The sequence below is a fragment of the Zootoca vivipara genome, chromosome Z1, assembly GCF_965207765.1.
Source record: "Zootoca vivipara chromosome Z1, rZooViv2.hap1.1, whole genome shotgun sequence".
Lineage (NCBI taxonomy): Eukaryota > Metazoa > Chordata > Lepidosauria > Squamata > Lacertidae > Zootoca > Zootoca vivipara.
Window position 1 is genome coordinate 39,461,482 of NC_142583.1, and position 522,433 is coordinate 39,983,914.

The 522,433-nt window shown below is 42.0% G+C and overlaps 3 protein-coding genes, 1 long non-coding RNA gene, 1 other non-coding gene and 1 pseudogene across 44 annotated transcripts; 3 read left to right on the forward strand and 3 right to left on the reverse strand.

The window, feature by feature from the left end:
* Positions 1-11,605: 11,605 nt before the first annotated feature.
* On the reverse strand, positions 11,606-37,747 carry USP38 (ubiquitin specific peptidase 38). 3 transcript variants are annotated; one of them, XM_035112113.3, is made up of 10 exons: positions 30,762-31,820; positions 26,604-26,733; positions 22,726-22,855; positions 22,484-22,585; positions 20,757-20,915; positions 19,621-19,814; positions 18,644-18,737; positions 17,691-17,797; positions 14,893-16,240; positions 11,606-12,589 (listed from the first exon to the last, which is right to left on the reverse strand). In XM_035112113.3, the coding sequence occupies exons 1-10, from the start codon at positions 31,492-31,494 to the stop codon at positions 12,428-12,430; spliced, it is 3,159 nt and encodes a 1,052-aa protein (XP_034968004.1). In that variant the 5' UTR covers positions 31,495-31,820; the 3' UTR covers positions 11,606-12,427. The 3 variants fall into 3 exon arrangements, with proteins under 3 accessions (XP_034968004.1, XP_034968006.2, XP_088516417.1); XM_035112115.3 differs by lacking the exons at positions 26,604-26,733; positions 30,762-31,820 and adding an exon at positions 37,727-37,747; XM_088660291.1 differs by lacking the exon at positions 22,484-22,585 and having other exon boundaries at positions 30,762-31,761.
* On the forward strand, positions 31,954-117,486 carry LOC132592637 (uncharacterized). The gene is made up of 5 exons (XR_015947734.1): positions 31,954-32,110; positions 57,967-58,070; positions 59,758-59,851; positions 113,029-113,116; positions 116,034-117,486. It is a non-coding gene; the product is annotated as an uncharacterized LOC132592637 (long non-coding RNA).
* Positions 52,887-55,612, forward strand: LOC148687352 (uncharacterized; annotated as a pseudogene).
* A 9,022-nt stretch (positions 117,487-126,508) lies between the features above and the next one.
* INPP4B (inositol polyphosphate-4-phosphatase type II B) lies at positions 126,509-394,187 on the forward strand. Of its 15 annotated transcripts, XM_088660296.1 has the most exons (30): positions 126,581-127,107; positions 182,148-182,358; positions 185,894-185,958; positions 188,953-189,006; positions 236,766-236,864; positions 246,336-246,420; positions 254,000-254,224; positions 256,311-256,355; positions 262,930-263,048; positions 266,724-266,840; positions 287,422-287,472; positions 291,187-291,266; positions 299,409-299,520; positions 302,535-302,607; positions 310,084-310,231; positions 316,551-316,681; positions 320,475-320,579; positions 322,634-322,742; positions 331,424-331,601; positions 333,400-333,612; positions 341,976-342,123; positions 353,247-353,419; positions 355,465-355,588; positions 357,630-357,747; positions 361,359-361,499; positions 362,789-362,886; positions 369,893-370,005; positions 375,745-375,899; positions 378,107-378,199; positions 390,259-394,187. In XM_088660296.1, the coding sequence occupies exons 5-30, from the start codon at positions 236,832-236,834 to the stop codon at positions 390,389-390,391; spliced, it is 3,120 nt and encodes a 1,039-aa protein (XP_088516422.1). In that variant the 5' UTR covers positions 126,581-127,107; positions 182,148-182,358; positions 185,894-185,958; positions 188,953-189,006; positions 236,766-236,831; the 3' UTR covers positions 390,392-394,187. The 15 variants fall into 15 exon arrangements, 14 of the variants coding, with proteins under 14 accessions (XP_088516420.1, XP_088516426.1, XP_060134598.1 ...); XR_015947735.1 differs by lacking the exons at positions 236,766-236,864; positions 378,107-378,199; positions 390,259-394,187 and adding exons at positions 368,358-368,476; positions 388,561-390,213; XM_088660292.1 differs by lacking the exon at positions 236,766-236,864.
* On the reverse strand, positions 160,750-160,865 carry LOC118084584 (U5 spliceosomal RNA). The gene has a single exon (XR_004692510.1). It is a non-coding gene; the product is annotated as a U5 spliceosomal RNA (small nuclear RNA).
* On the reverse strand, positions 375,042-462,931 carry IL15 (interleukin 15). Of its 24 annotated transcripts, none has more exons than XR_015947745.1 (13): positions 462,572-462,921; positions 458,605-458,736; positions 445,088-445,196; positions 443,302-443,404; positions 441,700-441,765; positions 439,484-439,633; positions 437,891-438,100; positions 417,704-417,777; positions 382,659-382,701; positions 381,921-382,125; positions 381,542-381,644; positions 380,942-381,062; positions 375,042-380,354 (listed from the first exon to the last, which is right to left on the reverse strand). XR_015947745.1 is itself a non-coding variant. In XM_035113753.3 (7 exons), exons 3-7 carry the CDS (start codon positions 445,159-445,161, stop codon positions 437,981-437,983), a joined length of 513 nt encoding a protein of 170 aa, XP_034969644.1. In that variant the 5' UTR covers positions 445,162-445,196; positions 458,605-458,736; positions 462,572-462,920; the 3' UTR covers positions 427,861-437,980. The 24 variants fall into 24 exon arrangements, 2 of the variants coding, with proteins under 2 accessions (XP_034969644.1, XP_060134611.1); XR_015947742.1 differs by having other exon boundaries at positions 381,423-381,644; XR_015947746.1 differs by lacking the exon at positions 382,659-382,701 and having other exon boundaries at positions 381,018-381,062.
* Between the last annotated feature and the right edge of the window lie 59,502 nt (positions 462,932-522,433).

Here is a 522,433-nt window from a genome sequence, read left to right on the forward strand (position 1 = left end):
AGAGGCCCATCTATTCCAGCTTTCTATTTTCTTTAGCAATCAGATTCTTCTGGGAAGCTCCAAAAAACCTCTCCTGCTGTTGTCCCCCAGGACCTGATTTTCAGATACATGTTGCCTCCAATTCCGGAGGTAACATATGGACATCATTAGTTGGGTTTACAATATTTTACAGCCATTTACTTGGGGCAGTCTTTCAGTTTATTTTATCACATAGGGTTGTTCTGAGGACAAACAAAGGAAGGAGACAGACTCGTATCTACCATGAATTCCTCGGAGGAAGATTGAGATAAAAATGTAATAAATGACTAAAGCAAATAACTTAAGAAGGAAGGCAAGACATTTCCCTCTGGAAAAACATGATTTGAAGGATCCTATGCACATTTACTTGGGAATAAGTCTGAAGCTCAACATCAAAAAATAAGAACATGGCCACTGGTCCCATCACTACTGGCAAACAGAAGGGGAAGAAATGGAGGCAGTGAGAGATTTGACTTTCTTGGGTTCCATGATTACTGCAGATGGTGACAGCAGTCACGAAATTAAAAGATGCCTGCTTCTTGGGAGAAAAGCAATGACAAACCTAGACAGCATCTTAAAAAGCAGAGACATCAACTTGCCGACAAAGGGCTGTATAATTAAAGCTATGGTTTTCCCAGTAGTGATTTATGGAAGTAAGAGCTGGACCATAAAGAAGGATGATCGCTGAAGAATTGATTCTTTTGAATTATGGTACTGGAGGAGACTCTTGAGAGTCCCTTGGACAGCAAGAAGATCAAACCTATCCATTCTGAAGGAAATCAGCCCTGAGTGCTCACTGGAAGGACAGATCCTGAAGCTGAGGCTCCAATACTTTGGCCACCTCATGAGAAAAGAAGACTCCCTGGAAAAGACCCTGATGTTGGGAAAGATGGAGGGCACAAGGATAAGGGGACAACAGAAGATGAGATGGTTGGACAGTGTTCTCAAAGCCACCAACATGAGTCTGACCAAACTGTGGGAGGCAGTGCAAGACAGGAGTGCCTGGTGTGCTCTGGTCCATGGGGTCACGAAGAGTCGGACACGACTAAACGACTAAACAACAAACAACAAGTTTCCAAACACTTTGGGACATTCAACTGAGTATATATGCACAGGATTGGGGTGTTAATCTCAATTACAAAAATTAGGCAACTTGAGTTAGGAGACAGAAATTTAGCATTGATGTGCATCACACCCATTACCCTTCCTCTACTTGGGGTTGTACCATCTGGGAAAACCTCCAAGGAGTTGATTCAAAAAGTATGTCAAATAAGCCAACAGCGTGTGTGTTCTGCTGCTAACTCAGTTATAATAGTGAATGTAGGGTTCCAGCCCTATGTTTTCTACACAAAGTTAGTGGGAAAGATTCTTTAACAATTTGATGACACTGTTATGACACTGTTTCGGCCCCATCCCAGGTGCTGAAAAGCCCATGCTAGAGGGGGAAATGGCACATTCACTTTTCCACATGTCCACACTGTTGGTGCAATATATATAATATTATAAACAGAGATTTTTTGGGTGCCAAGATCCACGTTGGGGGTAATAGGCAGCAAAGTTAAACATGGACTGCCAGACCTTTAAAATATGTGTCCCTCCAAGTGAGTTCCAAAATGTCCCCTTAAATAATTTCTTTCCAAAGTTTCCTTCTTCCCCAGCATGTTTGGTGAATGGGCTATTTACAGTCCTCAAAGGTCCTCAAAGGTCAGAGTAACATGCTTCAGAAAAGTTGCACAGGCAGTAAAACTTAGCTTAGATACAAAGTGTTCCTAAATTATTGGTACTGTATAGGGTGTGGTTTTTTCCCTAGACAAAAGGGTGCCGGAACACACCTTCCTCAGAAGACCCACCCCAGAGCCCAAAGAGTATCTCTTTGACCTGGGGGGGGGTCCTACTCTCCAGCCAGAGCCTTGCTGAGGCTGCTCCGCTGAGGCGTGGAGAGGCTTAACAAGCCCTGCCCACTGCCTTCTGTGAGCTGGAGCTGCATGGGGGTTTGCTCAGCTGAGGTGCAGCTTTCCTGCACATCAGTTGCTAGCTGGAAGGCTGCAAAGCCCCACTGTACCTCTGGCTCTTGAGAAGACCCTCTCTGGAGCCCATAGAGGATGCCCCCTTCAGGCTAATAATAATAATAATTATTATTATACCCCACCCATCTGGCTGGGTTTCCCCAGCCACTCTGGGCGGCTTACAGCACATAAAAAATTGTCAAACATTAGACATTTAAAATTTCCCGATACAGGGCTGCCTTCAGATGTCGTCTAAAAGCCAGATAGCTCTTAATTTCCTTGACATCTGATGGGAGGGCGTTCCACAGGGCAGGCGTCACCACTGCGTAGGCTCTCTGCCTGGTGCCCTGTAACCTCGCTGCTCACAGTGAGGGAACTGCCAGAAGGCCCTCGGAGCTGGCTCTGGGGGAAGTCTCCTTACGGGCTTTGCTGAGGTTGATCAAGTCTCTCCTCACATTTCTGGGGCCAGCTGAGAGGTGCCGGAACACCGTTCCAGAGAGTTCTTGCTAAAAAACAACCCCTGGGTATAGGAACACAGAAATGGTTGGAGAGCCATGTGGTTGAGTTGGAACAACTAGCTCAAACCTTTTTGCACGCTGAGTTTTTCAGGTAGACTGAAGTTATAACAATGGGCTTGATTGTCAACCCAGTCGGATGGGCAGGGTACAAATTTAATCAATCATCATCATCATCATCATCATCATCCATTTCCCCCAAGGTAAGGGGAAGTGACCTAGCTAAGCCCAGCAGGAGAGCTTACTCTATGGTATTTACCTCTTCATGCATTAATTAGACTTAAGCATGTTGGTTAAATGGGGCTGGTTACCCTACACAAACGATGGAACATACGATTGGTACAGGGTTCTCACTTGCACAGGGAGCCTCCACATATATAAAAAGGTATATGCTGCATAAGTTTATTATCATGCAAAGGGCCATAAAAATTTATGCAACCTTGAGGTGGGGATAAATACAGAGCCCCATTGATAACTTACTGGCCCTTCAATCCAGCAATGCCAGGAGAGGGCTTGTCCACATGCAATGAAGTTGATGAACTGGTTCAAAAGTTGTCAAACCCTTTTTGACTAATGCAAGCCCAATGCCTCCTGGGATATGCAGAACTAGCTTCACGGTTCATTATTAAACTTTTTGTCAATACATTGTTACATTCATAGCCAACCTTTCCTCCAAGGTGGAGTACATGGTTCCATTTAATCCTCACAACTCTGTGTAGTAAACTAAGATGAGAGTTGGTTTCATGGTCAAGTGACGATTTGAACCTGGATTTCTCTAATCCTAATCTGACACTATAAATATGACACCCTACTACAGTTTAGCTGGGTGTAGGTTTCATTGTAGAATCATGTCCATATTTACTCAGATGTTCCATTGATTTATAGCTGCCAAGTTATCCCTTTTTTTAAGGGATTTTCTCTTATGCTGAATAGGCTTCCTCGCGAGAAAAGGGAAAACTTGGCAGCTATGCATTGATTTCAATAGGATGTAATTCTACAGCAGTGTGCATTTAACTGCAGCCTTAAAATGAAACCAGTTCAGCTGTGGTGATAGACCAGAACCTCTCTGGGCTTGGCAACTACATAGGTAGAAACAAGTCAAACAAATAAAAGACCTCTTGCATATAATACTGGATGTAGATTTCATTGGCTACACTGTTGTTAAGGGAAGGGATTGGGCTGAAGGAAATGTGGATTAAAAGTTCTTTCAAGACCTGTAATGCTGTAACACGTGAAAGATTTATGGATCTAAAATATTTGCCTGACAAAGTAATCTTGAACTTCAGAATTGCACCACAGAGATCAGTTTAATGATGGTGTTTCCTGGCAGCAAGTGCAGCTCCTTAGGAGTGTTCTTTAGCTGACAGCAGTACCACAGGCAAATGCAGCTTGCACAACTACATATTCATACCAGACTGGAGCGATGCAATTGGACTAAAGTCCTGCTCTCAGTTTTTACAGTTGCACAAGGAACAATTTAAAACAGGCAAAAAAAGTTTGGCCTTGGAAGCAAGGGCTCGTCCTCATGTGCTGTAGCAACAGAAGGAAATGAGCTGGAGGTTTCAATAGACAGCACTGATGATGGAAAGGAGCTGTTTACATAAAGACAAGGGCATTTCATGTGAAGCTGAAGCTTCTTCTTTTTTGTTTCACAGCTGCCCCCAACCTGAGAGAAGCCAGCCACTGTTCAGTTTGAAAAGCTGCTTTTCTCCTTTGGTGGTTTTTGGGGTGGGGTGGGGGTGGGGGGTAGCAGTTAAGTATTCCAGGGAAAACTGGCTCCCAGCACTGTTCTGAGGAACAGGAAGAAAAAGCTTTCTCTAAAGTTAATTCTTCAGCTCTTTGTAGGGCTGAAAAACAGCTAGCACTAGAGCACCATCTAGTTTCTAGCAAGAAACATTGGCTATACACAAGCTGCATTCACTGCCATGCTCAGTATTTGACTACAGGGATTGAATAGGATTGTGTGAGCAGCAAGCAGATATTTTGGAGGCACCAGCACTTTGTTTCAAAGTCTTCAACATTTGGATCTTAACTCGTAGAAAAGTACCCTGTGACTACTGGAAACTTTGAAGGCTTTTGATCTAGGGGGAAATTTTAGAACCTGGCTCCAAGCTATATATTTAAAAAAATAGCCTGAAGCATCGCATTAATGTCGTCACCTCAAAATCTATTTTCTTTCCAAAGGAGCAGAGGCAAATGATCATGATACAATGGTTATCTGGTGTGTTCGGTTCCTGCTATACATTTCTTGTCAATTTCTTGTAGATATAAACAAACAAATAATAATAACAGTGAGGATGATGATACCGTGTGACATTCATTTTTATACCATGCATCAGAGTTTGTTCCTTGAATGCAGTATTCCTTGCTGCAGTATTGTAGGTGCTCAACCCCTTTCAGGGTCTGCCCTAATATTACATGACAAGTAGTAATCCCTGGACTGGTCAGTGACTTTGCCCACCAGCTGAACTACAAAGACAATCCAGGACTATTTCTAAAAGTAACTGATATACACAGAGAGAGGCACTACCAGTGTCAAAAGCAGCTGTAAAATAGAGGGCTAAACAAAGCCCTGTTAATAGAACAATTCAACTGCTAAATATAATTCCAGTGATACGACATAAAAATAAAGTACCCCTTTAGATGCACCAAATAAGAGGTTGCAGTCATTTTTTAAAAGTGCTAGCCCTCCTTTGTCACAATCAATGGGCCATATCCAATTTGCAGCTCTGATGGCCCAACAGACGCACACAATGGAGCTTCCTCCTTCCTTCCTGTCCTGTTTTGTCTGCTGCACACCCTCGAAATCAGCTCCTGGAGGCTGAGGGACCACCTGGCGCAGATTTTGGGGAGTGCACAGGAGGAAAGGAAACCGAATCCCATTGCGCCAGCAGAACCCTACTGGTGCAGCATTCGATTCAGCCCAATGGACTTAAGTATGTCCATTGATATCAGTGGATCCATTTGGAATAAGGCTGTCAGTTCTAAAAAAGAGGAAATTAAACTCTTAAATGTTAAGAAAACAATTGTTTCCTGTCACATACATGACTCTTCCTGACTCCCTTATTTATTTACCTGGACCTTTCAGTGATGGTTTCCTCTTAGCTCTTCAATCTCAAACAGGGGGGTGAACCTGTGATCCTCAACATATTGTTGACTTCTAACAACCAGCAGCTTCATGAACGGGGGTGGGGGATGTTTTGTTTGGTCTAACAACATCTGGAGGATCATCCCTCATCTCAAGGCATTTGTTCCTTTCATTCTGATTTTTATCCTGTGGCTGCAGCAGCTTTCACGAGAACTGGGTCTCTCTCCCCCCCCCCGTTTACCCATCTATTTTAACATAAACTCTTGGCCTGAAGTACATTTCAGTTGAATTGTAGGAGATATTGGCTGAACTGTTTAACTTGGCATCCATCTCAAGGCAAAGTGGAACATTCTGCTTGATCACTTCCCTAAAGCAATACTCCAAATTTAGACTGGAATGTTTTTCTTTGCTTTTTTTTTAAATTCAAAACTCTGTAGAATTTTAAAAATATGTTTTTTCCTTTTAAAAAAAACCCCAGCAAAACCCCTATCCTGTCTTTGAAACACCATCATTAGTTGCTTTTGATGCACATAAATATACCCACCTCCAAATATTCTTTAAACATCTCAAAAGGAAGAGGTCAGTTCTCAAATTCATCATCCCAAGCTATTCATTCACTTCACACGAGATATGTCAAAAATATGAATGGCTTGGCCCAACATACCCCCTGCCCTAGACCACTCCCAGGAAGAGGATTGGCATGTGCTGGGGAATAATTCAAGATGGATTATCAGGGGTGCAGTGCATTAATTTATAAGGACTAGAAGCTTGGTGTTGATGCAGACAGGGAGAATACAGAAAATCTAGCGGGGTGAGTTCCTCATTGTATTGGGAAATGTGCATTTTTTTCCTTTTTACCATAATCTTGTGGTTGAGATAGCATGGTAAGCTTAAGTAGAGCCTTGCATATGGAGCCATTCACACTAGTAGTTTTCCACCTTGAACTGCCGTTATGTGGTTGTGTTTTTCCCTAGATCAGGTTAATGCCTTTCTTACCTACAATAAAAGAAGTAAGACTACCCTGGTTATTTTGTTATTTTGTTTTGGAAAACAAGGCCAACTATAAAATACAGGAAGCAAATTTTCAAATTATACAGAACTCTTCCTCAGGCGTAGGTGTCAAGTGCCAAAAGAAAAAAGCAACAAGTTTGACTTTAGAACAGGATGTTCCCTTGTAAATTAGATGTTCACTTTTAGCGAGAAATGTTCAATCCTAGGTTTGTTGACCTGTTCTGGGCAAAGATGAACATTTGTGGACCTTATGTTGATTTAAACTCAGAAGAGAGGTGTGCCAAGGAATTAAAATGGTAGCATTTCAGCTGTAACAGATTTAACGAACTGCAGAGCCTTTATTAAAAACACACACCTTAGTATTCCTTAAGAGTGTAGAGTAATTAATGGAGGTTCAAAGCAAACAAATATATTATTCTTTCTGTCCAATGCTATTCTTTAGCATTGGTGAACACAGGGCAGGTTTTATCAAACATGTTCACACTGAAGGTACTGAATGAGACACAGAAGTCAGAGGCAGCAACTAAGGAGAATATATGTGAGAGGCAACAGTGGATTAAGGTGAACACACACCAAAATGTGGGTGTTGTCATTGCTTCTTAAAAGCACTCGTACCAGCTTGGATGTATCTGATCCAGATTAATCCTTTTGATTTTGCACCTTAGTGTACCGTATCAACTAGGCTTTTTGGTGGTTGGCATCCTGGTGCTTTGATTACGTGCTCCCATGGCTAATTATTTACATATTTATGGTAAAGCTATGCTGCTTTTCTACCAGAAAGGCACTCACCTTCAAGAGGATCTGAAAGCTAAGATTCAATGAACAGAAAAAGGGACTCCTTCCTTATTTTAAATTTCTGTACTAGGAAGAAGAAATCTTCCAGTTAGCTGCTTGCCCAATGTAAGCAACAGTCCCCCTTCACAGGCAATTCAGCACACAAGTGCATGCTGGTAGGATTTGCAAAAAAACAAAAACAACATTTGAACTTACTCAACAGAGTTTAAAAATAGATTTGGATTTGATCGGCAGGGCTTCACTACGAAGGTTATAGAGGGATTTATGGAATGCTTCAGGAAAGCCCCACCCTTTGATGTGACCAGTGGCCATCCATGCATGGGAAGGGGGCACTACATAAATACTGAAGGGTGTGTGTGTATGTATGTATGTATATACACAGAAAGCCTCCATAGAAATGCATGTGGAAAAGGGCTGCTGCTTTCCATGCGCCACATTTCATTGCACACCGGGGGGGGGGGGGCGGGCGTCTACCTTACACGGGTGCCTTTTCAGGAGGCACAAGGAGCTACTGTGGAAATGGGAGGGTTGAAAAACTCCTTAGGACCCCATTATATTCAAATATTGAGAGGCTAAATATGGTAGCTCTTCCCCAAGCCCTTAAAACAAGTAGCCATGCACACAGGAAAGCTACTTTCTTCCTCTTCTTCTTCATTCATGTACAGTACTGCCCTTTATCAACTAAAAATATAACTTGTATAACATAATAAAATATAATTTAAAAAGTAAAAATTTAAATTATAAAACAATTGCAGAAAAATCCTAAGCGCCCCCCCCCCATTTTTGGCCTACTGACAAAACTAGTGCAATAATTTCAAATATTCTGGGGACTGATTACAGAAATCGGGAGACTAATGCACAAGGAAGCAAATGTACACTTTGCAGGATCAGATGGCCATGCTATGAATTTAGGACACTGGACTTCTGCTGATGGGTCCCACAAACTGGCTTGAGCCTAAGCAGGTTGCAAAAGGAGAGCAAATAGGATTCAGATGGGTCAAAGTGGGCAGTGTGGGGGCAGCAGGAGAGGCACCAAGCAGAGGGCATCTGTAGGACAAAAACTTGCAAGTGGCCCCATATTATGCACTGGGGTTAATAGTAATCTCAGGGTTAATGACTTGCACCTCAGAAAACAGTTGCTACATTCATCTAAGGGCATTGTAGAATTGGACTGTGGCAAATGACAAGCTTAAAAGTGCTTTCCTTTTAAATAGTAGTGCCCGTTTTCATTCAACAGCTCCTGCAACATAATATTGATGCTGGATCAGCACCATTTAAATTCAAGACCATGGGTAGGCAAACTAAGGCCCATGGGCCGGATCCAGACCAAAAACCTTCTAAATCTGGCCCACGGACGGTCCGGGAATCAGTGTGTTTTTACATGAGTAGAATGTGTCCTTTTATTTAAAATGCATCTCTGAGTTATTTGTGGGGCCTGCCTGTTGTTTTTACGAGTAGAATGTGTGCTTTTATTTAAAATGCATCTCTGGGTTATTTGTGGGGCATAGGAATTTGTTCACCCCCCCTCCCACAATATAGTCCAGCCCCTCACAAGGTCTGAAGGACAATGGACCGGCCCCCTGCTGAAAAAGTTTGCTGACCCCTGTTCAAGACTACTTCAAGTTTAAAATGTTATTTTCTGGTACCCACAGTTACGCTTCGTGACCTCTCTTTTAACGTGATGTCAGCATAAGAGCGGCAAGAAACTTTTAAAGATGCTATTCTTTTTGCCAGTGGTTTTTGTATTTTCAGGATATAGATTTCTGGCCATGGAAAATGCATATAATACAAGTGCCAGCAGGGGAAGAGACTCCAAGGGAAGAACACTGAAACCTCTTTCACGATGCCAATAGAAGCATATTTCACATCGCCAAAGGAGGAGAGAATCCACCAAAACTAGAAACAGAACATAAATCTGCATTAAAAAAATTCCTTCCAGCAGCACCTTAAAGACCAACTAAGTTTTTATTTTTATATGAGCTTTCGTGTGCATGCACACGATGCAGACGAAAGCTCATACCAAAACAAAAACTTAGTTGGTCTTTAAGGTGCTGCTGGAAGGAATTTTTTTATTTTGTTTCGACTATGTCAGACCAACATGGCTACCTACCTGTAAATAAATCTGCATGCATTTCATGACCGGCTCCATATGGCAGAAATTAATCCTCACTCACTTGGCACCTGCATTCTTAGCCTTTTACTCAGGTTCTAAAAGTGTATCATCCAACTTGAAGAACAGAGAGATTGAGAGCTTTCCAAGGGCACCCCATTACCCATTGTGGGAAAGGGGAATGCTCAAAGTACAGTAGATATATCTTTGTTCTGATCCAGCAGCTCCTTATTCATTTATTTCCCACTGCTTATTCTAGATGGTGAATACAACTGGAGAATGCAGACTTGCAAAGAAAGGATCAGGGCTCCTAAGCCTAGAGGCTGAATGTTTTCAGATGGCAAACCACAAGAGACAAGAGTTCTCACTCTTCACCAGTTCAGCTTAACCAAAAGCTCTCCTCTCTTATCTTTCTTGACTGCAGTAGCACATTTACTACTGATGCACCAATCCTCTTTTAAGCAGAACAGTATTTTGGCTTAGATCCCAGGGTCTTAATTTAACCTTGTAGATGAAATGTTTCCTGTTCCTTCTTCCCTCCTGCAGCCACTGTGCTTCCTTCCCAAGCACCTCTCTGGAGGACTGAGGGGCCTCTTCTGAACGTGGGTTGGGGGCACAGGGAAATGCTGGAGATGGGTGGGGTGGGGTGGGGAAGCTAATTATTATGTAAACATTTAGTTTAGATCAAGCCCAGATCTAGAGTATCCCTGCCCTTCCCAGCAGCCCCATCACATTGTTCTGACGTCCCTTCACCCCCAAACCCTCCAGAAAGGTTTGTGGGTCACAGATGACTGCAGCACAGGAAGTGTTCCCTCTATGAACTTCCTTAAGTTTACTTAACTTAGTATCAAAGCCTTTAATCATTAAAGCAAGGAAAAGCACAAGACGTGTCAGTACACAGTTCAACATACTTGTTTTGCTGTAGTCTCTGAAAAATCCAACATCATTTAAAAAAGGATATGTCACTATATTGGCTTCTCACTCTTCTGTATGCAGCACCCCCATAAATATCCTAAAGATACTTCAAGAGAAGAACGTCGTTTCATTATAATTTTTTTTATATAAAAAAAATCATTTCCAAATGGAGCTTTTTGCTGACAGTGATCTCACTGAAGCAAGTGCAATCCTCCAATGACCCCCTTTTCTATTTTATTATTTATTAGAAATGACTAGGTAAAGGTTAAGGGGCCCCTGACCATCAGGTCCAGTCGTATCCGACTCTGGGGTTGTGGCGCTCATCTCGCTCTATAGGCCGAGGGAGCCGGCGTTTGTCCACAGACAGCTTCCGGGTCATGTGGCCAGCATGACAAAGCTGCTTCTGGCAAACCAGAGCAGCGCATGGAAACGCCGTTTACTTCCCCTATATATCTACTTGCACTTTGATGTGCTTTCGAACTGCTAGGTGGGTAGGAGCTGGGACCGAGCAACAGGAGCTCACCCCATTGCAGGGATTCGAACCACTGACCTTCTGATCAGCAAGCCCTAGACTCTCTGGTTTAACCCACAGCGCCACCTGGGTCCCATTAGACTACCCATCAGTAAATATTCTCTAGGAGGCTTACAAATAATACAATATTAAAAATATAGTATTTTTACAAAAAAGGATGGTTAGAATCAGACTACTGTATTTATCTTACCTTTACAATTTCTCTTACCAAGGTGCTCTAAACAATTCCTTTAAACTAATCCTGTATGCTTATTTATATAAGATTTGTAAAGAGTACTCCATGCAAAGCTCATTGGGTGGTTCTGATGGAGCAGAGAATGAATGCATAAGGAAAATCTAGCTGGAGGTAGTGGTTTTAGCCAAACATTTCAAACTTTGTTTTATATCCATTATGTTGGCTTTTCGAAAAGAGGGAGAAATAAGAGGTTTCCTGCCACACCCCAAATATGTAAAGTTCAAGAGCATGAAAATGTCAGTTGCAAAAAATGTTTCATCTCAGCAATATGGGTAAAGTTTCATTACCATATTTTTTGTATTCCACAAAAGCAGTGATGTCAATAATAAACAGAATAAAATGGAAGTCCATTTTGAACGAAAAATCACGAACAACAAATGTATTTTTTAGAACCATCAGACTTTACTTCTGGCGAAGCTAACACTTTCCAAAAACGTATTAAGTTCATATTAAACAAGAAATTAACACCTCATGTTCTACACTCTTCTGCAGCCTCAAAAGGTTTTGTACTTTGTTAAAGTACAAGGCACGTACAAAGTCTTTTCCTTCAAAACAAAGCAGATGTACTCCCTGAAATAATTTTAAAATCCTCAAAGCAATTAAAAATACTACAAACTTTGCATTTTTTTTACTTAATTCCCACCCCCTACAAGACCATGCACATTTGGAAAAATGATTTAACAAGCACATTAAAGTGACTTTTTAATATATGTACCTGTAATGCAAATATATTGAGTTTGAGTATTTCTTATCCTGGATTACATTGTTAGCACATTGGATTTTTATTTATTTTCAGGTTACCAACTCCAGAGCCTTTGAGGATTTATAGATTTATGGACAAATTAACCACACTGCAAACACTGCTGGCGTTGAGTAACCTTCTCTTTTTCAAAGAATAAGTATTCTTTCATCAAGGGATTTGGGATTACATGTTGCAAGTGCTTTTTAGTAGTTCATCTAGTGTCATAAAAATCTTCTAACTCCTCTTTTGGAAGAATATCTTTCCATAAAAACAAGTGAATTTAAGAGGTAGATTTCTCCATGATGCACTTATTTATTTCAAATAAAAAAGAGAGTTTTCTTTAGAACAAAGATCACATCTTGAAAAAAAAGCTTAGTACATTATTTAATACAGTTCAGTAAGAACAGTCCTAAGCAGTATCAGGAGCTGTTTGGAAACCAATGCGTTTGATGCTCTCTTCCTAGAACACTAGTCTGCCAAGAGTGCTAAATCCGCCTCCACCACCTCCGCCAGTTGGCCCACAGCTTCCTGGGGGGTCATTGTCATCAAATCCATTTGGCCGAAAGGAGCACGAAGCTGCAGCTGCTTGAAGGGCCTGTGTTCGAGCACTAAGCTCTTGCTCCTGAAATAGACAAGTAAACCTAGTTATGAACATTTAAGCTCGTTTCAGAGTAAGGGGGAGGGGCGGCAATTTACATTTGGCACAGCTACACCAGTTTTGTTCAGCAGTGAGCTGCAGAATGCTCAAGCAGAAACTCAAAAGCAGAAGCACGTAACAGAAGCACCTGTTAACACTATACAGCAGAAATTATTATTATAATCACCATCATTAATTAATTATATTTATATACTGCCCTTCATCCAAATATCATGTGGTATGCAGTTGTGTGCTTTGAAAAACAGAAGAGACGTTTAACTGGGGCCGCAGTTTAACTGGGGCCTTGCATGCTAGAGGTCCCAGATTCAATCTCTGGCATCAACCAGGGGGATGCACATAGCAGATCTGGGAACAGACAGACAGACAGACAGACAGACAGACACACACTGGGGGGGGCTGCTACTCGGTATATACAAAGGCTGCTTCTTGTGAAGCAGCCTGAGGACACCCAAAGCTATTTCAATCACATACTCAAACACTGCCCCACAAATGTAAGCACTACAAACTTTTAAAATGAACCCAAAGCTAAAATTCTTACAATGCTAGCAAGATCATGAAGGCTATAGAATGACTTCAAAAGATACAGGTTGTATAATTTCAGTTCTCTTGCATATACTGGCCTGGTGATTAAAGCCTCAATACAATTCCCAGGCTATGATACTGCAATGACTGTTTCACGGTGTACATCAATGCTGTTCATTAAGCTACTAGGGGTTAATAAGTGCATCAAGTACAAATGTTGCAGGAATTCTGCCTAGTTCTTTAGTAATCGTACTTGAGCAATGTTGAGTTTTGATGTTGCTTGAGGGAAAAGCGAGCAGCTGAATCCAAATATCCATGTACACTATAGGTTTCATCATAAAATCTGATAAGGTTGAAGCCAACTCCTTATCATTGAAAACTTGCTCTTGTAACTATGTTTAGCCAATAAAAAGTTGAAGGCATGCTAATATAGACCTAGCATTTATCCCAAAAGGTTTTAGAAGGTTGTGGTGTGTGTCACAAAATAGCCAATCGTTTAAGGAATACATTTTAAAAATGAATAAATTCCTCTCAAATACCCTCAGTTCAAAAATCTCCCTATTAAGCTCCACTATAAAATGTTACCTGTGCAAAATGGGTTTTTGAACGACATGATTATGCAAATCAACTGAGTAATTCTACAGTTATGAAACGAAATGAATTAACTAAGCGGCATCTACAGAACAGAAACTATTTAACGCTGATACATCAATGGTGGGGAATATGTGGCTCTTCAGATGTTGCTGGACTCTTAACTCCTATCCACCCCAGCCACCATAGCCAATAGTCAGCACCTAAGGCCACAGATTCCCCATCCCTGCGATACAGACTTCAGAAAGTTTCAACAAAAATTATGGCTGTAACTTGTAAAGGATGAAGTGCTGCAGAATCTTTCAACGAAACACATTTGTGTTTGTTCCTTTCCTTTGTGCTTGTTTAGAAAACATTAAACCACATTCATTTTTGTATCACAACTTTGAGGTTACTTTGTATTGTTAAGATAGTCATACAGCAAATTGAACTGCCAGATATTCCAGCTTTTCTAAACTAAATAAAATTCAAGTTGCATTCTACAAAAATGTTTGGAAGTTTTTAAACACCTCATTACTTAATGAATGAATATTCATTCATGAATTTCAGTGAAACCCACTCCCCCCCCAATTCTTCACGGAAAACACCTGGTAATGCAACTACGTTGTTCTGTACAACATATCATCAGAGCTACATATCTGCAAAATATTCACACTGAATGTCACATAGCATTCTTGTGGAAAGTATAACAACAGCCTACACAACTGAAAGATCTACTAGGTAAAGGCTCAGTTCAGACATCACACTCAAGCATGGCTAAGGAACCATAATAATGTTGTTGGGCGAGATGTCTGAACTAGAGACAAGCCAGCTTACAAACTTGACAAGCCAAAAAACAATCTGGCGTTGCCAAACCATTGTGTACAGAGATGCCTGCACTAGGCTCTTACCTCCAGAAGTACTGCCCCATTGAGATGGAAGTGATCCAGCAGCTCAAAACCATGCAAAGTCTCTTGTATTTGTCTGCAAGCTACAGCCTTGGGACTTACAACTATAGCTAGATGCCTGCATTAAGCTTTTACAGTGCAATCAAATACATGTCTACTAAGAAGCAGTACGTCCCATTGAGTTCAATGGCGCTTACTACAATGTTAAGTGGGTATAGGATTGCAGTCTTAAGCCATCTAATCACATTAGCAATGTCTGCACCTTACCTGCAAATATAGCTTATTGTCTTTTGTAATGGCATCCATAAGATCTTTCTGCAGAGGGGGATCTCCATTGACCCAGAGCCCATTGGTTGATTTAGCGCTGAGTGTACTTGTACTGTTCTGTTTTTTGTAAACCAGCACATAAGCAGTGTCCTTGGGGAATCTGCTCGTAATTTTCTGGACTGACTGAAATGAGGTAAATGTCACTCGGCTATCATTAAATAAAAACCATTCCTTTGACACCTCATTTTCATCCAGTTCCTTTTCAGAAGCTGCAACGGGAGCTTCTCCAGCCATCAAGTTGCTTTGTGGATAAGCTAAAGCCAGACTTTGGGTTTGATCACAAGATCCTAATGAAGGCCCTGAACTGGCAACATTTCGGGCATAAGAATAATAATGCCCACTTTCAGATGATATGCCAGAATGCACAACTACAGAACTTAAAACATAAGGGACTAGTTGAGGGCAACACACTTCTTCAGCACCAGAAGGCTTGAGTTTTTTAGCTAGATTCTCACCAGTGTCAGAAAATTCAACACCCATAGACCATACGCCTGGCACTGGACTTAAGGGTGACGCAGTTCTTTTGACAGGTAACTCCAGAACAAGTGGCAAAGACACATTGTCTAAGATTTTGCGCCTAATGTGACATTTGGGGTCATATGAAAACCTTAGGAGAGTAAGAATGAGGTATTCTGGCTCCTCTACAATTTGCATAGTTTTTTCCGCATTCTGTAGAGAGGCACATTTTTCACAATAATATTGGTTATCCCCTTTAAGAACCTCGGGTGCCAGAAAATAATTCAGCAAGTCAGTAACTGAGGGAGTAGCTTCAGTGACATGTTTCCGCAAACTATCCCTGTTCTCAGACTTGCATGGAAAAGGATCTTGAGTGTTTTCACAGTTTGAGTCAATGGGAGGGTCTTTTGAGGTCCCATCATTTGTGACCATTTCACAGCAATCACCAATTGCTAAACCATCCGCTGCTGTTTCTGCCACAGGACTGAATGCCCCAGTACTGACTTGTTCCATGCAGTCATCTTTTCCTTCAGGTGAATTTTCTGTACTTGGTGGGTCAACGTTTTCTAAGAATACAGGAGGACAGAAAGCAAGTGAAAGATCTGTGAAGGCTTCTTCTTTGTAAGAAGTACTTTTGCAGTTCAAACAACATATGCTTGTTTGCAGTTTCCCCCGAAACATTTTCTCTATTAATGTTCTTTCCTCTCTGCAAGGTTGTTTGGTAATCAGCTGCGTTTTGCTGGACACCTCCTGGACTACAGACTCTTCATTCATATCTTCTGAAAGCTTTGACAAAGAAAGGATTTTCAGGGTCCTCTCTTCCTCATGCAGCCTAAGGAGGAGAAATCAAATGAGATGATTTATTTCCCTACCAATTTCTCTTCACTGATTAAAGCATCACTGTTTTAGTTTATTTGCTTGTATGTATAAGTGTCTCTCTCACACAAATAACTGTTGGTATAATAAAATAAATAATAATAATAATAATAATAATAATAATAATAATAATAATAATATATTTATACCCCGCCTATCTGGCTGGGTTTCCCCAGCCACTCTGGGCGGCTTCCAACAGAAAAATAAAATACAGTAATCTATTAAACATTAAAAGCCTCCCTAAATAGGGCTGCCTTCAGATGTCTTCTAAAAGTCTGGTAGTTGTTCTCTTTGACATCAGATGGGAGGGTGTTCCACAGAGCGGGCGCCACTACCAAGAAGGCCCTCTGCCTAGTTCCCTGCAACTTGGGTTCTCGCAACGAGGGAACCTCCAGGAAACTGGAGTGTTATTTAGTATATTACACAAAAAAAGTTTCCTGCATATATTTTTTTTAAAAAAATTGCTTGCAGGGATTCAAGAGTTCTCTAGAACAGACATAGCTGCTGATTGTAAGCCAAGTTGAATGTCTTACTGAAAAAAAAGGTTAGACTACAGATGTAAACACCAATGGCATGCATGCATGTTGGAGTTAAGAAGGGTAGTCAGCCATTTTGGCTTTGCAAATGCATGCTAATTAAAGAGACTAAACAGAACCTAGATCCCCCCCCAAGCAGCATTTCTCTACCACAGATATTCAGGGCCACATTCAATTAAACTAAGCAAGTCACCCTTGTGCAACAGGGTTGCCCCTCCTCCTAATCAGGAGACCCTCCAGATCCATGTGGGGAGAGGGAGACAGGAGCAGTGTTTGAAATTCTCCAGGAGCATTTTGCATCTGGCTATTGACCACTTGCTACCAAGGTGCCAGGATGGTGCCTGTCGTCTCCACCATCTGGAGGTGCATGCCTGGGGATCCTTGGATCTTGATTGTTTTCCCACACTAGCAACACATCATGTATAATGTTATCTGTTATATTTTATCTGCACAATCAGAACAAATTTCAAGAATGAAAATGTCATTTGAAAAATATGTTTGAGTTGTTTGGCCCCCAGATGACTAGGTATTCCATTTTAGCGACTGTAACCCTGGGTTTAAGGAGCCATTTGGCGCCTAGCTTATATATCTGTGTTTCTAACACTGGACAGGAGAGCATTTCATTTGGCAAGCAGAGATGCTTGCACTGAAGGAATGATCATAATACTGTGGCACTGAAGGAATGATCATAATACTGTGACACTGAATTCCTCCCTCAGTTCCGAATCCTTGAAGATTCCGAATACAGTTATAACTTGCAATTCTAGAACTCTAGCACAAAAGAACTTAGAAATCTGTGATGGTATCTCTGGTTATTTTTCTTTGGTCAACAATGTAAAAAACACCAATGCAGATTTCAGAGCACCATACCTATCTAGCAGGAACCTGAGATACTCAGAGCAGTCCTGCTGGGACCTGGGGGTGAACCAGGGTGGCCTGGAAGCCTCAAAGAAAATCCGAGGAGCATAGGCTTCTCTCTGTATCAGGAAGCAAGTAAAATCAAGTGAAATGCAAAGTAAAGACACCGCTCTATGAAGCATTCCTTAATTTCTGAATTGGGATGCTCAAATGATTAGATTGCAAGTGCATGCAAGTATGACAGATTAAATCTCATGTATAAAAAACAAACAGTGCACTAATAGTTTTACCTTCAAATCTATCTCTTACATAACAATAATCTAAACTGTAGATTTGTTTCTACAAAATATGCAAGTAGACAAATGGCTTAAAGCTAAAAAAAGTTATACGGGTGTAGCAAGAATATGAACTATTTCATCCCTTTTCCCTAATCTTTTCAGTGCCTTACGTACAGCATTTTTTTAGTTGTACACAGCAGCCATACTTGGATGCTCATTTTTGACTTCACAAAGCAAGGTCTGGGCAGCTGGGAACAAATGTCTGAAACTGGCGACAATCCAAAATTACTACTGTGAAAATCTCAACTATGTTGGCTACATTTTAACTCAGGCATCCCCAAACTTCGGCCCTCCAGATGTTTTGGACTACAATTCCCATCTTCTCCGACCACTGGTCCTGTTAGCTAGGGATCATGGGAGATGTAGGCCAAAACATCTGGAGGGCCGCAGTTTGGGGATGCCTGTTTTAACTATTCTGCACATGTTTTTGCAACTTATAAAATTTCACTCATGGAAAACAAGGCTATTCTTTTTTCTTGGCTTAGAAAAGCTGAGAATATTAAAATAATCTATATGAAATATGAACGTGTTTTTGTCTAGGTACATTCTGGTAGAACATTTAGACAGATGCAAGTTTTGGATATTATGGCTACAATATTCAGAAAATTAAAAAAGAGTTACACACACCTGAGTATGAGCCAAAAATGCAAATAGATGTTGCAACTTTCTCATTAGTGAATTGCACCCATTTAGATTTAAAGATAATACGTGCCTCCTGAAACTGCAAAAGGGAAAGAGATGAGATGACAATGGTTTCATGTACTGTATCGTCATATGAACAATGTTCTGATGGCACAGAACAAATTTATCTGACATTAGCTTTGGTCAGTGTTTGCTTTTGTAATGCAGAATGGTCTGAATGACCCAGCACACTATGGGCAATATCCAACACTAGTCCTACTAGAGTTGTTACACTGAAATCATGACTATCTTTTTATTCCACTGATTTCAAGTGGTCAACTCCAAGTATGACTTAGTCAGATATCAACCATTATTCATACAACACACACCTTGTTTCAATTCAAAGTGGATTTTTTTATAAAAAAAATTATAGAAGATGATAGTCTAAAGCAGGCACCCCCAAACTTCAGCCCTCCAGATGTTTTGGACTACAATTCCCATCCTCCCCAACCACTGGTCCTGTTAGCTAGGGATCATGGGAGTTGTAGGCAGAAACATCTGGAGGGCTGCAGTTTGGGGATGCCTGGTCTAAAGGAAAGTGGGCATTTTTCAAAAAAAACAAAACAAAAACCCCCAACAACTCCCAATTGGTGATTTTCTTGAGTGCATAAACATCTATCAGGGAGCAAAGTAAACTATATTTTATTGCCACGATGACTTATGTAAATGGTATAATTTTTACCTATATTAACATGAATACATGATGACATGCAGGATATAATGTGAACTCCAATATATCTGAGCCCAATGTTTGGTTAAGGAAAACTGAATTTAGGCCAGTGGACCAATTTTGCCATGTTACCTAGTTCTTCACTGGCAATATCAAAACCATAATGATGTGATCCATGATTTTTTTTTAAAGAAAAATATACGTTAGTACAAAGAATGCTTGGGATTCCTCACAAGAGGAAGTTTAAACTTACTCTGTAGCCATGAATAATGCCTGAATCACACTGTTCATATAACATGTATTTCCTAAGTTAATCAGACCAGTCTTTCCCGTTTCAGATTTTCCAGAAAATCTAGACAGACAAGATTGCAAGGAACTGGATTGAGATGTCCAGGCACTCTGATTTAGTATCATTTTAATTTTCTCTTCACTGGGTTTGGGAAGGTCCTACAAGAAGGGAAAATTCAACACTGAGCAGTGAGCAGCAACAACTTTAAGCACTTGTTTTCACAACACTATCTACAAAGCAATAATTTAATAGTCACCCCACATTGTCCTCACAACTCAGGCTCTTTACTCATGGTAATGCTGAAAAAGTATCACAGTTGTTTGGCCAGCCATCAAAGATTCACTGTGAATGCACAGCCAAGAAAAATTACAAGAGGCTGTGTCTTTTCAACTCTAAATCTTTGATCTGTGTCCCCACTATTTCTTTGCCACAAAGAGTGCCTCTCAAGCTGTAAAGTGTAGCAAAAACACTCGACAGCCTCTGTTCACCATAAGATGCATTTTTTTAATGATACACCAACCAAAAGAGACAACAGTCAAAGCCAAATATACTGCTGTGTGTGTTTTCTGCCTTTATGGAAGGACTTGTTCTACATCTTATGACAATGGTGTCACTGTATATATTGATTTGATCTGAATGAAAAATGGCATAGAAATACAATAAATCAAATAAAAATCAATGTATATATTCTTCCTCAATACAAACAACATTTCTGATCTGGAAATATCTTGGTCATTTCAAACCATTTCCACCATCAATGAGTTAATACATAGTGACTTTTTCCTTCGATAATCACCAATAATCTTCAGTAACTCTATGAAAATGCTCCAATAAGGTAAGGGTGCATTCTCTGCTTTTTAGTGCTTTTCTGGATTAAGCAACCAGAGATCTTATTTTTAAAGATCAATACTGATATAATTTTTTTCCACATCTTCCTAGCCAGTGATTTTTCTAGTTCTACAATATAATCCAATTTTCTCCCTCAATCCAAATTCTCAATCCCTCCCTCAATCCAGATTCCTCCCTTAATCCAGATTCACTGCAGAGCATCAAGACCAACCCGCATCTTCAACCTGTAGCATTTAATTTATTTGCATTACCTTGATAGCTTCTAAAATAGGCTCATAGAGTTCTGGGAATCCAGAGTAATGATACATCATACAGTGTATTAGCTCACTCAGCTGTCCCAAGAATGTTGCACTGGAGGCAAGGCCATTGATTCTGAAAGATTTTACCAGCTTGTCCACATGAGGAACAATCTAATGTTAAGAGAAAAAGACCAAAGCATTTGCCCCAGTTCATCTGAAAAACTATGCTATTCATATCTACTTGAATGCAATTAATAACTGATAACCATTTTAATGGTAAGGAGCAAAAGTTGTAACAGAAAACCCTCAATTCCATTAAGATATTTAAATCACGATAGACAGCAACATTGCATTAGTATTGCATTGTTCTTCTAAATCAGCCTGCCCCAACCTGCTGCCTTTCAACAATTTTGGATAGCAAAACCCCAAACAGCTGAAGGACAACAATTTTGGGGAAGGCTGTTCTAAATATTATTATTGAACCATTTAATGGCCTGTATTGTTTACTGTCACCCTGATAATGTACAACCTGTTCCGTATTCTATGACTTTATCTTGGTATTAGTTTGCAGCTCCATCGAGGGTGGCTCACCTCCACCTTGCCCATAAATTCAAAATCTTAAAAGGAATTCACAATCAAAACAGTATGAATTAGAACATTCTAGAAAAGCCTGTATTCAACAACTTTTTAAGCAGGCTACTGACATCTTTGACTCCCAACAGAATTTTAGAAACATCTTTACTGAATTATGTGCCTTCATATTACTACATTTTAAGTGAGAGGTGTTTAATCCTCCAGTTTGGAGGCCTGATCTGCCCCCCCCCCAGCAATTCTGGCCCCTCTTGAGACCCCACAGATTTTGTTGGTGGCAGCAGGAGAAAAGATGACGTAGACACAATGCTAGGGTGGGTGGAGTTGAGCACTCTGAGGCCCCCTACCTGTAATCTGATGGGTGCACAATCTACCTCTCTCAGATGATGTAGAAGAAAAATTAGCTGAGATGGTTGTGTGCCTGTGTGTAGCCTGCACATTCAAGACTGTGGAGTAGCCGCTGGCATGAAGAGCTCAGAGGCAACTGTGAATTTGGCCCTCAAAACAGACTGTAGGAGGTGTTTAAAACATAACTGAACATCATGAACTGGCAGGAACATTGAGACATCTTTTGTGGTAGTGGCTCTATCTAACTCCCCTTGCCAAGTACTTGTGGCAGGTAAGCGTGCAAGGAGTTCTCACAATTCTTAATATCTAGTTCTATTTGTTTTAAAACTCGTTTTGTACAATACATCTTCAGTAAACAGCAGGATAAAACTGAAGTTGCAATACATGATATAACCAGAAGGATAGACCTTATTATCTGCAGTACAGTGGTACCCTGAGTTACAAACGCCTCAGGTTACAAAGTCCACTAACCTGGAAGAGTTACCTTGAGTTGATAACTTTGCCCCAGGATGAGAACGGAAATTGTGTGCTGGCGATGCAGCGGCAGCAAGAGACCCCATTAGAGAGGCCTCTAGTTAAGAACAGTTTCAGGTTAAGAATGGACTTCCAGAACGAATTAAGTTCATAACTAGAGGTACCACTGTACAGATGTGAAGTTGGTTATTATAGCTGGTTTACAACTAGTCACAAGACGTTCACCCTCCAGTATGAACATAAGACTGCAGTCTAGATTTTACAAAGAAAGCTATGGAAGTTGTTTGTAAGCAGTAGGTTTAAAGCTCAGACAAATGAAAACTTACCAAGTGAAAAGCCTCTGGAGAATGCTGAAAACTAAGCAACATGTGAGAAAGGACAGCCAAAGCACCAGGTCTCACAAGAGGAAACCAAAGTCGATTAAAAACCTTTAAAAAAAACCAAACACATCAGAATTGAGATATTCTTCAGTTTTCTGTTATACAGCAATTTTCATTCTGTATTACACAATATTTACACCAGTCTGGAATAAGCAGAAAAGCTGTTCTGCAAAAGCGACCATACCTACCATTTCAATCTTAAGCAAAGTAACATCAATAAGGATAGTAAACTTCTGGACCGCAGCCAGCCCTTTCAAGAGTGCTATCACCCAGGTCTCCACATGCTGAGCCAATGGCCAGGACAGCCATTCAATCATTCTGAAAAAAGATGGGGTGCTTGTTAGTATTTCAGAGGGAAAAAAGGAAGAAGTTCTAATTATTTAATTACCCCACAGTTTGTGTTGGTTTTCATATTATGACCATCACATTAAGTCACACTGAGAGTCATGGCAGTGCATAATTCTCTGGCCTTTGCAAACAACTTTCTCCAAGGTTTTGTGGCAGGGGGAAGTTCATTAGTTGCAGTACTCAAACTGCAGTACTACACCACTTAGAAAATAAGAATTTATTTTATCAAGCTAACGGGAGCTTTTTCGTTTGGAGTGCTGTGTGGAATACTGTCGAACAAGTGCCATGAATGCAGATCAATGCTTTTATTCCCTCCCCATTTTCTGCCATTCTGTAAACATTTACCAATAAATGTCAAAGCCAACCAGTGGTCCTTATTAAACAATATCCTCATGTCCAAAGTTTTCAAATAAAACATTTATGGCAGAGATCTGAATTAAAGGAAGCAAGATCTTGATGTAATGGTTTCTCTTTTCCGACTGGTCCTTGCACAATGCTAAGATATGCTAGGAAACCAAAACATTTACTAGGTTTCCAACATTTAATGTAACATTTACTTTTTTTCAGAAAGGAAGAAAACATCTGTGGAGAAATGGCAAGTGCATATCCCTCACTAGTACACCCAACAGCCAACAAACAAGGTGACCCAGCATTCCTTTGTGTTTGTGATGCCTGCATTTAGCAATACAAAGCAGAGATGTTGCTGTGCTTAGTAACCAATGACTTGGCTCAAAATATGAACCTTAGTGACTCATGGTACTCAATTTAAAGACAAATTGAGTATACAACCCCCAACACAGAATTAAGCTTCTTCTTTCCAACTTATGTCTCTGTTTTTGCAAAAATGACATTTCTCAGAATTCCAGGTGCCTGGAAGAAGGGAGAAATAGACACCCCAATTTCTTTCTCTACTGCCAAGGTGGAGGAAGACAAGGAAGGAGAAATATTTCTCCTACCACCATAGCAGGAGCCAGAGATGGGAACAGTTTTCTTGGGGAGGGATGGGGAAAACAACTTTTCCAAGCATCTTGCACCTTTGCTCATAACTGCTGCTCCCAACCAAATCACAAAGCACAACATAGCTTTTTTTCCTTGGACCATCCAATTGTTGAATTTGTAGTTGTGGGTGGAAGGGGGGTCTGTTGGTGGTATGGGGTCTTTTCGCTGTGCTGTTGTATTGTGAGGGGAATAGTGGTTGTATGAGGTACTTTCTTTCCTTTTCTTTACATTGCAATGTAGTCAAAGCAAAATTCCAAGTATGGTTGATACTTGGCCAATAAATTATTCTATTCTATCAAGCCAGAGAGAGCTCACCCATGTTTAGCTGAAAACCCTGTAAGAGACTGTGAATGCATAAAGGATGACAGGCTCTGCCAAGCAATTAACGTTTCTTCCAGCTCACCTACATGCAGTCTTTTGTGATCATTGACCTTACACTATACCTATCCTCATATTAGTTGAAGATACTCCTCTTCATCTAGCTGACCAATATAAATGACTGCAGTTGCTCAGCTAGAAAGAAAAGGCAGGTGAAGCTGGCTTCCTCAGGAAGATTTCACTAACTGATGATGTATTTATCCTGTAGCTGTGGGACTTGTCTCTTATGGTCTATAAGCGTTGTCAGCACTAAAATTTAACATGATAGGCAAATAAGATTTGTGTGTGTGCTAGTAAAATACTGTGTGTTAGCTAGAAAATGTTGAGCACTTATTTGCAAGGCTATGTAAGTTTTAAAATCTATGGCCTACAAAGGCACAGGAATTTAAACAATCAATACCAAATAAATCATTTTCAGAAAAAAAGAACCAGTTAGATCCCTAGGTTTACTTAGCAGCCTACCATATATGTATTGATTGAAGAGATATTTGTTTGTCAGAAACTGTTGTTATTAACCATATGCATGTAGCAAAAAGTTGAAGCCAGCACCATAATCTCCACAGGCCCCAGAACGGCTACTAATAGGCTTAATGAAATCACCTATTTGCTTGTTCTTAGCAATGTGATTAAGCACCACCTTCATTTCTATTTATTGCCCTTTCTCAGCACTTCATATCCTAGACTGGTATCTAGAATTTGATTTATTACATTTGCAGATTTCTAAATGCTGGATGTTATGACCATTGTTAATATTTGGAAAAAACAGATAATCTGATGTTTAAGATTTCAGTAGCAGTTAGCTCTTCTTTCTAAGAAGAATGACTTGGATCCAGAGATAAACCTCCTCAAACAATAAGACTTTCCTGCCTATTATATATTGGAGTCCCCTGAAAAGTGACTCCTAAAGATTAGGGAACTCTCCAAAATGGGACTGAATGCAGTGCAGGGGACTGAAGCAGAAAGGGTAGAAAAGCCAGAAAAGCCTGAATGAAAGCACCTTTGTATAAAAGAGACTGAGATTATACTCAGCATCACAAGCCCCAAACAATGCATTTTGCAACTCAAGATAGATTCACATAGTGCTACTTTTGTCCTCTAACTGTCCACCTAGGTTGTACAAAAATGTATAGAATTGTTTTATCTCAATGAATGTACATGATCATATGCATGCTTAACTTGAAGTAAATACCATTGAAGTCAATGGGACTTGCTCCCAAATAAATGCACATAGATTGCAGCTTTCATGTTGCTCGAGTATACCCCATGTTCAAAATCACCTATTTTTAAAAAGCAGCAAATTTTACCCATAAACTTTTATCCAACGGCCAATAATTACTACTTGCTTCACAAAAGCTTACTAAATACTTACTAACCAAGACAAACAAGATAATGCTGCTGAAAAGAAACAATATCTAACTTATTATGAGAAGGTAACTTCACAGGTCAGGTTCTTTGGCAGAAACTGTTTTTACTTTTTTAAAAACCCTGATGCCCTTTTAAAGTTGTGTACTACTACCCTGTTTCTCCGAAAATAAGCCGTAGCCATAAAATAAGCCGTAGCAGGATTTTTAAGCATTCAAGGAATAAAAGCCATACCCCGAAAATAAGCCATAGTGATAGGTGCAGCAGCAATGCTGGCCGCAGCCGGAGGAGGAAAAAAATAAGACATCCCCTGAAAATAAGCCATAGTGGGGGTTTTTTTGAGGAAAAAGAAATACAGTATAAGACGGTGTCACCACACTGAGACTGCCCAAAATAGAAATATAACAGGCCAGTAGACAAGATCAGTCCCAATAAATATGCTTATCACAAGTTGATTGATTTGATAAAAGACAGATTGTTGTATTAGAATACCATAATACCTTCTTTGTCAATGATTATACTGTACCACTACAGATTTTCCTGAGTCACATTTTCCAATTTTTAAAGATTTCATTCGGTTGCAAAATGTGTTAATGGCATTACTATTTTTATGGCTGCAATATCTGGCAATTGGGTTTGCATCCCTGATGAACCAGACAATAAAAACACAACACAAATGCATGTTTATTTTTAGTACAAATATTTACAAAAAACATAAGATGGCATGCCAGAACTTAGTAGAGACATTTTTCCTCTTCTCTCACAAAAGGAATGCCTCTTCTAAGACTGTGCTTGCCACAACAGTGTCTAAAACATAGTCTAAAAACAAAATGTTTTTCCTCCTCTTCAGAATAGTGTATTGTCCATTTACCAATTTATGCAGATTGAGTCTATCCATTGAAACTCATATGATCAAACAGCTATGAGGTTTTCAATTTGGGTAATGCTGTCATGCCCTTTTCTAACACAAAGACTATACCTGCACAAAGCTTGAGTCATACTTGCATCTTTTACATTTGGATCTGTGGTAAGGCTTCCGATGAGCACTGTAATCATCTGTAATGGGATATGCTGCACAAGACTTGCCAAGGCAACTGAGGGTTCAAAATCTATAACAGACAAATACACAAGAAAGAAGTATTTATGCTTTGCTTGTACTCTTTTTCCTACTGAATTTTGAAACACATTTCAAGTATATATTAAAGTTCTATTACAACATATTATTCAAAGTTCTAAGCAACATCTTAATCCATTCAGATATGTTTTTGTAAATTAAGTCCAGCAGAAGAATTTCTTCCTTTGGCCTGTCTTAGTATTTTTTGGGATGTTATGTGATCAAACAAGAAGGAAATTTGGGTATTCCCCCACTTTCATCTCTTTGGGAGTAGTCTATCTGTATGTACCACATATCTAGCAACTTTTTGAATTCCAGAAATGTGTTGCTCATGAACAGAACACAAACATGTATGGGAAAGCTAATAGTCAAATAGTTAATATTATGGAGCTGAGGAAACATATGAAAAGCCTCTGCTGGATTAGGCCAGTGGTCCATCTAGTCCAGTATTCTGCTCTCACAATAGCCAACCAGATGCCTACAGGAAGCATGAAAGCAGGACCTGAGCACAACAGCGCTCCCCCTGTTTGAGATTCCCAGGAAGTGGCATTCAGGGGCATATCACCTCCAACAAGGGAGGTAGAACATAAACCATTGTGGCTAGCAGCCATTAATAATAAAAGCAATGATTCTTCAACATCAACTTCGTTGGACTGGTCATGTTGTGCGGATGCTTGATGATCGTCTTCCAAAGCAACTACTCTATTCCGAACTTAAAAATGGAAAGCGTAATGCTGGTGTGGTCAACAAAAGAGGTTTAAAGACTGTCTCAAGGCAAATCTTTAAAAATGTAGTATAAACACTGACAACTGGGAAACACTGGCCTGTGAGCGCTCCAGTTGGAGAACAGCCTTTACCAAAGGTGTCATGGGCTTTGAAGACACTCAAACTCAGGACGCAAGGGAGAAACGTGCTAAGAGGAAGGCACGCTTGGCAAATCCACACTGTGATCAACTCTTACCCGGAAACCAATGTCCCCACTGTGGAAGGATGTGTGGGTCCAGAATTGGCCTCCACAGTCACCTATGGACTCATTGTTAAAACAGTGTTTACAGAAGACAATCTTACTTGGCCATGAGTGATCGCCAAAGAAGAATATCCGTATCCACTCTGAATCTGTTTAAACCTCTTTGAAAGCTCTCAAAGTTGGAGGTCACCACTACTTGTGGGAGCAACACTTCATAGTTTAACTATGCACTGTATGAAGTAATCCTATATAATAATATGCAAGTGTCCCTGCGTCCAGTCCCTGTGTCCCGTGTGTCCCTGGGGTACTGCGCATGTACCCCAGAGACACAGGGATTGGACGGAGAGACAGAACGCGCACACGCGCTCGCTCTCCCCCCCCGCCTACCGTTTAATCCGCTTAGTCTGGGTGCTCCGCTGAGCCCAGCTGGGCAGCGGGCGCCCAAGAAAAGGCCGTGATTCGGCCTCTTTCTGTGGCGGCGGCGGCGCATGGGGGGGCGGCTAGCCCCTCCCACAGCCGCCGCTTCGTTGGAGCGCTCCGCTGAGCCCAGCTGGGCAGCGGGCGCCCAGAAGAAGGCCGCAATTCGGCCTCTTTTTGTGGCGGCGGCGGCACGTGGGGGGGGGCGGCTAGCCCCTCCCACAGCCGCCGCTTCGTTGGGGCGCTCCGCTGAGCCCAGCTGGGCAGCAGGCGCCCAGAAGAAGGCCACAATTCGGCCTCTTTCTGTGGCGGCGGCACGTGGGGGGGCGGCGGCTAGCCCCTCCCACAGCCGCCGCTTCGGCGGGGCTGCACACCCGTTCCTCTTTGCTTTGCACACTAAAAAACAATAAAATCTGTTCTAGCGCCCGTTTATTTTAACGGGCTGAATTCCACTAGTGCTTTATAAGAATGTAAGAAGAAAGATGGTAAATTAGTTCACTCTCCAGGGCATCAGAATTTTTTTCCAATACAAACTGAAATATTTATGATGCAAATTACTCTAGTTTCTCTATGGAAATTTCCAGGAAATTCACATCACTAGACAGATTAAACTAATACTGAAATGTAATAAGTTAACAGTGTTATCCCCAATATCTGTTTCAGTTACAGTTATAACTTTTTTATACTTCAGCATGCTGTAAGGTTAGCACAAGCCACTCTATGACTTCAGCTGAATTTCAAAGTTATCTAAAAGTAACCAAACAGCTAACCACGCAAGAATTGTCAAGAGACTCAAGCTGCTCTCCGAGTTCTGTCCAAACTTAGCTAAATATCAAGCACCAAATGCCATAATGATTTTTGGCCCAAGAGGGAAGGACTACAAGGAAGATGTGGCTCCCAGATCTAATAATCTAGTATGTCATGGACCCCTTGCTTTTTAAAACTCACCTACTTTGAAAAAGGTTACATAAATTTTAAGTGCTTTAATTAGTACTTTATCCACACTTCTTGTTGCCTTACACTTTGTTCCAATTCAAATGTTACCTTTGCAACCCAGAAGCAATGACCTTCTCCAGAAAAATGTGTAAACAAGAACCACACGAGAACTGAAGATAAAGCCATGACTCTCTTGCATCACCACTCCTTTAACTAATGCAACCACAGAGCTTGGTTCTTGTTTACACATGTTGCCAGAGCTGCCTAGGATGACATTAGGGAGAGAGAATGCTGCTCATGTTGGATCCCTTCCAGTCGGGATTCAGGCCTCATCATGGGACTTAAACTGCCTTGGTCACACTGGTCAATGATCTCTGGTGGGCTAGGGACAAAGGTGAGAGCTGTCTCCTAGTTCTGCTGGATCTCTCAGTGGCTTTTGACACCATCAACCATAACATCCTTCTGGACCGTCAAGAGGTGTGGGGAGCTGGGGGCACTTTTATACAGTGGCTCCGCTCCTTCCTCCTGGGCCGTGTTCATAAAGTGGTGGTGGGGAGTGAGTGTTCAGACCCCTGGGCTCTCACGTGGGGTGCCTCAGGGTTCTGTCCTCTCCCCCATGCTTTTCAACATCTACATGCAGCTGCTGGGAGAGATCATCAGAGGGTTTGGGCTGGGTGCGGATGATACCCAGCTCTACCTCTCTTTCAAATCAGAACCAGAGAAGGCAGTGAAGGTCCTGTGTGAGTGTCTGGAGGCGGTTGGAGGATGGATGGCGGCTAACAGATTGAGGTTGAATCCTGACAAGACAGAAGTACTGTTTTGGGGGGACAGGAGGCGGGCAGGTGTGGAGGACTCCCTGGTCCTGAATGGGGTAACTGAGCCCCTGAAGAACCAGGTGCGCAGCCTGGGAGTCATTTTGGACTCACAGCTGTCCATGGAGGCGCAGGTCAATTATGTGTCCAGGGCATCTGTTTATCAGGCTGAGACCCTACCTGCCCGCAGACTGTCTCATCAGAGTGGTGCATGCTCTAGTTATCTCTCGCTTGGACTACTGCAATGCGCTCTACGTGGGGCTACCTCTGATTAACTAAAATTCATCCAGAATGCAGCAGCTAGACTGGGGACTGGCTGCCGAGACCATATAACACCAGTCTTGAAAGACGTACATTGGCTCCCAGTATGTTTCCGAGCACAAAGCCCTAAATGCCCTCGGTCAAGTATACCTGAAGGAGCATCTCCACCCCCATCGTTCTGCCTGGACACTGAGGTCCAGTGCCGAGGGCCTTCTGGCGGTTCCCTTGCTGTGAGCAGTGAGGTTACAGGGAACCAGGTAGAGGGCACTCTAGGTAGTGGCACCCACCTTGTGGAACGCCCACCCACCAGATGTCAAAGAGAACAACAACTACCAGTCTTTTAGAAGACATCTGAAGGCAGCCCTGCTTAGGGAAGCTTTTAATGTTTAATAGACTATTGTATTTTAATATTCCCTTTGGAAGCCACCCAGAGTGGCTGGGAAACCCAGCCAGATAGGCGGGGTATAAACAATAAATAATAATAATTATTATGTTGTACAAGGAGAACATTTGGTGATGCCTGTATGGGTGACTGCACAAGCCTACTTCTTGCTCTTCCTAAGGTGATACCTCTGCAAACCCCAGAGAGGCACTGAAGCCAACACCTTAGAAAGCGAAACAGCAACTCACCGGTGGACGAGATGATGGCGAAGAGCTCCTGCAAGGAGGGCAGCAGCGTGTCGGGCTCTGCCTTCCAGATGCTGCGCAGGAGGCCGCTGACTTGGGTGACCTGGGAGACGTAGAGGCGCAGCTCGGCCTCGCGGGTGCCCTGCGTCTGGAAGTGGGCGATGCTGCGCACCAGCTGCTGGCAAAAGGCGAGCGCGGGCTTCCTGCCGCGGGGCAGGCACTGCGGGAAGTCGCTCAGGAGCTGGCAGAGGCGAGCGCACAGAGGGGCCGGCGGCCTCTCGCTCACCAAGCGCAGCGCTTCCCCTTGAAGCAGCGCGAAGAGCTCCAGCACCGCCGGGCAGCTGATGAGCAGACGCAGCCCCACCTGGATGTAGTCCAGCACGGCCGGGTCCAGGCTAGGCCCGAGGCCATGAGCCAAAGCGGGAAGAGGTGGAGGCAGCAGCGGCAGCGACGCCGGGTCTCCCCCCTGCAGCAAGGCCAGCACCAGTCCGCGTGTGAAGAAGGCCTCGAAGTCGTCGCGGTGGTGGCGGGCGTAGGCCTCGAGCACCTGCCGCCCCACCTGGCGCTGGAACTGGTCGGGACCCTGAAGGATGAGGCGCGTGCTGAGCGAGAACATGGCCCGGCACTCGGGCGCGCTCTGAGGAGCCTCGGCCGACTCCACCACGCGCCGCACGATCACGCGCTTCAGCGGCAGCGGGTGCGAGGAGCTCACCAGGCCCTCCAGGATCTTGTCCATGGCGAGCGCCGGCCCACCATCGGGCGACCAGGCCCCGCCGGCCCTTCTCTTCCGCCGCTTCTCTCGCGCCCGCCGTCGCCGCCGCCCTCGTCACCCCCCCGGCCGGCAGCGGCGCCTCAACATCGGCCCCAGTCCCCCCGCCCGCCGTCCTCGGGAGGTTTCTAAACACCGGTAGCTCAGAGGCCCCGGACGCCAGGAAGCATCTGACCCGGAAGCGACGGAGCGGCGCAGAGTCACGCCAGGCAGGAAGTAGAATTACTCGAAACGCACATAAACAACCCCCGCAGCGCTCATCTTTTCTCCACAAGCCCTAGCAACGCGCATGCGCCCATTCCGCCGCGGAGGGCGTGCTGCGGCCCTTGCGCTGCAGCCCAATCACAGAGCTCGTGGAGGTAGAGAGGCGGGGCCGCGCGATAAAAGAGGGAGGGGCGAAACCTGAGGAGGAGGAGTTGAAGGGGCGGGGCTCTGCTGGTCACTTGAAATGGTTGGTGGTCTGTCAAGCGCCCTCGCGCCTCTTCTCTAAAGCCGCTCATCGTGGAGAACTAAAGCAGGGGCTCAGGAGGACTCAGAAACAGTTCTCTGGTGGGCTGGCTGTATGGTACTTCAGACAGCAAAGGTCTGGTCTGTTTTGTTTTGAACGCTCTCCTATGCGCAGCATTCTTTTCAAGTGGAAAATGAGCACAACAGGGAGAGAATTGGGTTTTCTACCTTAGGGGATATGGGGATTTCTACCTTAAGAAGATGAAAACTGCCCTGGATCAGATCAAAGGCCCATCAAGTCAAGCATTCTGTTCTCCACAGCGGCCCAGCAGATGCCTCTAGGTAGCTCAAAACAAATAGCAATAGTCCCTCCCTTTCGTGTTCCTCAGGGGCAGCTTGTCTCAAAGGCTTCTTCCTCCATTGGAGCTTCTTAGTGGAATGAGGAGAAAGGGTTTTTTTTTAAACCCCCCCCCCGAAGTTTCCTTATACATGCCCATAATCTGTTTCAAAGCGTTGAGAGACCCTTTGAAACAGTGTGAGACGATACAGAGAGGAGAAGGTATTTTATTTAAAGCATTCATATTCCTCTTACACCCCTTAGAAATACTAATGATTACCACAGTATTGTTCGCTCTGACTGGCAGTAGCTCTTCAAGGTCTTAGGTTGGGCTCTTTCATTCCCTTGATCCACAAATATTTATTTAGCTAGAGATGCCAGGGATTGAACTTGGGTTGTTCTGTGTACGAAGGCCATACCCTTATCGCTGAACTATGACCCCCTCCGGCCCAATATTGTTCTCGTTTTGGAATTTTTCATATAGCAGCCACTGCCATTCCTCAAATATTGAAAAGAGCAGTCAAGGGGTATCTTTTATTATAGTAATGCAGAACAAGTATTTTTGTTACATGACCTGCTTTGTTTCTAGGGCAGGAAGCTTCTTTTCCAAAGCTTCCCTTTATAGATGTGAGCTAGAATGTGGGTGAATTTCACCCTGTAGCTAAGCTGCATTCTTAAAGCACCGTGTTCTCCATGCTGTCTGATTTGGATGCAGAAGATTCACGTGTGTAAGAGATTGATTCTGCCCTGCATTTTGTACCATGTTAGCCTATATGGTTAAAATCTAGTACATTTGGCAGAAAAATGGTAACAGATACACTTTCCCTTACATTTCACTTCAAAGTCTTAACTATGTGAACCAGCTTGGAACAAAATCACACAGAACACACTTTTCATCCAGTAGGCCCTATATTAGATGTAAGCCAGAGTTCTCACACCATAAGTGAAAATTGTGAGGTGGGAAAAATGAAAGAATTTTTCAGGTAGGTCGCTAGGTAGTGAGCAGCTCATTATGTGAATAAATGTGGCATAAGCTGCTAAGAATGAATGTCAGGACCTGGACAAAGAACAACACAATACTTGTTTTCCGAACAGCAACAAAGAAAATCAGTTGCTCAGTCATTTAAAAAAATGATTGAGAGTTGCACCATTGCCTTAAGCAATTGTATCATATGTTTTTCTCGTGCAACTAGTGTAGGGATGCAATGTGATAATAGTTACTTTGTAGGTGGTATTTAGAGGTTAATCATATACACAGTACTTTGAAGGCTAGTGCTCATCACTACTAGTACAACTCAACAAAGCATGACTAATATTTGCACATGGCTTCAATTCCAACCATCATATAAATCCCTCCCATTTAATGTGTTGGATTATGCTTGTCATTAAAAATACTGGCAGTCCATGTAGCATTTTAGTTCTAAGTGTTACATATGGAGTACTGTACTTTTTTAATCAGTCATGTACCCCACACATCAAAGTGAATTTATTCTCTTCAATGTGTCACATTTATTCACAAAGCACAATGCTAGCAGTTGTCCAAACTGTGTAAAACTTGCTTGCTCGGTTTCATAAACGCATGATTCTTATTCACCACTGATAATCACTGGCTTCAGTCCCGTGATTCCCATGAAAATTGATATATGGCCACTTGAAAACAAAGGCTTGACAGCTCTAATTGTGGAAATCAATTGTTTGTGGTCTCTGCCTATGCAGTGAGCTCACTTGGATCTGTTCTCTGCTAAAGTTGTGAAATATAATGGAATTAGCATTGTATTTGCTGTGCACAAACATGTGTTTGAGGACAACTACCAGTATTTAAATCGGATAAAAGCACTTATCATTCACGATAGAGAAGTAGTATAGAAGATCCTCGTTTTTCAATCTCCTTAGAGGGTTTCATATGGAAAGAAAGTGACAATAACTTCACCACACCTTCTGCAGGGTTTCATCATTCTTCCCACTCTTTCAGACCCCCAAAATAATCGTATGTAATTTAAACCATAGACATATAGCAAGCTGCCTTATACTAAGTCAGGGGTCGGCAACCTAGGGCCCATGGGCCACAAGCGGCCCATGGGGGTCGTTTAACTGGCCCATGTACCTCCCACTTGGGGACCCTTGCCGCCCACTCGGTTGTCTCCTGTGCGCCATGCTAAGCCGGTACGGAGCAGAGCGGGGATCGCCTTCCACAACACTGGTTGGCTTCCCATTGGCTGCAGGAAGCTCCTGCAGCCAATGGGCAGCTGCACACACCTCTGCGCCGTCTGCAGGACCTTGAATTGGCCCACGCTACAAAAACTTTGCCAACCCCTGAACTACCATAAGTTATAATTATATCACTGGTTCATCTATTTCAGTATTGTCCACTTTAGAGATGGGAAATCTGTTTTCATTTAATTTGCAAACTGAATTTGCACTTTCTGAAATGATGTGGAAATGTGGAGAACTGAACTTTTTTTGGGGGGGAGGGGAATCCAGAACCTGAAATTGGCAGATTTACCCATCCTTAGTCCACACTGACTTCACAGTGGCTTGTCTGCCCACAGTCAGTCCATATCTGAGTGGGATTAATCAGGGGCAGGGTAACTCAGTTTTGATTACCTTACAGCTGTTAATCTTAAATCCAACCACAAATAGTTAATAAGAGACCTCTACTGTATAATAACAGAAAGTGTTTTATCTATGAATGCATCCCAAGTATTGGTTATGTTGCCCATCAACCAACTTCAATGAGGGCACCTGCTATACCTTCCTCCATAATATAATTCCTTATCATTCCACAAGCTGGCAGTACATTTCACAAGCTAGGAATGTGGCTTTCTAGACTACACAATGTTGGCAACAGTACAGCTTGGATAATAATAATAATAATAATAATAATAATAATAATAATAATAATATCATCTCTGCCATGGGAAGAAAGGTTACATGCATCCAATTTATTATGTTAATAACTGAGGCTAGTGAAAATGATTTCCAGATTGCAACAGCAACATAAATGTAAAAAACCTCACAGTCACCTTGAAAGCTTCTGCTGGAAGGCAGGATAGAACTATTTTAGATAAATACAAACAAGTATCCTCCCTATGAGTTGGGATAATATTTCAGAACTCCCGAGAGAGAAAAACTGACAGTCCAAAACAGGGGTGGGGAAACTCAGGTTCAGGAGCCAAATGCCCCTCTGAACTCTCTTCAGGCCACACCCCTTCCCCTGCTACATCTCTTGCTGTTCTGCTCTACTTTCTCCTTGTGTGCATTTGCCTGGCTGGAACGTGCTGCTGAACAATGATAATGCATCTTACATGCATGTAGAAACCTCTGGATTTTGCATAGATGTGAGGTGGAGAGAGACTACAGCATTCTGCTTGTCATCCAATAAGATTAAGATCCTTTGTACATTCAATAAGATCCTTTGTACAACTCCACCCTCGTGCAACACTCTTGCTCTGTCTAAGAGCTGCTGCTTCATTTCAGGCTGTGAGGTTATTTCACAGAGCTGGAGCAGGAGTATACAGGGCTTCCAGAAAATGTTGCTGCGAGAGGCAAAGGACAAGATGCCTCCTCCATCCACATACAGAAACTGATAGGACTGGCACTTGAATATCACTTAAACACTGTAGACAACAAGACAGTATCTTCAGCTGTACCTGAGAGCAGGAAGCTAGCTTAGGGGTTAAAGGACAGACTTTGTTGCACACAGAGCTCTTTATTCTAACATCACTGCTGCTTCCCAGCATCTGCTACCTGAAGCAGATGCCTCATTCTGGCTAAGGATAGGGACGTCCCTGAGAATACAGATCCTTTTATGCCAGTTTTGACACAAGATCCTATCTGTGTAGTAGAATATAGGCTCAGGTTCCACAGCTCATAGTAGCATCCTCTAAATGAATCCTTTCACCTTGGTTTTAGTGCAAACCAGATTCTGTGCTCCTAGGTCTGTTCTAGGGAGACTATTCTAAAATTAAATTATTCAGATTGCCCTTCAGAGAAAAAAAACTCTTGGCTGTAAGCCTATTTATACACACTTGACTCTTTGAACTCAGTGGGCCATGCTTCTGAGTAGACTTGTATAAGATTGTGTTTGCGTCTCATATTCATCACAACTTAATGAATACTTATCAATTCTGGGATAGAGGAATCTTGCTTTCTGTAGTATCAGTTTAGTGGTTTTTTTTATAAATCTTATTTGCTTCATGAGACTTCTTTTTGTTATTTTTAATATCATGGTACAGTTGCGAACATTAAAGCCTCCAGTTTTTTTGTAAGCATATGGATTGCAGTTCCAAACACAAGGCACATCTTATTTAACTCTCCTCTTGTCCACAGGATATAGGATTAGGAACCCACTATAGACTTGCTGTTAGGACTGAAGGATGAGATAGCTCTCTGCACTAGTGAAACATTACTTGGTCTTCCTTACTCCAATCTGTATTTCTGCCATTCTACCAATACTGACTGAGAGATGTTTCTAACTTCTGTGAAATGGATGCCCCTGTGGCTAAAGGGATGAGTGAACATGCACATGCAGATATTGGCATTTACCCCCCATAGAATTCTATTTGCATTTCTTATTATACTTCTCCTTGTCCCACAGAAGGTAGAACCTAGGTTTCCCCATATCAATCCATAACTTGCAAGTTATGGATTAAATCCATAACCCTTGCAAGTTCAGATTCAAATTTGGGGAAAGAAAAGCAAGAAGAAAACTGTGCCTTCTCCACAACCAGGAGACCAGGTCCAAATCCCCACTCAGCCATGAAGCTCATTGGGAGGCCTTTGGCCAGTCACTGTCTCTCAGCCTAACCTGGGCTTGGTAGGATACAGTGGAAAGAGGGAGAACCATGTATGCCACCTTGAGCTCCTTGGAGAAAAGTAGGATATAAATATAATAAATCAAAGTATTTAATGAAAAATGAACATGTCAGTCTCATGGGCTCATGCTACGGATATATCATCGCTAGATAATGAAATCTCTGCTGGTACACTTTATCTTAATTTACTGCTTTATTTTTCATCACCTCTTCTGAATGGCAGTTTTCATAATTATAAGTAGTGTAAGAATCATAACAAGGTTTCCGAAGTATTTCTCATCCTTTGTAAGGTTGCTATTTACCAAGGTCAAGTCTTTTCTAAGCTTGTCTTAATACTAATTTCTCCATAGATTTACCCTTGTGTAATATTTACAGCATTAAATATAACACATTGGATCCATAGGCTGCAATTACCAACTCCCGTGAACCAGGCTACACCCAAAGCTTCATCTATTTCACCTTTGGTCCACTTAACATAGGCTATGTAGGGCCTCCAGATTATCTAATCTGCTGGTTTTCTGAACAGGTCTAACTAGCTTCTTGGGTACTTTATACTCTGTCACAAACATGTATGCCATACAGAAATGATATCTAAACCTACCGTGAAAATATGCCTATTCCCATTTTGGCCCAATCTTCCCTTTTCTTGTCTGGATGATCTCAAAATAATCAGCATGCAACCTTGGGTTTATGAGCTGGACATTTGTATATCCTTGGCAATGATGGAAAGAAAGACTGTCCAGAATTAACAGCAGGCATGGTGTGAATCTTTAATCCCAAGGACTCTGCTCTGATAGCTCCCAAAAATTTTGTTCAAATGGTTCCCAGGTTTTAAAGCCTAAGCTCCTCCCCACTAATTAGGGCCAGTCTCATAGAATCACAATCTGTTTAACCTGCTGGGCATAATTTTGATTGTGGATAATGGGAAGAATATTCATGCATTTGTTATGAAGATTATTCATGACAACTCATCATTAGAATACTTCTGGTGATGAGCATCGGGACTCAATCATTGTGTTGTTGAACACAAATGGGCAAAGTGTCAGTTGCTGAAGAACAACTTTCACATTTGTTCTTGTTTAGTCGTTTAGTCGTATACGACTCTTCGTGACCCCATGGACCATAGCACGCCAGGCACTCCTATCTTCCACTGCCTCCCGCAGTTTGGTCAAACTCATGTTCGTAGCTTTGAGAACACTGTCCAGCCATCTCGTCCTCTATCGTCCCCTTCTCCTTGTACCCTCCATCTTTCCCAACATCAGGGTCTTTTCCAGGGAGTCTTCTCTTCTCATGAGGTGGCCAAAGTATTGGAGCCTCAGCTTCAGGATCTGTCCTTCCAGTGAGCACTCAGGGCTGATTTCCTTTCACATAGCAAGTGGCTAAATCCATTCTGTCCTGATGGCCACTGTCCTGTGATCTTTGGGTGAAGGGTGATGTTTAAATTTTGATGATGATGATGGTAGTTATTATTCTCCTATTCCCCTCCCAGATCTACCATTTCCATAGTAGCATAACAACCAGCCCCTCTTCCCAGGGAACTTGGGGAACTTCAGCTCTGTCAGGCAAACAAGGGTCTCCTAACAACACTCAACACCCTTGGCAAACCACATTTCCCAGGATTCTTTGGGGGAAGCTATTACAGCTTTAAGTGTATAGTGCTGATGGTGCCTTTGTTTCAGTGTCACTAATGATTTAGATAACAAAGTTCCTTATCTCAAAATGGGAACTAGTGTTGATACAGTAGTGTCCACCATCATGACTTTGCTGGTCTAGTGTCTTGGACTGACTCATGATGATGTCAGCACATTACCACAGACTGTGACACCACAGTGACACAACTGCCCTTAGATCTGACCCTAAACAACTATTTGCCAGGTAGCAACACATAAAGAATGACTGTCAATTACTGGTGTGACTGCTTAGTTCTTTCCCACTTGTGAGATAGCACAGAATAGCTGAGACTATTGTAGTGGTTTCGGAAATAGTATGGGAAAGAAATGCACTGTGAGAAGGAGTTTAAAAGCAGAGGGGAAATTGGTTTGGAAACATGAAGGCAATAAAGTAGGAACAACGGGAACCAACAGCAGATAGTCTCGTACAAGTTGTTCATCATCAGCAGTGCTATATGCAAAGTAGAAAGAATAGCTACCTTTATTAAAGACATACGTACAACTTTGAGAAAGGCATTTGCCATTTTGCTCCTGTGACTAGGCATGGTGGTTAGACCAGTGCTTTTTATCAGCCAGAACTTACCAGTAAGTACTCAGTTCTGGCACCTCTCACGTGGGCGCCATTGCCCTTATAAGAGAACAAGGGAGGCATTCATGGTGAGTTCTGACACTTCTTTTTCTAGAAAAATAGCACTGGGTAAGACCCCTTGAATAATACAATAAATGGAAAAAGAAGACAGGCAGGACAATCCTACAGATGGCTGCTGTTATCCCCAATCGTCAGTGTAGGGGTTGCCAACCATTTGGGGGATGTGAGCACATGTTGAATTCTGTGCAAATGTTGTGGGTTGGCCACTTCTATCCACATTCTCCTATAGAGCAAGTCTCACTGCCTCGCACCCCACATTCCCTGCCATGGCTATATTTTTGGGTTCAGACATAAATATTTGCAGAGTGTCTCTGAGTCCAAATAGAAATATAAAATGTGTGTTGGAAGAGCATGTGGCTTTGAGATTTGGGGTGGAATTTGTTTTTTAAAATACAGTAGCTTCATTCATTTTTGCACTTATATTCCCCTTTCCTCCAAGGAGGTCAAGGTGGCACACACATTTCTCCTCCTCTCCCTTTTGTTCTCACAATAATCCTGTGAGGTACATAGGTTAAACTAAGAGACTTAAAGTCAACCAGTGAGCCTCATGGCTGAGTGGAGATTTGAATCCTGGTCTCCCAGGTCAGCACTCTAACCACTACACCACACTACTTGACATTCTCTTTGGATGAGCTGTGGACCCTCCTCCACTGGTGACATCATTTAATCTATCTCATGATCTCAGCTAAACACAGCACAAATGTATTGCTAAGACAAGCTTATAGCACCTCCTGCATTATCGCTAATGCCATAGCCCAGAGGCCAGGAGAGCCTGCTGCTACAGCTAGCAGAGCATATGTAGATAAGGGTTTTAATGCACTGGCAGCCCAAATAGCAGTAGCCTACAAACTGCTACCCTTTCATTTTGGAAAATTCCCAGGGCTATGTAGAGAAGAAAGACTGCCATTCCAGTTATAGTAGCCAGCAGGTTCAATTGACAATGGCTGGGAGGAACTGTACGTGTGGCAGATCCCTCAGGAAAATAATTCAAGGCAGCCCTTGCTGCATGGACAATGGTGCCAAAGAGATACTCACCTGGATTTAGTTGGACTTATGAATTAGAAGTCCTATTCATTTCAATGGGAACTAACGTAATAGAATCAAGGACTTGGAAGAGCCCCAATGGTCATCTAGTCCAACCCCCTGCAATGCAGGAATCTCAGCTAAAGCACCCAAGACAAACCCCTGCTTAAAAACCTCCAATGAAGGAGAGTCGACAACCTCCCAAGGGAGTCTGTTCTACTGTTCAAACTTGCCCCATTCATTTCAATGACACCTAAATTCAATTACCAGTAACTTAATATTCATCTAACTCAATGCTAATAGCACTTCACCCAATATGTCTGTATTGATGTCTGTGTGAGAAGAACAAGTTGCTTGTTTGTTTGTTTTGCAAGGGAACCATCTGAGAATGCAAGAATGAACACTGCAACAAGAAGTTTATAGGAACTAACTCGCACATGGCCCAAGCAGTGTTAGTTCCAGCCATCCTGGAATAGTTTTAATCTCTGTTCAACAGAGATGTGACCAACACCCACTATGTAAGATGCTGACCCACTGGTAGGTGGATGAGAAAGATCATTAGCTTTCCACCCATCTACAAACGGATAGTATTTTTGGCATGTGTTTGTGAAGTGTTTACTGAAGACATGTGGCATGAGATTACTTTGAGACAACCCAGAGCCATTTTTGTCCGCATAAATACAAAATTACTGTAATTTTAAACTCCAATATTCACATTGTATATGCTGCATAAATACCGCTGTTCCTGCATTAATTTGCACCTAGATAAACATAGATGCTGGTTCTTGAGAATATACCTTCCTTTGGCTCTCCCATTTAATGACACACGTTTAACAAAACAAGAATTGTAATGCCGATACAATCTCTTTCAGGCCTTTGTATTGGTCTAAACGCAATGGAAAGCAGGGCATTTATAAAGAAACACTTTTTGAAAAATGATCCATTTGAATCTGCTCGGATACCTGCTGTGGAAATAGCCTGTTTATATAAATGGTGTTATACATCAGTATAGATAGCTCTCTGTCAGGGAATAGTAAAAATAGATTGGCTGCAAAGTCATCTGTGACTCAGAAATTAGATGGAATAGTGGACTCTGCAAGAGCTAACTGTGCGGCATCTGCTAGAAAGTATTATGTGCACGCACACTCTGCTGAACCTGTCCTGAAAGATGTATCAAACATTGCACAATTTCTTAAAAGAATTCATTCATCAAGTGAAAATGAACTAAAGTAGATTGCCTACGGCTTTTCTTTTTATGCATAGTGATTTATATAAAAGTAGCCTTTTGGAGAAATAGCTTGTTGAACCTTCATGAGATTCTCAACTAACATTTTAGACATTATCCTTATGTAGATATACGAAAACACCACATTGACTAAGGGCTGGTTTGCACAATATAAATACCATGAGGGCTGCTTTAAATTGCTCCATAGCTATTACTACTTGATGAGTTTGTCTCCTCATGTGATCAGGCAGCTTTTGACAAGCCCTCACAAGTAGCCATCAAGAAGAGTTTGTAGTGGTATGGTAAACATCACCAGTCCCACACAGCTCTAGCAATGTCTGCATGAAAAAACCACATGCATATGAACATTCATCAGCATTTTAGTGCAAAATTTCTCCTGATAAAAACATTTTTGCATGCCTTTTTGACTAATATGCACATTTTTTGCAAGCACTTTTCTCCAATATAATGCATTTTTATATGCTATTTTCACTAATGTATGCATGTACAGTCACACTTTACACTAGTATATCCATTTCTGTACACATTACTTGACTGGAGTGCTGTACTGCAAAATTTTCAGAAGTGTGATTTTTAAAAGATGCCTGTGTTTTGGAAAGTGTGAATTAGGTAAGTTTGCCTTTACATGCAAACTATCTAATTTCTCCTCCATCTCTAGCTGAATAAGAAATTTGTCATTGATTTCAGTGAAATTTATCACCAAGTAAGAGTGCTTAGAGATCACAGCTTAAGGATGGGTGTTGAAGATAGTATTTGAACAGCAATTCCCTAAAGTAGTCTACTAAGGGGTCTATCTCTGAGTTAGAGGAGAGATGCAATTTTCTCACTGTAGCACCCATGTCAAATGTGTGATATGCAGCAGAAACATCTGCACTAGCTGCAGGTTAAGGTTTTTGTCTGCCCTGAGATGTGGTATCTGAATGTACATTTTCAGATAAGAATGCACAGAATTCTCACGTGAATAGTACTAAAACAAGGATAACTGAGGGCAGAGGGAGATATTTGCTTGATTCAAAGAAGAAATACACCACCTTGTATGCTAAATTGCTAAAGGAAGTGCATTTGGAACAGTTGGGTATATTCACGAGCAGCACTAGTGTCTGGTTTCTTTTAATCAGAGATGAACACAACATTTTGTATTTCATTCTCTGTATCAGCTGAAATAGACTGAAGATAAATTCCTGTGAACAGTGTGATGATCCTGTAAAAAACAAATGCTGAACATTTCGAATAATTTGTCACCAGACAAATATACTGAGCCAGCAGAGCTTATTGAATCTGAATTATATGTCAAGATGAACTATGCACCTTTGTTTAGATCATACTCTCATTTAGAATAAAGCTATTTAGAATAAAGCAACCCAGTTTTCGACAAACCACATGGCCAAAGCAAGCAATGGGATCCTTTCTAAAACAATACAGTAGCACCTTGGCTTACGTTATGCTTGGGTAATGTAAACTTCGGGTTGCGAAAGTGGCTAACCCAGTAGTGTTTCGCTGCGCGCGCATGCGCAAAAGCAGCCCCTCCGGTTGCGGAAACCTAAGAACCTGACCAGAGCTCTGGAACGGATCCCGTCCGCAACCGGAGGTATTACCAATCACATTGTACATCAGGGTTGGGGAACCCGTAGCTTCCCACCTGTTGTTGGACAGCAACTTCCGCCAGCCCTGACCATTGGCTATGCCGGCTGGAGGAGATGGATGGAAAGCCACAGGTTCCCACCCTGTTGTTGACCTTCCACCATTCTCAGTGTGCTTGCAGGACATCCATGCGCACATGGAGCTTTCTGTATAGTCTTTTCCATTCAGTTTTGAAGATACCAAATACCACTTTTAATAAACACAGAGCCAGGCAGCCTGCTATTTACTGGAGAGTCAGCTGCAGAGGACGCAAGAAAAGAATGTCAAATTGGAACACAAGTTCTTGTGTTACTGAAGCATGCCATCATCACATTAATATTTCATTCAAATCAATAGAATTGATTTATTTGGTACACCAGTCACTGAGCACTCTAGGAATAGTGACCCACTAGAAATAGCCATCATCAGAAAAAGTCCAATGCACACTATTTTAAACAAGTTGCTCAACTCTTTTAATGTGCAACATCATTTTCTTATCGTAGTGACATTAAAAAAAGCCCATCAATTGGTGTGCCACTATTTCCGTCATTTTACAGATGGGGAAATTAATCTGAAAGCCATCAGTATGCCCAAAGACTTGTCCAAAGCAGAACAAGAACCTGAACTTACAGCCCACTATACTGTGCTAGCTTTCATGTGTATGTGTCATGGACTGGCTTGATGCAGAGGAGTGGTAGGAGGCACCAGCTGGAGAACCCCCAGAGGAAGAAGGCTTAGAGCCAGGGGATTTGAGGTGGGGTAACAATGAGTGGTCAGAGGGAGAAGAGGGAGTAGACCGGGGGAAGGAGGTGTTGGATAATGGAAAGGTATCAGGGTTTAGTGAGCAGAAAGAGGCTGTGGCAGAGAGCAGTCTAGAATCAGATGTGGAAGTGGAGGCTGGGAGGAGGTGAAGCCAAGAGGCAGAGTTGAGGCAGTCTGCTGAAGAAGCTAACGAGTCTCCCCCTTCCATAGCTGCCAAGTTTTCCCTTTTCTCGCGAGGAAGCCTATTAAGCATAAGGGAAAATCCCTTTAAAAGAGGGATAACTTGGCAGCTATGCCCCCTTCTGCTGTGACCATCTCCTCTCCCTGCTGGTCTCCCAGAACCCACATAGGTATGAAGAGGGCAGAGCAAAAACAAAATAGGGCAAAGAAGTCTCAGGCTGCTTGGGAAGACCCAGGTGAGGAGGAGACTTACAGAGCTGTAGGAAGGCAAGGACCTTGCACCTGCCTCATTGCAGCAAGACTTACGGGGAAGAGTTGCTGCGTTCAATAGGCATGAATTGTTTTGTTCCTTTGAATAAAGAGTTCACTTCACTGGCACCTTGTGAGTTACTGCTGATCCGGGACTGACTCTCATATTTACATTTGTAGGATCCAGAAGTTCATGATCAGGCCAGAGAAGTTGTGGTGGCGATGAAGGGCAACACAAGGGAGAATTAACTGTAGAAAAGAACTTTGGTATGATTCCTGTCAGTTTTATGTGAACTGTGATTACAAAGGCAAAGCTTTAGAGCAGGGGTGGGGGAATGGATCTGGCTGGCAGGCTGGATCCATATGTGCCCACTGCATGCCAACCTGTCAATCACCTTGATACCACAATGGCCTCAGGTGACTAGATTTTATTTGCGTGCAATGGTTTGAAATCAAACAGTGTGAGCAAAGGCACAGTGCTCTGCAGGCACACTGATCAGCTGTGCTACTGATCAGCTAGTTGGAGGTGCTTGAAAAGGTACAGGGCTCCACCAGTGTGGCAGGGTGGGCCTGCAAACTCTGCTTTGGGCAAGGAGCCACATCTTTTCCTGCCCCACACAATTCCATAGATGATGTCAGGTGCAGGCCAGATGGGTAGGTCTCTTGGGTCTCCTTTGGGCCAGATCCTCCACCACTGCTCTAGGACGAAAGAGTAATGCATTATGAATCAAAATGCATTCCTTCACAAACAAAAAGGAAGCAATCAATATTGTTCAAGTAATAAATATGAATGCAGGAACTTATCATTTATTCAGCAGCACTCTAACACAGCTGAGTCAGACATGCAGTGACATCCAGACCCAACACTGTTCAATTCATCCACGCACTTCATGTTTTACTCTCTCTGTGAACAGAGCAGTAAAGGAAACTTGGGATTTGTCTAGAAAGGATGAAACAGAACCAGTCTGAAATGATTTTGAATAAGAAAGCCAGAAAGAGGAACTAACGATTATCACCATTGTGATGCAGCTGCTAAAACATGGAAAAATAATAAGGGGGAGGGGAGAGAAAGAAATATGAAATCCCCTAAAATAAGGAGAGAGAAGGAGAGGTTTGTTTTTTAAGTGACAGATTGTTGTAGATTCAGGAAATGTATTAAATAGCAGTGCAATAATATAGATGAGCTTAGCGGGCACAGAAGAGTGTTTCAGACCAGTTCAAAGAAAGAATTGCCATTGTTTCTTGATCTTGCAGCAGCTGCATGGGGCATTCACAAAAGCTACCTAGTATAAGATATGTGGGATATTGCATGTAGTCTTCCCCCTGTTAATCAAATATTCAAACACACTGATGTGATTTTTTGAAAATGTGACTTCTTTTCAGAGCTGCATGAGAGGGTCAGGATAAAATAGGGAAAAGATTGGTTGAGGGTTTATTTCATGTTTTACTGCAAAAACACTTGCTGTGAATTCCATTATAAAAGGAATGTTTGTGTCTCCGATTGCCATGGTATCTGATTATACAATGTATTGAATGAAACAATTCTTGTGGGCTTCTATGATGGGTAAGCAACCTTTTTTTGCACCTGAGAGACATTGTGTGCTGGTGGACATAGCCAGAGACACAAATTACAATCACATAGCGCACCCCTCCCCCCACCTTGCAGGGTAGAGTAAGGTTACCAGATGTTTTTCAAAATATCTGGGGACACTTTTTTAAAAAAAGAGAGAGAAAAGTTATTTAAAAAAGTTATTTAAAGAAATAATTAAGAGGTAATATCTTCTCTTCTGTGGTCTCCTCTGTTGCACAGCCTTCCTCTGGGCCCCAGCCTGCTCTCTTGAAGCACTAGCCGCCGTGGAGTAGGCTTGGGCTCAGCCAAGTGTTCTTGCCCTCCCGGTGCTCTCCTACCTCTCCTCCTCAGCAGCAGCGGTGCGGCAAGGTCGGAGCTCCCCTCTTTTTTCTCCTTCCTCTTTCTCTCTCTTCCTTCTCTTCCTCCTCTCCCCCTTCTTCCTGCGTCGGCTCCTGGGTTTTCCTGGCCGCAGAGCACCGCTGGGCAGTCGGCTGGGTGGCCGGGTGCTTTTGCTCCCGGCTTGATTTGGGTCGCGGGGTGTTTGTGTCAGCAGTTCCCCCAGTTGACGTGCCGGGCGTCCCTGGTTTCCCCTCGGTAGTGGCAGCAGCAGCAGCAGTCTCAGCAGCCTGGAGCCAGCCTGGAAGCGCAGTTGGCTCTGGCTGGCTTCAGGAGCTGCTTGCTGCCATGCCTTGCCGGAAGTCCCCATATGATGTGTCTTGTGCCGTTGAACCAATCACGCAACATTCATTCCCTACTAACAAATCTACAACACTTAAAATATAAACCCAGGGACATTAAATGAAATCTGGGGACATTCCGGGGACATATTTTGTCCGGGGACATATTTGTAAATCTGGGGACTGTCCCTGGGAAACGGGGACATCTGGTAACCATAGTCTAGAGCAGGCATGTCAAACCTGCGGCCCTCCAGATGTTTTGGCCTACAACTCCCATGATCCCTAGCTAGCAGGACCAGTGGTTGGGGAAGATGGGAATTGTAGTTCAAAACATCTGGAGGGCCGCAGGTTTGACATGCCTGGTCTAGAGGGAACATGATTTGCATGTGAAAAATAGCACACAGGGTGGGTCCTCCTTGCCTGCCACCCTCCCCATCACAAACACATTTTGCTCAGCCTATCAGTTTGAGAGGCTGGGAGGACCACAGTTTGCATGGGGATTATGGCGCAGAGACTTGAAGGGGTGTACGGTACTTTTGGCAAAAAGGCAGAATATTTCAGTAGCAAATGCATAGGCCACACTGAAGGCCTCTGAGAGTAGCAGGTTGCCCACATGTGCCACTTGAAATGGAGGTGTTGTTAGTCTCCTTACAGATGAGCAAAATTAAACAGCAGAACCTATGACAGAGCCAGGAATCAAATGTAGAGAATCTTTTAGGGTGTCTCCAGACTCTCTGAAGGAGGGATTAAAACACATACTGTGAAATATAGATCTGTGCAATTAAAGTGGTTTACAGCTCTCTTGTCACCCTATGACAAATCCACTTCAAAAAAAGAAAATTGCCTTTTTGCGGTTTGGAAAGTGATGGGGAAAGGCATTAAAAAGTGTGGAATGAACAAATGATTTAAAAGAGAATGCATGAACACTGCACAAGGAAACCAGGGACTCAGCTATACAGCTGCAAATAAAACGTTTTGTGTTGTAAAGTGCAATATACAAATGTGACACTAGATGGCAATGGTGAGCTATGGCAAATTCAATATATTTTTCAAAATGTTTTTCAAAAAAGCATTTTCACAGTGTTTCTTATATGTGGGTAGATTCCACCCAGGATGAATCCTTGTTTTGTATAACTTCAACAACAAATCAGAACAAATACTTAATAAAAGCTGGACATAGCCTCACCTCTGCATACATTTTGGGCAAGTAAATCAGAATGACTGTTCAATAAGGTCATCTGGAGAAGCCCTTAAATATAAAAAATGGGTTTGTTGTACAAGAGTTCCAAATGAATTTCAGTTGCACAACCTGAATCTGCTGGTATGTGAATCCCACCTAAAAAGAGTGACAGAAGTGCCCTTGGACACCAATAGGCCACAGGAGTCCATGTAATACTTCTTGATTTCTATAAAAGCTTTTAGGTAAGAGCAACTAGAACAAATGGTAGAAGGTTAGAGTGATTGGAAAGATTACAACCGAGGGCTCTGTGCTTTAAGAGATCAGAGGACTATTATTCCTGGAATAATCACAATTTATGGCTATTTTACGGGACTCCATTTGTGAAGTTGTGACCATTTATGATTGTTAGCGTTACCTATTATAGCTCTGGCAGTATATATAATGAATACAGAGAAAATATTTCTCGCAGCAGTGTTTTGTTGCCTTAAATCATTAATTTCCCCAAACACAGATAAATGGTTTTATTTGTCTGAATCATTAATCTTTGGTTCCTTGCTAAATTGGATCACATTACATAGTTATACCATGTGAAATTCAGCTGATTAAGAATACCCTAGAGATTCTGAGGGGAAGAATTACAGTACACACTTCATTTAGATATATGAAGCCAAAGGTTTTGCAGATAATGCTTTGTGAAACTGACAATTCAGGAGGAATTTACCCAAGGGGAGAAGGTGTATCTTGCAGCCCAGAGGATGATCAGGAGAGAGAGTGAGAGTGCCTTTTCTCATTGAGTCTAGGTTAGGGCGTTGCTGATGTACAGGAAGTGGTAGGGTAGCAGGGACTGATACTAAATAAAACTGTTCTATTGGCACCTACCGGTAGCTGTTGCAACATGTCATTCTGCTCCTTGTTTGGTGTGATCCCTTGTCCAGACAGCTTCCCTGCTTCTTTGGAAATTCTGTCAGTGACCTGCTGCTGGACGGCTTATTGACCTTGCTGATTTAAAAAAAGGAACTGACATTGTGTAAGATGATGGTAGGCACAGGACACCCAGAAAGCAAGCAAGCAAGCAACAGGCAGGGCAGGTGGCTGTTCAGAATTCAATTAATTTTGCTCTTGCTACTCTATATAGTTCTCCAGCTCTGAACTTCAATAAACCTACAGGTAGACACAGATTGATGGAGTTCAGAGCTAGCTGAAAGTTTGTTCTAATAGGACAATGTGAAAACAGTAAGTGTGGTGACTAAGGGGAAAAAACATGAGAATCACAAAATATGAGCTAGTTTGGAAGTGGAATAATGGGAATAGTGGAAGTGGGATAATTTGGAGATACAGCATCTTTGCTGAAGAACTAATTGCCAAAATTGGAGGCTTAGTATTAGATAATTTGGCATTTAGCAAAAGAAGGAAAGGAAAGGAAGGATGGTAGGGAGAGAGGGAAAGAGGAGAGGAGAATACAGAAGTATTTATTTGAGCCTAGAGCATTCTGAATTGAATTCAGCTTTGGGCTTCATTTTTTAAAGGATACCTTCTCCCACACCTAAAGGTGCCGAGCACCTGGAGAGGGTTGTTTTCCAGGCTTCCTTTTTGCCTGCTGTTCAGTTTTATTGTTGTTGTTGTTGTTGTTTAGTCGTTTAGTCGTGTCCAACTCTTCGTGACCCCATGGACCATAACACGCCAGGCACTCCTGTCTTCCACTGCCTCCCGCAGTTTGGTCAAACTCATGTTTGTAGCTTCAAGAACACTGTCCAGCCATCTGGTCCTCTGTCGTCCCCTTCCCAACATCAGGGTCTTTTCCAGGGAGTCTTCTCATGAGGTGGCCAAAGTATTGTAGCCTCAGCTTCAGGATCTGTCCTTCCAGTGAGCACTCGGGGCTGATTTCCTTCAGAATGGATAGGTTTGATCTTTTTGCAGTCCATGGGAATCTCAAGAGTCTCCTCCAGCACCATAATTCAAAAGCATCAATTCTTCGGCGATCAGCCTTCTTTATGGTCCAGCTCTCACTTCCATACATCACTACTGGGAAAACCATAGTTTTAACTATACGGACCTCTGTTGGCAAGGTGATGTCTCTGCTTTTTAAGATGTTGTCTAGGTTTATCATTGCTTTTCTCCCAAGAAGCAGGCGCCTTTTAATTTCGTGACTGCTGTCACCATCTGCAGTGATCAAGGAGCCCAGGAAAGTAAAATCTCTCACTGCCTTCATTCTTCCCCTTCTGTTTGCCAGGAGGTGATGGGACCAGTGGCCATGATCTTAGTTTTTTTGATGTTGAGCTTCAGACCATATTTTGCGCGCTCCTCTTTCACCCTCATTAAAAGGTTCTTTAATTCTTCCTCACTTTCTGCCATCAAGGTTGTGTCATCTGCATATATGAGGTTGTTGATATTTCTTCCGGCAATCTTAATTCCAGTTTGGGATTCATCTAGTCCAGCCTTTCGCATGGTGAATTCTGCATATGAGTTAAATAAGCAGGGAGACAATATACAACCTTGTCGTACTCCTTTCCCAATTTTGAACCAGTTTTATTATACCCTCCCCCAATTGCCCCTAAAAGCTCATGATTTGGGGCCTGGCTATAATAAATTATTAGGGAAAAAAAATTATTGTACATCTTATGTTATGGGATAATTGTAGCCTATGAAGTACTTTAGGCTAGTGCCAAGCTTGCATTATGTTTGTGTGTGTATGACCTTGGCTTTGTATTGAAGTTTCTAGGTGCCAGAGCTATACAAATTATGAATATTTACATTGGTTCACTCACTCTGAAAACTACATTTATTGCAATAGACTGTATATCTGAAAGTTTTAGCATGTCTGCTTCAATGGACATGGATTTATTGTTCACTCCACATCTAACCTGACAGCTGGAGCTCTGAATTACTAGGGGGTGTTGATCTAAATGTGTATGTTACTTGAGAATTGTTCTCATATGACCCAGCTTCCCCATTTTACAGTAACAGGAAGGACTTTACCTTAAGGATACATTTTGTTTTAATGCCCAGTAACTTTATTTTCTAAGACAGCTGTGCTATGCCAGTGCTTATGTTTATATTATTGGTTCTATTGCTATAAAGTCACAATTCTAAAAATGTTAACCCCCCCCCCCCAGCTACCTACAATACAAATCAGCACCTAAAACACAAGCAGAATACAATCAATATAACATGAAACACAAAAAGCATAAAAATCAATATAAAACCAGCAAAGGGTATTAACTAATGCAATATTGTTTAAAGTTCACATATTCTGCCTTTTGTATGTTTAAAGGCCTGAGTTAATAAAATAATAATAATTTTGGTAAATGTCTGTAACATAGGAGCCTGGTGAGTCTCTCTGGTAAGGGCATTCTATAAATGGGGCACCCCCAGGAAAGATCCTCTCCTTAGGGACCACCTGCCACACTTTATCAGGTGGAGAACCTGCAGGGAGGCTTCCAAGGAAGACCTCAAAAAATGGGACACTGCTTGTGGGAGAAGCGGATCTTTCAGGAAACCTGGTCCCAAGCTGTCTACTTGGTATTATGATTGCCCGGTGGCAACATCAAGAGCACCGTAAGAGCAAGGAGAGGCATGACAGATCTGAACACCTTTCTGCTTGCTACGGCTGACACAAGATAATTACATGGTGACTGATAATAGCCAGACAGATTACTTTGTTTTTTATTGCAATGCATTATGAAAAGTTTCAATAAAACTTTCCAAAAAAGAAACAGAGAAGAGAAGAATAGAAAAGAAAAGAAAAGAAACCGTAACAGAGGAAGGGTTCGGGAAGAGGCAACAGAAGTTTAAATGACAGCCAACCCACAGAGACTCTTATAACTGCTCCACCAATCATAATGGAGCTCTTGATGGCATCCACACTTGAACACACAGTGATGCTCTCACATTAGTCATGCACAGAAGGCATCACACACAGTGAGATGAAACCACTCTACACATATAGCACAAGTGTTCTAGTAGTGCTCTGTCCAGCACTGGCTTCCATAGGCCATTATTTAGGAATGTGGGAAGAAATTTACATCCAGAAACGGTTGGGTTCCCTCAAACAGGAGTTCAGATCCCTTGATAATTAAAAACAACAAAACCAAACCAGAAGTAGACTTTTGCTGCAGGAACTTGCAGAGCTGATTGATTGCCATTTAAATAATGAAGGATTGCCATTTTAATAATAGGCAGCACTCATGGTCTGAAGAGTGTGTGCACAGGATTGGCTTGAATTAAAGCAGCAAATGCCCTGCCCCCTCCCTCCTGCTGCCTAATGTCAAGGTGCATAGTGCTCTATTGCTGGTCAAGTTATGGCTGGCACCACTCAAGGCAGAAACAATTATGCTATGTATTATTATCACAATAATTTTTATGGAATGTTGTGCAATGCCTCTGGAGGGCAATTGTGCTCTGAAATGTAGGTGCTAAATCATTTAATAAAATAAAATCTGAAATCCTACAAGTGCCTCTCCCCCCCTGGCAGGAAAAGTACAATAAGAATAAATTAAACAATATAGCAATTTGCTGCCCTTTCAGGACTCCCAAGATAAGCTGGCTGTGTGGCTGCCTTACCCTGTCTAATGGTAGGGCTGGCCCTATCTGTAGATAAAGCTATAGCTCAGTGGGACTGCCCAGGCTTGGCACAGAAAAAAAAAGCTATGGTTTCCAAGGAGAACAGAGCCAAACACACACCTGAGGCGGGGCAATCAGAGTAACTAGTACATGGACCAAGGGCTTCATTCAGGAAATTGCCTGATGTGTTTATGCCCCAGGAGATTTTGGATTTTTCACAGCCCCCTTCATCTCATGCAAGCCCCCTTCCCCTGTGTTGATGTGATTGATTGCCAGTGTCTGGTGGTTATTTTGCCAGCAAACCTTTTCATCAATCTTCCACCCTCTGCATCACAGCAGCGACACTGCTTGGTTATCACAATAGCAATAACTGGGATGGCTGTTAGAACTTCCCTCCTGATGGTCCTGCATGGTGGGTGTTGGATACGCCAAACATGGAACCATGTTGGGGTTTTAGGGGAGGAAATTCACTCCCAGCCTTCCATTGTGTGCACCATCTTGAAGACACCTGAGCTGAGTAATATGTGAGTGGGTGGCAGGAGAGATCCTTATCCAGTAATCTTCGTAAGACCAGAGGCAGAGTTGAAAGAGTCATAGTTTTTATTGAACAATATCAGTTTGGGGAGAGTTCTGACAAGTGCTGCACAGAAACCTATTCTCCAATTTCTTGAAAGTGTTCTTCGCCTATGTGTATACCTCTTTCTCAGAGCGTTTTAGAATTTCTTTATAATTTCAGTCCGTGCAAGGCTGAATTGGAAGGTAGCTGAGGGTGGCATGTGTGGTTTGTCTTTCCATTAAATGTTTCTATGTGACAATAGGGAAGGGCCAAAGCTCAGTGGTAGATTATATGCTTTCCATGCAGAAAGTCCTAGGTTTAATCCCTGGCATTTCCAGGTAGGGCTGGGAATGACCCCTGTCTGAAATCCTGGACGGCTGCTTCTGGTCATCATGAACAATACCAAGCTGGATGGGCCCATGACTCTACTCTCAAGGAAAGAGAGGAGTAATATTGGTGGCAGCTTGAGATGTGGACAGAGAAGCATAAGAAGGAACAAGAAGCAGAGAGACAACTAAACTGAAAAGTATTTCCCAAATATATTCCTTCTATTTTTAATATAAATTTATTCTCCTGTAAATAATTCCAAGGATAGCTTTCATTATAAAGAACAGAAGTGCAGATCACAAGTAAATGATATTAAAAAACAAAGCAAAACACAATTCTAATGGCAGCTCTGTATCAGTGGAAAATCAACAGAGTGAAAGTTGATTATGTTAAAAGGCCTAGAAAAATTTAAAAGCCATTGCCTGACACTGCAATGGTATCAAGGCAGGCACCATTTCGGATACCACAACTGAAAAGGCTTTCCCCTCAGCACCTTAGATGCTGGGGTAACCTCTGCTAAAGGTCCTCTGCTGAAGATCTCAAGGTATGAAGACAAGTACATAATAGGACTGGCACTTAGCCCCTTAAAGTCAAAAGCAGCACTTTGATTTGAACATGGAAGCAGAGCTGGAGCCAATGCAAATCTCCCTGGTGCTGTCCCATGGATAGCCAGAAGTGGTCTGATAGCCCGCGCGCTCAGTTCACACGGGTTCTTCGCAAGGCCCTCTCATTTTGTGGCGTTGACCCAGGCCAGTTTTCAGCCCATTCGTTCCGTATTGGCGCAGCAACCTCCGCGATGCACTTGGGACTGTCGGTTGAAAGGATTCAGGAATTAGGAAGGTGGAAGTCCAATGCCTATAAAGGATACTTGCGCCCCACCTCTTAGCCGTCAGCCATGGGAAGGGAAAGTCCAACGCGTGTAAAACAGTTAGCGCCCCCCCCCGCTTAGCCTCAGGCCTTACTTACCCACGGTATTCTGATCCCCCGTCTTTCGATGTTTCCTTTCCAGGTGGGCGCTGCATCAATGTGTGGATTGCAGGTCACAGCATTGTGCATTGGGCCAGAGAAAGGGCAATTGAAACCGGTCTCGGGAGTAACCTCGGCCTCCCAGAAAATGTCAAAGTATCGTGGATTGCCAGGCGTGGAATGCGGTGGAAAGAGCTTCTCCCCGCAGTCCTGGCGAAGGCTGCTTCAGTTGGCCCCCCCCCATGCGCTGCTCATACAGTTGGGGGAGAATGATTTGGCGTGTCGAAACGCAGTAGAATTGAAATGGAATATTTGGGAGGACTTTGACAAGCTGCTGGCCTCCTTCCCTGGGATGACGTTGCTGTGGTCCGCCTTGTTGCAGAGGCGTGTTTGGCGTGACGGGCTTTGCCCAAAGGCTTTGAACAGAACCAGGAGGTTATTGAATTCATTTGTATTGCGCAGGGTCCTTGAGTTGAATGGGCAGATAATTTCCCACCCAGAGCTGGTGCGCACTGAAGCAGCCCTTTATCGTAACGACGGAATACACCTTTCGCCCCGGGGGAATGACATCTGGTTAGGCAACATAATTAGGGGGTTGGAACATTGGTTGCGGGTGTGAGCGTATTGGCGGCGAGCCTTTGGGGCTCGAGTGGCGGTTAGGCATTGGAAATTTCGCATAAATAAGGTATGGGGGGCAGATCACGTCATCCTCTGCCCGCAATTGGAGATTTAATCCCGTTAAAGGGGTTCCGGGGGCGGTAGCTTTGTCCTGGGCCTACGGAGGTCAGGGCCTTAGAGCACCCCCCAACGGTGGCCACAGGAGGTGTCTCGGTAGATATATATCACCGGGCTCCTTTCTGGTGGTTAATTTCTCCCGGACTGTAACACACGGGTTGCAGTCGGATATAATCGGTTAGGGTCCAATGCCTAAGCCAATACCGCTCAACATCCTTAACCAATAAAGTTGTGGCCTTTTCACCCACTTTAAACTTAACTTCCTGTGTCTTGTCTCTTATTTCGGGTTGGGGAGGGACATTGCCACACAAAACCACTTCCGTGTCTCGCGGAGGTGGCGTTGTGGGCAGGGACCGACCCAACCTTCGCGAGAGGCTGTGTACTCAGCCTTCTCGCGAGATGGGGTTCCCGCCTCCGTCACACCCGGATGGCCAATAGGGCCGGCTGGGAGGCGGAGCTTTGCCCGCGTTTAAATCGGGGCGGAGGCGGGAACTCTGCCTCTCTTCTCCCCGGTAGCCAGAGCAATCGGATCACCCACCCACCCCCCCTTTTAGGTTAGGCGAGCAGGCAGGCTAGGCCGACGCTGCTATGGACTTTGTTGGTCGCCTTGGTTGGCTGGGGGGCCGGGTAGGACTTTTTCCACTTGGATTAGCCAAACTGGTTTTTTCGCCTACCTCATAGCATGTCGTCACAACTTGGTTTGGCGGTTAGGCATTGGAAATTTCGCATAAATAAGGTATGGGGGGCAGATCACGTCATCCTCTGCCCGCAATTGGAGATTTAATCCCGTTAAAGGGGTTCCGGGGGCGGTAGCTTTGTCCTGGGCCTACGGAGGTCAGGGCCTTAGAGCACCCCCCAACGGTGGCCACAGGAGGTGTCTCGGTAGATATATATCACCGGGCTCCTTTCTGGTGGTTAATTTCTCCCGGACTGTAACACACGGGTTGCAGTCGGATATAATCGGTTAGGGTCCAATGCCTAAGCCAATACCGCTCAACATCCTTAACCAATAAAGTTGTGGCCTTTTCACCCACTTTAAACTTAACTTCCTGTGTCTTGTCTCTTATTTCGGGTTGGGGAGGGACATTGCCACACAAACAGTAGGGACAGCTCAGCTGCCCCTGAAGTTCAACCAATCTGTATCTGACACAGGAAATGACAAGCTGGAAGCAACCAACATCAGTCTGAGAGCATCAGTCCTCGGGAACAGGAAGAGGAATTGGAACCAGCTACTCATCTGTTAAGTCATTAATTAAACTCAGGAAAGATACAGCAATGCTTCACGCCCCATGAGTAATTAGGAAATTCATCGAAAGCACTTGCAGCATGCTCAGCTTGTCAAGTGATAAACACAGGGTGGGAAGAAATGGGGGAGGGAAGAGGCTTCCACTCTGCCCAGTGACAGACAGCTAATCCACACAGGCTGACTACCCGGCAAGCTTTAACAGCAAGGAGGACTGTTTGTCCTCCTTTCACAAATGGAAACTAGTACTGTTCATATATCCAACCATTAACAATATGTGGCTAGAGTCCTGAGATGTTGTTGAACTACAACTATTGACCAACCTAGCTATGATTGGATTTGGAGTCCAACAACATCTGGAGGGTCACTGGTTCCCCATCTCTACTGCAAGGTGTCAGAAAGTGTCATATGCTTTTTCTGTCTCCTGGCTACTTAAAGAGCTAGTGCCTTAGTTTATAGAATTGTAGAGTTGGAAGGGACTGTGAGGATCATCTAGTATAGAGCTTTCCAAACTTTTCATGTTGGTGACACACTTTTTAGACATGCATCATTTCGTGATGCATCATTTCGTGATGCAAATTCAGTTGTTGCATCATTTTGCAACACAGTAATTCAGTTTCACTAGCAGACCAGAGGTTAAACTAACCCCTTTCCAGCCCCAGGAGGAGTGTGGGGAGCGTGACACACCTATACACAACACACATGTTGCGACACACAGTTTGGAAAGCTCTGATCTAGTCCAACCCCCTGCAATGCAGGAATATGCAGCTGTCACATACGGGGATCGAACCAGCAACCATGGCATTATCAACACAGTGCTCTAACCAGCTGAGCTATCCAGGCTGCCTTCTTCTGCAGCTATGGGCTTCTTTGGAGTAATGAGGTTTCCTGCTATGGGGCATCTCTCCTTCGGGCTCTCTTGAGTCTGCACACAGCCACCAGAATCTAGAAGCAGAAGTCTTTCCTTAGGGCAGGGGTAGGCAACCTAAGGCCCGTGGGCTGGACGCAGCCCAATTACCTTCTCAGTCCGGCCCACGGACAGTCCAGGAATCAGCATGTTTTTACATGAGTAGAATGTGTCCTTAATGCATCTCTGGGTTATTTGTGGAGCTTGCCTGGTGTTTTTACATGAGTAGTATGTGTGCTTTTATTTAAAATGCAACTCTGGGTTATTTGTGGGGCACAGGAATTCGTTCGCCCCCCCCCATATATCCCCCCATGGTCTGAGGGACGGTGGATATCCCCCCCCATGGTCTGAGGGACGGTGGCTCGGCCCACAGCTGAAAAAGGTTGCTGACCCCTGCCTTAGGGCTCAGAAGAGGGGCAGCAGGCTCCAAGGTCTACAGACTCTAGAGCAGGCATAGACAACCTTGGCTAACAGGGCCAGTGGTCAGCATAGCTGCCAAGTTTTCCCTTTTCTCGCGAGGAAGCCTATTCAGGATAAGGGAAAATCCCTTTAAAAAAGGGATAACTTGGCAGCTATGGTGGTCAGGGATCATGGGAGTTGTAGTTCCAAAACATCTGGAGAGCTAAGGTTGCCTGTGCCTGCTGTAGAGGATAGGATTGTTGAATTAGTCCCACACCTTTTCGTGAAGCTCAGTGAACACATGTTTCTACTTTAAATGCAGATGCCAGCAGATTATATTGGCTACCAGGTGGTAATCTGGAAGGCCAGGTGATTTAGGGCAGCCTTGGGAAGACCTTAATTGCTGCTCAGTATCCTTCTCTGAAGGTAATTTCTCACACAGAAACAAACACTGCCAAATCCCTCAATTGCATCCCACAACAATAGGCTTGCAGGCAAAGGCAAGGAACCATCACAACAAGCTAATATTTGTGAGGAGGTATTCAATATTCACTGAAGTTCAAATAGCATGTTAAGGAAATGTTGGAAGCCAACAGTGTGTCAGATTATGGTTTAAATTTCCACTTAACCCAAAAGCTCACTGGTTGTCCTGGGACCAGTTATCACAATTTCTCGGGCTAGCCTACCTTAGAATTTTGTTGTGAAGATAGAACTACCAGTATGTACACAAATCCACTTTAAACAGTAAATAAAAAAACCAAGGGCTTTTGCATGTAGGAATTTGATGGAGAAATGTCCTTGAAAGTGTGAGATGAACAAATGATTACAGTACTGGGAAAATGTATAAACACCCCACAGCTAAATCAGGATGAATACTGAATAAACATTACTTGCAGGAGCCCCTGGGCATTGGCCATATCCTCAAATCCTGTCAGCTGTAACTTGGAGCTGGTTGGTGGTAGTGAATATTATTGGTTGGAGATCTCTAGTCCCCTCCCAATTCTGCAAAGAGGGAATGACTTCCATGCCATTTTAACTCTGAGGTACAGATAACTCTTCAACATTCTGCAATTTGTAAAGTTTTATTCATTGCCAACAGAAAGATAAAAATCTAAGGGCATCCTTCTGAGAACAAGCATTGCCTTCAAAATGATTCCTACTACAAGGGACCTCTGGCCCTATGAAGCTTTTTCTCATGACTAACCATTTGGGAAAGTTATTAGAAAAAGCAGAAGAGTTCATTATTATTTTTATCTACTTCATAACTTATTTATCACTGTCCTTGAGAGCCATCAGATAAACTCCTCCAAATGTAAAAGAATTCACCTCAAGCAGTGGATAAACATCTCTTCAACTAGAGCAGTTGACAAACAGGTTGACTTTCTTTGGGAACGTGTAGCAACTGAAACAAACTTGGGGGCCTTGTCAGCTCAATTAGCCATAACAGTGCAATTCTGGAGATATTACTCCCATGGTATTTTTCTTTTCTTTCATATTGCCAACAGTAACAAGGCTGCTTTGGCAGAATTGTCTTTATGAAAGGTTTCTTTAATTTCATTTCCCATAACCCATAAGCCAGGCTTCCTCAACCTCAGCCCTCCAGATGTTTTTTGCCTACAACTCCCATGATCCCTAGCTAGCAGGACCAGTGGTCAGGGATGATGGGAATTGTAGTCTCAAAACATCTGGAGGGCCGAGGTTGAGGAAGCCTGCCATAAGCCTTTTTTTTTTTAAAAAAGAAAAGAATAAGGCAGGCACTCCCAAACTTGGCTCTCCAAATGTTTTGGGACTACAACTCCCACCCATCATCCCTAGCTAACAGGACCAGTGGTCAGGGATTATGGGAATTGTAGTCCGAAAACATCTGGAGGGCCGAGTTTGGGGATGCCTGGAATAAGGTCACCCCAGTTATCTTATGCCTAAAATAAACTGACATCTTGCTGAAAATATTAAATATAAATATATAAATTATAAATATATGTATATATTTATAAAATATTAAATATTATTATTATAGCCTCCTACCTGGCACAAGGACTGGCTGGGGGGGGCAGACACATGTATTGAACCCTGAGCCACCAAGGAGCCCCAGCTTTCATCCTCTTTTTAACAGAGTAAGCCTGTTCAGGAGTGGGACCTCCCAGAGGAGGTAACAGAGATGCTCCTTTTTGCAGCTAGCCTGATGCCGAATAGAGGAAGATACTGGGGTAAGTTCCTTTAAGCACTTTTCTCATGTCCACATAATTTCATTCACTCCTCAAATGTGCTGCCTTTATGTAATAAATCATAATTTGCTGGCTTTGATATGTTTTACTTGGAAGATCCCTTGAAATAAATGCTTTCTTTCTACTGAAAAAACTTTTTTATTGCAGTTTCTTTTCTCTCCCCTCCCCCCCCCCAATTTTCTGTGATCCCTATATAGCTGCTACTGGTCTCCTTGTCACCACTGGGCTGTTATTTATTAATATACAGTAACCATAATGACATATATGTTATTTTCACTAATATATTCATTTTAACATACACTTTCTCCCAGTATATGCATTTTGTAAACTGGTTGGAGAACTTCATTACAAAATTCAGATACGTGAGAATGTCAAAGGTTTGCTGTGTTTTGGTTCCTATATTGTTGTAGAAAGTGTGCATTTGATGGATTTGACTTTAAATAATCTGAATCAATTTTCTCCTCCGCCCTTACCCATTAGCAAGGTTTGTTCTTGGCTGCAGCTCATGGTTCATATGGAGAGAGCTTAATCATGAGTTCTGGTTCAGAGTGCCATCTCTGTGTCATTTTCAGGCCTTTTCTGTTAGATTTTGGTATCCATTTTGTATCCAGTGCCTAACAAGCACTTTATATCAATCAGTCGCTGCTACAAAATATGATAACAATTTCTGGGCTTGCTGCAAAGCCACAGCATGAACAATGACAAATCAGAAATATAACAGGAGTGCCACAGGAGTAATTTATGTGATACAGAGGACACCTGCCCATGCACCTTAAACACTGAGCGCTAGGAGCCCTTAAATGAGAGTTCTATTGTGCAGGGGGAACATTAAAGATGGAATGTTGGGTCAGAGAAAGAAAATTATAAGATTCTGCATAATAAACTACTCTCAATTGCAATGCAACTCGTGTCACGCTTTACAATAATTGAAAGGCTTTGGAACTCCCACATTAATAAATCAAATAATCAGTAACTCCTTACTATATTGCCAACATTTAGGTCACAGTTAACTACAAAGGAGGTAAGGGATAAGAAATCTACATCATACAGTGAACATTTGGAATAAACCTGGCAGGGAAGGGATGCATTAATTAGAGAATAATACTATAGCATATTTACTATAGCATATTTATGGTTTATTGTAAATAAACATTGCCTGCAAATTGCCTGCTTCTTTCAGTGCATCTCAGTTGCTATCAAACACAGAGAATTCTGTCTCCGAAGCTGTTGCAAATTCATTTGTACTGTGTGCTTCACTTATGTAGTGATTTATTCCATATTATTTTATTAGTATCTTAACTCTGCTTGCTACTGTCTTTCACAGTTTGGGCCTTCATCATCTGGGTTATGAATGCATGTTTTAAATTTAAATTGAGCCTGGGGATGGAAGGTGGAATCTGCCAAACCTAGATTCCAAAGCGGACAAACCTGGTTTGATCCAGGTGGATCATAACCTGTATCTGGTTATGGGTCCACTTCAGAATTCACAGTCTTGTGGACACCTTTACAAGACAGCCTAAGGGCCGCAATGCTGCCTCTGTTCTGATAAAAACTGTTCATACAGAGATACTTGTTAGAAAAGTAAAAAGGCCTTCTATGGCTGATCATTAAAGCTTTGTTTCAAAAATTTAGTTGCTGGCACCGATCTGAAATGAAACTGAATAAGGCACCTGGAAGTGCGGAGGAAATATATACAGGTGTTTCAGTTATGTAGCAGGCAGAAATAGAGGAGGAAATGGGCATCATGCTCTGTTTTTCTCCAGTTATTGCAAATAACTTTAGCTTCTCTGTGCCAGGAATTGCTGACCGTGGCCTCATATGGTGAATCACATAAGTGCAGCATCACAGGGAAAAACCTTCCAAGTCCAGACTAGCTTTAACTACCCAGGCTGAGCATTGGCTCCTCATGTGCAGGAAGAAGTATAAGAGGGCTCCTGTCTCAGTGGTGCTTTGCTTGAGCAACAAGGTCAACCTGAGCTCTGGTTTTCCCTCAGATCCTACCTCCTGCTTTGCCACCTGGCCATGATTTCTCTCTGGCCCTGTTCCCCAGTTCCTGTCTTCTTACTGCTACCCAAAGCCACCACCAGATTTAGGGAGGTGTGGGCAGTCCCCACTCTCACAGGGTGCCAAGCCAAGGAGGTGCAAAATTGAGAAGATCCATAATTCCGAAGATCCATTTTGAGGCAACAAAATTTGCCCTTTCTCAGGGTGCCATATTATTAAGCTATGCATTGGTTGACGGAATCAATGGGCTAAGATAACCAAAGTCTGCCCCTGCCAAAGCCGAGCCCTGGTGCTCTCAGCTGTAGCTCTGTCTCCATCCTCTGCATCATTTTGAGGCATGGTTAGGAGTGTAGACTGCCTCTTTCTGAACTACAGGGCATTTCACCCTGGGGAGACCAATTGTGTGCAGCTTACTCTAGCAGGCTCTGCTAAGCATTATGCCTTGTGTCTAACAACTTACCCTTCAGGAGTTCAGCATTTAACCAGTGTTTGATGACCTCTAGAGGGAGAAACGGCTGGAGACTTTTTGAGTTTTATTTACGAATATGCAAGCTGAGCATGGGTGGAAGTAGAGTTTAACACTTTACAAACAGCAAATTGCACCTCCACGTAGCATATATAACCAGAAAGAGGCACTCTTGCATCCCCAAATACCTTTTAGCCCAGCCCTCTCTTTGTTTCTGTACATAGAGACCTAGCTTACATTACTCTTAACTGTATTTGTGGAAGAAAAGTATGCATTCTCCCATTCAGCAGTCCAGGACCTTCCAGCTATTTCCAGTCTATTGAGAAGGCACCAGCAATCTTACAAAAGTAAAGTAAATCCAGGCCTAGACATGGCACCCATTAAGAAACATCACCTGAATATTCCTGGGTGTCAGTATTCCTTTGCCCACCCCAATACTCTGGCCAGGTATTATTGTCTTAATGCAAACCCATAGTGATAGACCTGTTCACATTAATCTGATGCCAAACCCACAACACTATGTAAATCTGCTAGACCTCTGATTTGCATTCTGCTGATGTAGATTATATTAATGTGCTTTTGCATGATCATTCACTTCCCTTTCCTGCCTTGCTCTTGTTGTGTGTTGAAAAGATGGATGGTTTCAATTATTTTCCTAATGCAGTTGTCCATGGCTTAGGTCCAAAATTCCTGTAGCACAAGCAGAAGATGCTTGCACTCATGCCAAAGGGGTTCTCAAACTACTGCTGCTTCCCCTTCAGCTATAGACTCTGCACCACATTGCACATAGTTCCAGAGAGTCCCTGACTCTCAGGAGGGTTTTAGCATATGTAAGGGAACGAAGCAGGAAGAAGAGTGCAGCAAAGCCCTGTTGCGTGAGCTGAACTCCACTCATCTTTTTCTTTTTCTTTTTTTGGATACTAGACACTATCTTGCTTAGTGTGCTGGATGATTGCTTGATTTGGCACATCTCAAACACTGCTCTATTCCCAGATTAATTATTTTACAAGATCCTTTGGCAAACAAGCTCACATTAAACTTTCAGTATCCACACTCCACATTTTCTTCTGCTGAAGGAGGAGCAGCATAGCAAATACTCCCTATGAATAAGGGTACCTTCACATGTGCAGTTGGGAATCCCTACTACTTCTCTCTGTTGTTCTGCCCAGAATGATGGGTTGTTGTGTTTTTTAAGCAACATACCTCCAAAGAACCATGCAAGTGAAAAGCTGCATTGCAGCAATAAACCAAAAATGTACATGAGAAGTTGCACAACTTTGAGGCTTGAGAACACAATTTCAATTAAATACCACAGCCTGGGGGTGATCCTGGCTCCAGTACTGTCACACGAGGCCAGCTACAGATGGTTCACCAATGATGGACATTCCTGGACAGAGATAATCTGGCCACAGTACTCCACATGATAAAAATCTTCTGCTTAGATTATTCCAGTGGAAGCTGCAGCTTGTGCCTAATGCAACCATCAGGCTTTTAAGCAGTGACTGAGAGGGTAGTGGCAGAGCAACTATGGATGCAGCTGGGTGAAGTGGACTACCTAGACCTGTTTCAATCTGGCTTCAGGCCTATTTTCAGCCTTGATCACTCTGATGGGCTACCTTTGTTGTGAGAGACAGAGAGAGAGTCTTACCCTATTGATTCTTTGTGAACTCTTGGCTGCTTTTGAAATCATAGACCAGGCTTCCTCAACCTCGGCCCTCCAGATGTTTTGAGACTACAATTCCCATCATCCTTGACCACTGGTCCTGCTAGCTAGGGATCATGGGAGTTGTAGACAAAAAACATCTGGAGGGCCGAGGTTGAGGAAGCCTGTCATACACCACTGTATCTGTTGGTTGGCAGCAACTGTGTTGTTGTGACTCCACTCCTACTATAGGTTCAGTACCAGAGAATAGCACTGGGAGACTTCTGTTTGGCGCCATGGCATTTGTGCTCTGATCTCACTGGGTTCTATCCTGTTTCCCATGCTATTTAACACCTCTATGAAACCACTAGGAAGAGTCATCTGAGGATTTGGAATGTAGTGCTGTCATTAGCATGCTGATGACACCCAGCTCTATCTCGCTATTCCACCTGGATCAGGAGATGCTGTATATTGTGCTAGACTGGTGCCTGGAGATGGCAACAGGTTGGATGAAGGCTAAGAAAACAATGATCAAATCATAATAAGATGGAGTCACTGTGAACAGGCAGTTATCGTGCCTGGGAATTAGGGAGGCAGCCTATTCCGAAAGTGGTAGCACTCCTTCTGAAGGAGCAGGTGTGTAACTAGAGGTTACTCCATTAAATGATGCTGTCATTGAAGCCCCAACAAGAAGTGCCCATTCCCAGCTACAGATGGCTCACCAGCTACAGCTGTTCCTGGGCCAATTTTGTCTGTCATCAGCTATCCATGCTCTGGTGACCTCATGTTTGGAAAGCTGTAATACACTTGATGCAAGGCTGCAGCTAGTGCAGATCTTAGCCACCTAGTTATTTGTTGGGACAGCGAGGTGGGAATAAAAAAATACTGATTATAAAAGCACTGCATTGGCTACCCATGCACTACTAGGTCCAACTCAAGGTGCTGAGGCCTAAATGAATTGGGGCCCAATTATCTATAGGGAAACCTCTATAGGTACAAGGAAGGCCCTATTTGCAGTCCCATCAACAAGAGTAGTTCCAAAAATTGCGACATGATGTGGGAGTCCCTTCAAACAAAGGGCAGTTGCTGGGGGGGGAGGTACTAACTGTAATGAGAATCAATGCTTTCTTGATCTCTTGTCACCAGTGTTACTGCAGCTTACCAAGAGGGACAGGGCAAAGTGGTGGTGAGGATACCATGGTGAAAATGCACCATTTGAAGCACCAGATTGGCTCTGCTGGTGCATTTGCACTGTGCTGACCTCAGCACCACCTTGCTCTCCCGCCTCCCACTAAGCTAGACTAGAGCAATGCTAGTAATGGGAGGTCAGGTAGGCTCCACCTCCCCTGCTGACCACAGCTGAATAAAAATAGTAACATCAGCAATCAGTTCTAATGTTGCTTTCTTTTAAGGAGTGGGCAAAACACAAAATCCATTGTTATTTGCTCAGGCTTGTAAAATGCTTTTATGTACCATTGAGCTTATTGTCTGCTCTTTGATTGGCTGGTGCCATCATTTATTTGTGCTTTGGGGTGTATGTCTTGTTTTGGATATCATAAATTCCCCTGAAAATCAATCTCGACAAAGGGCAGTATTTCAAACAAACAAACAAACAAACAAACAAACAAACAAACACATACCTTCTTATTTTTCAGAACTGCTGATAAATATCAAAAGTAGAGCAGAAATCCAAAATGCATTGTGTACTACTTCCTTCTTACATTTGGCACCAAGGGCAGACATAAATATGGGTTTTGCTGCTGTAATGTAGAAGTGTTGAAGGAGCAATGAAATAAAAAAATCCACATCCAGCAATGCTGGTAACATGGCAATTGCCTGATTTTGCCAACACACACACACACACACACACACACACACACACACACACACACACTCACCCCTCTCCAGCCTCTCTCTGCAAGCCATCTTGATGGATCTACTCTCCAGGAGCCATGGCATTAAAGAAGTCAGTAGAGCATAAAGATGTTTCCATTTTAGACACTAGGAGGACGCAGAGTTTCTCCAGATAATGTGTTGATGCTTTTCAGACAGGCTGTGAACAACTCCCCTGGCTTATATTGTACTTTTGCAAGGCTGCGTTTACCTTCCTGAAATACCATATTGCTGAAAGAGGGAAGCTATTACTTCCTAGGTGAAAATGCCTTTAGTACCATTAGAAAACGAAAATGCTCATGCTGCAGTCAGCAGCATTACAGAGCCACACCAAGCCTGAGCCTTGGGATGCTACTTTATTTCTTCCTGTGTGCCTCTTCGCAATGGTTCAACGCTGATAACACTAACATATGATAAACATGGTTTTTTTAAAATAAAAAAACCCAGCTAAAAACTGCACCAGATTAAAATGATCCCAGAACAGGTTTTTCCTCACAGGACCTGCAATCCAGATTTCAAATGGAGGCTCAGGACTGGTCTACTCATTAGCCCGTTTTCTTTAGGTGCAGAACAGGAGAGATGGCAAATCAATGTCTGCTGCCGCCTCTACCTTACCCACCGAGCCACTTGCTGCTGTCTAGGTCTCTAGGAGCACCTCTTTACCCTGCCTTTTGACACTTACTGTGTCTATTTTCTAGGACCCACCTTATTTTTATGGTTGTAAATTGTTTTAAATATTGTGTTTTAATGCTGTAACCCGCCCTGGTACCTTATTTTGCTGAAAGGCCACAGTGGTGCATTTGAACTATGGAAAGGCCACTGCTCAGTGGCTGAGTGTATGTATGTGGAAAGCCTCAGGTTCAATCGCCAAGGGATTTATAAGTAAGGACAGGGAAGACTTTGGTTTGAAAACCTGGAGAGCTGCTGCTGATTAGTGCCAACATAGTGGACCAATGATCTGTCTCTGGATAAGGAAGCCTCCTATGTTTACTATGCCTCTAAAACACACATGCATAAGAACACTTAGCATTCAAAATCCTCCTGCGTATATATTTAAATAAGCTGATTTTGGCTCTAATAACTTTTAAGTGCAACAATTTTTTCATGAAACCATGTGGAGAAGGAATCAATATTTTCCATACTAAATGCATCAAGAACAGTTCCTAAGAAACAGATATGGTTATTTAGCATGACTGAATTGTACACAAGCATAGATCATTCTTGTCTCAATATTGTCTGTTTTTCATAATGAAAAGCAACATGCTTCAATTATGCAGTACGATATGAATGGCGTCAGTCACACTAAACAAGACACACTAATTGTTGAGCTGTTTTTTTTGGGGGGGGAACTGCTGCTTTTTCCATCATCGAGTTATATTATTTCTATGTAAAGCACTGTGAGACTAGAATGGTATACTGTATGGGCATTATGCTCTGTCTCAATCTCTCTCATAGTTTAAAATTTAACCAAAAATTAAAAGAAAAAAAGAACAGGTCTCCATATCATGGTGGCTGGTGCCCATTGGCATTAGCAGACCAGCAGTAAGTAGATGGAGCCAGAGCCAACAACAGGCAGAACCAATAGCTTTTAATTTTGTCCCCCTCCTCCTCTCTGCTAGGTTCTACAAGGAGGAAGCAGCCAGTATTGCCCTCTGGACTGGTTGTAAGAAAGCAGGTGGGGACTGGCTGAGGGCAGACGAGTGTGCTGGGGCAGTGCATCATTTGCCCTAGTGGACCAGCTTCCATTGGCTACATAGGTAGAGCCTGGTAAGAGACAGCTAACGGGAGGACTTCTGCTTGGTGCTTTGTAAGCACAATGCTCCTCCCATGCCAGCTGTGCCAGAGGTTAAAGGTAAAGGGACCCCTGACCGTTCGGTCCAGTCGCGGACGACTCTGGGGTTGCAGCGCTCATCTCGCTTTATTGGTTGAGGGAGCCGGCTTACAGCTTCCGGGTCATTTGGCCAGCATGACTAAGCTGCTTCTGGCGAACCAGAGCAGCGCACGGAAACGCCATTTACCTTCCCACCAGAGCAGTACCTATTTATCTACTTGCACTTTGAAGTGCTTTCGAACTGCTAGGTTGGCAGGAGTGTGCCAGAGATTACTGTGTGTTAATTGTCTCCACTATTAACAACAGGTAGCTTCTTCCACTGGCTGATGGTGCCTATGATAGGGCTTGGGCTTCAGTTCATGATGCTTTAGGGCAAATTTATTTGACTCATATATACTATGGGCAGTATAAATTCATTGTTTCCCATTTCCTGGTATAGTGGCTCTCTGGGTGGGACTCTGCAAGCGATCAAAGGGAAAAAGGCAAACAAATTGCTCTAAAGCAGAGATGAGAAACTCTCATAATTTCTCACCACTGAATTATTCTGGCTGAGGCTGATAGGAGAGGGAGTCTAGAAACATTTGGAGAGTCACAGGTTCCCCACTCCTGCTCTAAAGGGTCACAGAACGGAACCTACTGTATGCACTACAGTGGTCTATATTTCTGGGTCAGCAGTGTCAATATTTAGACATGAAATAGGTATTTGCCGAGTAAAACGGAATCATTTTTATAATAGATGTTGCAAGTATATGTTGAATGAAATCACAAGGGGGGATGTTTGCATTTTGTGTGGCTTCCCTGGTGCGCTATCTTTGTCAGAGAAACATCAAAATCCAATGCAGCTTGTGGCTGTGTCTCTTTCCACCAGGGCGGTTAGAAAAGATGGAGGCTTAGCTCTGATCACTAGCAGCCGGATTCTGAGAAATATTGAATTCATTTAAGTCTGTTGCAGTGAAGCATATCTTAGGGATTCTTCAGATATAACACATTTCCCCTGCATAATGATAATCTCTGAGTAGGATGAAATAAGTATAAACCCAACACTTCCAGAGTGTAAGAGTGCCTGTCTCTGGATGGGTGACCATGAGTCACTAAGCCAATGCATGTAGGGCACTGACACCCTGAAACTAAAAGCCCTAAAACAATATTACTGCAACGTTAAAGGGAATGCTATATATTCATGGCTGTTTGTATCACAATCATCAGGCAGGAAGGAATCTGAGCAGTACGTTGTTCAATATTTGGCTAAAAGGCACCTGATCCAAGGACCAATCCATATCTACGCCTGTGATAGCAGACTGCAGATAACTGACTCTGGATACTAAGAAGATAAGAAGAGCTTGCTGGATTAGGCCAGTGGCTCATCTGGTCCAGCATCTTCTCCTCAAAGTGCCCAACCAGATGCCTGTGAGGAGTCCACAAGCAGGACCTGAATGCAACAGCACTCTCCCTGCTGTGGTTTCAAGAAAACTGGTAAGCATGGAGATCGGGAAGCTGAGGCTCAGGGGCCAGATCTGACCCTCCAGGCTTCTCTGTCTAGCACATGGGATTCTCCCCATGTCAGACTCCTCCCCAGTCTCCCTCCCCACTAGGCCACACCCTCCACTGCCTCTGTATTGCACCCACCATGAGTGGCTTTGCCTGCCTGAAATATGTCCTTGAACTCTGGTGATGCTTCTTGCTCTCCTGGATGGAGGGTAGAGAGATGTGTGTAGAAACTAGCCTACTGCTCAAAGGCAACATTCACACTTGGTGCTCTGCCCTGCCCACTGTAATGTGGCCCTTGGAAGGTTGCCCAGAATAGAATGTGGCCCCCGGGCTGAAAATGGTTCCTGGCCAAGAAATGTATGTGGCCGAGATATGCCTCACTGCAGCCTCCACCACCACAGGATAGGATAAGTTCTGAGCCATGTTTGCTTGGATTTGTTATGAGTCTTCCTTTGGTTGCATTCAAACCAGCATCTTAGCTGCCTCATGGCCTTTTGCCCCTGTACAACTGTGTATCATGGAGAAACCTATCTATGCTAGATAGTTCAAGAGAACATTGTTCCACGTATCCTACTAGGCAGTATAAACCATCGGTATCCAATAACTTTTTTTGGGGGGGGGGGAGAACATTCTAATATCCATCAAACCTTGAGGATCCCTAATAACCAATTCTGTCATTCATCTAAAGCTTTATTATTAGCCCTCGTGTATTTGTTGGCTCAACTCTTTGAAAAGCCACCAGTTGAGCTGCATAAACAGTCTGCTCTGTATCCATTGATCATTCACTAGAGCAGGCATCCCCAAACTGCGGCCCTCCAGATGTTTTGGCCTACAACTCCCATGATCCCTAGCTAACAGGACCAGTGGTCAGGGAAGATGGGAATTGTAGTCCAAAACATCTGGAGGCCGAAGTTTGGGGATGCCTGCACTAGAGGCAGCTCGCTCATTTCTGTGGCAGAATTCCTTGTTTCTTACAGAAAGACTCCATATTGCTTCCAGAATCTGACCACCTTAGGACTTTGTCTGAAGGTTGCCCATCCTTTCCTACTCACCCCCTTAAGCCACTGCATGAGATTTACTGAAGTGTGCACAAGAATTTTATCTTGGAAGTTAGTGGGGGGGGGAAGAGATGTTAAAGCAGGTGCAGAAGCAAACAGGTGCAGGGAATATTTTATGGCCAAACAAAGTCCCAGAATTTGCCTGACAATAAAATATTCTCCGCACCTGTCAGCTTCTGCTTTCTGCATCTGTTTACTGTGGAATGCAGCCTGCCTTCCTCTAGCAGGGAAAAACCACCTTGGGCAATAATTCCAGGAGGAAGAAGCCCATGTGTGCAACAGACAGGTCAGGGAGAGACAAAACTAAAATGAAATAAAATGCCGCAAAAGTGCTGGTGTGCACAGCTCCTTTTAATAACTAGGTTATCAAGGTAATGCATTATATATTATACTCCTTCCCATGGTTGCTTAGCCTGTGGCGGATATACCCTCTGCTATGCTACCGAAGAGATGTAAAGTAGCAGAGATAATAAAAGTCTTTAGGTAAATACATTTCAGAGTCTTTTAAATTACAATTGCAATAATCATAATAGCCCAGTAGGTGGAGAAAACAAGCCTAGTTTGTACTCCTCCAGGGCACAAGTCAATGAATCAAAAACTGCCACATGCTCACAATATTCCCTATTTCTGTTAAGCACAAGTACAAACCCCCAAAGGAAAATACATTAATAATAAGAAAGTCTAATTAAAAAATCAGTATAAAACTTGCTCCTGCCATCCTTTTTCTTGGAACAGTTTCATTTCTGCCTATTACACAGCTGCTTATATGCACCAGAAGGATCTATGGTTAGAAAAGGATGACAAATATCAAAATCGCTTTGAGAAATGGTTCAATAAGACACAATGGATGGCTCAAGTCAGTGAGCCAAGCAACACAGCTAGGGGTAGTGGGATAAAGGATGCCAGAAGGATCCAAGATACTTAATCCAGAGAGAGAAAAGTGGTGAGAAAGAGGGGGGGAGCACAAGGAAGAGGTAGGAAGATGGGAAGATGCTTTATACAACATTGGTCCATTAGCCCATCTTGCTCAGGGCTTTCTAAATTGACTAACAGTGACTCTCCAGGGCAGGCTTCCTCAACCTCGCTCCTCCAGATGTTTTTGGCCTACAACTCCCATGATCCCTAGCTAGCTGGACCAGTGGTAAGGGATGATGGAAGTTGTAGTCTCAAAACATCTGGAGGGCCAAGGTTGAGGAAGGGTTCCAGGGTTTCAGGCAGGGGTCTATCCCAGCCCAAATGGGGCATGCCAGGGAGAGGAGAATGAGTTTTAAGATGCACTGTAAAAAGAGGGGGGAAATGGAGTTAGATCGTGTTCTTTACTCTGTATTCAACACTTTACAGGAGACCCTTTGACATACTATGGGACTGTTGCTTGTGGACAAATCTGTTAAGGAGTTAAATCTTAATTAAACACATATAGAACTCTTAGCTCATTCTCTGCCTAAAATCTGGTTGTTGAGTTGGGGGGTGCCTGTGAACGGACATGCTATCAACTCAGTACTCAGTAAAAGTGTTAGTGCTCTCCAGAGTAAATAACACTATATGAAGGTTCTTTCAGTTGCAGAATGAAACTTCTCCATTTTGTCACTGGTGCTTCATATTACATTAGCTCAAGCCACATTTCTTAGAAATGGTGCCGCTGTTAGTATTTCAGCTGTCCAAAGGAGAGGAAATGCCGCCCAGCCCATGGACTCGAAGGCACAGAGCGCCAACTTGGAAAGTTGTTTGCTTTTTGTTAGCTGTTTTAATATAAAAGAGTTATTGCTTTAATATCAGTATATATCTCAGCTCCTACCATTCTTTCATTATATTACTTCTCTAACAATTATACATTCTCTGATATTATCCACAGGCAATTGCGTAGTTTATCTCACAGTAAAGTAAAACTCTTACTTTTGATATGCTCTAGTTCATCCTTTGCCAACCTGGTGCCTTCGGTATGTTTTTGGGCTACAACTCCCATTGTTTCTGATTTATTTGCAGGGAAGTTTTACAACAAAGAGCATTCTTGCTTGTGGGTCATTTACATAACTTCCACTGATTATCTATTCATCCTAGACTTTTCAGTGCAATTCCTATCACTTTCCAAACCACAAACATTTTTTTTAAAAAAAGTGGATTTGTTGCACTAGGGTGACAGGGCGCTTTAATCCTCTTTAATTGCACAAACCCAAATTTCTGATATGTATTTGAATTCCTCCCACAAAATAGTGACAGTGCGGAGGCACCAGTTATCTTCATTCCAGAATTGTAGTCTTATTATTTGGTGGTTGGAAATAATTGAAGATCTGATAGCATCCAATATTAGCATTGCTTCTTAATTTGTTTCCTTTAAAATCAAAGACAGAACTGTCACATTCAGCATCAACAACGCAAATTGTAAATTGGGCCCAATGAAACGTCTACTGAAATGTAACCATTACTATTTAGGAGAGGTAGAAGTTAATTGTGCATGGTAGAAACACATACCTTTTAAAATATGGGTAAGAAACAGCTCGCTCAAAGACGCAAGATTTAATTTTAAGCTGAACCAACATACCAAGTTGAACACACTTATTTCAGATGTTCAGTTAGTTTTTTCTTTGGGGATCCTATGTGTGAGTACCAAATGTTTACAAAGTGTCCTTTGTGCACAGTTTAATCTACATCATTTATGTCCACATCATTTATGAATCCATGCGTATTTTGAATGCAGGAAGCAAAACCTTGTGGCAAACTGTGCTATATAATCCTAAGCGTATTTACTCAGAAGTAAGTCTTCCTAAGTGTATTTATTCAGAAGTAAGTCTTCCTGAGTGTGGTGTGTTTGGGATTCCAGCCTTAATTTTTAAATGGCCAGAGCAAAGACATACAAGCTGCCTCTTCCAAAGCTAGCAAGAGATATTTGGTAGTCAACCCGTAGAGTGTGCTCTGTGAATAAGCAAGCAGAAGTCATGCTGTGCAAAAGCCAGCCTTGGAAGTTTCATGACGTTTAAAGACTGGAGAGAAGAGATTGCAGGGTGAGCCAACATATATGCTGCCAACACTTGCCTGTATGGATTTTATGCCTTTGGCTGCTGCTGCTGGGCATGGTTCTGCATATTTTGCTTTTATTCGTGTTAAACTGATGTGAGGAGATTTTTGTAAAGTGTAAAACAAACCTGCCTGTATAGTTCAATTTATTGAAATGAAATTTCTCTATCCTTATGGGCTGCTGTGGCTGTAGCTACAGGAAAACAGGACGCTGATTTAAACAGAGTTAGATCATTGTTCCATCCAGCACAGTATTGTTCACACTGACTGCTGTCCAGCGTTTGAGAGAGAGGTGTTCCCCAGTCCTTCCTGGAGATGCTGGGAATTGAACTTGGAACATTTTGCATGGTGGGTGTTCTGCTCCGGAGCTACAACAGCCCTTTCTTGGTCGATGCAATGGTGCAGATCTGTGAAACGATCTTGTCAGCATACACCTTTCTTCTAGTTCCAACAGGGTAGCTTAGCAGGATAAACACCAACATGTCAAAACACAACTCCTTTTCACAGAAATGCTAGCTAATGATGCAAGTGTTCATCTGTGACAGAAAAGTGAAATTAGCTTCAGATTAGAACAGGGCCTGAAACAACTTGTTCAAGACAATCTCATGGTAATCTAGGTCAAAATGTCATTCTCGTTGAGATGAACTTTTGTCTGAGATGTAAATTAAGTGCACAGTACTGTATTTGGAAGAGCCATTTTAGAATTAGAGGTTTTTGTCATTTTTTTAATTTTGTCTTTCTTTTATAACTATTATACAGGTGACTTTTAGTGCTATTGACTAAATGCATGTTTGCATTAATAACTGTGAGCAATATGATGTCTCCAAGGCATTATAAGGAATAAGGACTAAATAAACTCAGAGACTTCACTTTTATCTTTAACGTTTCCTATGTGATGGGAAGGGCTCTCAGCATTGTACTTCCTGCCCCTTCCTTTCTCAATTCCACCTCATTACTCATCTACCCTAGAAGGAAAATGGTGGGACCCACTTGCTTCGGCAGATAGGGAAAGAGGGTGAGTAACAAGACACTGAAGGAATGGAGAGGAGGTGGAGTTCCTGCCACCACATCTGTATGTGAAAAGCTAAAGGCAGAGGCCATTCAAAATGTGATGTAGACTCTTATAAGGAGGGCATTTGGCAAGATGAGACTGAAGCAATGGCAGTGTGAGAGGAACTTGTTTACAGATTCTATGTAGGATTAAGACAAGATATGTATAAGAGCTAAGGATGGGTGAATCTATCAATTCTGATTTCTCTCAGTTCCTCATTTTCAATATTAAGTTCTGCCCGTGTTGTGGCCTCTTGGTGAATAGGAGGCTCTGCTGATTTCTTCCCATCCTTGACCCAGATGTAGATTTTTATTCCACCTTTGTTCCTGGCGCAGATCTTCACTCTCCCCCTTCTTCCCTGGTGGGAAAGCACTATTTTGTGGTTTGCCTCAGGTGCCAAAATGTCTTGGGCTGGTCCCGGCTGTGAATTACTATTATTTACAACCTAGTCAGTGACTTGCTTTGGCTTGCAGATCAGGGGAGGATCTCAGACAAAGGAGGAGAACCTGGTGGCAGAAAGTTCTTAACCAGAAGGGGTGAGTGAACAGAAGGGGACATTTTGTTTGACCAGATCCCGCTTCCCCACATGGCAAAGGACCCAGGATGCAGCTGGGGGTGCCATTACACCTCCATGCCTGAAAAAGGGCCTGAGTCATACTTAGCAAGACCCAGCAGCGGCACCCAGAATGACTAGGCAGCTGCTACAGGTCCACCAACACTGGAGCACCCACCTGCCTCCACATTTTAGCTCAAATGTTTTGAGCCGTTGCAGTATCCTGGTAGGAAGTCACTATTTTGACATTCTGCTAAGCACCAAATTGACAGTGTGTCAAGGAGTAGTGGGGATGTCAAAATGGTGGGTGATATGCAGGCACCTGTTGCAGACCACAGTGGTACTGCTGTTGCCCTGCTCGATGCTGTTGGTGGCAAGTACTGAATGATACTTTGCAGGACCTTCCCCTCCAACAAGTTCTGAACTTCAGTAGGAAAGAGTATGGTTATCAAGCTGTCCCTGCGTGCAGCTATCTCTCCCTTATTTGCAGGTGACCAGTCAGACTCAGGAAGGCTCAGGGAGCCAATCAGGCCCTGTAGTTCATTCTTGTCAAAAACAGTGGAGCATAAATTTAAATTTCATTGTGGCTCTCTAGCAATTTCCCTCCCATTACAATGAACAATGTTCTTGGGACTCTAACCCAGCCCTTAGCAATTAATATTGAGCTATCAAATTATCAATGCATTTAACTTGTCAGTTTGATTCTCTGTGGTTTCCTAATATGAGCCAAAACATCTTCACAAAGTTAAGGGACTCAAACCAAGCAGTCATACAGTAGAAGAGTTCCGTGCTTTTATTATTAATAGTGAATTATTGATAGATCGCTGTAGGCAGCACACAATTCTGTATAGCAGGAAGGATGTGCCAAGCAAGTTACTGGTCCCTGCTGTCCCAAAGGGAGTGAGCTAAGAGGGGAGAACAATGCTCTAAAGCACAATGCAGAAATAATGGAATAGGGAGGCATCATTATAAAAGACAAAGTAGTTTTGTGGAAGACGGATGGGTATCAGAAATGTCTTTAGGGAGAAGAAAGAATTGTCTTTGGTTATATTTTCCTTTGAGGTCAGTTGTAGTTCATGATGCCGATATAGAAAAAGTTGGCATTTGTGCCTGCAAAGTAATACTTGCAGTGCCGTCCTATAGATGTCTACTCAATAGTAAGCTCCATTGGGTGGGATGCAACATCATGCTAAGGCAAATGTTCAATTAGCGCAATAATTTCTGCTTCCCTAATGCAACCATCTCCCCTCCCCCCCCACTTCTCACAATACAATCCCCCAGAGATGATTGGGGGGAGCACAGAGGGAGGACTCACTGTGCTGGCTCCTGCTAGTTGAGTCTGGCCCATTGAGTTTAATGGGTCTTACAGATTGGTTAAAATTGCATTGTCATGACCTGTGTGAGTAATATAGGATTAACTAACCACATATCTCAACACAATTGTCATGGGCCAGGACTAGTCAGGTTTGCCTGCTGAATAGCAGCCTAAAGGGGGAGAAGGGGGAGTGACTCCATCTGCAGCTGATCGGCCTTCAAGGACACTGAGGAGAAGGCACTGAGGAGAACCAGCTGGCTCTGGCCTTCTTAAACAGAGCTCTCAGCAGCAGTCAGATGCTGGAAACAATGCCCATGGTTCCCAGCCGCACCTTGCTGCTTCCTGCTCAACATCTAGACCCTTGGGCTCAGTGATCATCTGGATTCCCTAACCTGTGGACTGTCTGACTTTGTGTGTGGATTCTGCTCTCAGGCAAGTGTTCCTTGGAGACTCCTTGTTGTTGTTTAGTCGTTTAGTCGTGTCCGACTCTTCGTGACCCCATGGACCATAGCACGCCAGGCACTCCTGTCTTGCACTGCCTCCCGCAGACTCCTAGCCCCTGCTTGCTTGGCAACAGTACTCGGACAGGGTATGACAACAATGAACAATCACACCTTCTGAATCCTGCAGTTACTTTTAAAGGAACGGGAACATGGCAGGCCATTGTTTTAGTCAGTTGCTTATGTAAAGCAAAGAGTTCAGTATCTTCCATCAAAACCAAAGAGCATGCAGGATCAATGCTTTGGGGAGGGACCACAGGTCAGTGGTAGAGTACATGCTTTGCATATACAAGATCTTATAGTCTGCCTTTGGCATAAAATGAGCAAGGTGATGAGGAAATGTACCTTGCACTTTTGCAAACTATACTTGGCTCACTTTTGGGTAACTACAACCTTTCCTCCCACATCTGGGAGGAAAAAGGGTACTCTAAAATGAAGGAAATCCCACATGGCTGTTAAATCTTTCCCTTTCCCCATACATTTCAGCAATGCAGTTTGTTAAGCTTGCACACACTGCCAGCTGTAAGTTTGCCAACGTGCTGTACATTAAAAGGTTAAACTGAATGCTACAAAGCCAGCATTAAGAATGAGATTAAGAGTGCAGACCTAAGCAGTAACTGCAAGAGGCTGACCTCTCATTCAGAATGATTACCGGTTGTTGCTGTTTTACACAGGGAGGGCAAACTGGCAATATAGGCTGTAGGTTGACTTTAAATTTAGCATTTGATTCCTATTTCCTATGACATCAGTTAAATAACATGTCAAGGAAAATTACACATGGGAAACTAAATCCTGCTTTTCTCCTCATCACACAAATAAACCTCCTGAGATGTGTTCAGATCCAAACCACAACAGTATAAAACCAAACAAAGCCTACCAAAACCAGGAGGGTTATTCCTTATTTGCCCCTGTGTGAACTGTGATTCTGTTGGTGAAAAGAAAAAGACGATCTGATCAAGAAATCCCCGGGTCAGTTTAGTATTACTAGAAACATGGAGCTTCTGCCAACATTGGAACTTAATATACAACTTGTGGTAGGGCTGGATGAATCTGTTACAGTTTCTCATTTTACCAACCTTAAGTTCCGTTCACTCCGTTTCCACTTCCATGAGCTGTTTTTGCTTTGAAGATGTCCACGTAAAAATTTCCATACACATTTTGTCCCACTATATGCATTTTTATACCTAATTTTACCTAATGCCTGCATGTTGTAATCATTTCCCTACAATGTAATGTAGTTCTGTACATTATTTTCACTAATATATTCCTTTTTTGTGCATCACAAAGTTTGGAGATGTGTGGATTTTGAAGGATATCTGTATTTCACTGCAGTTACTGGTTTGGCAAATGCAGATTAGGTGAGGTCACATTAAAATATAAACTGAACGGATTCCCCCCCCCCCGCCCATCCTTAATTTAAGAAGATAATTTTCTACCTCTTGAAGAGGAGGTGGAAAACCTTCCCTTTGCGAAGTTATATTCCTTACAACTACTAGATAAAGCAATACAATTTTACTTTAATTAGCTGTTTTACCTAGTACACCGCTCCCAGATTAATCTATGACTTTGCTAATATAAAGATTGCTATGGTCTCTGTCACAATGGGTCAATGTGTTTGGCTGTTACCCAGAAGATTGGTGGTTTGAGCAAACACAGTAATGGCTGTGGGCAGGATTCCTGAATTGCAGGAAGAGATGGATTTAGGGAAGCGCAACCAATTTGGTTGAACTGGGTGCAGAGCCTTGGGGTGCCATTGGGGATGCCACAACTATGATTTAGAATGGCACGTGAGAGGTGGAGGGACACCAAATTATGGCATTGCTGAAATTTGAGACCCCAAGGTCCAGTGCTGCTGCAGTGGGTTGGACAAGATGGCCCATGGGGACCTTCCCAACTCTAAAATTCTATGTTTTTGCTTAATTTATCACTTTAAAAATATGTCAATGGGATTTTAAAATGGAGCTTCTACTGTAAAGAGGGTGGAGGGACCAACTGATAAATGTGGACTGGGAAATAAGAAAGACAGTCTATGTTAACAACGCAGAACTGGTTCCAGACAGTGTCTACATGCAAAACTAAGAGAAGAGGTCTTAGCAAGAATCAAGCTGGCTAACAGCAAATTGTGATTTAGTTGATGTAAAAAAATCAGATAAGTTAAAGCCAGCCTTCAGGTGAAAGGAACACTATTTTTCTGAGACAAATCTATACTTTTGACCAGCATCTGGTTTTATCAGCAAACTATATATATAAAAAACTCATTGTTAGGATTTACCAGCTTTGAACTAGCAGCACTAGACTCAGTGCCCATTATGATGGATTTAGTGTCCATTACTGCTATCATATAATTTCTTGGAAGCAGGCCTGCAGAAAACTCTGTACTTTCCTCATGTCCCTTCTGTGCTCTTTGGCTTTTTTTTGATCCTGTATTGTCTACAATATCTTCAGGTCCTCCTTGAACTGTTTCCCGAGCAGCAGGATCACCTTGTACTTGTGGCTCCCTTTTCTCTGTTTCTCAGAACTCTGCTGCTTTCTTGGCTGCCTAATTCTGCCCATATTTTTTCTGCCTTTCCTGCTTAGACTCAAGGCAGCAATGTAGAATGTTGTCTGAAGTGAGTCAGAACTTGGCTTGGCAATATGTGGGATCATGGAGTGATTTTAATTAGACATTGCATTTAACTCATATGTTATAGTGTCACTTTCAAAGCTGTCTCTGAATATTCATTTTTAGAAGGCAAAGGCCTAGTTGTGTTGCTGATATCGTTGTCTCTGATAATGGACTTATCAGGTAAGAGCTTTGATATTCATTACCAGTCAGGAGAGCCCTACTCTGGCAAGCCTTGGGCCTAGCTTGGCACAGGCAGACAAAGAATTCAGGTCTGAAAAAGGGCATGTGAACTAAGACATAGTCATGAATGGGCTGGAGGTCATACAAACAGGGATTGGCAGGATAGAGGCAGGAGATACTGGGAGAATTTGCTCAGACTGTCAGACCAACCTAAAACAAGGCCTAATGGGGTCAGCTGATGATGTCAGGTGGTGGGGTCAGCACTCAGGCAACTACCACAGCCTAGAGGGTGCCCTTGCCCTATGGAAGCTGGTATTTTGACACCTTAGGCAGACTCCAAAATGGTGCTCTGCTCCCTGCCAGTGAAGAAGGGTTGAGGGAAGCTGCCCGGTAGATCCTGCTGCCTGAGGCAGTTGCCCTACCTTGGATCTGCTGCCCCTGTGGATTCTGCTGCCCGAGGTGGTCACCTAACCTTGCCTCATGGGTGAGCTGGCCCTGCAACTACTGCAACCACAGCATTGGTTGATGCAGGAGGCAAAACATGGAAAAATGGCAGCTGGAGTCCTTGGTTCAAGATGCCCCCTTGGTGCTGTTCTCTCTCAGTTGTTCTAGCGTCTATTGTGTGCACATTTGTTTCCATGGCTGCAATGCACTAATTTACAAGGCATTGGTGCCCACCACTGCAAAACCACATCCACACACATGTGTTCAGTGAAAGCTCTGAATACTGCTGGGACGTCTGAAGAGGTCCAAGCTCTCTTCTTAAAGAATCAAAGTCTCCCCCCACAGAGCTACCTACCACCAGCTGTCCTTTTTATAAATGTTACCCATAAGTACCTTTGAAGGATTTGAATCTTAAAAGGCAGGATAATGATGATAATATAGACAACATAATAGACTGGATGGAAAAGCAAACACTAGCACAATCCTGATTATGTGCTTGTCTAAGGAACTGCTGCTTTAGGCTGCAATCCTATACAGTACATACTTACATTGAAAAAAGTTCATTGGAACTTAGCAGTGTGACGTCTGAGTAGACACATACAGGATTGCTCTGCATGATGTAGTGGTTAGTGTGCTGGAAGACCAAGAATCGTACCCCCACTCAGCCATGAAGCTCACTGGCTGTCCTTGGGCCACTTACAATATCATATCATAACATACCCCAAAGGGTTCTTGTGAGGATAAAATAGGGGGGAAGGCAGGGCACCTCAAACTCTTTAGAGGAAAGGTGAGATATAAATGTAATAGTAATGGTAATGAAAAATAAATGATACTTTGATTAAAAATAAGATATTACAGTTTTGAATCACCTTTTTATTTTCTTAAGCATTGTTAGCAATTGTTGCACTTACAGAGGTTAGGTACACTGAACAAATATTAAGAGTTTCAAGTGCTGCTTCTTTTCCATCACCAGGAGCAATTTTATAAAGAAGCTGTAGATTTTGGTGGCCTATGTTTCTATTTATGACTACCCTGGGTGGTAAAATATTCTATAAAATTATAAATTTGGTGGGTCTTGTGGTCCCACATCTTATTAGACTGTCAAAATGAATAGTTACATCCATTCTTGATATAACAACACACATAATTACAAGGTATAAAACTTGGGCTGAAGCATATAAAGGAAATAAGCTGGAATAAGTTGCATAAGATGAGTCAGGAGGGTACAGTGTCCTCACAATAAGGGATTCCATATTTCAAGAAATTGATCCTGGTGGTTGAAAGCAAATTCCCTTTCAGAAAATAAATGTGTTCAGGGTACAGAAATGTTTGACAGCGTCTATCATTGCCAACAAGTTACGCTTGCATTATTCGTTGTTTGCGGTAAAAAAGAAAAGGAAGCAAAGTGAGAATTTACCACCTGACATTACCCAAAAAAATATTCAAGGAGGCTATCACAATAGGCCTGTTTCAATGGGGTTTAGTAAATAACGTTTTCAATCTGGTGTGTGAATGTTTATAGTAAATATAAAAATATTACAGAACTGGAAAAATGGATATCTTGAGGAAGTATGATATGCTAAATCTAGAGAGCCATTATATCTTGTACCACAGGCCCATTTAATGAAACAGTGTCCCTATTATTTCAATGCCATTTCTTGTTTTTTTTTAATCAGGGGAGAGATTGAGTGCAGATATAAATAATAGCTCCAGCTATTGGTTCTTGGGGCTACAGGCCCTTTGCCCTGTAGTTTCCCAATGATTAATAAACATACCAACACAAGTGTTTTGGATTATGGACTAAAACAGGCCACAAGTTTATTAGTTACAGATGTGAGCAGTTTGGCTTAGGCATTGGGTGAAACCAGGCTATATCTTGACTCCCGCCCGTCTGCAGAGAGTTGAACTAAGAGTAAACCACCAGAAGGGGGAGCCTTATGACTTACATCAAATAGGGGCACCCCCCCGCTGGGGTTGTGGCATGGCCCTATTCAATGCCTAGGCTTCGGACAGAATCCACACCCCTGGATCCCTTTAACAGGATGCCCTTATCGAGGAGGGACAGGCAGAGGCTACAACCTCCCCTCCCTTAAACAAAGGCTGAACCTTACAAAGTTGTGACGATTGCTACAAGGTAGACGAAAACCAAATGCCATTTGGTACCAATTTGCCAAGTGGAAAAATTCCTATCTGACCCCAACAACAAGGTGGCTGATGTTTGTCCATAGCAAGGTCATGTCAAACCAAAGCTTAAAAAGAGGGTGGGGGCAGGGAGATCTGGCGTAGAGGTGTGAGAGAGAAGCCCCTGGCCGCGCTGTGGTTTAAATTACCTGTGGCCACACACCCCGCCGGCATGGATTGGCCAGGCAGGGGTGACACAGCCAGGGGTGGCACAGAGGCATAGCTGCCAAGTTATCCCTTTTTTACAGGGATTTTCCCTTATGCTGAATAGGCTTCCTCACGAGAAAAGCAAAAACTTGGCAGCTATGCACAGAGGGTGTGTGAATCTTTTGCCCCCTAGCTGGATCACTGTGAGGGCCTGGATGCCCAGCTGCAATGCCACCCACCCCAGAAGGTGAGCGGACTGGTTATGGATATGACATATCATTAAATTGGTTCTGTACTATCTGTTTCCCTAGGCAAGGTGAACCTTTTACACTTAAATGCTGTACACACACACACACACACACACACACACACACACACACACTGCTGTCAATGAATCCAGAAAGAAAGAGTCCAAATGTGATCATTTCAAAAGTTATTAGTTTAGAGACCGAGGGTGCAATTTGCTGGGAATCTCTGTTGCAGTTCCTGCTACAGTGATGGAAATCACACAAGAAAATGGCATATAAGGCTATCAGTGGCTGCTAACCCTAATGGATATGTTCCACCTCCACTGTCAGAGACAGTGTGCTTCTAAATACCGGTTGCTGAAAACAACTGGAGGGGAGAGGGCTGTTGCACTTGGGTCCTGTTTGCATGCTTCCCATGGATCTCTCTTTGGCCACTGTGAGAACAGGATGTTATTCTAGACGGACAGTTGACCTGATCCAGCAGGCTCATCTTCCAGGCCAATGGTTCTCACTTTTTTCTTTGGGTCACATTTTTAGAATAAAAATGTGCTCTTCCCTTACCAAATATTTTATTGATAAGAAATACATTGGAAAACAAAAAGAAACATCTCCTAGCAATGCTTGATTTATAACATTTTTGTATTCTATTTCCACTTTTATATTAGCACACTTCCCTTAAAATATTTTGTTTTTGTAAACATTGGTTGGTGAGCTACAAAATTGCAAAATTCAGATAAGCGCGAATTTTGAAAAAGGGCCGTATTTCAGTTCACATATTCTTTTGGAAAGTGTGACTTTGATAGATTCCCCTTTAAATACAACCTGAAATGAATTTTTCGCCCACCCCTATTAGGGAGCATGTCCCTTTGAATAAAGCAGGACAAGGATTCCTGCATTGCAGAGGATTGGGCTGGATGATCTTTGGGGTTCTTTCCAACTCCACAATTCTATGGTTCTGTGAAATGCACAAACACATGCACACACCCCTTTAGAATTGCTAAAATGTTCTGTCTCTGATTCTAAAGGAGGAGGCAACATGACTAGTGATGAATAAAGCATTTTGAAATTGAAAACAATAGAACTATTTCCCACTCTTGAATATGGGTCATGAAAAGTTGAACAGATGATATCCTTAAGCGCAGCAGAAAGTTGTCTTTTTCTTAAATGACAAATTGCTTTGCAGCAGCAAATATTCCACAAAGTGATTCTGATGCCCATATCATATAAAATATGTGATTAGTTTTATGGTAGTTTGACTTGATTTTATTGCATTCCCTAAGGAAACCTATAATAAAATTTTAGCATGGTTCTTACAGGGTGAACAATGGAGCTAGATAATGGAGTTATGTCAGGACTGAATAATTTTAGCTTTGTCTGTGTATAGGCAAAGCATCCCTCCTTTTCTGCCATGAAATGTCACCAACCTTCTAACTCAAAATTGATTTTTTAAAATGAAATTAAAAACAGGATTCTAGTGGTATCCTTACCGGTACCATCAGCTATATTAGAGGTGACTTGCTTCTGGGCACATTGGTGGGCTCTAGAGATAGGGCCTTCTTGCTAATGGTCCCATATCTCTAGAACTCCCTCTAGGGGATAGGAATGGCATTATCCATACTGGGTTTTAAAGTGGCCTTGAACTGCTTTTTAGCTGAGATATTGGGTTGACTTTTTTTGGCTATTTGATGTTGAGTGTGGTTCTAACTTGTCTTTTTCAGTTGTTTAATTAGCTTTATACAAGTGCTCTGCTGGATTGTAAAATGTTTTAAGTGGCGGTTTAAAATTATTGTGTATTGCGGAAATGGGATATGGTGGTTTAATATTTTATCTTTTGTATTGTAAGCATCATGGGAGGGTTTTGCCTTAAAAGGCAGCACGGAAAAAATTGAAAGAAAACAAAAACACAGTAAAATAAATTACAGAACTGCTGTTATGTCAACACTGGCACAGTTTTAGTGATGCATATGCATAAGAACTGGTGGCTTATGTTGTAACTTACTTATCCAAAAGACACCTAAGGACATTGGTGAACATCCTCCTGCTTCACATCTTGGGCAGAAATGGCAAGTAGGCCCTTATACCCAGTGGCATTTCTGCTGTTTTGAAACTTAAACTCCTTCAAGGATCAAACAAAGCCTGAGCTAGAGTGCCACCAGCACAGGTTTTTTTTATTAAAAAACCAAGGAAATATATATATTGAAACAAAACCCTGATGCGTTTCGGAAGCGCCTCCACCCACCTTTCCATTAAGGAGAATATTATTCTGCCTACATGGCAGCAAATACTCCACTTAGTAAGTCAATGTGGGCTCTTAGAATTGCACTCTACTGTTGCATTTATTGTGTTGGTGTGGGCTTTATTTATAAAGATTTGTGGATGGCATATAAATAGGCAAAATGAATAAAATACATAACAGAGTGTTGGCAGTTCAGCAAGTACTGAATGCTACAAGGCTTTTATGTGAAGCTCTGTGGATCAAGCACTAGCTCCAGGGCTGAGGAGCCATTCCTGTGATCTCATAGCCTGGAAAGGCAAATGATGCTGGTGGCCTAATCTGGTGCTTCTGATGTAAAGACTTGCAGGCCTGCTGGTTTCCATCATTCTCTGGAAGACACCTGACTCTTCCCAACCCTTCCCCTGCATCCTCTCTCTTCCGGCCACCCGTTCTTCACCTGTCCTGGGCTCCCAGCCTTCAGCTAGCCTCCTGTCTGCCCTAGAGCGGCTATGTGTCCTGTTCTACAGAGAATGGTCCTCTCTTCTTTTTGAAGGGCTGTCCTATGGGTCCAAGTCCAGCTTAAAGATAAAGAACCAGAAGGAGTGAGCAAGCGCCTTGAAGCTGCTCACCAACAGTTAGCACCTGAATAGCAGGTACTTTGTCACAGTGTCCCCCACTCTGGTGTGAGGTATGGTATTTCTCTTTAAATTATAGTAATTATTTTCTAAATATAAATTAGTATATGCAAATCTGGACCCCCTCTTGTGCCCCTCTTTAGGCCATGCCTAAGTGGCCATCCTCATCTGCCATTTTCTGCCTTTTCTGCTTTACAGTTTGTCTCAGCTGATTCCAGAGGCAAACAAAGAGGATAAATTGGGCCAGTATCAGGATACCTTCCAAGGCTCTGCATCCATGCAGGGGACCCAGTGCTGCTCTCCTGACCCATGTAGTCCTCTTCCTTTTTCTTTTTTGCCATTGCCACCTGTTCATCTACTGTCTCCAATCACGCAAATTTGGACAGGAGCAAATAGGAGCATCCCCTCTCATTTCCCTTTTACTCGCCCACCTCAGGTGCTGGGTGTGAATTGGCCCAGGGAGAAAGAGCAAGTGATTGTAAAGAGAGTAGTGGAGTCTTGTAGACTCAGAGGAAGAGGGAACACCTCAAAGAGGAGAGCTCACTGAGGGCATCTTGTCCAAGGGCATGGTATTCGTACTAAAGCTCTCACTGGTAAGGGAGAAGACCTCCTGCAGGAACTAGAAATAAATGGAACCTAATAGTAGAGTTCCTGATGGCTTTTAATCCAGCTTTGTTTTAAATTTTTAACACCTTATTGGCACCATGCTTCCGCTTCTCAGAATACATTTTGCCATTACTTTTCAGTCATCTGAAGCCTTGTTTGCATGACACACCGTTGGCATGCTGAAACTGTAGATATATATTGGTGTGTGTGTGTGTGTGTGTGTGTGTGTGTGTGTGTGTGTGTGGTGGATCTTGGATGATTTTTTAAAAGAGATATTTTTCCAGATATATGATCATGTAATTCTGGTAACACCTAAATATATAACCACAACAAATATGGGCTAAGCATGCCAGTTTTATTTATTTAAAAAGGCTTGCAACCTGGTAAGGTGTCATTTGGCAAAACTGAACTTTCATTGCATGGGTTTGTGTCAGTAAGTACACTGTTCATTTCCCCCCTAGCCTGGCTTATATTCTTTAGTTTTATATCTTGCTGGAAATAGAAAACTGTCAGTTGCATGCTTCAATAGTCCTATGGCAGTACAACCTAGGACTGAAATGTGTACACGCAGAAAGAGTAAGAGGCAGTGTTGGATGAATGCAGACTAACTGGTTGAACGGATGTGAACTTTGAAGTTCTCATTACAGTGGTGTGAGACAAAAGCTTGAGCCTGAATCTTTTTCTGGTTCTCTAGAAAAAAACAACCAACCCCTTAACTTTACTGTCTTAAGGTTATTAGCTATTCCTCCAGGGTATGAAGCTTGTTTTCTAATAGAAAACAGTCGGACATTTTATAGGCAGCTGGAGCCAGAAATGTGGAAGGGACATAATTAGCTGAATTCTTCTACACTAATTTTAGTTTTGCACCAATGTGATTCCACTTGACATCACCAAATACAGTAAAGCCACGCCTGGTTTATACTGTTCGCTATGAGAACACAATCAGCCCCAGGATTATCATGGCTGAGCAAGCCAGTGAACCAATGTGCTTCTGAAATGCTGAATAAGTGACAGTTGACAAAGAGACAATGCTGTGAGCTTTACTATGTAGGTTGGCACAAGGGCTTGTACTGCTGTTATAAAAGTAGCAAAAAGTGTCAGTTCGTGTTGACCTTGGGTTTTCATAGGCATCATGGGGACCTGCAGCCCTTCCTTGAGGCTCCTGCATGTTTACAGGTTTTATGGAGGCCTGATTGATTGGATGTATTCAGTGGTGGGTATACATTTTGGTGGCCCTGAAGCTTGAACTGTTATGGGGACCCCTTTGCAACCACCAATGCTTATCTTCTTCAATAGGGTTGTTACATGACACAACATCATTAAAAAAATTAAAAAATTAACTACTACATCTCAGATATTGAATAAAATTGTTGTATTGGGTTATCTTACATATCAAAGTCAATATTTCCTATGCCTTATACCGTAGTTTTCAAGTTATTTGGGTGGGGATGATACGGTAATTAGGGAAATGTTATATGCATGCATGGATAAAGTTGCTTCAGGGCCCCTTCTGGGATTAGGGGCCTTGAAGCTTAAACTTCATTGTTTCATAGCAGATCCACCCTGGTTGCATTTATTTCTTAACCATTTCTCCAAGGAGCTTAAGGTGGCATATAAGGTTCTTCCTCTCCTCATTTAATCCCCACAACCACCTTATGAAGTAGGTTAGGCTGAGACGCAGTAACCGGCCCAAGGTCACCCAGTGAAATTCCTGCTCTTCTCCCCCATTCATACCTTGGCCCACACACTATCCCTACTATAAGACCAACATAAGATTCATTTTTTAAAAAATGCCATTGGGAACTTTTCTGAGCATTGTTAAAGCATAACCTCTATTCCATTAGTACACCGTTTTTCGGGGCTGCGCTAGGCACAGATGCATTTGAACAAGGCTTACTCATAGTAGACCTAACAAAATAAAAAAAATTCCTTCCAGCAGCACCTTAAAGACCAACTAAGTTTTTTATTTTGGTATGAGCTCTCGTGTGCATTCACACTTCTTCATAGTAGACCTGTTGAAATTACTGGACCTGGAATTATAGAATCATAAGAGTTGGAAGGTATCTTCAAGAGTCACCTAGTCCAACCCCCTGCAGTGCAGGAATCTCAGTTGACCATGGCCATTAACTTTAATGGGTCTACTTTGAGTAGGACTAGTAAGGAATACGTCCCTGTATTTTTCCTTTAAAAATCTGTTACTAGAAATTTTGGGGAGATGTAGGTTGGCATAGTAGCATGAACCAGGGATAAGCAGACATTAACCCCAGAGCCAGTTATCAGTGTTGAAGATCAGCCTTGGAATATATGAAGGAGCAGAAAATGATAGCAATTTTAAGCATATACAGTACAGAGTTCATAGCTTACATATGCTACAGAATAGCCACAATAACACTGCTCCATTACAATTACACCTGAAACTGAAGATAGGTCTTTGGAGCCAGTCTTTGATTCAATTGCCAATCAAAGTGTCATTCAGCTTCAACCTGCAGCTGTTGTTGGTTGTTAAGCTCCTGCTTTCCCCCATGAATATTTATGCAGAATATTTACCCAAAGCATTAGCAGCCTAAAGTGCTAACATTAGGACTCTTGGAACCTGGAGATGGTTTTAAAAATCAATGCTTACAGGTAACATCAAAGGGTATCTAGTTTTGTAAAACCTTAGTATGTTGGCTACCAATCAACTTTTGACCTTGTTACTAAAGAAATAAGGACACTGCAGAACTTAAAATAAAGTTAATGCAAATAGCCATTGCTACTCTCCCAACTCCCAATGGAACAACCACACTAGAGGACTTTCCAATTACCCTATGACCCTCAACTTGACTATTCTTTGGTCATTTAAAGCCTCTTTTTTGCTTTCCCAGGGGAAGCTAAAGTGCTAGAGGCATTGTTGCAGAATCCATTTTCCAGTATGCTAGATATTGCTGAGGCTTATACTATAATGGCTGTTTTAGCTAAGCGGCATCTTCAATCAGACAATGCATCAGCAGAGGTGGACGATGGAAAATAAAAAAGCAAGCAAAGATTGCAACCGCTGTGGTGCAGGACGCAAATGGACACATTAGGGGTGTTTTAGCTAGAAGTCACATCAAGTTGAAATCTTTAGAAGCTTAGAGAACAAGACCAGTGTCATACAAGATAAATGACTCTGTTAAGACTGAGCCCCATCTCAGAATCAGCAGTATGCTTCGCTACTTATCTTCCACTACTCCCAAAGACCCCTGATTTCAGGCACAGTGAGACACATAGACCCCATTTAATGGAAGGGAAGGGAGAAGCATCTTTTCCATCCACCCACTCATCCATTCATCTTGGCTTGTGCTTTAAAAAAATGCAAAGCAAAAAAAAGGGGGGGAGTGGGATTCTGGAAACCTTGCTCATATTCATACTTTGGTGTTTTATGCATCAAATGTTTAGGCACCAAGGACTAAAGCAAATTTAAATGTTTGACAATTTCATTGATTGTTGCATGCCCATTTGCTGATCAGTCCCAATGCTGAGTCTATTGAGACAAGTCTTCATCTGCTAAGACTGGTAGACAATTATCAGACCATGGCAGTGCATGCAATGAAAAACTCTTTCTGCCAGTTTGGAATGTTGCACTTACACACTTTTGGGTAGTCATTACTTGGAAGTGTTTCTCGCTAGTTGGTTCAACACTGAAATCTTGCTATACTTCCAAAGGGGATCTTGAAGTTACACAATGCTTTCAATGTTCAGCTCTACTTGCAGATTTCCAGGATACATTTGAATGTGGGCAATACTAGCCAATATGTGGAAGCTAATGGCTTTTGCAGGTTTAATGCATTCTGTAATGTGATAATAACAAACATTAAGTGGAGGATGTTCATCTTTATGTAAAAACTAACAATGTCATTGAAATGTGAGACATCAACCTGGACATATTTGTACCATGTAGAATAGTTATTGCTAATGCAACCCAAAATAACATTTTCTTTGCTTTGCTTTTCTCTCTCTTGCAATAAGAAGTGCACGATACATATTCCATGTCCTGAGTGTTGTATAATGAATAGCATTAGAAAATTACTTTTAGCTGTCTGTTTCTTAAGGGGGGGGGGAAATCCCTTCATCTCTGCAGCGCTACCAGATGCATATTTTATTTATACTCAGTGATTTTAGACTTAAAATGTTACAATCTGTGATACACGGTTAGACAACATATTCCCAAGATAGCACAACTGAAATTAACATGTATGGCCAATGCTGAATTTTAGCTCATGTCTAGAATAAAGTATTGCTGTCTACTGGACTATTTGTAAATTATATTTATGTAACTAACAGAGCAATCCTATACATTAGCTACACCAAGGCGGCAGGAGGGTGGAGGTGGAGGGAGACACTGACACTGCATCCCTGGAAAAACTGCCAGTGCCTACCAACAAGGGCCTGTACCAGCTATGACATGCCCCTTGTACATGGATTGAGCCAATGAAGTCAGTGGTGAGAACATGCCCCCAGCAGACTCCCTTCACCACAACATATGCAGTGATGTCACCCTGCCCCGTCTCCCAGTTGATCAAACCCAGTGGCACAATTGGCAACAACCCCATTTCTACAAGTTCCCACGCATCCCTTCAGGCAAGGGTTCAAATTCCCTTGTGCCGCTCACAAGCACTGATTTGGAGCACAATGCACAATGGCAAGCATACCTATCTTATCTAGGGGGCAGAAAAACAACAGACATTATCCTTGGGAGAAGAGTTTAAGATCAACACAACACATCAAGAGGAGAATAAAATATATTACATTTACTATCAAGAGACCTTGGGCCAACAGCCAGTTAGTGGCCAAAGGCTTGTCTAAACAAAAACAAATAAACCCAGAAGGGGGCCAGCCTAGATCCCATGAAATCTGGGAGCAGCCACTGAGAAGCCCCTCTCTTTTGTCTTCACTCAATGTACCTTTGAAGGTGGTGGGATAGACAGATGTTCTCAAAGCCTGGGCAGGCTCATTGAGGGAGATAATCTTTCAAATAGCCAGGGTTCAAGTCATATAGGGCTTTATGGGTAATAAACAGCACTTTTGAATTGTGCCTGAAACTGGGGATGTCGTAACAAGGAGTTTCTGTCTGCCCTGTAACTGAATTTTAAAAATTCAGAAAAGTGTGAATTTTTGAGAATGGCTCTATTTCAGTTCACATGTTGTTTTGGAAAATACGAATTAGGTGTGTTAGTTTTAAAATGTGAACTGAATCTTATTTTGTCCCCATTGCTACCAGCTGTCTTCTCTACCGCCCCATCCAACAGGCCAAGAGCTCAGAGAACCAGGCTGTATCCTTTCCTCCCCTGCTGAGTTCTCCATGATAAGTACTGAAATGGGAAAGTAGGGACATTGACAATCAACATTATATTCCTGCATTGCTGAATTAGGGATAGTGCTAGGGCAGTATTAAAGCAGAAGATGATCCCATTGTTCCCTCAAAAATAATAATCTGGTTGTGGACTGAAAGAGCCCATCTGATACACTGAGAACTGTCAGCGGTGGCATATTTTTAGACGTCAGATTTTGTGCCACTGTCTTCATTGTTTCATAGCTTCAGCTTATTTTACTTCCATTTACATTTTTAGAATTAGAAATTTTATGCAAACACTGAGAAGATGGATAATCTTGTTATGGAATTTAATATCTGTAAAACATTAAGGAATAACAAATGCTTTTAAAAGGAAGTGTTAAAAGCAAATAAAGTTTAGACTGGAAAATGTGATTTTTGTGTGACAAGACATCTGCAGCACTGTGATATGCATATTACTCTGTCATTCCTACACAAAGCAGAATTGCATTTTTGTGTGTGTTTGTGCCAAGCTCAGGTTTTTTATCTAAGTTGCTTGAAACAGCTTCAGCAAATACTTTATTTAAAAATTAAAAAATGGCTGAAAGATATTTTGAGGTGTTAAAGTGTGCATCAAATTTGGAAGAGTGTTGTCTGATAAAGGGATGAGTTGAAAAGGCTGTAATGTGCTTCAAAACTCCAAGGAAGGCTTTTTAGATGCCCTTCCTTCGAATCAGTAAGCAAAACCAAACAAACAAGACTGCAGGAGGGTATGTGTGCATGTGAAATCTGACTTTCTTGCATACTTAGAACCACAGCAGAACCTCTGCTCTCTGAAATCCACTCATTCAAATTCCCAACTAATCAGATTTCTTGTTTCCTGACACTCCTGTCCCATGTGCAGATAGGCATGGTCTCACTCTAAGCCTTCAGATCAGGTCATTGACAGGCAAGAAGCCCTGCCCACCTGTAAAAGTTCTCTACCCCTTCTCCAAGGCATGGTTTAAAAATGTGAATATACTGAAGCTGAGTCTCTTCAGTATCTGCTTGGAAGACAACCTATGCATGCTTCCCCTTGATGGGAGAGAGGCAGGAGACATTAAGTAAATTAAGATCCATGTCATTATAGTCATTTGTTGATAATATACCTAGTTGTTGTTTTTCAACTTCTGATTATCTAAATGGTCTTGGACATAGAAGAAGTAATAATAATAATAATAATAATAATGTAATAATAACAGTAGTTATCACATACAATATTTCAGTAATCTATACAATAGCACTGTAAGGTTGGGCAGTATTATTCATACATTGCAAGGTGGAGAGCTATTTTGTGTGTCTGGAATCACACAGTGGAGAAAGCAGCTGCAGGCAATTTGAAGTGGAAAAAGAAGTGACAGAGGAAGGGTTAAGTTACCCTACAGTGCGATTTCTCTGCTCAAAACTGGCCCCTCCTGAAAACTGCCTTTAGGGCTTCAATTCATGTGCTTTTGTGTAACATCTAATTAGGCCGCAAGGTAACAGTGGCTTGCCTAATGCCATTTAATGAATTTGGGGCACTGACAGGTCAGGCATCCCACTTTCAGCCACCAGCTCTCAATTGTACTTTATTACACTATATTTGGCTGATGGAACTTGAAAGATTGCATATACATTTAGAACCAATTCAAGTTTGAAGGGGGTGGGGAACCCCTCATATACAGTGACTTTAATACTTCATTTTCAAATGGTTAGATATTTGTATGACAGAATCTTCACTTTTTCCTTTCAGAGAAACTGAAGAGTTGGGTAAGATACTAGATTTCATGTTTTTCAATAGAAACAATTTTAAATAGAAAATTTTTCTTTCTTTCTTTTTTGCATGGGGGACTATCTTTATGACCCCCCCAATTCTCTGTGCTAAATTGACACTAATGAGGATATTTCATTCAATTAGAATGAAGGATCAAGATTCAGAATGAAGCAGGAAAGATATGCAGTTGTGTTTGTTTCTTCCAACAGTTAATGCTGTATTGCCACATTTCAGATAACCCATTTTAAGGGGTATAAAGTTTAGGAGGAGGATGTGGCAGAAGTTCCACACATACTAGAAGGAAGCTGCAACAGAGGTGTGCAGGGAGGCTGCTATCTATGTTTGACATAGATGTCCTTAGCTGGCTCAATAATTGAAGGGCCTTCTGTCAGATCCAATGACAGCCAGTTGTCCAGAATATCTCAGTTCACTTCAGAGGCTATCTGTTGTTTCTTCAGCACACACTGGATGAATGTGACAGGATTCACTTTGCCGACCACAGGGATTGACTGAGAGAAAAAACAAATAGGCTGAGCACAGCAGGAATATTCACAGTGACAAAACTGTGAATATTGCTGTTGAATCCAAGTACCAGATCAATTAAGGAATATCAATGTGAATAATGAACATATAAATAGTAGATATGTATGGTATTGGCCTATTTCTGTTTATGGTAATAATAATTTGTTTCTTTTAATACGGGGGAATCCATATTTACTGGACTCAAAATTACCCCACCTATTGCATTATCCTATCTTTTTGTAATAAACAGTGCTCCAAAAGCTGTGAACGTCCTGAGATCAAACAATAGTTGGCCAATATCCAAGTTGTCTGGGAGTGACTCTATTTTTTCCTGCAACGGATAGATGTATGTATATGGGTGGGGTGGGTGGACAGAATAGAGCAAGCAAGAAGAAAACAACTAGGATCTGAAGAACAGGGCTAAATTGTACAAAGGTTTGTACGTACTTAGAGATAGGAAAACTGGGTCCCAATCTGGAAACACAAACCATAGAGTGCTTGGTGTTCATAGGTGGGTAAGAAGGTATTAAGGTATTTTCTGCTTAAAAGTGAAGGGAGCTAGTGAAGTTGTCTAACATAATTCAATGTAAAAATGAAGTTGAAGATGATAGATAGATGATAGAGATAGATAGACAGACAGACAGACAGACAGATAAACTTTATGTGATAATCTGGCTCCATGCTTCATCACCTTCCATGAGGAAAAAATTCTTCTCTCAGCTGTAAAACTGTAAGACACAATTTTACAGACTCAATTTACACAATAATCATGACTGACTGAACTAGAACATTGTTAGGGGGGAACGTTTCTTTCATGTTGAGATTTTCACACTGAGGAACTATGGAAATCAGTAGAATGAATCACACTGTTGAGTCCAGGGCTAAATCATCCCTCTGAAAAATCCACTCTGGTTTGCCAAATTGCACCACCTTCTCCTTCTCCCTCTTACTTGATATTTATGTGTGATCTATTTGATAAAGGTGGGTCTATTTGATGGTTTTGAGTCTCTCCCCCCACCCTAGTTATTGCAGCTTCACCAGAAATGAAGCAGGAAAATTTGAAATTCAGGAACCACCCTGACAGCTCCCAAAGCCACATCCCCATGAGGAATCCAAAAGGCAATCACTTGTGTTTTGTGTTGGTGCATTTATATATGAATGAGATGCTGTGTGACCTTGGACCAACATCACCTGAATGAACCCATTATGCAGTGCATGAAAACAACCACTGGGTTTTTTGCTAATGGTCAGCCCTAGTTTTGTCCCTCTGGGGTTTCTGTAGAGGCTTTTTAAAAGTGCGCCAGCAACAGCCATAACCAAACTCCATTCTGCTACTGGATAATAAAGACTGTTCCTGTTACCAGCTGCCTGAATCCTGTGTTTCCATGATGCTACGCTAGACTACCTAACAAAGGGGTCAATCCCTCCCTCCCCAAGCTTACATTGGTAAACACCACTCCAGCAGGTAACATCGTTGCTCTGTGAAAAAGTACAAGAGATACATTCCTCTCCGTTGTTGTCCTGTTACACTACTGAGTTTTATCATTATATTGCAAGCTTAAGCATGCTTGCTCAGAATAAGTCCCACTGAGTTCAATAGGATTTATTCCTTAGAAGGGATGATGAATTTGTCAATTTCAGTATTTTTCCGTTTCTTATCTTATTCTTAAGTTCAGTTCTCCACACTGCCTCAGCAGTTTGTGAATTATTTTCTTTAAAACTTCTCATGAAAATTCAGCAGCATTTTAGTGCAAATTTCTCCTATTGTACACATTTCTGTGCAATTTTACCCAATTTGCACATTTTGCAACACAATTTGCCCCAGCGCAATGCATCATTGGATGTCATTTGCGTTTACATATGCATTTATTAGAACACTTTGCCCCAGTATTTGTATTTACATATGTACTACTTGGCTGGAGAACTGCATTGCAAATTGGGGTATTTTAGTTCTCATCTTGTTTCAGAAAGTAGAAATCAGAAAGATTTGCCTTTAATTGTGAATTGAATCTAATCCCTCCATCCCTACTTCTTTAAGAAATACTGTTAGCATTAAACTCTTGACTATGGACTTTATTTTCTGTTGCTGTGTTGTGTGTTCCTTTTACCCATCCCTCTGTGTGCTGCTTTGTTTACTAAAGAAAATTATTCTGTATGTTGCTGCAATGATAAAAGGAAGCTTAGGCTGAAAATGTGCTGTTTGCAAAAGAATGTGTGCGTAGTCCATCGTCCCTCACGGTCTCCTCAAAATGGCCTGACAGCACATTTAGTTGCCACTTAGGGCCGATGGTTGCAAGCAGTGGTGCTGTTGGTGTTTGAGTAATTAGTTGTGCTCACGTTGGCTTCTTCACTGCGGGTCACTGCTGCAGCCCCTGGTGTGTTGAAGTGGCCTGCCCAAAACGTGCTCTCAAAGTGCCAAGGGCTCTGCTGTTGCTGCTTTTTGCAGTCTTCCTCAAGCGTGAGCTTTCTGGCACTGAAAATCCAGTCCTCTTCCTCTGACTCTAGCTTTTGCATCCTGAGATGAACTCATGCATCCATTATTTATTTGGGTTTTGGCTATTATTGTTTCTGTTTCCTAAACAGGAGCATCCAGGAACAAGGGACTGGAGTTAGAGGCGTGTGGTACCAGACAAGGGTACCCAGCTGAGCTCCTTTCAGGCTTTGATATGGAGAATATGCTAGTGTTCTAAACTGAACATATTGCTTGTTTTCTTATCATGAATGGGCTTATCACTATAGCTTTGTCCAACTCCAAAGGGAGTTATGCCTTTGCCATACAGTACAAAAATTTATTTATACTGTAAACCCCCGCATGATCCTCGGATATAGGGTGTTATATAATTAATTTAACAACAACACTCTGGATGTTTCCCTAAATGGGCAATTCATCTGCAAAGGTGTGGCCCGGGACAAATGCTTATTGTGGAATGTGGGCCCAATTTGCCATGTGATCAATGTGTAGAAGGCAGCTTCTTGACTTGCTTTTCTTAAATCAACAACAGATCTTAGTAGGGAAGGCAGCAGATGAAGAGGGACACTCGTCTCTTCAGCCCCCCTCTCCCCATTTTCAAAGGGGAGATTTCCCACCCTTCCCACTGGCACCAATGAGGACTCTTTTTCTAAGGCTCTTAGCCAGTGTGGAGCTGTAGAAGCTGAACTCTGTTCAGATTGCTGTGGGCGACTGAAGAGATAAGCCTCCCCTCTCCAGGCACTGCTTTCCCAGTAGGAAACAGGCTCCATACACCAGTAATTATTTAAGGAAGAACAAGATATAGCCATGTTATATATGTAATAAGTGGATATCTATGGTAGTTTGGCCCTCAGCAGTTGGGAGAGAGAGAGAGAGAGCCATTGGAGAGATTGGAGTTAGCCAAAAACTGAAGGTACAATTTTTTTGTACCTAGCTTATTGTCTGCATAGGCTGGCAGTGGTTCTCCAGGATTCCTGATGTGGTTCTTTCCCAGCCTTACCTGAAGTTGCCCATCAGTATTTGGCATCCGGACAGTGGACTGAGCAGGCAACCTTTTCCCAATGTGACAAGATGCACAGAATCGTCATTTAAATTATTGTAATCATTTCTGAATTTGCATCTCTGTATATATTGCAACACTTGCAACTATTATGCAAATCTGTATTCTCTTTTGTTTTGCTCTGTGGTGATACGCAGGAAGCCTCCCTGGACTGATGGTTTCAGTGTTTCAGTGTTTCCAAGTCAAACAGCAACCCATCACATTTTTTTTTAAAAAAAGTTGTTTATTGTGAATACGTAAATTAAAAAGAAATGACACACTTGTAAACTGCTGTCCTGATACACATGAATAATAAATGCATATTCACTGAAACGTGTCGCATATTTTTTCCCATAATGTAAAATTTAATACAGAATAATGAATCACTTTGAAGCTCTCTCTGCCACATTTTTTCCATGTTGAAATTGAAGAACAGACTTTCGTTCTTTTCACTCTGAGAACAAAATCAGCCTTTCAGACAGACAGCATTCACAGAATTAGCTGCTGATGCATAAGGCTCTTATGCAAATCAGCAGCCAAGCTCATGGGCCTGTGGTTGGATTACAACTAAACCTCAGGCCTTTGAATTTCATACAACTGGAGCAATAAAAGGGTATAAATATTAAAAGGAACAAACACAAAATAAATGTAGTGGAACATTTTTTAAATAAAGAGTTGTAATGGAAATCAGAGCCATCTGTACCTTATTAAGACATACATAAAGCCAACCTGCATCTGGCACTGATCTTTAAGTGCAGGCTTTAAAAATAAAGGTCAGCCGCACATGGAAATGGCACATCTTATTGGGGCTCCTCTAAATCACTGCAGGAAAGTGGCTCTGCAGACGGTCCTTAATTGGAGTTAAGGAAAAGGAGAATACAATGTCGCCTCAAACACCTCACCTGTAAAATCTCCTTCCTCTTTGTCAGAATTTTTCTTCTTCATAATAATAAAATAGATGGGAGCTGTTGAAAGAGCAAAATGGATAAGGCCCTGAAGCTACCTGTGGTGCGAAATGGGAACACTGCATAAGTGGCAAGAAGCAGACATGAAAGGCTTGGTTTCCATGTAACACCCAGCTAAGACATTACATGAGCAAACTTGAGGCTTGCATGCTATCTCTGCCCTTCTGTACTCCTTCGCTAGCTTCTCCAGGTAGACCTGAGAAAAATTTCTACCAGAAGCCCATGGTGAACTGCTGCCATTCAGCTCAAGATCAGTAGTTTATAAACTTTTCAGATCAAGCTGAGTGTGAATTTGGGGACCCATTTTTTTTTAAAAAAATGATAATATACGGTATTTGTATGGTGGTTGTATTGCTGCTGTCGTCACTCCTCTTAGACCAGGAAGCACCCATCCACTGGGTTAGGAATGATTTGAGCTGCATCCAACATCTGCAGGGCCACAGGTCCCCCATCTCTGATATGTAATATGCAAGTTACTGGTAGGTAGCCGTGTTGGTCTGCTGTAGTTGAAACAAAATAAAAAAAATCCTTCCAGTAGCACCTTAAAGGTAAAGGTAAAGGGACCCCTGGCCATTAGGTCCAGTCGTGACCGACTCTGGGGTTGCGCGCTCATCTCGCATTATTGGCTGAGGGAGCCGGCGTATAGCTTCCAGGTCATGTGGCCAGCATGACAAAGACGCTTCTGGCAAACCAGAGCAGCACATGGAAATGCCGTTTACCTTCCCGCTGTACCGGTTCCTATTTATCTACTTGCATTTTGACGTGCTTTCGAACTGCTAGGTTGGCAGGAGCTGGGACCAAGCAACAGGAGCTCACCCCGTCACAGGGATTCGAACCGCCGACCTTCTGATCAGCAAGCCCTAGGCTCAGTGGTTTAACCACAGCGCCACCTGGGTCCCTCCAGTAGCACCTTAGAGACCAACTAAGTTTGTTATTGGTATGAGCTTTCATGTGCATGCACACTTCTTCAGATACCAATAATAATAATAATAATAATAATAATAATAATAATAATAATAATAATAATAAATTTTTATTTATACCCCGCCCTCCCCAGTCAAAAACCGGGCTCAGGGCGGCTGACACCAACAGAATTACAATAAAACATAAAAACAATTAATTAAAATACAGATTAAAATACAGTATTAAAATTTAAAGTGCAGCCTCATTTCAAGTAGGCCATAAATCCAAGCCATGAGGGAGGAAAACACAGGGGTCAGGCTGAGTCTAACCCAAAGGCCAGGCGGAACAGCTCTGTCTTGCAGGCCCTGTGGAAAGATGACAAATCCCGCAGGGCCCTGGTCTCCTGGGAAAGAGCGTTCCACCAGGCTGGGGCCAGTACTGAAAAGGCCCTGGCTCTAGTACAGGCCAATCTAACCATCTTATGACTCGGGATCTCCAGAATGTTATTATTTGTGGACCTTAAGGTCCTCTGCGGGGCATACCAGGAGAGGCGGTCCCGTAGGTACGAGCGTCCCAAGTCGCATAGGACTTTAAAGGTCAAAACCAGCACCTTAAACCTGATCCTGTACTCCACCGGGAGCCAGTGCAGCTGGTAAAGCACTGGATGAATGTGATCCCGCGGCCGGGACCCTGTAAGGAGCCTCGCCGCGGCATTCTGCACCCGCTGGAGTTTCTGGGTCAGCTTTAAGGGCAACCCTGCGTAGAGCGAGTTACAATAGTCAAGCCTGGAGGTGATCGTCGCATGGATCACTGTGGCCAGATCGGGGCAAGAGAGGTAAGGGACCAACTGCTTGATGCGGCGGAGTTGGAAAAATGCCACCTTTGCTGTGGATGCAACCTGCGCCTCCATGGAAAGGGAGGCGTCAAAGGTTACACCCAAACTCTTGACAGAAGGCGCTGGTACCAATTGAGCCCCTGCAAAAGATGGGAGTTGGCCCCCCAACCCCATGTCGCCCCGACCTAGCCAGAGGACCTCTGTCTTCGAAGGATTTAGCTTCAGTCGGCTCCCACGTAGCCATCCAGCCACAGCTTCCAAGCACCTGGTGAGTGTGTCCGGGGCCGAGGCAGGGCAGCCGTCCATCAACAGATAGATCTGGGTGTCATCAGCATATTGATGACAACCCAGCCCAAAACTCCGGACAATCTGGGCAAGGGGGCGCATAAAGATATTAAAAAGCATTGGGGAAAGGATTGCGCCTTGCGGGACTCCACACACCAAGGGGTGCCGCGGCGACAACTCCCTCCCTAGCGCCACCCTCTGTCCCCGACCTGAGATGAAGGAACGCAGCCATTGTTGGACTGTGCCCTGAATCCCCACGTCAGCAAGGCGGTGGTCTAAAAGTTAATGATGGACCATATTGAAGGCTGCTGACAGATCTAAAAGAATCAGCAGTCCTGACCCACCTCGATCCAGCTGTCTACGGAGATCATCTGTTAAGGCGACCAGAGCTGTCTCAGTCCCATGACCAGGGCGAAAGCCGGACTGAAATGGATCTAGAGCCGATGTTTCATCCAGAAACCTACCAAGCTGTTCGGCAACCACTCTCTCAATTATCTTACCCAGGTACGGAAGATTCGAAACCGGGCGATAATTGGATAGATCTAAAGGATCTAGAGATGTTTTCTTTAAGAGTGGACGCACCACTGCCTCCTTCAACTCCTCTGGGAAAGTCCCTGTGCCCAGGGACAAGTTGATGATCTCACAAACTTAGCTCATACCAATAACAAACATAAGAACAGTCTGCTGGATCAGGCCAATGGCCCATCCAGTCAGGGTGAGTCCAAGACATTTTGGCACCTGAGACAAACCACAAATTGGCACTCCCCTCTCTACCAGGGAAGAAAGGGTGAGTGAAGATCTAAATCAGGAACAAGGGAATAAATAAAGATCTACACTGGAATCTGCTGCCACTGTTGATCCTGCTGCCCAAGGCAGTTGCCTCACCTTGCCTAATGGGTGGGACAGCCCTGTATCTAATCCAGTAGCCTGTTCTCAGGGTGGCCAACCAGGTGCCTGTAAGATACCTGCAAGCAGAACCTGAGTCCAACAGCAGTCTCCCCTCCTGCAGGTTCCAGCTAATGATATTCAGAAGCATACTGTCTCCTACCATGCAATACCAAGTCCAATGGACAGCTTCCTATGCCCCTAATTGCCGAGAGATCTATTGCAAAAAAGACTCCAGGACAAGCCTTTCACACCCTCTCCTGAAATTGATTCCCCATTCACAACAAGGCTGATTATTACAGGCTGTCTGTAATAAACTAATTAAAGCTAAAAATGTAACCACTTCCCAAACAAGGAAAACAGATGTGTCAGCACATGCAAGCCTGACCAGTTGCTATGAGACCAACATTTTATAGTTTTTTAATTTAAAAAATAGGCAAAAATTGTGAAAACAATACATGATTCTGGATTTGAGATTATGCAAAAGGAGAACAGTTGATTTTTCTCCTCCCTCAAATTCTACTGATGCTGAATTTTTTAAAAAAGCATATTTCAATCGCTTTTGCCGGAACAATAATCAAACATCCATTCGAAATGTACCCCCTCCTCTCGATCTTTTTTAGGGAAAAGAAATAATGCAGAAATAAATATATGTTTGGCATAAATTAAAAGTCAGAAAGCTTTTACCGTAGATCATTTATTTTTCACAGGATAAAAGTTTCTAAGCAAACAATCCTTCTCTTTCAGCTTCAGAAAAGAATTGAAGCCTTCTTTGCTGTGCAATAGATTTCAAAATTAATTATTAACCACAGAACTGTTTGCCGAGCCTGATTTTCAGCAGCCAGTGAAGGGACATATGAATTGTCAAAGTCCTATTGACACTACTACTTGGAGCATGGGTGCGTGGAAGTGAGAGGCAGGATGGAGTAATCTCTGGTAAAGGATCATGCTAGCGCTGTCATATCCTCTCTCTTTTTTTGCCAGCTACTGTAGGTGGGGATAGTTAGGATCCACTTCAATTGCACTGGTGGGTCTTGGAAGATAGGCTAGCGCTAGAAGTATGTGCTGCTGTAGAACACAGTTATGTGGACATAACACAACATACCTACTGTTGCAAGGAGAAAGAATGGATTGCATTGGGGATGTGGCCAGGTAGGAGTAGGGCTTAGAATCCTATGCTTGCTTCAGCTCAGTCCTATCCCTGATGATGGCACAATGCCCGCAAAAGAGGTGGTGCATGTAAAAAGACTCATTGTACACCACTGAGAGACAAGAGTGACTGTTCCCCCCATCTCATGCTTCACCTCTGCAACCAAAAGTGAGTATAAGATTCCAACTAATTGTCGACAATCATGGCACTCCAACAGTGGTATAGAGAGAGACCTCAGCTAGATAGCACATCTCACAGTAGGGTGTATAACTACATTACTGTGTTGGAAACTGGAAGACCAGCTAGATGGTGGTACCTACAATCACTCATTCACCCACTCCTACTGAGCACCTAAGCATTGTTACCGTTGCCAGCCATTATTCACTTCTTCCTTTATTGCTCTTTTAGCTCCCCACTAGCAGTAAGGCAGCCCTCCAAAGACAAACAAGAGCATTCCCCACTCCCAGTATTATGCAGACCACAGCTGAAGCTGCTTTGTCCCAGAGAGTAGTCCCAGTTAGGGGTTAGGGGTCTTGCCCATGCAGGGAATAGATTCCAGAAATGCAGGATCACATACCGGTACTGCTAGTCCCATTCAGATGGTGGTACCTACAATCACTCATTCACCCACTCCTACTGAGCACCTAAGCATTGTTACCGTTGCCAGCCATTATTCACTTCTTCCTTTATTGCTCTTTTAGCTCCCCACTAGCAGTAAGGCAGCCCTCCAAAGACAAACAAGAGCATTCCCCACTCCCAGTATTATGCAGACCACAGCTGAAGCTGCTTTGTACCAGAGAGTAGTCCAAGTTAGGGGTTAGGGGTCTTGCCCATGCAGGGAATAGATTCCAGAAATGCAGGATCACATACTGGTACGGCTAGTCCCATTCAGATACCAGTAGCAAAGTGAGGTCAAGCAGACATCAGGTTCATGTAGGACAAGGTCAAACAAGATGAGATCAGATTCTTATGAACATGGTTGACCAAAGCAGATGTCAGGTTCCAGAGAGGTCAGTCAACTGAAGCAGAGAACAGAGTCCAAATAAGCAAAGTCGCAGCCCAAAAAAAGAAAAAAGGAATGGAAGCAAAGCAGGTAGCACTCTGGATGACATCCAAGCAGCATCTAGGCCAGACATAACCAAAATTGAACCCTACAGAGGGCTGCAGCTTCTTCTGGACAGCTAGCCCTGGTGAGTGCAGCTGCTTCTCTTAAAGGGCTGTGGCAATTTAATGGGCACAGTAAAAGGAAGAAACCTTTATTAAGTCCTGGGCATGGAAGAACCTCAATGCACATTTCATAATGGTGCTTGGGTGTGGGCCCTGTTCTTTGTGGTTTTTCAGAAATTTATCTTTGAGCAGTGAGTGGGGGTTGTGCTGAGCTTCATAAAGGTACAAGGTGGCTGATTGGGGGGGGGGTCTCTATTCTACACTGCAGTAACTTTCAGAAGTCTTTGTCTTTCATGCTTGAGGCAGAGACATCTTAAGAACAACATAGGAAGCGGTCTTATCCTGAGTCAGACCATTGATCCATTGAGTGCTTTGTACACTCACTGACAACTGCTCCCCAAGAATTCAGGCAGGAGTAGGGATGGGGGACAAATTCAATTAAGTTCATATTTAAAGGCAAATCTATCAAATCCACACTTTCTGAAACAATGCTGTAGACAAAACACAGCCCTCCTTCAAAATTCACATTTACAATTCAATGTTCCCAGCAAAAAATGTTCACAAAAATGTGTATATTATGGGAAAGTGTGTGTTAAAATGAATATGTTTGTGAACATACCGGTAACACACACAAAAACAGGGGAAATTGCAAAAATGAGTGCATTAGTCAAGACTGCATATAAAACATGTTTATTAGGAGAAATTCACACTAAAATGTGCTCCTATACCAGTAATCTAGGAAGTTTCACCAGTGTAGCTAAGCAGAGTTTTACTGCCTGTGCAACGTTTTCTGAATGCTGTATGGAAAGGAATACGAATCTGACCTTTGGAGAGTTTGTAAGTAAATCATTTTTAACTCTCGTTTTTGTTTTATGCTAGGGGAAGAGGGGAACTTTGGAATGAACTTAGAGGGCCATTTTTAAAGCTCTAACAACCTGTATTTCCATGCTTTACTTTGCTGCATATTTTGTGATTTTAATCTCTGCTGGCCTTTCTTTCACCAAAGAGTACTTGCTCCAAACCTGGATCTTGGCAGCCGGGAATTCTCCTTTACAACAATACTTATTTTTCCTTGCAACCAACTTAAACTTTATTGCAGTGCAAAATTTAAAAACCCTTTGGCCACCTTGTACAGTTATAAAGGTCAGCAGAACCTCCCACTGCCCCCTCCAACAGTTTTACTGAACTGCAAGAGGCAGGAAGAGTCATGCATCTGTTGCCAGGAGCAAAGAAAACAGGGGGTGGGCAGCAGCACAGCACTCTACAAAACTAGCAACAGCTAATTTAAATAGATAGTAAAATCAAACTGCTTTAAGTTAAAAACGCTTACAGTAGCAGTTCTGAAAAGCCTGGGGAAACCATTTTTTGTGGGGGCCTGGCACTTGGATGATAGTGTTAAGGATTAGAAGGCTTTTCCATACTAGCAGACCCTTTTGTAGAAGGCTTACCCCCCCCCAAATATAATTATGATAGGCTGCTACCAAGCAGGATGAACCTCCTGCCACACCCTAATCTGTCCAGCTGCTTGGGGAGTCACTGAGTCCTATTTCCATGACTTCAGCTCAGCTCTAAGAAAAAATAAATAAAGAGAGATGGTTTGGATTCATGTTCCCCAAACCCAGAATTTTACAAAACCTTGCAAAATATCCTTAGGCTGTAAGGGGCACAGCGTAATCATGCAGTCTTAAACTCACGAGGAAGGTTCTAATGAGAAATTACACAGAATTGCCTTCTAAAAATCAAGGAAGACAAAGGTCAAAAAAGGGATCCATGTCACATTGTAATGAGGTCTCTAGACAGGCCTGCCTGGAGTGGGTATTCCAAAGGCAAAGAACCATCACAGAAATGGCTCTCTGTCTTGTTGCTATCCGTTACACTTCAGATTGTAAGGGCACCTGGAGAAAGGTCTCAGATGACGTCAGCGGTTGGGCAGATGGATGCATGAGGAGATGGTCAAATAAATACCTGAGTGCTAACCTGTGTAGGTCTTTAAAATTAAGACCAGCACTTTGGATTGAGCTTGGGATTTTATTGGGAGGCAATGCAGTTGCACAGTGCATTTGTACAGTGACTTGCTACATTTAAGTAGTAGTACAGTACTACTGACGTTTCCATGCGCTGCCAGAAGCGGCTTAGTCATGCTGGCCACATGACCCGGAAGCTGTCTGCGGACAAACATCGGCTCCCTCGGCCTATAGAGAGAGATGAGTGCCGCAACCCCAGAGTCGTCCGCGACTGGACCTAACGGTCAGGGGTACCTTTACCTTTATCTTTACCTGAAGTTATAATGCAGCTTTGGAAGGAAGGAGAAATGTATCTTCACTAGGGTCCTGGATAGACTATTTTAGCTGGATCATTAACATTGTACTAAAGAACTGTTTCTACTGTACTGCGGTGTTTTTAATAAAAAAAAACCCCCAGTCCTGCTGCTATTAAAATCATCAAAGGCATTCTCTATCCAAGAATTAAAATAATATTTCTGGCTATACACCCACACAAGTAATGCTGTAAAACAAGAGTGCAGGATAACAAGCAGCTATGAGCTAAAGATCCAATTACTGGGCAGTGTCATTTGTGCAGTTATCAAAAAGCAATGTTCTGAATAAGTGAACGGAGCTTTGGCTTATACAATCACTGCAATCACTTAGGGTAGCAAGCAAATACTGTGAATGTGAATAACAAAATGTACCTATATTAAATCAGTTTGTTCCCTGTCAGCATAAAGGGGGCCTAAAGAACTGAAACCCAGAAGTTTATGGCCTTTAAAAAAAATTATATTGTTATCAGTTTTGTACACCAACATTGTTATTGAACCTATATGAGTATAGTCACATATTACTTTGGCTTATATTTTAAGAACTTCTAATTCATATTGTCCCCCTTCATGGATCACTGCCTTGTCGTGCGAAGAGGCTTGAATAACTCCAAGAAGCTATGAGCTATGCTGTGCAGGGCCACCCAAGATGGACAGGTCATAGCCAAGAGTTTAGACTAAATGTGATCCACCTGGAGAAGGAACAGGCAAACCACTCCAGTATTTTGCCAAGAAAACTCCATGGACATAAAAAAGGAGAAGCTTTGAGAAGAAAGTGAGAGTTTCCAAGGCATGCTCTGGTTCATAGTGTTACGGAGAGTCGAACATGACTAAGATGACTAAACAACAATTCATATTGTCAGTTTCCAGTGTGGAAACTGGGGTGTATGGGGTGTTAGGGGTGGGGTAGTACCTTTGGTTGAGGACGCGTCATGCTCCTTCTGGGATAGTTTGTCCACCTTTGGTCCCCAACCTGCACTCAGCTCTCATCTGTGGCTCATATAAGCTGTCGGCATGCGGTAGCAGCCACTCCCTGGGAAACGGTTTCGGCTGGCTGGCAAACCAGCTGAGGGTAGCCAATGGGTCTCAAACCCTCAGTGAGTTAGAGACTTCCCCTGCACATGCAGTCATGGGAAGTGAGGGCTTGTCAACCTGGGAAGGTAGACCATCTAGGAGAAGGAAAGCTCTGGTCCTAAACCTCTGGTGCCTTGTGGCTAAACTCATTCATGAGAAAGCCGGGAGGAAAAATCCATGCCCACTGCCTTGAGGGAGATCTTTGGGATAAAAAAAGGCTGCTGAGTAAACCCTAAGATGGCTGCATGGCTCCTTATACACATCTTTCCAGCAAATCCTGCAGCCAAGCTGGTGCCAAATGTATTGCTCTGCTTTCCTTCGAACCACACCAGTGAGGCCAAGAGGGGGAGGTCTTGTCGTCTGGGCAGGCCACAACCGCCATACACACTGTCCAGGCTTGCGCCTCTGGGAGGTCACTTCAGTGCTGCTAATACAGCAAAAACAATGTGGGAAGCAGCAGTTACGAGTTCCTGGTCTCTTGCAGTCAAGCAGATGCTGTGATTCTTCAGCAGTTTGACTTCACTCCTGGAGCTGCACTCCATTGACTCTTGAGCCAGACAGATGCCAACTATTCATATTGCTTATGTAACAGTTGTCCCAAATCACCTGATGCTTTCTGTGCTCTCAAATCTAATGAATGTTTGTCAGATTTGTCTCTGTGAAGAAGAGGGGGGGAAGGAAAAAGTGTTGGGAGTATCCAGAGTGCTAGAACTGTTGCTATGTGATCATCTCCCACCCAAGGCTACAGGATGGAACATTTCCTGGGCGATGAAGTGTTCTAGGCTCTGCTCATCCATGCCAATCATTGATTTCCCTTTTCTGTGGTTCCCAAATGGCTTAGTTGTTGAACAAATAGGCTCCTGAACGTCGCAAACCCTGAAGTAAGTGTTCCATTTTGCAAATGTTTTTCGGAAGCCAAACGTCTGATGCTGCTTCCACGGATTCTGCTTGAGTGCAGGAAGCTCCTGCAGCCAGTTGGAAGCCACGCCTTGGTTTTCGAACGGTTTCAGGAGTCGAACGGACTCCCGGAACAGATTAAGTTCGAGAACCAAGTTACCACTGTAATTAGAAGAACCTTCAGTGTCAGCCTGGATATTTGCTGTTGTACTGATAGTCTCTACTATGTCTGATCTCTGGCTCCTGATTTGTAGCTGTCCACACAGCAGAGCACTTACATAAGTGAAGCACAAGAAGTCTCTTCTCAGGTGTATTAAACATGAGGTTGGAGACATTTTTACACGCACAGAACAATTTGTCTAGTCCAGGAGCTAGAAAAATTCTCGCGACCGTTACAGATTGTGCAGGGAAGAGGTGTGCTACATTCACATTGTATCCGCCATTACAGAGCCTAGTGGTAGAGCTTTGCTTTGCAGGCAGATGGTCCCTGGTTCAATTCCCGGCACCCTCAGCAAGGAAAGGTCCTCCCCATCTCCTGTGCATTAGTTCATGTGCTTCAAAAAGTGATAATAAGCCAGCCCTGCTGCATTTGTGAGCCCTCCTGCTTATTCCTCTGGCTAGTGGTGGGAGTGGGGATGGATTTTTGCCTTGCTTTGACAGCTCCACTGCCTGAATGGAAATGTTCTAAGAAGGATCTCAGGCCTTTGTCCACAAAAAATGAAAGTTAAAACAACAACAACAAAGTTGAAAACACACAAGTGATAGAAGAAGCTTGCCATTTAGAGATGTAGGCCACAGAGCCCTGCCTGAAAGTTTGTGTCTTGATTGAAGGTGACAAATGAAAACGTGCTGAGGGGAGTGACACGGAAAAGTGCTGCCCCAATTTGAGCTGTTGAGGCAATAATTTGTTGTCTGTCAGACTCATAAGGCTTAACTAATGCTTTCTGAACTATATCAACTAGGATATCCTTCCCACCCCTTCAAATCTCTTTTCCAGCTGATTAGCTTGTGACAAAAAAAAAAAAGTAGTATCTCAAGTAAGGTAAAAATTCTGGGAGCTGACTCACCAGCAATTCTTTCCGCAGTGCCAGTGCTCATGATGAGCTCTATAATTCAGGAGGTTATTTCTTGTCAGTATCATTTTCTAGTGTGGAGGAATGATTGTTCTCAGTACCTGAATGTTCTTCTTTGCTTTTTTTAAATGCACATGCCTGCAATGAATGTGGCACTATAGATATCGTCAAGGGGTTTTAGTTTAATAACAGCCTGGATGGATGCCTTAGTGTAGTGTTGATTCCCCTAACATAACATCTTTTTAAAGATGTCACAAACAACCGCTGTCACTCCAGGACAAGTTGAGTTAAACATTATCCCTTTAATAAATGATTGGATTTAAATTTCTACAGCCTATTAACAGTAATCTTTATCTACACACACACATAGAGTTGTTTGATTGCTCCGGTCTCTGGGGAAAACATGTAATAGCACCACATTTCACTTGTCTTTTTTTCAAGGAAGGAAGGGAACAAGAATTTACCTTTCACTGCAACTGCCTAGCAACATAAAAGTGGAGATGTTGCATTAAAATCTGCTCATCACAGCATGGAGTGTAATAATAGGCAAAGCTTTTGCTCTGCAGAGTCTAATCAAAAAAATTATTCTAATGTATAAAACATAGGGGCAAATTTCCATTGCTATGCATGGCAGATTATGCATGGAATTTCTATTTAGGGGTATATGCAGCTATTTGCCATTTGTATGATGGCATAATTTGAGGGCAACATTTCTCATTTCTTGTGTTTAATCAAGCTTTTTATTAACACATCTAACATCTTTTACCACACTAATTTGGGGACTGTCCTTTAATGTCTTATTAAATGACATCTCATGCTAGTAATAGGAAGTGTATGGTGTCGTTCCTTGGAAAACTGACCATAGTTTGGCCTAGCCAAGCAAAGGTAAAGATATCAGAAGACCGTTGTTGTTGTTGTTTAGTCGTTTAGTCGTGTCTGACTCTTCGTGACCCCATGGACCATAGCATGCCAGGCACTCCTGTCTTCCACTGCCTCCTGCAGTTTGGTCAAACTCATGTTCGTAGCTTCAAAAATTAGGGCCTTGTATTTAGGAAGGAGGTTGTGGACTCTCCTTCCTTCCTTGTGGACTCTCCTTCCTTGGAGGTTTCTAAGCAGAAGTTGGATAGCCATCTGTCATGGATGCTTTAGCTGAGATTCCTGCATTCCAGGGGGTTGGTCTAGATGACCCTTCCAACTCTATGATGATTCTATGATTGTCATGCAATGTGGTGACACCAGTAGTGGCAGGGAGGAAGGGGTGGAGTGCTCTCTCTCTCTCTTTTTCTTGTTCTCACTCTTGCTCTCTGGTGTTTGGAACACTGCTATAACAAAGTCCAAGGTGCCAGAGACCCTGGGAAATGTAGTTTCCTATCTCGAGAGAGTAGGGAAGAAAGGGTGAGAGACCTCCCTCCCTTCCTGATGTCACTACAGAAGCAGATGCATCAATAGAAGAAGCAACAGAAACTATTCCCAGTGTTTCTGTAGTTAGTAAGGGTCGGGGGAGCTCATGGTGTGGTTTTTTTGGGGAGGGATTCTGATCTTGCTGCGCTCCCAATAAATGTCACCAGGAGCATGTCATTGCTCTTAGAGTTAACTAAATTGTGGGCTGATTTGTTGAAAATAAAAACCTTTGTCTATCGAGCCCCATTCCAAATCAAACTTAATGCCCACCATTAAGTAAATCTGAAAGTGCTTTTTCATCTCTAGACAGGGTGCTCAGAAGTATACTTAGGTACCGGGTGGCACTTCTCCCCTTGAATCCAAAGCAGCTTCAGGGTGGAAAGTGTAGCTGCAGGAGCCCACACATCACAGTTGCACATCAGACAGCTCTTAATTCCAAGCTTCCTTTGAATAATGAGGCTGTTTCTTAGCATGCTGGCTTTCCTCTATCATGCAAAGCAGAGGGCTCCAAGTACTCTTCCGAGTTTCATTTGGTATTTTTTTTTTTTGAAAAAAAAAGTTAGGGCAGAAAGTTCAGAAACCAATCGCTTCTTTTTTTGGTTACACCTCAAAACAATATATCTCAAGTATAGTTTTCATTAATCATTAATCTGTACATTATTAAATAAGTCACTTCGTCATTTTTGTACATATCTATTTGTGGAGGAATGCGTAAGTCTTAATATTATAGATTCTTGGCACCTGGTCAGAATCTATATGGAACTTATAAATCCAGATTAAGAAAAGGGGGCATTTGTAATAGCTCAGCTAATACCACATGTAGTTGGGAAATAAGCCTCACTCTGTTCAATGGACTTACTCTGAGGTAACTGTGCATTCACTTGCAATATGTCAGCTTAGCTTATACCCAACAGAATATTATTCAACAGAATATTAGTTTCCACTGTGCTATATTTGCACGTTGCTATACATGAGCTACCCAGCTGACTCGCTTAATTACTTCTTTGTGAAACATCCTTCCCAGATATCTTCATAAACGCATTATGTGCTAAGCAGAATTAATAAAATCATGTTAGACCCCAATGCACTTGATCTTTCTATAAATATTATCAAGCAATACATTAATTATCCAAATGTGGATGTCTATTTCCCCCCTTAATCTGTTAAGCACCTGTGCACTACCTATAAACCAGTAATATGCGCTCTCTCTCTCTCTCTCTCTCTCTCTCTCTCTCTCTCTCTCTCTCTCTCTCACACACACACACACACACACACACACACACACACTCCATACTCCACACACTCTCTCACACCATTATAAACTTATTGTAAACATATACATATAAATAAACATGAAGCATCCCTTACAATATGAATGTTGTTCCTTTGCATAAGCATCTGAATTTGACTCTTAATGTGTTGCCCCATAGAAATTGGCTAGCTTATATTGTGATCCCATTGACCAGGTATTCCCTCTGGGAAGGTATAGAATAATAATTAAATGCCCTTGCACTGGTGGAACACAACGGCACTGTTCACAAGAGCTAACATGCACACACCATTTACAATAGCCGACAACATGGAGGAGGCACCACCAGCCCTGTCCACCACGTCTGCCTGCCAGTGTGTAGCTGCTGTGCCAGTGTGACACCACTGGAGAAAGTGAGGGGGGAATGGGTGGGATTGGGGCATGCTGAGAAGGTGCCACCTTAGTTGGAATCTTATACACACCCTGATTGAATCCTGTTTCACTTTCAATCTCAAAAACTGGTCAAAAGCTGAGGAAACCATATTAGGAATTTGTGAATAAATGACAGGGTTGCCTTATTTATTGTGTTAATGAATTCTGGCTTGCATTGTTTCTTATGAATTTGTAATATTTAAGTTATGGGTATGTTAAATTTAAGATAATGGGAATCAAAAAGCTCAGTTTAATTTGTTCAAATGATTGATAACCTTGAAGGCCTCATGCAATGCCTTGTACGTGGGACTTTCCTTCAAAATGGTCCAGAAGTTACAACTAGTGCAAAATGCAGCAGTCACGGTGTTGGGTGAGTGCCTGGAGACCCTCAGATATAACATCAATTGTGGAAAAACTACAGTCGTTGCCTATTGCATTATGGGGCATATTTAATGAGCCAGTACTTCCATTTAGAGCAGGCATCCCCAAACTGTTGCCCTCCTAATGTTTTGGCCTACAACTCCCATGATCCCTAGCTAACAGGACCAGTGATTGGGGAAGATGGGAATTGTAGTCCAAAACATCTGGAGGGCTGAAGTTTGGGGATGTCTGATTTAGAGCCCTAAAAGATCTTGGTCCCAAATATCTGAATGAAGTATCTTCCCATATTGACTTGCCCATTTGTTAAGATCCGCAGGGAATGTCCTGCTAGCAGTCTCCCTCATTCAATGAGATGGGAACCCATGGAGAAGCTTTATTGACAGTGGCTGCATACATTTTGAACGATCTCTCCTTTGTGGTGCATTTCACCATGGCACTGCTGTTTCGGCCTCAGTTAAACATACCCTCTTAATCCAGGCCTTGGGCAAAGAATGAGGATCATTGGAATGGATTTTTAGTGCTCCTGCTGTTTTGATGTGTATGGAATTCAAGTTTGTTATGTATGTTTTAATATTATTGTTTACTTTTCTGTTTTCACCTTATGTGTCTGTCCCCTCGAGCCTTTGGGTGATGAACAAACTATATACAGTATATGGCAAATAATAATAAATTATTAGTCAGGAGGAGTTGTTATTATCAGGGAATATTTCCTTCTCTGGATCAATAAGATCTCACCGCTGTCTGCTTATTCAGAAATGTCTACCTTAATTTTCCTTTTTTTTTAAAAAAAAATCCTTTATTACTCTTTCAACATTTGTGATCAAACCAATCGCCCCCAGATGGTTTAATATTTTGAGATGAGACTGGCATTCCAAGTGACATGACATCTCCATGACTGGCATTCCCTTGTGACAGGAATATTAAAAAACCATTTTAATCAGTTGATTATTATTGTCTATAGGGTACACTTCCTAGTCCTCAAAATTATCAGCAGAATCATCAAGGACAAACATTCAGACTATCAGCTGCTTCCAGCTACCGAGATGAAGGTAAAATCCCCATATTTATTCTTATTGCCTCTGACATTGAGAGTTTGAAAATTAGATTTAAATGAAACCTTAGCCGATTGGAGCCTGAAGTGTGTTTTTTTTTTTAAAAAAAAATGCCTCAAATTCCAGGAAAAGAATGAAGGTACCTGCTCTTCCACAATTTCTGTCAAGCTACCTAACACCTATCCATCTTTCTCTAAACATATACTAGCTACACCCAGAATAATTATCAAATTAGGATATATACGGTACTTTTCAGAAAATCAACAGTAAAACGCAAATCACTCCAAATAGCATTTGAAAAATGCAGCGATTTCCTAAGAGGGATGAACAATTTCCAGAGAAAAGATACTTTCAAATTGCACTTGAACTATTAGAAAATCATGAGATTTGCAGCACAATCCTATACATGTCTCCTGAGAAGCAAGTCTCTTTGAGTTCAAAAAGATTTTCTCCCAGGTCCATTGTGTTCAGGACTGCTGTTCTTTGACCATTGGCTTGATGTTTTGTGATTTTGTTCTTTGAAATTCACAGTTCATTGCTGCATTGTTATATAATTTTATATTTATATCACACACATGACAACTGGTGGCCTTTATACCACACAGCAGGAGAGGAGGTAGCTAGTTCATAGTACTTCATAATATATAAACTATGGAGATATTTGCCCTTTAAACTTCTACACTTCTTTTGCTTCTGCAATTTCCTTTGGTATCATCAGCTAATAATAAAGTGGTAATTAGAAACATTACATTACATAAGGAACTACAAACACAGTGACATAAAGGCTCTGAACTTTGAACAAAATGAACACCAAATATTCCCTGCAAAAGTAATGCCATTGGGTTAATCGGTATTAAAGCAATCCATTCCGAATAAATTGCTTTTATTATGAATTAATTTAAAGAGGACTTTTTCTCCGGGGGCTATGTACTGCAGGTTTAATAGCATTATATATCAGTGGTGATTGACACACGATTATATGGAAACTTGCTCCCATCTCACAGCACATGCTTTGTAGAACCAGCAGAGATTTCACACATGTAGTTTCCTATGTGGGATAGCGCACAAAAACTCTTCTTCATTCCTTGGAACACCAAGAAAGCATTATGATCTTTATATGGTCCCTCTGTACTGCAGAAGCAGCTCTGGGCCAGAGCCTATGACCTGTGACAAGCTTTCCAGTAGAGTTCATGGAAATTAATTACATGGGTGTGCAACAAGACATTAGAGATCTCTTTTAGGTTTTGCTTGCCTTAAGAATCAGTGGGCAAGAAAAAAAAATAGAAGGCTAACTTCTCTGTTTAGGTGACTTAGGGAAGGCAAACAAAGTCAAGGACTGTAATCAAGCTGGTTGGTGTGTGTGTGTGTGTGTGTGTGTGTGTGTGTGTGTGTGTGTGTAAGTAAGTAAGAGCAGTGTAAAATAGCTGCTAAGAAAAACAGTTGCAATGTTGGACTGTAACCTAAGAAACACACGACAATTTGTCATTAAAATAACATTCCAGTATTTATTGAAAATCACTGTTGTGAAATCCTTCTGAGCTGCTTCAGGCCCAGCACCAGATTCTGGAGGACCCTGGGCAGTCTACTCTCAGTGGCCTTACCCTGCACCACCCTGAGGTAGCTCTTAATCTCAGGGTTGTGGGTTTGAGCCCCTCATTGGTTGAAAGAGTCTTGCATCGCAGGGAGTTGGGCGAGATGACCCTCCTGGTCCCTTTCAACTCTACAGTTCTATGATTTTATTAGCTCCATAGTGGCAGGCTGCTACCCCCAGCACCTGCCAACACTCAGGACCCATGTTGGTGATGCTGCTGTAGCAACCACCAACCTTGCCCTTGCTATCACGTGGTCCCACACACAAAGGTGAGAGGATGGAGAACCTGCCAGCTTCTTCCTCAGGCTCACAAGTGGAATTGCCCTTGGCAGTAGCCCTGCAAAGACCTGGGATTCGGTACAGGGAAGCTTCCAGGCAAGCCCACTTGCAAGTGACTGAAGGGGAGGAGAGGAGAGTGACCATTGCCACTGGAGGACTAAATGGTGGTGGGCACTATGGAGGCAGGCAAGGTGTCAGCTCCTCTGTGATGTGTGTCAACAAATGCCCCCCTGTGCTGAGTGATCCTGGTGGGGTTGGTCTCCTTGCATCTTTGAATGCCTCTACATGTTCTGACAATCATGTGGATACCGCCTGAAACAGTCTTTGTACAGTGGCCTGTACCTAACAGTCAAACAGCCTACCCATGCAGGTTACCTAGGGAGCATTTTCTCATCACTTCTAGCAAATGGTGGGAGCGCATCGTGTGCACAGAAGCTAATATGCAGGGGTTATTTCTGGGTGCATTCATAATGTGTGAGCTGACCTGGAGACATGTGAGCAAAAGCCAGGAGAGAGCAGTCATGCACAAGAGGTGCTGGTAGAATGGTTGCTGTTGCTGCTGCTAAAATATTAGAGCCACCAGATGGTTAGCTGCCATATCAACTTGGCAGAGCTCCTCCACATGGCAACCTCGTCTCCAGTTGTTCAGATATTACAGAGATTGACTCATTTGGCATTACTCCCTGCATTCTTATGGAAGATTACTTAAGCTGGAGTCCAGAGTCCCAGTAGCCTCAAGAAGCTGGGCATCACCAGTGATGAGCATATGTTTCAAAGGTAGAAATATTGACTATGAATACCCCTAGATGCAGGGTGGTCAATTCTGTATATTCAAGGCCACACTATTCCTCCAATAATGCTTTGGGGTCTTGCCACTCCTACCATTCCACTGATGATTAATATGCTGAGGTTTTGCACAGAAAAGCCAGCTATTGTTTTATTACATTTGTATATATTGTTGTGCACAGCCTTGATATTTCATAACAGTTGGCAGCGGTGTAGAATATTGTAAACCTGAGCACCTTTTTGTCTTTCCCCTTCAAGTGAATCCACGAGCAAGCCTTTCTCGTCCTGAACTTGGATAAAAATTGGTCCGAACAACAAAAGTCCATATAGAGTTACTTGGGGGCAGGGCAGTTTTGCCCCACAGGCTGCCAGTGACACACCTTTGCTCTGGATCAGGCCTGGGATTCTCAGGTTCAGGGGCCAAATGCAGTCCTCTAAGTCTCTCTGTTTGGCCCTGGGACCACAACCCTCACCATCCCTGCTATGTAGCCTTGAGTGCTTTTGTTTTGATGGAATGTCTTATCTCCCAAGATAGAGTATGGAGGTGTGTGTGTGTGCATGTACCTCTGGATTTTGCATGGCTGGGGTATAACTAAATGTACCAAGCTGAGAGTCACATCTGTTGCTCCACTCACTTTTACCTCTGGCCCCAAATGCCAGTGTCATGCAACCACCCTCCCCAGAATATTGCTCACAAGGAAATGTGGTGATTAGTCTGAAAACAGTTCCCCACCCCTGCTCCACATCCCCAAATTGGCCAGTACAGTAATGCTATTATCCTATGAATGATTAGAAGCTAAGGAAAACTACACCTTGTTACATTTTCATGTACGCTATGCATATTGGACTCTCTGCTCCTATTTCACTGCTTTGCCTGATTCTGGTTAGAATTTTTTTTTCTTCAAATTTTTTTATTCATTTTAAAATAAAACATAATACAATAAAAACAAATATTTCACCCTGCCTAAGAGGGGAAATTATGTTCATTTGTCGGAGGTTTAAAGCACTCCAAATTCCTTTCCAGCTTCGGGACACCTTACTGCTTCCCAGTCAAACAGTGGGTAGGGATCGACTTCCGTTTTTATATCTCTCACCCGTGGCCAAATTTTCCTGATTTTGATCCGATAAATCAATGTACTCACAGTCTATTGCTTTTGACAATTTTCCTTGGAAGAATCAAGCGCTGCTCTCTCCCAGTCACGCAGCTTCGCGCTGTCAGAGTTAGTGGTCTTAGTCTTTTTTTTAATAGAAAAAAAACTTTATTGATATCACTGCACAATAATTACAATCAAATAAAAAATACAGCCATAACATTGTTGTTACAGTTGTCTTATTTTCCCTTCCCTCCTCCCTCCTTTCCCCCTGTCAGCCCTCCCCTTTCCCCCCCTTGACTTCTCAACCAGTTCTGAGCTTCTCCCTTATTTTTTCTTTATACATTCTCTACATACTTCACTCTTATTTTTACTTTTCTTTTCTTAGATCCTTTGAATTCTATTAATTTTTCTTATTTTATCATTTCATTATATACTATCAATTTCATTGTTTATTCATAGAACCTTTATGTATCTGATATGAGGTTTGGTTTCTCCAATTTGTCCTTTATATATTTTATAAATGGTTTCCAATTATTATTTGAATCTTCGAATTTTATTCCTTTGATTTGTTCTTATTTTATCGCCATATTATAATAAATATATAATTTTTGTTGCCATTCTTCTTTATCTGGAACATTTGTGGCCTTCCAATTTTTTGCTATCAATACTCTCGCCGCTGCAACGGCATAACTTATACAACATCTGTCCTGTAGTTTAATATCCTCTGGTATCATTCCTAACAAAAATAGCTCGGGGGATTGCTGAAATGAATATTTCAAAATTTTCTTTAACTCTTTATAAATCATTTGTTAGTCTGATGTGCTGCATTTGGGGGCTCAAAACAGAGCCTTACTGGGGAGGGAGCAGCCCGCTTTTGGTGCCCGTCAGATGTCGGGTCCCCTCGATTTAGGGCTCTTCTGGGGATTCCGCTGCGCTGGAGTGCCCCCCCCACCTCTGAAGCGCCAAGGTCCGTTCCGACTGAAAATATGGCGCGGTTGACCGGAAGTCCTCAATTCTGGTTAGAAAACTGGGCCTCATCCATTTATGCCAGTTACTGCTATTTTCACATGGCACCTTGGCTCTGACCCAGCATGACAATCAGCTCTTCACTTTGGATTCTGCTCTATGATTGCTTTTTCTTCAAATGAGACAAGTGCATTTTAAAGAGACGTTTATATGCATTCACAGTCCTGATCTGATGGAAGATTGGGAGAAAGGAAGCAGAGAGGCTCCCCAATCAGCTATAAAATCTTTCAAGATTGTTTGGCTATGTTTCCTATTGTTGCTTTAATATCAGCATTTCCAGTAATGACAGAACAGATTATCTTCTGATTTGCATCAGAAGACACTGGTGCAATATATACAATTCCATGAAGGAAGTTTTGCACTCTCACCCCTTCACACACACACTGCACTGTATCAAATTGTGGAAAGAAATACAACAAGAAAGTATGGATTTCAGAAATTATTCCATACTTGTGTAGCAGAGAAGTTCTTTGTGAAAGTTCTGTTGTGATTATTACTGAAATGTGAACACATCGTATTGGTGAATTTAGTAAGAATATAATTTAAATTGCGGTGGGGAACCTTTTTGTCTGATGGGCCAAATCTTTATCTCCTTCTCCAGCCTAATGGCTAACTTTGACAGGCAGGTGGGGCCACACACTCACAAACATATGGTGTCAGGTGATAGGTGGGCAGTCTCATGGTAGTATATGTGTCATATCAACAACTCTTCACCCATCACTGCAACAGCAAAAGCAAACACCCTCAGACTTTGTCCTGAGCAAGGTTAATCAATACTCTTCATTGCTTATATTCCATGTGTTCACTATTCTAGGGGTTTCAGGGTAACTTTAGGGAGCAGTATCAAATAACGGGGCAAAGCATTTTCCCCCTTCCCCCGTTTTAGACAAAGAAGGGATACTGGAAAGGGACTACAGTGCTTGCTTCCCTCTGTGTTATTATTATATTTGGTATATGTATTTTAAAGTACTGTATGTGGCTGGACTGCTCATTTTTATTAAACCAGTGTTTCCCCTGGTGTTCCTGGGTGCATTTGATACAAGTCTGTGCAATGTATGCCTCTTCCTGAAAGCCGAGTGAGTGGGACTTGGCTGCAAAAAAGACAGTTTACACCTAAGAAGACAGAGCACTTTCTTTATTCCTGCCCCCCCCCCCGACACACTGAAATCAAACATGCAGCGAAACAAAAACACACTTAGCGCCATTAAAAATCCATTGCAAAGTCTCTCAGGCATCAAGCACTCATTGGATAAGCAAACTTGGCCTTTCTGCATGATCTGTCAAAGCACATCCTCCTGCAATTCAGTGACAGAAGGGCAACATCTCATAACGGATTGTGGAGCTGGTTGTGAGAGACTACTTGTAACTTACGAGGCTGCTCCCTCATGTCCCACTTTCAGAAATGTGGCAAGATCTGTGCTCTAGCAGAGAGGGAGCACACAGACTTGGAAGAATCTAAAAAATGAATGAAATGAGGCTAAAGCAAAGGCCAACAGAATAGCAGGGCATTCCATTAGCGAAGTAGTTACAACCAGTGCTGTGGTGCATGCATTTGCTATGGAACATAACCCTGTTCCTCTTCGCATGACTCTCTTTTACAGAAGGTACTTTCCCAGAATACTGTGGCAAATATCATTGCTTATTTGTTCCTTTTAAATTATATTACTAATAATTTATTTTGCTTTCTTATTGGTAGTTTAAAGGACAGCCCTCACATGATGAAGACTGGTTCTGATTCAAAGTTCTGGTTTTGATATTTAGATCACTTCAGAGCTTCGGACTAGGGTACTCAAAGAACAGCCTGTCTCCATATGCGCCTGTCCATACATTAGTATCTTCAATGGAGGGCCTCCTGTGGGTGCCTCTGTCATCACAGACACAGCTCACCACAGTGTCTGGGAGGGAAGGTAGGTCTCCCTTAACCATTACCCCAATACTGTATGTAATGGTAGATTTCTTTCTCCCAGATAAAGTAAGCGTGTTCCAGTTCGTACATGGTTGCCAACTATGGCACTACGTAGCTCTGTTCCTGTGCCTTTTAAAAACAGCCTGATACACAGAAACTTACCAGGAAGAGCTTTCAAACTCTGTTTTCTACACTGCTAATGAACAAATTCAAGAAAAAATAATGCTGGCCATTCTAAATTGGCAAGAATGTTGGAATAGATAAAACCCCATGCCTGGCACTGTGTGGTCTGACAGCTAAGTCCCCATTGGGGTGTCTCTGTGTAATGTATCATTGCCATTTACAAGCCCTCCCTTTAACCTTCACCCATCATAATGATGGGCATTCCCCTAGTTATATATTAACTACTGTCGACTGCATAAAGCAGATAAGCAGCGAGTTTAATTATACATTCTAACAGCTTCCTCCAACTGTCAATATCAGATACTTGTAACCTAGCTCAGGACGCTGTAAGCAGTAATTTGAAGTCAAATTGTGGTTGTAGCAGAAGTTAACAAGAGGTTTCAGACAAAAAAAGAAGCTGAAGTTTCCAGATCTACATATAGCACACCAAATGTTTAAAACTGTAGGGTGTTTACAAGGCAAATCCGCCATGCGCTGCAGTTGCATGACCACAACCCTTCCTCCTAATCACTGTTACATTCCCCTTCTGGATAATTACTTCTTCTACAACAGTGGGGAACCTCTGCCTTCTCCTCCAAAGATTTGGGACTCCTTGGAAAAGACCCTGATGTTGGGAAAGATGGAGGGCACAAGGAGAAGGGGACGACAGAGGACGAGATGGTTGGACAATGTTCTCGAAGCTACCAACATGAGTCTGACCAAACTGCGGGAGGCAGTGGAAAACAGGAGTGCCTGGCGTGCTCTGGTCCATGGGGTCACAAAGAGTCGGTTATGACTAAACGACTGAACAACAACAAATACTAGCTGCCAGGCCTCACCACTGCTTCTGTTCCTCTTCATGGCTGAGAGAGGACAGAAAAAAATGATAAGGCTAGCTCAAAATCTCACATAGTCTGAAATCCTGAAGTGCCTTGAGAATGAAGCAAAAAAAAATCAAAACATCTTTTGTCAAGGGAGAAAACTTTGGAGAAGCTGGAGGGCATGAAGGAGACCTGAAATAATAGTCCAATTCAAAAGCCATACTCTACCTGCCCAGGAACCATGCATTTAGAGGATCTCTTCAAAGTGTGCTCCCAACATTGCCTTAGCTTTTATGGTATAGTCCTGAAAACCCCAGTTCAAAAGCTCGGTCTATTCCACATGTCAGAGGTTAGTCTTGCCTTGGGGAGTGATGGCTTTGGTGTGATTTGTTCTCTTTCAAAGGCTAGATGAGGTGCAGTCCAGCACCCAAGAATGCAAGTGCTCAGCCTACTAAGAGGGACTGAGGACAAGGGAACAGAAACTGATGGGTTTTAAGACAGTTTGAAGATGATCTGTGTCAGTTTCACCTCAGCAGCATTGCTCTGAAGTCTCATTCATTCATTCACTTTTGTACTGTACTCGACACTAGTCAGGTTTCAGCTCTCTTCATGAATCTTCTCTTTGCATAAGAACATAAACTCTCATGAAATGCCCTCATAAGTAGTGATGCCTGGATCCTGAGTCTGATGCATTAAAAGCTGGTGCTTTGAAAACTAAAACCCTTAAACACATGTTCTGTGCATATGAATCCCCACCCAGGAACTGACTAATGTTTCCAACATTTTGTGATTTTTGTAGGAGATATTACCAGATCGGAAAGTGATAATTTCCAGCAAAGGCTATTACAGAACATGTGGCAAATGCATTCTCCCCCTTGCCATTCTGTGTTACTTAAGGACTGGTTCACAGAACCTCCATGCAATGTGCCCTGACTGTCTCTGCAGGTAGAATCCCATAGCACACTATAGCATGCTGTAAACTCTTCCCCCCCCACACACACACAAATGGAAAGCTGAAGCTTTGATGCAAGTTTCCCCTTGATCATGGCACCTCAAAAAATGCTCCAGCAAGTGGGAGAATTGCAGAATCCTGTTTTATACATTGTGTTTCTTTGTGCAAAGTTGTCACTGAGGACCATTGAAGCACATTGTGTAAAGGCCGTAAAGCTTATTCCACGGGCAGGCAAACTAAGGCCTGGGGCCGGATCTGGCCCAATCGCCTTCTAAATCCAGCCCGCAGATGGTCCTGGAATCAGCATGTTTTTACATGAGTAGAATGTGTCCTGCCTGGTGTTTTTACATGAGTAGAATGTGTGCTTTTATTTAAAGTGCATCTCTGGATTATTTGTGGGGCATAGGAATTCCTTCATATTTTTTTCCAAAATATAGTCCAGCCCCCCACAAGGTCTGAGGGACAGTGGACCGGCCCCCTGCTGAAAAAGTTTGCTGACTCCTGAATATGGGTTTCTGGGTCTTTGGACTGTAATAAAGAATGTGTATTCCATAGAATAAGCAACATTAGCTTATTTCTAAAGGTCCAATAGGTTAGTGTTTACACAAAAGAATAAATGGACCCAAATCTGACACAAGAAATGGCAATTTTTCTATCCCCCCCAAATATTCTATTGTTGATCTGAAAGTTGTCATTCAGCCACAAAGGAATTTCAGATGGTATCTACAGTGGGAACAGAACAATTCCATTTAAATTAGCTTCCACAAATTATCCATGAATATTTATTACTATTACACTGCTTGCCACACCAGTGGACAGAACTTGATGGAATGTATCTGAGTTGTGGGTTTTTTGGCCCTCCCCTCAATCACTCCATCCTCCATTAACTTTTTTTGTTTTGCCCTGAGTATGTGTCTATGCATTTCTGAACCTGCACATACATGCCTTTAACTTTTTTTTCAAGGACATGCACAAGGATGATCATGTTTTACAATAGGCAAAATGGAGACTTGTGTATTTTGGGAAATGCCAATACCCATTTCCATCTATTTTTTAAATTGTTTTTAATAACTGAGGTCTTACATGAGAATTCAAGACTGATAAAAAGATATTGCACAAGACCAAAAGATGCAATGTGATTAGTCTCCCAGGTAACCCCCCACATTTACTATGTGGAGATATTGTGAGCTTTCGGTATGTGACAATGAATGGAAATAGGTATGTTTCATTTGGCATTGGAAACAAGGCAGCTAGGTTGGGCTTGAGTGATGGGCAAATGGAAGGGTGATGTGCGGCAATGGAGGCCACCCACCAAAGTTTATCTCACTCATGACAAACCACATGCACACACACAAAGGTGCTAATGACCTTCCACATCAGAAGTGAATGGAGATGCATAATGAATTATTTTTCCCTTTTGGAAATCCAGATTAAATGTTTAAGTATGGGCTGGTGTTTTGATGACAGTGTGGTCTGGACCCTGTAGAAAGCTGGCACCGATTCCACAATAAACTTCTCTCTGGAAACACCTTGCACCTCTCTGTGTGTATCTATCGATGCCAACTGACTATAATGCTTCATGTTAACTTACGGAAACAAATCCAGCTGCCTGGGAGAAAAGTGATGGGAGAGAATAAAGGCAAGTTAAGTGGCTGCCCCTTAATTTGTTTATCGTGAGTTGTTTCAACTCCCTAGCAAAGCTCTCAATGCACCTAATACAATGAGTCAAAAATAATTCACACAATAAAGCCCTTTTAAGTAGCACAACAAAGAAAATGAGCATTTTTTTTTAAAGCCATAGTCCAGAGGGAGGGAAACAAAAATGTTTGAAAGCTTGCTGAAACAGAAATAAAGAGGACAAGAAGCCTAACATCCTGGACACTGTAACGAAGGATCTTTTCGTCTTCTGCATTGTTATTATTATACAAACTCAAACCAAGACAAAATAAAATCGCAGCAACAAAAGAAGCCAGCTACCCCCCCTCTGTACCCTGCAAATTAACACCAGTATTTCCCAGCTTCATTGTTCCCAACTTCTCACAGTTTAGATGGTGACAGGACATGCAAAGGTGGGCCTCCCGGCTCCCACTGAACTCCATGGATGGACAGGGTTGTTTGTGAGGAGAGCACCCATAAGGTTCTAAGACTTTAAGGGTGATAACCTGAAGCAGCACTTTGAATTGTGCCCTGAAACAGACCGACAGCTTGTGGAGAAGAATCCGCTGCACCCCAAACAGCTAGATTTTGCATGAGTTGGAATCTTTCACATAACCTCTTCTCATAGAGAACATTGGGCCACAACCCTCACTTTCTACATGATGGGGCAGATCTTGGTCTAAGGCAGGGGTAGGTAACCTAAGGCCCATGGGCCGGATGCAGCGCAATCGTCTTCTCAATCTGGCCCGCGGATGGTCCGGGAATCAACGTGTTTTTACATGAGTAGAATGTCGTTTTATTTAAAATGCATCTCTGGGTTATTTGTGGGGCCTGCCTGGTGTTTTTACTTGAGTAGAAGGTGTGCTTTTATTTAAAATGCATCTCTGGGTTATTTGTGGGGCATAGGAATTTGTCCATTTCCCCCCCTCAAAATATAGTCCGGCCCACCACATGGTCTGAGGGACAGTGGACCGGCCCATGGCTGAAAAAGGTTGCTGGCCCCTGGTCTAAGGGCTATGCCACCATCTTGGCCTATGCCACCATCAGCATCTGAGCAATAGCAGCAAGTTCAGAGACTTGTTGATATTGGACATCCCTCTTAGAGTATGTCAAAAGTTCAGCTAGATATGACATGAACACTTGATTGATTGCAAAGATACCCTTCCTAAAGAAGTGCATCTGCCTTTACTAATGAATAGTTTAGGGCTCCCCCTCCCCACCCTTTTACTGACCCTTCTTCTGAAGCTTTAGAACAACTTGTCAGATGGACATTTACCAGGTAAAGCTTTTCTTAGCACGGAGATTAAGAACTGAGATAAGCTAAATTTTCCAGGCTATTGTTGAAGGCAGGAGAGCAGGACTGAACCTAACAATTCTGAAGTCGTAAACCTATTAAAAGCTTCTGTCTATTAAAAAAAGCTTATTAAATTGGAGCTGGACATTAAGGGCCCAACAGTCCCAACAGAGATGGAAAACATAAGCCAAAGATCAGCACACAATTTGTTTTAGCACTTTCCTCTCATGTTGTTTGTCTGCTAAAAATGGCCATGTGTCTTTTGAGATGAATTTGCTGTCATGCTTTGGACCCCAAACTTAAATGAAGCAAATAGCAGGCCAAAACTAAGCACTCTCACCACCATGCTACCCTTCCATGCCAACGTCCCTTGGCAGTAGGAGTGCATATGTGCAGCCTTTTGAGACATCACCGGGGGGGGGGGAGAGAATCATTTGGACCTCCCAAATTTTCCTGTTCTGCTCTCTACCCATTAATGTCACCTGCCAATATTCTCCGCTCAAGTGCTCAACACACACTTTACGAACAGAAGGGATGAGAGTGGGTTCAATGACTGATATGGGAACACCTGCAGCTGCAGCATTGCTGAAAATGTAACATTTCTGTAGGTGTGGACTTGTTCAGGCCCTTGACCTTCCTGAAGACTGTGAGCTCCTCCAGGTTACCTGTTCACTCAGCATTTATCCTGATCTGCTTTCGTAAAGTTTACCCAGAGGTTTGATTGTGTCTGATCTATATTGAGCATTCATTTTGATTTGTTTACCGGGCAGTAATATGACATTGAACATTCATTCTGCATGCACTCTGATTTGCTTGTGGGTATTTATACTCCCTGTTAGTCATTAATTCACCCCACGTTTTTCAATGTTTTTCCTGCAAAATATAGACAGTCTGGGAGCACTCCTAGTCAGGCATCACCCCTTATGCAATTACACAAGAGGAGAGAGTGGGGGTGCTCTCCGTGGCCCCACTTGTGGCATCACTGTCACCACTCCCACAGGTCTCCATGTGTTGGCAGCTGTAGAAGCCAGCATGCCTCTGAATGCCAGTTGTTGCACTCAGCCAGGTCCTGATTTCAAGCTTCTCATAGACATCTGGTTGGTCAGCATGAGAACAGCTGGACTAGATGGGCCACTGGTCTCATCTATCGGCAAATCTTGCCTTCTTGCGAATTTCTGCCAAGGAGAGCTTGCTTGACCTGTGCAGGATTACAGTATAATTTTAAACCCTGGAAGATCAGCCTTCAAAATCCTGAAGGAGCCTACATAGGTGGAACAAGATCCCTGCTGCAGAGGTAAAGTCTCCAACATGGATTGGGAGGTGGGGCACAACAGCCAAGATGGGGAGGATGGTCCACCCCTGCTCTCTGCCCTCATGTGATGGTAACTCTATATAGGGAAACCCTTGAAGACATCTTGGGAGATCTGATATAAGAGTAGACTGTAAGTATAATGGAAAAATAAAATGCATGTTTGCAATTTGCTCAATACTTTGAAAATTATGGGGTTTTCTAACAATCTTTTATCTCATTCATCCTTCAGATGAGACCAGTGAGTAAAGTTGCCAATATTTTCTCTGGCAGGCATCTTCAAACATGGCTACGTGCCAGATAATTGTCAAAAAACCTTGGCAGCTCATTTATTATTTTTTCAAACGTGCTGCCAGCCTACTTCCTGAGATAGGACGCTAGTTGAGTGGTGGGAGGAACCACCTGAGAACGCAACCTTTTGAGTGCCCAGTAGAGGGCGCGCTCTCTTTCTCGCCCTCTGGTTCTCCAGGGAACTCACAGCAAGAAGCGAGCGCCCCCTAGGCTCCGGGAGGCGCACGGCAAGCCACAGCTGCTTCTTCCCGTCTCTCGCCCCGGTCACCTCTGAGGCTGAGCTCAGCGTTGCGGTGCTAGAGAGCGCGAGAGGGAAAGCAGCCGAGCATCGCGCGCCGGCCTCCCGTCTCTTACGGCGCGTGCGCCCTTGGGCACAGGCCGTCGCTCTTGGGGTTGGCGTCCTGCAGAGCTCGGGAGCCTTCGTCGAGCTGCGGTGACATTGTAGGAAGGAGGCAAAAAAGAGGAGGCGGAGACTCGGCTGGCGGGAGGCGGCGCTACCGAGGGGAAGGAACGCGTGCGCCTCGCTTTGCGCCTCTGGCTTGTGCGAGCAGCTGCAGCGAAGCAGCCCCCTCGAATCGGCGCGGAGGCTCTGAGGCGCGCTGGCGGTGGCCGCCTGGCTGGCTGGCTGGCAGGAGAGCGCGGAAGCCCGCTGAGTCTCGCCCCCGCTGCTTTCCCTTGCAGCTCCTCTCTCCCGCTTGGCCAGAGGTTGGCAAGGAGCTGCGGACTATAAATAGCAGAGGCTACGGAGTCCTTGCGTGCCACAGACTGGAGACGCAGCCAGGCAGGCGGGCGAGCGGCGCCTTCGCGGGAAGGCAGCGCAGGTAAAAACAAACTCAGACCTGTCCCTTTTCGCTGGGGCGGTTTCCTGAGGGAGAGAGGGCGCCTTGGGCAAACGCGGGTGGGCGACTGCTGCTGCTGCTGACGGCGGGCTAGTTTGAGGCGAAAGTCGCCTCTGTTTTTCCCACCCAGCTTCTCGAGCCCCTTTCAAGTTTCTTCCTGTTGCAGTTTCGCCGGGGGGCGAGCGGAAAACACAAGTCCGAAGAGGCGGGCGCTGCAGGCAGGGAAGGTTCGGGGGCTTGGGCGGCAGGAGCGAGCCCCCGAAGCAGGCGAGCGAGGGCGAAAGGAGCAGGTGTCGAGAGTCGCGGGGCTGGTAGTGGCTCCGTTGCCTGGCGCGCGCAAGGAGAAGAGAGGCGCTCCGGGGTTGCTGCTGCTGCTGCGACTGGGACCCTCGAGACGGGCTTTGCCTTACCTGTCCTTTCCGCGAGAACCGTGTTTGGAGTTGTTTTCTCCTCCTTTGCGAGGCGGGAGAACTATCGTAAAAAGGGCGGTGATGGGGGGTTGGGGGCGCAAAGAGAGACCCTTCTCGTCCTCCTGGAGAGAGGGTCTTTCTGCTGTGTGCATTTTTCTCTCCCTTATTGAGGAGAGAGATGTCTGTCGCTGGGTACCAAGCGAGGCGTTTGCCTGGAAAGATGAGGCGGAATTGCAGTGAATGAGGGTGGCAGGCAGGCAGGCAGGCAGGCAGGCTGGCTGCTGCTGCTACTGCGTTAGAGGAGACCCTGTTAGTTTAAAGGAAGGCAGAGGATGATCGCCGTTTTAGTTGTCTCCTTGCCATCAAGAACGCAGGATCTTCCTTCTTGGCGGCGGCGGCGGCTGATCCTTGGAGATGCATTGGAAACGTGGCATTCCGGGTGGTTTGGGCACCGAAGAGAGAAGGAGCTCGCTCTCAAAAGGAAGTGCGGATGCTACCACGAACACACACACACTGTGTTAAGGGGATTTGAAAGAACTTCTCAGCATTAGAAGAAGTGGGCGTTGGGAGGAACACCGAGCTCGTTGCGGTTCCTGCTGGGGAATCTCTCTTAGTTGCGGGGAGAGCAGTTCCGAAATCCGTGGTACAGAGTTTTTGCTGGCCCACACTTATCGGAAATCTCGAGCAAATTTAAGTAAGGGGGAGGGGGAAGAGCGTGGCTATCTAGAACAAATATTGGTCAGAAAAGTTAGAGGAGGCACTTCATGTATAGGATATAAAAGAGGCTCCTCGTCGTCTTTTAATTAGGCTCAAATGAAAGTGCGTTCATCAGACTCCTTAAAATGCAAATGAAGCTCAGATGTATTGGCTAGAGTATACTCTAAATATTAGAGAATTTTGAGGGGTGTTTTTTTTTTTAGAAAAGCTATTAAGTGCAGTGCCATCTGGCACATCCCTCTGTGTTCACACTTGTTAATGATACAGCTAAATATGTACACTGAGGTTTAATTGAACCTAGATTGCTTCGTGGGGTGTTGAATTTTGCACTGGTTAATGGACTTGGTGTTCGTTATGTTTAAATATGATTATTTTGTTCTGAAACTTCTTGTGCTGAAATATTGACTTAATTGCCTGCAGTGTTTTTGTGGTTTTATATATTCCTCTCCTCTGAGCTAAAAGTCTGTCTCCTTTGGAGAGGTGGTGGGAGATACCAAACCACACTGGCTCAGCTGTTCTACAATCTAGATGATAATTACCTGGAGGTAACAGAGACTCTCTTTTTAAAAAAGGGCACCAATTGTTAGTGGGGTTTAATTTTCAGGAAAGCACACACACAAACACACAGCTCTATTAAGTATTAAGGCAATACCTATGTTTGATAAGCAACACTGCATTGGCCTTCTTCTTACTTAGGATGTTATATAACTCGTTTCTTATATATATTCATTTGTCAACATGGAATGGCCCAAATTAGTACAACTAGATGGATACAAAAATGTGCAGGATTGGAGTCAATGTCATCTTGCATCGAATTCAAGGGGGGATTACTCACAGTGCATCAAATTAAGCATGCATGGAAGTCTTTATAGGATTTGGGGGCTTTAAATTATTGATGAGCTTCTGGGTTTGCTTCTGGAATCTAAGGAAGCACATGTGATTTATGCATAGGACTCCTGCTCCATGGTTAGTCATTATCTGGAAGCAAGAGTTCCACTTGTGGGTAGATGCTGCAATGCCTGAGAGAAAGGAAAGCAAGCTTTCTTAGTTCTGGCCATATGGTTTGGGTAGATATATTGACAAAATTTTGCTCTTTAGCACACTTCCACTACTGCAGCATAAACTGGAAGCAGGCAACTTGGTAGGTGCAGAGGTTCACAGTAGTAATGATGATGTACACGTATTCAAAATGTGGACCCTTTCAAAATGTTACTTAGTTTATTTATTTATTTTTAAGCGGTGTTACACTTGCTAGGGTGTTACACTTGAAGAAGGATATAGACGAATCAGAATGGATTGAAATGGGCAGTAAAGATGGCCAGTGATATGGAAAGCAACCCTGTGATGAATACTGAGGGAGGCCATGATACAGGGGAGGGCTTGGGCTATGTGCACATTAGCAGCTTAAAATGCAACGATGCCATTTCTCCCACTGCATTTCAAGTTGCATTTGCAGGTTGCAGTACACACCAGAGAGGGGGCAGGGATGCCTTCACCTGATGCACGTTACCTGTCTAGTTACCCTGCGCCTGCAGCCTCCTATTAATGAGGCTCTCATCTGAGGGTGTGCAATGGCTGTCTCAAATGTGCACACCTTGGCTTGACTGTGAAGTGAACGTGGTTTACATTTTTCAAATCTGATGGAAGTTGGTTTGGGGGGGGGGGAAGAGCACCAAGCAACAGTATTCCTTAGGAAACTGCAGGAGAGATGGGAGTTGTGGCTAACGTGAGCAATGGGAGTGCTTTGGAACAAATGGCAATGTGTACACAGCCACAGACGAGATGGTTGGACAGTGTTCTCGTAGCTACGAACATGAGTCTGACCAAACTGCGGGAGGCAGAGGAAGACAGGAGTGCCTGGCGTGCTCTAGTCCATGGGGTCACGAAGAGTTGGACATGACTAAACGACTAAACAACAACAACAACAACACACAGCCAAAGGTTGGTTTTCTGATGGGCAGGACTACATCACATGGGCTTAAGTTAGAGGAGGCAGATTTTGGCTGAACATTAAGAGAAGTTTCTTGAGGGTAAGAGCAGTTTGGCAATGGAACCACTTCTTTTTCATTGGGGGGGGGGTTGTAGGTCACTTTGAGTTGCTTTGAACAAGAAAATGCAACCACCAGATTTAATAATAACAATCACTCGTCTAGAGGTGTGGTGGACTCTCCTCTGCTGGAGGTCTACAAGCAGAGTCAGGGCAGCTGTCTGTTGCAGATGCTGTAGTTCTGGATTTCCTATATCGAGCAGGGTTTCTGTGTACACAAATTCCCCTTCAATTTGATGATTGTTCAGTTTTTCACTGATCTTACTTCAGTGTAATTTGTATTCTGCAACTATTGATATTAAGAGGTGTGTTTAAACTTTCATTATTATTATTATTATTTAAAGCACCTGTGTTTCTCCATTTGAGACTACATCCAGGGGTGGCTCCAAATGAAGGAAACTTTTCATGCAGAATATCATTCTAAATAATCACCTTGGTTTTTTTTCTTGAGAAAAGGATGGTGAATTTAAAGGAAAGTGGATACATACTCACAGTTCTATACGGTTATTCGCTGCACTGAAGGAAGTGACCCTTGTGAGACAATGGACTGAAGATATTTCTACTTGGGGTAATAAAGGATACCTTGTACAGTTGTACCTTGGATCCTGAACGTCTTGGAACTTGGACGTTTTGGCTCCCGAATGCTGCAAACCCAGAAGTGATTGTTCTGGTTTGTGAACGTTCTTTTGGAACCCGAATGTCCGACGGGGCTTCTGTGGCTTCTGATTGGCTGCAGGAACTTCCTGCAGGCAATCAGAAGCTGCGATTTGGTTTTCGAATGTTTTGGAAGTCTTCCGGAATGGATTCCGGATTCCATTCCACTTCCAAGGTACAACTGTACAGCTTAATGCAGGCATAGGCAAACTCGGCCCTCCAGATGTTTTGGGACTACAACTCCCATCATCCCTGACCACTGGTCCTGTTAGCTAGGGATGATGGGAGTTGTAGTCCCAAAACATCTGGAGGGCTGAGTTTGCCTATGCCTGGCTTAATTCCTACCAAGTGTGCTGAGGTTGCAACCTCAACCTTTTACATGCTAGTTATACCCTGTGTGTGGATGTTACTACTAAATGATATAAAGCAGTTTCTCTTTTCCATTAGCCATTTATAATGCAAACATGTTTATGCTGCATTTGTGAAAAATGTCGGAGTTCAATGGATTGTGGAATGCCATGTTCATGAGATTTTTTTCCTAGGGTGACGTTCCCTTGGACTGTTAAGACCTTATTAAAACCAGTATGCTCCGTGGAGGACCTTAAGGTCCATAAACAGCAACACCTTAGAGATCCCAGGTCCTAAGGAAGTCAGATTAGCCTCAACCAGAGCCAGGGCCTTTTCAACATTGGCTCCAGCCTGGTGGAATGCTCTTTCTCATGAGACCAGGGCCCTGCGGGATTTGATTTCTTTCTGCAGGGCCGGTAAGGCAGAGTTGTTCCACCTGGCATTTGGCCTGGAATCAACTTGATCCCCTCCCCCCCTTTCCTTTTTCTGATGAGGCTGCAATTTAATTTTAATGTTGTATTTAACCTTGTTTTTAAGCTGTATTTTAATTAATTGTTTTATATTTGGTGTTAGCCACCCTGAGCTCAGTCTTGGCTGGGGAGGGTGGGGTATAAATAAAATTTATTATTATTTATTATTAAAGTATCCTTTTGCCATAAATCAAGAGAAAGGGTGCTTTGGGGCTTAATTTAAATTGGGGCACCACCCTGGGTTTTGTTTGTGGCCCCACAGCTTTGTCCTGCAGGGGAGGGTTTCTCCCTTTATCCCCAGGCTGAATTTTTCTCTGATTTCAAATGTGATTAGCATTAAAAGCCCCAAAGTTCTGGAGAAACCAAATTTTACATGCAAAGCCTCTTTTCCTCCAGTGAAGCAAACATAACATGCAGATAATTCTGTGTTTTGCTTAAGTGGAATTTTCTTTAAATATAAAACTTTTATTATATTAGTGCTGTAAATATTCAGATACTCCAGCTTTTTGTCATATTCAGAAATGCATATAGTCAGTTTAACCTGTCTCGTGTTGGCTTCTGCTCCACAAAGCCAGAAAATTGGAAGCTTAGGCTAATGTCACAACAGATGTGTCTTGTGTTCAACAAATTTTATTTGACTACAACTTGGCCTCCATGCACCTGCACTTCCCCGTCTTTCAGGGTCAAATCCAGGTGGGGAGGGCAGAGTGCTTGGGACCAACAAAATATGCCCCCCTTGTCCTAGTTCTGCATTGCCTTAGGAAGCACTTGACCCTTACTCCAATTCTACAGGAATCCTCCTGTGAGTTGTCCCATGCCTATTTGTTGCTTACATCAGTAACTGCCAGGATGTGTTAAAGTCTGAAAGATGGGGGACATCTCTGCTGCATTGGGGGCAAGACTGGTACTGTGCCCAGTGACTTGGGATGTGATGCATGTAGCCCTGTTTCCTACCAGCATTGCAATTGGTGATTGTACCCAGTGCTATTTTTCTAGAAAAAGAGGTGCTAGAACTCACCATGAACACCTCCTTGTTGCTGGAATGGCAATGACAACCACCTGAGAGGTACCAGTACTGAGTTCCGGCTGAAAAAAAGCCCTAATTGTACCAGTAGTGAAAAAATTCAAAGCAAGTTTTGAAAGTAACTCACTTCTTTCATAGATTTTTTTTTAAGTCTTCAAGAAAAGGTGTATCTTGGCAGCGTGGAGGTGATGAACATACTGACTTTAAATAGGAATTGGCTGCTTAATTATTTATATTTCAGTGCATTTGTAGGCCAGTGCCTCTTCCCCTGTAAAAAAAGGACTCTCTCAGGAATTCACATAGAATATCAAGTTAAAGAAAAATTTAGCTCAAAAATCTTAGCCCATAACCCATGCACAGTTTCTGTTGCAAAGCGGTCTTGGGAGGGTGAAATTTAAAGCAAAGAAGCACTTTCCACATCACTTCTTTTCATCTGTGACACCAGACCACTTAGCCCATTTTACCCTCACAAAGCATTTCAAATTCAAAAGCAACCCCAGATGCTTTGTGAACATGCCTAGTGGTGGAAATCTCACCATGAGACTGAATCACTGTTTTCCTATTTATTGAACATAGCTGGTCTCATCCAAGGGGGTTGGGTTTGCTAATGATTGTTCTCTATGCCTTTAGTTCCCTGGCCAACAAACAGATAGTTTGAGTGAGGGTGTCACATACCAACAATGTACAATCTCTGGTTTGGGTGAGTTTCTAGAAGGGAATGGCAAAGTTGAAGGGATGGTGTAGTAGCTAGAATGTTGGACCTGGACCTGGAAGATTCCTAAGCCAGGAATCTTGTTGGATTACTTTGAGCCAGCCATAGAACCTCAGTCTAACTCATCTCACAGGATTCTTGCGAGGATAAAATGGGAGGGGAGAACTGCGTATGCCTCCTTGAGCTCCTTAGAGGAAAGGTGAGATATAAATGTAAGAAGAAGAATGCTATATAAGTGACTCTATCATCATGGAAGGCTGTACCAGTACTCATAAGAGTAGGTCCTATAAACTTCTTGTGTAAGACTTCAAAATCCATATAGTATTGGAACTGGCTGATATGTGGCAGTTTTGTACATTCAGTGAAGAGAATATAGAGACATATCTAGAGAGTAGTATTAGGCTTACGTTGTCTTAAAAAGAGTTCAGATTTTTTAAAAAAACCCTGTAGCCTTCCAGATGTTGCCAGACTGTCAACTCCATTCTAGGGCTGGGTGATGATGCAACACTGTGATATCACCTGCTAAACATCATGATACACCGATGTGGCACAATGTCTGTAATAAGGATGGAGCTATGTAGAGGCCAGTGTTCGAAACTCCCATTGTTCTGCGCGCATTTTGTGACAGGGAATTTCATTAGCCCGAGCAGTTTCTGAGCTCTGGGTGCAGTACTGCATCTAAGATTTCAGATTAAAACTGCTGAGTGGAAGGAAAGGAGGACCTTTTTCTGTCTCCCCACTTCCAGCTACGGTACTCTCTAAAGGTTGGAGAAGAGACACTCTTAAGAATATTAGGGGGTGGGCAGGCGAAGGACTAGACCATGTGAAAAATGAACATAATATCTTAGCTGCAGTTCATTCATTTTCAGCTTTGCACTCTTGTTATATAAAAAAGTGTCCCTAGACGTTCCATTGTTGCACCCATAACCCAGGTTTAAGGTGCCATTTAGCTCCTAGTTTCTATCTCAGTTTCTAACACTGGTACTGTAGAGCCATTGGCTGGCTTCAATGTTTTTCCCACATCATGTTTTTTGCATAGCACGCACACACACACACACACACACACACACCATTATTTGCAATTTATTGTCTGGTCAAAAATTGTGAAACCAGTATTATGATATGGACTTCAAACTGGTTTTGGATGGTATATCTCCAAGCTCTAGTCACAAATTATGATTTGTGATACATTGCTAGGTCAAAAATTATGAAATTGATATCACGATATGGACTTCAAACCAGTTTTTGATGGTATATTGATATCGCCCAGCCCTACTCCCTTCTATCTCAACCAGCATGACAAATAGTCAAGGATTATGGGAGCTCCACTCCTGCAACATTTGGAGAACCACAAGTTCTTCATCCTTGTTTTTAACTAAAGGCGGTTTCGGTTTTTTGAAAAAATGGTTCCCATTTGGCACTAGTGAGCTTTTCTAAAAATAACTGCTAAAAAAAGGAAATATAAGATTATTATTATTTTTGCAAAAAAACAGCATAATCTCAAACTCGATATTACTGCCTCAATGCTAAAACAAATGCTTAACAATACTAACTCTGAAATGCATTTCATGTCTACCAAGATTGTTTTTCGTGGTGATTTAGATTATGATTTAAAATTGTTGACCTTTATTATCTTGACTGGTCAAACACTGATTTCATTTATTTGCATTTTGTAATTTATACATTTCCTGAGCAAGGGTGCATAATAATGGGTTGCTATAGCAATTAAAACATTGTTGTTTTGCACTGATATAAATTTATGGTGATGTAAGTTACATGTGCTTTGAGATATAGCATTATATTTACTTATATACAGGGTGTGTATGTGAAGTGAGAAACTAAAGTTAATTGATTTCTCATTGATGCTCTCGGCATTTGCCGGAACACCAAGTGAAGGTGCTTCCATACTGGACATTTTCCTTCGAAACACCATCATTTGCTTGTGTAGGTATTATGGAACATCCAGATGTTGTTTCTGCCAGGCAGCCTCAGCAGCTGTTCCAGCCTCTTCTCCCTCCCCCCTCCCCCCACAAATTATTTAATTAACAAGTTTATGCACCACTTAATCAACAAAAACCACCAAATAAGGTACATAAAACAATGTAAAATATTTTTTAAAATACATATAAAATCAAACATTTAAAAACAACTAGAAATCACAAGCATATTTGTTAAAATTTCCCATATAGATAGGCTTAACTAAAACTTTTTAGCAGATGCCAAAAATAATACAGTGGCATTGCAACTTGCACTTGTTTTACATTTGCAATTGCAACATTATGTGGGTGGGGGGAAATGAAAAAATGGAGAGCAGGGGAATACCACTGTTCCCTGCTCTCCATATATTTTCCCACCAGCCATGCACCCAGTGAGTTTTCCTTGTTTACTGGCCTCTGTAACCTTCCCAGAGCCCAATAAGAAACCCTCTGTTTCCTTGGAGGGATGGTGGTTGTGGGGGTTCCTGACTTTGCCTGATTTTGCCTTTGTGCATGGACCCTTGGAACTGAACCCTTGCATAAGTGGTGGGCGAGCTATACGGAGAAGGTGCTTGCCTAAAATTAATGGGCAGGGGTAAGTAGGTGTTGCTACACTGAAGGATCAGTTCCTTGTGAGTGTGGAGCAAACACATGTAGCACTTATAAAAGTGTCAGTTCTGTAGATGAAAGCAGTAGAATGGGCTTTATCATCTAATAGTGACACCTTGAATTGGGCCGAGTAACAAGCTGGCAACCAGTGCAGGAATGTAGCATATCAACAAAAATTCACTCCGGTCCACAACTGAGCTACAGCAAGTTGAAATTTCCAGATGAAGCTGAAGGGAAGCTACCTCATATAGCAGGCACGTCCAACAGGTAGATCGTGATCTACCAGTAGATCACTGGACGTCTGTGGTAGATCACTGGTAGATCACTGGCTCCCTCCAAAGAAGCTCAACAACTTTGGCTCCCCTAAAAATGCTCACCATTTTAGCCCCTCACCCCCCAAAACAGGACTTTCCTCCTGCCTCAGAAAAGCTCAACTCTGACCTGAACCCCTAAAAAATGTGCCTTCCTCCTTCCTAAAAAATCTCAACAACTTTGACCGGAACCCCTAAAAAACAGGGCTTTCCTCCTCCCTAAACAACTTTGACCTGAACACCCCAAAAGGGGGTAGATCACTGCCAGTTTTTAACTCTGTGAGTAGATCGCAGTCTCTTCGGAGTTGGCCACCCCTGTCATATAGAGTATATTGCAGTAATCCAATCTTGAAGTTACCCGTGCCTAGACCACTGAAGTCAAGCTATTGCACAACATATCACCAACTACAGCATTGTATGATTTGATTGGAGGTGCCGCAACTGCAGAGTCAAGAAGTTCAGCAAGTTTGTCCTCAGAATGTGCAGCCCATTGGTCACAGTGGCCCCTCAAAGGCTGTGGTCTTCCTCTACAATATATGTCAGCAACCTCCAGTCCAGACTATTTGAAAGAGCTCAGCTGCCTGGCCACTAGAGGATGCAATGTAGACTCTGAATTGTGTCCTCTTCACCATCCCTACTGCCACAATGTAGACATGGTTATGTGCACTAACCAATGTCCAGTTGCTTTTCTATAATGCATGATAATGAAATCAGTATCTCTTCTGCAAAAGAGAACCCATGTGATGTTAGGTGCCACTGTATTCTTTGACTGACACAGTGGTAGGAGTAATCCCAGCGAAGAAAGTGCTTTATATTTGCATTTATTGCAGTGCAAATATTCTTATATTTGCATTTATTGCAGTGCAAATATTCTTTTTCCTTTTTGATGCAGAGGCTTCCATTTCAGATTCTGGGATCTGTTTTCTTTTTGAAGAGGGAAAGTGCTAATGAGAGCATTTTGTTGTATTCCTTGATTGTAGCCTCTCTAAGCAGGTGATTCTAAGTATATTTTTTGTAGCAAAGAAACTGCTCTGTGGCTCAAGTGAACACCAGTTGTCCAGATGGCAGTCTCACCCAACTTATCACATGAGTTCCCCCCCCCCCGCCCCCAAGAGAAAGAGAAAGAAACTGCTTCAAATGTGCAGCCTACACCACCAATGCTTTTCTTGCAGATTCTCTTACAGTATAGGCGGCAAGTCTTTGGGGGCAATCAGGTTCAGCCAGCTATGAAGATGCTATAGAGGGAAGGCAGTGAAGGAGGGATTAAGGGGAGAAATGGATTTGACCCCTTGAATTGCTCATGTGCTCTACTTTAGTTTGGCTTGCCACTGAATCTAGTTTTCTGAAACCTGTCACAGACACTTGGGAGGAAAATGTCATGAAATGCAGTGTAGTGGCTGAAACACAGAGGTGTAAACTGTGAAGTGACAGATTCAAACTACCGTATTTTCCTGCCATGGTTGGGGGGAAAAACACACCCGACGGGATAACCTAGACTGATAACCTAAACCTTCTAATGAAATGCCAAGACCAGTAAGAAAAACATTTTATGTGACCACCTAGTAGATCCACAATTCCCTTTTCAAGTAACAGTGCAGGACATACTTGTTTAGACAGGTTTTCATCCATTTGGTGTTCTATGTTTGCGCTTCCAGGGATTTTTCAAAAATTAATTATTAGGTTTATTTAGTTATTTTAAATTGCTTGCTTATTTTGCACCTTAATTTTTTCTGCAATATCCTTTGAATCATAAGTTATGAGTAGAACAGAAACCCAAATACTGTACTGTACATAACTTAATAAAATTACTTATGCAACAAACCAACAGTTCTCCATTTTGCTTCTTGATACTTTTGAGCAACACTTATTAATACTTTGGGCAATATCCAGTGTCAGTCATACTTCTAGCAGATTCACTGAAATGGTATTCAAAAGTATTAAGAAACAAGACAAATACGTCCTGGAAAAAAAAAGTATTTGTTTTGTCTTGCAAGAACAACTTCAGGAAAGATGCTGTGCTGTGTTTAAAGAAAAGGAATATGGGATATGGCCTTTAGGTATTCTGAGGCTTCAGTAAGTGCCCAGAGTATTAGTTAATGCTGTAGTACCGGTATTAGTAATGCCGTATTGGCTATGGTCTGAAGCTCAAAATATGGTCTGAAGCTCAACATCAAAAAAACCAAGATCATGGCCACTGGTCCCATCACCTCCTAGCAAATAGAAGGGGAAGAAATGGAGGCAGTGAGAGATTTTACCTTCTTGGGCTCCTTGATCACTGCAGATGGTGACAGCAGTCACGAAATTAAAAGGCGCCTGCTTCTTGGGAGAAAAGCAATGACAAACCTAGACAGCATCTTAAAAAGCAGAGACATCACCTTGCCGACAAAGGTCCGTATAGTTAAAGCTATGGTTTTCCCAGTAGTGATGTATGGAAGTGAGAGCTGGACCATAAAGAAGGCTGATCGCCGAAGAATTGATGCTTTTGAATTATGGTGCTGGAGGAGACTCTTGAGAGTCCCATGGACTGCTAGAAGATCAAACCTATCCATTCTTAAGGAAATCAGCCCCGAGTGCTCCCTGGAAGGACAGATCGTGAAGCTGAGGCTCCAATACTTTGGCCACCTCATGAGAAGAGAAGAATCCTTGGAAAAGACCCTGATGTTGGGAAAGATTGAGGGCACTAGGAGAAGGGGACGTCAGAGGACAAGATGGTTGGACAGTGTTCTCGAAGCTACGAACATGAGTTTGACCAAACTGCGGGAGGCAGTGCAAGACAGGAGTGCCTGGCGTGCTATGGTCCATGGGGTCATGAAGATTCGGACACGACTAAACGACTAAACAACAACAATTGGCTAAGAGTGAAATAGTGTGTGAGTCTTGTAAAATCTCTCCCTGCATTCTGAAAGTTGTGTTGATCTCCTGCTGCTCCCTTTAATTCGATATACTGTAACAGGATACTAAGGTTGCAAGAAAGACTGCGGAAAACCAGACAACAGAGTTTCAAATGAAAACAATTTACTATATACAACAATAACAAACTATATACAGTATCTGATGTTGTGTTAGATGTTTTCTTTCTTTAAAGTCCAGTCATACCTCTGGTTGTGAACGTGATCCGTGCGGGAGGCACGTTCGCAACCCGCCGTGCTGCGTGGCATCATTTTGTGTTTCTGCACATGCGCGAGCGCCAAAACCCAGAAGTAACTTGTTCCGCAGCGTTTGCAACCCGAGGTAGGACTATATCTATTGACAGACTGCATGTTGTATAGAGCAGGCTTCATACTTGCTGGCCTGCATATATCATGAGCATTTTAGCAGAGGTGGACTTTGGAAATCCTTTGTAAGATTTGGCACCCTGTATGAGGCAAAAATGGGTGTCCCCAAATATTTTCAATTATGAATCTACAGTACTCAATTTTATGCACCCCCAGCTAGGTGCCTTGTGGAGAAAGCAACCATGCCACCCTAAACTCTGTGCTGATTTTAGTAACCGGCAATTTCCTTTATGAATATTTAGTCTGAATGAAATAAAAATGGATTATGACTTCATATTATTTATTAAAAATATTTCTTAATGTAATAAGAGTTGTATATAACATCAGTAAATATAACAATAAATAGAGCTCCCTAAATAATTTTTTCCTAAGAAATTTCCACTATGTGCCTGTGATTTGCATTGCCTCACAATCATATGGCATTGTCCTGCATCTAATTCATTGTTCTCTCCAAGTTGTATCAGAAAGAATAGTTGAAACAAAGTGTCTACTTCCCTATTACGTATGTTATAAGGTTGATGGGTGTTTTTTTTTTCTAAAGCTTGTAATAAAACTGTGCAGCAGGTGGCAGTGTGCAATGCTGAGAACCTTATGTAACTGCAAATATACAAGGGTTTCAAGCAGTGCAAGCAAACTTTTGGAAACAAAAATGCTGGTGCATTCTGTTTGTTTTTTCAAAGGCTCAGGTATGCCTGCAGGCCCTACAATGTAGGGTGTGTATGTGAGCTTGGTAGTAAATCCCCTGATAACCTGTAGGCTAATATCGAAAGCTGTCTTGGTGTAAATGATCACAAAGACCAGTTTGTGCAGTGGCACTGCTTAAGGCATTTTATTTTGCATGCATTGATTGCAGAGATAGAACATGGAAACAGGTGGGAGCCAGAGGAAGAGGAGGAAGTGATCTTCGTGGTGCAGGATCTCAAAATATTTTGATGCAGTTCAATGATTATAATGGGCAGTTTTGTGATGGTTGTATACTATCTTCCAGTGGAGACTGCTCCACGGGAGTGACTGGGGCACTGCTTCTCCAGCTGCCTCAGCTAGCCATCTCATGACTCCTGCATGTCTTCTTTCTTCCAACCAGTCCAGGAGGTGGCACTTCTTCTGCCGGGTTTTGTACAACTCAGAAAGGGATGAGGACAAAACTGAAACTGGTTATCTCTGCCTGTCATTGGCTCTGGGTCCACCCTGTGTTGGGCTCTCTGACTTCTGCTCCACCATTCCCCAGGCCCAAACAGAGAGGGGGCCGTATGGGCCACTTGGCCTGGGCCTCCGATTCCAAAGGGGGCTCGGTCAGCATATTCACAATCAGTAAAATGAAATATTTTCCATTTCGTCTTTATATGCAGATACGGTTCAAGCCTTGAAATAAAATTATTTGTCAACATAATTTTGTGAAAATTAATTATATACTTACTTATTTATAAGACTTCAGTGATCCCCAGGGTAAAAAAAAGAGAGGGGGGTGTCACATTATCTACCTGTTGCGGGCCTCTGCCTGGCTCTGCAAGGGCCTGCCAATCCCCAAACGGGTAGGGAGAAAAAGAGTAATGGAGGGCAGCTTCTTCCTATTTCCTTCTCTTTCCTTGCTTTGTCTGCTATGTTTTTCACTGGGTGTAGAATGGGTTCCGTTGGGAAACTGAGGCAAACACAGTGCCATGCCCTAGACAGAGTTTGGCAGTTGCAGTCCCAGAAAATGAATCTCCTGCCCAGAACATCAGGCTTGGTGACATGACTGATGAATCGCCTAATGGATGTTCTTTTGCACAAAATTGTTGCCGCAATGGCTCATGCATTTAATTTTCCTAAATTAACAAACACTACTATTTTTTAATCAAGGTGACTTTTATCTTCGTGATCTTTCATTACATATCTAGCAACGCAATCATGCCTGTGTGGTGTCTCAAAATCTTGAAAACTGAGTACAGTATTTAGTTTTGCAGGCATTGGGTGTTTTTTTTTTTGGGGGGGGACATATGCCCAGCAACTGTAAAACGAATTTTAGAAGCCACAGTGTTTTATATTAGTGATGAAAAATATGGTGCCCTTTTGTTGCTAGTGAATGTAATAATGTTAAAAAAATGGGAGTCACCTTGGAAGATTAGATAGCTGCTGCTAAGGTTGATGCAGTTGATGCCACAATAAAGCTAACAAGCCAAAAGGTTTGCCAAACATATGAAACATTGTATTTAATATTGCAACTAGTTCTGTAGTTGTGATCCTTGGCAGTCTGGTAGTGTTGGATCCTAAGATTCCCTGTAAATGAACACTCTGGTCCCGATTCATAGGTGTGGTGTTGGTTTTGAAGAAAAAATGAACTTCCTCAAAGGAAAAATCTCACATTTTTTATTTCTGCAAGCAAAAATGGAAGCAGTTATGTTTTTCAAATTGCAAATATTAAAACAAATGTGTTTTTGTATTTACAAAAAAAAATTCACATTGAATTAGGAAGCTACAGTAATTCATTATAAATGTTTAATTCAGCATTGGTTCAACTTGCTTAACAGCTCACTAATGAGGTGTCATGAAGCTACTCATGAATATTTATTAAGGTTTATAGAAACAAAAGAACAGATTATTGTACTGTTTTGAAAAGGAAAAAAAATATGCTTGCTCATTTTTAAATATGATGAAATTACCTTCAACATAATCAATTTTGGCACATTATGTTAGAGTGACATACTTGGGCATCTTGCCTGAAGCCATGTTCTGGTTTTTTCTCTCTCTACTGTCTTATTCAGTTAATCAGAACAACATTCTGCAGGTAAAAATAAAATGGAATTTCACTTTAAGTTTACTGTAGTGTAACTCAGTAATATGAAGAACATTGTTCAACTGTACATTTTGAAACACAAGTATTCAAGTGGCTTTATGTTGAGACTAAGATTTGTACTAGAATTTCTAGGGTTTCATAAATTTTAGGATTCTTTCTGTCATTTTAAGTAATATGTGTATCTCAGTTGTGGCTCAAAGTCAGCTTGAAGTATTTCTAAAATATTCAAGCAATAATGCTAAAACAAATGTCCTTCTATTGTTGAAAAAAGTTTCCAGAGTGTCCATGGATGTGGTCTGCAGTTGTTCAGTAAAAGCCAGAATTTTGTCTTATCTTTTTTTTTAATGGCAATTTGTTATTGATGTGAATGATTTTGCTGTGATAAATATTTCAATTGGCCATCTACTGGGCTTTAGTAGCCTACTGTTGCAAGATAGACTATAACAGGTTTCTCAGCAGCATTTGCTTCTTCCCCTACATAATGTAGCAGCCCTTTTCTTTGCTTCAATAGTTGAAGAGCAAATTCTGTTCTTTCTTTCCATAACCTCTGAGTAACCAGGAGGGCAGGTAACCCCTTTCTCTTTTTAATGCAGTGAGTACTGTAAGCAGCTGGCTGATTTAGTCAGTCATTTGCCGAGGCCACTTTTTTGTCTGCTTCTTCAATTTCTTGGGAGGCCTAGGCTTAAAGTCACCTTTTTCATTTTTATCATGAGGGAATCTTCTTTCAGAAGAGGAGGAGCTGCACTGCGCCTGTTAATCGTGACTAGAAACACTTTCATACACTTTTAAACTGTGTAGAACTTAGATGGGCTTCTCCTATTTAACTGGTGGTCTGCTGTAAGTGTGCATTTTTGTTGGACATCCTCTGCTTATTCAGGCAGGGTTCCGCCCACCTAATATTCATCTTGAAGTTCTCTCCAGCTGCATAACTTATTTCATAACTTATGACCAAAGTGGCAAACTTGAATACATTTGCACTCATAAAACTATAAATAGGGCATCTTCTTTCATGCAGGTCCTGCTTTTCAACCTTCACAATAGTCTTTAAAATGTCTATGTATTGAAAATGCATTATTCAGGAGGACAGTGTTCTTTTATTATTAGTTTTTCTAACAGGTTTTCCCCCCACCCCCTAAGGGAAGGTTTGGATCAAACGACTTTCAATATAGTGCAATCTTGGCATTTACATTCCATATTGATTTGCATCTCTTTGTTTCAGAATTCATTGGCTAAAAGAAGTGGGTACGTATGGGCCCCTCCCAGTCATTGTCCACTCCATATCTAATACAGTTTATAAATTCCATTTTTAAGAAGGGATGATAAATGTACACAGTGCATTGGGGACTTATGAAAGTATTATACATCACAATGCATCCCCCCCCGAAAGTTCATAACATTTTAAAGTTGCATGTAGCTTAATACCCACTTAGGGCATGTCATTTAGAATATATGCTCCTACCCATTTGCCTTCTCAGTTGCTTACTAATATAGAAGTTCATATTGCCATAGAAGCCCTAGGCAGGCATTCACCCATCATGTGATTCCAGTCTCCAGAGGGGAGAGAACAGGGCCATGCTCCCTTTTCCACTCCCCTCTGTCATGTCTCCATTGCTGTACCCCCACAGATTTCCACAGGGTAAAGATGTGAAGGGGTGTGCATGTATGCTTGACACATGCAGGGTGAATGAAGTGCAGAACCCTGCATGATCAGGCTTCTAAATAATGATAAGATTAAATATAAATTTATATTAACTGCCTTTCTAAAAGGGCCCCCAAAGCAATATACAACACCCATTGATATGGATCAAAATACTAAAACAAAGCTCCACTCCACACCCACACCCACATCCTTCAGATTGTAAGAGGATGAATGTTAAGCATTCACATAGGACTATCACTTGTACATCATTCTACCTCCAGAGTTCTGGTTTGTGTTTGCCACTCTGGTCCTGTATTTCGGGGCAGAGGGAGTGAATTAATAAAATGGTTAAAAACCGTTGAGAGTGACAGAGACTAATGGAACTTCAGAAATTCTAAATTGTGCAGTAGAGAGGCTTGCTGAAATTCAGTCCTCTTCTCTGGATTAGAATAAACAGCATGAAACACAATCAAGCCTAGTAATCACACTGATTTTTGCAAGCACTTGTAAGAACTATACTATAAAGAATTTGAGCGACATCTTTCTTTACATGGCACTTGAGAAATGGCAACAGAACCCTACTGTCAAGTCAATGAATATTTTTGGTGACTACTGCTATGTACTGGCATTATAAAAACTATGATACTTCACAACAGGATACTATGAACTCCTTTGTGCTCTCCGGCTGTGCTGTCTGGGGCTGATGGGAGCTGGAGTCTAAAACAGCTGAAGGGTACAACTTTTGGAGAAAGTTGTATTAGTTGTTTCAACAAGCTGAGTTTGAACTGTTGTACCCAGGGCGCTATTCAAGGTCCTTCTTTTCGGGGGTGGCCACTTGAGTCATATTCTAAGAGCTGTCAGAGTGTCTCTCTGTGCATGGAACAGCCTTTACCAAAGGTGTCATGGGCTTTGAAGAAACTCGATCTCAGGATGCAAGGGAGAAACGTGCTAAGAGGAAGGCATGCTTGGCAAATCCACACCGTGATCAACTCCCGCCTGGAAACCAATGTCCCCACTGTGGAAGGACGTGTGAATCCAGAATTGGCCTCCACAATCACCTACAGACCCATTGTTAAAATTGTGTTTATGGAAGACAATCTTACTCGGCTATGAGTGATCGCCAAAGATGGAGATGGAATGTGAATGCAACACTGCTGCTTTTAATAAAGATGGCAGCATCAACTTCTAATAGCCAGTAGGATAATGTTATGTTTCTACCACAGTGACCACATTTATGATGCTTATTTGCAGCATACAAACATATAATGAAGTCAAGGCACTGAAGATGAAGCAGGTGCTCTCAGGTAGGAAAGGAGAGCTTCAGCCACAAGTGCTGTAGAATAAACCCAGCGGCTGCTTTGTTTAAATTAATATACCTGCCTTTTTCCTGGAAAAAGAAGCTTCTAAGTTCTATCTCCCCCTTACTTTTTGAAGATGTCCTTGATTTTGGAGGACAGATCCTTCTGGTTCTTGTTGTTGTTGTTTCGTCATTTAGTCGTGTCCGACTCTTCATGACCCCATGGACCATAGCACGCCAGGCACTCCTGTCTTGCACTGCCTCCCACAGTTTGGTAGGCTCATGTTGGTAGCTTCGAGAACACTGTCCAACCATCTTGTCCTCTGTCATCCCCTTCTCCTTGTGCCCTCAATCTTTCTCAACATCAGGGCCTTTTCCAGGGAGTCTTCTCTTCTCATGAGGTGGCCAAAGTATTGGAGCCTCAGCTTCACGATCTGTCCTTCTAGTGAGCACTCAGGGCTGATTTCCTTCAGAATGGATAGGTTTGATCTTCTAGCAGTCCATGGGACTTTCAAGAGTCTCCTCCAGCACCATAATTCAAAAGCATCAATTCTTCGGCGATCAGCCTTCTTTATAGTCCAGCTCTCACTTCCATACATCACTACTGGGAAAACCATAGCTTTAACTATACGGACCTTTGTTGGCAAGGTAATGTCTCTGCTTTTTAAGATGCTGTCTAGGTTTGTAATTGCTTTTCTCCCAAGAAGCAGGTGTCTTTTAATTTCGTGACTGCTGTCACCATCTGCAGTGATCATGGAACCCAAGAAAGTAAAATCTATCACTGCCTCCATTTCTTCACCTTCTATTTGCCAGGAGGTGATGGGACCAGTGGCCATGATCTTAGTTTTTTTTATGTTGAACTTCAGACCTTATTTTGTGCTCTCCTCTTTCACCCTCATTAAAAGGTTCTTTAATTCCTCCTCACTTTCTGCCATCAAGGTTGTGTCATCAGCATATCTGATTCTGGTAGCTGATCTCAAATGGTGAGAGGAAGTAGGTGAATATTAATATTAAATGCAATTAACCATTGTGTCTATGACTGGTAGCTAGTTGATTTGGTTCTGCTTAGTAAATTTATTTCATTTCATAAAATTTATATACCGCTTGACTGCTTTTTATTTTTTATTTTTAACCCTCAAAGTTGTAAGAAAGCTTTTATGAGAAATAGGCTTACCCTTGTCCCTTCAGTGGTACCTGTCTGCTACCAGTGTAGCAGTTTGGGTAAATTCTGTGCTCAAAGAGGAGGTAGATGTCAATAACTCCAGGCTCTACATCTCTCCTCCCCATTTTCCTCCCATCAGTTGCTTGGAAACAGCCTCTGCCAGGGAATGGAAAACGGACCTGTCAGCCAATTCAGGAAATAAAAAGAAAACCAAAGAACTGCAGAGGGGAATAAAAATGCTTAATGCACCTGACCTAGGTAATCCAGTGGAGCAGAAGTAGGAGGTCTAGGAGTCCATAATTGTTACTGCAGAGACCTCTCCCCTTCCCCTTCCCCTGTAGAGAGAAGAGTGCTCAAATCTACCATTTTGAACAGCGGCAGTCCATTCACCCATGTTCACATCAGTGGAAAAGCACCCCACTTGTATTTTGCTGCTGTTCCTCTCTACTTTGCTCCCATGCTGACAGCAGAAGTGGCTGCCCCATATTCCCTTACATTGAGTAAGGGAGCTAGCTGTCTTCTAAAAAGGCACCCTACTAGATATTTCTGGCTAAGCAGACAGTAATAAACTTTATTCCAGAACTGTCCACCTTGTTGCTTTTCAAGCACTCCAGGGGAAAACAAGAAATATAACATCAAACTGGTGCTGAGTTGAGGACAGATGCTGCAGTGCTAGAGACTAATTTAGTGGCAAACTGCCACTGTGAGCATGTCACCTTAGTTTAAACGACTTTTCTACTACTACTAGAAAAAGGAAGGTATCTTCTTTTTGGGAGCAATGTGCATTATATATATATAGATATCTCCAGAAAGCAAGAATTCACTGTTGTGCCTCACCTTCTCTGGTCTAAATATGAATGTGTCTGAGTCCACCAACCTCCATGGAGGCTCCTAAAGAACTGGAAGGTTGCCATAGAGTAGGAAAGGAAATCTATTCAGCTGGGGTCTTCCTTCACGGTTTCCTTAACATCTGTGGTGAGTGAGCTACATATTCATCTAAGACTTGACTTGCTGTCTAACACAGGGTGGGACAAAACTGATATTGTTATAGATCACAATTGACTCAGCAAAACTGAAATAATAAAGGATGGAAAGCTCCGCTCCAAGCAGACAAAGAACTTGAGGGGAAGGATAAACTAGGCTTAAATCTTATGTGACATGTCTTCAATCAGAAACGCCTTATTTTTTCTCAGTCATGCCTCCTAATGGGGAATTATGTGCAGTTCAGAAGATTGTATACTGCATTTAGAGCTCAGGTTGTAATTAAAACTGACATTTTACTAAATCAATGGTTGGCTTTAATTTTTTCTTATCTGTTTTGACTTCTCTCTGTTTGCTTCGTGGCTCTGCCAGCACCTTTCCTCTGGTCTAAATCTTTAGTTGCTGCTTCTATTTTACAACTATTTTACAAAGTCCCAAATTTCGAGCTTCTCCTTTCTGCATCTGTTCTTTTCTTTGCGCTTTTCTTCCGCTGTTTCTTATTGCCTGTTTAGACTGTAAACCTATAGGCTTGCTCTTTTTAACTTGCTTGTCATTTAGTTTTTGAGGTGTATTATTATTATTATTTTAGCAATTCAGAGGCATTAGTGCAGTATGTCTCTCTGGCAGCGACATTTCTTCTGAGTTGAATTGGTTGCCTTTGGTTTCAGATCAAAGTCTTGATTTTTCTCCAAGGTCCTGAAACCTCTAGATTGTCTTAGATGCTGGCTTATTCCTCTTGGCTTCCCCCAAGGCAACTGTTTTTCATGGAGATTATGAACCTGCATTGATGTATGTATGTGTGTGTTTGATTCTTTTGAATGCTTCTGGGGCAAGGTGTCAGATGTAAAATACTTTGCCTAAAGACATCAGAATTGAGATCGAGGTCCTTTGCTAGTTTTCATATAAAGGATTAAAGAGGAAATGATTGCTAAACATGAATGAAAACATAGTTTGTCAAAAAAGAAGAAGGAAAGACTGTGATAGTAGTAATTTCTTTTTAACCGATACTCTTTAAAGCCAACTCTAATATGTACATTATAGTAACAACAACAACAACAACAACAACAACAACAACAACAACAATTAATTCACAGTTTAAATCTAGCCATGCAGTTTACCTCTGCAAAGTTTTTTCCATAGCCATGATGCCGCTAAAAAGGCCTTCTTCCTATAAGTGCACCATAATAGTAAACTAACATCCTAAAATAAAATTAGTGAAATAGAAAGATTAGATTAAATTAGTGAACAAAAGAAATGAGCAAGACAAAAAGAGAGAGAACATAATTAGCTATTTGTTTTGGTAAAGTACAATGTAACATCATTGTTATGTTGTAATGAGGATTACAACATGATCCTCATTACACCACAGAGCCTAGGTTAAACCACAGAGCCTAGGGATTGCCGATCAGAAGGTCGGCGGTTCGAATCCCTGCGATGGGGTGAGCTCCCGTTGCTCGGTCCCAGCTCCTGCCAACCTAGCAGTTCGAAAGCATGTCAAAGTGTAAGTAGATAAATCGGTACCACTACAGCGGGAAGGTAAACGGCGTTTCCGTGTGCTGCTCTGGTTCGCCAGAAGCGGCTTTGTCATGCTAGCCACATGACCTGGAAGCTGTACGCCGGCTCCCTCAGCCAATAGAGCGAGATGAGCACCACAACCCCAGAGTCGGTCACGACTGGACCTAAGGGTCAGGGGTCCCTTTACCTTTACCTAATGAAAATAAGGAGACAATGAGTTTGAGCTCATACTTCCCTGCATGTTTTCTGCTTCTTGGAACATGCCAAACTGTAGTCTTTTCATATATCATATTGATGCTTACTTCCTTGTTTTCTTGGATAGAACCAGTGGTGGCAGCCTTTGCAGAGACTGTGTATAGACAGAGTAAGCTGAAACCCTGTGCTGCTTGGTATGGAGACTTCCTCAGAGGCTTAAGAGTTTGTTGTTAAAATGTATATCAAGCCTTCTTTCCATTTCTAAACTAAATGGTAGTGAAGTGAGAGGAAGCTGAAGGGGTTTTTGTTTCCTGTCCAAGTATTTTAGAATATCTGCCTTCTTGAATATCCATCAAACCTGAAGATGTTTTAAATTCCAGTGGAAAATAGCAAGGGACTTTTAATTTACATGCACATTTTGTGCTTAAGACAAGTGCACATGAACAACCTACAAAAGGTTGGGATGATGTGTTGATGCCACCTTTGTATTCCACACTGGATTCTGATTGCTATCAGAAGCAATATTAATTTTCATAACACATTATGAATTCAGAGTTGCAGTGTCTGTCCAGTAGACTTGAGTCTGAACAGCTGTCTGTTTCCTAAATAAATTCCCTACGTTCCTGTCAGCTGGTGTTCTTAACTTGCTGATCTGATTTTCTTATTTTTCAAATCAATATCTGGGTGGAATGCATATCAGAAAGAGTGTGGTGGTTCTTGCTACTCTTGTTGCCATATTTAATGCTTAGTTTAAAAAATAAGTATAAAAAATAAAATTATGCATGGTGTGGAGAGAGGGAGGATTTTCTCTCTCTTATAATTTTAGACCACAGGGTCATCCAATCAAGCTAAAGGGTAGGAGAATCAGGACAGACAAAAGGAAGGACTTCTACACATGGTGCATCGCCATACCATTGAATTTGGTTCCACAAGATGTTGGGGTGCACCAACTTATACAGCTGTAAAGGGGACTAGACAAATTTATGGAGAACAAGGCTGTCATTGACTACTAGTCATGATGCCTGTGTATCACCTGCAGGCTCAGGAGCAATGTTATGCCCTTCAATACAGTCACTGGGAATGTGGCAGAGTGGCTCATACTCTCACGTCCTGATTGTGAGCTTCACATAGGTACAGTCATACCTCGGTTTAAGTACGCTTCGGTTTGAGTACGCTTCAGGTTGAGTACTCCGCGGACCCGTCTGGAATGGATTAATCCATTTTCCATTACTTTCAGTGGGGAAGTTCGCTTCAGGTTAAGTACGCTTCAGGTTAAGTATGGACTTCCAGAACCAATTACATTCATACTTTGGGTTAAGTATGCTTCAGTTTGAGTACTCCGCGGACCCGTTTGGAATGGATTAATCTACTTTCCATTACTTTCACTGGAAAAGTTTGCTTCTGGTTAAGTACGCTTCAGGTTAAGTACAGACTTCCGGAACCAATTGTGTACTTAAACCGAGGTACACTGTATCTTGGTTGTCCACTGTGAGAAACAGAATGTGCTGAGATAGATACACATTTGGTCTGCTCCAGCAGAACTCTTTTTAATATTCTTAACCTCAAATTCATTTTTACAAAAGTCTCCATGATCAGTACTGAAAATAATTTCATCCCACGGTGGTGTGTACTTTCACGGAAAACGGATGTGTAGTATCCCATGCAACCTTCCTGCAGCCCTGCTGCTCCTGGTGCATGTCCCCCAAATTTGAACAGCTCACCTGGATGAAAGCTAATGTTGCAAATTTGTTGCACATCATTACACCCCTAAGGTCTTCCTTGTTATATGCAAATAATGGTGCAAAAGCTTTCATACTGCTGCATTTCCCCTTATACAAGACTGGAGAAGGAACCAGACACTTCTTCCTTCATGGCTATTTAGTTGGTAGTTTGTAAATAACACCAAATAACAAGCAAAACACCTATTAAAAAATCCTCAGTAAAACAGGACAGGATGGGTTGCTTTTCCTATGTCATTAAAATGTCATTGGGAGTTTTATTTATTATATCTCTACCTTGACCTCCCTTCCGCAGGAGTCCAGGGTGCTGCACACACAGTCTAGTTAAAGTATTAAAAAACAGCCATATAAGAATACTATCAGTAAAACAGGTGAAATACACAAAGCAGGTAAGGAATGGCAGCCCATCAGCGCCCTTCCCCAAAGAAGTATTTTGGAATGGACTTTTAGTAGAAGTAGGGTTGTACCAAGGAAATATCTTAACCTTGATCACAAAAAGGGGCTCTGTAGGAACTTGTTTAGAAATCAAAAGCACTGTATTTTATATGTGATGGGTTCCTTGCAGTTAATCAGCTGTAAGGGAAGCAAAAAGCTATTGCTCTTTCACACGCACAAGCGATAAAATTCAAAGTCTGCAAGAAGAGGACAGCTTTAATTTTTTTTGAAAAGAGGAGGAGGAAATCAAAAGGGTAAAACCCATTAAAAACGGAATCATTTTTGCACAAGCAGTAGATCAAGGCATTGCAAGAATACAGCCACGAGAAAAGTAATTAAAATAGCAGAAAATACAGAATTCCAAACAGCACACAAAAAGCTGCCAAGTACTATATAGAATGGGTTGGGAAACATGAAACAAATGATATTAAATATAGAAAGGGGGATGAATTAGATGCTAACCATGCATTGCTAACCATTTCTACTTAGAAGTAAGTCCAAATGAGTTGAGCAGTCCTCAGTCTAAGATAAGTGGGTATAGGACTGCAGCCTAATCCAACTCCACATACTTAAATTCATTTCTCTCTGTGTGTTCAGGATAATTTCTTCGTGTATAGGAGAGAAATTCTGAATATGTGTATATGTTACACTGATCCATAGGACTCCTGTACATATCCAGCTGTTTATGTAAGCCATGGGTGTCCCAAGGTGCAGCTTCAGTTTCTGGGATTCAGCGTTTCTTGTGTATGGAAAGCAAATCCAGGCGACATGCTGTGAATCTGCAGCAGATCATGGCTGTGATCCTAAAATAAGTTAATAAAGTTTCATGCTCCTCTCCTCTCCCTGTAGGGTACAGGTGGTGGTGGGTGGGACCCAACAGCACTGCTATTATATATGCAGTGCCTTTTTTCTTAAAAAATGTTTAGGGGTACTCTCATTTCCCTACTCATATTGAAATACTGCCCCTCAATGAGACCAGACCAAACAAAGATTCACAAAATGTTTAGGGGTATGCGTACCTCTGTGTCCCCCCAGAAAAAAGCACTGTATATATGTACAGTGGAACCTCGGTTTATGAACACCTCGGTTTACGAATTTTCTGTTTACGAACGCCGCGGACCCATCAGGAACGGATTAATTCACTTTCCATTACTTTCAATGGGAAAGTTTGCTTCAGTTTATGAACGCTTCAGTTTATGAACAGACTTCCGGAACCAATTACACCCATGCTTCAGGTTAAGTACGCTTCAGGTTGAGTACTCCGCGGACCCGTCTGGAACGGATTAATCCACTTTCCATTACTTTCAATGGGAAAGTTTGCTTCAGTTTATGAACGCTTCAGTTTAAGTACTCCGCGGACCGTCTGGAACAGATTAATCCACTTTCTATTACTTTCAATGGGAAAGTTCGCTTCAGTTTATGAACGCTTCAGTTTATGAACAGACTTCCGTAACCAATTGTGTTCATAAACCGAGGTAGCACTGTATTTGCATCTCCAGTGTTGGTAAACTTTTTGTTTTGTTTTTGTATTTTGCTATAAAATATCAGGACTGTGGGATGTTGTATTTAAAGCAAGTGGAGCCTGCTTTTCTGTTTCTTTTTTCTTTTCTTTACAATAACTGCGTTATATATTTGTACCTTGCTTTATCTCCCAAGAGGTCAAGGTTGTGAATATTAACCTTCTGCTCTCGCTATTTTTGTCTCTGTAACAAGGTATGCAGGCTAGGCTAATTTAATATATTCTTGCCAACTATGTGTGTGTGTCGCAATCCACATACAGTTTACCAGACCCAGAAATCCTGTTGGCATCCCAGGGCAAGTATGTGTAAGCTTGCCACCCATATGATCTGAGTGTCTGTTCACATAGTGTGAACATAATTTTCATTTGAAAGAAAAAGGAGCTTTCACAAAATGTATGAAATGCTACAACTATTAATATTTTAGACTAGCTATTCCTTTTCTGGCCCTTCATAGGTTTCTGTCCAGTGGCTCCATTTATGTTTAAAACAAAGGATTTCAGAGTGCGCTGTAACTTTCCATGATGTGAGTACTAGCTGCCCAGTCCTCAATATGTTTTCTTGAAAGCATGGCCCGCTGAGTTCAATCAATATGCCTTGTTTCCACAGTAAGCGTGCTTAGGACTGCACCCTTAGTAGCATTTTAGTTACTTCCATGCCTCCATGCTAATGCCACAAACTGGATTAATTATTCACTTCTGAATTTAACAGAATGCAGACTAAACAAAACAACAACAACAACCCAGAGAACCTTCCTTAAAACCCCTCTCATTATATTTTGCTTGGGAGATTTGTATATCTGCAGTCATGCCAATCATTATGTAAGGAATATGTTGAAAGCTATTAAGCACGGGGGAAAGGGAAGGTGGAAATGGTTATTTGGAAACGAGAAGGCTGCAGGTGTGCACCTTGCCCTTGACTGCAGGTACTGATACAAAAATCTGATAATTCAGGTGGAGGCAGGAAGAGGTCTGTTCCCCTCTGAAATGTATGAAAGAAAAATCCGATACTATTCCTTTAAAAATTTTTTTATAAGGTTTACATCTACCAGTACTTTATCTTAGTTCATTGCCAGAAAATCTGTTACATTTTTCGATTTGTTTTCCAAAATGTCAACATTTCCTCATCCAGTAAAGTGGGTGACTCTGCTGACCAGTAGGGCAACAAAATGGGATCACCCCCATACAAGGGGGCAGTCTTTCATATCTTTCCTAACTATAGTAATAGAGACATCTTTGTCATTTCTTCATGAGCCAGGGGTTACAATATTTGGTGCTTTTTCCTATTTTTCTCCCTTCCTGTTTTTCTGCTATGAATATTTTCTTTGTTTGTTTCTTTAAAATCATGGCTTGTTTAAACAAATCCCCCCCAAGTTCAGTCATAATGGGAACTCCAGTTAGTTCAAAAGTGCAAGCGGATCGTCATCATGGCTGTGCTGGAATAAGAGATCCCTGCCACTTACGAATGCAGCCCTGAACTATTACTTAGTATTATGTGCTCCAAGGGCCTTTGCCTGAAGTCGATAAATGCAAGTTATTGCATCTCTTTACCTTATCACTGAATACTTCTGCCAAGCAGAAGAAAGGTGCTCTAGCATTGCTGCTATAGCAGAAGTGATTGCAAGAGTTTGATGTTCACACATTTTAATTTATTTCTTAGTCTTAATCTACAAGATTCTTAATTTTTGTGGTAGTTAATTTGGAACCAACGTAAGTATTTCAGGGGAGGAATGCTCACAACTGCATTCTAAAGAGAACTGAGCTGGTTCCACCATATTTGGGGATAATTTTGTTCACTGAATAGTTGAACAGGAAGAATATCTTATTAATAAGCAGCCGCTTTGGCTGATTTTTGAATGATCAATGCATTTGAAGGGTAGCAGAATTTACTTGCTTCCTAACAAGCTATTTTAGCATGGTAAGATTCTCTGTGCCTTTCTAGAAATAAAATGTTCTCTGGTTTAAAACCGTACAGTTAATTTGCACCCAAAGCATCATGAAGCAGCACTTGTAAGAAAGAATAAACTGAGAAAATACTGTAGAAAATTCAAAGATCACTCATGACTGCACAAACTGGCTTCTGATATTTGAGGATCATGCATAAACTTCAGCTTCAAGCAATTTACATTTTAATTTGGGTTTGCATTTGCTACATACCTCACAGGGGTATTGTGAGGCTTAATTATTGTCTGAACGTGCTATGGGAGCCTTGGAATAAAGGTTCTGTATGCAGTAAATGAGTACTGGAATTTTAGTTAATTGCATATTTGCTTAATTGTGCAGCTCTATGCTTTTTTTGGATGCCCAGTTTCCCCTGTGGAGCTAGGTTCTGCTCGCAGATACACTCTCTCTCCTTTTGATATTCCAAAGATGTTAGGCATAATCTTTTATGCCATTACTTGAGAACCTACTCATGAGGAAGTGGATGCCTCAAAGGTGTGTTGCAAACTGTCAGTGTGTACATTTGGAGCAAGTTGGTGATGCTAACATTTCAGGAACAAGTAATGCACTTGATTACCCTGAAGAAAAATAGGAGTATGGAAGCATGACTAGTAATCATAAATTTCTTCAATTATTTTTTCAAAAAAATTCAACAGCCCACAATTTGAAAGCTCTGTATGCTTAACAAAGGAAAACCCACCAACTGAAAGAACATATATTGTCTGTGGTGATGAACAGTGTGTGCCAACATGGTAAAGGAAGCTGGGTTCTCTCTTAGGCCCTCTCCTTTAAAAACTGATATGTTGTCACTCTTTAAAACCAGGCTCTCCAGATGCTGTTGGACTCCAGTTTCCATCATCTCAGACAATTAGTCATGCTGATTTGGGCTGATGGGAATTTGAGTTCAGTTTCTTCTTCTTTGGCGATCACTCATAGCCGAGTAAGATTGTCTTCCATAAACATGATTTTAACAATGGGTCCGTAAGTGACTGTGGAGGCCAATTCTGGAACCACACGAATTTTACACATCACTAATAGCAGTGTACTGGAAGAAGCAAAGATCACCAGTGTTGAAGCAATGATTCTTCAACATCAGCTTTGTTGGACTAGTCATGTTGTGCGGATGCCTGATGATCGCCTTCCAAAGCAACTACTCTATTCTGAACTTAAAAAATGGAAAGCGTAATGTTGGTGGCTAACAAAAGAGGTTTAAAGACTGTCTCAAGGCAAATCTAAAAAAATGTACTATTGACACTGACAACTGGGTTCAGTAGCATCTGGAGGGCTACAGGTTCCTCTTCCCTGATCTAAAGCACGGAGTCCTCCCACTGTGCAGCCCTTCTCCCTAAGACACTTGTGGAATGAAAAATCACAGAAGTGACTTGAATTCCCTGGGCGTACTCAGGAACAAAACTGGGGGGGGGGGAGCCATGGGGGGGTGAACTTTTTTTAAAAAAAAACCTGTCACCAAGCATGTGAAGCCAAGGGTACTGTTTTAAACCCCAAAGGTGGCGAACGTCTCTAGCCCCTGAAAACAGGAATGCAAGTATGATTCAGCCCCAACCACTGCAAACACGGATGCAAGCCAGAGTTTTCCCAGAAACCAAAAGCACCTTTAAGACCCAGCAGCTCACAGCAGGAACAGAAAAGCAAAGAAGTTTAAGCAACACAGTAAAAGACCTGGAAAGCACCCCCAGAAAAACTCAAAACAAAGCATGCACGTGCGTTAACCAGGCGAATGCAGATAAGACGAAACCCCAGGATGTAAAATAAAATAATGCCAAAGTCTCCCAGGCATTGGAAAGGCAAGGAGGCAGGCACACAAGAGCTCCCACTTGAGTGGGGGGATGGGTTGGACAACAGAGGAGGAGAAAAGGGAAAACTGTAAAGCAGCTGTTCCAAGCCTCCGTTAAGGAAATCAGGGGGGTGGGGAGAGCGCACAGACGAACAACTACCGTAAAAAAAGACCCTCAGCAACACTCCCTCCTGAACAGCGTTCGGTGGGGGGTGAGGGGGGGTGAAGAGGAAACCCCAACGCAGCAGCGAATTACAGCCAAAGATAGGTGTCCCTGTAGTTATCAACCGTAAGGGGTAGGGGTAGGAAAGGACTAACACTCAGCAGGGGCTGCGGAAACGAAAGAGGAGAAGGGGACAAGGCAAAACTGTGCTGCTCCGGTGTCCTGAGAAGGCTGATTGTTTTGAACTCAACAGTGGTGGTGGGTAAAAGCCCAACGAAAGGGGGTATGTGAATGTAGAACGACGACAAAAGAGGCAGGCAAATGATAAGCAGAGGGGACCTTGTAGCACACTTGCCCAGAAAGCTAGCTACCCCCCCACAACACACACACACACACACACACACACACAGAGAGAGAGAGAGAGAGAGAGAGAGAGAGAGAGAGAGAGAGAGAGAGAGAGACCTAAGGGGGGGAGGGAGGGAGGGAGATCCGATGCGTGCAAAGGAGCTCTGGGAGGGACCAGCGAGTGGCAGCCGAGGCAGCCAATGAAGGCTCAGCCGGGTAGTTTGTTGTTGTTCTGCTCCCCTGGCTTGCAGCAGCATCCAATCCTTAAAGGCAGAGGTGGGATTTCTTCGCTGCAGCCTTTAACCCTTCATCGCCCGAGCCGCCAGAAAACACAGTGCTTTGAAAACCGGGATATACAGCTATGTGGGGGGGGGCAGCTGCCCCCCTGACCCTCGCTGGGTATGCCCATGCCTGAAAATCCATCACTGTGAGTTGGGATGCTCTCCTGAACAATGTGGGATGGGGCATGGGAAGCAATAGTGGGAAAGGGAAAGGATACACATCTAATGCCTATGCCAAGACCTCCTGACATCTGTAATCAGTAAAAGTTGTGGCCTGATTTGATCCCAGTACTGCTGTCCTGTGTCTTATTTGGGTTCATACACACATCCTGCCCATGGCTGCACTGAGCCTAGGTTCACAGTGGGGGCAAAGTAATGCATGGGAGCAACAGTGACAGGAAAGTTCACTTCTATGAACTTTTGTTCATCGTTGACAAGAGCCAAGCCTTTGCTATTTAATGTTTTCCTTGCATTTGTTTCTGAAGGAATCCTACAGGAGGTCTGTTTGAATAGCAGTAAGTATCTGTCACAACACAGCAAAGGAATGCAAGCTCTTGATGAGATAGGCATCATTATTTGTCTGACATTTGAATTACTTGCAATAAATCAGATGTAATAGCAAAAACCGTAGAACTGGGAAAACTAGTTGTTTTAAATTTGACACAACACTGTCTCTTGCTTCAGTGTTGCCCCCCCCCCCCCGCAACCTGCACAGGAAGACAAATCTGGAACTAAAATGTGAAGCTTGGCAGTGGGGAGATAAAGGTCACCTCCAGACAGTATTTTGCAGGAGGGATTCATTCACATACTGGAAAAGTAGGTTCGCACAATTAAAGTATAGCACACTGGAGCAATGTACCCACTTAAACAAACCCACCCACCTCACACAGACATTTTATATGAAGAAGTGTGCATGCACATGAAAGCTCATACCTATGACAAACTTAGTTGGTCTCTAAGGTGCTTCTGGAAGGATTTTTTTTGTTTTTGTTTCAACATTTTTTAGTTAAGAATATGACAGGGAAATGCACTAAAAGCTGTGAGATAAAAGCTTGATGAGCAGGAAGATGTATAACCATCATGAAAACAGATCAGGGTGAATATTCAATAAGCAGGTCATCTGGAGTAGCCCAAAGTTGTAAGTAAGAACAATATGTGAGACCATAGAGCAGGTTTACTGCTCACATTGCATGGAAGTTGCTGTTGTTGTTTAGTCGTTTAGTCGTGTCCAACGCTTCGTGACCCCATGGACCATAGCACGCCAGGCACTCCTGTCTTCCACTGCCTCCCGCTGTTTGGTCAAACTCATGTTTGTAGCTTCAAGAACACTGTCCAGCCATCTGGTCCTCTGTCGTCCCCTTCTCCTTGTGCCCTCCATCTTTCCCAACATCAGGGTCTTTTCCAGGGATTCAAAAGCATCAATTCTTTGGCGATCAACCTTCTTTATGGTCCAGCTCTCACTTCCATACATCACTACTGGGAAAAACATAGATTTAACTATACGGACCTTTGTTGGCAAGGTGTCTCTGCTTTTTAAGATGTTGTCTAGGTTTGTCATTGTGTTTCTCCCAAGAAGCAGGCGTCTTTTAATTTCGTGGCTGCTGTCACCATCTGCAGTGATCAAAGAGCCCAGGAAAGTAAAATCTCTCACTGCCTCCATTTCTTCCTCTTCTATTTGCCAGGAGGTGATGGGACCAGTGGCCATGATCTTGGGGGTTTTTTGATGTTGAGCTTCAGACCATATTTTGCGCTCTCCTCTTTCACCCTCATTAAAAGGTTCTTTAATTCCTCCTTACTTTCTGCCATCAAGGTTGTGTCATCTGCATATCTGAGGTTGTTGATATGTCTTCCAGCAATCTTAATTCTGGCTTGGGATTCATCTAGTCCAGCCTTTCACATGATGAATTCTGCATATAAGTTAAATAAGCAGGGAGACAATATACAACCTTGTCGTACTCCTTTTCCAATTTTGAACCAGTCAGTTGTTCCATATCCAGTTCTAACTGTAGCTTCTTGTCCCACATAGAGATTTCTCAGGAGACAGATGAGGTGATCAGGCACTCCCATTTCTTCAAGAACTTGCCATAGTTTGCATGGAAGTTAAGGTGGCACATTAAACTCCAGTTTCCTTGGGTACATGAATGAATATGTAAGCTCCTTAACTAATGCCTTAAACCCAGGTATTTTTGTTCCCAGAAAATATTTCTCAACACAGATGGGAAACAACTGGTTAGTTACTCCTTTTCTAGTCTAGAAATGTATATGCACAGGAACACTGAAAGTTGCCTTGTACTGAGTTGGACTGTAGGTCAATCTCATTGTCCTCACTGACTGGCAGCAACTCTGCAGGTTTTCAGATAAGATTGTGGGTGCTGCCACACTAAAAGACTGTGGGATGAGTGTTATGTGGCACCTGTAAGTGTGCCAGTTCTGCAGATTGGAGCGATCGAGTGGACTTATATGGGGTAAGGCAGTCTTACAGGTAAACTGTTTCCAAACTGTTACGGGCATGGTACTGTATACTAATAGCAATACCTTGATCTTGGCCCAGTAGCAAACAGGCAACCAGTACAGAATTATTGAGAAAGGTGTTATATGCTGACAGGGTCTCATTTATGTTGATTAATTATATAGGACAGGTGGCAACCCTAACTCCTGCTGGCAACTGTGCTGCAGCATTCTGCAGTTTCCCGGTCAATCGCAAGGAAACCGTGGAGGTGCTGAAAGCAGTAATAATCCCCCATCACTCGTCATGAAGTTCTGAGAGTGTACCGTCTGATTTGGCAATTCCATTAACTTTTCAGGCTCAAAAGAACAAATGTTATAAAATGTCAGAGCTATCACTGCTTTTTTGCCACTAAAGTTAACTGGTATTGTATTGAATGCTGTTAACTTTATATTTCTTTAATGCTTCATCCTTCTCTGCAGTGATGTAAAGGTAGTATCAGGTGCCATTTTGAGAGGGTATCTTCAAAAAATACATAATGCTGTTCAGTAACATCATTTGCTCCCCCACCCCCAATGCTTTTAACCACTTTATCACAACAGGCATCACTAAGTTGTCAGTTTTATTTGCTTAGGGGTGGGTGATACATATAAGTAAATACAGTAGCTGTATGGGTCTGTTTGTTTCCATGTTGTAAGCATGCATCTAAACACATAGACTTATATTTTTGTGTTTTCAAAGAATAGTATTTATTTATTGGATTTTTTTAAAAAAAAATATGCTTCAATTAGCTTGGGTTCTACATTTTTACTCTAAAGCAAACTTTGTGTTTATAGGCATCCTCCCTTGGCACTACTGAAGCAGGGCTTCAAAATGCTAGTTGGAAAGTCATAGATGTTCCTTCCCACATAAATCTTTAGTAAAAGGGGAAAAATTTCTATGATCTGAATAAAAAGCAGAGTATTGTTTATACATGTTTTTAAAGGTAGAGTTGGCAACAGAAACCACCATGCTCTATTAGAAATAACTTGGTGTTTCACCCCTTCACATAAGGGTGGTGTTTCACCCTTTCACATAACATAAATGCTTGGTGTTTCACCCCTTCACATAACATAAATATTGAATCTCCAAGTATATTTAAATCGATACATTTATTTAAAAAAACAAGATGCCAGCATGTCAAGTCCTGAAATTAATATTTGTGAATTGTTAACTTAAACCAATCACTGTGCAATAAATTTATCAAAAGCACTGTTAATTTAGCACATAATGTTGCATTGTGTGTTTACTAGTTCTTTTTGCCCCGGTTTGCACATCACACTAAACCAAACAATTGCTTTCTATGAACACATGACAGTGTAGCCTCTGGGAGAGGAGATTGCAACCACTTCACCCCTTCCTTGTTGCTGTGCTGCACTAAGCTATGGTTTGATTCATTTGATTCATTCATCTGAGTCCAGGCTTTTTTCTTTCTTTTTAGCTCTCCCAGATAAACCATAGGGCAAACCTTGGCTATAGCTCATGGTTAGTATGGAAAGAGATAAACCATATGAACCTGGATTTGGATGATATGATAAACCAAACTGGCTTAGCTCAGCTCATGAAAGAGCAACATTTTTTACTCTTTTTTAAAAAACAATAAAGTGGTAATCAATTATATTATGAATATTGAAACTCAGACAAAAATACAGCTATCAAATCAACATTTAGCATATACTGTACAATAATTCAAGTAGAATTTAAAACTAACCACCTCTAAACAAGTATTTACAGGCCACTGTAAAACCATTGTATTTTACGTATCTGCAGACTACTACCCTGGCAGTGTCTGTCCTGGGAAGATGTGACCTGCCTTGTTGTTTTTGTTGTTTATTTTGGATGTGCTTTATTTTACACTGCATGCTACCCAGGGAACTATTGTTTTAGGGTAGCTTTTAAATCAAAGAAATAAACAAATTATAAAGTGCCTACAATTTCGGAAGTGCTGTAGAGATACTGAAGGATAAATCAGTACTTACTTGCGGGCTCACAATCTAATTATACAACACAAAAGGTGGCAACTGGGGTGTGTGTGTCTTTTCAGCAGTGGCAGAGGCCCAAGAGGCGCAACTAGCACTTTCCTTGCTATCCCATTTTGTGTGCCAGGCAAAGACCTTTTTGTTCTGCCAGCGCCTTTTAAGCTCTGGGCTAGAACCATTCTAATCTGTTGTTCTTTCATTTCTGATTTTGTATTGTGTTTGTTGCTTCTCTTCTGCTCCGTACTGCCCTGGGAACCAACTGCTTGAAGTAGATGAAAGCATAAATAAAATGCACGCATAAATAAAATAATGCTAAATGTTAATGGAAAAGGGCACTTAAAACTATTGACACTACTAGTGTTAGCAGGTGTAAAGAACCTGTGGCCCTTCAAGGTGAGGATGGACCCCCTGCTCCTACCAATCCCAGACAGTTTGATGCAATGGTGACGGTTTGTAGTCCAACAGCATCTGCAGGGCAACAGGTGGCCCACTTCTGCTGCAGTGTCACTTGAAAAAGTGCCCAGTTTGACTTTTATTGTATCTGTTCAAGACATGTAAGGGGAAAAATTTCTGGGATGAGACATCCTCAGAAATGACAATTGTCTCTAGATAAGGATAATTGTGAAAAACCTCTGTTCTGGAAAAATATTCTGTTCCAAAGCACTGGATACTTACAACGATAGCTAAATGGACTCCAGCATAGCTGCCAAGAACCCCGTTTTCCCCGGGAAACCCCCGTTTTTACTTACCTTTTCCCGGTGGTCCCCCGTATCACTTCGTCTCCCGTTTTTCTCCGTTATTTTCTCCTGCCGGCGGCCATTTTTCTTTCTTTCTGATTTGCCCTTCTATGGGCACATATTCACCAGCTAGCATTATAACTCTGTATTACAGATTATACTTGGAACTCTATGGTTTACTTAAGCACATTTGGGAGAGAGACTGACGGTAACCAGAGCCCAGTTGAGGCCTGATTAATCTGCCTGCCAAACTAATTATTGCATTTATTTATGTTTACTTCTAACAGGTGCTTTCCTAGTGTTGTGATGTGGGGTTCGTGATTTCAGCTCTCTTGACATAATATGCTGGAGACAGTTCTCTAGTAACACTTCTTTATTAAAGCAAACAAGACTAAGCTCTGAGGAGAGGAAAGCTACATTTATAGGGACGGGGGACTAGCTAGAAAGGGATACATTTTGGAGTGAACAATATCAGGCAATCACAGAGCTGCCTTTTGGAGGAAACCAATAAGACAGAGGATCCAAATACAGCAGCTTAAATGAACCAATAGTAGCTGTACCTTCTGGAACCAAAAGGCAGTTACTTTACCCTAATGCAAATACAGACAATAGTAATACAGATATAAAATCCTTTGACTCAATACACAACACCTAGTCTGTTGCTTTTCTGTTGAAAAGATTGAATCAAGCCCGATGCAATGTTCCACAGGTGCTCAGTATTCTTAACAAGCGTCTTAACTATTGTTTTCTACGTCAATGTAAAATTTTATTATACAGTCAGATAAGAAAAAACACACGTACCAAAATCACACCATTCTTAACATAAAATGAGTCAAATGTATAAGACACAAGGTACCCCTGACCGTTAGGTCCAGTCGCGAATGACTCTGGGGTTGCGGTGCTCATCTCGCTCTATAGGCCGAGGGAGCTGGCATTTGTCCGCAGACAGCTTCTGGGTCATGTGGCCAGCATCACTAAGCCGCTTCTGGCGAACCAGAGCAGCGCATAGAAACACCGTTTACCTTCCCACTGGAGCAGTACCTATTTATCTACTTGCACTTTGACATGCTTTCGATCTGCTAGGTTGGCAGGAGCAGGGACTGAACAACGGGAGCTCACCCCGTTGTGGGGATTCGAACTGCTGACCTTCTGATCGGCAAGCCCTAGGCTCTGTGGTTAATCAAAGTGCATCTTAAACTAACATAATCCCTTTATGAATCTTTGCTGCAGAAAAGAGAAATCTTTTGTTAGTCGCAGCCAATGACTCAGTCAAAATATCTAGAAAGGGCTTTGAAAGACAGGAATAAGTCATCTAATATGTTCATTTCTTTAAAAGCTGAATGCAGACAACAAATGTATTTAAGCATCAACAGTTGGGTTATTCAAATAAAGCCAATAGATTAATTGGAGAGCAAACTTGGAATTGGTTGAAGGTTATATTTATTAAAATTAAACGCCCATTCAGCTGTCTCATATTGCTTCCAATATATCACCAAACTGTTAATGAAGGACTTTTCCCCATCTCTGGTGGGATGGTTTATTCTGGAATGAAATTTATCGGGAGATACAGACGATGATTAAAACACATATTCAAATATCTCCCTTGTTATCCCTACCAAATATGTTGATTTATACTATCAAGACATTCTACCAAAAGGAACTTTTGACATGGGTGGTACCAGTTGCCAGGTTCTCTATTGCATAACAGTGGAAAGCGTTAAAAAATCTGACCATATCCTTATGGTACAAAAACTTCTTGAATTTTGATATTGCAGGAAAAAAGTAAGTTAAGTGTCTCTAAGGGGCAGGAAAATCCTGATCATTTCTATTCAGTATGGTGGGATTTTATGTGCTGTGTAGAGAAATATGGTTGCCATGATTTTAGATTAGGTGTTATTATTTAATATGGTTTGGTTTCGTGTGCCCTGCCTCTAGTTGGATATATTATTGAATTTCTGTTATTGTTCATTTGTCTCTGTGGCTCCATAATAATTTGAAAAATAATGAAAACACAAACACGAGGACGACTTGTGCCAAATGAAACAGAACTGTGGGCTGGTTAACCCTGTGCTAGAAGGCATAAAATCTGCCTATTGCTAAGGGCTAAACCATGCCAGAGCAACTGTCTCAACCAGGCTGTTGTGAAAGGAGGTAAAACCATCTTCTTGTAAAAGGAAGCCACAGGTGTGTGGCCTGACAGGTGCTACCCGGACCCCCTCTGATCAGCATTCACTAGGTGGGATCTACCAGGCCCAAAGAGCACCATACCAATCAACCCCACCCAATGGGGTGTGGTTAGTCAGATGTTCTCCACACAACATGTCTTAGTGTTAACCATTATCTAAACTTCTCACCTGCCCATTTTAAATGCCAAATAAACAGCCAAATTTAGCTCTATCATACCATTAGCTGAACAAATTCAGAGCAGTGTGAAGTAGACTCTGGGTAGACTCTGCATATCTGGGCTTCCCCTGAAATCAACTATTGGTTGTAGTAAGGATTAACCAGCCTGTTCTCATTATGTCGCAGTTTTGCATGCAGTGTCATAAGTCTGTCCTGTCCTTTGTTTTATGAACTTTTTTTATTAAAAAAGGGGGGGGGAATCATCTGAATTTTTGCAAAATTTATATGCATTCTGCCCCTGAAATACACGTTTTTGTATGCTTTTCAGTGCATTTTGCCCTAAAATATTCATTTTTGCATACTTTTTGACATTGAAACTGCACTAGAACATGTGGAGAATTGCAAAATCCAGTTGATAACTATCTTCCAATGAGCATATAAATCTGGAATTGGCAAATTAGGTTGGTTTGCTTTAAAAGGCAGACTGAACAACTCCTCAGACCAGTAGCTTTCAACCAGTATGCCGTGGCACCCTGGGGTGCTTTGAATGGTGATCAGGGGTGCTGTGGTCAACACTGGCCTCTGTCCCTCTTTCCTTCCCTCCTTTCCTCTGATGTCCTCTCACGTCTCTGCCTCCCAAAGGCTTGCACTGTGCTGTTCATAGTGGCAGCCCTGAATACAAGCTCCCCAGGCAAATGGTGCCTCTGGGGCTGGTCACGGGGTGCTTCCTTGGCCCCTGTGGGGCAGTGTGAGGAGGAACCTGTATTTGGGGTGGGGTGGGGCAGGGGCAGCTTAGAGACCAGGGGTAGCAGCTGCAGCTGCCCAGAGGACTCCCAAGGAGAGGGGAACAGAGCGGAGGCTGAGGGAAAAATCCAAAAGGGAGGGTGCTCGAAAAAAGGTGAGGGGCTGCTGGCTTTGCAAGCAAGGGGTGACATAACTGGGCTCCTAAGCCTCACAGGAGCCACAGAAAGAATGTTGGTCAAGGGAGCTGGGGACCCAAAAAGGTTGAAAACCTCTGTCTTAGACTATACTTAGGTTAATGTGTGCATCTTCTTCTGAGATGGCCTGAAGCTGATCTGTTAGTAGTTCTAATTAAAATAATCCAAGAAACCATTCAATTTATGTGATTCTTAAGACTGTGCAAATGCATATTGAAAGGAGGGCAAAATACTCATGTTTAATTCTTATGCTTCTGTGATGAATATTTTTCTTAAGCCACACAAAGTAAGTAGCTTCAGAAAGTATATGCAAATAAGATAATGCTCTTCCTTGTCATGGTTGCTTTTTTCATTAATGTCTTTTTTACATCATGTATCTGTTGAATTAAAATGTTTATATGATCAAAGAGTAAATTTTGAGGTTGAAATTTACTTAGCTTCTCTCACTTCACCTCTTCCTCCGATCATATTTTTCAACAGCTCTGCTTCGTTGGGATATTATTTTTAAATAGCTATTTCTTTCTCTTCCCTGTTGGAAGGCTAACCTCCCTTCACAATCAGTGACATGTTAAAAAGGGAGTGCTTTTTTAAAAAAAAATCTGACTTGTTCTGCCCTGTTCCAAAAAGAATGCTTTCAGCAGCCAGACTGATTGCGGATTGGCACGCTACAGAGCTGCAGTTCAAAGCAACAGGGAACCTTCTTGCAATACAACACAAGGAATAAAGTTAGTATTAACCTTGTGTATGCCAAATGGAGCAAGCAAGATGGGAGTTTGGCTGCAGGTAGCTGGTGATTTTTAGTACTGGTTACAGTAGAGGAAGTTGCTGTACCGTGCAATGGCGGAGAGCCTTTTAGAGCTGTAGTGTGCCAGGAGAGGCTAGCAAGTGTGGTGGTGAGATTCAAGGACAATCAAAGAAATATTTAAATGTTTCAGTGTAGTATAGTATTTTTTCACACCCGTCTGTGTCGAGAGACAATGGAGTGTGCCTCTTAAGGGTTCCTAGTTAGCAGCACCAAAGTTACCTCCTTGGGGGAACAAGCCTGGGCAGGTCCTGGACTGCACTGATGACAAGACCCTCCCTCTTGGCCTCGCTGATGTGGTCCAAAGGAAACCACAGCAATATATTTGGTGCCAGAAGGAGGTGCACAAGGTGCCATCTAACCATTTTAGGGAATCCACTCCAGTAGTAGGGTGTACTACTTAGCCTTTTCTTCTCCTGAATAAATTCTGCAAGGCAGTGAAGGTTTAGGGTGAGAATTTTCCTTCTCCTAGATGAGCTACCTTCCCACGTTGATGAGCCCCACCTGCCCTTCACTTCTCTCTACAGTATATGCAGAAACAGCCTTCTAGATTGTCATGCCACAGAGAGCAAAGCAGTCTGGCAATGAAGAACCCACTGTCTGCTTTTGCATTTTTTAAAAACATGCATCTCTCTCAGTCATCTCATAGAATTAACAAGAGGATCTTATGTACTATTGGTCTTCCATGATTCCATCCATGCTGTCCTCTAAAATGATGCTTATCCCCAAAGTATGTCTTGTCATTCTCCCCCGATAAGAAGCCTGATGTAATGTCACCTGCTGCTTGTGCAGTATATGGGTTTCCATATACTGTAAACAACTATTTCCGCCCCCTTAGTAGAGTCTTGCTCTAAACTTGCCTTTTGCAATCTGGCAAGTTGGTAAGCATATGGTGGGAATAGGAGGGTCAGCGTGAAGATATGGAAGGAGGCCACTTCAACAACTCAGTAGGATCCTTCAAACTGTGTGAGTTTAGTCCTACTTGCAGCTTATAGAAACTTGTGGTGTGGTAGGTTGAGTGGAAGGAGTTGGCCTAAAGAGAAGTGAATATTTTCCCCAATGAATTCATCCTACTTAAGATGACTTTGGGGGCTAAAGGTGAATGGAAGAAATACTTATGTACTCATTTGACCATGGCTATTTTAGGTGTTTGAACACCATGGGATCATGAGAGGAACATGTCTTGCTGCTTTCATCCCCTGACCTCAGTGCAAGACTCCTACAGCATCCTTGAGTTTGAAGGAGAAAATAAACATCTGTTCATAAAGAGCTGGACAGCTGCAACGCCCACTGCCTCTCTACTTAAGTAGAGGAATGGTCCTGGTCCTGGAGTTGGGAAGCCTATGTTTGAGTGTTTGCTCTGACTGTAACTAGAAAGCACAAGTCTGAGCAGTTTTGCCTTTTTGCCCTGCCACTTTTCACTGCAAAACTATTCTTTAGTGCTAAATTGGAGCAAACATCAGTCTGGAGAAAACCCGATTGACATTTGCTCTGATTCAGAGGTAAACAGCAGGCTTCTCAGGAGAAAGCACCAGGGCAAGCTTGAGATGGTAAAAGAAAGGGGGATGGGATACTCCTGCTCTTCCACTCCTACATGATATTTTGCCATTGGATTCACACTTGTATAAACAGAGACATTCCAAGCTCCATTGCTATTGTTTCCCTAAATTCTCTCTCATGAGGTTTTCATCATCAAAGCATGATATAAACCAGGCACCCTCAAACTCGGCCCTCCAGATGTTTTGGGACTACAACTCCCATCATCCCTAGCTAACAGGACCAGTGGTCAGGGATGATGGGAATTGTAGTCCCAAAACATCTGGAGGGCCGAGTTTGGAGATGTCTGATATAAACCATTGAAACAAAAACAAGTCCAAATATATTGCTGGCTTTAGTTTGTGGAAGCATGGAATGACTAGCAACATTATTTATTTTTGTTATTACTTCAATATCCCCCCTTTTCTTCAAGCAACTCAGTGACATGCACACTTCTCCCCTTTATCCTGTGATGTAGGTTAGGCTGTAAGAAAGTGACAGACCCAAGCTCACCCAGTGAGCTTCATGGCTGAGTGGGGGTCTCCCACGTCCAACAAAATTCATCAAGATCTGGTTGAAACCCATATTATCTCTTCCTTCATTGTTTTTCACACTCTTCCAGATGCTGCAGAGTAGAATCTGCAGTGCATTGGATTCAAAACAAAACAGAGGCAAGGATTGTGTGTCTGCATGTTCTCTTTATCTCTCCCCTCCCCCAAAAGTTCACATAGGCTGCAATTTCCTTGTCATCCTCTAGGCATCGCTTGATACTCTAACTGCTTTGTTTTCATACAGTATAGCTGCAGATAGATGCTGCAACACGAGGTGAAAGACTGTTGTGGAAAGAGAAAGCTGCTTAACTCTTTCGGTTTGGTTTTCTTCTGAAAATCGCCCCCATTACTTTCATCTGCACATGGGAAAAAGATTCAAGTACAGCTGCCTCTTCACTTCTCCACCCCCATTTTCCTCTACAAATTACAGTCCTGGGCACTGCATTATATAAATTAAAAGAAACCTAGATCTCAGAACAGATTTGTGGAACTACGTGCAACATGCGCCTTTGGTTTTTTTGGGAACTGCAGTTTAAATAGATGTTTCTGGCACTCACGCTTTTGGAAATAATTTCAAAGGATATTGCCAAAGGCTGCACCATTCAAGCAACAGTGCCTGGTTAAACTTCTTTTTTTAAAAAAAAGAGAATTAAAATGTTTACTACTGTTACTGCAGTGCATCACAGTAAGCAAAGGGTAAGAATATGTTTGTGCATACAACTGACCTTTACATCATTTTGCGATGTAACTTTGACCTTGAGATATTTATTTCTAGAACGTATCCTATGCATAATTACATTTCAGAAATAGTACAGTATCATTGACGTTTCTTTAGCCCTTAGGCTTTCTAACATAATTTGGTCTAGGAATGAAGTGGTATGTTTGAGGCATAGCTTTTATTGATTCCATCTGAAAACAGAGGTTTACAAGAGCGAACTAAAGAGGATGTTTGCAAAAATAATTTGGCTCTTGACATTGACCTTGTCCGTGTCAGGGAAATAAGGGCTCGTCCATTAGGGAATGAAGTGCCACTATGGTGTGCAGAAACCTAGCTGTTACCAAGTACAGTCAATATTACTTATGCTATATTATAAAATCTACCACAGTGAATCTTCCAGTATTCCTGGAATTTCTTCATTACTTCTAGTTAATGAAAATCCGTAAAATGTGGAGTAGTGTAGGAGATGAGTAATCTTTGTAAAGTAGAGCAGATCCACTAAGATCCATAGTGCTACCATTTTCTTTTTATGTGTGGGGAAGATGCAAGAACTGAGAAGCTTAGAAGGAATTCAAAGCACATCTTGTCTGCTCTTAAGTAGGAGAGCTGTTTGGCTAATTCAGTGAGGCGCATTAGACTAGTAGAGACAGTTTCCTGTTAATAATAAAAATTATAATTTATTACTTATACCTCGCCCATCTGGCTGAGTTTCCCCAGCCACTGGCCGGCTTCAAACAGGAGATTAAAAATACATTAAAACACCAGCCATTAAAAAAAAAAACTTCCCTAAACAGGGCTGGAACCAGTTTGGCTTGGAACCAGCTTACCTTCAGAACTGCCTTGTCCTATAGCCTTTTTTCTAGAAAAAAGGGTGCTGGAACTCACCACGAACACTTCCTTAATTCTCTTAAGAGTTGCAATGGTGCCCACCTGAGAGGTGCTGGAACTGAGTTCTGGTGGGATCCGGCTGAAATAGAACCCTGCTTTTCCCATGTTCACTGACATCACCCTCAGAGGTGCAGTCATCTAAGACAGGCATAGGCAAACTTGGGCCTCCAGATGTTTTGACACTACTGTTCCCATCATCCCTGACCACTGGTTCTGTTAGCTAGGGATGATGGGAGTTGTAGTCCCAAAACATCTGGAGGGCCAAGTTTGCCTATGCCTGTCTTAGATGACTGCACCTCTGAGGGTGATGTCAGTGGGCACGTGTTGCGGTGCGACCTGGCAACCAGACCCCGTGTTGGGGGTGGGAACATTGGAGCGGCCACAGCACCCTGTTGGCGGTCCCTTGATCTTGGGTGCAATTGGGCAAGTGGGACACCAGTTAAAGCAATTGAGGGACCACTATTTAAGCTGATGCACGTGTCCCTGAGCTTCCTCTTTTGGGTTCAGTGTGTCTGAACACCCGCCAACCTCTCCCTATATTTACGGCTTGCGCTTGACCTCGCTATGCTTTCGTGTGTCACCTGTCGTTGGGACAGGGGCACGGCAGTAATTTTCCCCACTTGGCTGATTGGCTGGTGCCACTTGGGTTTCGCCTGCCACATAGCAAATCGTCACAACTTGTAAGGTTGCGGATAGGCTCTAGTTCAGGTGGATAGGGGTGGCAGGATGCTTATGCGTTGGGTATTCCTTTAAGAAGGAATCCACGGACTCATGGTTGGTCTTCCCTGTGAGGGGTTGTGCCCTGAGCCTGAGTCCAGGGGACATCTGGGTGGAGGTCTAGCAGGGCTCCTGCTTGCCGCCTGTCCCAGGTGTTCACCCGAGGCTGACCTATGGTTGGTGCCCAGGGTCAGCGCTGTAATCAATAAAGTTGTGGCCTAAATTCTGTTCACTGACATCACCCTCAGAGGTGCAGTCATCTAAGACAGGCATAGGCAAACTTGGGCCTCCAGATGTTTTGACACTACTGTCCCCATCATCCCTGACCACTGGTTCTGTTAGCTAGGGATGATGGGAGTTGTAGTCCCAAAACATCTGGAGGGCCAAGTTTGCCTATGCTTGATCTAAGACCTATTTAGAGAAGAACCATTGAAATTCATGTTAGTCCTGTCTATTAATTTCAGTGGGTCTACTCCAAGTAGGATTAGCTTTGACTACCACCTCCTGCTTTGAGTTTTCTTTCATAGGTCAAGTGGATGGCAACAAGAGGTAGGGTATTTTCAGTGATGGCATTCTGTCCTTACAATGTGCTTTGAACAGAGACCTAGTTGGCACAGTCAGACATTATTTGGGCACCAAGTTAGGGGGAGAAATCCTGTACTCTTGCACATTTCTTCCAATCTTCCAATCTTCCAATCTTCTTGTTTTATGGTTTCTTTCTTGTTTTTGATTTTTGTGCTGTTGCAGGTTACAGATTTTCTTTTATTACCTCCCCCCCCCCCAAAAAAGTGAGCTACTTTGGTCACTGGTGTGGAAAGGCAGGATAAAAATGTTTTAAAATAAATAATATTTCCTTTTTAAAATGGCTACTGAGGACCCCCAATTCAGTACATGTCAGAGCAAAGAAACAAGCCAAACAGCAGCTCCCTTCCAGCATTGCTTTCCTGAAGGGGCGTTGTGTGATGAAAAGGGCTGGTGTCTCCAACTGTTGACAAATAGTTCCTGGAGCCCCACCTCCACACCCTGTACATTGTTGTGAAGGCTTTTGTGTCTAAGTGTCCACACTGACACATGGAGGGCTGGGCTGGGGGAGCCATGTGCCACAGATGGGCTCATAGCTCCTTTTAATCAAGCAATGCCCATTCATGAGAGTAACAAATGAAGGGGTAGTAGGTAGAGTGTTGGACGAGGACCTGGGAGGCCAGGGTTCGAATCCCTGCTCAGCCATGAAGCTCACTGAGTGACCTTGGGCCAGTCCCCATTTCTCAGCCTAATCTCCTTCACAAGGTTGTTGTGAGGATAAAACGGGGAAGGGTACCACATGCACCAGCTTGAGCTCCTTGGGATAAAAGGTGGCATGTAAATGCAATAAAAAATAATATATGCCCACTGGGGTATGCCTAAATAAGGCAAAAGAATACTTTCTTTTTGAATTCCAGATACCATTTTAAAACTGCAAATACAAGGTGTTTTTTTTTAAAATCAAGTCTTTTTCTATTTATCATTAATATTATTTTCTATATCACTTGCATGCCAGAATGGCTTTAGTGGTTATGGAAGAAACCTATGCCTGTAGAGGCAATTGATAAGGTTATCCTGGCTTATAAATAAAGGATAATACATTACTGGCTGCAGAGGTAAGGATTAGTTTGGTACTTCAGGTAGTAACTTTTAAAAGTGTTCAGTACTGATTAATTTGTTTGTTCTTCTTTTTTTCTCCACCCCCCCCCCCCACTTATTCCTCCCATATATGATAAGGAATTCTTTTAAAATTGGGACTGTCATTGCCCATTAACATTGTATCATTACTGCAGAGACACAGTTAAAATGATTTATGGCTTCGCCTTAATATAATGGCAGAGACACTGTTTTTCCAGATTTATTTGTTTGACAGTTGTGTTCTCAGGAGCGGTATTATCTTTTTAATTAGAAAGTAGATATGTAGGTATGTAGATATTTGTGAGCTTTGAACAGTGGCATGTGCAGTTACTAGATGAACTTGGAGTGGAAAAAAATAGCTTTTAGCAATTATATAGCATTGATATCAAATTACAGATTTCTCATTTCATTCTTCCTTCCATATCTTCCCCAACTAAGGCTTCTGGGGCATGTGAAGCTAGAGCACTCCTATAGTGAGTGTGGCAAGTCAGCTGTGCAAACTGCAACCACCACTTGCAATAAACTGTGTTGGCTCTGTCAAACATGAGTAGAAATCTTCTAGTGAGTTCACTAGTGTGGCCAAAAGACAGGATAGGCACCATGGAAGAAGAAGACACAAATCTGCATATTCTAATTTATGCATGAAAATGCAAAATTATTAGAATTCAAATTTCCTCAAGGAAGTCATTTATTTCTACATCAAAACAATCCCAAATAAATAATTCAGTTAATTTTCACCCTACGTCAGACCACCCAAATCAGCTCTTTCATTAATTCATCCATTGCCCCAATTAATTTCTCACTCAGATGATCCTGCTCCAAAATCCATTTATGTTTACTGATTAATGGAGTCATTAATTCAACACACCATTACTCCTGCTCCTTAAATTCAAAACAAATAGTGTGCCGTGGCAGTGGTTCATGGTGCTCTCTGAGTGGGTGGGTGGAATTTGCAGTATGAGATGAAGTAGCCATTGATGATTTTTCATTTCTCTTCTCTCTCCGCCTCTCACCTGAGCTACAGGCTTGTACCAATGCCGTGTATGCACACACTCAAACTTCAACATGCTCCTAAGAAGGAAATAACATTCTTTTCTGCTTCTTTATCAAGGCCATTATATGGAAAAAGAAACAACTGGCCCTATATATCTATCCTCTTTTCTGTATGCTGTTTCTGGAAAGGAAGTTGAAACGATGCTGTTTTCCCTCCCATTTCATGGACATTTTGAGGTTTTAGTTGGTGCTGCAGCAGCAGCAAGAAAGCAATGACAGCTCAAAGGCTGCTAGTTGGATTAGAGGCCTCTCTATGTGTCCTTTTTATTGTACATTTATGATAATTGTGCTCATGATGCTATTGGGGTTGATATATATGATCACGTTTTCAATACTGTTTCGCAAATATTGCTTCCTTTCCATTCATTGTGGATCCTGCAACTTCCTGCTGAAAATTCCATACCATAAGTACTCTGGGATTCTTTTGGTCTCACTTCCGTTGTTCTATAGCACAGCAGTCCTCCTCCAGATGTCAATAATAATAAAACTCTGGGGAACATCACAGAACTAATAAAATGGAATGATGGATGGTCCAGTGTAAATCCACCACTAAAGGTAAAGGGGGCCCTGACCATCAGGTCCAGTCGTGTCCGACTCTGGGGTTGCGGCACTCATCTTGCTCTATAGGCCGAGGGAGCCGGCGTTTGTCCGCAGACAGCTTCTGGGTCATGTGGCCAGCATGACAAAGCTGCTTCTGGCGAACCAGAGCAGCGCACGGAAATGCCATTTACCTTCCCGCTGGAGCGGTCCCTATTTATCTACTTGCACTTGATGTGCTTTCGAACTGCTAGGTGGGCAGGAGCTGGGACCGAGCAACGGGAGCTCACCCCGTTGCAGGGATTTGAACCGCCGACCTTCTGATCAGCAAGCCCTAGACTCTGTGATTTAACCCACAGAGCCACCTGGGTCCCCTAGCGGGTGGGGATGACTAATGCATCATTATTGTGTCAATGACACGTTGCAGATTACACCTGCAAAAAACACTGGCCTAGAGGGGCCCCAGGTTTAAAGCAAAGACTGGCCACAATGTCATCATCCTGCATGTCTGCTGTATGCTACCAGACCAATGGAGAGATGGCACAGTTCCAGGAAACCATTGGGAAAGAAAGATGACACTTGGCTGCTCAATGAGAGCATCTGGATGAGAACTTAAAAGGTAAAGGTAAAGGGACCCCTGGCCGTTAGGTCCAGTCGTGACTAGTGTTGCGGCGCTCATCTCGCGTTATTGGCCTCGGGAGCCAGCGTACAGCTTAGGGCCAGATTAAATGCAAATTCATGTAACCATAACCTAGTGGCTTTTTTTGTAGATGAGGTAAGGAAAGTTTCTTCATAAGGGATGATGGGGTACACATGAATTTCTGGTGGGGGGGGGTTATTAAGTGTGCCTCCCCGTTGCTTCTCTGCTGTAATCACCCAACTCATGAAGAAATTTTTTCTGGGATGGAAGAGAGAGGTGTCCAGCTACCCTTACACACATTGGGCTGCAACATATAGTTTGGTTCCAGGAGAAATAACTGGTACATTTCAGGGAGTGGCCGATAACATTATTTCTTGTCTCGCAGCAGCAGAAGAGCTGCTGTAAACTTTAGTGGAGAGGAGAGAAAGTTTATATCCACAGCAATAAAGCATCAAAACTTGAGGCCTTAAACAATGATTGCACTCTGCAGTAAACTGAAAAGACACTGAAAACTTTCATTTCATGCTGTAGTACCCAGAAATGGGCAGTAAACGATGTTCCCTGGCTGTGGGGGTTAGTTGTTGTTTTTTGCTTCTAGATGTGTGTCCAAATATTGATGAGTTGTAAGGGTTGAAAATACCCTCTCCCCTATACCTTAAGACACTAGTTCCAGAAAATAGGCTTTGAAAAAATACTGTTGTGGAGAGCATTAACCCCACCTCTATTTTGAACATTACTGCTGTAATTTCTTGAAACTGCTACATCATCGTTGCAAAACAACACAGCTCCTAGAGGTAAGGCTATGGCCATTGTTTAACATGAAGGGGAAATGAAACACCATAAAATTTACTGTTCTCCTATTACCAATATAGATAGCCCCTGCCTGCTTTAGAGCTGTTGCTTTGATTGTCAGTCAGCATTGTAGGCTAGGCCATGCTGCTTTATCACAGAAGAACACATTCAGTAAATCGGGTCCTCCCTAACAAGAGGGCACGTGTTGCGGTGCGACCTGGCAACCAGACCCTGTGTTGGGGGTGGGAACATTGGAGCGGCCACAGCACCCTGTTGCCGGTCCCTTGATCTTGGGTGCAATTGGGCAAGCGGGACACCAGTTAAAGCAATTGAGGGACCACTATTTAAGCTGATGCACGTGTCCCCGAGCTTCCTCTTTTGGGTTCAGTGTGTCGGAACACCCGCCAACCTCTCCCTATATTTAGGGCTTGCGCTTGACCTTGCTATGCTTTTGTGTGTTACCTGTCGTTGGGACAGGGGCACGGCAGTAATTTTCCCCACTTGGCTGATTGGCTGGTGCCACTTGGGTTTCGCCTGCCGCATAGCAAATCGTCACAACTTGTAAGGTTGCGGATAGGCTCTAGTTCAGGTGGATAGGGGTGGCAGGATGCTTAGCCATCCCTATGCGTTGGGTATTCCTTTAAGAAGGAATCCATGGACTCATGGTTGGTCTTCCCCATGTGGGGTTGTGCCCTGAGCCTGAGTCCAGGGGACATCTGGGTGGAGGTCTAGCAGGGCTCCTGCTTGCCGTCTGTCCCAGGTGTTCACCCGAGGCTGACCTATGGTTGGTGCCCAGGGTCAGCGCTGTAATCAATAAAGTTGTGGCCTAAATTCTGCTAAAAACCAAACCAAAAAATTGAGTCTTGTCTGAATTTATTTCTGGGGGTGGTTAAAAGGTCTCCACATGCAAAATTGTATTTGAGAACAACATGAGTCATTTTACTCGTTCAGTACAAGGGAGAACAAGTTTAAAGTAGAACAGTTGGGCTATGCTAATAATCCTAATAGTAGTAGTAGTAGTAGTAGTAGTAGTAGTAATAATAATAATAATAATAATAATAAGAAAGGGCAACAGGTGGTCCACCCTGATAAGCATTGCCCTTGTCCTTCTTTCTCCCTGCATTGACTTTCTCTCTGCCCCACCTCCATGACTCCATTGCTACTTCAGATGATATGACCCTTCTGCATTTAGCTTTCCTTTTATTTATTTGGACAGTTGAACTGAAAATGAGTCAAACATATGGAATATAAATGAGAGATAGGGAGGGAGTGGAGAAAGAGCGTGTAATGTAGATTGAACAGGTAAAGTTGTATTTAATATAAACTGACAATGAAATAAACATAAAAAGAAAATTACTAAAAGTAATGGTAACACCTTTAGCCATCAGAAGAAGTGACAAATTGCTATTGACAGCATTGCAGCAGAGTCTTCTCAACAGCTCTAATTTTGGGAACGATCTCCTCACCGAGGTGTGTCTTCTTACCTCAGTGTTATATTCTTTCAAGAAGCAGAGGAAGACATGCCTCTATCTCCAGGCCTTTGGAGGGAAGGTGGCGTGATTCACTGAGGTCAGTTTGCTTCTATTTCATGCCATCTTCTCTTTTTTTAGTTAAGGATGAGGATATTTCTACTGATTTTCAGAATTATATTTTGGTGCATTTTAATTTGTTGTACACCATTCTGTGAGCATATGGCAAATGGTGTATATAAAGATCCAATAAATAAATGGAACTTCCAAAAATCTTTTGCTTATTTTTGAAATGTGTGTTGCAATTTCTCTTCTCCTTCCACTTGTGTTTGGTACATCATACCACTACATAACGCAGGAGCAAACCAAAGATATGTGGATTATACTGGGCATCCCCAAACTTCAGCCCTCCAGAGGTTTTGTACTACAATTCCCATCATCCCTGATCACTGGTCCTGTTAGCTAGGGGTCATGGGAGTTGTAGGCCAAAACATCTGGAGGGCCGCAGTTTGGGGATGCCTGGATTATACTGTTACATGTTTTAAATTCCCCTTTGGTTGTCTTCATATGTTGGAATGTTGTAATCTAGGGCTTTAAGTGTGCTAGATCAGGCACCTGTTTCCTTTATGAAGGATATCTGTCTGCAGTCAAACCCACGTGCTGTTCTGAAGCTTAGAAAATCCTATGGTAAGATTACTCCTTTCATCAATAAGTGGAAGGAAGTCTTAATTTTCATCAGTTTCTTTGAACATAATCTTACTGGACTGTAGAAGATACTCTAAAATTTTGTAGTTTGTCTCCATTAACATGACAAGCTACTCCATATCTTCTGGCAATTTAAATAGATCACAATCAAACCATAGTGTTTTAAAATGTTCAGTAATCTCACAGCTTGCCTAACATTTTTAATTTTATGTATGCTTTGACCATTTAAAAGGTTTCTTCTTAATGCAGTCAGAAATAATTTTAGCTGTTAATCTTGAAGTAGTGAAGAGCTACATATGAATATCATTTGTAACTCATCTGTGGTTGTACAGCTGAGAGGAAAGCACTATGGGACATTGTGAGGACTCAGGTTTTTACCTTTATTCAGTGCACCTGGCATGATTTGAAGCACCTGGCTTGCATATTCCAAACTGTTGTCTGAACTCTAACTGTCCAAGAATTAGGTAGGTGTTTTGTTACTAGGGTGGTAATTATATTGCACCAATTGTTTGCTGCATGTATGAACAGAAATTGGACATAAGGATAAGTCATGTGCTGTTTCTCTCCATTTGGAATAAATAGAAGCATATTATTTACTTTGTGTTGTTGTGACTAGGCCCAACACCTTTCAGCTGCCATTTATTGAAAGGAATATTATCCATCATTAGCAGAGGGTACAGTATTTTCTTGTGTCCACAGAGAATGGCTTGATTCCAATGAAAGACTTGCTGATCGGAAAGCAAAGTTAGACTGGGCAGGAAAGGATAGCTGATTCACGTGAGGTCATACCTACAAAATTGTCTTGGAATGGTTTGTTTGTTTTTAAAGAAAGGAATGACTAATCGGTTTCATGCAACAGGAGGACCATAATAGACTGACAGTAAAAACCAGAACAGTTAAAACTTATGAGATTCTGAGAACCTATGCAATCTTAAAAGTACATTTGCAGTAATGTTAATACCAAATCTAACTGCTTTGAATTAAACCCAGCTAAGTAGAGCACTGAAACATTGAAATCTGATTTTGTGAGTGCTGAAGAGAGATTCCAAGTATTCAGCCTGGGGGGGGGGGATGAGAGTTTGAAAGAATATGTTCAAAGCTTTATTTTAGTACTATGCAAATCACCATGAAAAGAGGCAGGAACATTTGATTTTGCCACTGCTGACCTCCCTGCAGCCATAGCTTTGAGCTTTTACTTTAAAGCTGCTTCTGCTTGGCAGTCATCCTAAACCAGCAAAATGCTGTTTATTATTTATTCAAATTCACATAGAAATATGGGTCCTTGGTGGCATGCATTTTTATTTTTTTGTGGTGGGGAGAGAAAGGTGATTGCTTTATAGGGAAATGGTGCTTTTATAAAGTTTCGTTGTGAGGATGAGTGACTGTGACCTAGGGTTGTATTAGTAAAGCAATGTTTGTCTGTTTTTATTAGTGGTGACAGCTGTTGATTCTGACATTTACAAATAAAGTGTGGTGTAGCTTTAAAAAATTCAACAGCTTGCTCTAGTTTTGTTTGAGTACTCCCTTATGCAACACTGTTTTTGGCTTCCACTGTGTGTTTATTGTGGATGCATCAGCGAATAAAGAGGCTTGTTTGGATCTGCAGCAAAACATTTCTTCACCTGATCCAACTGTGCCAGTCAGCTTTCCCATTAACAGACACAGATTGCGGGGGAATTTCAACTCTGTTGACCCGAAGTGGTCAACTCAGTGCCTCCTGTAATTCATGTTGCACAGCTCCTGGTATGCTAAGGGTGTACCTATGTGAGGCAACTTTTCTAAGCTGAGCCAACAAACTCTGGATGTATGAGTCAGGGAAGTTCCAAGGGTGTTCCTGATCCATTTTTCTGATCCTGCTGCCCCAATAGACTGATCTGATGAAACCCCCTTCACTAAACTTTATGGTTTCAAGTGGAAGTTTACTTAGTGTCCACCCACAGACACTTCCATTGGCACCTGCCAAGGTTCCCTGCTCCTCCTATTTTTTTTTAAAGGGAGGCTTTTGCCTTTTGCAAGGGGTCATTGGTGGAGTTGGCCTTTGGCAGGAGTGGCGGTTGCCTGCTTTTTATTTTGTTCCCGTTGTATGTGTTTTGTGGTGAGTTATGCCCACAACAGTTTATTAGATTTCAAAATGTGCCTCAAGGCTCAAAAAAGTTGGGGCTCACCATTCTTTCTTTGCGCTTATTTTTTGCCTGTGCCCAGTGTGATTATATTATTGAACTGAATTTATCTTAGTTGTCATGTTCCCCCTTGATCAGGTCAGTGTAGTGTAGGTGAGAACCCTGCCATGGCAGTGCAGGTTGAGAGAAGAAATCTTACTCAGTCTTTTAACAACTGATTTACCCTACTGTTTGATGAGGGGGGGAGAGGGGGGGTGTCAAGCTAAATGTGCTTACATCAGGGAAGAGTGCTAATAATATAGGCAGCTGCAACATAGAATTATAGAATGGTAGAGTTGGAAAGGGCCACAACGGCCATCTAGTCCAACACCCTGCAATGCAGGAATCAATTCAGGACTTGAATCCACAACCCTGATATTGAGAGTCTCATGCTTTATCCACTAGCGATTGCCCCTTGGTCTGCCTCCATCAACCTGCAGGTATCCTTTCTCACCCAGCCACTATATGGTACCAGGATCCAAGAATGTCATTTTTTTCCATAGAGATTAAGATCATTCTGGAGCTACAAAGATCTTTCCTTTGAAGCCATGCTCTAAATAAACTATGGGCTCCTAGTTTGTAACCCTTAGGACCCTGACTTGCACTGTTTCAAGGTTAAAACTGCAAGTTTTGTGTTTGTGTGTGTGTGTGTGTGTGTGTGTGTGGTGTGTGGTTTTTTGTAACATGGATTACTAAACAAATGATTCAGACTGGTTGCAGGACGGCATTTTTGTTGTTTGGAGGTGAGCATAAGTCTTATTTCTAAAGACCTAATGATATTTTTGATGGCCACAGCTCCATTGAGAAATTGTATAACATTAGAAGGTCTCTGACATTTAGCCTTTAGAAAGATGGCGCACCTGTTGTTTAACAAAGTGGCCAAACTTGATCTCTGCAACATGATATCTACCATGTAAATGTCAATCCCAGTGTTCACCAGATGTTGTTGGACTGCATCTCCCAGCAAGCCCCAGCCAGCCAGTGATGAAGGGAGCTGTAGTCCAGCAGCAAAAAGAGGGACGCAAGGTGGCCACTACCTTCTAAACCAGGGGTCAGCAAACTTTTTCAGCAGGGGGCTGGTCCACTGTCCCTCAGACCTTGTGGGGGGCCAGACTATATTTTGAGAAAAAATATGAACAAATTCCTATGCCCCACAAATAACCCAGAGATGCATTTTAAATAAAAGGACACATTCTACTCATGTAAAAACATGCTGGTTCCTGGACCGTCCACGGGCCGGATTTAGAAGGTGATTGGGCCGCATCCGCCCCCCGGGCCTTAGTTTGGGGACCCCTGTTCTAGACTGTTGCAGTATTAGATGTTCACTCTAGGATAAGCAACACCCCCACAACTGCCAGTACTCAGGAACTACTACAGTTCTAGAAAAAACTAGAACTATGACCTTTTAGTGAATTCATTGTTTAGAAGATTCAGCAATTGATTAAGCAATCACACACACACACACACACACACACACACACACACACACACACACACCCTTGCTTAGAAGTACGTTCAATGGAGTTCAGTGGGATTACTGCCAGGTAAGTTGTTATAGAAGTACAGCTGTACTCATCTTAGTCCTGCTTAAGGTAGACTAATTGAAATCTGTGGATTTGTGACCACTTTTCCTCAACCTGCTGTCCTCCAGCTGCTTTGAGCTACCATATACAGTATATATATATATATGGTGTTAATTGTGTTGTTTCTCCTCTTTTGTACATAAGGGAATGTGTCTTCTAAAGTGGTGCCATCTGTGATATGCAATCATCCAAAAATTTAAAGAAAGGAACTTTTGACTCAGAAATTTTGTGTTTATATGGAAGTTTATGCAGATTTAATTGATGACTTGATACATGAAATCCCACGCAGCTAGGCAGTTACATTAAAACAACAACTAGCTAGGAACCCTAAGCAAAGCTATGGAAAGACATCAGCATGCAATTGTGTACTACACCTTTCTGTTTTTGTTTTAATGTTGCAGTTGGCCTTGTCTGCTGAATAGATCTTGCTCACTTTCAACCAGTTCATTAGCATCCCTGTTATCATCCATTTCCTCTTCATCTTCTTCACCATCAGCCAGATGCAATACAATATCAGAGAATTGATTTCGCTGGCTAGAAGGCCATCATCTTGTTTTGACAAGGAAGGAAAACTGAACATTTGCAGAATGCTAAGGGATGGTAAATGTATAGGTAATAATAGCTGGCATTGGCAATCGTCTCTGCACGTATGTTTGGCAGCTGTTGTCTGCTCACTGTTTTAGTATTCACAGATTTGCCGGTATAATCCGTTTTCTTCATTGCTAATGGCTGAGTGCTCCTAAACACCTTCTAAGTAATTGCTTTTCTGCCATAGCTATGGTGGATTAGACTCTCACTGGTATGTGCAAACAAAGATGAAAGTAATAGTCCGGCTGCTGGTTGCTAACTGGATTAATTTACATAAGAGAATGAGAGAAGTTCTTTTCTTATGTGTTATATCAAACGATTTATCAAGTTGCATGCTTTCTGCATGCTGGGGAGAAACAGGCCTCTGCTTAGTTTCTGGGTGCTATGCATGTTTAGGAGCACAGCTAGTGCAAGGGGCTGCTAAATTGAATGGGAAGGCCTACACATGCCTCTAATTTTCACATCCAGCCCTTGTTCTTCCCTCAGTACATTTGGTTTGATGCTAACAACTACAACAAGATGGTAAAAACACTTAATGGAACTAACCTAATTCTGGGCCAAGACAAGTTGAGTTCTGTGGCCTCTTAAATTGAACTAATTTTCATGCATTTGCCTATTTTGCACACCTTCCTCTTTGGTTTTTTTAGTTGCAAGTAAGAGTACAGCGTTGTCCTCTAACCACTCCATCTTGTCATTGACTTTGGAACCAACACTATATTTGGGTTTGAAACGTTCAGATCTGTTTTTCATTTTTGTTTCATTTTAAATTTGTTTAGCTCTGTTCCACATTCATTTCCATGTGGTGGTTTGCAACCCACAGAAATGTCAACAAATACATTAAAGGGCACATTGTCATCCTATCACAATTCAAAACATAACCAAGAACAAGTAAAATAATAATAATCAAGAATCCACTTCACATATGCAACATACTATCAACAAAATAACAGCACATAACAACAGAATAAAGTCACCCCCCCATACATTGCAAACAACCAAGACAAAATTAGAAAGAATGCATTACACAAAATATCACACCCCATGGGTTGTACCTAATGCTGTTGTTCCACTTTTGTTCCACTTGCACAGCAGAAGTTCTCATTTCTCTCTTGAGTCCTGCAGTTTCCCACCTCAAAATCTGCTGCAGAGGGTTGGAGCACCCCCTGGAGCAAATTTTGGGGGCTTGCAGGGGGAGGAGAGGAATGGAAAGTTGCATTGTGTGAGCAGAATTCTGCACAGGCAGTAACGGATAGAATCCCATCTTTTTGCAGCTGGCAGTGCTAGAAATTCATATCAGCCTACATTTCACAGACAAAAATTCATTCTGTGCAACTCTCCTAAGTTCATGCCAAAGAGAATTTTGCAAGCCTCACCCTGCTCCCCATTGCATACTCGTGTAAGCTGTCCACTGCATTCCTTATTCATTGAACTCTGTACCTACCCCTGTGATTTACAAGCTAAGAGAATGGTTGTTTTTCTGTAAAACATCTACTAGCAAAAAGATAATACATTATCAGCAGTACAAAATGTAGCCTAACCTACTATTTCACTCTAGACTGTGTGCTAGAGATGAGACACAGCCAATCCGCATTCACAGTGCAGTCCTAAACATGTTGAATCAGAATGAAACCCTACTGAGTTCAATAGGACTTACTCCCAGGCAAATAAATATGGGATTGCAGACCCAGAGTTTTAACTTCTAGAGATCATGTGGAGGAAGCTTTAACCCCATGGAGGATGGCAGTGGTAGTATTGCCTGTTAACATATTTGAACAAGGGATTCCCAAAAGTCAAAAATATGGAATAGAGCTTACGACATAGAGACTGTCCCTGATAAGCAGGCAGTTGAAGCATATGGAAATTTTATTTATTTTGCAATAACTGGTGGAGGAGATCCTTAAGATACTGAATATTGTGTCCTACAGCTGTTGCTGGACTCCAGCTATCATCAACCTTGCCAGCATAGCCAGTGATCAGGGAGTTAGAATCTAAAAACACTTTGAGAGCCACAGGTTCCCATCCCCTGGCATAAACAGAACTTTGAACCCAGCCCTCTAATAGGGAGAATTCCCACCTGCAAATTTCTTGTTCCTCTTTAGAGACTGAATATATTTCACACTGCACAACCAGGTTTTTCTGTAGATAACTGAATTTTTCTATTACCCCACCCATCAAGTTCATTTCTATCTCCTGTGGCCTGAATCAAGTTAATGTTTTTTTAAAAAAACTCACTGTAGGTTAAACCACTGTGCTGCTTGGGCTTGCCGATTGGAAGGTTGGCGGTTCGAATCCCTGCGACGTGGTGAGCTCCCGTTGCTCGGTCCCAGCTCCTGCCAACCTAGCACTTCGAAAGCACACAAGTAGATAAATAGGTACCACTCCAGCAGGAAGGTAAACTGCATTTCTGTGCGCTGCTCTGGTTTCGCCATAAGCGGCTTAGTCATGCTAGCCACATGACCCGGAAAAACTCTCTGTGGAAGCGGACAAACGCCAGCTCCCTCAGCCTGTAAAGCGAGATGAGCGCCGCAAACCCAGAGTCGTTTGCGACTGGACCAGAATTGTCAGGGGTCCCTTTACCTTTAGGAGCATTAATTAGCTTACCAATACCAGGATGTTTGTGTTTTCAACCTTGCTTTGTCAATGGTTACAGTAGCGGTTTCAGATGCATTTGGGTTCTAACATATCCAAGACTGTATTTTCGGCATTTCATTTCCTTGTAACCCGCCTGATTACAACCCCTCTCCCAACGCAACTATGTTTATATACACCTGTCAACTTGGATAAGGTATTTTGGTACCTTAAAGACCAGCAAATCTATCATGGAATATGTTTTTTTGGACTACACTACACTTAGTTGATTTGTTGGTCTTTTAAAGTGATGAAAGTCTCTGTTGTTTTAATAGGTATTAGTTATATTGAACAACATCTTATTGGGGGGGGGGGACCAGCTTCAAAAAGCTTCTGGCTGGCACTGGTTTTTAACACTGTGTGTTAATCTCTGAAGACAAGCTTAATTCTAGCCCACCTTGTCATGCACAGCACCCCATCCTGTGCTTATGTCCCCATACCATTGTGTTGATGTTTTTAGAAATGACAAAAATAATCCAAATATTGCCTGTATGGTGTGTGTTGTTTAGAGTAAAATAAATCAATTAAGTATGTAACAACCCAGTGAAAAGAATAAATATTGAGTTTTCCCAGTAAGGTTCATCTGCTGAGGCAAGGTTTGCATGGTTGTCTCATGCAAAAGAGTCAGTCTGTGTTCCCTTTTGCAAAATGGAACAAAGCAAAAGAAATCATCACCGAGTGTATGTTGCAGTCTCCAATTCTGTCAGCTGCAGTATAACTGAAAGCTTCTGGGAAGTTAATCTGACATTTAGCAGCATGTTATAAGTCAGCTGCCAAGTGAAGCTGATTTTTCATTAATGACTTTCCCATTAAACTTCATTACAAATGCATCTTCTTTAAGAAGAAACATATGAAGAGAGAAGGATATTATTTATTGTTATCTTCATCATTGTCGTTATTATTAATAATACTATGCTGCTTTTGCATGCAGAGCCAAGAGAGAGATGGTGTCGTCTGAAAGGAAATCTGCTCTTTCTAATGAAAAATAAGAATAAGGTAATTCATTTCTTTCTTTTCCTACATATGTGTACCTTTTCCTGAATTTACGCAATTCTTTTCACTTTTTAAAAACTCCTTGGTATGATTCTATGGATAGAAATATTCAGTATTGTTGGCAGTAGCCTAAACATTGCCTTCCGTTTACCTTTATGGCTGTTTTTAAAATGTGAGACATTCCTCAGTAGCATCAACAATGCTACTGAATGATTGGCTGCATCAGAAATGACTTGAGGCCAAACTGTGTCCTAATTTGATGTGTAAAAGAAGATGTCAATCCAGAATACTCCAGCAGACTTTTATTGACTGCAGAATCCACATCTTAATTCCTACTATTGTTACAGAAAGATAGAATTGGTGAGCTCTGTACAGTAATGCTTTTCTGGGACTGTTTGTGCTGACTATTATTCTTACAATAGTGTCCGTTCTAGGGGAAAGTAGTTGTGTATATTTGCCTTTCTTTTTATTCAGTTAAAAGAAGCTTCCAGAACCATTTTTTAATCCCAGTTTTAAATATTGGGATTTTGGGAAAAGAAACAAGGAATGAGAGGTTTAACTATTTTCATTATCTTTCACAATTGTCAGACCTTGACACATTTGGAGTCATGGCAATAGAAAGCGAGAAGCTAATTATTATTTTTGTCTGGTTCAGACATTATGATTTTTGGAGGGGTCAGATAAACCAGGACTGCTAATATGAGATTCAGATAACTGTAGCAAACATTGGTGGAATATGTCTTTGTCGCTATCTCCTGCCACAAATAGCTTCAGTAAATGTTTATTTGGAGGGATTAATTTCTACTGAAAATAAAATTGTATAACTTGTAGCATGACTGCAGCAGTGTAAAGGTAGTTGAAAATTATATCTTTAAAAAATGAAAATGAAAACAGATAATCTAGGTCAGTTGTCTTCTGGAGGCTCAGTAAGGACAAACCATGACTTGCCAATCCATTTCAGACAATGGTGGTTTTTTGTTTTTGTTTTAATTCTGGTTTTCTTTCTGATTACTTACCTTCCTTAACCATGAGTTGACATAATGTCTGAATTAAGTTTACCTACCTCCTTGGTATTGCCCTGTCTTCCAAGGAACTCAAGTAGTACACATGGTTCTCTTCTCCACCTCTCACTCTGCATCTCATTAATTATCCAATAGAACCTATATTGCTTAATATGATACAACACACATCTACAAAGTCTAGGACTAGTTAACCAGAAGGCCTGGTGTGTTAGCTCCTGGGACACCCTAGCTGATATACATATAGGGACTACATATGGCAAAATTCTAATATATCACATAGGGATAGTAAGTTTTCAGACAATGTAAGTGAGTGACTAAGAACATTGTGGTAAGAACATTGTGGCCTTGCCTTCATCCTATGCATATTCAGGAAACTGTATGACCAGATCATACACTTGTACAAATGAAAGCAGGTAGTTCATTGCAAATCTAAATATGTACAGGTTGTGCACACACACACAAACTGGATATGTGTAGTGTTACAGTATGTGTTATGAACCGACATGTGTGTGTAAGCACTCATGTGTGTCCATATACTAATGATAGTTTTAGGATCTTTTGCTGGGGTTATGACTTGCATTCGTTATGAATATGTGTTTACCCACAAGAAGTTCTCACACCAAAGGAACTTGGTTTATTATATGAAATAGAAGTGATGGAATATACATAAATGCTGCTTCAGACATTAAAATAACAATTTAAGTAGGCAGCAATTTACACAATACATACACACTTTGATCTAAAGAGTGGCAGAAATAGCTAACTATTTTTAAAAGCCTGTAGAAAAGGGAGCTTGGCAATTTTGTCACAGAAACCTAGAATTAGTATAAAACCTAATTATGGTTTTGCAAGGCAGAAATGGAAAGAGAAGGATATAACTGGCCTTAAGAATGTGTATGCGGGCCCTTGAGAGGGTTGGATAAGTTCTGTTGAAGCTAGCAGAGCCAACTGCCTACTGGGATTCCAGGGTTTTAAATAAGTTTAGCTAATGCCTCCTAGTAGGAAAGGGAGGGGCCTTGAAATGAACACATCCTGCCCCTTTCTCATCTTGCCCATTCTAGTGAGAAAATAACTAAAAAGCTGGCCAACCTGTTTGCATAACAAAAGGATGAAAGGCTGTGATAGTGAGCCATTAACTGAACCTGGCCACCTCTTGGTTCGTTCTCTGCCTTCAGATTATTCTGCCATAGTGTGGATGGCTCCCACTGAGGAGTTGAGAATCCTGTACTTGGAAACTAAATTTCCATGTGTTAATTTTTACAGGGTGTGAGGAACTCAGGATATGCTTGGATGTCTTTCAAGAGTCTAGACTGGAATCAGACTTGTAACAAAGCCACGGTTCATGGTGGGGTATCCATTGTCATATTTAGCCATATCTTCTAACTTATGCCAAGATCTACAGAGATGGACCATATCATAAGTTTAGATTCACAGTGGTTTGAGGGTTGGGGCCTCTTACCATCATTCTCCTAAGGATGTTCAGTATACACACTTCCAGTTATCTGCTTCACATTGGCTGAGAATTATTTATTGCAGAGGGCCATATTTGAGAAATGCATGAAATATGGTTAAGTGACTTGTGGAGCAACTATTTTGATTCGGGCATGTAATTATATCCCCTTGCCAACCTGGTTAGATTGCATTTCAGTAATGCACTGAAGGTATAGAACTAGATTTAGGTCAGGAGATGGTTCCATCTTAAAGTTTTTTCCATGTATTCAAATGAACGCTTGATGTAGGATGCAAAATAAAAAAATTCTTTCCAGTAGCACCAACTAAGTTTGTCATTGGTATGAGCTTTCGTGTGCACTTCAGATGGATGTTTACTGTGATCACCAAGTATAGCTAACCACATTATGTGAACATATTGGCTGGTGGCTCTGGATCGACTGGTGAATGTGTCAAGTCATGGAACCTCAGATAATGCAGATATATGGCTGATTTCTCCTTTTCCTTTATCCCAATTCCTACATAGCATATTGTGAGAAGTCACTTGCGTGGACTTGCAATCAGACAAGGAGACACCGAAGTAAGTCTTACCACTTCCTCTTTATTGTAACGCGTTTGCAAAGGCGGGCTCCTCGACCGGAGTGGTGCGAAGAGCCCCGATCCACACACAAGCTGAAGCTTATAACCCTATTGCTGCCGCCCCTCCTTAGAGGCTTGGCTTACAATCTATCTATCAGAGAAAGACACATTTCTAATACATTAACCAATCTACATTCTCTATTCTAAAGTTAACCTTATTAGGAAGCATGGGCTATACTTCCTTATTTCTACTCTAACTTAGCTGACATGGCACCCTGGAACTTTCCACTGAGTTCGAGGCACATCCTGTATCATCACTCACTCTCACAATATGAAGGATTTATAATGCTTATATAATCAGACAGATATTAAGACATTTCACAGATATCTAGGTCGCACATTTTCACATGGAGAAATGTCTGCTGTTGGTTGCTTTCATAGTATCAAAATTACCATTATTAAGTGTCAGGAGGCCTTCCTACAGGGAGCCTCCTCCCCTCTTGCTGACCAGCACTTCGCCCAGTGAGAGCAGCAGCAGTGGGTCAGGTGAGGGGAATCAGGAAGTGAGCGGGACGGAGATGTCAGGGCTCAGCGATGTTGGACCAAGAGGTGGAGGGGAGCAGGCAGCCCGTTCCGGCACCCGAATTAAGGCGCACCACCAAACGTAAGGTCGGGAGAAGGCGTTTCGGGGTGCCCAAACTTTTATGCTGGTCCCGTAGCCGGAAACGTCCACTTCCAGATTCTGCGAGTGACTGAGAGGTCATGTTTTTGCTATCTTTGCACTGTAAATACTATGCACAATAAAACTCTTAAAGACAGAACAGACTCAGATGTTGTTACTCAAGAGTAGCCGCAACAGCACCCTTACATAAAGTTTCTGAAAAAAATGTTTTTGTCTATTTAGCAGACTCTCTTGATTTCTCTCTTGGTAAACTATTCAGCATTAGAAATTTGATCTCATTGAGAACCTTTCCATGTGACCTTTCTAGCTTCTCAAACTTCTAAATGCTTATATATTTGCTTTAGGAACTGTTTTAGGTGCAAAATGAGTATGAAACCTAATTATGGTTTTTCTGTGCAATAATTGTTCCATGGGGCCCTGAATAAATATGAGTGTAGAAGTACGTGTTTTAAAACCTATTTTAATGTTTTATTTAAAAGTGGATTTGTGATCAGTAGGCTGTAGTAATTTCCTTAGAATAATCATTACTAGCATTTGTAGTATATCCTTCTTAGCTTGCAGCTTAATGGTGCAGTAGTAAGGACTGTTCCCATCTATTAGCTCAATTTGCCCCTGTGCATGAACGGTACATTTATATTGCTTAGAAACTTCAGATTCTTTGTGTAGGATTTTGAAAAGTGCATTTCAAGCCTGCTCAAAGTTAATTTGTATGCTTTTATATAAATTAACTTGTTAAATTCCACAAATTCCACAAGATATTAGGTAATATAGGCAGCCATATTTCTTAGTTTAAGTTGAATCATTTTAAATACTGCTTCGGTTGGTATTCAGGTTGGGTTCCTTGTACAATTGTGAAGCTGCCAAATGTTTGCTTTAACCTAACTACCATTAAAAATGGTACTCTCTGAAAGCAAGTTTTGTGTGACATATTAAGGCTGCTGTGAATTTTTATGGTAACCTTTTAATCCATCTGGAATTGAGGGGTCTGACTGAAAGTAATGTAAGGCTCTTAGCTGTGCAAGCATGAAGGTGAATGTAGTCGTATGCTTAATGATCAAGTGTATTTAAATAAAAAGTGAGGAATGTACTGCTGTGTGATTTGCTCCATAATGAATTGCGTTTCCATAAACCAGTTGCATTCCTAGGCACAGGAGTGCTGGTAGGCAAGATGAATGAGCAAATTGAAATATCCACATTGCCAGTAATTTTAAGCTTTCTTGCAATGTTTGTAAAAGCTTTATGTAAACTACATTCTCACAGCTTATATCACAGGTTTTAATGTATTATTACCAATTGACAGAAAAGCATCAAAGTAAAATTGTTGATTGATTCATAAATCAATAATTGCAGTTTATGTGCTAAGGGGAAAAATGTGAGAATAATGGCTTGTTTTAAGTGCTGTGAAAAGGTTATGCAGGGTTTCAAAGAATGCCAGTGAAAAATGTAGACTATGAAATTTTATAGGCAAAAATACTTCCCATGGTGGTTTTTTTAATAGCTTGTGTTCTTTGATTTCCCATGCTTAAAGATGACTCTGGCTGCGTAGTTTTATAATGTGAAATCATGGTTTGTCTAGTTAAACTTGTTTTGTGTTAATGTCTATGTGCAGATGCTTATGTGAAGGATCATTGGGCTCATGAAATCCTGCCTCCCTTTCTTCGTCTTGTACATGGCAGCTTAGAGATCACAAGCTTTCTTTTCCATTTTAAACCAACCCATTTGTCACTGTGAGTGAACTCAAACAAACAGTGGTCATTTTAAACTTTGGTTCAGATATAAGAGCTTTTTAAAAAGCTTTTATAAGTCAATTTAATAGTGGGAGAGGACTAACAGGATCTTGATTAAGACCTAAATGGACAGAATTAAACTGGCTGATGAATCTACTTTAGCAATTTCATGCTAGAGTGTCCATTTGACCTCCTTTTGTTAGATAATTTTGAATTTCTGGGCTGCAGTCAAATGTTTTCGGATATTCAAATGACCTCATATTGGTTTCTGCATGGTGCTGTTTTTTTTATGGCAGGTTTGTGCCCATTTGTTCTTTTGAGTAGAGACTGATCTGTTTGTCCTATGCAGAGTGGCTTTAATGGCAGGTGATGTTAGGGACTGAAGAGACCTGTGAAATTTGGGTGAACTCATTTCCTCATGAGTTATCTTCCTTAGCATCAAACCTCTGCTTTAAGCACCAATTTACTATTGTTGCTCTGCAGTGGCGTAGCAAGGTGGGGGCGGTGGGGGCAGTGCACCCCGGGCTCCACTCTGGGGGGGGGCTCCACTCTGTGCGCCCCTCTCCACTGCCCGCGCACGCCGTACGCGGTCTGTGCCGGCTGCCCCGCGAGCGACAGTTTGTTACGGGCCACTGTGTGCCACTGTTGCTCTGTGTAAATGTTCATTTCTTTTAAAAAACCTATCCTGGCCACAGATACTCAGGATAATAAGCAACTACAGTGGTACCTCAGGTTAAGAACTTAATTCGTTCTGGAGGTCCGTTTTTAACCTGAAACTGTTCTTAACCTGAGGTACCACTTTAGCTAATGGGGCCTCCTGCTGCCGCTGCGCCACAGCCGCACAATTTCTGTTCTCATCCTGAAGCAAAGTTCTTAACCTGAGGTACTATTTCTGGGTTAGCAGAGTCTGTAACCTGAAGCGTCTGTAACCTGAGGTACCATTGTACTAATTCTATGTATTTTATATCCAGGCAGTCCAGAATATGCATAATTTCCAAGTGAGAACCTACAACTCTATAACAGAAAACTAAGAGATGGTGAGGGCTGACAGAGGATGAAGTGGGTGCAAACTGTTTAGGGAGGAGGGTGGGGAAAATATGGCATGGATTATACAATTTACACAATTACACAAAGTGTTTGTGTGAAATGTTGCAGTAGTTTAATATAAACATGTAATATAAACAGAGAAAATGTATCAGATCTCTGGCCAAAGAATATACTGCAGTGCTACTTACTACATTCTAATACATGTTCTGCATGTTTGGGATTTATCTGAATGGAACAAAAAAAGCGGGGGTGGGTTCACACATAATCCTAACCTGTTTAACAGTTGTTTTAGCTAATACAGAACATGTGTATAAACCCAGAACTCATTTTCAAATATCAGTTGTGTATAATTAGTTTGATAGCCATGAAGCTGGTATAATTGAACTGCTGTGTTTATGTGATGCCATTAAACATCTTCTGGTGTCAGCCTTTGGCCTGCAGCACAATATTGCATTTACCATGGGGAGGGCACAGATGCTAGCACCTCTGTTGAACATATTCCAGTTGCCCTAATACTTATGAGTACCTATTGTATAGAACAGTGCCATTCTGTTGAATGTGTCTGTTCTCCTAAAAGTGCTCTTTCTCAAAAGGGTCTTCAGTGAAGTCATGGAAGCTCTTAGTATGACTAGGGTGCCAATTTCTTTCTTTCTTAAATGTTGGGGCAGAGAGATCATGAGATACTGCATCCCAGTAATAAATGGAGTGTGTGAAGCTTTTTACTTGGGAAAGGTGATTCTTTCAAAAGGAAAATGTTTTCCTATGAAGGGGAATTTTCCTAGTTTAGGTGCATATCTCCGCAGAGTCTAAAAATTCTAATTTGCTGAAAGCAAAAGCAACTTTATCCCAATAAAATGTGTTTGTCTCCCTTTGCACTCATGGTTTGGAAGAAGGAAAAGGACTCTCTTCCATTTCCCCGAATCTCTCCATTGTTAAATCAATCAGCTCAATTCTTGACCCTTCTTTCAGCATCACAGGTTTTAATCCCTAAACTTGAAGAACTGCTGCTCTTAGACATAATCAGTGAGTCACTGGCTTGCTGGGTTAGAACCTTGATTGTTAGCTGCTCTCTCTCTCATAGCACTGTAAACATTTCTGAGCAAAGCAAGCCAGCCTTATACTGTGCTGATTTAGAATATATTTCACCAGATGGAAGCCTTCCCTTGCAGTTGGAGTGGTATTCCTGCTGCAGAAGCTAAGTTGTGGCATTAAAGGGTGCTACACAGATACTTTTTATCAGGGCTTTGAAGTGCAAATGTCCACACTGACCTGAGCAGATGTGGGTACTTGGGGTTTCTCAGGCTGATGCCATTTGAATGCCTATCCAAGAGTAAATTAACGTAATCAGCCTTGGTTCGAAAATCTGCTCTGTGTACTCCACTGTATTGAAAAACACTGAGTAAATGTCCTTCTGCCAGTGCTACAGTTTAATAGAACAAGCCTCTGCCTACCTAACTTCTTTACCAGCCATCAAAGGCATCAGAGCTCCTTATGTGATTGTCTTGGAAGTCCCTTTCATGATAAAGATGACCAACCACAGTGTTCCAGTAGAACAATGGTTCCTGACCCAGAACCTTAAGTTTTATTCTTCTCTGTAGAACTCCTTGTGTGCTATTCACACGAACTGCTTTCCCCCACACCACTATAATCTCTGTTGTGGAGTGTTGTGTGGAAAACCCCAAATATCTATTTTTATTAGTTGTACATTTATATGTGGTAGTGTATAATTGCACCCAAAACACTTGCATGTTTTAGATATGCTGGGTGTCCTTCATAGTGGATATTGCTGAGAAGGGAAAATGCCACGTAGAAAGTACCCCTTGATGTTCTTATTTGCTTTATAATGTGAGTTGACACTAGGTGGCAGCAGTAAACTCCTTTGTTGAAGACCCTCCTGGTTTTGTGGACTTTTAGAAATATTAAGATGTTTTATGGCAATCTGATTTATGGAGACAAAGGCAAGTCAGGGATGAGAAATCTCTGCTGTGTAGTAGGATATGTTCAGAGCTTATGGAATAAGATGTGTACATGGAGTAAAGATTTTAGATGGGCCCTTCAGCCATTGTGCAACTTAAGAATAAGTACTGGTGCTGGTTGACTCTGGGCTATTGATGTGATGTATTGCCTGACCCACTGCAATGTTTCCAGAGAAACTGCATCTTTTATCCCTTCATCAGCTTCAATATATGGTAACTTGTGTAGCATAGTATGGTGAATTGTCATTTTACCAGGGCATCTATGGCACTCTAGAGAGCACTGTTGGCATGCTGGCCTTGGAAAGCCTGTTTATAGGTCTTTATGTGCTAATGCACATGAAAGATTTCTGTGTTTAGTTAAAATACTTGTCAGGGAGTTGTTGCAGCTACTCCCGAGTATAGACGCTCCAGTCGGTTGTGTCTTTAAAGGTTTTATTGTGCATACTATTTACAGTGCAGAGATAGCAGAAAACATGACCTCCTAGTCACTCTCAGAACCTGGCAATGGCGCCCGTCTGCTTCGGGGCCAGCATAATAACCTGGGCACCCCGAAACGCTGCCCCCTAGCCCTGCATTTGGGCGCGCGCCTCAGTTCGGGCAACGGAAGGAGCGGTGCCCCTTCTTCCCCTTGCTGGCTGGGGCAGTGCCTGGGCTCAGACACCTCCCTGAGCCATCCCTCCTCCACTTGTTGGTCAGAATGGTGCAGGGGCTCTGATGCCTCGCTGAGTCCTTCCTCCACCGTCTGTTCCCCAGAGCGTTGCCAGGACTCTGATGCCTCGCTGAGCCTTCCCTCCTCCAATCCGCTTCCCCCTGACCCGCTGCTAGCGCTGCCACTGGGCAAAGTGCTGGTCAGGATGATGGGGGGAGGCTCCCTGTAGGGAGTTCCCCTGACAATACTTGAAAGCAGCTTGCTCTGTACTAACTCAGACATTATAATGTATGTCAGGGAGGAGAAAAAATGAAGGTAATTTCATTAAATGTGGCTATCCAGCTTAGTTTTTTCTTTTATTCTTAAGAAGTTTTTTCTCTTAAAAACAGTGCAGTACTTGCTAAGAAACCTTCTAACAAAATTGCTATCCAGCATTAACATTGGTTCACAGCTTGCTGAGATTTTATTATTGTTGGCTCTCAGCAATAACATATCCCCCCCAAAATGTTTTATTCTAAGACCTTCTTCAACATCCTTTCATCACCTCCCATTTTGTTTCATTCCCAATAAATAAGCTTATATAACTGAGGGGTGTGTGTGTGTGTGCGTGTGCGTGTGTGTATGTGTGAGAGAGAGAGAGAAGGGAAGAGGCTGGAGGAAGAGAGATGGACAGACAGTCAGAGACTTTCTAGTAGAATAAACATATGACCAGTTCCAAGTGTTCCTCTGAGGGGAAAATGTGATAAAAAAGGAGAGGTTGTCAGCAGTGCTGTAGATTAACTCAGTAAAGCTAATGGATCAATTCTTTGGAGGATAAAACTAAATTTGTCTGCAAAATATATTGCATATAACTGCTGCATCAAGTACAAGTTCTCCCGTCCTGAACCTCTAGGTACTCTGATTTCATTGGTTCTTGCATTAACAGAATGCAGTACTGTGAAGCAAATTTTATTAGGATTATGAAGTATTTGCAGCTGTTCTATTCTGTCTCTCTCTTGTCTTCTCTTTACTGATGATTGTAGACTGCTGCATTAAAGGGTTCATGTTTGTGGGATGACCAAAGCAACCGAAGGTTAAACAAACCACTTTTCCTCTTCACAACAAGATTTAAAGACTTGGTTTTTAATGCAGCTCTTGTGTTTTCTGAAAGGCAGTTGTGTAAAGGTATCATTCGCTTAACAACATGTCTTAAGGCTTGATTTTGTAATGTGTTAAGAACATGTTGGGTGTCAGCACAGCACATTTTGGTTTCCTGAAGGAAAAGGTAGAACAATTATAAATGCTCTGATAACAGAGTGAGATGAAGCAGTCTGAAGAGATGATTTTTGGTCATAGTGGAAGATGTGATAAGTAGGCCTTTCAACAGCTTGATACGGGCAGATTCACCCCCTTTTAGTATTCATAGTATTTGGAGAACTTGTTTAGCCTGGTAAAGATGAGACTGAGAAACTATATTATAGCCATCTTCAAATATCTAAAGGGTTGTCACATAGAAGATGGACCAAACTTGTTTCTCCTGTTCCAGAGGCTAGGACCTGAACCAATGGCTTCAAGTTACAAGAAAGGAAATTGCAACTAAACATCAGGAATAACAGTAAGAACTATTCGACAATAGAGCAGACTCCCTTGGGATGTCATGGACTCTCCTTCATTGGAGGTTTTTTGGCAGAGGTTGGAGGCCATCTGTCATGGATGCTTTAGTTGAGATTCCTGCATTAGCAGGGGTTGGACTACATGACCTTCAAGGTCATTTCGAACTGTATAATTATCTGGTTCTCTGATTGTCTCTTTCTCAATTTCTCAATCTCAACTGGCTTTGCAGCTAGACAATCCCCATGTGAATTTCCCTGTAGAATATGAGCTGGCAAGGCATTTGGGATACACTTCAGTTTCCTCCCTCCTGCTGATAAAATAATTGAAATGTATGTGGACATGATGAGAATAGATGTGTTTACAAACTTGGAAAGAGGAAGATCTTTCATTCTTTTAATGTCAATTCTAAACAAATTTCTAAAGATATATACTAGATAGAAAACAGGTGATTTGTATAAAAAGAAAGTATGCTGGTACAAGCTATAAAAGAATATAATTTTTTTTAGCAATGAATGCTAATGTTGACTTGTTTTACAAACTCTAAAGCTGGTCAATGGAGAACTGCTATTGTGAAACAGCAGTCCAATTTTGGTTTTAATGTGCATTAAATACTAGGAGCTTGGGACTTATGCACCTGTTCTCATTACCTCTGAACATTTGTTCCTCATGGCCAGCTCCTCACAGGTGACAAGTGAGATGGGACAATGAGCCCCTAGGGATCTCTCTGCTGGTATCGAAGACTTATTTACCCATTAATCATGTAATTAAAGCCAGAGGTGAAGGAAGTACCTGAGGATAATATCAATTCCAAATATAGATAAAATCAAATACGTTTTTGTGCAAGCTTTGAAAAAAAAATGCACACTTTCCCCCCTGCTTACAGAGAGGATCATTTGGCTAAATATATTTTTGCCCATTTAACTTTCTGGCACTATGAAACACGAATTCCCCAATTAAACGACCATTTACTTGCTGTGCACTTGAGAAATAACTGGCCTGCAAAAACTGCAAAAGCTGAAAAGGCAGCAGCAACCCAAGTGAATAATGAAATATATTGCTATGCCAGTTGGTGCACAAGGGTATATTGTAAAATAAGTATTGAATCCAATTTATTATGAAGTGAAGTGGAAGTATTCATCTTCATGATGGGTTGAATCTAGAATTCCTTGTGTGAAGTTGTGCACATAAAATGGGATGCTCTTGGATCTCTCCTGTAAACCCCCCCCCCCCGCCGGCAATCCCCTGAAAATATGGTCTGGAGGGTTTAAGAGACCCCCTGGAGCAGTATAGAGGGTAACTCGGGGGCTGCAGCAGGATCTCAAGGAAAATCTCTCACCTTCTATTTCCTTTTGCCCATCCACACATTCAGCAGGCAGTGAGGGAGCTCCGTGGTTGCATCATTCTGCAGGCAACAGAGCTGGGCGGAGGGATACCCCCAACCAAGAAAAAACAACCAACCCCATCACCTGGTGTAAAGGTGGTCTGGATCACTCTATAAATAAAGTGATCTTCATGTGGTATGAATGTTTTCAAACAAATTTTGTAAAGAAAACAACTCAGTAGCACACATACTCTGACATTACAGAAAAATAAAGGCACTGTGAAATTTTAAGACAACTGTACTTGAACCCGTGTAACCGAGTGAGAGTTCTCTGCCCTTTGATTTGAAACAACCTGATTTGGGGAATCAACGCCTTCCTTTGCACACCAATGTCCTTCCACTCAGGCACATATCTAGACTTACCTTCCTGGGAATCTGATACCAACTTCCTGGGTGCCAAAGAGGGTGACTACTGTAGCAGTAATTAACAGGGATTTGTCAGATACAGAGGAGCAGTCCTGGAGGAGCTCTGCTATAACAGCAGCACAAAGATCACATGAGTGACTGTCATCCGCTTGTTCTGGAGCAGTGATCCCCACCCCCAGCCTGATACCCTCCAGATATTTTTCCCTACAATTCCCAGCCAGCATAACCAATAATTTGATATGATAGGAACTGTAGTCCAAAACATCTGGCACCACATTGAGGAAGGCTTCTCTGGTGCCTCCTGACTCCAGTCCTTCAGGTTCCCTTGCACAGATTGCTACCGTATATATTCTTTGTTTTGGGAGAAAGAAGAAATGTCTTGGGACTATGTCTTGGGAGTTGCAAAAGACCCTGCAGGTGCTTAAATGTAAGACTGCCTGGTGAATGGATGTACAGATTTAGTAGTCTCTATGATGTAATTCCACAGAGCCTAGAAGATCATTTGGAAGCAGGCACCAAGTGGCAGTGAAAAGAATCTGTTCTGTGGAATTCACTATAGTGCCTGACTATGCCACCATCCACTCCAAGACATGATTAGCAAACCACAAATTAGGATGAATTACTGCATCAGGTGCATGACCCTAAATGAGATGACTTCTCACAACCTTCTGCATTGCCAGATTGCCACACAAATGGGTATTTTGTTCCATCCTTTAGGCCCTTGAAATCACTGTTGGTCATAGCCTGATCCCTAACACTATAGGAAAGCAATGAATCCCTAGCTAACAGGACCAGTGATCCCTAGCTAACAGGACCAGTGGTCAGGGATGATGGGAATCGTAGTCCAAAACATCTGGAGGGCCGAAGTTTGGGGATGCCTGGCCTAGAAGAACCTGAGTGCAACTGTAAATTATTCTTGATTGAAAGCCCATCCTGCCAAATCCCAGCAGGATTAAATTTAACAAAAAAGGACCTTTTCAAAGGCATCCTTGAGTTGTTTTAGTTGACCTGAGATCATGATGGAGAGTCAAGTATGCTGCCTGTAGCCAGGGCCAGCTCTAGGTAGAGTCCCGGTGGTGCGGTGCGCCAGGCTGGTAGGTTGGGTGCTGCGCGGCAAAGCTGCACGGAAACCATGCTGCGCCCTGCGAGGGCTGGGGCGCTGGAGCGATCTCCGCCCCTCAGCGCCAGGGCACCCGACCTGCTTGAGACTGCCCTGCCTGTAGCCATAACCAGTCACATGGAAGGAGTCTTCCTCAGGGTGACCATCCAGCAAGGAAAAAAGAAGTGGCAGAGTGGTACCTGTGCAGTTGCTGAAAACCAGCATATTCACGAGGACATTTTTCAAGCTTGCTAGCGTTTCCTGGGGCAGAATGGAACTTTCCAACTGCATGTAAACTTTTGTCTTGCCTTGCACTTTTGTCAGCAAAACACAGCTCACCCAGAGGACACTGAAAGGTTTACCAAAGGATTTTGCAGTAGCTATTGATATAGGGAGCCGATGATCAGAAAGTCATTCATGTAGAACATGATGGAGCACAATCCTACCTTGTTGTTTACTGTTCGTTTCAAATGAGGATGGTCCAGTGTCATTTCCACTGAGCCACTCACAACCTTGGCATCTCCTCCTGCAATTGGCTGGAGATGAATCTGAATGGAGAAATCTCAAGCTCGTCCACTATGTCCCACTATTGCCCGAACTTTGTGATGCTACAAGTAATAAATGTTGGAAATGTATGGAAAAAGAAGGAACCTTTTACCATATGTTGTGGGAATGTAAGAAAGTGAAAAGTTTCTGGGAAATGATATATAATGAGATAAAAAAAGATGTTGAAATATACATTTATTTAAAAAACTAGAAGCATTTTTACTTGGTATTGTAGGCGAGGATATTACAAGATAACAAATTGTTTTTATACGCAACAACGGCTGCAAGAGTATTGTTGGCACAGAAATGGAAGCAAGAAGAACTACTGATGAAAGAGGACTGGCAGATGAAATTAATGGACTACGCAGAATTGGATAAGATGACAGGGAGAATTCGAAACTGGCAGGATCAGAGGTTCCTAGAAGATTGGAGTAAATATGTGAATTATTTGAAAATCAACTGTAATAAACAGACTACACTAGTAGGATTTCAAGAAGTTTTGTAAGAATGACTATATGAAACATTGCAGGGAAAATTTATGAAAAGGATTATTAGTTATGGATTAGTAAAAGTAATAGTGAAAATAATGAAATGCAAGATAAGTGAGGAAGATTGAAAATCATTAGGTGATGTTGATGGAAGTCTTTGGCGCTCATAGCCAAAATATTGTATAAGATAAGAGATGTTTTGTGACTGTTGGAAATATATGCATGCATATATATATATATATATATATATATAACTTTTTGATGCTAATTGGCCAAGTGGCAAGGCAAGGAGGTTTGAGATCAGGCTATCTGCCTGGGTTGCTAATGGCTATGCTGCCTTCCACTGCAACTCTTGGGTTTTGCCTCTATGCCAGACCTGGTCCTGAATAGCTACAACTGCTGCAACTATTTGGATGGTGTTATTTGTAAAAATGATAGTTCTGGGCCAAGCCTGTTTAAAAGCAACAAGAGTTTTCCCAATGATTAGTTCAGTCAAGGTAGAATGCCTCTTATGTTTGTGCCCCTCTATGAAGAAATGGAAAGAAGTCGTTCGTTTTATAAATTGTGTTTCAGCATATCATAAAATAACAATGCAAAAATACTTGAAATTGCTACTTTCTTCTTGATACAGGCTTTTATGACTTTCAGAATTATAAAAGGAATACATATGTTTATATCAGAAAAATTGTTCGTAGGCATAGCTGGTGTTGGCAGCATTTCAAACACATTTAAAGTTTAAAGTCCAAGAGCTTTTTATTTAATTTATTCACATATATCCACATATATCAAGCATCGGGAATATAACTGGCTTTTTGAATAAAAGAGGCTTCCTGCCCTAATACAACAGATTTTCAAAATAATTATGGTCCTGTTTACTGAAGCATTTCAAGATCTAAAGAAACAACCCTATTTAGTGCATAAACAGACAATACACCCTTTGTCATAGAATCTTCTCAAAGAAAAAGGTGCTTACTTTCTTATAAAACTCAGCCTTGTACAATTCTGTAATAACATATTGTAATACAAAAGATTGTGTTGCCCAGTGTTTGTGTAAAGGATAGAGAAAAATATTGGTTGGTCTGCTCTTAACAGAAGTGTTTTCATTCCAAATGGACTGACTTAAGAAACAAATAGATTAACCTTTTAATATTTAACATTAGAAAAAAACACACCTCTGTTTGCTTTCATTTCTCATGTTTATATAATACATTGGATTATCTCCTTTTTTCCCTTGCAATAATCCTATGAAATAGGTTAGGCTGAAAATTAGTTACTTGCCCGATACCATACAACGAGCTTCCTCCTGAAAAGGGTATTTGAATCTGGACCTGTAGCATGTCGAACCAAATGTGGGCTCTTTCCATTCCTACAGGCTTTTGTCTTAAATCAGTAGTGCACATTTTCAGGAGCACAAGTTTCAGGTTTCTACAAGACATGTGTAAGCAGAATGCATCAAAACCTTATGTAATATGCTTTTTAAAATGTATGCATGCCACTCTGGGCTCCTTTGAGAGGAAGGGTGAGATATAAATGTAATAAGTAAATGTTTGAGATCATGTCTAGATGCAGGGATACTAACCTCTCATATAGCTGAGTAATAGTTATGGTGTCTCTGATACTGACAGAATTAGACTAGAAACAACGAGTACTTGTGATAGTAGAGCTCTCCTACTGATTTCCAGTTGGTGACTTATTGTCACTTTAATAGTAAATCATAGAATAAATCATAGAATTGTAGAGTTGGAAGAGATCCTATCATCTAGTCTAACCTCCAGCAATGCAGGAATATGCATCTGTCCCATATGGGGATCAAACCTGTGGCCTTGGTGTTATCAGCACCATGCTGTAACCAACTGAGCTATCCATTTGCACAACTAGTGAAAGCAATTAATGTGAGAATGCCTTTAAGATGGCTTTGATTTTTTTCCAAATGACAGAGGGGGACCTAGTTAAATCAATACATTTTAAATCATTCCCTTGCTGGATCATTTCTTGTCAAGTGAAGGCTTTTGTTTGGAGAGCCTGTCATATATTTTGCTTTGTGACTGATTATTCAGGGAACAGTGATTGACTACAGCTCAGCGATGTCAGATATGTCAAAAATATGCTAAGATTTACAGTTCCATTAATTTGGTGATAACTTTTTTTGCAGTCACTGCAGTATGGGTGAGTCTTATGAAACACTAGGGTAGTGGCTACAGTCCTATGCCCCTTTGAACAGATTGCTCTGTAAATACTGCAATAAAGCATTTGGCTGTTGTGATGCCATGGCTTTTGCAGTCTTGGAACAAAGTCTAGACTGGAAGGACCAAAGAAAATACAACAACCAGGTGGGCAGAGAGAAGTTGTTCAATATTTTGCCCAAGAAACTGCTCCAAAGGTTTAACCATTTTTGTATGCTTCCAAGAGGCTTTTTCACATAACTCTTCTCTGTCCTCATGACAGAACATTGTGAGCTGGCATCTTTGGTCCTCCACTTTAGGCTTTAGCTAGATGCCTTCCTTACTTTTACATGCCCTGCGTTTTCCAGAGAGCCAGTGTGGTGTAGTGGCTAAGAGCGGTAGACTCGTAATCTGGGGAACCTGGTTCGCGTCTCCACTCCTCCACATGCAGTTGCTGGGTGACCTTGGGCTAGTCACACTTCTCTGAAGTCTCTCAGCCCCACTCACCTCACAGAGTGTTTGTTGTGGGGGAGGAAGGGAAAGGAGAATGTTAGCCGCTTTGAGATTCCTTCGGGTAGTGATAAAGCGGGATATCACACCCAAACTCCTCCTCCTCCTCCTCCTCCTCCTCCTCCTCCTCCTCCTCCTCCTCCTCCTCCTCCTCCTCCTCCTCCTCCTCCTCCTCCTCCTCCCTGCCCTCAAACCTCATTTGCTGTTTTCAGGACTAGGAAGGACTCCTTGCAGAGAAAATCAGCCAGTATCCTATCTTCACCTTTAGAGAGATACTGGCTGATTTTCTCTGCAAGGAGAAAATCTGCAGCTGAAACTAAAACTGTCCAAAGCAGGCATCCCCAAACTGCGGCCCTCCAGATGTTTTGGCCTACAACTCCCATGATCCCTACCTAACAGGACCAGTGGTCAGGGATGCTGGGAATTGTAGTCCAAAAAATCTGGAGGGCCGAAGTTTGGGGGTGCCTGGTCCAAAGGAACACAGGATAAGAATAGCCTGGCTGGATCAGACAAAAGGCACATCTAGTCTAGCATCCTGTTCTCTCAGTGGCCAGCCACATGCCTATGGAAGGGTCATAAGTGGGACTTGAGTACAACAGTACTATCACTACTTGTGCTCCCGAGCAACTGGTATTCAAAGGCATGCCACCCCTGATATTGGAGGTGATACCTAGCCACCATGATGCTGGTCTTGGGCATCCCCTTAAGCAGCTTAGGATAATGTCTCTTTATCTATGGGACCCAAGTAATCTGCTGAGACCAAAGAGGCCAAAAATAAGAGACCCTCATTCTGGTATCTCCTTTTTGTTAAGCTATCGAATTTCATACCACAGCATGTAGTACTGGGCACCAGTTTAAAGGAAAATGAAACAAATACATGAAGGTGTTGGACTTTCTTCGCCAACCGAGTTTGTGCAGCGACTAGGGCGATGGAATAAAAACTTGCCTGCAATAACTTTGCTTATCTTTATTTTAAATAATAATCAAACAGCAGGGCCGGCTCTAAGGGAAGGCTGGGTGGCGCAGGGCACCAGGCGCTGCGCCCACCCACCAGCCGCGACGAGAAACGGGGTGGGGTGGAGCACCGGAGCGATCTCCGCACCATGGCGCCAGGGCGCCAAACATGCTTAAGACGGCCCTGTCAAACAGCTTCAACTCAAAACTCTACACCAGCCAGTACCATACAAAGCATTTGGTCAACTTAAATACAGTTTCCAAAACAATCAATTACCCTATCACATTGCTGCATTCGGTGCAGCAGGTAAACTTCCCCCTGCTAATTAGTTAAATTGTTAAGATACTACAGGTGTGTTGAATTGTCAAGAGCTCACAGATGTGCCGCCATGCAGGTCATAATTACAAACACACATCTCCATTGACCACCTCAATATTAAGAAAGCCCAACAGAAGGATAAGGCTGTCAATAGCTGCTAGCCATGATGATGGCATAGCGTCTATCTAGCTTTTTCAGATAAAAACCCCCGGGATACGCATCTTCCAGGACGTGCTCCCAGGTGAGTCACGTGCCCCACTCTGTGATCTTGCCCAAGAAAAAGTGCTTTTTCTGGATGAGAGTGCAGCACCCAAAATGACCACTGAAATTTTGCATGGAAAAATGGGATGTCTCATTTTTTCCCAAGAACACTTGGTGGGTATGTGATGGCTATATATTACCCCAAGTATTGGAGGCAGTATGCTTCTGAATATGAGTTGCTTGGAAATAATATGATCTGGAAAGCATTGTTGCACTTGCTTGTTGGCTTCCCATAAGCATTTGGTTGACCCACTGTGAGGGCAGGTTGCTCGACTAGATGCACTATTGGCCTGTTTTGGCATGACCTTTTTTACATTCTTCAAGTATATGTGTGGAGGCCTAACTGGAGGCTGTCATGGTTTTACGGCTGTACAAAATGTGAATACTGTTGCATAAGCCTTTTGGGAAATACATAGCAATAAAATTCTGTGGAATACTAATTTGGTTTGAACTTTCCAAATTCCCTTGAATTACCGTTTTCAGGGCTACTTACTAGAGCTGACAACAGTGCAACAAGGTACAGTGGAACCTCGGTTTATGAACACCTTGGTTTACAAATTTTCGGTTTACGAACGTCGCGAACCCATCTGGAACGGATTAATTCACTTTCCATTACTTTCAATGGGAAACTTCGCTTCAGTTTATGAACGCTTCAGTTTATGAACAGACTTCCGGAACCAATTACACCCATGCTTCGGGTTAAGTACGCTTCAGGTTGAGTACTCCGCGGATACGTCTGGAACGGATTAATCCACTTTCCATTACTTTCAATGGGAAAGTTCGCTTCAGTTTATGAACGCTTCAGTTTAAGTACTCTGCGGACCGTCTGGAACAGATTAATCCACTTTCCATTACTTTCAATGGGAAAGTTCGCTTCAGTTTATGAACAGACTTCCGGAATCAATTGTGTTCATAAACCGAGGTACCACTGTATAAGGTTATTCTGCTATTAATCGGTTCTCTTTAAGAGTTATCTAAAGAAGCAGACCTGCCATGCATAGTAAATGCAGCAAGGTAAAATAATAGAATTCTTTGTAGCTATACCATATCACATTTTGAAGCAGTGGTGATCCATCAGATAAACACTTGTCAAAAGAATAACTATGCTAAAAATATAAGCATTCCACAGCTAAGATAGATGAATCGTAGTAGTACATTGAGCTGTTAGGAGTGGTGTTTTCAAATTTGTTTCCAGAGATGCAAAGATTGACACAGAACAAAAGCAAGCAAGCAAACAAACAAACAACAAATTGAGACATGGGAGTTATATTAGTTAAGTGGATTGCAACCATGGCCAAGGAGGGGGCAATTTTCATTGGGAGAAGCAGTGTGTGAATTGTGCTGGGAATTGTCATGGGATACTTTGGGGGATGGGAATGTGCTTTAGATGTTCAGTATTTATACAGCCTTAAATTAGTATAATATAAATATACCTGTAGTTTAAAGCCATTGTTTCCTTCTTTGGGTGGATAATATGAACAGCTATTTTTACCTTGTTTTGGAAATATCTTAAAGTGGTTCACATCTTCTAGTTGAGCTTGTTTCCTCTCTCTGGGATAATGCTATGAATTTCCTCAGTCTTCCCTTTATATGCATCCTTTTCTAGACCCTTTGTCATTTTCATGGCTCTCTGCTGAGTACTTTCCAGGTTATACAACATTCTCCTTGAACTGTGGTGCTCATAATTCAATGAATCACTCTAGAAGAGGTCTTATGGTGCAAACTAGTGGGATGCTATTATTTCTTGAGCCTTGGGAGTGTTATATTGTTAATACAACCTAAAATGACGTTTGTCCTGCCATGGAAGGCTCCAAGGACACACCATTCAAGAAGCTCCACAAGAATTTTAATTGTCTCTCTGAAACAAGAACATATCAGTAATAGGGTACTCCTGACTCCAACCAAATACAATTAAATCCAGTGCAACCTTTTGAGACTAAACTATATACTGGCATTGTCTTCACAGGCCTTTTGTTCCAGAATATGATATTTGTTGACTCGTGTCAGTTTGATATTGATTAAATCCTTCTCTTGTGCATTGTTAATGTGAAACACTTGAAATCCAACAAAAACAAATGTAAACTTGTAAATGTTGGTCCCATTAAGATGGGAAGAACTGCAAACAGTTTCTGAGTCCTCTGCAACTTTAGCAGACTATCCATTCTGTCATTTAGCATCCCTGTATAAAGCCCTAGCAACCAGCTGGATGTTGAGCTGTTTATTACCTTTTGGGTGTTTTAAAATAACTTCTGTGTCTGTTTTAGAGATTGAAAAATGTAAGCTAGTAAAAATCACTCCATGTTTTCAAATTCCAATCCTTTTCTTAGAGTAGATTTTCTCCTTTGATAAAATGATAAAATGATACAAGGCAACAAAAAATTGTAATTCAGAGAGTCACACTTGCATATTGCATACCATAGCAAGTATTTCCTGTCAATTTTCTTCCGGCCTCATTCTTTTACAATACAGTATACAGAATGAAAGGACACCATTGTTCCAAAAGGGAATCTGCAGAATAGATCTAATCTTTTGTTTGAAGTGTGTAAATTTATTCATCAACAGGGTATAACGTAATTGCATAGTCTATTATTCCTCTGTTGCTGTTTATCTCTGATTTTCACTAGTTTGTGAGCAAGATTAATTAAGATTAATTAAGTTGCCAACCTGAATCCTATCCTCTCCCAACAGTAGGAAAGGAAACAATTCTTGTGATTTCTTCTTTTCCCAGAGCCCCTGAAAAGCAGCCCCAGATAGTTAGAGGTCCTTCCATAAGACTGTAAGAGATGACACAGGGGACTGCAAGGGAATAAGTGAATATTGCATCTCCTCCTTTCCTCTAGTGGAAGCCTCATTGGAGCTCATGGAAAGTTCATTTGGAATCCAACCCTATATATGTTACACAAATTACTTTTCTGGGTCATTAATAATATTTTTTATTATTTTTTATTAATGATCTAAATTAGGGTTGCCAGACATTTTTACTAATTTTCATAAATTGTACCTGGACACTATTTCTAATGGACAAATCCCAGATATGTCCAGGAAATTCTGGACCTATGGCAGCCCTAATCAAATATATTGGAGTCCCTCTCAAATATGCTGTATACGACTTCTAATTTGCAAGGATGAGGAAAGTCCTTCTATATCCATTAAAATCTGTAAGCCTAAATATACCCTGTTTTTCCCCCTAGGTTCCAAGTTACTTGAGTCCGTTCCTGTTTAAAATTCCCCACTATATAATACGTGAATATTTCTATGCTTGTTCTGTATCCTGATTATAGCACTACATATTGCATTGCATTGCATTGCATTGCAAAGTTATCCAGGGGTATCTAGGTAACACAAGCTATGCCTTACTGAAAAAGCAATTTTCTGAGATACTTGGTCACTGTCACAAACTTCTGCCACTCTCCAGGTGGACATTTTTAAAATCTTCCCTCTTGTTGGCTGGAATTGCAGACTCTATACCGTGATACCCTGTCAGCCACATACGAAACCAGCACCCCTCCACCTCCACATTTCTGTTTGGCAGGCATCTCCACCCCTCTTCTCAACTTCTGCTGGAGAATGTCAGCATTAATAACCTCTTCCTCCAGCATCTGCTGCCTGTGGGTCCCTCCTTGTTTATCAACTGCCTTCTAGTTGTCAGTCATGATCAGCCCAATCAAGTGTGGCATCACCCCATTGTAGTATACACTTCAACCAATCCCAGAAGCTATCATAGGCAAAGGTGACCATAAGAGTAAATTTTGCTGTTGGTTTGCTTAGTGGAATACTTGATTTGGTGTTTTTGTTTTTATTGTATATACTCACTGCTTCTGCCATTCCCCCCCCCATTTTTTATTTTATTTTTATTTTATATTTCTCTCAAATTAAATTCTGAACGGACTTCTGGGATCTTCTAGTTTCTGAACACACTCAAAGCCTGTTAGTCTCCCCATGTTGCTTTGGCCATTTCAGCTATGCTATTTGACTGAAGTGCATGGGAGATTGGATGGGCAAAAGTTTGAAGCTTCAAGCCAGTTCCCCTGCTCTCAAGTAGAAAGCATGACAAAGCATGACAGTAGGAATCCCACAGCCCCTGAGCTAGGTGTTGTAGTGGTAAGATGAGAATAAAATGATGATGAGTGAGCTACCCTACTGTTTGACATTCATTGCAGCCATTAATTGCTAATTTTGCTGGTGGCACGCTGTGTATCACATTAATGTAGGACATCAACTTTGCACCTGCATGAAATACACTTGATACTCTTCTGAAGAAAATCACATTCTACATGGTCAAAGGAAATTTTAATAATCCTTCTAAAGTTTCTATTAGAAACTCAGTTGGGACTTAATGTATGTAACACTACACAGTCAAGTTTAACCTCAATCCCAAAAAGGCTGTCTGTATCTTTTAATCGTTGAATGATAGTGTAGTTCTACAGGATCCCATCTTCTCATGGACTTCATTTGACTTACAAGTCGTAGCGGTTCTGACTGTATTGATCATATTTTCTTATCCTGAATTGGGAGGCTCGCCTGGTGCCTTCATTGCATATCTTTAGACACCAGGAAAAAACATTCCTCTTCTCCCAGACCTTTGGATAATTAAACAATCTATGGCCTTTTAATCTCTCTCTCTCTCTCTCTCTCTCTCTCTCTCTCTCTCTCTCTCTCTCTCGTATTGTTTTAGCTTGTTATTATGGTAAGTATTTTGGGGGTTTTATGCCGCCCTGTGAACATTGGATGAAGGGCAGTATAGAAATTTAATTATTCTTTTAAACTAAATAAAATTAATAAAAACAAATTACAGACCTTTGATAACATTTGGCTGCATGACTGTGAATACACCTGGGCCTGCTGACTTAGTATGTGCCATGTTTTTGTCTACGTATGTAGAATGGATTAATTTTTTAAAAAATTGCAACAGTTTCCCTACAATTACTAAGTCAGCGATTGTAGCCAGAGACAATTGCAATTGTATAACTGCAAGTAGTCTGGGGCCTCCTCACAAGCCTAATCGCATCATGATACACAGTTTCCCCCCCACATACGAATGCCGATGGTGCTCACTTTCAGTCAGATTACATGCATTAATTTCTACTTGGATCAAAACAAAGTAAAATAGCAACTATAACCCACCACAAAAAAAAAGAACCTGGGAGAGTTAATTAACCTGAATACTTGCTTTAATACCATTTGTTTCCTTAATAAAAGCTGGTACTCGTGATAGGAAAAGAAAGCTAATCCTCAAGGAGACTCCTAATTTATTAATAGCTACGGTATTATTTGTTCTATTTAATTTTGTACAAGGCCAGGAAATTCAGATAAGTAGGAACGTTTTTACCCAACTCCTTCCTAACTTGGTTTATGAAGTAAGGATTATAGTCTGCATCTATCAAACTATTCAGTTATAGCCATGGTTTTTATCTGAAATCAAATATTTACTATATTTATTACATCCTGCTGGAATGCTTCCCATAGGCATCTGGTTGGCCACTCATTGCTGGACCAGATCCAGCAGGGTTCTCCTTATGCTAATTTTAGTTTAGTTTAGTTTAGTTTAAGTTAGACTTGTGGCCCCCAAACAGTTTTCTCCATAGACCACTTGAAAATTACTGAAGGTCTTGGCGGACCACTTTTTCTGCTGTTGTAGCAATGGCAATGCACTGTGCTAGAAACTGTATGATTTATAATTGTATTCTTATGGACATACCATGTATGTCCTCTCTCCCATGCTATTATGGAGGGTTCCCAGAACCCCTGTAGAGTGGTACCTCGGGTTACAAATGCTTCAGGTTACAGACGCTTCCGGTTACAGACTCCAGTAACCCAGAAATAGTACCTCTGGTTAAGAACTTTGCTTCAGGATGAGAACAGAAATCGTGTGGCGGCAGCGGGAGGCCCCATTAGCTAAAGTGGTGCCTCAGGTTAAGAACAGTTTCAGGTTAAGAATGGACCTCCAGAACTAATTAAGTTCTTAACCAGAGGTACCACTGTATAAGATTTTTAGGGATTTCAGGGGAATGGGTGAAAATCACCTCCACCTCCTGTTAGTTGGCACCAGGACCACTTTTCTGTGAGTAGATCCAACAGGATCCAACACAGTAGTTTCAACGGTTCACTTGCAGTTGTCTATCCAGTTTGCTTTTATGTGTAATATAACAATAATAATAATAATAATAATAATAATAATAATAATAATAAAAAATTTATTATTTATACCCCGCCCATCTGGCCAGGTTTCCCCAGCCACTCTGGGTGGCTTCCGACAAAATATTAAAATACAGAAATCCATCAAACATTAAAAGCTTCCCTAAACCGGGCTGCCTTGAGATGCCTTCTAAAGGCCTGGTAATTGTTGTTCTCTTTGACCTCTGGTGGGAGGGCATTCCACAGAGTGGGTGCCACTACCGAGAAGGCCCTCTGCCTGGTTCCCTGTAACTATATCTTTTCAATGTGATCCCCATTTTGCTATGTTCTTTATCTTTAATATGATCTGACAGTGCTTCCCCCCTTTTTCTTTTACCAGGTGCAATAAAGTGCTCCCTCATAGATATATTCTTCCATATGTCCCATAAATTGTCAGCACTACCACTGAGGTGGTGAAGAGGATAGAAATAAATGTAATCATTTCCTATCGTAATCACTCAGCCATGTCCTGTCTTTGCATAATTGAGAAAATCTTCTTGGTATAGCGGCTTGTTCTACCGTTTCTCCATTAGGGATCATTTACCACATGAGCATGACCAGCATATATCATAGGGCAAAGCCTTTATCTGCAATGCTAGCCGACATATTGATGTCATAAATATGAATTTCAGTTTAGAGTAGATTTTGTTGTTCACTGAATAAATATGCATATGCCTTCTCTATCAGGAAACATTCCTTCTACACAGTGATCAAATACAAATCGCTTTGGGAATTTAGAAACATTTATGGAACCATAGTGCAACTTTTTGGATGCGGGTGGCGCTGTGGGTTAAACCACAGAGCCTAGGGCTTGCCGATCAGAAGGTTGGCGGTTTGAATCCCTGTGATGGGGTGAGCTCCCGTTCCTTGGTCCCTGCTCCTGCCCACCTACCAGTTCGGAAGCATGTCAAAGTGCAAGTAGATAAATAGGTACCAGTACAGCAGGAAGGTAAACGGTGTTTCCGTGTGCTGTTCTGGTTCGCCAGAAGCAGGTTTGTCATGCTGGCCACATGACCTGGAAACTGTACGCCGGCTCCCTCGGCCAATAACGCGAGATGAGTGCCGCAACCCCAGAGTCGGTCACGACTGGACCTAATGGGCAGGGGTCCCTTTACCTAGTGCAACTTTTGGTTCCTTCAGATGTATCTAAATGTTTCGTTCATTTCCTTTATTTCCTGGACTACGCATTGGTCTAAAATTTTAATACTTTTAACCTGTAGCAGCAGTGGAACAGGGAAGAGCTGCCCCCCAACACTGATGTAACTGTAGAAATTGGGGTGCAGGACCAGGATTGCTCTGCAAAATTGATGCAGAACTACGCTTTATTTATTTATTTATTTGATTATTTTGTGTTGTTGAATCACTCATAAAGTCCAAGCTGTGTACATAGACTAAAATAAAGTTCATCATAAATACTGATAAAATCAAAAGTTAATTACTTAGCAAAATCTAGGTAAAATAATCAGCCTTTGACAATGTGCACGATAAGATCAAAGTATCTGCCCTGAGTGGGCTTGCCTAAACAAAATTAAGTCTTTAGCTGGCGCTGAAAGCAATACAGTGAATGTGCCTATCTGATATCAATGGACAGGGAGTTCCATAGTGGTGCCACACTAAAGGATCGATTCTTTGCAACTGCAGATAAACATTTTGTGGCATTTGCAAAAGTGCCAGTTCCATAGATTAAGGTGCTTTGATTGTGTTTGTGTGTGTGTGTGTGTGTGTGAGAGAGAGAGAGAGAGAGAGAGAGAGAGAGAGAGAGAGAAGGTGATCCTTTAAAATGTATGTCCCAAACTTTTTATAGTAATGGTAACACCTTGAATTTGGTCTAGTAACAGATTGGCAAACAGTGCAAATATCTTCTGTCACCAATGGAGCCTCGGTATTCTGAACTAACTGCAGTTTCTGGGCCAAGCTCAAGGGAAGCTGCTTCACATAGAGTGAATGGCAGTAATTGCAGTTACCAATGCATGGACTGCTTTGGTCATGCTATCTAGTTTCTGAAGTGTCCACAGATGCTGTACCAGTTGAAGTTGACAAAAAGACTCTCTGAGCCACTAAGGCTGCTTTCATTATGTTGAAGTACATTTGCCATCCCCTTCATGGATCAATGCCTTGTCGTGGCGAAGGGGCTTGAATAACTCAGAGAAGCTATGAGCTATGCCATGCAGGGCCACCCAAGATGGACAGGTCATAGTGGAGAGTTTTGACTAAACGTGATCCACCTGGAGAAGGAACTGGCAAGCCACTCCAGTATCCCTGCCAAGAAAACTCCATGGACAAAGACAACAGGCATATAAAAGTTATGACGCTGGAAGATGAGCCCCTCAGGTCGGAAGGCGTCCAACATGCTACTGAGGAAGAGCGGAGGACAAGTACAAGTAGATTCAGAGCTGATGAAGCGGCTGGGCCAAAGCCGAAAGGACGCTCAGTTGCGGATATGCCTGGAAGCGAAAGGAAAGTCCGATGCTGTAAAGAAAAATATTGCATAGGAACCTGGAATGTAAGAACTATGAGTGGAGGTAAGCTGCATGTGGTCAAAAATGAGATGACAAGAATAAATATCGACATCCTGGGCATCAGTGAACTAAAATGGAAGGGAATGGGCGAATTCAGTTCGGATGACTATCATATCTACTACTGTGGGCAGGAATCCTGTAGCAGAAATGGAGTGGCCCTCATAGTCAACAAAAGAGTGGCAAAAGCTGTAATGGGATGCAATCTCAAAAATGACAGAATGATCTCGATACGAATCCAAGGCAGACCTTTTAACATCACAGTAATCCAAGTTTATGCACCAACTACCGGTGCTGAAGAAAGTGAAATTGACCAATTCTATGAAGACCTACAACACCTTCTAGAAATGACACCAAAGAAGGATGTTCTTCTCATTACTGGGGACTGGAATGCTAAAGTAGGGAATCAAGAGATAAAAGGAACAACTGGCAAGTTTGGCCTTGGAGTTCAAAATGAAGCAGGGCAAAGGCTAATAGAGTTCTGTCAAGAGAACAAGCTGGTCATCACAAACACTCTATTCCAACAACACAAGAGACGACTCTACACATGGATATCACCAAATGGACAGCATCGAAATCAGATTGATTATATTCTCTGCAGCCAAAGATGGAGAAGCTCCATACAGTCAGCAAAAACAAGACCTGGAGCTGACTGTAACTCAGATCATCAGCTTCTTATAGCAAAATTCCAGCTTAAACTGAAGAAAGTAGGAAAAACCACTGGGCCAGTAAGATACAATCTGAATCAAATCCCTTATGAATACACAGTGGAAGTGAGGAACAGGTTTAAGGATTTAGATTTGGTGGACAGAGTGCCTGAAGAACTATGGATGGAGGCTCGTAACATTATACAGGAGGCAGCAATGAAAACCATCCCAAGGAAAAGGAAATGCAAGAAAGCAAAATGGCTGTCCAACGAGGCCTTACAAATAGCGGAGGAGAGGAGGCAAGCAAAATGCAAGGGAGATAGGGAAAGATACAGGAAACTGAATGCAGATTTCCAAAAAACAGCAAGGAGAGACAAGAGGGTCTTCTTAAATGAGCAATGCAAAGAAATAGAGGAAAACAATAGAATGGGGAAAACCAGAGATCTGTTCAAGAAAATTGGAGATATGAAAGGAACATTTCGTACAAAGATTACCATAATCAAGGACAAAAGTGGTAAGGACCTAACAGAAGCAGAAGACATCAAGAAGAGGTGGCAAGAATACACAGAGGAATTATACCAGAAAGATATGGAGGTCTCGTACACCTCAGGTAGTGTGGTTGCTGACCTTGAGCCAGACATCTTGGAGAGTGAAGTCAAATGGGCCTTAGAAAGCATTGCTAATAACAAGGCCAGTGGAAGTGATGATATTCCAGCTGAACTGTTTAAAATTTTAAAAGATGATGCTGTTAAGGTGCTACACCCAATATGCCAGCAAGTTTGGAAAACTCAGCAATGGCCAGAGGATTGGAGAAGATCAGTCTACATCCCAATTCCAAAGAAGGGCAGTGCCAAAGAATGCTCCAACTACCGCACAATTGCGCTCATTTCACACGCTAGCAAGGTTATGCTTAAAATTCTACAAGGCAGGCTTAGGCAGTATGTGGACCGAGAACTCCCAGAAGTGCAAGCTGGATTTCGAAAGGGCAGAGGAACCAGAGACCAAATAGCAAACATGCGCTGGATTATGGAGAAAGCTAGAGAGTTCCAGAAAAACGTCTACTTCTGCTTCATTGACTATGCAAAAGCCTTTGACTGTGTCGACCACAGCAAACTATGGCAAGTTCTTAAAGAAATGGGAGTGCCTGATCACCTCATCTGTCTCCTGAGAAATCTCTATGTGGGACAAGAAGCTACAGTTAGAACTGGATATGGAACAACTGATTGGTTCAAAATTGGGAAAGGAGTACGACAAGGTTGTATATTGTCTCCCTGCTTATTTAACTTATATGCAGAATTCATCATGCGAAAGGCTGGACTAGATGAATCCCAAGCCGGAATTAAGATTGCTGGAAGAAATATCAACAACCTCAGATATGCAGATGACACAACCTTGATGGCAGAAAGCGAGGAGGAATTAAAGAACCTTTTAATGAGGGTGAAAGAGGAGAGCGCAAAATATGGTCTGAAGCTCAACATCAAAAAAACCAAGATCATGGCCACTGGTCCCATCACCTCCTGGCAAATAGAAGGGGAAGAAATGGAGGCAGTGAGAGATTTTACTTTCTTGGGCTCCTTGATCACTGCAGATGGTGACAGCAGTCACGAAATTAAAAGACGCCTGCTTCTTGGGAGAAAAGCAATGACAAACCTAGACAGCATCTTAAAAAGCAGAGACATCACCTTGCCGACAAAGGTCCGTATAGTTAAAGCTATGGTTTTCCCAGTAGTGATGTATGGAAGTGAGAGTTGGACCATAAAGAAGGCTGATCGCCGAAGAATTGATGCTTTTGAATTATGGTGCTGGAGGAGACTCTTGAGAGTCCCATGGACTGCAAGAAGATCAAACCTATCCATTCTTAAGGAAATCAGCCCTGAGTGCTCCCTGGAAGGACGGATCGTGAAGCTGAGGCTCCAATACTTTGGCCACCTCATGAGAAGAGAAGAATCCTTGGAAAAGACCCTGATGTTGGGAAAGATTGAGGGCACTAGGAGAAGGGGACGACAGAGGACAAGATGGTTGGATAGTGTTCTCGAAGCTACGAACATGAGTTTGACCAAACTGCGGGAGGCAGTGCAAGACAGGAGTGCCTGGCGTGCTATGGTCCATGGGGTCACGAAGAGTCGGACACGACTAAACGACTAAACAACAACAACAACATTTGCTGGATATTTTTTTGACACAGTCCTGAATATCTGTTTGAAGCACTTTATGCCCCATAGGAGGGGGCAAATGATGTTGAATAATACAAGGCAGAGGAAAAAAAAAAGTTGATTCGTTTTCAGCCAAGGTGGTTTTGTTTTAAACTAGAGCACAATGTGTTTGGAGACCCAAGAGCAGATTCTCATTAAATGGCTGTAGGAGCCTTGGTGTAAATGGAGCTGTTTGCTGAATGAACATTGTTACAGAAATATAAAGAGCCCGCCACTAATGGCTGTACTCTCTGGAGGTTAAAAAAAATGACTACAATGCAGCAAAGAATCAAAGAAAATATGTCAAAAGGTGGTACTATCATAAAATGCAGTGCATATAAAAGCAAACTTGTAGTGGTGTTCTGTTGGTTGGTTTCTGTGCATTTTCATATCAAATCCAATGCATATAGTTGTGCTACCTTTATCAGGGATCTATAGAGAAATGACTGCTTGCAGGATTCTGAATGTAAACTTACCGTGGAAGACCAATTTCACAGATATGAGTAGAACAGCAGTAGAATAATACCAATTCCAGTTCCGCCTTGTGGCTAAACCAGGGTAGCCAATGTCACACTCTCCAGATTTTCTTAGACTTCCGTTTCCTTCAGCTTCACACAACATGGTCATTGGGCAGGGATGATGGGAGTTATAATCCAACATAATCTGCACTATGTTGGCTTCCCCTGGAGTAAACTACTGGTATATAATCTATTACTACAGTACCCACTGTTTCAAACTACAATTCAGATTAAAATTAACTCCTTTCTGGAATTTTATTTCCTAGTTAAACAATTTCTGTATTGGTGAATGGTATACATCAAGGATAGGGAATCTGTGGCCTTGCAGATGTTGCTGGACTGCAACCCCCAGCCTCCCTGGCTAGTATCCAGGTGTGCTGGGGCTGATGAGAATTGGATTTCCCCCCTTATACTGATGGGGTAACTCCTCTGTGCTTAATCGGCACCATAACAAACATGTTAAGTAGCATTGGAGAACTCTTGGAGGAATATGTTCTCTTCCCTAAGAGTTTTAAATTTGCTTCTGAGCCTCTAACCCTCTCTTATCTGGTACCAGTAGCAGACAGGGAAAGTTCTCTTTTCTCCCTGGTGCCTAAAACACATGCTATGTTACTATCCCAGGCACCAAGATTCTTGAGAGCTGCAACCCAGAGGGGTATGTCTGTTGGATATAGGATGAAAGAACTCTTCTCTACTTGGATCGAAATCTGAACTGGAAAAGAACTTGGGACCATAATAATTGAATTGAATTAAAGGTGTGCATTACAACATGCTAAGATTCTTATTTTAACTAAGGATGACATCATTACTTATTTGTTTTAAAAAAGTACGCCAGACTTGATATTATTTGTATAAAGTATTTCCCCCTTTCACTTGCTCCCAATAACATTTGTTTAGCCAGGTGTTTTTTTTCTGAGGAGTGATGCAGTTAAGTGGAATGTCTAATATGATTCACTGATTGTTTTTTTATTGATGCAATTTAACTGAGTTTATTGATTTTTAACAACATTTTTAAAATGTTTGGTGGTATAGAAAGAGAAATAAAAACATGTTTCTAAAGACCAAACAGTAATCTATTAGTTATTGTTAGCCCCACTCAATTTGTTATATTCAGTAAATTGTGGGTGGGGAAAGAGATACACCCAGTGCCTTTATGTAACTCTGAGTAAAGTATTTTAGTATTTTGTAAAGGTTATCTCAGTTTTATGATCCACTGCGATTGTCAAAATAGGGAGCTTGTGCTAGATTAAATCTTAACACTTGTTCCATTTTAAAAAGGAGTATTCCACGCAGCATCAAGAAAGCACTATCAAATCCAGAATTGTCCTAAGGATGTGATTGATTGGTTCATGATTGGTTTCTGTTTACAATAACAAACATTCTTGTTGGGAAACTCCATTGCAGTTTCCCTAGAGCGAGCCTGTTTTCACTATCGTCTGTTTGAAGACTGCTGTTAAAGTCTGATTTCACATCAAGTCAAGTACAAGATTAAATCATTAGAAGCAATAGCACAAGTTGTGACAGGAATGGATAACTTCTATTTCAGTGTAACTTGAAGTTCATGGCAAAATTATGTTACTTTATTGACTTTGCTGATTCAAGCAACACTTTAACAGCCCATAACCTATTAATCTACCAGTAATTTTGCCGTGTGCTCGTCAGCTATCAGTTTCTACTGATGGTTTTTGGATAGATTATGTTCTAAGGAACATTTTTTAAAACGTTTGAGTCTGAAGACTTGCTGCGTAGGCTCAGAGTGCCAAGTTACAGTTCTGATCCCGCCCTGCTATGAATTATACTTTAGTGTGATCCATGTCAGTTTTGTTACATGCCAGTTTCGCCAATTATTTAGCTCAGGGTGGGGAACTGGATCCTGCCTGTGGGTAAGATCTTTCATTCATTCAGCTTCCTCCCTGCACAGGCCAACTTTGATAGGTTGGTGGTGAGAGAGTGGTGCCACCCTCTTGTCAATCACCTGCCATCGTTATGGCAAGAGGTGACAACTTGAAAGGGGCTCACCACTGAAGACCATTTGCAAGTGGACTTCACAATGAAGGCAGCCTCACACCTTACATCACATATGAACCTTGCCAGGCCTCATTAGACCCACAGGCTGGAGGCTAACTACCCCTATTCACTTTCTCTCTGTTAAAATTTAAGACTGCATTATTGATGGCTGGTCTGCTGGATAGTCTAGACTAAAATGATTACTATTGTTTAAGGATAACTTCCTTTATTAAACATAGATTTCATCTGTCAGTCTGAACAGGCAAATTCTCTTTCTTCATTGCACCCAAGATGAATTTTTAATCTGGAAATTATCATCTTTTGGAATATAGACTTCATTCAACTGACTTTCTGTTTCCTAATCCTTGGAGTCCTAATAGGGATATATATATTCTCTTTTAAGTTGTTGGTTAATTGTTTGGTTTGAGAACTTTATATTCTTTCTCAGGTGCTCTGTTGCCTGAGCGCTAAAGGGGTGGACCAGAACAAATGTTCCTAAACATGCCAAGCCATTCGGAAGCAGAGGCAGGTATTTTGGAGGTCACAATGTGACTCATGAAAATGGTTTAGGGAGAGGAGAGGGCTTACAATTGCATATTCTTATTTTCTTTTTTAATTTTCGAAATTCTATTTAAAGCCTCATTTTTCCCCCAGAGCTCTGCTGCCGTGCCACCAAAGGGTTTTTTTAAAAATAGAAAAATAAAAAGAAACAAAGGGAAACAGACCTTCCCTGCTCTCAATGACTAAATTCTGCCCTGTCTCCTGAATAGTTTTATGTAGCTGCCTCTTCTCTCCTTTTGTTATTTTTGGGAGTTTACCTTGAAATTTATCCCTGCCCCCCAGTATGGGGTGAATCCCTGAAATGGAAGGAGATCAGCCCTACTGAATCATGGCAGGCAATGCAAATATACTCTTCTAGAATAAAGTAACTCCAAAGACAGGTATATTACTGGGTTGCAGATACAATGGGAAAGCTGCAAAAATGGATAAGCAACCTTTCCTGAGAATTCAGAGCAATTAGTGACAAATAAAAAAGTGCCACTGAATCACTCTCTTCTTGATATAAATATGAAATGCCCCCAAATGCATTTTTTTCCAATAATCAGAACACTATGGATGCTAATGTTGGTATCAGCTGTGAAGGAAATTGAGCTGAGATATCAGCTGATAAAAACACATCAGAACCATGAGCCTTTGCAGAGCTTCAGTTGGGTCAACACTGGGAAGGTCTGAGCTTGGAATACAATAGTAATGTGTGGTAGGTAGGTGACACTAATTAAGCGTATTCCACTGATAGTGATAGAATGTTTCATATTAGAATTCCACCTGTAATTTATGGCTGATTTTCCAGAGTGGCATAAATACTACCTGAAAGCAGAGGAAGTGGAGGTGATTATTTATGCAAAAATGCTGTTGGAATCTGTGGCTCCCCTGACAGACAGAGGGGAAGAGAGAGAGATGTAATTATAGTTACTTCCATCATTCATATTAAATTTTGCTTAATGATTCCACAGTCTTAATTTGGAATTATACAGGTACAGCTAACACAAAGGTTGCTGCTATGGGTCTTTAAATACAGAAGATTGACCACAGTTTTTCCAAAGTGAAGGGAGATTAAATCATTCTTCTCTGACTGCAGTGTTATTTTGACATATGAGCATGAGACAGTTGCTTTTGATTTATTGCATATTTCCGTATAAAAATAAACAAGTGCAGGGAAAATATATTTTGCAATTCAGATTCTGGAAATACATGCTAAGCAGGATTTTTTAATCCAAACCTATCTTCCAAATGTACACTTTAGCTTTAGAAGGGATTTTTGGAACCTCCATCAGTTTCCCGACAGTCTACTGTCACTGACCAAATGAAAATGCCTGAACTTTGAGGAATAGCAGTAGTTACCGGTAGGAGATTTCCTCTCTGCCAAACCAAAGTTTTTTGGTTTTATTTCTAACAAGCTATATAGTAAAATAATAATAATATCTTTATTACGGTCATAGACCAGCAAAAAAAGAAAAAGAAAACCAATAATACATAAAATACATAAAATAATACATAAAATAGATAGTATTATCATCTTTGAATAATAGTTTCATAATCCTATTTTAAGTTAAAATTAGGTTAAAATTTAATGAGGGATAGTTCCCTTTAACTATTGTCCGCTGGGAATTAATAGGCGGCTTTATCATTGTTATTGATTGATGTAAAATCAAAATAAGTAAATAACGTTTTTAAAGTTCACAAAAGTGCACAGAGCGAAGGGTGAAATCACAGGGCACCATCAAATAAGAACTCCATGACACTTGGACAACCACTTTCTATAGAATAACAGGCAGCAGTGCTGTGCTTGCTGGGTAAAGTGCTGCATTTCTCCAAGGATAATATATTGGGCTTTTTGCAGTGTTAAAATGTAGTATTTCTTAAACCCAAGGGTTCCCTTGATCCCACCTAACAAATGAACAACTCCTATCCTTTTGTTGCTTAAGGAAATAATACATGACTGAAAAATGTAAAAAGACCTGGCACCAGTGAGAGAGGCTGGTTTTCAACCACTTCTGCTGAATACATTTTAGCTTGCTTGCAAAGGTTTCTTCTTCTTCTTCTTCTTCTTCTTCTTCTTCTTCTTCTTCTTCTTCTTCTTCTTCTTGAAAAAGAACCAGTTATACTGTTATGTTTCACAGCTTTCTTTTGGCAAAGGTTTATTGTTTAATTGTGCATTATTCCAAGCACATCCTGGAGGCTACATTTTCTTTAGTGAGTATTGTAATGCATATACTGTATAGCTATTAGAATATCATGCTAGTTGAAGGAGAAACTAATTTGTATGGCTTATTGTATTTATATATTACTTCACAGCTCCATGAAGCACCCTGAAGTTATTTACACTGATAAAAAATAAATGCTGGAAATATAAAATACTAAAAGTTTTTGTTCAAAGGGGGGGGGGGTTGGTGGAGTAACCTAAGCAACACAAGCTATCCACCTGTACACAGGCTGAACACCAACTACCACATAAAGACTGCCCATCAGTGCTGTCCAAAAGTCTGGGAGAATATAAAAAAAACCACATTGACCTGATGCTAGAAAAATGGTCAAAATCTGTGTCTGTGGCAGATGAGCTTCCCTAGGGAAAGCATGCCACAATGGGGGAGGGGGGCTACCACAGAAAAGACCAGTTCTCTTGTTGCTATCCTCTGAACATGGCTCAGAGAGAGTTCACAAAGAAGGACCTCAGGTGTTTGATCTCAGGTGGTTATGAAGTTTTGGGGTCTCAAGCCAGGCAAAGCTCTACAGCACTTTGAATTGGTCTTGGGAACAAATTGACAGCTGGTGCATGTGTAGTAGAGCCAGATTCAAAGGTCTTCTGAGTCTCTTTCAGTGGTCTGTCGACTGCCTTCTGCAGTAGCTGCATTTTCGAAACTGCCTTTAGAGGCAGACCAGCATACAGTGCATTTCCGTAATCTAACTTTAACCTAACCATTTAATTTTCAAGCTTGAATGTGGATGCAGGGCTGTCTTAAGCACCTTTGGCGCCCTGGTGCGATGGATCCCTCCGGCACCCCCCACCCCGTTTGCCAGCGCGGCGGGCTGGCGGGCGCAGCGCGGCTGCCACAGGCGCTGCTGCGCAGCAGGCGGACGGACAAAGCTGCGCGGCGGAACGGTGGGCGGGCTGGCGCCATGGCGCTCTGCGCCACCCAGCCTGGCCGTAGGGCCAGCCCTGTGTGGATGCATAGTTAGACTCAGTTATTATGTTCAAACAGTAGCATAGAAACAGCTCCATGTGGCAAGGCATTATTCTGAAGTGCCTGCACTTCATGCCTGGAATTTCATTTTCTTTTAAATCAGAGCCATGAAAACAATGATGCAGTGGAACATGAAAGGCACACATTGTTGTTTTTTGACCTTTCAACCTGAATCTTTTTCATTGCAATATAACCAAGCCAGATAATTACTGTACTGGAGTCAACAAGTTAGTCAGAGCTAATTGTAATTTTATCCAAATGTTTCTTCAATTTATAACAAACATAACACAAATTTCTTTGGAAAAACAGATGCAACTGAAAGTAGATTGCAAACTTCCTTTAGTGTGAGCTAAATGAAGACTTGTATCTGAGCAGCTAGTTGTGTAACAGATGGTGTTTGGCTTTATGACGTCTCAAAGCAATCAAGACTAAGAAGTACTTTTGCAGAAACTGAAAGAAGCAATTGACTGCGTCACATGTATAGGACTTCTGTAACTGCTGAAAGATCTGATAGAGCAGTGATGTGGTCAATATTCCAGTTTATTAAGTATTCTAGGTCAGGGGTGATGGGAGTTGTAGCCCAGTTGTAAATCATCAATGTATGGAAGGCACACTCCTCCCCACGCCTGTTTTACAATTTGAATCTACATGTCAAACCTGCACAATAAAATATGCTTGTCCTAACCCAAACATTCCTTGTGGGAGTGTGCCCCATTGCCTCACTGCTCAAATATGAACCCCCACTGAACCCATGTGAAATCTTCTTTAATAGGCCCTTTTCTCTTTCAGTTCACCTCTGATGCTTTCCTGAAGGCTGCTTCCAGGTTAACGTACTGTGATGGTTTGTGTATGCTCTTCGCAATAAGCACCCTCTGCTCACTCAGAGAGATATTTACAGTTCTTTATTTTACATATGTGCAACAGCACAATACATCTTATGCGTCCGGATCCTCCAGTTCAGATTCGGGGAGTGGCTTCCTCCTGCTTCTCTCCAACATAAGAGACGGGGAAGCCTCATGGGACATCTCTGATCCTTCCTCTTTAACCCTCGCCTTTCCTGGGCCGAAGGCTCTCCGTCTGTCCCTGAGCTCCCGGTGTGGTGCTTGGTGGTCTGCTTCAGCATCAGAGAACCTTAACACCTCCTGGCTCCCTCCTGCTCTCTCCCCCTCTCCCTCTTCCATCATTTCCTGATCGTCCCCTTCTGACTCTTCCCCTTCTGACTCTCCTCCTCCCCACCCCCCATTCAAAGGCGTTCCTTGGCAGTTCCCTGAAACATACTGAGCTCTGGAATAAGTTTCTTCACTGTAAATATGAGCACATACATGGGAAATAGTTGAACCTGCTGTTTTTGGATGGACCATAGCTCAGTAGTAGAGCCCAGGCAGATGATCCCAGCTTCAACCCCCAGCATCTCCATGTAATGCTTGCAAAGACTGTTGTCTGAACCCCTGAGAGATTCTAGGGGAAATTTAGACAACACTGAGACAGTTGGTCATGGGTCTGACTCTGTATAAGGCAACTTGTACAAAGTTTTTGAGTTTTATTTGTTTTATTTCTGAATTTTAAGCTGCTCTACTTTTTGGGGGGGAGGAAATCTGAGTGGTTTACAAGCTTATTTATAAGCTTATTGCTTCTATTAAATGATTAGACCCATCAAACAAATAAAGCAAATCTAGTTTGAATAGTTTCAGAGCATCAGAATACAACTTTTCAAAGAGCTGTATCTGCGAACAGAATAGGATTCTGTTTGTGTATATTTCAGGAAAATACTGTTTTGACAATAGATGCCTATGTTGCGATCCAATTTTTGTAGCTAACCAAAGTTTGGAAGTTCCTTACAGCCTCCCTGAAATATTCCCACATAGAATGATCTAAAAATAGATAAGCTCTAAATATTTTTAAAGTAGTCATATGGAAAGGTGGCTAAGCAGGACGGCAGGAGTAGGGGGTAGAACCACAATCCAAAATATAAGGAAATTGAGTTTTAACTCACTGCTGTGAAGAGGTAAGCTATCAACATTAAATTTATATAGCCACTCATGAATATAATTATCTAGGTAGCTTAGACAGGCTAACAAGCATCATACAATATTTTTAAAAATACAGAGTCCAGTACTTCAAACAACAAAAATCAATAGATGACATTCAACTAAGTCATGCTTAGAGTAGTTTCAATGAAATCAATGGATGGACAGGCTAAAATCCATTGCCTTCAGTGGGTCTACTCTGAATATGACTTAGGGCTCATCCAAACCTCCATTTGCCCCACTGCTTTCCCCCAGTAGAACCAGGGTTTACCCCTGAATTGGACCAAACAGCAATTGTGTTTTCAGCAGTAAAGAGCGTGTTTCCCAGGAGAAAGCTGCAAAGCAAAAGTAAAACCACTCAGACCTGTACCTAGAAAGCAAAGGAGAAGTGGAAAACTCCTCTGACCTTTGTATTCTAGGCATGGGACAAGTGGAAGTGTGGCTGAGAACCTTAGCTGGAGCCTACCTAATAGAAATAACAACATAAAATATTCCTGTTAAATGAGGCACAACAGAACAATTTGCAGCTCAGTATAAAGTTTGTGTAAACCTATATTAAAACAGCAAAGGCCTGTTTTAAATGAGTTAGCTAACAAACTGCTGTTTTAAAACAGACCCTCCTTTATGTTATTGAAGAGAAACATGCAGAGAAATGTTCTGAACTACTGGAAATATAATACTTTTTTTTTTTGCAAGCCTCCGTGTTATTCTACTTAAGTAGATGAGATTATGCCTGATGGAGATTTAGCAGAACTGTATCCGTCTTCTTGGAACATAGTCCCTTTCCATTGTTAAATTTAATTACTACTGAATCATCTCTGAAATTAAAGTGACACTCTGCACTATATGTCAGACACTTTATCAATAGAAATTAAACAACTGAAAGTGCTCAAGAGCAATACTTTTTCCTGCCACGACGCCTCTGTGTATAATTTTGTGTTCTGTATCACAATAGCCTTCAGGTTTTTCCTTGGGCTCCCTTTTATCTTCAACATGCTAAATGGGACCTACTTTTCTTTTTCTGGGGTCGTGTAGGGCACCTCACTCAGTATATGTGGCTCACAAGTTCAGTGAAAAAAGGATAGGGTTCCAGGATAAATCTTAGAGAGCCATTGCAAGACAATACTGGGTTGTGAACAATATGCCTGACTTGGTATAAGGCAGCTTCTTATATACGGTATTGTTGTTTAGTCATTTAGTCGTGTCCGACTCTTCGTGACCCCATGGACCAGAGCATGCCAGGCACTCCTGTCTTCCACTGCCTCCCACAGCTTGGTCTAACTCATGTTAGTGGCTTTGAGAACACTGTCCAACCATCTCGTCCTCTGTCGTCCCCTTCTCCTTGTGCCCTCAATCTTTCCCAGCATCAGGGTCTTTTCCAGGGAATCTTCTCTTCTCATGAGGTGGCCAAAGTATTGGAGCCTCAGCTTCAGAATCTGTCCTTCCAGTGAGCATATACGGTATTACCCCACTCAAAACATATCCATGCTTATTACTTCCATTCTTTCACTTCCCTTATGTGACTCCACCTTACTACAGTGACTTCAGATTTAATTGATTGTATTTCGTGGTTGCTAATCTCAGTTGAAAGAAAACTAACCAAGCACTAGGATGTCCCTCTTTTCATTGGAAAAATGTTGGAGTGTATGCAAAGTCTGTGAAGAAGACTACACTGGGTTTCCTCACAGTGCGCCTCTGGAGTGCCACAGTGATGTCAGTATAGCTGTTAAGATGTGGCTCAGGTTGCTGCTAATTAGACGAGCTCCCCATTTTAAGTTCCATGGCTTATTTGCTATCTTGAGCCCCTCCTCTTTAATGTTTTTAGGCAGTGGGTGGTGGAGTGGGAGGCCCAGGCTGTGCTCAGGAAAAACCAAGCTTGCTTGGGTGAGATAAAAAGATGGGTTTTTAAAAGTATGGCGAAGGAAGGGAGAATAATTGAACTGGAAAGGAATTTGGAGAAACTGGGAGAGAAATCGGGTTCTCCCTAAACAGAGTGCACATGTTGCAGTGGGACCTGGCAATCAGGCCTGTGTTGTGGGTGGGAACATTGGAGTGGCCACAATACCCTATTGGTGGTCCCTTGATCTTGGGTGCAATTGGACTAATGGGATGCTAGTCAGAGCGATTGAGGGACCACTAAAGTGCTGCACATGGCCCTTAGCGTCCTCTTTCGGGCTTCAGTGCATCGGAACACCCACCCACCTCTCCCTATATTTAGGGCTTGCGCTTGACCTTGCTATGCCGTCGTGTGTTGCCTGTCATTGGGACAGGGGCATGGCAGGAATTTCCCCCACTTGGTGGATTGGCTGGTTCCACTTGGGTTTTGCCTGCCGTGTAGCAAATCGTCACAACTTGTAAGGTTGTAGATAGGCTCTGGTTCAGGTGGATAGGGGTGGCAGGATGCCTAGCCACCCTTATGCGTTGGGTATTCTTTAAGAAGGAATCCAAGGACTCATGGTTGGTCTTCCCCATGTGGGGTTGTGCCATAAGCCTGAGTTCAGGACTCATTTGGCTGGAGGCACGGCAGACACCCCTGCTCGCCTCTGTCCCAGGTGTTCTCCCAAGGCTGACTTATGGCTGGTGCCCAGAGTCAGCACTGCCTTCAGGGCTGCAGGTAGCTAGTCGAACCAGAGCCTATGCAACCACTCACTTGATTTGTAATCAATAAAGCTGTGGCCTAAATTCTGCCAAAAACCAAACCAAAATTTGAGTCCTGTCTGAATTTATTCCTAGGGCTGGTTAAAAGGTCTCCACATGCAATAGTAATTGAAGGGGAAATTATTTGGGGGATTGATACTTTGAGACTAGAATCGACCTATAGTCTTTTCTAGTCATCTGTGTTTCTTGCTAATTTATAGGTGATAAATGATACATTGATAGTTTTAGCATTTCTTAAAATGGCTTAGAGGTTTTACTACAGTCCAATGGTGTATCAGTTTTGTAAAACAAATAAAATAGTTTCCTTTTTCTGCAACGTGGATGTTACAGCTCCAGCTGCTGGGTCAAAGGAGTAACTTGCTGCTTAGGGCTCAGACCGCATTTCTGTCTTGTAGTTCATTAGAATCTAGCCCAGCATCATCTTCAAGCCAAATGCCTTTGGAAGTTCCCAAGCAGGGCAGAAAGGTGAAGGCCTTGCTCCTGTCTGCATTAAGCAGCTGGTGTTAGAGAGAAATGCTGCCTCGTATTTATTTATTTTTTAAAAAAATTATAAACAATATTTGAAAAAACTTGTAAGCAATCAACAACATAAAACAGTAGAAGATCATTAAAAGAAAATTATAACTTAAAATCATTAATATAAAAGCACACAAAAGGAAGAAAAAGCAGGAATTCATACAGATAAAAACAGGGCCTGATTTTTATTTATTTATTACATTTATATATCACCTTTCCTCCCCAAGGAGCTCAAGGTTATGTACATGGTTCTGCTCCTGCCCATTTCATCCTCACAATAATCCTGTGAGGAAGGTTCGGCTAAGAGATGGTGATTGGCCCAATGTCACCCAGTGAGTTTCATGGCTGAGTGGGGATTTGAACCCTGGTCCCCCAGGCCCTAGTCCAACACTCTAAAAAGCCTGGACACACATATATATATATATATATAGAAATGCCTTTACAAAGCATATGAAGCAACTGATGGTTGCTACTTCATATATGGCAGAGGGAAGGGCATTCCATACTTGAGGGGCAGTAGTAGGAAAAGCCTGTTTGGGACTTCTGGCCTATGACATTCTGTAGAGTGCAATGCCATGAGTAAATTTTCCTCATACGATCTAAGTGATCTTGCAGGTCTATACTGGGATAGAAGGGCTTTCATGTAACCTGGTCCCAAGTTGTTCAGGGCTTTGTATGTTACAAGACCATGAATGTGGCTCAGTAGCTGATCAACAGTCAGTGCAGTTCCCTCAGCACAATTTTAATTTGTACCCGTCAAGGTGCTCCACTTAACAACCTGGCTATAGCATTCTGCAACAGCTGCCACTTCCTGACCAATCTCAAGGGAAGCCTCACCTGGAGCTCATTACAGTAGTCCAATTGTGAGGTTGCCAGTGCATGAATCACAGTGTCCAAGCTACGTTGTCCTGGAAACGGCAGAGTTAGTTTAAGCTGATAATAGGCCTTCCTTGTCATTGATGTTCCCTGAGCCTCTAGTGACAAAGATGGATGTAGGAGCACTCCCAAGGGAGTACAGCCCTGTCCAGAACTGGTGAACTCCCCAACTCCCCCACCTGGCAACTGCCCATCCATAAAGTCTCCATATTAGCAGGATTCGTTCTCGGTTTGCAGCCCCCTATCCAGCCCACCACTGCATATAGGCACCAGTTCAAAATAGTCCAAGCTTCTTCTGATCCATACATAAAAGCTGGCCCCAAATCTCCGAGTTACCATGCCCAGTGACTTAATCTATATTAAACAGCATTGGGGATTAATAAGATGGGCTTTTGAATACAACTGGGCTGCAACAGTTGAGAGGAGTTGATTAAAGGCATAGCAGGAATGTCTTGACAGTATCAATGTGATCTGTAGCACCCCACGAGAGCTGGAGGAGGTTGGGAAATAGCAAATGCATATATGAGCTGGGCTTGAATAGGCAAGGTATGAACAAGTGGACAAGGAAGGAAGGTTTGAAAGCCCAAGGGTACCTGTTGTTTAGGCACAAGTGTTTCTCTTTAGGTAAAAACAAACAAACAAACAAACAAACAAACAAACAAACAGCCACAGAGAATGAATAAAACAGCAAAAGTTCCTCTGCAGGTACTGTATATCCAGGAAGACAGATTTGCTTTCTTAATGTACCGGTAGTATAGGCATCTGTATGGAGAAGAGCACAGTCTCTAGTTCAAGACAGGTTGGTTCTTCCAAGTTTATGTGGCAACAAAACAAGAATGATACAAGGGTGTATCGAATTCTTTTACTACAAGAGTCTTATGCATAAAGAATGCAAATATGTGTTGTAGGTTAAGTTTTTCTTAGCCACTTCACAGATGGGGTAATAATAGACAATGATTACAGTCATTGGCAAGACTGATCTCACAATGGGCTAAGAATAGAATGGCTAAGCCCTTTGGATAGTGTTGGACTACAACCCCCGTCATAATTGACCATTAGCCATGCTGGTTGTGACTGGAGAGAGCTAAAACCAACAACTCCTAGAGACATTGAGCAGGCTACCACTGGGTTAAGCCTTGGATTGTAAACTAGAAGTTTTAACACTCAAGTCTTATATGAAAACCACCTTATTTCATAGTTTGCTTTGAAAGTTTCTGGTTTTCATTATCAGAATGTGGATATTGTCATGAATCAGTCATGAGCTGCTATGAATCTGCTAATTTACTATCTCCTCTATGAAAGTCAGGTTTTCATTCTCTAGCAATAGCTATAATCATGGAAGACAACTGTATTTATGAAAACTGTGATCTGTATGAGAATGACAGTACTTAGACTTCATGCCCTATGGCATGGTTTTCTAATGCTTACACAGATCATGAAAAAGGTTATACAAGAAGATCATAAATAAGGATATGTCCTTGACAATGCAATTACCCAGCAGCATCATGGCAAACTTGTTTGGCAATTTCATCTGATAAGAGATTTTTTTAAAAAAAAATGTTCTTCACTCTTTTTAAACCAAAAAACTCATCCTGAACAAAATGTTCAGTAGAATATGAATCTTAAAGCTCACTTCTGCATAAGATCAATGTGAAGCAAGGTAGAAATGTGCATAGTAAAACTGTTCCTAAAGAATGATTATTGGTTGATAATTAAAATGGAATCACTTTAAAAGTTTTATACTTGCATTAAATTAATAGTGTAATTCATTAAGAATCCATACATAGTTCTTGTTTCCACTTAAAATGTGTGTCAAAAACATTGTTGATATCCACATAACTGACTTCCTTGGTTTATCTTGCCTCTTAAGTGTTGTATAGAGAATTCCACCTATACACAAAGTCTCTGGGAAAGTAGTAAAAATGGGTTGACCCCATAGGACAAAACTTGGTTATAACTCATGGTTTTTCCAAGAAAGCTAAACCAGGAGTCTTGGTTTGGATAATACACTGAGTCAGTGTTTCAATGTTGGCACTCCCATGTAATGCCTTTGGCAGATTCCTGGACAATAACCTGTACATGCTCAGAAGCAGCAGAGATCTGCAAGTGGCTGAAAGCAGCACCCCTCCCCACAGCACTTCCATAACCATTCTCTGCTACTGTCCCTCTTGCTTGAATGAATTTTAGGAGGGAGGATGAACAGGGACTGCTGGGGTGTCATCTCCTGGCCTTGGTCTTCCTGAGCTTTCTCAAGCAAAAATAAGCAAAACCATGAGTTTTTATGGCACACAAAGTGAAGAATTCTGATAAGCTGAACCAATTTTGAACCATGCTGGGGAGCTTGCCATTCAGTACTCAAATACAGAAGCAGCAAAATCAAACCAGTACTGTAATTTGAAACTTCTTGTTGCTTTTTATGTTAAACTTGAGTAGGTCTACCTTCCATCTAAAGTTTGATGCTTCTTCTGGGATGCACTTCCAGGTGAATCCCATGACCTATGCCTTGCTCTTGCCCTGAAAAATGCAAGAGCACAGCATGAAATTGTAGCACCCCAAATAGCCACCACAATCTCACACAAAAAACAGGATGTCCTTTTTTTAAAAGAAGCAATTGGCAGTTATGGTGTGTCATTATTTGTCTTCTGTGTTCTTTCCTTAAATCTTAAAAACTCTGAATAATGAACTGTTTCATGTGCGTGCGTGCGTGCGTACGTGCGCGCGCGCACGCACTTTTAGCAGAGATTTAGGAATTGCCACAAAAAGTGACCTTCATGCACACTTACAGAGAACGCAGTCTTTAGAAAAATCTTCTTTAAAGAATGATGGCACATTTTACCCACATTCAGAATAAAAAGGCTCTAAATCATACTGTAATAATGTTCAAAGCAAAATGGTCAACTTAGCTGTTATAGAAAAGATATTGCCCAGCATAAGTTTCATAAATGTGCACAAGCAGCAACATGGTGACATTTTTAAAACAATATATATGTAATCTTTTGGGAAATGTGCCCAATACCTTTTGAAATTTTTACTTCAGAATATCAGCCTACAAATAAGATTAATTGTTCTCCTGGCTATAGACCAAGGACATCTACAAGTAGCAGAACTGGTGGCTGTGATGAATTTCCCAGTGGATCCAACCCTTTGAGTCTTTTTTTCTTGTGAAGAGGCACTAAAATCTATGGTTCTCATTTAATGAGAGTCCTAGTTTATGTTCTCATTAACGTTATCTAGGACTTGCAAATTGGGTGGTAATTTATATTAGGCCACCAAAAACCCATAGTAGTTCATATTTACAAGCTACTATTGAATGCCATGGAACATCTCAGTAAGTGATCATTCCTTCTGTTGACATAAACCTGTGAGACCAACATTAGGTAAAACCAGCGCCAAGGACCAGGCAGAGCCAGCCCCTGACTGGTTCTAAGAAGCCAGGCTCAGGTTCCCGGTAGGGTTGCAACTCAATAGAGGACAGGACTTCTGTGCCTTTAGTTGCCCTGCTCTCTTTTGAGTCTGGAAACCTTAAAGATAAACCAGCAGACCCTTTGTTTAATTTCCAAGCAAAGGGTCTGCTGGTTTCTCTTTAAGGTTTCCAGACTCAAAAGAGAGCAGGGCAATTAAAGGCACAGAAGTCCTGTCCTCTGTTGAGTCTGGCAACCCTAGTTCCCGGGGCAGTGCCCCCATTTGCTCTAATAAACCAGTCTCCAATGATTCTGTGTCTCTTGACACAGCAGGGGATTTGGACAGTGCAACACATTGAGGAAGGTGTTGATGCTCAATTCTGTGCCATATTGTGTGTTCTACTCCCATAAACTGCTTTCCAGCTTGTTTCTACAGTCATACTCTGTTCTTCTATATAATATAGGTTCAGTGCCTACTTTGCCCCTCTGTTTTCACTCCAAAGAAAAACCAGTGCCTAACTTGATGATAACAGAGCAAACAATGAAAGGAGGAAGCTGTAGCCCGAGATAGGAAAAGAAGTGGTAAGGGAACACCTAGCTACAGTGGTGCCTCGACTTATGAATTTAATCTGTTCTGAAGGCACCTTCGTAGGTAAAAAAATTCGTAAGTCGAAAAGGGCCACTGGAAACGCGATTTCCCATAGGAATGCATTGGAAACGGAAAAATTCGTAAGTCGAATCAACCCCATCCAAAAATTCGTAAGTCGAAGCAACCCCATCCAAAAATTCGTAAGTCAAAAAAAACCCTATCTAAAACTGCCGCAGTTTCCGTTTGGATGTCGAGAAATTAGTAAGCGTGCGGCCATTCATTTGCCCCACTTGTAAGTCGAAAAATTCGGTTGTCAAGGTACCACTGTACTTTAAATCTCCAGAGCCTGATTTGCTGCACCCAATGGTACTAAAAGAGCTTGCAAAGCCTCTGTGTATAGTCTTTGAGAATTCTTGGAGAACAGGAGAGGTCCCTGGGGACTGGAGGCATGGAAATGTTCCTCCTAACTTCAAAAAGAAAAGAGTAGACCAGATAACTACCAACTGATGAGCTTGGCATCCATACCAGGAAAGGTTCTAGAACAGATAATTAAGCAGTCAGTCTGTGAGCACTTAGAAAATGATATTTGGATTACCAAGACCCAATAAGGGTTTTTCAAAAACAAGTCATGCCAGACGAATCTCATTTCTTTCTTTGATAGAGTTACATGCTTGACAGATCAGGGAAATGTTGTGAATGTAGTGTATGAATTTCAATAGGGATAAATGTAAGGTTCAACACTCAGACAGGAAGAACCAGTGGCACAAATATAATACGAGGGACACCTGGCTTGCCAGTAGCACATGTGAAAAGGCTGTCGGGGTCTTAGTAGACCACAAGCTTTAACATGAGTCAATAGTGTGATGCAGCAGCAGCAGCAACACCAACAACAAAAGAAAGAAAGAAAGAAAGAAAAGAAGAAGAAGAAGAAAAAGCTAATGCATCAACAGAGTTCTAGTGTCCAGATCAATGGGTGTACCGTAATAGTATTGCTTTATTCTGCCATGGTCAGACTACATCTGGAGTACTGTGTCCAGTTCTGGGCACTACCATTTAAAATACCTCGGGTTGTGTTAGCTGCAGGTTGCGTCTTTTCATGTTAAGTACTCGGCAGACCTGGAAGTGTTTACTTTTGGGTTTTGCCGCACGTGCATGCGCAGAAGTGTTCTGCGTGCTTTGCTCATGCGCAGAAACACTCTATCGGCGCTTCGCACATGCGCTTTATCGCCGCTCTGGATACATACTTTTTTGGGTGGAACGTGTGCAGAGGAGGGCGACCAAGATGGTCAATGGTTTGGAAACCAAGCCTTATAAGGAAAAGTTGAGGGAGTTGGGTATGTTTAGCTTGGAAAAGAGGAGACTGAGATGAAATATAGCGATCTTCAAATATCTAAAGGGCTGTTACATGAAAAATGGAGCAAGCTTGATTTCTCCTGCTCCAGAGGAGAAGTAGAAAAGCAAAAGTTTTGTATACAGTGGTTATACTTACGAATAACTCTACTTGCGAATGTTTCTACTTATGAACGGAGCTCCATCCGCCATCTTGGATGTGGTTTAGATAGGATTTTTTCTACTTATGAATTTTTAGATAGGGTTGCTTCGACTTACGGATTTTTTCTCCCAATGCATTCCTATGGGATTCGACTTACAATTTTTTTGACTTACGAATGTGTGTTTGGAATGCATTAAATTTGTAAGTAGAGGTACCACTGTATTAATAAATGGCTGTTTCAATATCTCAGGGCCGCCCCTACGGCCAGGCTGGGTGGCGCAGGGCACCACGGTGCCGGCCCGCCAGGAGGGCGCCGCGAGCTGCGCCCACCCGCTGGCCAGCCAGTCCACCACGCAGCTGCACCCACGGCAACCGCGCTGCGCCTGCCCGCCCGCCCGCCACGCAGCAGCACCTGTGGCAGCTGCGTGGCGCCCACCCACCGCGCTGGGAAACGGGGCGGGAGGGCGCCGGAGGGATCCGGCACACCACGGCGCCAGGGTGCTTAAGACGGCCCTGCAATATCTAACAGAACTACAAGATTATACTATATTGAGTATCACATGAAATGATGAGCTCAGCAAAATAAATACAGTCTTAAAGCAAACTGGCCATAAATTAGGTCTTCTTTCTGTAGCTCATCGTTTTTTCTGATAGTAGCAAAGCAATGAAGGTTGCAGTCTTGCATGCAAACTGAATGGAACAATGACATCTATGGTTGAAGCAGGAAACCATCAATGGTCACACATTAAAAGTGAACACAGATCTTTCTGTTGGGTTGTTTCAAGCCTCTTGAATAGAAGTCCCACATAATTGCAGAATCGCTGATCATTTGTTGTCTCAAAATGATTTGGGACTAAGTCTGTGACTGCATTTTGAATAGCTAAAATAAAGGAGGAAAAAACTAGCTGAAGCTGAATAATCTTGCTTATAAACATATTTTGCAAAAATATGTGGGACACAAAAGAAAAGTAAACTAATAGGTAGTTCTAAATTTAATACTTCCAGAGGGGTGTTAGTGTATTGCATCAAAAGCAGAATTCCTTAGATCCTAACAAATTTATTATGGCATAAGCATATGTAGAAGTAAGTTTTAGTCTTATGGCAATTAGTTGTAAATTTATTAACGGTTACAAGGATATGCACTGCATTTCACTGGAAGCCCAAATGAGCTCCAAAAAACCAAAGACTGGGAATGAAAAAACGGGGGGCATTCTCTCTCCATTAAATTAGCATATTTTACTAGATGTTCCTCTAATCCTTAAGCCAGTAAATTTATAGAAAAATGAACTCTCAATCTGTATTTGGAATACCAATTACCAATATAAAATTCAATCATATATTCATTTCTCATTGTTATAAAATAACTACTTAATTAATAATACAATGCTTTCTTTTGTTGAAAGATACATAGTTTATATATTGTCCTTTCTGTTTTTTAATATTGGAAATTAAAAAGAAGTTGGCATAGTGGTATTTTAAAAAAATGTACTAAAATGTAGCAAAATGCTGGATGCATGTGGAACAGCTGTTGGCTCACGAGTCTTTTACAATCTTTTCAGTTGGTGGCTGTATGAGATCATAACACTCTTATGGGGCTATAAAGTTATCCAAACCATGATATTATATTACAAGTGTTTAGAATCATGGAGCCAGTTGTAATGTTTATGCCTACATCTTATCTGCGGTCAGTTTGATAATTTATGCTTCTGTTTGGGTCTGTTAAATAGTTGCAACAATAAAGTCAACAATGGTAATTTAAAACACATCTGTCAAGTGAGTTGTGCTACCTTTTTATGCCTGCTAATGAAAGTATATCAGGGTTGGCTCCAAGTGATTCATTTGTAAGAGGGATGCTTGTTTATCTTTGTGCGCTTGTGACCCATTATGGGAAAGAACTAAACCATTCATCTGAACAAGCACTGACAGCTGGAGCCACTTCTAATGCTATGTCCTCATAAAAGTTCTAACTAGTTTATTTTTGTCTGAGTTATTAGGATGATGTCTGTGGCAAGTGACTGACTGGGGGAGGAGAACTCTTGGGTAACTTCCATTCTTAGTCTCAAACTCTCCCTCTTGATATGAGTGGTGCAGAGAAATGAACGCAAGCAATTATTATTGTGTGGGTTTTTGGTGCCATCACCACCCAAAATGTAAAACCCATAATGAAATCAAAGGAAGCAAGCTTTGGCCGGATTGTTGAAAATGGAGGGAAGGGCAAAAAAGCTAGTTTCATTAGTGGGATTTAGAAGACTTGACAAATCCAAAATTGGCACCAGCAAAAATATAGTATCCTTCTCTTACTAAGTTTGAATAAGAAATTCATTGTTTGTAGCTGGTTGACAGACCTCTTGAAATAAGTGCAACTATCACTGCCCCCACTGGGGAACTTTACCCATGGAAAGTAAGTATCTCCAGATTTGAAAGAGAGCTAATTGAAATCAGCAGGGTGGAATTCCCTACTGGGTGTTACTAAAATACTGTTCTTCTGTGTACCAATATTTAGGACAGCTGTTCCTGAACATTAAAACTGCAGGCAACCCACATCCATTCTGAGTAATGTGAAGCAGCCTGATCACACATCTCTCCTGGACCTGCTGTAACCACAGACTGCCCTTCTTACTACAGTTTGTTTCCTCTCTTCCAGATCATTTTTCAAACTGATGAGTTGCATAAATCCCTTACTTCAAATACAGCAGCCATTTATAATTAAATGGAAAAGCTGCTAAGTTCAACAGTGCAAAAGGTAAAGAAAACAGCATTTTAAGGGGAATTCTTAATTAAACTAGTGTGTGTGTGTGTGTGTGTGTGTGTGTGTGTGAGAGAGAGAGAGAGAGAGAGAGAGAGAGAGAGAGAGAGAGAGAAAGGCACTAACACATTACAGAAACTTCAGGATGATACTAATTTGCATTTGAGATGCAAGCAATTGTCTTCAGATAAGCCACTGAATCTGAGTGACAGCTTTGCGTTCTGTACGATCTGTGTATGTTGTTTTCTGGCACAATTGAATTAACTATGCACTTTCCTCGTAAGTGCAGCACAGCTCCCCTCCCCCCTTTCATATTTCTTCTCTTAGACTAGTCTTTCCCAGACTACAAACCTCAGCATTCCTAAACGTTGACTTATACTGGTTGATGATTATAGGAGTTGTGGTCTGAAACATACAGAAGGCATCAGATTGGATAAAGTTGCACTAGAGAAAGAGAACCCTGTGCAGGCCATTGTTAGGAGATCTGCCAGGAAAATGTATATAACCTTGTAAATAAATCTGTTGATTTACAAGCCCCAGATTGATTAGCTTAATTTTTCTTTTTAGCTATGCCTGTGCATGATGCATTAAGATTATATAGCCCATGAATTAATATAATGTTTGCACATTGACATGATTGATCTCTCCTGACAATGGTCTGTATATGTAAGTCCATTAAACCAGCTTTCTTAAGTTGTATTGCGTGCTGTACGGTAGTTTACAGAGTAAATGCAAGCTACTAGCATGTTGTCGGTGTACTAGTGGAATAGTGTATTAATTACAACAGGCTCTTATCAGTGAAATAATATATCATTCAGAGAATAAGTGTTTGTTCTGGAGATAGTGGTATTGCTGTGGTTTGTTGTGTCTCTGAATTAATTGAATCATTTTATCTGATCTGAAATTAGAATAGTGCTTGCTGTCAGCTTACATTTGGGAAATTCAGGAAGTTGAGGGATGAGTTTACTAATGGGGAATTGCCCTGAAAGCAGACTTTCAGGAGTATGGGCAGGAGTCAGGCTCTGGGGCCTGTAGTGCTTTGCAGGACTGGGGCCTGCCTCAGCTTGTGCTGGAGAAGCAAGGCGTGGCCACACAGGTGAAGACCTCAGCTTGTGCTGGAGAGGCAAGGAGTGGTCACTCAGGTGAGGCCACTTGATACCTCACTGCACCTGGTGGCAGGAGCTGGGAAGGATAAAAGCTCAGCATTTCCCTTCAGCTCTTTGCCACAGCAACGCTATCCCTGCCTGGTTGCATCTGGCCTCTTGCTCCTTGGACCCTTGCCTTGCCAACGCCTTGCTCCTCAACCCTTGGACCTTTGTGTTGCCGACGCCTTGCTCCTTGACTCCCAGACCTTCGCCTCTGCCTTGCTCCTTGACCCTGCGACTGCCTGCTGCTGGACCCTCAGCCCTGCACCTGTTCCTGCTTCTACACTACCATCTTGCCTCTGGTCCTGACGTCCTCAGCCAGGGCTTCAACCGCCCGCCGACTGGACCGTGACACAGACATAGGGATTGCTGGATGTTTTCTAGGGTGCATTTACAGTACTTACGGGGTGAAGGTTTACTGTGCCCACATGAATTCAACACACATCATAGACCATATCCCAGAATCCTTCAGTTACATAGAGGGGTTTTTGCTACATTTTACATACATGTATGTAAAATGTATGTACATTTGCATACATGTATTCTCAAAATACTGTTTTAATACCATTTGAAAACTTTTGCACTAGGGTGACCAAAGGCAAATGAGCTTAAGTCATCATACATGCATCTCTGTAAAGTAATAGGGAGCCTTTTTTTCTTTTGGCTTCTGCAAAGTGGTAATAACTTTTATCTGTTTGGTTGGCCAAGATGTGGAAACTGCATTCCACTTTAGCCAAATAGAACTTTGGGCAATGAGACCAATTTAACCCTTTTAATTTATTTTCTTTCATTTTGCCTTGTTTTCCCCCTCCTGCCCTACCATGGAACCCAGAGTGAGGTACATGCCATTCCCATGAGGTCAGTTCTTCTTCTTCTTCTTTGGCGATCACTCGTAGCCGAGTAAGATTGTCTTCCATAAACACGGTTTTAACAATGGGTCTGTAAGGCCAATTCTGGATCAACACATCCTTCCACAGTGGGGACATTGGTTTGCAGGTGGGAGTTGATCATGGTGTGGATTTGCCAAGTGTGCCTTCCTCTTAGCACATTTCTCCCTTGCGTCCTGAGATCGAGTTTCTTCAAAGGCCATGACACCTTTGGTAAAGGCTGTTCTTCAACTGGAGTGCTCGCAGGCCAGTGTCTCCCAGTTGTCAGTGCTTATACTACATTTTTAAAAGATTTGCCTTGAGACAGTCTTTAAACCTCTTTTGTTGACCACCAGCATTACACTTTCCATTTTTAAGTTTGGAATAGAGTAGTTGCTTTGGAAGACGATCATCAGGCATCCCCCCTAACATGACCAGTCCAACGAAGTTGATGTTGAAGAATCATTTCTTCAACACTGGTGGTCTTTGCTTCTTCCAGTACACCGATATTAGTTTGCCTGTCTTCCATGCATTGAACACATCTAGTCCAGTGTTGGCCTCAAATACCTTCAGTCAATAATCTGTGACATATTTTTCATATTCTGTCTAACACATATTCTATCAGTTTTACCTCTTCCCCTTCACTCTTCCCATATTCCTCTCTGAACTGTTCAGCTCTTCCTCAGCTGGAAATTTGCCACAGGCTTCCTCCTCCACTCAGAGGCGTAGCTAGCCTCCTGGCCACCCGGGGCGGCAAACCCGAAGGCACCCCGCTGGGGGGGGGCGTCTGTAGCGCGCATGTGCGCTACAGTCACCCCTGCAACAAACCTTTCCATGCAGGGGGAAGGGAAGAGGGAGGCACAGCAGCCCTATGTGTCCCTTCTCCCTGCACGGAAAGAAAGCAGCAGCTTTCGGGGCTCCCTCCTCCCTTCTCCCTGCATGGAAAGAAAGTGGCAGCTGCTTACACGCGTGTAAGCGGCTGCTGCTTTCTTTCCATGCAGGGAGAAGAGACGCACAGGGCTGCTGTGTGCCTCCCTTCTCCCTGCTGCTTTCTTTCCGTGCGTCCCTTCTCCCTGCACGGAAAGAAAGCGGCAGCCACTTACACGCATGTAAGCAGCTGCCGCTTTCTTTCTGTGCAGGGAGGAGGGAGGCACAGCAGTCACGACGCATGGCGCAATGCACATGCTCTGTGGACGCCCCCATGGCGGATCCTGGGAGGGGAGGGGCGAGGGGCTCCGTTGGCTGCTTGCATGCCACTCAACAGAGTGGCAGCCAGCAACACCGGGGCCTCTCCACAATGGCTGCGGCCTCGGCGGCGGCAGCGGAGGTGCAGGGGCGCTGCCCCCCACAGAGTTCGCTGCCCCCCACAGAGTGGAGCTAGGGGCAGCCTGCCCCCCCGTTGCAACGCCCCTGCCTCCACTTCCCAGACTATTAAATGGTGATGGTCACCCATGCCATCTCTTTCCTCATTAGGGGTTGTGTAATCAGAGCTATATCAAACCCCTGTGTCATCAATGATATTATTTAAATCCCCCAAATATTTTAGTGGTAGCTGCATGTGGAATATGCCTATTCTCAGGAATGGTTGATGCACTTGTATTTTGGGAGAGAAAGATGTGGGAATTGCAGACTAGAAAGAGAAAAGGAAAATGAAGAAAAATCAGGGAAGGGACTTCAGAAGAATCAGCAGGATGGACTGTGAAAAGCAGTACACCAGGTAACAAGTGTTATGATCTGGTGGGTGGTGTTCCATACCACAGGGATAAGGCATTAAACTGAGTGTATGGAAAATTAGGTTTGCCTCACATGACCACACTGCTAGTAGTGGCAATGAACACTGTAGTCATGCCATCTGCTTTTTTCTTGCTTGCTCCACAGTGAGCACTCATGACAACTCAAACCACATCAGCTGTGTAACTGCATAGCTGTTTTGCAGAGGCCTAGAGATGTAGTTTCGAGTTGTGGTCATAGTGAAGCAAGCACATGAGAACTTATGCCACATCTTCTGAAATCCATATTTTCCACCATCAGTCTGCAGCCCAGTGGGGGGGAAACCATAGAAACAGAGAGCTCATGTAAAAGAGCTTATGGGGCTTGGCACTATCAATGAAAAACAAGGAGGTACATTTTTAACTACTGGGAGTGATAGCCTTTGAAACTTTACCAGCCTTTCCCTGTCAAGAAATTCACATGTAGAAGCCGTCCAAGGCCTCGACTTGAGCAAAGTTCTTCCTATGTCTTGCAACTACAAGTGCATTGTTGGATCTTATTTAATTTTTGACTTTCCACACTGAGATTGCCAATAAGGTGTCAGTTATCTGCTGTCTGTTGTGAAATGTGGACATTTGTCCAGGCTCCAGGAGGGAGAAGATTATCTCATTTCAGCAAGGTAATTGAAAAGTGATCAGATAGTAGAGAATCTTCAGATTGCCACAACTAATGTAAAAATTGATTTCAACAGAGCACTGGGAGCTGAAAACTCACTGTGTTTTCAGTCTACTACCCCACGCCCACAAAACAAAATCTAGCATCTACTTCTTAAAATAGGTCATTATTAAAACCTAATTGCTGATATACCCTGTGATATATAATTTCTTTCATATTATAGAAGTTGGTATCTGAGTTAACCGCTCTAGCTATTGTTGAACCACAACTCTCATAATCTCTGATTATTGGCTATGCTAGTTGGGGCTGATGGAAACAACACCTGCAAGTTAGCCACTCAGATGTTCAGCATGGAAATTAGAGTGATATCTAATTAAGTTGTGAGCTGACTTAAACATAACATAAGAACATAAAAGTGTGCTGGATCAGGGCAGTGGGAAATCTAGTCCAGCATCCTGTTCTATGTGCTCAACCAGATGCCCGTGGGAAGTCCTGCAAGCAGGACCTGAGCACAACAGCACTCTCCCCTCCTGTGGTTTCTAGCAACTGGCATTCAGAAGCATTGCTGCCTCTGACAAATGGGGGTTGAACACCACCGTTGGGGATAGTAGCCATTGAAAGCTTTATCCTCCAATAATTTGACTAATCATCTTTTAAAACCATACAAGTTTGTGGTCATCACTGCTGCTTTGGGGAGCAAATTATATAGTTTATACATTTGCTTTTGTCCTGTATCTTCCAACATTCAGCTTCACTTGTTGAATACAGTATGAGTTACTTCATAATAGGCCTGTTTAGGATTGTGCTGTAAGTCATACTTGGGTATAATGGACCTGCTCTGATACCACCCATAATAAGACTGTTCTTGCAAGAGCACACATGGATTCAACTGGCACATCGATAGGGATGTGCCAGTTAGCCATTCCCCTTACATCTGTGGAACCTTTGGGCCACATCTAATGCAATGATCCTGTTCACATGTGAGTGTTCTTCCCAGGAGTTCAGTTGAACAAGCAGGTGTCTGGTCTGTGGCCAAAAAGGTGCACAAGTTTCAGAGGTGTATCTGTGGCTAGTGCATTTCCTTCTTCTTGCTCTGGCGTTCAGTGAAGCTATGAGTGGTGCTGTCTGAAGAGGGATCTAGACAAAAGCACACCTGCATTTCCCCCTGCTTCAGCCACATGTATGTGATCAGACTTAGATTTCGCATTCAGCACACCTTGCGGAATAAAGGAGTTGCTTGCATGTTTAAAAATTCCCCAACTGAAGAATTGGTTCTTATTTCCTTCAGTAAGGTGCCCTGCATATTTCTAATACTGTTCTAAATGGGATAACATTTTAAAATGCCCATGTGAATGGGAAAGAGATGTGCTTAGGCTTCCGGTGTGATTAATTTAACTAATGTTCTTTGACTCTGCCTGCTGCGTAAGTTTGTTTCCCTGGTGTATCAATTAGTGCCATTTCTCCACAGATCTCGTTCAGATGTGTACAGTTCTTCCTGAAAATTGTTATTTGTAAAATATGTAGAAATGTGGATGTACATTTAGGTTGTTTTTCTATAAAAAAAAACCACACATACTGTGCTGTATAGAAGGAGCTGTTCATCTATTATGAGAAAAAATATATTAAAGAATCTCTCTTTGGATGTAAGCTGTACTGTATAGGCATCTGAAGCAGCTCTGGGTAGAGTTTTCCCATAATGACATCAAAACCATCTATCAAAGCCTCTGGAGACAATGCTACCTTTTCACTTCAGAACATTTTTTTCCCTGTGGCACATCAAGGCAGATGAACAGGAATAAGGAAAGAATTCTGACATTTCAGTTCTCTTTGGCCATATTTAATGCCCTTGCTAGCTTCCCCTTATTTCTGTTGGAGAGAGGATATTTGTATTGCAAGAAGAGAATCTGAAGTTGCCCAAAAGCTAAGGTGATATTAATCATAAACTAACTGGCCAGTACAAAATGTCTTGGGAAGAGTTTTAGGATTGCTTGGTGGAAAGATGTGCTTTCTGAATCAATATGTCTTTTTTTATACTTTTGGATTTGTGGTTTGCTCCTTCCAGAAGCCTGGGGTGGGAAACAAATATAAACACATATTTTTTAAGAACCAAGCAAATAAAAACCAAAGCATTTTCCCAGTAGAAGCTTAAATCTGACTCCCAAATGCCAGTGCAGATAAGGTCATATAATAGAGGTGCGTGAAAGCTTTGTATGAATCCCAAATAATGAGCTCAAGTGGAGGGAGGCTGCCCCAGAGGGATTTTGGTCTTCTACCCAGCAGGGCAAGATCTTACTAAGGCAGGAGTGAATGGAAGCAGAGATCCATGAAGTGCTTTGTGTGCCTCAGCAATGCAGAGGGTTTTTTGTTTTTGTTTTTAAAGCTGCAGATGAGTATCTTTGAAAAGTAAAATTATGTCTATACCAGGCATCCCCAAACTTCGGCCCTCCAGATGTTTTGGACTACAATTCTCATCTTCCCCGACCACTGGTCCTGTTAGCTAGGGATCATGGGAGTTGTAGGCCAAAACATCTGGAGGGCCACAGTTTGGGGATGCCTGGTCTATACCAATGACAAACTTGGTTGGTCTCCAAGGTGCTACTGGAAGGAATTTTTTTTATTTTGTTTCGACTATAGCAGACCAACACGGCTACCTACCTGTAACTAGTACAGGTGGAGAAAGGGAAAGATCTGAACTGAAAAGGTTTGTTGAAAAGAGGAAGTTCTTCAGTAGGTGCCAAAAAGACAACAGAGATGGCACCTGTCTAATTTTCATAGGAAGGGAATTCTAAAGGGTAAGTGCTGCAGGACTAAAGATCCAGTCCCTGCATTGTGTAGAATGGGCCTCCTGGTAAGGAGGTGTCTGCAGGAGGTGTTCAGTTGAATCACACTTATCGACTGGTAATATATCTTTCAGTTCTAAGATATATAGGGCATCTGTAGCTATTAATATCCTCACATTGCACAGAATAAAAAGAGAGAGAGAAAATAGTGTAAGTCATTATTTTGAGGTGTTGCTGTGTGTTTTGTTTCACCATTCCATGTGCTGATATGATAAACCCTTCTGTGGAAAATGGATTGCAATAAATTATAATTGTGGGGTTTTTTTTGGTTTCTAAATTTCCAAGGCACATTGATTTCTTGTTGCTTGAGAATGTTTTATGTTTCTGTGCTAATATTCACTTTAATGTTGAAGTTCTAAAAATATGTTAAAATTATAAAAGCTAGTTAAGTTGTACTAAGAACAATCTATATAAATAAAAATGTAAATGTCCGTTTGTACAAAATCAAAAATCTCTGAAAGTTCTTGACCGATTGGTTTGAAATTTTGACACAACATTCCAATCGAATACGGGAGTGTTTGCATATAATTAGATTATATAGATGTAACACCTGTGAGAGGTAAAAATATGGTTTTTGGGAAATACAGTGCTATCTATTGGATGTCAAAGCAACACACGGTATAGTACATTTTTTACTCCCAGGACGCCTTGGGGTACTCGGTGCCGTCCTTCCGGTGCGAGGGTGCAAAGGGTAGTGGGAGCGGGTGGCCGGCAGCACCTTCTGGGAGAGCGGGGGCTGGATCCTGTCCCTTTGCCGCCGGCACCTCAGCTCTCCCCGCTGCCCTCGGCATGTCCGCCTTCGATAAGGACCTGCAGCTCAGCTGCCTGCCCCCCCCGCCCGCTGGAATCCGCCAGGGGAATCCGCCAGCCCCTCCCCAAAATGTACATACGGTAGGCTGTTCCATCTGGGAGACCAGATCCTGTTCCTTCTCCGCCACCGCCTCTCCTCTCCCCCCCACCCTCGGCATGTCCACCTTCTATAAGGGACTGCACCTGGACCACCTGCCCCCTCACCCACCGGGATCTCCCCAAAATGTGCATACGATATACGAGGGGGAGAGAGACAGGGGTCAGGGTGGAGGGTGATGTAACGTGGGAGGAAGATAACATCACACGCCGGGGCAACAGAGAGAGGGGTGTCATTACATCATGCACCTCTCCTGGGAAACGGGGACCCTGACTGAGCCACAGCAACGCATGGCCGGGTACAGCTAGTGTATTAATGGTTTAGCTTTTAATAGTTAGTTAATAGATTGCTCTGGCGAGTCTCATGGCTTAGCCCACTGCCCAGCCTTTGCCAACCTGGCACCTTCCAGATGTTTTGGACTACAATTCCCATCAGCCCCAGCCAGCATGCAATCTGGGAGGCCCAGGCTGACACAGACTGACTTAGCCACTTCTTCAGCTACGTTTTGAAACTTATTTGTGAAGATAAACATGCATCTTAGAACTGTAAATAGTTATAAATTCATTTTGAAGATGCTCCTTGACATGTCAGCCAAGATTCTTGCCTTTCTGCTAAGAAAGGGTAATTTTTATGTCTCTTTTGGAAGTTGTCTCCATTCTGCAGTCCATGAGCAATGAAAGGTCACCTCTGCTCTTCCATTCAGAACTTCTTTCAAGCTATTTTTCCACAGTATTTTTTTTCCACTGCATGGTACAAAGTCTCATGATTTTCAATAAATCATTTTAACTCCCTCAAGTTATCCAACAGAGCCTAATTGAGACAGAAAGTTAATGATACAGAAGTACAAATAAAAGCTGCTTATTATTAGATAGCAAACTCTATTATCAGTGAGTAAATGTTTAAAGAATTTTTACACAGCTCTTCAGCCAAAAAAGGCCCCCAGAGTGCCTTGCAGATCAATAAGAACAGGACAGTGTTTTCCCTCAAGCTTACAATTTTAAAAAGATAACACCAAAAAGGAAAGGGGGTTAGGATGGAGAAGGAAATAAGCAAACTCGGGTTGCAGTTCTTTGTTACAAGTGGCTGGCTGGAGGAAACAGTTTGAGAAGAGGAGGAACCAAAAGTCACTGGTATGTCAGTTGTGCCAGTGAAGTGGCTTAGTATCTCCCCATCCCCACCCCCGGTTGATGGAGAGAGGGCCCTGGCTTCTTCACAGAACTGGTGGTGTGTGTAATACTTTCTTGTTCACTTTGTTGTAGCCTAAATTGCCACATTACTGGATGGATCTGAGTAAAACTCTTGCTTTTCTTTTGTTCCCTTTACAGTGTTGTGAAGCTGCTGAGTTAGTAATCCTGGAGCGGTGCTGTGTTGTGGAATTCAGGAATAAAGCAGATGTTTCAGTAGTGCTCAGTAAGTATGATGCACAATATTTTCTCTCTCTTCTTTTGGGGTATTTCCAGGCTATTATTTTTCTTTAAATATGTTACACAATATGTATGTATGTATGTATGTATGTATGTATGTATGTATGTATGTGAGTGATATAATTTATGAACTGCTTGGTTGTAGAAAAAATCCTCAAAGAGCCCTACTGATAAGCAAACGGAACAGCTAAAAAAGGAAACTGATTTTCTAGATCCATTTGAATCAGGATTTACCTGTTTTGGGCACAGAAACTGCTTTAATCACCCCATATGATGACCTATGATGGGAGAAAGACATGGGAAATATGTCCTTGTTAATTTTCCTTGACTTTTTAGCAGCTTTCAATACCATTGACCATGGTATCCTCCTGGAGGGGCTGTCTGAGTTGGGGCAGGGAGGTTGCACCACTTTGCGGTGGTTCTGGTCCGACTTGGGCCCCATGGAGCCTTCAGTGTTGGGTTCCTCAGGACATGATTTTAGCCCCTACACTGTTTAACATCTACATGCAACTGCTGAGTGGGGTTATCCATAGTTTTGGAGTACATTGTCAGCAATATGTTGAAGACACACAACTCTACTTCTCCTTTACATCTTCAGTTGATTTGCTGAACTGTTGTCTTGCCTCTGTAATAATGGGCTGGGTGAGAGCCAACAAACTGAAGCTCAATCCACCTAAGACTGAGCCACTGTTAGTGGGAGGTTCCCTAGACTGGATGGATGGGAGGGTGCCTGCACTCGATTGGGTTACACTCCCTCTGAAGGAGTGAGTACATAGCTTGGGGGTAACTCCTGTATCCTTTGCTGTCAGTTGGCCTTAGTGGTGCAGAGTGCCTTCCATCAGCTTTGACCGGTGGCTCAGCTGTGCCTCTATCTGGACAGAGATAGCCCATCTTCTGTTGTCTATGCTCTGGTCACCTCTAGGTTTGATTATTTCAATACGTTATACATAGGGCTACCTCTAAAGATGATTTGGAAACTTCAGCTGGTGCAGAATTCAGCAGCCAGGTTGTTACTGGGTTAAGATGGTTTGAGCATATTCCACCAATCCTAGCCCAACTGCACTGGCTTCCAATTATTTTCCAGGCCCAATTTAAAGTGCTAGTTCTGACCTATGAAGCCTTAAATGGCTCAGAACCACAATACCTTAAGGACCGTCTCTGCCCATATAAACCGACCCAGACTCTGCGATCATCATCTAAGTCCTTGTGTGCCTCCTCAATGAGAGGGTGGCAATACAAGAATCGGCCTTTTCTGCAGTGGCTCCCTCTTTGTGGAATGGTTTCCTCAGCGAGTTTCGTTTGGCGCTTTCATTATACATCTTTAGGGGCCAGGCGAAAACATTCCTCTTCAACTAGGCCTTGGGATGATTAACAGTCTACTGTATGTTCTTTTAAATGTGTTTGTGGGAGGGGGGTTATTGGTTTGCTTTGTTCTTGTTCTTGTTTTTATTATGTTCTTTGCGGTTTTCTTCCATATTTTATGCAGTGGACTGCCCTGAGATGTTCGGATGAAATGCAGTATACAAATTTAATGAAATAATAATTTAAAAAATGGGATTGCAGTGGCTCTGATTCACTTTTCCAGCAGTATAGGCCCCGTCGAATCTAGTTTATTAAATATAATTGTAGAAGCAAAAATAACGCGTAACAGGATACAGAGATGAACATGTTTAATGGAGAAGCTATTCTAAATATATTATAAGCAGATCAACCTGTCATCAGAGGTCTTTTGTATATAATGGCAGTTCTGTCTCCAACCAAGAAGAGACAGCAGATTATCTTGAAATATAAGAGGCTTAAAAACAGCACTTCATTTGCTTCATAGTGGAGTGGTACATTAAACTTAAATGCAAATCCTTAGCATTTTGCTCTCATTTTATTAATATAAATATAAGTAACTTTAAAAAATATTGGGAATCCAAGTGGGTGGTGTTTTCATCTTGCCTGAACACACAAATATGCCTGTGTGTTGAATTTCTTGAATACAGTGATCCATACTCGAAACACTCATCTCCCTCTGTTCCATTGCCCTTGTAAGAAATAAGAGATCTAGAGCAGGATCTCTGAGGATCTTAGTGCATGGAGTGGCTAGTGAAAGCAAACATTCTCTGATATAATTTTTTAGAAATATGTGATGTGATTATATTACTTTCCTATCCCAAAGATTCTTTGTGTATATATAATGGCGATGACGATTTTAATCTAAAATATCAATATAAAAGTTGCAATGACAAAAGTGGAATATGAATGCTATGATTTTTTTAAAAAACTGGATAACAAAAGATAACAAAAATAATTAAATCTTTATCTGTGACTGAAAGTTTGACTTTCAAGTGATCGTTAGCATTGCGTAATCAGTAAGCAAGAGATGATTTCATCACTACTAATTTTAACATGAATTCAGGATTTAGTTAGCTTTGTGTATCAAGAGCTTCTGATGTCTGTAGTTCACTTATCTTGCAGATACAATTTATGTATTAGAGTTCAGTTCTCCTTTTGTTAGAATGTATGGTTGTGATAGTGCTTTATTTTTCAGACCGGCAGAGGTTCATTATTAATATTCTCAAGCATTTCCCACTACTGTGATAATGCAGAATATGCATGTTGAAAGCACAACTTTGCTCTTAGCAACCCATCCCAATTTTTAAAAGTGACATAATTTCACACAAAGAACTCCATTTGAAATACATACAGTAGTGACGTCTGTTCCTCCACATTGATCATGGAAGAGTAATACTTGTGACTTCTCTGCTGATCCTAGAGTGACCCCCATAGAACTGTCTTCATGGAGTCAGATACAGTAGTTAAAATATGATTGCTCCTTCAGGGTAGTGACGGCAGAACCCAGGTGTAAATATTGTAAACTGCCCATGGCAAGCAATGGTTTTAGACGGGGGAAATCACATATACTTCTTCATGTTTCTTTGGAAGGAGCACAAAGTTTTTGGGAAGGTCAAAGCACGCAGAGGTCAGTTTCTGTACACATCTGCATTAACAACATCTTGGTTATAGTATCAGGACTCCACTCTTGCAGACTTCCCCTGTTGCTGCTTTGGATATCCAGGGTTCTCAGTAGCTGGTACATATGAGACGAAGAGACAAATATTGGACCAGGGAAGAGAGAGGCATTTTTGTTGACCTATGAATCAGATGGAAAAGGAACTCCAAAATGAGGTGGTAATTAAATGCCTATTTAAAAGAAAAGAAAATGTCAAAGGGAGCTCAATCATTCAGCTCACCAGCTGAAGCCATTCTTTTTACAAAAAGTCATCCTTTTTTTTTTAAAGGAAGCAGTCAGTGGTCTCAATACCCCGTATTGTTCTAGGATAAACTAGGTACTATGGGCATGAGCACTGGTGTTTCAGAAAAGAAGCAGCAGCAACCAAGGCAAAAAGCTCCAGTAGTTAAGCAGACCATTTCTGGAATATCTGGGCAGTTGGCTTCACAGTAGACAGCTACTGGAGCTAAGTCAGCCTTCTCAGGAGTTGCCCTGTCTCCTTAAGGATAAATTTGTGCTACTTGTGACTGGGTTCTTCCTCCTCCACTCGTCATCGTGACCTTTTTATAGCCCAGTAGGGAACATGACAACACAAATGGACTGAAATCACATTATTATTATTATTAAAAATATTTCTAGCCTACTCTTTATCACCAACTGAACCAAGAGTGTGAACAATGGAAACAAAGCACAGTATGAACAAAAATAATAGAAGAGCAAAAATATGCACTAAAATAGGAGAATAGCAACTTTCCACTGACTTTGTGTGGGCATGTCTATTATAGTAATTGATTTAATCTCCTGAGCATAGTTGTGCAGGGGACATCACTGCAGAAGCCCTGTGGAGCATGTAGAGGTTGGATAGCTTATGTCCTCCTTTTGGGGAGGTAATTGAACTCTGCATTGTTTAAGAGCATTTGCCTTGTTTAGGAAACAGCCTGATGAATAGGTGCTAATGTAAGAGGAGTTGACTCTTTAAGTAAGAATATAGGCATGACAGCATGACATTAGTAATCCACTCATATTGGTTATACAAGATGAAGATCAGGCAGATTCTCACTTTCTTGATCTTTGCAGCAATTATGTGACTTAAGTATTTGCTTGCTATTTGTAATTACTTCTCTCAATAGTCCCTCCCCATATTAATTTACATATTTTTCTACTTCTAGAATAATCATAAAAGAAAATGCATTTTTAAGCAAGTGCTTTTTCATAATTTATGATGAATGTGCCTTGGTTTTGCTTTCTTTTCCCTGCATGGTCAGTGTGCCTTGACTCTAACATGAAGGAAATGATGCTTTAAAAAAATATTTCTTGAATTACAAAGGTGTGTGCAGTGTCTCTCATATTTTAACATGTATCATTTTTGCAAATCAGTTTCATTTGTTAAGACACTAAGAAGAAAGAGGGAAAACGAGGTAGATTCTATGTGTGATTGAACAGATGATCTCCTTATACAGGGCTACTAATTATTATGTTTTTAATTAGCCAACTATCTTCTTTAAACTTGACAGTCCATGAAGCCCCATATTGCGGATTATGTTTTGTAACAAATGACAGTTGAACATCTGAACTAATTTGTGTACAGTGCCTTCTCCATTGGCTTGTTGTTGGCAGTGAAAACAGTCCTGGCAAACACTCTTATTAGCTATGTGGTGTAAGCAGAAATGCACTCCCTTTATATCCTGCTGTGTGCCTATAACAGAAGGCATTGGTGGACTTTTACGAAATAAAACAACAACACTCGGCCCATAAAGTCTTATATTCCAATTTGAGTTTTACCAAACTAGATTTGGAACCCAAATATTTTCTTCATGTAGGCAATGGGATGATTTATTTAGCATGTACCTGACATGGAAGAATACAGTAAAGTCAATTTGCTTCCATATGTTGCAACTTAATGTAAAAGGAAAAAAAAATCAATGTTCTCTTGCTGTAGACATCAGTTTCAGTTATCAGAATAATGTTAAGTGGAGTTAGAGCTCAACAGAAGCAGTATGTACATGCAAGTGAGTAAGTACAGTCGTACCTTGGTTCTCGAACAGAATGTGTTCGAAAACCAAGGTGTGGCTTCCAGTTGGCTGCAGGAGTGTCTTGCAGCCAATCAGAAGCCATGGAAGCTGTGCCAGACATTCGGCTTCCAAAAATCATTCGAAAACCGGAATACTCACTTCTGGTTTTTGATCGTTTAGGAGCTGAAACGTACGAGTTCCAATGCGTTCGGCAAACAAGGTATGACGGTACAACAAACACTTACTTAAAGGAAGCTTCCATTCTTTAGAGTTGTTAAAGAATATTGATCCTAATAATGATCAGCTGCTTATCCCCAGGGGTTGCTATTTGAATTTTTTTAAAAAATGTGCACATTAAATGCAAAGGGATATTTAACATCATGGCTACTCTGGCCCTTAGAATAAGCTTGTCAGGAGTGGGTAATGTATGTGCAGTATATATTTCATGCCGAATAAGCAAGTTCACTCTCTTAATACCTGCATGAAAATTTCACAGTATAACTTATTTTTAAAAGAGGTTTCAATTCAGCTAAATTTTGGCAGACATCCAGAGGCTCCCTTCTGCAAATGGAAGCCTATTCTACATGTGGACCCCCACCCCCTGCAATTTCTGTCATTCCCCTTTTTGTTGCAGCCCACTGCACAACACCGTTCCTGCATCCCCCTGCTTACAAAGCAATCAGTAGAACAACAATATTATAAAACTGAAGTCTGTTATAACAAATAACAAACAACATTTAGCATCATTAAAATAACAGCAGTAAATGAAAGCATGAGTAAATGTAGGGTCATAAACTCAACCCCAAGTGATGGTATCATTTTTATTATTCTGCTCAGTAACATCATTCTTTGAGCTGCTTATGAACATAAAATGATGAAATACGGTTAAAATAGCAATATTATATAATGGTGATATCAAGCTTTTTTGGACATTTGAAGGATACAAATGGAAAGACAAAAATGTGTATGCTCTTAAAGAATATTGTCAGTCACTGGGAATGTAGGCAGTTATATGGTTGAAAATGAAAACAAGTATTGGAACACCATTACCCAGGTGTCAGGAGTCAGTAGCAGGTTTTGCCTCCTTTTAACAGTGTCTCATATTCCAGCCTGTTTATTTCACCCTATGGAACTCAAAGGAAGCCATGTGACCTCAATATGACATGCTTTGAAGTCCCAAGAGTGTACTTTAAGGCAGTGGCAGCTGCCTCTCCACTGCATGTATAATGCTGGGTGCGCAGCAGCTGTGTGGTTTGGGGGAAATGAGCCAGCAGGACCTTACGCTGGGCCTAATTAAGCTTGTGGGCTAGATGTTCTCAATCCCTGGCTTAAAGCAATGGAGCACAGCAAGGTGGGGTTGTGGATGGTTGGGTTTTCCTTCCCTATCCACCCCATAATACTACTTTTCATGTAAAGCAGAGATAAGGATCTTAGGGCCTTCCATATGTTGTTGGAATTCGGCTCCCATCATCCCTGACCATTGGTCATGCATGCTGAGGCTGATGACAGCTGGATTGCAACATCATCTGAAGGGCCACAGATTCCACATCCCTGAATGGCTTCATTCATTCATTCACACTTCATTTGTGAATTGGAGAGATTCGTGGATCAAAACCATACATGCCTCATCACATCTAGTTGGACCCTGCAAGTACAGTGGAATGTTGGGGGAATGGGATACAATATTGGGAACTGACTTTTATTTAGATAGCTTTCAGTGTTCAGCTTCAAAACCCAACAGCTACCAGTTTTATTCCTTCAGATATATAGCTAAATCAGTTGGTGTCTTTTGTTAGCGTAGCATTGATTTGCCCCCCTCCCCTTAGTCCGTGCCTGATCATTTATACCGTACTAAATGTCATGCTGAATTTGCAACTAAATGAAACTGTCTCCATGGCAGAATCTTAAATGCTTAGAGACTATTTCCTTTGTGAATTCCAATCAAATGAATGATCCTTGAATTTCCTTGTGAACCCAAGAGACAACTAGACTTTTATCAGGCTCCAGGGCAGCTACTATGGGTAGCTATGAAGCCAGAAGCCTTTCCATATAACCTGTTGGTTGATTGTTCTAAATTGTTGCCAGGTATTGATGAACAGTAATCTGACAAGAGTGAATGGGCAGCTGAGTGTAAAGGGTAGTTCTAATAAAAAGAATAATGAACACTTTGTCCTTTAATGAATCCCACCACTCCATTTGACAGAATTCTGCCTGTTTACCCTGCTAAATCAAATTCATACTTAAGTTAGTTTCCCTGAAAGCTACTGGCTAAGCTGCCAAATATCCATCAGATAGGGCTTCTAAATTTCAGCTTAATGATACTGCCACCTAGTTTTGGGACACATTAATTGCTTTAAGATCCAGCTGTGCAGCGAGGACTTTGTGTTGTGCTGAATGTGAAGAGCAGCAGCTTGATTTCATTTGCTTCTGTGACACAAGAACAGAAGCTGTATGATATTCTGTGTCACTGCAAGCATCAGTCTTGCCCTAATCTTCAAAAATACATCTGTTAATGTCTGTCTTAATGAAAGTATGTCAATGTTTTCTGAGTGCAGAGTTTCAGAGTGGAGAACCAGATCTTTACCTTGAAGCTGCATCAAGGTCTGACTGTGAATCTTGGGCTGTGGCTCTCGGAGAGGCAAGTTCTGAAGGTCTGCGCAATAAAATCGAGCAGCTCCAGAGACTGATCATGGAAATCAAGGAAGAAAGAGCAGCAGATGAAGTACATCAGTTCATTCCATCAGCACAGGGAGACAATCTTGCAGAGTCTAAGCTTACAAGTAAGTGTGTTGTTTATTGGACCTTAATCCTGTTGATACTCCCTTTTTTTGGGTGGAAATCCTCTCTTCTGTGAATGGCCAGTTTTAGGCAGATTAGAAATCTTTGTTGCCAAGTGTATTGCACTCCAGTGCTCATAATCACTAACCATTTGGCGGTGTTGCCTCGGGCTGATGGGATTCAAGTGAAACATTATCTGGATGAGCACAGGTTACCGCTCTCTTTTGTTGTAGACAAACATGTTAATATAATACTGTATTTTGCTTCCGGCTTGCATAACTTGCTTCCTATGGAAGGCAGATCCATTGTCAGTTAATCTATTCTTTGTAGTGTTCTTTTTTAAAGATGCTGTGTACTAATGTTGTTTTGCATCTATTTCTACAGGACATTTAATGTTCAAAGCGTGATACTGTACTTTACTCATAACAAGTAATTAGAGTCAGATCATTAGTTTAACACTTTCATTATAGAAATGGGAACCAGGACTGAGAGACAGGCTTGTTTAAGGTTTCCTAACTCCAAGCAATACGCGGGTGGTGCTGTGGTCTAAACCACAGAGCCTAGGGCTTGCCGATCAGAAGGTTGGCGGTTCGAATCCCCATGACGGGGGTGAGCCCCTGTTGCTTGGTCCCAGCTCCTGCCAACCTAGCAGTTTGAAAACATGTCAAAGTGCAAGTAGATAAATAGGTACCGCTCCGGCAGGAAGGTAAATGGTGTTTCCATGCGCTGCTCTGGTTCACCAGAAGCGGCTTTGTCATGCTGGCCACATGACCCTGAAGCTGTACGCTGGCGAGATGAGCGCCGCAACCCCTTTACCTTTAACTCCAAGCAATAGTACTCCACCTGTCAGAATTTTGATCATGCTTCTGAATCATAAGGCAGCATCATATAAATTTTTCAAAGAAGAAAGGAGCTGAATGAATTGGCATCACTGGCTAACTATGGACAGCTAAGGCCAAAGCAACTCCCATGTGTTCAGCAGGGCTTGTATTTAAGACAGCAGCCCTCCATACCAAATAGGAAGCCTCTATTGCAATTATAGGGAGTTTCAAAAACCTTGTGGTGGTGAGCTTTACTGCTACTGAAGGCAAATGAACGTAATGGCCACAAATCCAATAACATTCAAGATTGACACAGTCTATAAGAAATCCATTGCAGCAGACTTAACTTTAAACTAACAAGAACTTATAATAAGACTAAACCTTAACACTATAGCATACAGAACAGAACACACCAGAACAAAGGGATAGAAAGTAAGTGAAACCCAGGCTCCTCCTGGCCTGACTATTATAGTCAGCATGACCTTGACAGAAAGGATAACAAAACCAGTTTCAACCAGCTGTACTCAGCTTCCCAGAAGGAATAACCCAAACATCAGAAATCTTTCCCCCCCCCCACACACACAGACAAGCTTCCAGAACCCTCTTGAACTAAGTAGAACAGGAAAGATATCTATACATCAGATCAATACTTTCTTTACTAAGAAATGCAAACTGACAGGTAGTCTCAGTTCTAAATTTGCTTGCATAGAAGTACGTAAGTTCTGCTGAAATGAATGGGAGTTAATTCCAAGTACATAAGTTTAGGCAATGAGTAAGTCTGATTAAATTCAATGGGGTGTACTTCTAGTAGACATTCATTTCATTGCACAGATAGTCTTCTGGAAATATTATGATGTTACAGTACTGAGTTTCCACTGAGTTTAGTTATGTGACCCTTCTAAATACATGTCCAGCCATTCTGGTGAAGTAATAATTTGTTGAGAAAAAGCAGCAGTAAGCTTTGCATTTTGAGAAATTTTGATGTAAACGACATAGCCAATTTTCTTTGACTGGTGCACAGGATAACAGTTACTTCGTCAGAATGAATGTGATTAATTAGAACACAAAAAATGTTGCTTATTGATAGACTGCAGGGGGCTCTTAAAAAAGTAGATGTGGTGAAACATTGCCCCTTGATTTGCAGCTCACTGTAGGGTGTATTCCCAGCAACACCATTGGTACAATGCTAAGTATACTTCGTCAAACAAAATTCCAGTGTATGCATTATTACCGTATATATTTTAACTAGATACTCTTTTACCAACAGATCTTCAGAGGACTGTCAGTGAACCAAAACTTGAATTCAGTCTTGGTAAGACACAACTTTAAATGTTGCATAAAACTAAAGTTGATAGGTCACATCCAGCCAAGTCATACTCAGAGTAGATCCACAGAAACAATGAGCATGACTACCTTAACATCTATTGTGTCTACTCTGAGTAGAACTTAGTTGGATACAATTATATAATATATAAAGACCATGACTTTCCACTTTAGAAAGCCCTGAAAAGAAGAGAGGCATATAACAACCATTTTATCAAGTGGCCTTGTAAATGAATCTCTAAAACCTTGAATGGAAGCAGTTTGGGTTGTTTAATCTATTGATGAGCTGGCTCAGACCTTTTTATTATTAAACACTGCAAACTTGGGGCTGGAACACTTACACATTCTAACCTTTATAATATATGCAGGTCTATAAAAGATAGGATTTTTAATGTTGAACTAATTAATATGTTCATGTAAAAATTATTTATAGGAAAGGTTTTAATTTCAAGGTACAGCAGCTTCTTGAGTGTTACCTTTTGAAACAGAATGTCTCTTTGGGAAAGTGTATCTTATTAATTGGTACATGCCATTCTTTTTGTTAAAGTACATGTAGCATAGCTAAAATGTTCAGTCAGTCAAGCATACTAATTAACTGAACATGTCTTCATAGCATTAGATAAGCACTTTTTTTTCTGTAAAAAATGCAACTTCCCTTGCTTTGTTGAACCGAAATCCAGTGCCAGAATGATGGAGAGTACACAGTCATCTGAGGGAATGATTTTTTCTTGTAATTTGAACCCATTGGTTCCAGATCTATCCTTTCATCTGGACCAACAGAAGGAAAGGATCATTTCTATCCTATGCTTTTCATACCAGCATTTATTTCTAGATTTTGCTTTTCTGCAGAATGATTCTAACCTGAGCTCATTAGAGAAGCTCAGATTTTATAGAGGCAAGAATATATGGATAGTGACCGAGGATGTTTTTCTTCTAAAGCCAGTAGGCGAAAGAAGACTTTTCAGTCATAAGTTTTACTTGTTTGTTTTGGACTAAAAAGCATATTTTGAGGGAAGTATTTTGAGGGACCACTGTTCAGTGAAAAGTTAGTGGATATCTGAACTTGAAAAGCTATTTAACAGCTGGAAGGGTCCTGCTGGGATTTACCGGTAACCATTTTTAAGAGACACAGTTTTATCACTGATGTTCCAGAGTGATGCAGCAGATAATGGGATTGGATTTTTGACAAACATTTCAGACTAAAGGAGATGAAGTGAAGATATAATACGAAGAGAAAGGGACTCAGTGTTTTGAGAGTGGGGGCATGGAGAGGTTTATGGTTTCAAATATTTATTATGCATTAAATTGTTTAAGCACAGGGTTGGTTTTTTTATTTAAAAAAAAGCATTCTGATTTGTTCTATGCAGTGTATTACTTATTTTGCATATTTTTCAAAAGCTGGCCTAAATCTGTTTTTGGCTAAGCTTTACAACATTTACATTCAGTTGGACAAATGTATCACTCCACTAACTTGCACCATTAATGCAAATTTTGTTTATTTTGATGGCTTGTGTTCTAATGGGGTTCTGTTCCTCAGATTACATCCATTATTTTGCAAAGATGCCTTGACTTCATTGGTGAAAATATTTTCATGATTGCTTTTGGGGGGCGGCGTTGTTGGTGTTACTTCTTAAAATAATTTTTAAGTACCCGTCCCGGTACCTAAAATTTGCTTTGTGCTGTACATAGTTGCTGCCTGCAGACTTGCACTCTAAAAGGTGTAGGGATGTAGGTGGTGTTGTGGTCTAAGTCACTAAGCCCCTTGGGCTTGCTAAACAGAAGGTAGGCAGTTCGAATTTGTGAGATGGGGTGAGCTCTTGTTGCTGTGTCCCAGCTTCTGCCAACCTAGCAGTTCAAAAGCATACCAGTGCAAGTAGATAAATAGGTACTGCTGCAGCGCAAAGGTAAACGGCGTTTCCGTGCGCTCTGGCACTCATCATGATGTCTCATTGAGCCACATGATTCGGAAATCTGTCTGTGGACAAACACCGGCTCTCTTGGCCTGAATTGAGATGAGCGCCGCACCCTATAGTCACCTTTGACTGGACCTAACCGTCCAAGGGTCCTTTAGCTTTTAGTCTAAAAGGTGCGGCTCATATTGAAAAAATGAATGGAAGGGAAGAGGAAATGAGCAAACTCAGGTTACAAAGCGGTTCCGGGACAGAAACTGTTCCGGAGGGAAGGAGTCAAATGGCAGCTGATCTCTCAATGAAGCCAATGGTGAGGGCTTTGGTAGGTTGGCCATCAGTTACATCCTTTTGGCATGTTTCTTTCATTTTAGAAAACTAAACATTATAGCTCACAGGTTGATTGCCTAAGCCAAATTCTGAAGGTTTTTACCCTGAGACCATAGAGTCTATATTCAAGAATCTTAGCTATATCTCTTAACAACTGAGGTATGTTTAAGGGATTTTATGGGTTTTATGAGTAAAACTCTCACAAAAGTTTCTCCATGTGCTCCTTCCCTATCATGGCCTGACAGTGGGTATTGGCTATGGGTACAATAGGAACACTTTCCCTTTCTCTCTTGCTGCCCTATAAGGTTGGAAATACATCCCAGAATCCAACTGGGAAAATTCAGAACCAGGAAGACCAGACTTCAGTAAAGAACAAGAAGAAATTCATGATATATTTGAAAGACAATTGTAATCAATTGACATTGCTTGTAGGGTTACAAGAAGTTTTGTAAGGAGAACTATATGAATTATTGCGAAAGAGGACTAAGAAGGAGTTTATTTAGGATTTGGATTTTATAGCTATAACTATAATAATAAAATGCAAAATTAGAAAGGAAGTTAGAAAACCATCAGTTGAGGTTGATGGAAGTCCTAAGCTGTGATAGCCAAAGGTCTGTTCTGCATTTTCATATGAAGGAGCACATCTGAGTTGAAATTTTGGGTGCTACGAATGTTTCCCATGGAAGAATTCCCAGCTCCCTGACAACTACCTGCAACAGCCCTCTGCAACTAGGACTGAGCTAGCCAGGAGAGAGAGCAGTGTTTTAGAGTTCCATCTCCCATAGGTAACTCAACATACTGCTGTGCTGTGTTTGAAGTTTACTAAACCACAAAGATGAAGGGGGAAGAAAACCACTCCCTCTTTTCCTTCCTGTGGTAGAGGCTGGTGACCCTTCTGCACAAAAGCAAAATCGTTTTCAGCTAATACACAAGGCAGTCAGAATCCAAGCCAAGGTGGAGAACCTGTGTCTTTCCCAGGTATTGTTCAACTCCCATCAGCCCAGCCAGCATGTTTGATGGTTAGGGTTGTCATGAGCTATAATTCAACAACACCTGGCAGCCTACAGGTTCCCTATCCTGGCCATATAAGTGGCAGTTGATTGAGCAGTGCCTTAAATGTATTTGAGAAAGTAAGCTTACTGACAAGAACTTGCCTAGAAGTATATTTAATATTATTTATTACATTGGGATAAAACTGACTTGCGAGTCAACATAGAAATAAAACATTTTAAGCATGGTCAGTATTCTGCTATGAGCAAATACCTGCTTGACCTTTAAACAAACTGAAACAGAATATGACATTCTACACAGGTTGCTAGGATCAGAAACCTTTTTCTGAGTGTGACATTCAGCATTCACATAGGCCATTGATTTGTGGAAGATGATTAGTGGCTTGGCAGTTTTTATTTGCCTTGGGATGAGTTTTTTATCTGACATTCTAGGCCAATTAATGAGATGGCAGCTTTGGGCTATCTTTATTACCTTCCAGCCTGTGAGCAAATGATTGGAGCTTCAAAGAAATAAAAATGTTAAACTATTAGCGATTTAAATAAAATTGCAGTTAATCTTAGAATCATAACATCATATATTGGTTTGAGCAAAATCTGTTTCATTTGGGATTCCAAAGAGCATTTTTGGAGGCACTGATGATTGTTTATGGGCTCGTCGTTCTTGAGAAAAGCATTTAAGTGTGTAGATGGGTGTCTGAATTATGTCCTGGGGCATAATTTTCTTTTCTCTAGAGAGAAATTTCCTATAGGCCCTAGGACAGGGGTCGGCAAACTATGACCCGGGGGCCGGATGTGGCCCACCAGGCTTGTAAATCCGGCCCACGAACCCTGCCACCCGCTCGGTCAGTCCCCGTGCTCCTTGAAAAGAAGCTGCGGATGCCTCACCACATGGGGACTGACTTCCACAGTGCTGGCACAGCTTCGGATTGGCTGCAGGATGGGCCAATGGAGCGGCTGCTGCTTGTCAACAACACTGGTGAGCAGGTGGCACTGAGATTTGCTCCTGAGCACATGAAGAGTGTGTTCCTCCTCCAGGTCCAGAGATAGCTGCAGGACCGGCTTGCAGGGTATTTTTATTTTTCAAAATATAGTCTGGCCCCCCACAAGGTCTGAGGGACAGTGGACTGGCTCCATGATTAGAAAGTTTGCTGACCCCTGCCCTAGGACATACCACCAGTGTGTTGCTCCTGTAAGTGTTCTGAGACTTGTGCGCTATTAGTAAAATGTTATGAATATAGATATGGTAGGGAAGGACAGCTACAAAAACCACTGAGTTCACCAGTCTTCCTTTCTTTTCTTTGGCTTTGTTTTGGAACCATCCACTTAAATGTGCTTTGACATATCACAGATAAGTGGAGAGATCACAACAGGAAACAGTTTTAGGCAAGTCCAGCTGTAAACGCATAGTATCTCCTCTTATTTTGGATGTGATAAAGCATTTGAGCAATGGGCCCAAACTGTCCTCTTTCCACATCGTGACTAAGCTGAGCATCTGAATCCATCCTCAGTTTGCACAATCACTGGACTTATTGTTTTCTAGAATTCAAATACACTAAGCAATCTTAATTAGCTTAGTTTTCTGGACTTGCAGCTTGCGTTGAATGATTGTGTACTCAGTGCTTCTTGATTGTTCCTGGAGAGCTGGTCACAGTTCCTCTTGCACTTCCTGTGTCTTGCACTCTCTTGCACTCTACACAGTAGCCTCAACAGGCTGGTCAGATATTGTACACATGTAACTTTAGGTTTAAAGTTATGAGGTGTAGCAGAGAGATTCACCATGTTTATATTAACTTTTTGTAATGTTAAATCTATATGCAGAAGCAAACAATTAACTCCTAAGAAATCAGAATCTTTGGGGATACCTTTTGTGGAGATTATGAGAATCAATAGATTGTTTGCCCCCCCCCCCAGGATATAGTTGTAAGGGTTGCCCCATGGTTGGCTTAGTTTGACCTTTTTCAGTTTTTTTTGAGGGGTGGGGTGGCTCTCTGTAAAACTTAGTAACTATGTGTGTGATATAGCTGCTGGACCGTTAGTTGTCCCATTCACATCAGTAGGTGAGTTATTAACAGTACAGGATTCCCCCCCCTTTTGCATCAGGAGGGGAGGAATGGAGAGTAGACTTGTGGCATTACCCACTTAAAAAAATAAATGAATTGCTTGCTGCATAGCTGCCAGGTCTCCCACTGAAAAATGCGGGATCAGCAGCGGCGCGGCACCAGAAGTCGCTTCTACGCATGTCCAGACATGCGTAGAAGCGACTTCCGGTGCTGCTCTGCCCGATTTACGGTGCCCAGACATGGGCAGAGCAGCACCCAAAATGGAGCCTCCCTGGCAGGTAGGAAATCCGGGGGATTTCCGAGATTTTTTTCTATTTGCGATAACAGTGGGAAACGGATTAAAATCCGGGGGTTTCCCTCAAAAAACGGGAGACTTGGCAGCTATGTTGCTTAGTTGTTCATGGGATGGGTTTGTTCTCTGAGCTGTTGAATAAAACTCTTTTAAAATCCTTCCATAGGGTAAGTTCAGCAGGTTTCCTCCAGTAACATATATGTTGAGAAATTTCCCCTTAAACAGAAGCATCACCTTAAGACAGTTTACCTGTACTGTAACCTGTTCAAAAATAGAGTTACAGCTGCAGTGCCACTGCATGGTAATAAAACTGGCAACACACTATGTCAATTCCTGCCATTTGTGTCCTCTACTTACTGCTTTAAAAATGGAACCTTCACCCTGTGATTAGCCCTGCCAAGAAATTTTATAATGTCTTACTGGGGCATATAAATCAACATAGCCAGTGGCAGTATTTAATTTGACTTCCCTGAAACAGTCAAGCATGATGCAGTTTGTTTAAATAAAAGGTGACTAAGTTGGGGTGTCTGAGAATGATTTCATGGCAAATTATTTGAAAGCTTATTTCTCCATCAGGATACTTAGGTCTGGGGGCTGAAATTGGAATCACTGTGTGTGTAAATTTGCATATATGAAGTGTGTGCCTGTCTGCGTGTGCACATATGCACATACATGTAGTAGGTTCATATGTAAGAGCTGAACCAGTTCCACAGGAAAGCCTTGCAGGAATTGCATAGATGGTTAATGGAAATGAAAACTCAATTTAGCTTTCAACATGTGACTTCCTATTTCTGTAAGATACTTCCAAAGGACTTCCTCTGCTAAATCAGCTGAAGCTTTTCTGCAATTTAACTCTGAAACATAGCTCAGTCTGTCTTGCCACAGAGTGGTGTGTTCACTTTGATTTGTTTTTACAGAGATTTCCCCCCACTTTCCCCTCCCTTCCCTCCTGTGCCATTTCCAGCATGTAAAGATCTAGTGGCTCCAACTCGTGATCGAAAACTGAATACATTTGTGCAGATCACCGTGGTTCAACCTGGAGAACAGTCTTCAACACGATATACAAGCACAGAAATTGTGGAGGTGAGCTCCTTTCTTTGTTTGATCACCATTAGTCATCAAATGCCAAATTTTCTTTTCTTTTTTAAGCCAGTATAAAGCGGGGGGGGGGGGTTGCTGGCATTTGCTTGTTTGTGAAACTTCTGCTTCTGCAGAAGGAAACATAAAAAGTTGTTTGGCTTTTCAGACACGCTGCAAAATGCTCTGGGGAACTATTGCTTCTCCTTTGATGTTAAGGACCCCCCCCCCCCCCAATGTAGAAGTGTTTTAAAATATGGAGTTTCTGCTAAGAAAATGTTAGCATGCTGTATGTTTGCAATGAACTATGTCATCTGAAACACAAGACTTTGTACTTCATGATGAATGAGTGCTACAGTTTATACTACTAATATTTGTAGGCATAACTTTCTGCAGCAAACATTGCCTGATGTGGCTTTGCCCTGGTGACTTTCGGCTTTGTCTGCTGCTTGGAACAAAAGTTTACTTTTTGTTACCAAATATTCACGTTAAGGAGTTTTAGGATACGTTGTGGAAGGAAGCAAGTTTTAATTCTGTGAAAATACATCCGAATTAGGTTCTCACTATTAAAGAAAGTTTCCTGATGCATCAAAGGAATGCTTTTTGAGCAGTCTTCCGGCTGCAAATTTAGCTGTCATGACTTGAACTGCTAGCAGTACTAAAGCTGTAACTTAAACAGCCTGCAACACAGCAGGATGGGCCTTGTGCAGACTGTTTGGCATGTTGCACTGCATTTGTTGTAGCAGACTGTTCAGGCATCAGTCGAACCCTTTCCTATTACCGTTTAGAGTTGGCTGACATTCTACACAGAACCCTATATATGTTCAAACTCTGTATTTTATTTTCATGTATTCTTCCATTTGTATGCCACCAGTATCCCTCAAAGGAGGCTAAAAGCAAATTAGAAACAATACAGCTGAGTGGGATTTTTTTTTTTTAAAAAAAACTTTATTGATCTGCAAGACCACTATGCAATATCACAAGACCACTTTGCAAAATCCCATCCTCGTGCAAAGCAGTTTGCTTCTTAATACAGTGGTACCTCGACTTACGAACGACTCGACAACCAAATTTTTCGACTTACGATTGGGGCTAATGGCCGAGCACTTACGAATGTCTCGACATCCGAAAGGAAACCGTGATGGTTTTAGATAGGGATTTTTCGACTTATGAATTTTTAGATAGGGTTGCTTCGACTTACGAATTTTTCGCATTTCCAATGGTGTTTTTCGACCTATGAAGGTGCCTTCCGAATGGATTAAATTCGTAAGTCGAGGCACCACTGTATATACAAAGCCCCTGTGCTCATGGACAAGTAGTTTCGTGCTTCTTTGAATCACAGCATGAAGTAACACCTTCAGTAAGAAAAATACACAGCAGGGGAAGACGGCAATGATAAAACTCCAACTCTCAAAAGATTTGGTGAAAACGGTTTCTTTGCCTAGGGAAATTGCTTGTAAAAGAAGAATGTAATGTGGGTGGGAGGAGGAGAGTAGAATGGCTTGCTTGAGCTCCTGCTAGCTTATAGTATCTTGCAGGAAATGCATGGCTGGCTGGCTGGAACCCTAAACAAGAGCTCTTCTGTTATTGTATGGTATTGGTTTATTGCAAAAGTTTGTAGCAAGTTATAAATAAATTTACAGTATTGGTATTCTTTTTTTTTATCACTTTCATTAAGAGTGAAGCAGCTGTTACATTTGTATCTGACCTCTCTGCATAGAGCTTTAAGATGAAAAATGTGGTTCAAAAACATATATTTGAAAATACTTAAATACAAATAGTTCTTTTCAAACTTCTTCCATGATGGTAGTGTTACTGCAATTTCTCTTTAAAAAAAAAAGACAGAGAGGGAGTGTGGGGAACCTTTTTCAGCCAGAGGACTGAAATCATATCCTCTGGGGGATACATGCCAATGGTGGGCGTGACCAAAATGGGCAAGGTCACCCCCCACATATAGGTGCATGGGTGCATATATACATGTGGACACGTGTGGACACGCATATACACACACATGCATTTTAGTGGTTAAGGATAAGAAGAAGGAATGCCACCTTACACAGCACAAGCAAATTTGAGGTTATTTGCTTTCATGTGTTATTTCCAAGGTCAATATTGAGTAGCTGAACAGTCAGTAGGCTAAAGAATGGAGTACTTCTGCTTTTACATACCCCGAGTATCTTATGAGTGGAAGAACAACAATTAACCTGAAGGAAATGTGTTATTTGGCTGTACTAACTGCATCAGCAAGCTAAGTTCTTCATGCAAAATTTATCCTGCCCTTCCTCCAAGTTGCTAAGGACAGCGTAAATTCCCTGCCCCGTTTACAACAGCCCTGTGAGGTCGGTTATGCTGAAATATATTCACTGACCCACGACCATATATTCTCTTTTGGCTGAGGAAATTCTCTCTCACTGAAGCCCAACACCCCAGTTGCTACGCCACACTGGCCCCGCTATATTAAACACAAAGTGTCATTTAAAATAATATTTTTAAGCTGATTCTGCAAAACCTATTGAGCACCATCCAAGATGTAGCCTTTGGTGCTGGGTCTAAAATATCTTTTAAAGTCATACTTCCTACCTTTGAAAACTCTAGTCCCAGCCAAGCTGTAGCTTTCTGCAGTTACTTTACTCAGTGTTGAGGCAAAGGCATTCATTGCACACTCAAAGGAACTCTCTTTTACATCGCGTGTTCCATGGCTAAGACTTGGGTGCTAGAAATAGGTTCTAGTACTAAACCCTGATAAGCCTAGCTGGAATTATTTCCATCATACTACAAGCCTATGCATTTCAACTATGAATCAGTTTTTAGTTTAGCTTGCATTGTTGAAAAAATCCTTCTTTAAATGAAAAGGTTATTAATTTTTTTTTAAAAAAAAATAGATAAATCAAACATTGTTCAAGCTATGCCTATGCCTTTGCCAAGACACTAGCCTTGAAGGTCAAAATGTCATCTAGTCATTGTTCACAGCCTGTTTCTGCCCTGCTTCATAGCCAAACATGTGATTTTGATTTATTTTCCTGATTTAAGGATTTTTGCTACTCTTATGGAAAGGCAGTCAAGTTGTACAGCGCTTTCTCTCTGCTAGTCCATTGCAGGGGGTTGCACTAGATGACCCTCAGGGTCCTTTCCAACTCTGCAGTTCTATTATTAACCATACATGAAGATAAAAGGCACGAACTTGGAGGGAAACATGAAGCTCTGTATATAAAGCTGGGGAACTTGGTGACTCCAGCTTACGGTTCCCACACAGCTATTTATGGCCTTGCCTAGTGCTTCCCATATTTTTAGTTCTTTTGCATGAATTGTAACATGTGACTACTTAAATGAAGTGCATGTGAATTTATATGTCTTGGATTATGAATGAATGGCTGAATGGCTGTTCCTAATTAGAGGAGTACTGCTTTGTAGTATACGGTGACACAGTTGCCTGGGGTGGTTTGTGGTCATGAACTCAACTTCTGTATCTCAAAACGTCTCTCTTTATACTGAGTAAATGTTCGCGCTATTACGTTTTGTATCTCTGGCTCTTGCAGTTGGCAATCCAAATCTGCCTTTGCTGCATCAAAAACTCTGCCTTTGGAGATTCCCATGGCTATTGTTTCATTGACCATAGCTGACTGTAGCATGATACACAGCTGCTACCTTGCTAAATCTGAGTTATGTGCTTGTGCTATGCAGGGAACAAGAGACCCACTGTTTCTGACTGGTGTGACGTTCCCCCCGGATTACCCTATCTATGAGGAGACTAAAATAAAACTAACAGTCTATGATGTCAAGGATAAATCTCAAGACACGGTAGGTACCTTGTTGTTTCTTTTGCTAAACTGTGCACAACAATATGACTGATCTTTCCATGGGTTTATTTTGCCATCCATTAGATCCTTAGGTGTTTCGAGTGTTGCTGTGATTGTATTGAATTGTTGTTCAAATTGCCAGGAAAGAAAGAGTTAAGGTTGTGTGTGGTTTTCCTGTTAACTGTGACTGGCAGCATATGGAATGGATTGAGATAAGAAGGGTAGAAAGAAAATACGGTAACTTCTCTCAAAATATGTTACCGATCATAGAGTTCTAGTCATGTAAGACCTCAGTTCTGAAAGAAACGATAATCAAATCAGACTTTAATTATTCTCATATTGAGACTTGTATTGTGGCAGCCCATCTGCCATCAGTTTAAAAAATGTGTATGTATTACTTACTAAAGAATGTATACTTTATAAGACTGGATTTTGCATCACCTACACACACACACATTAGTAAGAGGTAATGGAATAGGAATTGTTTACCAACATATATCCAGCAACCCAGTTACAGTTTTTCTATATATTTTCATGCAGAGTTTTCCACCCCAAAGGTTTGACAATGCTTAATTTTTAAAAAATATTCCTGTGTTTCATTTCCTGCTTTTCTTAATATTCAAAAGCATCCTCCCCGGAGCAGTTGACAAACAAAGAAGTCACAAGACTCTTACATTTGTTTGTATGCAAAAGCTGATAAAATATGGAATAATACCATTCCCCCCTCCTTAAAAACGAAATGCTTTGCATTTGTATTTAGTTTAGCATTTTTACCTGTTACGGATTGTGAATGATTAACATAATATTACATATTGCATTACTATTAGCTAAGAATATATTTTGTTCACTTGATGACTTTTCAGAGGTGCGACGTTTAAATTTTGAAGTTGTATTATTTTCAGTGCTTTGTTATTGTTTTTAGATAATTTTTATTAAGTTTTCAATTTTCATTTAAAAATAAACATTTTGCAAACTTTAAAATATCCAATGACTTCCCTTCTTATCCTTCCATGGTTCATTTTATTTGCCATGCATTCCTGCATATTTTACTATAACCATTCAAATCAGTTTTCCACTTTTACATTCATCAAAAATTATTTACTCTGTTGAATTTATCTTAGTGCTGCCAGTGTTTTCAGATGTATACAGTTATTTTCCATATATTTAATAAACGTTTTCCACTCTTCTTTTAATATACCATATTTTTTTCATGTATGAAACGAGCTTTTTTGACCCAAAAATGAGGTTCAAAATTGAGGTTCGTCTTATACACAGGTAGTGCTGAGGTGGGGACAAACGAATGTTTTTTTTTGGTGCGAGCCTGAGATTGTAAGTGGCGATTGGCTGCTTGATATATATTTTTTTTTGGGGGGGGGAGTGCCTATAATCGCTCACCTGCCAGAACGCAGCACACAACCGCTCACGTCACAGCTGCCCGATTGCTGCCATTAGCCCTTTCGATTCCGCTGCAGCAGCAGCCAGTAGACAGCCGCCCTTGTCGCAGCAAGCGAGAGTGTGATTAGCGGCCGCTGGCGGCGATGGAGCAGCTGATAGGTGGTTTCCTGGGAAATCTATTCATTTTAATGGTGTATTATTTTCAGTACTTCGAATAATTAGAATCAAGGTCTTGATTTACAGAAGTGCAACTATGTTTTTGCAAATAAAGGAATTGTTACAAAATTAATATTAAAAAATAATGCCATAAAAAAGTCCCACTTGGAGTGGGAAGGTCGTGAATGAGAGCCCTCAAATCCTCAAAACCAGGAAATATAGTGTTAATTTGAAATTTTGTAAATCTCCTTTTAATACCTTTCCATTTTGTTTCCATTTTCTGGGCCTTCCTGGTGGTAGTTTGGAGCAGGTCTATTATTTGCTAGTCAGTTGAAATATTTGTTCTCCTAGTACTTGGTAGCCACTTGACATCTGTCTCTGAATCCGAGAGGGGGCTACCTGGATTATGAGGGGGAGGGTTGTATTCCTATCTCCCCTGAGAGTTCTGAATCCTCTTGGCCTGACTCATGGTCCATTGACGCTGGCTGCTCCTTTGTCATGTTTTGTTCTGAAACCTGTTGGCTCCTCCAAAGAGGATTTCTCTAATTGAAGGTTCTTTAACCTCCAAATTCCAGGGTGCTTCCCAACTCAGTACTATTCATCAGTATTTACCACTCTTGAACATGTGATGGTGCAATTTATGGTCTCTCTCACACAAGCAAACTAACTTCATTCACACTTGATTTAACATTTTGTGGAACTTACAGCTATACTAGCTGTAATATTATTCTTATTACCAGTGATTTTTTTTCTGGGGGAACGCAGGGGTACGCATACCCCTAAACATTTTGTGAATCTAAGTTTGGCCTTATTGAGGGGCAGTATTTCAATATGAGTAGGAAAATGAGAGTACCCCTAAACATTTTTTAAAGAAAAAAAGCACTGCTTATTACTATTGATTAAGTAGTTGATACCTCCTAATCTGCATGGTGGAGCAGAAAGTTAGAATTCCATAGACTGCCAGTTTAAGTGCTGAGATTAGAGGTGTCAGAAAAATAACGTCTGCTTGGATGTACTTGGCAACTGGAATTCATTCAGAACTTGTGAACTCTGAACTGCCATTCTGTTACTGTCATTCCAGAGCAATCAAGGAGTAGAAAGCAGGAAAAGAGATTGAGGCAAAGCGCAACTCTGACGTTTGGTCTCTTGCTAGCTTTGCTTGTCCCTGCCCTCTCCCTGAAGGGTAAAATAAGGGGAGGATGGATAAAAAAGGAACAGTACAGCAAGTACTGTAGTTTGCAAAAAGTTCTATGAAGCTAAAAATAAAATTTAAAAAAATCATTTGCTCTACTTAACTTTATAAATGTTACATCCTTTTAATATTGGATTCCTATCAACAAGCTCTCCCCTTCTGACTGGTTTGCATCTTTTTTAAAAAATATTAATAATCCAATTATAGCACTGAAACCCTTTTTAAATTGTGGAAACAAAAATTGCATTGAAGGAATTTTTTATTGGGAAATATGGAAGTGAATAACTTTGGTAAGGAAACATTTAAACTGAGTTTTGAAACCAATCCAGGTTGTTCCACTGCTTTCCCCAGTGGGCATTGGACTATATAGTATATCAGAAAACCACAACACCATTTGGCACAAGTTGCCTTGTCTACTAAACCACCCCTAGGCTTGAAAGCAATATTGTAGACAAGGTTTGGAACTATGTTACTGGATCTGTATTTGGCTTGTTGGCTGAGAAGATTTGTGGTTTGGAGAGTCTAAGTTTTTGCTAGAATCTAAGTTATAGTTCTTCACATCACCTAGGCATTCCATGTCTGCCTATGATTAGCCCCTTGCTTCACAATAGAACACAACAGAGAGCTTGTGAAAGCTTTAGAAGTGCCAAAGCTAATTTTTGTTTTGCTATTGTGAAGTGGAATAATCTCTTATTAATAGTTCATTTTCAGAAGTATGTGAAATTTGTTGTTTTCAAATTTATCTGTTTATTGAGTGTTCACTTTGATTTGTTTCCACAAATCAGTTCATGACACTGTTTATTGAGAATTCATTTGTTTGCATGGAGGTTATATCAGATTGCACCAAGCAATTGCTGGCCCATACTTATCTGTTTACTTTTCTGTACTGCAAAAAGCCTGTTTTTTTTTCAGAGAGGAGGGGGCAGGTTTGATGCAGAAGAGTGACAAATACTTGCAATTTTGCACAACCTAAATGTGCAAGTATGTGATTATATTCCACCTGCAAAACAGTGACAGGCGGAAAGCAACTTTACTGATGAAACCTATCAAAATTTAATTTTTCTTCTTCTTCTACCCCCACCCCACCCCACCCCCAGTCCTATGCCTGCTTGGCATTCCCTGCTCCTTTTTTCTTCTTTCTTCCCTTAAATAATCAAGGCTCAAAGTATTACCCTTCACTGCTGAATGAATGTGTATTATTACGGCCTAACAGCCACCATACTAAAACCAGAATTTCTACATAGTTCTTTACAAAAACGATAAAAATGATCAGAGTGGAATTTAACAATCAATATACTAAATAAATAGACTTAAAATGGGTATCCAATGAAATATTAAAGCTTTGTGGTCTGTTCAATACAGTCTTTTAAGAGGATCATGTCAAGCGCATGATTAGGCAAAACCCACAATTGAGTTGCTGTTCTCAGTAGCTCTTATTTTACAATGTCACTGTTGTTTATGTTCTGCAAAACTTAATATTTAATCTAATATCTGTTAATAAACAACTATAAGTATCTAAATGCATTTTTATTCTACATCAAACAATTGTATTATATTAGAGTGTGGTGCTGATAATGCCAAGGTTGCAGGTTCGATCCCTTCAAGGGACAGCTGCATATTCCTGCATTGCAGGGGGTTGGAATAGAATTAGATGATTCCCAGGGTCCCTTCTATGATTCTATGATTCTTTCTTCTTAGCACTTCAGGATTATTTGTTTTAAAATACCAGGTGTTGGTAAACAAAATATAATTATTCTGACAATTTGACTTGAAAAATCCATTTCCCCTTCCTTCTCAAAGTTACCCTCTCCGTTCTTTGCCATCTATTGAAAGGTCATACATTTTTACTCTGTTCATCTTGCAGTGTTATGAAAGGACTTTGCACTATAGGGAAAAAATGACATGTGCTGGGCACAGTCCTTCAGCTGAACAACTGGAATAATAAAGTAAGATATAAATAAGCTATCTTGGTCAGAACACTTTTGAGGGGGTAGCAGCCAATTTCTGAGTGGTGCATTGAGTCATTCATTGTATAGACTGCTACATAGTTGGAACAGCAAGTATCTGTGTGCCATGGGAGATTTGTGTCATTTGTTTTGAGGATTTCCTTATATCAGCTGACCCCAAGGGCAATCTACATTGCCTTGAAACAATAAAACACAATAATAATATAACAAATACCACAAAACATTAAAACAATAAACAGCAGAGTTCTAGATTCAGGTAGGTAGCCGTGTTGGTCTGACACAGTCACAATATATTAAAAAACCGAAAAAAATTGTCCAGTAGCACCTTAGAGACCAAGTAAGTTTGTTCTTGGTATAAACTTCTTCAGATAGTGTGCAACAGCAGAGTGTAAGAGAATTTAAAAATCCTGATCCACTTCAGTGCCTGATACAAAAGGATAATAGAGTAGGTGCTTGGTGGGCTTCCTTGAAGAGCTGACATGGGAAGCCACAGGCAAGAGCACCCCCTCCCTGGGTGGTTTTAACTCAGGCACCCCCAAATTGCAGCTCTCCAGATGTTTTGGCCTACAACTCCCATGATCCCTAGCTAGCAGGACCAGTATCAGGGATGATGGGAATTGTAGTCCAAAACATCTGGAGGGCCGAAGTTGGGGAATGCCTGTTTTAACTCCTCACTAATGCAGAAGTATTCTATGGGCAGCCAAGGTGTTGGGAAAGAAGAGGACGAAATGTGGCTAACATGCGACCCACAGCTACAAATTGCTCTAGTCCTGCCAGGCACCAAGCCTCAAGGGACCCAGCAAGGCAAATGAATGGAAGCCCATGAGTGAGATCCTGCAAGTGGGATTTATAGGATCAGAATTTGAGCCCATTGTATTCCATTCTCCCCCACCCCATGCCCTTTTCTTCTTTCTCTCCCTAGCATCTGCCAGCATTTTTTGTCTACTGAGCATGCCCACTGAGTACTTTGGGATGTTTCCCCACTTCTATTCCCCTGCCCCCCAATGATTTTTTTTGGTACATCTGTAAACATTGTGGTTCTTCCAAGCTTGCTGATATTCCCTGTTGAGTGTGGATGGTGCCATTTCGGCTACATAGGCAGTGGAACTCGCAACCTGAACATTAGAAGTAACGAGAATTATGTCTTCCTAATCAGGGACTGAGTAAGCCTACTTGTTTGGCTTCCTGCCTATGAATTTGGGGGTGAATTGGAGAATGTAGTGTGGAGCAGAATAAAAACTACATTGTGCATCACAAGTTGTGTACACTCCTGCTCTACGAGGCACTATTGGTTTGTGTTTTATTTGGACAGGATTAAGAAGGAAAATGGATCACTACATTTCTATCTCAGTTTCCTCAAAAGTTTGCAGAGCATTTCCTTACTCCTTTTAGTCAGTTACCTTCTTTGGGAATATATCCAAATAATGTAGAAATAAGGCTTTTCAAATGAGGTAGCTTATGACTGATTTGGACAGGGAGATTAGTTCCTTCCAAATGTTAGGTATATTAATTTTGGAAACTATATAAGCTCATTTTATGCATGACACCCGGCAATACATAAATGTATATTTTTAGAGATAGATGTGCATATAAATCTGCATATCAGTTGAATAGGATAAATGAACTTATGTCCAATAGAAGGGGGCATTTTTTAATTTTTATCAGTAGAGCCTATTTATTTTATCTTGGTACCATACCAACAAGCACTAGAACTCATAAATTTTCAAACCTTGCTCTAGAAAGCCTGCTCCCCTTAAATTGAACTTGAAAAATATCGGAGACAGAGATGACAGCAAATATTTGTCAAGCTATTAGTCTATAATTTGTTTTCAGGTGTTGCATTTAACTTTTACTCAAAGTAAACCCATGGAAATTAATGTACCTAAGCTATTATGGTCATTATTAATTTCAGTGGATCTACTCTGAATAAAAGTTACTTGAATATGGCCAGCTATTTAGGCAGTCATAAGTCATTCTGAAGGAAATCAGCCCTGAGTGCTCACTGGAAGGACAGATCCTGAAGCTGAGGCTCCAATACTTTGGCCACCTCATGAGAAGAGAAGACTCCCTGGAAAAGACCCTGATGTTGGGAAAGATTGAGGGCACTAGGAGAAGGGGACGACAGAGGATGAGATGGTTGGACAGTGTTCTAGAAGCTACGAATATGAGTCTGACCAAACTGCGGGAGGTAGTGAAAGGCAGGAGTGCCTGGCATGCTCTGGTCCATGGGGTCACAAAGAGTCACACGACTAAACGACTAAGCAACAAAAGCTGCTCCCAAAGAAACATGGGTAAAGAGTGCTAAGTGTTGCTAGGCGACCTTCGTACCCCTCACAGAGCTATATTTCCCAGAGTTACCTCGGAAGAGGAATTGAGAACTGTAGCTTTCTGTGAGAAATGGGTGTACCGGTATGTAACAACTCTCAGCACCCTTAATAAAGTGCACTTCCCAGGATTCTTTGAGAGAAGCCGTGATTCTTTAAAGTGGTATGGTACTGCTTTAAATGTTTAGTGCAGGTGGAACCATCATCTCTCTGTCATTGTCTCCTGCTTTCCTGGGACAACCAGATGTGGAGCAGCTAGATAAATGTACAAGTGAAATACAAAAAATAAAAAAATTCCTTCCAGTAGCACCTTAGAGACCAACTAAGTTTGTCATAAGTATGAGCTTTTGTGTGAATCACAGTCAAGTGAAATAGTCATACCTTGGATCTCAAACGCGTTGGCTCCCGAAGAAATCGGCTCTCGAACAATCGGAACCCGGAAGTGAGTGTTCTGGTTTTCAAACAATTTTCGGAAGCCGAGCATCTGGCGCGGCTTCCGATTGGCTGAAGGACATTCCTGCAGCCAATCGGAAGCCACACCTTAGTTTTCAAATGGTTCCGGGGAGTCGAATGGACTCCCGGAACACATTCTGTTCAATAACCAAGGTACGGCTGTAGAGGAATTACTAGTCCAGCATCCCATTTCCCACAGTGGTAAACCAGATACTTCCTGAGAAACCCAGAAACAAGTACTTTGTGGCATACTGCCTCTCAACTTGGAGGTTGCATATAGCCACTCTGACTATATGCATAATGGACTTTTCTTCCTTGATTATGTCCTACCCTTTAGGAGGCCTGTTGCATTGTTCTTTATTTGCATATGTTATTGATACCTCACGAGAGCCTCTGAACGTAATACTTCCTTTGATGCTTGTTTAAATTGTTTACTCCTTCTAATGGGGAGAAAATGGATTTCCTTACTTCAGCACTACCAAGCTAGGGAAACAAGAGATTTTATCTAAATATGACTTTGAAAGAGATGTATCACTCAGTATGGAGTGGCTAACCACTAGCTTGGTTATTTGATTCATTCCAGAAAGTGGCTTGGTTTACATCTTGTTCTGTTCATCACTGAATTGGCTACATTCCTCTCTCTCAGATGCAGAAGGAACTTGAAACACTTAATGTAATTTTTACTGCTGTGTATAATTAGTTGCATATGTATTTCTTTGTTAAATGTCCAGTGGCCTTAATGTACTATTCACCACACAACAAGAACCATTTCAAAGATTATTTGCCTTTTGGTGGTATGCACTCAATAGGTAGCTACACTTTATACAGCTCAAGCATATTATGAGCTGCCATTTTTCTTCTTCCGCTATTTTCCATCTGTCTAATGCATAAGATAGAAAGCCAACCATAAGACTGAGCTTTGTGTTTTCAAGAGGCACTTGGTGGGGTTCATATGACTATTACCACTGTAAACTGGGTAGAATACAGAAAAGGCATGGCATCAGTATACATGGATTATGCTTTAGCAGCAGTTGCTAACAAGTTGAAAGCCAGATTCCATGAATCACTCAAAAGCTATGGATTCAGTGCTTTTTTCTGGGGAGATTCAGGGGTACGCATACCCCTAAACATTTTGTGAATCTATGTTTGGCCTCATTAAGGGGCAGTATTTCAATATGAGTAGGAAAATGAGAGTACCCCGAAACATTTTTTTAGGGAAAAAAGCACTGTATGTATTCATCGTAACTTACCGGTACTCTCAAATAAGAATATGTGGTATAAGATTGTGGCTGTGATTTAACAATACTGATCACATTAAGTCTGTAGGGTTGGTTTTTTTGCATTTTTGTTTTATTGTTCTTAGATTAGTCTTGTGGGTGCAACTGAAAACCTTGCTCCTTCATATTCATTGCATTTATTCCTCTTTTATTGAGATCTCATAAAACACCACATTTAGAAGAACATGGGGAAGCCTCAGTTGCTCACCATCCTGCATAACACTGCTGTCACCCGCAAAACTGTTCCCTGTCTTCCATCTGTTGCATCTTCTCTCCAACTCCCTATGGAGGTATGATTGTTTGGAGTAGCAGGATTAGGCAAAGGCCCAATCAGCATAATGTTAAGGAGTGGAGAAAGCAGGTACAAATGATGTATGGAGCTCATACAGAAAGACCACCTGCAATGATCAGCAACAGAAATAGTGTTTGATAATTATTCTAAATGTTCCAATGACAACCTCGGGTGTGATCCTTAGTTAACATTTCTTCAGTACTGTTGTGACACTGAATAATAATATTGATGGGACATTTTGACAAAGTGATAACTTCAAATAGTTGTTATGCATTTTGTTTTTCCTGCTGCTGCTGCTTGATAATGGCTGGAAAATGGTGGATGTAGAGAGAGTTTCTAATTCACGTATTATTTAAACTTAGGAAAGATGCCCATAACATTTTACTAGATTAATTAACTTTTCAATTTTAATCACCTTCCTCGATTAAGTTGTATGTCTTTGCAATTAAATATTGCATTATTTGATTAATAAAAAACACAGCTTCATTATATTGAAAAAACTATTATTTCTGCTAACATTATTAATATGGAGAAGACATCCATTAGCAAATATTTAGGGTTTTTTTGTTTTTGTTTTTAAAAAGAAAAGTTACATGATCTATAATTAAGGTTGGTGTGTTATGCATTGGTGAGTGTTTCCTGGCTAGATTTGCTGAGCGCGTCCCTAATGAGCTTCTGTATGTAATGAGTAATGTTGTGACTGCACATTAATTAATGTATTTTCACAGCCAAAATAAATATTCCATGTAGCTTCAAGTGTAAAAATTCACAGTTTGTCATACAGTTTATAGTTCACTTTCCCTCATAATACAAAAAGGTGTAGGGTTTTTTAAAATACACAGCTCCTGATTTTTTTGCACTTTCAAGGCAGCCCTGAAAGCTCCTCCTCCCTTGCTTCTATGACCTGGGGTGGGTGATGTGAGAGCCAGCTGGAAGCCCAAGCTACTGGTATGGATATCTCTTGTCCTGTGACTAAAATATTGGGGTTTGCAGTAACACCAGATTCTTCAAGGTCATCTGTGATTCTGGAGTATGCTTCTGCTCCTCTGAGAAGGAGGAGAACCCAAGTTCTAGATCTGAGCAGGGCTGAACCCATAAAGAGGCCCACATCTACACCCTGCTGACATTTGAAGTTAAGTCTGAAGGTGTCAGGAAAGAAGACTTTCTTGCTATATGAAATGCTCGCCCCATACCAGCTTGCCTGTCTTTATTCCTAATGGGTGGGATATAAATGCTCTAATAACTGCATATCTTTTTGGCACGAGGTGAAGACTTTCTAAAAATTTGCCCAGGCGTATCAGCATGTTTTATAACTGGTTTTGTTTTTATGTCTCTGCTGGGTTTCATGACTGCTGCTTCTGTGGTTTTAATATCTTATATGGAGTTTTATTGTACATGTAACAGTTTTTATTTTATTGTATACATTTCTTTCCTGCTCTTCAGTCCCAGAGGTTTCCTAGGTTAGCTCATAAGTAATCAATCAATAAAGCAGCCAAGTAAGATCAGAAACAAGTTACCTTTAAAACAGTGCAACAGCAAAATAGATGGGAAAAGACTGAGGCTTATGCAAGATTAAAACATATATTGAAAGAGCATTTTTAAGGCATGTACAAATACGAAAAAGCTCTTTGCTTGTCACCTAAAAGACTTGGGATTTGGTTTGAGGCAAGCGTCCCTTAGGAGGACATTCTGAGCATAAACATTCCTTCAAGCTTTAAACAAAATCTAGTAACTGCTTGCGGAATTGTAATAGAGGGATTTGAAACTGCTTTATGAGATAATCTTGGTGGCCAAATTTTGCTTCACTGTTGAGGCATACCAAGGTGCCACAGGTGAGGCGAGGAAGGCATTTCCACTCAGGTTAGAAAGGTACCGTATCTGATTCCTTCCAACCCCCAACTCTTTGTGGTATGTGACATCACTTACTGACTTGTTCTGCTTTAATTAATTGTTTTATTTATTCAGGAACTTGCTTTCATAAAGTAGTTTGTTTACTTGAACATGCTTGTATTTGGTATTGGGCTGCCAGGCCACACCTTCTGTGTGCCTGTTTCCATCTGTTAAATGCTGGAGGGTATGGAGAAAAGGAGCCCATATAGCATCGCTTAACTGGGATAGGAGAAGGCAGAAGTGTTGGGAAGGGTGTGAGAAAGAGAGAGACCAACAAGAACAACTAGAGAACAACAAGAAACTCCATCAGAAGTTTTGGTTTATTTTGGATTAGGGACAGGGGTCAGAAAAAGGAAATCCCGAATTTATATTGTGTTTTTCATTTCCTCTGAAGCTCTATTCCGGCTTTTACATTTCAATGTAAACTGAACCTTTCTTCCATCCCTCTGATAGCTTTGTTAAAAATAAATGAGTCTGAAATGTGGAGCATACATATATTCTGTATGTACCTTCTTTGTAATCCACTCTGATTCACATAATGTTCCCTACTATAATTATGTAATAGTTTAGCACTCATCAGTTTTACACATACTAAATAATAGCAGATGGTTCTAGATGGCTGGCACTTAGTCAGACACATGAAGATTCACTAAATGATGTTAAATGCCAATGTTTCCTAACAATTTTATTTCATTTTTGCACGTGTTTTAACACCAGATATTTTTTTCCCCAGAAAGAGTTCAGGAAATTGTGACATAGGCCTTTTCTCTAGTTTAACTTAATATACATATTAATTGGTTCAGTTGCATTTCTGCAAGAATAATTTCCATACCATTTACTTTGATATATGTATTAAAAATCTCATCAAATATTTTGATGAGAGCCTTAAACTGATTAAAGACATTTTAGTTGATTTAATACAAATTTTAATTTTAATCAATTAAACCTGTATATATGTACATTTGTTAAAACAATAGCTTGAGTTAGATGGTGTATGTCCATGTTGTGTCAGATGAGGTGCCTATTGTATTTTTAATAGGTGTGGCTGATTTTGTAAATGGCCTGATTCGACCCTACCTGAATTGAATCAATATTAAAAACTTAATACAGTGGTACCTTGGTTCCCAGACTTAATCCATTCAGGAAGTCTGTCCAAAACCAAAGCGTTCTAAAACCAAGGCATGCTTTCCCATAGAAAGTAATGCAAAATGGATTAATCCAATCCAGACTTTTAAAAACAACACTAAAACAGCAATTTAACATGAATTTTACTATCTAATGAAACCATTGATCCATAAAATGAAAGCAATAATCAATGTACTATACTATAAAATAAATAAGACAGTAATGTAGATGATAAAAATTAAAATTATTTTTTTTCTTACGTGCACTGATGATAGTCATTATTTGGATGGGGGGCTTTTATTCCATTTCTGCAGTCACACAATCAATCAGTCAGTAGCTGAACCGGGTTCCATACAGTCACAAAAACAAGTCACAAAAATGAAGTTATAAGCCACAGTCACAAAAACAAAGTCACAAGCCACAGTCGCAAGTCAGTCCCATAAAACGAAGAACAAGTCACAGTCAAAAAAACGAGAAAGCCACACAAACAAAAACGCAAAAAAATAGCAAAAACAAAAGCTCCAAATATCTCCTCTGTGTCGCGTTGGTGCTCGGGACTCAACAGCCGACAGACTCAACAGGAAGCCTCTGATTAGCAGTGGGGGACTCAATTTACAAATGGAACACACTCAACAGGAAGCAGAACATGTTCCGCTTCCAAGGCCAAGTTAACAAACCTAAACACCTACTTCCGGGTTTGCAGCGTTCTATTTTCAAGTTGTTCATAAACTAAGCTGTTCTAAAACCAAGCTACCACCGTATGAAGCTTTAACACTTGTTTAACTACATTTGGTTTCAAACATAGTTTAACTTGTATTGATTGAACAGTTTGAACAGTTAGTTTAACTGGGATAGAAGGGGGCAGAAGTGTTGTTTGTTCTTTGATCCCAATACAGTATGAAATCTTAGCAACACCCAAGCAGACTCTTTTCGTTAATCCTAATGTTTCCTACCCTATATATCAATATCCTATGCCATAGACTTATTTCCTAAAATGAATTCTTTATATAGCAAAACCGGATTTAAATCTCCCCTCCCCTTTTAAATATTGCAGGATTTTCAGAACTTCTTGGCAGCCACATATAACTGCAAGGTTTTCCTTTATTTATAAAAGCAAACCATCTTCCAAATGTTTGTGCATTAAAATAAGGCACAGTAGTGAGAAGAGAAAGTGAAAACAAAAGTATCTAACATACTTCCAGTCTACCGGTAGCGCTGATCGGTGAGGAATCCTCGAGCTCCGAGGTTCCTGGCACTGTGGAGGCGGGGAGCCACAAGAGTGACACGGACCCCTAGAAGAACCCCAGATTGAGCTTTCTGGGGGTGTGAGAGCTCAGCAGCACCCAGAAGCGAATCCTCCACTCCACGGTAAGCTCTTTTAAGAGCCCCGAGAGCGAGCGGAGTAGAGTCGCAGACGCCATTTTCGAGTTAATCGCTACCCTCACAGCATGAAGCTCCGAGCCGGCAGTGGAGGAGCGGTGGATTTTTTCCAAAAACAAAGAGATCTAAGGACATTGGACACCATGAGTAAAAGAAAAGGATTTTTAAAATTTGAAAATTAAAATGAATTGGCCACGGGAGGACATTCAAAAAACGGAAGTCGATCTCCCCCACTGTGTGAAATGAGAAGCAGTGAACCTGACCCGAGGCTGCAAGATTGAAGGGAAGTGAGAAATTCCCAAAGATTGAACTTAAATTCTCCCCTGGAAACAGGGTAAGGGGGAGAAGGGTGACCTGAAGAAAAATCTCTGTAAAAGGTTTATTTTCTGGACTGGGGAAAATCCCCCTGTACACTGGAAATGGAGCCCTGGAGGGGTCAGCGAGTTGTTATTAGTACAGTATAAAAAGGAAGGATTGTTCAAGGTTGTGAACTGTGAGAAGTAGAGTAAATATAAAATATATGGCTATGAATGCTAAATGCATTCTGCATAAAAGTATATGGAAATAAAATGTATGAGTAAGAATTTAAAATGATAAACTGTCTCCAGTTTGGACAAAACTTTCGTTTTTGAGGATTGGAAATATAACTGCGCCATTTCCTGCTTTACAATTCTGCTGTGCCAAGGAAATTAAAGATGCGAAGGATGCCACTAGACACAACAATGTCGCCTGACTTTGTTGACTTCCAAGAGGAACTTCTGAAACTCTTATGGGAATTGAAAGACGATGTGCAACAGAATACAATACAGATTGAAAAAATGAACCAGAGTTCCAGAGCCATGTGGAACTAGAGATGAAAGATGAGCAATCATCATTCCGGGACAATGCAACAGACCCTAAAGAAGAAGAGGAAGAGGCATGGAATGTTGTTCCTCCAGTGGGGGGTGGGGTGGCAAGATCCTTTCCTGACTCAAAAGGTTTCTAAAGTCGAACAACTGTGGAATAATGCTCTCTCAGTGAGAGAGGGGGGGTAGTTTATACACTGGGGTCGGAATTTAACAGGAATAAAAGTTGTGAAAGGAATGAAAAGGGGAAACTTAGGAGGATGGCTTTATGCAATGGTTGGGGAAGTGAAGAGACAACCTGGAAGGTGGAACCATGAAAAGCTAAGCGGTTGGCATCGTGGGTTTTATTAATTTCTGTAAATAAATTCATATTTAATTTGCCATTTTTTAGCTCTGTAAACTGTTTTTGGGGAAAAGAAGATAATACATTCATGTAGTAAATAAGTAAATAAACATGTAGGAATATGTTGGGGTTCAGTTTCACCTTTTTGTGTGCAATGTTCTAGCATGAGATGTAAAACTGCTTTTATGTGAGTGGAAGACCCTTTTCACATGGGGGAGTGCTCCTTTGGATTCAGTATTCCCCCCCCCAAAAAAAATCAAGCATTAAATTTCAACTGATAGTGTAATTCTTAATAGGAGTAACTCCAATTAGAGAGTCTTTCCCCTCTATAGAGTATATAAATATTGGAAAAATATAATCTGTTTTGTGATGTTACTGGCAAAGTTGAGACATAAATACATACCGTAATATACATAAATACATGTATAAAGACATGAATATATAAATACATAAATACCAGCAGTACTGTTGCAGCATTTTGCCATTCTTTACAGAGAGATGCCAGCTAAAAGCCAAATCATTCTACATTCTAGTAGAGGAGACTTGAGGGAATAGGTTCAGTTGCAATTGGCTGTTTTCCATTCTGCATAAATTCAGCCCGCTTCTCCATTCAGGAATCATTTTAAAGACAACTGCTTTAACTATTAACTATTTAAGTGTGTGCTCATTTGGAGGGTGCAAGAAATAGAAATAGGATTGATATTAAAACCAATAATTTCAAACCAGCAATTTTGCCGTTTTAAATCGAAAAAATGGGAGGAAGCAGAATTTATACAAAGGTATATGTGGTAGAATATATGACTGCCTGATTATGTTAAAGACAGAAGTCACATGTACCAATTAGTATTAAAGAATGGAGGCTACATTACTTACAACTATAGATCGGTGGATGGGTATAATTAGGGCCACCAGTCTGTTTCGGCCACACCTACCTGCACTTTTCCTGACATCATATATGTTGAATTAACCTTGCAGACTGAATGCTTGCCATATGAGCCCCTACCATTCTGAGACATTAAATTTTAAAAGTAAGAAAATCAAGTTTATTATAGGTAATACATGCTTAGACAATACAGTAAAGAGTTCCTAGTTCTCCCTTAATGAAGTTGGAGATGCAAAGAGCTATGCTTGGTCTTTGATCTCTGTAGGAGAGAGAGATAAAATGAAGATGTATACTGTCCAGAGATGAGAATGAAAAGAAGGAGGAAGCAGGAAGTTAGGTCAGAATATCAGTCTAACACGTTAGGGAAGGTGTGCACAGGTTAGGTCAGAAAGACAGTACAGGCAGATTTGACATTCCTCTATGTTTGCTCCCTGCCCACCCCACCCCACCAACGCCATCAGCCTTAATACAAGCTAAGTTGCATCCCAACACTGCCAACATTATATGGCATCAGGAGGGAAGTAGATAAATATGCATCTCCCTTATAATAGTCTGGTTTGTCGGCACAGTAGGATAGTAGATTTGCCAATTAAAAGGTATACCTACATCAGAGATCCTTGGTACACTCACTGAAAGCTGTGTTAGTGTAGATGCATAATTGGTGGTGTTTCTGCCAGAGTGAGGCTTGATCCAGAATGTGTTGGGGTGTTTCTAGGTGACCTTAGATCTGTTGGTTCCCTGGATCCCCAGATCAGGCCCCTTAACGTGCTATCCTGAAACTCGTACAGTGGAACCTCAGTTTTCGATCGTCTCGGAAGTCAAACGTTTTGGCTTTCAAACACCGAAAACCTGGAAGTAACTGCTCCGGTTTTCAAATGATTTTCAGAAGCCAAACGTGCCACGTGGCTTCCCTTTTTGAGTTTCCCTATTGTATTGAGGCTTCCGTTTTGAGTTTTTGGTTTTCGAATGTTTCGGAAGTCGAATGGTCTTCCGGAACGGAATACGTTCGAAACCCAAGGTTCCACTGTATAGTTGTTGTCTTTTGTTAACCACTGGAAAATAAAAATGCCTTCCAAACCATTTAGTAAGAAACTCCAGTCAGACCTGTAAATGGTGCATTATCCACTTAGTTTCCCCGTCAAAAAGCCAACCCTTATGCTGCCCCTTGTTGAAGATAGAAATTCCTGAGATCTCAGGTGTTCTGCGGTATGGTAGTGAGAGGTTACAAAATATTTGTGTTCTTTTTTGCAGATTTAGGGGGGAGGGGGTGCCATTCAAAACTAAAAAACAATGCCTGTGGATTAATAGTTGGCGCTCACCATCTTTTAGCTGAGGATCCTGAATGGCGCTATGGGAATTGTTTCCTAAAATTTCATAGTGTAAAAGTCTAAATAGCTTTTTTTCACAGCAGTGGAGAAACTGTTGACAATGTGACATCCCTATTAAAATGTGTGTTGAATAGGGCTCCATTTTCCGTTTCCTTTTTTCTTAAAGGAAGTATAGAAATATTTTGCTTTCCACAGAGTGATTTGGTGACAGCTTTCTTTTCTCTGTCATCTTCCTCAGGGGATGAAAACTGGCTAGATCTTTCATTTTTGCATGAAAATAACTTTATCTTTTAAACATTGAATTCAAAAGTCCTTTTGTCTGGTTTTTGTGAATACCAGCTTTAATGGATGATTATGTAGAATGTGTCTGCCAGGCACAAAATTGCTCAAAGTGAAATTAATCTGGGATATTGTCTCCTAAATGCTCCCTCAGCATCCTGAGAACTTTAAAACAGCCATATTTGATCAGACCAAGGATCTTCCTGCTCAAATACCCCTTTTTCAACAGTGGCCAACCAGATGATTTAAAGAAGCCCACATGTAAGACAAGGAGGCAGTGGCATACTATCTCTGATCCTGGATGCTTGATTTAGCTCCTAGGCATGAATTTGTCTAATACGACTTCAGCCGAAGGGAAGATCTAATATTTGGCCTCCCCAAAGGGAGTCAAGTGAAGTTTGGGTAAATTTGGGAGTCTGGATTTTGTCAAAGGAATGAGGGAACTTGGGGGCTTGGGTTGGGTTTGAATGGGCTTCTGGTCTTTCCAAAAGTGGAGTGTGACAAATGAGGTTTATCTAGGCATTTAGTTTCCTCCAAAGGAACATGGTTACTCTTGGTGTGCGTGTAGACACCTGACTTTGGTCAAAGGGTGGACTGGCAGTCAGGAGTCAAATAGGTAACTAAGTAACAGGTAGCCAACGTAACAGGGTTCAATTTACTTTGTGCAGATAACCCGTGAAGCTAACAGTCTTTCAAACATACTTCTCTAAAGATCAAATTATAATTCAGGCATGGAGACTGATTACATATATCATGAATAACCCCTATCAGAATTTTATGAATCTTTGTTAAGTAGCACTCCCTTTTCTGAGCTCATTATGATAATTCTTATCATCCAAAAAAGTGTGAGGCAAATCAAAGTGAGTTTTCAGGGGTTAAGTGGGAGGAACAAATGATGTGCACAGTGGGAGAAAGATGGCAAGAAGAAAGCTGAGAAGGAATCACCTTGGAGAAAAAAGGATGGGATGGTTTTAGTATTTATGACATGAAATCCATCCTTGGATAAAATGGTCCATCGAAAGCTTTTACCACATTAGGATACCAAAATACCCTGTATTTGTTTTTGGTGCTATGATCTAACATAGCTACCCCCTCTGGAAATGATTGTGTGTGTGTGTGTGTGTGTGTGTGTGTGTGTGTATTTGTTATTCATACCTTCTTCAGGGGTTACTTTTTAGTTGCTGCAAAATACAAAAACAAAAAAACAAAGGAGTCATTCTCAAGTTTTTCATCACATTGTTTAGCAGTGGGTGGTATATAACATAAGTTATTGGAATAAAAAGACTTACATCCATAGATTTCAATGGGTCTCCTGTGAGTATAACTTAGTTGGATATCACCCAGTGTGTCTAGATTTGTGATTATTAGAGGAAACAGTGGAAAATGGCTAACTTTGGGCAATCAGGCTCATTTTTATAATAGGAACCTAGGAAGCTATCCAGTACTGAGTCAGAACTACTGGTCCATCCAACTCAGTGTTCTCTGCACTGACTGCTGGCAACTCTCCAGGGTTTCAGAGAGGAAGTCTCTCCCAGCCCTACCCGGAGTTGCTAGGGATTGAATTTAGAACCTTCTGCATACAAGGCTGATGCCAGACTACTGAGCTACAGCCTTTACCTATACTTTATTGCAATTTAGGAATACTTTTTTCTTTTGGAAAACCTAACTTTGTATTTTCACAGTCTATTTCATAAGATAATAGGTTGACTAAGCATGTTCTAGAAAGGATAGTGAGCTGACTGTTTCTTAATACTGACAGAAAAGCATCAACATTTTTCTGTTCCTCTAGCTGTCAGATTATCTGTTCAGCTTGTAGAAAGAGGAGATTATCTTTTTTTAAAATGGTGCGCAATCAGAAATAGTAAATGTTTGCTAAGCCCTGCTGTCTTTCCATTTATGCAACATTAGCTAATTTTGTCACTTCCATCTAGGACAAAAGGGGTACCAAACCATCTCAGAAGTTTATTGTTAATTCACATCCAGTGTGTGTGTAGTGGAATTTTTGTGTGTGTGTAGTGGAAGTGTGCTTCAGAACACCCATTTAGGCTGCATATTTGACATTTCCTGAACTGGAAGTTCAATAAGGAGGGTGCCTGTCTGAACTCAGCTGACCTTATTTCCATATAATTGTGTCCACAATACTAAATTCATGGTTCCTGATGTATCCAAGCTGAGCATCCAAAAGTCAAAGGAGACTGCTAGCAATGACTCCTACAAAGACCTCCTTTATCAGGGATATAAGAGATTACAAATTATTTACTGTCAAAAGTATTAGTGGTAGAGATGTATGACTGTTCACCATCACCATCACCACCATCATTTTACGTCATGTTATAGGGGTGTTATTACCGGTAGCTTCTTAAGTAAAGGAACTGAAGGCTGAAAGGGGCTTTGTGGTTGAAAAGCTATGTTTCTTTCACTGCTAACAGTTTTTATAAAAGTGTACTGTCATGTAATAAACATGAATGGTGCCATATTTCAGCTTTTGAAAAATTCAGAGAGAGACAAAAAGTTCATAGTTGTATCTCCTTTTCTACCACATGGCATTAACAATGACAGACCTAGAGATTACCTGAAGAATAATAAAATATATAAGGGGCAGTAAAGAAGCTCTGTGTTGAAAAAGTCTTCTGCAATTTAATTTAGCTATTCTCCATCAATTACTGGAATAAAGAATTATCAAAGGGAAGAGAGAAAGTTATATTGAAATTATAATCAGCAGAGTACAGGGTTTGGGGTTGTTGGGTTTTTTTGGTTTTGGTTTTGCTGCGATTACCTTCTTTTTGAGGTGCCTAAGGGCTGTTTGCGAGTGTTCTTTCTTTCATTCTCCAAATTATCTCACCAGCGGCCTGCATTTTTCAGTCTTCTTGAGTGCCTGCACTTCCTGGAGAAGACAACATGAGGCTGTTCCCTTCATTGGCCCAGCTTTGTATCCGCTTTGAGTTTTTGCCTTGGTGAATTGTGTCATTGAGGTTCATAATGCCTTTTGCTTACCTGAATGTGACTTTCAAATATCATAGGCATGGCTAGCCATTCTGTGGCACTGGGATATATGGCAGCCATGTACATACAGGAGCTGACCCTGCCATAGAGTCCAGCTTACACTCTTCCTTGCCTCTCTTGTGTTGTACATTTCCTTACTCTTCAGTTCAGTAGAGACAAAACCAAATCAAAGGAAATTAAATGTACATCATTCCATACTTTGTCATACTTTGGATGGCTACAATTTGCTGAGTACTTGCTAAAATGATTGGACACCATTTTCAAATGTGCTGACAATTTAATATCAAGTGAGTGTCAGAATTTTCAATTTGTTGCTTTGCAAGTAGATTTGGGTTGGAATCCAAACGAACAGAAAAATGTTAAGATTAGTTTCCCCCCAAATGGATATCTTAGAATATAGTAGGAAGCATATCCTAGTACAATAAAAGCCCCACTTTTTTTTCTTTCTAGGTCCGCACCAGCATTCTGGCAGAACAGAAAGAGCCAAGGACAGATACTGGGGTAAGTATTAATTTCATTGATGAATATACATCATACCTTTTAGTATACATTTTGCATAGTTCTTATAGGTCTTTGTGTTCAACATTATGCTCACCAGATATTTATGACCTTCCTTTGTATATGCAAATTCTGCAAAATATCTCCTTGTCCATAAAACTGAAGACATAGCAGTTCTTTGTCTTAGGATTTGTACAAAAGGTATATACACTATCTGTATGAATTGTTGGTAAGTGGGTATATAGTAAGGAAATGTTTAGTATACACACACACACACCAATGGGGCTTCCCATGTTCTGGATGTCGGGAGAGAGTCTCTTTCACTAGTTCCTGCATTCTTCTCTCTTGTTAGGAAATGCTTTCTTAAATGAACAAGGCAAAATTAAATTACTTATTTTATTTAATAATGTTCCTAAAACTAATTATTCTGAAGCTGGACATTAGGGTATTGCTATACCTTTCAATATAGGTTAAAAAGCTCAGTCTAACCCTTTGAGATTATTTCAAGAATAAATTATGCCAGTGTAATTGTTTTTTTTGCTCCTGAACCTCAGCCACCAAAAGTATTGCTGGGTTTTTTAGAATATTATTTATAGTAGCTGTGCCTCAGGATTCCTTCCCACTCCCTTTTTGTAGGTAAGATCTTGGTTAGTTGGTTTATAGACCACAGTTTTGTAAAAGTGCAGCAAGACAGTAAAATACAATAACAACAACCCCCCCAACAAAATTAATATAAAATGAACAAAAATATCAATTAAAGAATTCATAGATACTGACTGGTAAAAAGAAATTCACATTTCAAATGCTGTCTGAATAATATAGTTTTCAAAAGGAAACTGAATAATATAGTTTTCAAAAGAGATTATTCTTTTTTAAAATATTAACTGTTCCTAAATTGCTACTTTTTTATCCATAGTTTGTTAGGGTGTTCACATTGGAACAATGCAATGCCTTGGGGCTTGTCTGCTCTTCCACTTGTCCCATGCCTAGAAAGGGTCTGAGCAGTTTCCCCCTTGCCCCACACCTTTCCCAGAGAAAACCCACTCTTTAGCTCTAAATCGGGATAAACCACAATCTGAGGAAAACCAGCTCTATGTCTTCTTCTGACTCAGTGACCTCCATCCCTTTTTTAAACTACAGTATTTTCATCTCTGATTAACATGCTTTCTTAAATTTACTGAATCTCCTAAAAGCTGATACGGCCAACAGCCTGGAAGCTTAGCTCCTCTTTCCACAAAGTTATTTTGAAAAGGGCTTGTGTACCAATGGTAAATATCACATCACTGCACATTCTTGGGGGGTTTCTGCCCATCAGAAGACATTAATATGATTGCTTAGTGTCATGGACTAGCTGAATACAGCGGAGTGGTGGGAGGCACCTGCTGGGGAACCCCCAAGGGAACTCCCAGGGGAAGAAGAGCCAGGGGATTGGTGGTGGTCAGATAATGTGTGGTCAGAGGGAGAAGACTGGGAGGAGGAGTTATTGGAAACTAAAGAGGCAACAGGGTTTAGTGAGCAGGAAGAGGCTGGGGCAGAGAGCAGTCCAGACTCAGAGGAGGGGGGCCAGGAGACAGAGATGAGGCAGGCAGCTGAGGAATCCAGAGAGTCTCCTCTTGCTGTGACCCACTTCCCTCCCCGCCAGTCTCCCAAAACACAAAAAGGAATTACCGTAAGAGGGCAGAGCAAGGAGCTACAAAACAATAAAGCCTTTGGAAAGGAACCAAGGGAGGAGCCTTAGAGAGCAGTGGGAACTTGGGGAACTTGGGGACCTTCAGTCCTTGCAACTACGAAGACTGAGCTGTTTTGTTTCTTTGAATAGTTAACTTCACTGACATTGGGTGTTTCACTGTTTTATTGCTGACCTAAGCCTGACTCCAGCTCCTAAAACTTAGCTAATAATGGAGCAATGGCTCAAACAATCACATAGGAAAACCTTTTACAGAAATGTGCTCTATTTATCTTGCTGGTTCTCCCCCCCCCCAATTGCTTGTGTTCAGTATTGTTTTTCTATTCCTGTGTGAGAGCATTAAACAAAAACAACAAAAGCGTTTCCATATTCATATATTCCCTAAGTATTTGGGACTCATTATTGACCTTGAATTATGGTGCTGGAGGAGACTCTTGAGAGTCCCATGGACTGCAAGAAGATCAAACCTATCCATTCTGAAGGAAATCAGCCCTGAGTGCTCACTGGAAGGACAGATCCTGAAGCTGAGGTTCCAATACTTTGGCCACCTCATGAGAAGAGAAGACTCCCTGGAAAAGACCCTGATGTTGGGAAAGATGGAGGGCACAAGGAGAAGGGGACGGCAGAGGACGAGATGGTTGGACAGTGTTCTCGAAGCTACGAACATGAGTTTGACCAAACTGTGGGAGGCAGTGGAAGACAGGAGTGCCTGGCGTGCTCTGGTCCATGGGGTCACGAAGATGGTCCATGGGGTCACGACTAAATGACTAAACTACAACAACAAATTGACCTTGTGGGTGTAGGGGAGGTTGGGAAGTATCCCTATGTCCAGGGAGACTAGAGGGGCCAGAAAGACTAGAACACACTCCTTAACCACTCTAGAGGTAGATTCTATTTGGAAATGGATTAGTACTGTATAGTAGAAGTGGTGGAAGCTTATGAACCTCTGGGGCATGAGCCAGAGAAATAAGTTCTGTAGGCCAATGCAATACCCTATAAAAAAGAGGGTTTGGTAATCTTCATATGAGAAAGTTGTGGTATGACACGTTTGAATTCTCCATATAGTCAAATATATCAAAAAGGTTATGATGGAAGCGAAATTTTAAACCATACATTTGTGGAGTGGGAACTGAAGAGGACTATTGCTATACCAAGCATCTTGCAACCAACACACACACAAAAAGCCAGAGATCTTTGGCAAGTTATCTTTTAAAATTGACTCCTAAAGAAAATGAAAAACGTGAAGAGGAAGAAGAGATGAAGATGCATTTGTTTTTGTTTGTTTCTTGCACTGAACAGTTTGCATTGCACAAGGATGCAAATGGCTGCCACTGGTTTAGAGGCACAGAAAAATGTAGGTCAATATAACTCTTATCAGCATAGTTGGATGGATATATTTCCCTGCATCTGTACTGTACTAGAATGAAATTGGCCTTCCTGGAATGGAAATACAGAAATGAATGCCTCAAACAGTGTGATGAACTGGAGAAATGTAACATTGCTATTAATATCATGTTCTAAGTGCTACATAAAAATATCTCTGGAAAACAAATATGCTTATATTTGGCAAATAAGGATGATAGTGCCTCAGGGTTTGAGAAATTACTGTAGCAAGAAGAACAGCCTTAAGATTCTGCAGATTTAACATTACTTGTGATATTAAAACCCCATGAATAGGAAAAAATAAGCCCTGTGCTGAAAACAAAACACCCTTTTTTATAGCTGTACATGTTCAGCATCCTATTTGTCAGGCTGTCATTCTGTTTGCTTTTTTATGAAAAAGAGGTTCTTGCCTCAGCTTTACAAATTATTGATAATAGTGTCACTGATCTATGAAGGCATTCCCCCAGATAATAGATCAAGAGAATAGTTTCCCATTTAATATTCCTCCCTTGCTACCAAGGAAAGATTTGCTGGTGTGAGGTTAAAAGATAAACCATTACAGCTTGAGAAATTAAATGAAAGTGCTTTCCTTCTTCCTCTATCCCACCTCATCCCACCTCTCTTCTTTTATTCCCTTTGGTTTCTAGCGAAGCTTCCTGGGTTGTACTACATTTAAAGTAGGTGATTTATTGAAATCAAAGGAGCAGCCACTGACACTCAGCCTGAGGTAGGTCTCTTGCTGTCAATGGCAAATCATGTCAAATTAACAACCTGTGACATTTAATGACTGTTGCTTGGCTGTGTTTTGAAACTAAAGGTATGTATAATTGTCAATTTAATTTTATACTACTTGTTCCACAAGTAAGTCTGTGCTCAAAGCTCTAGTTACAGGTAGGTAGCCGTGTTGCTCTGCCATAGTTGAAACAAAATAAAAAAATTCCTTCCAGTAGCACCTTAGAGACCAACTTAGAGACTTCTGTTTCAGTGTATCTGAAGAAGTGTGTATGCACATGAAAGCTCATACCAATGACAAACTTAGTTGGTCTCTAAGGTGCTACTGGAAGGATTTTTTTTCATTTTGTGCTCAAAGAGTTTCACATAAAAATCAAAGTCTAAATGCAGTAATGCAGTAACAATACATAACACTATCAATTTAATAATCAACAATTAATGGTTTGGTTCATTTTCATCAGATATCTGTCTTAAGTGCTCCCATTCTTACAAGGCGCAAAGCTGAAGTCAACCACAGGATATTTAAGCATGTATTTTGACCTGTGAATGTGTTTCATCTTATTTTAGTTCTGGCTCTCCCTAACCCATATTGCTGCCAGTTTATTAAACATAGCTGAAAGTGAAATAGGGTTGTTGGCCTGCTTTCCCTTGCTTGCTTCCTTCTCTCCCCTCTTTGGGGTGAATTCCCTGCTTCTGTATCTGGCCCAGGGGCATACCCAGGATCAAAACTAGGGGGGAGGGCAAACCATGGTCATTCAGGGGCGGGGCCAAGGCACGGGAGGGGAGGGGCCACGAAGTGGGAACGTGGGCGGGGCTGCAGGGTCAGCGGGCCCGATGACATTCTTAGTGTTTTTAAGTGTCAGGTGTAACTTCAGCCTGAACACAGCAGAGTTTGCGCAGGTTTTTCCGGAAGCTTCTGGCGGTAACTTAAATGACTAGAGGTCTGGACGCAGAGTAAAACTATATACAGGATTTATTAAAATTTAAAAAAACCAGAGTTTCTATGTACAACTTTTTTGTTACAGCTGTGTTCCCGCCGCCCCGCCCCCCAGCAAGCGGAGACCGAGCGGCTCTCGCTAAAGCAAAGCACGTCTCCTGTTTGCCCTTTTCCACTTCAGTTTTTGGAGGGGAAAAGTGCTGGTCTGTAAAATACATTAATTTTTTGCTTCTGGGGGGGCAGCTGCCCCCGCCTGCCCCCCCAGATTCTGGCCTGCTTTAGTCATGGTTGAGCATTTCATAGGGTTAACCATAGTTGGTGTAATTGCATGTGTACCTCTAAACCATGGTTAAAGGTAACAAGAAGATAGTATGGAATATGCACTTGGCCACTGTGAGAACAGGATGCTGGAAGAGATGGGTCTTTAGTCTGATATATCAGGGCTGCTCTTATGCTTCTGTATACGTGCTTCCATCCCATGGAACTGTTGGTTTGTTGGGTTTTTGGGGTGGGGTGGGGGGTTGGTAATAAATAATAACTTGCTTAATTCCATATGTTTATCCATACAGACCTGGATACATTTTTGGTTTAGGGACTGGAGTCTGAATTTGGAAAGCATGAATATTTGAATAATTTCTTTTTTTAACAAATCAAATTTTGCAGGGATCTATAGTGAATTGAAGCTAAGTTGCAAACTCATTTTATTTTATGTTTTAAAAAAGGAGAACAAAGTTATAATGATGGAGGAAGAGCTACACAATTGTTAGGAACCAGAACAGTACCCATCTGGACCAATTGCACCAGATTATAGTGCATTAATTAAATACAGGCTTTTACATTATCTCTTCCTCTTTCCTCAAAGAATTGGACCCAATAACTGTCTAATCAAGAAAGGAGCTGTGGAGGGCAGATGACTCACATCTTAGCTAATAGACGTGTACAAATTATCTATATTCCAGGCTCTGCTAGAGCAATGATGGCAATGAGTAATTTGTTCCTAACAGCTGCAATTATGTCTGCAAAGTGCCATCTTACGGAGTTCTTCTTGGTGATCAATGACTTGGTCAGTCAGCATTATATCTACTGAGATGCCAATGAGTTTAGCATCTCCTTTGCAGGCAAAAGGATATCTATTTGACTGCACTTGGGGGCCGCTTTTTAAATACACTCAGAATTTGAGAGGCTGGGGACACAGTCTTGCCCTGATTATTAGATCAGTTTCAGTTGGTCTTGCCCTCTCTGAGTGATGAAAGCAGATGGAACAGGACCTCACTGCTTACTAGCCGGGATAGATATATGCCCAATGAGCTAATGGTATCTCTCATATGCCCCAAATTCAAACTTACTTGATTTTCCAAAAAACCCAGAGATCAATAATAACAATAAAAATGGATAGCTATATATTGTTTATGCTGCTGTTCAGTTCCAGTTTAAATACTGTACTTGATGGGTTTTGTGTGCTGCTTAGGCCAACTGATTTTTAGTACCTCCTGTAGTACATGTTTAAGATATATACTGTACATCTTTATGGGCTGTGGCTAAGTGTTAGAGCACATGGTTTGCATGCAGCAGGTTCCAAGTTCAACCCCAGGCATTTCCAGATAGGGCTGGAAGACACTGCCAGTCAATAGAGTTAACACACAGCTAATTGGACCAGTGGTCCAACTCGGTATAAAGCAGCTTCTGCTTTATTTCTTTATTTTTGAGATACAACATGAAATTGAGAAGCTGTGGTTCAGAGATTCAAATAATTCAGATAGCATTGAATACGAATCATATTGTGCATGCTTAATTGATGGCTAGGTTTTCAAAACACCTGCAGGTTTTTTTAAATGCATGTTTATTCCTTAGGAAATGCAATTAATATGGGGCTCTGCACTCTTTTTCTCCTCACAAATCAACTTTATTCATTCAGTTATATACAGCTAACATAGTTGTTTCTGGAAGTGACAAGCCAAAGTGAAGCAGATGGGAGTCATCTTGGCTCTATATACTTGGCAAAACATTAGAAAAGTGGAGATGAACTTTGGCAAAGTGTGTAATAGCATTTTATATTAGGGTGAACAAAAGGAATAGTAAAATCTGTTCAATGACATTTTATTTATCACTAGAACTATCTGGAAGCAGAAAAGCTGCAAAGGGTTTCACAGTTTTAATTGGTGAATCTGCATGGAAATGGTGGTTTACAGAATGAATTAAGGATTTTGCAATAAAAATAAAAACCTGTTCTTTTCATCAAGGATTGCTGCTAAGAGCAATGTACGTATATATTTTATTAGACTGCAGGATTTTGTTGTGTGTATTGTGTTATGAGGGAGGGTAATGCTTGTGAAAGCCTGAGTGTCATAACTCAGTATGAACATGCAAATATGCCATCAGCTTTTCTTTTTTCTCTGGGTTCCTAAGTGGAGTGAGTGGAATAATGATTGGCAACAGGGGAGTGTGATGGAATTCTGGGCAGAGTTAAGAGTGAATAACAGGTAGAGCAGGCACCCCCAAACTTTGGCCCTCCAGATGTTTTGGACTGCAATTCCCATCTTCCCCGACCACTGGTCCCGTTAGCTAGGGATCATGGGAGTTGTAGGCCAAAACATCTGGAGGGCCGCAGTTTGGGGATGCCTGAGGTAGAGCGTGCTGCTTGGAAAGTGAAAGTTCAAAAAGAGAGTGACTGAGGAGACAAGGAAAAGGATGAAATGAGATAAGAGAAAGAGAGCAAGTGAAAGTATATGTAAAAGAGTTAGCATGGCTGATAAGAAAAAGTTAGTTATTATAATTCTGGTTACAGGTAGGTAGCCGTGTTGGTCTGGATCGAAGTAAAATAAAAAAATTCCTTCAGTAGCACCTTAAAGACCAACTAAGTTTTTATTTTGGTATGAGCTTTCGTGTGCACGCACACTTCTTCAGATATCTTCAGATATCTGAAGAAGTGTGCGTGCACACGAAAGCTCATACCAAAATAAAAACTTAGTTGGTCTTTAAGGTGCTACTGAAGGAATTTTTTTATTTTAGTTATTATAAGATAGGATACTCTGAATACTCCATATAAAGTGGTACCTCTGGTTAAGAACTTAATTCGTTCCGTAGGTCCGTTCTTAACCTAAAACTGTTCTTAACCTGAAGCACCACTTTAGCCGATTTCTGTTCTCATCCTGAAGCAAATTTCTTAACCCAAGGTACTATTTCTGGGTTAGCGGAGTCTGTAACATGAAGCGTTTGTAACCTGAAGCGTTTGTAACCCGAGGTACCACTGTAAAGTGATTCATTGCTTCAGGAATCTTGTTCTCCAGGTTCTTGTTTGGGGAAAAGGGAGTGAAATTTTAGGGCTTGCATGTAAGCTGGAAGGAAGAAAGAGCTGTATTAGGTGGAAGGGTGAGTCAGTGGACTGAAATAGTCTAAAGGAAATCAACAGATATGTGGCAGATTTTGGTGGAATTGAAGAAGGCAAAAGAGCAGCAAGCTAATATGGAAGAGAGATTCCACAAATAATAATAATGATAATTATAATTATAATTATAATTATAATTATAATTATAATAATTATTATTATTATTATTATTTATATCCCGCCCATCTGGATGGGTTTCCCCAACCACTCTGGGCGGCTTCCAACAAAAGATTAAAAATACATTAAAACATCAGTCACTAAAAACCTCCCTTAGCAGGGCTGCCTTCAGATGTCTTCTAAAAGTCAGATAGTTGTTTATATCTTTGACATCTGATGGGAGGGCATTCCACAGGGCGGGCGCCACTACCAAGCCGGCCCTCTGCCTGGTTCCCTATAACTTCGCTTCATGAGGTGAGGGAACCGCCGGAAGGCCCTCGGCGCTGGACCTCAGTGTCCAGGTTGAACGATGGGGGTGGAGACGTTCGTAAATGTACTGGGAGCCAATGTAGGTCTAAATTATACAAGAGTATTACCAGGTCTGTGCAGAGCTTGTCTGAGGCCTGGGGTGGAAGTCCTGTTTGAATAAAATTACGGGGGGGGGGGAATCAGCTGGTCCCTGTCAGGGCCCCTCAACCAGCTTAGCCTACTTAGACTCAGGGCAAGTGTACTCACCTCCCCACCCCCACCTCTGCACAGGTCTGAGTATTGCTAGTAAATAGGAGGAGAAATCACAATAAATTTACTCATGTTTTATAGGGGTTGCACAGATTTCTGAATGAGGCAGGTGAAGCTAAGAAAAAATCACATAGTATTATTTGGCTGAGATTGAACAATCAAAGGCTGTAATGGAAAAAGAATTGAAGGAAATGATTAAGCAAGCTGAAGAAAGTGTTGGACGATGCAATTTTGTTTTGTTTTGGCCACCAAGTATTAAATGAGCATCTTAGGGGAGGGGCTGTGTTTGTTGTGTTGCTCCATGAGCTTGCGGGCAACTTTGATTCAGAGACTTTAGATAGTAACTTAATTGTGGTGAAGGGGGAAAGCAGACTTTAGCATTGAGTGCCCATCCTCCCTTGAGAGAGATTAAAGCCCCGAGGAAACAGCTGCAAAAGCAAACACAATTCCTGTTGAAAGTCTGAATAACTGCAAAGCCAGCAAAAGAGATTGTCAAATTCTCGTTTATAGTTGCGACAAAGAATTCTGTGTTACTTTCAGGCCTGCAACCAGCTAAAATGCAGGAGAAAAAAAACACAGAAAAGGTAGCTGTGTGTAAAAATCACAAGGAACAGTTCTGATTAAGGGGAAAATAAACTCTTCCAAAAGTGGTAACAAAGATTAATCAGAGCTGTACAAAAAGTCTGTGGAAAACTCAACACAGAAAATTCTTACAAGCAGCAAAAAATGAAGGCATCTGGGAGGGTGCAAGCCCTGCTTGTGTGAAAATGAGATTAAGCTAAAATGGAGTCCAGTGAAGAATTAAATATTTCTGTTCCACCAACACATCTTCCTGCTTGCTGATATGTTCATTTTCTTCCCTCCTTCACTTACAACTGAGATTTGGTTCTGTATTGATAAATCTGTCTTTTTCCTCATTTCACAAGGTAGGGAGCCCTGCTTTCCAATGGGAAATAGGCTATTTATGAGCCACAGTACTGAACCAAGTATTTATTCCATTCCATTCCATAGCTGTGTAGAACTTGTTCTCAGTACGCTTGGACTCTTAAAACAGCATCAAACAATGGGAACAATCTCAGACAATAAAAAGACAAGGTGAATTTGCAGGTGTTTTTTTTTCTAAGTATCCTAGATGATGGCTTTTCTCAGTTGCATTGACTGATTAGATCTAATACAGCTTTACAACCTGCAGAATAACTCTTCGAACAATTCATATGGGCAATGACCATATTTCTGCTTTGCTTTACCATATACTTCTTGATTGTTTTCATGCATGAGGATAGCAATGACAGTAGACAGAAATCTCAAAAGTCTATAAATGAAAATAAAAATATAACCTATCAGCATAAAACCATTATGAAGGTGATTCAAAAGTTATGGTATATCTCACATACATGACTTATCTAAATTTACGTTACGGTTCTAAGTGTACTCTAATCACATCACTTCTGGTAATGCCTTGTGAACTTCTTGATCAATAAATCATGAACATCTAAGTTGTTCCTTGTTAAATAAATTACTTATTCTGTTTTTTGGGAGTGGATGTGTTTGCTGCAAAAGAGAAACAGAGAGAAGATTGCATTTGTAGCCTTATGGTATATGATTGGCAGGCTACATACAGCTTCATTGCATCTGAAATTCATAGCAACCGACAGGATTAAACCTGTGACAGTCTGTAATCCATAGTTTAATAGCTGAATATTTAATGCAAACTGGCAATGAGTCAGAAGTTAAGCAATTTCATCAAAACATTATAATCTGCTGTAAACTGACAGTTTTGACCAATGCATCTGTTGTGGCAACTGGGATTTTTAAAGGTATATGTGAGCTAGCAACCACTCTTTGTTTTTGCATATTCACATTCTCCTTGCACAAACAGATTGCTTGGTTAGTGAAGCCTCTTTTATTAGTGCTAGTTGTGAAGGGAGGGAGGCAGAGAGGTATAATAAGGTCAATAATACAAATTAAAGGGGGACTTTCCATAATAGTTTAAAACAGAAGTAGGAAGCCAAAATGTAATATTCATGATTTGCTATTACAGATTAACTGGTGAGATTTAGTCCTTTATCATATGCTACCAGTCAGGGATGCTGGGCTAAGAGATCCGCAGAAGTCCAGAGCTGTCATCTCTTATTCCTGCCTATGGTGTTGTGTAATAGCATTACAACCCACCTTATAGGTTCAGATTTTGGAAAACTCTTCCATATGTTAATTGATTGTGTTTAATGTGGAGGACTGATTTCTGTGTGCATAGTGTGCATCATGATGCCATGAAATCAAATTATGGCAAAAATGTAGATGTGATTTCTGCTTTAAAATCTGATGTTGGTCTTGCCCACAGGGAAATGCACCCTCTCTATTTATAACATTGAAATTCTGTATTCTCCTTGGTATCCGAAGGACTGCCTTCTCCTGCAGGAACCTGCCTGTTTTGTTAATATTTTCTCTAAAGGTGGTTCTCTGGTTGCTACTGCCAGCTAAGGAACAATGGATGGCTACCAAACAGGAACTTTTCATTGTGGCACCCAGACTGTGGAACTCCCTGCTGAATGATATAGCTGCAATACAACTTTTATTACTGTCTTTTAGGCACCGGTTGAATTCCATCCAGTTGTCTGGAGCATATTGCATTGTACTACAGAAAATGACTGCTGAGATTTAAACATCGGTTTATGTTTTTTTTTAAGTGTTCATTTCTTTTATAAATTAATTACTTCTGATATACATTCTGAAACCATGCAGACCAAATTACAGTTGGGGGGTTTCTGAGTCAGTAACTTACAAATTACAGTACAAGTTCCTTCAATACTGCATCTTAACTCCACCCTTGTAGAGACAGAAATGTAGTTAGTTGCTGCTGATAACATTTGTGATGTTAGTGTTTTTTCTTCTGTTCCGATCCGTACAATAATGTGATATGGGATTATAAATTCTAAAAGTGAGGCTGGATACAGTGAGCCTTACTTTTTCACCTTTCGCAGAATTTCAAAATGTATACAGTGTAGGTTCATCTTTTAAAGCAGCCGTTGCAAATAACGATTTGTCCACTAGTTTTCAGACTGAAGGAAATGGATGTAATTAGTTACTGCCACACGAGCAAAAAATTAAATCTTCCCTCCCTCTCTCCATTTTTTTTTCAGGAGTACGGATGGTGGGAAAACATTTGGCACTATAGATGTCAGCCTTGTGAAGATGGGGGAGGCAGAGAATGGGGAGGCAGATCACATCACAACAGATGTGCAGGGACAAAAGGTAGGAACCCAGCTCAGTGCACAAATTAAATTAGAATGATCAGATATGCCAGATGCCTATGTATTAGTATGGTCACAGTAGACTTTTAAGTTTGCATTTGCAAATTAAAATGAAGGAACTACTCTATAGAATAAAGCATGAGGCCGAGTGTTCAACTCTCCTAACTAAAAATACACTGAAATGGAACAGTTTTGTTACAGAACTTTAACTCACATTTTGTTAGATCAAAATTACTAATTTAAAAATCAATCAAGCATAATTAGTTCAGTGTGAGAAATTTGGATAGGTTGCGTCCCTGTTTTCCACCCCTCTCAAGTGCTACTCAGTACAGAAAGCAAGCTTTAAATAATAGTCTTCTAAAGAAAAAATTGTCAGCTAGCTGAGGTTCAGTTTTGGTAGGAGTGCTTTGCTTCCAGGATTCTGATGAAGAATCAGTTTAATTTTTCAAATGATTCCTTTACTAATTTGAAAAAAGACTCGCCTTATGATTATCCATATTTGGACCAAAAAATATAACAACTCTGTTGAATATTTTGAGGCATTGCGCTAAGTGAGAATGGAACATTTCTTCTCTGGCTCAAATTAAAATTGAAGTGGTTAAAAAAAATGGAGTGTGTATGTGAGCAATGTTCACCGTACAGTATTTGAAACAAGCGTTGTGAACCTGCCTAAAAATCATTTCTGTCCTAGAAAATACAAGTCTGGAAGAAATCTCTAATTGTAATGACAATGATTTTCAGTTGATAGCATAGCAACATGGTGCTCCTGAACTAATGAAAAATATATGTGACGCACTCAGAGTAATCTGAGTAATCCACTTCTGGTTTTTTGTAACAATAACCCTCCTTTGAAACATGTACCTCTGATTCTTTTCTTTGTTACTGTTACCTTTGATCTGAAATGAATTGTGTTCAATTCCATATAATGAATTGCAGGTAAGATGTCAATCTTAATAGAAAGATGCAGTAGAAATTTATCATGTGCCCAAAACTTTCACATTGAATGCAAGGGGGGTGGGGAGAAAACATGGCAATTAATTCGTCTTCCTGGATTCACTTGTTTATCTTTGCTTCCTGTTTTACAGAATTAGCAGCAATAGTGTTTTCAATATTTAATTCTGTTTCAATGGGGATTGTAGGTAGGGATGGGAGAGAAATTCACTGAGCAAATTTGCACTTCCTGAACCAATACCCAAAACACAGCTCTCCTTTGAAATTAACATGTCACTGAATTTTGTAACGGCCAACCAAAGAATGCATACAAAAATAAAAATAATCAGTGAAGATCATGCACAAAAATGCATTCTAATAGTGGGAAATCACTTGTAAAAATGTTGCATAAATTGACAACATTGCATATATATGTACATACAGTGTTAGAAACTAATACTGTATATGAAAGCTAGGAGCTAAATGGCACCTTAAACATAGGCTATGGGCACAACAACGGAATGTCTAGGTGGATTTTTAAAATAACAAGAATACAAAGCTGAAAATGAATGAACTGCAGCTAAAATATTATGTTCATTTTTCACATGGTCTAGTCCTTTGCCTGTCCACCCCACTAATATTTTTAAGAGGGTCTCTTCTCCAGTGTTCAGAGAGTCGTTGGAAGTGGGGAGGCAGAAGAAGGTCCTCATTTCCTTCCACTCTGCAGGTTTAATCTGAAATCTTAGGTGCAGTACCGCGGCCAGAGCTCAGAAACTGCTTGCGCTGATATTCTTCCCTGTCGCAAAATGCGCCTAGAACAATGGGAGTTTCGAACCCTGTGTACATATATTGTAAGAAATACACATGAAAGTACACCCGCATTTTTGTGTGAACTTCTTTTAATAGTAAATTTAAGTGGAAATGGGGTGAAGTAAATTTAAGATTTGGGAAAAACAAGACTCCAAAATTGACAGAATAATCAGTCTCTAGTTTTGGCACTTAAAATTGGCTAGCAGGAATGTTGTTGAATTCTCCCCTAGCCCCCAATCACTGAATGCCTTTCTGACTTTCACGGTATATAAATGAGGCTGGGAAAGGGATGTGAGCATTTTACCCCAGCCCTAGGAAGTGGGTAATTCCAGTTCTTCCTGTTTTAGGGAACATTCTACTTGATTTAAGATGCACCTCTGTGATTGATACAATAGCAAGAAAGTTATGGACAGTTGTCTTTCTCTCAGACAATTGGCTGCCATCTCCTTCGTGCTCCTGAGTTGACACAGCAGCTTTATGTAGGTAAAAACATAATGTTTTTAAATTGGTTTAAGAAGATTATCTTTCAGACAATGTAATAGGGGAAATCATGATCAAGCCCCAACATGTTGATTCCCAGGATATACTTCAACAACATAAGTGAGGTCACTTATCCTGCCAATTACTTTTTGAAAACATGCTTTCTTCAGTGAATAAGGAGGAAAATGAATGTGAGCTATGAATTAGCCCAGGAGGCTGAGGGGATGGAGTTTTTTGTTTTTTTTTAAGGATTGGGAACAAATGGAGCCATGACACTGTAACAATGAGGGACTGGTGAAACAAGATAAAATGAATGCATCTCTGAATGCCTATTTCAAAGTACTGTACCCTTCTTATAGCTCCATAGTGGAGGGCTTTGGATGCTTTGAATGGAACATTTTGTAGCACAGTAATGGAGCCTGATGTAATTTATCTGAGAAAGTTTATGAGTTCAGTTGCTGAACTGCCTTGCCAGGTTTTCCAATCACTAGGAGGCTTATAAGTGCTTCTAGTTTAATGTACTTACATTCACCCTTCAGATCTTTGTGCAAAGTTTGGGAGTGAAGGGGTAGGGCTGGCGAGCAAAGGAAATGTTGAAGTGGAACCAGCATGCACGGTCCTGATCTGCTACTCACTTTATATGCACACATGATCACTTGTTGCCCTCACACCTGAAGAGGGCTGGAGTACACTTGCTGTGTGTTGTGCCAATTTCAGTGTGTTTTATGACTCTTTTATACTTTATATGATGAATCCTCTCATAACATTCTAAATGTTTTAACTTTTGTTTTGTAGTGTGCCTTGGTTTATGAGTGTACATCTCCAGAAAACACCAGTAGTAAAGACAATTTACCTTTATTAAACGCAGGTATGTGTGCTAAGTCTATAATGATGGAAATAATTAATGTTCTATGCTACGTATATGCTACATGTATATAATTATGAGAAGGAGTTGGGCCCCCATGCTCATATGGTTTCTAACAAGAACCCGTTTATGAGCCAGTGTTTTTCAGCGACCTGGCTCCTGGGTAATATTCAACTTCATATTGAATCATATTTCCATAAATTAGCACCATACAAGAACTCGATCCATTCTGATGATATGTTAATTCTAAGAGAGTTAGAAGTTTTTATTCATTCATTCATTATAGGTAATAACACAATTAAACTGTAAATATAAATGAAACATAATAAACTAAAAGGCCACAAAGCCACAAAAGCATCATAAAACAGCCAGCCAGATTAAAAATGTATGTTAAAAACTTAGGAAAATGAAAAGGTTTTTGCCACTACAAGCTTTCCAGATGAACCTCTTTGGGTACAACTTATTTGGGCATGATTAATAATAATAATAATAATAATAATAATAATAATAATATAATAGTTTATTTATACCCCGCCCATCTGGCCAGGTTCCCCCAGCCACTCTGGGTGGCTTCCAACAAAATATTAAAATACAGAAATCCATCAAACATTAAAAGCTTCCCTAAACAGGGCTGCCTTGAGATGCCTTCTAAAGGTCTGGTAATTGTTGTTCTCTTTGACCTCTGGTGGGAGGGCATTCCACAGGGTGGGTGCCACTACCGAGAAGGCCCTCTGCCTGGTTCCCTGTAACTTGGCTTCTCGTAGCGAGGGAACCATCAGAAGGCCCTCGGCACTGGACCTCAGTGTCTGGGCAGAACAATGGGGGAGGAGACGCTGCTTCAGGTATACTGGACCGAGGCCATTTAGGGCTTTAAAGGTCAGCACCAACACTTTGAATTGTGCTCGGAAACGTACTGGGAGCCAATGTAGGTCTTTCAGGACCAGTGTTATGTGGTTTCAGCGGCTGCTCCCAGTCACCAGTCTAGCTGCCGCATTCTGGGTTAGTTGTAGTTTCCAGGTGACCTTCAAAGGTAGCCCAACATTGCAGTAGTCCAAGTGAGAGATAACTAGAGCATGCACCACTCTGGCGAGACAGTCTGCGGGCAGGTAGGGTCTCAGCCTGCGTACCAGATGGAGCTGATAAACATCTGCCCTGGACACAGAATTGTCCTGCGCCTCCATGGACAGCTGTGAGTCCAAAATGACTCCCAGGCTGCGCACCTGGTCCTTCAGGGGCACAGTTACCCCATTCAGGACCAGGGAATCCTCCACGACTGCCCGCCTCCTGTCCCCCACAAACAGTACTTCTGTCTTGTCGGGATTCAATCTCAATCTGTTAGCCACCATCCATCCTCCAACCGCCTCCAGGCACTCACATAGGACCTTCACCGCCTTCAGGGGTACCACCACTGAAAAGTCCTCTCTGGTGGGTACCTGCTTCACCTCAAGTGGTGGAGATACCTGCAGCAGGCCCTTCACTGAAGACCTAATGTATGGCTAGGTACATCTGAGACAGGCAGTCCTTTAAGTGTCTTGGTCCTAAACCCTGTAGTGCAAAGACCAGAACCTTTGAACTGAACCAGGAAACAGACTGAGAGCCATTGTCCCTGACATAACAGAGGCATAATGTAATAATAATCCTCAGTCCCTTTTAGTAATCTAGTGCATTCTGCACTAATGGCTAACTAGCACATGCAGGAGCCTAACTTGGACATTTCCAATGCATAGGTAACTGAGGGCAGGCTTATGTCTTTCTAGGTAAGGTTTACAACTGACATACCAGCCTAAGCTGGTAAAAGTACACGTACTTATTGTTGCAGAAGCATCCTGCACTTCCAGTGGGTGAAAGATGAATCAATGGGTGCCCCCAAGCTACAAACCTGTTGCTTCATGAGGAATACAACCCCGACTACCACAGGATTTACATCACTCATTTGATGAACCATACACCCAAAATACCTCTGACTTGCCTGGTTTCAGCTTTGGTTTATTGTCCCTCATGCAGACCATTATTGCAGCCGTAATTAAATTCCTTACTAGCAGTTAGCTTTGACCTGTGCTGTAATTTATCACTGCATCCAGGTGATACGGTGTATGCATTTCCCATCTGTTCTGCTTTGCCTGTAATGTATTTACTTTTGTATATGTATTGAAAGACGGGAATTGCAGCAGTAGCTGGCCATACATACCGAGAGTTATTGTGTTTATACACTGCATTTCAGTGTCTTGAACAGTTTATTGTTATTGTTTACAATTCTGGAAGTAGATAGGGGGCTGGGGACACATGCTTACATGTTTGGCTTTTTTTTAAAAAAAAATCTCTAAAGCTTAAAGGCCTTTGGCATTGTTCTTGATCACTCTTAATATATGAAGCTCAAGCTCCAAGTGAGTTATGAAGTAGTGACTAAGAGTCGGAATGAAGTATCAATGGTTAATCTCATAGATGCTCATAACTATTTTATTTTTATCTCGAGACATTTTGGTTTTTACTGCTATTCATATATAAAGCTAGAATCTTAAAATTAAAATAATATATTTTCTCTCTGTGTGTGTGTGTTATGAAAATGTGATCTTTTTAAAATGAAAATGAAAGGAACAAAATGTTAGAAAGGTAATGGGCATGTTAGAGGAAGTGGAGTGCCTCTGATGATCTTGCCTTTTTGCTGCTCCTTTCCAGAAACCTGTGCTGCCTGAAGTGATGCAACACTATATATATATATATATATATTTATATATAGACGTTTTCTTTGAACTTCATTTTTTAGTAGTATATATGAATCATTAGTAACTTTTTGTGTTGCATATATTTCATGGATCAAAATGTGGGTTAGTATCTATTAGGAAACATTATGTCCCACAGGAGTGAGCAATATTACAATAGGTTAATGAGGCTATTTGTTTCAGAGATCATATGTAATGGGTTGTGTTCTGAGAACCCACATAAAGGACCTGAACTAGGATTCTACAGTAGGCTAAGGCAGGCATTGGCAAACTCAGCCCTCCAGCTGTTTTTGGACTACAACTCCCATCATCCCTATCTAACAGGACCAGTGGTCAGGGATGATGGGAGTTGTAGTCCCAAAACATCTGGAGGGCCAAGTTTGCCTGGGCTAAGGTGATGCCCTTCCTGCAAATAGACTGCTGCAAACATGGGGCTCATCCAACACTTCCCTTTGTCCCATGATTTCTTCCACTTGGTCCATGACTTCTGGGCACAGGTCCAAGAGTTCTTTCCTGTGTCCCAATACTTTTCCCAAGAAAATTTGCTGCTTACCGCTGAATCGGAACACACATCAATCCACACACACACACACCCTTAAATTTACATTTTCTCTGATTCAGCAGTAAACAGTGGGTTTTCCTGGGGAAAACAGTGGGACAAAAGAAAAAATATCTCAGACCTGTGTTTAGAAGTATGGACCAAACGGAAGTCTCGTTGAGCCCAACATTTCAAAAGCAGCCAAAGATCTGAGAGAGCCTGAAGGACGTGCAAGTCTCTAAATACCCACATGTAAAGCTTTAAAACTGTGTTCTAGTATCTGGTAGCAAGGATAGAAGTTGGGTGTGCAGCAGAGGTTCGTCATTTTCAAATAAATCCATCATTTTTATTGTTCATGGGGTGGAGAGGAGACAGCAAGGGAGTTAGCCACTTTTGATGTCCCCTCCACACCTTCAAAGCAACACCTAGGAAGAGGTTATTCAAGCCTTAAGTAGACAGAGAGCAAAGGGGCATCACTTGCTTAAGTTGTTACTCCATAGGTATCTATGAAAGGTCTGTGTGGTTCTTGAGGAGAGACAAGAACTGATGTAACTGGCTCGCCTCACGATAAAGTCTGAACAGGTAGGTAGCTGTGTTGGTCTGCCGTAGTCTGAACAAAATTAAAAAAATTCCTTCCAGTAGCACCTTAGAGACCAACTAAGTTTGTCATTGGTATGAGCTTTCATGTGCATGCACACTTCTTCAGATACACTGAAACAGAAGACACCAGACTCTTATATATAGTGAGGAGTTGGGGAGGGGGTATTACTCAGAAGGGTGGTGGGAATGGGTGATTGGCTGATAGGTATGGTAAACCTGTTGACGACTGTTAACGACTCCCATTGGTCTTACAGGAAAAAGCAAGGGGTGAGATGGCTAAAAATAGCTTTGACATGTGCATGCACACAAAAGCTCACACCAATGACAAACTTAGTCTCTAAGGTGCTACTGGAAGGAATTTTTTAATTTTGTTTCGAAAGATATGGAGGTCTCGTACACCCCAGGTAGTGTGGTTGCTGACCTTGAGCCAGACATCTTGGAGAGTGAAGTCAAATGGGCCTTAGAAAGCACTGCTAATAACAAAGCCAGTGGAAGTGATGATATTCCAGCTGAACTATTTAAAATTTTAAAAGATGATGCTGTTAAGGTGCTACACCCAATATGCAAGCAAGTTTGGAAAACTCAGCAATGGCCAGAGGATTGGAGAAGATCAGTCTACATCCCAATTCCAAAGAAGGGCAGTGCCAAAGAATGCTCCAACTACCGCACAATTGCGCTCATTTCACACGCTAGCAAGGTTATGCTTAAAATTCTACAAGGCAGGCTTAGGCAGTATGTGGACCGAGAACTCCCAGAAGTGCAAGCTGGATTTCGAAAGGGCAGAGGAACCAGAGACCAAATAGCAAACATGCGCTGGATTATGGAGAAAGCTAGAGAGTTCCAGAAAAACGTCTACTTCTGCTTCATTGACTATGCAAAAGCCTTTGACTGTGTCGACCACAGCAAACTATGGCAAGTTCTTAAAGAAATGGGAGTGCCTGATCACCTCATCTGTCTCCTGAGAAATCTCTATGTGGGACAAGAAGCTACAGTTAGAACTGGATATGGAACAACTGATTGGTTCAAAATTGGGAAAGGAGTACGACAAGGTTGTATATTGTCTCCCTGCTTATTTAACTTATATGCAGAATTCATCATGCGAAAGGCTGGACTAGATGAATCCCAAGCAGGAATTAAGATTGCCGGAAGAAATATCAACAACCTCAGATATGCAGATGACACAACCTTGATGGCAGAAAGTGAGGAGGAATTAAAGAACCTTTTAATGAGGGTGAAAGAGGAGAGCGCAAAATATGGTCTGAAGCTCAACATCAAAAAAACCAAGATCATGGCCACTGGTCCCATCACCTCCTGGCAAATAGAAGGGGAAGAAATGGAGGCAGTGAGAGATTTTACTTTCTTGGGCTCCTTGATCACGGCAGATGGTGACAGCAGTCACGAAATTAAAAGACGCCTGCTTCTTGGGAGAAAAGCAATGACAAACCTAGACAGCATCTTAAAAAGCAGAGACATCACCTTGCCGACAAAGGTACGTATAGTTAAAGCTATGGTTTTCCCAGTAGTGATGTATGGAAGTGAGAGCTGGACCATAAAGAAGGCTGATCGCCGAAGAATTGATGCTTTTGAATTATGGTGCTGGAGGAGACTCTTGAGAGTCCCATGGACTGCTAGAAGATCAAACCTATCCATTCTTAAGGAAATCAGCCCTGAGTGCTCCCTGGAAGGACAGATCGTGAAGCTGAGGCTCCAATACTTTGGCCACCTCATGAGAAGAGAAGAATCCTTGGAAAAGACCCTGATGTTGGGAAAGATTGAGGGCACTAGGAGAAGGGGACGACAGAGGACAAGGTGGTTGGACAGTGTTCTCGAAGCTACGAACATGAGTTTGACCAAACTACGGGAGGCAGTGCAAGACAGGAGTGCCTGGCGTGCTATGGTCCATGGGGTCACGAAGAGTCGGACACGACTAAACGACTAAACAACAACAATGGTCAGATATTTAAAATATGTGTCTTGCAGAGATAACAAGCCTATATTTCCTAAACACTGTTGGTCCCTCCAAGCATAGCAGCTGAGATTTTGAATAATTGACCTACAGTCCTGCTGCAGTTTGGAATTGAGCCAATTCAGCCTGTAGTTTAACTTCTTTTTTTCTTTGTTTATTGCATTTATATCCCACCTTTTTCTCTTAAGGAAGTCAAGGTGACGCACATGGTTCTGCACTCCTCATTTAATCCCCACAATTACCCTGTGAAGTAGGTTAGGCTAAAGAGGCAATCACTGGCCCAAGGCCACCCAGTGTGTTGCCAGAAAACAAGCTCTCTCTTATAGATTTTGACCAATATACACCTAGCAGACAATCCGCATAATAATTAGGGGACTTGAGTCAGATACAAGGAGTAAATAAATTTCTCTCAGTAATTGGAAATCACAGTAGAAATAAGTTTGAAATGTGGCTGAAATGTGCCGCTAACCTGACTACCCTAGGTTCAGAGACATTTCACAACTGCTGCAATTCAGTTGTAGCTCAGAAGCACCTTGGCTAGCTTTTGTGGACTCAAAAGCTTGGTTCATGCTTTATAAGGGTTTGTGTTTGCTTGTGTAGTTACACTAAGTCTGTCAAACTCTTAATTATGATCAAGATATCTTTGTCTTTGATGTTAAACTCTTCTTTCCCTTGGCTTCAGCCCTTTCTGTTTGTTCCTGGTTAAGGGGGAAAGAGTTTTACCAGGATGATATGCTGCACCAAACCTTGGCTTAGCTGCCCTGCCACACTAAGCTAAAAGGGTTGGGGAAGACCAAAGCAGGTGTGGGCTCTGCAGCACATCCATGTAGTCCTGGTAAGCTATGGTTTGGCTTTCCCGTGTTGTCCAAACAGGCTTGCCAATGAGAGCTTGCTAATGGATGGAAAGTTATCTCCCATAGTTGCTATGGCACTTGCAAGCCCATGGCCAAAGGAAAAAGGATTCCAAATCTAATACCTTGAATTAATGTCCCAATTTTTGAATATATGAACTAGCCCTGTTGGCAAGGGTCTGTGGATGAAACATACCATTTCCATTGTTGTTTATCTACAGCATAGCTAGTTTTATCAAACGATTTTGGAAAGTATAATGAGATTCTATGTGATGAGATCATTTTGAATCTGCACGGCTAGTAAAAAGAAACCAGCTGAACCACCACAAAAGTGCTTCAAAAGATGAAGTATATTTTATTTAAAGCAAAACAAAAAACAACAATGGATGTGGAGCCAGGAGAATATTATCATTCATAACACATGATCATAATGTCATCAGCTGCTCACTGAGATTTCACTGTTTATTTCTCAGCCAAGTTCTTATATCCTAGGAATCCGTGCCAGTAGTCCTGAGTTTTTAATCTTAGTGCAGCTGAGGTAATAAATCCAGCATCTAGTGTTCTAAGTAGAATTTAATTGTCTTTTGTTTGGGTAGCATAACTTAAGGGACTCTCCCTTTAATTTATTGAAATAAATTAAATAATAATAATAAATTAAATGCAGAATAGATTTATTTGTGGGGTTTAATTTTTAAAATACAGCGAGAAAGAGATAAATTACTTCGATAATAAACCACTGTGATAGCTTTTGAACAAAAATATAGCTGCGATTAAGCAACCCCATCATTTTTTTCCCTTTTGCAGTGTTAAAAAACCCGATCTGTAAGTTATATAGATTCCCCACTTCTGACAACAAGTGGATGTGTGTACGAGAACAGATGTCTGAGAGCACTCTTTCTTTTCATATTCCCAAGGAACTCATCAGCCTGCACATAAAGGAGGATATGAGAAGGTAAGGGAAACAGCATGAAAAAGTAAAAGCAAGCTATAAAACTGTCTTAATAACATTGGTAATAGAAGTTGAGTGAAATCCATGAGTTCACTGCTAGGAATCCACACAGTTTCAACCTGTTCAGTCTGCCAATGTTGGGACTGAGCTGCAGGCAGCTGCCACAGGTGAGCCCAGAGGACAAAGTCAGAAGCCCGAGCAGAGGAATGGTGGAGGCTGGCCTCTTAGGGCAAGTGGGGCACTGCCCCACCAACCTCGGCCAGCTCCCACCTGCCTTCTTATTTCCAACCAGCTCCAGAGGTGACACTAGCTATCAGTTTCATCTCAGCATTTCCCTCATAAAACTCAGCAGGGAAGAGAATGGGGACAAAGCTGGAAGGAGTTACTTCTGCCTGCCATTGGCTCCATTGCCTACACACCATACATTCAAAGCACATTTGTAGCACTTTGGCACCTGTGACTTCCCCCAAACAATCCTGGCTACTGTAGCTTACATCCCACAGAGCTACATTTCCCAGCATCCTTACCAAGTTGCAGTTCCCAGGATTATTTGGGGGGGGGAAGCCATATACTTAAAATGCACCATAAGCTTCACCTACTGTCGACCTACCTGCCTTCTGCCATACCTGTTCCAATGGTCACCAACAACCACTGCACAGAAAGGCCACTAAGACCCTGTTGCTCATGCAAGGTCCCAGTTGCAGTAGAGGTCTTTGGGTCCAATGGGCAGCAAAGTAGGTGAGGCAAGTCCATGGTGTGAGAATATTTCATTGCCAGAAAGATGTTCCAAGCTGCGGTTCTGATAGCTCAATGTGCAGGGCAGCTGCACAGAGAAAAGAAGGGCCCCAGTTTGAGCCTCAGGGGATCCTCACAGCTACTGGGAAGTTAAGACTTCTGTTGTTTATTGGCATGGAGCTGAGGTCTGTAGCCAGGAGATTTATGATAAAAGAGGTCTCTAAGAATACACAGAGACAGTTCGCCAAATGTGAGGCAACAAAAAGCTAAATACAAGTCTAATGTTGTAAAGCTTAGTGTTTTAATTTTAATTGAGCTAGATTGTAAATGCCTTCTGCTACTTATTTATTACTGTGTTTGTTTATAACATTTATGCCCTGCCTTTTAGTCAAAAAAGCTCTCCGGTGTCATTCAGACTGCAGTTTATTCATTTTCCTGATGTTTCCTTGTTACTTTGTGCATTATGTTTGACCTTTCACATGACATAAAAGCCATTCTGGAAAACCAATGGGATGTAATAGAATATTGCATGTGTTTGTCCCTCATTTCCGTGTTCCAGATCCAGTATAATATTTGCAGTTCTCTTAGCTTGGAATATCTTGGGTGTACTATATACCTTTCTCTCCAGCTCGCTGTTACTGTCAAATCACTTCTGAAAAGACATAACACACGTGAAAGGGAAAAAAGCAACCTCAAGCGCAGGTTCTTAAGGTTACGACTGATGTCATGGTGGTTCTTGCTGTTGGTATCTAATAAAGAGCAGTCCCTCCCTTCCCTGAAGTCCCCAATAGAGAAACCAGCCAGGGATCATCTCTACAGAATTTCAGACGTCAGGTCAAAACAATTCTATTTGAGGAGATCTTTGCAACATGAATTTTTCTGGTGTTTATGTTTTATTTATTTTTTCTTTGTAAGACACTTTATAGCCACATGTAAAAATGGGCTGTACATTTTTAAAATAAATAAATAGATAGGCTTAAAATGGACTTTGATTGCAGCCTTATCTTTCATGCTTTATAATGAGTTATAAAGCCATGAACTACAATTTTACTTAGCTCATACTAATCATGTTTCTTCATCATAACGATCCTAATTTTAATCCGAATGCAATTGATATCAGTGATCCTATGAAAACATCAAATTCAGACTGATTTCTGTGGTAGATAGCCAGTGTGAATGACCCAGTGTGAATGAGTGCTGAACAGATTAACATGATGAAAGCCTATGGGCAGTTTAATTACATTGTTCCAATCACCCAGAGCATCAATCCTTACTTTCAATGTTGGAAGTTATTGATTGTAAATAGGGCATTCTGATAGTCATCAATCCATTAATCTTGCCACAGGCATATGCTTAAACATAATGAAATTAAGTCATTAAGAGAGTAACATCATAGATTTAACTATGCTTCTTTTCTTTAACCTTAGCTGATTGTTATATTAACACTGCAAGGAAACACAATGAATAGGAGCTAACTGTATGGTTTATAATTACATATAATTAATAAGAAAAAGTAAAGATACATTTAAAGTTGTCATGCAGCTATGTCTAAAATCCAGCTCAATCAAAAATACCATTTCTAAGTATTTTTAATAGCCAAGTTTTATTTCCAATGAAACCCTCAGTCCACCGCATGTGTTTTTTCTTCTAATCCATTATTTCACAATATGGCAAAAATCCTGCAAGCATACAGATTCACCCGCTCCTACTGGGATATGCAAACCAAGCAGTATGCAAAGCTTAAGATCTAAATCTAGTAAAGTGATCATGGAAGGGGTGCTTTAAGAAGATATTGAGAGCTATAGTCTGCCTTCAAAAATATGCAAATGATTCCCAGTAGAAGTTAATGAGAACAGCATGCATCTGCATTGAATGAAGGGTTTAGCACTTATACAAAAAAGGATTTTCACTGTTTTATGCAACATTTTGCCACCTGCTCCTGATTTCAGATTAACCTTTAAGAAGGGGGCCTTCTGAGAATGTAACTTCCAAATGCAGGCAAACTTTGTATAGAACTTGTTATTTAGGATTCATGTGATCCCCAAACTGTATCCTATCCTGACACAGCTCAAACTCAGACCCATTTAACTTTAATACATACACACACGAAAGGAGGAGAAACTTTCACACTTTGGTTTTTATGTTATTTTAAACGTTTCCTCTTCTCTGTTGACATTTGGAGTTCAAGCACTCAGCAGAAGTTGAATTAAATACTGGATCCCTTTTGAAGGAGCACACATTACTCTGGATATAATCACAAAGATATTCTGAGTTTAGGAAAAATAAGATATTCCTAGTTCTGTATAAATAAGGGGGAGATTCATTGAGCCATGCTTGTTCTTGCATCTCAGCAAGAGAGACATAAAAGACGCTTCCTCTCCCAAGGCGAGGATGGAGAACAGGGAAGTAGAAAAGGAGATCAGCAAACCTAAGAATATCAGTCCAGCACCTGAGGGAAGGACAGCATATTTTAGGTCAGAGAGGACAGTCTAGGAAACTTGGAGATTGCTCTGCCTGTTTACTCTTGGTACACCTGCCTCCACTGCACCCCAACGCTTCCATCATCCTCAGCAGAGCTCACAGTGGCGAACAACAGTAAAATTACAACCGTTAAAGAAGTATAACAGTAAAAAAATAAAAAGAACGCTCGCTAATAGCAGACTAAAAGGATAAGAGAATAAAAGCAGCAGCTTTATAAGCTGTTTCACTACAGTAGCTTCCAACAAGTTAAAATTAATTACCAAAGCCTTCCTAAAGAGGAAGGTTTTAACAACATGGTAGAATGCTATTAAAGATGGGGCAAGAGAAGCTGCTTTTGAGAGGACGTTATAGTGTACTGAAGACCTCAGTAGGTAGGCGGACCCATTTGGTAGGGTTCTTCTCAGATAGATACCCTGATCCTGGCCCTATTGCTGTCAGAGCAAAATGAAGAAAGATATAATACAATGCCATAAAACTGTTACTAACAATAATATAAAAAAATACAGTACAGTACCTAAGCACTAGACAATTTTCATATTGAAAAATCAGCAGGCTTGGGGGAACAAGCCTTAATACTGTAGGTATGTCCTAAATATTGCAATTGTGTAGATGTGATGCACATACCTGAGTGGCTGCCTCCCTGAAATAAGTTTTTCTCTCTCTAGTAAATGTTTAAAAGATCTCTGGAGACATGCTAGCCTACCTATTGAAGAAGATATTCCTTCAAATATATCAGACCCGAGGCATCTAGTTCCTGGAGAATAAGTGTTTTGCTAAGTGTTTCCCATTTTCCTGAGTGATGTCAAGTCCAAGGACTATGCTAGAGGATTTAGTTTCCTTTGGATGAGAGAGCACTGCAGGCTAATGGTGCTTTTGTAATATTTGAAGTATTTACAAATGAAGTAAATAACAGCAAAAAGCAACCCCCCCCCCACTGACCCTCCATCAAGTTTGAAGATAGTGACAAAGTAGCCCCATTGTACTTGATTTTATATACTGCTTTGGTGACAGAGTCCCTGAAATGGATTGCAATAAAAACATCATAGCATAAGAAAATACCACTACCACCATGGCTGGCTGCTTCTAATCCAGGAATTGGTCCTCCTCATTCTCCAAGTTCAAAGTGATAACTCCTATCTTTCAACCTCCCACAACACCCCTGCAGAACACTAGTCTAAGACCCTTCTTGACGGTGAGCTGTCCATAGTATCCAAGGCTGTCAGAAGAGCCAAAAGAATCACCATGGTCACATTCCCCCTATTTATCTTCTGATACAGGTCCTCTGTAAAGGTGACTAAGGCTATCTACATACTTATCTATAGTGATGACAATTTTACTAAATCCATGTAGAAGTAGATCAAGATAATCCGTTTCAGCTTTGAATTGGTAAGCTGGTGCCCACTTAACCACCCTGGTAGGAAAGGTTGATTAGACATTAGTCTGCAGTTACACAGCATACACCCCCACCCCCCCAAACTCAACAACAAACATGCTTTCTTTTCAGTATCAGGACCACTTCTTACCTTGGAAATGCATTTGAATTAGCAAAAGGCAATTCAGCTGTGAGGGCCAAGGTCAAGGAGATGCATTGTAGGGCATTCGGCTCCAACTGTTTTGTCTGCATCATAGGATGCCCACAAATGAATTTAATCCAGTACAGGAGAAGACTCTGCATACTTCTGTAGTCAATGTAGCAACCATGTACAAAACCAAATTGTCAGCTTTAGCAGCAACACTTTATCACATGCTTTCAGGCAGCACTAGATGAGGTCAACTTCCAGAAGACTGGACAGGAAACCTGGCAACTTGCTTACGGATTTCCTTTTGTAATATCGGTGACATGATGATTTTCCATGACACTGACATTTTCACTTAGGATAAAGATTAATGAGGTCAGGAATGTATCGTGGTGTGATATGTTTAAAAAGGCAAATGGGATTTTTACTTAAGCTAATGTTTTAATTGGTTTTTGTTTTTAGTATCAAACATTGTTACTCACACAGTTGTTAGCATCTGTCTGTCTTGGGAGACAACAGAGGAGGGCATCTTGGAGGCTGAAGTCGAACTGTTGAAGAGTTATAGTGCCCAGTGTGGCTGTAGAGACCAGTATGGGAGAGGTATATTTTGCTGCAGCTGGGGGAGATGAAGGCATTTGGTTGTGCTGCTGCAGGTGCACCATGGCATTTCTTCTATTTGCACTCCTCCCAGCAGCCATTCCACTTCTGGTCATGGCTGTGGATACACAACCTGACGGTAGAGGCACTGCAGTTGTCTGCAAGGGATTCCATCACACAATAGGTTTATATTGCCAGTTGTTGAGCTGTACTGCCTCACACAGGACCGGCGAGGTTATTTTCATGTGGAATGTGATTATTTGCAATCCCATGCAACTGGGCCAAGTAAAAATAGTAATAAATTAAGACCAATGGAATGGACTCTCTTCTTCTAGAAGTATTAACCATGCTTCATTCTCACATAAAAGGCCCTCAGACACCACAATAACAATGACTTTTGTCTGGACAATTTGTGTCTGGACTTGGTAGTGGGCTGGATGAAGATGAATTCTGAAAAGGTGAAGGCACTGTAGGTGGGTGGTTATTGGGTCTGGGACATAGATGTTCATCCTGCTCTGGATAGGGTTGTACTCCCTGTCCATACAGTTTGGTAGTAGTCCATTCAGCATTGCCACTTGATGTCTAGGTGACCTCAGTGGCTCAGATGCATTTTGGTTGTTTTTCCAGCTACAACTGTTCCTGGACAAGGACAGCCTCCACTATCAGAGGTAGCATACCTCTGAATAGCAGTAGCTGGGAATCACGGGGGGGCAGGTTGCTATTGCATTCACATCCTGCTCACTGGCTTTCCACAGACAACTGGCTGGCCACTGTGAGAACAGACAGGACTAGATGGACCGTTGACCTGATCCAACAGGTTCTTCTTATGTTCTTATGTATGCAATGCATGCGCTATACAACTGAACTACAGAATGGTGGTGTATGTGTGCCAGTAAAGATTTAACAATTTAATTGCCTATTGAACCGCTCATTAGTAGCTGAATATTTTTGTGTCATGGGGCTGATGCTGTGACTTTTTCCTTCTATCCTAGGAATCAGGACCTTAATGAACTCGGGGAACTTGCTCCACATTGGGACAATATGCGGAAAAGTGTTATTGCACACTGTGATCAAATGTTAACTCTCTACCAAAACATGCTTGCAGAACTTGGGAAGTATACAGGTATGAGACTGTTCTCACTGAAGAGTTGAATTAATGATCTGATGCTTTCTACACAGCTATGTGGCATGGGCGCCATACAGTTGATATCCTTGCCACCCAACTCCTGAAGAGTTCAGGAATGGCCCTTGAACATGTATGTTGCTCCCATCCTCTTGCTGCTTTCACTTGCTTTCCTCACAATAAGAAGAACTGAATGAGTGAACTAGAGATTCCTTAATTATTTGAATGCAGGACCTTCTGGAGCCTTGAAAATAAAGTTTGAAAAAACCCAGAGTCTCAAGCTGTGCACACACCATACATTTAAACACATGAATTTCCCTGAAGAATCCTTGGAAGAAATATATCACCAAACATATAAAAAGATAATTTAATCATGTGTGTGCACACTACTTTGTATCCATCCCTCCTTAAAGGCAGTCAGAGCTGCATCTTTTGAGTTCTCATATGATTTATGGTCTGGGGATTCCAAGCCAGACTCAAATAAACCACTCCTTGTTGTTGGCATCTGTCTGTCTCAAGAGATCATAGAGATCCAGGGGTGAAGTCAAACTGCTGTGTTAGCAGCACCGAAGTGACCTCCCCGGGGTGCATGTCTGGCCCATGTGTCTGGAGGTCCTGGGCTGCCCAAATGACATTACTCCCCCTCTCAGTCTTGCTGATGTTGTCCAAAGGAAAGCGGAGCAATACATTTAGCACCAGCTTGGCTGCCAGAGTTGCTGGAAGGAGGTGTACAAGGCGCCCCTTAGCAGTAAGGGAATATGTGAATGCCTGTGGTAGTGTGATACAAAGGTCCTGCTTGCAAATACGTATCTTGAGTTAATAATATGTGAACAATCATTATTCCTGTTTGGTCCACATCCTCTGGCCTCTCTTTCTGGAGTGGTGTAACTAACTGCATAAGACTTCAGTTAACCATAGTTTCCCATTATACCCAAACTGGGAAACTATGGGTACGAGGTCGCGATCTTAAACCATGGCTTAAAGCCCTGACTTGCTATGAATCTTATAGCCATAGTTAGCATGTAAACCCCCTGGCTTATCATGGCACAAGAAGAAGAGGGGGGAGGGGTGGCGGTGTGTGAGCAAGAGCACACAGGTTCAGTGGCATAGTAACAAGCTAGGCCACAGTAACAGTAAAGCTCATAGTTCTTTGGGTGTCCACTTATGCTTGGTAGGGACAGTGAGCTTTGGCAACTGGTGCATTGTGGAGACCATCTCCAATCACATACTCACAAGCTGGCAATTATCAAACTTGTATCCTGCCTTTCAGCATAAAAGCTTCCAAGATACCCATGGCAAAAGCACAAGGTCCTGACTATAACATGAGATGAATAATACTGTACAGGGCTACAGGGCTATTGTAAGGGTTATTTAGATAATATATGTAATACAGTGGAACCTCGGTTTATGAACACCTTGGTTTACGAATTTTCGGTTTACGAACGCCGCGGACCGATCTGGAATGGATTAATTCACTTTCCATTACTTTCAATGGGAAAGTTCACTTCAGTTTATGAATGCTTCAGTTTATGAACAGACTTCCGGAACCAATTACACCCATGCTTCGGGTTAAGTACGCTTCAGGTTGAGTACTCCACGGACCCGTCTGGAATGGATTAATCCACTATTCATTACTTTCAATGGGAAAGTTCACTTCAGTTTATGAACGCTTCAAGTTTAAGTACTCTGTGGACCGTCTGGAACAGATTAATCCACTTTCCATTACTTTCAATGGGAAAGTTCGCTTCAGTTTATGAACGCTTCAGTTTATGAACGCTTCAGTTTATGAACAGACTTCCGGAACCAATTGTGTTCATAAACCGAGGTACCACTGTATATGAATGCTTGATAATATATTTGTATTGGTCATTCATATTTTATGATTCCACAAATGCAAGGGGATAGTCTCCTTGTTCTGCCTATATGTATAGCATTATGTTGGATGCCACCATTCTAATGCTTTGCCCCTGCTACATCTTTCCACCCATGTTAAATTCAAACAAGTCCTTTCCCAAATTGTACTCTCTACAGGGCTGCTTCAGACCCCGTAGAAATCTTATAATGAAAGCTTTTCCTAATTCTAAATCATATAAACACAGTGTGCAAGTTATCAGTGAAAACAATGCACTTTCTGCTCTGCTGTTGTTGTTGTTGTTGTTGTTTAGTCATGTCCAACTCTTCGTGACCCCATGGACCATAGCACGCCAGGCACTCCTGTCTTCCACTGCCTCCCGCAGTTTGGTCAGACTCATGTTCATAGCTTCAAGAACACTGTCCAACCATCTCATCCTCTGTCGTCCCCTTCTCCTTGTGCCCTCCATCTTTCCCAACATCAGGGTCTTTTCCAGGGAGTCTTCTCTTCCCATGAGGTGGCCAAAATATTGGAGCCTCAGCTTCACGATCTGTCCTTCCAGTGAGCACTCAGGGCTGATTTCCTTCAGAATGGCTAGGTTTGATCTTCTTGCAGTCCATGGGACTCTCAAGAGTCTCCTCCAGCACCATAATTGAAAAGCATCAATTCTTCGGCGATCAGCCTTCTTTATGGTCCAGCTCTCACTTCCATACATCACCACTGGGAAAACCATAGCTTTAACTATACAGACCTTTGTCGGCAAGGTGATGTTTCTGCTTTTTAAAATGCTGTCTAGGTTTGTCATTGCTTTTCTCCCAAGAAGCAGGCGTCTTTTAATTTCGTGACTGCTGTCACCATCTGCAGTGATCAAGGAGCCCAAGAAAGTAAAATCTCTCACTGCCTCCATTTCTTCCCCTTCTATTTGCCAGGAGGTGATGGGACCAGTGGCCATGATCTTGGAATAAGGCTCTATGAAGCCTTATTTGGAATCCTTGATAGTTTGCAGCTTCCCATGATTGAAAGATGCAGGGCTGGGTGGTGGATGGGTCCTGAAAATCACAAACAGAAAGAAGCTTGTGGAAAGGGACTTTCCTGCCCCTTCCTCCCTAATTCAGCCTGTTTCCCCCCACTAAAAACAAAGTTGCTTCTAGGGGTCTGAACTTACGTGGAAATTGCCTGGTCTTATGCAGCCAAAATAGCAGCACAAGGGCAGATGAATAAGGTGTTTGTTGGTGGGGTGAGGGACAAAAATTGAGGACTGGGGCTGGAATGGAACCCTGAATACAGTGGCGGAGGAGGGGGAGCGGCCCTCCCCGGGCGCCATCTCTGAGGGGGGTGACAAGAAGGCACCCCAGAGGGGGCTCATCCCGCCGCCCCTGGGCATGGCGGCGCGAGCAGCTGCCATTGCGTGGCTGCAGCCGCGAGCAGAGGATCCCACCACCGTCTGTACAGTGCTGCTCCATGCGTGCGCCGCATATGCGATGCTGGGTGGTTTTCCCCACCCCATGGGCGGTTTGCCCCACTCTTTGACACCCCGCACCGGGTGCCAGAGAGCCTTCCTTTGCTCCTGCCTGAACACAAGCATTCCTCACTGTGACATTCCTCTTTTTGTAAACCCATAAACACAATATAGTTCAAATGTGGCGTCAAACATGCTGTGTACTGATTTTTAGCCATTAAGAACATCCATCACTAAACACAGGGGGTGGGTGAGACACAAACATTAGTTCGTTCTGTGAATTAAAAGCTATTTTGTCAACTGCTTTTGAGGTGCATGCTGAGAGAGACAGTTAGCAAGCCGATATTTCCTTGATGCACAACAACACATTAAAAGCAATTTGAAAATGCTGTCGATGTGGAAGTATTGTTCTGGCATTTTTAGAAAGGCAGAGCGTTACATGGGCACCTCAAATAATGATTCTGTTCACTTTTTCTTCCCAGGCTCTTCTTTCAAATCAAGCTGCAGTAAAGGAGAAAAGACACTAGAATTTGTTCCAATCAATCTACATCTGCAGAGGATGTATGTGCACAGTCCTCGGTTAAAAGGTAAGCTATATTCTGTGCACAGTTTTCTGCTTAGTAATTTGGTGCAGGTTTTGTCGTGGAAACTGTTTTTCTTCCAGACTCCTATTAGCTGCAGACTTTTAAATTTCAGCAGTTCTTCCCTGGAAATGCTCAGAGCATTTTAAACATTGCTCCTTGATCAAAATAAGTCAGTGTTTAATCAGATCTACCTTCAAGTCAATCATAGTTGCAGGTTTGTGGGACAAATATACGAAGCAATGCCATTTGCAGATAATAGTTGGGGAAGGTTGTAATTCAGTTCTTTATTCTTTTGAGCCAGAAGATTGTGCATAATTCACTGGGCTGTCTTTAGGTCTGTAGTCAGGCCTTTATCCACTGCATGCACCTAAGAGTGCTTCAACTAGGACTGAGACTCATTTGGGACCCAAACAGTAAGAAGACCTATTATTATTCCTATTACAGCTGTAACATGCTAGGGTAGAATTACTAGCCATTTCATCAGGCTGTCATGCTTCTCACATTTCAAAAGAATTATGATACAAACATTCAGACCCTATTTCTAAAAAATGAGTTCTTCTGGGTATCGCTGTTTTGTAAAACTGGAATTATATCCTAAAACAGTTAAACTTTTTTCTAATGTCTAGGAGCATATGTTGTCACTGTTGAAGCATTGCTATCGCCCACTGTGCTTATTATATTAAAACAGTTGCGTAGAATAGGAGAGTGTTTCTTTGTACACATAAATGAAACAAATGAAAAACAAAGCAGCAACTCTATTTGTTTCTTAATTTGTTTCTGTGAGGAACAAATGAAAATGTAGGGTAAACATGAAAAACCTTTCATTTCTTCCATGTGTTTCTCACTGGAGGTATTTCTAAAACTGATAGGAGTTATTGTGTTGCTTTGCTCAGCTCCACACTCAGCCTCCTCCACGCCCACAATATTTGTGATGGCCAGCCCCCTCCGAAAAGCTATTGGGGAGACCCATAACAGCTCAGTTCTCATGAGCTGTGTGGGGTTACAGGGAACATGCTTGCTTGTTTACCACCACCACCTCATGGAAACAAGGCTTTGCAGAGAAAAAATTAGGACTTTTATTATTTTCTCTTGATTCAGGCGTCACCCCAGTATGGCTCCCCTTTATTGCATATACAGCCCAACAAGACAACAACAAGAACCCACCAACAGCATATGAATCAATCTGGCTTACCTGACCCAACAAGCCCTCCCCCCCTCACAAATGCAAACAGATCTCACTGCAGCCAATCACAGACAACCAAACATACCCTGCTCCTCCAATACCTCTCACTACCCAGGAAATGCAATAAACGAATAGAAAGAAAACCTACCCAGCTGACGCTGACACAAAACCCCACACGTATATTATGCAAAAGAATATAAGCCTCACCACCCCACCCCACCTCTTCCCTCTTTTCTTCCCCAACCTTATACTGTACTCAACACTAATGTCTCACAACAAATGCAACTGATTTGTAAGAAAGACTGTACAACCTGAAAAAAGAAACAAGGTGTGTACTTTTGTAAAACAATAAAATCTTTAATAAAAATAAATTTTAAAAAGAATAAGCTGATACCTTCCAAATCAGTTAGTTGATTGGTGGGATCAGTTTTATATTGTTTGGAGAGCATTTCCAGGAATACAATGACAAGATATATTCAAGGCACATCTTGTAACCTTACATTAATGTTCTGGAAGTGGCAGGATTGGCCCATCTTTGAGGCGGACTGAAGCAGTTGCCTCGAGTGTTGGAATCCCACATGGTGGTGCCCTGGTGGTTGCCCCGCCCATCCTTGATGCCACAGCTGGGGTCCTGTGGGAGTGGCAGCTTCTGGCAAGATCTTGTGAGAGTTCTGTGAGATCTCACCAGAAGTCATTGCCATAGCTGGTCAACGAGGCTTCAGCAGGGGACAGGGTGGGAGCAGGTGTCAAAATGGAACAGGCCATCTCGGAACAGTGCTTCAAAATAAAGGACCTTACTGTCATAAGCAGAGGCTCCTAGTACAATCACATATATTTGTATGCAAGTCTCAATATTTATCTGTTCCTGTTGCAGATGCTCTTTATGATGTCATCACAGTAGGAGCCCCTGCGGCACATTTTCAGGGATTTAAAAATGGTGGTCTTCAGAAACTACTAAATAAATTTGAGGCAGAAAGGCGAAAGTAAGTATATTGACCGTAACTTTTATACATTATATGGTCCTCCTGTTTATCAGTCTTGCTGCTTAAATGCTTTTCCATCACATTTAATGACAGTTGTAATTTTCAGGCTTACTGTAGATTTGCAGTACTATGAGTAATGGACAAAGTGAGCACATAGCCATATGTGTGCTCACAAAATATAGACCTCCATTATTCTCATTTTACAGATGGGTAACTGAATGAAGATGAGAAAGAGCAAGTTGCTCAGCGACATCTAGTTCCAGCATCTTAGCCACAGTACCAAAATTCAATTTTCCATTGATAGAATAGATACCGGTAGTGAGGTTACAGAGTTACATGTGCCTCTCCAACATATTTAATCTTTAAAAAGAAAAGGAAAAGATTTAACTAGGTATATTGCTTTCAAACCCTTTCAGCTTTGTAGTATGTAGGGCACTCTCTGCTAGGGCTGGTTTTACCATTAGGTACCCTTAGGGGCAGGCAGCAGTGGTTAAGTGTTGAAGAACAGAGCTGTGTGTGCCAGGAAGCTGCCTTCAAATGTGGTCTTATTGCATATGTTGCATATTCACCTACCAGTCTGGTCAGCTTTGGTAAAGGGAATAGGAGGATGCCACTTTTATTTTTCTTTTTGTTTTTGTTTTGCCTCAGGCAACAAAATCTATTGGGCTAGCTCAAACTTTTGCCTATGCAATACTTTGTGTGCTTAACTTTTGATCATAGTGATTATGTTCAAATAGCAGTTCACCTAGGACAGAAATAGCCAGCTAGGTGCTCTCCAACAACTGTAATCAATCCTTACCATGGGCCGTGTTTGCTAACAGGAGCTGTAGTCCAAAATATATGGAGGACACAATGTTGGGCTAGCCTGGATGATACTTTCATGGTCTGGGTGAAATTGTAAAAGATTTTATTTCAAAGTACCAACTTTTGCTGTCATGTTGGCAATTGTGGTTATTCATATAATAACTACTTTAGGACTAGTTGGGAACAGAAAATTCTAATTAAAATGAACAAACAAAACTGATAGTAATTAATAAAGGTGTGTCATTAATTCCAGACTGCAGTCTTCAAGAGAATCTTTGTTCATGGTAGCACATCATCGGTTTAATTAGCTTCTGTTTCCTAACAGCTATTACAATTGTTATAGCAACTGCAATTGGCTTCTGTAGCTAGCTAAATAACACTTGTTATGCTCAGTCATGTATCCTAAATAGCAGTGAAGTACCACTACTTCAGGTCACCATTGCAGTACCTGAATATAAATTGTTTTCAAAGTATAGATTCTAACAGTGAATCGATGATTATATTGTAACACATGGTTGCTGATAACACTGAAATTATTTGTTTTCAAACTTAATCTTGAGGGGTGGTGGTGGTAGCATATTTGTATGTAGAACATGTAATGTAGAACAATGCAAAAGATTTGTCAAACCAGTTTCTGGCGATGGCCGATGGAGGCATTAGAATTTATTTAAGCAAACCATGAAGTTTTAAAGCTTGCAATCTCTTGGATTTGCTTAATGGAAGATACCACCACCTGTACCTACAGCTTTGCTTTCTTCTTATCCTTTTGCTCTTTTCCCTTTGGTGAAATAATGGGAGAAAAGCAATGTCCTGAATTTTACTTTTCAATTCTGCATTACTTTCTTCTTGTCAAGTGCTTTTCAAAGGGCTAATATTGGGCACTTAAGGCTATTAATGGCTGCTAGTCCTGATAGCTATGTTTTAATTCTGGTGTTGAAAGCAGTGTATCTCTGAATGCCAATTACTTGGGAACACAAGTGGGAAGAGCACTATTGTGCTCATGTCCTGCTTGTTAGCTTCTCACTGGCATCTGGTTGGCCAATGTGGGATCAGAAGGATGGACTTAGCAGGGCTCTTCTCATTTCTTAAAAACAAAACGGTCCTAAAAGAGCCAGATTTGTGGATGCACTAATGCATGAAATGTGGAACCAAGCTTCAAAGACCTATTTCATTCTAAATAAGGAAAATTATTTCACCATGGCAATGACAACTTTATGTTTGCATGGACATGTTTATTTAGCAGCCCCAAGACGGTTTGAGGCCACATAGCATTTTCCCGATCCAGCTTTTACAATTTAAATGTTTTGGTTTACCTCTCTGAGGCCTGGATTGCATAAAGAAGTAACACCTTGAGATGTCAGACAGAATATAATGTGAATAGATTAAAAGGCAGCAGCTGTTCTCTGTATGCTAATTGAAGTGAAATACTAAAAAGAAAGAGTGGAAGAGATTCTCTTCTCAGATAATCTGGGAAGGACTGTCAACGCTCTTGGACACCTAGGTCGTAGCAAATGTTCTTTTAAAAATATTTACTATTAATCTTCTTTTTAATTTCCAGTTTGAATATTAAGATGCTATTAAAATTGCTTTCATCCTATTAGCAATATTTTCTCCTTTATATGCTTGCCCTAATTTAATTCCTGTTTAATTTAATAGCACTGGTTAGAAAGCCCATTTAATTGATATTGTGAGTTTCAGAACTTGCAGGAAAAGGTATTCTTTTTCTCTTCCCAGATGTCATTCCATTAAAAAAAAAACATTTTGGGACAAAATACAACTGAGCAGTTGCTCTAATATTACATGTGAGCCAGGCAGGGTAAAAGTTTCTTAAAGCTACAAAATGCAGCAAGGTAAAGGTGTGTGTGTTGACTCCCTCATCCATGCACTCTTTTTTTCATCTCAAAAACAGACCTCCTTCACCTGTGGGGGGCGGGGGGTGAACACACATGTATTAAAATACATGTTGTTGCCCTACCGCTTTGCCCTAAGGCTACGATTCTAGGGAAACCAGGATATGAGGGCAGGGGAGGGAGACTAACACTCATTCCTGGGTGTCTGAACGATGGTTTAGCAGCTAGCCAGGAATGGAGTCTGAACTGGGTCTGTAAGTGTTGGTGTTTATTTTTTCTTTGAATGTTATTGCACCCTTCCTCCAGTATCCCAAAGGTCACCAGTAGTTGTGATACATATTTATTTCAGTTTAACCAGTTAGGTAGCTAAAGGGCAGATAACTAACTTAATGTTCTTCAAATACTTGCCAACCCTAATTTTAATGTAAGTTGCTCCTTAAAATTTCTCAGTACAGTGGTACCTCGGTTTACGAACACCTCGGGTTACGAACTTTCGGTTTACGAACCATCGAAACCCGGAAGTAAGTAACCCGAGGTTTCCGAGGCCCATGAAGGCCTCCACGGAGGCATCGGAGCGTCCGCGACTGGGACGCAGCCACGGAAGCGCTCTGATGCCTTCACGGAGGCAAACTGCGCAGAAAGAAGCCTTTCCCCGATGCAAGTGCCCTGCACTGCGGCCGCGTCTCAGTCAAGGCGGCTGAGTAAAGCGCGGGAAACCGGGGGGGGGTTCCCTTGGGAAGCTCTTACCGCGCGTTTAGAAAAGGGCTCCCAGCAGCAGCAGCAGCAGCAGCAGCAGTGAGAGGCTTGGCGAGTTGTTTCGCTGCACGGCGGTGGCGGCGCTCGCAGCTCTCCTTCCCTCTCTCCGCGTCGCAGGAGCACGAAGGTCCGCTTCTCTTGAGCCCTCCATGAGGCCAGCTCAAGAGAAGCGGGCTTTCGCGTCGCGCTCCTGCGACGCCTCTCCACCTTCGCCGTAGCACTCCTGTGGAGAGGCGTCGCAGGAGCGCGAAGGTCCGCTTCTCTTGAGCCCTCCGCGAGCCCTGCTGTCCGCTTCTCTTGAGCCCTGCTGCAGGAGAGCGACGGCGAAGTTGGAGAGACGTCGCAGGAGCGTGACGGCGAAGGCCCGGCCTCGCGGAGGGGTCAAGAGAAGCGAGGCCGGGCCTTCACCATTGCGCCCCTGCGGAGTGGAGAGGCTTGCGGTTGAGAGAAGCCGCCATCGCCGCCGCCGCTCCAACCAAAGCCAGACGCTCCAACCGCGAGCCACCCCGGCCAGTCCTGGCGTCTGGTGGCGGCGGCGGCTGCTCTGAGGAGGCTTCAGGAAGGTCGCCCGGCCGGCACCGCGGAGAGAGGGAAGGAGAGCTGCGAGCGCCGCCACCGCGGTGCAGCGAAACGACTCGCCAAGCCTCTCACTGCTGCTGCTGCTGGGAGCCCTTTTCTAAACGCGCGGTAAGAGCTTCCAAAGGGGACCCCCCCCGGTTTCCCGTGCTTTACTCAGCCGCCTTGACAGACGCGGCTGCAGCGCAGGGCACTTGCATCAGGGAAAGGCTTCTTTCTGCGCAGTTTGCCTCCGTGGAGGCATCAGAGCGCTTCCGTGGTTGCATCCCAGTCGCGGACGCTCCGATGCCTCCGTGGAGGCCTCCATAGGCCTAGGAAACCTCTTGGTAGACAGTAATTTTTTGTTAAATTGCTGCTTTAGGGGGTGTTTTTCATCGTGTGGAACGGATTAATCCTCTTTCCATTATTTTCAATGGGAAAGTTTGCTTCGGTTTATGAACACTTCGGTTTATGAACAGACTTCCGGAACCAATTGTGTTCATAAACCGAGGTACCACTGTAGATGATTCCTTCCTTTATAACCGTTTTGAGCAGGGAGTTTGAAAACACTGTTAGCAATAATGGAAAACATTAGCAGAGAAGCTGAAAATTAATTCATAACCCCTAAACCACCTCTCTACATTAATGTCAGGAGCACTATATTTTCATCTGTCTGTGACAAATGCAACCATTTAGGCCATGGTCATTTAGGACTTTCATCTGTATTCTCCTCTTTACATGTCAAGGAGGTGACTAAATTCTGTCCTTTCTTTTAAACATCTACAAGGTTACTCCCCCCCCCCCGGCATAAGCTGTTAAAATTGATGTCCATATTCTAGTCATCTCCTTCCTTGATGACTGCAGCCTGTTCATGGTTGACCTTCTCTTGCTGCTGATCTCTCCCCACCACCTGCTCTTTCAGAATACCTCTGTGAAATCTTTGGTTATTTTAGGTTATTATGATCATGTCGCTCAACACAAAGTCCTGTCGTACTTTGCATTGGTTTCAAAAGGATAGTTCTTTCAAAGCTCTCCACTTCCTCATGCCCAGTTGTTGGCTCAGTTGTATGTTGCTGTGAAAGCCACTAATAAAACTTCCTCACACTGCAGATGCTCAGTACAGTTTTTAATAGTGCTCTCTTATGTATCAGCTTCAAATGGCTAGAATGGTTGTGAACTTCCCAAGGGACTGAGGTAGCTGCTTAGATCCCACCCTGCTGTTAGTGGGCTTAATCTGCCACCAGCTGGCTTGCTTCTCATTGTGTCTCTTCCCCCACCCCACCCCAACATCATAACTTCCTAGCAACCTAAATATTTGCATTCCGCTTCCCAGTTTGGCCATACGCCAGCTGAGAAATCCCTTGGGATTTTTCTTGTTAGAACCCTGACTGACACATACAGGAGTAGAAGGTCCAATTCTTTGCAACCCGGGAGTTTGCTGAGCTGTCCATCATCACTTTACTGCTTTGCCAGCCTTATCCTGATGACTGCTAAACCATGCTCCTGATTGTCAGTCACAGTGTGGCCCCCTTTGCAATGCTGCACACAGTTTGTTGGGGGAAGGTGTCAAGGAGAGGGTTAATGCATAATACAGCATGTGAGGTATATTCTAGAAGGGATGATCTTTTCTATGCATAGCTTATTTCCTGAATTGCGTCGCACCAAAAATTATTGTGAAACACTTTACCCCAATTCCAGATGGTAACAATTTGAAATCATTTGCAAGAATTACTCACATAACAGCAGGAATGGAATTATAGTATGTTATCATTAAACACCAGGCGTTTAACTTCCTTCGGTTCTTAATATATTTAGGGAAAAAATTTAGGGGAAGGTTACTCAGTAACACTATAACACTTATTCAGATTCTGTTACAAGTTATGCAGCTCTGTGCTTTGACATTGTCTCTATCTAAGGGTGATAACAGAAATGACTTTTACAATGATTTCACAAGTCCTACATCAGTGTGTGTGTGTGTGTGTGTGTGTGTGTGAGAGAGAGAGAGAGAGAGAGAGAGAGAGAGAGAGAGAGAGAGAGAGAGAGAAAGTGTGGTGCAGAGAGAATATACAGAGGTGTTTTTTTCTGTTAAAAAATCACCACAGTGACCACATTCACATGTGACGCTAAGCCAAAACAAAGCTTAGGGCAAATGTACTGACTCCCAGGGAAAGATCACAGCTGCTTTGCTCTTTCTCAGTCCTTTTACTTCAGCATGGCATGGTAGCTAAGGTAAGGTTTGGCTTAGCATTTTGCCTGAACCTAGAATCATGGTTTAATGTCTCCTCCTTAAACACAATCCAAAGCTAAGGTTTGGTCTTGGTTACAGTTGATGGTTCGTCTGGAGGAAGCTGAACCAAGAGCCCTGGTTTAGATAATGTGCTAAGCTAAGCTAAACCTTGGCTTCACTGCTGCCCCACAGTAAGTTAAAATGACTGGGGAGGAGCAAAGCATCAGGTGTGAGCTCCTCTCCAGAAGCCAGCAAATTTGCATGGTTTTGGTAAAACCCTAGTTTGGCATATGGTAACAAATTAACATGGCTGGTCTCTCTAAAAGTCTTTGTTAATATTCTGAAGACCTTATCTGATTGCCTGCTGTGTCACTCTGTAGGCTGTAGGACTCCAAAACATGTGCCATCAAACCAATGCAAGAAATTGTGCTGGGGTGTGTCAGGGTGTACTCGCTCTGCCATGGTAGCTTGGAAAATATGAATTCTTAACTAAGATATTCTAGAAGCAACAACTTTTCATCAAAGTTAGACAACATTTTGTACTTGGATATGCAGTGCAGTAGTGATTAGCAATAGTTACAACTAGGGTTGTGAATGGGGGTGTTAACATCTGAGATGCCCAGGAAATTCCACTGCACACATAATTGAGGGTTACTACCTGATACAATAGCACACATAAAGGTAAAGGTAAAGGACGCCTGGCAGTTAAGTCCAGTCACAAACAAATTTGCAAGGACCAGCACTTCTGGTAATCACTGGTGGCAATCTTATTAATGTATGGCATAAGCAATTATAGTGCCACAGATTTACCCATCTGGAAACATCTATGTGATTAATGAAGAAAAATTGCTACCAGTCCTTTCCTGTTAATATTATTGCCAGGTTCAGATTTAGGGGCAAGTGACTCAAGTGACTTCCTGGAGTGCCAGACTTAGGGTCCCTGAGTGGTGAACACAGTTTTTCAAAGCTCAGGGTCATGGAAGTATATTTTAATAAACAATGGCTAATAAGAAACGGACATAATTTGCTGTTTTATTGTTTAAAAATGTCATTGGCCAGAGATAATCCTGAAGATCACAAGGCAAGTTTACATCTCCTTAAACCGGTTGTTATTTTAAGTGCAAAATTAAAATTTGAAACTGGGCTTTTTGTGGCTTGTAGTTCAGTACAAACCTCTTGCTTCTCACTTTTCAACATACCATATAATACCCTGCTTCTTCCCATATCTCTTCCTTGTTTTCCCATAAACATGACATTCCAGGGCTGTGCCATTTAGCAAATGTTGGGCAGTGCAAAACTATTTTGTTCTGAATAACTTGGTGCACGAAGTGACCAATGAAAGCATTTCTCCTTTAATCAAGATGTTTGGGACTCAGTGTGTACTTACTGGGTTGTATGCAGAGATGCTCTTCTGCAAGAGGAAGCTCTTTTCCCAGCATAGCACAATATCATTACTTGAGAAAAAAGAACCTAAACCCCACAGTATGCATCTCCTAAAACAAGCCACTTGCACAGTGCCTCAAGATGTGTGCTTGAGCTTTGCATCTTCTATTAGCTCTGTTTGCAGAACAGCAGCACTTCTGGATCAATCCTATTACTTCTCCCCAGCAGACTGAGACAGAGTTAGGGGTGGCTCTTGTGTAAGAGACTTGGTAAGGTATTTGCCTGAATTTTAGCCGTGTGATCTTCCTGATTAGTCATGTCGTCTTTTTGATTGCTCTTAGTCTCTTTCCAGTAGCATGCCTTAGCATCTCCTAGCAAAAATAAGCCTACATTCCGAAATTCCCCACATCTACCACCACCACCTCCTGCTGCTGCTTCCCCTGTACTGAATTTTAGTTCATAGCCTCCTCAAGGCAGAGACCTGTCTTTTTATTGCTACTGTGCAACAATGATAGCAAAAATAACAACATTTCATAGACCCAACAGTGGTGAGGATAAAATCATACTGTGGCTGATTAATAATAATTAACTTTAGGATACTTATAAAAAATATTTTTAAAAATGTAATTGCACAGATGGGGGGAAGGTAGTGAGTTTTTTTTTTTACTTAGGCTCATTATGGATTGTCAAGTGTGCCACTGGAGATTATATAAGCTTTTATTTTCTTTAGAATTGTAGGAATGGGAACATGTCTGCTTTCTTTCCTTTTTTTATGGTACAGCAGTTCATTCAAAGAGCTTCAGGGAATAATTAGTTTCAGCAGCAGTGCCTGAAGCGTTCATCAAAGAAAAGGTTACCATCTCTTACTATGCCAGCAAGGTCTGTTTCCTAGCCTTTAGCCAGTTGGATTTCCAAATAGTGCCCATAAAGGTGTTGTAGTCAACTTTAGAGCACCTTTCCTTAATAATTGTAGAATTCTGAGAGTCTTCACATACTGATGATGAGTATCTACTTGGCCTTTAAAAGTTAAAAAGGAAAAAAAAGGTTTTGACTTTCAGGTGTGTGTTGTTTTTTTTAAAAAATAGTATCTTTATTTCCTTCTGCAGTACTGGGTACCAATGTATTTACTATTCACCTGAAAACACAGCCAAGGCAAAAGAAGTTCTTAGTAGCATCAATCATCTGCAGCCTCTCATATCAAGCCATGCAGACCTGCTGCTTAATTCTGCAAGGCAGCATTTGCCAGACAGCTTGAAGAATTCCTTAAAGATGATTTCAGAAACGGTAAGATTCAAAAATGGTCCCTGCAGTGACAACTAGACAGAACTCACCAAATTTGTAGCTACTATCTCTATCTGCATAAGCTGACTTCCCTGAGATGAGGAAATCTTAGGTTATTTTGGTGGTTATAAGCTTCAGGCTACTGCCATAGGAAAATCATGTTCTTTTTGGTTTTTACTCCATTCTGAATTGTTGTTGTTTTAAAAAATGTGATTTTTATACACAGGGAATAAAAGTAGGTATCATTGTTTGAACTAGGAAGGTCTGTCTAAATTTTGTTTATTCATTTCTTTTGTTGAAATGGATATCCTACTCTTCATCATAAAATGTTTGTAGAAAACTCCACAAAAGTAAATTTTTCCTATTCTTATCTATTTTACACCAGCCGTGCACAACCTTTGGCCCTTCGCCTAATTTCATGTAGGTGGCAAGGAGAGGAGTAAGGAGTGGGGGAGAGAGAGAGCGAGAAAGAAAGAAAGAAAGAAAGAAAGAAAGAAAGAAAGAAAGAAAGAAAGAAAGAAAGAAAGAGGTGAAGTGAGACAGAACAGGGTAGGTGGGACTACGCCATGTAGCCCATCTATCTTTTTACATGTTCTCTGTGAAATCTGCAGCTAACAAAAACTATTACATTATAAAACTCCTCTTCCTGGGTTGGAGAGTCTCTGTTCACAACTTGCAAGGATTCATGGTTTTCAAAGTACATCCCAAATCTATTTTGTTTTTAACCAATATAGATAACTTATTCACAGGTTTTTCCTGCTATAGCAATGAAAAATGGCACTTGCTATCACTCAGATTTACCCTGTTTTTGGCCTATATTTTAGGGGGAGGAATGCAGAGATATTTGGTGTACTCTTTTACTTTGGTGCCTATAATGGAATTCATTGGGGTTTTTTAAAAATAATAATGTGATGTTCTTCTAAATTGAGATTTGTGTCACATTTGTACTGTAATAATTGAATCAGATGTCTCTAGTACACACTATGGATATGTCTACAAGGAGAAGGATGAGTGCTAGCAGTTGATTGAATTGATACAAGAAAAATACATGAGACTTAATAGGAAGGAAGGAAGGAAGGAAGGAAGGAAGGAAGGAAGGAAGGAAGGAAGGAAGGAAGGAAGGTGTCCTGGTTAAATGGTTTTTGTGTGTAATTCTGCTGAGATGAATGTGAAATTTAGAGAGTTGTTCGGAATAGGCACCTTTTAATTGAACAAAGGCTTGCCTAGGGGCGAAACATTACATTATTCATTTGATAATTATGTGATCACTTGAACTGTAAACTTGCCATCATCAGTCAACATGGACCATTGCCTGTTATCATGCTTTGAAATTAGCTAATAATGGAATCACAGCAGGCAACAAGATTGTCACAAGTTGTCTATTGGCTCTCCTGTGCTGGTTGTTGCTTAACCAGGTGTTGCCTAAATTTTTGAATTCTGGGTCCCATCTGCTGCTGCAGTTACTAGGCCTTATACATACAAAGATACACACACACACACACACACACACACACCAACTTCTCAGGACCATGTGTCCCCTTGCAAATTGGGATGCTATTTTCTGCAGCTCCCTTAGGGGCATTACAAATGTTGAGAGAATTTGTGTCTCTTAAGTTGCCACAAAACTTCATTGTTTTCAAAAACTTCGCATACCCTTGCACTAACAGAAGTTGATAAACATAGATAACAAAATACATTTCCTCACCTAGTCTTTGGTGCCATTGTGGCAACTATAGGCTATGCTGTAGATTAGATGTACGTTGCCTGCTTATTACTGACTGCACACTCATTTTAATTCTAGACAGAGTTATTTGTACATGCATTTAAGGACCAGCTGATCAGAAGTGCCCTTTTAGCTCTATACACAGCCCGCCCAGGTTGTGTCCTAAAAAAACCAACTGTGCCAAGGAACAATGCTGAAGAGAGTGGGGACCAGTCGAATCAGGAGCATCCATCCCAAATCAAGAGACAAGATTCTATACCTCACCATTCAGAATATGACGAGGAAGAGTGGGTAAGTAGCCTCAAAGTTATGTTCTTGAATGAGTCCATTCAATTACAAATTGTCAGTAATGGGTACCATTGCATGCACTTTGGGCTTTATTATTATTACTATTAATAATAATAATAATAATAATAATAATAATAATAATAATAATTCAACAGGAGCATTCATCTTAGTCAGCTGCAGGAACTGCAGCAGATTCCTGTGACACCTTAAGCACACTTTGTTACATGTAAGAAGCGACTTCATGAATGTGGCAAAGTATGGCACAATAAGGCAAGCAACAAAGGGAGTGACACAGAGGCCGCAGCCAGTATCGCTGCCTCAGAATATTCAAAGGATTAAAATCTGGCAACCACATACCCAAATTTCACTGAAGAATCACTGTCATTGCAAGGAACAAAGTGTAGGAGCCAAAGTGTTGATTTACTGGATGCGTGGAAGGAAGCAGTTCTTGGGATGCATCAGTGACCTGAACAAACTCCCATTTTTAGTTTACAAAAACTTACATGACTTGTTACCTGGAGGCAATTTGTTTGTTCATCAAAAGCAATCAGGGATGTGGCTATTTAAAGTCTGGCTTAGCTTCTCTCTCCTCCTGTACCTTACAAGGGAAAAGGTAAACTGGGTCACCGCTTGTAATTTGTTGAGTCAGAGGGGGAGAAGTAGGGCCTGTCAGTTATTAAGAACATAATAACTGCCTCCCCAGATCAGACCGAAGATCCCATCTGTGCCAGCAGTTTCCCACCTACAGTGGCCATATAGGAGTCCATTGATATCCCATAAGCTATATCAATAAGCTATATAGATATATATAACTTTTTGAAGGCATAATCATGTATTCCAACTGAAAATTGCAAAATGCAATTGGCCATGGTATTCCTAGGCAGCACCAAAGCAATGCTAACTCTGTGAAGAAAATATTCCACCTGATGGTTACAGATCGTCTCTGAATAGTTGTTCCCATTTTCTCTCACCAGCTGTTTCTATCATTCCAAAGCCTCCCTTCAGGGAGGATAAAAAGTCACTCCATACATAATGCAAGAATTGGGTGGGCAGAGTTCCATTTGGAAGCCACTGTTGTATATTTCTAGCTAGTTAGCATGCCTGGTTAGAAAGTACTTTATGAACAGCAGTGAACAAATATGAAAACACAACAGAGTTATAAGTCCTGGCTTTACTTACCCAAATTTTTGAAAAGAGAAATTTCGGGAGGCATGTAAAAGAAGATAATACAGTTGATTTGCCAAAACAGATCTACTAGGAACCTGTGTGGTGTAGTGGTTAACGTGTTGAATGAAGACCTGGGAGACCAATGTTCAAACGCCTACTTGAGCCATGAAGCTGGGTAAACTTGGGCCAATCACAGTCTCTCAACCTAACCTACCTCACAGGATGTGAGGATAAAATGGAGGAGGAGGATATTCAACACCTTGAGCTCCTTGGAGAAAAGGTGGGGATATAAATGTTACAACAACAACAACAACAACTGAAGAAACAATAACTATGTAATCATTGCCCTATACACACACAAGTATCATGAAGCCCGTTAAATTAACGGGTGCTAGAACATATGTGGACTACTTCGGGTCCTCCCTGCTGTGCTAGATTTCCACTAGCAGGGAGTTCTTAACATAAGGGAGAACGAAAGTGGCCCAACCCATGTCTTTTAGAAACCGGAGAGCGCCAAGAACATAACTTGCAGCCGTCATTTCGAGATTGAGAAGGGACGCTGGGAGAAAAGGGCTGTAAAGCAGGTCCGGCTCCGTATAGCGAAGAGCGGAAGACGCGGGGTGGGGGGAGAGGAGGAGAAGTGAGACCGTATTCGCCGCCCACCGCCCTGCACCTAATGGTACCGCCCTCATCTTCCTCCCTCCCGGCGTTTGCTCGGCAGGCTGCCTGAGCCCGGCTCGTCCAATAGGGCGGATAAAGGGAGGACGGCGTTCCCAGCATGCAGCGTGCACTAGAGCCCGGCTGGTGGCTAAGATGGCGACTCCCATGCACCGCCTTATCACTCGGAGACAGGCGTAAGTGTCACTCAACCTCCTCTTCCCCCCTCAGAGGTACGGAAAAGCGTCCCCCACTCGAGACCTGAGCCGGGTGGTGATGAGAGAGGGGAGCGCGTGCACGCGTGAGTGAGCGAGGGCGAGTGCTGGCGAGCGCTCTGCGTTCCAAGTCCCAACGGTTGTCCGTGGGGCACATGCGCAGTAGCACAATCCCACGAACACAGGGACTGGACCAGGGGTCAGCAAACTTTTTCAGCAGGGGGCCAGTCTACTGTCCCTCAGCCCTTGTGGAGGGCCGGACTATATTTTGAAAAAAATATATGAATGAATTCCTATGCCCCACAAATAACCCAGAGATGCATTTTAAATAAAAGGACACATTCTACTTGCGACGAACCCAGGACTTGCCACCAATTAATATGCAACAATCCCGGCGTTGTCACTAATCTTGAGATGATCCCACCTAATATGTGCGGATCCCACCAATGCGATGTGCCTCCCTTTCTATACCACTAGCAGAGTGTTGAAGGAAACTGGTTATTTCACAAACCACCCACCTATCCTTCTTGCGCCCAAATAAACTGCCTGTTTAGGTTTGGGGTCTGCTAGTAATTGAAGTGCAGTTCCAGTTCTCCCAATAACGTGGCTCTGTATCCCTTTTAACTCGCACTGATCAGCTTGACACTTATGTAACTCATTCAGCTTGACCCTCAGGTAACTCAGTTAGACCCCCCTGCTTTTGGCAATTGGTGGTATTGCAAAAGTAACTGCTTTCGGGCCATGTTTTTGGACTATGTTGGGAAGGATTTAAATACAGATAGTCATCAAAATTTGGTACTGGGTTGGCGTCATTCCTTTTAGCCAATAAGACCAGTGCCAATCCGCCTACTAACATCCAAAAATGTATAGAATTGCCATTGCCCTATTTGGATGAGGGTGCTAAAAATAAGGGAGTCTTTTAGATTTGGAGATTACGATCAAAGAATCCTCAAGCTTCCCCTTCTGCGTAGAGCAAACGTAGGGATCCTGTTGGTACAATGTCTATTCTAAGTCAAAGTCTTAGTCCTAAGCACACGTCCTGGTGCTCACAGACCAAAGGTGAATCCAAGGAACAAACCCCCCAGCAATCACAGTCTGTGGTCAGCAAAAACAGCAAACAGTCCTCACCAGCGCAGTGTCAATGGCTCATCCACCCACAGATTCAGCCAGATGTGTACTGGTGCGCTGGTGCAGAGGCCATCAAAGGGGTATGCCCAAGGACGCACCTGGGGAGAAAAAGAAACAAAACACAGCAGAGAGACTGCACATGATGATGTAATGCATGTCCCCCAACAATCACCACCCCACTGTTGACCCACAGGAGAAAATTGGAAGCACATTTCAGCCACACTTTAGGAGACATAAACATCCAGGTTCAGTTGCAGCACAGAAGCATGAAGGGTTATGGGTGAGAAATATAAAAAATAGTACAGAGGGAAGAAAGGACTACCTTGCCTTAGCAAGTGAGGATAGTTTTGAGCAGCAAGAATATTTGCCAGAGTTTAGCCCCGCTTCAATTCAGATTTTAAATGTTTGCTCGCCCTCCTCCTCCGAAGATGTTTTACTTTTCTTTGGGGAAGAAAAATGTGCCTTTTGGACATGTCTTACAGTGATTCTATTTTAAGCTTTATATACATGCACATGTACTATAATGGTTGAAAGGGAAAATAAGATTCTGCCCCCACTTGTGAACCAGAAGGCAGAGGGAGGGGAAGATAAAGCTAATAGTTGCTATTCTGAACCTCAATGACTTGCATAAAATGTGACAGTGAAGTTTGGCCCATGTCCCAGCATATCTCAGTAGCTATCAGTGTAAACTGGGAATACTTCCAGTGAAGTTAATTGCCTAACATAAATGAAAATGTGGGAAGAACCAGTCCTCCTAATACTAGACTTACCAAAAGGCTTCAGCTGCCATTGTATAAGTTCCTGTGGCTTTGGGTAAAATCCAAATTGGCCTGAATTGGGCCAATTTCAGCCTCTGATTCAGATTCAGAAACTGTTTCTCTTTAATGATATTGTTGTATGGTTATGTGTTTGCGTTTTCTTGTCTACATTACCTTTCTCTCTCTTTCCCATTTTTATCTTTCCCCCTTTGTGTCAAAACTGAATTGTAAACAAACATTTGCGCTGAGTTGAAACACTGAATACCATGCTGCAATATCTGGAGACAGCGGGGTGGGCTGGATTGTGGAAGGATGAGGAAAGGGAAGGAGGGGGTACTTAGTCACAAACAGCTACCGTACTCTAACAATAATATAAATAGGCACCATGGGAGGGTGATCATTACCAGGATCTCATCAGGCAGGGAGGGGGAGGGGTTAACCCTTTTGTCCACTGCTGTGGCCTTCACAAAAATAGCTCCTTTGAAACTGCTACTTGCATGGGGAGGAAAGTCATAGTTTCTTCAGGGCTGCAGCGGGGGAGGAAAGGGTTACTCTGCTTGATGGGGACAGGTATCAAGCCCATTGCCTTGTGGTTTCTATGTACATTTCACACACACACACACACACACACACACACACACACACACACACACTGCAAATAAACCCTTAATGGCATGTCTAGTTTGGCCCTTAGTTAATAAACATGCCAGTTATTTACTACTGTATTTCACTATTGTAGATTGCTGTCTTATGCACACTAAGCTGTGAGCAAAATCTCATTGAACAGTGTTTCTTGCTAATGAGTAAACATATGGAAGATTGTACTGTTAGAAGCATTTTTGTCATGGGGGGGCGTATTATTATTATTTGCAAAAGTTGGAAGGTTGCATACTTATTTCAGTACAATACAGCTCAAAGTCTTTAAACTCCATGTTGTTATGCTCGAAATGAAATAGAAATTTAGCATTGATTTTTTACCAAAGGCTTATTTTAGTTGTCTTTCAGAAATAAAAAGATCAAATAAGGGCAAATCAACTCTGGGATCGAGACAAACTCATGAGTTTAATTTTACCACTGTGATAACTCCCACAGGGGTGAAGTTTTAGTTCAGATAAACATGTGTGCACTTACAGAACAAGGACATGAATAACTTATTGCTAAGCAGGGTGTGTGTTTTTAAAAAAACAGGAATGAGTCAGGTTTGATTTCAGGGTTTGTCAGAGATGGGGGAAAATAGGTTCGGGTATATAGATTTTTAAACCAGAGAGGGAGATAGGTTTTCTGAGTAAACACCCAAGGGAAATAAATTATTTCCTATGAAATAAAAACATTTAAGCTAAAATCACATTCCTTCATAATTCCTCTCTTGAGTCCACAGGTGATTAGATCATTTGTTCATTCTATAATCCATTAGTGAGGTAGTTCTTTAGAAATAATCTGGTAAGTAGGGGATTTGTCAGTGATTAAAAGCAGTACCCAGAAATCTAAAAAGTAAACACAAACCAGAGTTATTTATAAAGGACTGGTGTTTGAGGGGGGGGGAAACCCTACAAACCTTTTATATAAAGATGCAGGTGCAAAGTGATTGGTTATGGCAGATAGGGCATATACATGTCAATATTTGCTGGCACAATATTGCACTTTTTAAAAATGTGCTCATGCTGCAGACTGAGCTTGTATAAGCTTTTGAATTCTTCTACAACATTATCATCATGTTACAATGTTCTCCTACTTGGAATTCTATCCTGCACTTTCACATATCTCTTTAGAAATATTCCACTTTTACCTGTTTTTAAATTATTGTTATACTGTTCCTTTTATTTCATGGGTGGATAGCAATAGCTGCTGACCATCTTGTTGATAATTAACCCATGTGCTTTTACCTTATTGCAACAGCTAATCAGAAATCTGAAGCTGTGCAGATATTTTAATCTAGCTTTACCATGTGATTGAAGATCCAATAGTTTTTGAGGGCTAGTAAACATTTCATTGTGTTTGCAAGTATGCAACACATAGCATGGATGCCTGTGGTGTTGTGGTTTATGTTTGCAGTGGGTCAGTGGCAGAGAACACATTCTGAGAATGAAAAAGGAACTGTGGTGGATTAAAGCTGTGACTTCAGACAATTGTGCTTACTTGACTGTTCATTAACAGCAGGTTTTAATAGGCCATGGAAGTTAGGAAACAAGTTTTATGGGGAGAGAATCACATGCCTTAAGCAGTGATATATCAGGTTCAACCAGCATTACACAACTGTTCAGCATGTCAGTTACTTGTAAACTCAACTGTTGGATCTTCAATCACATGGTAAAGTTAGATTAAAATTATGGAGCTGAATTTAAAGATGTTGAGCACAATGCAGTTATTCTTTCTTGATCTCTCAGTGGCTTTCAGTGCTATTGACCATGGTCTCCTTCTCAGCCAACTTGGTGGGATGGGTATAGAGGCACTGTTTTACAGTGGTTCCAATCCTATGGGTTGCTTTCCAAGAACAATAATGAGTGGTTGTCTTTTGGCCCCCTGGCAGATGTGCTGTGGGATGTCCCCAATGCTGTTTAACATCCATATGAAGCAGTCATTTTGAGTAGTCACTCAGAGATTTGGGCCAAGGCCTCATCAGCATGCTGATGATGCCCACCTATACTGTATTTCTCAGTATCACCCAAATGAAGAGAGGCTGTGGAAGCCCTGAACTGGTCCCTGGACTCAGTGGCAGATTCTGAACTGTGGCAAAAATGAGGTGCTGTAGGTGAATGGTTCCCAAGTCCAGATAATTGGTCAATTGCCTGCTTTGGGTGGGGTCATACTGTCCTTGAAAGAGTGGGTTTGTAGTATGGAGGTGCTCCTGGTTCTGTTTTGCTAGAGGCCTTGGTGACCTCAGTAGCTAGGAGTGCCTTTTACCAGCTATGGCTGTTTCTGGATCAGTGTAACCTGACCAGTGGCATCTGTGAGCTGGTAATCACAGGCTGTATTACTGCAATGCTGCACTTGAGATTTGTCCAGAAGTTGTAATTAGTGCAAAATGTGGGCAGTTTGAGTCCTCACTGGGACATGATATAGTCAACATATTACCCCACTGTTGAAAGAATTGCACCGGCTGTCAGTTAGCTACCAGCTAAGTTAAAGGTGCTAGTTTGATGTGCAAAGCCCTATGTAGCTTGGGACCAGGATACCTGAAAGATGGCCTCACTTGTATACCCTATCAATCGCTGCACTCTGCCTTTAAGGGCCTCTTGCAGATATGTTATCAGGGGGTCCATTCTGCATAATGTAGAAATGAGGCATTTTGTGTTGTTGCACCTCCCCTTTGGAATTCCTTCCTTCCTTCATTGAATATTAGAAAATGGCGTTCTTTGGGCACCTACTAAAGGCCTTCCTCTTCCAAGAAGCCTTTTAAGTTGAGATATTTCCCAGTCTGTATCTGTACTGGAATTGTTTTTAGGATGTTTTGTTGCTTTATCATGTGATGCTTGTTGCCCTGTGCTCCTTTCACAGGAAGGGTGGGATATGAATTAAATTTTATATGACTTAAAATGCCACTTCCCACTTGGAGGTATTGAGTATCTTCAGGGACTGGGCCTTCTCGCCAGTTATGTAAACATGTGCTAGTGTACAATGGTACCTCGGGTCACAGAAGCTTCAGGTTACAGACGCTTCAGGTTACAGACTCCACTAATCCAGAAATAGTACCTCAGGTTAAGAACTTTGCTTCAGGATGAGAACAGAAATCGTGGCACGGCAGCAGTGGGAGGCCTCATTAGCTAAAGTGGTACCTCAGGTTAAGAACAGTTTCAGGTCAAGAACGGACCTCTGGAACGAATTAAGTTCTTAACCAGAGGTACCACTGTATTTCATCTTGAAGAAAATAACTATACTCTTCCCTTAGAACAGTGTTTCTCAACCAGTGTGCCTCCAGATGTTTTGGGACTACAATTCCCATCATCCCTAGCTAGCAAGACCAGTGGTCAGGAATGATGGGAGTTGTAGTCCCAAAACATCTGGAGGCACACTGGTTGAGAAACACTGCCTTAGAATATGCATCAGCCCAAACAGTTTCAGATGCACAAGAATAAATTACATAGTTTGCCAAAATAAATTTGAGAAAGTGGGAGCTGTGGTCCACAACTGTATATGTGACATCATATTTATCAGTCTTTGGGGTATTATTATTACATGTGTCTTTCTCTTTGCTGCAATATACTAACATGGATGCTCCTCTTGAATAGTCTGTGGCAATTCTAAATGCAGCGACAATCCTAGAATAATTTATTCTGCAATTGTACCTTTGAAGTAAGTGGCAAAGATCTTCTGCTGAAGTAGATCCAAGACTGGAATATATTGTTTTGTTATTATTCACTATAGTAAGGAAACTAATAAATCTACTGCTGTGTCTTTAAATGCATTTTTAAATATTGAGTGGTGATACTGATACTTTTTTCAGGACAGGGTGTGGGCCAATGTGGGGAAGAGTTTAAACTGCATTATTGCAATGGTGGATAGACTGCTTGAAAAAGACAACATGCCCAGCATCACTACGGAAAATGGAAATGACCCTCTACCAGCAGAGCATGTGGCATCTCATCTAAGTGGTAGGAAGCACATTTTTATTATCATTGAAGAGCTAAATAAAATGAAAAGTCCACAGGAAAGAGAGAGGAGGCGAGTTGGTAGATGAAAGTGCTGGTGGTGTAGTTTTGCATGATTCTGGCCTTGAATGTTGGGAGATTATTTATCAAATTGCATCTCCATAGTGGAGTCAAGAATTGCTTGCAGTGCTTCATTTTGTGTGTGTGCTACAAGGAAACCTCTTTGAAAGAACAGTGTTCTGCTTTGAAGTTTCTGACATATTTTAATCTGCTTTAGGCTCTCCTTGGAAATAGTATTCAGAAGAAGAGTCAAGTGTGCACACACTTAACCCTTACCAGGCTCGGTAGGAAATAGAGGGAAAGGCAGTTGACAGGTGCCTCTTTGGTGTAAATTTATATGCTGTTTTCAAAATAAATATATCATTGTGGTTTGTGCAAACTATCTGAATAGTGGGGTCACAGTCACAACTGGTGACTATGGGAGGTTTGTCCTGTTGTCGGTCACAGTTGCTACTTGCAGTGGAATCCTCTGTATGTGTGTTCAATGGGAGTTCAATGGGACTTACTAGCATGCATAATATTGCAGTCTTAATGTTTACTTTGCACTAAATATGTGCCGGTGGCGCTACAGTAACAAGTGAAAGATGAATCCGGACTCTCTTTTAACAAAAAAAATAAAATAAAATGAATTTTTGATAATGGAAATAGAAGGGCCTGTTCTTCTAAGCATAAGGAAAAGCGTGGTAGGTGGCGCAAAGGTGAGAGTGGGAAAGCAGAATGAAGAGAATTAACAACAAATGACTTATAGGTAGTGAGCTGAGAGCGAGAACCAGATGACAAGGAGCAAATAGGTGGGCAGCTTTTCAATGCAATGAGTGGGAGAGTGAGGTTTTTTTCAGAAAGCAACAGGGATGATCAGAGTCACAACTCTAGGCTAATTAGTGAAGGGAGCATTGGGGGAATCATGAGACCAAAGGAGCAGCTCTAGAAGCATTTTGACAAACAGAAAAAACCAGAAGTAAAAGAACAAGTAGTTTGTGAAGTATATGGCTAAGGCAATATGGGTAGGGTGTAAAGATAAAAGTCAGAGGGTCAAAGCACCACCATTAGCAACGAGGTATGTTTTATGACAGTACTAATAAGATCTTGGGTTTTGTTTACTCTTGAAAATGCATGAGTGACTAATTACCACTATGATCCTGTGCTTGACAACCCACACATATGCACTGTATCTTACTTGTTAAAGAACAGGTTCTGTAGTGTTTTCTACAGTTTGTGTTTAGCCTGCTGGAAGCCGTCCAGAGTGGCTGGGGCTATCCAGTCAGATGGATGGGGTACAAATAATAACATTATTACTATCATCATTGAATCGATAGTTGGAAGGGACCCTTAGGCTCATCTACTCCAACTCCCTACAATGCAGGAATATGCAGCTGTCATTGTGTGCAATTATTTAGAACACTCAAATATTCCAGAAAAAAAACCCTAGTATTTCTCCTGTGACATAAGCTGGAATAATCAAAACTGTCAGGTGTGCAGGACTTCTTCATGGAGATGTCAATTCTCCTGGTGAATATAACATGCAAGCTAGTTTTTAACCATTTCACCTCAAGTGGTAAGAAAAGGCTTTAGGCCAGCCATGCATTTTCTCAATTTTCAAAGTTTGTGAGTGAGAATGAAAGTTGCTGGAGAATATTCACATAGCAAAAGGATGGCAATGAATTTGGAATGAAAGAGCAGGATAAATATATGTCAGAAATGTTTCCATATAAAGCATCTGTGTGGTTTGCTTAGAATAGGTGACCCATCAAGTTCTTTTCATCTGTGCATCTTGACTTTGTGATCTAAATAAACAGGACTGCTACTCACACAAGATCTTGTGATGCTGTCAATTTGTAACATTTCTGGGAATGCAAGTACAGTACTGAGTGCCCAAACTTAGGCATACAGTAATAGATAACTAATATTATGAATTGCTGTGGAGAATGTTCTCTGTGGCTTTAACATTTCTAAAATTCCCCACAGCTTTTGTTGTTGTTGTTTAGTTGTTTAGTTGTGTCCAACTCTTCATGACCCCATGGACTAGAGCATGCCAGGCACTCCTGGCTTCCACTGCCTCCTGCAGTTTGGTCAAACTCATGTTGGTAGCTTCAAGAACACTGTCCCTATAGCTAGGTAAAGGTAAAGGTACCCCTGACCATTAGGTCCAGTCGTGGACGACTCTGGCGTTGCGGCGCTCATCTCGCTCTATAGGCCGAGGAGCTGGTGTTTGTCCACAGACAGCTTCTGGGTCATGTGGCCAGCATGACTAGGCCACTTCTGGTGAACCAGAGCAGCGCATGGAAACGCTGTTTACCTTCCCACCGGAGCAGTACCTATTTATCTACTTGCACTTTGACATGCTCTAACTGCTAGGTGGGCAGGAGCTGGGATCGAGCAACAGGAGCTCACCCTATCACAGGGATTTGAACTGCCGACCTTCTGATTGGCAAGCCCTAGGCTCAGTGGTTTAGACCACAGTGCCACTGACCATTAAAACACTGGTGCTTTTAAACTGTGTGGCACAGCTTTCACCTTGGGATTTTCAGTTGCAATTTCTACAGTAATGTCTTTACTGTAGGAGGCAAAGCTAACATATGCATGATTTACTGTGCATGTACTTGCCACCCCAATTTGCTATAACATTATATATTTGTGGCTATAGTGTGTGTGTATGTGTGTGTGTGTGTGTGTGTGTGTGTGTGTGTGTGTGTGTCCGCCTGTCCGTCCACCCAGCAGGGAGGCTGAATAGTAAGTTGCTTGTAGTAGATTGTGGAAGATAGTTGCTTGTGGAAGATATTATTTTAAGGAAAATTGTTGTTTGGATGCTGTGGAATCAAAATAGAATTTCCTACAAGTCTGTGTGCATTGTGGCACCCTATAGAATAGAATAAAGACCACAAAGCAGTAACACTTAATTGTTTAAATGTTGTTGTTGTTTTGTACCGTTATTTTGATGCAACACTTCTGTGGTGTGGTTTGCTGTTGTTTTACATGCTTGTGGTATTTTATGTTAAAATCTGCCTATCCCTCGATTTATTTCTGAGATAGCTAGTTTTAAATTAGGAATATATTATCTCTGATCCTTCTTGAAGACCAATGTTTGAGTACTTTCTTAAGGCTGAATTTGAGAGATCAGTTTCCATGGTAACTATCTATGGTGTCATCAGCACAGTATTATGATTTCACTGCAGGATAATAAAGCAAGTAGAAAGCATTCATTTTTTAAGGTAGAGGATTGTTGTAAAGCACTGTACGGTCTCTGTGTTTGCAGAAGAAAATTAAAGTTAATATTTTCTATGTCTCTTTCCATAGAATTCAGGCTGTAGATTTCCCTTTTTCAAAATGAAGTCCCAACATTTTGTGGATTATCATACTTGCTATACAGAGAGATTCTATTTATTAAGGGCTGTATTTCTGATCACTCTGTTCGCCAACCCCACTGTCATCCCCCCCCATTAACCCACTATAACTTCCCTTTCCCAGCCCAGGCAACTACTAAGCTCACTTTTCTCTCTTCTGTTCTGCAGCCCCACTTTTAGGGTTGCCAGACTCAATAGAGGACAGGACTTCTGTGCCTTTAATTGCCCTGCTCTCTTTTGAGTCTGGAAATCTTAAAGAGAAACCAGCAGACCCTCTATTGAGTCTGGCAACCCTACCCAATTTGCACCTGTTTTCACCTTCACTCCAGGTGCATGCCTCCCCCCCTTCTTTTGTGGACCTCTCTCCTCCCCCACAAACCACCCACATGTAAACCACCAGAATCTTCCTCCTCCCACACATTGCAACTATGAATTACCCTTTTCACCTTTCACCCAGTTATGAGGGCCCTCTTTTTTCGAACCATTTCATGCCACTGCTTCTGTCTTCAAGCCCATTCCCCTGGTCTCTTTCCCCTCCTTTTTGTGATACCCTTTGTACCCCCTCTTTTCACCTCCACTCCCCTTTTCTTTCTACCTTCCTCCTCACTTTTTTCAATTCTCCCTTGCACATAGATCAGCCCCATATCTATGCCTTATCCTCTTTCCTATTATGCAGCCTCCTCTGCACAACATTATCACCCCCACCCCCTTTTCCCTACCACCACCTCCTCCTTCCTCCTTTTTTCCAACTCTCCCTTTCACAAGACCACCACCCCTTTTCTGTGCTGCTGCTTCTCTTTTACTTTGTAGTCCACTTTGTGCACATACCCGTGTTGATAGGTGTTACTGTATATTTAAGATGAATAAAACCTTAAATGCAATCCCTTTCATTAAGGTTGTTCAGTTACAGAAGGCTAAGTTCAGTTGACGGATGTACATATATGGTGTTCACATGTTAATAAAACATCTCTTCTAAATTACTACATTGTATCTGGAATGTCTTGATGGAGGAGTGAAATAACACCGTGGGAAGGTACTATGGAATGTTTGAGGGCTCTGCATCCTTTATCTCTCTCACATGAAGCAGCTGAGGAGTGAAAGAGGGAGAAGTATAAAACAGCATCTTTCCCCTTTCAGTGTTTCTTCCTTCTTGCTGTACTCAAACAATGGCAGAGATTTGAGTAAAGCAAAGATGGAGAGACTCTGAGCCATTGTGGGTTTTTTAAACACACACACACACCAATTTGAAAAAGAAGCAGTAGCAGAGATGGGTAGATGGCTACAACACAGAAGCCAACACTAAAAGCCTAGCACAACAGTGCATTACCCAACTCTGTACCCGTCTTGCTGTACTCAAACCTTGTTTTAAAATGCCACTACCCCCCATGTCACCCCCTGCTTGCTATAGTCAAACCCCTGACATTGTTTAAAATCTGCACTTTCCCCCATGACTTGGAATATTGGAGGAGGAAAGCACAGAGACCACTAGTTTTCAAAAACGATTTATTGATTTCATCTGTTCAAGAGCTCACAGTCATTCAACACATTCACGTGTGATCTGCAGGGATATAGTCATCAAAGACAGTTGCTCTGTGTAACTAGATGGCTAGTTACTAGCACAGAGGAAGGATAAAATGAGGTGACGATGGACGCTTCACAGTGCTCCTTAAGGTGCTGCAGAGGGTTTTGCCCCCAAATGGCTCTGTTTCTCGGCTTCCTATACTCTCTGCTCAGTCTCTTATTGTGTGACAAGTAGACTGACATATTGATTGTAGACCTTTAGGATTACATACCCCATTTCTGGCTGCATGATGAAAGGTCGTCATCTCTGACCTTATCAGGGTGTCTCTAGGCAAATGGGCACAACTGTCCTGTAATGTGACATTTATCTTCCCAAGAAATATTGTTTCCTAAAATAAAAGCCCTATTTGCCAGAGAGAGCCATCAGCCAACTGGAACTCCCCCCCCCCCGCCTTTTGACAACCTCACAGAACAACTTTTCCAAATATCTATCCTACTCTTATTCATGTAGGTCATAATTGATGGCATTAGAAACAGTAAAATTGTAAAAGTGACAAACTATACATGAATATATATTCCCAAAAATTTCAGACTCTAGGTGCTTGACTGGATTGGATTGTGCGCTGTGACATGGCTGCTAATAGGGCACATGCAATTTTAGGCTGCATTAACAGAAGCATGGTATCCAGATCATGAGAATTAAGGCTTACACTCTATTCTGCTGTTCACGCCCCATCTGGAATCTTGTATCCAGTTCTGAATGCCACATCTGAGAACAGATGCTGACCAGCAGGAACATGTCCAGAGGATGGTGATCAGAATGTAGATGGGGATGGAAACCAAGTCCTGTGAGAAGTAGTTGAAAGAGGTGGGCCTGTTTAGCCAAGAGAAGTTAAGCTTAAGGGGAGATTCAAGCATGGTCTTCAAATATCTGAAGGGATGTCATGCAAAAGGTGGAGCAGAGTTGTTTTCTTTCGGGGGGCAGGACTAGAACAAGTGGGTGGAAGATCTGAAGGCAAACAGATCTTGGCTCAACATTGGAAGAGATTTCATAGAGATTTCATAGCAGTATGAGTGGTTTGACAGTGGAATAAACATGTCTTGGGAAGGTGATAGATTCTCCTTTACCTCATATAAGCTAAGGTTGGACACTGTCACCTGTGTGAAATGCTGCACTTGCATGCTGCATTGTAGAGCCTACATTGAGGAGCTAGTTGGAATAGTCCCTTTCTAACTTTTAAGTACCAGGAGATATTCCTGCTGTTTCTTCCATTCTCCATGCTGGCCTCTTTTCCATGCCATCTATGTCAGCCAGAGGATATGCAGGAGGAGGAGAATGGTGGCAACCATGAATAATATCTAGCTAATATGTTAGACATGTTGTGCTTCCAACTGTGCCTCATACCCATAACATCCAGATGAGGGTTCCAGAAACGCAGCATTTAGACTATCCTGACAGTGCCATAATGCTTACGCAGACAAATCTTCCATTGTTTCACTTCATTTTTATCTGACTCTTTCACCCAAAGCATGGATAGTACAATAATCCATAAGGTTCAAATTATGATCCAGGAATTGCAATTCCACTGGGCTGTACAAGTACAGTATTTTAAAATAATAATAATTTTAAAAACCCACTCTATACTAAATCATACTCAGTTTGTTTTCTGCTGGTAGAAGAATTCTTGGTGGCTGGATGTGTAATATCTTGACATGCTACTCAGAAAGAAAAACTAGATGTGATGGTATGTAAATCACTTTGTAGAATCTTGGAGAACTGTATAGAGAGGCTGAAAAGAACTGTAGTGAAACTGAGAACCTTTCATCTCACTGAGCCATCAGTCCGTAGAAACACTTTTACTCTAGATATGAAATTGACAAGGAACTTCAGACCTCTTGTCAGTTTCACCTCTACGGTGAAAAGGTTCCCTATGACTACTTGACACTTATCGCGGCTCATTGCAGCTTTTTTCCATATGTCTCCTTGATGAAGCAAGATGTTTTATGTTATGCAAAGGCTGCAAAGAGCAGCACCAAAACTCACAGTGAAGGGATTCCCCCCCCCCAGATCCACTGTGGAAGTGAAAGAAAGTTTGACAGCTAACTGATCTTTGCAGCCTTTGCATGGGGGCTGTAGATGTTGTTCAATTAGCCTGAGCTGAACTTGCGTGGTGACTAACAGCTGAATGTGCACCTGTTTCATGAGCAAGTCGGAATGTGGAGAAGGGATAGAGCAGGATGGAATGGATGCCTGTACAGATGGAGATCCATTGAGAGCCAACATGATAAAATGGATAGTGGAAAACTCCATGGACATGAGTAAGATGTTATTCACATTCCTAATTCACAGGGCCCCCAAATGCTGTAAAGTTTCAGGATAATGCCTCAAAGCTGCTCTCCCAGTTGAATTCCTCCTTGAAGTTCTACAATAGCAAATATAATGACAATTAATGTTATTTCACCCCACAGAAAATCAGCTAGTAAAAATAATAAACTACAGTGCTATGCAGAACTTAGTCCTTGAATGTACGAAGTACAGTCCAAATATTGGAGAAGGCATTAATCCATTCCAAAGAGCTTAGGTAATGGGTCCTTAACTAGAATTACATTCATGAAGCAAATGGTTAATTGACTCTGTATTGTATGAATAATCCTGAGCTATGAGGCTTTTATAAATAAAACCTTTTGGTTTAGTATATAATGTATAATTATACTGTATTGAATTTTATTCAAGCTTCTTAGAACTCCAAGGTTTGCCTCACTTGCTTAAATGTGGCATTAATCAAGAAGCAGCATCTTTTCCATATATTTGACCTATTTAATTCCTCAGCTGGTGGCTAGCATGTTGGCAGTATTCACAGTGAAGTGAACAAAAGATTGTTACAAAGATGGGATGAAATTAAGCATATTCCACTGGTTTATGCTACCTTTTTTCTGATCCCTGTTACTAAAGAAAGGTGGTTATTTTCTGTTTTGACGTTGGTTATATACCATTATTTCTGTAAAAAGTGGTGATATTGTGAGGCATCTCTCATATAAAAGAAATTATTTGTGAATGCAACATAAGAATGTCTGCACATTCCTTTAAATCCAAGTTATGCAGGTGTACTAGATATCAGGTAGGTAATTGTTCATATGTTTACATATTGTTATAAAGGACAGACTACCCCATGGTAACTTATGAGGCCCTCTGGGTCCTCTGGGTCAGCAGCTGAGCAGAGAGAAAAGGAAGGAAGGAAAGAAAGTAGAGCCTTAAATACCATTGCAACAGAACAGCCTGTTCTTCAAGGTCTGCAATTGCAACTCTTTCCTCTTCAGAAAGATCTGTTGCAGTAAGTGAAAAATACTCCAGTTGCTTGAAATTTCGAGGGCTGCTGTTTGCACCTTTGCTGCAAATCTTACTGAAGAGAAAGTACGGAGTCTTTGTATTCCCTTCCCCCAGCAAAGCAGAGAGGTAAAGCTCAACTTGTATACCTTGCAAATATGCAAAAAAAGAGAGTTGTTATTGTATTTTGCAATTGCATGCATGTAATTTTCAGTATGCAGTTGCAGAGCTGAGAGGCAAGGTTCCTCTGCTGCTTCAGAGAACTGCAGATTATATTGTACAGCATAGGCTATTCTACTTGAACAATCTGGAGTTGTTTGCTTTTCAGGTCATGATCCTGCCCTCTGCTTGTGGCACACTGAGGCTTGGATATAGGTTGCTGTCAAAGGTGGGAGGCGATGCTTGGCTGTTGTGCCATTGGGCTCTTAAGTACACCTGTGAGCATTGCCTCGAAGCTCCATCTTCAGATGCTACAAGGAAATGGCACAGGTCAATTTCTTGTGTGTTTCTTTTCATCCAGTATAATATCAGAAAAGGAATTGTGCAGATCCCTTCTTGTGAAGGGGCGGTAGTGCATTTGATGCCTAAACATCCCTTCAGAATGTTGGAAACCCCAGAATCATTGAATTAAATAGGCTGGATCCAGGCTAAGTTAGACGTCATTGAAATCAGTGAGGCAAGTTAGCCACAACTTTGTTCAATGGGACCTAAGTTTAACTAATGTAATCTGGACTGAGCCCACCGGGGGGCTCTAAAATGGTGTACACATTACCATGTACTGTAGCTCCAGTACAGTCCGACTGCCGTTGTTTGAAACCATGTACACAGGATGCTAGCAACAATCCACATATTTCCTTTAGCTTCTTGAGGAATACTGTTGCTTGATGTGTTTTCCTTAAAACCAACTTCCAACTTTGAAAATTTAAGCCACATTCACTTCGTAGTTAAGCCGAGGTGTGTACATTTGACACAGCTGTTCATGCACTGATAGCAGCTTCATGACTAAGAGTTGGGGGGGCAGACATTACAGGTGCAGTAGAACCTAACAGGTAATTTGCATTAGGTGAAGACATCTCTGGCCTCTCTCTGGTGCGTACAGCAACATGTAAATGCAACTTGAAATGCAGTGGGGGAAAACGTTTGGAGCTGGTTATGTGTGCATAGCCTAGGATACCAGTTTAATTGAATAATAACTGGTTATATGTTGGTGTTTCAGGCTTATTAAGTGGCTCCACCTACTGGAAATAAAACATAACAGTGGCAAAACTAATCAAAATTGCCATGCAGAGCGATTGGATGGCTTACATAAATAAGAAAAAAAGAAAGGCAATGTTTTCATTAGGGGAAATGTTTCTAGTAGGGAACAATCTTGTTTCTTTGTTCAAAGGCAAAAATGAGGTTACACCTGGGTTTTTATTTCCACTTTTCATCACACCTGTTAATTCAAACTCTGAATTAAAAATGAATTCAAATTGGGAACAGATGAAAAAATAGTGTTATCTATAGTGATTAAAGGAGTAGAAATTAAGTTGGGGGAAAATATGTAAGCACTCTACGGATAGATTATAGAAATTAATGTAGTCATGGGAAAGATTTGATACCATCAACCATGGTATCCTTCTGGAGCAGCTGTCCAAGTTAGAAGTGGGTGGCACCGCTTTGCACTGGTTCAATTTCTACTTGAATTGATGTTTCCAGAGGGTGATGTTTGGGGAGTGTTTTTTGGCCCCGTGGAGCTTTCAGTGTGGGTTAGATTTTATCTCCTATACTATTTAATGACTACATGAAACCACTGAGTGGGGTTATCCAGAGTTTTGGAGTGTTGCCGGCAATATGCTGATGAGACAGAACTCTATCTCTCCTTTACATCTGCAGGTGAGGCAGTGGATGTGCCGGACCGTTGTCTTGTATTGGTAATGGGCTGGATGAGAGCCAACAAACTGAAGCTCAAACCAGATAAGACTGGGGCACTGGTAGTGGGCGGTTCCCTAGACCAGATGGGTGGTAGGTTGCCCGCTCTTGATGGAGTTATACTCCCTCTGAAGGAGCAGGTATGTAGCTTGGGGGTGTTTCTGGATCCATGGCTGTTGCTTGAGGCTCAGGTGGCCCAGCTGTGCCCCTGGATGGAGGGGGCCATCTATGCTATGGCAACCTCTAGGTTAGATTACTGCAGTATGTAGGATGGCTGAAAGGCCTCACAGACATGTTGTGGGTGGTGGTGGAGGATGTAAATGGACTGAATTGCTTTTAAGCTGTGTTGGCATTGTACAGTTGTTGTAACCCCTTGTAAAATTGTTCACAAATAAGAATAAATTGGCAGCCCCCCCCCCCGCCACCATGAATGTCAGAAAGTGAATTTGTCTTATGTCAAGCCGCTGATTAACTGTTTCCTCTCAAAGCCAGTAGGTTTTTTGTTCTCTAGTGTACATCCATGGGTTGTTGGTTTGTTTGTTTTTTACTACATGCAATCACTCGATAAAGAAATCAATATGTTACACTTCCTTAGCTTGACTAGAAGAACAGAGTATCATAAATATTTTGCTCAGTTGACCAAGCATTTCATTTATTTTGTTTTCCAGCTTTGATTTCCTCTCAGGCTGCTGTTACTTTGGGAAGTTCATTTAATTGCATCAACTAGGCTATGGACAAGAAGTTGATTTTTGTGGGTGTGGTGTTGTATTGAGAATGCAGGGATGAGCTGCGCTAATAATCTCATACACTACAAACAGCAGTGTGTGAGAGGAACTGCTGCAGGCACCTGAGCGTAGCTTAGTGTGTGTGCACAAAGAGAAAGGATTACATCCACTGATTTTTCTACTTTGAAAAGGAGATTTTTCTCTACCTTGATCACCATTCTTGATCTCCCTCCTTTGTTACAGGTGACTGGTATGAACAACTTTATCCACTCACAGTTACGCTGAAGGACTGTATTGGAGAGGTGGTGACTAGGGCAAAGCAATCAATGTCTTTTGTTCTGCTTCAGGAGCTTGCATGTAGCTTGCCACAATGCTTAATGCTGACCCTAAGAAGAGATATTGTCTTCAGTCAAGCAGTAGGTGCTTCTTCCATTTCATAAACTTATTTGTTTTGTTTTGTTGCAGAGCTGTCAACTTAAACCGTGAAGCAGGCTTTCATTTTATTTTTGAAAAACAACTTAGCCACCTCCTAGAGTATAAAGGCATGTGGATATCCCAGTGAATGGTATTCTGCCTATAGCATAAGTGGAAAAGTAGATCAGTTCTTTTCTGTCTCCACAAGTGTTGCCTTAATGCTGCAGTACTTCACTGAGACACCAAAGGGCAGGTCCCCTTCTTTCTACTTGTGGAAGGTGTTTGGCAAACTGCTGCTCCCTGAACTTTTTACTGCATGTTTTCAGATGCTCAAGGGCCATTTAGATATAACAGAAAATACACTATTAATCCATGTTGCAAGTACAGGAGATTGTCTTGGTTGTTTCTGCCAATGCTTCCGAAGCCACCTCTTAGGTGTTTGGTGGTGCCTCCAACCATGTCCTGACAGTAGAACACAACTGGTTTTAAACAAGATCTACCCAAGCAGTCTCCAGTTGCTGTTATCATCATTGTAGGCCAGGCATCCCCAAACTTCGGCCCTCCAGATGTTTTGGACTACAATTCCCATCTTCCCTGACCACTGGTCCTGCTAGCTAGGAATCATGGGAGTTGTAGGCCAAAACATCTGGAGGGCCACAGTTTGGGGATGCCTGTTGTAGGCAATGCCTTAGGTGAAAACAGCAAAGACAACACCTCTACGCCACAGAAGCGGAAGCTTCCCACACTGTTGGAAAATGCATTTTAATTCAGAGTACCCTTTAACAATGAACACATTTTCAGCTCCACAGGCCCTTCCTCAGGGAACAACAAAAATGTGCAAACTGTTTTGTCAATGATGCAAAATCCAATTTCCTGTTTTAGTCATTAATGTAAGATATTCCACATAATATAAAAATATGGAAGCATAATACTTCCACATTTTAAAAAGGAAACATGGTCTTCATCTGAACAGTCACAAAGTGCCATGCACAATGCCATGAATTGTGTTCTGCCCATTCACAAGGGGGCTTTTTGGCTTCCCCTTCCAGCAGCAGTTGGTGTTCCTATGGAGCAGCATATAATGAGACATTAGGAGCCTCCCATGACGGCACAGATGTGCTTTTCTGCTCATGCCCAGAGGACTTTGGATCTGGGACAACAGTAACACAGTGCAAAGATGGATATGTTTCCCTTTTTCACGTATAGACAAATGGTTTGGGTATTTTAAAATGAGGTATTAAGTGCAGAACTTGTATGTTTCCATGTTTTTACATTAATGTCATACCTGTTCTTTGTGAAATATACATATATAATGCCATAATAATTAATCAATAATGTGAATATGTGCCTGGCGAATCTACAGACCCGATTCATTCCTAAGATGGAGCATAGGAATATGAGCAGATAAATAGATGTTTCACCGGCTGCTTTTGGAAAGATAAAATCATGTCTTACGGGCTACGGTTGCACTTATACACCTATTTAGAAAATATGGTTTCAGTGGAAGGTGCGGAACAGGGGGGAAAGTACAAACTGGAGATTTGATTTTGAAAACATGAAATCAAGGAAAGTTACATTGGTCAATTTTATCTAGTGGCGGGATAATGGTCCATTGCTCAGTGGGAGGCTTTTAATAATCTAAATATTCACTCTCTTTCCTACGGTTTGCTCATCTTCTCCTTTCAATGGCTAAATTCATATTGTAAGGATAGGCTGCACACCAAAACAACTAGCTAGGTTTGATTCCTTCAGATCTCTGGAATGGCTATGATCTGTGTCAATGCCTTATTATTCTATAAAATATATGCTTGATCTAAAAGCTTTTAGGGTGTTTTTAATCTGTGATGTTTCTTCTGTAGTACTATTTGGGAATAAATGCTTTAGACATATCTTTCCAACATTCAGCTTCACAGACAAAAGAGTGGGACTTAGTTCAAGATGAATTTGTGTTCTTAATGCTGAGTGAATTTTGTAAAGGACTCTTGTTATCTTTCTTTCTTTCTAATATAATTGGTATCTGTTTATTTGGTTATTGTCATTACTCTAGCTTGCTGGATTGGTCTGTGGGTTTATAATCAAATTGCACTCCAGTTTACGGGATCAAGGCTTCCTGCAGCAGCTTCATACAGTCGGGCTAATTGTTCAGTATGAAGGACTCCTCAGTACATATAGTAAGTGTTATACTCAGATGGCTACATTAAAGTGTTCTAAAAAAGCTAAGAAGAATAGACAAGAGCTCCTGGTGAGGAGATCTTGGCAGTTTAGTGCCTCCCTAGTTGTCCTGCTCCTGTACTGAGCTAAACCATAGCTTTGTTTAAGACAGAGCTTTCCAAACTCTGTGTTGCGACATGAATGCTCCCCAAGCTCCTCCCAGAGCTGGAAAGGGGTTAAGTTTAACCTCCAGTTTGCTAGTAAAACTTATTTACTGTGTCGTGAAATAATGCATGCCTAAAAAGTGTGTCACCAACATGAAAGGTTTGGAAAGCGCTGGTTTATGGTGATGTCCAAACCCAGGCTTATGGTTTCGTTATCTCCAGACAAACCAAGAGCCATAAACCATTGGACTAACTCATGTTATTGCTCATTGCTAGTCTACAGAGAACTAAACCACAAACCTGGGTTCAGATTGCACTCTTAAAACAAGCAATAGGGTTGCTCAGCATAGCAGCAGAATGACAGTGGAAGGGAGCAAAGTAGCCTCTATCTCTCCCTCTAGAAATCCGCATATTCAAGCTAAGCCAAGCCATGGTTTGGCTTACTGTGATGCGTGGACCAGGCCATTTTGGTATTTCTGATACACAGCTGTGTGCCAATTTCTTTTATTTTTAACATTTATTGAACATTTATGTATATTTTTGTGGATATTCTCAGCTATGTTTATTTGGAAATATAAGATCTCGCAGCAGAATGGATGGCTGAATAAACATATTTAGTACTATATTGATTATTTTATTTCAGAGGACCATTGAAGGGTGAGACAGTTTGTTGTCTTTACCTGACGTGCATTATATTTTATGTGCTGTGTTCTCTAATGACTTGGATCTAAACAACTTCTTACTGAGTGGAATCTGTGATTATTATTTTCTTCTATTTGCCACTGCAACTGTGGCGCTTCACACCACATCCCATGCCATTTGAAAGAGCTCCCTTGACTCAGGAGCAGCTTTCTTGGGAGTACAAGGGAGTGGGATTATGGAAACCAAACTCAATTTTCCTCCTCTGGCCCCAGCCAGTGTGTTTTAACTGGTATAGATAGACTGATACCAGTATAAAAAGACACTATATATGTTGTTGTTGTTTTTCCATTTGTAAGCCATACTTTCAGGTTACGTGTTGGGATATAAATATCTGAGTGTTACTATTCCAAGTACTTTACCATTTTATCTTGCTGATCAGAATTACTGTGTTAGGAGGGCTCTAGGCTACTAGTGTTACAGATGCAAACTGTACAGTATAAACATGCATAGTGGAGCTACTACCAATTTTGCATGACAAACTGCCTAGGTTTGCTAGACCCGAGTCTATCGCACTATCCATTGAATTAAACTTGCTTACTATTTCAAAAGCATTAATAATTCCCCACTTTTGCTTTACAAGTGAAGTAGGAGTGCCCCAATGAATAAACTATAGGTGACATCCAACAATGTGACAGCAGACTTCTCCCCTCCCCCAATCTGCTCCAGGGAGCTTCTCAACTTTCCAGACCACTGGTGGTTGGACTGGACACTGTTAGATTTTACTATGTGTTTGCTACTATGAATAAGCATCCTTAACAGGCAAACAAAATGGAAATATTATAATCAGCTCTATGAAAAAAGCAGTCGATAACTGCATAAGCTCTTACATAATTAAATCTATTGTCTATGTAACTGGCTTTTGCATCATAACCCTTGTGGTTATATCTGTTGTTCCGGATTGAAAACTTCTTATGGATAATCCTATATGTGAAATATCCATCAGTAATTCAGAACTGCAATTCATACACCTGATGCTGGCATTGTGGGAAAGCAGAAATATCCATGGAAGGTACAGGGCAGATTTTACATAGTCCTAATCAAAATTTAAAAAATTGGAACAGGCATATTTGTGCAGACTCTGAAGCTTAGGAACACTTTTCTTATAGATTGGTTAAATTGAAATAGACCAGTTAGAGCTTGTCTGTCATATTTTTCTTTTCATTCTATTTGGTAATTTAATTTTCATTCTCTGAAGGTGAAGAAATTGGAATGCTAGAAGACATGGCTGTGGGAATATCAGATTTACAAAAAGTCATGTTTAAAATAACTGAAGCCAAATCAGATGACCTCTTGCCTATTATAACTGGAAGACGGTGAGTGTTATCTGTTTCCTGAAACAAAGGCATAACATTATGTTGTGCCAGAAAAATCAAATGGAAACTCATCTGATGCTTTTTCTAGCTGCTCCACAAATGTATTCATGTAACTATGATTCAGGGCCGGCTCTAAGGTAAGCCCGGGTGGCGCAGTGCTACGCCTGCCCGCCTGCCGCAGTGAGAAACAGGGCCGGGGGGGGGGCGCCAGAGCAATCATCGCACCACGACGCCAGGACGCCCAATATGCTTAAGACGGCCCTGCTATGATTTGTAACAAATGGACAGAATGGAGAATAAATGCCCTGAAGAGGCTTGTAAAAATAATAGTCTTCTGGAATATATCAGTATTTGTGAGAGAAATAGATAATTGTATAAAGCACTGCCACTCTCCTCTGGTATTGAAATCCTTGCATATTTATTGAATAATAGCATTTTGTTACCAGCTTTTTGCCCATGTATACAAAACACCCTTCACACAGAAGTGGAAGAGAACTTTTTTTAAAAAGTTACTTTCCCAAGAGAGTTGAGAGTGTTTATGTCAAAACTCCCACCCACACAGGGTTGCTACCACTAGCTAATCCTGCCAACTCCTTTGCCAACCACCCTTGCCCCACACCTGGGCAATCTTTACACCTGCCCAACTATCCCTCCCTTTACACCTCATGTGCCTGCTCACCCCTCCCCTCCCCACATAGCTTACACAAACCCATTTTAAATGATAGGGGAGGTGCTTCACAGTGCAATTTCCTGAAGCACCTCCCCGCTCCATGAAACCTTCATGCACCCATGTTTAACCGAGCGCAGGTGCTTCACAGAGTAGATTAGCAAACTGCTTTGTGAAATGCCTCCCCCTCCATTAAACAGCTTGTCTGTGCTGCCTGCCACTCTGTTGTCATGCTGGAGTTGGTGTGGCCACCATGGTGTGGCTTTGTGAACAGCAGTGCTATAACAGCCTTTCGTTTTTGTGTGCAAGGGAAGGTGTTTTTTCCGTCGGAGCCTTGCCATCCCATTGAAACCTTGTGTAATATTCTTAGTAGTTAATTGGCTGTGCTTGAATGATAACAAACAGTGACTGAGAGCCCAAGAATTCTGGCTGCTTAACAGCTGCCTTGGTTTTTTTTTTTAATCAGCCTCTTGACCATCTTAAAATGTCATTGAAATAATAATACATTCAACGCCATCTATACATTCCTGTTTGCAAGGCTGGGTAAAGGGGATTATTAGGTCTGTTTTCTTAGCAGCAGTGCATAGAATTAGTTCTATACAGTATAAGTATTAGCAATATGCCTATCCTAGAGAAAAGAGAGACCAAAGATTGAGATGCTTATAACAACAATATCAGTGTGGATGCTAGCCAGAGTCAGGGAACCTGTGGTGATACAAAGTCCTTTAGAACTTACTTTTTGTCAAGTGGGATAAAATAACCTAAGCAAAAAGTACTTAACAAATATGTCAGTCAAAAACATTAATGTGTAACAAAATTTATATATTTATAAACAAAACCATTACATCACCCAGAACTGTGTATGTAAATACACAGATACCATCACTTAAGTTCATAGGATAAACATAGGTTTATCTTCCCTGGCAGGATGACATTTTTATGTTGAGACTTCAATCTTTAGTATTTCTCTCACAAATTTTGACTTTGTACAGTTTTCCTCTCTGGAAATGTCCCACCTGCTTCTGGCAGTATCTCACTTTGACACCATAGCTGCCAAGTTTTCCTTTTTCTCATGAGGAAGCCTATTCAGCATAATGGAAAATCCCTTTAAAAAAGGGATAACTTGGCAGCTATGCTTTGACACCAGATTCCCTACAGATCGAAGAAACTTGTTAGAACAATGAAAATGCCGTTGCTTTTTAATTTCACACTTTACAACATTAGGAAACTCTTCTGCAAGTGCAAAAAAACATTGATTCCTATCATTATAGGATATGAGAAACCATATAAGATAAAAGAAGCAATAAGAATACAATTAAAAATCACACAATACCAAGCACAGAACATTAAAACTGCTACAACAGCAGGGAATCACAGGTGGGCAGAGTATTGTTACATTCATGTCCTGCTTGCAAGATTCCCTTTGGCATTTCATTGGTCACTGTGAGAACAGGATGCTGGACTAGATGGGCCATCATCGGCTTGATGTGGGAGGCTCTTTTTCCCTTTTTATTATTATTTCTGGTGTTTTGGAAAATGTTTGTTTGCTATTGCATGTGACTGTGGCAAACTGTGGTTTGATCAAACCATGCCTTCCTACAAACCAGCAAGGGAGAAGGGAGTGCATTAGACTAAGGCATATCTCTGTCATTAGCATGGCACCACGCCATCGTTTGGCATTATACGGTATGTGGATGCAGGAAGAGTTTTTGTAACTCTGTAGAAAGTGCTTCAAAAGTTTGTGTGCCCTCATTTTAATGCTAGACAAGCAGTAAGAAGGCTAAAAGCCTTTTCTCATTTTTTTTAAATTTTACTTATTAATCCTTTTTCCCCACTTCAGTGAAAAAGTAATTATAAAGAAACAGTTCATAATTAAATTTCTGATCCGATTGTTGTATAAATTTGCATGCTTTTAAGAAATAAAGAAAATTTTGATATCTTGACATTCTGAGGTTAAGAAACTTCGCCAATCACGAAGGAAATGTGATTTCTAGATTTAGCTTTAGTGTATTCCATTCAAACCAAGGGAGGTTAGTAATTTAAATCCACATTTTCTAAATATGTGTTAAGATACAGACAGGCTGCTAGTGTGTACTGGCTTTTTCCAAGTTAGTTTCATTTCGAGAGAGTCTTGTGTCATATGCAGAAGGCCAATTTAGCTGCTAGCAATGCCTAGCTATTAGCTATTAGCTGTGAGTAATACTCCTTTATTCATAAGCGAGGAGAGGCCGACAAGAGACAAATGGCAATGAAAGCTACTGGGCAGATGGAGTTGAATTCCAGTAATCCAGAAGAGGTACTATAGCTTAGTGTTCAGAGATGGAACATCGTCCCCCACCCAATACTTTTGAAGTCAGAACAGGAAGAGTGCCTGGAAGCAGAATGCTGAAAGTGTCAGCTCTGTTGGGATGACCTACATCAATAGTTTTTATTTAAAGGTCCCACCTTTAACCCCAACATGCATTTTGGGACCCATTTATTACATTTTTATCAGATGTTTGTATGGTGGTAGTGTTGCTGTTGTGACCCACCTTAAATCAAGCCATAACCCAGCAGTGGTTGCCATCCCATCCAGGTGGCCAATAATCTACAGGACAGTTTTCAACACCTTTTCAGGTTCTTCAGGGACTGCAAGAGACCTGAAAAGGATCAGCTTTCCATTTATGTTTCTGATTTAGGGCAGTGGCACCAAAATCTCTCTCTCTCTCTCTCTCTCTCTCTCTCTCTCTCTCTCTCTCTCTCTCTCTCTCTCTCTCCTTATTTAAATTTGGTTAGGCTCCAGTAGTTTTCATGATTTAAGAATATGTCCTCTGTCTCTTACATAAAGTTTATGTTGCCCATGAGGCAACCTGCAAATGTAATTTCAACAACAACAACAACAACAACACCCAGAATTTTTCACTTACACATTGCACAAACCAGATTTATTCTTTTCCTTTCCTAGGGGACATTATGTAATAGAAATCAGGCTCCCAGGAAAGATGTTTGAGCTGCTTCCACAAGAGATTAAAGAAGGGAAACTGCTCCATGTATATCCAGTTCTCTTTAATATAGGAATCAACGAACAGCAAACACTCGCGGAGAGGTAAGTCATCAGGATTACGTTCCAGTTCTTGGATAATTTGAACGAGACCACACAACCTTTCTAAAGCTGCCCACCCATGGAGTAATAGGATAATTGCCTAGGAGACCAGACTATAGAGGGTACCAAGGTGCCAAACACAGCATTTTTTGCTTCATAGCCCATACAATGCAGGATGGCTGCTTAGTGCCAGAAAGTGAGACCTGTCTTTAACTGGAGATGCAAAGGAGACAAGTTCTCATTGTTTCATGGTAAAAAAGAGAGAGTCATAAACAGTCTTCAGTAGCACAGCACAAATACCACAGGTGCCTACCCTTCTAACATGCAAAATTCAGGCTAATTCTACTACTACTGTCAAAGGTGACACAGGAAAAACAAAAACTTGATTGTAAGGCTCATGAGTGGTTAGGATGGTGTACCATCCCATGCCATCTGTTACAAAGGCTTTAAATCCAAAAAACATTCCCCTGGTGATTCTGCTTTTTTATGTAAAAACAGCTACAAATAATTTAAATTCCCTAAATAATACAGTTACCCTCTGATACTTCCACAAGAAATGTCCTTTGAGCAGGGCCTCAACAGAATGGCAAGCTGCACTCTGCCTCCTAAAAACTCATGCAATGTTTTTGTACTTTTTGGTACTTTTGTATAGGTACAGGAAAATAACACATCCTACACTTCCTTATCTTTGGGGCTTTTTAAAATTTGGCGAATTCTGTAGTATTCATTTTGAATGTGGATTTCATTTTGACCATAGTTGACTCAGAATTAAGTATTGTGGATTTTATCAGACTTTACTCCCAAGTAAATACACTAAATATGCTGCAGCTTTAATTTTACATTGTAACATTTATTTTACAATATAATAATGTTTAAATTCAGTACTGTGGTCCAATGGGGCCGGAATCATACACCTAGATTTTGACATTAGAACCCTACGTTCAAACCTACTGCTAAATAACAATGCAGTCTGTGTCTACTTAGATGTAAGTCTCATAGAGTTTGGTGGAACTTACTCACAGGCACGTGAGCATAGAATTGCAGTGTGAGTGACATGTGAGCTAGTTCCCATTTCTGAACCTTTCAAGGCCTTTAGGGAAACAGAGCACACTTTGTTCTCTAATTAGGAAATTGTAATTAAATGATGTGCTCACAAAATGATTGATGAGATAAAATAATAATATTCATTCATAGCTGAGGTGGTTGTTTCTTGTTCCATTTCTTTGGGTGGAAAATGTCTACTTGTACAGAAATTCTGCTTCTATGCCAATTGGTCTTCTGTGATTGCTTAGGTTTGGAGATACCTCTTTGCAAGAAACTGTTAACCAGGAAAATCTGGAGCTGCTGAAAGAGTATTACAGGCTGTTCACAGAAAAAATGCCTCCTGATTGTAAGTATTTAAAAATATCTGTCTTGGTTTGTTAATCATGTTGAAGTTGTTTTGCTTAAATGTTATTCATATGAAGTTATTTACATTCATTTATAAGTGTATGAATCTCAATATAAGCCTAATGGTGGGTTTATTTATTATTTATCTAATTACAAATTCTGGGTTGCAAATACTGCGCTGTTATTCTCCCAAATCCTCTTCGCTTGAAATAAAATTTCCCACTGGTATCAGTGGAAATTGGCTTAAGGATTAGATAGGATAATATTGAAACCATGTTTCCATAGATGTTCTGTTGCCCTAATTGAAAAATTATTCTCTACAGTTTATCCTCGGGTGTCTTGATTATGCTGATTAAAATGATTATAGCAATGCAAGTCATTGTTTTCTTCTGACTTGTCCTGGTGAGTGAGTCCTTCAAAGTTGTTATTTCAATTAAGGGACTTTTTCAAAATTGAAAGTGCATAGCTCCTTCCTTTTTAGTAACCTGCATTGCCTTCTTACTTCACTGTAAGGGATGCGGGTAGCGCTGTGGTCTAAACCACTGAGCCTCTTGGGCTTGCTAATTAGATGGCCAGCAGTTCAAATCTGCACTGTGGGGTGAGCTTCCATTGCTCTGTCCCAGCTTCTGCCAGCTTAGCAGTTTGAAAGCACCCCAGTTCAAATAGATAAATAGGTACCACTGTGGTGGGAAGGTAAATGGCATTTCAGTGCACTCTGGTTTCTGTCACGGTGTCCCGTTGCACCAGGAGCAGTTTAGTCATGCTGGCCACATGACCCGGAAGGCTGTCTGTGGACAAATGCCGGCTTCCTCGGCCTGAAGTGAGATGAGCACCGCAACTCTATAGTCGCCTTTGACTGGATTTAACCATGCAGGGGTCCTTTACCTTTACCTTTTAACCTCTTACTTCACCGTATTAAGGTAATATTTGCTGCTGCAAGTCTTGCCATTGTTGCTCCTTCCAGATCTGCAACTATAAGGTCTCTTCTGCATCTCCTTTGAAAATGCACTTGTACACCGATAATCTCTAAATTGGCTGCAACCACCTTGGAAAGAGATATTGCATCATAATATAAAGCTCACTGATGGTTTCAGCCCATGGAAGGAATACATTAATGCAGCAATATTATACAAACCAACCAGCTGCCACCTCTCTTTAGCCCATGTTGAAGATTTGTGCTATTTTGGCCTGGATGGGAAGGGATGGGCAGGGGAGGGCAGCAGCATAGCTAAACTCCCTCTCTCTGCTTGCAGGTCCTCCAGTTTGTTTGTTGATGATCCCAACAGCCAAAAAATGCAGGGTGGGGAAAGATGTGTGGTTTAGCTCTAGCCCAAAACCTGAAGTAGGGAAGGGAAAGAGAGCGAAAGTAAGTTCAGTGCTGCAATCCATCTTTTGCTCCCTTGCTGAAATCCAAGCCCCACTTACATGGAAATACGCCCTACTGAATTTGATAGGATTTAGTTCTAAGTAGACGCGGCTTAGACATGCTGGCCACATGACCTGGAAGCTGTACACCGGCTCCCTTGGCCAATAAAGCGAGATGAGCACCATAACCCCACAGTCTTTACACTTTAGACGTAGTAAGGACAGCTTTGTAAGGTGGTAATTTGCCCAATTAAAAGCTCCTCTTCACCCAGACCAATCAGACTGAATTTACCTGATTCAGGTGTTGCCTAATAAATCCTCAAAGCGATCATCTCTCTCTCGGAATCTGTCACCTAGCAATACTGCTGACCAGGCTTGCAATGTCATCATAGCCTTGAACTTGGACTGTCACAGTCACACAATACTTTCCCCTTCAAAACATGAACAAACATAAATACATCATTTCTCCACAAGGGGTCACAGTGAGCTTGACCTCATCTGTTGATGAGGTTGCACCACGTCCAGATTTTTTTTGTGGCTGGGAGAAGTTACATCAGAGGGTTTTTATTAGTGCAGTAATCTTACTGCCATAACTGCTTAGAGCATTTTTTCCCCTGTTGATTGTAGTTCCTATATACAACTGGCTTGTTTATGGGGCCTTTTTTCTAAGACACAATAGTGCTTAGTATTTCTTCACGACACTGGAACAAATTTATAGCATGCTGTATTAGGTAAACTAATATTTATTTGATCCTGAAATGATTTAACTGTTGCAAAATGATTGGTTTTCTGTCGTCAGAATATGAACATAACTTTTATTGTGGGTGGAGTGAGAGCTTCAGGTAACAAAGGCTGTATTTTGGTTGCTTTATAGCAGTTGCAAACGCTGTCATGATATTCAGTTCATTGAACTAAGATTCTCTATGCCTGCTTCCTAACATTTGTATTCTGTCTAAGTTCCTGAACACTCCAGAAAAAAAGACAATCTTAGGCTGTGTTCACATTACTATGGGCTCTAGCATTCTCCCACCACTGGTGTTTGAAACTGTGTACACATGATGCTAACCACAATCCATCTCTATCCTGGAGTTTATTGAGAAATATTGCTTTCTCTTAAACCAGCTTCCATTGAACCTGAGAACGTAAGTCAAATTCACTTTGCAGTTAAGGTTAAGCTGCAGTATGTATATTTGAGATAGCAGGTGCACATGTGCAGATAACAGCTTCATGATCAGGCATTGAGAGGTTGCAGGTGTGGGGAAATCAAACAGCTATTGTGCATTGAGTGAAGACATCCCCACGCCATCTCTGGTGTGACAGCAAAGTGCAAAAGTGACTTGAAATGTGGGAGGTGTGTGTGTGGCCTCACTACATTTTAAATTGTAAATATGTACATAACCCCAGTCATAGAAAAGCAGTCTTCAGAATCTGGCCACTTGATTCCTTTTGGGGTGAGACAGCCTATTGCTTCCCGTGTTGCTTCTATTGGAAACATGTGTCAGGTTTACACCCTAAACCATCCCTGGCACAAATGAAACTCTGGGCCTATCAACAATGTGGGCAGACTATGAAGGCTTCATTTTTAAAAATGTCATTATTCAACAGGAACTTGTTTATACCAGGTGGTTTTAAGTGCATTGCAGCATTTTTCCAGATTCATGCCTTCATTATTGTTGTTGCTTTAAATTGCCTCCTTGCTGTGACACGACAGGTGACTCAATTCTTTGTGAGTTCATTTGCGCGATAGAACCAAGCATGCATTTCCTTGCAGCGAAGAGAGTAATTACACTGCACATAGGCTTCTTGGCTTTTGCTTGCTGGGATCTTCAGCATCCACTGGAATTAGTGCTAATCAGGCTGAACTTTTTTAAATAAAACAAACAAACCCACAACAAAACCATGACAGTTAATCAGAAAATTACTCTATTCTGCTTTTTCTATGTTCCGACTTTGATATTTGAAACAGCCATATATAATCTGAAAATCAGTGGAAAGGTAAGTGGGATATAAGGGACCCTAGAATAATGACTGTAGTGGCCTTAGAACAGGCTTTTGCTTTATACTCTACTTGTATGCAGCCATAGAAAGCACTGCTAATAACAAGGCCAGTGGAAGTGACGATATTCCAGCTGAACTATTTAAAATTTTAAAAGATGATGCTGTTAAGGTGCTACACCCAATATGCCAGCAAGTTTGGAAAACTCAGCAATGGCCAGAGGATTGGAGAAGATCAGTCTACATCTCAATCGCAAAGAAGGGCAGTGCCAAAGAATGCTCCAACTACCGCACAGTTGCGCTCATTTCACACGCAAGCAAGGTTATGCTTAAAATTCTACAAGGCAGGCTTAGGCAGTATGTGGACCGAGAACTCCCAGAAGTGCAAGCTGGATTTCGAAGGGGCAGAGGAACCAGAGACCAAATAGCAAACATGCGCTGGATTATGGAGAAAGCATTTGACTGTGTCGACCACAGCAAACTATGACAAGTTCTTAAAGAAATGGGAGTGCCTGATCACCTCATCTGTCTCCTGAGAAATCTCTATGTGGGACAAGAAGCTACAGTTAGAACTGGATATGGAACAACTGATTGGTTCAAAATTGGGAAAGGAGTATGACAAGGTTGTATATTATCTCCCTGCTTATTTACCTTATATCAAGAATTCATCATGCAAAAGGCTGGACTAGATGAATCCCAAGCCGGAATTAAGATTGCCGGAAGAAATATCAACAACCTCAGATATGCAGATGACACAACCTTGATGGCAGAAAGTGAGGAGGAATTAAAGAACCTTTTAATGAGGGTGAAAGAGGAGAGCGCAAAATATCAAGCTCAACATCAAACAAACCAAGATCATGGCCACTGGTCCCATCACCTCCTGGCAAATAGAAGGGGAAGAAATGGAGGCAGTGAGAGATTTTACTTTCTTGGGCTCCTTGATCACTGCAGATGGTGACAGCAGCCACAAAATTAAAAGACGCCTGCTTCGTGGGAGAAAAGCAATGACAAACCTAGACAGCATCTTAAAAAGCAGAGACATCACCTTGCCAACAAGGTCCATATAGTTAAAGCTATGGTTTTCCCAGTAGTGATGTATGGAAGTGAGAGCTGGACCATAAAGAAGGCTGATTGCCGAAGAATTGATGCTTTTGAATTATGGTGCTGGAGGAGACTCTTGAGAGTCCCATGGACTGCAAGAAGATCAAACCTATCCATTGTGAAGGAGATCAGCCCTGAGTGCTCACTGGAAGGACAGATCGTGAAGCTGAGGCTCCAATACTTTGGCCACCTCATGAGAAGAGAAGACTCCCTGGAAAAGACCCTGATGTTGGGAAAGATTGAGGGCACTAGGAGAAGGGGACGACAGAGGACGAGATGGTTGGACAGTGTTCTAGAAGCCACGAACATGAGTTTGACCAAACTGCGGGAGGTCAATGGGGTCACAAAGAGTCGGACACGACTAAACAACTAAAAAACAACAATGCAGCCATAGCATAAATATATTATAAAGATTCTCAGCATTTCCAAATAAATCTGCAATTATTCGTACCTGTTTTCCAAAAATTCAGTATGCATATAGAACTTCTAAGGGTCTATGTGGCATGATATGAGAGATCATTACAGCAGTGTTTCTCAACCAGTGTGCCTCCAGATGTTTTGGGACTACAACTCCCATCATCCCTAGCTAGCAAGACCAGTGGTCAGGAATGATGGGAGTTGTAGTCCCAAAACATCTGGAGGCTCACTGGTTGAGAAACACTGCATTACAGTTGTAGCTTAGAAGTCGAACAGAATCTGTTCCAGAAGTCTGTTCGACTTCCAAAATGTTCGAAAGCCAAAGTGTGGCTTCTGATTGGCTGCAAGAAGCTCCTGCAGCCAATCGGAAGACAAAGAAGCCCCATCAGACATTCAGCTTCCAAAAACGGTTTGCAAACCGGAACAGTCACTTCCAGGTTTGTGACATTCGGGAGCCAAAACATTCAGGAACTAAGCTTATCGACTTCCAAGATATGACTGTACTCCTGACACCCTTTTATTTGCTTAAAAGTAAATTATCCACTCCCCCCCACAACATGCATAACCATGCACCTCTCTCATGTCTCCTCTTAGCTTTTCTGAACATTTTCAAGCTCTATGGCATTCTTTATGAAGGGAGGCCACCAGAACTGTACTGATCCATTAGAGGACCTCTCTTGTGCCATGACTGCTAAGCTTACCTAGGATCTTTGGTGAGGGACTTCATTTAAAACTACTGCTGGCAGATTTATGTTCAGTCCCTTTTCTTTCAGTCTCATTTTCTTTGCACTGCCCCCCTCCCCAAAAGACACCCAGCCCAGGCACTGCCAGCCCTTCCCCCCTACACTCCTGAGTGTCCTTCCTAGAACTGGCGCTGAGAGGTAGAGTGCTTTTTAGCAGGGAGGTGTCAGCCCACCTCATTGAAAGGTAGCCTCATTGAAAGGCAAAAGAATTCTATAAGAATTGTCAGGTGGATTCCATTTGGACCCCATGATTTGTCCATTTTTAATTTGTGAATAAGGTTTAGAACCATGTTTCTTATCATTATGACTTGCCTCAGTTCCACTTCCTGGGAAAATTAGCTCAGGCAGAGGGACCTGAGGTTTATATTTTGATGTGAAGTCAGATGCAAATAATTTATTCAGCTTCTCTGCTATCTCATTTTCACACCTTTGACTCCCTTATCAGTATTTATCAGTATACTATTACATTAGTGCTAACTTTCCTGTAACGTTCTGCATAATGTTTAAACAGATGCCACATGGGACATTGCCCTCTACAACAGGGGTGGGCAGAGAGTAGACTGGATCTACTACTAGATCTCCGGGTCATTTGCTGTAGATAAGCAAGTGTTTCTGATTTCCAGTTGATAAGCAGTGAAAAGGCACAATTATCCCCTTAAATTAGATTACTGAAATGAAGAAGGGTTGGGTTAACTGGGTGTAGACTTTTTATTTTGGTAAAAGGACTATGAGCTCAGTTCAGTTCTGGCACTGAAAACAAATGTACCAGTAACCACAGAATGTACTTGGAGACTCCCCGTTCTTTAATTCCAGCTGTTGACTTTTGGACCTGGCTCTGATTGGTAAATATTGGGGTTCTAGAAGAAGACAAAGCAGATTCCACAAGCCTGAGATTTGCCCCAGCTTGCCACATACAGTATTTAAAAGGAAATTACTAGTAGGCTAGCTAGCCTGCATTTATTATGTACTTGAAATAAACTGGTGCATACAATTTATGGTGGTGCTGTTCTTTCCACTAGCCCCTCGTCTCTTTTTCCTTATTGTTGCTTTGCTCTTTGCACATCCTGCAATTATGCAAAGTGCAGCACAAGGAGCAGATAACAGACCAGAGGCAGAAGTGCAACAGGTTGTGGAATCGGCCCTCTTCCCATTTAATATAGAGGTACTGAAGTGGCTTGGAACTTCAGAAGAAAGCTCTTAGATAGCAGTGGCTGTGTGAACAAGCACAAACCTGTTTGGTCAGTCATTAAAAGACGGCATTGCTGTGTTTAAGGAAAATCCTCATGCATTCAAAATGAGATTTTAAATGTAGCAGCTTTACTTTCCTGAGGAAATCCTTGACTCAGCATAACCGTTATCACACACTGTATTTCTTCTTTTTCCTAGGCCTACCACATTTTCAAGAACAGAATGACTTAAAAGGATTACTAGAAAATCTCCATCAAAATATTCAGGCTAAAAAAAGAAAGAATGTAGAAATCATGTGGCTGGCTGCAACGGTAAGAAACCTCATTTTAAAGCAATTCGTTTAATTTTGTTCTGACTTGTTAAAATGAACTTTGGCAAGAGAATGCAAATATGGGAAGCTTAGCAGCTTGCTGCTGGTGGTGGGGACTCGGATGACTATTGCACTTGCATTTTCTCTTCAAACTGGTATTTTCAGTTTTCTAGTTTTACTCCTGATGCTGCCGTGGCCCTAAACACTGGGTGGTTTCAATATTAGGAATTCTTTGGCATAGTTACGGGCATATAATGAATAGGACATTGTGGGTTTGTTTTTCCCCCTTTTGCCATTTTGTGAAGGCTATGTAAGTTGACCTATTTTTAGAGGAATATGATGGATGGATGGTGGCAGAGAGGAAGCAGGAGTTCCTTTTGATGAAGTCCATAAGAATCATTTTCTAAGAGGACAGTAGGCATCATCATGGATGTAGTTCCTATAACAAGGAACATATTGTAGTCCAACTTTACTACAGCTCTGACTCAGAGCAGCATGTAACTTGTATGCTTACTGTACAGCAAGAAAGCTGACTCTGAAAAATATCCACAACTACATTTGGAGCAGGGGAGTAGTCCTTGTAGCAATAGGACTTTTCACATTTGAAAATGTGTGTGCAGTGTCTCTTGAGGGGGAATGGGGTCAGGCTTCCTGTACATTGAGCAGCTCCTCATTTCTTAGCCTAGACCAAGGATGGGGAATCTGTGGCTCTCCAAATGTTGCTGGACTACACTTCCAATCATTCCAGACTATTCCCCGTGCCAACTGGAGCTGATATTGAATAGCAGCTGGAGAACCACACGTTCCCATCCTTGGTCTATACCCTGCAAACTTATGAATCTAATTTTCCAGGTCCCTGGCACCATACAGCTTTAATCCATGACAAATGTTGCAAATTCCCAAATATATGTGTATGTAGACGTTCATATGTTAGTCTTTGCACATTATTTTCATTTATTTGTTGAATAATTTGGATTTTTGGGCTCAAGAAGGTCCCAGCTCAGGAAACAGTATTTAAAGAAGCTAGGTAAACAAAAATGGCTGGAGATGATGATGATGATGATGATGATGATAATAATAATAGACCCATTTGGACTAGATCTTTGAGGCTTGCAGGCTTGTGATCATTGTATATTACTCCATATGAATTCATCCTATCATATGAATTCGTATTTATGGAAAGCAAAATGTTAATTATTCATAATGATCCGGCTTTTACTTTTGTAGAAGCTGACAGGCCCTGGGCACAATGCAAAACATAACACTGCTTGGTTATTTGTTTTCATGAACTTGACACCACTAACACATACATTTAGGCAGCTAACATTCTCTAATTGGGTAATTAAGGATGTAGATATTTTCCTGACAGAGGCCCCACAAATCTCCTGTGTATAAGTTAATTGTGTTTCTTTTCTCAGTGATTTTCACTGGATTAACTGCTGATTGCAACAGCAGATATGAAAACAAAACAATTGCAATATCTTGAATGGCTCTCTGAAAATCTGACAGGTGCATACCCTCCAAGATCCTACATTTTTGGGTCCCACACTCTCATGCAAGTCCAACCTTCCCCCCTTTCCCCTCACCATAAAATTTTCCCCTTGAAGGGGCAGATTTGTGTGTCTCCCCACTCAACACACACAGACACACCCTGCCCCATCCAGGACCCCCCCCCCAGCCCATTTCCTCTCTTCCTCTCTGCACTCACTTTGCAGGACTTATCACCCCTTACTAATATACTTTCATGTTAGTGAAAGTACATCAGTTATTGTGGAACTACAACATGGAGCAAGAACAGGTTAACGAATAGGTGGTAAAATGGGCTCAGAATTTCAGAGAAAAAATTCCAGTGTTTTGTTTGGGGAAAACCTTTGAATGACAGGTTCTCGCTACACTCCACGTATGCCTCCGAATCCTGGTTGCTGGAAATTACAGGTGGGCAAAGTACTGTCACGCTTGTGTCCAGCTTGCAAAATTCCCACAGGCATCCGGCTGGCGAATGGTGAGAGCAGGATGCTGGACTAGATGGGCCTGATCCAGCAGACTTGTATAATGTTCTAGAAATTTAGGTGTTTTTGGGTGGTAGCGGCGATCTCAAAACTGAAAGGGTTGCCTTCCCCAGAACTAGCAAGTTCCCATTTACTCATTTTCCTTGCTAAGTAAGCAAGTTATACGGAAGGATTATGAAACAAGCGCATTTCAGTGTACATTCCAACAGCCAGTTTCTTTTCCAACTACTGCTGACTTCTGCAACCACCAAATAGCAGGAATCATTTGGCATGACACTGTTTATTCATTGACAGCACTTCATTGCATTTCATTGCTGCTGAATTTGGACAAATTACAAAACTAGTGGCTTTGCTTACTAAAACTTACTAAAACTAGTGGTGGCAGGAAAGACTATTTCATGTTTGATGTTTTCAAGAAATGCAATTGAACTGGCTATCTACAACTCGGAAACTGCAAACATCATTGCTGATTGGGGAGTGGTTGTCCACCAACTAGGTGACTATTGCTTAGGTAGTGACACGTTTTCCCCATGCCTTTTTATCCCTTTAAAAGAGTAAAACCCAAAGTACATTTTATATTGCTTTCCCCCTGAGTGCCACAGCTTCCCTGTCCTTTATTTTTTGTTCTGTTGCCAAAACCTTTGTTCTTCGACATCTGTTCTGTCCGATTCTCATCCCTTTGAAGTTTCATGTTTTAATTTAGAAAGCTTAATCAGGAAGCCTTTAGTGGTGCTGATTTGGACCTCATTTTAAAATAGAAGCACAAACTTCAAAGGGTATAAAATATAAGTGATTGTTAATGCACATGCATTTAATATATGCCAGTCAAAAGCATAGCTGATTCACCACCGCTTTCTGTAGTGACATCTCATATGGAGCTAACTAGGATATAAAAATTAAGAGAGTTGGTAGAGAACACTGCCAAAGCGTCTTCTTATATAACCCTCTCAGATATAACCCTCTTATATAACTCCATGCTCAGAAGAGCAATTCTGATACTGGCGCTGTGGTCTAAACCACTGAGCTTCTTGGGCTTGCTGATCAGAAGGTCGGTGGTTCGAATCCCCGCGACGGGGTGAACTCCCGTTTGCTCTCTCCCAGCCTCTGTCAACCTAGCAGTTCGAAAACACGCCAGTTCAAGTAGATAAATAGGTACCGCTGCGGCAGGAAGGTAAACGGTGTTTCCGTGTGCTCTGGCACTCACAATGGTCCTCTGTGCGCCAGTAGCAGTTTAGTCATGTTGGCCACATGACCCGGTAAACTGTGTGGACAAACGCCAGCTCCCTCGGCCTGAAAGCGAGTTGAGCGCCACAACCACATAGTCGCCTTTGACTGGACTTAACAGTCCAGGGGTCATTTACCTTTACCTTTTTACCTTACTTACTTGGAACACACAAAATCATTGTAATGCAGGGGTGCCTTGCAAGTCGAATTTTATTCGTTCCAGGACTACGAAAAATTCATCTTGCGAGTCGCAGTTTCCCATAGGAATGCATTGAAACTTAATCAATGCGTTCCTATGGGCTCCAGGGGACTTGCGGCGGCATGGGATGGGTCTTCGGAGAAGGTGCAGCGCTTCTCCGAAGCCCCGTCCCATGCCAGCTGTGTGCGAGGCTCACCGTGAGAATTCTCCGCTTCTCCCCCCTGCCGCCATGCTGCAGACACCCGCGAGCATCAGATGGGCTTCGGAGAAGCCCCGTCCCATGCCAGCTGTGTGCGAGGCGGTGGGGGTAAGAAGACAGGTGGGGGCAGCCCCCGCACCACTGTGCTTTGGCTCCATCCCCTGGTTCCGAAGCACGGCGGGCGCTGCTTGGCTTGGGGAAGACAGGCGGGGGCAGCCCTGGCACCGCCGCGCTTCGGCTCCATCCCCCGGTTCCAAAGCGCGGCAGGCTCTGCTTGCCGGGGCTTGCCAAGGCAGGTGGCGACAAGCAAGCCCCGGTAAGCAGCGCCCGCTGTGCTTCGGCTCTGGGCGCTGCTTGCCAGGGCTTGTCGCTGCATGCTTGGCAAACCCCAGGAAACCAGCTGTAGCGCGGGAAGGCGGCAAAGGAAGATCAGCTGTCAGCATCCTGCGCTGACAGCTGATCTTCCTTTGCTGCCTTCCTGCGCTACATTCTATGGCCCTTCCCGCGCTACATTCTCTCTCAAGACGAAGCAGCAGCCATAGAAAACCTCGTCGTCTTGCGAATGCCTCGCGCAACGCAAAACTCTTTCGTCTTGCGAGTTTTTCGTTGCGCAAGGCATTCGTCTTGCGAGGTACCACTGTATATAAGAACAGTGCTTTTTTCTGGGGGGACATATTCCTAAACATTTTGTGAATCTAAGTTTGGTCTCATTGAGGGGCAGTATTTCAATATGAGGAAGAAAATGAGAGTAACCCTAAACATTTTTTTAAAGCACTGTATAAGAACATATTTTATAATAGTAGAATCCTGCCAAATTAGACCAAAGGCCATTCTAGTCCAGCATCTTTTTCTTGCAGTGGTTAAGCAGTTGCCTTTGGAAAGAAATTTTATAAGCAAGACAGACCTGTAAAATCTCTTATCTGTATTATTCCTCAGCAACTGTTTCACAGAGGCTTGCAGCCTCTGAGCTCCAAGGTAACATATAGCCAACATGGCTAGTAGCTATAGAAAGCTTTATCCTCCATTACTTTGTACAATTACCTTTTAAAGCCATCTTACAGAAGCAAATTCTAGAAGATTTCTATGTTAAATATGTACTTGCTTTTTTCTATCTTGAAACTTCCACTAAGCAGCTCCTTTTGGTTCTCCTGTTATGAGAGAGTGGGAGCAGAATTCTCTGCCAACTTTCTCTACACCATGCATAATTTTATAAATCTTGATTATTTTCCCTGCTAACTAAAAAGTGCCAGAAGTTATAACCTTCCCTCATAATGGAATTACTCCAGACCCTTAATCATTTTGGCTGCCCTTCCAGCAATTCAGTACAGTACCCTTTTTTAGATGCCATCACCAAAACTGTACCCAGAATTCTAAGTGTGGTCACACCATAGACATGTATAAAGGCATTTTGATTACAGCAGTTTTATTTTCAATTCCTTTCCCAATAGCTCCTAACACAGAATATGCACTTTTCACAGCTTTTCACACTGTTTATTATCAAATAAGAACAGAGACACACAGAAGCTCATCATCAACTCATTAAAGCATATTTAATTTATTAAAATTTTTTTCCACATAGCTTCATGCATTGGGCTGGGAAAGTCAAAAGATGCTGAAAGTTGTGACAAAGGAATCACTGCAATAAAATCTGCAAAAGTGGTATTTCTAATCTAAATTACTAGATTAGAATTTATCAGCCATTTCTGATAGATTAGTTTTGCATTATTATGAGGTTGTATTGAACTGCATTGTTTATTTAATTGAGGGGTGGTTTTTTGCTATATTTATATGTTGTGGTGGTTTTTGGCATGAGTATTTTGGCAGAAATGTTGTTTGCTAATTTGTAACGCTTCGTTGTTATTATGAGCCACTTTGAACTCAATGTTGCTGCTGGATAAGCGGCATACAAGTAATAAATCAAAACCAAGCTTGTTGTTCCACAACAAGAAACAAAGATAGCAATCTCTTTTCTGTTTGACAATGTTATCAAAGTAGTTTAAATGTTCCCTAACCATTTGTTTAACATGCTGGCATTCCCCAATATGCTAGACTGCAATACTCCTGGAGTAAAGAGAGAAGCAAGTCACTTGATTTCTGTGTACATTATAGATTTGCCGCAAGCTAAATGGAATCCGGTTCACCTGTTGTAAAAGTGCCAAAGATAGGACATCAATGTCAGTGACACTGGAACAATGTTCAATTTTAAGAGATGAGCATCAGCTGCACAAAGACTTTTTTATCCGAGCACTTGACTGTATGAGGAGGTATGTTCTTCTTTTTCTGTTTGCCGTTTTTCAAGTCTATCTATGTGCTTGACTATATTTTAGCTGAAATGTTGGGTAGGTCAGGATCAAGATGTGCATGATTTGCTCTCAGTTAATTAGCCCTTCAGTATTATCCCAAGCCCAGGTTCATATCTCAAACCTTTCATAAAGCCCTTCCCCACCCCCAAACATGTTAAATTCATATAGGGGTGTTTTTAGAAATACTACTTAATCAAAACAGTCATCTGTTACACTTGGTAGCTTTGTTTAACCAAAGATAAATAAAATATAGCAAACGAAGTTAAGACAAATGTTAACAATTATTCAATTAAGTCCTCACTGGTTTTTTTTAAAAAAATTAAATTACTTTGCCTTTTAAGTATAATTACGTACAAATTAAGATGGAATTCATCAAGAATGTTAGGTACACTATTAATTTAGACATGTACTGAAAAGAACTTGTCTAAAGATGTAAGTTTTGTCTGCTCTTGCTAGCTAACCATGTCTGTAATGAAATTCCATACATTGTCATCAGTTTTAAAGCAGCTGTCGAGGTGAATGCAGGAATGTACAACCATGTTTTCACTATTCATGTTTAGGCAAGGAAACCTTTGTGGGGTTTTTTTTTTTAAAAAAAAAATCAAGGTTGATAATAAGTACTACTACTGGATTCTTTTAGTACTTAGCACTTAGTCTTTCACAATATGCCCTTCAACAGGGACATGAATTTTGCTTTGTTTAAAAGTAATAAATGAGCAGGATTGCAGGGCAAGTCAGATGTTCAGCTTGTTTGAATATTGCTCATGGTGTATAGTAGTTACATACATTTCATACTTACCATTATAGTCACTTCATCCAATCACTTCTACAGCTTTTCAGTCATCGTGGTTAATGCATGTGCTAGCTTTCACACCTGAATGTACTTTTACTAATGATCCATTGATTTTCTATATTTAATCATAATTTCAATTTGGGTTCCAGCTACTCTTGTTTTCAGAGTAAGCTTCCAGTCCATTTGACAGCCTTAACACTGTGGGATAGATTGGTTGTTAAAAACACTTCAAGTCTACAGTGCAGAATGACCAGTAGCAGAGCAGGAAAATAGAGCTATTACAGTCTCATGTACGGTTTAATGTGACGTTTGAACCAGGCCAGTGTCACTGAGATCAAATGCAGACATTTGCCCTTCTCCCTTTGGGAGATCTTTTCTGCAAATCATTAAAAGAGATACTATTTTTTGTGCTGTATATACTTTTTTTTTAATGTGCCCTGTGTTTTGGCTCATCCGTACTCTTGCCCATGGATATGATTGGCAGCATTACATCTGCCCAAGAATAGATGTGATTGAACCTGATTGGAACAGTGAGCTTCTTCTCCATTCACTGGAATAGAGCATTGAGAAAACCCTCCATGTCCCTGAGCTCAGCTTCTGTATTTTTAGTCAAGGCTCATTCTATTCAAGGCTCTCCAAAAGATTTCATAACTGTGCTTTTGAGTTGGCCTTAAATAAATGGAGTTGTTATAGGATGTGACACCTGTGTATTTATCCTTCTATGTGATTACTTCAGTAAGGTGCTGTTTAAAAGGCTATTCGGTGGACTTATCAAACCCCAGCCATAAAAGCCTCCAAGGAGGATTTTTAAAATGTAGTTTTTAAGGAATGTGGAAAAATCAGGACTTCAGCACTTTCTTATTTTCTGCAGTTTGAGTTGTCAAGTGACAATGACTGCTGAACAGTCTGTAAACACTCTATCTCACTCTGTAATGATTGTCAGGAAGAGATCTAAACTCTTCAAAAACAAGCACTCTGAAACAGATCAGCTCTTGACATGGCAAACATTAGGGGTCCTTACTGGTATTAAGACCAACCGACAACTGTAAATGTTAACAAAAGTACCAATTAAATAGAGTTCATTCATGAATTCATATTCAAGTGTCAGTGTTGGTCAATCCATATATTTGGGCTTTAAATTCTCATTTCACTTCTTCAACAGGGTAGACCTTTTTAAAATAAAACTGTAATTTTTCTACTTTCAACACCTTGAGTAGTGTATTACCTGAGGTCAGTATAGAGGTCACAGTTGTGATTAAAGTGTTTCTTTTTAAAGATGTGTTGAAGAACATTGTAGAGTACAAATCATAGCTGTGCTAGATTTATAAGATACTTGATTCCACCAGAAAAGGACAATTGTGATATTATTTTTCAGATTCTTAGAACAGAGCTCTAAAGCCATTGATATTGGAATCAAAGTTGAAGGCTGGGATGTAAAGTTAAGCATAAATGCTGCAGTTGCAAAAAGGTATAAAACACATGAATTATTAGTTGGAGATATCTAGATTACACTTAACATGTGACCATAGCTGCCAAGTACCCCGTTTTCCCTGGGAAGCCCCCATTTTTTCATACCGTTTCCCAGCGGTCCCCTGTATCTCTTCGTCTCCCATTTTTCTCCCTTATATTCTCCTGCCGGCTGCTTTCCCCCCCCCTGCTTTGCCCATCTATGGGCACCGAAAATGGCCGGCGCTGACACCAGAAGTCGCGTCTACGCATGTCCGGAAGTGCGTAGACGCGACTTCCATTGTCAGCAGCGGCCATTTTCGGTGCCCATAGATGGGCAAAGCGACACCGGAAGTTGCATCTACGCAACTTCCGGTGTCGTGCGGCTGCCGGTCCCGGCTTCTGCAGTCCAGGACTTGGCAGGTATGCATGTGACAGGGATAACATTTTGGAAGTCTGAACCACAAAGGCATGCAGTGAAGTATTTCAATAATTGTCTCTCAACTTTTGAATTTTTTTCTATTGGAGGTTTGTGCAAGCTTATCTTATGTCCAGGGACAAGGAGGTATAGAGTACAATAATCAGCATATTGTTTCTCATTCCGAACAACTGAGTGAGCTATCTGTCTAAAAAAATATAAAAATTAATGGTTCCCAATGGTTTCTCTCTCACACTCACTCTCACACACCAATGTTGTGAGAAAGCACTGAGCAAAAACCTCCCAGAATGTGTATATTCTCAAGCATATTCTGATGTGGCTCCAAATTGAAATTAGGAGAGTGTCTTCCTTCTCTCGACAGAATGACGATATTTGATAACTGGTATTCTCCTGTTACATGTCAATTCTGAACATTCTATTATTTCCTGTTCCCTAACAATAGCTTCTGGCTGTTTTTATAAATTAGGAGGAGACTATAAATTCTCCTCCAAACTGACAAATGCTTTACCACTTTATTTATGACACTTATTTCTATGGCATAAGAGCCAGGCTGCTGTTACCTTTATGTAGAAGCTCTAGAGCAATTATAATTCAGAAATCATTTAAGGAGAAGCAGGGCATAGAAAAACTTTAAAGAGAATCTAGTGAAGGGAACCTTTTCTGCCATCTATTTCGGGGTTATGATAGGAGTTGGGTACTACTGATAGTCTAGCCTCACCCTTGCAATGTAAACAAATGTTATAATATTCGAGAGGGCAGGGATCTTTTAACCAATGGAGTATCTAGGCATCTGTGTGCTCTTTAGCATAACATAGTCTAGAACTTCTTTCTTGAGAAAAGTATGGAAGCAATTTAAATGAGAGAGAGAGAGAGAGAGAGAGAGAGAGAGAGAGAGAGACTGAGACTGCTGTCGTAGCAAAGTTCAAAATATTGCATATACTGTACAACTCTGACACAGCATGTTCCATACAATCCAGCCTCAAACTTACTTTGATAAGAACCATTATTCAGTATTTCCCCAGAATAACCAGAAACATCCCCTTTTCATGAACTCTGTTGTTGAGACCCAAGGGCTTGTCCAAACTGGAGCAAACTAGCCTGCCTCCACCTTAATGGAGGGGTGTCCAGCGTTGTCTGGGAGAACACTGAGGTGGGATTCACATTGTGTTCCGGTGTGTACAAGCCCTTACTTTATAAAGAAACATTTCTCAATATTGTCCGATTTAAGTCTTTTAAACCTGAGTATGAAATGCTGAATATATTCATTCCCAAAGAACGATTTCAGGTTTGTTTTGTTTTGCTGTGAATATTTCTGGACCTGCTGACAACTCACAGTGATTTGACTATTTATTTTGATAAGACATACCTGAATACTGCAAAAAAATGTGTTCCCTTTGCCTGTGGCATACAGATGCTATAAACAGAGGAGACGCACAAAAAGGTGCAGGTAACCAGCACTGGCTGTGTTGTTTGGAGCAGCTACTGTTGCTCCACATCCCCGCAACTGCCTTGGCAGGTAGATGAGATGTGCCTGCCTGGACCAAGCGCTGTTATGCTGATCACACTTGCCGAGCTGCTGAAGCTGTCTCTCCTCATTTCCCAGGAGAATGAAGAGAGTTGTGCTGCTCCCACCACCTTTGCGCATTCTCTGACAGGGTTGCCAATTGACCAGTTTTATTTTTGCAAGCGGAATGTCAAATCCAGTCAACTTCATGCAGCAATTGGTTGTAACCTTCGGCTAGAAAAAGAGAGAAATAATATGCTGATCAGTGTTCGGTCACATACTAAGGTGCACACACGATTCATTCTTCCTTTCAATCTACATCCATATCCACAGTTCTCGTTCTCTCTCTCTCCCTCCCCCACCTCTCTCCCTCTCACACGCAAATCCTATAATTCATACTAATAAAAATTACCTAAGCACCCCTATTTGACAGCACACCTGCGTGGAAGCCAATGTGTGCCTTGTGAACATAGACACCAATAATGCATGGTAGAGAGCAAATGACACAGAGGACATGCCCATTTGGAAGGTTGCTGGTGTTCTACTTCTTCCTATGGCTGTGCACAAGGAATGTTACATTAAACAAGGGACCAAGAAAATCAATCTGCTTAGCCTAGAACAGGTGTGTGTGTGTGTTGTTATGTAGCTTATTGATTATGGGCAGGTATATAGAAGAATTGTGGATTTGGACATATCCCATAGGAGCAGGCTAAGCCCAGGCACAAGAAAACAAACCTGGGATATGTTACACAGTAAGTGACACCCATTAGACTTTATGAGCAAATAAAATAAAGATACCATATCCCTGTAGGTAGGCTTACCATTATAACTGTATGTCAAAAAAAAACCAAAGTGTTTCTACTTAATAACCTATGTCGAATTAAGGATCCATCATACCCTTCTGAATAGCTGCCTTTCTGGCATGCAGTCATTGAAGCCTACCTATATGGATGAAACAATGAATTAGAATATTTGTACCGCAATATTTGTAAGAAAATCTGTCTGAATAATACGACACAATTATAATCTAACTTTATAAGCTAACAACGGGGGGGGGGTACTCATCTTACATAAATGAATTGGAATGAACAGTACATAGATCTCTGAAATATGTTAAATGTAAATTATTTGAAGAATAAGATTTTCTCTGATTAGGCTAATGAAGTAATTTCAGAAGACTAGTTTTCTGACTAAAGTCAGATTTCCTGCTGAGGTCTTGGCCCAGTTGAATTTTTGACTTTGTTTTTAACAGCTGGCACACATAACCCCAATGCCATATTACAAATTGCTTCCGAAACTCACCTCGTTTCAAAAGCAGTTCTAAGTGAGCCATGGTTTCTGCTGTTCAAGAAGCCCAAGAAATCTAAAGCCTCCTTAGATTCACAGACCTTTGGATTCTAACCATTCTACAACCCACTCACTCTGACGTGGAGGTTCACCATTTCCCTCAGCTTCTTGGGTAATTGGTAGGATCATAGCTGCATAAGCGAACTGTAGTTAGCAGCCTGTTCTTTGTTTAGCATTCTTGGGTGAAAGAGAAGGAGAAATGTCAATAACAATAACCACCCCCTTCTGACTTGTTATGACCTTTTCTAAAAAGGTCTCCTTAGTGGAGAGATGGTTACAAACATTTTTAAACACTAAGAGGTTGGAGGGTGGTGTGTTGGAACTGGAGGTTTTTTTTGAGGGGGGGTTAAGTTTTTAACTGGTTCTGCTATTAGTTCCTTCCCACCCCACCCACAGTCAATAATACAATCATGAAAGACTGAGAATCTACAGTTGACTCCCACTGTCACCTACCCAAAGATGTGCCCTCTGTTTCAAGAGCAGCTTGTTGCTTGGCATGAGTTGAGGATTGTTTGAGAGAAGTCATCCTGAGGCTTTTCATTTCTTCCTTAATTCCTATAATTATCATGACCTGTTCGATCTTCTGAGAGGTAGAAATTAAATATCCGCATCTCCATCTTTATTTCTATCATAAGCTGGTAGTGAGATGGCTTTGATTCTGAAAGTAAAACCAGAAACTTTGAAGTAACCCCCAGAATGGGGATTTGGGGCAGAAGGTGATGCTCTGGCTAAGAGCAACTTCTATAAAGTCAGTAAACAATTCTAAGGATTGTTGAAGAGGACACGCAAATGGGTGCAGTGATGATAATGACCACAGACAGGAAGAAAACAACTAGATAGTCACTCAGATACATTGATCAAAAGTTCAAACCCTTTTTAAACACCAAGCTTGCTGTTTGGAGAAGCTCTTTCTTCCTTGTGGGCACTGGGACCAGCTCCCAATAATTGTGCAGCCAAGCGTTCCTTTTTAGTAGCAGATGAATAGGAGGAGACAGGCATGTCAATTTTCTTTTTCCACTTCCACTAATACAATCCTCTTCCTTAAAAATCTTTATCCCAATGTCAACATGAAAGACAGTACAAATAAAAACACTTTTGGCTCCTGGGACCTTCCCTGGCCAAAGAATTCAACCCAATTGTTTGCCTTCAACCCTGTGTGTGTATATAAAAAAGGTGAGTCTGACAACACACCTTGGGGCTTGCTTCAGTCACTGGTGCTCTTTTGGCAGTTCATCTAATTGCAAGCAAGGAAGACGGGAGAAGAAAAACAAAGAACAGTTTGTTGCATTGAAGTCACATGGCTGGCATCTGAACACCTAAACCTGAGAATAGCCAATTGATGCTTATTCTGTATTAATAGCCATTCTTCTTAGTTTTCTATTCTGTTGCTAGCATTCTGGCACAGCCAATGGTACAATTCAGTCAATGAGCCCCATTGCCTTGGGAAAGTGGGTGAGTCAAATGTGTGCTTAATATATTCCACTATATTGGTGTTCTTTCCAAAGACGCCAAACTCTCACTCTCAGAACAACAGACAAGGTGTAGCAGGCATATACGGGGAGCTGAAAGAAACAATACAAACATACCATTCGGATCAAACCTGGATAAAGTGTGGTTAGTTTTAACAATGCTTGTTTAAAACAAACAGTGATTTATGAAGCTGGCTTGATATAGTAAACCACAGCTAAGACTAAACACAGCTTCCAGTTTTGACATAATAGCAAACTAAAGTTGTTTGGAAGCACTCACTTCTGTTTTCAATCTCCTAATGGCTGCACTGCATAAGTTGAGGGGAGAGGGAGCAGACATATGCATGTTCCACTAAACGATAATTCTGTGTTACATCCAAACCAGGCTACTGAGGTACCAGGTAGCATGAAAGGTAGTGGCCACAGGACATCAACTTGATAAACAGTTTGCATTGCAGTACAAAACAGGCTAGAATCTGGTGTCAGGAATTTGAATTTTCACTGTATTGAAAGGTATTGCCTTAGTTGGCTGCTCTTCTGTCCCTTGGAACCTGACTAGTTATACTTTGAGTTTTTGAAACTGCTTCAAAGAAAGTAACAGTAGCTTTCCGTGCTGAGATTTAGAATACCAAGCAGTTTATAAATGTCTGTTTTGATGTGCCTCAATTTTTCTATTAATAACCATGACAAGCAGTAAAATCTTAAAGGAGCTGAATTTCTAAATACACTGCAGAATTTCCGCTCAAGTATCCTTGGTTTTGCATTGGGAATTCTTTTCACGATTTTCTGTCATCTTTGAAGAGTTATAAAGATTCAGAAATTAATGTCAGATTAGTATTCCATCAGAGATACTTATTTGTACAAGGGCTTCTGCTATTCCATCTCATCCATTGAACCAGCTTTGATCTTGGTCACTGATTTTAATGACATTCGTCCACAAGTTATATAATAAGCAGCAGTGTTCTCCTTTTGCTACCTTAATTTCCACTGGTCTAACAGGTAAATGAAAGAACCTGTATCACTTGTATATATGCATGCATTAAAACATATACCCTGCCATTGGGCATCCAGTGAACCGAAGTTTTATTGTTAAAAAAGCAGCCATGCGTACCTGGAATATAGCAGTGACAAAGCTGTAAAGACCTCGTTCATCTGATTTTACCATGTACAGAATTATCTAGGTGGGATCTAGGTGATTCGTTTCTTCTGTCAAGACAGGGCTTAGCTGATGATGAGGTGTAAAATACGATGACAGACATTTTACTCTAAGTGAACTGAATATTTCAGTCATACTCAGTTATATCCGTATTAAATCCCATTGATTCCTGTGGGAGATATATACAGGCACACACATACTTCCACTGTCACTCAAACACAGTCATACCAGGCGATGCATATAATAGCATGATTGTAAGGATATGTTGTAAAGTATATCCTCATAATACTAACACTGATTATGTTGGGTTTATTAATGGTGTTGTGTTGACATGTACTGTGGCATCAGCTTATTATCAGATCATTTACTTAATGCTTATATGTTTTGTCATTTTAGAATTTAATGTTACAAGCGAATCAACCAAAATTATTTGGCTAGTGGCCCAAATTAAGATGAGGAATCTAGACCTGCTGTCTTCCCACCAAATCTTCAACTTCCGTCCTCCCTTCAGTTCTGGCCCATGTTGTCCCAAACTGCAAAATTCTCTTGGCAATCCTGCCCTCATTTTCTCAGCCTAATGCATACTCTGTCATTCTACATCTCCTTCTTTCATAATTTGTTACTTCAGATCGCTCTTTTGTATGCCATCATACACGTGGCCCATCTTCCACTCAGCTTCCCAGTCCTCAGCCTTCATACCTAAATTGCACTCCTACATCTCTCCTCTCTCATCTGCTTTCTGGCAACAGCACAAAATGCCTCCAGTCCCACTTTCTGACTGGCTAAAATTTGTGTCAACTTCCTGTTCCTTTGCTTTCCACTTTAGGCACTAGGAGTTCTGTGGGGAGGGGAAAGTCCTAGGGAGATTGATTTCTCCCCAATCCCTTCCCATAATGTAGGGTTGCCATATTTTGAAGAACAAAAAAGAGGACCCTCTTTCCCCAAACAAAGCCACCTCTCATGACCCTTGCACCTTCCGCTTTCCTACCCCGGCCATGTCGCTGCTTGCAAAGGGAGACCTTGCATGCTCACCTGCTCCACCACAGCTCAGAAGAGGCATGACCTGTCCTTCGCCACTTGCTTGCAGTACCACCCCTGAGATCATAGGCAGGCGTCCATGGAGGAATCCGCTGGGGCCTCCACGCTGGAGCCTGGGGGGCTCTGCTCCTCGCCACCTGGTTTCTCTGCAGCAGCAGCCTCCATGTTTATTTATTGCTCCAGGGATTGCAAGGATTTCAATCCACATGCTTCAGAAGAAAGCAGGAGAGGTGCAGTGAAAGCCCCTTGTTCTGGGGGTGGCTGGCAGCACAGTGCAGCAGGAACCAGACTCGCATTCACAGGTCACCCATGTGGCTTCTGTGAGATGCTCCACTTGCAATGCATGCACCAGGTGGTGGCAGCTGCCACTTCTTGCTCAGCCTTCCCGCCAGAATTTCCTTGGTTTCAAGCCCAGCGTGGAGAACTTGCACGCTCCTCCTGCTGCCCCGCTTGGAAAGGTGGCTCTCATCCACTCCCTTTACACATCAGTGGGCTCCGGGAGCGGAAACAAAACAGCCAAACTCTCTCTCTCTGGCTTCTGCCTGCTCTCAACTCTCTAGCTACCCCGAGTTGAGGGAGGGAGCCCCACCCATCCCCACCCATTTGCCATCTCAAAAAGAGCCACCAGAATGTTAGAATTAGAAGGGGGCCCAGGCATTTAGCCTAACCCCCCCCCTCCGCGCTGCTGCTGCTGCCAAAAAAACTCATAACAATATCCTTCTTACATTCTTCATCGGCCAAGTTGCTTGGCTAGCAAGTTCAGTGTCCTTTATTTGGCAGCACATCTTGCAAAAACTCAGTATTGTGTTCAGATTAATTGCTGTGATCATGAATAAATCTGACCAGTATTGAAAACCGCAGTACATTCATTTAGTGACACAGGAGGATATTCACTGGCAGTTCCAGATACTTGCTGCTAGGAAGTTAAGACTGATATTATAAATACGATCTGCAGAAGTATTTGGCATTACATAATTCAGCCATTCCCAAGCTGTGCTGACTGGGGCTGAAGGGATTTTTGTACAAAACATCTGGAGGGCACCAGGTTTGGAAAGACTGGCCTAATTTCATGTTTTGCAATGGCAGTGTACGGGATGGCTGGTTTTCTTCCTTTTCTCATTTAAAGCCATGACAGCTTAATAAATACAATTAGTCACCTTATGTGCAGTGTGTTAGAAAATACAAGTGGGACCTGCAATAAGATGCTTCATAGTTTTCCTCACACCCTAAGAGAGGAGCTCCTGTTTGGGGTTCTTCTCCAGGCCACTGTAAAGAGCTCAAGCAGACCAAATTCACTTGCCCACCTCAGTTTTCCATTTGTCTTTTTGAATACACAACATCCCCTGGCTCTAGAGGTCACCTCTAACACAGCATTTTAGATTTTAAAAACATTTTGTTACCTCTGCATGCCTTGGGGCTTGCCTAAGGAGGCAGAAGCCTCCCTCCTGTTTAACTCCAAGCCTGTTTTGGCTCCAAGCCTGGTGGCACTGAGTAGTAGAACAGTAACAGAAATGAGAATGGTAATTCACGCAAGGTAAATAAAAGAAAGAAGAATCGCAGAATCATAGAATTGCAGAGTTGGAAGGGACCACAAGGATCATCTAGTCCAACCCCCTGAAATGCAGAAATAGTTTGCCCAACATGGGGCTTCAACCCACAACCCTGAGATTAAAGTTTCATCCTCTACCAACTGAGCTAAGGACGCTGTCTCTAATCCTTCGTTTTCCCATTGCCTTACCCACAATCTAAGCTGGGAAGTGGGGAGGACAAACTGAACATTTTCTCACCCTCCAAAATCACTACCTTAATTTTATCAGCAAGGCCTTTCTTTGCTGAGTATCATGCAAGAATCTGTGGCGCTGACTCTGTAGGGAAGGTTGCCCTAAATATGGTATCTTCTTGAAAATTTTGAGATCTGTATAAGGTTACAAGAGGGCTATGTTTGTTCCTGTAGGTAGGCAGACACAACAGGGAATTGGAGAATTGTGTGCATCCTCTCTTACCTTTGCACTGTTCTACTTGAGATATAGTGCCTGATTCAGGAGAGAGAGAGATCTGGGTGGAAATATAGGATGCCCAGTCCCTGACACCTGCACTTTAAAAAAGGATCAGACAAGCAATGACAGGAAAGAACCTAAGACTTTGGAGAGCCACTGTTGCTATGTACGCACTATGACTTCAAAGCACATTCTTTCAAAGCACATTCAAAGCACATTCTTTCCCTCAGAGCATTCTGGGCACTGTCATTTGTAATGGTTTTCTGGGAATTGTAACTCTGTGAGGAGTAAATGCTCTCTCTCTCTGATTGTGTGCAGTTAAAAAGGTAACATCATTTTGAGCAAATATTCAGATAATTCCTAGAACTCTTTACACTATCCCACATTATGGTTAAATGGCTTGATGACACAGTTAGGCATCATTTTCATAAACAGATTCAGGGATTTAAAAAAACAACAACTGCTCCCTACCTACCTATGTCTCAGTATTGAATTTGCAGATAAATTTACATTTGCTTGATTGCTTTTAACAATAATTTAAAGTTCTTGAAATAACTCCATTGCAGAAAGTACTTATGGAGAACTAATTCCAGGTTTGAGGAATCCCTGTGGAAAGTGCCCTGGGAAGAGCCCCATCTCCTTTGAGCAGCAGTGCTCCAAACAATGCCAGGTAGATGACTCTAGCATTCATTTAAGTTTCCCACAATGCCCTAGAGTAATACCACACCAGAGGCATTGTGGGAAATTTGGGTAGTCAGGCCTCAGGAAAATGGATTTAAAGGGAGTCCTAAGGCACGCAGCAGCAGCGGGCCCTTCTGGTGTGCTTGGCCCACTGCCACCCAAGGGTGCCAATGAAGTTGTCAAGGAATCTTGATAAAGCAGAGACTAAATAGAGGAAAGCCAGGTCATCGGAAGCCGAAAAGTGGAAGCCCCTTTGGTGGCTATGACTGGTGTATGGAGCTCCAGTGAGAAAACAAAGCACCATAAATGTGAAAGTTCACCCTCCATTTCAATGCTGGGAGATGCTCTGCATGCATCATTGCATCAGAGCTCTGTGGAGCTTTCCACTGTTCCTCAGTGTTTTGAAATCATGCATTTCCCCACTGATTCCACTTCATAGCATTTCAGGCTTGCTCTATTTCTTTGCATGGGGCTTCCATTAAGAGCTCACAACCCATGGCTTCATCTTTAATGTGCTAAGAAGTATCTGTGAGGGTCAATTCCCTGTTGGAGGGCTTGCTTTTTTCCTTCATTTAGAACACCTTTAAATATGTGCGATATTTTCTTATTTGGTATGCAGACTAGCCAAAATAGCTTTATTTAGCATAGATTTGTTTATATTGTGGCCATCTTTGTTGTTGGAATACCTAAGTGTTGCCTTATTCTCCTATTAAATGCTATTTTATTTGTTCCTAACTTCCCCTGTTTAACAGCAGACAAACCCAGGGAGCACTGAATGAGTCGGATGATCCCGAGACAGGCTGTCTAACTGATAACAAGCCAACTTCTCGTCACTTCTATCCTGTCGCCTTGCTGCTTGTCAGCTCACATTTGCTGGTTGTGTGGCTTATTTTAAGTCTTGCTTTATTATTAGCCAAATATCAGTAAATTTCACTTCTGTCCATTTCTTTTCTATGAACAGCAACAGCTTAAGATTAAAAATTGTGCTGTATGATTTCTACATTTTCAGACCCACAAATTTGATCTCAAGAAGGCAATGTCTTGAACTGTAAAAGCTTTTCTTTCTATTTCCAGAAATCAAGAAAGCATACTATGCATCAAGTGATTTAATCTGCTTTCTATTCCGAGCAAATCTTTTCACACATTAAGAATGGCCATTATATTAGTGTTTCTTGATCAAATGAGATTTTGTCATTGAATTGGAAGGATCTCTTTCCCCCCCTCCCCCGCCGCCCGCTTTTTCTTTTTACAAAACTCGTACTTAGGACCAATTCAACTCCTTATGGAGGTGATTTTACTGTCTCATTTTTACTTGGGGACCCATTTGCAGAAATCTTCACTTCCTTTCCAGCATGCACAGCCCCACACTTAAACATTGCCAAGGTTTAGGACACCAGAAAGTATGGTTTTATCTGACATGGGCCCTTTGCCGTTTTCACATGGGGGAGCTCACATCAGACAAATGGTTTCTTATTTGGAAATGCAGTGGTAAAATTCACATTGCAAAGACAGTCACATGTTTGTCTGTGGTGATTATCAGTCCTTAGTCAAAATATTGGGGGGGGGGTTTAAAATCTGTACTCATATAACTCAACCCAAGCTGAATTATTTGGACAGGTCAGTTTGAAAGATTAATTTTCCATGTGCTTTTTTCATTGTTACCTCCTGCTAGGAGTTCCTGTTTTAGCAAATAGTTCACTCTTTTATTTGTTGCAACTAACCCTTTTCTGTCAAGCCATTCTATGGGACTTGATAAGTTCTGCTTTGTAACAAAATTAACCTGTTTGTAAATGTTGCTTTGGTTGCTTTTGCTTTATATTCATTTAAACAAAAGTTTTGTTTGCGTCTTTGATGCACCATGTTGGCTCTTGTGACTTTTGTACTGTGTATGAATGAGCATCATTATTTTGAAAGCAGAGAGTTATTGGATCAGGCTATTGGAAAGCCATTTTCTATTTCCTCCATTGCAAAGCTAAACATAATGAAAATAAGACAAAGATGGAAGTTTCCTTTACAAATCTGTAGGGCCAGACTTAATTAAAAATGCCTTATTCCTAGAACCTGCACACCTAAGGCTACATGTGAACTCTGACATGTACAACAGAAGCAAAACAAAGCGAATCTGAAAAAAAAGTTATTAAAGAATTTTTAGAAGCAAATATATTTCTAAGGGTAGAGTAAAATATATCATAAAGTATTTAATCAAACCACAGTGAGAGATAAATATATATATAAAACCCACACTCTACTTCTAAGGGCAATAACTATATTGGGCCTGGCCTTGGATCTAATTTTGTAAGATGTATCATCACTTGTGGAAAATATATTGTAGAATTGAATCTCCATTATTTTTACTTCAATTGTTGCTGAAACTCTGCAATGTACAAATAAAACATATTTATTTATTTACTGTTTCACGAAGTTGTCTTTTTTCCCTCCCTTTTCACCAGAGAAGGATGCCGCATAGAGAATGTACTGAAGAATATCAAATGCAGAAAGTATGCTTTCAACATGATACAGCTGATGGCTTTCCCAAAGTACTACCGACCACCAGAGGGAACATATGGAAAAGCTGACACCTAAGCTTTAGACACAACACAAAAAAGGCTGTGTGTGCAGGATCACACACCTGTGCTCATTAGTTAACACAAGATTGCTTTGTGTGTCTCACAGATTGGGTATACATGAGAGGAAAAATACCTAGGACCTGTTCTCCCCCAACTGTACTGTCAATCAAAAGGAAACAGCAATAAAATATGGTAGATTGAGTGTTCTGGCAACCAGCTGTTTGTTAAAGAAAAGCCATAATAATAATAATAATAATAATAATAATAATAATAATAATAATAATAATGTAGATTGTATTTCATAAGCCCACCAGAATTAAAGGTTTGCTCACTAGTCAGATAGAAGGCCAAATGTTGAGTCAGCAGGGGTCACTCTGAGCCTGGACTTGAAAGTAAATCCCACTTCTATACAAAGCAACATTGAATTGCCTAAGATACTGTCTACTGGATTAAGGGCAAAGCTAAGGTGCTGCTCAGCTGTGGTGCATAATAAGACCCATGATACGTTTAGAAAAGGAATATTGTGACCTTGCATTAGTAAATATTTGCTGCATTTCTGGATAAACTTTGCAGTTCCAGGTACATACATTGTTAATGCAACAACAAAAAACTAACTGTAATAACTGCTTTAAGCCATGTAATGTATTACAGTTGCCTTGGAACCAGGATCTGGGGTTTTACCTGCCATTCTCAGTGGTGTTAAGCAACAACCTGTGTAAGCAATTATGAAACAAGGATGGCCACTGGAGTCTGTCCTCTGTGCACTCTGAAAGCACCAGGAGGGAAAGGAGATTCAACTAGTGGTTATAATAAATGTTTGCATGTAAATGACAGTGATAATAATTTATTAAAATTGTAACCTGCAGAATCAAAACAATCAGGGTAAAGAACCTGCAACCTATTGCTGTACGGTTAAAGCTATATAAAAGGCTAAGGCCAAAGAACAACTCTTCAATCTGAAATGTATCACTTGTGAATGTTAATATGAAACCTAAAGGAGAGTGCCATTTTCAAATCAAATGTAAATACTACCCCAATGTAAGTTTTACATTTGAATGGAAAGGGCTGGTAATGGGGGGAGGGGGGAGTAAATAGATAAGAACCATTTAAGAAAATTAAGATACGTTGCTATATAATGATGCTCAGTGAGTTTCAGGCAGATTGTACTACTGCATTAAATCTCTGCATTTGAAACAATGAAGTCTTGTATGTACATTTCCACTGTTCTACTGGCAAATAAGAGCAATGACAGCCTGGGCAGGAAGATAAGTTTTAAACAGCTGAAAGTACTTCAATGAAATGGATTCGATCCAGACTTAATTTAGATGTGTGTAACTTAAGTCCTGCTAGTTAAGTCCCGCTAAACTCATTCCCACTAATTTTAATAGCTCTAAGCATGACTAAATCGTTATCCAACCCAACGTTCTTACCACAGTCAGAACTTTGCAAAGGCACAAATATTGTTGTGAAAAGTGGTAGAGTATCAACACACAAGCAATAAACGTTTCATTTCAGTGGGGTATAAATCTGTGTATTTTCACTATAAAACAGCTGCATATTGAAAGGTGCACTGCTGACCAGTGAATCTGTATTGTCATAAGTAAACTTGTATAATGCTTTCAGAAATGTTTGCTCTGTGAAAACTGCTTTGAGGATTTGAGAATATGGGTTCTCAGAAGCATTATCTCTAGCAATGCTGTGTTAAAATGCCATCTGGCATCCCACTTTTGTTAATATTTATGTGATTAGTCCCACTGAATTTAATATGTTTCAAAGCATTCGCTTACTTAAAATAATCATGAATTAATTAGGAGTGAAGACAATTCCTTGTCAATACAGTATCTTATTGCGCATGTTGATGTCATGTAGCAAAGAAACAAACCAAAATATAAAGAATAACTAAATGTGAACATTAGAAAAAAAAATACAGTATGTCAGTAAGCATCTGAGAACGTAGTCATATTACCTACTGAAAATTTAGCTTTCTGGAATAATTCACACATGAAGGAAACATTGTACAGTGGCTGAATTTTGCTGTAAGATGTAAATTAATCTAAAGCAATAACAACACATACTTTAATCAGAAATAGAACATTCTGTCTGAAGTCCACAAAAAATTAAGTCCAGGAAACCTTTTTTTTTTTTGGCATGAGAAATTTTAATGGCCAAAAGTGTAATCCCCCAAGGAGGGTCACTACTGTTGGAGTGAGTGGGAGCTAGTAAAGAATGCTATTTTCCATTCATTTCAGTTTCCTCCCAGATCTTTAGTACTGATGATCAGTACTAAAGATCTGGGAGGAAACTGAGTGTAGGTGGAGACTAAAACAGCATCTCTCTCTTGTGACAACTGGGTTTGGTTAACACCTAAACTGCTGCTGTAAGTAAATCAAAGTCTGGACTGATTATTTTTAGAAGTTTCATCACTGAAGTTTCAGGTATCTTTCAAAAGAAAGGTAGCAGGTTGGCAGTTTGCCTCTGGAAAAGTATAATACTTCAGGGACTTATTCTTTAATGCTAATTTTGTAGAAAAATAGGAGGAATTCTGTGAACAGCAGGAAAAATCATGAATGCAGGAAAGTGCCAAATATAGTGCATTTTAACTTATGCTCCAGAACACAATGCTACTGAGTTAGCATATACAACTGGCTGACATTTTTAAATTATTTAATACTATATAGAGTTTTCTGCATGCTTAAGACCACTGGTTTCTGGAGTGCTTTACAGCCCTAATGAATGTGTGTTTACAGCACTTCCAGTGCCATTAGACTTTGCTTGACCCTTATGTATTATTTCTTTGGCTATTTTTTTAAAACCCACATTATTCATCCAAGTGTGCATTTCCAGTTGCCCAAACAAAATTTTTAATATTTTAGCATACTTTAAAAGGGAGGAATGGCACATATCCATAGGTCAGCGGTTGTAGGAAAACAGTGTGCTGTCTTGAGACTATTTTTAAGGTAATGAGTTTTTTTCTCTCTGTCTTTTCCCTCTGTGTTTCTTTAATCTCATGGCATATGAGCCACCTTTCATTCTATGCTACCAAAGTCTCTAAGAACCATGATCCGTTATTCTCTGCATACAAATGTAGAATGCAATTTTGTGAGCTGCCTTGTAGGAAGTTGTCCTAAAAGGCACAGGAGATTATATATGTGATTATGCTGTAATGTTCTGAGTAAAATGGAGGCCACCACGAATGATCTATTGTAGGCATAGGCAACCTTCGGCCCTCCAGATGTTTTGGACTACAGTTCCCATCATCCCTGACCACTGGTCCTGTTAGCTAGGGATCATGGGAGTTGTAGGCCAAAACATCTGGATGGCTGAAGGTTGCCTGTGCCTGATCTATTGCATCCAAGAAGAGTTTGTTCACAGGTGACACTGCAATTCCATGTCCCCCAAAAGACAATGATTTGTGTTTCCTGAAACATCACTCCTGCACAAACCCCAATCATTTGAATGAAGATTGTGCAAAAGCAGTAATCATTTGCATTACCTTTAAAGCATTTGCTTCTACTGCGAAACATTTTGGATAAAGTCCACAAGTTTTAACTAGGTTTTGGAGCACAGGCCCAAAGTATATTTGATAGCATTGCCTCTTCTTCAACTGAATTGGGCAGCAGTCTTTTTTGTTTTTGCTTTTATGCATGCATGTACTGTACTTTCATTTTTATCATTTTGGCTACTGGTTTCAGAACTGCAGGTATTGTTATGTGTAAGCCATATCCATTGTATATTTTGTGTGTGTGTGTGTGTGTGTGTTTTGTGCATGTATTTTTATTTAAATAAATTTGTCTTATTTTTCATACAGTTGACTTTCTGTGTTTGAATTGTTTCCATCATCATAAAACATGCAGCATGAAAGGATCAGATCCTGAGAAGTGGCTATAAATATTTTCTGTCACTTGAAGTGACTTTGTAAATCTCAACAGGTCAGACAGTTAAGAAAAGCCCTTTGAAAACTGACTTGGCTTAAGGTTTCCAGCTTATGATCCATATCCATATACATATATACATATATATATTAGAACAGGGCTAATAAATTGGTAGCTTTTGTGGAGTTATATGTTTGTGTTATAGTAAACACAATTTTTCAGTATGGATCAGATAAAGTCAATATTGCTTTGTTAGAATGAATTCACAAATAAATACATTGCCCACCTTGATGAATTAAGTGATAAATTTTCATGTCTGGAACAGCTATTACTGGTGAAAGACAACAGAGTTTTCACATTGTCTCATATAATCTCTTTCAGCAAGAAAGCATTTCAACATGAAATGCATCAAGCATAATTATATACCTGAGTGACTAAAGTGAACTTTTATTTTTGTCATATTTAATTTTCATTAAATATATAACTTTAAAAGATAAGTCAGTGGATACAAATACTATTAAACACCTTTCATTGTGTTTTGTTTTGTTTTGTTTTGTTTGATAGTTGGCATCAGTCTGTCTCAATAGGTACCTTAGCACCTCCCCCTAGCACCTCATACACAGCAATGTTTAAATAAATTAATAAATTTTAAAAAATTCCCTAGTAGCACCTTAGAGATCAGCTAAGTTTGTTCTGGGTATAAGCTTTCATGTGCATGGGCACTTCTTCAGATACCCAGAACAAACTTAGTTGGTCTCTAATGTGCTACTGGACAATTTTTTAATTTATTTTGACTGTGTCAGACCAACACGGCTACCTACCTGAACCCCAATGTCTGATAGTATAAAACATACATAACTCCTCGAAAATGATTCTCCTTGCCTCAAACAGCTTGAAACTGAACAGCTAGCAACTAGTTAGATAATGAAATCTCTCTGTGTGTATTTAAGTCCTGTTGATTTAAGTGGCAGCAATCTTATCTGAAACACGTCGATAAAATCAGTTTCACAGTTCAGCAAAATTATGAGGTCATTTCAAACTGGTTTTCGCTGAGAACCCTGAGCATGGTTTGTTTTCAACATGTGCAGGTAACAATTACTAACACACCAGCCTTTGGAAGCCGTCTTATATTAAATCAGACCCTGGTTCATATAATTCATACGGCAAAGGGCATATCAGGATTTGGAAAGTTGGCCCTCCAGGCATTGCTGGACTGCAACTCCCTCATCCTATACAGCTTCATTATGCAGTGCCCTGGAACAGATGCAGACCACTTTCATTAATATAGTGCTGTCACCATATAGTGACAGCAGTAGTGCCTTAGTTAATAAGAGGCAGTCTTACCACTGTCTTGTACTTAGTTAATAAGAGGCAGTCTTGTGGGTATTCATGTGACAATCTTATCCAAAAGCAGAAACCACATACCTTTTGCCTTCAACCAAAAGCCCACAAACCTTTAAAAAGCTATCTTTGGCTATGGTTCATAATGAACAATGGAGAAAATATCCATATCTATTTCTTATTATGTCCTCCCCAACGCAAAAAACCAACCTTGAAGCCATGTGCTGTGGTTCAAAAGCATCAGTATTGGTCATCTTGCACACGTCTGCAAAATCTCTTCAGTCTTACCACTGTCTTGTACTTTTCCCAGACCTTATTTCATTACTCAAAGGAACATAAGTTACATAATGGATTAAAGAAACCAACTATTTATATAATGTAGGCACTTGAACCAAATGTCCATGTAGGTTTGGCTAATATATGGTGGTGGCAGTGGTGCATGTAGATGACACATTTTAGACCCTGGTCTTATGGGGTGGCGGCGCTTCTTTAGATGGTAATATGTATTACCTCACTTAGTGTGTCTGTCCTGCTTACTGCTGCAGTTTGGGGCCCTTCTGTTCATTCTAAGTGGGATTCTGGGCTTCAACCCCAAATCCTGCCCTGATCACACTACTGTGGGTAATAAGCAGGTAAAGAATAACATAGGAGAAACTGCCCCTTCTCATTTGCACTGTGCTGCTACATTTCTACACACACACACACACACACACACACACACACACACACACAGAGAGAGAGAGAGAGAGAGAGAGAGAGAGAGAGAGAGAGAGAGAGAGAGATATGAAAAGAAGCCAGACTGAGCCATAATTCAAAGGAAGTGATCATAATGCACTATAAATTTCAAATATATATTTAAGGCTGCAATCCTAAAGGGCAGCACCCCAAAGCCCTACTGGGCTGTTACCAGCAGAGAAATAGAAGCTGAGTGTTGTTGGTGTGTTGATGACACTTTGCCCCTATTGCAGCAATTTTTTTGAAAATGCACACTACTTGCCCCAGAAACATTCAAGGTACTCTCTTCTTCCGTGAGAAACAATAATTTCTAATATTTTAGCTAAGTGGAAATTACAGACCTTTTGTGAAGCTTGACTACAGCTGCTGCAGTGATGTACAGAAAATAAAAAATAAAATGTCAGAAATAAGGGCTGGTAAAAACAACAACATTGAAGAACCCATTTATATTTATAGATTCAGGAGTATGTTAATGGACACCAGCAGGGAGGATGTGCATTCCAATGCTTAAAAAAAAAAAACCAACAGGGAAGCATCCTCTGTATGCAATGCAGCTCTCTTCTGAATTAAACTTAAGTCAATTTTTATAGGCATGAAGGCCACAGTCATGGCACTTAATTCTCTCTGATCTTCAGACTGTTGAATTTTGCTTCCTCCTGTGCTCTCCTGCAGTTTATTTTTAACAGTTAATTTGTTCGGACATCATTAAAAAGAGAATCCTCTGGCTTCTACTGGTAATAAGGCACCAAGTCGCCTGTCAAGCCCTTGTAAAAAGCAAGGTCTAGAAAACAAGAAGTTTCAGAGATAATGGAATGCTGACCTGTGCTGACAACTGGGAAATATGAAAAGAGCCACACACCTGGAACTGGCTTCCTTATGCAGCCAGCTCTGCAAAACACTTCACGTGTTTACTGCTTTACCAAAAGTGCCTCTAAATTGTTATGGCTGTACTAGGTAAAGGTAAAGGGACCCTTGACCATTAGGTCCAGTCGTGACCGACTCTGGGGTTGCGCGCTCATCTCGCATTATTGGCCGAGGGAGCCGGCGTACAGCTTCCAGGTCATGTGGCCAGCATGACAAAGCCACTTCTGGTGAACCAGAGCAGCACATGGAAACGCCGTTTACCTTCCCGCTGTAGCGGTTCCTATTTATCTACTTGCATTTTGACGTGCTTTCGAACTGCTAGGTTGGCAGGAGCTGGGACCAAGCAACGGGAGCTCACCCCGTCACAGGGAATCGAACCGCTGACCTTCTGATCGGCAAGCCCTAGGCTCAGTGGTTTAACCACAGCGCCACCTGGATCCCTATGGCTGTACTAGGCGCCTGCTTAAAACCTGGACAAGACCTAGAACAGTGGTTCTCAAAGGGTGTGGCAGGAGAGGATGGCAAGTGGGGCAGGAAGATTCAAGGACAAAGAAACATTTAAGCAGAATAGTATAGTATAGTATAGTATAGTATAGTATAGTATAGTATAGTATAGTATAGTATAGTATAGTATAGTATAGTATAGTATAGTATAGATAAAGGGACCCCTGACCATTAGGTCCAGTCATGACCGACTCTGGGGTTGCGGCGCTCATCTTGCTCTTATGGCCAAGGGAGCCAGCGCACAGCGTACAGCTTCCAGGTCATGCTGGCCACAGAGCAGCACACGGAAACGCCGTTTACCTTCCCACCAGATCGGTACCTATTTATCTACTTGCACTTTGAGGTGCTTTCAGACTGCTAGGTTGGCAGGAGCTGGGACCGAGCAACGGGAGCTTACCCTGTCGCGGGGATTCGAACTGCCGACCTTCTGATCAGCAAGCCCTAGGCTCTGTGGTTTAACTCACAGTGCCACCCGCGTCCCTTATACCGTATAGTATATAAAAATAATAAAAAAAATTATATACAACCAGAAACAGTATCCTCTCTTCAATAGCACTGGCTACTCTTTTACAGCTCTCCATGACATATTGTTGCAAACAGGAATTTTCAGCTCTTGACAAAAATGAAATATCTGAAAAGAGAAAGGCTTCTTTGTGTTTTATGAGATGAGTTTGTTTGCCTCAAATTAGACTTAATATAAATGAGATTACCTGGCAAAAGCAAGCTCACACCTCTCATGGAGTTTGTATACATACTTACGGTGCACATGTGAGAAGCTCGTTTATATGTTGGGATTGATTCATGTGCTTATGTAGCTGCATTGTTTTATATGGGCTGGATGCCCCATGATCATATTATTAAGTAGTTATAAAATCAAGCACTGCAAGTTGTTGTTTCTTTTTGTTTCCCAATGTTCTTATCAATAAAGAATTTTGTCTGTTTGGCTTCCATCCCTGCTAGCTTCCTCAGATTGCAACTTATTATTTTATTAACTAGCATCCTTAAAGTTACACAAAAAGCAAATATAGCTGTGTTGACCCATACGAAAAATGCCAACAATCTGTATGTGGGCAATATCTTCCAGCCAACCAAAATATCACAGAAGCAGCATGCATGCTTTCAAGTTCTCGATAGCTCTTCATCAAGCTAGATCATAAAAATATGAGAGCTGTGTGCTTGGGCGATCTGTGTCTACATCTGGTAAAAATCTTAAGATAGGAATGTGGGAAGTAGCAGGCATTCAAATGAGGATCTTTTTAGGTGCTCTGCAGGTGTCAAGCAGCCCTGCAGCCTCCTGGAAGGTGGAAACACACCACGACAGTGTCTCCATCTCTGGAAATAAAACCACCAGCTGGTACTCAGTTCTGTCTCCATCCTTTGATGAAAGACACATGTTCCTTGGTTCCTGAAAGATGTTACTTAATGAATATGGATTTTTAATTTGAGGTAATGAGCTGGATGAATTGCTGTTGACAATTCTTTAAATGCTTTTTTTCACAAGGATCAAGTATTCAGAAAAGAAATACATTTTGGGAATATGGCTGAAACTTTTATAGTGCAATCTCATTCATATTTACTCACTGGGACATCCTACTGATTTCAATGGGACTTCCTCCCAAGTATGTGTGCACAGAACTGCAACTTTAGCTGATAAATTGTTTTAACATATTTTGATGACCTAAAATGGTACCCTTGATTGATAGGGTAGCCAGTTTGTAATACAAATAGTTATAAAACTGCAATTGCCAATCTTTAAAGAGTCCCTCTCTTCTGTGAAAAAGGAAGAATACTATTCTCCCTCCCCCCATGTTAGGCATAAAGAAGCATAATTACTGGGAGGTGATATTCCTGGAGTTACATCTAGGAAGGGCGGGACTGACTTTGCATTCTGTATTACCAGATGCACTGGAAGGAAAGCTGAACAGGGACCACAACAGCAGAGGAGGAGTTAAAGTCCCCTAATATATATATATATATATATATATATATATATATATATATATACACACACACACACACACACACACACACACACACACACACACACACACACCAGTCTCCCAATTTGGACTGGGTGCCTTATGCCTACTATTTCCTCAAGAAAAAATAATGCACTTGCTCATTGCGTGAATGGTGTCACGTTGAATTGTGCCACTAACTATGGTTGGAGCTGATTTTTTCCCCTTCCCGTTCCTGCAGTCAGGGTGGCGGCTGGCGTAACAGACTACAGTATAATGTAAACATAACTTTTATATGCACTGCAAAAGCAAAAGTGACCCACTTTATTGCAGTATTTGCTTTATTACAGAGGTCTGGAACTAAACCCACAATATCTCTGAGGTATGCCTGTATCTGTACATGGCTCTGCATGCTTGGATAGGTGGTTTCATCTTAAGTGGTAATGGGGCGGGTTATTTTTCTCACCCTGCCGAAGGTTCTCCAAAGAAACTGGCAGGAGGAAAATAAGGTGGTGCTTTTAAACTTGTGGTATAAAAGATAAAGGTACCCCTGACCGTTAGGTCCAGTTGTGGACGACTCTGGGGTTGCGGCGCTCATCTCGCTCTATAGGCCGAGGAAGCTGGCATTTGTCCACAGACAGCTTCCAGGTCATGTGGCCAGCATGACTAAGCTGCTTCTGGTGAACCAGAGCAGCGCACGGAAACGCCGTTTACCTCCCCTATTTATCTACTTGCACTTTGACATGCTTTCAAACTGCTAGGTGGGCAGGAGCTGGGACTGAACAATGGGAGCTCACCCCATCACGGGGATTTCAGTGTTTTGAAAAAATATGCCAAAGCTTCTGACCTGCTTTGCCTGGCACAAAAGACTCCACGAAAAGTGTCCTTGCAGAGTATATTCTGCTTTTATTCTTAAAAGCCTTTAACTGCAGAACGACAGACATCAACACCACCAGCTTTCTCCAACCAACCAACCAAACAGTCAACCAACGAACCAACAAACACCACTAACATATATACAGGTACAATACAATTAGGTGAAAGGTTGCATGAGTCACTGCAGGCTGCTGACTCATGCTGACCCAGCTCCCCAGCATTAAAGAAACAGCGGCCAATTTTTAGCCGTGACACCCCTTCTGTTTCTTTAAATGCAAAAACTCCAATAGAAAAACAAAACATACATATACTATATACATAAACCCAGTTTTGTCATCAATTCCTTATGACATGTTGCTGGCAAAGGCTTGGTAAACAAATCAGCAATATTATCTTGTGATTGACAATACTCCAGTTTGATTAACCCATTCTGTACACAATCTCTAACGTTTGCATAACGGATGGCAATATGTTTTGATGTGGATTTCATCATTTCTGAGCCCGCTAATGCAATGCATGATTGACTATCTTCATACACTTGGATAGGCAAATCTACTTTACAATCTAGATCTTTTAGAATCTGTATAAACCACACAATTTCATTGCATGCTAGCGACAGGCTCCCATATTCTGCGTCACAGGATGAAGTTGCTACAAATCCTTGTTTCTTGGACCGCCATCCAATTATGGAATTGGCAAACATCACAACCATTCCACTTGTAGATTTTCTGGTAGTTACGCAGCTCCCCCAGTCTGCATCAACAAATACCTCTAGCCTCTCATATTGTGTACTAGATATCTTTAAACATACACTTGATGTCCCCTTTAGATATCGGATAAGCCTTTTCAAACCACACCAATCAACAGTACTGGGTTTAGATACACGTTGGCTCAGAACATTTGTAGCACATGCAATGTCTGGCCTTGACCACTGGCTTAAATACAGCAATGATCCTATTTTTGAGTGATACAACTCAGGCTGATCAAATTCATCATCACACACTATCTTTGTGAAATCTGGTATCATGGGAGTTTGAACTGGTTTGCAGTTTTCTATACCAAACTGCTCTATCAGATGATTAATTTTCTCTTTCTGGCTCAATAGAAAGCTTCCATCAGCTTCTCGCCTTACTTCTACTCCCAAGTAATTGCTTACAGGCCCCAAGGCTTTAAGCTTAAATCTCTTTTCCAGCTGACTAGTGAGCTTCTGGATTTCATCTGTGGAACTCCCTGCTACAAGCAAATCATCTACAAAGACTAAGAGCATTAGATATTTGTCGCCTGTCCCCTTGGTGTACAGGCATGGATCAGCCACACTCTTTTTAAAACCTAGTTTTACAAGGGCTTGATTTAAACATTGGTTCCAACATCTTCCACTTTGTTTGAGTCCATAAACAGCCTTTTTTAAACGCCACACTGCACCATTCCTCTCTTCAAAACCTGGGGGTTGTTTCATTAACACTTCATGATCTAAATTTGCATGCAAATATGCAGCATCAACATCAAAATGGTGGACTGCTAGTTTTCTTACAGCAGCAATGGAAAGCATTAAACGAAAAGTTTCACTCCTTAAAGTGGGAGAAAACACTTCGTCATAGCTCTCCCCTTTAATCTGAGTGAACCCTCTGGCTACTAATCTGGCTCTGAAACGTGGCTCTCCAGATGCAAGGGTTTTTCTTTTGTAGACCCACTTGCATGACACCACTCTGCCACCAGGTGGCGGCACTATGACCTCAAACACTTTGTTTCGTTTAAAAGAGTCCATTTCTTCTTTCATAGCTTGTTGCCACAAAGCACGTTCCCCAGGGGGTAAGTTTAAGACTTCATCATAACTTTGTGGCTCTACACAATTCATATTACATGCTCTCACTCCTAGGGTCAAACGCTGAGGAGGTACACCCTTGTTTGAACGCTTAGAGCGTCTAGGCAAAACTACTTCTTCCTGCTCACTTATCTCTGGCTCTTCTTCCTCTACCTCTGGAGAAGAAGTATCATCTATTGCCACATCTTTTGGGGAAATCTGTGCCTCCTCCTCATCCTGCTCCTGTGTTGCCAATGGCTGAGAAGAAACCTCCTCTCTTACTTGCAGGGGCAGTAGGCAATCTGGGTTCGCGTGGATCATGGTCCACCTGTCCTGGTCAGCGAAGTCTGCACTTCGTGACAGAACCACGCGTCCTGGGCGTAAATTGAAACGCCACCCTTTGCCATAGGACTGATATCCCACAAAACGCAGTCTCTGTGCTCTAGCACCCCCTTTTTGGCGCTGAGCTTTGGGGATATTTACATGTGCCCAAGCACCCCAATTATGGAGCATAGTCCACTCTGGTTCTTTCCCAAACAACACACGATAAGGAATATCCTTTATAGAGCTAGACCAGGTTCTATTAATCAGGAAGTTCGCTGTGAGAAAAGCTTCACCCCACAGCCTATGGTTGTGACCTAATCCTGCATCCACTAGCAGACAGTCCTTTACTGATTGTATTACAGCCCCACGTCTTTCACACAGACCATTTTCTGCAGGACTATAAGGGTTAGTTAAACGATGAGTGATCCCCTTACGTCTCAACCATGCCCCAAACTGTTTATTCAAAAATTCCCCGCCCCTATCTGTTTGCAACTGCACAACAGGGCGATTGAAGAGCCTTTCAGCTTGGGCAACCCATTCTCTGAATGTGGGGAAACACTCTGACTTCTGTTTTAGCAAAAACAGCCAACTAAAACGTGATTTATCATCTATCACCAGAAAAGCATATCTGGTGCCCCCTTCAGTCTTCTGTGGAAAAGGGCCTATCACGTCACAATGGACAAGTTCTAAAACCTCTTTAGATACTCTGTCACTTTTAGAAACAACAGGCTTCCTCTTAGATTTGGCCATTTTGCATACATTGCAGTCTAAGAAACAGTTACAGCTTTTTACTTTTAGGTTCTTGCACACCCTTTTGCATCTCTGAAAGTACACGAAAATTTGCATGACCCAGTTTCCTATGTAGTTCATGTATACACCCCTTATGAACTGGCAAATTCTCTTGAACCACCTGGGCTGCTTTAACAGGCTTATCTTGCATTACATATAGCCCATTTTCTATCTTTGCATGGCCACATACCTGAGTTCCTTTCTTTATCAGACAACCATCCTGCGTGAACTCAACACTATACCCTGCTTTAATCAAACAACTTACAGACAGTAAACAATAGTCCAAACTGCTTACATACAGAGTCTCTGGCAGAGTAGTGTTCAAACACTGCAGGAAACATGTTCCCTGGCCATTAATCTTGCTTTTATGACCATCAGCAAGATAGATAGAGTCTTTTCCATCGACTGGCTTCCCCAGGGTCTTAAAGTCCTTCCGATTGTTGCAGATTATGCTGCTGCTGCCAGAGTCCAGCAACCACGTTCCGCGAGGTATCTTCCTCTCCTCTCGAGAAAATGCAGAAACAAACTGAGCAGAACACGTGTTCTTCTTCCCCTTCTGCTTACGTTTCTGTGTCGATTGCTGTCTCTGCTCCACGTCATCTCCTGGAAGTCTTGCCCTGCATTGACGCTGGAGATGCCCTGGTTGGTTGCATCTTAGGCACCTCCTCACTGCCATGGCCAAGTCCAAATCTTGACTTTGCTCCTTTGGCAGATTCTGCTGCTGGCCCCCTCGGCTGTAACTCCTCCTCTCTTGGAGTTCAGCCTGTCTATCTGACCTTCTCTCTGCTTCCTCGGTCAATCTTCCAACCACATACTCAAGGGTCAGATCTCGGGGACGCATACTCTCCATGCTGTTAATCACGGGCATCCAGCTATCAGGCAAACTCGAAAGAATAATGTATGTTTGATCAGTTTCATCATAACGCTTACCTCTCTGCTGTAGTTGTAGAAACAGAGATTTCAGCGTTTGAAGATGAGTTGTCAAACTCTCACCTTCTTTCATAACAGTCCTGAACAGCCTTCTGGTCAGAGAAATGATGGTTCCAGCAGTTTCTCTGACATGCACTGCCTTTAATAAATTCCAGCACTCAAACGCTGTGCTGGCATTCGCAACATGCAGTACCTGGGAGTTGCTCAAACACAACATAATTTGGGTACGAGCCCTTTCATCCAGTCGTTTTTTATTAGCAGAGTCCCATCTTGAAACCTCAGTCTCAACACAGTCCCATAGTCCATCTCTCCTTAGCAACAACTCCATTCTTATTGACCAACTCAGCCAGTTGCTTTCTGAGAGAAGTTTAAAAGGAATGCCTCCCCCAATATTTACAACTTGGGAAGACTGGAAATCTGCCATCTCTGCTGGTGCTTGCTGAGCCCCTTCAGAAGGGCCTCCAGCAATCTCTCCTGACTCTCTCTTTAGAGTCTGACTGGATGGTCCTGGCTGGCACTCACCGGCTTCTAGCTGCTGCCTCTGTTGACCCTCAGGTTCCACCTGGCTCTGCAACCAATGTAGCCGCTCTGTGAGTCGCCTGCTGCGGTCCTGTAGCGAGTCAAGCTGCTCCAGTAGCCCATGCTGGGTGCCTTCCTGCTGCTCCAGCGTCGCTGCAGACAGTTACAGCTTGTCACCAACTGCTCCAACGCACAGCCACTGGCTCAATGCACCACCAGGACTCACCAGCTCCCTGCTGAGATGCTGTTAGTCGTTTTGCGCTCTGCACATGCTCAGAAACACTGGGCCCATAACCTGTCAGTGTTTTGAAAAAATATGCCAAAGCTTCTGACCTGCTTTGCCTGGCACAAAAGACTCCACGAAAAGTGTCCTTGCAGAGTATATTCTGCTTTTATTCTTAAAAGCCTTTAACTGCAGAACGACAGACATCAACACCACCAGCTTTCTCCAACCAACCAACCAAACAGTCAACCAACGAACCAACAAACACCACTAACATATATACAGGTACAATACAATTAGGTGAAAGGTTGCATGAGTCACTGCAGGCTGCTGACTCATGCTGACCCAGCTCCCCAGCATTAAAGAAACAGCGGCCAATTTTTAGCCGTGACACCGCCAACCTTCCAATCGGCAAGCCCTAGGCTCTGTGGTTTAGACCACAGCGCCACACGCGTCCCTTAAACTTGTGCATTGCATTTTATCAGCTGTGCACTTGCATTGAACTTTGTGAATTAGTATCTTGTTCCAGTTTCTTGGCTACCCCTCTGCATGGCAGAATGAGATTTTTTGTGTCTGAATGCTGATACATCATTGAATTTACCATATGATGGTATTGACTATGAGAAACAGCTTTAGAGAGAGAGAGCAAAGAAAACTGACATACATTACCACTTACTCCAGCTCCAGCATTACCACTTACTCCAGCTCCAGCACACTCCCACTGCTAGTGTTAAACCAGGGAGGCTTGCCTGACGCCTTCATTCCACCTCTTTAGGCACCAGGTGAAAACGTTTCTCTATAATCAAGCCTTTTGCTGATTAAACAATCTATGGCCTTTCAAGTGTGTTCGTGGGTTGAGGGGGGTAATGGTTTGCTTTTGTGTTTTTGTTATGTGTTTTGTGTTCGCATTTTGTATTTTTATGTTGTGAATTGCCCCGTGATCTGCGGATGAAGGGCAGTATAAAATTTTAATAAATAATAATAAAATAAAGTCAAATACATATGGTATTAGCCACAGTCAATTGGTATCCTGTAGAAATACTCCTGTTTGACACACTTCTCCTAAAACCTACTTCCATTTGATTAGAAAATGGAAGTCACAGTTAAGCTGAGGTTTCTACAGTTCAGATGAGCATGTGCAGGGGACACCTTCAGTGAATTGGAACTCGGAGCAAGGGATACAAGGTAGGTAATGGGCATTGGGTAAGGACATCCTGCTCCCTCTCTGGTCTGCATACCAGCAACACAAGAATGAGACACAAACAACAACTTCAATGTATTTCAAGCATCTACTGTGTACACTTAGTTCATACTAGAAGAGAAAATAATAATCTACACCACATTGCTGCATTGGTTCAATGACATTTACTTTGTATGTTTTGACAAGTAATGTTGATTCATCACTGCTTTAATTGAGTGCATTAAAAAAGTACAATTTTGGAGTGTGGCTTCCAATGTCAACAATCTATTCTCTGCATTCTCCCACTTTATCACAACTGTCAACATTCAGATTTATCCCGGTTAGCATAACTACTCCATGAATACATGACATGCTTTCTAAAAGTCTTAACTGTGCAATGCAAACCCCAGATCTGCCAGTGTTCCAGTTGTGGTTCCAACACATCTTTGGCCTGTCTTGGCTCAGCTAGGTCTACATATATGCAAATGTCCTCCCCCCCACTGGTTCAGCCAGGGCTGCATTGATGTAAGGTAAGCTGGTGTAACTTCAGCCCACATAAACTCCTTAAAAGGGATTTTGGCAGGCTGTGGCAGAGGCAGGAATGTGGAAGGAGAGAGATGCTGATTCCAAAACTCCTTAAGCTCATTCACACAGCCTAGAAACTTGGCAAAAGTTATGCTGGCAAAAATAGTGGTGAAAATCAGAATTCCTCGCAGAAATCAATGTGATGGGCTCAATTCTGAAAATTCAGGCCCAAGTCTACCTGCTGGACATTCCCTCACCGGCTGGAAAGAGCACTCTGGATATAGAACAACTCCCAGCCAATCAGAGGAAAACACCAATAGGCTATAAGCTGGGCACTATCCAGCTTCCTTTCACATCTTGCTTCTTGTGGTGTGGCATGGTGCCCTATGAGCTTCGGGGTGGGGTGGGTTCTCAAGGTAGCTGGGTAAGGGCACTAGGGAAACTCTCCACTTTAAACAAAATGAGGAACAAACAGTGTCTTCATGCTAACACTTCTCCCACAAGCTTTTCTCCCCAGCAGAAGCTCTGGAGAACCACAGCAGCCAACACCCACAAGGAACATCTGGCAAACACAAGGTTGGTCTGGGAGCAAGCGAAGATTCCCCAGGACGAACCCCATTCAAACAGGGCTGGTGGCAACGGCAAACAGACTGTCCACTCCATGGAAGTGTCATCCCCAGATCTCTACATAGCCCTCCATGTCAAGGGCCACACTCAAGCCCTGCCTGAGCATACGTGCTGTTGCCACAATGACATCCCACGTACCAGCCCCCACAACTGTTTGCTGTAGGCTTCCCTTGCAGGTGAGCAGGCACCATGGGTTGCTAGGCCCAGGGCTGCTCCTGCAACCACCAGTCCTCATTATCATTACACTTTCATGTTACCTTGCAGAAGCACAGCTACAGTAGTCCAAGCAAAGGCTACAAAAACAAGCACCGCAGAGGAGGGACCAAGATCCACCGAGAGACACGCAGACAGACACATTCACAAGCTAAGCAGGATTTAACCCCACTTGTCAGATCTTGAGTGGCACTTAAATCCTGCTGTGTGGGCTGGATACTGGGAAAATGCATCTGCAGCCAATGAACTCTTGACATTGGCTGAATTGCTATTGATCACAAGTGATGTCAGCTGATTGGCAGGTAGGTGTGATTTATAGGAAATGACCTTGAGGACCAAGACTAGCCTGCAGGCTGGAGATTTCCAACTCCTGGTTTATGCAATCTCTCATCTATGCACCACCTGCTGAAGACACCCACCAATTGGGGTTGTTTTGCATAACTTATGCCATAGGAGAACACACGCTTGTGCATTAGAAGATGGCGACCATCAGGGTGGACCTTGAAAATATGCCGCCCTATACAAGGGCCACATTTGACGCCCTCCCCCCAGGCTTCGTGGTCCCAGCTTAAGCCATAAAAACAAGGCAGCAGGCTTTGGGAGGGAGGTCTGAGGTGCCGGCAGGGTCCCAGAGTCCTCCTACTTCCTTCTCAAAGCCTGGTAAGCACTTTGGGAAGGAGGACTCTAGGACCCTGTCAGAGCCCTCATGCCACCTTTTTGAAGCCAGCCAAGTGCTTACTGGGCTTTGAGAAGGCATCCTCCTCAGTTGCACTCCCCAGTGCCCCCACCACCACTCATGGTGCCCTAAATCTGCCTCTGCAACCATTCATGGGCGTACCCAGCGAGGGGCAGCTCCCCCCCCCAGCAAAAAAAAATTTGCCGTATTTTACGGACCATAACCCACACTTTTTCCCTCCGAAAACTGAAGGGGGAAAGTCGCTGCGGGTTATGGAAATTGGGCTGTTTTCGCTGCAACAGGAATGTGGGAGGGGGGAAGGAGCAGCCTGAGCTGGGGGGGCAGACGGGAGCTCCATCCTTCCTTCCATCCTTCCTTCCCCCTGCTTTCTTCCTTTCTCTCTCTCTCTCTCTCTCTCTCTCTCTCTCTCTCTCTCTCTCTCTCTCTCCCTCAGTAAAGTATTTTAAGTTCCAGAGGCCTGCTGGATATATTCCAAATGTAGATGCTAATAAAGGCAGTCATGAGTTTAATCTTTGCAATGCTAAGCGGAGGAAAGTATATCGGATTTAGCACTAGTCAAGCTACAGAGGATGGGCAAATGAAAAAGTATCATTGTTCCAGGAGTATTTTAAATGCCAATCAGGTTACTATCTCATGAGTGAAAGTTGCATCAGCAAATGTCCTTCCGATCAAAGGTGCCCTTTCATTAACCCCAGTGGCTTCAACATATTCCAGCTAGCCACAGGGATCAAACCATAATGCAAGTGGCCGCACAATTATCCAAGCAAAAATAAACCCTGGTGTTCTTATTAGTTATGATGAAATCTCAGTCCTCCTCCTGGGAAGTATTAATGCTTATAGTTCATGCTGTACTGAATCAATTTCCTCCCTTGATGTTGAACTCCGTATGTTAGGGGTGAGTTCCGACTCTCCTCCAGGAACTCCTCTTTAGCTCATTAGAGACTCCTCTCATTCTGCACATGGCAGCACTTTTCCCTCCAGGGAAAGAAAAAACCAGGCAGAACTCCTTTCAGACACCCATGTTGCAAGTTATTTTTATGCACTAGCCTGAAGGGGTTTGTGCCAAAGACACAGGAAGCCCACGATGCAGTGTCAGCGCTACCATCACAGAGGATTTAGGGCAAGAGCTTCAGTTTGAGGTCAAGCAGCACAGGAGCATATATTAGGAATGCCCAAAGGAGCATTAACACAAAAGTCAGGTTGAGAAGTGAAGTATTCAGGTGTAGGTGTGTGTTTGTGTGTGTGTGTGTGTGTGTGTGTGTGTGTGTGTGTGTGTGTGTGTGTGGTGGGCATGGTGGGGATGTAATCCCAAACCACACATTCTTTCAAAACTGCAGTCCATTGATTAAAATGGTCTACAACAGAGACTTCAGCAAAGTTTAACTGCCAGTTAGCCTTTCAAAATAAGGAGCTCTGGAAACAATTAATCTGTTGTTACATATACAGGCGCAGTAAGCTGAAAACTGGAATGCTCCAACTGATCAGTCTATGGACAGGCTACCTTGCCCCACTGGCCCAAAATCCCACTCAAATTTGAAGTGACTGGCTAGAGTGAGACCCTGGTTGGAAACAAAAGGACAGCCTCAAGTGAAAGTCAAAGCAAAGTCTCTGTATGATGGAGAGGGAAGAGCTGGAGGGTGGAGGCAGGTGGAGAACATCAAGATGGACACAGGGACTTGGGAAGTCTGAGAAAAGCCAGGAGCTGAAATCACTGACTGGAATGAAGGAGGTCTCTGGGAAAGAGTGGGTCTCCTAAGAGGCAGCCTGCAAGAGAGCTCCGCAGCTCAGAGTCAGCTGGGTTGCTGAGCGCCTGAGGCAGCCAGGTTGTTGGACCAGGGTGAAGACCGCAGCAGAAGTCCTGGCACATGTCTGTGAGGCTTCAGAACAGTGTTTCCCAGCTTGTGGGTCACAAGCTGTCAGGAGCTCGCTGCTCCACCCACTTTTTAAAAAACCCAACAACTTTGCAGTAGGCTAGTTTCTATACACATGCCACTCCCCTCTAGCTTCCATTCAGACAAACTAGAGTCTATCAGAGCTAAGGACACACTTCTGCCAGGGCAAAGCAAGGCTAGTGAAGGGCAGCCCTGGGAGAGTTCTCAGGGGCAGGTAGAGGGGCCTAGGGTCACATTTACGCCCTGGCTGACCCTGAAGTTCTCTACCTCTGATCTAACAGGATTGAACTCAGGACTTTCTGCATGTATGTGCTCCACTACTGAGCTGTAAAAGTTAGCATGAGATCAGTTTTGAATATTCTAATTTACTGAGCTTTTTAAAATAAAATAAAATAAAATACGGCAACCATGCCACTAGAACAGGGGTCCCCAAACTAAGGCCTGGGGGCCAGATGTGGCCCAATCACCTTCTAAATCTGGCCTGCGGACGGTCCGGGAATCAGCATGTTTTTACATGAGTAGAATGTGTCCTTTTATTTAAAATGCATCTCTGGGTCATTTGTGGGGCATAGGAATTAATTCATTTTTTTTTCAAAATATAGTCCGGCCTCCCACAAGATCTGAGGGACAGTGGACCGGCCCCCTGCTGAAAAAGTTTGCTGACTCCTGCACTAGAAGATGGGTTTTTAATTTTCCTGCCCCCGTGAATAAAAAAAGTATTCCTTCTGCTTGAAGAAAAAAAGTTTAATCCCCATTCCCTGAGCAGCAGTCTACAGAGTTAACAAAGCCTGATGAAATATTTGAATTTTGAACACCATTACCCCCATTCCTTCACATTCACTGAGCACATGCCTCAGGTGAATACATGGCTGACAGATCAAATGTAAAACTTGCACTCAGCCGTCAATATTTAATAAATGGCTTAGTCCATGTCCCTTTGCTTTTCCTCTACAATGTTCAGTAAATTAAATTAGTATAGCGATATATGTTATAAATAGAATAGAATAAATATAAGATTATCACATAAAACTCAATTCTGTACTCCTTAAAACTAATGTATCATTTGCTAGGCATTAGATTATTCTACAATCAAGACTTTGGCTAAATTTAATTATGCTCTCTTCCGAGTCTAGATATTGACATGTATTTAGTTAAAATGGTGTGAAGTGAAGACATTACTAATGTTAACTCGTTTACCAATTTAGCTTTAGTTTTCCTTAGGGTTTAATACTGCTGTATCAGTTCAGTTTAATACAATGTTACCTTGCTGATAGAGTTATGGGTTGATCCTATATTTCCTGTTCAGAAGCAGCTTTGTTGTATTCAAAGGACTGGTTAGAAATAAGAATGAGGATGAGAATTAAGCTTTATAGATGTGTCATTTAATATTCTGAATCTGACCCCTTCCTTGTGTATGGCTGCAAACAGACTCATCTTCCTATTAGAATTCCCTTTGTCCTTCCTGTCTAGTATAAGCCCTGAGATGTTGTACTATGATTTGAATTAAGGGCATTCTAAAATAGTGACCTGGATCAAGGGATGGTTCTGACCTTTAGTGCTGACCTTTAAAGCCCTAAATGGCCTCAGCCCAGTATACCTGAAGGACCGTCTCCACCCCCATCATTTTGCCTGGACACTGAGGTCCAGCTCCGAGGGCCTTCTGGCGGTTCCCTCACTGCTAAAAGTGAGGTTACAGGTAACCAGGCAGAGGGCCTTCTCAGTAGTGGCGTCCACCCTGTGGAACGCCCTCCCATCAGATGTCAAGGAAATAAACAACTATCTGACTTTTAGAAGACATCTGAAGGCAGTCCTGTTTAAGGAAGTTTTTAATGTTTGATGTTTTATCGCTTTATTATTATTATTTTGTTGGGAGCCGCCCAGAGTGACGGGGGAAACTCAGTCAGATGGGCGGAGTATAAATAATAAATTGTTGTTGTTGTTGTTGTTGTTGTTGTTGTTGTTGTTGTTATCAAGACACAAGCAGATCAATCGTAAATGACTTTTGATTACATTACTGTTCATTGCTTTCCATTGCCTTCTGGATTGTCCAATCCTGTATTTGACCTTCATCTCAGCAGGTCTCTAAATAGTCTAGAGCAGAGATGGGTAACCTGTAACCTTCCAGACATTGTTGGGCTCCATCAGACCAACCCAGTATGGCCATTGGTCAGGGATTACAAGAGTGGCAGTCCAGCAACATCTGAAAGGCTACAGGTTCCTCACCCCTTGTCTAGAGCATGTGTCAGGAAATAATCTGAACAACCCATCTACAACCTGGACAAAGCCATGTCTCCACTGCAGCACCAGAAGACATGTAGGATGTCTGCACTTTGAATTTAAAACAATCTTAAATCTGTTTCATTATAACCCATGGCAGACGAGGAAACATAGGAACTGTAGGGCTGTAATGATATATAGTATGGTGCAGTGGCTAAAGTGTTGGACTAGGATTGAAGGTTCAAATCTCCACTGAGCACAACAGGAACTCACCAGATAGTTACAAATCATGGTTTAAGGTCACATCCCATGGAGTGTTTCAAGCTAAGGTTTTGTCACTGCTATGGACCCAGGTGGTGCTGTGGGTTAAACCACAGAGTCTAGGGCTTGGTGATCAGAAGGTCGGTGGTTCGAATCCCTGCAATGGAGTGAGCTCCTGTTGCTCGGTCCCAGCTCCTGCCCACCTAGCAGTTCAAAAGCACATCAAAGTGCAAGTAGATAAATAGGGACCGCTCCGGCGGGAAGGTAAATGGTGTTTCCGTGCACTGCTCTGGTTCGCCAGAAGCAGCTTTGTCATGCTGGCCATATGACCTGGAAGCTGTCTGCGGACAAACGCCGGCTCCCTCGGCTTATAGAGCGAGATGAGCGTCACAACCCCAGAGTCGGACACGACTGGACCTGATGGTCAGGGGCCCCTTTACCTTTACCTTTATGGACCTAAGTTAGATTTTCCAGGTCAAATAAAGCAATGCTTGTCTGAGTTCAGATTTTATATATATATAAAAAAAGACACTAAACACCATTCTGTGGAGCTGCTGACTAAGTAGTTTTGTTACAGATCCAATCACTTTTGAAAGCAAGGGTTTTATCAAAGAAGTAAGCTTCTGTCTGAAATTTATAGAAGCCCTCAAAAATACATACAGTCTTTAAAGGGTCAAGACAAGAAAAATTGTTCCAAAAAACAAAACAAAAACAAGACTCCTTGCGCTCTGCTCCCCCTTCCTCCTATCCCATGACCTATATTGAGGGGTTCTCTATTCCTACAGAACAGATTTGGTGCAGGGTTGGAGGGAAGCCCCATTGCAGCAGGAGGAGCTCTTGTGCTGGCTTCCACTAGTGCACTGAGTTAGTTGAATCCAAGCCAATGTTCACTTTAATACAAGCCTGCCTAACTCAAACATCTCAGAGCAATATGCATACCAAAACACAGCTATCCTTTGAAATTTTCACTTCTCCAAATGTTGCGATGCACTTATCCAGTCAGAGAACTATGTACAAAAATGCATATTAGAGGGGAAGGTGCATTAAAACACCATCATGACACATTTGAAAAATCTTCATGACAAATCTTCATGACACCTTTGAAAAAAAGTTTTAAACTGCTGTGTAAAGCTGATGAACTGAACTTATGATTTGAAAAATGAAAAACTGGGAAACCAAGATAGATAGAAGCATCCATCCCAAGCTTTCATTAGTGAGAATAGTTTCTCCTAACTTAATTTTATTTGCGAACATTCAAATTTATATTATATAATTAGACTTTTTCAAACTGTGGATGCTGCTGGATTTATGAATTTTAGATTTTGTTTTGCTTTGTTTATTTATTTATTTGTAGACCCATCCTTCAGCAGTTTCCCAAGAAGTTTACAAAAAGTTAAAATTACAAAAGAAAACAAAGCAAAAGATAACTCAAGAACATTAAATATAAAAAGAGCATTATAAAATCTAAAAGAATTAGAAACAACCAGCACCAAGGAGCATAAAACTAATGTATAGGATCCAATGGAAAATCAAAAGTAGGAAAGAATTAATTTGCCTTAACATTATTTGAGAAGATTAATGTTTTCCCATACTTTCTTGAATTAGTCTGCAGGCTACCACAATATGCACAAATAATTTGAAAATTCACAAACTCTAAATTACATTCAAATAATTTAACAATAAGAACTGCATTATCAAATAGTCCCTTTTAACTTCAAAAGCAGTGTTTGAAATGCAGGAACTTGAATTCAAATGCTGCTGCTGCTTCTACTGCTGTTTAAATGCTTGTAATTTCATGAATTTGTATTACACTTTATTTCAGAGCTCATTTTTGCTGTGCTTATAGTGCTACCGGTATCCTATGCACATCCACTCAGATGTAATTTCCATTGGATTCAATAGGAAAGGTTTTTCTAGGGTTGCCTTTATCATTAATTATTATCAGTTTAGTTCAGATGTGACATTTTCAGTCTGGTAACCCATGGTTTAAGTGTTGTGTCCTCAATGCATTACAAGATTTTGTTAAACCACAGTTTATTGTTAAGTTTAAACCAGGAAACTACATTTTAAACTCTGAATATGAAGCAGAAGTGAAAACCAGATTTGTAGACATATCTGAAAGTGCAGGGACACAAGGACAATGCTCGTTTTCAGTGCAGCAAATGGACTGAGCCATTGTCTTTATATGATTTTATTGTAAAATTTGCATTGATTTTAAAATTTATAAGACACCTTTTGTATGGGAAGATGGGATAAAAATCCTGAAATAAAAGAAAACAATTTGCATAGCTGTGCCCTGCTTATCTCATGCAGTAAGGTTTCCGCAGTAGCTTCTTCTTGCAGCATAACAGCTACCATAGGGTTACCAGACATCCCCGTTTCCTGGGGACAATCCCCGGATTTGCGAATAAGTCCCCGAACAAATTCCATCCCCGGAATGTCCCCGGATTTCATCTAATGTCTCTGGGAAACACAGCAGTGGCAGTCTCAGCAGCCCGGAGCAGTTGGCTCTGGCTGGCTTCAGGAGCTGCTCGGAAGTCCCCATATGATGGTGGTGCAGGGGCTCTAAGATGCAGCTTCCGGGCTGCCTCCACCTTCCCTGACCCCAGCAACTAAGCTGTGAAGGGAGGCTTCATGCTGCCTATCGGAGCAGCCTCCCAACTCCTTCTTGCGTGCAAGCAGGAGCAGGGCGGGGATCTCTCAGCTGTGAAGGGAGGCTTCCTGCTGCCTATCAGAGATTGTGTGCAAGCAGGAGGGGGCAGGGATCTCTCAGTTAGGCAATGGGAAGCCTCCCTTCCCAGCTGAGTGATCCTCGCCCCCTTCTGCTTGCACGCAAGTAGGAATGGGATTGGGGCTGCTCCGATGGGAAGGGAGGCATTGCACTGCCCGAGCCTCACCGCTGCCGCTCTCAGCCCTCCTTCTCTGCCTTCTATGCCTGACCCACCACGCACCACTTCACCACCACCACCGAAGAAACAACAACTCAGGGGCTGCCCAGGCTCATGGAGAAAGGAGATAGACACCTCGGAGGAAGGGGAAACATGGCAGTTGAGGTCAAGGCGGCAGCGGCGGCTCCTCTGTCACTGCCATCGCTGCAGCAAAATATCTGGTAACCTTAAGCTACCATCCAAGGTCAGATTCAGCCCTGTATATCCTTGGGAAATCTTCTCCATTGGCCTCTGCTCTGTCTTCTTAACTCTTTGTTTCTGATTGCCCAGAGAGAGCTTTGGTTCTACCTATTTCTACAGAGGTATCATTGCCTGTCTCTTCTCTAGCTCATTTACAGATCAATACACAGTGCGTGATGCGCTGTATAGCTCAGTAACCTTCAGAGACCAGCTAATGGCAATGGTGGAGAGCTGCTTCTCTTAGCCGTAAACTATATGAAAGTCAAGATTTACTGTTTGTCCTAGTCAGGAGGGAATGGAATTTCAGAGCAGCCTCTTGAGCTATTTTACTGTGTAGAAATAAGGCTGCAGGATCCAGCAAAGGCTGCTACAGCAAGAGAAATACTTGTTTGCTGAGGTAAAGAGAAGAGAGGGGGAATTACTGCTACTGCTATTAAAAAATACTAACACATAGGAGATTCTAGCACAAAACTGGCACAGCCATGGCTCAAGAGTACCTAGAGACTTGCCTCATCTCTTGACTTCATCATTAGATATGTGGTATTTCCTACAATGGCTGTCCTCTCTTTACTTTCATAGAGTTCATGCCACAGGCACTTATCATAATTATAATTTTTGGCTCCCACTGAGTCCCCCCCCCCATCACCTACTAATATATTATTTGCACCCTAGACTATGAGAAACAATTACTTTCCTCCAGAACTCTCATTTCCATCCCCATTCTTGCCTACAACATAGTAGCTAATTTTACACCAAGGACCTAATTACTTCAGCTCTCCTGGCATTTTTCTTCTGCTCTTCAAGCAGTCATAAAGCCCATGCTGCTGTGTCTGAAGTCCTCATTAGATAGAGTTTCACAAAACTTGCCTTGTGAGCAGCCACTAAAAGAATATTGTATCTAACAAAAGCAGCCCCAATTCTGTAATCTGATACGATCATCCTTGAGGCTTAAACAGATCTATGCTATGATGATTAGTTTATCATGTGTGTAAGTGGCTCTCATACACATCTTATTTTTTGCAAGGTTTTTGCTTGCAAATGGTGGGCTGGAGCAGTTCTATTGTACGGATATTCTTTATGAAAGAAACACAAATTCCTGGTGGTGGTGGTGGCTGATGCTGGTGTGCAGGTTTTGCATTTGCCACAATATGGCTTAAATCAGGATTGGAGAACCTGTGGCCCGCCATATTTTCTTGAGCCCAACTCCCATCAGCTCTAGTCAGCATGGCTGATAGCTACAGATGGTAAAACATGGTAGACCAGAACTGAGTCACTTTGTGAATCCAAGAGCACAGTAGAAATCAGGTGGCCAACAGCAGCAATGGAAAACACAACAGAAGAGGTTTAACACAAAAACAGGCCTTTTCTGTGGTGGCTCCTTGTCTGTTGAATGCTCTCCCCAGGGAGGCTCTCACCAGCAGAAAATGTTTGTAACCCGGCCTTTGGCTGATGGAACATTGTATGGCCTTTTTAATGTGTTTGTGAGAGTAGTACTACAGTATTGGTTTGTGTTTGTTTTTGTTTTATTATGTATTTTATGTTCTCATTTTGGATTTTTATGTTGTGAACCACCCTATGATCCTTGGATGAAGGGCAATATACAGTTTGAATAAATGAATACACACACACACACATATATGTACACACACACAGACACACACACACACACATATATAATGTTCTTTAAAAAACAAACAAGCAAACAAAATCCACAAACAGATCCTCAAATATTATAAAATGGTTAGGAGCTTTCAGTGACCCTCCCCTCCAAACAGTGATAGACCTTGACGTCTAAAATTTCAGTGGCACACCGTGTGACGCCAAAATTTGGCGCACCCCCCCCGCCTCCTACCTTCTGTTGGACTTCATAGTTACACCACCTGCTACAGCAACCCAGAAGCTCTGTGCCCAGTGCAACTGAATCTCCTGGAACCAAAGGAATTGAAAACTTAATTAAGACTGCATCCCTCAAACATCTCTGTTAGCATAATGGAGCACACGCAACAGGCCTACAACCTGAAAATGGGGTTGCAACTTAAAATAAAAAATCATTGTGGCATTTGGCTCTTTTTATATCATTATTCTGAGAGATGAGCAGAAGACAATCCTCTCTCTAAAGTATATATCCTACATACAGAGAACATTTAGCAATCTATTTTTAGGCTTTCTCGTATCTTACCAAGGCCCTTTCATAAGCATACGATTCTTCTCTCTACAGGTATATTCACTCCCTAAGGGATTGAAGGCGTGTGGAACTCAGAGTGATTCTTTGACAATGATGATGTGGGTCTTTGGGAAGCAGCCTGTCAAAACAGTTCTTCACCTTAGCAACTGTTGTCTTTACAGTGGAAGGCTGCTGAGCCTTGTAATGTCAAACCCCACTTTGTTCCCTCCAGTATTGCATTTTCAGTATCAGCAACTCTTTTGCTTAAGGGCTGATTTTCCATTAGTCTATTCCTACACACAGTGGGGTTTTTTTTGTTATGATTTCCAGTATATAATGTTGTGCTTAATTAATTTTTTTTCTCTCTCTCTCATTAGTATTTGTATTGGCTGTTAACTTTAATAGTTCCTTCAGAGCCAAGTATCTTAAGGTCTGGCTAAAAACCCAGAGCTAAACTGGGAACTTTGGCAAACGCAGAGGGCCTGCCACTCTAAAAACCCTCACACGGTTAGACTGTTGTCCTGGCTAAGTGACGGGTGGCTACTGATCTAAAGTGCCTGTTGGATCCAGATAAGGGGAGTCCAAAATGTCTTTGGTTTATGGCTATCTCAGAGCAGTTACAGTCTTCAAAGCATAGCTGTATTTTAAAGATGACGCTGGTGGAAATGCAAGGAATATAAAATGGTTGCTGGAATTCTTCCCCTTTAAGCAGGCAGCACAAATATCCTGCAATACGTTTTGGTGAGCCCAGCCATAATCATTCACCCAAGGCTGCTCCTGCACGTCAAATACTTATGCATAGAATAAAAAAAGACTGACAGCTGTTTTGGGTTCCTGGAATGTTTAACTAGGAGGATCTGCTATAGCAACCAAAGTTTCACAACTTTTCTTCTGAATTGCAGAAGAAAATATGGAACAGCCAACACTCTGCTTTTGTTTATTTTCTGGAAGCTGCAGAACATCCCTTATAATGAAAATACTGGTGTACTTCAGGGCAGGAGTCACCAACCTTTGAGCACCAGTGGGTGCATCTGGAACCTGTGCTGGGGGTCTGCTGTTGGGGTATGGCATAAATCGGGTCCTCCCTGCAAGAGGGGGCACGTGTGGGACCAGGGGCGTAGCGAGGCGCCACGACACCCAGAGTGGCAAATTGCCATGCACCCAGGTGGGCGCGACATTGCTACGTAACGACACATGTGTGTTACATAACGACGCATGCGCCATTACATGGTGGGTTATCGGCAACCCCCCCCCACGCCTCCAAAGCTGCGCGCCTCGCTCCAGCTACAAACTCCAGGTAAAAAGCCCACTCAGCGTGGCGGGTGCACCGCACTGAGCGGGCTTTTTACCTGGAGTTTGTAGCTGGAGCGAGGCGCGCAGCTTTGGAGGCGTGGGGGCGACGATACCCCACTGCATAACACGCATGCACAGCGGGACACTGTGCATGCTTCGTTACGTGGTGGGGTATCACCACCACCCCCGCGCCTCCAAAGCTGCGCGCCTCTAGCTACAAAACTCCAGGTAAAAAGCCCACTCAGTGCGGCACCCCCTCCAGGGCGGTGCCCGGGTCGTACCGCCCTGGCCCCCCGCTTGCTCCGCCCCTGCGTGGGACCCAGCAATCAGGCCTAGGTGTTGGGGCAGGGACAATTGGAGCAGCCACAACACCCTATTGATGGTCCCTCTAACGGGGAGCAATTGGACTAAGGGCATGCCAGCCAAGAGTTAGAGGGACTACTATTTAACTGCTGCACGTGACCCTCGAGGTCCTCTTTTTGGATCACAGTGCACTGGAACACCCGCCCACCTCTCCCTATTGCGCTTGACCTTGTTATGCTGTCGTGTGTCGCCTGTCTTTGGGACAGGGGCACGGCAGGAATTTCCCCCACTTGGCTGATTGCCTGGTGCCACTTGGGTTTCGCCTGCCACGTAGCAAATCGTCACAACTTGTAAGGTTGGCGGATAGGCTCTGGTTTTTGTTGATAGGGGTTGCAGGATTCCTAGCCATCCCTTTGCATGGGTATTCCTGTAAAAGAACTCCAAGGACTCATGGTTGGTCTTCCCCGAGTGGGGTTGTGCCCTGAGCCTGAGTTCAGGGCTCATCTGGGGGAGGTGTGGCAGATACCCCTGCCTGTTTCTGTCCCAGGTGTTCACCCGAGGCTGACTGATGATTGCTAACCATAGTAAGCACGTCCTGCAATGCTGCAGGAGCTAGACAAACCAGAGCCTATGCAACCACTCACTTGATTTGTAATCAATAAAGTTGTGGCCTAAATTCTGCCAAAAATCAAACCAAAATTTGAGTCCTGTCTGAATTTATTTCTAGGCCAGGTTAAAGTGTCTCCACACACAACACAAAATGGCTGTCACATCTCTTTTATATGAGCAGAAGAAGAGACAGGGCCACAAAATGGTTCATCAATGGGAGAAAGCCATGCTGGCTCAGGGAGAGAAACTATTTGCATCTCTCTCCACTGTTCAGAATGGGAGGAATGGAGGGAAAGTGCCAATGAAATGTGGACTTGTTTAAGGAAAAATTGTTCAACAAAGCAAATAGTCAACATATTTACTGAAACCTTTTGCAGGTACTGTAGTATGTATTGGAAGGCACAGTGGTGCCCCAGGGCTCCATGGCAACCCCTACTATTGGTTAACATTTTATTCTCAGCTGTGGAAAAATTAGGTCTAAGGTTAAGAACACTGAATTTCATCAGCAAATATTTGATACTATGTTAGAAAGATAATTTTATTCTGCAATCTGCTCTTGCTCCTATCTTTATTCCACTGAATCAAAATGCATGCTGAAATCTCTTGGATATACTGGGAGTTAGTAAGAAATGCTAATAAGCACATACCAGGCTCTCAGCAGACCACTTTCTCCCAAACAATCTGCATCTGATTAAAGAATGTATACTTTATGTACCACATAAATGGCAAAAGGGCCTGACATCTCTGTGGCTAGTTCCCTGCTGCTGAAACATTTAAAGACTTGTGACTTAACCATTTTACTGTTCAGATTAGTTCTTTGGGTCTGTTAGTTAACCACACTGGCCTTATCTTAGACTTGTTAATTTCCTCTCCCATTTGTAGTATATGTTTTTATTTGAGCTACTATTAGTGTTTTTAAAATGCTCCCAAATTGCCTGAAGGGATTTTCTGCCTCTTCCCAATTTCAGATTGCCTTTAAGTAATCCCTTTATTTATGTATTCCCTCATCCTAAATCAAATGTGACCACATTGGAGTTTCAAGGTAATTTTCTACTTACATGTGTTGATATAAAAATGTTGTCCTCACTCTTCCTAAGTAAACAATTGCATCCCTAGCCAGTTCCTGGACACTGAATCCAGATTACATAGAAAACTGCCAGATGCTTGGTTAGACTATTTGTCCTTCTAGCTCAGGTGTGGGGAACCTTGTTGATCTTTAACTTCCACCATCCCTGGCCACTGGCCATGCTTGTTGGGGCTGATGGGAGTTGTAGTTCAGCAACATGTGGGGGGGGGGGCAAAGATTCCACACACCTGTTCTAGATGGCTGACCATAAGCAGCAATCAAGGATCTGAAGCACAGGCCTTTCACATTACCTGTTAAGTGCTCCTTTTCATGGGTAATGCCAGCAATTGGACCTGGGATGGACCCAGAAGTTTTCCTAAGGAAATCAGATAACTACATAGTGGGGTGTGACATTCACTTGCACTTGTAACATGTACCACTGCCACACACCTGTGTCTTTTCCTTATGTGTGTGTGCTCAGAAAGAACATATGTAAACCCACACAGCATTAGGTGATATGGGGGGGGGGGAGAGAGACTAGTGTACTAGGAACTGGACAGCACTTAGGGTGTGTGCTTATTATTCTCTTAGAGTGCAATGAAGTTGTTGTCTCCCCCCCACCTCTGCAAATCAGCACAACTTCAATTTGTTTGTGTTTGGGTACACACCAGGGGGAAACTAGCCTGGAAAACTTAGTCTGGAATGTTAGGCAGACTTTATAACTCCTTCCTTTATTTGACTTCACCTTTTTTTTTTCATTCAGCCACTGATTCAGAATTGCCCCCAAATTCCCACTAGATCCACACGAAAGCTGCACAATTTGTATAGAACTGTGCATTTGGAAATGCCTGCTGGACTGGAGCCTTCTGCATGCAAACCACCTGCTCTACCACTGAGCAATAGGCCTTCCCCAAAGATTCCGTCTCTGACATTTCCCAGTATGCAGGTGGGGTGAGAGAGCTATGTTAGGAAAGAATAGCATTTGCTACAAAACCCACCACTAACTGCGTCTCTCGGAGAAATGGAGTAGCAGCCATTGTTGATTTCTTATTTGTTGATTTGTGTGAGGGCTGGTTTGAATTCCGAAATTTCACAAACAAATGCTCAAGAGTTTTCTGAAATATCCCCACAGAATCAACAGCGTTAAAGTAGCACAAAGCTTTTCATGGACGGCCTTTAGATGCTTCCTATGTTTTCATGCCGCCGTGTGGGAGAATTATAATATTATTCTTGTTGGCAATTTTAACATCATTGTTCTGTCTTCCTGCTTCATTGCTTTTATTATATGCTGGTCTGCCACAGTTTAGATAAAATACTATTCCTACTACATGGGCTGATGGAGCATGCTGTGAAAGCGTATCCTTTGTGCTGTGGTTGTTGTTGTTGTTTTTATGTATAGAAACATTTCAGGCACTTATTTTCCCCAGTGCCTATTTTTCTGTTTGTCTTTGATGTTTGTTTTTCAAAATTAAGTGCTCTTTGGTTGACTTTTGTTGCCTTATCCTGGGAATCACTTTTCTAGATGATCCAAAACTATGATTTCGCAGCTGTCACAGAGTCTGCCTGTTGATTTAAAAAGCCAGATGCAAACAATCAACGAAGTGAACATTCCCCACAGTGGATGCTTATTCTCAGCTGACAACAGTTCAATGATCACCATCCAGCCAAATTCCAAACATCCTGAGAAAGCAGGCAAAGAAGGGTGGGTTTTTTTATTTTCTTTTTATTTTGTTGCATCTTAACTACCACTCCCAAGCTTAGGTCAGAATTTTCCCCTACTGGTTTTGTTGCTGGTGGAGCAGGGTGATGAGAGACTGCTCCTTGGGGACCAAGTAAATTGAAATGCTGCCATAAGGAGCTGCAAATGTTAATGGAGAAATAGCAGTTGGGGGGGTGCTTCACCCTTTCCCCACAGCCCATTTTTCCTGCTCTAATTTGTCTCATCCAGCTACTTTTCCTCTCCTGCTGCTTTTCCCTATGTAGGTCCATGTGGGCCTCCTGTCTTTTCCTTCTAAGGGGAGAAAAGTAGTCGGAGGGCAACTTTGATCATAGAAATCCTCCGCTGAGAAAGACTTGCACATTCTTCTGCCACTGCTGCCTTGCCAATCAAATTGGCAGCCTCCAACAGATAGCTTCATTAACAGAATAAAACACCTTTCCCCCCCCTGCACCTCCCTCTTCTCCTCCAGTTAAAGCAACTTAGGGGGGAAATAGCTAGAATATCCTGGGGACGTATATTTCACAGCTTCTCATCATTCCTCATTTTGATCATCATAATTAAGCATTTGTATGCTTACATGGATATAAGCCTCACTGAATATACTGTAATGTAACTTTCTTCTTGGTGAAAATGCATAGCAGGGAGCTACGGTAGAAGGAGGATTCTGAAACCTGGTCACCTTTTCATGGTGGAGGGAGCTGCCCATATAGCTGAGCTACTCACGCTTATTTTCTTTATATGATCCTCCCCCCACACACTGCCCCCACAACACTGCATGCAAGAACCAGGCTATGGATACGGCCATAGAGCAGCTGGAAGTCGTTTCCATCATTGGAAAAAATATTTGCAGATAAAAATCTGATATTTTCACAGTTCTGCTATAGAAATAGCTTGCAAATGTCTTAGCAGCCTGGCTCTGAGGACTCTGCAGCAGAGCAAATAAGAAACTTGCTTTCAGGACAGGAATCTTCTGCCATGTCTGAGTACTGGGCACATTATGAAGAAGCAAGAGAAGAAATGCTAGAACTGGGTTTAGGATTCAGCTCTCGCCATCAGTTTGATGATGCAAGCTGCATACCATCCAACTTTTCATACCAAAACCAAGGATGTGTGTCTTCCAGGACGCACTCCCGGGTTAGTCACATGACCCATGCCTTGATCTCACCCCGAGAAAAGCACTTTTTCAGGGCAAGAGCACATGAGGTTTCAGCACCCAAAATGGTGGCAGCAATCTTGCATGAAAAAAATAGGATTTCCTGGTTTTTACGGGACACTTGGTACATATGAAGCTGTAGTGACAAAGACTTCATGCCAAGAAATGGTTTAAGGGTGGCAGATGTATGGATAGTATTCCCATTACAATCGTGTTATGGAGGCCTCTTTAATTTTTTGTTGATGTACAGCATCATGCAAATCAGATAGTTGTTCTCCATGCCATGTGTATCTGTTTCAAGGACTGCGCCTTGAACTCTGTCTTACAGGACTGTGTTGAACTTACTTGACCAGAAATTCCAACACAAATCATTGATTAACAGCACTGGTTTCCATCAGCATATGCTTTAGTAAGGTACATAGGTACAGAGGCTGACATCAGGCCATTGGAATGTCTAGCTCAGAACTCCAGAGAGGAGCCTTTTTCTTCCTTGCCTGGACATGCCAGGGATTGAACCTGCAATCTTCCCCATGCCAAGCATGTGCTCTAACACTTAACTATGGCACTCTTTCTCCCTTACATGATGGCATGGTGTGATGTTCCTACAAGACACTGCTTTTGATCACAGGGTGAAATGTAATGGTTTGAACAGCTATGGCCTTAGGCTACATCAAGCAAGAAAAGAGTGAGGGGTTTAGAACAAATCCCTCAGACTCCTGCATTGATTGAGAGTGCTTAAGTAGCATTTCAATCCCGTTTACAAACTTATTCCCCAGGCCTATTTTAATTAAAACCAACTGCAAAAACTTTATCCATTCTGTTTTGTGTTTTTCTTCCTATGGCAGATTTAATCATGGCCACTGGGCTTATTTGATTGATTTTTATAATCAATTCTATTAATTGCTCTGTGAATGTTATCATGTATCAGATCCCCGCAAAGGGATTGCTTCAGTTTAGTTATTATGGATTAATAATCTGATCACTAGTCAAATCTCTTGGTAGCTAGTATTTTTTTGCTAATGTTTCCTTCCCCTGAAATCATCTGCTAACAAAATGTGTTGAGCCAACAAAGAGGAAAATCTCCATAGAACTTTTTGTTTTGAAACAGAAAATAAATTAATAGGAACAAAATAAAAAAAAATCATTCCATTAGCACCTTAGAGACCAACTAAGTTTATTATAGGGTTTGCACTATGAAAACAGAAGTATCAAATGAAATGGCTGGTAAAAGACCAAACAAACAGTATTGTATTGTGAAGAGGGCACTTACTGGCCAATCCTAAATATTTCTACTCAGATGCAAGTCCCATTGAAACAACCATGTACTTGCAGTCTCCAAGTCTAATCACAAGGAGGAAAAAATATCTAGAGATGATTTTCAACAATGCAATCAATGGAGGCTGGTTCATTAGGGCAAGTTGGTGGCTGACCTCAGTCTGCCTTAAGCCCAGGGCTGACCCAATACATTTTGGCACCTGAGGTAAACCACAAAATGGCACCCTGCCTCCCCACTAGGGAAGAAAGGATGGCTGAAGATCTCTATCAGGAACAAGATGAAGGGATCTGCTGTCCCAGGAACAAGATGAACATTGGGATCTGCTGTCCCTGTGGATCCTGTTGCCTGAGGTGGTCATCTCACCTTGCCTCATGGTGAGCCTGTCCTGCCTCAGCCAGCCCCCACCTGCCTGCCTCCTTATTTACAACTACCCAGTGGGTGGCCTTGGTTGTCAGTTTCTTCTTCCTTAGTCTGTGTTGCCCTTGTAGTACACAGTGCAGAGGAGGATGGGGACAAAATTAAATAACTTCCAAGTATCTCTATTTTCCAGGGACAGTCCCGGAATTACGGAAGCCATCCTGGTTTCTGATTTGATCCCAGAATGTCCCTATTTCCCCTGCTGGTGCCACCACCACCAAGCTTTTCATCTGAGGAATGTTGGAGGGTATGAAATTATAATTCACTGGTTTTGCCTGTCAATGGCTCTGTCTCCACAAGCCACCAATAAACTCAATCCATACAGCCTATCAGGTTTCTTGCATGTGGCTTCTCCAACCTGGAGTCATGGCTGGGGCTGATGGGAATTGTTATCCAAAGCATCTGAAGGGCACCAGGTTGGGGAAAATGGAAGCACCTCTCTCCTGCTAAACAGGCAGATGTCCCACTGTAGCCATTGCACCCTCTGCAGAGACAAAACAATCCCATAGAGCCATTTGCAATCACAGATATCTGTTCTGTAGCTCTCTGAAACTCAATCAATGGGCATGAATTATATGCCTGAGTGTTGCTCACAGTTAAAACCCATCAGTTAAAACATCCTTTTCTAGACTGGTATAAATAAGAAGATGCAGCACAGCATTCTTTGTATAGTATAGTCAAATCAATATTAACCTCCATTGATCAAATTGTCAGTGGAGGTTTTTATATGTTAGACGATCTTTACATGCTGGACTCTTTACTTAGATTTCATCAGAGGTCACTTTCAAAAAGTATGTAAGAGCTGGTGGGGGGTCAAAAACAGGTGTCAAACTTAGGAAAAATAATAAGAAAAATAACATAATCAACTGGATTTTTTTGGTTCTTTGAGCGTTTAAAGTAGGGGATTGGATCTGGTCAGAAGGCTAGAGCTTTGTCAGCCACTATTACAGGAGAGCAAGGGTGCAAAAGGGCACCAGAATAAAAAAGCACCAACATTTTCCCCATGAAAGAAGAATCTGGAGTGTACAGAAGTCACATCCACACCATACGTTTAAAGCACACTTATATCATTTTACAGTTCCCAGGATTCTTTTAAAAATTTAGTTAAATAAATCAATAAAGTAGATGCAATATCTTCCTTTTAGGCTGAGATAGGGAAAGCACTCAAATTTAATTGAAGATATGTTTTCACATTGCTTTAGCCTTCACGGTCCTGTACCATGTTCAGCTTTCATGACCCTTTTAAAAGTAAGGTACATCAGGATTAGTTCTCAGCCTGTATCATCCTTCTTTGGATGGGAGCCAGAAGGAACAAGTGTTATGTTAACAATTCTATGTATAGTCAACCAAGGGAGGTGTGATAATAAATCACTACAGGAGCTGCACACTATGAAGTGTTGTGCGGTAGACTCAAAGCGCTACAGCAGTGTGTAGAAAGCAGTATGAAGATAGCATGTTAGGATTTGCCACTGGACAATCCAGCCCCATCTGCACTATACATTTAAAGCAGTATCATACTACTTTAGTAATGGCTTCCCCCAAAGAAGCATGAGAAGTGTAGTTTTTTAAGGTGATGAAAGTTGCTGGAAGACCTCTGTTCTGTTCAGGGAACTTCAGTTCCCATGATGATTTAACAATCAATCCTTCTTCCTAGAGAACTCTGGAAGCTGTAGCTCTGTGATGGGAATAGGGATCTAACAACTTTCAGTACTAGCTGGATAACCAGTACTAAGTGTGTGATGTTTTGGCATTTCAGCACAGATCACTATTAATGGTGACTTACATTTGGTGACCACATCCAGCTTCCAATTTGTGTGCAGCTATGCCTCTGGGAATATTAAACTGAAAATTGTCCAAAAGAGATTACTGCAGAGATTACTTCAGAAGGGAAGTAGTTCAGACACCATTAAAGAAGCTAATAAAATGTTTTATAGCCACCTAATGCTTATGAGATCTCCTTGAGGTTGGAAGGCAACAGATTTGAATAACGAGGAATTGTTTGTAGCAATTTCAATTACTGTACTTTAATTCGTAAATAATAATAATACAAAGAGACTTCCAACGTGAAATAGCTAGATCTTTTCCTCAAGGCCAACATTACTAACTTCAACACAATTTAATTAAAAAGCAGCGCCTCTGGAGATTTTTCTAATGAGAAAATGTCATGGTGCCAATAAAACTATTATAAGATTGATATCCATGCATAAGCCACCAATATCCAATGAAACAATTATTCCCTTGTCCAGCACCATAATATTATCTCTGAAAAACCAAGTTAAATTGAGGCAGCAGTGATTAGGGACACATTTCACTGAACAAGAAAGTGGCAGATAGTATTTGGTTTGTTAGGGTCAGATGAAATAAAAGTATTCTTAAAGAAATTGCTGTAAGCACTGACTTGAAGATTTCAACGAGAAGTCAGAGTATGAAAAGTAGTGGTCAGTTGTTATTATAACTTTGAATTTATCATTTATTTTTACATTGGCAGCAACACAAAAAGGGGGGCACAGAAGGGGTAAAATGCTTCTTTTGGCAAAGGTAGGAGACACCTTGTGGGGGAAGGACCATAGTTCAATTGATAGACTTATGACACTTAGCTCTGCAAATAAGTGGATGTTTTACTCAGAGTTTCCAGATGTTACAGACAACAAAGATGAAACAGATGAAAAAGGCTTTCGAATGACCTTAAAAATCAAGTTACTTGGTTTCCTTACAAAAAGGATCATACAATCTTTGGGTTAGCAAAGATGCAGGCTATGAAATCTCATTTTAGAGATTCGGTTCACTTGCAGGGAGCCATGGCCACATGGCTTCTTGCTTGTTCCAGGAAGAGAAAAAAAGACAAAGGCGGGGATGGGTAGCAAAAGAGACTTTGAGCCTGCCAAGTCACACCCACTCTGGTAGCTTGAGCTTAGGGCTCAGGTTACCTCTTTCATGAATATAAGTGTGAGCCAGTAACTGTATATTAGAACAAACTATTGCCTACAACCCTAGATAGCTGCTTTCTGTCAGTGTAGACCAGGGGTCAGCAAACTTTTTCATCAGGGGGCCGGTCCACTGTCCCTCAGACCTTGTGGGGGGCCGAACTGTATTTTTTGGGGGAAATGAACGAATTCCTATGCTCCACAAATAACCCAGAGATGCATTTGAAATAAAAGCACACATTCTACTCATGTCAAAACACCAGGCAGGCCCCACAAATAACCCAGAGATGCATTTTAAATAAAGGGACACAGTCTACTCATGTAAAAACATGCTGATTCCCAGACCATCCACGGGCCAGATTGAGAAGGCGATTGGGCCAGATCCGGCTCCTGGGCCTTAGTTTGCCTACCCATGGTGTAGTAGACAGACATTTAATAAATAACAATATATGGCTTTTAAACTAGGGGGTATTGTTTTTGTTTGTTACTAGGTTGTGTATTTTTGTGTTTTTCTATTTAAAACCACAGTGTGATCCTTGGAAGGAGGCTGGTATAGAATTACTATTACTAAATACTGAGCTAATTAGACCAATGGTTTGTGCCATTATAAGGCAGCTTCCTGTGTTCCTTTGTTCCACAAGTTATATTTCCAAAAAAAGATAAATCATGGTATATTCATCCTATACATACGAAAAAATTAATACTATTTTTGTGGAGTTAATGTTCAAGTTTGATTTCTAGACTTCCTGTATTTGACAAGTTGGCCTGAATCCTCAAAAGCTTATGTCATAATAAATGTGTTAGCCTTTAAGGTACTTCAGTATTTGGTTAATTTTAGCTAGCTGGTGGATGAGACATTTTCTTGTATGTCTTGCATTTGAGACCTTGACTATTGTTATTCTTGCCCAAACAGACCAGGTTGTAAAACAGATGGGAGCCTGAAAAGAGCCATGAGTAGGAATCATGAAACTGACATTGAGTGAGTAAAATACTTCTTCTTATTGCCATCATTAGATGCTCCTGCAGGAGATAAAAGGATGCAATGTTCATTGTCTGAAGAGGAACTTCTGCAAGCTGAGCCAGATAAGAGCAAACATGCCACATTGTTTCCTGGCTTGAGCAACCGCTGACAAGGAACTCGGTCATGCTTGCTGAAAGCCTAGCCCTAGGAGGAGGATTCTTATTAACAGACACAGCAGCTGTTTCCTCTAGCAAGCTTATAAAATATATTTACAACCCAAGGGGAAGCATTTTTAAAAGTATACAGAACACATGGTGCTTGAGCTCACAGCTGCCTTGGATTCTTGGATTCCAGTAATGGCTTTTGAAAGCAGAACAGAGATATTTGGGTGATGTTGTGGAGAAACTGATGATGAGTCGTCTCACAAGAGATGTTTGTTCATCATCTGGGTCTTGAAGTAGATTGCTCACAAGGTCATTTAATATGGTTACAGCAGACTTTATAATCACAGAATTGTAGAGTTGGAAGGTATCCTTGGGGTCATTTTGTCCAACCTCCTACCATGCAGGAACTTCAACTACTTTAACTCCATTTTGTCCAGGTCGCAGGTGGTGCATCCTCTTGTCCAAGAAAAGATTTCTGATCACATAAAGGTTCTAATTCATAGATCTACCATGTAGTGGTATTATTGCAAACCATCTCCTCACATGCAAATTCTGTGAGCATAAATCACAGGTTCTGGAATTACAATAAATTGTGCAAACAGGGTAAGTATACAGACATTTGCATCTTTTGCCTGTTTCATATTATTTGCAGAATTGTCACATTTCATTGAAGAATCTTTGTTTGTAGAATCTGTGTGTCCCTCGTTTTTATTCTTCAAGTGACTCCAAAGTAAAGACCTAGTACTCATGGGGAAAAACCAGAACTAGAGAAGGCCTTTATGCTCCAGTGACATAGTGAAGAGGTCATAGGAAGTTAGTGGTGAAAAGTCCTGTCTTCTGACTATTGTCCCCTTTATTTTAAGAGTGTTTTAGCTACATGGATTATTTTGCATTCATGAGAACTGGAGTTTTTTAAAACAGGTGGTTAAAAATTCAGAGTTCTTTGGCTTTGACAAGGGGGAGCAATGTAGAATGGGGTATTTCTTCTGCAGTCTTCAAAGCAACCTCATAATAAGACTGCTTGCCTGTACAAGAAAAAGCAGCAGGAAAGTCTAATCACAGATCTTGTACATCATGTCCAGTTTGGCCTTAACTGAACATGCAGCAATTGTAGATGACAAACAATGCTTACAAGCTCAGACAGCACAAGTGACAGATTATGAGGAAATGATTCTGCTTTACCTCATTTGGCCCCATTTTATTTTATTTGCAGAATTTGGCTGCAACCATTGTCCCCACCCCGCCCCAAATCCTGTCTCCATAATTGTTATATTTAATTATGCTGCGCCTTTATCTCTTACCAGATGGCTGGAGTCTCAACAGACCACCTGGTTATAAGCTTTTATAACTGTTCATAAGTTCCACAGGCTTCTGTTCTCACTGAACTGCTGTGCAGTCCTGGAAACAAACATACAAAAATTTAAAACAGAACTGTTTGGGGACTATGTATATGTGTGTGTGTATGTGTATATATATATATATACTCTTCATTGTCACAAAGGGGAAAATTTGAAGCTGTATATACAAATTTAGTTAAAATATTTAATCTCAAAAGTTATACCCTGCCCATCCAGTTTTATATTCTGATTTTCCCCAAGGGAACTAGGAGCTTCAATGATATTGTCCTTTATTTAAAGCTTACAGGCTTTAAGAATAAGATGAATAGAATATTATCATTGCTTTAATCCCTGTTCAATTTTCTATGACTACCCTACGAGACAGCATGAAGAACAATAGGATGGGATATGGCATAATCACCTACAGAAAATTCTATAAAGGAGAATTTAGATGAAATAATTCTGGGCTGTGTATAATGACACTGGGGAAATCAAGGTTTTAGATTAAAGAAAAGAATAATAAAGTTAAGAGGACAGCCTTTGTCCTGCTAAAATCTTCTTTCAATAGAAATGTCTTTTTAAGCAGGCTTTAGGACAATGGATAATTATATATCTAGATTTTAAAAAATGTATACAGTCATGTGACAAAAGCTTTCCATGAGGACATAAACAGTACCTGCTTTGCTAATGTCTCTATTTATTTATCTAGAAATAAATCGATCTTCTTTTCATGAAAATACAAGAAACTTTGACATTGGAGTCACCAACTGCACTGCAGGTGTCCTCATTCAGTATTTCTGACAATTTCCCTAAAATCTGACATTAGTTCAGATGGGGACACACCTTTGCCAGCAATAAGATTTGTTAGCGCAGGAGAGGGGAAAGTTTTCACTCTCATGGGCCACATTCTCTCAGGCCACTGATGGACAGAGCTAGTGCAAAAAGTGGAGAAGACCACCCTCTCTCTTAAACACATTTGTATCATCTACACACATCCATTCATGCATTAATTCATGTACATTCCCACACACATTATCAATCATACCCACCAACACATAAAACCCACGAGTATCCACACATAAAACTCGCACACTTTAGCTTGACAGAAGAATTTTAGCTCCGTATCCCTCACTTAATTGCTGCATTGGGAGTGATCTTCAATGCTTTTTTTTAAAAAAAAAAACAAACAAACATTGAATTTTCCATAAGAATCACCAACGCCATCTTGTGTCACATTGTATATTGCACTTAAAACACACTTAAAACGTTTTATTTGCATTGTATAGCTGAGTCCTGCCTCTCCCATGCAGTAATTAGGCTTGAAATCAGCTGCCTCCAAAATAAAAAATTGGAGCACTGAAGAGTTTTCCTGCCTTATAAAGGTCTCCTGTATAGCTGTTAGGTTTGAGAGCAGCCTTTCATTGGTTCCAATTGGAGAATATTCTGTGCAGGGGGAGGAGACATGGAACAAATGTTGTGTTCCAGATGGTGATGTCCTATTAGTTGAATCATGCCTGTGGAGTGGTGGCTCCCCACTCCTGCTTTAATCTAACCCAGGTTAAAGACTTAGTCCAGTTTATTGCTGTCCTTCAAAATCAATGTGACTTTAAATGCTTAGTGTTGACTGAAGGGTGCCTTAAAAAGCTTGTCTCAAGCAGAGCAATTCCAGAGTCAATTTCAATTTGAATCACTTTAGACTTGGGGCTCATCCATACTGTTGTTCAATGTGAATAGTAAGCTTCATGTATGTACATTCTCCCTTGTCCAGATGACATTCTCTCCCAAATCACAGCCTTCCCACACTCCTCCTCTCCCAATCTCAATTATTTAATGCCCTCTTCTTTTTGGAGTATCTCTGGTATGAGAAAACATCACACATTTGGAGGAGAACACCACATGGACAACATAATAGAAACCTGTCATTTTACTGAGATTCATCAGTAGTCCTGTACTTTCACATAATCTGTCATGTCTCTTAGGAATACCTTTCCAAATGAGGAGTTGCATTGGCAAACCTCAGAAGTGTCTCACTGTGTGCAAGACCGTGATAATGAGAAATGAAAGAAGCAAAATCTAAGGTTATCTACAATGTAATGATAGATCACTGTAATCTGATCATACCAGATTGCTAGATTTACAGAATAAGCTTTCAGTATCATTAAAAGCAATAAAATGACATTTGTGTGTCTTTAACCATCATTTTTGCTGAGGGATTTAGACCACAATCTGAGACAGCTCTTTTATATTCCTGCGGCATCCCCAAAGGCATAAAAGTTTCAGCAAATCTAGAAGAATCTGTGAGATTGCCTTGGAGGTATTTCCATTCTTGTATGTTATCTTACACAACCAGAAGAGATACTTTCCTGAATAATTTGTGTGTGGAGGCAATTACAGTGTCAGCCTGTGTGCATACCATATATTTAAACCACATTACTTCTGCCAAGGGACCCAGGTGGCGCTGTGGGTTAAACCAGAGAGTCTAGGGCTTGCCGATCAGAAGGTCGGTGGTTCGAATCCCTGCAACGGGGTGAGCTCCCATTGCTTGGTCCCAGCTCCTGCCCACCTAGCAGTTCGAAAGCACATCAAAGTGCAAGTAGATAAATAGGGACCGCTCCGGCGGGAAGGTAAACGGCGTTTCCGTGCGCTGCTCTGGTTCGCCAAAAGCAGCTTTGTCATGCTGGCCACATGACCCGGAAGCTGTCTGCGGACAAACGCCGGCTCCCTCGGCCTATAGAGCGAGATGAGCGCTGCAACCCCAGAGTCGGACACGACTGGACCTGATGGTCAGGGACCCCTTTACCTTTACCTTTACTTCTGCCAAAGAATCCTGGGGACTGTTGTTTGTTAAGAGCGCTGACAGAGCCACAATTCCCAGCACCCTTAGCCAACTACGATTCCTAGTATTCTTCATTACTATTAAAGTGATATAAGAGTGCTTTGAATGTATGTTGTGGATCCACCCTCAGTTGCCACACTATGGCCAAAGACTTGTTGCTTCCACATTCAGGTCTAGTATTTGTTCCATAATATTTTGACTGTGAGTCCTGGAAGGCCTTTTTCCACTGGCCTGGGAGAGCAGGGCCCTGGCTAACTCCAGCTACAAAAGCTGAGGCTGCCGAAGAGCGCAGAGACCGTCTTGGCTGTCTCTTAGTGCAGACTCAGATCATCAAGCCTGAACTTTGACAGCCGCTTCAGCAATGAACCACCATTGCTAAGACTGCCAGCAACAGCAGCAGATATGTTCTATGCTTATGGTAGTATTTTATTCTTTTGCTCATTGTTGATTTAATATTTGACTTCCTTTAGGAATCTTTTCTTTTGAAATGTTTAAGGTAATATTTTGGTGTTGTTAATGGTGCTGCTTTGAATGTATACGTTATACATGACTTTCTTCAGTAATACTTTATTCTAGAATGTTTTTATTTGATGTTTTAATGCAGTATTGGTTATAAACTGCTTTTGAGATCCCCCCTCTAAAACGAGAAAGTGGCATAGAAATGAATTGAACAGCCGCCGCTGCCGCAACAACAACGTTTATCTGGTAGTCCCTCCAGATGTTGTGGACTCTAACTCCCATCATCCCTAGCCAACACACTTGGGTACCAGGTTGGCAAAGACTTTAATATGGACTGCAGGTTTCTCCCCATTGTTTTTAAAAAGGTGTGTTGGATTACATTATGATTGCTTCTTTCATAGTATTACCTAGTCAAGGCAATCTTCTATGTTTTACATAAGGCTCACTTTCACAGTCTATCCACTGTATCTGCCAATTTCCAACCCTGGATGCCATGCTTAGATGTGGTTATATAAAGGCCATGCTGAGCCTATCAGCCATTTTCATGCCACTGCAAATACTTGATAAACTACTTTTGTAGCTAATCTGCAGTTATGGGTAAAACAAAAACTGAAATAATGGGCTAATGCTGCCAATTTCTTCAAAAGTCCAATACAGTACAAGGAGCACGCAAGGGCACAAGATTCAATCAAGTTTCAATCAAGTATTATTAGTACAAAAAGAAAACAATAAGAGAACCATATACAAATGCTGACACAGAAGCCAAAACCAAATGTCAAGCAGACGTGGTTTGGGTCTAGGTCTTCTCCCCATTGTGATGACATCCAGCCAATCCAAGAAATTAGAAATAGTAAGCTGGTTCTATAGCTAGGAGAGAATGAGCATTATTATCTCTGGACTGCCAAGATGAGATGGGAGAGCACAACAAAATTATAGAACCAGAAAAGGGAAGGTGGAAAAATGTAATTTCCAAAGTAAGTGGGGTTGTAGCCTGGCCCACGGTTCACCTTTATTAAATATATTTACATTCATAATACAAAGGATATTTTTCTTATTAATTGGAAAGATGAAACAGTCTGGGCAAACTACGAATATTTGCAATAGCACCATCAGCAATCTCAAAGGCTGAAAGAAATGTGACTTCTAGTTAATTGTAAGGTTGATATATGCTCTGCTATGCAGCAAATATGGTGCTCAAGGACACTCCTAAGGGCTAAATATAGGAGAAAGAAGATTGAATAACCATCGTCTCTTTAGAAAATTTGCCAAGTCTGCAAGCTGATTATGTTATCAAAAATGAAAAATTGATGGTTAGGTGGCTAACATCTAATAATTTGGCCCCAGGCAGATCTTCGAGGAGCTAAGGTTGTTAAGAGTTCATTTTTGCCCTTCATTCCTACTTCTGAATAACCGGGCTTCTTGTTTAATGGGCAAACAACCACTCTTTCTTCAGTGGCTAAGTTTGCTTAATTGACCATGTTGATAGCTAAGTGCCAATGAGAGACCATTCACAGCTCAACAAGGCTTGTTCCTGCATTTGAGGAGAATATAATGTGACTGGAATCTCTCACTCATCTCCCCATTTACAAGGATATAATATTTTCTCAAACTATTAATCCGGGTGTGACCATAAAAAATGTGAAACTCAGATATTAACTATCCAACAGATGTCCCAGTTGTTTAAAATGCAGGAGAGGCTCTCTATGAAGTCATTTGATTCCTTTTAAATTAATCCTTCTGCTTGATAACCCTCACCCTTGATAACAGTGTCCACCTCCAGAGCAATCACCTTCACATAAAGTTGATATGAAACAGCAAAAAATATTTTTTTTAAAAAATCCACAGAACTAAGAAGACGGGGGGCCCACACAAAATATATCATGGGAGGTATTAAGTACTCATCCCCCTTACACAGGGCTACTTTTCTGCTGTGTAACGTGTATCCATCTAACATCATCTACCCAAGAATGGAGAAACCTTTGACCCTCCAGATGTTTCTGCAGTGCAATGCCTGTCAGTCCCAGCAAACATGGCCAATCACCAAATATGATGGGAGTTGTAGATCAACAACACCTGGAGGGCCAAGGTTCCCTACATATAGGCTAACAATGCACCACAGGCTGTTTTGTGTGCTTCACACTCTCTTCTCCTTCTGCACCATATGGTCCTTTCAAGCTTCCTAGGAAATCTCCTGAGAAATCTCTATGTGGGACAAGAAGCTACAGTTAGAACTGGATATGGAACAACTGGTTGGTTCAAAATTGGGAAAGGAGTACGACAAGGTTGTATATTGTCTCCCTGCTTATTTAACTTATATGCAGAATTCATCATGCGAAAGGCTGGACTAGATGAATCCCAAGCCGGAATTAAGATTGCCGGAAGAAATATCAACAACCTCAGATATGCAGATGACACAACCTTTATGGCAGAAAGCGAGGAGGAATTAAAGAACCTTTTAATGAGGGTGAAAGAGGAGAGTGCAAAATATGGTCTGAAGCTCAACATCAAAAAAAACAAGATCATGGCCACTGGTCCCATCACCTCCTGGCAAATGGAAGGGGAAGAAATGGAGGCAGTGAGAGATTTTACTTTCTTGGGCTCCTTGATCACTGCAGATGGTGACAGCAGCCACGAAATTAAAAGACGCCTGCTTCGTGGGAGAAAAGCAATGACAAACCTAGACAGCATCTTAAAAAGCAGAGACATCACCTTGCCGACAAAGGTCCGTATAGTTAAAGCTATGGTTTTCCCAGTAGTGATGTATGGAAGTGAGAGCTGGACCATAAAGAAGGCTGATCGCCGAAGAATTGACGCTTTTGAATTATGGTGCTGGAGGAGACTCTTGAGAGTCCCATGGACTGCAAGAAGATCAAACCTCTCCATTCTTAAGGAAATCAGCCCTGAGTGCTCACTGGAAGGACAGATCGTGAAGCTGAGGCTCCAATACTTTGGCCACCTCATGAGAAGAGAAGAATCCTTGGAAAAGACCCTGATGTTGGGAAAGATTGAGGGCACTAGGAGAAGGGGACGACAGAGGACGAGATGGTTGGACAGTGTTCTCGAAGCTACCAACATGAGTTTGACCAAACTGCGGGAGGCAGTGCAAGACAGGAGTGCCTGGCGTGCTATGGTTCATGGGGTCACGAAGAGTCGGACACGACTAAACGACTAAACAACAACAACAACAGGAATTTTAAGTTACGATGGCTTGTTGAGGACTCCAGAATCCACATTATAGAAGCCAAATATAAAGAGGCCCAATGTTAGCCCTATTTTGTAAACGGGTAATCTTTTTTAAGGTATCCTGCAGGATTCAATTGCAGGATTCTTGCCAAGTTCGTAATGCTGTTAACTTACCACCACCTGTTCTACGATGACCCTGTTCTATTTTCCTTGTTCTTCAATTCTAGGAGGCAACAAGTTATTCCTTCCTGCTACAGTGAAATCTCATTTGGCATTTAACTCTGTGTAGCACCTTTGTGCAATAGTTTTGAAGCTCTTTAAGAATTCTGTGCCGTTTTTTTCTGCAAATGTTTCACACTGTTGCCACTTGGATGTTTTTGTTTCCTGTAAAAATGAAAGGTTAAAAAAAGTTAGCATCGTTAAAGCAATTCGTTAAAAAAAAACATTGAGAGGAAAGTAAGACACAAGAGAGACATGACAGACAATTTTCTTCCTTATGGCAGGTTGGTTTGGGATTTCTAACTAACATCCTTGTGACCACATTTCAGCATACTATGCCTCCCGCTCTCTAGAATGTCTGCAATTTCTGTTAGCAGGGCTTTGCACATAAACCAATAGCATGTGCATGTAGCCTCATGGAGGATTATGGAGTGCCATTCACACCAATGGAAAAGTCTGCCCTGGTGGGGCCTTCTTTCTCGGTGGAAGCAGTGCCTTTTTCCTGCTTGAGATGTTGAGACAGCAGCAGCAGCAGATCTTCCATGTACAACTGAAGGAGAATGTTCCTTGCTCAGCAGGAATTGTACTTTCCATCCAAGGTGGGATGCTGGAGGGCATGGGCACCGAGAGTGGTGCTGGGCGTACTCCCAACTGCAACCTCCCTCTTTTCCTTCCTTCTCATTTGATGAGGGTGAAACGGAGGCAGAAGCTGACTGAGCTCTGATCCTCAACTGCTATAAATAGGCTAAAAGCCCAGGACCTATTCAACTTGCGTCTCCACACACAGAAGAGAACTAGGGATTTCACTTTCACAAGCTCCCCATTTCAATTCCTTGTAACATTTCTGCAAAGGGTACATTTCCGCTACATATCTTGAATCCACCTATTCTACACTAAAGGTTTCTAGCGAATTCTCTTCCACAGGAACATTCTAGACTGGGATCCTTGGCCTGGCATGAACGTGGAAATGGCAAAATATTATCAGGATAACTTACAATAGATTTGAGAGGATCTGGATGGAATAATGGATTGCTATCCCAAAGCCACATCCTTGCAAACATAGTCTTGGAAGTAGGCGTTGGGGGGAATTCAATTTAGTTTGCATTGAAAAAACAAACACACCTAATTTTAACTTTTGGAAGCCAAACACAAACCAAAATACAGCCATCGTTTGAATTTTTGCAATGTGGTTCTCCAGCCAAGTTATGCATACAAAATGCATTTATTCAGGTAAAGTGTGTACAAAATGTGCAGATTAGGAGAAATTTGCTCTGTTTTTAAATGCAAATCAATGAGGAAATGTGGAGAAATGAACTTATGCCTAGAAAAGCGAGAAACTGAGAGAAACTAAAATTGTCAAATCTGCCTGCCCCTACTTGGAAGCCTAAAGGAATAAATTGGGGGAAAACTACAGGGCAAGGATTCAACAGTCCATTCCTTTCTCTCCATTTTTTGATCTAAATCTTGAGGGAGAAAAGTCTGTTAGAAATTCCTTTAATGTGGCTACAATGCAACAGACATGCAATTTTGCCCATAAGTTAAACTCACCTGTTTGTCATATTCCAAAAGGAATTTAACATTTTGGATTATGTTATCTACTTTTTTCCTTAGTGCTGCGTCATTTTCAAATTTCAATTCATACAAAATTACTTCCATCTCAAGCTGAAAGCATTTCACCACCGATAAATTACAGTCACTCTGGAAAGTAGGAAAAATCAATGGGTTTATAATATGAAACTTCATAGGTCTCATTCAGACATGGCCTTTCCCTTGAATTCAGGCTATCCTGCCTGATTCAGAGTATGATCATGGGGGGGGGGGGAGAGAAATGACCCCCTCACCCCTTAATAACTATTATTGCACAATAATAGTAATAACTAAATAACTATTATTAATAACTTAATAACTATTATTAATAACTTAATAACTATTATTGCACAAGTTCCTGCCAGACAAATAATTATAATTGTCTCACATATTATGTCTGTAAGCACATGCAGAAGAGTCATTTATAAAATATATTTGTCATTTTATTGCTTGTATCCTTGATTTGGGGAGCTGCTCTGAAAGCCTTTTTTTCTTGAAGAGTGGGGTAAAAATGATTCAAGGAATAAAGAAACAGGCAGAAGAAGAAGAAGAAGAAGAAGAAGAAGAAGAAGAAGAAGAAGAAGAAGAAGAAGAAGAAGAAGAAGAAGAGGAGGAGGAGGAGGAGGAGGAGGAGGAGTTTGGATTTGATATCCCGCTTTATCACTACCCGAAGGAGTCTCAAAGCGGCTAACAATCTCCTTTCCCCTCCTCCCCCACAACAAACACCCTGTGAGGTGGGTGGGGCTGAGAGACTTCAAAGAAGTGTGACTAGCCCAAGATCACCCAGCAGCTGCATGTGGAGGAGTGGAGACACGAACCCGGTTCCCCAGATTACGAGTCTACCGCTCTTAACCACTACACCACACTGGCAAGCTTGACCATAGACTTGTATGATTTTAGTGCTTCAAAAGTCCACTGTGAAAGAAAGCTACACTTACAGTAAAACAATAGACACATATATTTTGTGTGACTAGTGTTGAGAGGGCCAAACTAAGACCAGGGAGATTCGGGTGCAAAACCCTCTCCTGAAACACATCTAGGCAACTTTGGCCCAGTGTCTCTCGGCCTACTTCACAGAGTGGTATTCAACAAAGTTTTGCTCAGACTAGGCTCACTGAAATGAATGAACATGATTAAGTTCATTAATTTCAGTAAGTTTACTCTGAGTAAAACTTAGTGGAATGCACCCACAGTGTTTTTCCTTTGGATATAATGGGGAGGGTGGGGAAATAGAGAGAAGCTTGTGGACCCCTCTGAACTTTTGCGGGAAAGAATGGGATAAAAATATAAATAACATTAAGAAAATACAGTATAATTTTGAGGTGGGGAACACTATAGTGAAAAATAAATCCTCAAACCATTAGGATTGCTAAATCTGAATCAGAACTAAAATAATTTCAGGGTAGTTCTTCTGTTGCCTGTCATTTCCAGTAAGTATCAGAAATAATGGTTTCATGTGAAATTGTCCATTGATAATTGATGTTGGCCAGTAAGTTGCCTCATAAGCAGTGGCGGAGGAAGGGGGCAGGGGTGAGCCACCCCAGGTGCCATCTCTGAAGGGAGTGACAAGAAGGCACCCCAAGGGGGGCTTGCCTTGCTGCCCCTGGGCGCAGCGACGCGAACCGCCACCATAGCCACGTGCAGAGGATCCCCGCCGCCTCTGCAGCCACAAGCGGAGGATCCCACTGCTCTCCGTACGGCATCAAGCAGCACCGGCGGTGCGTGCGCAATGCCACTACATATGGCACATGTGTGTGTACCGTATGTAGCAGCACTGCACATGCGCCGCACATAGTGGCACCATGCATGTGCCGCCGGGTGGTTTGCCCCGCCCCCACCCACCCCGCACTGGGTGCCAGTCAGCCTTGCTTCGCCCCTGTTCATAAGAACATAAAAGAAAAGTCATACTGTATCAAGATGTTAAGGGCATTTTGAATCCCAATTCTGTCTTTAGCGAGGCATTGGCTACTTCTTGTCTGGTGTCATCTGCAAAGTTGATGAGAATCCCCTCAATTCCTTCATCCTAGTCATCTATAAATATGAACAATGGGCTCAAGACAGATCCCTGCAGCACCCCACAAGCTGCCTTTCCCCCCAAGACGGCGAGGAACTTGTCTTCTGCAGGTGGTATACAACATATTTATACGAGATCTATTTGGATTACAAAATGTACTCACAAAATCTTTTAAGTCTGCAGTATATAAAGTGGCATCAAAGTCTGCAGTATATGAAGTGGCATTAAACTGAAAAGCAAAAGTAATAGCTTTGTAAGCAACAGTTTCAGAACTGAGTGACGATAAACTGTTAAGATTTCTTCCCATCTAAGTCATTGCTCAAAAGGTAAAATTAGAAATCACTGGAAACCTAAATGCTGAGCTTTTTGGGAAGGTCTTAACATCTGATGGGTGCAATTTGGCAGCCACTAAAATTAACCGTAAATCTGCAATTTCTTAAACGGATGCTGAAGAAAGCTGAAAGTGGGCAGCCTTTCAGCATATCTGCCCTGCAGTGCTAACTGAATCATATCTGAATCATGCTTTTAGGAAAAGAGTTATTTTGTGCTTTATTTCAGATGGTAGACATTTAAAAAATTAAAATAGCTTTAAAGATTCAAATGTCTTCAGAGATAGGACAATTGAAGAAGACAAAGGGGAAATGTTGGAATCAATCATGCAGAAGTGGATTGTCTGAAAAATGTGTTACTGGAAAATTTGCCAAGAATCTTTTTCTGATAACCAAACACTTGCAGTTAAGAGAGGAAGGGAAAAAAACAAATCAATTAATTTTTACAGTCCTTTAATTATCAAAGTGTTTTACATGACCCCATAGGATTAACAATGAATGCAATCCTATGCCTTTTTATTGAGAAATATATTTCACTTTGTTCAGTGGAGCTTACCCTTAGGTAAGTGTCCATAGGATTGCAGCCTTAATATGCTTATACAATTATTTTGGAAAGTATAATACACAGTGCAATAGTACCGTATGTAGATAACATTTCTTTGATTTAGGGTGAGGGAGGAAGCTAAGCTGCAAGATTTGACTTAATGAATGTGTCAAAAGTAGAAGCATTTAAAATACTGAGTTTAGCCATTTGCGCACTGTTCACTATGGACATTTTGTAAAATGTATTGTGGCCTTGTTTGCATACATTTTACTACAATATTTGTGTTTTCCAATGATTTCTTGTCTTTTTTATTCAACTTAATATCTAATCCACACCCTAGTTTTCATAGAATTATTCATATACTTCAAAACTGTGTTAGAATTTTGCGTTTTGAAAATTTTTAAAATAGGTTTTAAAAGTAAGAGTGGTGTCTTGCTCTCTTATGGCCTTTATATGCATGCGTTTAAAAATCATGTTGAAACAAACAAAATGAAATGTCCTCAGGTCTTTTTCCTACTGGCAAATTTTTTTTATTCCCTTCTGTTCATGATCATGGCTTTGATTTCTTTAACCTCCACAGGAGAGGGCAATACATTTAGACTCGTGTTAGCATCCACACATAAACATTTGTCACACAAACAGCACACACAAACCCACACACTTATTTAAATCACCTCTTTCTCAGCCCAGCATGGCAATAGGGTGATTTTTCAATTGCAGCACTTGGCTGTGTCATCAGCTCAGCACTGTGATGGAGTGCGTTATTTTTGCCAGGGGCTGGTGGGCTAACCTGCAGTGGCTTAGTGGGCCAGATTAGGCCCGCAGGTTCACCACTCCCAATTTATATTTCTGTTTTGAATACTGTTACTTTACATCTATTTTGTGAGCTTACCTTAGGAAAGATGAGTTCCAAATCTGTGCTCACTGCTTTCCATATTTGATATTTATGCTCTTTTTTTAGTACACATGAACTTGGTTGAAAGAAAGCAAGGGTGCTGTCATAACAATAAATGCTGAAGTCAGTTATATGATAAATAGGCATATACTATGCACATCATTAGCCCTCCTAAAGTGTTAACCCTCTACTGTTATTGAACACGGGAGCAGAAACACACTAAGTAAAGTAACCCAGCCCCAACCCTCTGAAGAAATAGTGCAACCATCTTTAAGGCAGTCTTCACATGTACAGCAATACACAGAAAGACTTCTACACAAACCAGAACTCTTTATGATCTGCTTCTGAGTCACGTGGAAGCTTTCACTCTACAGCTGTACTTGCAAAGGCTCCAACACTGCATTTGGTCACACTGTTCATGCAAAAGCTTGGGGCAGGGTTACTTGGTATGCCCTGACTCCCATGCGCCTCCACTCCTGTGTTGAATAAGATTGCTATGTTAACACCTGAAGAGGGTTATTGTGACATGGCAACATAAATAGCAAAAGGCACCATTCACAGGAAATATCTGGCTTGACGACTTGATTGTAAAGGTTTTAAAACAGTAAATGCTTGTATTTAAACCTCACTAGTGAACTACAGACTCATTCTGAAACCAATACAGAATGAACTGACGCAGTACAAGGTTCAGAACTTGTGGCAGAAAGGACAAAGAGAGAGAGAGAAATCAAATCCCCCTGCGATGTTTCAAGAGTTACTTTCTTCTTAAGCATTTCACAATAATCTAACATTTAACGTTTAAAGAGTAAGGAAGTGCTAGGAGAAGGTACAGAATTTGTTTACTGTACTGTACATGCACTGACTACTCAAATTATGCTTGAGCCTGGGATCACTTATCTGGTCTATGGAATACAGACTACTTCAAGGACACAGGGCACTTTTGTGAACTGCCTTGTCAGTGTGTGTTTTATTCTAGTTTGCATATATTATCTTAAAGATCCCCTTTTGTTGCTGGGATGTTGCATTTTCCAGTACTAAAACTGCAATATGTTTAACCTCCAGATGGCACATGCAGCATTGCTATAATTCCTACTTGGAATGTGGAGACATTCTAGGAAGGTCTGGGTCCCCTACTGGGTGTATTTTGACTAACAATAAGAGGTATTCATGGTGAGTTCTGGCACCTCTTTTTCTAGAAAAACAGCACTGCCTATAACCACAGCAATGAAAGGACATATGAAGTTGCCTTATACTAATTGGCAACTTCCAATTGGGGGTTTGACTGGATGGCCCTTGTGGTCTCTTTCAACTCTATGATTCTAATTCAAACATTGGTCCGTCTAAGACAGCATGGTCTATGAAAACTGGCAGTGGATCTCCAGTGAACATTCACAGCTCTACCTTGAGATGCCAGGGACTGAGGCTGGAATATTCTACATGAAAAAGCAGCTGTTTTACCACAGAGCTATGAGTATGTTGTTCTGTTCTTTTTCATTGTTTGCTTTATTTCTAAACAAAACACCAGATTGTCTACAGCAGGGCTGCTTCCTTACTCACCCAATGATAAAGGCAATATTTAATTCTATTTTCTCTGAAAAGTAATATTGCATAAAGGCTAAAATGCTGATGGAGTGCTGTTTGACTAGTTGTATGGAAAGTGTCACAGTGTCCCTGCGCCTCACTTCTTCTAACTGGAAATATTGAAACATTAAGCATTTTAAATCTCTCTGGTAACATACGAGTAAATAACAATATCATTATTACTATTTCAAACTATAATTACCAAAGTACGAAGATGGTAACTGCAGGATCATTAATTAAAGAACTCTGGAAATAATTGCTCATAATGACATACATTTGCTACTGAAGGCAAACATTATCAAGTGTGTTTTCTGAAAGACATAATTCAGAAAGAAGAGTGATTAGTACACATATAGGTTGTACAATGTGCCTTGCACATATTTCTCTTAATCATTAGGAAACTCATTTGGTCAAGAGAATAGAATAAAGGCAATTATGATGGTGCTGTCCATTAAGGAGCCTGTGATTCACTTATTGAAAATATGTCTAGAGATAAAATAAAAGGAGGTATATATATTCAATTAATTCATCATTATTGTTCCAACAAAGATATTTTGTATCTTGGGTGAGAAAACATTTTCAGCTCAAGCATCCCTTGTGGCTAATCTTTCAGGGGACACTTGCCAGTGGTGGATGGGGCCAAAACACCTGCCAATAGGTCCACTTGCTACTTCTCTCTCGCACACAAATGCACACAACACCACACAAGGCATGCATACTTGCATACAACCTCCTCGCTATTCACTCTTCCCCTCCACATCTTACTGCTCAGTTCTCAGTCCTGGGAGGGATATAGCTGGTAAACCAGTCAGAGCTGGAAATCAGCATTACCCACCACCACTGGCACCAGGGCTTCCAATGTGTCAGGAGTATGGGCAGGAGTCAGGCTCTGGGGCCTTGCAGAACTGGGGCATGCCTCAGCTTGTGCTGGAGAAGCAAAGCGCGGCCACACAGGTGAAGTCCTCAGCTTGTGTTGGAGAGGCAAGGAGTAGTCACCCAGGTGAGGCCACTTGAGATCTCACTGCAGCTGGTGGCAGGAGCTGGGAGGGATAAAAGCCCAGCATTTCCCTTCAGCTCTTTGCCACAGCAACGCTATCCCTGCCTGGTTGCATCTGGCCTCCTGCTCCTTGGACCCTTGCCTTGCTGCCGCCTTGCTTCTTGTTCCTGGACCCTTCGCCTTGCTCCTTGCTCCTTGGACCCTTGCTTCGCCTTCGCCTTGCTTCGTGCCCCGTGGACCTTTGCCTCTGCCTTGCTCCTCGACCCTGCTTCTTCACCACCATCTTGCCTCTGGTCCTGACGCCCGCCGACCGGACCGTGACACAATGGCAGTGTTCGTTCCAGGAGTAACTGCACACTACAAACTGGGTTCTACAGGTGGAGTGCAAGCCCATCTAATGCAGGACATCTTCTCAATTCCTGGACACAGGAACCGCCCACTATCAGCGCCAAAATCTTCAAATGGGTCTAGATAAACAGCTTCATCTAGGTACACCCTTACATTGCACAGCAATCTCCCCACTCATTCATCATGCCCAGCAACAGAATGTTGAGGAGGAAATGTGCCATGGTGGGGATTATACACCTCTCCAGTGAAGGATTCAGAACCTGTTGTCCCACCAAATCAGACCTTCCTGGCTTGCTGTTACAAGTCATGACGGGCAAAGGTCGAAAGACCAAATAGTCAGTCAGACCCCTGCAAGCATTGTCTAATTCCAAATCCCAGCTAAAATGACCAGGCAGTGCTGTGGACACCTCTCTAATATCTGCAACAACAGCAATTCCAAGGTTAAGAACAAATTGAATAACTATCCTCAAAGTGCTTTGTAAATTTGTCACAGCACACGTCTGAAGGGTCTGTTGTTCCAATTTCTGAACCTTCAACCAGCCTACTGCCCAGCCTAAAGAGCACAGCCAGACAGCTGCCTTTGGCACACATTTATTTGCAGCTGCCACCTGATACATGCAATTATGCACTCTACCATGTACTCATCCACTATGAGATTTTTGTCACCTGCATTCCAGCCATCCATCAGTCTGCATCATCACCCAAAGACAACCAGGGAGCAGATCAGGTTCTGCAGTGACTGAGAGGGCACTTGGGAACAATCATGTCAATGGCTCTCTCCATTGTTTTGTTGTACAGCAGGACCAGGGACTCAAAAGGATCATCGCTATACCAACTGGAAAATCCCCCAGGGCATCCAGGAATCCTTCAGATTCCATCACTCTGTGGGGGCAGGCTATCCTAGCTGGGCCCCCACACATGCAGGTCTTCACCTGCCACTGTCTGTCAAAGCCTCGCCAAAAAGTGGTCTGTCCATGACAATGGGACAACATTAACCCCTCCCCTCTCTCTGCAACTACCAGGTCACTCTGAATCAGTCTGTAGGGGGAAAAACTGATATAGAATGCAACAGGTGTTGACAATCTTTGAATTTTGCACATATACATACCAACTGCCCATTGGCTGGCCTATTCCAGGGATATAAATGAAGCAGTGGGTTACTTTCAAATGCTCATGGCACATGTTACCAGAGAAGACTTTAAAGTACCACAAGCACCACTCCACCCCCTTTTTTTGATAATGGATTTCCTACATATCTCCATAGTCAATTCCCAATTTCCCAATAAGTGACGTTGAGGAATAACTTCATTCTTATGCAACAGGAACTGTTGTCATTTGTAAATTGCCTTTGATGCTTCTGTGAGATTGCAGAAATTGTTTTTAAGATCCTATGGGTTAATGTAAGCAATGAGGTCAACCTATCTGTACGTCGTTTTATTTGCAATTGATTTGTTACTGGAATATCATTCCAGATGCTTTTGTATGCCAAAAAAGTAGGTCCTTCATCATGAGCTCCAGTAAAGAAAAATTGTGTGTTTGAACAGTCACAAAGTGGAACCAACATAAATTATACGCGCGCAGTTTCTCTTTAATTAATAAGCACGCATAGCTGTTAATAGCAATAGCAGTCATTTAGACAAATAGCAGAGCATCAACATCATCCACAATGTATGGAAATGCAAACTATTTATAAATTCAGTCTATATATTTCAGTCTATAGTTATATAGTCTGTATGGCAAAACACTGAGCAATAAAATGCCTCGCTAAAATATTTCTGCCATGTACTCAGTTGCACAAATACAACTAAGACAAAAAAAATACTACAGGCCAGTATTTCTCAAGCAATCAGGTTTATTATAAATGGTTTAGGAGAAAATTCACCAGTCTGCAAATCAATTAAAAAAACAAAAACAACTACTGATACATGATGCCTGTCTTTGCTTAGCTTAAAAAAGGCTATTAGGGTCTTTGCTGCAGTGTGAGGAACACTATGTATTCAAATAATTGTGGCGTCCTTGGTTCAGATGCTACCTTGTACACATGACAAATGACACAGAGAAGAGGGGAAAGTGATCAAGCTTAAGACCTGGTTCCAATCTCGTCACATATAAAGGTCGGTGGGTAGGTGTATCTACAGCGAATACAGTAGACATGTCTGGAAATGCAGGCAATGCAGATGGCTACCTTTCGCTGTCAACTGTATGCGGCAAACCCGGTTTTGTCACCATGTAATGTGTGAAAGGGAACAAGCCTGGAGAGCTGAACTAAAGCAGTTTGTAGACAATGTCTTGGAGGCAAACCTGGAGCTTTTTCAAACGGAACGCAAATTTGGCAGCACAGATTTCCCCCATTAGCCTCATTTACAACACAGTATTATCTGGGGCTTGAACATGGCCCTTTACTAGTCAGTTTAAATTGTGATTAATTCTGTTCCTACTTCAGTTACGTTTGAGATGAGAGAGACTGGATGTTTTTGCTGCAAATTGAATACCATCCACGTGGCAAACTTCATTTATCTGGCTGATGAACCAGAAATATGGCAGTTAAAAATGCCTGGGCCAAGAATCTCAGGAAATGACAACCAGACTAATTTTAGTTGTTAGCACTTTATGCTCCAAGGCATGGTAAGAAGAAATGAAGACAGCCTAATCCTTCCAAAATATGGCCCAATTAATTGATGCTGACTGGCTACCAATGGCAGAGAAAATTGCAGAACTGGAGAATAACATATCAACCTTTGTTCTTTGGCTGAAAATATATTTATTGGTATTTGTTTGCCAACATTTGTGTGACAAATCATGTGTCCAGGTTTCAGGTTTCAGTGATTTGAAGAATCAAACAAATAAGCGGAATCTAAAGTATTGCTTGTCTTAAGAGTTGAGTGGGGAACATCCTACTTGAGAGCCAGACACATTGTCTTTATTGCCAAGGTTTATGAGATTTGTTGGGAGATGGGGAAATGTAGCAGGTAGGAGAAAAATGGAAGGGAAAGCAGACTTTTTCCCCTGGAAAATGCCTTTATTACCTCTGCTAGGCATTTCTTCAGTGTCTTTCTTTTATCAGTTTTCTTTCATCTTCTATTCTGACCACGGTCAGTAATAGCCTCTCTCTTGGCTACACCAAAGCACAACTCTTTCCATTCACATCCTTGCTCAGCATGGACTCGGATTTTTAGCTTTCAATCTTTACTGTAATATGCCTCCAAAGACACTTTTTAAAAAAATCAATAAACCTTGTACTGCTTTGAGATTCTAGCTCCCACTGCTGCGTTATTTAGGAAATTATGTGCCTCCGTGTTACTGCCTGTCTAAAATAACTAGTGAGCTCTTGGAGTCACCATGGTCTATGTCTTCATCAACAGTAAGTACTGTACAACTTTCAGCACCCATGACCATTAAAGGACAATGGATAGGTGGGGGGAAAGGGGGGAAATGAGGTTAGATTTAGATAAATGCAAAGAAAAAGAAGAAAGCGAAAACAAATAGTTACCGGTAAGCACAATACCACACTGGCAGAAGGAGAACAGAGCAGCAATGATTAACTGAAGCTAGAAATGGAAGATGGGTAGGTAAATAAGATCTTAGTTTGAAATCATCAATGTCTTTTTTTTTGTCTAGCAGACTGAGGATTCACACTATTTCTTGGCGGTAGCCCCACAGTTATGGGTCTGAATTCCTTGAATTCAGCACGCTCCATCCCACAAAATCTTTACATGGGTTTTAAAGGCCTACTTTTTTTTTTACTGTTGCCTTTAATGGCCTGTCTGTGGATGTGTTTTGCTTTTTGGTATGGGCCATGCATATTAAGTCAGATTACTCTTAGTCATAGCTGTCAAGTTCTCCCTTTTTAAGGGAAATTCCCTTATGCTGAATAGGCTTCCTCATGAGAAAAGGGAAAACTTGACAGCTATGTTCTTAGTAGGTGCTGTCTACTAGTGGTAATGAAGTGTTTGCTTTTATTTGGTTTAAAACTGTATTGTGGTTTCTTTGTTGGTATATATTGTTTGTGTGATACACTAAGGGTGGATCTACACACAGGGAGAAACCAGTATAAATAAATCAGAAATTGGATCATTTTAACAAAAGGGGGGGGGGAACCTATGGAAAATTGCATATAAAAATTTCCTGCTCTCTGGCGCCATCTGGTGTTGGTTTATAGCACATTCATATCATTTTTTCTTTACTAATGCAGCTGAGTTCTGTGAAACCTTTTGTTTGAAATGAGGCCTAGAAATCTTTCAGTTAATTAAACACATAAATAAACCAATCAGATATGAGATTTTGTGGGGACTATTTGAAAAAAAATTGTTGGAACAAACAGCACAAAGAATTATAAAATTCAGAATCAACAGAGAAGAGTTATTCCAGCCAAAAAGAAAAAGAAATACCTCATTCACTTTGGTGCATCCTGAATACTTTTAATTACTATAAATCATGAATGTTTTAGAAGAATGTTTTTTTAAAAAAAAAATGGTGACAAGAAGGAGTCCAGTTAGCCTGGCAAAAAAGGATGAGAAGAATTAGGGGTACCTTCTATAAATAAATGCATGGACCCAACATACTGTTAGTTAATTCAAATTTTTAACCTGCCCTTCATCAACAAGGAATCACAGGGCAGGTGCTGTAAAACCAAAACAAGAACAACCAAGTTTATAAAACTATAAACACAGCAACCAATGCAGACCAGCAACTACAACAAATAACTAGGTTTTGGATTTGGATGTTAGGTTGGATTATCTTTTAGAGTCAGTTTTTTGAAACTCACATTTTTCTAGGTGCATTTTGTGACAGGGAATTTCATTAATGCAAGCAGTTTCTAAGCACAGTACTGCACCTACGATTTCAGATTAAAACTGCAGAGGGGAAGGAAAGGAAGGCCTTTTTCTGCCTCCACACTTCCACCTAGTCTCTGAAGGCTGGAGAAGAGACCCTCTTAAGAATATTAGGGGGGTGGGCAGGAGAAGGACTAGACCATGTGAAAAATGAACATAATATTTTAGCTGCAGTTCATTCATTTTTCAGCTTTGTATTCTTGTTATTTAAAAACAACAACACACGCCTAAACATTCCATTGTTGTGCCCATAACCTAGGTTTAAGTTGCCATTTAGCTCCTAGCTTTCATATCTCAGTTTCTAACACTGCTTAGAGTAGATTTCAACTGTGTAGTTCTTGGTTCCAAGAAATAGGGTTGATGGGCCTGAAACCTGTAAGGCAAGTTTTGTCCAGGCACACTTAGTTTGTTTAGTTAAGTAAAATGAGGTTATAGTTTGCCAGAGGCATCAATTGTAGTGAGACCATATTTCCTTGAATAATGAGGAAACGGCAAGACTATTGGACAAGGACATGCCTTTTTTTTCTCCTACCTTCCTCTGCCCTGTGGGAGATTATTCCATCCATCTGTTTATGAAGATGCTGCAATTTTAGACAGGGATAGGGAAGACACATGGAGCACTGAGTTGGGCTCGGAAAGACTCATAAGGTTCTTGCTTCTCCGTAAACCAATAGATAGCCAACATGACTCCTCCTGATGCTATTGAACTCTAATTCCCATCAACCACAGCATCAGGGGTGGTGGGACTCGTAGTCCAACAACATCTGGAATACAATCTTATAGAAGAAAAATGGATTTTGGACTAACTATTGTAGTAGTTTCATGGTGCACCTCCATATTACGCTCTAGCTGTATATTTGTAAATAAACATATATTTTACAAAGTGAGCTCATTCAAAGGAAACAAAACCTGAGTATGTACTGCATCCTCGAAACCTCATCATTTGAGTTTTGGGATGCGCATAACAATACATATGGGAAAGAGGCATTTAGGACGAAGGGAAGCATTGGCAGTCATGAATTGATATTGTCTTCAAAGAAGCCAATGCAGCTGTTTTAGAAATGTGTCATGAGAGTTCCAAAGGCAGTCTCAGCCACTGCATTTTGAACCAGTTGAAATTTCCAAGTTGTATTCAAGGGCAGCATCACACAGAGCACATTTCAGTAATCCAATCTGAAAGTTCCAAGAGCGCAGAGTACTGTAGTCAAGTCATCACTGCCCCAAAATGGCCACAACAGGCAAACCAATTGAAACTGGGAGCAGGCACTCCTAGGCAGCAAGGCCACCTAGGCCTCAAGTGACAATGTTGGATCCAGGAGTATCATAAACCTGCAAACCTGCTACCTTCCAAGGGAGTGCAACCCTGTCCAGAACAAGCCATCTTCCCACGTCCTGGACTTGAGAACTTGGAACACAGAACACTACTGTATTTTTAGGATTCAGTTTCAATTAAATCACAAGCCCAGGTTCAGATAGCATGTGTCTACTGAGCTGAATCCTAGAACAATAGGATCCAGAATGCAGCAGTCCGATTGGTCTGCAGGAGCCACCCAATCCAGCTCCAGATGGAAGTGAATCAGCGACCTGATTGGCCTGCAGGAGCAGCCAAACAGGCTCCTGGGTGAAGTGAATCAGCAACCTGATTGGCCTGCAGGAGCAGCCAATCAGGCTTCTGGAGGAAGTGAATCCGCAACCTGATTGGCCTACAGGAGCAGCCGGAAATTAGCCAGTCAGGGCCCATTGTGTAAATAATGTATATATAGCAGACGCTTTGGGAAAAGTTTCATTCACTGTTTTACAAGCTGCAATAAAGAGTACGAAATCACTACAGGACTCCCGAGTATATTTCAACATGCAAAGCCAAACCTTAGCTCGGCACAGTGCAGAAGAAATAAAAAGGCTAGGAAAAGGAACGAGGCAGCAAGCTTCTTTCTGGGAGCCTGTACATTTGCATGGTCTCATAGTTTGGCTTACCATGTTGTGAAAACCAAAACATCCTAGGAAAGAAGGGGTGTATTCTAGAAAGGAATATTTGAAGGTATGGATATCCATGCTACTTAAAAGTACCAGTTTGATACTAAATGGTAGGTTTTGCCCTCATTATGCAGTGCTTTAAGTTATTAGGACATTTAAATGAAGGAATTACAATATTTATGTGGCACATAAATTATGCATCGTTTTCTAAGGACAGCCATAAAACCTCAGGCATTTGTAAGTCATTTCCCTTTGTTGGTGAGCAAATGTTCAGCAAGTTGTAACACTTCTCCCATCTGAGTCCTCCCCACCCTTTCGGAATGAGCAAAGGATTTGTGCAGGTTTATATGGAGTGTTATAAGAACAAATGTGAAAAAATGAAGATGTGAAGGGGGGGAACACTTGGAAGATGAGTACGCATGTGTGATCAGCATTGCACAACCATAAATCTATGTTCCATTCTGGTGACATGCATTAATTAAAAATAAATGCTGGCAACAATCATTTTTAAGCGGCAAGATTATGTGCCACTTCAATCAATCATGCTCAAAATGAAAATAAAAGAATAAGACAGTTTAGCAACTCTCAGTATGCTGCTAAAAGTCATTGATGTCAATTGTACTTGGTGATTTAGTCATGCAAGTATCCAAAACAAAATACGTTAGCTGCTAATAGGTAGAAATAATTTATCTGTCATATAAGTATTTGATGACCTTTTCAGGCATTTAGTTTTATCTTCAGCAAGATGAACAATGAGATGAACAGCAAAATGAACAATGAACATTTGATATTTGTTTACTGAATTATAGCACAAACTGAGATGAGAGAATGCATGAAATACATAGGCTTTGTGCTTTTTGGTTCTGTACTGTGAGAGACTGGGGTGTCTTTGAAAGTTTATATCCTCTGGGCATAGGTGCCAACTCCCTGGGGCCCGAGCACCCACAAAATTCCCTATGAAGGGGTTGGGCACCCACAAATTTTGGTGCCAGGGCCATGAACGCTGCATGGCACCCACGGCCCCAGGCACCCACGGTCATGGGGCCAAGTTGGCACTCCTGCCTCTGGGTTTGAGGCAGGTGTAGAGAAGCGATGGTTTTATGCCCCAGGTGAGAGATAAGGTGGAACACTGTATACCATATAATTTGCTCAGATGGGTGGTAGGTGTATTTATGGCAGGTCCTGTGCTGTGAGTTCTGGCTGTCATGCATTGATGATAAATTCTATGTATGAACTATTTTAGCAGGGTGTTCTATGTACAAAATGTGCCTCAAGAGACAGAGATTGGAGGAATGTTGTAGGATGGATGGCCTATCTCAGTGATTAAGGGGAGGGGCAGCCATAGTAGGGGGAGATTCTGAAGGAGTGGTGATAGGAGCTAGTGCCTAATATCACCCACTGAGCTCCCTCTTATTTGTGGTACTTATCAGTGCTCTACCCCAGTGCCCCCAACAATCTGCTGGTTCTGCTGCTGAATTCCATGTTGGTTTTTGATAGAACCATGGTGATTCATTATTTGATCATGAACAAATGGGCCAACCTGACATGGCCAGATTTGACTCAGCTCTCTCCACTTGGTGCAACATCAGTCAAGGGCTAGTGGGGAGGTACTGCAGTGGTCCATAGACGTTCACTTCCTGTATTATAAGTATTGCTATGGGGGAAGTATCTCATATTCATTCCATATTGTGAAAAAGTTTGACTTATTCATGATATTGAATGGAAATCATTCTTAATTCATTAATTAAAGCAGATGATCTGATCTGGGGACTTTTTTGTAAATAATTTTTATTCCTTTTCCAATAAAAACATTCATATTTATAACAAATCAAACCAAATCTTGCCACATTAAAACACACACACACACACCAATACAGCCAATTATAAAGTCTGAATTAAATAATTTCAAAGGGTGACTTCCCGTGTTCTGAATTCCAAGAGCTACAGTCCTTCATTTATTTTCTGCTTTCTTCCCGCATCTGTCAGTCAATCAGTCTCTGGTTTGCGACTCTCTGCTTTGTTTTGTTTGACGATTCCATATTTCTATAATCATGTAGGAGGCAATTTTTTATTCCATATTGTTCTCAGTCTTATTATTTAGAAACAGTCCTCTTTCAATAGCTGCTCCTTTCTCGACCATTTCTTGCTCTGGAAGGCTCTGGGCTTCTGTCCAAGGTTGAAATTAATGATGCCATGTTGACTTTGATCTCTCATAACAAGTTGATGTTTCAAGTTCTATACCGTGGGGTGTACTTGACAGTCAATAAATTATATAAATATTGTTCCCAGGATCTCCAAAAAAATAACCACGCTCGCTCTCCCGGGCCCTGGAGAGCTAGTAGGCATCCAGAATTCACCGTCACTCTCTTTTCAAACCATATATAAAATATTCCCTGCGAGCACATGCATCTTTTGTAAAGTACATCCCTTTTGTAGTTCAAATTATAAAGTATCTCTGGCCTCCCTCAGATAAAGGAGGTTCCTTGTTTTCCTTTTTCTTGCTGCGTCACAGCAGCTACCAGCGCCATCTTTCCTCCTCAGCCCAAGCCATTTTCATATCTGATCTTATTCTGCCAATTTTAATTAGGACTCTCCGCCGAGGACTGTGATGCCATACATCCAATTAATTTTACCCCTCCAGCGTTTCCTTTAGGTAATTAATTCTTTCTTGGTAAGATTCACCTAATTATGAAATAGCTGATATAACAAATACAAAAAATATGGCAGCCGCTCACCACATTAGTTGAAACACCAAGATGGGAGTCTTTTTGAAGTCCAAAGCCTGACCTCCAGTGACTGTGTAGTTTAGCAGATTTTCCTTTTATCTCTTTCCGCCCAGAAAGATTTTTGTCAAATCTTTTTAATTTTTAGAAAACGGGTATTCCCCACTCAAGAGATTGACCCCGGAGAGTTCCCAGTTTGTGCCATGCAACACCCAGCGTCCCAGCCCACGCATCTTGTTACGAGAGGCTGATAACGGACGACCTGTGGGCGGCTAAGCCCCCCTACCCTGGGGGGGGGGTCGACAAAGCTAATTACCCTCATATTAGCCCTGGATTTCTGACACTACTGGGGGTCCGATCTCATGGGTGGCAGCCATTTCCCTCGGCAGGAAACAGGAAGTCTGATCTGGGGGACTTTTTAACTAAAAAAGAGGTGGCATTTTTGTTTATAAAGTGCCTTAAAAGAAAGCATGGAACAGAAATAAATACAGACCATGTCTATTTGCGTTCTAAAAAGAATGTTAAAAGCTGCAAACAATATAAGAAGACATCTGACATAACAGGGAAAGGAAACAGAAATGGAGGGGAAATCTGAACAGTCATTTAAAATCACAGGTAGCCTCTCAAATCATTTTAACTAGGAAATCAATGAATTTGAAGTTTTCTAGACATCTGGAATTTTGCTGTTGTTATTGTTCTCTTGCCAGGCTATAAATCGGATCCCAGTGCTCATACCAAAAATTATGTGACACCATTGAAGATTCTACAATGAAATAAGTTCACAGAGTGCCATAAGCAAAGTGACAGGTCACATTGCAGCAAATCTGAAGATCTCTGCAATTGCAGGGTATTCTCTGTTCAAGCTTTTTAATCTTTACTGTTCTTTATTAGTGAAGAAGAAACAGTGTTTTTGTTTGTTCGTTTGTTTCCTATTGCTGTATCTATACTCGCAGTTTGTTCTACACAAACCAGGTAAAATGCCTACCAAAGACATTATCTCATTTTTCAAATTCTTAAGGATCTCATATATACACAAAAGTCTTAAGGATGCTTACTGAGAAGCAAGCTCTACTAAATTAATTAGACTTACTTCCAAATAAATACATTTTGAAACAGGATACATGAGTACAACTGAACCAGGACCCAATTAAATCTTACAGGCTTTGGACATTTTAACCACACATTCTAATGCATGTGTATATTTGATGTGTGCTTGAATCTTCCTCAGCAAATTTGGTTATCATATTAATTTAATATTTTAAATACAGCAATGTGCTTTTACTTTTTTATTTTTTAAAAAAAGTCTCTAAAGAAAATTCAGTTATCCCAATTCTCTGATTTTGCTCAGTGTACAATTTCAAATAGAGCTGTTACCAAACTCACAAGGTTCCCAAGGTAAAAAAAAAAGCCACAAGCCATAACAGGTGCATAAATCATAATAGGGCATTTTGCTTTGCCAGCAACGGAGCATTTCTTATTTTGCCAGTGTCCAATAGATTAAAGCTCCCACACAAGGAACTGATTTATCTTTCTGGTTCTTTTTGCTTAAGGATCATTAATCACTAGTAGTAGTCCCCAATTTAAAAGAAGGCAAATTAAATCTAAGCTTATCAATAAAATAAAGGTAATTCTTCTTTAAAACATCTGCCAGTTAATATTCTATGGTTGTCATATTTTGTTTATATTTATATTTTCTACTTACAATAAAACAGGTGGTTATTAATACCTTTACTGTGATAGGAACATGAAAAGAAGAAAACAAAAGACATTTCATTTTGTCTCATACACCAGGCATTAGCAAGAGATTTCATTTTTCTACATACATCAGACTTTAACTTTGGCCTCAGAAATTAGCTAGAAGCAAGCACAGCATAATTTTTGTCTCCCCAGAAACCTTTTTAACCCAGCTCGAATGGGGAAGAGCGTAAACTTTCAACCTTTCTGTTACTTCTTAATGCTCCTTACTAATCACCCATAAACACTACGCTGCAATGGTCAGAAAAAGCTACCAAGAGGCTGCTAGCACCCATCTCCCATATCTTGTGACTTTGTCCTTTTTACTTCCCTAAAAATTGTACTGTCCAAGTTAAAAAGCAGTTACAAAGCTAGAACCCCCCCCCCAAAAAAAACTCTCCCAGACATTCCATCACCCCCACCATGAACAGAAAAGTAGAAAACAGCATGTTGCCATCATATGGCCATAGGGACTTCTTACGTTAAATGTTGATAGCCTACTACCAATCTGTCTTGAATTAGTCCCTTACTCATCTCCCCATATCCATAGTGCTGGATGTCAGCATACAGGTGTTGTGATGAAGTGAGAAACTGACTCTCCGCTTGCTTGCTTGCTTGCTTGCTTGCTTGCTTGCTTGCTTGCTTGCTTGCTTGCTTGCTTGCTTGCTGGAACAGATTTTACAGACAGTGAAAGTGCACGTGCTCATTGTCATGGACCTGGAAGGCCATGCTCTGCGGACATGCGGGAGGGGTGGGCAGGAATACAACCCCCATGCAAATAGTGAGTCACCTGTATTGCAGTAAAGTGGCAAGTGGTCATCTAACTATTCTTTAACTGTTTTAAGCTATTTCATCTCAACTTCAGTGAGTTTCCTTGAGAGGATTCTCTACTGATGAGGCCATGATATACACAAAAAAAGAGTATACTAAGTTTTCCTGTACCTGCTGGTCAAGGCCAGAGTCTGGGGAAACATTTGGGATCTGCTTATCCTAAGTGGCTAGGCTTCAGGGTGGTGGAAATCAAATTCTGCTGTGGGCAGAACTTGGAAGCAGACTGGGGATAGGGTGGCACTGTCTACAATCAAAGAGGATAGGGACGGACTGGACTCACCCTTGCGGATTCTTATAGGCTCTCTCAGTTCCAGGCCTCTCCTGTCTTTTTTCACACAACTCTTCTTTTCTGTAGAAGTTGCACCTTCTTCCTACAGGCTCTCTCAGTTCCAGGGCTCTCCTCTGTCTGTTACTGTAACAATGTTAATAAACACTGACTGCAGGAACTGGGAATTCCTAGAATGCCTTGAATGGAAACCTGTGCCCTACTTTCTGTTTTGTGAGACTGTCAGAACATTATGGATCATCTCTACTCTGACACCACATAGGAATAACAGCCGAGAAACTAAGTTGGGAGAGGTAAAAGAATACTACTGTAACTTTCACCTCTAACCTCCCTAAGCACCTACTGGTGCTTACGGTATACAACTAAGACCATGCTAACCAGTTGTCATAACATTTTAAATTAAATTCTGTACTGCCTATTAACATTGTTAGACGTGTGTGTGTGTGTGTGTGTAAACTGCCTTGAGATGTTTTAATAAAATGCAGTATATAAATATTTTGAATAAATAAAAACACCAGTGAAGTGGTTTGAAACTAGTGTTACCCATCATCAACATATTAAGTAAAAATTCAATTTAAGGCACCCAGAGTTTTGAGTCACATTTTCTTTTAAAAAATGGTGAAGAGCAGCAAAAATATTTGGGAGCTAGTCATTTGCCAGCAGGAGATGTACTATATAATTAAACTGTCATCCTTGTTGATAGCTTATTACCAGCAGGTAATAAGATATGTGTGTCATTACAAGTCATTGTACTGTATTTTATGCTGCAAGAGATTAGGGTACGTTTCCAGTGACAGAACAGAGTGAATGCTTAGAGATTGTTGCCAATATGGACATTATAAATCACAATCTACAATTTAATAGTTTAACAATTATCTACAGTGCCAAAGCTGGAAAATTACTAGCACTGAATGGCTGCTTCCCCCACTGGTAAAAAGTGAACGTTAACGAGCTGTAGTGAAAGAAATCCCTGAGAAATGGTAGAAGTGGTTTATACTATTCTGCTCTAATTCTGTATAGCCACATATCCAAATGAAAATAAACTACTGGTTGTATTACAAGTACAGTTGTAAGACATTAAAGGGGAATTGACTAGAACCAATCTGTTTCTCAATAAAGAGGTGTTCACACCACAACTACATGCATAAAAGGGTGTCGTCTTTACTCTCAGCCAAGGGTGGGATTCAACTAAACTTTACTCAGAGTAAACCTATTAAAAATAATGGACCTATGTTCAGTTCAAGTTCATCCAAATGCTTCTTTCTGCATAATTATTTATGCCTGCCCCACAGCTACCGTATTAAACACAAAAGAGCTCTGCTCTCCCCCAATGCCAACCCTAAATCACGTGACGAACTCAAGGTAAGAGCTAAAAGGAAAGAAAGCATTAATTTGGGGAAGTTGGAAATAGGTTTTTAAATAAATAAAATGAGCAGGGGTGGCTCATCCCATTTCACAGCCTGGAATGAAATGAGAAGTTGTCTCCACTCCACCGAAGCCTCACTTACAGGGGTTGTCTAGCAGCAACTTCTGGTAAGATCTCATAGAACTCTCATGAGATCTCACAAGAATTCTGCAAGTTCTCACCAGAAGCTGCTACCACGCAACCCTGGCGGCAGCCCATGGGGTGCCATCCTGTGAGATTCTGTCTCCTGAAGCAGTTGCTTCAGTCTGCCTCACATGTGAGCCGGCCCTTAACATGAGCACAGTAATTGTACAAACCTAATTATTAAAGTGGGCAATGCCCCACCTGTCCTAATGGACAAGCCTCCACTGAACAGAGCTTATCTGGAAGCATCCATGTTGATTTCCCTCATGCAGCTGCTAAAAATTTATATTGGCTAATGGTCAATATAGATTGCTGTGGTTACACAAAGGCAGAAAGAGGTAAACAGAAGTAATGCATTACCATCTGTTAAGATGGGTGGGGTTACACCTTCATGGTGTACTCTATGAGTTTGTTCCTACAAGAGCAAACAGACAAGAGAGGGCCACCTGTGCTTAACAGCTACCGTGTTTCCCCTTTTTTAAGACGTAGTCAGAAAGTAAGCCATGGCAGCATTTTTTATCATTAGTGAAATCTAAGACACCCCCCGAAAATAAGACATACCTCCATGCGAGACCGCCAAGCGCCCCAGCCAGCCAGAGGGGCCTGGAACCGGCTGCTGTTGCTGCAGTGAACGCATGGAGCGCCCTGCAGCACCTGGCCTCTTTTTTTCTTTTCTTTTTTTTGGGCTGCCCGAGGCCTGCCGCCCCGCCACCGGAACCGGCGGCTGCAGAGCGGAGCGCTCCGAAACAGCGAGCGCTCGGAGCGCCCTGCAGCACCTGGCTTCTTCTTTTGCGGGGGGGGGGGAGCTGCCCGAGGCCTGCCGCCCCGCCGCCGGAACCGGCGGCTGCAGAGCAGAGCGCTCCGAAGCGCCGAGCGCTCGGAGCGCCCTGCAGCGCCTGGCCTCTTCTTTTTTTGGGGGGGAGGAGCTGCCCGAGGCCTGCCGCCCCGCCGCCGAAACCGGCGGCTGCAGAGCAGAGCGCTCCGAAGCGCCGAGCGCTCGGAGCGCCCTGCAGCGCCTGGCCTCTTCTTTTTTTGGGGGGGAGGAGCTGCCCGAGGCCTGCCGCCCCGCCGCCGAAACCGGCGGCTGCAGAGCGGAGCACTCCGAAGCGCCGAGCGCTCGGAGCGCCCTGCAGCGCCTGGCCTCTTCTTTTTTTTGGGGGGGGAGGAGCTGCCCAAGGCCTGCCGCCCCGCCGCCGGAACCGGCGGCTGCAGAGCGGAGCACTCCGAAGCGCCGAGCGCTCGGAGCGCCCTGCAGCGCCTGGCCTCTTCTCTTTTTGTTTGGCTGCCCGAGGCCGGCGGCTGCAGAGCGGAGCGCTCCGAAGCGCCGAGCGCTCGGAGCCCCCTGCAGCGCCTGGCCTCTTCTTTTGGGGGGAGAGCTGCCCGAGGCCTGCCCCCCGCCGCCGGAACCAGCGGTCTGCAGCGCCGAGCGCCCGGAGCGCCCAGCAGCGCTGGGCGGAGCGCCGAGCCAGCAGCCTGCCGCCTCGGTGCCGCGCAGAGCGCCCAGCAGCACCCCGAGCCAGTGGCCTGGCCCTTCCGAGGAGGCCTTAAGGTACAAGGCATCCCCTGAAAATAAGACACCGTCTGTTTTTTTGAGTAAAAAAAGTTATAAGACGGTGTCTTAAAAAGGGGGAAACACGGTAGCACACAGGCCCAGGTAGGGTGGACAAGAGAGCCACTGCCTTCTCTTGCTTATACACTACCCACCCACTCCCCTGGTGACTGTTGTAAAGAACAGAGAAAAACGGGAGGGAGAAAGAATGGAACAGGGTCCAGGAAGAATGGGATGGAAGGGAGTGTGCTGGAAGAGGGCATGGCTGTCTGGCCCACCCATAGTTACTTGTAGCTTTCGCTTGTATATATGAAAGGCAGAATCTTCATGGGGTTAAATAGCTTTACAGGAAAGTGGGGGAAAGTTATGGGGAGTCTAACTTAAAACACCCAGTTTTAGAAACGTATTGCGTAGTTAATAAATGCAAGAGACGAAGGCAGAACCATCTTTCGCTGCGCGTCAGGGGCGAGTTAGAGACGAGGCAGCGAGACCAGCGGGGACGTCCGAAGAAGACGTCTTCCCTATTTGTACCCGAGCGAGGCGCGGATTCGGTAACTCCAAGCGCAAGAATAGGAAAAAGGCGCCTGGGCTGCTGAGCCGAGAGTTTCCCGGGTTCATGTGTTTTCATTTTCGCCTCAGGTGACAGGCGCCCTCCTCTCAGTCGCCCGTTTTTTACTTTCGCTTGCATCAAAATAAAAGCACGCCACCGGAGTCGAGCGGGGCATTCGCGGCGAGTGACCCGTCAGAGCGCCGCGGCTTGGTCCGTCTCCTCTTCGCCCTGCGGAGGAGCTGGGTCTGGAAAGCCGAGAAAACTCCGGCGGGGCAAATGACAGGAGGCAAGGGAGGGGGAGCGAAGCGGGTACCTGAGAACAGCTGGCGCGCCCAAGGGTCCCGGCTTCTGGAAGTCCCACGAAGCGCGTGTCCCCGAGACGCGCGGGCCGTTCAGCGCTGCATATAAAGGGGAAGGAAAGGGCAGGGCAAGGGCAAGGGCTGGGCGGCAGTCCCTCCTTCCCTCCCTCGGTCCGCAGCGGATCTCAGCGGCTCCCCGCAAGGGGAGGGGGAAAAGTTATGCCTCTGGAGAGCCAAGGTGGCAGTTCTGTGGAGAGGCAGGGGCGGAGAAGCCCGCGCGTCACGCGGGAGTCCCCGAGTGCGCAATGTTTGGCGGGGTCCTCGGGCGCGGCTGAGGAGAAGCGGCTCTCTCCCTCCCTCTCTCACACAAATAAACACACATAGAGACGGGCGCTTTGGCGCTGTGCTGAAACAAGCGGTCTTATCGCCTTTCTGGTGACACTACGACACAACCCACGTTGCGTGAGAGAGAAGACGGTTCCGAAAGGGCGCGGGGCGGAGCTACTCTTGAGGCCACAATAAGTCTAAAGTGCCCACAAGACTTTTTTCTTTCTGTCCCGCCCTCGTGTCCCTAAAGGAAAAAGAGGAAACAAAATTAAAAAATTCCTTCCAGTAGCACCTTAGAGACCAACTGAGTTTGTCATTGGTATGAGCTTTGTCATTGGTATGAGTTTGTCATTGGTATGAGATACACTGAAACACAAGTCACCAGACCCTTATACATATTGAGAGGGTGGGGCCTATATATAAGGGCCTGGTGATTGTTTTTCAGTGTATCTGAAGCAGGGCCGGCTCTAGGTAGAGTCCCGGTGTGAAGCCCCCCCCCCAATGAACACCAGTTCAGACAGGCAGCTGGTCAAAGTACTTTTAAGGTTATGCCACAGTCAACCACTTGGTGCACACTATACTTAGACATCTGAAGCACTTTCTTACCCTTGTAGGATTGTGGGCACTTTAGCTTGCTGAGGTCTGCAACTCTGAGGGGTAAACTACAGTGCCCATAATTATTTGTGCTTTAATACAGTGTGTATACAGTAGGTGCCATAAGACTCTCTGAGTCAATGCAGCAAGAAAGAGTTCCTGAAACAAGACTGGCACACAGACCAACCACACTTTCACTTGTCCCATGATTTCAGGGGAATTTCAAGTCATAGGTCCGATAATGTTTTGCTTTGCTTTGGTTTTTTGTCCCAGGGTTTTCTCCGGGGAAAACCTGCTGTTTATCGCTGAATCAGAACAAAGTCAATCAAGTTTTCAATGGAATGCCATTAGTTCCAATTCAGTAGTAAACAGTGGGTTTTTCCTGGGGAAAGTGGCAGGACAGGGGGGGGGGGGACACCTCTTGGCTCTGTGACTTGACTCACTTGAAATTATGGGACAAATGGAAGTGTGGGTGGGCCCATAGCTAGCCCTCTGGCATTTGTCTCCTGCTACATGTTTTTTAAGAGGGGGTTGTTTTGTCAAACCACAAAACACTTAGAAATTTAGTGTTTACTTTGTAAACCATCTGTGCTTCACTGTATATCTGTGTGTGCTTTAGAAAAAATAGTGTTTCATAACAGAACTTGGCAATGTTTGTGTGGTTTGAAGGCTGCGTAACTGTGAAGTGGGAAGCTAGAGGACACAGTTCGGTGGAGTTGGAGGAGCAAAGAGTGTTTCCCACTCTGGCTGCAGAAGTATCCCCTCCCTAGTAAGTCTGTAACTGTGAGTAAAAGACCCACAGAAGACGTCGTTAGTATTTCATCTCGGCGAGAATTTCCACACGCAGCATTTTATATATTTTCTTGCTGACGACGTCCCCACTGATAAAAATTGTGGATTGACGTCGCCGTTTTAGCTTTTTGAGCAATTAAACACGCTTTTAGAAGGAAAGTTTACGGGGACTGAGGGGAGGCTGTGAATTCAGGAGGCTACTGTTCCAGCAAGCTGTGAAAGATTGCCTCATTTGTTACCTTTCTATTTCAAAGTCATATTGATAAACTCATTGTAAGCCACAGTTCCACGGTTCCTCCCTTTGATGGTTTTTAATTATTATTTTAAGGAATTGGTTTTTTAACCCTTGCTAGCTATGGGTCATGGGAAACGTTTGAGAGAACTTGAAGAACCTTTGTCGCTCCCAAAACCAAAATTAAAAAGGACTGACCGACACCTGGGGAAAAGAGGGTGTGGCCAAGTAGACCACCATGCCGAGGTGGAAACCTACAATCGCTTCCTCCCTCTAGATGACCTTGAAGACCCTACAGTGATGGCCCAGTGTTCCCCCAAATCAACGATCCATCTGAACTCTCCATGTAAAGGGAACCAAACCCCTCTGAATGGAGAAACGGCCCCTGACCTAATGGATTGCCCTAGATGCGAACAACTACACTTGGTTATTCGGACTCTTCACAATATTTTCAAAAAAATGGACGAGATATCTCTCCAATTATCAAATCTCCAACAGAAAGTGGATAAACCTGAGTTACAAACATTTGGATCAAAAACATTCCAAAACTCACCACTTGTTAAAAAGTCTCCAGCTCTCCACCCCCTCTCAGTCAAATCGGAGGGGGGGGGAACACAAATATCACCTTAATCCTCAACTTAACAAACAAGCACTAGTCCTGCAACCTAAGAAAATCTGCCTTTTTATCTGGGCTAATTCAGCAAAATGGCTCAACTTAGAAGGGGCTAAAGAGTGCCTCAGTAAAATCCTAAAGATCAAGAACCAGCAAATAGACATACATGCGGTGCTGCCCCTGCTACAGCAGGACGGTTCCCTCAGGGTGATCCTAGCTTTTCATTCCCCAAAGGTCCCTTCTATGATTGCACGTTGGAAAAAGGACCTGATTAAGGCTGATATCATCCCAACGAGGGTGTTTATGGACAACTTGATTAAGCCCTTATTATGCAGAGCAGCCGACAGCACGCCTCAAAGTACAGACCGCTCTGACACACCAGATAAAGATGCTGCTATACAACTTCCCCATCTAATTTCAGCACCCCCTTGCCCACTTAATGAACCTTCACCTGTACCTGACATCCTGCAAACCTCCTTGGACGAAAGCGCGCTCATCATTTCTTTTGGCGAACTTCTTTTGAGTGAACAAGCAGAAACAATTCAAAGACTCGATGCGCTTAAATCGCAGCTCTTACATGCCCATGATAAAGCAAAGGCCAAAAATAAGCTAATTCCATCTTGCTCGACAGAAGCACAGGACCTCCTTCAATTTAGCCCCGTGCCTAAATCCAAATGTCTTCAGCAGGCTCTATCATGCCGGGCAACAACAACATTATGCTCTGACCTGCATGACGGCCCCTCAACATCTGCCTTAATAAATTTTGACCCGCTCACCCTGACGGAGTCAGCGAAGGACAAAGTCTTGGCCCCTCAGCAAGAGCTAAATTCCGGCTCGACACATTCATCTATGCCGGCCTTAGAATCCTCACCCTCTCCAGATAGAACAACACCCAACCAGCAAATGAGACTCCAAAGAAACCTCTTCATAATATCTGATCCTGTTGTCTTTGTCCATGGAGTTTTCTTGGCAGGGATACTGGAGTGGCTTGCCAGTTCCTTCTCCAGGTGGATCACGTTTAGTCAAAACTCTCCACTATGACCTGTCCATCTTGGGTGGCCCTGCATGGCATAGCTCATAGCTTCTCTGAGTTATTCAAGCCCCTTCGCCACGACAAGGCATTGATCCATGATCAAACTGCCTCCCGCAGTTTGATCCATGACCAAACTGCGGGAGGCAGTGGAAGACAGGAGTGCCTGGCGTGCTATGGTCCATGGGGTCACGAAGAGTCGGACACAACCAAACGACTAAACAACAACAACAAATATCTGATCCTACAGCAGACCCCCGGCAACCTCAGCCTCTATTGGAAGGTACTCCTTTAGTACAAGATACGACAGCGGATCTGATTGAAGACCCGATGGGCCGTATAAACAAAATTATCCAAATTCCAAATGACAATTCTACTAGAGATCCTGTCCATGCTGATCTAACTTCCATCTCCTCTAGCGGAATGAATATGCCGACCTTACAGCCAAACCTTCCTAATACGGTTACTACTTTGGGACGCCTACCCCTGTTGCCATCCTCCCAAAGGAAAATAACAGATTTCTTTGTATCTGCAACTCCCCCCACTAAAGAACCTTTCTTGCATCCGAATTGACTGCTAAGATCCCTCCTCTTCAGAGAGGGGGGAATTTGCGGGCGGGACCCGCTCTACGCAGTGAGCAGGGGGCGGGTCCCGCCCCCCTGCTCCACCTTTACCTGCCGCGCTCAGGGCTGGCCAATAGGACCAGCTGGGGGGGCGGAGCTAACAGGTCTTTAAATTAGCGCGGCAGGCTCCAGATCGCCCCTTTTCGCCCCTGCACCACATCGGATCTTCTCATCGGATCTTCTCCTTCGGCATCCCGACGGATCTTGTGAGAAGCAGCTGCTGTAGGGTATCGTATGTTTGCGGGGTTTGCATCTCTGCTTGGTGTTTCATTTAGCCCTTTGTATTTCTCTCTGCCTCTGAAAAAACCCCTCCTTGTGAGCTACCTTTAAAACAGAGACAAAAACAAAAACAAACCCCTCGACATCCCCTTGACTAGTGTGTGCGTGTTTGTTTTGTATCAGCTCGCTGCTACATGTGCTTAATTCACCTCTGCTTTAATTTCGCAAAAGAAGCCAAAGCAGCACGACCTATTTAGTTGCCTTTTGTTTAATTAGCAGCCTATTGCTTCAGTAGCTTTGGCTTTGGGAGTGTTGCAGAGGGTTACTTTGTTGCTATCCTGGTAAAGTCGTCCACCCCACCCCCCTCGTTCGCTGTCCGTTCCTTTGATAGCCAGTTCTAATCGCTGTTGCTATTTTCCCTCGGCTTGCTAGCGTCGCAGAGTTTAACGCTTAGAGCGAACTGCTGAATGTTTTTCCCTTTGCCGGGTTGCTGAGGGTTGCCAAGACGACCGTGAAGCACGTGTGCAGCGCCATTTTAATAGAACACATGGCCACAAAGTTTCAAAAAGTTACAATTCCTTGCCTTTCCTGGTTGCAAACTGCAGTGAGTCTGCTTTTAAAACCCTTAACTGTGAGCTGCTGATTTAGATATTGCGGGCTAAATTGCCCCTTGATAGCTTCCATTCACTGAGCCATTGGCCTTAATTACTGCAGTTGCTATGGTTATTTGTTTGCATATTACCAGCTGATTTAAGGAAGATTGGCTGAGTTTACATTGCTAGTGAGGCGTCTACGGGGGGGGGGGGGGCTTTTGATTTGATACTTTCAGTGGCTACATCTAAATACACACACACAAACACAAACACACACTGCTAGGACTCATGACCTTGTGACCTTGTGTTGCTACTTCAGATAGTGATTTCTCAAATTAAACTTTGTTAAAGTGCCTTTTAGGCCCTGTGCCGGCTATTTGATTGCTACAGCTTTTGCTACCTCAAATAATTATTCCATCTGTCCTGCTATGGCTACATTTTAAAATACTGCTAGACTCATGACCTATCTTGCCCTCCTTGTGCTCCATTTTAAAATTCTACTGGGATTACACTGTTACCTACCAGTAACTTGCTTTAATTGAAACCCTTTGCATGCCCCAAGACTGTGTCTGTGATTTGACTTTACTCTGAACAATGAGTGTGCCGTTGAAGCAAACACACAGAGGTGACTCACTCCTTTGTTGTAAGCTGGTACTTACAACAGGCATTCTGGAACCCAATGCCACTTACAAGCAAACGGTATCTATAAATCAGTCTTTAAGCACCCTTGGTGAGTGAAATAAAGTCCAGTAGCACAAAGGACGTATTTGGTATGTTTTACATGGGTTATAATGTTCTGGCCTTGAGTAGTATTTTGCTGCATTGTTTTGCTTTCATTAGGGTTCCTTGATTATCTTACTCCCATAGCAGCGTTGGCCTGGGATTTCCTAAAATCTATTTTGCTGCATTTTACAATTTAATTCATAGCAGCTACTTTATGCTTGCCTTGCATAAAGAGTAATATCTCTTGATAATAATTAGTAGTAATAATAATAATGAAGGTGATATAATTATTACTTCCATGGGGTCACGAAGGGTCGGACCCGACTAAACAGCTAAACAACAGCAACATTAATCAGTATAATAAATTAATAAAATATTTAATAAAGAAATGAAATATATATGCATGCAGCCTTGCTGTTTGATTATGCTACATCTCTGTGGGCATCCGCTGAGCTAAGCCTGCTTTTGGTCTTATACACTATACTTAACTAGATTCCTTTCTGGAATAGCTTTGTTGCTTAGAATGCCAAGGTTGTACTTTTTTTTCCCCATGTGGGACAGCTGCTTGTTCCTGCACTGCGGGGGTGGGACTAGATGACCCACAGAGTCCCTTCCAAATCTACAGTTCCATTTTACTCATGATCCCAGCATACGTATACTTTAGGGTGGTTGGTTATGCTACCACTATTCACAGATACAACCTTTAACACCAGGCATCTCTCTTAGACCCATCCTCAACCCCTCTCCAATCCATCACTACGGGAGTTTGGGCTTTTCATTCAGATTAACCAATCCAATGGTGTTCTTAGGAATTAAGGTGATGTTCAGTTTTTGCATTTCACTGGTCGTAGAAAATGGTTGCAATTGCATTTGTAATTGTATATAAAATTTAATGGCATATTTAATAGCATTCTGAAGGAAATCAGCCCCGAGTGCTCACTGGAAGGAGAGGATGAGATGGCTGGACAGCGTTCTCGAAGCGACCAACATGAGTTTGACACGACTAAGCAACTGTCTGTCTTTGGCCCTTTGCTACAGTACCTGTTTAATCAAGGCTGAATTGAACCCCTTGCTTGTGTGCTTTAGAAAAGGCTGTTAAGCGGATTTAGCATGCAGTTTCACGCGCACTCGCATATATTATTAAAGTTTACACAATAATGACTATAGCAAAATAATTATAGTAATTATATAATAGTAATAATAATTATAGAGATTTATTTATATAAATAAATAAATAATAAGATAAATAAATAAAAATAAAAAATAAAAAATAAAATGATAATAAATAAATAAATAGAAAATAATACCATATAAATAAATACTTTAGCCATATACCGTTGTTATTAACCCTTGTTGGTTGGTTTTCACATGGAGTCAGGGAACACAGTCGCCGTGGACGCGCAGCCAGCAAAGGATATGGAATCAGGAAAGAAGCCCGCCCAAGGTGCCTCTAACGCGAAAGGACAGACAGGCAGCAAAAAGCGGGCCCCACGTAAGAAGGGTTCTACCCCTAAGGTGGTGGTTCAGTTTTTCAGCGAACTCAAATCGTTTGTGTCTGGTTTTGAGGAGTGCATGACTAACCAGTCTTCTGAGTCATCTAGGTCTCCATCGCCTGACACTATTCCCGATACACAGGTGGATGAGCGGCCTGGCACATCTGCATCTTTCCTTCTTGACCCACGCTTGGGCACCCATGGCATATCCCAGGTCGCTGGTTTAATCTCTGAAGCTCCTAGGTCTGGGGGCAGGTAGGTTGGCACTTCAAGTCTACGCTACTGGGTGGGCCCCCATTGCTTGGTCACTTAAGACAGACAGACAGACAAACAAACAAACCCTTCACCCGTAGGAGGGAAAGTGACCTGACTAAGCCGGACCGGGCAGCTCTTTCTATGTCATTAACCCCCTTCATGCAGTAGACTTAGGCATTTCATTTATTTAAGTTGGTTGTCGCACTAAATGTTGGCCACCTCCTTAATATCTATACAGGTGCAGGTATTCACATGAGTGATAATAATAATAATAATAATAATAATAATAATAATAATAATAATAATAATAATATTTTTATTACGGTCATAGACTGCAAAAAAAAGAAAGAAAGAAAGAAAGAAAAAGAAAAGAAAAAGAAAGCCAATAATACATAAAATGGATAGTTCTTGAGTATCAACTTTGAACAATACTGTTTCATAATCCTATTTTAAATTAAAATTGGGTTAGAATTTAATGAGGGATAGTTCCCTTGAACTATTGTCCGCTGAGAATTATTGGCGGCTTTATCATTGTTATTGGTTGATGTCACGGCGTGTCTTAGTCTTGAAGCGTAGTAACAGAATTTAGCTACATTCTTAGTGCACTCTGGGTTAAAATCCGCTAGAAGGTATCTAGTAGGCGTGAGTGTGAAAGGTGTGCAGGCACCCATCCAGCAGCCTCATGCTACAAAGGAAAGCAGCCCTTTCGGGGGGGCCGGGGACACTACTAACAAGGACCTAGAGGTGCCCCCGGCCCCGCCAATAACCGTAAATGACAGAAACCCGGGGCTGGTGTTCTCACCTATTAAACTTTCCCCTTGGCGTCTCCTCCTCTATATTTACCCTAATAAGGAAGCTTCTTGTTACTTGTTACCTCTGGTTAGGTCTTTCTTCAGGGTGTTTTTTAAATCAAAAATCGGTCAGGGAAATGCCCAGGGTTACCATCAGGAAGATAAAGAGGTTGCAGCGGGCAGGGTGGCAGGCCCCCTTCTCAGCCCCCCCACCTCAAATCCTTCATATTTCACCATTGGGCATTGTCCCCCAAAAGGCCCCAGGGGAATATCTGTTAATTCAGTTAATGATACCATACCTCCTGAACTGTGCTCAGGGTCCGCCTTCCAAAGTCTGTCAAGTGGATTTGAAAAGGTGGCTCAAATTCTTAGAGCATTACAACGGTATTTCACTATGGCAGGACACCTTGACTCTATACGCAGACTTTCAGGGCCAATCTGATGCGGCGGGGTCCCTTGGGTTCGGTGTTTACTTCAGGGGGCGCTGGTGCGCTCAGCGATAGCCAAAGAGCTGGCAAGGCAAGGCCATCACTAGGGATCTTACTTTTCTTGAGTTTTTTTCCAATAGTGGTTGCAGTGCACCTGTGGACAGCCGAATTCCGAGACCGCCGGGTTTGCTTTAGAACCGACAATCAAGCTGTGGTAAACGTATTGGCCGAGCAGTCCTTCCCGGACCACCTCTGGAGCCTTGGAAACGCAACGTGATTAAGGGAGTATTGGCCCTCTGTGGCCCCCTCTACCCTCCGGTCCTACAATAAAGTCTGGTATAATTTTATGGATTACCGATGCAAAGTTCTAGCCCTCGCACACAACATCCCGCCTACTACAGAACACGTATTACAATATTTGGAACATCAGTACACTTTGGGGTGGGCAGCTAAAACTTTTAAAGTATATTCAGCTGCAATCTCCTTCTTTGGGGCCCTCAGGGTCGGGGAGATAGTGGTTGAAAAACACTCAGACAATGACTACCGTCCAGCGCCAAACTGTTAGTGCATATTCGGAGTTCAAAAACTGATCAGCATGGCAAGGGTGCCTAGTTAAAATTAACAGCTTCCAAGCATCAAGGTCCCTGTCCTGTAAGGGACACTAGGCATTATTTTGGTCTGAGGCCTGCGGGTGCTGGCCCGCTATTCATTCACGAGGATGGTTCTTGCCTGATGAGGCACCAATTCACGCGTGTCCTACGTATGGCCATTGATGCATGCGGGTTTCCAGCAAAATAGTTTGCTTCCCATTCTTTTAGGATAGGGGCTGCAACCTCTGCAGCACATTTAGGCCTCCCTACAAACAGGATCAAGGAATTTGGCCGTTGGAAGTCGAACTCCTATAAGGTGTACATACGTAAGGATGTATAGCTTGCAACCGTTTACCTCTCTTTCTCCTCCCTTCGTTCCTCAGCTTCACCCTCAGTTCAAATCTTGATTTGTGTGCACAGCATCGTGCACTGGGTGCGAGTGCGGGCTTGCGATCGTGGCCTTGGCAACAACCTGGGTTTCCTGGATTTCAAGGCGTGGTATGTGTTGGGAGAGCTGCTGCCTGCTGTGATGGCTCAAGCTGCAGCTTGCGGTCCCCCTGATGTCATTATCCAGCTGGGGGGGAAATGATCTTACGTACAGGAAGAGCGTGGACTTATTGCTTAATATAAAGAAGGACTTTGATGGACTTGCTGCCTTATTCCCTGGTACAACCTTGTTTTGGTCCACACTGCTCAAGAGGAGAGTGTGGCGCGACAGCCATAACCCACGGGCCTTGGAGAAATCCAGGAAACTGTTGAATCGCGTATTGGCACGCAAACTGTGTAACATGGATGGCCATGTTGTTGAGCACCCTGAAATTTGGTTCAGTGAGGTGGCTCTCTTCCGTGATGATGGCGTGCATCTTTACAACCAAGGAAATGCAAACCGCGTAACATGGATGGCCATGCTGTTGAGCACCCTGAAATTCGGTTCAGTGAGGTGGCTCTCTTCCGTGATGATGCAGTGCATCTTTACAACCAAGGAAATTGACATCTGGCTAGCTGATATTACACGAAGCATTAGGGCTTGGTTACAGCGGTGAGGGTATTGGCGGCGAGCCCTTCTGGCTCGGGTGGCGGTAGGCATTGGAATATGGAGTTGTCTGGTGTGTTCAAGGACTGGTTGTGGCCATCATCCAACCCTCCTCTTATAGGGGTATCCCCTTAAAGGGATCCGGCGGTCGTGGATCCCGTCCGACGCCCTGCTGGTGGCTAGGGCCATGGCACGACCCCGGTGGCACCAGGGTGAGCTTTCAGTTGTATTTGCATCAACAGGCTCCTCCCTTGGGGTGTTAACCTGATATGACCTCCCCGCCGAGCGGGGCGGAGTCACGCTTGCTAGCGAGTCCAATGCCTAAGCCAATACCTCTCACTTGCTTTAACCAATAAAGTTGTGGCCTTATTCTACCCATCAACCTTAATACCACGTGTCACTGTGTCTTTATTTATTGCGGGGGGCGGGTCTTCGAACCGCAAATGGTCAGACTAGAAAATCCCCCCTGGCATTTTTATGTTGGAACATTGCAGGATGAAGGGGGAAAAAATCAGATCCTGATTTTTTGAAGTTTATAAATTTATTTCAGATAATACTCCTCCAAGAAACTTGGGAAGAGGAGGCAATTGATATAAACGGCTACAATCTCATTTCTCTCCCAGCCTGCCCCTCCCTTAAAGGCGGACGCCCTAGTGGAGGCCTGTTGATCGCCATCTCTCTTAAATTGCAGGCCAAATTTACGCTTGTCCAGTCATTACCTCCTTATGCCATCACAGGCTTGATTTCCGGTGAAAAATTTGAATTACTAATTACAAATGTTTATCTCCCTCTGGGTGGTCTTTCAGCAAACCTACAGCACAAATGGGAAGCCTTGGAGGAGCACTTACTATATTGTTATTTTAAACATCCTAATATTCCCGCAGTAATGGGTGGCGATTTCAATGCCTGTACAGCTGCAAATTGGGAGATGATAAGTAAGGCCAAGTGGTGGGTCCCCCCTAGTTTTCAAAACTCGGCTTTAACCCCCCTGGCTCTGAGATTATCCAAAGATAACAGAGTGAATGAGGCGGGTGTCTTACTTTACCAAATGGCAATCCACCTAAATCTAGTTATTTTAAATGGCAGCTGCCCTCCTGATATCCCTGGAGACTTCACTCACCTGGGTTCATCCTCAAATAGTGTCCTTGATTATTTTTTAGTTTCCAAGGACCTATTCACAGATTTCTTTTATTTCAAAATAGAAAATGTACATTTGAGTGACCATCTCCCTTTAGTTGCTAAACTTTCTGTGGATTGGCTACCGGTTGAGAAAAGACACCCTACCCACATGGGACTAAATGCTGCGGGCCAAATAAGAGGAATAAAATGGTCAGCGACTCAGGCCCAAAAATACACGGCATTCTTCCAAAAAAAGAAAACCGAACCTCATATTGTCCTATTAGCAGATACACCCGACTACAATAAGACTCTGGACTTGTTCTCTCTACTCTCAACGGATTTTATGTCTTTTTACGGTTCCAGCCCACTTGGTTAATCGGGTGCAGCTCAAGGTTGGAGCTCCTTGGTTTAATTTGCAGTGCAAACAAGCTAGACTCCATCTTTGTTCTATATATAATGAGTATAAAACCTCTGGTGCCCTATCACTGCCCCCTAATTATTTACAAGCTAAAATTGCATATAAGCAGGCACAGAAAAGAGCCAAATGTGAATGGCAGCAAAATCGCTGGCAGGCTCTAATTGCAGCCTCCAGGTCTCGTAGCTCCTGTGAATTTTGGTGCCTGATAAACAGAAGATCAAAGAAATGCCCCCTGTCACTTATCTCCGCCCCGATCTGGGAGCAATTTTTGAGGAAATATTTCTCGCAGACAGAAACCTCTACCTGCCATTCTGACGTTTCTTTCGAACACCTGCCCATTTGGCCCAAAACTGAACCCGATGAAATTCTAGATTTAATCTCGAAACTAAAAATAGGCAAAGCCCCCGGGCCTGACCTGATCCCGGCGGAGGCCATAAAGCTACATCCGGCCTGGTGGGCAAACATACTTGCCGCAACTTTTGATGCAATTAATGCTACTGGTCTCGTGCCCAGAACGTGGAAGGAGGCCATCATCATCCCAATACACAAAAAAGGCCCCCCCGATGATCCGGGAAACTATCGAAACATCAGTCTCCTGTCGATTATCGGGAAAATATACGCTCGTTTTCTGTTAACTAGACTGACCCAGTGGGCAGAGGAACTCCATCTCATCGGCCCAGAACAAGCTGGGTTTAGAGCTCACCGTTCAACCACGGACCATGCAGTAATTTTATACCACTTAGCTCGGAAATACTCTTCTTCTGAGCGGGGCCAACTCTGTGCTGCCTTCATAGATTTGAAGGCCGCGTTCGACAGCATACCCAGAAAACTATTATGGGGAAAATTGGCCCATTGGGGCATTGATAGAAGGTTATTGTGGCTAATAACCCAACTCCATGATGGGACGACCACCAGGGTGAGAATAACACCTACTGGTGACCTCACAAACTCCGTACCCATCAACAGAGGAGTTCGACAAGGGTGCATTTTAGCCCCTTATCTTTTCAATCTATTTATAAGCGTCATGAGAACACCTCTAGCCGAGTCACAATTAGCTATCCACGCTCCTCGCCTTGCGGATTACCGCTGCCCCTTATTGCTGTATGCTGACGATGCTGTGATACTCTCATTCTCTAGAATCGGTTTAAGGGGAGCACTTAAGATTTTTGCTTTGTACTGTAAATCTAACCTCCTTACCATAAATCAATCTAAATCGAAAGTGCTTATTTTTTCCAGAAGTCAGAAGTTGTACAAATGGATGTTGGATGGGAAACCTACCGAACAAGTTCAAAAATTTCAATACCTGGGAGTGCACTTTCAACACAACATGGGCTGGAAAGCGCATATTGCTTACCTCCAAAGCAAGGCCAAAGCCCTTTCGAACGCATTACTGCGTTTCTTCTTTTCGGAAGGGGCCTTACATGTACCATCTGCCTTAAAGGTATTTAAAGCTAAAGTGGTTGCGACAATGGCTTATGCTGCCCCGTTATGGGGAGCATCAGTAAATCTGGCGCCCCTAGAAACAATTCAGAATCAATTTCTGAGACGCCTTTTGAAATTGCCCCAGTGCGTGAGCAATGCAGCTATTCGCCTTGAACTTAAAATTCCCTCGTTAGAAAACTCCTTATGGAAGCATATCTTCTGCTATTGGCTGTCCTTGTGGCATAGATTGCCCAATCACCATCTCATTCAATGTCTTTGGAGAGACGACTTTGTTAGTCCCTGGGCAAAAAAAATCCACTCCAAAATTATGTCCTACGGATTGTTCCCATCGGACCTATTGAAATTAGATCTTCCCTCAGCCAAAAGAACTATAATTCAAAAACTAGATAACTATGATTTCCATCAAAATATTATAACGGGAGGTGGAACATGTTCCCCGCTGAATCAAGGCATACAGCCCACGCATCAGATTCCATCGTACCTGTCTTTTCTTTCTGTCGCAGCCCACAGATTCGCCTTCACCAAAGCAAGATTTAATGTTTTCCCATCCAATGTCCTGGGGCACAGGTTTTCCAAAGGCCAAATCTCAGTTTTATGCACGTGTGACAACAGAACAATAGAATCCCTCTACCACATACTGTTCTGTTGCCCCCTGCATACGCCCGCTCGGACTAAAATCTTGTACCCTCTAATTCTGGAAATCACGGACAAACCGCTGGAGACCCAATTAACATACCTGCTGCAAGATGATGATACGACCAAAACATTACTTGTAGCAAGATATTTGATTTCAGTTCTCTCTTACAAAAAACAGCATAACTTACTTTACGACTACTGACACCAAGATACATTATTCAAGTAACCTTCTGAGCTGAGTAATGAAAAATGAAGGCCTGCAATGCACTAACGTTTTAACCATAGCTAAAAGCCCCACAAAACTACTTGAAATGTTTTAAAAATGTTGTACATAAGTTCCTTGTATGAGGGACTAATTTTGCCTGATTGCTCTGATTCTTTTATGCTTTTAATTTGTCTGATTGTTTTTATGTATGTCGGTTTTATACTGTTTTATTCTTGGTTGCAGTACATTATGGGCCTATGGCCGAAATAAAGTTTATCTATCTGGTTTGAAAATCTTTTCCCTATTCCTGGGTCATGTTTTATTGGTCAGCTGCTTAGGCTTGCCCTGTGAAATGTTTACAACTTTTAGCTGCTTAGAAATATTTAAACAGTTCACTCCACTTCTGTTTTCTTTTATTGAACTGGATACTGTTTCTATTCTTTAAAAAAATGCAGTAACTTAAACATACACTATTGTGGGATTAGCACTTCATATGGAGTAAACACTACTATGGCACACCTAGATTAGAATTCCTGTTTCATCTGTAAGCATGCACTGGAAAAAAGAATTAGACAATATTGTTTCTTTAACCATTCTGATCTTTAGTAAAATTCATCGCAGAAAGGAGAACCTCACCTTTTGACTAAGATGGCAAAACTAGGGAAGTGCAGAGGACAGTTGGAATGAGCCAGCCAACCAGCATTCATTATTGCTTTGTTCTAATCATGAGACAAACTGTGTGTACACATCCCAGCAGGTTGCTGATTCCATAAGAAAGACCTAGACCAGGCATCCCCAAACTTTGGCCCTCCAGATGTTTTGGACTACAATTCCCATCTTACCCGACCACAGGTCCTGTTAGCTAGAGATCATGGGAGTTGTAGGCCAAAACATCTGGAGGGCCACAGTTTGGGGATGTCTGACGTAGACCATCAATTCTAGCCATGTGCTCACCCACTTACCTTGAGATTGTCTATAGAATCTGTCACTGGAAGGACAGATCCTGAAGCTGAGGCTCCAATACTTTGGCCACCTCATGAGAAGAGAAGACTCCCTGAAAAAGTCCCTGATGTTGGGAAAGATTGAGGGCACAAGGAGAAGGGGACGACAGAGGATGAGATGGTTGGACAGTGTTCTTGAAGCTACGAACATGAGTTTGACCAAACTGCGGGAGGCAGTGGAAGACAGGAGTGCCTGGCGTGCTCTGGTCCATGGGGTCACGAAGAGTCGGACATGACTAAATGACTAAACAACAACATAGAATGCATATATCTCCTGTTTTATTTGTTGCATTACTCCATTAGTGCATCAAGCAGTGCTGTCCAATGGGGAGCAGTCATGCAATGGGGAATTATCCAGCTGCAAATCCTGTACAAATGTTGAATGATGATGGCAGTGGTTCAGGCTCTCAAATCTTCTCTTTAGGTCTATGGTAGTTTCAGAACAAAGGAGTCAGCTGATACACACCCCTAGTATGAAAGCTAATGTATCCTGTCAGTTTGATAAGACTGAGTCAGTTGTGGAAAGTCAACAGGCTGGCTGTTTAAGCTTTTCATGATGATTTGTAATATTATTGAAAATGTTTTATTTTTCTCCTCACTCTGGGAAATGGCTAAACAATTTGATTCTGATTTAAATGTCATGTGTAAGAGGACCAGCCCAGTCAAAACAATGTACTTGGACCTAATTGAGAAAAATGAAGATCGCTTAATTTTTTTGAGGCTGCAATTTACCCTGGTTTTATAGCATCTTATAGTTTGTACAAAAATAATGAAGATGTCTAGTTTTGAGCATTGAGGTTCTAATGTCACCAAGGTCATTAATTCAATATTAGCTTTCCAATAAACAAACTTTTGTGTTCACTATCATGTCTCTTTTTTTACAGCCAACAGGCTGCAATGTGCTATACTGAAGCAGCTGTGGAAAGAGGTATGACCTGGCATTTTTAATGAATGGGCTATTTGACTATACTGAGATAGATCACAGCAGGCAAAGGACAAGGAATCAAAACAAAAGATGGGGAAATGAAAAATCAATTGACAAAACTCAATTTTATCAAGAGTAAGAAGGAATACCTCAAGTGTCATTGACTGAGTGACTGTAACTGGAAAAAAGCAAACTAACCTTTTGAGGTTAGCATTTAAGCGGTTAAAATGCATTTGCTCTTTAATTTTATAACAAGATGATGCATAAACAGTTGCTAGAAGTATTCAGAAGTAATGCAGGTGTCAGATAATATCATGTTAAGGCATGCCTGCAGTGCCACCTGCAATCCCTCTGCATTAAATTCACATTCATTTTCTTAATGACACAAAACTGTGCTTCCTAATTAAACTGGGGACACATAATAGCCATCAAAACACTACCAACCCTAGCAAGGTGTTTATTTATTGCATAAATTATTCTGATGCTCTCGCCATCTACAAAAAAACCTCTTCTAATATATGCAAGTCTCATTTCTTGTGGGCACAGGCTATTTGGCAAGATATAGACAATTACCATCACTAATGAGCAACTAAATTACAATTTAGTAATTTAAGTGCAATGGCAAACAAACTCAATAGTTTACAAGAAGCGTACACTAACCTGAATTAAATGCTAACCTGAATTTACCAACCAACATAATTGTTAAATAAAATGTGGTCCTATTATATTAGAAGAGAAAATGAAGTCAGTGTCACCCAATTTGCAACAATTTAAGGCTAGTTTGCAAAGTGGATGCACATTTAAGAAATTGATTTTGTTGTTGTTATGTTTATCTCAAGGGAGTGCTTGCATTTCTACCATGGTCAATATCAGCTTTTATCAGAGAGCTAAGCTCAAAGGGCACTAGGCCAAAAATAGACACACCTTTCTTCTCTTCCAGACCCAGGGCCCAAGAGAAGGGAGTGCAGGGGATATATCGTAGGGTCAAAAGGAGATCCTGGAAACCAAAGGAGGGGAGCCAGAACTTTCCTAGGACCTCAGAAAATGTTTACATATATTGTGTGAAGACTAGCATTTACATTTTGCGTGTCAAGGTCACAGGACATCCCCCTAATAATTCACACATCACACAGCAATTTAAGTTAAAGGTTTTTGGCATTATTTTGGCCACAACTTTTTAAAAAATACAACCAAATGTGAGTGGTTGCTTAGGCATTGGTTCATCCATCTGTCCCCCGCCCTGGGACAGATCTGACACCCCTAGCCATCTAGGGAAGTCAGTAGGTAAACCCGCACTGAGAAAGGATGGAGCTGTGTGTAAGGCCCTTCACCTCTCCCCGAATGTTCCCCAAGGCTCTTGCTCTTGCATGGCCCTAGCCCCTTGCGGGGGTACAGACGAGAGCCCATCAGGCCCCAGAATTCCTTTAAAGGAATACCTCTATAAGCAGCAGCAATTTTTGAGGGGTAGGTCCACCCTTTCCGTACCCCTCCACCAACCAATTTCAACCAATGCCTAACCGCCAACCTTACAAGTTGTGACGATTTGCTACGCAGTAGGCAAAAACCAAATGGCAACAACCAATCAGTCAAATGGACAAAGCAGGCGACCCCATGACAGGCATAGCAAAAGTGAAACCAAAAGCTGCAGCAGGAGTTTATAACAGCTATGACTGTCAATCATTAACTTGCAACGTGACTTTTCCCCCAAGCAACAAAACTGCTCAATCACCCTGTGGCCATTTAGACTAATCTGCCCAGCAACCCAGGGGATGTCCTGTTAAGCCCTCCGCAACACGTGCTCTCCATGAATGGAGAACCCGATTTGTGTAAGCCTACATAAAACACCATATTGCTTCTTTCCCCCACCCACTTCCTCTTCTGGGTGTTGGCACTGGCAGCCGCCCACAAGCAGAGGCGGGCAAAACAGTTCATTGCCACCATTATCATCTCATGAGCAGATGAATAACAGACTACATCTGGTAAAATTATCTTTTCCATACAACTCTCCTAAGAAGCAGGAGATAATATTTGCACTGATTCAAATTATATCTGTAAAGCTCTTTTAAAAAGAAAGCAACTAGAAAGTTGATATACCTTTCTTTTTTCTTTTTACTAATACTAATGTCTCTCCAATGATCTGATTTGCATTGCAGTATAAAATGGGTGATTAATGGAGAAAGGAAGAGTACCAAAAGACACTTCATACCCTATGATGAAATTTATCCCAAAGGTCCTGTCCAGACAGGAGAAAACTGCAGATACAGTCATACCTCAGGTTACAGCCGCTTCAGGTTGCGCCCCGCGTTGAACCTGGAAGTACTGGAATGGGTTACTTCCAGGTTTCGGCGCACGCGCATGCACAGAGGCACTAAATCATGCTTTGCGCATGGACAGAAGCTCCGAATCGCAACCTGTGTATGCATAGACACGGGTTGCAAACGCTGCGGGTTGTGAACGTGCCTCCCGCACGGATCACGTTCACAACCCGAGTGTCCACTGTATTGTAATAAAAATGGAGTGGAAGAAGAACCAAGGGGATCTGCTCAGTCCTGAATGGTTCTCAACTCACTGTCCTCCCGCTTTTGGCAATAGACTCATGTTCTGACTAGCGCCAAGTCTGAGCAATGTTTCTCCATAAAGACAACCAAATTGTTTTCCACTGGCTTCCTTATTCACTGGTTTAGCTGCATTCTTACCTTTCCTCTCCCACCCTGGCTACTTTGCTGAGGCTAGCCTATTGCTTTCCCTGTGCAAAAGAAGGCCTTACTCCTTTCCTACCATGAATGCCAAACTGGATTGGCTAGACATGTACCGTAAGGGGCTCTCAGGCCACTACCACCAGACTTCCTTTATGTTACCTCTCATCACAGGCAAAAGTGAGACCGCAGAGTGCACAGCAAATATTTATGAAGGGGGGCAGACAGAACATCCAGCTTTCACCAGTCTGTCATCAGAGCCCAAAGTACTTTGTCTGTCAAATCTCACTAATACACACACCTAGCAACAGGCTAAATGGTCTGCAGCCTAGACGAGTGGTTTTCAACCAGTGTATCATAGCCCTCTGGGGTGCCTTGAATGATAGTCAAGGGTACCACAGGCAACACTAGCCTCTGTCCCTCTTTCCTTTCCTCCCTCCTCTGCTGCCCTCTCATGTCTCTGCCTCCCAAATGCTTGCACAGCTGTTTGTTGCAGCAGCAACCCTGGCTACACGCTCCCTAGGTGAAGGATGCCTCTAGGGCTGGCCAGGGGAGAGGAGAGGAGAGGCAAGGGTGACATACCGTAACTGGGGCTTCTGGTGCTCAGAGTGCATTTCCCCACAGGGGAGCCATAGAAAGAATGTGGTTGGTCAAGGGAGCCACGGACTCAAAAAGGTTGAAAACCTCTGGTTTACACACAAAAAGGGGCAATATCATCTTTGAGTGTAGCGCAGATATTAAGTTTATTAAGAATAAGAAGCAAGACTATGACCACAGAAAAAATGAGTAGCTCTGAAGTAAATTTGATGTGGTTGCATTAAAAAAAGAAAGAAATGATGCAAAATTAGGCAACAGTTAATTAATCTTTTTTCATTGTAAACAAAAGTGATAGGGAAATATCCAAAATCAGATGTTAAAACTTTTCTGTGTGGATATAATGTTACAGAGTGTATCTATCTCCAATTACCTGATAAAGGAAAAATGAAACAGAAAACTGGAAACCCTTGCTGTTTAAAAAGAACTCTCTATAAATTAAAGGAAGGAAGAGGGAATGAGCAAATTTGTTTATGATTTTCTTGCCCTAACATGCAGTATGCTGTGGAATGAATGAATTTTGGCTTAATCAACACACAGCTTTATGAAGACTCGGCACAGAGACAATATTTTATTCGAGAATCAATGGAGAGACTGTGTACTCATCGCCCCCTCCCCCAATAATCTAGATATGTTTTGCCCTGAAAAACACTTCTTGAGAAAGTGATTTCATTTCAAAAATAAAAGCACATTGGAGATGGATTCTGCATTATCCCACACAGTGCTTGTTCAAAAACAGATGTACTGTAGGTGGTCTTGGCAATAGGAGTATTGTAGCCTATGATGTTGTGGGTGTGGGTATGCAATGATCATAACCACCCCACCTTACTTCATTCACCAGGGGATGTGCAGGGTGGGGAAGCATGGATAACCTACTCTGGGGAAGGCTTTTCAAATGTGTGTCCAGGAACCACACACAGCCTTGTGGACAGCAGGATCTAGAATCAATGGAGCTTGAACGCAGCATGGTGAATGAGCCCTCACCATTCCAGATGGAGAAAAAAATACATTTTTTACTACAAACATGTTAGTGTGTATGCAGCCTTAGTGAAGCTGTAATCAGCGCAGATAACAGGTATTCAGGAATTTGCTTTCCTTTCTTGATAGCTGGTAAAATGGGGACTTTAGCACTGATATCAAATGGATAAATATTCCTCTTGTATATTCGTGTTACTACATTTATATCCCTGTTCCCCCCTCCCCAAAATATATATATATTAGTCCAACTATACTGAGTCATAGTTCCCAATCCCCACTGAAAGAAATGGTGCTTTGGGTAGTTGTGACTAACTTCTTCCATTGTTTCATTGGGGCTTTTATGCTAATTGATTAAACCAAGTATCTGTATTTTTACCTCATTTGTCAGTTTTGCCCATAAGGCCTAGTAACTGAAGCTTTAAATGGCATGTGTGCCTTTTTCAAGTGACAGCTATCCTTACAGTATAAGGAGATGAAAGCTCTTTTAAGGCTAGGATATTAAAATGAGGAAAACTAATAATCAAATACTGTATGTAAAGCCATTGGCTTGGGGTTTTCAATAAGACATTGTGTGTTTGCGAAGGGGTGCTGGAACCCCAAGCACCATGCAAGGGTAAGAACATCAGGGAAGGTTAAGAGCAGGTGACAGACCCTCCAAGTGTCCCTATTTTCCAGGGGTGCCCGATTTAGAGAAGGCATCCCAGTTTCTGATTTGATCCTGGAATGTCCTGCTTTTCCTTAAGACATCCCTATTTTCATTGGAGAAATGTTGGAGCGTATGGAGTTATTTGACTCCTGAGCCGTCAGAAGGCAATCCTGTATAGGGAAGTTTAATGTTTTATTGTGTTTTTATATATGTTGGAAGCTGCCCAGAGAGGCTGGGCAACCCAGTAAGATGTGTGGGGTATAAATAGTAAAATTATCATTATGAAATGGGGCGTCCCTTTTTTCATTGGAGAAATGTTGGAGGGTATGAGATGACCCATGTTGTTATCAGGGCCAGTTTGTATATACGCAGGTTATATCTTTTAAGCTTTAGAAAGATTTGCATTCAAAAGCCATGATCAATTTAAATGGTTTTCTCTGGACCTTTGACACCAATCACTAGGAACCCAAGAGAAATCATGTGGCTTTCCTGGAAAAAAGTAAGAACATTATTGCAAAGTCAAACAGAGACATGAAAAGGAATAGAAGTGGATTATTTCAAAGTCAGGGAAAGTTTATGCTTTAAAAGTGTTCTGACTTTAAGGGTGTTTATGTGGTTGTTGTTTTTAATTCAAGCATTGAAACATGTCGTAGCTGATTAATAGCTGCTGAGCATCTTAACTAGACACAGACAAATTGCCAAGGGAATCATGGTACATGAAGTAGATTTTTCACTGGGATATTGACTTGCATTCCTCGCCAATCAGAAAGTAAGCTGCTCTCTTTCATTGACTGGTACTCGTTATTTCCTTTCTAAAAGGAGCTTTCAGTACTTGTTTTAACTTTTCCCATGAAACTTCACAGATAACCTGCTATTGATTTAGTAATAGGTCAGAGGACAAATCAGCCAGGCTATCTGGTCCTAGCTGGTGTCAGGCTATTTCCAGTAGGTGCAGATCTGAAGATTCTTGAAACTCTGCTTGCAAATGCACCTCTGTAATTATTCTAATCATTGTGAAGCATCAGATCAGCCCATCATCAGCTGGCTTTAAATTAATCAATCAAACAAACAAACAAACAAACAGGTATATTCTTGGAAAATGTATGTGTCTGCATGCATAACATTGGGATTTTGCCCTTGGAAGTTTCAGCCAGCTTTCTACATCTCAGAAGCCTTTTCTATGTGCTAGAACAGTGGCAAAGTGCCAGGCAGAGATTAATTTCCCCCCAAAATTAGAGCCAACCGTGCACCATCTGTTACCTGCTAGGAGACCCTGGAAAACTAATCAGATGCAAACCTACTTAGGGCAGGGCAATTTCTGTCTTTTCTTCTTTCTTTCTTTCTTTCTTTCTTTTTTTAAAAAATGATTTTTGGTTATGCATGTAAGTAGGCTCGATTTCGTTCAGCAGAGATATTTGCTGCTCACACATATGGAACACTTGTTAAGTGGCAGCTCTTAAGAGACTTTTAAGAGAGCTGTAAAACAGTGCTGCAGAATGATTAGTCAAGCAGCTTATTAGAGCTATTGGGTATTACATGAGGAAAACAAGTGATTTCTCACATGGGTTTATGTGAAGGAAGTCACCGCCAGCTGGCAATCCCCTGTAGCTTGAACCCACGATTGCACACGTTTTAAAATTCCCCCTAAGTCTGTTGTCACTAGCATGGAAATGCAATGGTGCGAGTCCTTGTCCCACTTCAGCTCTGACATTACCTTTAAAAAATATTTCTTAGGCAAGTTGTACTATAACATTAGAATGGCCAATTTACCTGAGCACACAACTAATATATGGCAATTATCACGTAATTTGCTCTAAGTGAGAGGGTGAAAGAGCAGAAGATTTTATTACTCCTGCTCAGTTGCAGTCCAGTATTATCAGCTGATAAAATGCACCATAATGTGAGGAGATTTTTGTAATGGCTCTAATGATATGATAACCTTAACTGGTTCTTCGTGTACGTTTCAAATTTCATTGCTAATAACAATCTTAATATGCTATTCATTAGCCCGTTAATTACATCGTCATTTAACACACACACCACTTCCAATTAGCTTTAATGACATCGGTGCTATTTTTCCATGCTGCCATTTTTTAAAATAATTTTTTTTAAAAAAGGAATAAATGTGCACTGTGCTTTCGCACTTGAACCGCCTGCTGTTCTGTCTTAATTAAGTTTTGTAACAGCAGTCATAGTTTATAGGGGACTTTTTAACCTCATTTGATGTCAGACCATTTGTACTGTCTTGAAGTAGGCACTGAAAATGTCCGAGTTAATCCAATTACCTCAAAAGGCAGCCAATCTCATATAATTCATATAATTTTAGGGAAAGGCAAAACTCCCGCAAATGGCCAGTACTATTTTATCTGTACCAATATGTAAAAGAAAAATACCTCAAAACCCTGAAAAGATTGTAATCGCCGCGTGTATTGCCAGCACGCATGTTCTTTCCCTCTCCCTCACACGGCGCTGGCGCCTCCTCCCCCCTCCCTCCCTCCCGGCTTCTCCCAGCCCTGCCTAGAGGAGGAAGGGGGCTGGACTTTGTTGGTGCCAGCTGTCAGGAGTGCATGCAGGAGCCAGGCCCTGTGACTGGTAGGGCCTCACAGGACTAGGGCCTTCCTGAGTTTGGCCTGGAAGGGCAAGGCACGGCTTGACAGAAGACTCGTGCACCTGGTAGCAAGGGCTGGGAGGGGTATATAAGACCAGCATTTCCCTCTGGCTCTTTGCCACAGCAACATGCTACTTACCTAGCTGTGCTTCGGCTTCCTGACTCCTGGTCTCCTGAAATTCACAAAATGTTTAGGGGTATGTGTACCCCTGCGTCCCCCCCAGGAAAAAAAGTACTGAGCTTATAACACCTGAATATGACTTTAGATAATTCATGATCAGAGAAGAATCCAGGAGTTCATAATGATGTTGTTTTGCTAAAGCTCTATTTCATTGTAACAACCGAATCAGGAGAGGCAATGCAAGCCTGGACCATCAGCCCCTGTGCTCACTACAAAGTTGCAAGGGCCAACAGACCGAGTCTGGATCCTGGAAAGATAGAAGAACTGTGAGCAAGGAGGTTCCCAAATCTGGCTAACTAGCCAATTGCCTGTTTTGGATGAAGTCCTACTTTCTTTGAACAGGGAGGCGTGTGGAGCTGTGGTTTAAACCACTGAGCCTCCTTGTGCACAGTATATGGAATTGTTTTTAATGTCAATTTTTTAAATTATGAGATACTTTATGGGAAGTGATTCACAAAGGGAACCCAATCAGTAAACAGTAATCTTAGATAAACTATCAGAAACACATTTCAATCTCCAGTAGCAGTGCAGTAGCAATACCTACACATATGATGGTAAAAATGCCAATTTTTAACTTGTCTAAGTTAATGTTGCTTTTCTTTCCCAGCCTTACATTTTCTCTGTGTTTGATTGGCAGCCCTAAGCACTCTAGGCACAACATAAACTGCTTGTTAGCATTTGCCCTGATAGACAAAATAACAAAGTTGTGAAGTCTCATGGCAATGGGGGGAAAAGGCCTTTTCTGCTATGTGTGGTGTAAGTTGTTCCATTAGAAAAATATAAAAGTTAGCTATTAGAACTGATGATCAAGACAAGCTGGCACATTATCTTAGGTGAAACAATGAGCAGCTTATGCTGAACAAAAAGATCATATGAACTTTGGCTGACATACTCGATGGTTCAGAAAGGCTTTACTATGCTACAGTAAGTTATGCACCACCGTAGCTGTGGCAAGCACAAGAGAGTACAGAGTGGCATCTCTGCCCTATCAGCTGCTCTGCTCATCACCTTTTGCTCACACTGGCGAGCAATTTGGACGGGGAAATGAAGGAACCTTAACCTGTTTTGTTTAATCTGGGTGAGCTAATGGTTAAAGATGAAGATCATGAAAACTGATGGTATTTTTGAATACGCCAGGTTATTGCTATAGCAAAATTTGGTATTTGGTTTCACATTTTTTAAAAGTTTGCATATTTTAAGTGAAGTTTAGTTTTTAATTAAAAAAATAACAACTTTTGTTGTCAGTTTCTTTTGTCTGATGAATAAAAATGTCCTTTATGATTGTGTATGGGTATGTATTCCATAAATGCTCACCCTTTTAAAAAAAAATCACTGGGTGCACCCCCAATGAAATGTGCTGTGCACACCTATGTGCACCACTGAAAGCTGTAGGTTTGGCTCTTGAAGAAATTGAAGTCCTCCTCTTACAGTTAAAGGCTTGTGTCTCAAAGATTTCTCACTATAAAGAAATGCACTTATCCCCACTTACCTCTCCTCCGCACTTTCCAGGCACCATCTATGCTTTAAAGTTCCATGTGCTCTTTCTCTCCTCTGGCACTTTCTGCATAAAACCCCATACTTTATCACTGAATCAGAGCCAATGACAAGCTGCAGAAAACCTGAGTTGCCATTTGTTGCACTTCAGCTTTAAATAGTGGGTTCTTGAAGGAGAAGCTCTGGGGCAAAAAAAAAAGAGGGGGGGAGCACTTGGACACAGATCTTTAGAGCGCAGGCCTTTACCTGGAAAGCACAGAGCAAAAGGTAAGTGTGGATAACCCCTATGTCATCAGTGCTTTCAAAGATTGAGTAATTCAATGGGTCAGCAACTGCATGTGTTGCTGGCAACACCTCACATCCTATAACACCTTGGATAAATTTTGGACCTGCAAAGTCCTTCTAAGTTGTTGGGGGTTTTTTAACCAACTTAATTTTTGTTTCCTTGTTTCATATATTTGTTTCAAAAGTTATTAGTTCATCATATCCGCAGTTATTAGAAACATAGTCAAAATAGATGTGGCACAGGAGATATGTGACTGGCTCTCTTTTGTACTTTATTGCATTGTCAGGAGACAGCTAATTTGATTGGAAAAGCAGTGCTGAAGGAAAAAGCAATGCTATAGAAGGGAAGAGTGTACTATTTCTCCATTGCATTTTTGCTGATCTAAATTGCTTGTCTGCCTCTCTTCAAGCTTCTCTGACACAGCTCACTTTCCTACACATGCCTAAAGGACATCACTACTGAACCTCACTGTGCACACCTTCATTAGTAAATGTCCTTCATTTACTAACCTAAAGGATATTGTCATACCAAGTCCTGACCTGACCCTGGGCAACTTCTCTTCTTAGAATCATAGAAATATAGAGTTTGAAGGGACCGCAAGGGTCATCTAATCCAAGCCCCTGCAATGCAGGAATCGTTTGCCCAACATGGGACTCAAACCCACAACCCTGAGATTAAGAGTCTCTTGTTCTACTGACTGAGCTAGAGCTTCTGACAAGCAAGACCTTCCAAAGCCAGGAGACCTGGGAGAGCAGACAGAGCACCCCAACTGCAGCACAGATCCATAAGACCCTGGTGTCCAGCGAGAGTCCTCACCAGGCCTGCTTCCAAGGGTTGCCCTGAAAGGACCATTGGGCTGTGTTCCTGATTCACCTGCAGCATCGGAGCCCTGATCTGATTCAGTGTGGAGGAAGGTGAAGCGTCTCCCAGTCTTCTAGAGTTTCAGCACCAGAAGGTCCAGGCTCACGCAGCTGGTTAGTGAAGGAGTGCACACCAGGAAACCCAAGGTCCCCAGATGTTACTTGAGAATAAAGGAGTCTTTGGGTGTAACTGCTCTCATCAACAGTAAAAGCTCATTGGAGAGCAGGCTTCAGCCTCTGCTGCTGGTTGTCTGCAGGATCTGGAAGACCAGGCTATCTTAACCCTTCAGTCGAAATCTGCTAATTGCTAGAACAAAATATGCCTTTCAGTTCTTTACTACTGAAACCTGAAAATCCTGCCTGCCTTCTGAATGATTTTAGCTGCTGATTTCTGGACCTTGACTCTGCTTCTGGGTTATATTTGACCTGGGGTTGGGGTGATTCTCTTGTCCTTGGCTTCACTTTTGGACTCCCCTTGTTACTGCATTTTGGAACCTGAGCATGTAGTGGACCCTGCTGTGTGGCCTTGGCCAGCCTAGCTCCAGAACCGAGATCCAACTCAGCCTCGAGTAGGACAGATATATTATAGCTACAGTACATAGCTAATAATTCTTGCATACTGTAATAATAAAGCCAATGAGTTACTTGGTAGAAGTTAAAAGAAGCTCAGTTCAAAAGAGTAGTTTCTCTGATCTGCATGCAGGTTCAAAGAAGATACGTACATTGTGTGGCAATGTCCCTCCTTCCCACGAAATCAAGACTCAGGACACAGTGATTGAGATTTAATTGGGGTGGTTAAGGCCACAACTTTATTGATTAAGCATGTTGAGCGGAATTGGCTTAGGCGTTGGAACCTAACAGACTATAACCGACTCCAACCCGTGTGTTGGAGTCCTTGAGAAGTTAACCACCAGGAAGGAGCCCCGCGATGTAGATCTACTAGAGCTCCTCCTGTGGCCACCGAAGGGGCGTGCCCTACGGCCCAGGCAACTCCAGGCTCAGGACCAAGCGTCGCCCCCGGAATCCTTTAACGGAATTACTTCTCCAAATTTGGGCAGCTGGTGACGTAATCTGCCCCTCCTCCACCTATTGTTATGCAAATTTCCAACGCCTAACCGCCTAACCTAAGTTGTGACGACATGCTACGAGGTAGGCGAAAAACCCATCATGGCTAGCCCAGTATGGGAAAAGTCCTACCCGGCCCACTGACTAACCAGGCAACCGACTCACGTCCATAGCAGCGTCCCCTTACCTCTTTTTAAGGGGTGGGTGGGCGGGTGAACTGTTTGCTCCGGCAAACGAGGAAGGAAAGAGGGCTGCTTCCCGCCTGCGGGGAGCTTTAAACTTGGTGGCTCCGCCCCGACCGTTCTCATTGGCCGGTCGGGGGGGTGACGCAGGCGGGAAGCCACCATCGCGCGGGGGCTGGACTCGCAGCCCCCGCGCGGTGGTGCAGTCGGTCGGCCCACAACGCCACTTCCGTCGCAGGCGCGGAAGTGGCTTTGTGTGGCAATGTCCCTCCTTCCCACGAAATCAAGACTCAGGACACAGTGATTGAGATTTAATTGGGGTGGTTAAGGCCACAACTTTATTGATTAAGCATGTTGAGCGGAATTGGCTTAGGCGTTGGAACCTAACAGACTATAACCGACTCCAACCCGTGTGTTGGAGTCCTTGAGAAGTTAACCACCAGGAAGGAGCCCCGCGATGTAGATCTACTAGAGCTCCTCCTGTGGCCACCGAAGGGGCGTGCCCTACGGCCCAGGCAACTCCAGGCTCAGGACCAAGCGTCGCCCCCGGAATCCTTTAACGGAATTACTTCTCCAAATTTGGGCAGCTGGTGACGTAATCTGCCCCTCCTCCACCTATTGTTATGCAAATTTCCAACGCCTAACCGCCACTCGAGCCCCCCCAGGCTCGCCGCCAATCCGCTCGCATGCCTCGTCAAATAATTGAAAATTAATTATTAGATTATTTAGGGACTTCTTATACTGTTAAGGGGCCGTGATCCTCATCTCTTATTCGCCTAATTAAATTCTCTAGCACGTAACCAATCTCTGATTCCCATTATTACGTTCTCAAGCCAAACATCATTCCCTCTGGGCGACAGATGAACGCCATCATAGCGATAAAGGGCTGCTTCGCTCTGTTTCAAACTTGGATGCGAAATGGCTCGTCCATTCAAAGATAGGACTCTGCGGATCACAAAAGAATTCAGAAGTCGTCTGGCTCTGTTCAGCGCGATAGGGCAACGTCCATCTCGCCAGCTGCGCCTCTCTAGCAAGGAGGACCAAAGCAGCGTCATCCTCGGGCAGGTGTCCAACAGGGTATCAAAATCTCTGAATATTTGCAATTTTAAGTCCACTGCATTGCGATAGGCAAGGTCATTCTCTCCGAGCTGGACCACCAGTAGGTCAGGGTAGCCGAGTGAAGCAGCCCGATTTTGGATGGCCGGCAGCAACTCGCCCCAGAGCATGCCTCTCCTCGCGATCCACGACACTTGAACGAATTCTGGGAGGCCCAGCCCGTTCCCCAGGCCCACCTCGATGGCCCTTTCCCGGGCCCAATGGACTATGCTATGCCCAGCTATCCAGATTCGCACGATCCGAGAACCTGAAAATAAAGAATGACAACCGGGGATCAGCCAGGCCACCTCGTCGACGCTACGTACGAATATACCTTTTGTACGCGTTCGATTTCCACCTCCCCAAGTCCTGAATTCTCTCGGAAGAAAGGCCTAAATGCATGGCTGACGTAGCTGCGCCAATCCTGAAAGAGTGAGCAGAGAACTCATTGGGATTATAGCCGCAGGCGGCAATGGCCTTGCGCAGAACTCTGGTAAATTGGTGGCGGGTGAGCCTGGCACCGTCCTGGTGGATAAGCAATGGGCCTGTGCCAGGGGGCCGGAGATAAAGAAACCGTCTGGTATCTTTTACCGGACATGGACCTGATGTACCAGTTGCGGGGAGCTTAATAGTCGCGCCCCTTCCCCTCTGGTCGGTTTTGGAACATCGTATGAACACCTGCATTTGGGAGTCAGCCAATGACACGTCCTGTATCAGTATGCCGCGTGTGATGCCCTGAGGGGAGTCTTCGCATACTACCTCGCCCACTCTGAGCGCCCCAAAGTACGCAATAGAGAAAGCTGCAGAGAATAGGCGCGCTTCAAATTTGGACCAGCATAGGGATCTCAACTGCTTGTGTACCTGAGCCAACATGTCAAAGGTAATGGGTCGCCTAGGGTCGCTGGCAGGCGGCTGGAGCCTGCGCCAACCCTCCATAGCTCTACGCAAATGGAAATTGTCACACGGGTCTGTAAAATAGAGTGATTTGGAAAAGAACGTGATGGCCGCAGTATGAATGTTGAGGGTCTTAGGCGCGCGCCCCAGGTCCCTCAAGTGCACTACGTACTGCATGACTTCCTCCTGGGTAGGTGGGCCCAGAAGGGAGACAGTGGTCCCTCTCTGCCTGAACTTAGTGAAGTCTGACCAAGCCCGTTTATATGAGCTCAGTGTAGAAGGGGCAACCGAAGCTAATACTCCCTTTAGTATTTCTCGCTCCCAAGGTTCCATAGGTGTTCCGGGAACGGCTCCGGCGACTGGCTTGCCTCCGGTGCCAACAATCGGAAGCGATCCATCTGGAAGCGAGACAAAGCATCTGCGATGTTATTATTGACCCCTGGCACAAATTTGGCAGAAAAATGCATATTCAACTGCAAACTGAGTAACACGAAGTGGCGTAGGAGGGAGGACACCCTCATCGATCGCGTGGATTGCCGAGTTAGGACGCTGACCACCGCTTGGTTGTCGGTTCTGAAGCAGACCCGCCGATTCCTGAATTCTTCGGCCCATAAATGCACGGCTACTACTATAGGAAAAAATTCTAAGAATGTTAAGTCACGCGTGATGTCTGTACCTTGCCACCGGGGTGGCCAACGCCGCGAGCACCATTTACCTTTGAAGTAAACCCCGAAACCTAAGGTGCCTGCCGCGTCGGATTGCACCTGGAAATCAGTCCGCAGCAACATGGTGTCTTGCCATAATGACACCCCGTTGTAGTTCTCAAGAAACACTAGCCAGGCTTCAAGGTCGGCCCTGACCCCGCGTGGGAGCCGCTTCCTATGAAAAGGTCGGGTTAGGCCTACCGTGAGCCTGGCTAAGCGCCGGCAGAATGGGCGTCCAGGTGAAATAACCCTGCAGGCAAAGTTGAGGTGTCCTAGAAGTGATTGCATTTGCCTAAGGGTAAGTTTTTTAAGGGGGATGAGTTGCCTAATGGTTTCTTTGAGGGCAGTTAGTTTTTCAGAAGGAAGGCGTGAAGTTTGCGCAACCGTGTCCAATTCTATGCCTAAGTATGTAAGGCGTGAGACGGGTCCCTCGGTTTTTTCTGCTGCCAATGGTACCCCTAATTCATTTGCAAGAGCTGAAAAGGCCCGCATAAGGCCTGCACACTCGGGACTGTGAGCCCTAGCCACGAAGAGAAAGTCATCCAGGTAATGCGTGACCCCTGGCAGACCTGTTTTAAAGCGAAGGGCCCAGTCCAGGAATGTGCTAAAAGTTTCAAACGCGGCGCATGCCACGGAGCAACCCATCGGCATGGCCTTGTCGATGAAATATGCCTCATTGAATCTGAAACCTAGCCATTTATAGTCCCGCGGGTGAACTGGGAGTAGGCGAAATGCTGATTCGATGTCGCATTTTGCCATTAATGCGCCCTTGCCAAATTGCCTCACTAACTTCACCGCCTGATCGAAGGAGGCATATTTTACCGTGCACAGCTCCTGGGGTATTCCATCATTGACTGACCTGCCTATCGGGTGGGAGAGGTTATGAATGAGCCTAAATTCCCCGGGTGCCTTCTTAGGGACTATTCCCAAAGGAGAGATGTGGAGATCAGGTATCGGTGGCGTTGCAAACGGGCCGGCCACACGTCCTGCTGAGATTTCCTTGTTAATTTTCTTAATGGCTATGTCTGGTCTTTCCCTAATAGATTTTTGATTGGGGGGTTCACCTGTGCTAGGTGGGGTGTGCACGGGTATCCGGAAACCGGTTGAAAACCCCTCCCAAAGGTATTTAGCGGCATCTTTATTGGGGTAACAGTCAAGCAGTGATTTTAACGGGTGAAGCTTTATGGGCGAGTATGCCAGAGCAAGAGATCTGTTAATATCTATTAGTCCCTGAGGTTGCTCCCTGAGTGGCACCTGAGGTGTTTCTGGGGCCCTGGTGCAAGTTGCCCCGACCGCCCCGAAAGGACTGCTTCCCTTTAAAGCACGAAACTCCAGGGTGCTGACCCAAACACTTTTCACATTCATGTGTGTATTTACAATTAGGGCGCTGACACAGGCCCTTATTATATTCCCAGCAAACCCTGCGTCGCGGGTCCCTCCTAGGTTCGAGCCTGGCAGACCTCGGTGGGTCCGTCTGTTTCCTCTCCACGTATGGGACCACATGATTGCTCCAGAAATGCTGGTGGCGCTGGTCCCACCTGGTTTTTGGATTCTGTGAAGCATTCCTGCGGAAGTCCTCATCGTAGTTAAGGGCGGCCGCCTCCCCCGCCATCCTATAGGCCATCCTAACATCTGCTATGTAAGCCATGAGGTGCATTGCCCTCTTTGGATATGCCGCTGTTATCACCGCTATCCAGATATGCATTCCGTCCAGCCAATTCTCGAATGTGCGGTCCGCACGTGGGGTCCTATGCCTGCGCCTGCCATAATCCCTTCTCTTTTCGCCCTTTCCCAGCGTTTGGGACACTGGTAAAAGGGTGAAGATATCTATAAAATCGCCATTAAGGATTTTTTCTCGTTTTTTATTTGACAAATGGGATCCCAGAATGATATCTGTGTCCGAATTGGTGGAATACTTTGAGTCTGTTATCAAGGCACCGTCCCTCCATTCTAATGTCCCCTTAAATCCCTTACGATGGGCACTGGCTCTCCTCCTATGCACCCACAAAGGAAGACCCATCTGATCTTCCGCAATCCCCCAATAATCCTCCATCGGGATCTCGCAATCCGAGTCAGAAGACGTACCTGAGTCATGTGAGTCGTCATCCCTATTTCTCTTACGCTTGTCGGTTTTCTTCTTCGCCTTGCCCCCCTTGCGACGCTCTTCTTCGTCCCGCGACGCCTCTTCACCACCTCTCGCCGGCCTGGAGGCGTCATCATCCCCCGATGTGTCGGAACCCCCAGCTTCCCGTTGCACCATCGCATGCGCGGACTGGGCCCCCTGCTGACCTGCAAGAAACTGTGCGGGCAGATTGGAAGAGCCCACCGATTGAGCCCCTGCCCCCTGACTTTGGGAGTTGGGGGCCTTAGAGCGTGCCTCCTGCGCCCGTGTCCGCGGGCCCTGACTCGCATTGCTTCCCCGTTCAGAGCTAGAGCTGGAAAACAGGGAAGCGGAGGTACTGGCCAACTCGCTCTGTGTTAAGCAAGTGTCCAGGATGACATCTGGCGACCCGGCAAGCTCCTCCTGTGACTCACAGGGATCCTCCCGTGTGGCGTCTGCCGTGGGAGCAAGCGATTTTGCAATGGCCGCTAGCTGTTTGCAAACATCCAGCTGTGTTTTCTGAAGGGTGGAGACCACCCGGACTAAGGCCTCAGTCTTGTCCCGCGCTGCAGGGCTCTTAGAGGGGGCCTTACCTTGCGCCCGCTTAGGTGCCATTATCGGAACGCCGCTAAGCTTAGCGCAAGTTCACCAAACTTTCAACTGCCTATGAATTTTTTAATTTTTATTTATTTATTTATTTATTTATTTATATTAATTATTATTGCTATTATTAATTATTATTTTCCTATTATTACTTGTATTTAGTAGTATTTTTATTTATTTATTTATTTATTTCTATTTTTTATTTTTATTTTTTATTATTATTATTATTATTTTTTATTTATTTATTTGTTTATTTTTTAATCCTTTATTTATGGAATTATTGTTATAAATTACTGCTTTATTATTATTGCTATCGCAGCTATTATTAGAATAATCAACTTATTATTGTATCAATTTGTCTGCTCGGCTACCTAGTATTAGAAGAATGATAATTAATCTTATGTACTATGATTAATTGTAGACCACTGTGGTGTGCAAAATATAGCTGCTACTGCTCCAATTGGTCTACCTATGAAATGATTACAATTAATTAACTACAATTGTGTGTGCTTAGGGCTCACCTCCCCAGGGGGGGACAATTGAGCTTACTATAATATGCCACTTAATTTCCAAGGCAAAATTCCCAAAGTAAAATCGGATTACCCACAACCTTGTGCACAGATAAGTAAACTGACTGCAGGCTGCAGCAGATCACCTTTTATTATGATCAAGCAGTAAACTCAGTTTAAAGGGGCAAATATCACAGCAATGTGGCTGTTGCCCTGACTAAAAGCCCTCCTCAAAATGGCTGCTGCCCTAACCAAAGGCCCTTCTCAAAATGGCTGCTGCCCTGACTAAAAGCCCTTCTCAAAATGGCGTCGGTGACTTGCTGCTTCGCAATGGGGGCCCCCCTTTTAAAATGGCGCCAAGCACGTGATGCTTCCTAGCAAGCAAAATGGCGTCGACCACGTGAGTCCAAGAAACCCCTTCCCAAAATGGCGACGTCCTTCCCCTTAAGCAAGATGGCGCGAATCGCACCTAGCTACCTTTACAGATAACAATCGTAAATAAGCAAAGGAGGGGAGCACAGGGAAACAATAACACCGCGCGGGTCAAACAAACACAGCTTTTACTCGCTAGCAAGAGCGCCTATAGGGTTGTCCCGAGGGGAAGCTGACTGAGGGCACGAATAAAACTGAATGAGGAGGGGAAATTGGAATACGCTCACCCGGTCTCACGGCGACGTCCCTAAAGGTCCCGGCACGAGCGCAGAGAAGAGGCTTCACAGTACTGCCAGGAAGGTCCTCGCGACGATGGGGGGGGAGAGGAGGCAGCGCCTCAACCCTGCACCCAGATCCCAAGCTTCCAGTTGTTTTTTCTGGACGCCCCTGACCTCTAGAGGCTGCCGGAGCCTCGGACCCAAGAACAGCTGACTGGCGCTTCTCCCTAGCTGGGTTGATGCTCGGCTCTGCGGCAGCTGAGGGGTCCCTTGAGGCTGACTGGGCACAGGGAAGCAGCAGGACTCAGCGAAGCGCTTCGAGACGCTTCCAGAGCCGTGGACCCTGCTGACTGGCTACGCCGGCTGGCGCTGGAACAGCTGATGAGCGGTAGCGCTGCCCCGGGCCGATACACGCTCCCGCGCCGCTCCGTAGAACCTGCAAAGGCTGCAAAAGGCTGAGGCTGCTACCGCTCCAAAGGAACAACGAAAGAGGACGCCTAAACGAAGGAACTGTTTGCTCCGGCAAACGAGGAAGGAAAGAGGGCTGCTTCCCGCCTGCGGGGAGCTTTAAACTTGGTGGCTCCGCCCCGACCGTTCTCATTGGCCGGTCGGGGGGGTGACGCAGGCGGGAAGCCACCATCGCGCGGGGGCTGGACTCGCAGCCCCCGCGCGGTGGTGCAGTCGGTCGGCCCACAACGCCACTTCCGTCGCAGGCGCGGAAGTGGCTTAACAATGATGAAGCAATCAAGGTCTTTGTAAGATATAATGAACTATATGACTCACAGAGGCGGGGATGGGGGGAATGTGATGAAATTAGCATACTTACCAAAAGTATCTAAAGAGCATGCCCTGGCCACTTTTCTCTGCAAAAAGTTAAAATGTGATACAATCCCTAACGTGTACACAATATCCAGGATTAGATGGGATACCAGCTGAATTCTGAAAGCCTTTATTAGATGTATTGTGTGAGCTAAATACTTGCCATTATTAGACATAGTTAATTAGTATGGGAAAACTGTGATGTTACCAGACCAGTAGAATAATGCCAGAATAGTGTTTACACACAAACACACAGGGAGAAGCAGAAGCTAGCTCTGTTCTCATCCTATAACCATATCTTTCTCCTAAACCAAGACTATCCATTTTTCACAGCCTTATGGGCTAAAAGTCTGAATAAAATAATAGTTGTATTCACAGTGATCACTTTTCAGACAACAATAGAAAAGCACTGAACAGATATTGTATGTCATAATAAGAAAACAGAAGCAGTCTGTATTTGTTGGCATAGAGTGGGACCATATATTCAAGACATTTCAGATACTTGATATCAGATTTTTTATTTAAAAAAATGGTAAGAGGAATGTACTCAAAACTGAGGGCAAACATCACAGTAAATGGGAATAATTCTGACCTTAAAATGCTAATTGAAGTACAAAGGACGGGTGTGCAGTGCTTTCCGCAATATTTATTGAGCCCTTTGTATTTTAAATTAAATCTAAAGAAAGGAATAAATGTTGGTCCCCATATTGGGGTAGATGTCTAGCAAAGAATTCTAATATTAATGATGTGGAAAACCTGGAACAGATTTCATCCATAGTTGGAGGAAATGTGGAAAAAACATTGCAGGCTGAGAGAACTGTAATCTCAAATTTACTCCTTGTATGACTAACAGCACATTCCTATGCATGTTTACACTGAAGTATGCCTCACTTAATCCAAGCTGACCCTGTAGCACAGAGGTGGATAGACCCCACTTTTGGGGCCCCATCTGGACCTCCAGCAAAAAAAAAAGGTCTTTCAAGTCCTCATTGATTTGGGTGCGAGCAAAATATAAATAAAACAAAGTTGACAGCTCTGGGAAAGGCAGAGCATGGCACCCTGATGGGAATGCAAATTGCACCTCCCTAGCCATCAGGTTGGGACGTGGGTGGCACTGTGGGTTAAACCACCGAGCCTAGGGCTTGCTGATCAGAAGGCTGGCGGTTCGAATCCCCGCAACGGGGTGAGCTCCCGTTGCTCGGTCCCTGCTCCTGCCAACCTAGCAGTTCGAAAGCATGTCAAAGTGCAAGTACTGTAGATAAATAGGTACCGCTACAGCGGGAAGGTAAACAGCATTTCTGTGTGCTGTTCTGGTTCGCCAGAAGCGGCTTTGTCATGCTGGCCACATGACCCGGAAGCTGTATGCCAGCTCCCTCGGCCAGTAAAGCGAGATGAGCGCCGCAACCCCAGAGTTGGTCACGACTAATGGTCAGGGTTCCCTTTACCTAGCCATCAGGTTGACCATCTTATGAGCAGAGAGGAGGGGATAAACTCATCCCCTCAGCTGATCAGCATGGAGGGGGGTCTGTGTGTTCATGGAAGAATGTGAGGTGGTCACATCTACTTTTGCCCAATGCCCATACCCATTGCCGGCATGCAATCCTCAGAAGGTTGGCCAAGGGTGAGCCCATAAAGGCTAGCCACCCCTGCTCCAGTAAGTCTGTTTAAAAGGGCAATTCATTCATTCATTCATTCCATTTATCTCACCCCTATCCTCCAAGGAGCACAAGGTAACATACATGGATATCTTCCTTCCTGTTTTATCTTCACAACCACCCTGTGAAGTAGGTTAGGGTGGGAGACTGTGACTTGTCGCCTAGTGTGTTTCATGCCTGAGCAGGGATTTGAACCTGGGTTTCCCAGGTTGTAGCCCAACACTCTAATCACTGGCTCTGTGAGTAATTATGTTTGAGTATACTGAGGTTTTGAGATTCAAGGCGCACTCCTCCATTGTCTCCCGAGACGGTTGCCAACCAATTATGACACCCATAGTTGAACGAGTCCATTGTGGTACAGTGCATACCTGACTAAATTTCCTTCTGTTGTTCACTGCCATATATATAGCCCCAGTTTTAACTCCCTGTCTGCTTTCCATTAATTTGTTTAAAGTTCCGTTACACCTTTGAAGAAGGGGAGAAAGTGAAATGCCAAAAAAGCAGTGTCTGCGTTGAACAAAGGGGATTGTGTCAGTAACAAAATGGGCAGTAACAACAAGAGTGTTCAAGCCAGAGAGTGTTTATGCTGAAAGGAGTTCAAGTGTGTGTCAAGTGCTCATCCTATTTATGGCTCAGAAGTGGATCACAGGAGCCAGCCGTGAGTCAGATTCATAGCTGATTTCTTGGAAACCAGAGGTAAAATAATAATGAATTTTTCACTTTGGGGATTTTAGCAAAAGATAAACCATCTGTCCTGGTTATTTATTTGTTTTATTTATTTAAGCAACCCCTAGAAGACCCAGTGTGATAAATAATCCAAGCAGTGGACTGCCATGAGAGCAGAATCTGAAATGACTGCTGCAGGATGCTAGTGTGATATAGTGGTTGCAGCAGGCACCCCCAAACTTCGGCCCTCCAGATGTTTTGGACTACAATTTCCATCTTCCCCGACCACTGGTCCTGTTAGCTAGGGATCATGGGAGTTGTAGGCCAAAACATCTGGAGGGCCGCAGCTTGGGGATGCCTGGGTTAGAGCATCAGACTAGGACCTGCCAGACAAGGGTTCAAATTCCTCCCTCTCAAAGTCATGAAGCTCACTGGGTGACCTTGAGACCATCACTGCCTCTCAGCCTAACTCACACCTCTCAGAGTTCTTGTGGGGATTAAATGAGGAGGGGGAAAATCATATATGCCACCTTGAGCTCCTTGGAGAAAAAGGTGGGATATAAAGGCAATAAATAAATATAATTACAATTGAAGTGACAATAACAAATATATCATTTGGTGCATGGTAGGGGACTCTATATTTCTGGAAAACAGTGACCTACCAGGATATCAAGTGGTCTTGAATACTTAACCTTCTGAAGAGATGCATGATGGGGACACCATAAGTCTAAGAGATCCTGGAAAACCAAATTGTGTGATCTGAGAAAATATTACACCGAACAAGCAGACAAAGGCCCCTCTCAACATGTCAACAAAACAAAACCCACCTGGTGAAAACAACTGAAGCACATGAAATTATTGTTACCTTAAAACCTGATGTTGCAGAACAAAGCATATTATAATTCTGGTTGAAAAAAAATATTAGAAATTCACAGTTGTTGGGATTTGAAATCTACATTCAAATACAGATTATGTGCATAAATGTGTGTGCCAACCAAGTTGCCAAATGTTCATTGTAATAGAATTGACTTACCTAAATGAGGCTTCCCTTCAATAATGCTCTGACGCAGTAGCCTGTGCTAGAATGTATCTCCTCACCTCCTAATTCAGGTGGGACCATGACCAAAAGATTGGTGGGTGTAGATTCTCCAGTGGCCACCAGACACTAGTCACTGTGCTGTTGCTAACCTATAAATCCCCAAAGGCCTGTGGTCGTCAGCATATAGGGGACCACTTTCCCCATAAAAGTTCCCAATGTTCTCTTGGATCAGGAAGGTACCTGCTCTAGGTTACCAACTAGCCTCACTAAATGATCTTGGCAGCAACAATGTGTAGGGTATCTTCAGTAATGTGGACCACTTCAAGTTCCCTTTTGAAAGGGACTCAATTCTGCCTGACCTTTCCTTTACACCTTTAAATGGGATAGCAGCCAGATTCCTGGCACCAGCTGTGCTGCTTCATATTAAAATAGCTATATAAAACCATAACAGGCAGTCTTCTTAGATTTTCACAGCTGTATCAAGTTCAGTCCCTGCTTTGTGATATGCATGATTTTGCTGCAGACAACCACCCTTACTGTATTTAAGAACCTAGGTACACAGTTTGTAATACATTGCCCTAATTATTAAGATAATGAAATGAAGATAGTTGTGATTTTTAAAGAACCAAAAACAACAACCACCCACCCTGTTATCCATGTAGAAGGTAAAACATGCTCCCAAAGTCAATTTATTATTATTTGGCACCAATTATATTGCTAAAAGTAATAGCTACCAGTCAATTAAACAAACAAACAAGCACAGTGTGTAATTTTTATGGTCGGACAGACTGTAATTACAGAATTTCAGCATGGCTCAGTTCTGATATAATCAGTGCAAATCACATAAATGTCTGAGAAAGATTAGAATAAAACTGGAACCTTGCCCTAAATCCAGTGGTACATTTAAAATGAATAAATAAATAAATAAATAAATAAATAAATAAAATGGCTACCCAATATGAATGATTCTTAGTAATGCCTTGGACAAATGATTTCCAGATCAGATGGAGTGTAATGGAAATAGCATTCCATTTATACCAAAGACTGACCTTGACAATCAAGGGGGAAATACAGAATTCAGTATGTTGATCAAGGATGGTACTTTCTCAGAACTTCAGTGCCAGCTTATAACATTTTGACTTCTATGGCTTCAGTTTTTAATATTGTTGTTTTAATCACAATTCAACTTGTACAGAACTTGTTCAGAAACGTGTGCCATTAAACATGGGCAGAGAGTCATCTCCTGACTAATAAAATAAAATAAATCCATCAGTTATTCTCCATGGACAGGGAAGAGTTTCCATGTAAGAGGGTCCAGGAAGATTTTCAGACAAAATTTACTCTGTACCTCTGGTTTAGAAATTAAGCCATACCCCCATGATGTACATTTTTGAATTTGAGTATTGATTACACCTACACTTCCATTGAAGAACACTTGCTTCCAGTTGCATTCAGTTCTCCTCCCTCCCTGCACTCACCCCGCCAATTAACATTTCATTATCCAAAACACTAAGAAACTAAGAAAATAAATATTCCAAACAATAGACAATAAAGAAAAACTATTGTTCATGTTGTTTCTTTCTTTCTTTTTTACGTTTGCACTTTTTTTCTGTAACGAATCTGTATAAATGTTTTTCAAAAAGAAAAGCCCGGACCTCTCGCCTGCCATTTCACCTGAACAAGTCAGGCACGAGTCAGGCACATCCTTCCTCTAAGTTCCCCAATACCTAAGCACAGTATAAGTTCTATCTGGCAGGAAAATGAAGAAATCCCTCGCTCCCATGACAGTTTCCACCACCGACAACCAATTTCTCCTTCCTCTGAAAGTATCTGCCATCTCCCTTGATTCTAAAAGCTGTTAGCAACCCCCTCCAACTTCCCTAAGGTGTTTAGATTACCTGGCAAGCATAAGCTGTACTCTGATTGGCTGAAAAAAATGCCAGCTGTTGCTTTGTCCTTCACATTGGAGACCCTCATTAGTTATCAGAAACTCCCAGCAACTGACCATCTACACCAGGGGTCAGCAAACTTTTTCAAACCATTGTCCCTCAGACCTTGTGGGGGGCCGGACTATAGTTTGAATTTTTTTTTTGAACGAATTCCTATGCCCCACAAATAACCCAGAAATGCATTTTTCATAAAAGGACACATTCTACTCATGTAAAAACATGCTGATTCCCAGACCATCCGCGGGCCGGATTTAAAAGGCGATTGGGCCGCATGCGGGCCCCGGGCCTTAGTTTGGTGACCCCTGATCTACACTTCATTGCTCATAAAGAGACTAGAAGCCTGTATGTAAATTGTAAGATTAGATTCGATAGATTTGAACCAACAGATTTTATTTTCCATTTTCTATGTTGTCCATTTGCCCTACTCTTTTCCTTCTTTTTATTCTTAATAAAACTTGGTACAATTAGGTCACTGGGGTCATTTTAGAAATTTACTGACAAACTCACACACAAAAAAGCAAACAAGAAACAGTAGCAGAAGCATTTTCCACATTTCAGCATTCAAGATATTGACTAAACTTTTTTAAAAAGTATTTAATCGATTTTTCGATACAAACATCAACCACAAAAGACACATACAACAAAAACCATAATAACAGTAGTAACACAATTTGACAATTCAGATTTGAATACACAGATATACCTATGACTACACCTTATTTATCCATTCTTATTTTGCATCGACATGCAATTCGTTCGTATGTAGCTAATTGTCCATATTATCAATCAATGTGCTCAGTGGAATCTTTTTGCAGCTCTTCCAATTTATCAAAACAAGTGTTGTTGTCTTTTGCTTCTAATATAGCACGGTACACATCCATTTTTTTTGACCCCTTGAAATCTCCCACATTTCCGGAATATAATTTAGAATTAAATTCAGTTCCCCTAAATAACAATTTCTTCCTATTACTCTTGCTATGTATATCCCCACCTCGCACCAAAATGATCTTATCATCGGGCAGTTAACCAACATACCGTGTTTCCCCGAAAATAAAACGTAGCCATAAAATAAGTCGTAGCAGGATTTTTAAGCATTTGCAGAATATAAGCCATACCCCGAAAATAAGCTATAGTGATAGGCGCAGTTCTGGAGGGCGCCAAGGAAGAGGCAAGGCTGCCCACACCTCTGAGCCTCCTTTCCGCTGGAGGTAAAGTTCGAATAAGCTCAGATGTAGTTGTTCTTAAGTTCTCTCCACAGCATTCCTCCAGTCCATAAATCATTAAATAGGTTTTAATCACCTTTAGTTTATGCTTCTCCTTGCATTCTTGCTGCGGAGCTTCTCAGCATGTCTGCTCATGCCTCCATCTCAAAAGCGGAAGTCCCGATACTGACTGAACTTAAGCTAGGGAAGGGGCTTGTCAGAAGCAGATCCATATTTATTACAGAAAGAGACTACCACAGTATCCACTCTTGCCTGCCACATACTCTCTCTTTTTCAGGAAACAAATACTAAGCAAAAAAGGGCAAAGCTGTTCAAGCACTTCCTGGCTACTAGAATATCTAAAGAACTGTGAGGAGATGTGCCCTTCTAGAAAGCATTTCTGAGCATGCTCAGACCAGATGTATGATTCTACCAGAAGCTAGTGGGTCTGCCCAATCAGACCCAAATGCTCTGGTTGGATTGCCCTCATGACAACAGCGGGGAATGGGAGCCTGCACAACTGGGGCTAATTAGGTGGCAGTCCTAGTAATCCATGAATTTCACATGGTTCTTCTGCCCAGAGATGTGAAGGACTTCTTTGTCAAAGGAATATTTCAAGATTGGCTGCAATTCTACAATGCCTAGGAAGGCACCCAGGGTCCTTAGTATCAATTAAATCTCTTTCTCTTGTATATGCAGTTTGGATTGTATCAAAGAAAACTCTGTGTGATCTCAACATCAGTTGACAGGGGCTGCATCTACACAGCTATAAAAATCACTCTGAAAATGATCTGGAAAAACCCCGTTTTATAGCTCACAATGGAAAAATTCATTCAGTTCTGATTTCAGCTCTACAGCACCACCTGGTGTCACAGTGTTACAATGCATTTATAACATGGTTTGTTTGTACTTTTAACTAATGTATCTGAGTCCAGGCTGAATAGGTATTGTCCTTACATTATGAAGGCTAAAAGGTAGGAGGTCATTTTGTTCTGGAAATTATGAATTTTAATCTGCAATCCTTTGCTCGGTTACTGGGAACTAAGTCCCATTGACCTTAGTAAGACTTCTTTCTTACTGATAGGCATGCATAGGATTGCCCTATTAACATGATACTTCATTCATAGCAAGTCAGAAAAGTTTTCCCGACCCTAGCTGGCGAAGTCAAGAGAAGAAGGTTAGCTTTTTATTCTATGTTGTTCAGAACATCTCAAAAGACTCCAGTACAATTATTTCAAGGATATATCCTTTGATGACTGCTGTGCACATTATACTTTGAAATAAAGATACCCTGAAGACTATAGAACTCTGAATTTATAACATTAGTGCTGAAGAGAACATGACCACATACAACCTGGATAGAAATGATAGTGTTAGATTCTCAATTCCTTCAGGTGGCAAATAAATTGTTCAATTTATCTACCTTTTCTTTTTTTAAAAATATATCCATAAACTAGTGCATGTACCCCAACAAGTGTTGCTTTTCTTCACTTCAGCTCATATTTCCTCTGGCACACATTATGGATATGGAGCCACTTCCTTCACAAAAATCTTTACGTATCTGATGGGTCTCTTTCCCCCCCCATGCCTTCTTGTGAGTCAGCAGAACACACTGTACTCTGCCCATTTGCTTTGAAATCTGTTATCTATGTAACTAAAGTTCTATTGATTTCTAGGCAGCAAAATAATCAAAATAATAATAAAAATCAATCGGTTTACACTCACCTCTCCTCTCTGAGCAGCAAGAAGTTCCAGCACATACCCAGGTTTGGAAAGAGGTTATTGGAGGCTTATTATCATTTTGTATTACACAAATAGACAGGTTAAGCTTAGTTGGAAGCCCAGTTTAAGCACTCCAACAAATAGCCAAAGTCCACTGCTTCCAGAGCAGGCATGGGAATCATTTATCTAGGAAGGGCTCATTACCTCACGGATAATCTCTTGTGAGGGGAGGATATTGGCAGTGGGTGGGACCAGGGCCAAAAGTCCCTCACACTCTATTTTTTCTCTCCTTTTCTCTCCTACTTGTCCAGCCAATTATTTACAGAGAACTTCCTCCTCCATCTTTCTTTCGAATCATTTCAGCTTCCCTCCTCCTTGCCAGAGGTCTGAACTGTTTGTTTACAGTGGGATTATGCCTACTTCCATCACCCCACCTCCCTTTTCTGTCCCCTCTTATTCACCTTCTTTCCCTCTGAGCTCAGTCCAACTGCATGAAATTAGTTCCCCGGGGCAGCATGGGGCTCTTGGGCCACCATTTTCACACGCTTCCTCTCCTACTCTTACTCAGAAAGCTGCTGTTTGCTTTACTCCTTAGTGCAGGTGTCAGCAACCTAAGGCCCATGGGCCACAAGCGGCCCACGGGGGTCATTTAACCGGCCCACGAGCCACCCCGAACCGCTGCGCTAAACCGGAACGGTGTGGTGACTCGCTTCCGTGGCACCGTGTCTACGCAGATGCAGACTCCGGAAATCTCGGGTGGGCGCACTCACATATGTGCACAATCCGGCCCATGGAGGGATCTCTGCTGGAGTGAACCAGCCCAGGTGAGGTAAACCTTGCCATCCCCTGCTTTAGCATGTGCTAAGGATCACTTATGAAACCTGTCGTGAGCACCAATAAAACGACTAGCACATTTGGGAAAGCTAAGCAGGGTCTTGTATGGTTTCACTTGGGATGGGGAACCATGTACATGATCCTCAGGTTCCCTCCCAACTCTGCAATTCTGTTATTCTATTATAGTTCAGCGATATATGAATGGTTTAAATAAATAAATAAACAAACTCCAGCCCTGCAACCAGGAAAGGTTCCCTGCTCCTGGCTTACGATATTAAACTGCACCATGCTGCTGCCTCTTTTAAAAATTATCTTTGCGCTTTCCTGTTTTAAGAGAATTGTGCAAGATCTGTTATAATGAAAACAAATGTGAGACTGGGACATGTGCATGTGCTGAGCTTTCTGTAAATGAAGATACGGTAATTCCTCTCTACCAGGCTTCTCCAACTGATGGTCAACCACACATAAAACCTGAAGCCTTAAAGCACCCAAGGATCTAATCACGTTGCTGAGAACAGGGAGGGGAATCAAATCAGTCCTGAGCTGCTTCCTGCTGTTTTTTCCAAAGCTCTCTAAGTATCTCATCATGCAGCAGGAAACACCCTTTGCTTCCTCTTGCTGTTTATTTCAAACCTCTGCAGGAGCTTCTTGAGCTAGAAGAGACTTAGGAAGACTGGGTAGATTTCCCTTTACTTCTTCTGACTATCGGTCGAATAAAGTATTTTGATATGATATGATTTGATTTCCCTTTATCATCAGATCCCTAAATGCCTTAAGCAAGTGGTTTTTTTTTCTGTGGGTACTCAAGAGTACGCAGTACTGGCATATTCTTTTTCAAATGTTAAAAGTGTGGCACTTACTATAACAACTTCATGGTAAGTACCGTACTGACACCTTTTTTTTCCTTTAAAAAAATGCACTGCTTTAAGCTGGGGGAGGTTGAGGGAGAGGAATGATATTAATTTACAAAAAAATATTGACACATACCCTAACCTCAGAGGTCTAGACAACCCCAAACATTTTTATTATCATTATTATTACAGGTCTTACAGTTCACAAATCTGTTAATGTGAGTAACAAATGGAGTAACACTGGGGCAACAGAGGCCACTCTTTGCAAGGTCAGCACACATGTGACAGCACACTCCTTAAGATGCTGATGATAGATACTTAGCTGAGTGAAATAAAAAAATTCCTTCAGTAGCACCTTAAAGACCAACTAAGTTTTTATTTTGGTATAAGCTTTCGTGTGCATGTGCACACGAAAGCTTATACCAAAATAAAAACTTAGTTGGTCTTTAAGGTGCTACTGAAGGAATTTTTTTATTTTACTTCGACCCAGACCAACACGGCTACCTACCTGTAACCAGACTTAGCTGAGTGGTTAAGGCCATTACCTTAACAAAGGAACAGGTTTGACTAGTTCAGCAGGTTTAAACCTCGCAGATGCAGGATCACAGACCTAAAAGGGACCCATGGATATCATCTAGGACAGGCATCCCCAAACTGCGGCCCTCCAGATGTTTTGGCCTACAACTCCCATGATCCTTAGCTAACAGGACCAGTGGTCAGGGATGATGGGAATTGTAGTCTGAAACATCTGGAGGGCCGAATTTTGGGGATGCCTGCTTTAGACCATGCCTTAGTTACCCTGGACCAACATGGGTTGGCAAACTAAGGCCTGGGGGCCGGATCTGGCCCAATTGCCTTCTGGATCCGGCCCCCAGACGGTCCACGAATCGCCTCATGGATTGGTGTGGATCTATTCTGATCATTCAGGCTGCGCCATTTTCCCTCCCCTCCCTCACACACACCGCAGCAGCATCTCCTCCCTCCGTCCTCCTGGCTTCTCCCCACCCTGCCTAGAGGAGGAAGGGTGCTGGGCTTTGTTGAGCAGTGGTTGGTTGAGCGCCATTTTAAGCAGCCCCTCTCCAGAGCCAGCCCTTTCACGTCGCTCATTGTCCCTCCGCCGCTGCTGCCAGCCCCTTCCGCTCGCAAGGCACAGGCAAGCAGCCACTGGGGCTCATCCGGTGCTGTGGAGAAGGGAGGGGAGAGTCATGGGGGGATTTTTTTCTTCAAAATATAGTCCAACCCCCCACAAGGTCTGAGGGACAGTGGCCCGGGCCCTACGGAAAAAGTTTGCTGACCCCTGATCTAGGCTGACCTCCCAAGCCTAGAACAATATACTACACCTGGGAGTTACAGCTCAAGAAGCCTGCTGAAATATAAATTTAGGGTAGAAAATACCCATTCAGAGGAAAACATTTCCCCCCAAGCTGTTAAGAGCAGTCCTAGATTTACCTGTACATCAATCAACACCTGTACATCACTAACTGTCTTGGCATCTTTTTTTCCTCACTGTGCTAACATTGAGCCAACCGTTTCCACAAGCAGATATTATTGGCTGGAAAATGGATGTCTCTTATCTCTTTAGGAGATCAGCAGCCTAGTTTCTTGGTAAGAGGAGGCTCATTAGTACCAGATGTGAACTCAGAAAGTAAAAATAAGAATGGCAGACTCTGGATTCAAGAGGTATCAAGAGAGTTTGAAAGGTCAGTGCCAGAAGAATGAGAATTGCTGCCACACGATAAAAGAAAGCTAATTGAGTCTGCAAAAAAGAAAGATGAATGTGTGCTGCTGAGGTCTACAAACACAAGAATAGGTCAGATAACAACACAAACTGAGGAATTATTTTCTTATAGTAGCAGTCAATTGCACCCTGGTGGTTTTCAAACAAACAAAGGGGGACAATGATGAACAATACACAAGGTTTCAAGCTTTTGGGCTACATTTTATGAATATTTCACACTTGTCAAATATAGTACAAAACATCATTTTAAAAATAATAACAACAAAGCAAAGAGCATAAGTCATATCCACATGGGTGAAGTACAGTTTACACATCTCCGAATTACTGAGACAAAACTGTAACAAACCTCCTGCTCAGCTCAAATTACTGACCCTTTCTTGGAAACAGTGATACTTACAAATGCATTTTCTTTCATGTCAGTTGGCTACCTTTCAAATTCTATATATTTTGAAAAGTTATTCACCATGTATCTGGACACCTCTTAAAGTATCATAACCAATTTTGCATGGTGGTTTGTAAGAGCAAGGGGCAGGTTTTCATCTATATTGGGATACAATTGGGTGCCATTTTGGACCAAGATGGCAGACCGAGCCTTTCTTAGCCTACCTGAGCAATGTCAGGTATGAGTCATCCAGTATTATAGTATATTTATAAGCTGCTTCTTTATCCTATTAACATTGCAAAGGTGCATTCATTTTACTGTTTTCAGTATCTACTAAAATGCTTTTGTTTTGGCAAGCCTACCCAGACGTGTAATTTTATTATGTATATTTGTTTTGGGTTTTTTAAGCCTTTTGGTTTCTTATGACTATTTATACTATTTTATGTAAGCTGCTTACTTGATTTATGTAATTTGATTAAGTGGTCCATAAATCTTGTTAAATAAGTAAAATAAATACCTCCTAAGTGGTGCACAACAAATGAACAAAATACAGTCAAAGGAAATAGCACACATACACACACATATACAAGATTGAGCAGCAAAGAAAACATTAACTAAATCAGCAAAAAGAACAAGCATCAGCAGAAAAACAATACAGGTCTCGGGGACCTGCGGGGAGGAATGTCTTCACCGGCCAGCAAAAGATGAATAAGGAAGGGCCCAGGGGAGCCTCCCTTGGGGAAATTCGTTCCATCCAGAGTGTAGATGCTGCAATACAGAAGGCTTGGCCTAGTCACACTCAACCCACACATTTAAAGTACATGGCTTCCCCCAAAGAATCATAGTAGTTTGTTAACGGTGCTATGAATTGTAGCTCTGTTGAGAGGTAAACTGCAGTTCCCAGTACAGTCATACCTCGGCTCCTGAACGCTTTGGGAGTCGAATGTTCTGGCTCCCAAACAATTGAAAACCGGAAGTGAGCGTTCCGGTTTTCGAACGTTCTTTCAGAAGCCAAATGTCCAATGGGGCTTCCACGGCTTCCGATTGGCTGCAGGAGCTTCCTGAAGCCAATCAGAAGCTGCGCTTTGGAAGTTGACCATTTCAGAAGTCGAACAGACTTCCAGAATGGATTCTGTTCAACTTCTGAGGTACGACTGTATTTGGGGGCGGTGGGGTGTCAGGTGTTTTTAATGTGCTTTAAATGTATGGTGCAGCCAACAACACTTCAAGCATTGGTGTGATATAGAAGCAGCCCTCCTGTAAATCATGTGAAGACAGGCAGACACTTAATATTCTAGTCCCAAGTACTAAGGGATGTGGAGGTAATAACCAGCACTTTAAATTAGGCTTGGAAACAAACTGGGCACTAATTATATGCAAAATGATATGCAAAAAAAACCCCAAAACCAAAGCAACATAAATTATACATATAAAAGAGTCAAACCCTGTGCAGTACTATATTTCTGGCACATAGTTTTATAAATATATTAATACATAAATAGTTGTACAGAGTTATATGCCTTGTTGTATGTATCTGTTTATTTTCTGTTTTCTTAGTGGCACAGTTTCTATCTCTTTGCCAGATCTGAAAGGCCTTCCTTTTCTTGTCAAGTATGCGTTCAATCTCACTGTCATTCTCTTCAAACCAGTCCTGGTGTTTCTTGGTTTGGTATCCAATAGTTTGTTCACAGGCTGCAATAATGGACGTTTTTAGCTTGGTCCAGTGTTCCTTGATGTTATCAGGGAATTCTGAAAGCAGATGGCCCTTAAGAGTCATTTGGAAACCTAGCATACATGCATACAATATATGAATAACATTGTACATATAATAGCACGCGCGCGCGCGCACACACACACACACATATATAATATGAGCTCATTGTTTGTTATTTTAGTGGAACTGTGAAAAATATGTGAATAAGTCTGACATCAAGATGTTCAGAAAATTCCAGGCATGTGGCATGACCTCATTCAGCTGAACCTTCTTGAACACATGAAGAATGGAAGTAGAGCCAGTGGGCACAAGGACACTAGACTTGTATGTGGCCTCCTGCCCTTCTCCCTCACTTGAACACCATCCAGACGCCCAACTGTCGCTCTTATTCCCAAGCCACTTAATCAGCATTTGGAAACGACTGGAGCTAGGTTCCAAAGCAAAGGGAGGCACCAATTAAGGCCCTTGATTTCAGGGGACTTAATTCCACCAGTCTTCAGATTGTGGTCATGAATTGTAATTGGCTACTTAAGGCAGAAAAAAAAATGATTGTGGTATGCTTTGGCCATGAAGATTGATTTTGCCAGCTAACCTTGGGTAGTAATGTAGGAGGGTGTTACATTATTCATTCCTTAATCCTAGACTTCCTATGAAAATGAAGTCCTGGCTCACTTTCCAGGGGGCTCTACCAGAGTTGGGTTCATAAGGACACATATAACCAGCATAGCAGTAAAATGAAAGAAGCTGCTGATATTTGCAGCCTCTTGGCGAGCGAATTTGTTGCTTGTCTTCATTGCCAGCCTGCAGCCAGCCTCCTCTAAAATATGGTGACATCTTTTTTTATGCAAAGTGAGAGCAGCTAACTGCCATCTCCCCTGAATAAATGTGTCCCACACAATACATCAATTATCGGTAAAAAGTGGCTGATATAAGAACCCTGTTGAATATACTAGCACTCTCTGTACAAAAAAAAAGTGTAAAAATTCATTGGTGCTTCTGTAAGGTCGCTCATCTTTGATTTAACAGATGCGGAAAAGGCCAAAAAAGTTGGTAAATCAACTGTCAATGAGAGGGAAGAAATTGTTGAGAGAAGCAAAGATTCTCTATTACACTGAAATTAAAAAAAAGTTGAGCCATTGAAGTTCTCTTGTATCCAATATACAGTGCCTATTGCCTTGCAATTACCATATTCTCTGGCCTCTTTCCTCGTTTATCATACACATAAGGTGATTATTCTGAGCTCTGCAATTCAGCATGCTGTATTTTCAGGAACTAGGTTGCCAACCGATGTCTCAGGAGCCTCCAGAGCTGCATGGCAAGAAGAAGTTTGGCAAATAATTGCTTTGCTAAAGCGGACACAATCCTGCCCTTAGCATTCCTTCCCATAAAGCAATGTAGATTCAGAATCTGAGAGGGCAGAGGGAGACCAGTTGCCAGGAACTTCCACTTCCCTCATGTCTTTTTTCCTCACACTTGTCAGGCTTCAGAGCCTCATCTTCCCCATTGACAATGAGAGCTGTCAGTCTTATGAAGCATCTCCTTCCAAAGAAAGCAGCAGGAAATAGCCAATGTATGCTCGGTACATTGTCTTTATGGCATATTTTGCCCCACTCTTTAAATGCAGCTTCTTCTTTTAATTCCACCCTTAATCCAAGGTGCTCGGGGTGGCAAACATCGTTCCTCCTCTTGTCTCAGAACACCTGGATAACACAGTTGTTAGAGCATGAGACTCTTAATCTCAAGGGCTTGGGTTTCTGGGCAAAAAGATTTCTGCTTTGCAGGGGATTGGACTAGAGCTTTCTTGTGCTCCCTTCTAACTCTACAATTCTATGATCTACAACAGCCCTTTGCAGCTGGCTAGGCTAGGGGTGAGTGGTCCATTGTCACCCAGTGTGAGGTGTGGTTTGAAGTGCTCAAAGCCACCACAGTCCCATGAAACTAGTTATGCAGTTTTCTGGATCCGGGTCACCGTTTATTCAGGGCAGAATGGGTTGCCATTTGTTTGGCAGCGTTGATTATTTTTCATTTCATGAACAGCATTGCACCCAACGTGGTCTACTCAGTAGCTATTTCCCTAAAATATTCCATTTGCAGGGTCTTTTCCTTCTGGCCTATGTCCACATTATCCTCCTGGATTTATTCCGTTTGCAGGGTCTTTTCCTTCTGGCCTATGTCCACATTATCCTCCTGGATTTAAAAATAAATGAATAGGAAAAGGGGGGGAACCTTGCGGGTGACAAGTTTTCAAGTCACAGATTTATTCTATAAATATTATGGCAGAGACTGTGGCAAAGAAAACACCAGGAGGGAAAACTAGATCTCCCGCTGCTATTCAGCCTATTCACAATAGTTCGGGTAGATTACAATGTACTCAGCTCCTATCTTTGCAGTTGGGAATGTGCTTAGAAAACACATTTTCTTTCTCCCCCTTGAATGGTTTTAGGGCAAAGCAGGTTATTCCACGCTTTTGGCGAAACAAGTGTTTCCACACAGATAACGTATTCTGCATACTATAACATTTTCTAATCATGTCTGGCCTTTCCAGAACTGTATGGGGGGAAATGAGAAAATGTCAGCAGACTTTGAACTGGTACATTTTAGTTGGACTCACAGCACTTAATTCTTTGTTGTATGATTTTCATCCCATCCTTCATCATGAATGTTCCCAGGGTGGGTATCAACCATTTAAAATGCAAGAAGAACTAAAATAAGAACCCCATTACTGTACAACAGTCAAAATATCACGTAACTCTCAACGGCCAAGGTGCCAACTTTATAGGCAGCATGTTGTTGTTGTTGTTTAGTTGTTTAGTCGTGTCCGACTCTTCGTGACCCCATGGACCAGAGCACGCCAGGCACCCCTGTCTTCCACTGCCTCCCGCAGTTTGGTCAGACTCATGTTCATAGCTTCGAGAACACTGTCCAACCATCTCGTCCTCTGTCGTCCCCTTCTCCTACTGCCCTAAATCTTTCCCAACATCAGGGTCTTTTCCAGGAAGTCTTCTCTTCTCATGAGGTGACCGAAGTATTGGAGCCTCAGCTTCAGGATCTGTCCTTCCAGTGAGCACTCAGGGCTGATTTCCTTCAGAATGGATAGGTTTGATCTTCTTGCAGTCCATGGAACTCTCAAGAGTCTCCTCCAGCACCATAATTCAAAGGCATATGTTGCAGCATATGTTGTTGTTATTATTTATTGAATTTATATCCCATCTTTCCTACCAAAGGAACCCAGGGTAGCAAACTCGTCACTATTTCAAAAACAAAACAGATAGACAGTTAAAATATTATAAAAACAATTATAATTAAAAACATCTAGAAAAACTTTGAAAATGCTGAAAAACATCCTAAAATGCCTTGTGGAAGAGAAAAGTCTTTGGTTGGTGCTGAAAGATGGGTGGTGTTTGCACTACCAGGCTGGTGGCATCAGCATACATGCACGCCAAGGGTGTTGGAGACTGCTGCTTATTTATTTATTGAAATTTTGTCCAAGGAGCTCAAGGTGGCATACATGCTCCTCCTGCTCCCCCTCACTGAATCCCCACAATGACCATGTGAGGAAGGCTAGGCTGAGAGGTAGTAGTGACTGGCCTAAGGTAACCCAGTGTGCTTCAGGGCTGAGGCACTTCTAACCATTATACCACAGCTGGTGCTTTCTCTTAGGCGCTTTCTCCGGCTAGGTGCCTCAGTCCTGAATGTTAGCTGGTGGGTCCTAACATTAGGCCACTGGGTGCCCTGCATTTCTCTCTAACCTACAGCTAGTATCTCCAGGTGAGGGAGCTCATTTATTATTGGCTGCTTAGATTGCAGTCTTAGATACCTCCTGTAAGCAAGGACCTTCTGGGTGTTTTCTGCCCGTGTGTCCTCCTTTCCTAGCCTCCTAACTCCCGTTCCTCTCTGACTATTAGAAGGTGTGGGACAAAGCCAAGCAAGTACTGTGAGGCGCCCATAGCGCTTGGCACAGGGTTAATCCCTGGCGTTGAAAACATCTGCTGGGGCCAAGCCCTACCAAGGATTAAGTCCCTGGAGTTAAAATAGAAACGTAGTTCGAGCTGAATTGCAAATGGCATTTCCCTCTGCCCTCAGCTAACTACAAATAAACAGATATATTTTAGAACATCTTCCTTAGACACATTTTCTAGCCAAGAAGAAAATGACACGGGGGGGGGGGGGAATTGATGTCGCTCAGTTTGATCAGTCATTTCTTTGGCTATGTTCACATCAGTGGCTTAAATCACAGCAAGGCCGTTTCCCCCCTGCTATGCTTCAAGTCACATTTGCACATTGCTGTACACACGGGGGTGGTGGGGTGGTGGGGAGGCAACACAAGAATGTCTTCACTCAATGCACGTTACCTGTTTGGTATCCCCACACCTGCAAACCACCTAAATGCCTATTCATAAAGCTGTCGTCTGTGCTTGCGTAACAGCTCTCTCCCTCAACTGTTAAGTAAATGTGGTTTGCATTTTCAAATTGGATGGAAGATGGCTTGAAGGAAAAATGCATCAAACAACAGTATTTCTCAAGAGACTACAGGATACATGTGGGTTGTGGCACCGTCATGTGCACACTGCTTCAAATGCCAGCTTGGAAGCACACTGAGGCCAGAGTAAACCATAACATCTACGCAGCCTTGGACCCAATTATTACGGTCACACTAGAAACAGTGTTACAGATCTGTGTACACACTACCGGTATATATTTAAAGCAGTTTTAAAGTGCCCCCCCCAAAAAAACGCACAAAGGATCCTGGAAACTAGTTAAGTGTACTGGAAATTGTAGCCTTCTGCAGGGTAAACTACAGTTCCCAGGATTTTTGAGGGTGTGTGCTTTAAATCTGCTTTAAATGTATGGTGTGTATTTCTTTAAATCTCAAGGAGCCAGTGCTTTTTTTCAGGGGACACTCAAGGGACCGGCACCTCCCTCCCTCCCTCCCTCCCTCCCTCCCTCCCTCCCTCCCTCCCTCCCTCTCTCTTTCTCTCTCTCTGTGTTAAAAAGTGTGGCACTTTATTGTAACAACTTCGTGGTGAGTACAGGCATCTATTTTTCTAGAAAAACAACAACACTGCAAGGAGTGTTCGCATTAGGAGAGTGTAAGGAGGATCCTTTTCGACTCTAGAATTCTATGATTCTCCATTCCCCCTCGGACTGTGGGCCTGATCCTACCACACACACACACACACACACACAATCTCTGTCTCATATAGTTTATGCCTCATTGGTAAACCTTGGTCATGTCACTGCAAACTGGGGTTGAGGACTCACATGATGCAGAGGTGTAGCTGGGGTGGGTGGGTGGACAGGGCGCACTGGGTGCCATACCCCGGGGGGGGCACTTTCCCCATGGGCAGCTCACCCTGGCTCCGGGGCGTTCAAACAGCTAGCTATGCTGCTAACATGATGGAACATTTCTGACTCTGGCGTGCAAGACCAATTCCATCCAAACAGAAAGCTTAGCCACCAGATGTCAAGGAAATAAGCAACTATCTGTCTTTTAGAAGACATCTGAAGGCAGCCCTGTTTAGGGAAGTTTATAATGTTTGACATTTTATTCTGTTTAATATTCTGTTGGGAGGTGCCCAGAGTGGCTGGGGAAACCCAGCCAGATGGGCGGGGTATAAATAATAATGTTGTTGTTGTTGTTGTTGTTGTTGTTGTTGTTGTTGTCGTCGTCGTCGTCATCAGAGAGAAGGGTATGTGTGCAGAACCACCCTGTGATATTCAGATGAAGGTTGGTGTACAAATGAATGAATAAATAAACTAAAGAAATGTTTCCCGATAGTTATCTATCTGGAATTGTTTTTGTTGTTGTGTTTTAATAGAGTAACATCCAGCCAGATGAACTCTCATCTGCAATCTGGAGGGATGCAGCCCCGATTCAGCTGCTTCCATGAGCGACTACTCAACAGTATGGGTTCCTTCCTAGAAGAGCATCCTCAGTTCACAATTGTTCTCTCCAAGAACCTGTCTCCGTGCACCATTCAAAGTGGCCTTTTGGCAAAGCACATTGCCAAACAGGATGATATATCACTGTTTATTTTTGGGGTGTGTGGGAGCATGCTGGGCGTAACAAGAAAATGTATTCTTTTTTAGAGAAGGCATTGACAAACTATTCTCCACTTTCATGCTTCAGGATTCCCTTTTAATAAACAACAACAACAGTAGAGAAGGCACAGAGATGTTCTGCATACAAATCAGGAGAGCAGCAGCAAAGATCTTACATCCTTGCCCTTAATCTTCATGGCACTTTATTGCTCCAAAGACACAGAATATAATTCTTTTATTATTTCCCAAATTACAGTATGCTACGCATGCAAATTTGGCTTGCTAGAGAAAAAGTTGTTTATTTGTGCTGGGCAAATGCTGTTTTCCCATCATTGTGCGGGAGGAAAGTTTGGCGCTTTTGCACCCGAGGCACCCAGCTCCCGTGACAATGATACAAGATGGCAACACAACTGGAATTGAGAGGATCTCCTCTGAGCAAGCAGCTCATGATAGTGAAGCCAATTCATTTTAAATATCAGCGATATTGACACATGAAGTGGCTTGTGGTGAGGGTACAAAGCATATCAGAAAACTCTCAAATGTGCAGGCAGAGGGATTAAATAGAAGAAAATGTCAAGTTCACAAAAGTTCACAAGAAAAAGGAAGGAAATCGGTGATGTCACCCATTGTTGCAGCAGCAGAGACATGTGCAGAGTTTGGCACAGCCACTTGGTTCTGTTTGTTTTCCTGCCACAGCTCTACTGCAGCATGCAATTGCCATTAACGGCTGTAGTAAGACTATTGTTTACCCGCTTGGCTACAGTGGTTTCTACCATTGATCACCTATGCTGAACAGAACATCTAAGACTCACTGTAACTCTATCTAGCCACTCGCTGAGCTTCTGCATAGCATGCCTTGCAACCACAATAGCTGATAGCACAAATCCATACAGGATGGTGCAGGTTAAAAAGGAAAGCTCTTCAGATTGTTTCCCCAACATGATGCTAGCACTGTATACTGTGCATGCTAGCTAGCAGAATGCCCAGTCCCACACAATTCCCATAAGCATCATGCTTTAAAAAGTGCTCTGGACTCAATCCATGTACTGCTCGTGCATGCAATAAATTCATTTCTGTGATCATGGAATTGAAAAATTGGAAGGGACCCCCAGAGTCATCAAGTCCAATCCCTTGCAAGGCAGGAATCACAGCTAAAGAACCCTTGGCAAATGGCCATCCAACCACTGCTTTAAAACCTCCAAGGAAGGTGAGTCAACCACTTTCCAAGGTAGTCCGTTCCACTGTTGTGATTGTCAGGAAGTTATTTCTAATGTTTAGGCAGAATCTCCTTTCTTGTAATTTGAATCCATTGGTTTGGGCCCTCCCCTCTGAAGCAGCAGAAGACAAGCTTGCTCCACCTTCCATGTGACAGCTCTTCAGATATTTTAAGATGGTGCTACATACGAGTACAGGATATATAAAGGAATAAGCTGATTTTTATTTTTTAAAAATCCTGTAAAATTCATATCCACTGTTGACTTAATATTGGCTGAGTTAATCAATATCAGCACAGTAAGATGTTCTTATCTCCCAGCCTCTTGAGATTCATTGTTTGTCTGTCAGAGATGTGTGGGCAGTCTGGCAAGGGAAAGGGCTTCATCTATTGCCAAGAATAAACCAAGGCAGGACATTCTTTTCCAGCGTCTAGCATACTGTTGTGCGAACTCCTGTCTTCTAGTGGCAAGAGACTCCAGAAGTGCCTGCACTTATGCAGGTTTGGGCTTCGTTGGAATGAAGGTCAATGGAGATTGTAGTGTCTTCAGGATATATGGTTTGATTTACACCTACACACAGCCCAGACATAGGATGGAGGAGCTCAAAGCATCAACACTCCAAAAGATCTTGTTTCCCCATTATGTTTCCAGGGAAGCCCCAAGTCACAGCTTTATGTCCTGCACAGAACAGGACACATATTTGTGTCTCTTTCTTCCAGCACCAGCCAAAACTGACACATACAGCCCCATTTGGCCTATTGCTCTCCGTCATAGGGTGACATGGCATCCAGCCAGGTGAGGTGGGAAAATGCCCACCCATTTGTCTCTTTGGCAACAGAGCTCACTCTTCGGACATGTAAATAGCTGTACTAAACTGGCTGGCTAAGGCCATTAAATGAACAAAGAAACTGGTCTCATTGGTTCAACAGTTTCTTCCACTACATTCCAAAACTTCACTGGGTACAGAATCACAAGCTTGGAAGCAACCCATGGATATAATCCAGGCTGACCCCCAAACCTGCTTCTAAAATAAACCTGTAAAATTCCACTCCACTGTTGACTCATGGCTCGCCTGTGACGGATTGGGCTGGCTTGAGTAGAACTCCAGGGTGTTAAGTGTTAAACCCAGCCTCTCTCTTAGTTGATTGACGGCATTCCATTCCATGAGGGGCGGGACAGCCATGGGTTTAAAGAGGATGGGTAGCCGTTAATTGAGGGGAGAGAGGGTTTTGGGAGCGGGAGCGTATGGGAGGTTGTGGAGTAGGTTACTAGAGTAGGTGTAGATGAGGAATTGGTTAGGTTTGCAATTATATGATTAACCAGAACAGTTCTATTGAAACCACATGCTTGTACACATGAAACTTGAATGCACCCATTAAGATTTTAAGACATTAAATGTTAAGTTAAAGTGCCATCTAAACTATCGTCTGTGTGATCTTTCCAGCAGAGGCATCTATTGCTCATCTGGTGGGAATACTCATTAAAAGGACAAAACCCCTATCTAAAGCAGAAAGGATACAGTGGTACCTCGGTTTATGAACACAATTGGTTCTGGAAGTCTGTTCATAAACTGAAGCGTTCATAAACTGAAGCGAACTTTCCCATTGAAAGTAATGGAAAGTGAATTAATCCGTTCCAGACGGTCCGCGGAGTAAGCGTTCATAAACTGAAGCGTACTTTCCCATTGAAAGTAATGGAAAGTGGATTAATCCGTTCCAGACGGGTCCGCGGAGTACTTAAACTGAAGCGTTCATAAACTGAAGCATGGGTGTAATTGGTTCCGGAAGTCTGTTCATAAACTGAAGCGTTCATAAACTGAAGCAAACTTTCCCATTGAAAGTAATGGAAAATGAATTAATCTGTTCCAGATGGGTCCGTGGCGTTCATAAACCGAAAATTCATAAACCGAGGTGTTCATAAATCGAGGTTCCACTGTAGTTTGTTGTCCCTTGAGTGCACCGAGAGGGGGAGGAAGAGGGAGACTGGTTCAAGGGTGACACAAAGTTTCCCCGGGAGGGAGGAAAGCTTCACAGTGGGGAAAGCTCAAGTGAGGAGAACCCCTTACTGGTGTGTACACTAAGAATAGTCTCATATTCACCCCAGAGCTTAAAAAGATACCGGGCCACGTTTGGGCTGGAAAAGTACTCTCATTTTATTTGTAAAACCCAAAAGGGATAGGGGGGTTACAATAAGGCTATAGGGAGGAGTAGAGAGGTTTAGTGTTACCTCAGAAATCCCTATTAGTGCTTTTTATAATTTGAGAGGTTTGAAAACAAAAGGCGTAAGGTGGGGACTTCTTACGTCGCATCGCCCACACTTCCACTTGTGCCTAGCCTAAAAAGTACAGGTTTGAGTGATTAACCACTTGACCCATGATTTCTAGCCATGGATCCAAGCTGTTTCCCCCTTGCCCCACTCCTTCCCAAGGGAAAACCCACTCTTTAATGCCTCATATCTTCCAAATAAGTATGCAAAGGATTGCAGATCTGGAGCTAGAAGTGTCCCACACATACTTTCCTTACGACTGAGATTCAGAGGGCCACATTTTGCTTGCCTCTAAGAAAAGTTGCATCTCTGAGCTGCTGTCTGTGAACATGGCTGCAACTGTTCACATTCATGCTGCCACATGACATGGATGGTGGTGACCTACCTTAAAATCCAAACAGTTGTAGTTTACAGCATTTATGTTTATGCCATTGCGGAGGTGCTGATGGAGGAGCGTTTTTCAAGACTTCTCTCTAGCCCCTGCTGAGTCAGCTCTTCATTCCCAGTATATCTAATCATGAATCAGTTTTAACTTCAAAAGGTACTTAGGTAAAGATATACAAGTACGTAGGTTAATGACTGAAATGATCTAATGCAAATCTCTGGGACTTAGATATAGATCTAAGCACTTGGTGCATGTGTGATATATAGATATAGAGACAGATAGATAGATAAAGCAAACACACATAACTTGTACTTCAAAGAAAAGCAGTATTATAGTTCTCACAAGGAAGATAATTGCTTGAAAGCCTGGGAAAGGAGGCGGGGGGGGGGAATCATCAGTCCCCACCAGCAGCAGATGAATTTTACAATTTTACTTCCTCATAAACACTCAAGAGAAGGAGCAATGTATTTGCAAGCAATGAGCCGCACTTTTTCATTAACTTCTTGTCAGCCACTGTTTTCAAAGATCCTCATTTGTCCTCAGAGAGTTTAGCTTTACACGCAGCTCCCCTGTAGTCACCTGCTGAGCTTGGGCAGAATTGGTAAGGAAGAGAGACATCTAAAGGCACGTCAAGGAAATGAGCTGCTGCGGAATAGATCCATTGCCTCTCGTCTGCTTTCAGCATCCCCTTTTAAATGATAATCAGAGGAGGCTTCATTGTTTCACCAGAAGTGAAGCAGATTTACACAAAATAAGCCGCGTTGTACCTTGTAACAGAAAGACTTGAACAACTCAGTTTCATCTTCTGAGATGTATCAAATAAATGACACCTTTTGAGCTGTGATCCCCTTTTAATTTTACAGACTGCTCATCACCATACATGGAGCACTTTATCAGCCTTACCACTTTTATTTTCACAAATTCACAGTGAAATGAGTCCCCACTGTCCCCAATGGACAGCTGGGACAGAGTTGGAGGGTCTCCCCCCGCCGTCATTTCCATGCATGGAAGCTGAGCCAACCAGCAGTTTAAGTCCTACAAATGCTGGAGAGACAAGAGCATCATCTCCCGCCCATGAGGGCAGAAGCCCCATGGGAGATTTGGGGGTTCACAGGAAAATTAGATGAATTTGTGGGGGTGGGTGAAGTGTTTGGGCTTTCTTGTTTCCCC

Excerpts from the sequence above, each read along its gene's own strand:
- USP38 (XM_035112113.3), bottom strand. The coding sequence starts at position 31,494 with ATGGACAAGATCCTGGAGGGCCTGGTGAGCTCCTCGCACCCGCTGCCG. Across the intron at positions 19,815-20,756 it reads CTATTTTAGAAGCTATCAAG|GACCTTCCCAAACCCAGTGA; the intron begins GTAATGCAAATA and ends CCCTTCTTGTAG. Across the intron at positions 16,241-17,690 it reads CTCAGGTTCCTGCTAGATAG|GCTGCATGAGGAAGAGAGGA; the intron begins GTATGGTGCTCT and ends TCTCCTCCTTAG.
- INPP4B (XM_088660292.1), top strand. The coding sequence starts at position 182,247 with ATGCAATACAATATCAGAGAATTGATTTCGCTGGCTAGAAGGCCATCA. Across the intron at positions 331,602-333,399 it reads TAAAGATGATTTCAGAAACG|ACAGAGTTATTTGTACATGC; the intron begins GTAAGATTCAAA and ends TTTTAATTCTAG. Across the intron at positions 353,420-355,464 it reads ATATTGTCTTCAGTCAAGCA|CTTGCTGGATTGGTCTGTGG; the intron begins GTAGGTGCTTCT and ends TCATTACTCTAG.
- IL15 (XM_060278628.2), bottom strand. The coding sequence starts at position 445,161 with ATGTATGTCATTATGAGCAATTATTTCCAGAGTTCTTTAATTAATGAT. Across the intron at positions 441,766-443,301 it reads TGGAACTCATCTTTCCTAAG|TTTAATGCCACTTCATATAC; the intron begins GTAAGCTCACAA and ends TTTGCTTTTCAG. Across the intron at positions 438,101-439,483 it reads TTTTGGAATATGACAAACAG|GAAACAAAAACATCCAAGTG; the intron begins GTGAGTTTAACT and ends TCATTTTTACAG.